We start from the raw sequence: 576,716 nt of genomic DNA, 5'->3' as shown, positions 1-576,716 counted from the left end.
ACGAGGGGGTGCTGAAAAGTTCTCAGCCCAACCAAGAAGAGAATGAGGTGGATTTGGTTCAATCAATGATCTGAAACAATGTCAAAACATAGAATTTCATTTTTTCAAATTGGCACTTAACGAAATAAGGTAACTCTTCTTAGCTACAATGGCAAAATAACGCTCAGAATTTAGGAAGTTGGTTGGTTGGGCTGAGAACTTTTCAGCACCCCTTTATATGTAATAAAAGTGAGTCAAGTAGAGGACAACCAATCCATTGTGACATCACTGAAGTGGTTGGCTCTTATTGGTGGAATGAGGCATTATGACATCACAATCTCAGCTCTGGTTACCAGAGACTAAAACTCTTCATACTACAAGGGGGCTGCTGAAAAGTTCTCAGGCCACCCAAGAAGAGAATGACGTGGATATGGTTCAATTAATGATCTGAAACAATGTCAAAACAGAGAATTTTGTTTCTGCAAATTGGCACTTAATGAAATAAGAAAACACACTTTTCAGCTACAGTGGCAAAATAATGTTCAGAATTTAGGAAGTTTTCAGCAGCCCCTTGTACACAAACTAGCACCTACCAGCATCTAAACAAAAGGCACCAGAATCGCACCTTATGCCACTACAGGTGTGGCTAATGCTGGACGTGGCATTAGGGGTCAGTAGGCACCGCCGGAGATGTGATTCACATCAAAGGCACCGGACATATTCGCCTGGAAAACCCTGGCCCCCATATCCGGCACTATCTTTGCCAGAGGCGCAATCTTCTAACCGACACCTCTTATAGAATTTGCGCAGCAGGGGGGGGGGGGGGAGTGGGAAGGGGGGATGGGGAGATGGTGCCTGAGGAGGACCGCCTCCCTCACCTTCCATACTACGCCACTGCCTAGATTAGATTAGATTCCTATCTGAAGTAATCAAATGCAAGAAATAAATATGCAAAACTTACTTCTGGAAAGTTGTGGTATTTTGATAACATTTTCAAATTTTCCGTAATGGTTATGGTGTCATTCAGATCCAGCAGTCCTTTGATAAATGTCTTCAGTTTATGGTGGATCTAAAATAATCATTAATGAACAATGTTATTTTAACATTTTGAAATGCATGCAGTAAAAACACGTGTTCACAATATTTATTTATAAGCAATGGAGTTACATGATATACAGAAAATTGCCTATACAGACCATGTAAAGGATTCCTAAATTTGGTCAGATCCAAATATTTTAGTTTTGATTGAGTTCTATTTCAGAAATCAAGAAAAGTTTCAGATTCATTAATAATAATTGATCGTGTCAAGTCCATGTCAGCATCTAGGAAAGTGAAGCTAATATCCTGCCCCGACTTCGTGTACATAAAACTTGAATCCATCTGTTGCGTGCTTTGCATACAATATCCTGTGAAATAATGCGAAGCATTTTGGAATAAATACTATCCTTACTATAGAACTCGCTGACCTCATTAAAAAATTAACCCCGTCTTTTATGCAGCGTGAGCTAAATGCTGAGAGTCATAAAAAAAAATTGGGGAGGGGGATAAGATATCATTTGAATTTCACCCTTTTGTGTCAGAAGCATTTTGGAATAGCAATTTTGATATTGTTTAAAAAAAAAAAAAAAGGGCGCCCGTGGGCAAAAGAGAGAGAAAATTTCCGCAGATAAAATGCATTTTACCTACAGAGCTTTGGAATATTGTGTATCTTTATATGTACTTATATACCGCTCTTCAATTATAACATCAGTGCGGTGTACATCAGTTATAAAGGAAAAGAACGCCAAATAATCATGATACGAGGATAAAAAGGGAAAGAAAGAGAAAAAAAATTAAAATCGTATAGCTGCTGTATTGAGAGGTGCCTAACTGAAAATTTAGGGCCTCTTCTATCAAACTGCGCTAGCAGTTTTTAAGCACAGAGAGCTGCGCTGAATGGCCCGCGCTGCTCCCGACGCTCATAGGAACTGTATGAGCGTCAGGAGCAGCGCAGCTCACCGCGCTACAAACTGCGAGTGCAGTTTGATAGAAGAGGCTCTAAAACCAAATCATAAAAGAAATAAAAAACATAGTTAACCCTCCTCCCTCCCCCCCACCAAAAAAAAAAAAGTTAAGAGGGAAATGCCAATCCAAATAAGAAAGTTTTTAGCTTGGCTCTAAATGTAATATAAGTTCACCAGGAAGTTCACCAGGAAGTGAGTTCCACAAGAAAGGTACCGATGCAAAGAATGCAGAATTTGGAGATGACTTAAGTTTAACCGAGTGAATTGATGGCATTGTCAATCTTTTTAAATTTGATGACCTCCCTGATCGCGAAGGTTTATACGAGACCCGTTTGTGGGTCTAACCATGTTTAATTCAACTGTGCACATGCTTTAATATCATACAGGCTGTGTCATAGTTTTAAGAGGTACAACATTGCATAGGCTACTCAAACCTATGTACATTGTTTCTGATCAAAACAAAAACTGTGGATACCGATGTTCTGGAGATAACTTACTAAACACTGACATGTAAAACCATGAAAATTCAATTTAAAAAGTACAATGATAAAAAATACTGTGATAAAAATCCAACCGGACCCTAGCCAATAGGGAGAGGAGGAAATAGTGGATGCAGCGGATGGGCCATTTGGCCTTTATCTGCCATCATGTTACAATGTTTTTAACCATAAAGTTCTATGACATCACAATGCAGCTGTAAAGAGCCTTAGCCAATAGGGAGAGGAGGAGACAGTGGATGCTGCGGATGGTCCATTATGTTTCTACATTTCTTTAGCCTGCTTCTTCAGTAACTGCCCCAGCCTTCCTCCCACTTCCCATAGAACCAGTAACCCACACGCAAGGCTGCCCTTGGTGACATTCTGCACCTTAAAGTGGAATCTAAACCCCCCTCTTATATCATTGGGTGAAATTACATGCTATTACAACATAAAGAAAAGGCGATGGAAACTCACAAGGCTTTGGCAGGTATGTTCCATCTTTTGATATTTCTGAAATATAAAGAAGTTTTTCAGCATTCCAATCAGTTAACCCAGGTTCAACACACATTTTTTTTAATATCCCAGTCTTGCAGATTTTTTCCACTGCTTGCTTGGGGAGAAACATTTTAAGTGTGCCCAATGAATATAACATAACATAACAATTTATTTGTATAGTTCAAGTTCAATTTATTTAATATCCCGCAAATTTGAAACCAGGAGGTAAATCTAAGTGGTTTACAATAAAAGATTTAACATTTTAAATAAACAAATTAAAAATTAAATAGGACAGAAAATAAAACGTAAAAAAAAACCCCAATTGAGAACATGAGGAAAGAGGGAATCAGTGGATTGCAATAAAAATAAAAAGTGATACATCTGTGAAGTTCGATGCGGTGAACAGGAGTTAAGCAGAAGACCGCACATAAGAGGCGAGGATACAAGGAACATAGGAACGGAACAAGGTCAGAGTCACAGAAGCTGGGGGTGGTTTTCCATTCAGCAGACAAGATTATTCAAATTCCTTTTTTAACTGCTGTGCGTACCCGCTCAGCCTGAAAGGGCAGTTAACCTCATCGACTAAAAAACCTCCACCTCCCCCTTTTTATGGATTTTAGCACCGGCCATGGCAGTAACAGGTCTACAAACCGTGCTGAAAGGAGGGAAGTGGAGGTTATGTTAAATTGTACCTGGTGTACACCGCCTTGGGTAAATGTTTTCATAAAGACATTTAATAAATGGCAATAAATAAATAAGTACAAATGTAAACTTTTTTTTGTATTAAACACAAGAACTAAGATGTAAAGGGACCTCGAAGCAGAAATGGTGAGACAGAAATAGCCCAAAACATGAGAAACTGTGGAATCTGATGTTACTGATGCAGGCTTTATTAACACGAGAAGATAATCCACAATCTTTATAAAAATAAAGCTTGTATCAATGAAGAGGACCCAACACGGTTCGTGTTTTGACCTGTAATATTTTCTTCAGGGGTCCCAATTGGTGCCTTCAAAGAATGAGTAGATGTAGTAACCTACGCCTGGCTAAGGTTTCAAGTTTCAACTTTATTTGGTACTTGATATACTGCTTTTAAATGCAAAGCGGTTTACAATTACACAGGAAATTAAAAAGTATTTTAAAAATAAAAAAAGAGGGATGCAGACTTACATAGACAATACAGACATAACATGCTACATGAGGGTAGATGGGAAGGTTGCATTGCATGAAACTAATAGAAAGGGGAAGGAAGTCATCAATGTTAAGCCAATAGTCTGACTCTCATTGGTGGTAAGTCCTAAGAATAGATCTCATAAGCATCTTTGAAAAGAAATGTTTTAAGACCAGATTTGAAGTTATTGAGATTAGTTTCTTGTCTAAGGGTCAGGGATAAGGCGTTCCATAATGTAGGGGCAGTTACTGAAAAGATTGTTTTGCATGTTGTATCGCAAAACTACCGACTGACGGAAGGAGCTACAAGAAGATTTTGTTGAGAAGAGCGTAATGACCGACGGGCTTCATAGGGGATCAGCGGTCTGTCTATGGATGGGGGGATATGACTGGATTGAACTTTGAAAGCAGGAAGAATGGTTTTGAAGGTAATCCTGTGGGAAATAGATAACCAGTAAGCTTTTTTAAGGAGAGGGGTGACGTGATCAAATTTCTTGGCGTTAAAGATTATTTCTATGGCAGTATTTTGAATAACTTGGAGTCTCCTAATCTCTTTTTGAGTTATGCCCTGATATAGAGAGAGTTACAGTAGTCAAGAGTTGATATTTCCAACTAATGAATAAGAATGTTAATTGAGTTAGAACTGAGTAGTGACAAGAGGGATCTTATCATCTTCAGTTTAAAGAACCATTTTTGTACTACTGAACTAATTTGGGAATTACGGTAAAGGATAATGTGCTGTTGAGGATCACAATTAGTAGGAGTTCAAGGAAAATATTCACCTGTGTCGGGCTTAGGTTGCTACATCCATTAATTCATTGGATAGACCAATCGGGACCCCTGAGGAAGACATTAAAGGTCGAAACACGAACCGTGTTGGGTCCTCTTCGTTGATACAAGTGGTGGATGAACTTTATTTTTATAAAGATTGTGGATTATCTTCTCGTGTTAATAAAACCTGCATCAGAAACATCAGATTCCACAGTTTCTTTTGTTTTGGACTTCCACTCTTCTGTGAATTCAAGGGGTCAACCCTTTGTTTGCTGAGACAGAATTAGCCTCCTTCTTTAAAAGGGTTGAAAACTGACACTGAGTTGACTAAATGGCGCCAGAGGTTTTTCGCACGGACTGGCGAGGTAGATGCTCATAGGAATTCTAAGAGTGTTGGAGCATTTACAATACTGGCCTGTGCTTGAAATCTCTTGCACTAGTAAAAAGGAGCCCGGAATCTTTAAAAGAAATGACCGAAATAGCCACTTGGTTGGTCTAATTTGTTTTTAAACAAGATCTTAATGCCGTATTGAGACTTTACTTTTGCCAATCGCAGGCTCTCTTTTGTGGACAAAAAGTCTGGGTTTACCCAGATGAGTCTAAGATAACTCAAGAAAAAAGGAACCTCTTGTTAACTATCAGGCAGGAGGCTAGAGTACTGGGGATGACCTTTTTCGTTAGCGTATTCCTATAAACATCTTCCTCCCCTTTTACAAAACCGTAACGCGTTTTTTAGCGCTGGCCGCAGCAGTAATAGCTCACGCTAATTAGATGCTAGTTAGATTCGCTAGAACTACATATGGGATTTTTTTTTTTTTTTGCTCCAGAGCAATTAAAAGCTTTCCTAGATCTGAAAAAAATCAAGTACGGATGATTAGATTATTAGCACTAGGTATTTGTGTGTGTGTGTGTGGGGGGGGGGGGTTAAATGAGTGATATGAAATGCTTTACTAATTTATTTTTCTTATGTTGACTTCCGTGTCTTTGTATACTTGCCCTAACTTGTAGTAGCCTAAGGAAGAATCGTAAAATTATATGATTTCTGTTTCTTCTGCTTTTGCATCTCTACATTTCTGTTTCAAGAGGTGTCAATTTGAAATGCACTAGAAAAAAAAATGATAAAAGGGTTGATAACTGACGTAGTGATAACTTCTAATTCTGGAAGGCCTTAGATTCTACGATTTCCAATTTGCAGACAGTTAAGAAAACTATTACAAATTTTACAACTGGTTTTTGTTTTATCTACTGAAGGAGGGTGAAAGGCTGAGACAAACTCACAGAGCATTGAATCTGAGACTCCAAGAGCATCCGATTCAGAAGTTACACTAGAAAATATTTCATCCCTGAAAGGCGATGGACGCAGGTACGAGCCTCCTAGCAAACAGGGTGAAGGCAGAAGCTGAAACATTTTAAAGAAAGCGATGAAGGAAAGCCGGAGATCACATAGTCTATGGTATCTCAACAGGAAGGAAACTAGCAAACTAGAATGGTCTTATGATTCTTATCCGCCGCAGGGGATTCTACAAAGATTCATTCAGTCACTTTATAAGCAGACACTGTAGTCAGTGGAGCGTTCTCCATTCCCACTCTAACCCTAACACTACCCTCTTTACCGGCAGCGATAATATGATGATAAAAATGTGCCTGTGTCTTACTTATCTACGTTGGTGAACTCCATTTCTTACCTCGTGAAAACAATAACCTGTGCCTCTTGGTGTTTGGAGAAACTCAACTTTGTTTACCTAGAAATGAGAGACATATTGTTAGCATTGCACGAGGGGAAATAGAAAAAAATTCCGTTTGGAAAAAAAAAAAAAGATGAACATGGTGGAAACAGAGAGATTTTGAAAAAATAAAGCAGTTTACCTGCAACAGTTGGAGTTTTTGGATAGACTCTGTGAGGCTGTTGAAACAAGCGGTGCTTGGTACGGCTCTGAGAGAAGGGGCACAGCTAGCACCCACTGCCAACCCCAGAAGACAGAAGAGCGTGAAAGCCATTGGTGGGTCTTTGTGGACCTTCAGGCTGGAGAACTGATTTCAGAGTGACACTAAACAGATTTATATATGCACAGTTCCGAATGCCGATAGAAGTGATTAACACGATAATGCATAAATATAGTCTAACGGGGGAGGGCCATGGAGTGGAATATTTTTATCTGATTGCAGATCTAGTGGTAATTCCTATATTCAAGTTGCGAAATGCTTATGACTTTTGCCACACCTTTTAAAAGACATCTGTCACCACAGTACTAGTTGTGTTACATACACCAAATACCCCTTCTGACCCCTCCCCCCCAAAAAAAAAAATATATTATAATCATAAGTAGAATTTTAAAATGTTATTTAGCATTTGACAGAGGAGAACAGAATCAAATAAGCTTTGAGTGCACCAAGATGTTGTGCCAAATACCAAGAGATTAATATCAGTCACATAGGTTTAATGCTTTAACTGGTAGACTTTGATACATGCTAAATTGGAAATAGAGAATGACACGGGGACAAATTTTTCCCCGTTCCATGGGAACTCATTTTCCCGTCCCATCCCTGTGAATTCATTTCCTGCCCCTGCCCCATTCCCACAAGCTCTGGCCTCATCTGCACAAGCCTCATACCCTTTAAAATCAAAAGTAGAACATTCTAGAGCTCAGATTGTGATGTCATAATGCCTCATTCCACCAATGCCTAAGCTCCGTCCTCATCTGCACAAGCCTGAAACACTTTAAAATCCTAAGTAGCAACATTCTAGAGCTCAGATTGTGATGTCATAATGCCTCATTCCACCAATGCCTAAGCTCCTTCCTCATCTGCACAAGCCTGAAACACTTTAAAATCATAAGTGTTTGAGGTTTGTGCAGTTAAGGCAGAGCTTACAGGAATGGGGCAGGGGGAACAGGGCAATTGAGTTCCTGCGGGAATGGGGGAAAAAAATCTGTCCCCATGTCATTCTCTAATTGGAAGCTTTCCAAACAAGGTTAAGTGGTTAAGTAAAAGTGTCTACAGCTAAACACAGTGGTCTTATGCACATTGCACACCAGTAAAACTCTTTCAAAGAATCTTTTAGAAAATGCTATGAACAATTTTTGGAAATTATTTTTCTTCAAACAATCTAGAAAGAAAAGACCAGATGTTGAAAAGTCTGACAGTTGTATGAGTATTGTAAGCTGTATACTGAAGCTGAATCAACAGATTTTTTTAAAGTCCATAGCTGGAATTAAAAAAGAAATCCTACAGACCATGGGAATGGAATAGTGTAATATTGACCCAAAGCATTTAAAGGGTCCCGTGAATCTTTTCAGTTCAAAATTTCCACTAGCAAGAAATGATCTTTCAGGATAAATGCTTCTGTTACATACATAGTACTGAGAAATTATTGCCAAAGGTCACTGAGTTTACTCCTGTGTCCTCAGGTAAGATCTTTTGTACCTAAATCATCTCAGATCAAACATATGTGTCTAACCTGCTTTTAAAGGTTTTTGATGACTAAGATTACACCACATCTCTTCCTGACTTGCATCAGTGCTCACGTATCCTCACAGTCAGAAAGGAAGTACAATTTGTTTCTTAAAGAAGCGAAATAAAGATTGAAGAGTGTTGGAGAAAGAGGGGAAGCCTTGAGCGCTCAGGTGGTGTATGTAATCGTATGTCCCTGTGGTTTGGTTTATGTGGGGCGGACAAGTCGTCCAGTAAAATTGAGATTGAATGAGCATAAATCTCCCATAACTGGCGAAGTGCTGCAAGCTCCATTAGCCCTGCACTGGAAGGATAAGCGCCACCAGATTAAAGATATAAAGTGGAGAATCATTGATATACTGTAGTAAAGACTGGGAGAGAGGGTGGACATTTTGAAAAGATCTTAAACTTTAGAGAACAGTACTGGATCTATGCATTAAATACAGTGACTCCCTTCAGTCTTAATTTAGAGATCGAATGGGCATCACTGATTTAACGAGGGAAGTCTTTGATTTGTGGGTGGTAGAGTGACGTCATTAAACAGCGACATAAGTTTCAGTGAGTGTGCCAGAGTCACTTAATGTTCGGAAAGCGCTGGGGCAGATGGCAGGTTCATGGCAGGTTTCCCTCTGACTGTCCGTTGGCCAGGGGGAATTTGTCCAACGTGTTTTGCCATAGAAACATAGAAGATGACGGCAGATAAGGGCCATAGCCCATCAGGTCTGCCCACTCTACTGACCCACCCCCAAGTCTACTATCCTAGGGATCCCATTCCTGGTGACAGGTTCCCTTGGCTTAACCCTCTAAGGGATCCCACATGGGCATCCCATTTGCTCTTAAATTCTTGTACGCTGTTTGCCTCAATCACCTGCACCGGAAGCTCGTTCCAAGGATCAACCATAGATGGCTTTATCAAAGACTTCCCCTGCAACAAAAATGGGAACTTTCATTGTTTTGCTTTTATTCATTGACTTTTATAGTGTAGTAAAAGTGGATATAAAAGCAAAGCAATGGAAGTTTCCATTTTTGTTGCGGGGGAAGTCCTCGACAAAGCCGGCTTTGGCGAAACAAGTTGGACACGTTCCCCCTGGCCGGACAGATAGTTTGAGATAAGTCTGTTTATTGAGCAATATGAAGTATGAATCTTTGAAACATGATATATGAGATTTAAAACACTGAAAGTTAAAAAGTATAATCAGTTTAGCAGTCTAATGACGAGGTGAGTGTTTAAATCTTGGTGTGATGAATGTTTTTGAGCACCAAGTGGCGCCGCTGAAGCCTTTGGAAAAGTTCTTTGTAGTAAACGGTCAAATATAACTTAGGATAAAAACTTACATGTGCACAATAATAGTTAAACCCAAATTTGGTAATAGTTGGTTGGGCATCTCTCATCTCTTGAGATACCCACTTTACAGCGCAACCCCAAACCCCATCATCAGTGGCATAGTGAGGGTAGGAGGTGCCCCCCCCCCCACTCCACACTCATGTTCTCCCTTCCCCCCATGTCCCTCTGTAAATCTTCACCAGCGCCAGGGCAGGATTAACCAACAGCCCAAGTAGGCACGTGCCTAAGGCCCGAAATGGTCAGGGGGCCAAATGAAGGAGAGCATCAACATTGTTTTCTCCAAACGGCGATGGGCCCTTCCAGCATCGATCGGCAACGTGGGCCCCCCCCCATCGACAGAAAGTAAGACAAGCAAGCAACGCGGGTAAGAAAGGCAACGGGAACTATAATTGTGCAAGCGGTGCTGCTTGCCCAAAGCTTCCCTCTGACGCAGCTTCCTGTTTCTGCCTGGGCGCAGGGTGGGGTGGGGCAGGGGGCCCAGTGTACTTGGGTGCCTAGGGACCCTCGACGAATTAATCCTGCCCTGGCCAGCGCAAGCGACTTCTCCAGCATGCCGCTCACGCCAGCGTTTGGTTTCCCTCTGACATCACTTCCGGGCCCCGCGACCTGGAAGTGATTCAAAGGAGAGCAGGCTGGGGCGAGCAACAGGCAGGAGAAATTGCTAGTGCTGGGGAAGATCTACAGAGATATGGGGGGGGGGGGGAAGGGGAGGGATGGCATGAGCGTGGCATGGTATGGCGGGGTGAGGCAGAGAGGTGCCAGCACCCCCAATATAGCGCCTGGGGCAGCCCCCCTCCTCCCTTACTATGCCACTGTCCATTATCTCCTTCTCCCCCATTTCTTTGCATATATACAGTACATATACATATATAAATGCAGGAAAGTTTATCCATCAGAAGTTTTGCCTAATATGTTGACATTACTCCTACTTGTAATTATTTCTATAGTGGTACCAGACGCAGTGTTTTGCCTTGGCCATGGTTGTAGGTTTAGGTCATGTAAAAGTGATGATTCTTGAAATCGGGTACAAAGTAGATGCCTGGGGCAACAGGTTATATCTGAAGGTTGTAGCACTCTTTACATTTCTCACATTTTATACCCACTAGAAACTGAAACTGGCAGTCAAATAGCCAGCTGCCATCACTTCCTTTTCTTTGTTTCGGAGGCTCATGTTTCGTTGAGACAGGTTGAAAAGCGTCAAGTGCCCATAGGGATGACATAATAGGAAAGCATCTGGTAGGATTTCACACAGGCTGATTCAGCTTTCTTCATTATTGGGAATATCTCTGCCTATGGTTTTGCATTTTATCTGTGTGTGGTTTCCTGCCCTCCCCCAGGGGCAGGATGTAATCATTCTGAGTAGGAAGGAATCCTGTTACTGAAAATAAACACAACCGATGCTACTGTAGATTTGCAATGGTGAAACAAGTATTGATGTTCACAGAGTTGGCTTCAACTAATTCAATGAAACTGTGTCTCTTTTCCTGCAGCAGCTATGCTGGCTGTTTGTGCATCAAAGGATGACCAACTCAACTTAGAGCATAAGAGTTGCCATACTGGGACCAGTATCCTGTTTCCAACAGTGGCTAACCCAGGCAGAAACTCAAATAGTAGCAACATTCCAGAGCTCAGATTGTGATGTCATAAAGCCTCATTCCACCAATGCCTAAGAGCCAACCTCATCAGTGATGTCATAATAGCTTGGTTCACATAAGAATATAAGAGCTGCTATACTGGGACAGACCGAAGGTTCATCAAACCAAGTATTCGGTTTGAAACAGTGGCCAGTCTAGATCCCAAGTATTACCAGGTCACCAGGGATTCACGGGGAGAATAGAAACAATTAATAATAGGAGTAGGAGTAAGAGTTATCTCTATATTTTGTTTTCACTGATCCTTTACTGAGTGCTAAAGGGAGATTTCAGCTCATATACTTTATTTATTTCAATCATTTTCTATCCCAATTGACCATAGTTCCAGTACAAGTTTTTTCACTACAAGTTTTTTTTATCCTAACTCAATTTGCTAATCATGAGGAGATTATACTCAATCCCTATATGAAGCTGTAAAGTTGAAAGGGGATCGATTCCGTACAAACGAAAGAACATAAGAACTGCCATCTCCGGATCAGACCCATGGTCCATCGAGTCCGGCGATCCGCACACGCGGAGGCCCAGTCAGATATACACCTGATGTAGTTTTAGTCACCCATATCCCTCTATGCCTCTCATAAGGAGATGTGCATCTAATTTGCCTTTGAATCCCAGCACAGTGGATTCCTTAATAACCTCCTTTGGGAGAGCATTCCAGGCGTCTACCACTCGCTGCGTAAAACAGTACTTCCTGACATTTGTCCTGGACTTGTCCCCCCTTAGCTTCAAACCATGTCCTCTTGTCCGTGTCGCGTTGGACAATGTAAATAATTTAATTTCCTGCTCTATTTTATCGATGCCTTTCAGCATTTTGAACGTCTCGATCATGTCCCCTCGCAGCCTCCTCTTCTCAAGGGAGAACAGTCCCAGTTTCTTAAGTCGTTCCTCATATTCCAAGTTCTCCATACCTCTTATTAACTTCGTTGCTCGTCTCTGCACCCTCTCCAACAGTTTTATATCCTTCTTTAGGTTGGGAGTTCTTCTTCATCCAAAGAGTGGTAGACAACTGGAATGCTCTTCCGGAGGCTGTTATAGGGGAAAACACCCTCCAGGGATTCAAGACAAAATTGGGCAGGTTCCTGCTAAACTGGAACGTACACAGGTGAGGCTGGACTCATTTAAAGCACTGGTCTTTGACCTGGGGCCGCCGCGTGAGTGGACTGCTGGACAGGATGGACCACTGGTCTGACCCAGCAGCGGCAATTCTTATGTTCTTATGTAACAAGATAAAAATCCCTGAATACTATATACAGAACTATTTCAGCTCCCTTTTCTCATTCTGGAGTACATTAGAACCGGCTTGCTCCGTGACATGGTCAGCTCTAATAAACCATTTCAAAACCACATCACTCACTTTGTGAAACCTAGTAACAAAGCATCTCATTTCCTTTTCCTAAAAAGTTAACATTTCTGTGTATCCCACTTTTTTAAAGAAGTGATCCTTCCTGAAAAGTTCTCAGCCCAACCAACCAACTTCCTAAATTCTGAGCGTTATTTTGCCACTGTTAACCTAGACCGCATTACCAAAAAGTTCTACGCGGTTTACAAAAGATGATCAACATTAGTAAGAATTAAATGAATCAGGTAGTCAAGTGTTTAGAAAAAAAGATAGGTTTATAAGAAAAAGCTGTGAGCGGTAAGGATCGAAATTCTTTTCCGTGGGAAACTACCGAAGATGCTAGAGAGCGATTAAGAAATTGCTTGCTTTTACAACCCTTTACAGGAGGGAAATTGAACAAGGCATGGGTTTTTCTGCTCTATTTGTGCGTAGCTGAAAAGAGGGTCATCTTATTTTAAGTGGCAATTTGCAGAAACCAAATTCTTTGGCTTTCACATTGTTTCAGATCATAGACTGAACCGTATCCACGTCATTCTCTTCTTGGTTGGGATGAGATCTTTTCAGCACTCCCTTGTACCATGCTGGAAAACAGCCTCTCTGCAGCCAATCTGTCTTTCTTTGATTGTAAAAATATTCCCAGATACACTGTACACTGATACACTGGCAGAAGGGCAGGACTCCCTTGAGGACTGGATAGTCATCAACAAAGTTTGTGGAGTCAGAGCAGGGTGATCTGGGAGGTCAGTCAGGGCCTAGGCAAACTTGCAAAGCCTACGAGGCCCAGGCATGTCCCGACAGACTCAGACTTGCTTATTTGTGAGTAAAGACTGGAAAGCACCTCAAACATGGCTCCCCTGAACCTTCTTCGTCCTTCTGCGTTCATACCTCCTCAGGTAGAAAATGTCCCGGCGGAACAGGATGTGTTAACCTAACCTCAGGAAAGTTAAGCAGGTTAAGTGGAGTTTCCAGTGACCGAACATAGGAGGAACTCTGCACTTACTCATTTCCTTTCAGTCAAGATTCCATTGCCAAAAGAACTGAAAGTGGGTTGTTTTATTATCAGTGTTTTGGGCATAGAAAGAAACCCACAAATATGCAAAGTTTAGCAGTTCAGGCTGTCTCCTTTGACCCGTCTCTCAATTCTCTTGCACTCCTGGACACTCACACACAGGTCACAATGGCATTTCAGCATGCATAATTTGCTAATTAGAATTTTGTACCAGTAAATTGGAGGTAGGGACTTTGGATCATCTTTTATTCTACTGTCCCCATATCTTAGCCTTTTGGAACTCAATCTGGGATCAAATAAATTATTTATTGGAAAACCATGTAGCATTATCTTATGATACTGTGATATTTGGAATGTATATGAGAAAAAAGAGTCGGATATCATTGTCTAATAATAAACTATTAATGATCATGACTGGAGTTGCCATCCAACTGGAAAGATCATAGTAGGCTGAATTTTAATTTTTGGTGGAATTCATTATGTCACATATATAGAATGGAAATTATAATAATTTTATTAAAATTTGGGAGCCATTAACGTCTTTTTGTCATGATTAAATGCCATTTTTCTATTAGTTATACACCATATAGTATTGGGAGGGGGAGGGATACAAATATAGGTTTCTTATTATGAATGAAGGGCTTTGAGGGAGGATGGGGAGAGGGTTACATTTGTATGTTTAGATTATAATGATAAGATATGCAAGTGCTCTGATTAATTGTGTTTATTATGATTGTTGTACACTTGATGAAAGTTTTAAAAAAGAATAAAGAATTATTAAAAAATAATAATAATAATTTTGTACCAGTAGAAGGAGGGTCCCATGAGTGGCAGCCTGACCCAGTAGAAATGAAAGCTAGGAGTGAAAGCGCGACCCCGTAAAAACAAACTTTTAGGGGTGCTCATGCTTCCCAAAAGGTCATTTGAAGCCTGATACCTGCCTACTTATCATAGGAACCCCTAGAATCTCTGTTTACCTAGCATTCAGGCGGATGGGACCAACGCTGGGGAACAAATTAACTGGACCACTAAAGTTCTGAAGTTTAAAAAAAATACTTAAAACGACATTATTTCTAGAAGCTTTTCAATAAAACGTGTTGTTTAATGCTGGTTTTAGGATGAATCGTTCTGTGAGGATCTATTAAATGATGGCTCTTTAAGATGTAATTATTCATTTGTAATTTAAGATATCTGTAAACGTTTTGTCTGTTTCATTCTGTGCATGTTACTTTTGTAATGCCACCTAGGAACAGGCGGTTGATAAATTTCTTAAATAAAAATGTTATTTTTTTAAATTTTTTTTTGTCCATTTCTGAGTTGCCGTTAGTCCGGCAGCCACTTTGCTCAAAACTGTGGGTAAATCTGCTTCAGTGAGTATGAGTAGATATAGAATCTTGTGCTCAACTAAAGGTTTGAGGACCATATTAAATAAAATCCCAGTTCAGTGCCCAAGGTACTGATGTGCTGTGTCTGAACAGAATTGATTGGTGGCTGTCTGACAAAGAGGATTTGAGCCACGTAAATCAGTGTATCACAAACTTTGTGCCACGGTACATCCTGTAGGAAGTCAGATGGCACAGATGACTCTCCTCCTGGCTGGCATCTCTCCTCCCCTCCCTGCACCTCCAGGATCCCTCCCCCGAAGAGGGTTGTGGCCAGATGGGCCTCTGCGCACTTCCGGGTGCCTTCCGGCTGAGGCACTGGATTTACTGGTGCCGCTGGCTGGAACGTTTGCGAGACACTGATGTAAATACTGCGCCACTGAAACCTGTTTCTGCCAGCCTTGTACGCGTGATATTATGATCCACCGGGTCAAAGGCTGCAGAGAAATCCAGCCACACTAGTACTGAGGTAAATGGGTCATGGATCTGATATACCACCTTTTTGCACTTGGGTACTTTCTGCGTCTACTTTCACAGCTTTTGTGGAGATCTTCATGAAGAGTCACAAGAACTGTCCCCAGGTCTGAAGCCAGAAAGACATCCAGGGGTGGGGAACGAAGGCCGCAATCCAGTCGGGTTTTCAGGATTTCCACCCCATGAATAAGCACGAGATCTATTTGCACTGCCAAAACAAAAAGATTGACCCTTGGAAATCCACAGAGAAGAAAACCCAAGAGAAACAAACAAAAGAAAACCCACTTTGGCATGATGATGTTCCTGAAATGGACTTTATTGAAGATATAAAAGTTCCAAAAGTCAATGTAACAATCCACATAAAAACCTTAAGGACCTAGACCGCTGAAAGCCATTTTGTTTTGAACATTTATTTGTTACATTAAACTTTGAGCCATTTTGATTCTTTGAACCATTCTGACTTGATTTTGAACAGTAAATTTCCGTTATTGCCATGCTACAACTGTGTTGGTGATTTTTGATTTAGTTCCTTACAATCCTGCAGGGTGACTCCGGTCCGAGTCACACGCCGGGGCAATTTTGGTTTGTAGCCACTGGAGGCACTCCAGAGTCCCGGTCTAGGGCTCCGGTGCTGGCTATATATACCCTGTATAAGACTCTGGTGAGACCTCATTTAAAATATTGTGTGCAATTCTGGAGACAGCACCTTCAAAAAGATATGAACAGGATGGAGTCGGTCTAGGAAAGCTAGTAAAATGGTCAGCGGTTTTCATCATTAGGTGTATGAGGACAAACTTAAAGATCTCAATCTGTATACTTTGGAGGAAAGGCGGGAGAGGGGAGATATGATAGAGACATTTAAATACCTACGTGATATAAATGTGCATGAGTTGAGTCTCTTTCATTTGAAAGGAAGGTCTGGAATGAGAGGGCATAGCATGAAGTTAAGAGGTGAAGGCTCAGGAGTAATCCAAGGAAATACTTTTTTACAGAAAGGGTGGTAGATGCATGGAATAGTCTCCTGGAAGAGGTGGTGGAGATAGAGATACACTGTCTGATTTCAAGAAAGCCTGGGATAGGCACGTGGGATCTCTTAGGAAGAAGAGGGAATAGTGAATGCTGCGGATGGACAGAATGGATGGACCATTTGGCCTTTATCTGCTGTCATGTTTCTAATCTAATTTAATCTAATCTAATCCTTAGGTTTGTATACCGCATCATCTCCACGTTCGTAGAGCTCAACGCGGTTTACAGTAGGAGAAATAGGAAGGAATTACAACAGAGGGTTAGAGGTAGAAGTGTGAAGAAAATTTAGAGGACTTGGGATGCCAAGATATAAGAGTTTCCTTGATTCCTAAGTTGGAGGGAGACTTAAATTTTTTGAGAAAAGCCAGGTTTTCAGATGTTTGCGGAAAACTTGGAGAGAGCTCAAGTTCCAAAGAGGGGAGGTAAGGTTGTTCCAGAGCTCAGTGATTTTGAAGTGGAGGGAGGTCCCTAACTTTCCTGTGTGGGAAATGCCTTTTAGCGAGGGGAAGGATAGTTTTAATTTGTGGGAGGATCTGGTGGTATTAGGGTTTGAGGAATTCCAAGAAAGAGGGATATGTTTCTATTTAGCCAGCCAAAAGCTGTTCCCAGTTGGCTAAATAGTGTAAATAAACTTTGACTGACCATTGGACAGATATAAACGCTCACACCCAAATGGTGCTTAAATGCCAATGTATGCTCTAGTCCATAGTGGCATCTGGGCACCCAGCAAGTCACATGCATTTTGCCACCTATCGTTTGGTGCATTATTTCAGTCCCTTCCCTACCCCAAATGTGGCTATGTGTGATGGGTGGTGGAACAACGTATGCAATTCAACCGCACAGGGGGAGGGCAATTTTCAAGCAGCCCTCTTCCATGGTGGCTTGAAAAATTGTCTTTAGAATGTATCTACCAAAAGAGAAATAGGAGGCGAAAATATGTTACTATGGTTTAAATATTTTATTGCAAACCCTGTCTCCCCCCCCCCATCCAAACTTCCGACAGCTGTGAGGTTACAAATACCAGTGAAAGTGCTAAAAATAAAATTCTGTATTGTCTGTGACACAATAAATTATAATAGAAGCATCTTAAACATTTATCTGCAAACACTGAGTCATTAAATAATTATTACAATGAGTGTCAAATAAATACTTAGCCACTGTTAATGGCCTTGAAAGCAATTTTAAGGTGAATTCGATTAGCATCTTAGAATGATCTGTCTAATGACATAAGAGCCGAGTAAATTCAGGTAATTCTCCACAGGTATCTCTTCTATTTGACATGTATCCTACAAATAGAAAAATGTGATACTTTAGAAAGGCATAAAGGTAAGTTCAGTGATTGTCAAAACAATAGACACAGTGGTAATGACAGTGGCATAGTAAAGGGATTGCGGGAGGGTATGGACCGCCCATTGCACCGAGTCGGTGGGGGCACTGGCTCTTCTCCACCGTGCCCCGCCATGCTCGTGCCATCCTTCTCTCCTTACCACCCCATCCCTCTGTATTATCTTTGCTAGAGCGAGCAACATCTGTCTGTTGCTCGCACCAGCCTGGTTCCCCTCTGAATCACTTCCAGGTCACAGGGGCCAGGAAGTGACATCAGAGGGAAATCCAATGCTGGCGCGAGGAGCACGCTGCCGAAGCCACTCGCGCTGACGACGATTTAGAGGTACATGGGGGGTGGGAAGAGAGAACACGGGCGTGGAATGGGGGGGCGGGAAGGAGCGGGAGAGCGCAGAAGGAAGGGGGTGCAGGGGGCACGGGGGAGGCACCACCGCCCTGGACGCCTCTGACCCTTACTACTCCACTGGGTAGTGAGACCCGTCAGGGTACAAGCGATGCCAGCTGATGAGTCCGGCTTACCAGGGCAGACACTGATTTTCAGTGGCACTATTCAGATGGCGCGGCTGAAAACATATACTGACAAGCTTCGCCCTATCCCATCCCCTCTTTAAGATACATTAATTCAATGCGCACTAGCATTTTTTCTGTCATGCCCCCTACCATCTGGAATTCAGCGCCAAATCATATAAGAGAAATTACATCCCTTGATAAATTTAAAAGTAACTTGAAGGCTTTTCTTTTTAAGACACTTTCTGTGTATAATAGTCCTTTTAAGGACGGTAATGGAAATCTGTTCCTTGCCATCTTTTAATCATTTTAGCTTATTTTACATAATTCTAGACTTTTTATACTTTGTTTCCCCTTCCTTTTGTCTTGATCCCTCTTCCCCTCTCTTTCTCTTTATACTTTGTTTCCCTTCCTTTTGTCTTGATCCCTCTTCCCCTCTCTTTCTCTTTATACTTTGTTTCCCCTTCCTTTTGTCTTGATCCCTCTTCCCCTCTCTTTCTCTTTATACTTTGTTTCCCCTTCCTTTTGTCTTGATCCCTCTTCCCCTCTCTTTCTCTTTATACTTTGTTTCCCCTTCCTTTTGTCTTGATCCCTCTTCCCCTCTCTTTCTCTTTATACTTTGTTTCCCCTTCCTTTTGTCTTGATCCCTCTTCCCCTCTCTTTCTCTTTATACTTTGTTTCCCCTTCCTTTTGTCTTGATCCCTCTTCCCCTCTCTTTCTCTTTATACTTTGTTTCCCCTTCCTTTTGTCTTGATCCCTCTTCCCCTCTCTTTCTCTTTATACTTTGTTTCCCCTTCCTTTTGTCTTGATCCCTCTTCCCCTCTCTTTCTCTTTATACTTTGTTTCCCCTTCCTTTTGTCTTGATCCCTCTTCCCCTCTCTTTCTCTTTATACTTTGTTTCCCTTCCTTTTGTCTTGATCCCTCTTCCCCTCTCTTTCTCTTTATACTTTGTTTCCCCTTCGTTTTGTCTTGATCCCTCTTCCCCTCTCTTTCTCTTTATACTTTGTTTCCCCTTCCCTTTGTCTTGATCCCTCTTCCCCTCTCTTTCTCTTTATACTTTGTTTCCCCTTCCTTTTGTCTTGGTCCCTCTTCCCCTCTCTTTCTCTTCATACAAATTGTATTTCTGCCCTTCTCCATCTTGTATCAGTAAGTTTATGTTCGTCAGTGCATTTGATTGTTTGTAATTTGTTTTTAATGTACATTTTTATTATACTGTTTTTATATTATGTAAAACCGCTTTGAATTTTTAATAAGGCGGTATATCACATTTTAAAATAAACCTGATAAACCTGAAACCTGAGGCAGAAATGCACTGCCTCCATTGTATGCAAATAGATCTCATGCATATTCATTGGGAAAATCCTGACAACCCGACTGGATTACGGCCGATATTCCGTACTGGTACTCCTCCAGGAGGTCAAAAAACATGGGAGCTATCCCCCGATTGCCACTTCTCTGAAAAAATTCCCAAGCTAAAGCTTTAGAGCAGGGGTGTCCAACCTTTTGGCTTCACTGGGCCGCACTGGCCGAAAAAAATGTTTCTGGGGCCGCACAAACTTTCAAACGCTGCAGCAAGACACAGGAGGGAGCCGGCAAGATGGTAAACACCCGGGGGCAGCAGAGGAAAACACTGCATCGCCCTCGACCGGGGCCACACAAAATACTTCAAGGGGCCGCATGTGGCCCTCGGGCCACAGGTTGGACACCCTTGCTTTAGAGCAGTGGTTCCCAAACCTGTCCTGGGGGACCCCCAGCCAGTCAGGTTTTCAAGATATCCCTAATGAATATGCATGAGAGAGATTTGCATATAATGGAAGTGACAGGTATGCAAATCTCTCATGCATATTCATTAGGGATATCTTGAAAACCTGACTGGCTGGGGGTCCTCCCAGGACAGGTTTGGGAACCACTGCTTTAGAGCATTATTTTGTGGCAAGTAGGCACATTACACCAATTGTCTAAGGTAAAGTATGCACATACTTAATTAGTCCATGGAAAACATATGCACACCTGATCTTTACATTTGTAAATGTCTAGCTTAATTTTTTTATGTATACATGCATATTTAACAAACTATACACATAAGGCCAAGCCTCGTCCCAGCCCCACCCCCGGGAACATCTCCTCCCAGATCAGGTAAATGTATACATCTAAGTTTAAGTACATATAGACTGGAGAATTTCACGAAAGGTCATGTCTATGGGTAAAGCTGAATACTGGGACACCACAGAGTATTAGACTTGCAAGATAAGACCGAGTTCTACTGACCAGAACAGATTTATGCTCTGTTCACCTAGTCTTTGATATCATGGGGAAATGATATAGGGGCTCTTTTTCCAAAACAGAAAAACGTCCAAAAAGTGGCACACAGCAGTAGTTGGAGGGTTTTGTTCAGTAAAATGTCCATATGAGGAACGACTGGGTAAGTTGCAGCTGTACTCACTCGAGAAACGCAGAGAGAGGGGAGACATGATCGAGATGTTCAAATATGTCGTGGGCTGTATCGAGGTGCAAGAGGATCTCTTTTTCCTTAAAGGACCCATGGAAATAAGAGGGCATCCGTTGAAAATCAGGGGTGGGAAATTCATTCCGTGCCAAACTGGACAATGTAAATAATTTTTTCTGCTCTATTTTGTCGATTCCTTTCAGTATTTTGAAAGTCTCGATCATATCCCCTCGCAGTCTCCTCTTCCCAAGGGAGAACAATCCCAGTCTCCTAAGTCGTTCCTCGTATTCCAAATTCTCCATACCTTTTATTAGCTTCGTTGCTCATCTCTGCACCCTCTCCAGCAGTTTTATATCCTTCTTTAGGTTGGGAGACCAATGTTGGACACAGTATTCCAAGTGTGGTCTGACCATCGCCCTATAAAGCAGCATTATAACTTTCTCGGATCTATTCGTGATTCCTTTCTTTATCATGCCTAACATTCTATTTGCTTCCTTTGCCGCTGCCGCGCATTGTGCCGACAGTTTCAGGGTCCTATCTATCAGTACACCCAGGTCCTTTTCTTGTTCGCTCTTACCCAGAGTTGCACCTGACATTCTATACTCGTGTTCCTTGTTCTTTCTGCTCCAATCCTAATATGCATAATGGACATCCTACCCTCTAAACTCAATTTCAGTGTATTTTCCGTTCTTAGGTTTCTTCTGGTTTGGTAAATTCCAAACAACTCTTTGTAACACCCTTGGAGAAATATTATCTGTAAACTCTGCTATTGTTAAACCGAAGTGCGGTCAAATTTTTTTAATAAACATAACCCACATAGATTCTGTGATATACAGGCTAAAAAAAATTTTAAAATAAATAAATATGCAAATGAACGTGTTCTCCGTGAATCCTCTGATTTAACAGCAAGTCCTTACCCAGACTAATCAGAAATATGGAGCCAGATATCCACAGAACTACAAGGGAAATGTCTCTGCTCAATTTATTACAGGGAAAAAAGAAGACTCTTACCGTTTGTTGCTTAAGTTCTCTTTTCAGCATCAGTAGGTTATTATAAATATGTATGATCTCTAAATTAGTGTCTTCGGCTTTCACTTTCAGTATTTTAAACCCATTGAATAACTGCTGGTAACAGTGCTGTATTTAATAAAAAATAAAAAAAAAAAATTTAAGCACGAAAGTGAGCAAATGCACTGTAGACTCCACAGAACCCAGTTCAATATAACACATAACATGGTGAAAGGTTGGAGCCTAGTTTTTTGTTATTGTAGTTGTTATTTCATATTACACTGGAGACCTGATATCATGTGAATTCACTTATTGCATGATGAAATATCTTGGAACTCAACATCTGTGCTATATCAGTAAGTTGGTTCCTACAGACTGGACAGAATGCTGTCGCTCAAAATTGATGTTGATAGGTGGACTATATGTGTGATACAGTTGACTATGGCTCTGCTTAATCCACTGAAACCATAGAAAACTTTAGGGCAAAATAAGATTTAGTTCAAATGGCCTAAGTACAACCCATATTCCCCCTCATCCAGTACCCAGCTAATTCAGGGATCCTTTCACCAAAGTGCATTAGGCACTTAACATGAAAATTAATGAGGGTTCTTCAAAAGGTTTCCGCACTTTCATATTTTCACGGAAAATGGTTGGGGGGGGGAGAAGTGGTAAGAGGGCGTGCCATAGAATGTCACGGGAAAAATGTATCGCAAAACAGGGTGATTATGTGGAAAAGTGATGTCATTTGGTTTTGAGATATTTAATAATGTTTAAAAAATGAAAGTGAAGAAACATTTTGAAGATCCCTCGTACCACAGGTTGACTGCTACCAGACAAAAGCATTAACCAGTTTTGAGTTATTTCAGCCATTCGCATGCACTAATTCACAATCTAGGGCCAGGGTGGGCAACTCCGGTCCTCGAGGGCCAGAATCCAGTCGGGTTTTCAGGATTTCCTCCATGAATATGCATGAGATCTATTTGCATGCACTGCTTTCAATGCATATTCATGGGGAAATCCTGAAAACCCGACTGGATTCCGGCCCTCGAGGACCGGAGTTGCCCACCCCTGAGCTAGGGGGTGGTACCTAGGTGAGGCATAGGGAGAGAATGGGTGTGGGGAGAATATGGCAGATAGCATCAGCACATATTCATTTATTTAAAAAATGTATATACCATTGAGAACTAAATGGTTTACGACCGTAGTTTACATACACAGTAATAAAATGAAAAATAAAAGCAAATACATAATAAAACAGACCTGAGATAAAATAAACATGCATAGAATCTTCAGGGATAAAACCCCATAATGTGGATAATAAGGATCATGGATAGCTCATCAACTTTAGCATCTACGAAGAGCTCCGTCTTTCATAATTTTCTCAGCCTACCCTTTCCACAGCTGTTTCACATCAGACCTGCCAAGGAGTTCCATAATAGAGAATGACACGGTGACAAAACTCATCACCGTTCCTGTCCCCGCGGATAACCGCAGGAAACCATCTTCATGTCATTCTTTAAGGAGAGAGGGAAGAATCAGAGTATGAATGGCCACAACCACTGACCCACAAACTTTGCTTTGAAGAATGCTGAGATTGAGCAGCAACATTCCAGAGCAGATATTGTGATGTCATAATGCCTCATTCCACCAGTGCCTAAGAGCCAATCACATCAGTGATGTCACAATGGCTTCATTATCCTTGGCTTACATAAGAATCAGAGCATGAATGGCCACAACCACTGACCCGCAAGCTTTGCTTTGAAGAATGCTGGTGTAGAAGGACTGAGGTTGAAACAGATACTACAGAATGACAGTCTCTGGTATTGTGATGTCATAATGCCTCCTTCCACCAGTGCCTAAGAGTCAATCACATCAGTGATGTCACAATGGCTTCATTATCCTTGGCTCACATAAGAATCAGAGTATGAATGGCCACAACCACTGACCCACAAGCTTTGCTTTGAAGAATGCTGGTGTAGAAGGATCGAGGTTGAAATAGACACTAGAAAATGACATGGGATTATTTCCCGCGGTTATCCGCGGGGACGGGGACGGTGATGAATTTTGTCACCGTGTCATTCTCTATTCCATAACTTAACTCCTGCACAACAGAAAGTCCTTTTAGCAGTCTCAACAAGTCTTGGATTCATGGACGTCTTCAGTAAAGCTAAATTCTCAGAACGCAAAGATCTTTTTGGTGTATAGCCGAGTATATTACTTCTAAGCAGTTCCGGAATGTTACTTATTGTGCGCTGACAATTGTGCAGTTATCACAAGTCCAATAGGAGGCGCTATGTTTATCTGCACTAATTGCAACCAGGGTACCATGCATTAAATGATATTTTAACATGAGAGCACAGAGGACATGATGGGCACGCTACCCAACAGTTTGATGTATTAACTTTGCATTTACTGCGCATTAATTTCTCACATAAATACCACATCTAACGCACTTTTAGTTTTTTCTTTCTTTGGTTTTGAATCATTAGCTTTATTGAAGTTCAGAATAAACACAATTGACATTGTGCTATTAGGTACATTTGTGGTATGCTTGTACAACCACATCAAAACCACAGAACATTGCATCACTCCTTCTAATAATGGAACAAATGTAACTGTTGGAGAAGATGTGGAGCTCAAGGAACCTTCGACCACATGTGGGACTGACTGGAGGTGCAGAGGTTTTGGAGAGAGATATGATCCTCAGTTGGTTCTGACTAAGAGCTATGATCGTAAATGTTCTCTGAGACAGAAACCTGCCTAAGCTGAAGAGGAAGTGCATTCCTGATCGTCAGACCAGCCACCGAGAACGATCTATTTCATCTTTCCATGAAGGGTGAAACCCCTGAACGAAGAGACATGAGAAGTGGCCTTAACAAGTGAGAGGATTCACATTCTACTACTACTATTGATTAATTTTTATAGCACTACCAGACGTACGTAGTGCTGTACAGAGTGACAAAGAAGCAGAAACAGTCCCTGCTCGAGAGAGCTTACAATCTAAACAGGCAAGACAGACAAACAGGATGTTATAGATACAGTTAAGGGGAATGGTTAATCAGCTGGCTGGGTTGGAGGGCAGAGGGGAGTACAGGACAATCAAGCCATTGTGACATCACCGATGAGGTTGGCTCTTATTGGTGGAATGAGGCATTATGACATCACAAGCTCAGCTCTGCTTCCCAAAGACTGAAACTCTTCACACTACCACTATGAATTAGTTCTATAGTGCTACCAGATGCATGCAGCGCTTTACCGAGTCACAAAGGAGACAGTCCCTGCTCAAAAAAGCCTACAATCTAAATAGATAAACAGGATGTGATGGATACAGTTAAGAGGAACGATTAATCTGCTGGCTGGGTTGGTGGGCAGTGGGGAGTAGGGTTATGGATTGAAGGCTATATAAAAAATGTGGGCTTTCAGTCTGCTTTTAAACAAGGTAATATTATATATTAACATTAATATTGTTCAGATAACAAGGAGGAGCGTCTTTATTTACCCACCAAAGAGTATTTGGATTAAGACCAACCTAGGAGACATCTTAACAAACTAGTTCCAGCTGAACCATTTAGAACCCACTCTAACACCAGTCAAAAGTGACTCGATGTGAAGGCATATATTCCTAAAGCTTGTAACCAATTGGTTTACAGTAGGAGTGGACAATACGATGAAACCTTCCGCCCAATGTGCAGTGGCAGTCAAAAAAGCAAACGGGATGCTAAGAATATTAAAAAGGAATGATTAACAAGACTAAGAATGATATAATGCTCCTGTATCACTCCATGGTGTATTGCACTCTGGAGTATTGCGTTCAATCCTGGTCTCCTTATCTCAAGGAAAATATGGTGGTGCTAGAAAAGGTTCAAAGAAGAGCGACCAAGATGGTAAAGGGGCTAGAACTCCTCTGGTATGAGGAAAGACTAAAATGGTTAAGGCTCTTCAACTTGGAAAAGAGAGGGCTGAGGGGGGCTATGATTGAAGTCTACAAAATCCTGAGTGATATAGGACGGGTACAAGTGGATCGATTTTTTTTTTACTCCATCAAAAATTACAAAGACTAGGGGACATTCCATGAGGTTACAGGAAAAATACTTTGAAAACCAATAGGAGGAAATATTTTTTCACTCGGAGAATAGTTAAGCTCTGGAACGCGTTGCCAGAAGTTGTGATAAGAACGATTAACATAGCTAGTTTTAAGAAAGGTTTGGACAATTACCTGGAGGAAAAGTCCAGAGTCTGTTATTGAGAAAGACATGGGGGAAGCCACTGCTTGCCCTGGATCAGTAGCATGGGATGTTGCTACTCCTTGGGTTTTGGCCAGGGACTAGTGACCTGGATTGGCCACCGTGAGAACGGGCTACTGGGGTCGGTAACATGGAATCTTGTTACTCTGTGGGATTCTGTATGGAATGTTATGGAATGTGGGGTTTGGGCCAGGTACTAATGACCTAGATGGGCCACCGTGATTGGGATAGATGGACCATTGGTCTGACCCAGTAAGGCTGTTCTTATGTTCTTATAACAGACCCCCAAATGCCTGGTTCTTCCTTCTCCTAGAACAAGTAGCGGAACAGAAGCTTTCGATCAACTCTGTCTTTCTTGGGAATGAGTTATTAGTAAATTGCCTTCTCTAGAAAGGACCTATTTAAGAGAATATGCAAGAACTACTTTTGATAGCAAATCATCTGTTATTGTAAAAGTCCTTGCAATAAAGAACAATTACTATTCTGTCCAAGCAAGGCTACTCAGCAAGGTAGCTCTGTTTCTACAGGGCAGGAAAGCTTCCCTTTAGAGCAGGGGTGTCAAAGTCCCTCCTCGAGGGCCGGAATCCAGTCGGGTTTTCTGGATTTCCCCAATGAATATGCATTGAAAGCAGTGCATGCAAATAGATCTCATGCAGATTCATTGGGGAAATCCTGAAAACCCGACTGGATTCTGGACCGACTTTGACACCTGTGCTTTAGAGAATGACACGGGGACAAATTTTTCCCCCTCCCCGCTGGAACTCAATTTCCCCATCCCTGCAAGTTTTGTCACTGTCCCTGACCCCTCCCCATTCCCGTAAGCGCTGCCATAACCGCACAAGCCTTGAACACCTACGATTTTAAAGTGTTTGAGGCTTGTACAGATGAGGACATTGCTTGCAGGAAGGGGCAGCAAAAGAACTCGCAGGGACGGGAGGGGAAAATGAGTTTCAAGTTTATCAAGTTTATTCAAGTTTTTGATAAAACGCTTATCCGAAGGTACAAAGTGATGTACATAAAAAATTTTTTAAAATAACAAGGAGACAAACTGTAGACCAATTAGACATACATGACTAATAATAATTCTTGGGCTGACTAACATGCTTAAGCTACAGAAAACAATAGGAAAGGATATTTAAAGAAAAGGTACACAGAAGGGAAATACAAGAGGGAGTAGGGAAGGTGAAGAATTGCTAGGAAACTGAAAAAGAGAGAAATTTTAGACACTGTTAAGGTAAATATATATCATATTGTCAGTTAAAGGCATCTTTAAAAAGAAAACACTTTAAACTGCTCTTGAACTTTTGCAGATTTTGTTCAGATCTTAAGTATAGAGGAAGAGAGTTCCAGGTCATTGGGGCGGTCACTGAAAAGATAAAGGTACGACGAGTATCGATTATTATCAGAGAGGGAACATTAAGGGTGTGCTGTGAAGTCGATCTGAGGGCTCTCGGAGGGTCGTACGGAATCAAGAGTCTGTCTATGAAAGCTGGGGGCGTTAGTTTGTATAGTTTTAAAAGTCAGAAGAGCAATTTTATATGTTATCCTATGTATAACAGGCAACCAGTGGGGTTACGTGATCAAATTTATTAGATCCTGAAATAATCTTAATAGTTGTGTTTTGGATAAGTTGAAGACGTTTTATATCTTTTAGGCATATCCCTTTTAATAAGGAATTGCAATAATCCATTTTGGATATTACAAGGGAGTGGATTAACACGTTAAGGGAATTAGCATCAAGAAGGGGAACCAATGATCTAATCATCCTCAGCTTATAAAAGCAATTTTTAACCACTGCACTAATTTGTGGACGAAATGTAAGTTCCCGCGGTGACAGGGAAAAATTTGTCCCCATGTCATTCTCTACTTCCATTATCTGACCTGGTGCATTCACCCTGACCAAGGGAAAGTGCTCGAGTTTAGGCTGACTTCAGACATCAATGTATCAATTCTAAACCATTTGCAATTTGTACTTACAATATGATCAACTGGAGTTGGAATTCTCAAATTCTGAAACAGAAAGTTAGGTCTTAGTGTGATTTGTTCTACGTTCAGTGCAGTTCCTGACAGAGCTATATAACACGTTGTACTAATCGCTATTCATCTGACTCACAGAAACATAGAAACATGACGGCAGATAAAGGCCAAATGGCCCATCTAGTCGGCCCTTCTGCAGTAACCATTTTCTCCTCTCTATTGGCTAAGGTTCTTAACATTTGCATCTCCTCTTCCTATAGGCTAAGGCTCTGTGCACCTGCATTGTGAGGTCATAGAGCTGCCCATCTGCAGTAACCATTATCTCCTCTCTATTGGCTAAGGTTCTTAACATTTGCATCTCCTCTTCCTATAGGCTAAGGCTCTGTGCACCTGCATTGTGAGGTCATAGAGCTGCCCATCCGCAGTAACCATTATCTCCTCTCTATTGGCTAAGGTTCTTAACATTTGCATCTCCTCTTCCTATAGGCTAAGGCTCTGTGCACCTGCATTGTGAGGTCATAGAGCTGCCCATCTGCAGTAACCATTATCTCCTCTCTATTGGCTAAGGTTCTTAACATTTGCATCTCCTCTTCCTATAGGCTAAGGCTCTGTGCACCTGCATTGTGAGGTCATAGAGCTGCCCATCCGCAGTAACCATTATCTCTTGCTCTCTCTCTGAGAGATCCCACGTGCCTATCCCAGGCCCTTTTGAATTCAGACACAGTCTGTCTCCACCATCTCCTCAGTTCTTATGTTCTTGACGAGTGATGCTTAAAATGAATTTACCTAATTGCTAATGAATAACAAGGAACTATTTATTATTGCCAATTTTCTTGCCATTAGAAAAATTACACACAAAGGTTAATAATTTGCCAATTTAAATTACTCTAAATAAATTTTTTTTTAAATAATAATTTGCCATTCTATTGGCTATGCGATGAATACATATACATATAAGATAAAATAAAGCAAATTAAGCGCCTCACAGGCACTGGTCAGTTTACCTCAGTTATTCCTGCTGAAAGACTAGAATTCAGTTTTGCAAGATGTGCCCGAATTTCTTGACTTAAGTTACAGATCATTTGGGCTCCAGTGTTACAGACACACAGAGCTGATAGAATCAAATACAGCCGAGTCTTCATGGTTTTAAAATGCAGCCAGCGAACCATCTGATTACGACGTTACTCCTGCTCAGTGTTATAAACACATTTGATGAGGAAATGATTAATTGATCTCGATAAGGGCAAGTGATACATAGGAGAGAGATTTTGTAGACATGCCGTAAACTGTAATGATAAACGGACATTCCTCTAATCTTATCTTTTACGTGTGTTCTATAAATGAATTATTACATTTCTTTTATAGCATAATAAAGCTTATTCCATGAAGGTATTCACAAGGCATGTTTTTTTCCCATTAAATTAGGTTAAAAAACCAGTATTTTTTTAAAGAAGTATTCGGACAAGATTTAAATCAATAATAATAATAATTATTTATTTTTATATACCACCCTACTACATAGTTCTAGGCAGTTCACATACAGTAAAAATTGTACAATCAATGAATAAAATACATTTGCTAATTATACATTAAAATCCACTAAAAAAGTACAAACTATGAAAACAATATGCATTTACCAATCAAAATTCTAAAACATCAGTGTACAAATTTGTCAAATACGTCAGTTTTTAGTATTTTCCTTAAAGCCTGAGAGATAATGGTACTTCACCATAAGTTCATTTTACCTGCCTAAAAACCAAGTAATTTATCAAAAAAATCTCTTATAATGACAAGACTTGATTGTCAGAAGAATAAATAAATAGTACTCATATATTCTGAATGTTCTAGATCTTCAGTTAGCAGTCTGAGGAAATTGTGGTTTTATTTCGGAGTGAATGCTTTTTGTAAGAGCGTCCTTAGTATGTTTGCTGTTTGTATGGACTAGGTCTATACTATCTAATAATGGAGTTCTTTTAACATTTGGTTTTTATTTTACTTTTATTATATTTTGTAAACCACTAGGGCCAGTAAAATGAACGAGCGGTATAACAAGTTTAATAAACCATAAACCAATTAAAAAAACCATATGACTGATGCAAATTCAGTGAAAAATGCAAAATATATGAAATTTCCTTTCACCAAACAAATCCAGTGGATATTAGAGAGAGAAGAAGAGGTCAAAGGGGTCATTCACTAATGGTTAGCATGTACTAACAGTGTTATTCCTATGGGCCCTGACAGCATGTGCTTAGAAGTTCTCGTTCATGATATCGTAAGTGGAATGCAGGCGATGAGAATAGCCTGTCTTCCCAGTGCTAAGGGGTAAATAGCACAATGCACCAGTTGCATCCGCTGATTTATAGAATAAGTCTACGAGGATGCCACAGTCCATTAAATCATCAATTTTACAGAGCTTGACAAAACCTATTTTTCCGACAGGACAAGAAAACTGGAAACTCGCTGGACTAAGGGCCTGTTTTACAAAGCCGTGCTAGAGGCTGCTGCACAGTAATGGCCCAGAAGCCCATAGTGATTTAAAGGGCTTTGGGGCTATTGCCACGTGGCTTTGTAAAACAGACTGTAAGTGTATAACCCTCGATGGAGACTACGTTGTTTAACTTGCTTTTTTTTACCAAACTTTTTCAAACCACCCTCATACTTTTTTTTTCCCAAAATGGCAGCCAGTTAGGTCATCGGCTATGCTGTCTCCCTTCCATATTTTTATTTATTTTCAAATTTTCTTGTACCTCTTTAGTTAGTTTATTATACTTAAATTTTTCCTTTTATTCTTGATCAGATTAGAACTTTTCGGCCTACAAATGAACTTAATTTCTTCTCACTATGCCTTGTATGACCGCTGGTTTTAGTGGCCTAACGGTTTCAACGGCGGTGGGCATTCTACCTACCCTTTGGCAGCAGGGTCGGAGGTTTTTTTTTCCCCACTTAGTGTTCCTCTTCATCCATCTGCTTGGGTTGGGAGCTGTGCCGAGGTCAGCGACGGGAAGATCTTTGTTCGGCTCGCCAGGGTGAGAGTGGCACATTGTAAAGTTCTTTGAAGGTGTGTGTTGACGGAGGAGTCGGCTTGTGGAGGCATCCTATATATTAGTGAGGGCGCAGTCTTCTCTGTCACCGCTGCTGGCCTCTCCCTTTGCTCAGGGTTGAGGCGGAAGCCAACGATGAAGAGCAGCCTTGAGACGGCGGCTGTTTCAACGTGGATCCCTCTGACTTCGTTGGGAGTCCTGGGCCTGCTGCGAGCCTTTCTCCTGTCCGTTGGTTTGCTGAAGACTGCGGGATTTGGCATTTGTGGATCTTCTGTGGCCAGCCCGCTTCCTCGTCTTCGGCGTTTGATCGTGACCGTCCTGCTAGCCGAAGGATGTTTTTCGCTCCACCGAGCCTGAACGTGCTGACTGGAATTCCATTTTTATTTCGTGCTGAATCTCGCCTTACTTTTCTTATGTTGCCTCATTACGGGGTCCGTTTACTAAGGCGTTTGCCGTTTTAGCGCACGCTAAAAGGTAATGCTTTCATTATAGTCAATGGACGCGTTAGCATTTAGCGTACGCGTAAACGGCTAACATGCCTCAATAAAAGGACCCCTATATCTTTCCCTTTTATTCTCGTTTTACTTACGTTCTCTCCTGTACTAATACCATTTATTCTTAGGCACTTTCGCTTAACTGTTATCCCAATTCCGAGACAGACAGGGTAATTTTATGTGTCTGGTCTTTTACCCAAATTGTTCTATTAATTTCTATTGTTAACCTGTTCTTCTTTCTGCTGTATTTTCATTTCTTTAACCGCATCGAACCGTAAGGTATTTTGCGGTATACAAATGTTATACTTATGTTATACTTAAACATGTGACCCCATTTTGCCCAGCTAGGGGCTAAGAAGACTCTCCAGTTTGGACCCCAGGCAAGGCCTTTGCAAGGGTGACAGACACACTAGGTCAGGGGTGGGCTGATTCGATCCTTGAGAGCCGCAACCTAGTTGGGTTCTCAGGATTTCCCCAATGAATATGCGTGAGATCCATTTACGCGCGATGCCTCCATTGGATGCCGATAGTCCTCATGCATATGACTGGGTTCAGTGAAAATCTGACTGGGTTGTGGCCTTCGAGGGTCAAGGTTGCCCACACTAAGTGAACCTTCAGTCCTGCATCTCCCCGTACCTCTCAAATATCTTTCAGCCCCAAAGCCCCCACATCCCAAGATTTTCGTTTTACATCACAATAATCATGATCAGGCCACGACCCCTTTCAAAGTAATCTTGGAAAAACACATAAGTGGACAACACGGCTCTTTATACCTGCATTGTGATGTCATAGAGCTTTATGGTTATAGAAACATAGAAACATGATGGCAGATAAAGGCCCAAACAGTCTGCCCATCCGCAGTAACAATTATTTCTTTCTCTCTCTAAGAGATCCCATGTGCCTTTCCCACGCTTTCTTGAAATCAGACACAGTCTCTGTCTCCAGCACCTCTTCTGGGAGACTGTTCCATGCATCTACCACCATTTCTGTAAAAAAGTATTTCCTTAGATTATTCCTGAGCCTATCACCTCTTAACTTCATCCTATGTCCTCTCATTCCAGTGCTTCCTTTCAAATGAAACTCAACTCATGCGCATTTACGCCATGTAGGTATTTAAACGTCTCTGTCATATCTCCCTTCTCCCGCCTTTCCTCCAAAGTATACAGATTGAGATCTTTAAGTCTGTCCCCATAAGCCTTATCACAAAGACCACGCATCATTTTAGCGGCCTTCCTCTGGACCAACGCCATCCTTTTTTATATCTTATATTTGTACACAATATTCTAAATGAGGTCTCACCAAAGTCTTATATGGGGGCTGACCTGATGGCTCAGTGGCTCTGCTTGGATCAGTTCCCAACCTGGGACTTCTGCTCCCTGCCATAGACTGTGCAACTGCAGAGTTACAGCCCACCAGCAGGAGGGGCTCTGCTCCATGGACTCTTATTGCAGTGACTGAGCTAGCTGCACAAACTTACATCTACCCGTGTGCTTAAATTTAGGAAAGGGGTTCCTTCAAGCACTAGAACCGCGAGGTTCATGTTTGTGATGAACATTTTGAGAAGAGAAGAGCTCATTTCCAGCTTATCTCTTTGAATTGCATAGCTCCTACTCCCCCCACCTCCTGCTCCTCTTGCCTCAGGGTTCAAAACCTTGGAAAGTTTTTCATGTTGTCGTCTGGCATCTGGTTTCATGACAGAGATGACACGTCTTCCTTTCATGGCTAAGTGAAACGACAGATACTCATTTCAGGCCATCCTGGATGAGGCAAAGTTTATCTGCTATCATAGATTTTGAAAGTTCTAATAGAAAGAGAGCTACACATTGATCTTCTAACCACAGTACATACAAACAAAGAGAATTTACTAGTTAGTCCCACATAGGACACTGGTAAACAGCAAATGAAAATGCAAGTGCTCAGGGCTCCCAGGGCTTCCGATCGGTCATAGGATCACTTTTAAAATAATGTTGCTTATCTTTAAAACACTAGCATTCAATGAACCTCAATTTATATCTAGATTATTAATACCACACAGTACTCAACGCCCACTTCGTTCATCTGGCCAAAATCTCCTCTCAGTTCCTTCTCTGAAAATTATAGGAACAAGAAGAACTGACATGTTCTCTGTTATGGGACCTCAATGGTGGAACGCTCTGCCACAATATATTAGAAACGAAAAAGACCTCACATTGTTAAAAAAATCTTTAAAATCTTATCTCTTTAAAGATGCTTTTAATATTTAAATTTTTTAGCGAGGTTTCAAATCGTGCTATGGTTTAATTACCCCTCACCCTCTTGTTTTTTCCTTTTTTCTACCAAAAATTGAAAATTGTAACTTTTACTCTTTCCCTCCCGACTCATGTTTGTATTTTATGAAAGTATATTGTTAAAATGTTAGTTTCTCTATATTATTCTCTATTTTGATTTTGTACATCGCTTAGTAATTTTAATCAAACATATTAATAAACTTGAAATTTGAAACTTGAAGAGGGCATCACAGAGTTTCTTCCCCTAGCTATCAGGTTAACTCTTTCACTGCCATCGGTCACACCCATTTTTCTGGGCTTCCTTTCCCACTGCAAAGACATTTAAAACTGCTTTGACACCTCTCTGTCTCCTGCTCACCCACCCGCCCCCTCCCTCTTCCTGTGAAACTATCACCGAAATGCTTTCATATTTTCCTTATTCTGTATATACTGAACTTTGTCAACGACGTCAGAGGTGACCAGTGGAGTGCTGCGGGGCTCGGTCTTGGGCCCGATCCTTTCCTCGCAGTCTTTCGCGGTTCTAACCCTGCTGCAGAGTTTGGTGTCGTCCACAAATTTTATAACCTCACATTTTTAAAAAGTCAGAAAAGTGGCATTCGGAAGCAGAACTTCCACCTTAGCGTTAGATGCTTTGGGTTCAGCCGTTATCCCCGACGCTAATATGCCGCTTTCTTCGTCGGCCCCTGAGCAATCAGGGAGGGAAAATAAAATGAAAGAGAAGTCCTTGTAGCAGAAGCCAGTTTGAAGTGAGCCCAAAGACTTAAATACAGAGGGAGAAATTTCAGGCTCTCTCCCCATGCCCAAAACCAAAACATATAGAAATAGGTGCATAAGAGAGTTCATAGGGGCATAGGAGCCTGCTCTGTAGGTGCCAGAGGTGCTGGTCACCCCAGTATTGAGCAAGCACCTTCGTACTATAATGCACTGTCCAGCTCTGTTAGTTATCATGATGTTATGCCAAACTCATGACATCACCGCCTCAGGCTGTATAAGGTCTTGTCCTGTCATATCCTAAAATGTACCGTCATGCTGTACAATACTTTTAAGAATTCAACTGCTCCGTCTGGAGTTTTCTTAAAACACCCAAGGCTGAATGTGTTGGATTCATCCCAACTTTCTTTCTTGTCTAGACTTGGTTAACACCTAGATGTACAGCTATTTCTAGCTTATTTTACAAAGACACATAGGTGTCTACACATCTTATGCCACTTATTCATCTTATCTATCATCCAATTACGTATTACAATGTCCCCCATCTATAAATCTCAACTGCACTTGCCCCCTCGGCTACTATAAGATAATATTTGAATGCAACCCACCTTGAGCTAGACATGAAGACTGCCAATCAAGTGGAGAAAGCTTCCTCCAGGGCTAGGCAAATCATGGGTTGTGTCCGTAGAAGTTTCATCAGCCTAAAGCCCCAGGTTATTATGCCATTGTACAGATCCATGGTGAGACCCCATCTGGAATACTGTGTGCAATTCTGGAGGCCGCATTATCAAAAGGATGTGCGGAGAGTTGAGTCGGTTTAGCGAATGGCCACCAGAATGGTTTCAGGTCTCAAGGATCTCCTGTATGAGGAACGGCTGGATAAGTTGCAGCTATACTCACTCGAAGAACGCAGAGAGAGGGGAGACATGATCGAGACGTTCAAATATGTCATGGGCCGTATCGAGGTGGAAGAAGATCTCTTTTTTCTTAAAGGACCCACGGCGACAAGAGGACATCCGTGGAAAATCAAGGGTGAGAAATTTCATGGTGATACCAGAAAATACTTCTTCACCGAAAGGGTGGTTGATTGCTGGAATAGTCTACCACAACAACTGAAGCAGAACGAGACTTAGGGGTGATCGTCAATGAGAACATGAAGACTGCCAATCAAGTGGAGCAAGCTTCATCCAAGGCAAGGCAAATCATAGGTTGCATACGCAGGAGTTTCGTCTGCCGTAAGCCTGAAGTCATTATGCCATTGTATAGATCCATGGTGAGGCCCCACCTGGAATACTGTGTGCAATTCTGGAGGCCACATTACCATAAGGATGTGCTGAGACTGGAGTCGGTCCAGAGAATGGCCACCCGGATGGTCTCGGGACTCAAGGATCTCTCGTACGAGAAACGGCTGGATAAGTTGCAGCTGTACTCACTCAAGGAACGCAGAGAGAGGGGTGACATGATCGAGACATTCAAGTATCTCACGGGCCGCATCGAGGTGGAAGAAGATATCTTCTTTTTCAAGGGTCCCGCGGCAACAAGGGGGCATCCGTGGAAAATCAGGGGCGGGAAACTGCATGGGGACACCAGGAAATTCTTTTTCACTGAAAGGGTGGTTGATCGCTGGAATAGTCTTCCACTTCAGGTTATTGAGGCCAGCAGCGTGCCTGATTTTAAGGCCAAATGGGATAGACACATGGGATCTATTCACAGAGAAAGGTAGGGGAGGGTCATTGGGGTGGGCAGACTAGATGGGCCGTGGCCCTTATCTGCCGTCTATTTCTATGTTTCTATGTAACAGGTAATTGAGGCCAGCAGCGTGCAAGATTTTAAGAAAAGATGGGATAGGCATGTCGGATCTCTTCATGGAGGTAGATAGGGGGTGGGTCTTGGTGTGGGCAGAATGGATGGACCGTGGCCCTTTTCTGCCGTCATTTCTATGTTTCTATGAGGTGAGATATAAGTACTGATATTTAATTCAATTGAATTTTCCAGTGCTGCTTTATGTGTATACTTCTGATACCTGCTTCTGTTACTGTTGCTACACCCTGTTTATTATGAACTAGCTGATCACTCGGCCTTGCCCGGATATTTATTTATCCCAATCTTCCAGATTTGAGAGCCTTCCATTCAGTGATTACGCCTGGTAAAACAGGAAGTATTTGATTGTTTATTTCATAGACATCTTCATTTTTAGCAGAAAGAATGTCCTTCTCTCTGGGGCTGAACTTGGACTTAAACGGCATTGGGAGAGTCAGTGTTCATCTCAGCGAGCCCAAAAACTATGGGTCGGACACTAATATCTGTCATAATTGATCATTTTTACATGTCACCCCCTTCCCACCCCCCACAGTATTTTTTCCCAGATTGTAAGTCATATGTAGACCAAGTTTGGTTGAAATCTTTCCATGCGTTTCAGAGTTATGCTGGTATCAATAACAGTGAAATCACCACTAGTAATTTATAATAAACGTATTCACAGTGATCGTGTAAGAGGTGGAAAAAGCTAGAACATGAGTCAGGAAAGGCCACACAGGAAGGAAAAGCCTCAGACAAAGCCCTCCCACCGCCACAGCTGTGGCTAAGGTGTTCAGGCGGACAACCTCATTGCCATCAAAACCTCCCACGGAGCCTAAAGCAAATATAGCAGAAAGAATAAATAGCCAAGTGGTCACAATTATAGATAGAAAATGACTCAAAAACTTATCTTTTTTCACAAAGCTCGATCGGAACAGGTTCTAGCTTTTTCTACCTCTTACACGATCATTGTGAATGTGTTTATTACAAATTCAGAGTTATGCTGGAACATACATGCACAGACAGAGATACATCCCATTTTATATATAGAGAGGTAAACTTGTAACTTGTTCTGAGCTCTTCAATATAAATGCAGATAAATAAATTGGACTTCTGCCAGGCTAATTTGATTTTGGTTTTCAATTTTTTTCTTCCAATTTATGAATTATTTCAAATTTTATTCCATTGTTTTTAACCCCTATTCTTTTTATTTTATTAACTGAATTCTATTGTTTAACGGTTCCTTTTTACATATTACTTTAATTCATTTACATATCATTTACATAGATGGTGCTCCTATCTGTAAAGTTAGGAATTTCTATGAAATATTCTACATACTTCTCTCCTCTCCACTCCTTCCTGCCCTCCACAGTCCTCCCTACCCTCTTCTAACCCCTTCCTCTGTAATATCTTTACTTTTTAATAGATAAAGACAGACTTTAATAGATAAAGACAGACTGTTCATCCTCTCCAGGGTGGGGAGAACGAGAGGGCACTCTCTAAAGTTAAAAGGGGATAGATTCCGTGCAAACGTAAGGAAGTTCTTCTTCACCCAAAGAGTGGTGGAAAACTGGAACGCTCTTCCGGAGGCTGTTACAGGGGAAAACACCCTCCAGGGATTCAAGACAAAGTTGGACAAGTTCCTGCTGAACTGGAACGTATGCAGATGAGGCTGGACTCATTTAGAGCACTGGTCTTTGACCTGGGGGCCACCGCGTGAGTGGACTGCTAGGCAGAATGGACCACTAGTCTGACCCAGCAGCGGCAATTCTTATGTTCTTAATAATTGTTTTCTCAGGTACTTTAGCTAGATTGTGAGCCTTCGGGACAGTTAGGGAACTTCCAAGTACCTACGGTAATTTTATTTTTATTTTATTGTAACCCGTTCTGGGCTCCTGGGAAGGATGGGCTATAAAAATGAACAAATAAATAAATTATGTCTAGCAAGCGTGAAGTTCTATTGTATTTGGAACTCATGTGACACCGTTACTTCAGAGTCTTCATTGGCTCCCAGTTTATTTTAGGGATCAGTTTAAATGTGCTTGTGTTGTTCCTTTATCCTGGAATCTTTATAGATTCTCTTTTGCAAGAGGCAACCAACAATTTAAACTATCCCTTCCTTCCAGAAAAGGGATTAAAGGAGTTAAGATCTTTAGTCAATCTTTGATTTTTAAGTTCTCTCAACTTTGGAACGACCTTCCATTCCTTTTAAGAAGTTCTGCTTCACTCCAATCTTTCCATAAGTTCTTAAAAACTACTTTATTTACTAAACACTTTGAAAATCAGTTTCTCTTGAAATTTATTCTTCTTTATGGTTTTTATCTGTTAATTTAATTATTGTAAACCAAGTTGAGCTTTCTTAGAATGAAGATTTGGTATATAAAGCCAAGCATTAGATTAGATTAGACTGTGAAACGGCTCTTCTTCTGGTCCTTATATGCAAGGCTGCATCTGCTCTCCTGCAGGAATGCTGTCTCCTCACATCACCTCACTGCATTCCTGCATGAAAACGATCTCCTCACATCTGCTCCTAGCAGTCCTGCAGGAAGGAACAGTGCAGTGTGAAAGCAGTCCCCTCATATCAGCTGCTTCTGGCTCTGCTGCTCAGTGCATGTATGTATGAAGCTGGACCCTGCGACGTGGCTCACACCTCAGCTTTGGCGTCTTCTTGACCCAGTCACAGACTGGAAAAAATTGCAAGGCACACACCTTTAGGACTGGATTGCATATTTGCTTCTGACTTGCAGTGCTTGCTAAAAATAATGTGTTGGGTTGATTTAATCATTGTGTGTGTCAGAATTGGAAAAAGAACCCCCACCCCCAAACTCTATTATCTCTCACCATCTGAAAAGTTGCCATGACTTGCTAAAAGAAGAGTTACCTCATCCCCCATTGCTTCCTTCCGATTTAGGCTGGCTCCCATGTGTGGCTGACTATCCCGCTGTCCACGGAGAACCTACATTACAGGTAAGTAACTACACTTTATCCCTCATCTCTTATAGGCGTTGTAGCTAGTTCTTTCCTCCACATAGGGTAGGTCAGAGGCCATTTCTGTGAAGATTTGATCTAAATCAGTGATTAATCAGGATCTTAGCTCTGTTTCAGCTTTCAAGCCTCATAGGAGTATAAGTTAACTTATCATTGCTGAACGCAATAAAGGAAACTTGGGTTTGACTCTGAAATCTGGCTTCTTATCGGAGCCGGGGATGGTTTACATGGCGTTCAGGGGATACAGCATCACAGCGACATCTATTGGTGGGATCAAGAACACACAGAATGGAAGGGAGCCAAGAAGTGTGACCTTTCCAGCAATGGCTAGATAAGGGAGGGAGGATAGTTAGAATAAAAACAGGGAGAACATCATGAGTAATAATGAATGGAGGATCAAAGCCCTGTAGTAGAGAATGACACGGTGACAAAATTGATCACCGTTCCCGTCCCCGCGGATAACCGCGGGAAATAATCCCATGTTATTTTCTAGTGTCTATTTCAACCTCAGTCCTTCTACACCAGCATTCTTCAAAGCAAAGCTTGCGGGTCAGTGGTTGTGGCCATTCATACTCTGATTCTTATGGGAGCCAAGGATAATGAAGCCATTGTGACATCACTGATGTGATTGGCTCTTAGGCACTGGTGGAATGAGGCATTATGACATCACAATATCTGCTCTGGAATGTTGCTGCTCAATCTCAGCATTCTTCAAAGCAAAGCTTGTGGGTCAGTGGTTGTGCCCAATTATACTCTGATTCTTCCCTCTCTCCTTAAAGAATGACATGAAGATGGTTTCCCGCGGTTATCCGCCAGGACGGGAACGGTGATGAATTTTGTCACCGTGTCATTCTCTACCCTGTAGCCCAACCCAGTGGAGACCCCCTCTGACTGAGCTAGAAGCCCAAGGGAAAAATGGAAAATTGCCACTCCTCATGAAAAGGTACATATCAATGAGTATCTGTGTCTTCTAGGTTGCCAGATTTCTTCTCCACAAAAAGAGAGAACACAGGGCGTATTATCATGAGGTTTCCAAAAGGCCATTTCCACAGCTGAAGCACTATTTCACCTGCATAAATAACTTTTAAAATCACCCTCCCTCCAGAGCTGGTTTGGCTTTTTTTTCCATCACATTCCTAGTGTGGTGTGGTGGTTAGAACTACAGACTCAGCACCCCAAGGTTGTGGGTTCAAACCCTGTGCTGCTCCTTGTGACGCTGGGCAAGTCCCTTAATTCTCCACTACCCCAGGACAGACAGGGAAAGTGCTTGAAGTACCTGTGTGTAAGCTGGTTTGAGTGTGGTTGTATAACTACAAAAAGGCAGTATACAAATTCCTTTCTCCATTCCTGGCCTATATATATATATATATATATATATATATATATAGGCCAGGAATATACACACACTTATGATTTTAAAGCGTTTGAGGCTTGTGCAGATGAGGACGGAGCTTAGGCATTGGTGGAATGAGGCATTATGACATCACAATCTGAGCTGTAGAATGTTGCCACTTAGGATTTTAAAGTGTTTGAGGCTTGTGCAGATGAGGATGTGGCAGGGATAGGAAAAGAACTCACCAGGACGGGACGGGAAAATGAGTTCTCATGGGGACAGGGAAAAATTTGTCCCTGTGTTATTCTCTAGCTGCCTAACAACTGGGTCTATCCAGCAGACTGGGACAATTCAATGTGGCCAGTTCATCACAGGACGTTTCACTGCGCCTACGATGAACTGGCCGCAATGAATGGTCCCATTCTGAGAGGGGACGGGCGCTGGAGAAGGAAAGCTGTGGTAGAGTGTGAATGGTCCCATTCTAAGAGGGGACAGGGCACAGGGAGGAGAGGGGGAGGGGAGCACGTTTGCCAACACTTCGTCTGCTGTGCCCTTCCCGCAGTGACAGCAGTTTTTGTTATGATGCCCTTTGAGGGCGAGAAGTCGAGCTATAGGAATGGTGGTGGGTGACCTCAGGGGGAGACATGCTGGACCATGGGGAGTGGAAGAGAGAGGCACAGATGCCAAGGCCATGCATCGCAGCCGACTCAGTGCTGAAACGGCCGCGATGAATCGTCCTTGAGCCATACTGGCTGCGCTGCATCATGGCAATGAATCATCCAGTTAGACCACATCTGGCCCATGAGAGTCCACGCTGGCAAGGTAGTTCCTGGCCTTTGATGAAGAAAGCATATCTAAATGTGGCATGGGTGGCATAGATCCTTTTGAACTGGGCCCCCAATATGGCCTATAATTCCAAATATCTGCCTGTTTTATTTTATTTTAAACAAACTAGAGGCCTCTCTCCTTATACACCACCCAGAGAACTTAGCTTTACCCTTTATTCCATTCATCTAGCTGCCCCCTAGGTCTGGAATAAATTACCCGAGTTTGTCCGTCAAACCCCTTCCCTTCCCTTCCCTTGTTTAAAAGCAGACTGAAAACCCACCTTTTTTGATATAGCCTTCAATCCTTAACCCTACTCCTCTGCCCTTAACCCTACTCCAACCCAGCCCGCTGATTAACCGTTCCCCTTAACTGTATCCATGACATCCTGTTTGTCTTTGGGAAGCAAGCTGAGCTTGTGATGTCATAATGCCTCATTCCACCAATAAGAGCCAACCTCATCAGTGATGTCACAATGGCTTGATTGTCCTGTTCTCCCCTCTGCCCTCCAAACCAGCCCGCTGATTAACCGTTTCCCCTTAACTGTATCCATGGCATCCTGTTTGTCTGTCTTGGCTGTTTAGATAAGCTCTTTCGAGCAGGGACTGTTTCTTCTTCTTTGTGGCTCTGTGCAGCGCTGCGTGGGTCTGGTAGCGCTATTGAAATAATTAATAGTAGGCCTGATTTAGCATGTTAATGTGAGTAATGAGCTTAAGTAAATAGGATCCATTGACAATGGCTGGCTTATATTTTTTTTAAAAAACTTGTTCAAATCATGTTAACTCTTGTTAATAAACCTAGCGCTGGATTTGCTTTTGTGATGGAAGTAAAAATATTCAGAAGGGATTAGGCTTAGATTTCTAAATTCGTAAGACTAAAGATAGGATTTAAAATGTCAAAGTATAAGCAAAAAAAAAAAAATTCAGGCAAAATCATAAAATAAATTTTAATGACATTAAAGCACAAGTACATAATAAATATTTTAAATAAGGATCACAAGAAACATTGTAGGCAATACAGAATATGACCACATAAAGAACTCATGCATAATTAATTAAATACTCTGACTTGATGAGTGATCAATGCCAAGGTTTGGCTTTATATAAGTATTATCTCAAACACAGTTTGCAAATACACTTTACTGTCTAAATATAATTTAGACATGTAAACATATAACCATATCAAAATGTTCATTTTAAATCCAGAGAAACTCATATAGATAATCCACTTTAGTGCGGAAAATTTATTTCATAGAAATATGTTTTCCAGAATTAGAAAGCACACCTTACAAATAATGGTCTTGATACATTTGGCGGTTAAGTCCTTTTCATATAAGCTGAAATTGATTCACATTTAAACTTCTGTGACTGAAATGTTATTTGGGGAACCAATAAAAGGACTGAAGACTTTCTAATTCTTTCTTAAAAGTTTAGAAAGTGTTTGATAGAGCAACGGTTGCCAAATCTGTCCTTAAAGGTGAGGCGTGGAGGTGAGGGTGGAGCTGCTGCTCCTTGTGATCCTGGGCAAGTCACTTAATCCTCCGTTGACCTTCACTTTGAAAGTGCAACCTCAAAACGGCAGTGTACATGTTCCGTTCTCCTTAGGGAGCTCTAGATAACTGCTTAAGGAGGATGTCAATAAAGAATATACCTGAAACAAGTTTAAATTTTAATGGAGGTACAACTGGCAAATATCCAGGATCAGATTAGAAACTCCTGGTGATCCCACAGTGAGGGAAACCCCCATTGTGATTTTCATGGCATGAAGCAAGATAGTTTGCCATTATTTTTTGCTCACAAATATATCTTCTATATATTCACTGTAGCTAGGATTATTGCTAGGGAACAATTGAAACTACTGGTCTGTTCTTCTCGGTTCTGACTAAGGGCTCCTTCCCCCCCCCCCCCCGCCCCCTTAGTGTTACCAGATTTTCCCAAAGGTGCACCGCAACATACTGGCGAGGAGGAGAGTCATCTGCGCTGGCTACCTACAGGACGTTCAATTCTGGAGACCGCATTACCGGAAGGATGTGCTGAGAATTGAGTCGGTCCAGCGGATGGCCACCAGGATGGTCTCGGGGCTCAAGGATCTCCCGTATGAAGTAAGGCTGAATAAATTGCAGCCGTACTCGCTTGAGGAACGAAGAGAGAGAGGGGACATGATTGAGACATTTAAATACATCACGGGCCGTATCGAGGTGGAAGAGGATATCTTCCGTCTTAAAGGACCCTCATCCACCAGAGGACATCCGCTGAAAATCAGGGGAGGGAAATTTCATGGTGACTCCAGAAAGTATTTCTTCACCGAGAGGGTGGTCGATCATTGGAACGAACTCCCACGGCAGGTGATTGAGGCCAACAGCGTGGCGGATTTTAAAAATAAATGGGATATTCACGTGGGATCTCTAATGAGGTAAGGGCAGGAGGTTGGTGAGCAAACTCATGGGGGAAGGGTCACTGGAGTGGGCAGACTTGATGGGCTGTGGCCCTTTTCTGCCGTCATTTTTCTATGTTTCTATGATGTGCCTCTCGCAGCGAGAGACTTGCCTCCTCGCCAGCTTTATGTCGCAACCTCTGTTCTGCGGTAAGCACTTCAGCGCTGGGCCAGCCTGCACCTCCCTTTATCCCTGTCAAACTTCTGCTGACATTCTATACCTTTAGAAAACACCACCACAAACCACCGGAGCTATAATTGCTAAATAAAACCATGATTGTGTCAATAAATACAATAGATAATTACATAAATAAATAAATAACCCTTTGAAATCTGCATTAATCTGCTACTGTGTCTGCTCATTCTCCATCACGAAGCAGCTTTGTTCACGTAGCCCTTGAAAGAACTTTTGAAACATCTCAGCAGCACTTTGTGGGTCCAGATGTTTTACACGACAGCCGTGAAGTAGAGTGCCCTGAAATATAGATATGTTAATAGTACCGAGAACTTCAAATTCTGTTTGAAAGCAGCACGCACGCACATACATACACACACACGCATGCACTCCCTTCCGCCCCCCCCCCCCAACATCCCTACCACCTATTGGATCTCACAGCAACAAGTCTCCTGGTTCCCAACTCATTATGCTAACCATAATGTCACTTCCTTTAAAGTGTCTAGTAAAATTATCAGATAATTCCCACTGCCCTGGACACTACTACGACTGGAAAATAGGAATTTTAAAAAAAGTTTTAGGTCCAGTCCAGTACCCCAGGTCTTGTTAGCTCCTGCTATGTACCAGGTCCTTGGATCAATTCCTAAGTCAGATCTTCTACTCCATAGATCAGCTGGGCCTATGGATGCTGTGAAGGCTGTATTTACAGACCCTAAGGGGGAGGGGGCATGGCCCTTGCTTAAGGTTCAAAACCTGCGCTGCTTCCTGTGACCCTGGGCAAGTCACTTAATCCTCAACTGCCCCATCTACATTAAATAGAGTGTGAGCCCACAGGGACATATGGGGAAAATGCTTGAAGTACCTGTATGTAAACCCCTTTGAGTGTGATTGTCTAACTATAAGAAGTCCCAACCCCTTTCCCTGATGTCATAATGCCTCATTCCACCAATGCCTAAGAGCCAACCTCATCAGTGATGTCACAATGGCTTCATTGTTCTATACTTAGCTCACTTCTGATACTGTATTGGAGGAGAATGTGGTGCAGTGGCTAGAGTTACAGCCTCACCACCCTGAAGTGGTGGGTTCAAAGCCTGTGCTGCTCCATGCGACCCTGGGCAAGTCATGTAATCCTCCACTGCCCCCAGTACATTAGGTAGATTGTGAGCCCACCGGGACAGATAGGGAAAATCCTTGAAGTACCTGTATGTAAACCACTTTGAGTGTGGCTGTGACAGTATACAAGTCCCAATCCCTTCCCTTTCCCTTAAGGGTGACCTACAGCCAGACCCTTCCCCTGCCCATGCATGGGTTACAGCCAAGGACCATCTCTGCAAAGGTCAGACTTTGTATTTGGGGCCAGAGAATATACAGTCATCCTTAGATTGTGGCAAACAAAGGCTCATGGTACCCTTCCGAATGGCAGAAGGAGGGAAGATAAGAGCCAGACGTAATCTCCTACAGGTGAAAATAGCTTACAAGCTGAGACCTATCCTTAGTTACAAGAGGGCAGATGTGAACAACTGGACACAGTGGACGGGTCAACTGTTCCTTTTCTTCCATCATCTGCTATTTAAAAGCTCATGCAGGAATACAAGAGGAATGAGGTTCAATTTGCCACATCTTCTAAAGTACAGTAATACACACCAGCCTGTGGTTTACCCTGATATTATAACTTTCAACTGCATGATGGATAATGCAGGCAGTTGTTTTGATGCCTTCTATAATCAAGAAGCTGAGTGATGAAGTGGCTTAGATTCGCCTTCTGGTTTTATGTATGCGGTATATTAAATAAATTGACCTTGAAAAAACTGAACATTTCAAGCTCCAATTTTATAGCGTGCAATTCTTTGGGGCTCTTTCAGATTCTGCTTTGTACATTTAGTATTTGCCTTTTCCAAATACAAGTTCAAGGTGAGTTAGACGCAGGCGCCCAAATTATTCCCCTGTCCAAGTAGGCTAACAAGCTAAAGGGTAGATATTCAGTGGGATTATTTGGATAGAAGCAGCCCCTACCCAGGCATGTTCCAGAGTCAACTGATAATTTTCAGTGGTATTTTCCGGATAAAGCTCCCGAAAATTATCACCGACTGCCCTGATGCTTTCTAGATGGTCAGACACACCATAAAAGCAGCTGCGGCAACCATAAATCCAAACAGGTAAACTTTTATTTAAAACTAGTCTTATAGCCCGTTACATTAACGGGTGCTAGAATATATGTGTGTGTGTGTGTGTCTGTCTTTATTTCTTTCTCTCTCTCTCTCCTTAGCCGCTCTCTGTATTTCTGTCTTCCTTTTTCCTCAGTTGTCCACCCATTCTCCCTTCCTTTTACCTTCCCTGTGTCCACCACCACCCCTTCACTGCTCCCCTTATCCAGCAGCAGCCCTTGTCCCTTTTTTTAATCTCCCCTCTGTCCAGCAGCACCTCTTTCCTGTCCCCCTGTCCAGCAGTAGGCCTCCCTTCCTTTTTCTCCCTCTCCCCCGTCTCTTCCCCTGTCCATCAGCACCTCTTTCCTGCTCCCCCGACCAGCAGTAGGCCTTCCTTCCTTTTTCTTCCCCTTAGCACCTCTTTCCTGCTCACCCATCCAGCAGCAGGCCTCCCTTCCTTTTTCTCCCCCCCCCCCCGGTCTCTTTCCCTGTCCAGCAGCACCCCTTACCTCGCGCCTACCCTCCGCCGACAGCTGCCGCGGCCTGCAGACGCCAAGTGCCGCCGCGGCCGACAGTGCACGGAAAACGGGAGCATGTAGGTAAGAGTGCACATGCACGGCTTAGGGTTTTATTATATTAGATGCAGCATGTCAGCAAAACGACACAACACGGGCTGGGGTCCAACTTGGATTTAATGGCTGTGTCTTAGAAGATCTGTTCCAGCTCTCTGTGATAAGTGGGGCTTTTATACGCTTTTTTCCTCTGGACAGCGTTTTCACTAACATTTTGACAGAATTGTCAACATAGGTTTCACACCAATTAGAGCACTTCTTAAATAACTTATTATGCCCACAATTGTAGCTTTCATTTCAAAGTTTATGGGCGTGGAGCCTTGATTTCAACAAACCCACAATGATAAAGAAGATTTTGATGAATATCAGGGTGTCCGACTGAGCCATATTAATGTTGTGGAGGTTGGTTTTTTTTCATTCCAGTGATGATATAGGCTCCTTTTGGGTGCCTTGTGGCCCGGGAACCACTGTTTGTTTTCTCCGCAATGTACTTATTATTTTCATGATTTGAGTTTTTATTTGAATGTTTGTGACAATCCCTCCAGTACTTATTAGTAGCGTGTTTTCTACATTTTGCATGATTTTGCTCCAATTAGGCTGCGTCCAGGACTAACAACCAAAGGGGAACAAGCGAAAGCACTTTCCCCTATTCGGGGCTTGAACAAGTAGCACAGTAGAACTACTATTCAAACCCTAATTAGGTAAAAGTTCTTTTAATTGCTCCCCTTTGGTTATTAACCGCGTACATGGCCGTGTTGGGCAAGTTTTGAGTACTTATTCTTCAATAAATCAAATTGCCATTCACATCTTTTGGTGCGATTGGTTTGCTGACGAGAGGCACGCAAATCTCCGCCTCTCGTCATTTCTGTGTAAGGGGGTGGAGAGTGGAGATTCTTGTGCTAACCAGTTAATGCATGGATAGCCTTGGGTGAAAGTAAGTGCACATGCAATAATTTGAACAAAATGGCCGCCTGCTAATGAGAGCATTAGCACATGGCCACTAATACACCAAATAGGAAATGGCCCTATTGAGTGGGAAAACCCCCCCCCCCACGTAATGTCACGCTAAGGCCACGTTTCCCTGCTGCTTAGTAAAAGGACCCCTGATTTAATAGAACTATTCCTTGATCATTGCCATTTTCGGTAAGAACAGGAAATCAGGTACAAACCTTCTTTACGCGTTGCATCAGACTCTCCAGATTGGCTTGCATTGAAACCAATATGTCAGACTCCTCTGAAGTTGGGAGAAATTTCGTCCTCAGCATTTCCAGTTGATGTGCAGTGTTGTTAAAATGATAATATGCACATTTGCACTTCAAAGAAGAACACGTACAAAAAAAGTCATTGGTTATGGTGTGGTCAGACCTGGTTATCACATATGCATAAAAAAAGTGTACGTGTTGCCCCTCTATTCTTATACAGTGGTGCCTCACACAACGAACTTAATTGGTTCCAGGAGCAAGTTTGTTATGCGAAAAGTTCGTTATGTGAAACGCGTTTTCCCATAACAATACATGTTAAAAAAAATAATTCGTTCTGTAGCATAAAATATGCTAAGATGACATAAAAAAAGATAAATTTTTTGTTATTATTTTTATTTAGATACATCTAAAAACATAATTGTTTTTTAAAACAACACACATTTTTTAAATTTAAAGACAGACTAAGTAGAGTCTAATTTTACAGTGAGAGAGGGCAGAGTCTCAGCGGCAAAAACTGGGACTGTTCATTTTTTTTTTTTTTCTAGCATCGGGGAAGCGGCGAGAGTAGCTCCGCCCCCCCCAACGCATCAGCAGTAGGCGCCGGGCCCCTGTGAGCCGACGGTCCGCCACTGCACAGGGAGCCAGGCGGAGAGAGGGCAGTTAAGCGCAGTGCCTGCACGGAAGGATGCAGCTCGGGCGACTTCGTTGTGTGAAACGAAGTTCGTTGTATGAATCAAGACATGAAGTTCGTTGTGTGCAGCGTTCGCTGTGCGAGGCGTTCGTTATGCGAGGCACCACTGTATTATGGGTAACTTGTGAGAGATTAACAAAGGTATTTCCTTTTTTCAAATGACCCAAATTTGTCTACCGTAAATTTTTCTGGTGTCACAAGTTCCACTAGCTGGGTGGGGGACAATTTTCAAATCCTACAGGTGGGTAGCTCATTTTCAAAGGGAAACCCCAGGGAGTTTCCCATTGAAAATTTGGGGCTGGCAGCGAGGTAACCGCATGTGCAGAAGTATGAACGAGGATTTCAAAATGAAAATTCCCACCTCTACTTTGCCTCCACCACCCACTCCCTGACCTTTCCCCCATGGCTCAACAACACACATATTTATTAACCACTGAGAGGGTGTGCAGGTAGCTGTTTGGTTAGCCATTCAAATGCTTTTGAAATTGACCCGTCCGATCATCGGGTTATTGGAAAGAAGAGAGTAGCTCCTAAAAGGTTTGTCATATAGACCAAACACTGCTTTATAAGGAAGTAATTTGAAGACCCAAACAAAGCTCTCTGCTGTATACTAATATTGTTCTAAAAAAATATAGTGTTATCATTTTTATTTTAATCCTAGTGTATGCCCCATGTGTTGGGAAGGCAGCGTGGAGTCACAAGGCAGCTATGCTGTGCCATGAATTATTTTTACATGGAAATGTGCAATGTAAGTGATCATATCAGCCCTTATTATCGATTATTACACTGGTTACCAGTGGAAGCACGAGTAATATTTAAATTTTCATGCCTTTGTTTTAAGTTGGTCTGGGGACTGGTCCCTACCTATCTTTTATCTCGTTTCGTGCTATATAACCCTGTGAGGGTAACCAGAAACTGTAACTTATTTGCATACCCGAAGATTGTAGGCTGTAAATTTAGGTCTTTCTAAGACAGGATGCTCGCATTTCAATCAAGTAAACAACAGTCCTGGTTGGGTAACTACATTAGCGGAGCCATGCTGTCTTATGGCGCCTTCCGAAAAGAAATCAAGGCAGTATTATTTGCTAAATTTATCTCTTAATTTGAGATTTTATTCTCAACATAATAATTTTACTGTATTAACTTAAATATTTTTACTGTCTTTCTAGTTAATATGCTGCATTCTTACCATTAATATTTTGTATTTCGCTGATTGTCCAGTTTTTCTCTTTTGTGTAAACCGCCTAGATTTCTTTTGATTGAGGCGGTATAGAAAAATAAAATTATGTTATGTTAAATGAAATTTGGATTGCACAGTGTTGATTGTGATTATTTTATGACAAAATTTGTTGTTAAATTGGGACTATTTTACCCTCTCTATCATCTCGGTTAACCACTGCTCCATCCCCCAACGATCTGTATAGCACTTTGTAGAGAGGGGGGAGCAAGATGGGCAAAAGCTTGATGCCGCACCGATTTTGAACAAACAGTGGGGCTGTGCCCCTGACATTGCCCCTGAGGAAGGAAACAAAACGGGGTACTTTGTTGGGCATTCAGTCAGCGCCTAGAAAAGCGTGTCAATCATAATTAGGCGCTGTTTGTAGAATTGCACCTAGGGGCACCCCAGTAGAGGCTGATTCGGACATATGGCGCTAAGTCGGTTAGCGCGGCTTAGTATAAGACATCTGTTCTATAAAATGAAATATAGGGTCTGAGTTTGGCTGAGGGAGAACATAAGAACATAAGAATTGCCATCTCCGGATCAGATCCTAGGTCCATCAAGTCTGGCGATCCGCACACGCGGAGGCCCCGCCAGGTGTACCCTGGCATAGTTTTAGTCTCCATATCACTCTAAGCTTCTCATAAGGAGATGTGCATCTAGTTTGCTTTTAAATCCTAGAATGGTGGATTCCACAATAACCTCCTCTGGGAGAGCATTCCAGGTGTTCACCCCTCGTTGTGTGAAGCAGAACTTCTTGATATTTGTCCTGGACTTGTCCCCCCTCAGCTTCAGTCCGTGTCCTCTTGTCCGTGTCACAATCTCAGTTCTGGAATGTTGCTACTCTTTGGGGTTCTGGAATCTTGCTATTCTTTGAGATTCTGCCTGAAATCTTGATACTGTTTGGGGTTCTGGAATGTTGCTACTCCATTGTAACATCACTGATGAGGTTGGCTCTGAGGCACTGTGGAATGAGGCATTATAAGAACCGCCATCTCCGGATCAGACCTTCAGTCCATCAAGTCCGGTGATCCGTGCACACGGAGGCCCAGCCAGGTGTACACCTGGCGTAATTTTAGTCACCCAACTCCCTCTATGCCTCTCGTAATGAGATGTGCATCTAGTTTGCTTTTAAATCCTAGAATGGTGGATTCCGCAATAACCTCCTCTGGGAGAGCATTCCAGGGGTCCACCCCTCGTTGCGTGAAGCAGAACTTCCTGATATTTGTCCTGAACTTGTCCCCTCTTACCTTCAGTCCATGTCCTCTTGCCCGCGTCACATTGGACATTGTAAATAATTTTTTTTTCCTGCTCTATTTTGTCGATTCCTTTCAATATTTTGAAAGTCTCGATCATATCCCCTCGCAGTCTCCTTTTCTCAAGGGAGAACAATCCCAGTCTCTTAAGTCGTTCCTCGTATTCCAGGTTCTCCATACCTTTTATTAGCTTCGTTGCTCGTCTCTGCACCCTCTCCAGCATTTTTATATCTTTCTTTAGGTTGGGAGACCAATGTTGGACACAGTATTCCAAGTGTGGCCTGACCATTGCTCTATAAAGCGGCATTATGACTTTCTCCGATCTACTCGTGATTCCTTTCTTTATCATGCCCAGCATTCTATTTGCTTTCTTTGCCGCTGACGGTTTCAGGGTCCTATCTATCAGTACACCCAGGTCCTTTTCTTGTTCGCTCTTACCCAGAGTTGCATCTGACATTCTATACTCATGCTCCTTATTCTTACTGCCTAAATGCATTACTTTGCATTTCTCCACATTAAACTTCATCTGCCATTTCTCCGCCCATTTCTCTAACTGACACAAGTCGCTCAGGAGTTCCTCGCTATCCTTCTGCGATCTGATTGCCCAGCATAGCTTTGTGTCGTCTGCAAACTTGATGATCTCACTGGATGTTCCTTCTTCTAGGTCATTGATATAAATATTAAATAAGATCGGCCCAAGTACCGAGCCCTGGTTGACAATAATGTCTCACAGATTACCACCTCATAGGACAACGGAATCGAAGATTCCAGTATCAAATTAATTGGTCCCCATATTGATTTGTATATTAATATGTAACTCGCCCTGGATATGGCAGATGAGAAATAAACAAACAAAAGGAGCTCTTAAGTAGAATTAGATAGATAGAAATTATTGTAAAAGAAAATAACTATATTCTCATACTGACTATATAATCCTTCCTTCCCCACTTAGAAAAAAAAGCACCACTGAATCTCTTTTTATCACCGTAAAGCAGGGGTGTCCAACCTGTGGCCCGAGGGCCTCATGCGACCCCGTGAAGTATTTTGTGCGGCCCCGGTCGAGGGCGATGCAGTGTTTTCCTCTGCTGCCCCCTGGTGTTTACTGTCTTGCCAGCTCCCTCCTCTGTCTTGCTGCAGCGTTTGCACATTTGTGCGGCCCCAGAAACATTTTTTTTGGGCCAATGCGGCCCAGGGAAGCCAAAAGGTTGGACACCACTGCTGTAAAGGTAGGGAAAAATGTACTCACATGGATCAGGTGAATAAATCATTTTGCATATGCTTTTCATTTGCACAAAATTTAACAAATCCCTTCCTATCCTACTAAGAGGGAAAGTTATCCAGTGGGCTACTGATACGTTGGGTTATTTTTCCCGAAGTCAGGTTATTGCATAAAATGGGACCCTGTGCTGAAATAGCACTCTTTTGAAGTAAAATAGCCCGTTTAAATGGTGGCTCAGATTGATAACTTCCTCCCTAACCCCCTCCTTTACAAAGCCGAGCTTGCAATTTTAGCGCTGGCCGCCACAGTAACAGCTGCAATGCTCATAGGACTTCTATAAGCATCTGAGCTGTTACCGCCACGGCCAGCGATAAAAATGCTAGCGTGGCTTTGTAAAGGAGGGAGTATATTTTTTCATCTTAAATCCTTTTTGTTTCATGAAATAGAGCCAAGGTGTTCATATAATTGGCTCCCCAGTCAATTAGTAGCGATATAGATGTATCCAATAAACGTAATGAACAACTGTTTGCCCCCCAAAAAACACATTATCACACTTATGCGAACACATCGTTCCATGACCCTTAACATCTCTGCTCTTTTGATCCCCTCCTAATTTAAAAGCTCAAAGTGTATCTTGATCGGTGTCGGGGTCATCGATTTTGTCAGATTTGGGAACACTTTAGGATGGACCTTACGCCCCATGCTCGTGGTAGATTATTGAATTTGTGAAGACGACCATATACTACAAGATATGTTACTGGACTCTAATCCTATAGACATGGGGTGGGGGGGTGGAGGGGTGGGGGAGACTGGTTTGTGCACATGTAAGAAACTTTGAATTGCACATCGGAATGTTTGTTCTAGCACTTTCTGGAAAACTTTAATAAAAAATACTCAAAGTGTAAAAAAAATACATAAAATCCTCACATATATATACATAACCAGTGTATAAGAATAATGTAACAATCAGGAAAACTGAACATAAAACAGTGTATAAAAAATAATTTCTTACTGCATTCTTTCGTACTGGTGCCATCATATGGAGATTCTGGAAGACAAAAATGTTATCAAGATTTTAGACCTAATGAGCAAGAAGACATGAGTACCATATGTATTTTATTTCATTCACAGTTAGTGTTATCTTTTCTTTATCTCCCTTTCTGTGCATGGTCTCAGAGCTTAAGACCATAAGAGAGGTATGGTGCAGTGCCGGTGGTATAAAAAGTTACAGATAGAGAAGGTTATAGTAACTTACTGTTAACTTTGAAAACTTTAGAAAGTTTGTTTCAAATTCTCTTATCTCGTCGACGGTGGTGGCCAGGCCAACAAAAAGGCAGCAGCCCAACAGAAAGAAACACACAGATTGCATTTTGGCTGCTCCTGTAGAAAAGCCCTCGATTCCTACTTCTGTAACAGAAGTGCCTGGAATATATATATACATGTATACCTTGAATCTTGTAGGCGGGGAAAAGACCCAGCTTAATCACACCAGGAAACTGTTTCATGTACAATTATTTCACACATACATGGGAGATTTTGTTGTTTTGGTTTGGTTTTTGTGTTTTTGGTTTGTTGTTTTTTTTTTTTAATTCTGTGATATCTGGGGCGAGGGAAAGCAGTCTCTAACCATATGTAGAGCATTTTCAATGTTGTGGTTAAACACAGCGGTGGGTGTTTAATGAGGGATTTTCCATTGAGTTAGGTGGTACCTTGCTACATTAGCCCTTTGACTCTGAAAATCTGGCTTCTAATTGCATCACTCGGATCCCTGTCTGATCAGTTAGAGAGCTCGGGAATGTAATAGCCAGGAATGGATGACGCATTGCTCATGTCATTTGACATCTTTGCATAAAATCGGCTGAACATAAGTGACACGCTTTATAGGATTAGTCTGAGGTGATTGCTATATTGCTAATATTAAATGATAAATTTGCATAATATAGTCACAATATATGTTCAGGTTTTCTATTCCGCTTTGACCTATTCAGTTCAAGGTCAGATTACATTACAAGAGGCTGGCACGGTTACCCAGGAAGTTACAATGGACAGTTTGACACAGACATTCAATACAGGTAGCTCAGACCCCCTTGAACTTGTACCTACCCTGTTTCCCCGAAAATAAGCCCTGGCTGGTGGTAAAAAAGCATATGTAACTATGACTTAAAGGTAGAGCTTTTTTACCACCAGCCAACAAAGCAAATGCTCCAACGTTCATAGGAACTGAATGACCATCGAAGCATTTACCTCACCAGCCCATGGTTAAAAAAAACCTCTACTGCGGATTAGTGAAAGGAGCCCACAGTGGGGTCATGGCTACAAATACCTAGGTAGAAGTTCAATTAAGTCATCGTTGACTTACTGCTATGTCCCATAAATATTGCTGAATTTCAGGCCCGACGAGTCTCCGGGAACATATTTTCAAAATTAGCCAAACCTAATCTATCTATTTACAGATGAGGGGAAAAAAAAGTAACTCCTTAGAGTTTTGGGGGCTTTTTTGCAGGCTGTTTTCTCAACAACCACTGTAAATTTCACCAAGAAATTTTAAATACTTATTTAGTTGTCATACTTACATATTACAAAATCCTGAGTGGTGTAGAACGGGTAAAAGTGAATTGATTTTTTTTTTACACCATTAGAAATTACAAAGACTAGGGGACACTTGATACAGTTGCAGGGAAATACTTTTAAAACCAATAGGAGGAAATATTTTTTCACTCAGAGAATAGTTAAGCTCTGCAACACGTTGCCAGAGGTTGTGGTAAGAGCGGATAGCGTAGCTGGTTTTAAGAAAGGTTTGGACAAGTTCCTGGAGGAAAAGTCCATAGTCTTTATTAAGACAGACGTGGGGAGGCCAGTGCTTTCTCTGGATTGGTAGCATGGAATGTTGCTACTATTTGACTTTTTTTTTGGCCAGGTACTAGTGACCTGGATTGGCCACTGGGCTAGATGGACCCAGTATGGCTATTCTTATGTACCATTAATTACTATTAAACAACATTTAATTATCTTAAGCTATGCTGATGTTACTACTTCAACTACTACTAATCATTTCTAAAGTTCTACTAGATATCAAAACACAGAAGAAATAGTCCCTGCTCAGAAGAGCTTACAATCTAGTCAAGACAGACAAACTGGACAAGAAGGTGCATTAATACACTTTGCTCAGGTGGGGGAACCATATATGATGTCATCAAGAATTCTGGGTATGACCCAGATGCATTGTGATGTCATCAAGAATTCTGGGTATGACCCAGATGCATTGTGATTTCACTGAGCGTCCAGACAGCTTCTACCACTGCCACTAATCATTTCTATAGAGTTACTAGACATACATAGCGCTGAACAACAAAACATAGAAGAGACAAGAAGAGACAGTCCCTGCTCTAAAGAGCTTACAATCTAGTCAAGACAAACTGGACAAGAAGGTGCACCAATACACAGGTGAGGAAATTACAGAGGGAATGATAAGACAGATATTGGCGCTTAGAAGGTGAGTTGAGGTCTGGAACTGAAAGCATCTTCAAAGAAGTGGGATTTGAGTCTGGATTTGAATACTTCCAGGGACGAAGCTTGATGCACCGAGTCAGGCAGTTTGTTCCAGGCATACAGCGAGTTGGCTGTAGAGGAGAAGGGTACAGATAGGAGAGACTTATCTGATGAGCAGAGTGCGGGAGGGGGGGGGGGTTATGTGCAGAGTGTGGGGAAAGATGAGAGAAGAAAGATACTGAGGCGCTGTGGAGTGAATACGCTTGTAGGTCAGCAAGAGGAGTTTGAACTGTTTTTGGAAATGGATACTTCTATTTTAGCTTTACTGACAAGGGGATTTTTGCAGTAATTAATAATATGAAACTTGTTAAAGAAATAGATCATTTTTAACACCAATGCATTAGCCTAGCATTGATGGAATTTTAATGATGATTTTAGATATATTCATTTTGAGTAAGTTGAATAATTCGGTCTATATTTGTTCTGTTGTAAAAGATATTGCATAAATCAATTTTTTAACTGGATTTACACAAATAATGTATTTAGTTCTGCGACTGAAGGTCATAACTTAGAAACATAGAAAAATGACGGCAGAAAGTGGCTATAGCCCATCTAGTCTGCCCACTCTACTGACCCACCCCATTAAGTCTGAGTACTAATGACCCAGTTCCTTAACTCGACTTTCGTAGGGATCCCACGAGGACGTCCCATTTATTCTTAAAGTCAAGCACGCTGGTGGCCTTGACCACCTGCACTGGAAGCTTGTTCCAGTTGTCTACCACTCTTTCCGTGAAGAAATACTTCCTGGTGTCCCCATTAAATTTCCCTCCTCTGAGTTTGAGCGGATGCCCTCTTGTGGCCGAGGGTCCTTTGAGAAAGAAGATGTCGTCTTCCCCCTCGACACGTCCCGTGATGTATTTAAATGCCTCAATCATGTCCCCCCTCTCCCTGCGCTCTTCTAGAGTGTAGAACTGTAGTTTGTTCAGTCTGTCTTCGTACGAGAGACCCTTGAGCCCCGAGATCATCCTAGTGGCCATCCGCTGAACCGACTCGACTCTAAGCACGTCTTTGCGGTAATGTGGCCTCCAGAATTGCACACAGTATTCCAGATAAGGTCTCACCATGGTTCTGTACAGTGGCATTATGACTTCAGGTTTCTGGCTGACGAAATTTCTATTGATACATCCCATCATTTGCCTTGCCTTGGATGATGCCCTCTCTACTTGTTTGGCAGCCTTCATGTCTGCACTGATGATTACTCCCAAGTCTCGTTCTACTGAAGTCCTAGCCAATGTTTCTCCATTTAAGGTGTAAGTTCTGCCTGGATTTCTGCTACCGAGGTGCATGACCTTACATTTCTTAGCGTTGAAGCCCAGCTGCCATGTCGAGGACCAGCTTTCCAACATAAGCAGGTCCTGCATCATACTATCCTTTTTTGGCCACTGCCAACGTGGGCAGCAAGCTAGTGATGATGCTCGCTCCGAGAAAGTTAAAGAGGTACTGGGGAAAGGGAAGGGGTACATACATGTGTGACCCATCAAAAGCGTGCAGGACAATGGCGCACCGGACATTTGCGTGACAGCGCGCACTGCACAGAGACCCGACAATTTTTTTTTTTTGAGGTTACGAAGTAAGCCTCTTTTTTGAGGGGGGTGGTTGGGGGAAACGCACAGATTCGCAGGAATCAGACGGGAGCTGTGGTGTGAATCCCGAATGCCTCTTTTGTGACCCTGGAATAGAAATCGTTATCTCATTTCAGGTGGGCCCTTCTGAGCTCAGCTACTCAAACTACTTCAACTGAAATTATGAAGTTGACAGAGAGAGGAAACTAGAACTTTTAGGGATGCGTGTAAATACATTATATTTAGTTGAAACAGCCAGCCTCCTTAGGAGGTGGTAAATATAGAAACATAAACATAGAAAATGACGGCAGAAAAGGGCTATAGCCCATCAAGTCTGCCCACTCTATTAACCCTCCCTAACTACCCTCCTAGAGATCACACTCAGGTGGCGATACCTTTACACTGCACTCGTAGAGATCCGACGTGGGCATCCCACTTATTCTTGAAATCAGGCACGCTGTTGGCCATGATCACCTGCTCTGGGAGCTTGTTCCAAAGGTCAACCACTCTCTCGGTGAAGAAATACTTCCTGGTGTCGCCATGAAATTTCCCGCCCCTAAGTTTCAGCGGATGCCCTCTTGTGGCCGAGGTTCCTTTAAGAAAGAAAATCTCATCTTCCACCTCTACACGACCAGTGATATATTTAAATGTCTCGATCATGTCTCCCCTCTCCCTGCGTTCTTCGAGAGAGTATAGCCGCAATCTGTTCAGCCTTTCCTCGTACGTGAGATCCTTGAGCCCCGAGACCATCCTGGTGGCCATTCGCTGAACAGACTCAACTCTCAGCACATCCTTACGGTAGTGTGGTCTCCAGAATTGCGCACAGTCCTCCAGATGAGGTCTCACCGTGGCTCTGTACAACGGCATAATGACCTCGGGCTTCCTTTTACGAAGCCACGCTGGCGGGTTTAATGCGCGTGACGTTTCATCACGCGCTAACCCCCCCCCCCCCGCGCTGGCTGAAAAACTACCGCCTGCTCAAGAGGAGGCGGTAGCGGCTAGCGCATCCGGCAGTTTAGAGCGCGGTATTAAGTGCGTTAAACTGCTTACGCGCCTTCGTAAAAGGAGCCCATAGTGTATTTTTTTTTTTTTTTAATTTATTTATCATTTTATTACATCCCATTTTACAAAGATGTTAAAGGAAATACAAAAATTATAATCTGACTTAGTTAAAAAACTAAGAAACAAAAATAAACAATGAAAACAATCATCAAATACAGTCCACAATTAGAGGAGAAGAGACAAAATTAAATAAAGCCCCTCGGGAAAGGGGAACATATACCCAAGAAACTCACAAATTAGGAAATAGAGCGGTATAAGATGTTATCCTATCCATTAATTAATACCGCATTAATAACCTGTTTCATTCGGACTGTTTAGAGATTCCTTTACCCTCCAGGAAAAAACCTAATTGGGCAGGTTCAAAGAAAATATATTTACTCCCTTGATAGGAGACAAAACATTTACAGGGAAATCTTAACTGGAACACTGCCCCCAAAGCAATCACCTTTGATCGATAAGTCAAAAATTCTTTCCTCCTAGATTGTGTCCATTTAGAGACATCCGGGAAATATATATATCCTTTCACCTAAATGCCCATAGCTGCAATAGTAAACCTATACGTAGGACGATTGATTTGGAATAAACATGTGTATACAAGTAGGATGATCAATGTGCCAGTAATATACAGTAAGTAGGATGATGGATTATGGCATAATCATGCCGGTATTAATAACTGTGTTGCAACACCACCACAGAACTCTGTGTATTTCAGTATAGAGCCCATGTATTGTAACACATCACAGAAGCTCATGTATTATAGCGCATTTGCAAGGGCTCATGTAGACCGCTCTGAATTGACTCCCTAGTCATTAGTATCAGTATAGAAGCTCTCAATAATCAATCAATCTACAAGCATACAGCCAGGACCCTACCAAACTATGTGACTCATCCACTGGCACCTCTAGCCCCACCATTGCCAGTTAGAGGAGACAGTAGGCTGGGAGCCATTTTGTGTCCCTCCATATCTGCAAACTGCACGACTGCACCACACCACTCGCACAGCCCTGTCCAGAAGGTATCAAAGACACTAGGGCAGCATTATGTGAAACGCCGGCCATCGTTGGTGTTCCGACCGAGCTTCACAACTTATTACGCTCATGAAGATAAGTTTTGAGTCATTTTATATTTCTAAAAAAAAAAAGTGTGACCACTTGTTACTTATTTGCACAACATAGAGTCGCAGTAGGCTCCATGGGAGGTTTTTCTGCCGATGAAGTTCCCCACCTGAACACCTTAAGCCACAGTTGTGGCGGTGGGAGGGCTTAGTCTGAGGCTTTTTTCCCAGTGGGGCCTGACTCAACTCATGTTGTAGTTTTTTTTCACCTTCTACACCAGGGGTGTCCAACCTCTGGCCCGAGGGCCACATGTGGCCCCGGTCGAGGGCGATGCAGTGTTTTTCTCTGCTGCCCCCGGGTGTTTACCGTCTTGCCGGCTCCCTCCTCTGTCTTGCTGCAGCGTTTGTGCGGCCCCAGAAACATTTTTTATGGCCAATGCGGCCCAGCGAAGCCAAAAGGTTGGACACCCCTGTTCTACACGATCCATGTGAATGTGTTTTATATAGTATAGATTTTTGGTCAGCATTCACTATACTAACAGAACAGAACATAATTGTACTAAAGATTTAGTCTTGTAAGCAAGTACATGATTGGTGGTTGGCAGTTTAGGTCCTGTGACTCCCTTAGCCTAGTCTAGTCCAGTCTAATCTTCGATTTATCTATTTGGAGGCTTTTAGGGAAATTGAGAGTGGTTCAAACACCGCAGTTCGATTGATCTTTGGATTGAAAAAATGGGAGCCTATTACACCATATTACTTGAAACTTCACTGGCTGCCGATTGAGGCCAGAGTTTTGTTTAAGTTTGCTTGTATCTGTTCCAAATCCATTTTTGGCTTGTCATCTGGATACCTTGTCTCCCATTTTTCTTTGAATCACCCAAATAAGGTTACACGCAGAGTCTGTTTGTTTACACTTCCTTCAGTTAAATTATGTTGTTACAAAAGATTTCTTGAGAGAACTCTCCCTTATCTTTAATGGTTGGTTTGGTAAAATTATGTTAGGATCCCTTCTTATCTTGATTTTAGAAAATTATTGAAGACCCAACTATTTGAAAAATTTGTATCCTAACTGGTTTTCTCATTTAAAAATGTTATGCTTCCGTTATGTAATGTATCACCTTTTAAATTGCATTTTTACTGTATGTTTGGTTCTTATTTGTTGTAAACTGCTCAGAACCATTCTTTTAAATTGTACTTTTTAAAAAAATCATATTCTTCACTGTAGGATTAGTTCTTATTTATTGTAAGGTATCCTCTATGCGGGAAGATTAGGGAAATTTCTCTTCTTCCGAATCACAGGGCTTTGGAATAACCTTTCAAAATACTAAAAGGATTCGACAAAATAGAGCAAGAAACATCGTTATTCACATTGTCAAATGTGACTTGGACAAGGGGTCATGGACTGAAACTGAGGGGCAACAGGCCCAGGACAAATATCAGAAAGTTTTGTTTCACTCAGCGAGTGGTGGACGCTTGGAATGCTCTCCCGGAGGAGGTTGTGTTGGAGACCACCATTTCAGGATTCAAGGGCACACCTTCTTGCAAAACACATTGAGGGATACAGGTAAACAAGGTCTTCAGCAGGGAACACCTGGATTGGCCTCCGCGTGTGCGGGTCACCGGACTGAATGGACCTAGGGTCTGATCCGGTGAAGGCATTTCTTATGTTCTTATGTTCTAACCTTTCTGCCCCACTAAGGAATCTGGTCTCCTTCCAACTATTCCGAAAGCATCTATAAACTAAGCTATTCACAAAAATGTAAGGCTCTCTACCCCCCTATACTCAACCTCCAACCCCATTATGCTCTTCCTTCCTTATATTAAGCTTTTGTAAACCGTGCCGAGCTCTATAATTATGGAGAGAATGCGGTCTATAAACTTAAGGTTTAGTTTACTTTACATTGTTTAGAATTGTACTTTCCTTTTAAATTGTACTCTTCACTGTATGACTAGTGCTTATTTGTTGTAAACCGCCTAGAACCATTGGTTAGGCAGTATATCAAAAATAAAATTATTATTATTATTATATAATGGTTCATCTCCTAACAGAGGCTCGACTCGGTTCACAACTGATTAAAGACCAGGAAACATAAAAATGAGAGCATGAAAAAGTGAATATTACAGTGCTATCAATTCGTCAGTTCCGTAGGTATGCCATTTAGGTATTGGGTAAACAGCAAAGTTTTTAGGACTTTACGAAACTGTTGTCAGTCTAACAGAGTCAGGAAGTCTGTTCCAAGTTTCTACCAGTTTGAAAGCAAAGGATTGGCTAGGCTTCCCGACAGATTTGAATCCCCTAAAGGAGGGGAACGATAGTTTAAATTTCTGCGTAATCCTCGAGTGGCAAGATCAAGAAGTATTCCAATATAAGGGGACCAAAGGGTCAAATATTCCATAGAGAAGCTTAAAGATAACACACGCACGTTAAACTGGATCCTAAAATGAACTAGGAGCCAGTGAAGCTTTCTCAGCAGAGGAGAAACATGATCGTGCTTTCTTTTCCCGAAAATGAGTTTAGCTGCCATGCCCTATTGCTTTTCCCCATTTATATTCTCCTTTCTTGTACTTATTGTAGCTGGTTTCAGGTTTATCTAAAAATTTGATATACCGCCTTATTAAAAATTCAAAGCGGTTTTACATAATATAAACACAGAGTATAATAAAAATGTACATTAAAAACAAATTACAAACAATCAAACGCACTGATGAACATAAACTTACCGATACAAGATGGAGAAGGGCAGAAATACAATTTGTATGAAGAGAAAGAGAGGGGAAGAGGGACCAAGACAAAAGGAAGGGGAAACAAAGTATAAAGAGAAAGAGAGGGGAAGAGGGATCAAGACAAAAGGAAGGGGAAACAAAGTATAAAGAGAAAGAGAGGGGAAGAGGGATCAAGACAAAAGGAAGGGGAAACAAAGTATAAAGAGAAAGAGAGGGGAAGAGGGATCAAGACAAAAGGAAGGGGAAACAAAGTATAAAGAGAAAGAGAGGGGAAGAGGGATCAAGACAAAAGGAAGGGGAAACAAAGTATAAAGAGAAAGAGAGGGGAAGAGGGATCAAGACAAAAGGAAGGGGAAACAAAGTATAAAGAGAAAGAGAGGGGAAGAGGGATCAAGGCAAAAGGAAGGGGAGCAAAGTATAAAAAGTCTAGAATTATGTAAAATAAGCTAAAATGATTAAAAGATGGCAAGGAACAGATTTCCATTACCGTCCTTAAAAGGACTATTATACACAGAAAGTGTCTTAAAAAGAAAAGCTTTCAAGTTACTTTTAAATTTATCAAGGGATGTAATTTCTCTTATATGATTTGGCGCTGAATTCCAGATGGTAGGGGCCGTGACAGAAAAAAATGCTAATATCTTAAAGAGGGGATGGATGGCAAGTTTTGATTAGATGAAAGCATTTGTTTATTGTACGCATTCTTTCTTGGGTTGTTTCTTTACTGGTGGGTTTTTTTTGTTCTTGTCAATTTCTTGTGGTTACTTTGTTTTACCCTTATTTTTATTGTTGTAAAACGCACGAGTATTTGATAGGCATTGAATCAACTTTTTAATAAACTTGGAAACTTGTAGGGTTGCCAGATTTCCTCTTCGAAAAAACAGAGGACACTCGTCCCCTCCCCATTCAACTCCAGGCCCGCCCTTTTCTGCCTCTGGCTCCGCCCCCACAAAACTCCCCGAGCTCGAAGGCCGCATTTGGAAGCCTTCGCGCATGCGCGGACAACACAATGATGTCACACGCATGTACGCGTGCGTATGATGTCATCTCCCCTTTTTCTTTACTTTCATTCTTATTCTCTTTTAAATTTTAGCACTGTAAACCGTCTAGGTACACGTTGATAGACCGTATATCAAGTACAGAAGAAATTTGCGCAAAGGTTTCCAGACGCGGCCTCCGAGCTCAGGATTTCCAATACATGGACAAACTGCTGATTTTTGGAAATCCCTCCGGGTGCCCGGAGAGTCCTCTGAAAGGAGGACATGTCCAGGTTTTTCCAGACATATGGTAACCCTATCCCTATGGGCCCTTCAATAGATGGAGGGGAGTGTGTGGCGCAGTAGTTAAAGCTACAGACTCAGCACCCTGGGGTTGTGGGTTCCTGTGACCCTGGGCAAGAAACTTAATCTCCCCATTGCCCCTGGTACATTAGGTAGATTGTGAGTCCGCCAGAACAGACAGGGAAAAATGTTTGAGTACCTGAATAAATTAATGTAGACCGTCTGAGCTCCCTTAGGAGAACGGTATAGAAAATTGAATAATAAATGATGTGAAAAGTTTCAGCCTCTGATAACCAGAGCTGGTATTGTGACATCATAATGCCTCGTTCCACCAATAAGAGCTAAACTCATCAGTGATGTCACAATGGCTTGATTGTCCTTTTACTACATTTCTAGAGTGGCGCAGTGGTTAAAGCTACAGCCAAAGCACCCTGGGGTTGTGGGTTCAAACCCACACTGCTCCTTGTGACCCTGGGCAAGCCACTTGGTCCCCCATTGCCCCAGGTAGATTGTGAGTCCGCCAGAACAGACAGGTTAGTGAATCTAGCCCCTAGTGGTTAGAGCACTGGGCTTTCAACTAGGGAAGTCCGTTCAAATCCTGCTGCTGCTTCTTCTGATTTTGGGAAAATCACTTACGGGTAACACTTAAATCAGAAGCCCTCTGGCAACAAGGAAATGCTTAGCACACCTGAATGTAACTTGCCTTAAGCTGTTCCTGAGAAAGGTGTTAGCTAAACCCAAATACCCAACCAACACGTGTATTGTAAATCAAGGCTATTACCTCATCGTCTCTCCTAGGCAGAATCCCAGTGCTGCACCTGGAAGGACTTTGGTTGGAAAGTCTTAGATGAGCACATAGGAAGAGCTGTCATAGGTTTTACTACTTTTCATTTTAAAAAAATTCTGACACGAGGAAGAGAACTCAAATTGAAATCTAAACAGTGGGCTTATTACTATAGGAACTCAGGATTAATGGAACAAGCTATTTCATGAGAAACGCTGCAGACTCCATACATATGAATAGCTTTTCTGGGTCGGACTGATGGTTCATCAAGCCCAGTAGACCGTTCTCACGGTGGCCAATCCAGGTCCCTAGTACCTGGCCAAAACTCAAAGAGTAGCAACATTCCATACAGAATCTCAAAGAATAACAAGATTCTGGAACCCCAAACAGTAGCAAACATTCCATGGTACCGATCCAGGGCAAGCAGTGGCTTCCCCCATGTCTTTCTCAATAACAGTCTATGGACTTTTCCTCCAGAAAATTGTCCAAACCTTTTTTTAAAACCAGCTACCAGGATTTGGCCAACAAGTACGATTTCAGACCAGTCATGAGGAATGAGACGGTCATTGTGGTTGAAACATGGAGGTTTCAATTTGAGTTCTCTTCCTCCTGTCAGAATTTTTTTTAAAATGAAAAGTAGTAAAACCTATGACAGCTCTTCCTATGTGCTCATCTAAGACTTTCCAACCAAAGTCTTTCCAGGTGCAGCACTGGGATTCTGTCTAGGAGAGACGATGAGGTAATAGCCTTGATTTACAATACACATGTTGGTTGGGTATTTGGGTTTAGCTAACACCTTTCTCAGGAACAGCTTAAGGCAAGTTACATTCAGGTGTGCTAAGTATTTCCTTGTTGCCAGAGGGCTTCTGTTTTAAGTGTTACCCGTAAGTGATTTTCCCAAGATCAGAAGAAGCAGCAGCAGGATTTGAACGGACTTCCCTAGTTGAAAGCCTGATGCTCTAACCACTAGGGGCTAGATTCACTAACCTGCCCGATCGGGCCCAATCCAGGCAGGTCCGATAAATTCATAAAATTGCAACATGCAGATGAGGGCGATCAGAGGAACGCCCCCATCTGCAGGCACGGATCGCTCTATAGCAATCCCCGCGCATGCAAAAACCATCTTTAGATGGTCTGCACATGCACTGGACCTCCGGCCCAGCACTTTTTTTTTTCTTTTCTTAAACTTTTTTTTACAGCCCTTGGTTTTAACCTGCTTTAAAGTCTGCGGGTTAAAACCACGGGCTTACACTGCAGGGAAGGGTGGGAGAATCGGGGCAGGCAGGCGATGAGGGAAGCTCGGGGCGGGCAGGCAGATCGGGGCAGGGCAGTGCGGGGCGGGCAGGCGAGCAGGGCAGCTACAGTTGGGGCAGGCAAATAGATCGAGGAAGTAGGAGATCGGGGCTGACAGGGCTGAGAGCAGGGTGGCAGAAGGCAGTCGGAAAGGGCTTCAGCGACAGGTCCTCAGCAGTCGCTTTTTGGGTTGATCGGCCAGCAAAGTTGAATCGGCAAATTTGTTTAGTGAATCGCGCATCCCTGCCTACTTTGCAAGCAATTCCCCTCATTTGCATGCGCGGATCGGAATCAGATCGCAAAACAGGTTAGTGAATGCTGCAGGAGGGAAATCGGCTCGCAAAGGTACACGATCGGTTTGCTTAGTGAATCTAGCCCTAGGTTATTTCTCTGTTTTGATATGTCCCATATTTGTTTCTATGTTAATAGATCAGTTATATTGATATTTGTTTTAATTTTTGTACTCTGTATTGATGTTTAAGGGACATAATTATCAGTGTGTACTAATGATACAATTTGTTGTTTTACCATGAACTCAAGCTGTTTTAGCATAGTTCTATTTTATGCAATGAGAACTAGTTACTTATAACTGAGGGTAACAGTAAAATAACCCATCTGAACAGTAACCCACAATGATATGTTCCTTCCATTATTTCAAGGAAAAAATATCTCTAGAAATTGAAATCACTGCTACATGTACTAAAAGTGAGCCAAGTATAGGACAATCAAACCATTGTGACACCACTGATGAGGCTGGCTCTTATTGGTGGAATGAGGCATTATGACGTCACAATCTCTGCTCTGGAATGTTGCTGTTCTTTGGGTTTTTGCCAGGTACTTGGGACCTGGGTTGGCCACTGTTGGAAACAGGATACTGGGATTGATGGACCTTCGGTCTGTCTCAGTATGGCAATTCTTATGTTCTTAAGTGAGCTAAGTAAAGGACAATTAAGCCATTGTGACATCACTGCTGAGGTTGGCTCTTAGGCACTGGTGGAATGAGGCATTATGACATCACAATCTCAGCTCTGGAATGTTGCTACTCTTTGGGTTTCTGTCTGGTACTTGGGACCTGGGTTAGCCACTGTTAGAAACAGGATGCTGAGCTTGAGGGACCTTCGTTCTGTCCCTGTATGTCAATTCTTATGTTCTTACTCTAACCATTGGGCTACTGCCGCTTATGAGTACATTAACTAATTTATAACATGGATGGTCCTATATTACCACAAAGATATCCAAATACCCTGTTCTAAATGTGGACAATTCCATTTGGAAAACAGATGTTCACGCTAGATGTCACCAGCAGATCCACCACCATTTCTCATATAATTTAAAACATCCAAAAAGCCATTTCTTTATGTAGTTTAGAACAGTGATTCCCAACCCTGTCCTGGAGGAACACCAGGCCAATCGGGTTTTCAGGCTAGCCCTAATGAATATGCATGAGAGAGATTTGCATATGATGGAAGTGATAGGCATGCAAATTTGCTTCATGCATATTCATTAGGGCTAGCCTGAAAACCCGATTGGCCTGGTGTTCCTCCAGGACAGGGTTGGGAACCACTGGTTTAGAACAATGTTTCTCAACTCAGTCCTGGAGTTTGCCTGTCAGGTTTTCAGGATATCCACAATGAATATGCACAAACTTGATTTGCATACATTGCTTCCATTATATGGAGGCCAAATTCTTAGATGTCCTTTCTAAAAAGCCACGCCACTTATGTGCTTTAATCTAGGAATAGCACATAAAATCAATTTATGCACATTAAGTTCTAATGTGAATTTTAAAACTGCATTAGAACAAATGTGTGAAACAAACAGAAAAGTCTGAAAATCAAGAAACATGCCAAACAAATTGAGAACATTTTCCCTGTGCACCAGCCCTAAAGATAACCCATGAAGAACACCATAAGAGAAACATCTAGACTGCACTGCCGCTTTAGGGCTAGCGATTGGGGTGTACACCTAAGCAGGGTTAACCTGTGTTTCAGGTGGATTCTTAGTGGTAAGATTTCTTCGTTTTCAGTCCGTCCTGCTGCTTAATTGCATCTGCAAAAGGTAGTTTCTGAATTAAATATTTTCTCAACCACTATTTCCTCCTTCTCTCTTTCCTCCCACTCTGTGATGGCAGCAGGATGGAGGTCTTTCTTCCCCTTAGCTGAGTAATTAACTGATGACTTTCGGTCCACCTTAGGGTGAGTAGGGGGATTTTGGTGCTGGCACACACTCCTAAGCCCTGCATGTTTCCTCATCTGACCTTTTGACATTTCTCAATCTGTTAATCATGGGAGACAGTAGGCACAGAAAAGAAGGTACACTTTTGAGACAGATGTACTAAAGGAAGCTCCGGAATGAGAGGGCATAATGGGATGAAGTGAAAAGGTGATAGGCTCAGGAGTAATCTAAGAAAATACTTTTTTTACAGAAAGGGTGGTAGATGCATGGAATAGACTCCCGGTAGAGGAGACAAAGACTAGGTCTGACTGAATTCAAGAAAGCATGAGATAGGCACATGGAATCTCTTAGGGAGAGGAGGAGATAGTGGATGCTGTGGATGGGCCATGTTGCCTTTATTTGCCATCATGTTTCTGTTTCTATAACTATAAAGCTCTATGACCTCACAATGCAGGTGTAAAGAGCCTTAGCCAATAGGAAGAGGAGGAGATAGTGGATGCTGTGGATGGGCAGATGGAATGGGCCATTTTGCCTTTATCTGCCATCGTGTTTCTTTTTCTATAACCATAAAACTCTATGACCTCACAATGCAGGTGTAAAGAGCCTTAGCCTATAGGAAGAGGAGGAGATAGTGGATGCTGTGGATGGGCAGAGTGGATGGGCCATTTGGGCTTTATCTGCCGTCATGTTTCTGTTTCTATAACTATAAAGCTCTATGACCTCACAATGCAGGTGTAAAGAGCCTTAGCCAATAGGAAGAGGAGGAGATAGTGGATGCTGTGGATGGGCAGAGTGGATGGGCCATTTGGCCTTTATCTGCTGTCATGTTTCTATGTATTCATCTTTGTATCTATGGAAATGTAGAAATAAGGGTCAATAAACCTGCCATAGCTAAAACCATTTTTTTTTGTTTTGTTTTGTTACTAATTCAGTATTTCTGTGACTAGCTTTTGAGATTTCTCTTTTCTTTACCAGATCAGTGGAAACGATACTGCGGCTATTCGTCTTTCTCAATGGGGAGAACACCAAGACCATGTGCTGTTTACCGATCGCATTCTTCTCGAATTAGCAGCCAGAATTAGCACGGTGCTGTTCTCCAGGGGATGTCTTTTTTTTCTTGATGGTTTTCTGGTGACACTGTAATAATGTAGAACAAAATCTTTTCCAGAGAAAGGAAAATGGTAAAACCAGAGGACATAATTTGAGGTTGTGGGGTGGTAGATTCAAAGGCATTGTTAGGAAATTCAACTCATTTCATATCCAGACTCTTGATACCTTATAATACACAACGTTCACTTCGCTCCACTAACCAAAATCTTCTTTCAGTTCCTTCCCTGAAAATCATTGGTACAAGAAGGGCTGACATTTTTTCTGTAACAGGTCCCCAATGGTGGAATGCCCTTCCCCAATATATTCGTAACGAAAAAGATATTTTAGTATTTAAAAAATCTTTAAAATCTTATTTATTTAGAGATGCCTTCAACATTTAAAACATCGCTTGTTTATAATTGCTGAGTTTTTACGTCCCTTTACCTACTGTTATTTCCACTATTCTACCCCAAATGATAATTGTAACTTTTATCCATTCCTCCCTAGTTATATGTTTGTTCAAGTTAATTGTCTATTATAAAATTGTGAACCTCTCTTTAATTATTATATTTTTGTTATGTACATCGCTTAGTGATTGTAATAGGCGATTAATCAAATTCTGTTAATAAACTTGAAACTTGAAACTTTACGGCGAGGGTGGTGGATGCCAGGAATGCGCTTCCGAGAGAGGTGGTGGAGAGTAAAAGGGTGACTGAGTTCAAGGAAGCGTGGGATGAACACAGAGGACCTAGAATCAGAAAATAATATGAAATATTGAACTAAGGCCAGTACTGGGCAGACTTGCACGATCTATATATGGCCGTTTGGGGGAGGATGGGCTGGAGAGGGCTTCAATGGCTGGAAGGGTGTAAATGGGCTGGAGATTTCAGCAGTGGGAACCCAAGCACAGTACTGGGTAGAGCTTTGGATTCTTGCCTAGAAATAGCTAAGAAGAAAAAATTGATAAAATTTAAATTGAATCAGAGTGGGCAGACCATTCGGGTCTTTATCTGCCGTCATCTACTATGTATGTTACTGGAGAAACAGAAACCATCCCTTTACCTCAACAGTCACATGACAAGAACCAAAAATGATTGTGAAAGAGTGGAGTGGCCTGAAAGCGAAGGGCGCCCGATTTTCTTCTCAATGTACATTGCTAGAAAGAAACTGTGACGACGGAGAGGATACGGTCTTTGCAAGGTTCTCCCCCTAACCTATGGGACCTCTGATTCAGTGACTGATGCCATTCATTTAAAGGGGCTATAGAGAGGGAAAGGAGGAACTGAATAGCAATGGTGTCATACTTTCCATTTTGCCTTATGCATCTTTCTCACATCCTTTCTCACTTCTGATGGTGCTGGAAGCTCTACTGTTTCCCTTTTAACATTTACATTGTCTGAGGTTAGGACTGTATTTGATGCAATATATTCCTTTGGTGTGACTTGCAGATCAGCTGCAGAAACATGTTTCATTCAGCAACAGCAAAAGTGTTTCCTTCTGAGGAACAGGTTTTTCTACTCCTGTCCGGTAAATGAAGCACCGGATACAAGCAGGCTGGTCATCTTTCGGAAGCGCTGACGCAGTCAGCATCGAGTGACGGCCACATAAGTGCTTTATATTCGAAAATGAAAACCTTTCCCCCCTGACAAATGGATAAATTAGTCAATATACAGTATAGTCAAAATGTATCCAGTTAAATTAAAGATTAACTAAAGCATTCCAAGAGTGAGTTATATAAATAATGGCAATATCCAGAAAACCTTATCAGTTTAAGTGGATTATTTATAAAGCAATCCTAATTTTTTTTTTTTCTTTCAAAGTTTTATTAAGAAAATGAAAATACAATGAAAATATACCACAATCTGGAAATAGAAACAATCAGAAACTAACCAAAACACAAGACAAAAGGGTCTACCGCGTGGTGTCTGCGCGGAGACAAATGATCCCCACCAAAAATCCAAATGTCAACCCACCCCCAATAACCCCCCCACCCCTCCAAGCACTCCAGTGTCAGAAATTCAAAAGAGTACTTCGGGCACCATGGGACAAACTGTCCCAAACAGGAGCCCAAACCGCCATTGATCAGGGCCACAATTCTTAGTATCCAAGTATTCATACTTCAACAAAGTAAACATTTAATTTTTCCACATTGTAAGGGTAGGCACCTCAGTCTGCCTCCATAACAAAAGGATACATTTACGAGGCAGCAATAAAGCCTTCTTCAGCAATAAGGAATTACCCTTAGAGAGTAAGCAATCCTAATTTTAATTGGTAACTTATTTCTATAAAGAGTGGAGATATAGTCTAATAGTTGGGGTTCGCAAATCCCACTGTTGCTGCTTGTGTTCTTAGGCAAGTCCATTTGCTAAGGTGCAATAATAAATTTAGCATGTGCCAATGACTAGCATGCATTACGGGCCAAATTCTAAAAGTTAGGTGTCATTTAGATGTCCAACAGTACAACGCTCAGCACGATTCTATTATGCATAGACACACAATTTTGTTAGACGTCCTTTACAGAATCGAGTGGTGTTTTGGGCATTGTACAGCCACTGTGAGTAGTGTTTCTCTTCTTATTTTCTTAACCTTTGGGAATGAGGTTTAGTGTGCAATATATATATATTTTTTTTCATGTGCTTTGCTTGAGTAATGCATTATTAAACATCTTTTTCCATTATTAGCAAAGAGGAGTACTCTTTACCCCAAAAAACAGACCCATACTCTTATATGTGGACACCTCGGGCACGCCTAACGCACGTCCAACTTGCGCCCAAATCACGCCCAAAAGTAGATTTGCTTTTTGCAACGCCTACATTTTAGGCGTAAATGTAGACGTCTTTGAACATTTAAGAATACTGAGCGCCATACGATTCTGCAAACAGACGCCTATATAAAGACCACACCCACACCTATCCTGTTAGACGTGCTTTTTTCCGATGTGTGTCTATGAAATTGTAGACATCTCTTCTGAGAATTGCGCCCAGCCTTTGGGCGCCTACGTTTCTAATTATTGCTTGTTAAAGTCATTAATTGTGCTTATTATTCAATTTATTTGGACGCCTATGTTCTTGGATGTCTAGATTAAGGGCACCTAACTTTAGGAATCCTTTATAGAATTTGTCCCTAAATGCTAAGAAGCCCATAGAGATAAAATGGGCTTCATAGTCTTTAGCTCAGGCTAATCATTAGCATTAGCGCACCTTCGTAAAAGGAGCTCTTACACTCTCCATAGCCTCCAATGTTCCCTCTAAGACAACGGGCTCCTTTTACAAAGGTGCGTTAGGGCCTTAACGCGCGGGAATAGCGTGTGCTAAATTGTCCCATGTGCATCTTCGTAAAAGGAGCCCAAAGTCTCTCAAATTTTTTTTAGCTCCAGCACATTAAACGAAGCAAATGTTTTTCACGGCACTTTATAATTGAAATTATAAAGTTGCAAAACCAACAAAAAATTAAATTTGAGTTATTTATTTAAAGTTCTTTAAGCTCTGTATGGGTAATTGCAAATTCACTCATAACACGGCTCGATAGTCGACAAGCAAGCACGCATTTCATCATCCACGCTTTGCAGTCGTTCTCTTGTTTCGATTTAATTTCTGTCCGAGCTGAAAATCCAAGTTTGCCAAGATAAGAAGATCCAAATTGTAACAAACATAAGAACATAAGCACATAAGCAATGCCTCTGCCGGGTCAGACCCGAGGTCCATCGTGCCCAGCAGTCCGCTCACGCGGCGGCCCATCAGGTCCAGAACCTGCGTAATAATCCTCTATCTATACCCCTCTATCCCCTTTTCCAACAGGAAATTGTCCAATCCTTTCTTAAACCCCAGTACCGTACTCTGCCCTATTACGCTCTCTGGAAGCGCATTCCAGGTATCCACCACCCGCTGAGTAAAGAAAAACTTCCTAGCATTTGTTTTGAATCTATCCCCTTCCAATTTTTCCGAATGCCCTCTTGTTCTTTTATGTTTTGAAAATTTGAAGAATCTATCTCTCTCTACTCTCTCTATGCCCTTCATGATCTTGTAGGTTTCTATGATGTCTCCTCTGTGTCTCCGCTTTTCCAGGGAGAAGAGCTCCAGCCTCTCCAATCTTTCAGTGTATGAAAGGTTTTCCATGCCCTTAATCATTCGTGTCGCTCTCCTCTGGACCCTCTCAAGTATTGCCATATCCTTCTTAAGGTACGGTGACCAATACTGAACACAGTACTCCAGGTGCGGGCGCACCATTGCCCGATACAACGGCAGGATGACTTCTTTTGTTCTGGTTTGTTGCTCAAGTTAGGAAAACTCCTGCATAAGGAATAGAAATAAAACCGTCAGAAGAATTTTCTTTCCGTGGTGTTGTTAGCAATTCAGTGTGAATACGAGAATCATTCCCAGCATCTTTCGTGATCAGTCCTCATTCATTACATTCAGGTTTTCATTTAAACAAAATTTTAACAGGTTTATCTCTTTATTTTTTCCAGCTGTTCCTCCTTTTTCTCCTTAGCTCAGATCTCTTTCCTCTTGGCCTCATTTGTTTTGTCAGCTCACTTTTTATGTACTTTATGGTCTCTTTCCTCAGCAGTTCATTTTCATAAGAACATAAGCATCGCCTCTGCCGAGTCAGACCATAGGTCCATCGTGCCCAGCAGTCCGCACCAGCGGCGGCCCCCCAGGTCCATGACCTGTAGTGTTCTTTCACTTAAGACATTTTATCCTTTATAGTACCCCTCTAGCTATACCCCTCAATCCCCTTTTCCTTTAGGAACATGTCCAACCCCTTTTTGAAACCCAAAATCGTACTCTGCTCTACCACCTCCCCCGGAAGCGCATTCCAGGTATCCACCACCCGCTGGCTGAAGAAGAACTTCCTAGCATTTGTTTTGAATCTGTCTCCCTTCAGTTTTCTTGCGTGCCCTCTTGTTTTTGTTTCCCCCGCCAGTCTGAAGAATCTGCCCCTCTCCACCCTCTCTATACCCTTCATGATCTTGTAAGTTTCTATCATGTCCCCTCTAAGTCTCCATTTTTCCAGAGAAAAGAACCCCAGTTTCTCCAGCCTCTCAGCATATGAGAGGCCTTCCATGCCCTTTATCATTTTTGTTGCTCTTCTCTGGACCCTCTCGAGTGTCGCTATATCCTTCTTAAGGTACGGCAATATTCTCGTACTTTCATCGTTAAGTGCCGCCCAAATACTTGTTTTTTCCATGAATGCACACAAAACTGTCATCTCCCCTATACCTACCCCAACACTACTTATAAAAAGATCGCTGGTGTGTCTTATTCTTTTGTTACATTCAAAACTGGAAGTGGTGTGGAGCAAGAAGCTACTTCTCTATATTCTATATAGATTAAGATTGATACTTCCACCATGGGATTTTTGAACTCTGGTCCAAGCATTGATGTTAACTAGACTGGATTATTGTAGCATTCTGTACCTTGGCTTGATTTCGATGAAATGTATATCCCCGCAGCAATTGATAAACTCCGCTGTTGGGTTGATTACTGGTATACCCAAGACAGAACATTTGACTCCAATCAATCCAACGTCAGTCCAATTTTGAAATGATTAGATTGGCTTCCGTTACAGCAACGAACACATTACAAAGTGCTGTCAATTGTCCACCAAGTTTCGTATTCGTCTGCTCCGTTATGGTTTCTAAGTTTGTGGAACATTTATCAACCGGCTAGAAAGCTGCGATCTGAAGGAGGAATGAGGGAGATCAATGAAATGGAAGTTAGAGTTCACTAGGGGGGTCTTTTACTAAGGCCCGCTAGCCGATTTAGTGTGTGCAAATTACTAACGCACCCATTATATTCTATGGATGCGTTAGCATTCAGCGCGCGCCTTCGTAAAAGACCCCCTATGTGAGATCGAGGGCTTCCATGTTCTCCATAGCAGGAACTCTCTACCTGGAATCTTGAGATTGTGTCCGGTTTGTTTGACTTTTGAGAAAATGTTAAAAACTCAGTTGTTAATGCAATACATGATGAGCGGACATTGAGATTGATATGCTATTAGTGAGGTTCTGAGATTGAGAGATTTAAAGGAAGGGAGAAATTTAAATGCCCCCACCCTGTCCTGAACCCCATACACACACACACATACACCACTGACCCCTATGAACTATCCCCTAGCCTCCCCCCTTCCTCCTGAGAAAAAAAAAGGCAGGAGGGATGCCCACTCCATCCCGCCACCGGATGCTCCCCTGAACCCCACCCCCACCCGTCAAAAATGACGGCCTTTCCCCTCCCCGGTGCACCATGTGATGCATGGGGAGGAGCCTAAAGCCTAAGCATTGTGGTTTTGTTGTTGTTGTTTTTTACTCCATCAAAAATTACAAAGACCAGGGGACACTTGATGAACATACAGGGAAATACTTTTAAAACCAATAGGAGGAAATATTATTTCACTCAGAGAATAGTTAAGCTCTGGATTGCATTGCCAGAGGTTTTGGTATGAATGGTTAACATAGCTGGTTTTAAGAAAGATTTGGACAATTTCCAGGAGGAAAAGTCCATAGTCTGTTATTGAGACCCACATAGGGAAAGCCTCTGCTTGCCCTGGATCGGTAGCATGGAATGTTGCTACTATTTGGGATTTGGCCAGGTCCTAGTGACCTGGATTGGCCAGGGTAAAAATGGGCTACTGGGCTAGGGGGCCATTGGTCTGACCCAGTAAGGTTCTTCTTGTGTTCTTATACACTGAACTGTGCTATCATAACGTGGGATCCCTCCGTTCTCACCAAAACATTTTAGGCTACTTTTACTAAACCCTATCACAGCCAGCAAAGTAAATACTCCAATGTTCATAGGAATTCTGGGAGCATTTACCTTGCCGGCCCGCAGTAAAAACCTCTCCCGCCAGTTAGTAAAACCCAGCGTGTGTTTGCTCCTGATTTCCATGGTGTGGACAGATTTTTTAAACAACCTCAAATAACCCAAATGCAACTGACTAATATCTCAGCTTTAAAAACCAAAAGTAAAACAGCTAATTTCCTGTTGCATCTGTTCCTAGCAATTATATTTGTCATTATTTCCAATGAGGTAAGTAGATGTTAAATCCCCCTTTCTTCACTTCAATTTAGCAGTTTCAGCTAAGTTGGCAACACAATTTTTGGAAGTTAATTTATTTGCTGTTTTGCGAAAGGCCAGTCGTATTTGTTGCTTTAAAGACAAAGTTCTAGTATATTTTTACAGAGCCATCTCAACTGATTAGTTTTCTCTCAGTGAAACGTCTTGAAAAAGGAATAACAGCGTCCATGGAAAGTTAGCTCCCTGTACTTTAGTAAGACATGGATTTTCTTTTAATTAATTTGAATTATATTTATTCTACTCTTTAATCTTGGATCCAATAAACATTGAGGACTAGTGTGAGATCAGCTAGATTATTATTATTTTATTTATCTATTTTTATTTTTAATTAAATGGAACTATGATCGTGGTATATCTTAATTCTTGAATCTTAGTTTAGTATTTTGTTTGATCTCACTTTACTGTACAAGATGTATATGCTTGGTAATATTGTAAAATTCTATAAATAAATAAATAAATTAAAAAAAAAAAAAAAAAAGACAAAGTTCTACTTTAGAAATGACAGGGAAACAAAGAACAGGAGGAGGAAGTCCCATGGGTCCATTGGATGGTTTTTGGCGGAATTAAATCAGAATTAATTTTTTTTTTTTAAAATGTGAGACCATTAACAGGTGGTTTACTCTGGTGCTTATGACAATAGGGTCTTACAAAAGTTTTGCTCCAGGGCACAAATGTCTTATCTTTAATGTATCTGTTTATCTTAAATAGTACAAGCTAAATATTTAATTTATTTTTCTGGATACACTGAAACAATCATTCCATATGGCTCTGGATGAAGCATTCTAGAAAGTTTACAATATAGCAAAGTGTTATCTAAACTTCTGGCTTAATATTTGCGTATTCAAGAAACTTCATTCCTAATTCATTTTGCGCAGACCTACCAAAAGGCAAACAGAATGCAAAAGCAAGCCACAAATGACTTTAGTTCGATAAAAAGGTCTTGCCTACAAATTTATTTGCATTAGGCTTTCTCCTGCTTGATTGCAATAAAGAAGCAAATGAGGAACAAAATCAAAAAAATAGTTTAATAAATAACAATATAAAACCAAAGCAAATGCATAATCTAAACCCAAATCAAAACATTACATTGAGGCAAAATAAACATTATATACGAACAATCCCCAGATATAATCTCTTAAACAATAATAATGACAAAGGGCCAGATTCTGTAATTGGCGCCTATAAAAGATAGGTGGCCCCCCCCCCTTTTTTTTAAGCCGCAGTGGGGGTTCCTACTGTGGCCCGGAGCACTAAATGCTCCAATGAGCGGCGGAGCAGCTTTGGAGCATTTACCATTCCAGGCCGCGGTTGAAACCTCTACTGTGGCTTAGTAAAAGAGGGGCAAAGTTAAGTGCCTATTGTAAGGTTTAGCCCCTCCCCCCCAAAAAATGTAAGGTTTGGAGGGGTGATGTTGAAGTGGCCTTACAATCCACCAGGTCCTGGGTTCGATACCCTCGTTGAAGATTCAGTACATAAGAACATAAACATAGGAAGTGCCATCTCCGGATCAGACCTTAGGTCCATCAAGTCCGGCGATCCACACATGCGGAGGCCCCGCCAGGTATACCCTGGCATAGTTTTAGTCCCCATATCACTCTAAGCTTCTCATAAGGAGATGTGGATCTAGCTTACCCTTAAATCCTAGAACGGTGGATTCCGCAATTACCTCTTCTGGGAGAGCATTCCAGGTGTCCACCACTCGTTGTGTGAAGCAAAACTTCCTGTTATTTGTCCTGAACTTGTCCCCCCTTAGCTTCAGTCCATGTCCTCTTGTCCGTGTCACATTGGACATTGTAAATAATTTTTTTTCCTGCTCTATTTTGTCGATTCCTTTCAGTAGGAAGTAAAATTACTGACAAAGACCACTAAGAGTGCTTGCATAAAGAATATATATATTGTGCAGAAATAAGCATAATATTACAGAAAAGCAAGATTAATAAAGATTACAATTAAGCATTACAGTTAATGAGAGAAAAAAGGCAGAGTCCAGAGGAAAAGACAGAGATATTGCAGAGAGGGGGGGAGTTCTAATCTCCTATATTTCTACGTTTGAGGCTTGTTCTAAAACAGTGTTCTTCAACCTTTTTACACCTATCGACCGGCAGAAATAAAAGAATTATTTGGTGGACCGGCATTGGTCTGCGGACCGGCGGTTGAAGAACACTGAGCTAAGTTGTGGGCCATCTGGAAACCTTCCCTCTGATGTTGTGACATCAGAGAGAAGGCTTCCGGTTCAGGCGCAGGACGTGCGTAGGAGCCGCTGCCTGTGGCTTTGTGCACTGAGTCAGTGAGGAAGAGGGAGCCGGCCTGAAGATAACGCCGCATCAGTCGCACCGCGAACCAGCGGTTGAAGAACACTGTTTTGGGCCTGATGCACATGCCGGCCCTGTGGACCGGCAGGAAATTTCTGTGGACCGGCATTGGTCCATGGACCGGTGGTTGAAGAACACTGTTCTAAAAAATAGAATATATTGAAGTTAAGTACCCCTATCTTTTGTAAACTGTTTGAAACAATGGTGAAAGGTGAGTGAGGTGTGAGAGACTGGAGAAGAATCGAGGGAGAACCTGTCCCTTACAGACTGGAGTCGAATGTAATTTCCAGTATGCCTCTGACAATGGTTTCTGATTAACCTTAGCTATCTGTGCCAGCTCATGCACCTGGACTTATTGTATATCTTAAGCTGTCCGTCTTAAGCACCAGACATTAATACATCTTAGCACATCTTAACACCTCTTCACTGCAAGGTCCTTTGTTACCTTTAAGCGCTGATTTAATTTAGGCTGGCTAAGGCTGTTTTCAATGACATTCCCCAAGGTCAGACATGAATGATATGATCTCCCAAAGGCCTTTGCTGACATTGGTTAGGCCATCCGAAAATGCTGAGGCTGACACCTATTGCATGTGAGTCACACACAGGCACCCATTACAGAATCATGCCTAACTTAAAACTTAATATATTACCACACAGGGATATCTATATCTAATAAACAGCTGCAAACAATTTTCAATTTTACACATACGAGCTTTGAAGCTTATGTTGGTGCTGCTGTATGATAAACTGAAGGATGACATGGTAAATATGTTTTATTTTGAATAAATTGATTGTGTTAGTAGGGATGTATCAAGAAGAAACAAAAAACAATGTGGAGAAATGATGTTCCTGAGATGGACTTTATTAATATTAAAACTTAGCAAACCACATAAAATCCTCTAGGACGCAGTCCGCTGAAAAGCTTTGGACCCTGGACCCAACACAGTCTGTGTTTTGACAGAATGTCTTCTTCAGGAATCCCTACGAAGTCCTATGGTAAAGATACGTGGATAAAAATGCCAGTTGGAAATAAACTGTTCCGTAGAAGCTGTGTGCAGGACATGGGCTCAAAAAGCCGAGTGAAAAGCCTGCACCAGTAGGGATGTATCAAATATACATGAAACCACACTGGTAAATTGGTATTTATTATATAAATGGAATAGTGTCATGAAAACCTGAAGCATTCGCAGCTCCTGAAGACGCTTGTTCAGTGAAACACAGTGATGTGTCGGGCCGGCTGGGTGGAATCGTTGATTTCAGCTGGGGGTGGAGAAGCCAGGCTATCATCATTTGCAGCTAAGACTGTTGAAAGTTCAGTTTTTGATGCGGAATTCAGCAAACAATATTGAGACTTGGAAATGACGCTTTAAAAGGAGCAGTGGTTGAAAGAGTTTAAATCCATTCCAGGTTTTCCATCTCACTTAGAATTTCCCCATTGAAGTTTTATGTGGAATATGTGAAAGTGTTTAGGTGCAATGTGTGGTTTGTTTACATGATGTGTTATTCATAAAAACGGAGTGTTACTAAAATAATAGAAATTGGACAGAAGCCTTCACTAGGGATATCCTCAAAACCCAACTGGCCGGGGCTCCCCCAGGACAGATATGAGAACCACTGTCCTAGTATAAATATTGTTAGATTTCTAGTTAACTACACAAGGGCTCCTTTTATGAAGGCGCGGAATAGCGTGCACTAGCCGCTACCGCCTCCTGTTGAGCAGGCGGTAGTTTTTCAGCTAGCACGCACTAATCCGGCGCGTGCGCTAAAAACGCTAGCGCGCCTTCGTAAGAGGAAGCCCTAAATGCCAAATTCCGCTTCCTTCTAAAAGTTTGGTTTATGAATTTAAGCAGGCCATTATAGCTCTTATGCGTGTCGTCTGTCATACCAGGTGCTGTCACGCATCACTATGCGCTGCCTTGCTCTTGATATTTAAAAACATTTATTAACTGCCTAAATCTAAGTGATTTACATGGGAACATACGGTAATATTGACATAAACATAGAGCTTAGGAGCATCTACACAGATTCTTTGCATTTCTCCTTGTTAGTACAAGATTACGACGTCTTATCAAAATCAATGACCTCCTATTCTTTACATTTCTCATACTCTTTCTTATAATGTTACAATGTTCTGTCAAGCTCTATTAGTTACCGCAATGCCATACCAAACTCATAACTTCACCACCCCATGCTGTATAAGGCCTTGTCCTGTCACTTCTATTAAGTACCGCCATGCTTTTGAGTACTATCATACTCCCCTATATACACTTCTTCCTCCATATTCGCAGTTTCAGCATTCACGGTTTTGATTATTCATGTTTTTTAGCTTGCTGGCTCCTTCCCTCCCACCCCCCCCCCACCCCCAATTGCATCAGCTTGCATAGAGAAATCGCTGATTCCCAGCACTTTCTTCACCATGTTTTGCCTCTCCTTCAGGAACAGGCCAGGTCTCCCGCCGTGTTATTCGTGGTTTCACCATATTCACGATGGTTTTTAATAGAAAACAGCGAATAATATATGAAAAAGTCATTTGCGTTTTTTCTGTATTTGCGGTTTTGTTAATCCCCTATCACAGTGAATACAGAGGGAGAAGTGTATATATATATATATATATATATTTTTTTTTTAATTATTATTTAAGTCTTTATATACCACTTATAACCAAAGTGGTGTACATTCAGGTACTCAAACACTTTTCCATTTGTGTCCTGGTAGGCTCAAACTCTACCTAATGTACCTGGGGCAATGGGGGAGTTTGATGGACCACTGATCTGACCCAGTAAGGATATTCTTATGTCTTATAACAGTGTTTCTCAAACTGTGTGACCTGAAGAGATTCTGGGTATGCCAGGAGAAATTCCAGAATTTTATTTTATTTAAATTCCCTTTATAAGTATAAACTAGAATAGATGACATGTATGTCTCGTACGCAAGAGTCTGTCAATGTTGAGTGTATGTGCGTAAGTATACAACCACCCAGACAGGCATCATTCTTTGATGAAACCGTTTTTAAATCCTGCTAAGCTAACTGATTTCATCTCATTATCCAGCAAAGAATTCCAGAGTTTAATTACACATTGTGTGAAGAAATATTTTCTCTGGTTTGTTTAAATCTACTACTTAGTAGCTTCATTGCATGGTCCCTAGTCCTAGTATTTTTGGAAAGAGTAAACAAGTGATTCACATCTACCTTTTCCACTCCACTCAGTATTTTATAGACTTCTATCCTATCACTCCTGAGCCTAGCCGCTTTAGCCTTTCCTTATAGGGAAGTTGTCCCATCCCTTGTATCTTTTTTATCACCCTTCTCTGTCTAGATATGGCACCTAAAAATCTGACACTAAAAGCCAATGGCAAGTAATTTTAGTTTTATTTATTTATGCAGTAGTTTTCCTAACTTGAGCAACAAAGCAGTCAAGGCTTTGTTACCGTTTGGATCGTCTTAGCTTTGCAAACCTGAATTTTCAGCTGACAGAAATAATAATAATAAAAAAAGAGAACAACTGCAGATGGTGGATGATGAAATGCATGTTTGCTTGTCAACTATCGAGATTGTTTTTGAGTGCAAATTACCTCAAAACACAGCATATCCATCACATTGACTAACAATTCTATTCTTTTTTTTTTCGGGGTGCTTCAGTTTATTAATGCATTGATGACATCAAACATTTTTATTTTGAAGCATAGTCTTTCAAGGAACAATGCTTGTTGCTTTTCTTAAAGCTAGGTAGCCTGTAACAACATCTGTTGGCAGCATTCTAATATAATTGAATTCTTCTGTGGTGCTGAACCTCAGCTTGCTTTGTGGATCTGTATAATTTGCAGGAAGTCCTGAAATATCAGAATACTTCTTGGCCGGTTTAAAGGAAGGTGGGGCATCAATATTAAAGTAGCTCGGATCATTCAGTTGCCATGGCAATACCCTTTCTGCTGCAAGTATCTGCTTTAGGTTCTTCCAGGTTCTGTTCTTCTTGCCAGCTGCTACACCACCAATGCCAGAGTGAACAAAAGTTGGCTCCTTAAAAGGCAAAGGCTTGACAGCTGTCTCTATTTGAGGCCCAGCAGGATCTGGGATTGTGGCTTTATTGTCGCTCATGGCATCCGTCTTGAAGGAGGCACAGTGCACACTTGCACTCGGGTAGATGAGCTGTAGAGGGTGTTGGTAAAAGCAAAGTCAAAACTTGTGTCCTAAGCAAAACTAAAGATCACTGGTAGAAAGAGGCAATTCTATTCTATCTACTTTAGTTTCACCGTTATTACAATTACCCAGGAAGGGGTAAAACGCGGACCTCACGGATCTTAACTGCACGTCCTTAAAAAACTGAGGTCCGTGTCACTTTTAGTCTCAGCATAGGTCTCTGACAGACCTCTATGACACTTTAGCTCCGCCAGATTCTTTTTTTAAAATTAATCTTTATTCATTTTTAAAGCTTCCAGTAAGTGTAACATATAATACAATCATGCTTTTCCCTCCCTATGCCGAGACTAAAAGTGGCACGGACCTCAGGGCAAGAGTTTTGCCACTTTTAGGACTCCTTTTACAAAGGTGTGCTAGCGGTTTTAGCGGTAGCGGCTAACACGCAGTAATCGTGTGCATGTGCTAAAAACGCTAGCGCACCTTCGTAAAAAGAGCCCTTAGTCTCAGCATAGGGAGGGAGAAACATTAGGGTCCGTCAGAGCCATAACCTATGCTGAGACTAAAAGTGGCACGGACCTCAGGGCAAAAGTTTTGCCACTTTCAGGACTCCTTTTACAAAGGTGTGGTAGCAGCTAACACGCGGTAATCGTGTGCATGTGCTAAATACGCTAGCGCACCTTTGTAAAATGAGCCCTTAGTCTCAGCATAGGGAGGGAGAAACATTAGGGTCCACCAGAGCCATAACCTATGCTGAGACTAAAAGTGGCATGGACCTCGGGGCAAAAGTTTTGCCACTTTCAGGACTCCTTTTACAAAGGTGCGCTAGCGGTTTTAGCGGTAGCAGCTAGCGCGCGCCTGTGTGTGTGTGCGCTAAAAACGCTAGCGCACCTTTGTAAAAGGAGCCCTTAGTCTTGGCATAAGGAGGGAGAAGCATTAGGGTCCGTCAGAGCCGTAACCTAGGCTGAGACTCAAAGCGGTGGGGTGCTGGGTTAGTCTATTTTGTATTGCGGTTCTACTTTGTTGTTATTCCACGGTTGCCTGTACTTTGTAGGTGGCTTTTCTGTTTGATTACACATAAAAAGTGGCACGGACCTCAGATTTTTAAGGACGTGCGGGTTTAGATCCGCATTCTACCCCTTCCCCCATTACTCATAGATAGCTTAAAGAACTTTAAATAAATAACTCTCAAATTTATTTTTTGTTGGTTTGGTTTTGCGATTATTTCAGTTATAATATACCCCCCCCCAAAAAAAAAAAAAACAAAAAAAAAAAACAACAACCCCAACATTTGCTCCACCTACTGTGCCAGCAGCCAAAAAGTTTGAGAGCCAGGCTCAAGTGCACCAGAGGCGGAGCAACGCAGGAACAGCGCGAGACGCTTCAGGCTCGCGCTGCCCTTTACCAGGCACATGGGAGGCCGGCCACAAACTGCGGCTCCGGACTTTCCGGAACGGGAGCTCTCGCCTGAGGGATTTCCAGGGACGGGTCCTGCACCCTTGCTCCAGTCCAGCGCATCCAAGAGAGACGCTCAACAGCCCACACCCGGTCGGTCTCCCTCATGCTCACCCCATCCCCCATCCCCCATCCCGCATCCCCCATCCCCCATCCCGCCCCCGCATCCCCCATCCCCCATCCCCCATCCCGCCCCCGCTCCCGCTCTAACATCCATACATCCTACCTGCCAAACCTGGCTTTAAAGGCGCCAACAGCGGCGGTAGGCTTTCCCTTTCCGGCGTCCCACCGCCTGACGCACTTCCTGTTTCCGGTGGAGGGAAGGAAGTTACGTCAGAAGGTGGGCGGAAACACGGAGCAGGTTGCAGGTGGTCCCGAAGACGAGCCTGAAGGTAGACGGGGGAGAAGGGGCGCGAGGAGAGCCGGGCGCGCGTGACCTGCCAAGCTGTGCCCTTCCCGGAGGCCAGGCTTAATTTTAGGCTTCTGTCCCAAAGCCCCATGGGATTTGTAGTCCTTGAGGCTATAATTGGGTGAGGTTAATAGAAACCGAGGAGTGGCCTGAAATCTTCCTCCTGGAATGGAATAATTTGGATGTTCTCTATGTCTCTGCCAGGCCACTGAGCCAAAACTAGCACTGTGGGTTTCTGTATCCTAGGTAGGGTGTGAAAATTAACCCCCCTCTCCTGCAGGGAAGGTAACATAGTAAGTGAGGCAGATAAAACCCCCATTGGTCCATCTAGTCCACCCAAAAGTCACTTTCATCATGAATTCCTGATTAAATTCTCTTTCTTTGGAATTTTTGGGACATAGACCGTAGAAGTCTGCCTGGCGCTGGTTTTAGGTTCCAACTACTGGAGTTGCCGTCGAAGCCCACTCCAGCCATCCGGTCATTTGCAGGACACCGACCACAAAAGTCTGCCCAGCATGTTCCAAATTACTGGAGTTTCTCCAGAAACTGAATTGCCATATACAGGACATAATAACATAAGCCGTGCCTCTGCTTGGTCAGACCTGAGGTCCATCATACCCAGCAGTCCGCTCACGCGGCGGCCCATCAGATCCAGGACCTGTATAGTAGCTCTCTATCTATACCCTTCTATCCCCCTTTCCTTCAGAAAATTGTCCACCTTATAAATCAGTAATCCATTAGCATTCTAGAAAAGTCCAATATGTCCCTAAGTATGTCAAGCCCTTAGTAGATGGTTGGGTGGTTGTTTCATCTTAGTCCTATCCTGACCATGCTCTGATTAGTGGCTAATTAATTTGTATGTATAAATAATTCACCCACGCCACTAAGCATACAATTATGCATGCAAATTTATAGAATTAGAGGGTTAATGTGTGAGTTATTGCGCATATCTGCTAACTGCATGCAAACTGTTATTGTGGCGTGTGTTCTCTTAGGCTTCTGTGGCTGGTGTTATGATTGTTGTCCAGGTCTCACTGCGTCTCAATAGGTAGAACAAACGTCAGTTCTTCCTACCCAGACACGGCAAGACCTGGACAACAGCAACAATCATGTTATTGTGGCTTGCCATATTAGGGGACAGGATCTGGGTTAAGATAAGGGTCTTGCTGCACCGTATGCCTGAATCCCTGTGGCAGGCTCCGTCTCTAGCACTGTTCAGGGCCCTGTTAAAAGCCCACCTCTTTGAGAGTGTTTTTGACTCCTAACTCCTCTCACCTTGGGTTCTGCGTCCCCAACCCAATATGTCATGTTTGTCTGTCCAAGTTAGATTGTAAGCTCTTCTGATCAGGGACCATCTATAAATGTCAAAATGTACAGCACTATGTACGCCTTTCAGCGCTCTATAAGTGATTAGTAGTAGTTAAGGGTGTTAGGAGACAGTGCCTAGTTGTGGGTCCCATTTCATAGTTTAGTGTACATGTGTTTTGCTGACAGGATGAAAATACACTGGTTTTCTACCTTGCTGGTGTAACATGGACAGTTTCCCAAATTCTACTTTTTCCTCGCATTTGGGGTGGGAGTGCATGTATTTCTTTATTTTTCAACAAAACAACAAAAAAGATTGTAGAACAGATAATTGGATGTACCAGTTTGCAGTTTATTAAACGTCCACATAACTTAAAAACAATAATTTAAAAACAATCCACAAAGGGTGTATACAAGTGACCCACAGGCTAGAAACCAAATAATGTATACAATAAAAATGACCCAACCTTTTTGTTGTTTTGCTGCTTCATTTCCTTTGGGGAACCTTTTGCCGCTATTTGGATTTTGTTAGGGTTTTTTCTTTATTTTTCCACAGTTTCCACAGTTGCATGGGGATTTGCACAAGTAAGTTTCACTATACTGTGGCCTGTAGACGTGAGTCCCTTTGTGTGTGTTTGTGTGGGAGGGGATAGTTTCTGTATGTGTGCTGGGGGAAAGAGATGTTGATTTTAGATGAGACACACATGCAGATCTGCTCTTCTAAAATCATGCCCTAAATCTACACATGGTCACTTCCATGCATATTGTTAGGGATACACAAACTATTTAAAATGTGCCTGTTAATGTAGAGACATTGTTCTGTGTATATTACTTAATCCTGTCCTTCAGTGCCACTGCTTATCTTTATGCTGTGATATACCCTAGTGATTTTATGCTTCTCTTGCACGTTATTGCCATTACGACCTGTGGTCATCGGCAAGTTCCTTTTCTTGCCTAATTTCCTACATGGAAAGATTAATTCATGTTTATGTGCTTATTGCTCAAAAATTCACATAGCGAAAGTGAGCAGAGAAGAGAACTAAGCATCAGTTAATGTTTACAAATCTTGTTTTTAGCAGAAAGTCTGGTACACTGTATATAGATTATTATATTTATTTATTTATTTAGTCATTCGTTTATTTAGCCCGTCCTCCCATAGGAGCCCAGAACGGGTTACAAAGGTACATTCACAGTATAGAAGGACAAAATTATTGAAAGGTATTTTTGGCAGACATAGCTTAGAAGAATAGAAGAATTTGTGGCATTCGTAGAAGATATTACATGGCATGGTATAGATTTTGGAGAGCATTCACTATCCCAACATAACATAACTGTACTAAAGTTTTAGTGTTGTAAGCGAGTACATGAATTGGTGGTGGTCGGCAGTTAAAGTCCCGTGAGTAGCGTCGGTCATTATGGAGCTCGTGAGTAGCATTGGACATTAAGGAGCTGGAATAGAAATCACTAATGTAATGTAATGATTTGTGAAGAGGAAGGTGACGTCACCAGCAATTTCAACTAGCACAGGTTTTCAGGTTTCATCTGCTCTGCATGAGTGTCAGTCAATTCCTAGGTCTGAAATTCATGTGCAGTGTTTGGGAACTTGAAAACCTAAGCAAAGGTTAACCTTCATCTCTTGACGTGACTTGTTACACCCTTGTAGTTATATCTTGGGCTCTTGACCTGTGGCTGGGATTTTTGCCCCTTTTTAGGGGGTTATTTACTAAGAGCACGTGCTAATGTTATTAAGATGTTTACCACAAGGCCTAGTTGGTCTAGATTCTGTATAAGGCACCTAAAAAAGAAATTGATACTGAAAAAGAACTCCACTGAGCACTCAAAGCTGTGCGCAATTGATAGAACAATGCTTAGTGCCAGGAACTGGACCTTATCCCAATGAGTGCTGAACCCCTCTTCTATAACTACGCACGTAACTTGGAGGAATGCCCCAATCCGCTTATGACCCTCCCATTGCCACGGATTCACATATAAAATATAGGTGTGTATTGCAAACCCAAATTTACACAAATAATTTTAATTAAAACCATTTAGTGGCAATAATTGTTCATTAAGGTCCCAGTTAGCGCTAATCGGCATTGCTCGCATAATTTGGACAAATTTTTAGCACTTTTTATTGAATTTGGAGGGTTTATGTACTAATCCTAGCATGCCTTTTTGGTACTAGTGCAAACTGATTGAAAATAACTCCCCCCCCCAAAAGTCACGGTTCACAGAAAGATAACTATGAAATGAGAAATAAGGTACTGTTATTTCTGAAGTTATGCTTATTAAAATTTGATATCCTGCAATTTACGAAAGATCAATGGGACTTACAAAACTGAAGAAAATTAAATAAAAGAAGAAAAGAACTCCATTATCAATAGGAAAGACCTAGGGGTCCTTTTATCAAGCCGCGCTAGCGGGGTTAGCGCGTCGGACATTTCATCATGCGCTAACCCTTGCGGCCGGCTAAAAAAACTAACGCCTGCTCAATGCAGGCGTTAACGGCTAGCGTAACAGGCGGTTTAAAGCGCGGTATTACGCATGTTAAACCCCTACCACAGCTTGATAAAAGGATCCCCTAAACTAAATATTAAAAGGAAAAAAAAATCCTCTTGTTGATGTGGTCTTCTGAATGCAATCTTCCCATGTCTTACTAACAATCTAAAAATTACATCAAAAGTTAGGAAATCAGAGGAGATATTTTTAACCTTTTACCGAAAAAAATTTTGCAATGATTTTCACTGTTACTAGGGGGGGGGAAAAGTGTTCACTAGACAATTATTTGTATAAACCTTGACTAGAATGTGTATATATTTGTATTTTAGGGCAAATTCAATTTGAATGCCTTGTGTTAGATTGGAAGTGAAGAAAAAGTATCACCAAAGATGTCTAAAATAGATAAAATGAGCATCCTTGGCGTGCGGAGTTTTGGAATCGAAGACAAACACAAACAAGTCATTACATTCTTTACTCCCCTGACAATTTTAGTGGGGCCGAATGGTGCTGGAAAAACAGTAAGTCGTTCGCAGAGAGAGTGTTTCTATTCTTGTTTTTCACACCAAATTAGAGCACATGTTCCTTTTCTCGTGTGACCCCCAAACACCCCTCATCTCCTCCTGTCCCTTGACCTTATATTTCCCAAAGTCAGGCCAAGTCGAAGCTCTGTGGTGGTGAGAGCAATGACGTAAAGAGGCACCGGGCTACTGGTGCAAGTTCCACCATCAAAGTTTCTGGGTGGGAGTTGGAGGTAGAACCGAAGTCCCTAAGAATAGTCCTGACTTTAGTACGGTGTCTCTCAAACTTTTTTAGCTTGGGCACAGTAAATGAAATAAATGTTTTTTTGTGACACACTAAGGGCTCCTTTTACTAAGGTGCGCTAGCGTTTTTAGCGCACGCGGGATATTACCGCGCACTACGCGGCTAGAACTAACGCCAGCTCAATGCTGGCGTTAGCATGCGGTGCAATGTAGCGCACGCTATTCCGTGCGTTAATGCTCTTAACGCAGCTTCGTAAAAGGAGCCTTAAATGGAGCAGATGTTTTTCGTGACACCCCCCCTCTTTTACAGAAGCACGCTAAGCTAAATATTAGCGCGCGCTGTACGCTAACGCGTGCATGTTATCCTATGGACGCGTTAGCAGTTAGTGCACGCGTTGATTTAGCGCGCGCTAAAACGCTTAGCACGCCTTTGTAAAAGAGGGCCTAAGTGGAGCAGATGTTTTTCGTGGCACATTATAATTGAAATGATAAAATTGCAAAACCAACAAAAAATTACTCGATGGTTACAGGACAATAAGCTAGCACTTAATACATTTAAAACTGAAATCATACTTTTTCCTTGTAGAGAGGGGCTAGAACTAGGAACCGATATTATTATGAATAAAACAATCCTTAAAGCAGTTACAAAAGTGAAAATTCTGGGAGTTATGTTAGATCAAAAATTGAATTACCATGAACAAATTAGCACATTAGTAAGAGCATGTTTTTATAGGCTAAGAATGATTAGATCACTATCAGCTTTTCTCGATGAATCAGCGCTAAATATTTTAATACATTCACTGGTAATATCAAAAATTGATTATTGCAATGCCCTATATAAAGGAGCCTCTTTAAAAGAAATACGTAGAATCCAGATCATTCAAAATACCGCAATAAAAATAATTATGAAAAAGAAAAAATTTGATCACGTAACACCATAGAAACATAGAAATAGACGTCAGATAAGGGCCAAGGCCCATCTAGTCTGCCCACCCTAATGTCCCTCCCCTACCTTCGCCCTGTGAATAGATCCCTCCCCTACCTTCGCCCTGTGAATAGATCCCATGTGACGATCCCATTTGGCCTTAAAATCAGGCATGCTGCTGGCCTCGATCACATGCAGTGGAAGACTATTCCAGCGATCAACCACCCTTTCTGAAAAAGAATTTCCCGGTGTCAGCTCGTAGTTTCCCTCCCCTAATTTTCCACGGATGCCCTTTTGTTGTCGTGGGACCCTTGAAAAGGAAGATATCTTCCTCCGTCTCCACTTTTAAGGGAAAACCACTGGCTACCAGTAATCCATAGAATCACTTATAAGATACCTCTACTTACTCATAAAATACTCATAAATAAAGCCCCGACATTTCTAGAAAGATATTTAATACCATACTTCCCATTAAAATCCTTAAGATCAGAAGACAAAGCCCTATTAACAGTCCCTTCTTTAAAAGTTATATATTCTAGGAGAGACATGATTTTTTCTGTTTCGGCCCCTCCAAATCTGGAACTTACTTCCACTTAACCTTAGAGAAGAAAAACTATTGAACAAATTTAAAAGTCTTCTAAAGAGCTGGCTTTTTAAAGACGCTTTTTAATAGATCAGTCTTACTATATTTTGGGGTAGGACGAGGAGGTTCACTGAAATATGTGGGTATGTGTCTCCCATCCTGTGTATACTAAACCCATACCCAATTTTATTTTTGGTTTTATTTTTTTAATATTGTAATTTTAAGTTGCCCTTTTCCCTGTTTCAATGTCAGTTAGCAGTATATGTGATCTATGTGAATTTTATTATTTTCTCTGATTTTTATCTGATGTAAATCGCATTGAAATGAGATTTTGCGATCTAATCAAAGAATTTATTAAACTTGAAACTTGAAAATAGATAGAATAGAATTGCTAATCAATGTGATGGATGGGCTTGTTTTTGAGTGCAAATTAACTGTAAACGCAGCTGGATAGTCGACAAGCAAACACATATTTCATCATTTGAAATCTGCAGTCATTCTCTTTTTTTTTTTTTTTTTAATTTAATTTGTCAGAGCTGAAAATCCAAGTTCACAAAGATAAGACGATCCAAATGGTAACAAAGCCTTGATTGCTTTGTTGCTCAAGTTAGGATAACTACTGCATAAAAAATAAAAATAAAATGACTTGCCTTTAGTTTTCAAGAACCAATCACGCTAAAATATGATGTTTGTCTGGGCAGTTGCATCCCTATGCACACAGACATGACATTGACAGACTCTTGCATACGTGACGTACATTATTAATTTATTTATTAAAAAAATGTATATACCGTATACAACTATGTATTTCCTTATGACAAAATGAAAAAACAAGAGGAACTGGAGAATAAGTTCAAGTTTATTTGTTCTTAATGAATCGCCTATTTAAATTGCTAGGCGATGTACAGCATAATAAAATGTACAAATAAAATATTGGTGTTAACATATTTGTTATGGGTTAATAATCAAAGAACATATATCTCTAAATTCTCGAGTATATTTTATGTATATCTTTATCAGGGAAATGCCTCAGAAGCTGTGGGCAATCAGTGCTCCGGAGCTATAGAAGGGAGCCTAAATAACTCATTAGCTCCCCTCCCAAAAATTCTATCATAGGCAAAAACCCTGTTAGAGTAACTTAAATAGGATAAAAAAATAATTATCATTCAAAAAATGCAAGCATCACTTAGTTTTAGCTTTCGGATCTCAACATGACAGGATGCAAGCAATGAAAGACTTTTAGAAGGCAATTATCAACTGAAATATATCTTAGCATATGAAAGCATTAGCAAACAATTGAGTCATCTATTGTAGTGTATACTTATAAAGGGAATTTCTAAAAATTGTGGAATCTCTCGTGGCACACTCAGAATCTCTTTGGGGCACACAGTTTGAGAGAAACTACTTTAGCAAGTACTTATATGTTTCTTTGTCAAAAGATAATGGTCAACTAGGTCGAAGGCAGCTGACATTTCTGCTGCTTGCACATCTGATTGATATACAAATGTAGATCACAGTTTCTGTATCAGGCAGCATCTTCCTTCACATTAATACCTATTTCATTTCATACGTTTACCCAGACCATTATTGAATGCTTGAAATATGTCACCACTGGAGATTTCCCACCAGGCACCAAAGGAAACACATTTGTTCATGATCCAAAGGTATGTTGATCATTGAGGTTTTAGAAGAATAGTACCGTTAAAATGAAGTACTTAAGGTCAGATTGTCCAGCTTTATTCCTTGGGTTGCATACATGAGATCTATATTACATATTTAAGATGCATATTTTCCTTTTATCTATTTCTTATGTAATAAGTTGTACCCTCACTTCTTGCATTCTGTAATTTGCTGATTGTCCAGCCTTCTTCAATGTGAACCGCCTAGAAGTCATTTGACTGTGGCAGTATAGAAGAATAAAGTTATTATTATTATCATATGGTTTACAAAGTACCTAATTTGGAGAATCTAGAGAGAAAGAGAAATTTTTATAGGACCCCCAAGGAAGGCTTTCTTAGCCGAAACCCGATCCATGTTGGGTCTGTATCATATACTGACTTTTATTAGATCTATATCATTTGCATTGCTTGTTTTGGGATTATCGTATTTATTGTATTTTAGCCCTTTAGTTGATTTTATTTTATGCACCAATAAATTTTTACGCCAAGAACAACTGTTCCCGCAGTGTTTCTTTTTTGTTTTGGTCAACCCTACTGGGAAACATTGGACAGATTAGCTAGATTGTGAGCCCACCGGGACAGATAGGGAAAATGCTTGAGTACCTGATTGTAAAACCGCTTAGATAACCTTGATAGGCGGTATATAAAATCCTAATAAACTTGAAACTTGACAGAGCTCTATAGTGAATCTTCCATGGTGAATCTTCCATCAGGATAAATGATGAAAACGGGGACATTTCTTGGGGATGTCAGTGGTGATTATGTATGTGGTGCTATATTAGGGCATTAAGGCTAATTTACTGTAGACAACCAGAAGGTTGAATTTATAGGTACAGGGCATATGTAATTCTCAGTGTTTTCAGTAAAGTTGAATTTTGTATACTATGGGCTTTGCGGGAAAATATACGTCCTGGGTAAAATTTGTGCTCAGAATAAGATATTCAGCAAGCGCCAGTTCAGGACGTCTTGAGTTTCAGCTATGTTGTTGTTGATCCAGGTTGCCCACGAGACAGATGTTAGAGCCCAGATCCGCCTGCAGTTCCGAAATGTCAATGGTGAGGTTGTAGCTGTGCAAAGATCCATGGTCTGTACCCAGAAAGGCAAGAAAACCGAATTTAAAACCTTGGAAGGGGTGATCACCAGAATAAAGTAAGCTTCCTCAGGGTTCTATTTTATCCCCACTTCTATTCAACATTTTTCTTTCCCCTCTCCTTTCCCTGGCACAATCACTAGGATTCTCAATTTTCGCTTATGCAGATGATATCCAGCTGCTCTACCCCATTAATACCTCCATTTTATCGGATATTCAAGATCTTAACTCTAAATTAGACATCTTAAGTGATTGGCTCTTCGCCAATAAACTCTCACTTAATGTTACTAAATCTTGTGGTTTACTCCTTCCTATCAAAAAATCCGAAACATTGCCCGGAACTATTTACATTAAATCCACACCCTTACAAATGGACACTAAAATAAAATTACTAGGCGTCACATTAGACAGAGATCTCAACTTCCACGATCACATAAGTACTGTAGTCAGAACATGCTTCTTTAAACTTCGGATCATTCGTTCTCTCATCTCCATCCTAAATACCGATTCAATCAATACCCTTATTCACTCTTTAGTAATCTCCCATTTAGACTACTGCAATTCATTACTAAATGGTCTACCCCAAAAAGAACTACGCCGTCTGCAGATCATACAAAATTCCGCTGTTAAACTCATTTACAAAACAGGCAAATTTGAGCACGTTACTCCTCTGCTTAAGGAGGCTCATTGGCTCCCAGTTACACACCGTATAATCTATAAAATCCTTTTACTTTCCTTTAAAATCAAACTTTCCCATCTGCCTCTATTTTTAGATAAATTGCTAATCCCTCAAAGTTCTCCACGCAGTTTACGATCTACAGACCAAAAACTCCTTTTCATCCCCTCTCTAAAAGAATCATACTATACAAGAAAGACTAATTTTGCCATAACAGCACCTACTCTCTGGAACTCTCTCCCTCAATTTCTTCGGGATGAAATCCATCTAACTAAATTCAAAACTAATCTTAAAACTTTCCTATTCCAAGATGCTTTTAATAAATCTTAATCTTTCCTATCCTCTTATATTCTCACTCTAGCTTTAATTTTTCTTCTATTCTTGCGGATAACTTTTATACCAAGCACCCTTCTCCTTTATGTTCTATCCCCTCCCTCTATCTCATTTCCTCTTATAATATGTAACTTTTCCCTTCCTCCCCTTTTTTTACCTCACAATCATGTTCGTTCTGTATATGTCTAATATGTTTTCACTAACATCTCCAAACCACCAATAACTAATTCTTACTCTTCTATTTTATGCAAATTGTTTTTAATTGTTAACCGGTCAGATATTTGTTTTATGATCGGTATATCAAAAACTAATAAACTTGGAAATAAACTTGGAAACTTGGAGCAAGTCACTTCCAAGATTCCCCCTTGCTACGTATTTTCTTCTCTTACACCCTAATTCTATAAAAAGCGCCAAAAATTGTGCGCGCAGCTTTGGTCACGTTCCTAAATTGCATGCCGCAATTAAATTGACTAATGAGCTAATTAATGCTGATAATTGGCATTTTAACAAGCACTTGTTGGTATTAATTAGAATCGATTGATGGATATGTGCGGAAATTTAGGCATGGAATCTGCTGTAATCTACATTTCAGAATTGGAAATTGGTGGGAAACGCATTTCATAAATATCTGTGAAAAGAAGTTTGACATTGATAATCCTCTAAGCCAGTGTCACACTCAACCTAGCGTCCCCGGCTCGAAACACCCGGAAACGCACTGGCATCGGCGTGATGATATCACGCACATGCGTGTCATCAGCTCGTCGCTATCAGCGCATGCGCAAAGGCCCTTCAAACGGGCCTTGTGCCGAGAAGGGCCAGCAGAGAGAAGAGGTGCCGGCATCGGGAGATTGCGAGAGGCGCGTCCTGTAGACAGTCAGCTGGCACCAGCACCTCTCCTTTTCCCCAGGGTACCGTGGCACACCTGAATTCTCAGGAGGCACACTGGGGTACCACGGCACACAGTTTGCGATACACTGCTCTAAGCCCAACCATTGTGCTCTCCTTTCTTTCTTTTTCTTCCCTCTAGACATGGAGAGAAAGTAAGCCTTAGCACCAAATGTGCAGAACTGGATCGAGAAATGATCAGCTCCCTCGGTGTCTCCACAGCCGTGCTTAACAGTGTCATTTTCTGTCATCAAGAAGATTCTAATTGGCCCTTAAGCGAGGGAAGACAGCTGAAGATAAAGTTTGATGAAATCTTTTCAGCCACAAGGTTTGTAACCGGTCCCAGAAACCGACAGCTTATTTGAGAAGGATGGGCCGGGGAAAATTCTGATGTCATCGTGCCTGGCGCCCTTTGCAGAAATATGAGCCAGTCCAAGGAGGGAGGTTTTTTGGCTCGTTCTGGACTTTGAACTTGGGTTGTCCTTCTTTCTGCAGTTAGTCCTGCAAGTCCAGCTGCTTCTGGAGAAACGGGGGAAGGGAACGGATGGTCACAAAGGCAATCGCCTGCACATCCAATTTTGTCTCTTCATATCTCATTTCCTCCCAGAATTACTGTGTCCACATTTAAAAATATTTTTTTTTGCACGATTTCCTTTTAATTTTGAGTGTTTGGATGGGAGGGGGAAGGAGGGGGTTCATTCTCCCTGTGACCCTGGGCAAGTCACTCCATTGCCCCAGGTACGTTAGTCGGATTGTTGGCCCACCGGGACAAATAGGGAAAAATACTTGAGAACCTGAATGTAAACCACTTAGCCTATAAGTGGTCTATAAATACTAAAATAAATACATAATTCTGAACTGGCCATTTCTTCCTAGATACTCAATGAGAAACAGAGACAGCACCATAAGCCTTCATTGACAGCTACCTGAAGATTTGATCTAATTTTTAACCTTCCTCTGTCATCGGCTAGAGGCCAGAGACCATAGCTCCCTCCATACCTCAGTTCACATGGATCTTAACCCTGAGTGACTCTGGCACCTGGGCAGCAGCATCAGGAATTGCCTAATATCCCCAAATCCTGGCTGATTTCTACGAATGATAACTGGGCTCAGGAATTGAACCCACATCTCTTGCATGGCAGTGCACAACATTGGGCCTGAGCCATTGGGCCTAGCCTTGAAATCTGTGTGCTCACGAAGACATTTTGTAATGCAGCTATAGAGGAAAACTTATTGGGCCCTGTTCCGTTCTGTTACCAAGTAGTTATCCCATAAGAACATAAGAATAGCCTTACTGGGTCAGATCAAATCACGCCCAATCCAGGTCACTAGTACCTGGCCAAAACCCAAAGAGCAGCAACATTCCATACTGAATCCCAAAGAATAGCAAGATTCCATGCTACCGATCCAGGGCAAGCAGTGGCTTCCCCCATGTCTTTCTCAATAACAGACTATGGACTTTTTTTCTTCCAGGAAATTGTCCAAGCCTTTCTTAAAACCAGCTACGCTGTCTGCTAATCCCAGTTCTCAGGGTATACCCAGCCAGTCTAGTTTTCAGAACATCCATGCTTACATTGTATGCAAATCTATCATACATATTCTTTGTGGATATCCTGAAAAATAGATTGAGTGGCTTCTAAGAGCTGATTTGGAAACCACTGCCTTAGATCATAGAAATCAATCTGTGTTTTTTAATCAGAGTGCTGTAGTGCTTTTTCTAAATAAAATTTAGGCCCCCTAGCGGTGACAGCCTCAATTGACTGTTCTCCATCTTGACTAAATTGAGAGAACTGTCTTTTCTTCATAAGGTACATTAAAGCTTTGGAAACCCTGCGTCAAGTGCGTCAAAAGCAAGGTCAGAAAGTCAGAGAGTGTCAGACAGAACTGAAATACCTGAAACAGAACAGAACCAAAGCACAGGAAATCCAGGACCAGCTCCGTGACAAGGAAGCTCAGTTGGCTGCATCCAAAGAGCATGTCAAGTCTATTGAAAATCAGCTGGATCCTCTCAAGGTTCGGTATTTCTTTGTGAATGGTTTTAAAATATATTTTTAGTTAGGGATTTTGTTTTACCCATCTTTTATTTAGTTAAAAAATTTCTGCATCACCCTCTCAGTCAAATAACTACTTAAGGTGATGTATCATATATTCTTGAATATAAAATGAGATTTTTGGGCCAAAAAAATGGCCCAAAAATGGGGGTCTAGGTTTATATTTGAGTCCTCTGGTCTGTGCCCCCTCAGTCCCCCACCTAGACCTCCCCTCCCGTGTGGCTGCCTGAAGCCCTAGAGCTCCAGCAGTGAGCTGGAACAGGTGTGATCTTTCCTGGGTCCTGTCCCTGACTTTAAACCATCTCACCTGCCTCCATGACCCCTTTAGACCTTACCTTTAAAGCCCTGGTGGTCTAGCGGTGAAGCGAGTCAGGAGCCTGCCGCAAGTTCCTGTTGCAGTCTCACGAGATTATGGGAACTAGTGAGGCTAGTGGGAACTCACAGCAAAGCTTAGGAAGATCACTCCTACCCCACTTCATCACTAGACACCAGGGCTTTAAAGGTAAGGTCTACAGGGGTCAGGGAGATGGGATAGTTTAGAGTCAGCTGGGACAAGATGTGGGAAGGATCACTCTTGTCCCAGCTCACTGCTGGACCACCAGAGCTTCAGGTAGATCTGCAGTGGGCATCGGGGGCTGGCTAGGAAGGGAAGAAAGGAGGGCCGGATGTAAGTTGGGATACTTGAATATAAACTCCCCCAGTTTATATTCAAGTCAACCTTTTTTTTCTTCCTTTTTTGGGGGGGGGGGAAAGGTTACCTTGGTTTATGTTCGGGTCGGTTTATATTCGAGTATATGCAGTACATCTTGAAGTCACTCCTGTATGGATAAAATAATAATGGACCATATTCATCCTTTGCTTGAACTACAGATCTGGTTTCTGACCACACAAAAATAGAGGTCCAGCTTTATCCGTGTTTCCACTGCTTGTCCTGATTTTAGAGATGACTGCATGTGCTATGAAGAGAATGAGATTAGATCATATGATTTAGCAGTTGGGACTGTGGAAGGAATGGTGCAGTGAATGTTTTAGCATGCAAAAATGTAACTCTCGATGATCACTGGGTGCAATTCATGATGCTCCACTAAATCTCATAACCAATTGAAAGGAAATGAAAAAGTGGGAGAGGGCATTTTTCCCCTCCCCTTCCCTCTACACACAACGCTTCTCCCTCTACATCTGAAGTTGATCACATTTTTCTGAATTTAATTCATTCCTGATTTGCCTTACTAGTTATTTTCAAACAATTTAAAGTCGAACAAGGTGAATTTCAGTGCAGCAAAAGGTTTAAGTGTGGGGGAGTGTGTGGCACATGGTTAGAGCTAAGGCCTCAGCACCCTGAGGTTGTGGGTTCAAATCCTGTGCTGCTCCTTGTGACCCTGGGCAAGTCACTTAATCCCTCATTGCCCCAGGTACATTAGATAGAGTGTGAGCCCACCGGGACAGAAAGGGAAAAATGCTTGAGTGTAAACCACTTATACTTTAAGTGGTATTTAAATGCTTACATAAATAATCATACAAGAAATAACGTTTAATGATTTTTTGATTAAAAAGCGTGTAGATGTGTATGATTTTTTTTCAATCAGACTAATAGCAACTGTACCCAAAATAAACAGTATAGAGAACAGAAAAATTCCGGAGAATTTGAAAATATTGTTGACATAGGGATTGGGTTTATTTTTCTTGATGTACCACCGTTGACGTAAGTATTCAGCGGTGTACATTTAAAACATAACAAGTGCAAAATACATCTAAGTTCAATTAGATACAAATTACAGAGGATAGGGCAGAGAAAATGCGCTGCTAGCCAAGAAAGGAGGTCATTTATAACAGAGTGCATAAGTGAAAGTATAGACCAGTGGTTCCCAACCCCGTCCTGGAGGACCACCAGGCCATTTGGGTTTTGGGGATAGCCCTAATGAATATGCGTGGGGCAGATTTGCATGCCTGCCAGCTCCATTATATGCAAATCTATCTCATGCATATTCATTAGGACTATCCCAAAAATCCGACTGGCCTGGTGGTTCTCTAGGACAGGGTTGGGAACCACTGATATAGGCAATACGTCCTACATCTTATGATTTTTCTCTTTCACTATTAGACCAGCTTATAAGAACATAAGAAGCACCATCTCCAGATCAGATCAGATCAGCGTCCATCTAGTCCGGCGATCCGCACACGCGGATGCCCTGCCAGGTGTACACCTGGCGTAATTTTTAGTCACCCATATCCTTCTATGCCTCATAAGAACATAAGACATAAGAAGTTGCCTCCGCTGAGCTTCTTGGTTTTCTTTTTTGTTACTGTTCTTTGTTGGACAATCACCTTTTTCACCTTCTAATTCTTCACCTTGCTTTTCTTCTCTCTTGTCTTCTAAGCAGTTCAGTACTTGATTACCTTAATTCTGCCAGGCCAAGATAAAGTGTGCTGATGCTCTAATGCAGGGGTTCCCAATCCAGTCCTCGGGATGCAACCAGCCAGTCATTTAGGATATCTGAAATAAATCTGCATGAGAGAGATTTGCATACAGTGGAGGCAGTGCATCTTGCATTAGTTTAATTCATGGCAACGTGCTTCACTGATATTGTTGAAGGGCTCGGATTTAACTCTGTACTATTGTGAATGCATTTTCGATATGTTTGGATAACAGATAAAATGAGGGCTTTGGGCCATGATCCAGTAACTAAATGTTCTCACATGAGTTGTGATAACCTATGACCTGTGGTCAGAATCCCTTTCAGTGACATGTTGATTCATTTTACAGGCTCGTCTGGCAGATATTGACCAGAATCTTTGCAAAGTCATGAGGCTGGACAATGAAATAAAAGCCCTGGAGAGCAGGAAGAAGCTGATGGAGAAAGATAACCATGATCTGGAAGAAAAAATGGAAAAGGTTTGTCAGCTAGATTTTAGAATAGACATGAGTGACAATTAAAAAGCAGCACGTGGGACAGGCAGTCTGTGCTTCTATTCTTTATCAATCAAGGCTGGTAGTCCTAGTTGTGGTGCGTTGAGGCCCAAGAAAAGATAGAAGACAATTGCTGCTACCGTGGTGGTCCCTGAAGGCCTTGGTCTAGTGAGGATTTTAAAAGCTGTCCAGATGTCCTATGCAGTGGGGGAAAAACAAAGATTGAGAGTGTTCTTTCATTATACATTTTCAGGTTTTCTTTTTTGAAAGCTCTTCCTTCCATGGCGTATGGTATCATAAGCAGATTGGGGTTTTATTACATCATTCGTGACTGGAACGCGTGTTAACCCTGTATGTAGATATCCAGCATAGACCTGTGTTATTTAACTGAAGAAGTCTGTTCTTATTGAAGGCCAGTTTCGGAAAGGGGATAAATAATTTGGGGGAAAAGAAAAGTACTTCTTTTTTTTTATATTTCTTTATTCATTTTTTAAAATATGGAAACAAGTGTACAATAAATCAAATCATAATATACATTCTTCACTTGAAATTCTACAGTCATTTTATACTATAAATTACCTCCCATCCCTCCCTTTCCAAATATACTTATAATTGCCTATCACATTAAGAAAAGTACTTCTAACAGTATGGCGAAAAATAAAACATAAAAACATAAGAAGTTGCCTCCACTGGGTCAGACCAGAGGTCCTTCGCGCCCAGCGGTCCGCTCCCGCGGTGGCCCATCAGACCTATGACCTGTGAAGTGGTCCCTGACTATTCCTATAACCTACCTCTACTTCTATCTTGTTACTAATACACAAGGAAAAATCAAGTCAAGTCAAGAAATGCCTCTTATTTTAAGTCGAATGCTAATATGGTACTAAAAAAAATAGCCATACCTATGGAGGAAAAGAAGTTGTTTTCCTAAAATAGCCACTGATTTTTTTTTAAGTTTTGTTCACCCTATAGGATCCCCGTTTGGTAATTCAGGGTTCTAGCAGCTATTTTGATCCTGAAGAAAATTAGTTTTGCAATATTCCTTTTTTGGGGGGCGGGGTGGGGGGCTGAGATAAGTGTTATCCACAGGTGATATCATACATGAGCTTTTGAGATTACAGGGAGTCCTTTCTCCAAGTGCAGTCATTTGTGGAAGTCACACACTGCATTTCTGAAGAGGGGTCTGTTGCAGTCTGAAAAGCCTCTCCCCTTGCTAGTCAAATTGCTTTGGGTTGGACCAAGATTAGAAAAACTTCCTACTTCTGTTATACTGAATACAGGTATCTCATTGCACATAGATTTTTCCTCTAAAGTATTGGGTATTATTCTTGATTCATCACTTTCATTTCACGAACAGATAAATTCTTTGACAAAAAAGTGGGTTTTTTAAATCTGCATATGTTGAGGAAAGTTAGATCATTGTTCCATCAAGAACATTTTTCAGTATTGGTACAATCTACTGTGCTTGCCCAGCTAGACTATTGTAATTCAGTTTATTTAGGTATTAAGCAGGGCAGTCTATAACGACTTCAGCTGATACAAAATATGGCAGCTAAGCTTATATTCGGGAAGCGAAAGTACGATCACGTTTCTCCTTCGTTGAGAAAGCTTCACTGGCTTCAGGATTCAATTTAAATGTGCATATATTATCTTTAAGCTTCTCTATAGAATATTTGATCCTTTAGTTCCCTTATATTGTAACCCCTTCAGATCTTGCCATTTGAGGAACACACAGAGATATAAACTATCTTTCCCTTCTTTTAAGGGTATTAAATCTATAGGAAAGCTTAGTCAACCTTTTGCCTTCAAGCTGGTAGAGATGTGGAATGGACTTCCTGACTCCATTAGACTGATAGGACAGCTACAACAATTTTGTAAAGCCCTGAAAACTCTGCTGTTTACACAAAACTTAAATGGCTTAACTATAGTATCAAAGAACTGGCGATAATCCAGCTTTTTTTCTCTCTATGCTCTCTTTCTTATATACGCTAGTCAATTACATGTGAACCGAATCGAGCTCCATTGGGAGATGACCCAGTATATAAGAACATAAGAACATAAGCAGTGCCTCTGCCGGGTCAGACCACAGGTCCATCCTGCCCAGCAGTCCGCTCCCGCGTCGGCCCAAACAGGTCACGACCTGTCTGTATCACCAGAAGGGGCTCCCTTGCCACCTTGGTTTCTCATTTAAGTCCTGTCTTCCTATCGAAGTCCTAACCCTCCGGTCTTGCACATGCACGACCTGGTTTGGTTTCTATACTCATTACCTGGTTATAAATTGAAGATTAGATTAGATTATTATTCTCTAGCTAAATTTAGGAAATTTTGTCAACCTTCTTGTAAGGGATGAATCGGTATATAAAACCAAGGATTGGTTTGGATTGGATTTCTAGCATTGATACTTCTAAAGCTCTGCATTAATTTTTTTTAATGATGTATTCTCAGTTAATCATTTCACATTTCTTCCTCTTGCATGAAAATGGGGAGGAATGGTTTGTAGCTGTTTTGTTTTGGGCTTTTTTTTTTTTTTTTGCATTTTCCTTTACTAATGTTAGGTAATGATTTTCCATGCCCACCCCCTTTTTTTAACGAAGCCACATTAGGCTTTTTTTTTATCACCGGCTGCAACGGTATTGGCTCCAATGTTCAAAGAATTCCTACGAGAGTCGGAGCTAATACAACTGCAATAAAAAAAAGCCTAACGCAGCTTTGTAAAAAAGGAGGTTAATTAGCTTGTGCCTATTTCTAATTTTCTTTTCAAAGTGAATTTTTTGATGTATAAAATTTAAATGCAAATAAAAGAATAGATTGAATTAAAGACAAGCTTGTAAATGCCATTTTTTGTGTTTCTGTTGCCCAGGTGTTTCAGGGAACGGATGAGCAGCTCAGTGAGATGTACCAAAACCACCAGCGGACAGTGAGAGAGAAGGAAAGGAGGTTAACGGAGTACCAGCGGGAACTGGACTCATCCAATCGGGACTGCCAGAGACTCAACCGAGAGAAATCTGATCTCCTGGTGGAACAGGGTATCTCTAACTTTTTGCTCATCTACAACACTGTGTGCGTGCTAATTGGCTGTCAGGACTACAGCTGTTTTCTTGGATAAAGATTCATTTTACACTCACAATGAAGAGAAATGGACATCATGATTTTTCACTCTTGTTAAAGGAAATACTGTCATCCTGTACATGGCAAATTCTCATAAGATGATAGAATCCTAAGATCAACTATACATACAGTGCTGTTTTAGGTTTAAAAACTGGAATCGTAAGTTGATTTTTTTTTTTTTAAAGAACTGCCTATGCCTTTTCTCTCCATTTTCAGGGCGTCTCCAACTGCAGGCAGATCGCCACCAGCAGAACATCAGGAAACGTGATTCTTTGATCCAGGCATTTGCAATACAGATGGAGTTCGATGGCTATGAGCGAGCTCCCTTCAGTGACAGACAAGTGCAGAGTTTTCACGAGCTGGTGAAGGAAAGACAGGCAAAAGAAGAGGAGGCTGCAAATCAGCAGACAGTAAGTAGCGCTTATCTTAACATCTGAACAGTTCAGAGTTCTTTTCGGCGATCTCCTTTTCTTAGTGATCGATGTTCCTCCGTTAGGAGTATATTGCTCAAAACTTAACTATAAATGGGTAGAATACAGTAGAATCTTCAGCCATGAACTGACGAGTCCTGAAAGAATTGAACTGAAGGCATCGGCACGCAGGAAGCAGTGCGGAGCCGGGATGGAGATCGAAAAGATCTCTTCTGCCCTGCACCACTGGCCGTGTTTCGAGGCAGCAGCGATTCAGGCTGTCCAGCGAGGGAGGTAAGGTGGGGGGATGATTTAAAAACTTGTATAGGCCGCCCCAGTTACTGGTAGATAAGCCGCGGCTAATACAATGGGGAGGCTTATCTACCAGTTTTAAAACTCATATAGGCATTTTTTGCGGCCTATATGTGGGGAAATACAGTAATGCGACTTAAGGCCCTATTGTAGCTTGATGAATTCCCCCCTCGCTGACTCCCATGCTGACTGGCACTTACTGGGCATGGGGAGGGGATAGCCTTGCTCTTGGGACCCCATCTGTAGTCCTGACCCATAGTTTATGAAACACTGTAGTGCAAGATTTACAGCTCAGTTATTGATATATGTGGGGGTTTCTTGTCCCAAAGGATGGTCTTCCTGACTCTCCCCCCCCTCAAAAAAAACAGGCAAATGAAATTCTCCTATTAGCAGGTAGGAAAGCTTAAGAGTCTGGATGTATCAAAAACCCTCCCTCTTGCTTTGACATGGTATGCTTTTTTTTTCTATTTTAAGTATTTTTTATTGATTTCAATATAATATCAAGTAAAACTTGTACAGAAAGCAAATTTAACCATGCATATTACAATCATATAGGTCCATACTTTAAAAAAAAAAAAAAATTAAGCAGTTTACAAGAAAAACTGTTATGGTAAATTTAGCTCAAGTCCTCTTTAGATCCAAGATCATAATTGCGAGAAAATTAAAAAAATGAAAATAATCAAAAAGGAGTAGTGATATACTTATAGATCGGGAAGGGGGTTACTATTTTCTTTTAGAGCTCAAGCTTAAATTTTCTCCTTGTCCAGATGGGACATAGCCAGAAAATGAGTCAAATGTTGGGGCTCAAAAAATACGTATTTAACGGAATGATAACGGACAATGCACTGGCTTGTTATGCTGATATCATAAGTGCCAGAAGTAGCCTCATTAATTTACAAAAATGTTTTATTGCATACTCATGAAAAATGACCCAGCAGATGTTTGGAAGCAAGCACGCATTTCTCCATCAGAGCTTACATCCACGATGCATACTGAATCAGGTTTGTGTGCTCCGCTTGTGGTGCCCAAGCACAGAAAGGTAAATCCCCCAGTTGGGCGATATCCATTGCTCTTCTTTTCAGTCTCCCTGGTTTCTCCCAGAGCCACAGCCTCTACGTTGGGGGCCGATGTGCAGTAAAGCGGTTTGATAAGTTAGAGACGGCTATTTCTGCCTTGTATTGAAGCCAAGTGGGTTCTTGAATTTACCGACTCTTTTTATTTTTCAGATTACCTGTTATACATACAGTGAGGTCTATTGTGAATATATCTGTTTCATCCTTTGTTTTTATCCAGTGTTATAAGCACAGTAAATAAATAAAGTGAAATGTCATTTTCCAGTGCTGCTTTAGACTTCCGGTTTATCTCATTTTTCATGCTTTCTGTCTACTCTGTTTCACAATCGTGTTTTATGTCCTTGTGGTATTTCTCAGGCACTTCTCTTTGTTTTTGTAGTACATTTCAACACTCATTCTCCTAACAATGACCAGCACTTTTGTTTCTTGTTTTGTGTGCCTGTGATGATCCTAAGAGGGGAAAAAAGAAGAAGCATGCAGTGTAATTTGTGGAAGAGGTTTCTCTGTGAGCAAACATTCCCTGTGGCTATCCCTGACTCCTTTTTATGTGTCCTTTTATGTAACTGCTGTTTGAATGCTAGGGAAAGTGAAAGATTAATTTCTGACAATCCTACGAATTAACACCACTGGGGACTTATTTTGTGCTTAGAGAGAATTTGCTGGGAAAGAGGCCACGAAGCAAAGGCAGATCGACGAAATGCGAGACAAGAAAACGGGGCTCCAAAGAACCATCGACCTGAAATCAGACATTCAAAACAAGAAGCAGCTGGAACTGAAGAACGTGAAGGCCGAACTTCAGCAGCTGGAAGGTTCTGCGGACAGGATTCAGGAACTGGACCAGGAGCTTGCCAAGGCTGTAAGAATCTGCTGTTTTTAGCAAAGAAGGAACATTTACAGAATTCTGCTACTATTAGGAATTATATTTCTGTAGCACTATCAGACACACGCACCGCTTTACGGAGTCACAAAGAGTAAGAAAACAGTCCCTTCTCAAAAGAGCTTACAATCTAAACAGACAAGACAGACAAACAGTTAAGGGGAACAGTTAATCTGTTGGTTGGGTCGGTGGACAGAGGGGAACAGGGTTATGGATTGAAGGCTATATTTCGATGGAAGCATCTGCTTGACAGAAGCCCATGAGGCTCATTTTCAAAGCACTAGACACACAATGTACCAAAGGTTACTGTGGTCTGATTGCTTTGAAAAAGGGCCCCCGTGTGTTTTGGTGCTTACTGCTCACCAGACGAGCTTCTTATTTTGGTCTGCTGTGTCCTGTGCACAGCAAGAGAAATTGTTAATACCAATTTGTAATGTGCTACCATTACAAAATAAAGCTTCAGGCAATCCAGTGCAAGACTGCATTGCAAGAAAGATATCAAAACACTCCTCCAGGACCTAATGTGTCAAACCTTTTTTTTTTTTTTTTTAATAAATCTTTATTCATTTTAAATTTTACAACAAGTGTACAGAAAATCATTCACATAATATACAATCCCACTTGAATTTCTACAATTCTCACAGAAAAAAGTTTAATCCCTTCCCACCCCACATAAAACAATCTTTATATTAGATATCCCATAATATAGTAATTACATCTTTTCCATTTAACCCTAAGAAAACTAAAACCCACCCACCCTCCCTATACCATCTATATTAAAAAGGGGAAAATACTGATTATTCATTATAATAATTCATTAATGGCCCCATACATCCTTAAATTTCTTAAAACATCCTTTTCTAACAGCTAATATTCTCTCCATTTTATACACATGACACACCGTACTCCACCAAAAAGAGTAATTCAATCTTGTGTAATCTTTCCAATTAAAAGTTATCTGTTGAATGGCAACTCCTGTTAGAATCATTAAAAGCTTATTATTATTGGAAGATATTTGAGATTTAGCCCTCATAGACATACCAAATAAGATGGTGTCATATGATAAAGCTACAGGGTTTTCAAGCACGCAATTTATTTGATCCCAAATCAATTTCCAAAAAGCATTTATAAAAGGACAATAAAATAATAAATGATCAAAAAAAAAACTAGTTTTTAAAAAATATGTATTATAAATTCCAAAGCAAACAAAACTTAAGCACCCCCAGCTGAATTGAAACATAGAAACATAGAAATAGACGGCAGATAAGGGCCAAGGCCCATCCAGTCTGCCCACCCTAATGTCCCTCCCCTACCTTCGCCCTGTGAATAGATCCCTCCCCTACCTTCGCCCTGTGAATAGATCCCATGTGACGATCCCATTTGGCCTTTGGGGGCAGTTTGTTTAGTCTGGCTTTCAGTTGTCCTTTTATTGCAGTTCTGGGAATAAAGCTGTGACTCCTTAAAGCAGTGTATTTGGAAGGCCCTGATTTGCTGAGACTCCTCAGGCCCCGTCCCTTGGGAGGGACTTGAGGCGCCTCAAGCCCCTCCCAAGGGACGGGGCCTGAGGAGTCTCAGCAAATCAGGGCCTTCCAGATATCCACTTAGGGCAGATTTCACGGGGCGCAATTGACGGGGGTGGTATTGTTGTGCACGCACTTGTGGGGGCGCAGTTGTCCTGCACACATTTGTCGGTGTACCATGTTTCTACCTTCCCTAATGTAAGCAAGCCCAGGTGGTAGGAGTGAGAGAAGACTGCAATGAAGATGAGAATAGTGCGTATTTCTCTTCCATTTTTCCTTTGTGCAAAAGGTTTATGGCAAACTTAGTCAATATAGAAACATAGAAAATGATGGCAGAAAAGGGCCACAGCCCATCAATTCTGCCCACCCTATTGACCCACCCTCTTAACTTCGTCCCGCTAGAGATGACAGCCGATGGTCCATCCGGTCTGTCCACCAAGACAAACCAGAGTTGTACCTGCTGATCTGTGCCCATAGTCGCAATGCAAAAATTGAGGATTTGGGGGGGGTTGTTATTTATTTTAAAATCTTTATTTGCTTTTCGTTATTAGACAGTTGAGCTGGTTAACGCTGAGCGAGCCAGCAGCATAGAAGACACAAAAGCAGGCATTGCAGAGTTGCAGAGAGAAAAAGGAGAGCTGGACAGGACTCTGCGTAAACTGGACCAAGAGATGGAGCAGCTGAACATGCACACGATGACCAGAACGCAATTGGACATGCTGAAGAAGGACAAGGTAGTTTTATATCACTTCCTGTCTTAATGGCATGGATTCTGTAACTGAGAACCACGGTTGCCGTCTCTTGGTATTCTGCTATTCAGTTCTGGATTAGTGAATCGGACTTTGCTTCCCATTTTCTTCACACTAGGAAGCCATTCCAGAAAGAGATGTGCGTAGCTGTTTTATGTTCAGCTGCGCTATAGCAGAAAATTCTGCAAATGTCTAAATGGGGCCTTTAGACCAGGCCTTGTCTTGGTTACTCTCCTTCTCTGGCATGGGCTTTCTGTTACCATGGAGCCTATGAGAGGTGTTGTCTGTGAACACATTTACCATAGTAACGTCGTAAATGAGGGCAGATAAAGATCTGAATGCCCTGTAATCACAATTTCATGATTAAACTAAAAATGTCTTTATTTCTGGAACAGCAAACTAAGGAAAATAGCCAATAATGGACTGAAAATACCACCACTTCAAAATTGGCTAAAACACCTAGTCCCTTGGATAAGAAGTCAAAAAAAAATATATATAAAATATAAATAAATAAACCAGTGGGAAAATAAAGAGGGCTTTATAAGAATGGACATCAGTATGAGCCTTTAATCCCTCAACAAAAGCCTCTGGCTCAGGCAAAATCTCAAAGGTGACCAGCACCAGACAATAAGTCTAGGTGAGAATGGCCTCATATATCATATAGTCCAATTATAAGCCAATAAATAGAAATGCGCTCCCAATGAAAAAATAATTTATTTATTTATATTTTATATATATATTTTTTTGACTTCATATCCAAGGGACTAGGTGTTTTAGCCAATTTTGAAGTGGTGGTATTTTTATTTCTGGGCCATAGACCTCAGAAGTCCACCCAGTACTGACCTTAGTTTCCAACTATTGGAGTTGCCGCTGAAGCTCACTCCAGCCTATCCAAACCACCTCCTTTGCGGGCCCCTTCATATTCTAATTAGATCCTCTGTGTTCATCCCACTCTTTTTTTTTTTTAATTCCATCACAGTTTTCCTCCACCACCTCCCTCAGGAGGGCATTTCGGACATCCGCCATCCTCTCTGTAAAAAAGAATTTCCTAAAATTACTCCTAAGTCTACCACCCCTCAAACTCAATTTATGTCCTCTAGTTTTACCAATTTCCATTCTCTGGAAAAGGTCCTACATTAAGTTTTTCTGAAAGTTACAAGCTGCAGCTCTGTATGGTAATAATGACTACACTGCAGGAATCCTTAAATTCAGTGCAGTGCAGAGGTCCTCGTTCAGATCCAGTCCTCGAGCAATGCTTATGGAGTTTTCTAAGAGCATTGTACTTCTATAAGATCATTTCTGTTAAAAATAACATTGTTTTTTCTCTTGTAACATTTATAAGACTCTGCAGGTTATTATAATGGAGGCATCAATGTACCTGTGCATGTGGTATGATCTATGATGAACTAAATAAATGTAAAAGATGTCACGTGCTCAGTGGAGAAGTAATTTGTAATCCCATAGCTGTATAAATATGATTTGTTTTCCCCTTAGGCTGACAAGGATGAACAAATCAGGAAAATAAGATCCAGACACAATGATGAATTGTCCTCCTTGCTTGGATATTTTCCAAACAAAAACCAACTGGAAGATTGGATTTACTCAAAAGTTAAAGATATTAATCAGACTCGGGATAAGATTGCTAAACTTAAGTAAGTCCTGCCCTTGAATTCTTTTATACAATAACATAGTAAATGGTGGCAGATAAAGACTGAGTAGCCCATCCAGTCTGCTCAACCATTCTCAGCTAGCAGCCGTCAAAGTCCGACCTCTTGTGGGATGGAATTCTAAAGTCAGGATAGTTTTTGCTGTCTTCATCTTTGATTCTCTGCCTCTCAGGTTCCCATATTTAGAGCAACACCCAGGCCCCCTCTGTCCTGTCTCTTGTCCCCAAGGCTTGCCATCTAAGCAGATAAACCAAATCCAGTAATGTTGTAAGCCTGATATAGAGAATGACACGGTGACAAAATTCATCACCGTTCCCGTCCCCGCGGATAACTGCGGGAAATAATCCCATGTCATTTTCTAGTGTCTATTTCAACCTCGATCCTTCTACACCAGCATTCTTCAAAGCAAAGTGGTTGTGGCCATTCATACTCTGATTCTTATGTGAGCCAAGGATAATGAAGCCATTGTGACATCACTGATGTGATTGGCTCTTAGGCACTGGTGGAATGAGGCATTATGACATCACAATATCTGCTCTGGATACCAGAGACTGTCATTCTGTAGTGTCTGTTCCAACCTCAGTCCTTCTACACCAGCATTCTTCAAAGCAAAGCTTGCGGGTCAGTGGTTGTGGCCATTCATACTCTGATTCTTATGGGAGCCAAGGATAATGAAGCCATTGTGACATCACTGATGTGATTGGCTCTTAGGCACTGGTGGAATGAGGCATTATGACATCACAATATCTGCTCTGGATACCAGAGACTGTCATTCTGTAGTGTCTGTTTCAACCTCAGTCCTTCTACACCAGCATTCTTCAAAGCAAAGCTTTAGGGTCAGTGGTTGTGGCCATTCATACTCTGATTCTTCCCTCTCTCTTTAAAGAATGACATGAAGATGGTTTCCCGCGGTTATCCGCGGGGACGGGGACGGTGATGAATTTTGTCACCGCGTCATTCTCTAGCCTGATACCCAACTGTCTGTGCTTCAGGTCACCATCAAGAACTTGCTGACTTCGGCCTAGCTGATTTCTGGGGAGATGTAGCCTGTTGGTTCCAGCCTAGATACCCCGTGATCTGTGGTGTCACTAGGCACTCTGTAGGGAATATTCAGCCAGTGAAAGCGATTTTTAAGCCATTGATCGCTGAGGGCTAAACTGAGTTTGGATATTCAAGGCTGGGCCATGTTGGTCATCAGTATCGAGTTTCTGGGTCACAAGGGCCACCCAGAAGCTAAACGCTTACCAGTCAGTATTTAGACTGATTCACAGTTAGACTAGCCTGTTTCGTTTGACCTGACTTTAACCACTTACTTACCATTTGTGTCTCAAAGAAATTGGAATAAATGACATTGTTCTTCGCATTTATTCAGTTGATTTTGGGTCAGATTCATCTACTCATTTCACACTTCCACCAGGAGACTGTTCCACGCATCTGCCACTCTTTCTGTAAAAAAAGTATTTCCTTAGATTACTCCTGAGTCTATCACCTCTTAACTTCATCCTATGCCCTCTCATTCCAGAGCTTCCTTTCAAATGAAAGAGACTCAACTCATGCGCATTTATGCCGCGTAGGTATTTAAACGTCTCTATCATCTTTGTCTCCCCTCTCCTGCCTTTCCTCCAAAGTATAAAGATTGAGATCTTTAAGTCGGTCCCCATCCTTTTTATATCTTTTTGAAGATTCGGCCTCCAGAATTGTACACAATATTCTAAATGAGGTCTCACCAGAGGCATCAATACCTCCTCTTTCCTACTGGCCATACCTCTCCCTATGCACCCTAGCATCCTTCTAGCTTTCGCCGTCACCTTTTCAACCTGTTTGGCCACCTTAAGATCATCACATACAATCCCACCCAAGTTCCGCTCTTCCGTCGTGCATATAAGTTCTTCGCCCCCTAAACTGTACCATACCTTTGGAATAAAGCCACAACCTAAGGCATTCAAATCACCTCTTCTTTTCACCTTTCAAATTTAAGTCTGTGTCCTTTTTCCCCCAATCCCCGAGCTAAGCTTTTTTAAGCCAGCTAAGCACGTACATATTGTGGAAGCAGCTATAAGAAGGGCCGTTTTCATCGAGGACAGTCTACCTAGGCAAACACCTGTTTGCTCAGATAAATCATTCTGAAACCTGTCACTCAGCCTTTAACTGCCTCTGCTGCATTATAGTTTCTGTTCGGGTCATCCCTTCCCACACTGAGATTTTTATCTTGCTTTGGAACATCATTGGTCTTCTTAGAAACTCTGAACTAGTTTGGCTGCAGGTTCTTAGATTGTGAATTTTAGCTTCCTGGTTTTAAATGCTTGTGGAAGCAGGACTTTGCGGGGGATTTTTTTGAGCAGTTGCATTTTTCTGTTGTTTCCATTTCAACCTAAAAAACAGGCAGATTTGATTTTATCTTTGACCACTGTAGGGAGAAACTTTGGATTTTCTGGTTTTCTTTTCTGTTGACTGATTCTTTCGTCCCTTGTTCCATGAATAGTACAAAAAAAGGTTGCGGACTTCTGCAGGTCCTAATGTTGTATCCCAAACACATCACTAAAGGGCCTCCAAGTGAATTTTAAGCAGCAAATCCCTTGTGGGTGCTGTACTTTCAAGACATCTAATTCTAACACATGTTGGCCTGTCCCGTAAGGTATTAGGATTGCCTTACAATAGAGCACCTGAGCACATCATTTTCACCTATTTCTAGAAAATTTACATATGTGCCTTTTTTAAAATAAAATTACCCCAGAGGTACCTTGAGCACCATGGAGATTTTGTCTGACAAGCGGAGGACACACCAGATTGAGATGAGTGTTGGCGACTTGAAATGGTGCCGGACTTATGAAGTGCAGGCTCTGATGTGTATAGAAACATAGAAATAGACGGCAGATAAGGGCCACGGCCCATCTAGTCTGCCCACCCCAATGAGCCTCCCCTATGGTTTGATGATTTCTGGGGTGGGTGGGGGGAAAATGGGGAGGGTAATGGAGAAAAGCTAGTGGTCTAAAGAAATCATGGACTACTAGTAGTGCTACAGGAGGGTAATTTATAAACCTTTCTCATGTGTAAAACACCTTTAAGAAAATCAGGTCACACCTTAAATATACACAGTGTAAACCAGTATGTATGTACATGTAGAAAAGGCATGTTTGCTTTGTTTGTTTATTTATATTCCGCCTTTATCAAAGTAGAACACAAAATAACACACAATAAAATTACATACAAACATTTAAAAAGAAAAAAAAAATTGCAGTACATAAACCAAGATCCATCATATCCACAGAGCTAAATTATTGCATATTAAATTTCACATTAAACACCAATACACCAACCAGACTCGGCCTGCATACTTCATAAGACAAAACAGGTGTCGTTTCAGTAATTTTTTGAATTCCCCTACCCTTCCCTACTTCTTAATATAGGATGGAAGTCTATTCCGCTATTCAGGGACAGCACAGGAGAAATCCCCTGTCCTGACTCTGCAATTTGACCTCTCTTCTTGCTGGTATCGCCAGGTCACACTGCGTCGAAGAGCGTAACTGGTAGGGAAATATGAGGTTACACACTGCACCAGTTAACTAGGGGCACAACCCCATACGCTCAGATAGATCAAAAGTAAGAGCTTATATCTGATCCAAAACTCAATTTTCAGCCAATACAGCTTATAATAGAACTCGAACACGTGATCATGTTTTTTCAGCCTAAACAGAGTTTTAATAATAGAATTTTGAGCTACTTGTAATGAGCTCAACACAATCTGAGGCATGCCCAACAATGCTATGTTACAGTAGTCCATTGAAGGGCTGTTTTATAATCGTTCCAAGGCAAATAGCGGTATAGCCTGTTCAAAAGTTGTAACTTAAAATAGACTTTCCTGATAAGATTTAAGATATGTTGCCTAATAGATAACTGCGGGTCAAGAATTATCCTTAAGTACCGAAATCCCAAGGGTTTCAGCGGAGCTGCATTTGCACATATATATTTTTTAAAAAATACACATGTACTGTATTAGTAACGCTAACATGTAAGCTGGCTCCCAAGCTTGTGTAAATGTCAGCACCCACAGTCTAGGCCTGGGGGGAGGGGGTCACAGAACCCTTATTTGGACTCAGGAGCACATTTGTACCACAGGACATCATAGACCACAAAAGCAGAAATCTATACCCTTTCCAGCATTTCAAACCAAGCCTTTAGGTAAGGTGCCAGGCACATTTTCTGTGAGCCAGAAGCTCCAGTGAGTTCACTCTGGACCAAATATGGCCTGTGTTTTGGTTTCTGCCTGTGGCAGTCCGAATTTAAAAGGGCAGATTTTTGTTCACGTCACTTAGGTTACAAACGACATGCAAAACACAAAATTACATCTAAAAATGCAAAACAAACAAAATACCAGACAATAAAACATTGGTGACCAGCACCTTCCTGTCAGCGATCACTATTCTTCGTTATTCGTTGAATCTCATACCCTGTATTTCATCAGGCAAAAGAGGTGCCGTTTAAGCAATCTCTTAAAATTTTGTATATTCTGTTGTTGACAAATATACCCAGGGAGATTATTCCATTTTTTTGGGCCCAATACAGCAGAAAGTACTATCCCTGGATGATGTAAGCCTCAGCTCTCTTACAGATGGGATATGCAGGCGGGAAATTTCATGGGGAAACCAGGAAGTACTTCTTCACAGAAAGAGTGGTAGACCATTGGAACGAACTCCCGGAGCAAGTGATCATGGCCAGCAGCATACAAGATTTTAAGAAAAAAATGGGATGCCCACGTCAGATCTCATCGAGGGCAGTGTAGAGGTGATGCCACCTGTGAGTGACCCCTTGGGGGGTAGTTTGGGGAGGGTTAATGAAGTGGGCAGACTTGATAGGCTTTGGCCCTTTTCTGCTGTCATCTTTCTATGTTTCTTTCTAAGTGTTCTGCAGACTGAAGCAAGCGTGACAGCCCCTGTGGCAGAATACTCTGCACAAGATGTTTGGGAGCTAGATTGTACAGACACTTGTAAACAGCTAACAATCACTTGTAGCATATCCTATTCCTCACCTTCAACCAGTACAAGCTTGCATAATATTCTGTCACATGCTCCCGTCTTTCCAATCTAAACAAAGTCCTGACCAATACATTTTGGGCAACCTGGAGCGCGCTTAGAATGCAAACTGCCTTTCTGAGTGCTGAGTCTCAACGAGAACCCTGGTGGAGACTTTGGATCAGAGGATTTGGCCAGTCTCTGAAGATTTGGCTTTAGTGGTTCACATCAGTAGGTTCTACATGCAGTGTTTTGAATTTTTTTCATTGGGAGTGTGGGGCTTATATGCATTGAAAAATGCTTGTTTAAAATGTTTCACTTGCAATTAGACCACTTATCCTCCTCCTTTCAGCAAAGCTCTGGCCTCTGCAGAGCAGAACAAGAATCACATCAGCACAGAGTTAAGACAGAAGGAAGAACAGTCAACCAGTTATGAAGAGAAGCTTCTTGACGTTTGTGGAAGCCAAGACTTTGAGAGTGACCTTAGCCGGCTTCAGGATGAAATTGAAAAGTCATCAAAGCAGCGGGGTGAGTTGGACATTATTTAACCAGATGTTAAAACCAAAACAGAGTCTCTTAATTTTAAAAGATAGACTCTCTCTTCTAAGTTGTTTTCACAGTGCAAGTACTGATAATTAATGGAACATGGTTATTACTGCTGCTACCTTATATACTCGACTATAAACTGATCCAAATATAAACCAAGGTAACCTTTTTCCCCCAAAAAAGGAGTAAAAAAAAGTCTCGTGAAGTTTGTCGCGGGATCTCGCAGCAGTCATTTTTTCACTCCTGCCCCGCCTCACCGCTGGATCACCAAGGACCTAAGATAGACCTGCAGGGGGATCGGGAGGGGAGGGGTGGCCTAGTTGCACAAAGTCACCTGGAGGGAGGGATTGAGGGCAACTCCGGCTCCCCACACCAGTGGCCCACCATGGCAGTACTGGAGGCCCACGGTAGGTGCGGGATGAGGTTAACTTGAATATAAACCGAGACCCCCATTTTTGGGCCCAAAAATCTGTTTATATTTGAGTATATACAGTAATTAAAGACAGCTCTACTTGGTCCATATAAGCTATATACAAATATTGGTCACATATATGGCAAAAGATAGGAAAAACTATATTTATGGGATTAAGTGTATGATGATTTATATGTACATAATTGTTTTATTTACTTTTAGTTGACTGAGATGACAAGTCAATTCACATGTGCTGCTGCCTGAAGAATGCACAGGGCAGGAACCTGGGTTTGATTTGTAGGCTAAGTCTTCCACTTCCTGGGCTTCTGCAGAGACTCCTTTGGGGTCAGGAGAGTGGAAGACAACTTGAGGAGTCCTAATCATTGAACAACAGTGATACCTAGTAGCAGAAGACAGATGTCCTGTTTAAAAAAAAAATGCATCTGCTTGAGGAAAACTCATATGTAATGGTGCATGAAATTCTACAGATAGTAACATAGTAAAAGACCAGAATGGTCCATCCAGTCTGCCCAAACATTAATCATTGAATTTAAATGGTCCTTTTTCTTAGATATTTCTGGGCCAGAAACCCAGAGCCCTGCCCGGTAGTGTGCTTGGGTTCTATCTACTGGAGTCTCCATCAAAGCTCACTCCAGCCCATTGAAACCCTCCCGAGCCCATCCTCAACCATACGGACATAGACCACGCAAGTCTGTCTGTCCAGTACCGGCCTTAATTTTTTCTGATTCGAGATTCTCAGTGTTCATCCCATGATTTTTTGAGCCTTCCTTCACAAATATCCTAGAATTTTATCTCCTATTTTTGGCTCCTTCCCAGCTCACTGAACCCCTCATTGCAAAAATCATCCTTAGCTGAGGGCCATACACTAGGGGCCCCTTCCTGAACCTGCAATCATAAATCCTAAATCTGACCGCTTGATGTTGCTGTTTGGCAAAGGCTGATACACCCTCGCTGCTAGGGTTTGTGATTGCCACCATCACTATGAATTATGATTTAGTTGTCAGAAGTTAAACAGTTTCATAAACAGATGAAAGCCTGACTCTTCAATCGGCTGAATGGTGATATCGGAGCACGATAATTGATTTGATTGTATGATCTGTGTTTTGAATGTGCTTCCCAAACTGAATTATGACCTCGGAGTCATGCATGCCGTGTTTAAGGTCACGACACAGCCCAGAAGTGTATAAGCATATCATTTTGACTCATCTCAGTGGGGTCGCTGACATCGCTGCAGCCAAAAAGCTTTGGTAAGCTCTGCTCTACATTAATGGATTTGATCAGGTGTTCTTGATTTGTAAGTTATGACTGGTTGTGACTGCTAAGTGCAATTTGAGGGGCATTCAATAACCTACCTGAGTATGAAAGAAAGTAGCAAGCGTGTTGAAACAAGTTTGTGCATGTTGTGACATGTCTCAAGGTTACTCATGCACAGTTGTGGCTCAGTGCAAATCTAACATTCTAAGATACAGGATGTCAAGAGAGTCCTCGTGCAAATCAAGCCCTGACCCAGCTCCCTCGGATTATTTCCTGTTCTGAGTTTTGAAGAAATCTCTCCATGGACAGCAGTTTTCATGTGATGAAGGCGTCAAAGAAGCTGTGACGGCCTGGTTTGAAGGTCAAACAGAAGAATTATTTTGCAAGAAAAGTGTATGGAGCTGAAAAAAATAAAACACAATTTTTTGAAAACTCTCTTTCCTACTGAGGTAGATGAATTATTGAACATCCCTCGTACATGAAATTAATGTGATTATCTCCCTCTCTGCTGATCTCTAGGTACTCTGAATAGAACAGCAATTTCTGTACACCATTAATTGGACTACTTTCAACAGTAATCACATAGAGAAATCCAAATGAACTAAATCAGATCCTGTATATCGAAATTTCTTTTGATGGTTCAGTAAATCCAGGTTCTACACTCATAGATTTCTGACCCTTTTTGCCTCCCTCCCTGACCCCTCTAGCAATGCTTGCCGGGGCAACTGCCGTTTATTCACAATTCATTACGCAGTTGACAGATGAGAACCAGCCGTGCTGCCCTGTTTGCCAACGGGTCTTTCCTTCAGAGGCTGAATTACAAGATGTGATAAATGATATGCAGTCCAAACTGCGCCTGGTGCCAGATAAACTGAAGACGACAGAGACTGAGCTGAAGAGACGAGAGAGGAGGCGAGATGAGATGATGGGGCTGAAACCAATAAGGTAATGGCATACCTCCTGTGCAGCCCTCACGAAGGCCGTTACATAAAAACATGATGGCAGATAAAGGCCAAATGGCTCACCCAGTCTTCCCATCCACAGTAACCATTATCTCTTCCTCTATCTAAGAGATCCCATGTGCCTATCCCACGCTTTCTTGAATTCAGACACAGTCTCTGTCTCCACCACCTCTACTGGGAGACTGTTCTACGTATCTACCACCCTTTCGGTAAAAAAAAAACTCCGAAGCCTGTCACCTCTTAATTTCATCCTATGCCCTCTCATTCCAGAGCTACCTTTCAAATGAAAGAGACTCAACTGGTGTGCATTTACACCATGTAGGTATTAAAACGTCTCTATCATATCTCCCCTCTCCCAAAGTATACAGATAGAGATCTTTAAATCTGTCCCCATACGCCTATGACAAAGACCATGCACCATTTTAGTAGCTTTCCTCTGGACCAACTCCATCCTTTTTATATCTTTTTGAAGGTGCGGCCTCCAGAATTGTACACAATATTCTAAATGAGGTCTCACCAAAGTCTTATACAGAGGCATCAATACCTCCTTTTTCCTACTGGCCATACCTCTCCCTGTGCACCCTAACATTGTTCTAGCTTTCATCATCACCTTTTCAACCTGTTTGCCCACCTTAAGATCATCACATACAATCACATCCAAGTCCTGCTCTTCTGTCATGCACGTAAGTTCTTCACCCCTAAACTGTACCGTTCCCTCTGATTTTTGCAGCCCAAATGCATGGCCTTGCATTTCTTAGCACTAAATTTTAGCTGCCAAATTTCAGACCATTCTTCAAGCTTTGTCTGGGTGTCTACTCTATTGCAGATTTTGGTATCATCCGCCAAGAGGCAAATCTTACCTGACAGCCCTTCAGCAATATCATTTACAAAAATGTTAAAAAGAACAGGCCCAAGAACAGAACCTTGAGGCACACCACTGGTAGCATCCCTTTCCTCAGAGACCTCCATTGACCACTACCCTCTGTCCCCTTCCACTCAACCAGTTCTTGACCCAGCCCGTCACTTTGGGACCCATCCCGAGGGCACTCAGTTTATTTATTAGTCGTCTGTGTGGAACACTTTCAAAGGTTTTGCTAAAATCTAAAAATACACCACATTTAGCACACTCCCTGTAACCAATTCTCTGGTCACCCAGTCAAATAAGTTGTTAATATTCTCTTGAGCACCTGGTTTCTAGCAGGATGACGGCTGCCCGAATCTGCTGTGGAAAGAGATTTGCATACAATGGAGGGCAGTGTATGTAAATCAATCTCATGTATATTCATTGTGAATATTCTCAAAACTTGACTAGAAAAGGGGTGCTCCAGGACCGACTTGGGAAACACTGCTTTAGCACGTAACTTACAGTATTCTGCAAGTTACACGTGTAAATGTGTACACCCTCTTTTAATTACAAACTAAGCGTATTGCGTGCCAGTGTTACAGAATACCACTGAGCACATGACTAGAATTTGCACAGATAATTGCAACAATCGTGCATAAGGGCTGGTATTCTATAACTTACCTGAGCAATATGCCGCTATCTTGAGGCACTAAATTTATAAAATGAGGTGGGTGAGTGTCCAAAGGCCACTTTCAAACCAAGAAAGCCTTTCAAAAAATTTGGGGACCATTAACAAAATATTGCAATAATTGAATTTCATTTTCCCATAATAAGAAAATAGTTAAAGAAGGAAGGGAGGGAGGGGATATGGGAGGGAAATTTATTCTCTTTATTATAAATTATAAATATAAATATTATTAATAGATGGTATTCTTATATGAAAACAATGTAATAAAGGGAGGGGAAAAAGGTTTAAAAAATTTAAAAATAATTGATAAAATCATTACAATATATATATTGTATAACTTTATTAGAAAAATAATTACAATTATATGACATATAAAATCATAAGAAAAATAAGATAAGAAATGTTATGTATAAAATACATTATAGAACTATCAAGTGTATTGTTAAGATAATTGTATGAAAATTTATGACACTTGTTGTTAAATGAAAAAAATCAATAAAAAAAACTTAAATCAGAAAACAGAACTGATAAAAAAAAAAAAAGCCTTTTTAAAAAATTATTATTTATTTGTTCAGTTTTCTATCCCGTTCTTCCAAGAGAGCTCAATACGGTTTACATGAATTTAAACCAAGTCTGTCCAGTGGGCTCACAATCTATCTAGTGTACCTGGGGTAATGGTGACTTGCCCAGGGTCACAAGGAGCAGCGTGGGTTTGAACCCACAACCTCAGGGTGCTGAGGCTGTAGCTTTAACCACTGTGGCACACACTCCCAGCAAGTAGCATTTTAAGGATTGAACGTCACTGTGTTCTCTAGGGCCAAAAGCATATTTGCAGTTCTGTTTGTGATTTCTGCAACCTAACACAAAGATGCTCCATTTGCTGTTCAGGCAAACCTTAGCGGATTTGCTCGAGAGGGATATACCAGAGCTGAGAAACAAGCTGACTTCCATAAACAGAGAGATTCAGCACTTAAAGACTGAAATAGAAGAAGAGGACACACTCTTGGCTACCATTATGTCAGAAGAAGAAAGTGCCAAAGCGTGTCTGCAGGACATTGCACTGATGGACCGGTACCAGGTAATAAATTGAAGTTTTGTGCAAACACTTTTACTGTGTGCAGTTCTGGTCACCATATCTCAAAAAAGATATAACGGAATTAGAAAAGGTACAGAGAAGGGCGACAAAAAATGATAAAAGGGATGGGACAAATTCCCTATGAGGAAAGGCTCTTCAGCTTTGAGAAGAGATGGCTCAGGGGTGATATAATCGAGATCCATAAAATACTGAGTGGAGTGGAAAGGGTAGATGTGAATTGCTTGTTCACTCTTTCCAAAAATACTAGGATTAGGGATATGTAATGAAGTTACTTAGTAGATTTAAAACAAACCGTGTGATTTAGGAAGGGGGATGTGAGGGTTTCATTGATCAGATAAAAGTGTTCAGGAACCAAAAAAGGTTAAGCATTTCTGTACTATATTCAGTAGCATAGCAGGACTGAGCAGCGCCCGGAGAGGGAGCGCCCCTATCTTCGGCGCAAGCAGCCATGAAGTAGCTGCTCGCGTCAGCTTCAGCGCTCTCCAACGTCACTTCTTAGGCGCGGGGTCCCAGAAGTGACGTCAGAGTGCCGAAGCCGACGCAAGCAGCTACTTCGTGGCTGCTCACGCCAAAGATAAAAAGGTATTGGGGAGCAAAGGGGTGCCCTGGGGCAGAGAATAGGAGAGGTGCGAGCGCCAAGGTAGACAGAACCCCCCCCCCCCCTCTGTTCTCCTATCCGACAAAAGCCTGCCACTACAAAAGATTCTTGAACAGAACTCTTGCCTTCCAGGCAGACAAATGGAACGATTGGCTTAGTAACGTTTTTGCGCTCTCATCATCCTACTTCAGTTTTAGAAAACTGGTAAAAACAAGTCTGTTCAATCGATTTGTTAACTAAGAATCTACTCAACCAGTAACCCTAATGAACTATATAGCTTTCATATTCCTTCATTATGTAAGATTGTATTGCTGACTCTGACTGTAACCTCTTCGCTGATTGTCCAGCGCTTCTTGCTGTAAACCACCTCGAACTTCTACGGCTTTGGCGGTATATAAGAATAAAATTATTGAGGAGAATTAATATAAATAATATCCCATCTTAAGGAATGATTCAAGGTTCTCTAGTGTGAACCGAGAATTAGTCCTTTATTTTCTTGAACTTTATTTAATTAGAAATAGTAAGATGTACTCCCCATTAATGTGGGCTTAAAAGGAATTATGTATGTATGTTTTGATTATGTATTGTTTTATGTGATTTTCCTTTTTTCCTTTGAATTATTGGATATTGCAATGTATTCAAAATTATAAATTAAAAAAAAAAAATAAAATAATTATTATTATTACTACTACGCCACTGACTGTATTATGCCCTGCTGGCTGGAAAGCAAAATCAAGGAGTCTTTCAAAACTATCCTCTCCTACCAGCAGTCAACAAAGCAATCTGAAAATTTTGTAGGCAGCATCTGTGGTGAAAGATGTTTCAAGCAGGAGAAACACTGTAGGCCGGGAAAGTAACTTTTGCAAAAAAAAAAAAAAACCCCCAAAAAAAGCAAGTATACTTATGTGTTGTTCTAAATTTTAGACAGAGCTGCGGGATGTAGACAGAAAGATAGCACAGCAGGCCACAAAGCTTCAAGGAGTCGATCTGAATCGCACAGTGCAACAGGTGAACCAGGAGAAACAAGAGAAACAGCTCAGGCTAGATACAGGTAAAGTTGAGTCTAGCAGGAAATTTACAGACAGCTGTTGATCTGAACTTCTGAAATCTATCTTTTGAGATGGCAAATGAACTAGATAGCTTGACAAAGCTGGTTGTTTTGTTAGGTTACTGTATATATTCGAATATAAGTCGATCCGCCCATTTTCCCCCCAAATAGGAGGAAAAATGGTTGACTTGAATATAAGTTGGGCGGCTTAATACTCAAGTGCCCTGCCCTGCCAGGATCTGCACCCAGCCCCCTACTTGCCAAGCTCTGCACCCGGACCTCTTCCCTCCCCTGTCAAACACTGCACCCAGCCCTCTTCCTTCCCTCCATACCTCCCTCCCCTGTCAGCACCTGCACCCAGTTCCTCCCCCCTGTCAGGCACTGCATCCAGCCCCCTTCCCCCTGTCAGGCTGTGCACCCATACCCTTCCTTTCCTCCCTCCCCTGTCAGGCTCTGCACCCTGCCCCCTTCCATCCCTCCCAGGCTGTGCACCCTGCCCCCCTCCCTGCCCATCATACTTTCTCTGCCAATCCAGAAGTGCAGCGAGCAGGAGCGAGCTTTCCACACTCCTGCCCAGCTGCTAACCGGCTGCCGCGAGAACCGGTTTCTTTGGCCGCTGGGCAGCCACCGAGCAGGAGAGCGCTTTGGCGCTGCTGCCCGGCACTGAGCAGCTTCCTTACTGCCTCCCGCTACATTCACATGTGGACTTGTACTTTTCCTTTGTATTGTTTGATACATATAAATTTAGGTCTGCCATTCATGTGTCTAAATTTATGAGGCCAGTGCTAAAATGCTAAGCTTTTGACTTCTTTCCCTGCCCTAAATCCACCCTGTTACCACCCACTTTTTATGCCCTTAAATTTAAAAGTTTAGTGAAATTTTGAGTAAAAATGTATGCACAACCCTAGTAAATTTTCAAAGAGGCCAATTTATAAGCAAAACTGTCAAAGTTAGGAGCATTAAAAAAACTTTGAATCTCAGGCCCTAAGTTTTTGAGGCAAATGAGTAATAAGTGTGTTCTGTTTCTGTAATATAGAAAATTTCAATAAAATAAACCAACAAGAAGCATAGTTTGGTACTGGGGAAACACAACAACATCTGCTAATTCATTTATTTCCATTTCACCCAATTCTTCCAAACTGTTTTGAAGATACATGTATTATTCCACAAATCGGGAGAAGCCGGGATGAGTTAGTGATTATTATTATTTATTTATTTTTATTTATTTATCATTTTAATACATCCTATATACAAAGATGTTTAAAGGCAAATACAGAAATATAATACTCTCTTAGTCATAACACAAAACTAAGAACTGAAGTTTAAACATCCACAAGAAATCTTCTAATACAGTCCACAACCTGGAGAGAGGAGACAAGATGAAATAAAGCCCCTCGGGAAGGGGGACATATAGAAAAGAAAATAAAAAATATTAAGAATTAGAGCAGCTAGATCTTATCCTATCCAAAAAAATTAAATACCGCATAAGATAACCTGTATCATTCGGGCTGTGTAGAGATTCCTTTACCTTCAAGGAAAAACCTAATTGGGCAGGTTCAAAGAAAATATATTTACTCCCCTGATAGGAGACGAAACATTTATAAGGAAATCTCAGCTGAAAACTTGCCCCTATAAGACAAAAATTCTTTCCTCCTAGAGTTAGTGATTATTAACTAAACCTCAGTCAGAAATGCCTGAAATTTAACTACGTCTTTATCTGTATTTATCTCATAGTTTCCAGTACTATTGAGCTGAAACGTAAACTTATACAGGATCAACAGGAGCAGATCCAGCAGCTGAAGAGTACCCTTAATGAAATAAAATCAGAGAAACTTCAGATCTCAAGCAACTTGCAGCGTCGTCAGCAGCTGGAGGAACAGACTGTGGAACTGACCACAGAGGTCAAATCTCTGCATAGGGAGATCAAGGTGAGCAATGCCATCAAGAGGCTCCTTAATCCCTTTAGTTCAGTGATATCATGCGAAACAGATAGAGACATAGACAACCCAATATTTATTTATTTAAAACTTTTTTTACACCCTTTTACAATAAAACTACATAGTAACATACATAGTAGATGACGGCAGATAAAGACCCGAATGGTCCATCCAGTCTGCCCAACCTGATTCAATTTAAATTTTTTTATTTTTTCTTCTTAGCTATTTCTGGGCAAGAATCCAAAGCTTTACCCGGTACTGTGCTTGGGTTCCAACTGCCGAAATCTCTGTTAAGACTTACTCCAGCCCATCTACACCCTCCCAGCCATTGAAGCCCTCCCCAGCCCATCCTCCACCAAACGTCCATATACAGACACAGACCGTACAAGTCTGCCCAGTAACTGGCCTAGTTCAATCTTTAATATTATTTTCTGATTCTAAATCTTCTGTGTTCATCCCACGCTTCTTTGAACTCAGTCACAGTTTTACTCTCCACCACCTCTCTCGGGAGCGCATTCCAGGCATCCACCACCCTCTCCGTAAAGTAGAATTTCCTAACATTGCCCCTGAATCTACCACCCCTCAACCTCAAATTATGTCCTCTGGTTTTACCATTTTCCTTTCTCTGGAAAAGATTTTGTTCTACGTTAATACCCTTCAAGTATTTGAACGTCTGAATCATATCTCCCCTGTCTCTCCTTTCCTCTAGGGTAGACATATTCAGGGCTTCCAGTCTCTCCTCATACGTCTTCTGGCGCAAGCCTCCTATCATTTTCGTCGCCCTCCTCTGGACCGCCTCAAGACTAGATGGTTTACATCAATTAAAATACATAAGATAAAAACAAACCATGTTATTAAATCTACATAACCAATTTCTTCTCTTCAAATGTCGCCTAATAAATCGCAAGATTACAATAGCAAACATAATTAAGCAGATTCTTTTCGTCAAATGCCGACTAATAGATCACAAAAAAGCAGTAACAAAAGAGCTGAGCTTTTAATTGTTTCTTAAACTGAAACCGAACAGGCTTCGTAGAAAAGTGCCGCTCGCTGGGGCCAGTTGCTGGTTTTCAGTGGTGTATTCCATTAAGGCTTCTGAAGATAACTGCGCTGACCTTATCCGAATAGTACCAGGGAAGTCAGTGGGCGGACCGAGGGTAATCCCAGATATTAGTCCACTAAAGAGATAATTATAAGTAAATTTAGAACAGCAAAAGGGATCTCCTAACTTTATTCTGTTAGCTTATCAAGGTGGCACCAGAACTGACTGTCTTGTTCGAATGTTCAGTCTTACCAGCTATCTGGATACGGCACTAATTATCCATAGAAACATGATGGCAGATAAAGGCCAAATGGCCCATCCGCAGCATCCACTATCGCCTCCTCTTCCTATTGGCTAAGGCTCTTAACATTTGCATCTCCTCTTCCTATAGGCTAAGGCTCTTTCCACCTGCATTGTGAGGTCATAGAGCTTTATGGTTATAGAAACATTGTAACATGATGGCAAAGGCCAAATGGCCCATCTGCAGCATCCACTATCTCCTCCTCTCCCTATTGGCTAAGGCTCTTAACATTTGCATCTCCTCTTCCTATAGGCTAAGGCTCTTTCCACCTGCATTGTGAGGTCATAGAGCTTTATGGTTATAGAAACATGATGGCAGACAAAGGCCAAATGGCCCATCCGCAGCATCCACTATCTCCTCTTCTCCCTATTGGCCACTCTCCTTTAAATGATAACTAAGAGCAATTTTGAAACTAACTGCAAACCCCACAAACTGATTTTCAAAGAAAAATTCCCCAAGGAGTTTCCTTTTGAAAATCCATCCAGTGCACACAACGTGGGTATAAAAGCACCCTAAAAGCTTTGCACCTCATATACTTTTGTTGTTTGTCCCCATCTCCTTTTCCACATGTAAACTTGTATTCACATAGAGGTGGCCAGTTTTCAAAGGGCTCTTCCCTAGCGTCCACATGAGACCAGTCCAGCATGTGGATGGACCCTGAAGGTTCTGGACTGGTCTTTTAAGACATCATTTCTCCTTTTTTACAGGTTAGCACTGATGTAGCCACAGAATTTCCCTTAGATATTGCCCCCTGTGATCTAATGTGTATAACAGTGAGATAGCTAGAGGAAATCCACTGCTTTCCTGTTATGACCTTTTTCATTTCAGGATGCTAGGGACCAAATTTCACCTTTGGAAACTACATTGGAAAAGCTGCAGCAGGAGAAACAGGAACTGATGGATACAAAGAACAGAAACGGTAAAGCAGCACAGGAAAAGGTGAGAGGAACAGTTGCTTTCTTTTATGGCTGCTGTTACTCAGCTCGGAGACACAGATTTCAGAAGTGGCTCAACCCTGTGACATTGTCCCAAACCTCCAGGTTCCTCTATTCTCATTAACCATAGATACTTCATGCAACCTTGGAAGCTTCATGGTAGCTTTGTGCAGACCTCAGCACGCATCCCATCAGATATGCCTGTGTCTGAAATATTCAGCATCTGTTTCCTTACACAAGTTACACTGGGGGTAATTTTATAGCATGTGCCAATTATGCATATAAGCCCAGGTGGTACCTACCCATTTTCTGCTGGAACTTAAAATTGTTTAATTGGCATGATAATTGAAAACACCATTAAAAGTCAAATAAAAAAACTATTAGTTTAAGTTTTGTGTCAAAATCAGCCTGACGCCTATATGAAAAATAAATAATAATAACAGCTTATATACCGCAATACCGTGAAGTTCTATGAGATTTACAGAAGATTAAGCAAAGGTAACAAATTGAATAGACTTTAAGAGGGGAGGAAGAAAGAGAATTATTAGGACCGGAAATTCATGTATAAATGTAGTTAGAGGCAGAATTTGGGCATCAATAAATATGTGCTTAACTTAAATAGCGTGCATTTGCAAAGGTGGTGAGTACACGGGCAGAGTTTGCCTGGGACTCACACTTATAGACGACTGCAGTAGTCTTCACTAATTTTTAAGCCAGAGCCAGTTTGGATTCTAATGATCTAAAGAAGAGCCATCAAATATTTTCCCATGCAGGGCTGCAGCCCTGGTGACCAGTGCATGTTGGTGACATCCATCCCCACCAGGCCGCCTTCAGATGTTTCATGGCGGGGGTGGGGAGCTGTGCATTTCCAAAGGCATTCTCTTTGTCTATTGAGAAACGTCTTGCCCTTCAAACATGGCCTCTCCCTCCCATCCAGTTCCCCTTTCTGTCCTGAGCTTGGTTAGAGAGGCAGTGTGTAGCAGAATGATGATGAGGTCCATCCCAGAAGTCTGCAGGGGCCACGCTAGACTACTGTAAGTAATGCGTGTATCCACAGCTGGCATAAGTGCTCATGCCTAATTTTAAGTACACATATCGGGTATTCTGATATTCTGCAAAGGAAAGTAGGCAAAGGAAAATTGGCTCCTACTAGGCCCCAGGCCCACTGGATCCTGTCGGTTTATATTGACTATGATGTCATAACTGATGTTATTTACACAGTCAACAAGTCTTCCTGTGAATGAAGCCTACGCTGTTGTCTAGGCTTTTTCATTGCACTGACACGTGTGTTTCTATCTTAGCTAAATGATATGAGAGAAAAGATTAAAAACATCACGTCCTTCGTGAAAGAAATTGAGAAGTATATTCAGGATGGAAGAGAAGAATATAAAGAGGTAAGAAGAGCCCAAGGCCCAAGGAAAAATTTAAAAAGGTCAGACTGCATGAAAGTGATGTCATTGCGCCATGAGCTCACAAAGCTGCTTTTTCTGTAGCAAAAAGAGAATGAGCTGCACGAACTAACAGCTCAGCTGAATGACTGTGAAAAACAGAAAGAGAAGATCAACAAAGAGATGGTCACAATCAGACAAGACATTGACACACAGAAGGTAGGTCCATGGTAATTGTGATTATACCATGCACATTAAAAAAAAATCCAAAGTGACATCATTAGAAACTTAGAAACGCGAGGGCAGATAAAGGCCAAATGGCCCATCCAATCTGCTCATCTGCAGCATCCACTACCTCCTTCTCTCCCTATTGGTTAAGGCTCTTTACAGCTGCATTGTGATGTCATAGAACTTTATGGTTATAGAAACATTGTAACATGATGGTAGATAAAGGCCAAATGGCCCATCCAGTCTGCCCATCCACAGTAACCATTATCTCTTTCTCTCTCTGAGAGATCCCATGTGCCTATCCCAGGCCCTCTTGAATTCAGATACAGTCTCTGTTTCACCACCTCTTCTCGGAAACTGTTCCATGCATCTACCACCCTTTCTGTAAAAAAGTATTTCCTCAGATTACTCTGGAGCCTATCACTTCTTAAATTCATCCTATGCCCTCTCATTGCAGAGTTTCCTTTAAAATTAAAGAGATTCGACTCATGCACATTACATTACATTATTTAAACGATTCTATCATATCTCCCCTCTCCCGCCTTTCCTACAAAGTATACAGATTGAGATCTTTAAGTCTGTCCCCATACGCCCATAAACTCTTTCCTGTAACCTAAGACAGTGGTGACTGATTATAATTGTTTAGATTTCCTCATTCTTGGAAAACTTCTAGAATGATACTTGGTTATACTGGGCTGATACTGCTGCATGTCTGCGCCTAGGTACAGGAGAGGTGGCTGCAGGACAACCTGACATTAAGGAAAAGAAAAGAGGAGTTAAATGAGGTTGAGAAAGAAATGAAGAAAATTCTGAAGGATATGGGTGAGATGAAAGTCATGGAAATGAGAAGGCAAGTGTTTTGTGGAATTAATTTGTATATCCCTCATTTGCAAAGAAATAAAAGTTAATTTTTAAATTTAAATTAAAGCTCATTAAGAGCAATTTTCAAGGCTGTTTATGCAAATAAATAGCATCGGAGCAGATAAACTCTCTTAACGTTGCCATCCCTGATTCTTGCTAAAACAATAGGCAGTTTCAAAACACATATACTTCTAGCCTTGTTTGGAGAAGGTGTACTGGATGCAGGAGAGGGATGTTTTGGATGGGACCAGAAAATAAGGCATGTGAATTATCATTTCAAATCTGTGCACTTTATTGCCCATAAAATCTCTACCCATTTAAAAACCAAGGGCAAAAGTATATGAATACTGCAAGCATAGCAGTTGTCAAAGGGAAAATTACACGTGAAAATTTTGTGCAGTCTGTAGATTAAAGGTGCCCAAAGCAGATAGCCCAGAAGGAGAATTTCTTGCCTCCGATTCCAAAATTTTGATTATTTTATATTACAACATTGTTTTCCGTATGACTCTCTATATGTGATACATCAGACATACCGGACCCCTGAGGAAGGAGTGTTTCTCCGAAACACAGACCATGTATACGAGAGCCATTTTTATGGATTACAATTTTGTATAGACTTTTAATAAAGATTCCTGCACCTTGTACATTCCGCTCTGCAGTTATTTTCCCTGGTTTTTGGTGTTCGCCTTTTACTGCACAGCAGTTGGATATTTCTTTGTTTTAGTTTGAAAAATTACCCCATAATTTCACAGATGGAAAAAGTAAAGCACATTTGATTTTTAAAATATTTTATTAATTGGGGACTGCACCCTAAAAAGTCAGTGTACAACCACCAACAACTTGCAGAAACTCAGTTTGTTTTCTTATTACCTTGAGAAAGCCATCAAGGCCCAGGGATATAATTCTGTCCTCAAAATTCTACACGATATCGGAAAGGTGACACTATATTTTTTTTTTCCCCCTCCGTGACAGGGAGCACCAGCATCTAGAGACAAAACTTGAAGATCTGAAGCAAAACCACGGTGTGGCACTTGGAAGGCAGAAAGGATTTGAGGAAGAAATTCTTCGATTCAAGAGGGAACTTCGAGAGCCCCAGTACAAAGATGCAGAGGAGAAATACAGAGAAATGATGATTGTTATGAGAACAACAGAGCTAGTAAACAAGGATCTTGACATTTATTACAAGACACTGGACCAGTAAGTACCACAGAGCCATTCCACCCACTCGCTCTTCTTTCACCATGAAATCTAAAATCAGCCTGAAGCAGACTTTTTACCTGGTAGATTTTGAAAATTTTACAAGAAATAGAACTGCTTGAAATGTATTTATGATATTTGATCATCATTTGCCAATGACAATCATGGTGGCATGCAATATTCCAGTTAAAAAGAAGCAGAACAAACAAAAACATGAAATAATCCAACACAAAGAGACCAATCTTAAATTATACAACAAACAAAGGAAAAGACCCACTGGGGCAGATTCAGAAAACGGCGCCATAATTAGGTGGTGAAAGGCATCCTACTACCACCTAACTTAATTGGTTTAATCTGTGCGCTATTTACGCCAATTGAAAACCAATTAAAACCTTGTTAAAAAAAAGTGTAGGTGCCTAAAAGAAACACCGAAATCATGTCAGCTTAGGTGTGGTCTGGGCCGGAAATCACCTTAGGCCAGGGGTGGGGAACTCCGGTCCTCAAGGGCCGTAATCCAGTCGGGTTTTCAGGATTTCCCCAATGAATAGGCATTGAAAGCAGTGCATGCAAATAGATCTCATGCATATTCATTGGGGAAATCCTGTTTCTTTATCATCCTGCTAGACCAGTGCAGACTTATGGGATATGTCCTCTTACTAGACTGTGTCTGGATATTATTATTATGTGAAGGAAAGGGAAAAAGAGGATCAGCATGAGAATGGGTTTTCAAGAAGGAGGGAAGATTGCAGAGGAGAAGGAAGAAGGGAGAGGAAGATAGATCTAGGATGAAGGAAAAAGGATCTGTGACCAGGGGAGGATCTGTGATACGGAAACAAGAGAACCAAGGGTGGAGTGGAACCTTTCTCTCCCTGTCCTCAATTGAGAAAAGGGTTATTAGCTTTAAGGACAATTGCCAAAGTGGGACGGACCAAAGATCCATCAAGCCCAGTATCCTGTTTCCAATAGTGGCCAACCCAGGTCCCAAGTACCTGTCAGAAACTAGAGAATGACACGGTGACAAAATTCATCACCGTCCCCGCGGATAACCGCGGGAAACCATCTTCATGTCATTCTTTAAGGAGAGAGGGAAGAATCAGAGTATGAATGGCCACAACCACTGACCCACAAGCTTTGCTTTGAAGAATGCTGGTGTAGAAGGACTGAGGCTGAAACAGACACTACAGAATGACAGTCTCTGGTATCCAGAGCAGATATTGTGATGTCATAATGCCTCATTCCACCAGTGCCTAAGAGCCAATCACATTAGTGATGTCACAATGGCTTCATTATCCTTGGCTCACATAAGAATCAGAGTATGAATGGCCACAACCACCGACCCGCAAGCTTTGTTTTGAAGAATGCTGGTGTAGAAGGACTGAGGTTGAAACAGACACTACAGAATGACAGTCTCTGGTATCCAGAGCAGATATTGTGATGTCATAATGCCTCATTCCACCAGTGCCTAAGAGCCAATCACATTAGTGATGTCACAATGGCTTCATTATCCTTGGCTCACATAAGAATCAGAGTATGAATGGCCACAACCACTGACCAGCACGCTTTGCTTTGAAGAATGCTGGTGTAGAAGGACTGAGTTTGAAACAGACACTACAGAATGACAGTCTCTGGTATCCAGAGCAGATATTGTGATGTCATAATGCCTCATTCCACCAGTGCCTAAGAGCCAATCACATCAGTGATGTCACAATGGCTTCATTATCCTTGGCTCACATAAGAATCAGAGTATGAATGGCCACAACCACTGACCCGCAAGTTTTGCTCTGAAGGATGCTGGTGTAGAAGGACTGAGGCTGAAACAGACACTACAGAATGACAGTCTCTGGTATCCAGAGCAGATATTGTGATGTCATAATGCCTCATTCCACCAGTGCCTAAGAACCAATCATATTAGTGATATCACAATGGCTTCATTATCCTTAGCTCACATAAGAATCAGAGTATGAATGGCCACAACCACTGACCCATAAGCTTTGCTTTGAAGAATGCTGGTGTAGAAGGACTGAGGTTGAAATAGACACTAGAAAATGACATGGAATTATTTCCCACGGTTATCCGCGGGGACGGGAACGGTAATGAATTTTGTCACCGTGTCATTCTCTACCAGAAACCCAAAGAGTAGCAACATTCCGGAGCTGAGATTGTGATGTCATAATGTCTCATTCCACCAATGCCTGAGAGCCAACCTCAGCAGTGATGTCACAGTGGCTTCCTGAAAGCCAGTCAGGAATATATTGTTAGTCCAGTAAAATGGTATCATGTATTTTTTGTATTTGTTAACCTTTATTTCTGACTCGGACATAGAGGACAGCTTGGCAGAAATCCCTCCCTCTTACAGACAACTCCACCCCAGTTCAGATTCCCTCTTTCTCTCATGCACATAGGCCCAGATTCTCTAAATTGGCAGCCACCTTAAAAGTAGTCACTGATCATATGTAGATGCTGGAAATGTAAAGTCAGGGCTTTCAAGGCCCACATTCCCAGCACTTACCTTTGACGTGAATCGCGCTTAATGCCACTTCTGGCATTAGCCAAGACTACAATGGCAGTAGGTGCCTCTGGAGGCACAATTCCGGTGCCTTGTGATTTCTCTTAAGTCCGTTTTTAAACAGTGTTTTGGACAGTTACGATGCCATTTATAGAATATGGACCTCTGGTTTCTCGGAATTCTACACGGAGGACTTGATTTTGCGGCCCTTATCACAAAAACACCAGAAATCATTGGCCCCAAGAATAACTTTCAGTACTGCAGAAAATTTCCATGTTGTCATTGGAAGTGTTTATTGTGATGACTTGGCGTGTGATTCAGTGGGTTTCCTAAATAGCAGTGCTGACTATGAAGAACCTTTGCAGTGTTTTCTAAAGCACTAACCTCATCTCAGTGGTAAGTCTTATCTCTTTAAGGCACAGGAAACTACCATCTTGTAATTTCAGGAAAAGCAGATTAGCATCGCGTATTGGTAATCTGGAAAAAAAATAACATCATAGTTTTAATGAGCAAAGAGGCAGTGAAATGGAAGCATTTTTATGGAAATTGTCTGTTTCCTCAGTGAAATTTATGTGCTTCTGAAAGGAACTCTACAGTTGATACATAGCTGTGTTTTACGTTCCTCCTTCTAGGGAAAAAGTGCAAATGAAAAGCTCTGTTTACTAAGCTGTATTAATACATATTGCCTAATGTTAATGTGATTTAACCCACATTAAATAACAAACCCCATTAATGTTGATGTACATTACTCTCCCGATATTCGCGGGGGTTCTGTTCCAGGAACCCCAGCAAATATCGAAAAACCACGAATACGGTTTTTCACCTGGGGAGGCAGGAGAGGGCAGCCAGAGCGCCGGCAAGTGAAGGAAATCACTCACAGTATGCTCCGACCGCCTCTTCCTGTAGTAAAGTCGGGCTTCACCAATCAGGAGCTGCTTTGACACGCAGGAAGAGGCGCTCGAAGAATGGCGCTCGGAGAATACCGCGAATGACCAGGTCCACAAACTCCGAATTCATGGGGGAACACTGTATTTAGACTTTCTTTGATCTACTTGTCCACAATAGATAGGAACTAACATAGTAAATGACAGCAGATAAAGACCTGAACGGTCCATCCAGTCTGCCCATTAAAAATACATCATTAGATTAACTTGTCTCTTCTTTGATATTTCTGGGCCATAGACTGTAAAGTCTAGTGTTGTCCTAGGTTCCAAATGCTGAAATTGCCATCTAATCAAGCCATTGTGACATCACTGCTGAGGTTGGCTCTTAGGCATTGGTGGAATGTGGCATTATGACATCACAGTCTCAGCTCTGGAATGTTGCTACTCTTTGGGTTTCTGCCAGGTAACATAGTAAATGACGGCAGATAAAGACCTGAACGGCCCATCCAGTCTGCCCATTAGTTATTTTCAGCTCCTGATTGATGAGGCCCGACTTTAGTACAGGAGGAGGTGGTCGGAACATACCGGGAGTGATTTCCTTCACTTGCCGGCACTCCAGCTGCCCTCTCCTGCCTCCCCTTCACAGTCATAAAATACCGCGAATGACCGGAACCGCGAATTCGCGGGGGAGCACTGTATATGTCCTTTTTCTATAGGAGTAGTTTCTGAGCTCCTTTGTTGGCGGTTAACATTACTGCGTGATTTTACTCCTTGAGCAGAACAGTTGTTTCTCGGCCTATTTGCTACTGGTGCCTCTACTTCACACATATTGGGTGGCTCTCAGTGCTTGGGCACTAACTGCAGGTGGAGCTAAGGAGCCCAGTGAAGTACAGCAGAGGCAAAAGGAAAAATCCAGAGTGGATTCCTTCTGCAGATGGCATGTGGCCACGGGGACACTACCCATCTGTCTAGAACAGGGGTGTCAAAGTCCCTCTTCGAGGGCCGCAATCCAGTCGGGTTTTCAGGATTTCCCCAATGAATATGCGTAAGATCTATTTGCATGCACTGCTTTTATCATATACTAATAGATCTCATGCATATTCATTGGGGAAATCCTGAAAACCCGGCTGGATTGCGGCCCTCGAGGAGGGACTTTGACACCCCTGGTCTAGAATGTCTCGCCTGTCTACTGGAAAAAAAGCTTCTTACTAGGGTTAAGTGCATCATCTCTTTTTAGGAAAACTTTTGCAGATCCGTCACCAGCTTCCTCCTACTAAAGTGCTTAAGCATTATGGTAAAAATGATGTAAAAATTGCACTGATTATATCTGCTGTTATCCATTGATCTGTCAATTAATAGAAATGAGCTTACTGTATGACTCATCTCCCTCTTTCTTGCTGGTCAACAACAGGCCTTCAGCAGGAAGTCTTTGGTGTGTGGAGTAAAGTCCCTGCTTCTTTGAGTTTAAAAAAAAAGCCATCAGATAACCATGTAAATTACATTTGAATTGTGTTTACGTTTGTTGCCTTTTTTTTTTTCCATTTCTGTTTTCCACTTTGCATCTGTTGAGCGCTTCATTTACTACAATATTGTTGGACTCCCGTCTCACTCTTTTTGAAGCAATAGCTAAATATGTTAATCTTGCAAGGATAGTGCACCACACAGCTTGCAACATTATTAAGAAAACTCACCGTTGTTTTCTTAAGTCTTCCTCTTTCTTATTCACAGTTGTTGCATGTACTGAGATGCCAATTACATCGAGGGTTGATTTGTAAGTCATGACAGCTCTTTTTTTTTTTCTCTCAAAAATGCACCAATACTTGAAATCTAATATACACATCTAAAAGTGCGTGACATGTACTATTTAAATTCTACTGTCTGTTATTTAAATCCATAAATGGTGACAGCCCAGCCTACTTGAACAACCGCCTAATCCAAACTACCACAACCAGACACAGGAGAACCCAGACACCATTCACACACCCTCCAATCAGAGACATAAAGTGGAAAAAACTGTACGATGGCCTTCTAGCCACACAGGCAGCAAAACTAGACCACCAACTCTCCAATCGACTAATCGCGACCCCAGACTACAAAACTTTCAGAAAAGAAATAAAAACCCTGCTATTCAAGAAATCCATGAAGACTAACACCGAATGAAACATTTAAATCCTCTGAAGCAACCCACTCTACTCTGTAACACCTCTGGACATGTCCAGAAATCTTCTTCTGTAATCTGCCTTGAACCGCAAGGTAATGGCGGAATAAAAATCACATAATGTATTGTAACATTGCCCCCAGATGAGAGATGAGTGCAGGCGTCTCTGGTAGGGGAGAAGCGAAAAACATGACATTTGAAATCATCGTTTTATTATGGCTTAGAGCAGGGGTCTCAAAGTCCCTCCTTGAGGGCCGCAATCCAGTCGGGTTTTCAGGACTTCCCTAATGAATATGCATGAGATCTATGTGTATGCACTGCTTTCAATGCATATTCATGGGGGAAATCCTGAACACCCGACTGGATTGCAGCCCTCAAGGAGGGACGTTGAGATCCCTGCTCTATAGCGACGATTCCAAATGCACCTAGCTCAGACATGGGCAACTCCGGTCCTTGAGGGTCGGAATCCAATCGGGTTTTCCCCCATGAATATGCATGACATCTATTTGCATGCACTGCTTTCAATGCATATTCGGGGGGAAATTCTGAAAACCCGACTGGATTCGGCCCTCAAGGAGGGACTTTGAGATCCCTGGCTTAGAGTTTACAATATGAACACCAAAGCACAAGTACGAACTGTTCAACTGTTAACATCCTTCAAAGTAGTCTCCCAGGTTGTCTTGTGTGTCATCCAGTTCGTGAGGGACACACTGTGAATGCACAGTATTACAAGTCATTTCTGCAGTACCACCTGCGTCGTGCAGTTCAGGAGAAATGTCCAGAACTATTGCACAATGCTATAATCCTACATGGCAATTTTTGGAAGGATTTTAACAGTTAAACATACTCACTCTCAAGCTGATTGTGTGCTTGGTTTAGTGAAACATCTAACATTTATTACTTGTTAATAAAACAATGATATTAAATGTCATGTTTGGTTTTTTTTTGCTTCTCCCCCTATCAAAGACCACTGCACTCATCTCTCATCTGGTGGCAACATTAAGAAGTACAGTGGAACCTTGGTTTACGAGCATAATTCGTTCCAGAAGCTTGCTCGTAAACCAAAATACTCGTATATCAAAGCGAGTTTCCCCATAGGAACTAAGGGAAACTCGCTTGATTCGTTCCCACCCACCCCCATCCCCCGAGGCCAGCGGCGTTTCGCTACCCCCCCAAGAACCGGTATTGCTCCCCACCGCTCATGAAGGCCCCCCGCGTGATCCGCCACCTCCCGCTCGTTTCGCCCCCCCCCCCCCCCCGCTCATGGCGCCCCCCCCCTTGATCCGGCACCCCCCACCACCACCACGACCACGATCCGGCATGCCCCAGGCACCCACCCACCCACCCAATCACATTCCTTACCCCCATTTGGCACCAGCACCAACGCACAGGACATACCAGTGCCCAAAGATCTGCCTTCTTCTTCACGCTGGACCTTGAGCATCTGCGCATGCTCAAGGCCTTTGGGTTCCCGTTCTCTCCGTGCCCCTCCCTTCCTATTTGTGCACCTCAGGCCATCTTTCTTTGCTGTCTAATCATTCCATTACCTTCCTCAGAAAAAGCATGAAGTAGTAGATTTTTGGTTTTTGTTTTTTTTTAAATGGAGAAAATTTTTCTTCACACAATGTGTAATTAAACTCTGGAATTCATTGCTGGAGAATGTGGTGAAATTGGTTAGCTTAGCGGGCTTTAATAAAGGCTTGGGGAAATCCACAGCTTATTCCTAGGATAAGCAGCACAAAATCTGTTTTACTACTTGGGATCTAGCTAAGAACTTGGAACCTAGGTTGGCCACTGTTGGAAACAGAATACTGGGTTTGGACCTTCAGTCTGTCTCAGTATAGCAGCTCTTATATTCTTATGTGAACAAGCTATTGTGACATCACTAATGAATTGGTCTCTCATGTATTGATGGAATAAGGCTTTATGACATCACAATCTGAGCTCTGGAATGTTGCTGCTATTTGAGTTTCTGCCAAATACTTGGGACCTGGGTTAGCCACTGTTGGAAAAGGATACTGGGCTTGATGGACTTTCGGTCTGTACCAGTATGGAAATTCTTATGTTCATTCTATAAATAGACACCAATTGTGCACTTAAGTTATAGAATAGCACTTAGGTGTGTGATTGGTGCTACCAATAGGCCTTTGCACGCCTAAGTGCTCTTTGCTAACATATGTACGAAAATTGCTTGGTGCAAGTGGGCGGAATATGGGCAGGTTATGGGCATGCCTCTGAGATATGCAAATTACATGCACTTAGGCGCCAACAGTTATGACTGCCATTGAGTTGGTGTAACTGTTGGCACCTGAGTTTAGGTGTTCCAATGCCAGCTTAGGCTAATATTCTTTAATGGAATCTTGACGCCAAGAGGCCATTCTAGAATTGTCTGCCCATGCGTCTAGTTTGTGTTGGGCTTGCTAGACAGATAAAGGCACCTTTTCTACATATGTTGTTTGGAAGTGTTAATGTGAAAGTTTTCTGGGGTTTGGTCTGGCGCAGGGTTCAAGATGTTTTAGAACTTGAAAACAAAATAACATATCAAATTATTATTTTATGTTCAGTGGCATTGCCTCACTTGGTGCAGGTGGGGAAGAATCGTGCTGTATTGTCTTTCCATGGTGATATTTTTCAAGCTGATTGTATAATATAATATTACACTGGCCTAAATATAAAATGACTATTTTTCCTCCTTTTAGAGCCATAATGAAATTTCATAGCATGAAAATGGAAGAGATCAACAAAATTATCCGTGATCTTTGGAGAAGTACTTACAGAGGACAAGGTACAGGAGGCCACTTTTCCAACACCCGCTTTCCATTTTTGTGAAATTCTATTCCTTATAAATACAGCTTTTTCCTGGAGGCTGTGCTTGATATGTAATAATGTGGTTTTTTTTAAGGATGGGGATTTTTTCTTAACTCCCCAACCTTCTTAATAAATCTTAAAATTGTAATGAAAATAAAAAGTAACTATATTGCTCCAGCTTGCCGGTCTTTTCCAATTGAAAATACCTAGATAAATCTGAAACGTTAATAAAGCTTTAATAAAATGAATCCCCCCCCCCTTCTTAAGGGAAAAGGAAGCGCTGTTCTGAGGCTTCAGCTTCTCTTCCACCATCCATCCAATTGAATCCCTTCAATTTTTTTTATTCACGGGATTCTTCATTAGTATTCTTGGGAACAGAGACCTAGATGTGATCATCTGCCATGATGGAAGATTTTTCACATCCCCTTCTTTGACTTTAGCCGAGGATGAATTGCTCCAGCTTGTCCGGTCTTTTCCAATTGAAAATACCTAGATAAATCTGAAACGTTAATAAAGCTTTAATAAAATGAATCCCCCCCCCCTTCTTAAGGGAAAAGGAAGCGCTGTTCTGAGGCTTCAGTTTCTCTTCCACCATCCATCCAATTGAATCCCTCCAATTTTTTTTATTCACGGGATTCTTCATTAGTATTCTTGGGAACAGAGACCTAGATGTGATCATCTGCCATGATGGAAGATTTCTCACATCCCCTTCTTTGACTTTAGCCGAGGATGAAAGTATTGATTCTTCCATTACTTCTTTAGCTAAGGGAGTGTTTTTAAAGAGAAGTACTTCAATCAAGACGGCATGTTTCAAGTTACTGATTTCTCCCTTTATTAGATATTGAATATATAGAAATCCGTTCTGATGCTGATGAGAACATGTCGACTGCAGATAAGAGAAGGACGTACAACTACAGGGTGGTAATGATAAAGGGCGGTGCGGCCTTAGACATGAGGGGGAGGTGCAGCGCTGGACAAAAGGTAATTGATATGCGTATCTGAAGTCACTTCTTTTCTCTCTAGAGCCTTTTGAGGAGTATTTGAGATGCGTCTATGAATTATACACTCCTGTGTGATTTTTGATTGTAATTTAAACACTGAAAAAATTGGATCGCCTCTCTCCGAACCCTTTACATCTAAACCATTTTGCTTCTTTTTTCTACCCCAGAAAAAAAGGAGAAACAGTCAAAAGTAGTTATTCTTACACAATGATTGCTTAGCTTGTTAAAGATGATGAAACTGAAAGCTTAAAATGCATGCATACTCTTGGCTATATATAAATCTTCAAGAGATAACCAGGAGAAACTGTCTTCACACCAAAGTAATGGCTGGCGGCCATTTCATTTCATGTCCATGCGATTTTCTGCTGGACTCACCGCCAGCCATTACTTTGGTGTTTAAAAAAGATCTTATAGTTAAATTTGGACATATGGATTCATACACCTATGGTTTTATCAGTTAACATCAAGACTCCTGAAGCAGACCTTTGTGAAGCCGAAACGCTATCATGTCGAGTCTGCTTTATTAATAAATGGACTGAGCACCATCTGGTCTCCTTCGTTGTTGTTTTCATCCATAAATCTTGCCAAATGGATCTAAAATTGTGCAGAGCTCAAGGAAGCTTCTGAACAATTCCAAAAAGGAGCAGAAGCTTTTGTTTTGGGGAGCACAAATATTCTGCCTATACCATTCCTGAATTGCTTAAAAGTAAGATGTCAAATTATTTACCGTCTAGGTCTCTATGTTCTGAGAACTCAGCGTTATTGAAAACAAATGTTAATCTAAAATATGCTGAGACCAATAAAATGGCCTTTTGCTGTGCGGGGGTCAAATTGTGGAATTTACTTGTCGGTCAATTACAAAAATGTCAGGACAAGAGTAATTTCAGAAATCTATTAAAAATGCAGTTATTGGTTAATGCATTTTTCTAGGAACTGATCTTTGCGATTGTTCTTTTGATGGGCACTTCACGTGATTTTCTGATGATTATATGTTAATGTTTGTTTGATTTTATTTGTTTTATTGAATTATGTATGTAATGATATGGAAACCGTTTAGGTTTAAATGGTATATACATTTTTAAAATAAAGATCTGAGCTAAAGCCAGAATTGAGCCCCCTCTACCCACCTCTCCCCATGTGAAAATTGCTTCCCAGTGGCAGTGACGGACTGCCCCAGGTGCCATCATCATAGGGGGTGTCAGCTCCTCTCCGCCACCCTCCCCCGTGTACCTTTTTAAAATGTTCACCAGCACAGGCAGCATCTTCCACGTTCTGCTTGCGCCGGCATTGGTTCCCCGCTAGTGTCACTTCTGGTCGTGGGACCAGGACGTGATGTCAGAAGGGAGCCGATGCTGGCATGAGCAGCGGGCATAAGATTCTGTTCATGCCAGCAGACATTTCAAGAGGTATGCGGGGGTGCTCAAACAACAGGGAAGAGTGAGGGGACGCATGGCACGGTGATGCCGGGCGACAACCTCCCTCGCTACGCCACTGCTAGTATCTTAGAAAATGAATCTCTTTTGAGTATAAATAGAAGCTATACTTATTTTTGTGATTAATCAGGAAACTCCCAAAAAGTGTAGAGAAATGTAAAGCCTCAAAGAACAAGCTTAGATGCTAAAGTAGGTCACTAATTTTCCAGACTCTTATCTGACACCTACGGAGTCCATTATTGCAAATTGTGTTATCTCAAGGAAATTCAGATTTCATTTACATTCAATGACAGTCATAGTATCCGTCCTTAAAAATGAATAGTATCTTTTCTGAGTGTGTCAGACCAAAGAATATTTATTTGGTAATTTGATATACCAAAAAGACATTATCTTATTAGTCATGTAATGTTTTACTACAGTCTTTACAGATCGCAAACAAGTTAGATCATTGGGGACTGTAGAGAGCAACTGAAACCGGAGTTTTCATTCCAGATAAAATTCACTGCTCAGTTTCAGTCAGAACCAAAATTGTCACTGCAAGCCTTCCCCCTTCCCTCAACAAAAGACTCATCCCCATAGCCCACCCACCAACTCCACACATACACACACACACACCACCCTTAGACCCTTCCTGTGCCTAACTTCAAAAAGCCCTGGTGGTCTTTTGGCCTCTTCAGGGCAGCAACAATTGTTCCTGCATCTGCTGGCTCCATTGTCAAAATGGCTGCCACAACTTCCTGTGGCAGTCTCGTGGTGGCCATTTTGAGATTGGAACCAACATGGGCAGGAGCATTCCCTAGTCACTCCTGCCTGTGCTAGTTCCAGCCTCAAAATGGCTGCTGCAACCTCCATTTTAACTACAGAACCAGTGGGGGCAGGAGTGACTTGGGATCGCTCCTGCCCTGAAGAGACCACTAGAACACCAGGGATTTTCAAAGGTAGGCCTATGGCGGTGTTTGTGAGCAGCCCAAGGAGATGGGATTGTGGTAGCACAGAGGGGTTGAGGGGGGTGGGGTGGGGAGTTTCTGTTTCAGCCCAAAATGCACTAAAGAATGGCCAAATCTGGATTTCAGAGAATTTATGGCACTGAAGCTAAAACCAAAACCAGAATCCTAGGAGGACTGTAAGGTGTTCAGGAGACCTATGTGAATTCTCAGTCAAGGTCATATCACTTTAGTCCTTTATTGGAAATTTTTATGGCAGAGGAATACTGTGGTATTTTAGGTTTCAGGTTTATTTAAAAATTTGATATACCGCCTTATCAAAATTTAAAGCGGTTTTACATAATATAAAAACAAAAAATAAAAAGGGTATGAGTTAAAAACAAATTAATATTAATATTACAAACAATCAAACGCACAGACAAACATCAACATACCGATACAAAATGGAGAAGGGTAAAATACATTTGTATTATGAGAAAGAGAGGGAAAAGGATCAAAACAAAAGGGAGGGGAACAGAAAATAAATAGGCTGGTACTTTGTAAAATAGGTTAAAATGATTAAAAAATAGCAAGGAACAAGTTTCCATTGCCGTCCTTAGAAGGACTGTTATACTCCAAATGCGTCTTTAAAAAGAAAGGCCTTTTTATCAAGTGATGAAATTTCTCTTATATAATTTGGTGCTGAGTTCCAGGTGGTAGGGGCCGTAACAGAGAAGATATTAGTGTGCATAGTGTTAATGTGTCTTAAAGAGGGAATGGATAGCAGGTTTTGATTAGATGAATGTAATGTATTTTAGTTTGTGTAATTGTGTGTATGAAGTTATTTGGAAATATAGATGTAGTTTGTGAACCGTTTTGAATTGACTATATAGTCATTGTAGGCGGAATAGAAATTTTTAATAAAGACAAAAGTTAATCCACCATCACATTTGTTGCTAATTAGTACTCTTGTCGAGAACTGAATAGAATTTGAAACTGTTACACTGTTTTAGCTATAGATGTGGTTCCCCAGTTTCCACCACAGATGGGTCCAGGCGTCCAAATGCAGACCATTTGCACATCGGAGGGGCCAGCATTGTAATGGAATGGCCACACAGACATGCCAACAGAGCAATGGGCACTGCAGTGAACTTCACGTAGAGGCTGCCACATGGACGTCTCACCAAAAACCCTTTATAATTTAGGGTGAGCCCTCCAGAACTCCCTCAAAACCTACCACGCTCGCCGGTCTCCCACCCCAATAACCTTATGGCTGCAAGTGGCATCTATATGGAAATAGAGTAGGATTTTGGTGGACTCACACTTTCCACCATAAATGTAGTGGTTAGAGTGGCTTATGGGCCTGGCTCCACCTCTCTGTGGTTCACTAGACCCCCCCCCCCAGGCTTTTTAAGACACTTGTGTGCAGTTCTACTAGGCTTTCCTATAGCAGATGCTACTGTTCTACAGAAAGGTATGGACTCTTTAAATAGGATATTTTGGGGGTGGGAGTGTGGGGGTTAAACCTTAATGCATGCAGTGGTCATCTGGTCGGTTTGTGCACCTTTGGGGGCACCTAAATGCATCTAAACCAGGTCTAACTCTGGGCATCTAAGTTCCATCTAGGACGTCCTGGGAAAACTTCAGTTATGGCTGTAAGATGTCCAGGTCTAAGCCTACCCAATGCTCATCCATAACATGCTCTGGACACACACTGCCTTAGAAGTCCTGCCGGACGTCCAGAAACTTGGTTTTGAAACTCTGAATATGGACGTCCCGGCTATTAGGACATCCAAGTGCCGACTCGTGTGGATTTTTGGGAAGTCTGGATATTTTGATTATGAGCCCCATAGTCAATAAATAGGGTCTTTGCTTTTCCAAACTATCACTTTGATATTTTTAGCAAATAGGGATCGCAGGAAAATTTTCTAAAAAGAGGAAACCATATACACCTCTGGCCGTTTTGATCGCTGCGGTCTTAATTTGAGAAACATTAGGAACTTAAGTTAGCAGATTAATAAACCTGGAGAGAAATTTGACTTTTACAATCTCTGGAAGGACTTGGTCACAAATGCAGTGCTTCACTGGATAGTGTAAAGCATTTTGGCCACATTTTGGACTTGGAGGGCCTCAGAAAAAATGGTTAATGTCTTATTAAAGAAATGACAATTTTGCATGAGGTAAAAACTCTTTATAGTTTATAAATCTTTCCTTTTGGCCAAGTCTTAATAATAATATTGTAATTTATAGCTAAAGAGACATATGGTCAAGAAACTGTTTTATTTTACTTTTGTGATTATGATAAACATACCGAGGGCCTCAAAATAGCACCTGGCGGGCCACGAGTTTGAGGTATCTTCAGTGCCAAAGGGTTTAACACAGACAATATTTGCATGAAATTAAATACTATAATGGTGAAATTCTGCTCTTTTGTGATCCCGTTGCATTATTCTACTATATTTGTAGGTTCTGGCCTCTTTGATTATCCGACTCGCCCTGGCAGAAACTTTCTGTCTCAACTGTGGTATCCTCGCCCTGGATGAACCAACTACAAACCTCGACAGAGAAAACATTGAATCGCTCGCACATGCTTTAGTCGAGTAAGTATTGCACATCCCCACCCCAACACAACGGACCAGTCAGAAATGGCCACTGTCTGCCACCATTTATGCTGACAGCCTCAAGCTGTCTTCCACCTCTTCATCAGTCCCATATCATTCAGCTTCATTAAAGTATCAGATATATCTTATTCAAATAAATCCTTGAAAATTTAGAATGTGAAGTGAAAAAACTTATCTGATTAATCATATAGGAGAGCCCCAGCCGACATAGCGTGTTTCGGTTGCTGCATAGGAATTCTGCTGCACGACTCCTATTCCGGGAAAGCCGCTTTACTCACATTACACCTCTCCTAAATTCACTTCATTGGCTTCCCCTCCATTTCCAGAAACAGTTCAAGCTCCTCTTTCCTTTTACTGATCTACAAATGCACCCACTCAGCTGCCCCTCACTATTTCTCTTCTCTTATCTCCCCTGTGATCTCCCCCTCCCCACGCTATAATAGTTATAATAATTAGAAGTTCAAAAAGGTTACTATAATAAATTTAAGGATGTGTGGAGACCATTATTAAAGTATTATAATGAATAATTTACACTTTTCCCAATTTTAATACTCATGTGGATTTGGGGTGAGGAGGGGGATTCTTGGTTTTCCACTAATAATATATTTATGAATGACATAAGATATTATTTTCATGTGGTATATTTTAGTTGTATATGAATTTGGAAGGGGGATGGGAGTTAAATCTTTTTGTTGTATGATATTGTAGATTTTCAAGTGATGTTGTACTATAATTGTTTGATATTTACTGTACACTTGATGTAAGTTATAAAATGAATAAAGAAATTTAAAAAAAGGAGTTACAAAGACTCCTGGGATACAGGTTGAAATCCCATCACTCATTCTGCTGCATTTTAATCAGTTCTGCTGACAACAGTTTGTAGTTCTTCCTTTATCTTTTTAGAAACTTTCACACACAATTGCATCGACCTGGCTATTCATCCTAGGGCAGGCAGTATACTTGTTTTCTAAAGTGCTGAATTGTAATTGTACTGAGGCCCTTTTTTCCGATAAAACAAGTTACTCTAGAGCAGGGGTAGGCAATGACGGTCCTCGAGAGCCACAACCCCGGTCAGGTTTTCCAGATTTCCACAATGAATATGCATGAGATTAATTTGCATGAACTGCTTCCATTGTATGCAAATCAATCTTCTGCGTATTCATTGTGGAAATCTTGAAAACCCGACTTGGTTGTGGCTCTCAAGGACCAGAATTGCCTACCTCTGTTCCAGAAGATGAAAAGCTGAGTTTTAAAGCCAGGACCTTTGTTCCGTAGGATAATAAAGAGCCGTTCACAGCAGCGCAACTTCCAGCTTCTTATCATAACGCATGACGAGGACTTCGTGGAACTGCTGGGCCGTTCAGAGTATGTGGAAAGTTTCTACAGGATCAAGAAGAATATTGACCAGCGCTCAGAGATTGTGAAATGTAGCGTTAGCTCTCTGGACTCCTACGTTCATTAAAGCCCCGAGACCCGGGGGTGCAGGTGTGCTGGCAGAGGAATGCTAGCAAACTCCAGGGGCAGGAAGGAGTCTGTTCTCAGAGTTAGCACAAAGCTTTGTTTTTTTTCTATCTGTGTCTTTAAAATAAAAATAAAACAACTTCCTAGCTAATTGGTGTTTGGGGATTTTCTTTTTCTGATGTAGATTGTTCTCTTTGACTTTGCTAGCATTTCATATTCATTTCTTTTTGTCTTTTTCCCCAAAGAGAGAACCAACAAAGTTTATCTGAAAAATATAATACACTAGCTGATGCCCCGGCGTTGCACGGGTATTTCATTATAGCAATAACACTGTAAATGGATTCAAATAAAGATACTTTATAGTGGTGAATGAAATTATGAAATTATTTTTTTACAGCTTAATAAAAAGTACAATATTAAAATTATAATGTGAAATATTTGACAAAATGAATACAATACAACTAACGCAAAACGTGATTATAAACAACAATTTTAGTTTCACCTCCTGGAGCAAGAACATATAAATTCTTGGGTGAACCCACCCTTGAGCAAGCAACATAGAGTTGTGGGCCGCGAGACCCCCAGAACATATCACCCCAGGTAGTGAGGGATCTGCATACCAAGTTTCGTTCAAATCGGTCAAGCCGTTTTTGAATTACTGTGAGAATGGCAGCTTTTTACATTTTTTCCATTGACATGAATGGGTGAAATCTGATTTTCTGTTTGTAGCTCCGCCCACGTGTGCAGGTGGGCCGCGAGACCCCCAGAACATATCATCCCAGGTAGTGAGGGATCTGCATACCAAGTTTCGTTCAAATCGGTCAAGCCGTTTTTGCGTGATCGCGGCACATACACACACACATACATACACACATACATACCTCCGATTTTATATATATATAGATTACAGAAAAGCATAACTTTGATAATAAAACTGATCTCTAGATCATAGCATGTGTTGGTGCCTGTGATATGAGGACTTGGCCCTGATGTGATAAACACCACTGACATCTGAGGTGACAGAGCCAGAGGGATACTGGGATGCAGAGGGAGAGATATAACAAGCAGAAAAAAAGGAAGTGATAGAAGAATTCTGAAGTAGAGAATGACATGGAGACAAATTTTTCCTTGGTCCCACGAGAACTCATTTTCCCGTCCCGGCAAGTTCTTTTCCTGTCCCTGCCTCATTCCTATAAATTCTGTCCTCATCTGCACAAGCCTCAAACACTTTAAAATCATAAGTGTTCGAGGCTTGTGCGGTTAAGGCATCAGGTTCACGGCAGAGCAAATCAGGGCAGTAGAAGGGCACGAAGCAGCGTGTGTAGAGTGCTGCGGCTGCTGCTAGAGGCTAGAGATTTGTCGGGACTGTGGGAAGGGGGGGGGGGGCGGCAAGGGACTAAGGGTAGCGACCAGACTGCGTGAAGAGAGGGTCAGACGGGGTTTCGGGTGCGCCGGGGGAAGGGGGCGATGACGACGATCTGCCTTACACAGAAAGGATCCTATGCACACACGCGCGCCTGAAACCGACTCCTGGCAGCCGCCGCTCCACACCGCCGCGCGGGCCTGAAACCAACAGCCAAGGGCATCCTGGAGTCCTTTGTAGCGCATGCACACTCTTGCCGCCACAGCCCGACAGATCAGGGATCAAGGAACATGCGGCGAGAGTGCGCATGCACGCTTAGCGTTTTATTATTATAGATAGTCTCTTGAAATAAATCTTCATGTGCTCATAGAATAGTCATTCCCAAAGCAACCACAAAGAAAATAATATATATTTTTTAAAATTGCCTTAATCCCTTTGATCTTGCCAGTTTCAAAAATGGCGTTTTTTTCAATTGCTTACACTTTTGAAACTAGCAAGATCAATGGGATTAAGGCATTTTTGAAAAAGGGATGGTTAACAAGACTAAGAATGTGAATGTTATAATAAGAACATAAGAACAGCCCAATGGTCCATCAAGCACAGTAGCCCGTTCTCACAGTGGCCAATCCAGGTCACTAGTACCTGGCCAAAACCCAAGGTGTAACAATATTCCATGCATATTCCAATCCAGGGCAAGCAGTGGCTTCCCCCATGTCTTTCTCAATGTCTCTGCATCGCTCAATGATATGACCTCACCTTGAGTATTGCATTCAGTTCTGGTCTCCTTATCTCATGAAAGATATAGCAGCACTAGAAAAGGTTCAAAGAAGAGCGACCAAGATGATAAAGGGGATAGAACTCCTCTCGTATGAGGAATGACTAAAAAGGTTAGGGCTTTTCAGCTGAGGGGAGATATGATCAAAGTTTCAAGTTTATTAAGATTTGTTATCTACGCAATATCATATACTTCAATGGGTATAACAAATTTTTTTTTAAATAAAAATTAAAAAATGGGGAGGACAAAACAAGATATTGTAAACAAATTATTTACGTTCTAATACAAACTGGTACAAAAGGCAAGGAAAGAAAAAGAAACATTTAGGGAAGAACACATATGGTGGGAGCACATAACCACCAGTCTACAAAATCCTGAGTGGTGTAGGACGGGTACAAGTGGATCGAGTTTTTTACTGCATCGCCTCCTTTCCTCTTCCCTGCAGGCTGCATGGAAGGGAGAGGACAGAGCGGAATGCCACCGCTGCACTGGAGTCTGAAACGAAGGGCTCCTTTTACAAAGCTGTGATAGCGGTTTTAGCGCAGGCTTAGCGCACGCAGAATTGCCGCACACGTGCTAGACCAGGGGTCTCAAAGTCCCTCCTTGAGGGCCGCAATCCAGTCGGGTTTTCAGGATTTCCCCAATGAATATGCATGAGATCTATGTGCATGCACTGCTTCCAATGCATATTCATTGAGGAAATCCTGAAAACCCGATTGGATTGCGGCCCTCAAGGAGGGACTCTGAGATCCCTACTCTAACGCGCGCGCTAAAATCGCTATCGCAGCTTAGTTAAAGGAGCCCTAAGTGGTGGAACAGCATTGCACAAATTAAACCCTGCTTTTACCGTATAATTCACTGTCCATTCACTTGAAATCCTCTCTTTTACTAGCCTCTGATGCTGGTTGTGATAAGAACAGCATTTTATCTTTTCTTTCTACATTTGCATTTCCAGTCATCACATATGATTTCTTCCTTTACTCATGACTATACAGTTAACTCAGCTGTGATCTGGTATTTGGATAAATGTTGAGGTTTTTGCATAGCCTACACCTAATGTAAAAGGTTTTGAGTACAGGCTCTCCATAAGACAAGGAATCCAAGGAAAGCTCTGGCCCCTTTAATTAATAATAATAATAATTTTATTTTTGTATACTGCCATACCACATAGTTCTAAGAACATAAGAAGTTGCCTCCGCTGAGGCAGACCAGAAGTCCATCTCGCCCAGCGGTCTGCTCCCATGGCGGCCCATCAGGCCCATTGCCTGAGCAGTGGTCCCTGACTAGCTCTATAACCTATCTCTACTCCTATCCCTTAACTTACCTCTACTCCTATCCCTATAACCTACCTCAACACCTAACCCTATAACCTACCTCTACACCTATCTATACCCATCAATCCCTCTAGGAACCTATCCAAACCTTCTTTGAAGCCCTGTAACGTGCTCCTGCCTACCACAGCCTCCAGAAGCGCGTTCCATGTATCCACCACCCTCTGGGTGAAAAAGAACTTCCTAGCGTTTGTTCTAAACCTGTCCCCTTTCAATTTCTCCGAGTGCCCCCTTGTACTTGTGGTTCCCCATAATTTGAAAAAACTGTCCCTGTCTACTTTTTCTATGCCCTTCAGGATCTTGAAGGTTTCTATCATGTCCCCTCTAAGTCTCCGCTTCTCCAGGGAGAAAAGCCCTAACTGTTTCAATCTGTCAGTATATGAGAGATTTTCCATACCCTTTATCAGCTTAGCTGCTCTTCTCTGGACTCCCTCAAGTACTGCCATGTCCTTCTTGAGGTACGGCGACCAGTACTGGACGCAGGCGGTTCATATACAATAAAAAATTATACAATCAGTGAGTAAAATACAATTGATTAAAACATCAGTTTACAAATTTATCAAACAAATCAGATTTTAGCAATTTTCTAAAAGACATATGAATGGGCCTGAGAAATGACGGTACTAAACCATAAGTTCATTTTACCTGCCTGAAAACCGAGTAGTTTACATTACATTAGGGATTTCTATTCCGCCATTACCTTGCAGTTCAAGGTGGATTACAGAAGAATTATCAAGGAAGTATTACAACAAGAACTTACCACAAAAAAAAGAAATGTGGTCCTTTTCAAAGAGAGTAAGAAATGAGTATAGTGATTTGTTTGGGGTAGTTGGCTTTAGTTAGAGGTGGTGTTTGAAACTTGTGGCGTTTTTTCTTTTTTCAGGGATTTCTTGAAGATTATAGAGCTTATGAAGTTTCTCTCCAACATTTTTGAAACATACTCTTATTTCGTTCAGCTGGATGGGCTCTTCCGACTTCTGAAGGAAAGTTTTTTTCCTGCTATTTTTTTTAAACAATTTTTTTCTTTATTGAAAGCAGCACAACATAGTCAACAAAACAAATGTCAGCAAGGCAATCATATATTAACCCCTCTTTTCCTAAGGCCCGCTAGCCGATTTAATGGACGTGTTGGTGTTTAGCATGCACTAAATCAGTTAGCAAGGACTCCTTAGAGCAGCATAATAAAAAAGAACATCTTAGGTCCATTTTGGGCCTAAGTCACTAGGCACCCAAAGTCCATTCTTGAAAAATACATCCAAAATATATATATATTTTTCCGAGAATCGTCTGATTATATGTCCAGCCCTTTGATTGTCCAGATTGCCAAGTCGACTATCCCGCATTCTCATCCAAAATGCCTAGAAACAGACCTTTCGACGTGGGAGGGGTCAGCAAAGTGATGGACTGGCCACCCAGACATGGCGTACTAAACTATATAATATATACCACTCTGAATAGGAGGTGTATCAACGGTATTCTATATCATAACTATTGATTATTCAGGAAAAAAAGCCTCAGAATTGGAGCCTACGCACAGTCTTATCACAGACCGGATAGTCAGCGTAGTGTTTTCTGCTCCATGCTCCAGTCATCGGCAAACAACCTGAAGATTATACTAAATATATTGACTTCTTCCTTAGTACTTACTTAATCTAATTTTTATCAAATTTTTGTTTCAACTTTTTGTAATAACTTAATTCATTTGAACTTTTTTAATAATTTAATTCTAAAATCTATCTGATAAATTCTTATAAATACATTCCTCCCTTAGAAAAATAATTGACAGCTGAAACACGTATCTCAACATTTTCCGTTGTTAGTCAGTTGTCTAATGTCTATAAGCTGCCGACGCGGCCAGCGTTTCGTGAATGTTAATCTTAGTTCACTGCTTCAGGGCCAGTGGCAAAAGCATCAAAGCATTGTTTTCCTGTCGACTGCCAAAAATTCTCAAACCCAGACATGGCAACAGAGTAGTGGGGCAACTTACAGGGCACTGCTCTGAACATCACAGAAAGGGTGCCACATAAACATCTCACCACAACTCCCTTATAGGTCAGGGTGAGCCCCCCCCCAAACCCACTATACCCATCTGTCTACAATCTCAATAGCCCTTATGGCTACAGGTGGCATCTGACAGTGCAGTAGGGTTTAGGGGATTTTGGTGGCCTCATTTTTTCACCATGAATGCAGTGGTTAGAGTGGCTTATGGGCCTGGGTCCTCCTCTCTATGGTTTTCTAGACCCCCCCCCCCCCAAAGACTACTTAAGCCACCTCTATGCAGTTCTACTAGGCTTTCTATGCCAGTTGCTGATGTTCTGAAGGCAGGTATGTACGTTTTTATTCCAATTTTTATGGCGGTGTGGGTGGGTCAGCGATCACTGGGGCAGTGTGTGGGGGTCTGTACTTCACCCCTGCAGTGGTTATCCGGTTATTTTGGATTCCTTCTGGGCACTTAGACCTGTTTTTAGATCACCTAAGTCATAACGTATAATTTCCGTCTAGGCAGTCATGTCAAACTTTCGATTATCGCTACAGGACAACTAAGTTTGGTCGACCCAAATCCCGCCCACCTCCCTCCCTAACCACGCCTCCAAAACCCCCACCTTCACAATTCTGCCATGGCTGGGGATGCTACAGAGACAATTTTGCAACCCATGGAAGGGAATAGAAGTCATACAATGGTGATACCTCCTGGCTGGATTTGGGGCCCATGATTGCAGGGTTCAATAAGGCAATACAGCTGTTAACCGGAACGCAAGCAACCTGCAAAAAAGAATCAAAGAAATACTGTAAAGCTTTAAATAAAAATGAAAATAAAACCAATTTCTGGCAGACATTTAAGCGTAATCTTGGCATGCCACACATTGCCTACTACTTGACTGGCAGTTTGTCTGGAACAGCTTGTTAGGCCTATTTTCAATAGTAACTCATTCAACCAGAAACTACATTTATCTGTCATCTATCAATCCCCGTGGGTGCCGGTTAACTGAGAGTCTACTGTATTTATTTATTTAATTTTTTTTTTCTCTATCTCACAGGTTCAACATACATGAAATACAGTTAACAGGTTACAAGATGACATAATTACAGTACAAGTTTACGATACATGGCTGTGTCCTAATTCGATACATACTAGGGTCTAATACCAATGCTACTACTACTATGAATTATTTCTATGGTGCTACCAGACGCACGCAGCGCTGCACAGAGTCACAAAGAAGAAGAAAACAGTCCCTGCTCAAAAGAGCTTACGATCTAAACAGGCAAGACAGACAAACAGGATGTCATGGATATAGTTAAGGGGAACGGATAATCAGCGGGCTGGGTTGGAGGGCAGAGGAGTAGGGTTAAGGATTGAAAGCTATATCAAAAAGGTGGGTTTTCAGTCTGCTTTTAAAGGGAAGGGGCTTAACAGCCAAACGGGTAATTTATTCTAGGCTTAGGGGGCATCTAGGTGAAAGGAACAAAGTCTGGAATTGGATGTGGAGGAGAAGAGTGACTTATCTGAGGAAGGGAGTTCTCCGGGAGGTGCATAAGGAGAGATATTGAGGGGCGGCAGACTGAACACACTTGTAGGTCAGCAATAAGATCTTCAACTGTATGCGATGGCGGATAGGGAGCCAGTGAAGCGACTTAAGGAGAGGGTTGACATGAGCGTAGCGAGGTAGCAGAGTCTTGCACAGATTGCAAGAGGGAGAGGCGACACTGCGGGATAACATAATAGTTTACAGATTACAATTTGCCATAGTTATCTTTAACAGTTCAAGTTTTTTCAATACAAGTTTTTATCCTAACATGATACATACTGGGACCTAATACCAATATAAGTTTCTTTGTAATCCATTGGTCATGGGCAGGGGGGTTAGGTGAAGAGGTATGTTTTTAGTGCTTTCTTAAAGTTGAGGGGTCCTTTAAGGGATCTGATCTGCGGGGTATAAAAATAAAACAGGAAGGAAAAAAGGTGATACCTTCTTTATTGGACTAATGTAACACATTTTTTGATTAGCTTTCAAAGGCGACCCTTCTTCAGATAAGCAAATATCAGAATATATAAGTGAAACATAAAATCATTCCAATGGCAGTCTCTCGGGAAGAGGGAAAGTGTGGGTAAAATGAGAAACAGGCAGAGCTGGGTGACAAATGTGATAGAAACCCCAGATCTTAGTTAAGTCCGGTCTGGTGGGTGTCAAAATATTTTATCATTTTGATTTCAAAGGTCATATGTTCTTAGACTGTCTTAAAATTTCCTTTTGGTAAGGAACCATTGTGTGACTCCGTTCAAGACTGGTTCTGGAGGGGTGTCTAACCTGCGGCCCCGGTTGAGGGCGATGCGGTGCTTACCGTCTTGCCGGCTCCCTCCTCTGTCTTGCTGCAGCCTTTGCGCGGCCCCAGAAACATTTTTTTCGGCCAATGAGGCCCAGGGAAGCCAAAAGATTGGACACCCCTGGTTTTAAAAAATAGGAGATTTAAAAATGGGGGGGGGGGGGGGGGGGTATCATTCCTCAGGGAAGTTGCAAAAGGAAGTTTGTGGCACCAGATCCAACTCCTGGCTCAATCTGAGTTGAAAATACAACAGGGTAGGAGCAAACATGGGTCAGACAAAGACCTTAACATTTAATATTCTTATATAAAATACTCGTATATACAGTACGAGGAGAGACTAAACAAACTACAGCTCTACACTCTAGAAGAACGTAGGGAGAGGGGAGACATGATTGAGACATTTAAATACATCACAGGACGTATCGAGGTGGAAGATGATATCTTCTTTCTCAGGGGACCCTCTGTCACCAGAGGGCATCCGCTCAAACTCAGGGGCGGGAAATTTCATGGCGACATCAGGAAGTACTTCTTCACAGAAAGAGTGGTTGACCGTTGGAATGAGCTTCCAGCGCAGGTGATCGAGGCCAGCAGCGTGCTGGACTTTAAGAATAAATGGGATACCTATGTGGGATCCCTACGAGGGTCGAACGGGAACATCAGTCGCTATGTATAGACTTAAGAGGATGGGTCAGCAGACTTGATGGGATGATCGAAACCTGCATCGTGTTGGACTTTAAGAATAAATGGGACTTTAAAAATGAATGGGATGCCTATAGGGGATCCCTAAGAGAGTCAATCTGAATAAATAGTCACTAGGTATAGACTTAAGAGGAAGGGACAGTAGGGTGGGCAGACTTGATGGGCTATAGCTCTTTTCTGCCGTCATCTATGTTTCTATGTTTCTACATCCTCGTACACACACACACATATGCAAACCAATTCATCTGCAATAGTTTTGTGCTTCCAAATATGGTAACCAGCTGCTGACATTTCCTAAAGTCTGTGAATTTTTTTGATCAAGATAATTTTTGCCTAATCAGAAACTTAAATCTGACGTATGATGACAGTACATAATTGATCTCCCTCTCATGCTAGTATAAAATGAAGAAAAAGAGGATGGTGCCTCTAACACTTTGGCCTGAACAGGTGTCTCAGAAAGAAAGATGCTGAAAGTTTTCTACACCATGTTTGTTACTTTGTACTTTGTACAGTTTTCGCACACTGCTGTGCTGAAGGTCAATAGGAGCGAGCTATGGATGAAACAGGTCCTACTATTGCTGAGTAATTTAACTGAAAAATATAACAAGGTAAGTGCAGTAAGCATGTGGCTTTAATGTTAAGTATTTCAATGCATTTTTCTCTTTGCTTTGGTTAGAACTAACGGCTCCACTGCATCTCTCGATTACTGAGTTGGTGTCCTCAAAGTCAACACAGATCACCTAAAGTTGCAGCTAGGGCTTCCTGTGGATCACCTACTTTTGAACATAGTAACATAACATAGTAGATGACAGCGGATAAAGACCCGAATGGTCCATCCAGTCTGCCCAACCTGATTCAATTTAAATTTTTTTTTATTTTTTCTTAGCTATTTCTGGGCAAGAATCCAAAGCTTTACCCGGTACTGTGCTTGGGTTCCAACTGCCGAAATCTCTGTTAAGACTTACTCCAGCCCATCTACACCCTCCCAGCCACTGAAGCCTTCCCCAGCCCATCCCCCACCAAATGGCCATATACAGACACAGACCATGCAAGTCTGCCCAGTACTGGCCTTAGTTCAATTTTTAATATTATTTTCTGATTTTGAGCAACGCTGGGTGCAAGCTACTGTAATACAGCTTATGAAACTTTGAGTGTGCATCCAATTTGTTTAGATTGAACCTATCTTTTCATGTTATCAGCCACAGTCATTCTGTTTGTTATTGTACATTTCATGCTTAGGTTTTGCATGTGTTTTTCGAAAAAGCTTTACAAATTCGTAGATAGTTCCTGCGTGAAACAACTAATGGAGCCGGTGCCATGCACAGGTTCTGAGCCTTTTAATCTGCTAGCCCCAGGAGTGACTGGGTCAATGCTTCAGAGGTTACTGAGGGGCAGTACTTTGCACAGGACTGGCCTAAGCGCTCTTAACTCTAGCTGAGATCATTTTCATGCACCTTTTGTACGTTAGACCCCTTATTTTCTATCTAACTTTTGCTATTCTGTGTAGAACATAAGACTAGCCATACTGGGTCAGGCCAGTGGTCAGTCTAGACCAGTTTCCTGTTTCCCACAGTGGTCAATCCAGGTCACAAGTGCTTGGCAGAAATCCAAACAGTAGCAACATTCCAGAATCCCAAAGAGCAGAAAGAGTCCCGTGCTACCGACTTCCCCCATGTCTGTCCAGGAACTTGTCCAAACCTTTTCTAAACTCAGCTGCGCTAATCACGATGATCACATCCTCTGGCAGCTTAACTGTTCATTCCACCTCCAATTTACACGCTATGCTGTCTCATAAAATGTTTAATGTGCACTGTGTTGACATTGTAAGTAGCATAATATACCATAACTAGTATTTTAGCCGTTACATTAACGGGTGCTAGAATATATGTCTGTCTTTATTTCTCTCTCTTTCCCTCCTGCTGTCTTTCTTTCTGTCTCTCTGTCTTTCCGTGTCTCTCCCTGCCCCTGTGTCTTTCTTCTTTTCTTTCTGTCTCCCTTCCTCCCGCTGTCTGTCTTTCTTTCTATCTATCTCTCTCTCTTCCTGCCTCCTATGCAGCAGCATTTCTCTCCCCCCACTTCCCTGTGCAGCAGCCACAGCAGTATCCCTCCCCCTCCATTTCCCTGTGCAGCAGCCACAGGAGCAGCATTCCCTACCCCTCCATTTCCCTCCTTCCCTCTGTGCAGCAGCAGAATTTCTCCTACCTCTCCTTTCTCTTCCCGCGGTCTGGCCGGCTCCCTTACTGCCCCCCCCTTATCAGAGACGCGGCAGAGCAAATCAGGGCAGTAGAAGGCCCCAGAAGCAGCGTGTGTAGAGTGCTGCATATGCTGTTGGAATCGGCAGGTTTGTAGATGGGACCACGGAAAGGGAAGGGGGGGGCAGTAAGGGAGCCATGTCTCTGTTTCGCAGCAGGCTTGCCAGCTCCGGCCAGCCAAAGTTTATTTTTTAGTCTCCTCCGACTCTGGTGAGGTTCAATAGAGGAGCCGCGGTGGGGAATTGAACAAAAAAATGAACTTTGTCTGTCCGGAGCCGGAAAGCCCGCTGCAAGACAGAGAGATGCGTGGTAAGCGCGCATGCGCACTCTGCCAGCCACAGAATTACAAATCAGGCAACACAGCATTAAAAGTGCGCATGCGTGCTTGGCGTTTTATTATTATAGATGTGTAATGTTGTTTGAATATTTTTACTGCTAGAGTTGTCTCATGCCTACGTCCAGGTAAATTTTTTCAAAAAGGCAGTAAATAAATCCTAATAAATAGCTTGAAGCCACTGGAAATTTAAATATACTACTTGGTTTATAGCAAGAAAAAATATTTATGATGTTGGTTTCTGCATTTCCCACAATGTTTGAGAACCAGGGTAGAACTAAAAGCAGACGTAAACCCTGATAAGTTATGCCCCATAAGCATCAGATGTGCATTTTTCCAGGCTGCAATAGAGTCAATCTCCACTTTCTTTTGTAACTCAGGTTCTTAATATAGCTATTTTTTTTATCCTCAGGAAAACCAGAGCAACCATTTTGTGCCAGAGATCCTCAATGAACAGGTAAAGAATTGCAGAATGAAACTAATGAAAAGTAAAAACACCTCGAATGAATTTGAGTCAAGAAAGCAAAAAAGTAAACCTTGTTCTTTGGGGCAGGGAAAGTTTGCCAGGCTATAAGAAACACATTCCTTGGGTCAACGGTGGCCCATGGGCTATATAGTTCAGGGACTCCTGTATTTGAGCCTGATATAAGAGCCATATTCCAGAGGAGATAAATCAAAGCCTGCTTATAATGCAGAGGTGTTCCTGCAGACGGGATTTATCATTAACAATGATAAGATCCTCAAAAATGGCCAGCCCTCAATCAAAAGAGCATACAAATCCTGTCCAAAATAAAGTCAGATCTGGGTTAGGTATCCCCTAATATATAAGCTTATGATATGGCAAGACCTAGTTTGATTGAGGGATTGAGTTTTGTCAGTTTCCCCTTAAGCAAACATAATGGGTATGGACAGGGTTTCCTCCCCTTTTTTTTCTTTTAACATGGAACAGAACAAGAAGCTACGATGACATCCTGTCAGGAGCAGCTTTTTTTTTTTCTGATGACAATGTTTCATCCTGAAGTGGAACCTGCAGAGAATGCCACATACAACTCTGGATTCCTTGTTGAGCAGACTGAATTGACCCTGCTGGTCTTATCTGCTGACATTTACTATGTTAATAACATAGAACAAAGTAGAAATTAGTAATAGTAGAGACTAAGAAGTATCAGTCATGAAAGAAGAGGGCCTCGTTCCTAGATACAGGAAGTCAAGCTGTGTAGCACAAACTGTTTTATCAATGTTGGTCAAAGATAACTCAAATAATTTCCCTACCATTAACCAACACAATCTTTTTTTTTTCAAAGCATCAAGTCTAACTAAATATGGTCCATAAATTTTAGGGTTACCATATGGCTCCAGAATAAGGAGGACGGATTTAGACATCTGGGTTTTACTTCTACTGAAACCGATGGAAGTAAAACCCGGATGTCTCCATCCGTCCTCCTTTTTCTGGAGCCTTATGGTAACCCTATCGATAAAATACTTTTCTTAAAATTGATCGATGCAGGATGTGGGATCTACCTTTGAATTCCAAGGACCCTTTATCTGGAACAACCTGCCAACATATTTGACACAGCCCTCTATTTGCTAAAGCCACATCTCTTCTCCTTGTAACTCCCACCTCATGTCTTTAGTCTAATCACCTGAGCTGCCCTTTCCCTCTAATCATTTTCCATCTTTGAATAAATATTGTAACTACATTGTCCAGTTGTAACTTTTTTTGTAAGCTGCATTGATTCCTTGCCGGGTATGGCTGGATTTCGATGCTCTGGGAATGTTTCCTTTGGAACTCGTTACTGTAAAAATCAAACTGTTTCCCAAGAGAAAAGCGATGTATTGGGGTGAGAAGGCAAAGGTGTATTTCTAATTGCTCTGACATTTTGCTTTTCTTTGTAGAATTCACAGAATCAGCCCCCAAGACAAGTCATCTGCAAAGTTCTGGAGGCTTTAAAGAATGTTTCTGATACTCCAACTGATATATCTCAACTGAGGAACTTATTCCTCGGTGGGCATAACAAAGATGTAAGTACAGCCTGGAAACAAGACTAGTTAAAATACGACATACTAAAATGTGCATTCTTATAAGAATATGGACTTAAAATATAGATACATTACATTACATTAGGGACTTCTATTCTGGTTCATAGACAATGGCGCGAAAGACAAAAGTGCACGCCGACAATTGAGCGCAGTGCGGAGACGTGCGCCGCACAAAATTACAGTTTTTAGGTGCTCCGACGGGGGGTTTTGTTGGGGAACCCCCCCAGTTTACTTAATAGACATTGCGCCGGCGTTATGGGGGGCTTGGGGGGTTGTAACCCTCCACATTTTACTGTAAACTGAACTTTTTTCCTAAAAACAGGGAAAAAGTTAAGTTTTCAGTAAAATGTGGGGGGTTACAACCCTCCACACTCCCCACAATGCCTGCACAACGCGGCGCGATGTCTATTAAGTAAAGTGGGGGGTTCCCCCCCCCCACGCCCATGCCCCCCATCGGAGCCCTAAAAACAGTAATTTAGAGCGGTGCGCGCCTCCGCGCTACGCTCAATTGTCTGGGTGCGCCTTTGTCCCAGCGCGCTTTTGACCTGACACCTCTATTCCGCCTATACCTTGTAGTTCAAGGCGGATTACAAAAGAGCTACCTGGACATTTCCAGTGAAGTTACAACAGTTTTGGGGTTTGTTTTTTTTTGGTTACAAGGGAGGAGAGGTACCTGGATTAATTCCGGAAGAACTTGCAAATTGGATATTAAATTGACTGTACATTACTGTGTGACAAATATGTCACCATGTCATTCTCTACTTCCAATTACAATTATCCAGCATCCACCAATCCCCATAGATGTCGGATAACAGAGTTGACATAACTATCTGAACACCTGTCATTGCTGTAGTGTGTTAGAAGCTATTGCGTTAGTGATAAATTGACTTTTTATAAGCAAAGATCTATCCTGTATTTGACTCCATCTCACCTTCTCCCATCAGAAAAATTGTGACCTGAAAGAAATCAGAACGGAGATCGAACTAGGGAAATTCTTTATGCATCTGCGGCGTTACTTCCAGAAGAAGTTTCAGGAGTTCACAATCACCACTCCATCGCCTGAAAAGAGGTACTCCCATTTTTTTAAATTACTTTCCAAGCCACGGCTATTGTCTGCATTCAAAGTGGTATTTTGACTGAATTGTCATTAGCAGACACGGGTCAAAACTAAAGACTTCTTGTCAAATGCTCGCTCCATAGAGCTTGCGTTAGTATTTTTCGTTTAGTGCGTGGTTAGCATGTGCTAAAAACGCTAATGCACCTTAGTAAAAGGAGCCCAAAGTATCTTTCAAGACTCTTATAATCATTGGTTTAATAATATTCTTCAGAGCCGCAGCGCACCCCCCCCCCCCCCCCACTCCACCGCTCAATAAACTTTCCTTGCGGCAAGCTTTCTGGGGTTACTCCTTATCGGTGGGGGTCGGACAACTCCCAGGCTGAGCTAAAAGGAACAATAAGATAAGTGTCACTTTGAAAAATTATATTTCCGCTATTTAAATGAATAAAGATTGAACAAGATTTAAATAATTTAAAAGTAATTAAAAAGTGAACTACTGATTATAAGAGTCTTGAAAGATACTTTGTGCTGAAGACTTTGGGAAAGTTTTGGAGAATTTCTGAATATTATTAAGGATTAGATGCACGCATAAATATATATATAGGTATACATATAGCGCTATGCAGATGATATAACATTTATAAGAACATAAGAATTCCTTACTGGGTCAGAACAATGGTCCATCAAGCCCAGTAGCCCATTCTCACGGTGGCCAATCCAGGTTAGAGGTCTGCACGGGAACAAGGATCGCGGGAATCCCGCAGGTCCCATGGGGGTCCCGCAGGAATCCCCCCCAACCCACGGGACTCCCACAGAGACCCCCCTCTGGCCCACGGGACTCCCACGGGGACTCCCCTCTAGCCAACAGGACTCCCACGGGGATGGAAGGCTTTGGAAGCAGGTTCGTCCATATAATATAATGGACACGTCAACCTTAGTAAAAGAGGGGTTTATAAGTGAATTACCTGAACAGAAACCAAAAAAAGGGTTCCACCAAAGAGATTCCACAAGGCAGCGCAAACACAAAAGAAACTGTGGAATTGATGATCCTGTCAGAAGTAATTGCTGCTTTTTATGGGGACGGGCGGGAATGGAGGTAATTCCTTGCGGGGATGGGTGGGGATGGATAGGATCCTGACGGGGACGGGTTGGGATGGAGAGGATCTTGGCGGGGACGGGTGGTGACGGAGAGGATCCTGGCGGGGATGGGTGGGGACGGAGAGGATCCTGACGGGGACGGGTGGGCTCGGGGAGGATCCTGGTGGGGATGGGTGGGATTTCTGTCCCTGCGCAACTCTCTAATCCAAGTCCCTAGTACCTGGCCAAAACCCAAAGAGTAGCAACATTCCATACAGAATTTCAAAGAACAGCAACATTCTGGAATCCACATAGTAGCAACATTATAGAATCCCTAAAGAGTATCAAGATTCCATGCTACTGATCCAGGGCAAGCAGTGGCTTCCCCCGTGTCTTTCTCAATAACAGACTATGGACTTTTCCTCCAGGAAATTGTCCAGACCTTTCTTAAAACCAGCTACGCTATCCGCTCTTACCACAACCTCTGGCAACGCGTTCCAGACCTTAACTATTCTCTGAGTGAAAAAATATTTCCTCCTGTTGGTTTTAAAAGTATTTCCCTGTAACTTCATCAAGTGTCTCCTAGTCTTTGTAATTTTTGACGGAGTGAAAAATCGATCCACTTGTACCCATTCGACTCCACTCAGGATTTTGTAGACTTTATCCCCAGAAACAAATATGAATTAGACTCAAGAAATATAAAACAATGTGAAGGAAATCTTGGCCTCTAGGCCACAAAGCTGATGCTTCTAACTAGGGTCACTGGTAACAAGTCAGGAAAAATTCTTATAATTGAGCCAAAAATTTATAAATCTTCCTGGAACTGTTTCATTCAGAATAGCAATTTAGATTTATTTATTTATTTATTTTTTTGGTGGGGGGGAGGTGGAAGAGAATTTCTGTCGCCAGAAAAACTGGAAACGGAATGTTTCTTTTACCCAAATACATTTTTAGAATGATTTTCTACACTACCCACTTTGGTGCATGGTTTCCAGATCCAAGGTACCTGGTATCTACTTGTTTGGGGGTACAGAAAAGAAAAAAACAAACTGTTTAGCTTTATATAGCATGCTTCTATTTTATTTATTTCTCACCAAAACCTCTCATCAAATAGATGTATCTATATATAATAATAATAATAATAATAACAGTTTATATACCGCAGGACCGTGAAGTTCTATGCAGTTTACAATGAATTAGAAGATTCTACAAATTGAATGGAACATTCATAGCTAGAGATTAGTGGTTGACAGTTTATGGGATCGGATTTGGGGGGTGAGATTGTGATGGGGTCGATTGTGCAGATTCGTTACCTAGGTATTTTAAGAACAGGTATGTTTTTAGATATTACCTAAATTCACCATAATTATTTGCGTGTATAATTAGTTTTTCCAGGTCTTTGCCCCATGTGGCTGCTTGATACGATAGAAGTTGTTGATGGTGTCTCTTAAATTTACATATCTCTCACTATGGACTTCAGTGGCTAAATTCAAGTCAAAACTGTAAACTTGAGAATTTCCTTAGTCAATTTCTTCGTCAGACCAGGATTTCCTGATAATTTGATGAGAGGTTTTGGTGGGATATTGCCGGTTTTTTCTCATCATTCAATGAAAATCTGTTGGTGCTAGACAACTGGCCATTTTATTTATAGCATATGTGATTTTTAGTATATTAGTCATCTTTAAAATATAGGATAATTAGAAGTTGTGGTTATAATTACCGCTTTATAATTACTTTCCATTTATCTTACCAGTTTCTAGAATTCTCCATCCAAGCCACAATTCCACATGTTTCAAAGAAGAAAAGAAAGAAGAAAACATAAATTATTTTTTAAATTAAAATAGAATTTATATTTTATAATAATAATGTATTTATTAACACTGTTGTATATTGTTTGTGAATTGCGCTTTTTCAGAAGTAATAATGTAAGAACTGGTTTTATATTTATTTTAGTCAGATCTGTATTGATCATTTTTTTTTAATGTTTGAATTAACATGATTGCTGTATTAATCCACTTGGAAAGTTCAGAAATAAAGCCTGAAAGCAAAATGAATAAAGAAAAAAGTATAAGGTGACAATACATTTTTTTATAGCTCCAAAAGCTAGTCAAAGACCCTCAGAGTCTATAAAGTTAGGTTTCTATATCAGCATGCCTAACCTGCCCCCCCCCCCTTTTATGAAGCCGCATTATGGTTTTTTTTATCACCCAATAAAAGCTCCGATGTTCATAGACTTCCTATGAGAGTCAGCAATAAAAAAGCCCAATGTGGCTTCATGAAAGTGGGCTTTAATATGCTTAATTGGCACTTAACATGTAATTGACATTAACTGGACCAAATTGAAAGTTAGATGCATAGTACGAAGTGGCATTCGTCTAGTCCAAATTAGAGAGTTGCGCGGGGACAGAAATCCCACCCATCCCCGCCAGGATCCTCTCCGTCCCCACCCATCCCCGCAAGGAATTATCTCCATCCCTGCCCGGCCCCATAAAAAGCAGCAATTTCTTCTGACAGGATCATCAATTCCACAGTTTCTTTTATGTTTGCGCTGCTGTTTTCCTTGTGGAATCTCTTTGGTGGAACCCTTTTTTTGTAATTAACATATAAACCCCCTTTTTTACTAAGGCTGACGTGTCCATTATATTATATGGACGAACCCTGCTTCCAAAGCCTTCCATCCCCGTGGGAGTCCCATTGGCTAGAGGGGGGTCCCCGTGGGAGTCCCGTGGGCCAGAGGGGGGTCCCCTTGGGTGTCCCGTGGGTTAGGGGGGGATTCCCACGGGACCACCTTAGGACCCATGGGATTCCCGCGATCCCTGTTCCTGTGCAGACCTCTAGTCCAAATCGCCTCTTTGAATGTATGTTGAAGGAATGAATGTAGTATGGATGCTGGTATCTGATTCACTCTCTACAATGGGGTCATGCAAATCTGACTTAAGAACAGCTTTAAAAACGTAAGTCGTTCTTAACCCGGGGACTGCCTGTATATGGATTTAGTTAGGTTTAGCTTATACCTTTATTATGTTACACTGGTAGTTCAGATACAGCTAGGAGAATCAATAACGTGAAGAATTATGCTTAAGAAGTTGATAAACTTAGCTTTGTTAAACCGAGTCTTCAACCAAAGAAGGAGCTCGACTTGGTTAACAATAATAATTACAAAAGATGGAAAGGAAAATCAAAGTTGGGGAAAATGTTAATGATTTCCAAAATATCTAGCAAACAAAATAGTTTTTAAAGTTTTATGGAAAAAATTGAAAAGAACCAGAGCCCATTAAGATAAGAGGAATTTCATTCCATAGTTGTGTTAATTTGAAAACCAAAGATTGACTGAGTTTCTTGATTCCTTTTAATCCCTTTACTGAAGGAAAGGAAAGTTTGAGTTTTCCGATACCTCTTGCATGGGAGAATCTACAAACATTCCAACAAAGATGGACGAAAGGGTCAAAAATACCATGTAGGATTTTAAAAGTTTCACTCTGAAGGCAAGCCCTTAGATTTACCACATGGATATTTATTTATTTTTTCTTTATTCAAGTTTTAAAACATTATTACTTGTACATAATAATAAAAGAAGGATAATACATAAAGAAAATTATAGAAACAGTATTAAAACCAAAAGGTTATCACAAAATTCCTCTAGTCCTCATAACTGTGGGAGAACAGATACTATATACCATAACAAAAGTCTCAAAATAAACATGATCATAGATCAATCATATTAGTGTTAGAAATTTTCAAAAACTCCAAATAATTAATTATGTGGTTGCAGAAGAACTACTAGATTCTTGATGTTGCAAAAATTGTTCTAACTGAGTTGAGTCCCAATAAACATAATCATTCTCCTTAAATTTAATCAAGCATTTACAGGGAAATTTCTAATAAAATGTGGCTCCTAAAGCCAACACCCTAGGTTTCAAAGCCAAAAAGGATTTTCTTCTTAATTGTGTTGCTTGGGCCACATCTGGAAAAATCAGTACGTTATCTCCACAGAATTTAGTCTGCTTATTTTGAAAATAAGCCTTCATTATTAAGGATTTATCTATCTCTCTTGTACAGGTTATAAGGAGTGTAGATCAGGATTATATCCTGTGAGTCTTCTAAACATGGATTTTAATCAACAGGGAACACTCTGAAGTCTACACTCCCTGCTAACCTCCCTTTCTGGATAGTGTAGTCACAGCCTAATGGTTAGAGTAAGGGACAGAGAGGAAGATTCTCAAAACTTAACAATGGTTGCTAAACCTGCTGGAGGTGCCAGTACTGTGAAAATCACATCTCAGGCATGTGTTTCTGGTTGCGGCTCTTGATAAGATTTGACAATTAAAAAAAAATTACAAGATTCACATGAATTATAGTAGGTTTCTTGGGAGCAAGCTTCTTGAGTGCAGATGATGGGAGGACAGCCGATAGTCTTCTTCATTCCTCCGGTGACCAGTGCAGAAAAAGGAGGAGAAAAATACACAACGCAGCCACAGAAGATACCTCCCTCAGTTTTTGGCAGGACCTCGACTCAGCCTTGGAGTCTTCAGCACCAGATCCCAGCGTTGGACAGGCCCATCATCTGGGAGGCTCCTGGAGGTATTCAATCCAAGGCCTGCATGTTGGATGAGGTTCCGAGAAAGGAAGATCCATCACTAGGTGCTGAAATATGGAGTAAAGTAGAATTGAAAGACAATGAATATGGAACTGAAATATAAAGCAGGATTTATTTTATTTACTTTAAGCTCTAATTGTTGAGATAGTAGATTTGTTCTGATTTGTTAGACTTTTTAGTTTTAGTATTTATGGAGTACATATACAGTATATCTTATAGGCATGTCTCATGTGTTTCTGGCTGTGGATCATGATAAAATTTGACATTAAAAAAATTTTAAAAAGCCAGTGAATTATAGGCGTGTGTTTTGCGCTACAATAGCAGATGGCATTATGAATAGAGGTTCTAATCCTTGTGCTTTCCATGTTGTCCTGATGAGACCCCAAGATGGTGACGGCGTTGCTTTTCCCAGCACATGTGCACATTTAAGCCTCTTTTTGGGAAGTATTCTGCGTATGTGCCGATCGCTATCACAAGCAATTCATCCCATGCAAATTTAGTGACCATTCATGACGCTCCGCAAACCTCATCTGCATGTGCGTTTTTTTGAGAATGACTCAACTTTTTAAAATCATTACAATAACGGCCGCGATAGCTGCCCGTTGGATTTTACCAAGAACATTAGAGAATCTTCCCCTGAGAGCCAGGAGAAGCTCCTTGGGTACTGGTGCTCCTTGCATTGTCTCAGGTACAAACTTATTACTGAAAAAGGTGTGAGCTAAATCCAACTGCCTCCCCCTCCCCTCAACAAGATGTAACCTTTCCAAATCTATATATAGTAAGGCTTTGCTCAAAGGGAGAAAGGATCTGGCACTGCTTAGTGGACTCAGCCCTGGAAACCCATTAACATTATCTCAATATCTCCATCAACTGTAAGTTTCTTAAAAAAAGCCTTCCTACCACAGTAGATCATTGCAATGATTATGATGCAAATGAATTCATTCTCAACCAACTCTCCCTAAACTTCCCCAGCTGTTCTCAAAATAATTGAGCAAAAAAGCCTGTCCATAAAATGATGTGCTGACCACAACATGGCCTGTTACATAAATAAGATCATCACACCCATGATCTCCAATTACACACCTAAGACCCTTCTGTGAAGTGCTCTGAGTTATATGAATAAATAATCTTCTTGACACAGAAGAGAAATATTTAGATGAATCATCACAGAATCAGCAGCATAGAAAATAAATGAATTGAAGTCGGTCAAAGCTGTGGCCCCTCCTGAGACCCTAAGAGCTAAGAGGGGCCCTGCATTTTTAGTCTAGGGCTCTATGCTCTAAATGGACAATGACATCTGGAGAAGTGTAATACAAAAATTGGAAATTTAAGCATGAAATGATGCCAGGGAAAGTGCAGTATCGCAAACACAGATCTGCTGCTACATAGAATGATTTCTATCACTCCACCCCACACACACAAAGTTTGCATATACAAAAAAAAAAAAACGCACAACAATCTTTATGCTTGTTATCTATAATATAGATGAGAATACGGGTGAATGTTCATGTGTGGGGTGCTTATCTTAACAATGCTAAAGGGACCTAAAATTGTTTGTATATGAAAGCTTTGTAGTTTTATAGAAAAAATTCCCCACTTCCTTCTGTTTAACAGAACCTATGAATCACTGCAATAAGAATATGATTTTAAACATTAAGATTGTCAAAGAATTAAGATCATAAGAAAAGCCATACTTGTCCATCAAGCTCATTTTAGATGCACAGAAAATGACAGGCGATAAAGGCCTCCCCTAAGAGGTCTTAGGTCTTACGTGGCTGTCCCATGCTAATACCCACCACCCTTCACTGGAAAGTTGTTCCACACATGGCTCAGTGGAGTTGTGGCAAAAAGGACTTTATTGATCTAGTGTTGGATAGTTGGATCACATATAAGGAATGATGCCAAGATGTTTTTTTGAGTGGTTTAAGAAAGGATTGGACAAGGGGATAGAGGGGTATAAATAGAGGATTACTGCACAGGTCCTGGACCTGTTGGGCCGCCGCGTGAGCGGACTGCTGGGCATGATGGACCTCAGGTCTGACCCAGCGGAGGCATTGCTTATGTTCTTATGTTCTTATGTGAATCCTATCTCAGGACACAGCATGTTATACTGTAGTTGGAATTATTTTTCCCTATGTGCATCACTGCACTTATCCACATTAAATTTCATCTGCAACTTAAATACCCAATCTTCTAAGCTCATGAGATCCTTCTGCAATTCCTCATAATCTTCTGTCATTTCTCGTGGAAGGAAATAGGGGAAGACAACAAAAAGTAGAAAAAAGAAACCTTGGAGTCATGGAATGACAGACACGTATAGGCCAACAGGTCTACATAAAACAAATCTCCCAAAACATTAGGAGACACATAATCGAAACGAAAATATATCTAAAAACCCACCTAAATCGGCACTTGGATGACCTAAAAGACAGGTCCCTGCTTGAAAAAGCTTAGGGTCTAATGATGACAGACACACTGGACAAAAATGGTAAATAAATATATGCAGTTTATGTAGGGAAATAACAAAGGGATGAAGAGGTAGAGAGGGTCAGGGATACAGGGGGGATGACAGACAAATATGGTGCTTTACAAGTTGGTGGGGGTTAGGACTTCAACGCAGCTTTGAAAAAGTGGGCTCTTAGTCTGGATTTGAACATACTTCTCCCTCCGTATTTGCTGTGAAAGGGGATTAACAGAACCGCAAATACTGAAAAACCGCAAATAACTTTTTTATATGTTATTTGCTGTTTTCTATTAAAAACCATCGTGAATATGGTGAAACCATGAATAACATGGTAGGAGACCTGGCCTGTTTCTGGAGGCAAAACACGGTGAACAAGTGCTGGGAATCGGCGATTTTCTCTGCAAACTATAAGCCTTGACACCTAGTGGATGGACACAAGAGCCTGATGTTTTATGGCTTTAAGTGGAATAGAAACTTTTAAAATAAATTCAATAGCTGAGCTAGTGGACGAGTTGAATGTGAACAAGCAAAAGAGCCAGGTGTTGCTAGTCAAGGCTTAGAGTGCAGTAGCCTAATAAAGACCACTTCCATAGTATCATAGTAGACGGCAGCAGATAAAGACCCGAATGGTCCATCCAGTCTGCTCAACTGATTCCATTTTAAAAAAATTTTCTTCTTAGATATTTCTAGGCAAGAATCCAAAGCTCTGCCAGGTACTGTTCTTAGGTTCCAACTACTGAAGTCTCCATCAAAGCTTACTCCAGCCCATCTACACCATCCCAGCCATTGAAGCCCTCCCCAGCCCATCCTCAACCAAATTTAGATGGAGGCTCAAAATATGAAGTTCTATCCTTTCTAATGAAGCCATTATCTGCTTTAATTATGTAAATCAGTCTTTAGCTTTAATCCAGCTTCCTCAAAATGACATATTGCCAAGTCTTGTCCAGTATCAACCCCCCCCCCCCGCCACCCCTTCCCCCCAGTGTTATTTTGATTCACTGAGGGGTTTTCTTCCATGCTGTATGTCTGTGAATCGGGAGCTAGTCCCCTATTCCAACTGGCTTGACATTAGCCCAAGGGCTCCCTGTCTAAGCTGAAACTATTCCCAAAGCTTCAGAAGCCATAAACGTGATGGAGCACTGGATGACAAACTTTAGGCTCAAACTTAATTCAGAAAAGACAACTTTCTTCGTTGCTTCGCCACATCCGCTTGACACCAAATCACCACTATGCATCAATAAACTTAGTTAATCCTATTCAGCCCACCATAAAGATATTAGGAGTAACTTTGGATCAATGCCTAACCATGAGAGACCAGGTGGACTCCTTGATCAGAAAGGGATTCTTTACTCTCTGGAAGCTCAGATCCATTAAAGCTTATTTCGACACAACGGCATTCAGAACCCTAGTCCAATCCCTCGTACTAAGTCTACTTGACTACTGTAACATCGCCTATTTAGCAATTTCCCAAAAGAACATGCAGCGTTTACAAATGATGCAAAATGCAGCGGTCAAACTGATCTTTGGGCTGAGGAAGTTTGACCACGTGACACCCTACTACCGGCAGCTGCATTGGCTTGCAATGGAGGCACGCATAAAGTTTAAATTTGCCTGCTTCTGCTTCAAAGCACTACATGGACTTGCCCCTAAATACATAACTGATCTTTTCGTCTTCTCAGCCAACAGACACAAGAGAAGTTCACATTCCAACTTCGTTTCCCCCCCAGTGAGAGGTTGTAAACTGAAAAAACACCATGAACACCTTCTCTTGCACCAAGCAGCATCATGGGGTAAAGACCTAGAACAATTGCTTTCGCCCACTACTTATGAGGAATTTAGGAAACGTCTGAAAACACACCTGTTCCTAAAGTATCTAGACAACCGATCCTCTCTTCTCTCTCCCCTCTATAGCGATTAACTTGTCCTTTTGATCTCTCTCTCCTCAACAATTAATTTCCTGTCCTATTAATTCTCTTTCATTCTCCCCTCTTTAAAGTCAATCAATTTGTTACCTTTGCTTAATCTTCTGTAAACCGCATAGAACTTCATGGTATTGCGGTATATAAGCTGTTATTATTATTATTATTATTAAAACTACAACTACCGAGAGTTTTTCTTTTCTTTTGAAAGTATGATTTAGCTATTCAAAATAACATCTGACAGCTAAACAGTCTTTAATTTCCTTAATTTCATCCAAGATTTATGCGATTGGTTTTAGGGGCCATTGGAAGCAACGAAAGGCACAGGATCTCTAAACTAGAGAATGACACAGGGACAAATTTGTCCCCATCACCGCAGGAATGCAATTTCCCCAACCTCGTGAGTTTTGTCACTGTCCCTGTTCCTTCCCCATTCCTCTAAGCTCCGCCTTAACCGCACAAGCCTCGAATACTTATGATTTTCAAGTGTTTGAGGCTTGTGCTGATGAGGACAGAGCTTAGGCATTGGTGGAATGAGGCATTATGACATCACAATCTGAGCTCTAGAATGTTGCTACTTGTGATTTTAAAGTGTTTGAGGCTTGTGCAGATGAGGACGGAGCTTAGGCATTGGTGGAATGAGGCATTATGACATCACAATCTGAGCTGTAGAGTTTTGCTACTTAGGATTTTAAAGGGTTTGAGGCTTGTGCAGATGAGGACAGAGTTTGCAGGAATGGGGCAGCGATAGGAAAAGAACTTGTGGGATCGGGACGGGAAAATAAATTCCCAGGGAGAACCTTATAACCTCAAATAGGACCTCCCCCGTCCACCCTCTGACACACCTTTACCCATAATTTTGAATAATTAAAGACCCGAGTCTCAAATTTGGTCATACATTCTGGGTAGAAAGAATACTTATGCTAAACTTGTTCTCATGCATATTTATTGTGGATATGCTGAAAAGGCAAAAAAAAAAGTATGTGGGGCTTGACAGGAAGATTTCAAGTTCTACCTTTTTCACTTGAACTTTTTCCAAGCCTTCCCAGTACATCTCTACAACTTCCACTGTGTATTGCCTCAACCACTGACATCACACCTCTGATAAATCTTATCTTCACAAAAATGTTCCTATGGTTAGAAAGCTTGCAAATATTTCCTTTTCCTCTCGCAAAACTCCGGCAGTAATAATTTGTTGATTAAATCTGATTCAATTCAAAAACTTTCCAGCTCAGCTTTTATTTCCTCTAGATTCAGTTCATTGAATGTATAAATAGACACTCCAACTCCATACTCATAACCAAGCTGACTTTGGATTTATGAGTATTCTTGGCTGCCATGGGCCTCCGCTCACACCTCACATCTGCTCTCTTGTGCTTCTGGCTATGCTCTGGGAGCATCGCCCTAAGTAGAAAAAAAACCAGGACAATGTTGGCTTTACAAGAAATTACCAAGACTTTGGAATATATCATGGAGAGAGAGGTGTGTCCGCTCATGTTATTCTCACTCTGCACGTGTCACTTTTTGAGACTTTGCTGTCCTCTGTGCCGCTTAGTACATTTGAAGCCAAGAGGAGGAGCCAGCCTTTACCTCACTCAGAGGAATGTTTGCATCTGTGGTATGAACTGCCATGTCTGATCTTTTTTTCTCTCTTTTTCTTTCTCGGTAAAGCTGCCTTGTGGTACAGAACTGGTGCCAAACATCTTTGCACAGGCGCAGGTAAGAAAGTCTAATAATCCTCAGTAATAATAATAATAATTTTATTTCTTATATACCGCCAAAGCCATAGTAGTTCTAGGCGGTTTACAACGAAGAAGGGCTGGACAATCAGCGAAAATGGTACAATGTTACAATCAGATAAAATTAGGTGATAGAGAAAAAAAAATGGTACAACAGAGAGAAAAAATGGTACAAACAGAAAGAAAGAATGGGTACAATTATGGCAATGAAAATGGTACAGTGAAGAAGGTCAAGACAATCTGTGTAAAGGACATATAGAGATAGAGGGCCAGGGTGGGCATAGGGTCTTAGGGTATGAATCGGGTGAAAAGATTAGTTTTTAGTAGTTTCCTGAAGTTTAAGTAGGATTAAGAGCGTGAGATGATGTGGGCCAGCCAGTTATTGTGATGACCTACTTGGAAGGCAAGAGTTCTATTTAGATATCTTTTGTAACGGCAGGTCCTTAGGGTAGGGTAGCTAAACAGGTGGGTTCTACGTGTGAGTTTGGATGGGCGGTCTAGGATAAAATGGGGTACTAAGTAAAGGGGGGCCGAGCCAAGGATGGATTTGTAGCAGAAACAGGCGAACTTGAATAGCACTCTTGCTTCTAGGGGTAGCCAGTGAAGTTTGTGATAATAGGGAGTTAAGTGTTCCCATTTTTTTAGTCCGAAGATCAGTCGGAGTGCCGTGTTTTGAATAATTTGCAATCTTTGTGTGTTTTTTTTGAAAGATCCCAGGTAGATGATGTTGCAGTAGTCGACTAGTAGGCGGAATGAGGGGGTGTCAAAGTATTTTCTGATGGATCTTAGCTTCCATAAGGTAAAGAGTGGCTGATCACATTTTGGAGATTCATCCTCAGCCACAATTTGGAGGAGTGTACGGCGCAGCGGTTAGAGCTACAGCCTCAGCCCCCCTGAGGTTGTGAGTTCAAACCCCGCTCTGCTCCTTGGGACCCTGATAGATTGTTAGCCCAGCAAGACAGACAGAGAAAATGCTTGAAGTAACTAAATGTAAAACGGTTATAACTACAAAAAGGTGGTATATAATTCCCAATCCCTTTAAATGAAAGAGAAACACTGACCAAACTGAGGTTCATCAGTATGTTAAAAAAAAATAAACATAATAGTGAATAGAATTGCTTCTAGAATGGGTGGGATGCTGAGAGTTAATTGAAATGCAAATGTTACCATTTCATGAGTACACAGCAAGTCTAGTCCTGAACCTGGCACTAGAGAGGGCATAGGATGAAGTTAAGAGGTGATAGATTTAGCAATCCAGAAATACCTAGACAGCTGACCCACTTCCCTCCTTCCCCTCTCTTGCCCTTTCTCCCCATTGTTCCCACATCCCTTAAGTTAACTCAACTTGTACGTCAACTCAACTTGTACTCCACTAATCTTCTGTAAACCGCATAGAACTTAATGGTATTGCGGTATATAAACTGTTATTATTATTATTATTATTATTATTATTATTAATAGGCTCCGGAATAATCTAAGGAAGGGTGGTAGATGCATGGAACAGTCTCCCAGAAGAGGTGGTGGAGACAGAGACTGTATCTGAATTCAAATGGGCCTGGGATAGACACATGGGATCTCTCGGAGAGAGGAAGAGATAATGGTTACTGCAGATGGGAAAATGGCCTTTATCTGCCATCATGTTACAATGTTTCTATAACAAAAATAAATAAATATAAGCTGAATATCTTAAAGCTAAATTACACCACCAAGATGATCTTCATAAAATTGACCAGAACCAGGGACTTGTTAGATAAGGCTTCCTGTCTAATACGGAGAAAAGACCTCAGCTTCTTTCAAGGAAACTTATCACTTGGAAAAACTGTATGATTGCTTAACAGCTATCATAGGAAAAATCATCCTTTGTCTCCGAAAACTCCGTCTCAGTAATTCAAGTTATTCAGTCCATTTTCAAAATATTTAGTATTATCGGTATGAATAGACTTAAAACATAGGAAACCAGCACTTATCTTTTAGAAACTCTTTCCGCTGGTTTTGGCAAGAATCACAGCAGTTGTAGAATCCTCCCAGTGCTTTTATAGCTGTAGCGCACGGGAGAAGTATATTAAACACAGGCCCTGTTTTGCGTGATTGCTGCCTCAGGGGAAATTATTGAAAGAAAAAAAGCTTCAATGTTTCTATAACCATAAAGTTCTATGACATCACTATGTAGCTGTAAAGAGCCTTAGCCAATAGGGAGAGGAGGAGATTGTGGATGGGCCATATGGTCTTTATAATGACAAAAATATATACAAGCAGAATATCCAAAAAAATTGTAATATAGCCACCAAAAGATATTCATATAATAAACCCAAACCCCAGAGGTTTAGTCATAGCAGGTTTTCAAATTAATACGGAGAAAAGACTTCAGCTTACCCAGGAAACTTCTATGACAAGTATAAAGTTGCCATAGAGAAGCACAGCCTTGGTCTACGAAAAACTCCATTCAAAATAGAATGAGCAACAATCGAAACTCAAATATATTTATACAAAATAGAAATGGAAAAATCTCAGCAGTTCAAGTTAAACACCCATACTCAGAGTCCTGACCTAAGCTTGGAGCTTAGGAGTGATATGATAGAGGTTTATAAAATACTGAGTAGAGTGGAAAGGGTAGATGTGAATCGCTTGTTCACTCTTTCCAAAAATACTACGACTAGGGGGCGTGCGATGAAGGTACTAAGTAGTAGATTTAAAACAAAGCAGAGAAAATATTTATTTACTCAACATGTAATTAAACTGGAATTCATTGCTGGAGAATGTGGTGAGATCAGTTAAACTTAGCAGGGTTTTAAAAAGGTATGGATAATTTCCTAAAAGAGAAGTCCATAGGCTATTATTGGGATGGCTTGGGGGATAGGATAAGCAGCCTAAAATCTGTTTTACTGCTTGGGATCTTGCCAGGTACCTGTGACCTGGGTTGTCCAATGTTGGAAACAGGACACTGGGTTTGATAGACCTTCGGTCTGTCCCAGTATGGCAATTTTTGTCGGGGGAGGGAGGTCGGGGAATCATACTGTTTATATGTTTTCTTTGCTAATAAAGAGAATGACCTAAAAAGAATGATTCATCAACTCAATCCTGGCTGGTATCAATGGATTTAACAGTTTATTGCCAGCCAGAATCCTAACCAGCTAACTTATCAAACCCAATCCCTCTCCCTTCTGCCCCCTATTCCCAGTACCACAATTGCCATCTTTTGCAGTAACATGCTTATTCAGCTTAGACCCAAATGCTACACAAAAAAATGTTGTCAGCCTAATAAAGAGTGTCATTTTGCATAATTATTTTGTATTAACATTTATGAATCTTTCCTAGGAAAAGAAGAACCAAGCTGCTGAAAGATTATGCAAAGTGGTATCTGTTATTAAAGCAATTGGCAATTGTGAACTTCATCAAAAGTGGCTGAAAGGACTCTATTTAAATTTAAGTTGGTTAATGCCAAGGGTGGGTATCATTCACAAAGACATATTATCATTTCCAACTTGAAATAAATTTCATTCTAATGCTCCTAGTTCTGACCCACATGAAGTTCTCTGCATAAATGGCTAATATTTCCTGGTCATGTGTCTCTCTCTTATGAATAGGGTTGCCACCTGGCCCAGTTACATAAATTTAATCCAATTATAATAATTTGCATTTCTAGTCCACTTTTCTGGGTTTTGCTCAAGACTTATGTTTTTCAGAGCTTATAATTCAATTGGATACCCGAGGCAAGGAGAGACAGCGACTTGCCCAAGGCCAGCAGGAATTTCAGTGGGATAAAATGGAATTGAACCCTAGTTTTTCTGGTTCATGAGCCATTGCTCCAGTTACATGGTATTCAGCGCCAGTCCTTGAGGGGGGCAAATGGATCAGGTCTTCAGAACATCCCTGATGAGTATGCATAGCATGAGATAGATTTGCATGCCTAATTCTTCCATTATATATTACATTACTGTTTTCTATCCTGCCAATACCTTTCAGTTCTAGGCAGTTTACAAAAAGAATTGGTCTGGGCATTCCCAGGGAGCTTACACAGTTGATAGATAGAATGAGCTTACAAGAATTGATAGATACTATGAGTGAGTGGATCTGGAGAAGGGTTTATAAGGTTTTTAGTTAGATCATTTGACAAATTTTTTTTTGCAAAGCATAGTTTTTCAGTTCTTTCCCGAATGTTTTGTAGTTGGTCTTCTTGGTTGGTAGCTTGAAGAGGTGGCTGTCAATTTTCGCTGCTCTGGTGGCTAGTAATTTGTCATATAGTTTTTTGCTTTGTATGCCTTTTACTGGGGGGATGGGTGAAGAGAGCCTGTGTTCTCCTTGTTCTTGATGTGTTATTTCTGATCAGGTGGTTGTTTAGGTAGCTGGGCCAGTTCCATTTAGGGCCCTGAAGAGGGTGCAAAAGAATTTGTATTGTATGCGCGCTTGTATTGGGAGCCAGTGTGAGTCTTGGAAAGCAGTGGTAATGTGATCGTATTTTTTCAGCGAGTATATCAGTCTGAGAGCTGGGTTTTGCACAGTTTGTAATTGTTTGAAAGTGTAGGCGGGGCACGACAGATATAGGATGTTACAGTAGGTCCATATCTATCTCATGTATACTCATGAAGGGTATCTTGAAAACTGGACCTCTTTGCAGTCAGGATTATCAGTGAACGCCAGTGTTCTAGCCACTAGGCCAGTCCTTGAGAAATTGGAATGTCCATAGTTGTAGTGTGTCAAAATTAGACTTGGACACACCCTGCACATTTCTCTCAACTAGTTGGCAAATCAAATGGTTTATACATACGGTTGTAGAAACTCTCTGTAGGCCATTGCAGGTTTTAGCTCCCCGGAAGCGAGATTCCTTAACCACAGGAGATGGATTCAACAACTTATAGTTATTAGGGATATGCATTCATTTGAAACATTCTCATATCATTTTTTAACCTGAAACAAAAAATAAAACAAAAAAAAATTAGGGTCAATAGTGCAACACCACTGCTTTCTGGTGTGTATTATTATTTATCAAGACACTATTGAAGATACTGCCCCTAAAGAAAAATATATTCTATTAAAAAAAAAACTCAGGAAATTAAACAAAATGGACATTTTTAGACTGTTATGGTTTTTTTGTTTCTTTTATCCCATATATTTTAAGAATGCAAAGAATCAGCTATTCCGACTGGTTGATTTCATTTTGAGATGCTTAAATAGCAATATTCTAGAAGGGATGCCAACTTTGGGTGAAGGGGAGTTGCTTTTGTTGATTTTTTGGGTAGGATGGGAACTAGTATTTTTATTTTCTGTTTTATAACAAAAACCAGTTTGGTCCCTGGCCTGATTTTCACTATATATAAACTGTGGCTTACTGCACAGAACTCGCAATAATTAAAACACAATAATTTTTTACTTTAAGATAGTCTCATATGAAAGTGAAAAACATTCTGACATCCTACAATCAAAATAGCTTTGCCATTGCTACTGAAATGTACAGTATCAAAACTGCAGCTATATGTCACCATACATATCGGACAGGATGACAAGCACTGATTGCTCTCCAACTTTTTCTTTTCCAGACAAACTGTACTGTACCAGCACAGAAGGACAGAAAACTGCAAGATTTTCTTGAAGATGTTAAACATTTCTCCCAGCAACTGTTCATGGAAAAGTCTCTCACAGCTGCAGGATAGGTTACACTGTTTAAGATACCCAAATAGAATTATATTAGAACTATTTATAATTATGTTAAAAGTATTTATAGCAGCGGTGAGCATTTAACACAATAATGTAATTCACATTACAATTTTAACATGCATTAAATATTAATGCATTAATTGGCTGCATCACCTCTTCCCCCCTCCCAAAAAAATTCCAGCATGACGCAGTCTCTCTCATCCATCAGCATCATCCCGCATAGCTGCATCCATCTCCCTTACCTCCACAAACCTTGTTCACTCACATGGCTTGGCTGCTGCTTCTGCCTGTTTGCACAGCATCATGAAAGCAACATCAAATAACAGAAGGCACACAGACACAGAGATATGGCTGTGTGTGTGTGCCACAGCTGGTTCTGCTGGACATCAAGCTTCCTGTTTCTGGGGCCAGCAGAGCCAGAGTCAGTGTGCACAAGGCAATATCCTCACATCTGTCTACCTTCCTGCCACTGTGCAAACTGGCAGCATCCCGGCCATGTGAGTGAATGAGTAGGGAGGAAAGCAGTCAGCTGCAGCCATGCAAGATGGTCCTGGCAGGAAGAGGGGAAGAGATGGTGGCCATACTGGACAGTTGGGGGTGCAGGGGACAGGATGGGTGGGGAAAGGGATACATACTTTGGATTAATCTTGATCAATTGTGCAATTACATTTTTTTATCAATTTAGATTAAAATTTTTTAATTATTGTCCACCCTCTACCTTGTCAAACATATCTACTGATAATTTTTTGTTTAAATTGTGACAAACACCTACTGTACCTGAATGTAATTTGCCTTAAGCTACTTTAGAAAAAGTGTGAGCAAAATCCCTTCGCTTTTCTAAATCCAAAAAACTGACAGTGTAATGCCGAAGTTTCAAACTTCTGTCCTCAAGGGCCCTTAAACCAGTTGAGATTTCAGGATCTTCCTAGGGAATATACAAAGGGAGAAAGCACAGTTACTTACCGTAACAGGTGTTATCCAGGGACAGCAGGCAGATATTCTTAACACATGGGTGACGTCACCGACGGAGCCCTCGGTACGGACCTTTTTAACTAGAAGTTTCTAGTTGGCCGCACCGCGCGTGTGCGAGTGCCTTCCCGCCCGACGGAGGAGTGCGTGGTCCCCAGTTAGGATAAGCCAGCTAAGAAGCCAACCCGGGGAGGTGGGTGGGACGTAAGAATATCTGCCTGCTGTCCCTGGATAACACCTGTTACGGTAAGTAACTGTGCTTTATCCCAGGACAAGCAGGCAGCATATTCTTAACACATGGGTGACCTCCAAGCTAACAAAGAGGGAGGGGGGATGGTTGGCCATCATGAAAATAAATTCTGTAACACCGATTGGCCGAAGTGACCATCCCGTCTGGAAAAGGCATCCAGACAGTAGTGAGTAGTGAACGTGTGAACTGAGGACCAAGTGGCAGCCTTGCAGATTTCCTCGATGGGCGTGGAACGGAGGAAAGCAACAGAAGCAGCCATAGCTCGGACTCTGTGGGCCGTGACAGCACCTTCCAGTGAGAGACCGGCCCGAGCATAGCAGAATGCAATACAGGCAGCAAGCCAATTTGAAAGTGTCCGTTTGGAGACAGGACGACCCAAACGGTTGGGATCGAAAGACAAAAATAGCTGAGGGGATGTACGGTGAGCTCTGGTACGATCAAGGTAGTAAGCAAGGGCACGCTTACAGTCCAGCGTGTGCAACGCCTGTTCTCCAGGGTGCGAGTGCGGCTTCGGGAAGAAGACGGGCAGCACAATGGACTGGTTAAGGTGAAAAGCCGAGACCACCTTGGGAAGGAATTTAGGGTGGGTACGCAGAACAACCTTGTCATGGTGAAAAACAGTGAACGGTGGGTCGGCAACCAGTGCATGCAGTTCACTGACCCTCCTGGCAGAGGTGATGGCAATTAGGAAGAGCACCTTCCAGGTAAGGAGCCTGAGCGAAGTTGTGGCAAGAGGCTCAAATGGAGGTTTCAGGAGTGCTGAGAGAACCACATTCAGGTCCCAGACGACAGGAGGAGGCTTGAGAGGCGGTTTGATATTGAAGAGCCCTCTCATGAATCTGGAAACCAGAGGATGAGCCGTGAGGGGTTTTCCGAAAATAGGCTCATGAAATGCAGTGATGGCACTGAGGTGGACTCTGATAGAGGTAGTTTTGAGGCCAGCATTGGACAGCGAGAGTAAATAATCCAATACAGTTTCCACCGCTAAGGAGGTGGGTTCCTGATGATGCCGGAGACACCACGAGGAGAATCTGGTCCACTTCTGATGGTAACATTGGAGGGTGGCCGGTTTCCTGGAGGCGTTCAATATGAGGCGGACCGGTTGAGATAGATTCTCTGGAGAGGTCAGCCCGAGAGAAACCAAGCTGTCAGGTGGAGCGAAGACAGATTGGGATGCAGTAGAGACTGATGCCGCTGCGTAAGTAGAGTAGGAAACACAGGAAGAGGGATGGGCTCCCTGGAGCTGAGTTGGAGCAGGAGGGAGAACCAGTGTTGGCGAGGCCACCGAGGAGCGATGAGAATCATGGTGGCGTTGTCCTTGCGGAGTTTGGACAAGGTCCGCAACATCAGAGGAAGAGGAGGGAATGCATACAGGAACCGATCCCTCCAATCGAGCAGGAATGCATCCGGGGCCAGACGGTGAGGAGAGAAGAGTCTGGAGCAGAAGAGGGGCAGTTGATGATTGTGAGGTGCTGCAAAGAGGTCCACCTGCGGAGTGCCCCATCGAGCAAAGATGGAGAGCAGAGTCGGAGGGTCCAACGTCCACTCGTGAGGTTGAAGAATGCGGCTGAGATTGTCGGCCAGGGAGTTCTGTTCGCCCTGGATATAGACCGCCCTGAGAAAGAGATTGCGGTCCGTGGCCCAGGTCCAGATGCGCAGAGCCTCCAGACAAAGGGGGCGAGATCCGGTGCCGCCCTGCTTGTTGATGTAGTACATGGCGACCTGATTGTCTGTGCACAGGAGGAGAACCTGAGGGCAGAGAAGATGCTGGAAAGCCTTGAGGGCGTAGAACATGGCCCTGAGTTCCAGGAAATTTATGTGATGACGACGCTCCTGTGGGGTCCAAAGTCCCTGGGTGCGTAGATCTCCCAGGTGAGCTCCCCACGCATAGGGGGAGGCGTCCGTGGTGATGGTCATAGAGTGAGGAGGTAGATGAAAAAGAAGACCCCTGGAAAGATTGGAGGAGTTTAACCACCATTGGAGAGATTGCTGAAGAGATGATGTCACAGAGATGGGATGAGAAAGAAGATCCGTAGTCTGTGACCACTGGTTGGCGAGAGTCCACTGAGGTGTGCGAAGGTGGAGACGTGCCAGAGGAAGGACATGCACCGTCGAGGCCATGTGACCCAGGAGGACCATCATCTGTCGGGCAGGAATGGAGGGATGCATGAGCACCTGACGACAGAGGTGGAGCAGGGTCTGCTGACGATCGGAGGGGAGAAAAGCCCTCATTAATGTGGTGTCCAGAATGGCTCCAATGAATTGAAGTCGCTGGGTGGGCAGCAGATGCGACTTGGGGTAGTTGATCTCGAACCCCAGGAGGTGGAGGAGAGAGATGGTGTGATGAGTAGCCTGTAGCACAAGTTGAGACGTAGGTGCTTTCACCAACCAATCGTCCAAGTAGGGGAACACCTGGAGGTTGTGAGACCTGAGGAAGGCCGCTACCACAATGAGGCACTTGGTGAAGACCCTGGGTGAGGAAGCGAGGCCGAACGGTAGCACCTTGTACTGATAGTGGTGGTGCAGCACCTGGAACCGCAGGTAGCGGCGAGAATTCTGATTGATGGAGATGTGAGTGTAGGCCTCTTTGAGGTCCAGGGAACATAGCCAGTCGTGTTGAGAAAGAAGAGGGTAGAGCGTGGCAAGGGAGAGCATTCTGAACTTCTCCTTGACCAGACACTTGTTGAGGTCCCTGAGATCGAGAATGGGACGGAGGTCTCCCGTCTTTTTGGGTACCAGGAAGTAGCGGGAGTAGAATCCCTGACCCCTTTGATCTGGAGGTACTTCTTCGATGGCATTGAGAAGGAGGAGGGATTGAACCTCCCTCAGGAGGAGGGGGGTTTGAGATGAGTGTGAAGCAGACTCTACGGGAGGGTTGTCTGATGGAAGAGTCTGGAAGTTGAGAGAATAGCCGTGGCGGATGATGTTGAGGACCCACTGGTCCGATGTGATGACCTCCCAACGGCTGGAGAATATGGTGAGACGACCTCCGATTGGTTGTGGAAGAGGTAGCGAAGGTGGATGACTGGCTATGCCCTGGAGAGAAGAGTCAAAAGGGCTGGGATTGCTTAGCAGGCTGGAGAGGCTTGGAGGGTTGAGTGGCCTGAGAACGAGCCTGGGTATGGTGCTGTTGTTGACGGGGCCGCCGAGGTTGTTGAGGAGGCGGATTGAGTGGCCTGGCTGAGAACCTGCGTTGGTAAGACGACTGAGGTCGATAAGGACGGGCAGGCGGAGCCTTCTTCTTAGGTTTTATCAGGGTGTCCCACCTGGTTTCATGGGCGGAGAGTTTCTGGGTGGTGGAATCCAGTGACTCTCCAAAAAGTTCATCCCCGAGACAGGGGGCGTTGGCTAGACGATCCTGGTGGTTGATGTCCAGGTCGGAGACTCTCAGCCAGGCCAGGCGGCGCATGGCTACAGCCATGGCAGAGGCACGAGAGGTGAGCTCGAATGAGTCGTATATCGAGCGGACCATAAATTTGCGCAATTGAAGAAGGCCAGAGATGTGCTGTTGGAACAGTGGAACCTTGCGCTCTGGAAGGTATTTCTGAAGGGCGGACAGCTGCTGAACCAAATGTTTCATGTAAAATGAAAAATGGAATGAATAATTATTTGCCCTGTTGGCCAGCATGGCATTCTGGTAGAGCCTCTTGCCAAACTTGTCCATGGTCTTACCCTCTCTGCCAGGAGGGGTAGAGGCATAGACACTGGAGCCCTGAGTCTTTTTCAAGGTGGATTCGACAAGAAGGGACTCATGGGGCAATTGAGACTTGTCGAATCCTGGAATAGGTATTACTCGATAGAGATTGTCCAGTTTGCGGGGGGCCCCCGGTACCGTAAGGGGGTTCTCCCAATTTTTGTAAAAAGTCTCCCGTAGGATGTCATGTACGGGGAGCTTGAGGAACTCCTTAGGGGGTTGTTCAAAATCTAAAGCCTCCAGGAAGGCTTGAGATTTTTTAGAGTCTGATTCCAGAGGAAGGGACAAGGCTGCAGACATCTCCCTGAGGAATTTCGAAAATGAGGACTGCTCCGGTTTGGAGGTGACATCGGGTGCCGACGGGTCCTCATCCGATGAGGAGGGATCCTCCTCGGTACCGAGAGGGGATTCCTCCCATAAGTCAGGGTCTCGGACTTCTGGTGCATGTCGAGACACTGGGGTGGAAGGTGCGGTATGGCGGGTCTTGGATAAAGATTTCCCAGAGCGCACCGAGACGGTACCAGGAGAGGAAGACCGGCGTCGATCCCGGTCCCGGGAAGAATGACGCACTGCCTGGTGCCGAGGAGGATCCGATGTGGTATGGGAGTGAACCACTGGATGGGTGTGAAGCTGCTCAGCCGAAAGAACCGGCATGGAGGTGTTGATAGGTACCGAAGGAGTGGATACCGGTGGTTCGGTACGGGGCTCGGGCCGGTCTGGTACCGGAAGGAGCGGTGCCAGGATAGTGGGCAACAGGTGCTCGAGTTGTTGCTGTAACTGTTCCTGGAGCTGAACTTTTAAGATGGCCGAGATACGGTCATCGAGGGGTGGCATCGGAACCGCTTTCTTTTTCTTCGGTTCCTTAGATGCCGCTCCACGCCCCGGCGATGAGGAGGCCGATGACGAGGCACTCACCGAGATCGGGGCGGAGCGCTTGCGGGATCGGTGCGATGCCGGTAAGGTCGGCGTCGCCACCGTAGTTGGAGGGCGCTCGAGGGAAGAGGAAGGCTTCTTAGCCGGCTTACCTGGCGCCAGAGACGCCGATGTGGGGTCGGGCGGTGTCGAAGTAGACGGTGCCGATTTCTGTGGTACCGCTGTCGATGTCGAGGAGTCCATCACCGACCCGGAGCCGAAGAGAAGAGTTTGTTGAATTCTTCGGTTTTTAAGAGTTCTCTTTTGAAGAGTGGCACAGCGGGTGCAGGAGTCCGCCCGATGCTCCGGACCCAGACACTGTAAACACCAATTGTGTGGGTCAGTGATGGAGATCGGGCGTGCACACCGCTGGCACTTTTTAAAACCGACCTGCGGGGGCATGAAGGGGAAAATGGCCTCCGCAAAATCGAACCCCGAGGCCTGTATAATGGCAACAGGCCCCGCCGGGGCAAAATCGAAAAAAGTCGAAAAAAAGCAAGTTTTTTTTTTTTTTTTTTTACAAAGCAAAAGAAAAAGATACCCGAAGGCAAAATAAGAAAAATTAAGGAAAAAAGCGCGAGCGGGAAGGCAAAAAAGTGGTTTCAACGGCCGTTGAAAAAACACACGCGTCTTCTTCGCTCCGCGGAAACGAAGAAACTGGGGACCACGCACTCCTCCGTCGGGCGGGAAGGCACTCGCGCACGCGCGGTGCGGCCAACTAGAAACTTCTAGTTAAAAAGGTCCGTACCGAGGGCTCCGTCGGTGACGTCACCCATGTGTTAAGAATATGCTGCCTGCTTGTCCTGGGATAAGTCTGCATACAGTGGGGCCAATAGGCATGCAAATCTCTCTCCTATGGATATTGAGAAAGTCCAACTGGTTTTGAGATTTCTGGTGCGATGTATCTACCATATTAATTTTTAAAAAAGATCATTTCCATTTTTTGCTCAAATTCTACCTCTACCAATACTTATGTGACCTCAGGCCCCCCTGGGACTATGCATAGAGCAATCATGAAAAGATATGCCAAAGAAGAAAAAGACAGCTGGTATTCAAAAATATTCAATTGATCAGAATCTCAGGAACTTATATATATATATATGTTGGGGTTTTTTGAAACTGCAATAAAATGTAAAGAATGTTCTAGGGGTAAATGATTATACTTTGCTGTACTGTACATAAGGGCATAAAACTCTTAAAAATTTACAAAGTATTTATTTATTTGAACTGATGTAGTTTGCAACTTTTTTCACTAGACGTTCAAGGATCGAAATCTAAAGCAGTGGGTCATCCATTCTAATTTGGTCTCTGTGCTGTGAATTTTTCTATATGTTATGATGACCTAGGTTTTAAAACTATTTATTGTATATTTATATTTAAATGTGTGATTTGTTCTATGTCACTTAAAAATGTTTTGAAAAGCAGTTCATAAATTTATTAAAATGGAAATGAAAATCAGGTTTCCTCTCCTGGTTTGTCTACCCAAAAGATTCCGTTTCTGCTGGTATTTTATTTAACACTTACAAGCCTAAAAACTATGAAAGCAGTCATTCTAGTGTCTCCGGAGGGTTCTCAATCCAAGGGCAATTCCCCCCCCCCCCCCCATGAATGCAATTCTATTCAATTGCTGTGGGCCTCAAGGCATTTGTCACAGAAGAATCACTACTGCGGCTTTGTAAAATGGGCCCTAAGTTTGTATCTGTGAGGCAATGGAAGGTTTTAAGAATTGCCATACTGAGAAAGACCAAAGGTACATCAAGCCCAGTATCCTGAGGACTTCCCTTTTAGGAATTTATCCAAACCTTTTTTAAACCCTGCTGATTTCACCACATTCTCCAGCAACAAATTCCAGAGTTTAATTACATGAGGATATTGGATATATACACATGAACCTAGTGAAACCTAATTTGGCTGATTGTAGAACAGCGATCAATGTTCCAACAAGTTTCCATGCAAATGATTTGCACGGAGGTTAACCGTAATCCTCATCAGACCAGAGAGACTGGACACATGCGCAGAGCTGGTTTGGGGAAGCCCAAACGACTGAGTGGCATGCTGTGTGTGTTACAAATGCTCATCCCACCTCCCCCAGAATGGAGGCAGGAGGGATGTCCACTCCCTCCTGCCACCGGATACCCCTAACCTCCCCTTCACATACACACCACCCCAGACCTGTAAATTAGTAGACGGCCTTCCCCTTCTTGGTGTATCCTGGGATTAATGGGGCCTAGTCCAGACAGTATGCCAGAGCACATTTGCAGTCTTATGAAGAGCTGCTTCCCCAGGATGGGAACGTGGCTTTGGAAAGAAAACAGGTAGAATTCTAAGACAACTGTGGGTAGGAATTTTGGATGAGCTCGAAGCACTACTCTGTCATGGTAGAATCTTGTGTAGGGAGGATCTGACCCAAGAGTCTGAAATTCATTCACACAACATGCAGAAGTGAGGGCATGAGGAAAACTACTTTCCAAGTGAGAAGTTTGAGAGCAAGATGTAAGCCGCCAAGTAACAGGTGGAGACTAGGTAGCTGGTTTTGTGTGGAATAGGCTACCAAGGGATGTATAGGTAGAAGTTTCCTATCCAAGGGAGTAAAAATGCACTGACAGAGCACCAAGATGCACTCAATCCAAATTAGGTTTTAGACCAGAGTTAGAGAGGTGGAGAAGGTACTCTAGAATGGGTGGAAGTGGACATGCGACAGGTTCCAGAGAAGGCAACGCACACCAGGAAGAAAATCTCATTCATTTGAAGCGGTAACAGCGTTAAAATGAACAAGATTAATTTTTCTTGTAGTGACCTATAAGAGACAAAGATGTGATAACTACGAACAAGAGTATGTTCCACATCACCTTATGCTATTTGCTTTTATAAAGCAGCCTTGCCTAAAGCAGCTCATCAAGGGATTGCGAATAGTTGCGCCGTAGTGTCTTCATGAGATGGCAGAGCTAAGACACACATGGACCTGCGGCTTCCACAAACCTGCTAAGCTTTATGGAAAAATGTGGCACAAAAGAGCCACAGCTAAATATAAGGTCCAGAAGAAAGAAGTAGCCAATCATGTAGAAGCTGTAAAATAAAATTTATTAAACTAGCAACTTTTAATAGTAGTGTGCCCAGATTGTCCTAGCATTTAATTGCTTTAATAATTGCCCAATGTTTCGGCAAACAATGCCTGCATCAGGGGTGCAATTAAATCTTGTTGTCTGGACGCATCATACTTTAACCCTTTATTTGGCATTGTTGCACAGAAGCATGAATGCGCTTGTCCTTGCTTAGGTATCAGGGCTCTTTTATTTCATGGTTTTCTTCCTGTCTCCCATCACATTTTTAGCGTATGCTCTTATGGGAGATCTGCTTCTCCAAATGCCTGTTACTTGGCACTGTTGCTCTTGTTCCAGTCAATTAAAGGATTAAAAATAGGGATTTCAGTGTGTCAAAGGTTACCTGTACCGCTGCAATTCTGACTTACTTTAAGCAGAGAAGCTGTGTCCATTTAAACTTTAACTTTATCAAACAAGTGTTCTTACATGTCTTAAGAAGTTCATGGTCTCTTGGTGCCCAATAAAGCTAACCTTTGACACAATAAATACTCTTTAAAGTATTGTTAGTACATATATCACAAGAGTTGATCGTGCCCCTAAAGCAGGTATTTTTTTGCTGAAACATATCAGGAATTAGAACTAAATGGTAGGCAACACAGACACACTCTTCTTAAAGGTTGCTATTTTAATAAATTTTATTTTATGGCCACTGGCTGGTTCAATTGTCTGCTTTTTCAATTAACATGCAACAACATGAAAATAATATATGGGCCTACTTTAAAAGCCTTAGTGGCCTCTTTGGGGCAGAAGCAACCTCCACTCATTTCTGCCCACGCTGGCTTTGCAATCAAAATGGCTGCCATGAAAGATCACAGAAGCCATTCTGAGATTGGAACTAGCATAGACAAGAGCAGCTCCTGCCTATGCCACTTCCAATCTTGAAATGGGTGCCGCAACTACCAGTGGCAGCCATTTTGATTGCAAAACCAGCTTGGGCAGGTGTGAATGGTGATCGCTCTGGCCCTGAAGAGACTGCTAGACCATCAGGGCTTTAAAGGTAGGTTTGGGAGAAGGGAGCTTGTGATCAGGGGTGGTTGTAAAAAGTACAGCTGGGAAAATGAAGCCGCTCCAGCACAAAGACATGTTTCTGTAAAAAATTTTAAAAAAAGAGTTCTGGTTAAATGTATAGAAAGATGTAAACATCCTCTTCTCAATTGAACATGTTGTGGAACAATGTTTGAAGAAGACAAGAGGAAACAATGCTTTTGACCTGCAAAAAATCATTCAGAAAATTCTCTTCATAGAGGACAATTTTCAAAAGCCATTTCTGCATGTAAAGCATGTGTAATTTACCAAAACTGACTAAGGCATTCCCAGTGGTAGAGATCAGGAAAGACTTTGCATACTACTGAAAATACAAGCATATATGTGTAAACTAATTTAAAAAATGTGGGATGCTATCAAGAACAGGTGTTATGTGCCCACTTGTTTTCAAATTTCTCAGGCAGCTGCACAGAGAGAAGTACACATCATGCCAGCCTTTTTACCCCTCAACAGTGCTCTGTCTTCAGCTCTATTGGAACCATGGGCCTTGATTCACACCTCTAACCCTCATTCCTTGAGCATACTTGACTGGGTCATTGCAACAATTATCTTGGGCTGGGAGCCATATATCCTGACCCCAGCCATCTAGGTGTGACTCCCATGCAATGTTCACAACTGTCAAGTTCAAGTTCAATTTATTTGATATACCGCAAATATAAAACCAAAGTTAAAATCTAAGTGGTTTATAATATAATAAATATGCAAAAAGGGGAGGGGAAACAGAACAAAACAGTAAATCAATACATATATTACCTACATATGTGAGACATAAGGAAAAGAAATAGAGGTTGATTACAATAAAAACTAAATTCCAAGGATGGGAAAAGGAAAAAGCATAAGTGAAGTCCCATTTGAGCCACTGAGCCAGCCGGAAAGCCATCTCATCTTCTCTCTTGCAGGATAGGACCATTGTAGTCTTCTAGTGTTCAAGAGGCACAAGGACCAATAATTCTAGATATCTGGCATCTAAGCTTCACTTTTCACCCAAGATAAAATGAGTAAACTGGCATCCAAGATCAGTGGCTCTTGAACAGCAACAAACATCAGTAAAAAAGATTCAAGTAGAGACTTTATTTCTTGGCATAAACACATTGCATTCAATACTGTTACATACATCACCACATGGGAGACAACTTATACATACAGTACAACAGATCACGAGAAACAGGTCTTGTTACTTTAACCTAATTAGTAAAACAAATACAAAGCAACTCTGCATCTGCTATTTATGTTTGCAAAAAAAAAACAAAAAAACACAATAATTTAAAATATGCAGACAACAATAAATAATTTAAAAAGCTGCACAGGAAATCCCTTCTTTCATTGCTAGGGATCTATTCACATGTGCTTCCATCAAGGTTTCTGCTCTAGGCACATCAGTAACAGTTCTGTAACGGGATGTCTGTTCTAGAATGAAAAGCAGAAACCCGTTTTCCTTTCTACCTATAATTTAGGTGCACGTACTGGTGTAAATGGATGCACATAAGAGTGAGTTCTGCCTAGGATCCATCCATGTGCACACCCACCTGTCAAATACATTCTATGTAAGGTATGCACATATTTACAGAACAGCGCTTAAGCAAATATCTGGCATTTATGCAAGGAAGTGCATGTATATGTATAGAATCACACTCCATGTGTTTAGTCACCTAAAGGGGCCACATCACACAATCTGTACAGGCCCTCATATGACTGATAGACTTGAATCGAGCCTCTATGGTTTTGAAATGATGACTATGTAATGAGTCACCCCCCCTCCCCCCCATTTTACTAAGCAGTGCGGCAAATGCTCCGACGAGAGCATTTACCACGACGGCTGGCCCGCTACAACCTTCATTGCGATATAGGAGACATTTCATCTGTTGTGCTACCATGCCTGCATTGTAACACAGTACTTGTAACAGACTGATAACAGTTGAATGAAAAGGTTTAGGCACTTCTGGTCCAACTGTATATTTCAATAAATCTCTAAATAAACAGAAGCCAACACAACCTTCACATAGTACAAAGTTAAACAATATCTTTCTGCAAATTTTAATGAGCACCTAAATCTCTTCACCAAGCACCAAAATGAAGGTGCACTAATGAATGAACATACACACAGTGGTCAACGGCACAAGAAATATTGTGAGTGGAAAAAACGCTGGATTCAACTAACATCAACATATTCTAATAGCTGAAAGAAGATTGGATATTTCAGCATGACAATTCAAAATAAACATAAAATCACTCAAAGAAAGATCTCACAAATGCAGTGCCTGCAAGGAGACTGAAAAACACTTCCACAAGCTGCAAAAGAAGAGTGGGGAAAAATTCCATAAGCAAGAATAGAAGAACACTTGGAAGTTATTATTTCAGCCAAAGGAGATGTGGCGTAGTGGTTAGAGCATCAGACTCAGCACCCCGAGGTTGTGGGTTCAAACCCCACGCTGCTTCTTGTGACCCTGGGCAAGTCAATTAATCGTCCACCTGTATGTTAACCACTTTGTAGGCGGTATACAAGTCCCAATCGCTTTCCCTTAAAGTACCGACTGAAAAGATGACCAAGATTTTTGCATCTATTCTTTTTTTCTACTTTTAATCTAAAATTGCAGAAAAATGTCATTGCCATATACTGGTTTGTCTAATGAAACTAACTTTAAAGGCAAGCTAGTATTGAATTCATCCACCCTTGGTGCATCTATCATATGTATGGACCTTCCACCAACCTTTATTAATTCAATGTGTTACTCTCCTATTTATCTAAGTAACATTTTTTTAGTAATATATTTTTTGTATATGTAATACCTATCATTTTTTCAATAACAGACCATCACTTAGCTTATAGTGAGCCTGTTCTGTCTTCACCTAAGTGAAGTGATGGTCTGTTATTGAAAAAAACATATACAAAAAATATATTACTAAAAAAATGTTACTTAGGAGAGTGACACATTGAATTAATAAAGGTTGGTGGAAGGTCCATACATATGATAGATGCACCAATACTAGTTTGTCTTTAAAGTTAGTTTCATTAGACAAACCAGTATATGACTTGTCAGACCGAACAGTGGCTTGTTGTACATATTGAATGTTTACCATTGCACCACATGGAGGCTGCATCAGATTCTGTTCTCTTACACACATTTTATCCAGGGATTCCTAAACCTTTGCATATAACTGTTTATGCAACTAAAACTGTCATAGCACTAAAAAAGCAAAAGCAAAACACACATGTACATTGTGCTCCTTATATACCTTCAGGGAGCACAAACACCAACATTTAAATGCCACTGGAGAAAGACTTCAATCTGGAGTCCATCAGTCTGATCTGTCTGTGTGTTTCAACACCACACCAGATCTTTTCATCACAGCAATCATAGTTCTGCTTTCTTAAGACCATTCTAAGATTCAATTGAAATGGTTTTAACATCAAAATATTAGAAAACCTGTAACTGGTCACGAATTTGGTCTTCGAGGATGAGATGTACAGTATCTGCATCTATGAGACAAACTTGGGTTTTTCTGTTAGAGCTTTCTGGACCCCTGTTCGTTTACAAAAATTAGATAGCTCTAAGTCTAATAGATGTTGGCATTGTCATCTTGAAGCTGGGACTTTAGATCATTTATTATTCTATTGTCCATGTATTTTGGCTTTTTGGAAATCAATTTGGGGCCAAATTAATAGGTTGTTAGAAAATCCGGTAGCCTTGACATATGATACTATTTTATTTGGCATGTCAATGAGAGCGAAAAGTCAGATTTCTTCAAAAACAATAAGCTTCTACTTATTCTGACTGGAATTGCCATTCAACTTATTACATTCAATTGGAAAAATCAGAGTAGATTAAATTACAGTTTTTGGTGGAGTTCTTTATGTCATATTTATAAAATGGAAAGAACGTTAGCCGCAGAGAGAGGATATTTTGGTAAATTTCGAGATGTTTGGGGACCATTAACAGACTTTTGTAATGAGTAGTAAACATTTTCCCTTCATAAGATAATTGAAATGAGGGGATAGGGATGGGTGGGAGGGATGATTTTTTGATATATTAATAGAATGTATATAAATGAATATTTTTGATGTGATAGGGAAGGAAGGGGAGGTTAACTTTCATGAATGTCAGTTGATGATGATAATAGAAATACAAGTGATGTTTTTTCAATTCAAATGTTATTTCTTGATACACTTGATGTAAGTTGTAAAATGAATAAAAATTATTAAAAAAAAGAAAACCAGTAACTGATCTGGTACTTGAGAACATTTGTACACAGTGTGTTCCACTCAAGAAAGCAGAAAGCATATGTATATTTTAAAACTCAAATTATTGTTAGCAGCATAAACTGTCTTCTGCTATTCTCTTAATCGTCCATTTAATAAAGCTCAACAGCTGCTTCATGGCAGTCAACTTCACTCAATTTGCTCTCAAACTCAGCAATAGTTGTCGAGGCGTTCCAAGGATACCTCACATTCACTTAAATCATGGATTGTCAAACCACTTTTAACATCCCCTGTGTACTGTAAGATTGGAAGATATCCTATGCCCAAGGATCCTATTAAGACAATACTAAAAAAAGAAAAAAGAAAGATTAAGAAAGGAAGAGGAGCTGTAAGGCAAACAAGGACGTTATGGATTTTAATGTAAATCCAAATTAAAGAAAATGTGGGAAGATATACTAAATGCTTCCTCCCTAAAGAGCCAGGAGAAAGAAGTCTCTAAGTATGCTCCCAGCAAAGCCAGCATTAAAGGAACATTTCAAACCAGTATTCTAATTTAATCTTCAGCATTTTCTTCTTTCATGTGGCTCTCCTGACAAGGAGAAAATATATAGTACCTGTGTGACAGAACAGAGGGGAATGAAGGGAAAGTAATGTGTAAAATCAACTTCTCAACTTGATCAATATGAAATGAACAAAATCCCCCCAATAGTGTTCTAGAAAACAAATATTGAAGTGTGGAAAAAGTTATATTTTTTGCATTGCTCAGCAAACAAAAATGTAACGTGCATTAATTATGCAGTAGAAGCATATTGCAAATTAGGAAGGACATAAAAAAAAGAGATTACATATGTGGCACTGAATTTGCAGCCCCGACTCAACACAGATCATTTTAAGAATGTGTAAAGTAAATAGTGCAAAAAAGGTCTTTCTGAATTATTTCCAGTTTTCATCTATTAAAGCAATTGTGGGAACTTCTAAAGATGTATTTCCTTGAAGTGAATTGACAACTACCAAAAGGAAATTAATAAGGTGATTTTTTTTTTTTTTACTATTTTGATACTATACTTAATTTACCTTATTTGACTCCCTTCATACTTCCCTGCACAACACACAATGCAATAAACTGACAACATATCTTTAACATTTACATTAAGGTTAAAACTCTAAACATACTTCTGCCATGCTTTTGTTCATATTAACCTTATACCCCCTTCTCTTCTCTAAAAAGGGACAGGAGTGAGTTAGACTTTCAGTGTCATAAGCTGCACTGTCGATGGAGTTCAAAATAAGTTTCCACACAACTAGGAAAATAAATCGAAGTAAACCAGACATAAGTTGATCGGAGGTTAATATAGAAGGCTAAGTGTAGCATATGTTATGAAACTAACCAAAGGACATGAAGAGGCTGACAAAGCCTACCTTTCCAGCAGCTGACTACAGTAAATGTCACCTTAAGCAAAACTCTTTAAATTTCTAAGCAAAGATACACTTAAGTTTCATTCGCATTTACTGATTCTGTAAACCAATCCAATTGTTTACTGAAGCAAGGAGTCAATCACAGCCTCTGGCTTTGCAGAACGCTTTCTGTTAAAAGCAAAGAAGAAAACATTAGTAAAGCAAAGTGATATATGATTTCTGCAACGAGAGGGAAATTAATGAGGGGAAAACACAGTAAGGGCTTCATTGGCTAAGCTGTGTATTAATGGACATTATGAGGGTCTAGCAGAGCTATAGAAAGGAGAAATTAGGTTCTTACCTGCTAATTTTCTTTCTTTCGGTTAGCCTCCAGAGCAAAACCAGAGCAGATGTCGAGGGCACCCCTCCCCCCCCCCCCCCGACACCCCCGGATTGGAAACAGGACCTCCAGTCACCAGCACATAAGCATTGCAAAGTGCTAAAATAAAATCAGGGGAAAAAACCCCCAGTGGCACATTAGTTATGTGCTGGGTTAAAGTAACTGGGGTTGTGGCTGGGTCTTTTGTTGGGAGGAATCATGCAGGAATGGGGTAGAGGGTTGGGAGGTTTCTGTGCTTCCTGGCGGGGCTGATAGGGTACCGGCCTTGTCTTTTACAGCTACTTCTCTGGGAGTGGGGTGTTGGTTGTCTCTTTTTCTGTTTACTGCGGGGTGGGTGGGGTGCAGGCTGGGGCGCCTCCTCACAACTCTTCTGGACACATCTTACAGGGTTTTGTTTTGTTTTTTAATTTAAGGGTCAGCTAGAATGGTAATTAATGTAGCACTTGGAATGTGGGGGTTATATCCTCCTCGATCAAACATTACAAAGTTCTCCAGGCTTTAAATAGTCATCATGCAATGCTGGCTTTCCTGCAGGAAAGCCATTTAACAACCCAGGAGCATGAGAAATTATGTAAATGGTGGGTGGGCCAGTATTTTGATGCCCCTGCTAGTGGTAAAAAAAAAAAAAAAGTGGGCGTGATTATTTTAGTTTGTAAAGGGGTACATCTGGATACACATAAAATCATAAGGGATTTGTCATTGTTCATGTCACTTTAGAACTTTTGTCTTATTTTCAGGGCCGGAAAACCTAGTTTGGCAGACCAGAGCTGGATGACCTGTGGTTTAGACATCGTTACATATAACTATTCCTTATGTATATCCATTAAATTGGTCATGAAAGCTGGTAATAATGTTTAATTGCTTAGTCTCTGACAAATTCTTTACAACATTCAGCACTGGTAACGGCCCTAGTACAGCTACAGAAAAAAAAAGCAGCAAGATCAACTGCACTATGTTATACCTGTTGCCGATAGCTTATTTCATTACAGCTCTGAAAGTTAGGACAAGACTCACCTTCTACCCGTCTTAGGCCTGGATTTTCCTTTGGACGTCCTAGGCCTCTCTAACTTCATTAAAGACTGTCTGAGGCTCTCCTCTGTGTAAGCCAGATAAACGTGAGAAAGATCCACTTCAAAAGGCTAAACAAAAGATTCAAACCTCTGTCAAGTCCTTTCATGAAGTGGCTATCGCAACCAGAGATACACAAAGTAATGGCCAAGCAAAGTATCCACTAAAAAAACTTACATCTTTTTCCTTTTTATCAGGTATTGGAGTCTGTTTCCTCATGTTGTTTCCTGTATATGCAACACATTTCTTCAAAATAAAAATATGTATGTAATTATTTCATGGCTGACAAAAGCGCACACTTGCTACATTACTGCAAATTAATTATTAGACTTACCAACTGCCATTCTCCAATGTCTTCATTCCAGTGAACATAATTTTCAATCATTTCCTTCAAGCAAATGAAAACTTCAGTCAGCTTCTACTTTTGGCATGCTTCTGCACACCCTCCATTTTATGCAATTTTTTCCTCCTCTACAAACAATGGCAAAAACCCTTACTGAATGCTGTTGTGTGTGTCTCTCTTATGGATGTACCCAAGTACAGTCAGGAACATCAGTAAATTAATTCTATTTGTTCTTAGCAGCATGAATCTTTGTAATAATTTTTTTCCAGCAAGGCCAATGCAGTGTTATCTATGGACAAAAAAAACCCCCAACTTCCAACTCAGCTTAACTCAAGCTGCCATTATTTTTCAACTCTGGATAACTGGTAATCTATGGACTGTATTCAGCAGATCTGATGAGGGACTAACAGAGCAACCATGATGTAAGGTAGCTTCTCAAATCTACTTCTTAATTCAGACTAATTCCTGATCTATGAAATCCCCATTTCAGATGCACTTAACCTGGTAATCTGGAGGAATGAAATTGTCAATTATAAGCATCTGAAGACGAAGCTCCCGGCTCAGTTGCCTAATATTCTCCAGCAAGCCTTCGATTTCCCTCTGGTGTTCCTGCTGCAGATCTGCCATCTACCACACAAATAAAAGATTTAGGAAAAGGTTAAGGCAATTTTATTTGATTGTTTTTTTCTGTGGTGATGGTTGGTGGGCAGGCTCTATCTGATGGGCAGCTGGATAACAAGTCTGGGTTGTGTATTTGTGGGTAAGATTCTGCACTTTTGATGCTCCTGAAGGTCTTTGTTTATGTTTATAATCGATTTACTATACCGCTTTAACTGACTTTACATGGCAAAGCGGTTCACAGGCTAAAAATAGGCATAAATCCTGAGGGGTGTAAAATGAGTACAAGTGAATTAATTTTTTACTCACTAGGGGCACTCGAACTTACAGGGAAATACTTTAAAATCAATAGGAGGAAATGTTTTTTCATTCAGAGAATAGTTAAGCTGGTTTTATAAAAGATTTGGACAAGTTCCTGGAGGAAAAGTCTAGTAAGCTATTGAGATAGACATGGGGGAAGCCACTGCTTGCCCTGGTTCAGTAGTGTGGAATGTTGCTGCTATTTGGGTTTTGGCCAGGTACTTATGACCTGGATTGGCTACCATTAAGATGGGATACTAGGCTATTCTTAAATTCTTATCATTTGAACATGTGCTGGCAGAATTCACATAAGCAACCGACTCTAAAATTGCTTCACCTTAGTGGTTTTCATGTATATTAGAATATTACAACCCTTCTCTGCTTGTACTAGCCAAAACAGAATATAATGAATTTTCTATTTATTTTAGATTTTACAACAGCTTCATTTAGGCCTCTATATACTAAGGTACACTACATTTTTGTATGTGAACTTTGGCCATTACTGCATGACAATTGCAAAACCTCTCAGTTAATCATTGGAGGCATTCACCATTTTTTTGGGAAGGCTGTTGTACAGGTAACACTACCTGATAATGTGCAATTTGGTTAAATATACCATTTGAGGTAGTGTTAATATGGCTCCAAAATGGTCTTTCCAAAGTGGGAAATCTGAAGCATGTACTAAAAGTGACATTAAACAACTAGCACAGCTTAGTAAATAGGCCTCAATATTCTGAAGAAAGGGGAAGAGAACATCTTCCTCTAACCTCTGACTTGGCAGCCATCAACATAGTCCAAACTTTTTTCAGTTTTTTGGTCTTGCCCTGGGCTTCCTCCTGCAGACTTGTGTATTTCTCTTCAATATCTAATCGTTCTTGCTGTTGAGAAAGAAAATTAAATAAATAAAAACAGCCAGCAGATTTAACCATCCCTTTAATCGTATTCTCCACCCTGGTAGCCTATTTGGCTGTCTTAACTGTAGCATTTTTGAGCAGAGACTGTCTCCTTCATGTCTCTGTACAGCTGGTTGTGCTCAAGAAATAATTAGTAGCAGCAGCAGCAGCAGCAGCAGCAGTATAGTCAAATTCACAGAATGCAACACACTTACTAATCCATCAGTGGTGTGTCAGGTGTTGTAAGTATACATGGCACAGGTGCATATCTGCATATGGACTATTATACAAAGGCCTTGATAACGACATACGTCCAACTTTTTCTCTCTACCACTCATCAAAAAATATTGTGGCCTGAAATAGTATTATGGTCACAGCTTGACTGGAAAGCACAGTTACTTACCGTAACAGGTGTTATCCAGGGACAGCAGGCAGATATTCTTGACTGATGGGTGACGGCACCGACGGAGCCCCGGTACGGACACTTTTAGAGTGATTGCACTCTAAGAACTTGGAAAGTTCTAGAGACCGCACCGCGCATGCGCGAGTGCCTTCCCGCCCGACCCCGACGCGCGGTCCCTCAGTTAAGATAAGCCAGCTAAGAAGCCAACCCGGGGAGGTGGGTGGGATGCAAGAATATCTGCCTGCTGTCCCTGGATAACACCTGTTACGGTAAGTAACTGTGCTTTATCCCAGGACAAGCAGGCAGCATATTCTTGACTGATGGGTGACCTTCAAGCTAACTAAAAGAGGGATGGAGGGAAGGTTGGCCATTAGGAAAACAAATTTTGTAAAACAGATTGGCCGAAATGTCCATCCCGTCTGGAGAACGCATCCAGACAATAATGAGATGTAAAAGTATGGACTGAGGACCACGTAGCAGCTTTGCAGATTTCCTCAATAGGCGTGGAACGGAGGAAAGCTACAGATGCTGCCATAGCTCTTACTCTATGGGCCGTGACGGAACCCTCTAGTGTCAGTCCCGACTGAGCATAGCAGAATGAAATGCAAGCAGCAAGCCAATTAGATAGCGTGCGCTTAGACACAGGACGTCCCAATTTATTCTGATCAAAGGACAGAAAGAGTTGGGGAGATGATCTGTGGGGCTTAGTACGGTCTAAATAGTAAGCTAAAGCCCGCTTACAGTCCAAAGTATGAAGAGCCTGTTCCCCGGAATGGGAGTGAGGTTTAGGGAAAAAAACAGGTAGTACAATAGATTGGTTGAGATGGAACTCAGAAACAACCTTAGGGAGAAACTTTGGATGTGTACGTAGAACCACCTGTCGTGGTGAAAAACAGTGAAAGGTGGATCAGAAACTAGTGCATGGAGCTCACTGACCCTCCTGGCAGAGGTGAGAGCAATAAGAAAAAGTACCTTCCAAGTGAGAAATTTGAAAGAGGTAGTAGCCAGGGGTTCAAATGGAGGCTTCATCAAGGCGGAGAGAACCACGTTCAGATCCCAGATCACCGGAGGTGCTTTGAGAGGTGGTTTCAGATTAAAAAGACCTCGCATGAATCTGGAGACCAGGGGATGAGCTGAAAGGAGTTTCCCTTGGACCGGCTCATGAAAGGCCGTAATGGCACTGAGATGAACTCTGATGGAAGTAGACTTGAGACCAGAAGTAGACAGAGAAAGCAGATAATCCAATAGGTGTTCCACTGCAAGAGACTTGGGGTCATGATGATGTAGGAGACACCAAGAAGAAAACCTTGTCCACTTTTGATGGTAACATTGCAGAGTGGCTGGTTTCCTGGAGGCGTCCAGGATGGAGCGAACAGACTGAGATAGCAAAAGATCAGTTGAAGTCAGCCCGAGAGATACCAAGCTGTCAGGTGTAGAGACTGCAGGTTGGGATGGAGGAGGGTTTCCTGATCCTGTGTAAGCAGAGATGGAAACAGTGGAAGTAGAAATGGATCCCTGGAACTGAGTTGAAGTAGAAGGGAGAACCAATGTTGTCTGGGCCACCGTGGAGCAATCAGGATCATGGTGGCCCGTTCCCTCTTTAGTTTGAACAAGGTCCGAAGCATGAGAGGCAGAGGAGGGAAAGCATAAAGGAACAGATTGGACCAATCCAGAAGAAACGCATCCGCTGCCAGACGGTGAGGAGAGTAAAGTCTGGAGCAGAATTGGGGCAACTGATGATTGTGAGGAGCTGCAAAAAGGTCCACCTGAGGAGTGCCCCATTGTGCAAAGATAGACTGTAGAGTCGATGGGTCGAGAGTCCATTCGTGGGGTTGGAGAACTCTGCTGAGCTTGTCCGCTAAGAAGTTCTGTTCTCCCTGAATATAAATCGCTTTCAGGAATAAGCGGCGCGAGGATGCCCAAGACCAGATTCTCTGGGCTTCCTGGCACAAGAGGCGAGAGCCCGTTCCCCCTTGCTTGTTGATGTAGTACATAGCCACCTGGTTGTCTGTGCAAAGTAGAAGGACTTGAGGAAATAGAAGGTGTTGGAAGGCCTTGAGGGCATAGAACATTGCCCTGAGTTCCAGGAAATTGATGTGATGCTTCTTTTCCTGAGGAGACCAAAGGCCCTGAGTTTGGAACTCGTTCAGATGTGCTCCCCAAGCATAAGGGGAGGCGTCGGTGGTGATGATCAGATGATGAGGAGGCAGATGGAACAGAAGGCCCCTGGAGAGATTTGAGGATATCAACCACCATTGCAGAGACTGACGAAGAGACGATGTCACAGATATGTGTCGTGAGCAAGAGTCTGTCGCTTGAGACCACTGGAGAGCCAGGGTCCATTGGGGAGTGCGCAGATGAAGCCGTGCCAGGGGTGTGACATGAACTGTGGAGGCCATGTGACCCAAGAGAATCATCATCTGCTTTGCAGAAATGGAGTGCTGGGACAGCACCTGCTGACAGAGCGATTGGAGGTTGTAAAGACGGTTGTCCGGCAAGAAGGCTCTCATCTGGACCGTGTCCAGTACCGCTCCAATGAATTGAAGTCTCTGCGTAGGAAGAAGGTGAGACTTGGGTATGTTGATTTCGAACCCCAGTAGTTGAAGAAAAAAGATGGTCTGGTTGGTGGCCAGAAGAACAGTCTGAGATGAAATGGCCTTGATTAACCAATCGTCCAGGTAGGGAAAAACCTGAAGGTGGTGGGAGCGCAGAAATGCTGCTACCACTACCAGACATTTTGTAAACACTCTTGGAGAGGAGGCAAGACCGAAGGGGAGCACTCTGTATTGGTAATGACAGTGATTGATCATGAAGCGAAGGTACTGTCTGGAGGCCGGATGAATTGGAATGTGAGTGTAGGCCTCTTTGAGATCGAGAGAGCATAGCCAGTCGTTGTGATCGAGGAGAGGATAAAGCGTAGCTAGAGATAGCATCTTGAATTTTTCTTTGACCAAACATTTGTTGAGATCTCGCAGATCTAGAATTGGTCTGAGGTCTCCTGTTTTTTTGGGAACTAGAAAATACCGGGAGTAGAATCCTTGCCCTCTTTGGTCCAGAGGAACTTCCTCTATGGCGTTCAGAAGCAGGAGGGACTGAACCTCCTGACAAAGGAGGGCAGATTGAGGAGTGTGCAAAGCAGACTCTTTTGGTAGACTTTGGCCCGGAAGGGTGTGAAAGTTGAGAGAGTAGCCGTGGCGGATGATGTTGAGGACCCACTGGTCCGAAGTGATAACTTCCCACCGGCTGAGAAAGAAAGACAGACGTCCTCCTATCGGTTGAGGAAGGAGAGGAGATGGTTGAACGCTGGCTATGCCCTCGAGGATCAAGTCAAAAGGGCTGAGTCGATTTTTGTGGAGGAGGCGGCTTAGCTGGTTGTTGCTGCTGAGGCCTAGGTGTTTGCCGCTGCTGTTGCCGCTGCCTCCTAGGTTGCTGAGTTGAAGGCTGTAAGGGGCGAGCCACAAAACGCCGCTGATAGGCAGTTTGCTGTCTGAATGGCCGTGAAGGTGGAGGTTTCTTCTTATTCTTAAGAAGGGTATCCCAGCGGGTTTCATGAGCCGAGAGCTTCTGGGTCGTTGAGTCCATAGAATCTCCGAACAGCTCATCCCCTAAACATGGGGCATTAGCCAACCGGTCTTGATGATTAACATCAAGCTCAGAGACTCTGAGCCAAGCCAAACGGCGCATGGCTACAGATATGGCTGTTGCTCTAGAGGTAAGCTCAAAAGTGTCATATATAGACCTTACCATGAATTTTCTGAGCTGGAAAAGAGCTGAAGAGCACTGATGGAAAGCCTCACGATTTCCCACAGGAAGGTACTGCTCAAAGGAAGCCATGGTGGTAAGGAGATGCTTTAAATAAAACGAAAAATGAAAAGCATAGTTACCAGAACGATTAGCAAGCATCGCATTCTGGTAAAGTCGCTTACCGAATTTGTCCATGGCTTTACCCTCTCTGCCAGGAGGGACAGAGGCATAGACACTAGCTCCCAAGGACTTCTTGAGGGTGGATTCTACAAGAAGAGACTCATGAGAGAGCTGTGGTTTATCAAAACCAGGAATGGGGATTACTTTATAAAGGGAATCCAATTTGCGAGGAGCTCCCGGGATAGTAAGAGGAGTCTCCAGATTCTTGTAAAAGGTCTCCCTCAGGATGTCATGTAAAGGGAGTTTCAAGAATTCCTTTGGAGGCTGGTCAAAATCAAGAGCGTCCAAAAAAGCTTTGGACTTTTTAGACTCAGCCTCCAAAGGAATGGAAAGAGATTCACACATATCTCTTAAAAAAGAAGAGAAAGAGGTGGAATCAGGTTTGGAGGAAATATCCTGCAGAACAGGCTCGTCTTCCTCTGATGAACACTCACCTTCTGACTGAAGAGGTTCTTCAGAGTCGCCCCACAGATCAGGGTCTCGAACATGGGGACCACGGTCCCGAGACTCAGGGGTGGATGGTTCTCGGTGTCGGGACTTCTGTACCGACTTACCCGACCTCACCGACGCGGTACCGGGCGATGTTATCGGTCGCACCGGAGCCGATGTCTGAACCGATTGGTGATGAGACCTGGGCTCCGGTGCGAGGACAGGCATCGATGCCGATGAGGCCAAGTGTACCGGTACCGAAGGAGTGGATGGTGACAATACGGACTGTTCCACGATCGGTACCGGTTGCTCAGTGGGGACCGATACCGGAGGGCTCGGTGTCAGGAGAGCTGGAAGGAGTTGTTTGAGCTGTTCCTTCAGCTGTACCTGCAAGATGGCCGCAATGCGATCATCAAGGGAGGGCACCGGTACCGCTTTTTTCTTCTGCGGTACCTGCGGTGCCGCTCGACGCCCCGGAGATGAGGAGCCCGATGTCGAGGGACTCACCTCAATAGGGGTGGAGCGCTTCCGCTGGCGCCTCACGGTCGGCAGGATTGGACTCTCTGCAATGGAGACCGGAGGACGTTCCAGCGGGGAAGGCTTCTTAGCCGGCTTACCTGCATGCTGCGACGTCGACGCGGTATCGCGTGGCGTCGATGAGGTGGGTGCCGACGAAACAGGTACCGAGACCGGCGCCGAAGACGTGGGGTCGGACATGTCGGTGCCGAAAAGCAGTCTCTGCTGTATCTCTCGATTTTTGAGAGTCCGCTTTTTCAAAGTGGCACAGCGGGTGCAGGTAGAGGCCTGATGTTCCGGACCCAGACACTGAAGGCACCAGTTGTGCGGGTCTGTTAGGGAAATAGACCGTGCACACCGCTGGCACTTCTTGAACCCGGGCTGAGGGGGCATGAACGGAAAAACGGCTTCTGCCAAATCGAAGGCCGAGGCCTCGATAATGGCAGTAGGCCCCGCCGGGTCAAATCAAGAAAACTCGACAAAACAAGAGAAAATTTTTTTTTTTTTTTTTAAAGAAAGAAAAATGGAAGGGCAAAAAGAACCCGAAAAAGTTTACGCGAGCGGGAAGGCGAATGAAAAAATTTTTCAACAGCCGTTGAAAATGCGACTTCTTAGCTCCGCGGAAACTAAGAAACTGAGGGACCGCGTGTCGGGGTCGGGCGGGAAGGCACTCGCGCATGCGCGGTGCGGTCTCTAGAACTTTCCAAGTTCTTAGAGTGCAATCACTCTAAAAGTGTCCGTACCGGGGCTCCGTCGGTGCCGTCACCCATCAGTCAAGAATATGCTGCCTGCTTGTCCTGGGATAAAAGAACATTTGCCTTCTAAAAAATTTCTCACCCTTCATAACAGCTACTACATAGAGCTGATTGTGTTTTCAGAAAGAGAATTTATAGCCTGCCTAACCAAAGGAAGGATCTTTATACACAAGGGTCTTGAGATGTTAGCAAAGGTGTTAAGAGGCTAGACTACAAGTTCTTGGTTCAAGGGTCTTTATTTTCTGTAGACCATCACTTCCACTGTTTTCATTATCCAAGTCTAAATGTAAAGACAGATACAACCACAATGATTCATTCAATGTGAGTACTCACCTCTTTTTCCTCAAGCTCTCGGCGAAGCTGTTCTGCTCGTCTCCTGCGTTCTTCAAGCTCGTTATTGGATTCCTCCAGTAGTTTCTCTTGTTCCTCAGCTTTTGCCAGCAAGTCCACACCTCCCACAATCACCTTCTTCTCCAGAGCAGACAGTTTTTCCAGCAGCGAGTGATGCTCTTGTCTAACAAGACACAAATACAAGAAGACTGGAGCAGAAAAGATGGTAAAAAAACATACCTTCATTCATGTCCCTTCCTCTCTCCTCTTGTATTTTGCCATCTTTTTATGTTCTACTTCCCCTATGTTTTCTTCTAACTTCTTTTCTACTCTACCTTCACTTAAATTTATTTCTTCCCATCCCAAAGAACTGAACTACAAACATCTTCCTCTACCCTCCATACCTTCTGTCCTCATCTTAAAGGGAAAAGTTTGCTAGCAGTGGCTTGAACAGCAAACCCATCACCTGCACTGGGGATGAACTGTAATGTGCAATTTGCTAAATGCAAAGTACATGCCCAAAAGCCTGCAAACTGTAATTCTTGACTCTTCCCTTCCAGCCTGAAAGCTCTAAATACTAAAACTGTCACTCACTGTGCTTTCAGCAAATCCTTTTCTCGCTTCTCCAATTCTGCTCTGGCTTTGTTCCTTTCTTCTTCTTCCATGTCCAGTTTTGCTTCAAGTGCTTTGCGCTCTTCATCAATCTTTGCCTGCATCTCTGCCATCTTATCTGGGGAAACTTTCTTTTTGCCTAGTAGAGAGCAGTCATTTCTACATCATTAGTTTCATCTCTAACTAAACAGAACGGAGAAAACCATATTACAACCAGGCATCAAATCAAATCCATGTCCAAACAATCTTTAGCAGGAAAACCACCAACACGGGTGACATTTTAACATTTTCTAGAACACAGTCACTAAACTAGATGAGACAACATCCATCTCTATTAAGTGTTCTCACAAAACACATGATCTGGGGAATTTGTTCTCAAGGAGGGTAATTTACCCAAGTGAAGACACTTAACTCTTAACAAAATACTTGCTTCTTATTTATTAAGTAAACACAGCAAAGCAACAGCATTAATATAAACAGGGCATGCAAAATCAATCCTACCAACCTGTTTGATCTTGCATTGAGAGGAGGAAACAAGCAAATCGCAGATAGGCAGCATATGAATAAGAGGAAGGAAAATATATTTAATCAATATATTTATTTTTAATAAGCAAGGAAGAAATCAGTACAAGCTTTTACAGACAAGAGGCAGCAGAAATGTTAAGTAAAAGCTGCTACATTAAGTAAAACCTGTTTTGTTATTTTCTTTTCACTGAAAGTTAGTGACTATTATAATCTAAATAAATCTTCATATACTAGTCAGTGTTCACAAACCTCTGCTGAAGTAAGTCTCTCATTCAAATGGATTACTCCTATAACAGGGATCATTCATTCAGGAGGAAAAGTCTGCAAACCCTGTTTTCAAAACTAATGAAGTCATTAAAACCAACAACTAATTTTATGATTATTTATGGCCTATATTGAAAAGGTTCTGAAGTATTTTTTAGCCCATAAAGTATATTTAGTTTCAAGCAGCTACTTTGCCATGAGACAGTGAAAGGTATTCAAGAATTTAAAATTGTTTACCTGCCAAAGCATCTCCAAATAGAACTATAAAATATTTTGTTTTGACTTTGCACCATTTACACTTATTTTACACAAGAAGTAAAAAGTCATACTCCAAGAATTTGGGACAGAAAAAGTGAAAAGCATTGACCAGGAGTATGAGTCCCATAGAAAAAAAAGTACAATTCAGTACATTATCTGATCGTTATGCGAGGTCAATTATTGTGTTCTTTTATGGCTCAATTAAAGTGCTATTGGCAATTGTATCAATAACTAATTATCCTACACAATAACATACAAATGTTAATTTATATTAACTCAGTTCTTTCCTAGAGGTAAACAGCAAGTCAGATATCTACGCAATGGTCTTGGTCTTTTGGAAATCAATTTGGGGCCAAATAAATTGCTTATTGGAAAACCCGGTTGCATTATCATATGATACTGTTTTATTTGGCATATCAATGAGAGCAAATAGCCAAATTTCATCTAAGAATAGGCTTCTATTGATTATGACAGGGGTCGCCATACAACAAATCACGAGTAATTGTAAAAATTGGAAAAGACGTGGAGGGGTATAATCGAAAGGGACGTCTAAGTCCGTTTACGTCCATCTCGGAAGCCGTCCAAAGTTAAAAAGAGCCTAAGACACATTTTCGAAAGATACATCCAACTTTTTTTTACTTTCGAAAATCGTCTAATTATATGTCCTGCCGATCTGATCGGTCAAGCTGTTAAATCGTCCATCTTTATACAACATTTCCGTCCAAGTCCAAAATGCCTAGAACAAGCCCTGTTGAATGTGGGAGGGGTCTGCAAGTGATGGACTGAACACCCAGACATGCCACAAAAAGGGTGCCATGGCTTCTCCTCACTACAGCTCCCTTATAGGTGACTGTGAGCCTCCCAAACCACCTCCAGAATACCCTAGACCCACTTATCTACCACCCCAATAGCTCTTATGGCTGCAGGAGCCACTTATATGCCAGTAAAAAAGGTATAATTTAATTTATTGTTGATTATTAAGTGTTTTATTTAAATTCAAATGGTTGTATTTACTAATGCACTTGTATGTTTTTAAAAATGAATAAAGATTTACAAAAAAAAAAAAAAAAGAAAGATATTTACGCAATGATCAAAAGACAGGAGAGAAAAAAAAGAAGTGAAAATGATAAACATGAGATTGAAGGGGAAAATACAGCACGAGGAAAACATACATGCAAAAAAAAAAAGTGAAAACACAAATAGTGCCAATAAATCAATTTGAAAATAATAATTTAAAAAAAGGTAGCACACATTAAATCAGCCAGATCAAATAGCTTCTTTGCTGTAAGCTACCCCAATTCAAGCAGTTAACATATCCCTTCAGAAGGAACTACCACAATCTGTATTACATGCTTGTTAAAGTCTTTCTAAAATTAGTGGCTCCTGACAGGTATCAGGCTCCTTCCAAGCAAGCTTCCAGGAAGGAATGTTAAAAGAACTACCCTGTGCAATATACAGAAAATAGCTGCTAACACTTCAAAATAAGAACTTATCATTGGGAAAAGCAAAACCGGAATTAAACACTGATGCCTATTTTTTTTGTCACCTTCATTTTGTTTTTTTGGTTTTTTTTTTACTTCAAGTCAACACTGTGAAAAGAAACCTTGTACAGTGCTCCCCTGGTCATTCGTGGTCGGCGAATCGCGGTCCCAGTCATTTGCGGTATTTTCCGACCGCGAATAACCGGGCAGGAGAGGCCTGCCGGAGAGAGCAGCCGGAGCACCGGCGAGTGAAGGAAATCACTCGTAGTATGCTCCGACCGCCTCTTCCTGCACTAAAGTTAGGCCTCACCAATCAGGAGCTGCGTGTCAAAGCTTTAATACAACCTTCCAGAGTGGAAAACTTCATATCGATTTCTTTTGGGGGCTAATCAGCTAAATTGCTACAAATCTATTTGGCTTTTGGAAATAATTTCATTATTTTATGATAATCAAATGAAATGTTATGTCATGCAGAACCACTTATCACAGACAACTCCTATGAAGCATTTAGCTCCCCAGGGCATAAAACTATCTCAATATTAAATTTAAATCATTATAAAATATGAATATAAGTGTGATATATTGTACTTAAAGTGTTCATGAAGAAAATCAAGTGTATATTTATAAGATTATATGAATTTTTCTGATACACTTGTTGTAATATGCAAAACTGAATAAAGAAATTTTTAAAAAAACAAACAAAACTATCTCAATGAACCAAGCCTTACCCGGTGTACTCTTCTACACCTATTATGTAGTTTTACAACTGCAAAAAAATTCATTTAAAATGGGAAACTGCAAGGGTTAAAAAAAAAATTAAAACAGCATGCCTTGCACAGGGCAGATCTAAAATTCTTGCGCAGCATTTACGATATGAATGAAGTGCATGTGTAATGGAACAGCCAAAGCTTTGTTAAAGAGTTGAAGAGCTCCCACTCACTAGTAAAGGACTTATCCAGAGGTTTCTCTATGACAGTGGAGTCTGAACCACTGCTGCTGCTACTGCCTGGAAAACAAAGACATGAAATGCCCCAGGGAAAGCCCAAGAAAACCGTGAACAGGAAGAAACAGACGAAGCAATGATCAGTTCCCAAGAAAAGAGCAATACCTGGGTTCAGAATTACATCAGCTGGCTCTAACTGGGTCCCTTTTTCTCTCAAAATTCTCTTACAAATATCAAAGATCTAACTGGTGGATGGATTCCTTTCCCTTTTCTTTGGGCAGGAAATAGTAATAAATGCTGTCCAGGCAAAAAGCACAGTTACTTACCGTAACAGGTGTTATCCAGGGACAGCAGGCAGATATTCTTAACACATGGGTGACGTCACCGACGGAGCCCTCGGTACGGACCTTTTTAACTAGAAGTTTCTAGTTGGCCGCACCGCGCGTGCGCGAGTGCCTTCCCGCCCGACGGAGGAGTGCGTGGTCCCCAGTTAGGATAAGCCAGCTAAGAAGCCAACCCGGGGAGGTGGGTGGGACGTAAGAATATCTGCCTGCTGTCCCTGGATAACACCTGTTACGGTAAGTAACTGTGCTTTATCCCAGGACAAGCAGGCAGCATATTCTTAACACATGGGTGACCTCCAAGCTAACAAAGAGGGAGGTGGGATGGTTGGCCATCAGGAAAATAAATTTTGTAACACAGATTGGCCGAAGTGTCCATCCCGTCTGGAGAACGCATCCAGACAGTAGTGAGTAGTGAACGTGTGAACTGAGGACCAAGTGGCCGCCTTGCAGATTTCCTCGATGGGCGTGGAACGGAGGAAAGCTACAGAAGCAGCCATAGCTCGGACTCTGTGGGCCGTGACAGTTCCTTCCAGTGAGAGACCGGCCCGAGCATAGCAGAATGCAATACAGGCAGCAAGCCAATTTGAAAGTGTCCGTTTGGAGACAGGACGACCCAAACGGTTGGGATCGAAAGATAAAAATAGCTGAGGGGATGTTCGGTGAGCTCTGGTACGATCAAGGTAGTAAGCAAGGGCACGCTTACAATCCAGCGTGTGCAACGCCTGTTCCCCAGGATGCGAGTGAGGCTTAGGGAAGAAGACGGGCAACACAATGGACTGGTTGAGGTGAAAAGCCGAGACCACCTTGGGAAGGAATTTAGGGTGGGTACGCAGAACAACCTTGTCATGGTGAAAAACAGTGAATGGTGGGTCAGCAACCAGTGCATGCAGTTCGCTAACCCTCCTGGCAGAGGTGATGGCAATTAGGAAAAGCACCTTCCAGGTAAGAAGCCTGAGTGAAGTAGTGGCAAGAGGCTCAAACGGAGGTTTCATGAGTGCTGAGAGAACCACATTGAGGTCCCAGACGACAGGAGGAGGCTTGAGAGGCGGTTTGATATTGAAGAGACCTCTCATAAATCTGGAAACCAGAGGATGAGCCGTGAGGGGTTTTCCGAGAATAGGCTCATGAAACGCAGTGATGGCACTGAGGTGGACTCTGATGGAGGTAGTTTTGAGGCCAGCATTGGACAGCGAGAGCAAATATTCCAATACAGTTTCCACCGCTAAGGAGGTGGGTTCCTGATGATGCCGGAGACACCACGAGGAGAATCTGGTCCATTTCTGATGGTAACATTGGAGGGTGGCTGGCTTCCTGGAGGCGTCCAAGATGAGGCGGACCGGCTGAGATAGGTTCTCTGGAGAGGTCAGCCCGAGAGAAACCAAGCTGTCAGGTGGAGCGAAGACAGATTGGGATGCAGTAGAGACTGATGTTGCTGCGTAAGTAGAGTAGGAAACACAGGAAGGAGAATGGGTTCCCTGGAGCTGAGTTGGAGCAGGAGTGAGAACCAGTGTTGGCGAGGCCACCGAGGTGCGATAAGAATCATGGTGGCGTTGTCCTTGCGGAGTTTGGACAAGGTCCGCAACATCAGAGGAAGTGGAGGGAAGGCATACAGGAACCGATCCCTCCAGTCGAGCAGGAATGCATCCGGAGCCAGACGGTGAGGAGAGTAGAGTCTGGAACAGAATTGGGGCAGCTGATGGTTGTGAGGTGCTGCAAAGAGGTCCACCTGCGGAGTGCCCCATCGAGCAAAGATGGAGAGCAGAGTCGGAGGGTCCAACGTCCACTCGTGAGGTTGAAGGATGCGGCTGAGATTGTCGGCCAGAGAGTTCTGTTCGCCCTGGATATAGACCGCCCTGAGAAAGAGATTGCGGTCCGTGGCCCAGGTCCAGATGCGCAGAGCCTCCAAACAAAGGGGGCGAGATCCGGTGCCGCCTTGCTTGTTTATGTAGTACATGGCGACTTGATTGTCTGTGCACAGGAGGAGGACTTGAGGGCAGAGAAGATGTTGGAAAGCCTTGAGGGCGTAGAACATGGCTCTGAGTTCCAGGAAATTTATGTGATGACGACGCTCCTGTGGGGTCCAAAGTCCCTGGGTGCGTAGATCTCCTAGGTGAGCTCCCCACGCGTAGGGGGACGCATCCGTGGTGATGATCATAGAGTGAGGGGGCAGATGAAAGAGCAGACCCCTGGAAAGATTTGAGGAGTTCAACCACCATTGGAGAGATTGCTGAAGAGATGATGTCACAGAGATGGGATGAGAAAGAAGATCTGTAGTCTGCGACCATTGGTTGGCGAGAGTCCACTGAGGCGTACGAAGGTGGAGACGTGCCAGAGGAAGGACATGCACTGTCGAGGCCATGTGACCCAGGAGGACCATCATCTGTCGGGCAGGAATGGAGGGGTGCATGAGTACCTGACGGCAGAGATGGAGCAGGGTCCGCTGGCGATCGGAGGGGAGAAAGGCCCTCATCAGCGTGGTGTCCAGAACTGCTCCAATGAATTGAAGTCGCTGGGTGGGAAGCAGATGCGACTTGGGGTAGTTGATCTCGAACCCCAGGAGGTGGAGGAGAGAGATGGTGTGATGAGTAGCTTGTAGCACGAGTTGAGATGAAGGTGCTTTCACCAACCAATCGTCCAAGTAGGGGAACACCTGGAGGTTGTGAGACCTGAGGAAGGCCGCCACCACTATAAGGCACTTGGTGAAGACTCTGGGGGAGGAAGCGAGGCCAAACGGTAGCACTTTGTACTGATAGTGGTGGTGTAGCACCTGGAACCGCAGGTAGCGGCGAGAATTCTGATTGATGGAGATGTGAGTGTAGGCCTCTTTGAGGTCCAGGGAACATAGCCAGTCGTGTTGAGAAAGAAGAGGGTAAAGCGTGGCAAGGGAGAGCATTCTGAACTTTTCCTTGACCAGGCACTTGTTGAGGTCCCTGAGATCGAGAATGGGACGGAGGTCTCCCGTCTTTTTGGGAACCAGGAAGTAGCGGGAGTAGAATCCCTGACCCCTTTGATCTGGAGGTACTTCTTCGATGGCATTGAGAAGGAGGAGGGATTGAACCTCCCTCAGGAGGAGGGGGGTTTGAGATGAGTGTGAAGCAGACTCTACGGGAAGGTTGTCCGGTGGAAGAGTCAGGAAGTTGAGAGAGTAGCCGTGGCGGATGATGTTGAGGACCCACTGGTCCGACGTGATGACTTCCCAACGGCTGGAGAAAATGGTGAGACGACCCCCGATAGGCTGTGGAAGAGGCAGCGAGGGTGGATGACTGGCTATGCCCTGGAGAGAAGAGTCAAAAGGGCTGAGATTGCTTAGCAGGCTGAGGAGGCTTAGAGGGTTGAGTGGCCTGAGATCGAGCCTGGGCATGGTGCTGCTGTTGACGGGGTCGCCGAGATTGTTGGGGAGGCGGATTGAGTGGCCTGGCTGAGAACCTCCGCTGGTAAGATGATTGAGGCCGATAGGGTCGGGCAGGCGGAGCCTTCTTTTTCGGCTTGATCAGGGTGTCCCACCTGGTCTCATGGGCCGAGAGTTTCTGGGTGGTGGAATCCAGTGACTCTCCAAAGAGTTCATCCCCGAGACAGGGGGCGTTGGCCAAACGATCCTGGTGGTTGATGTCCAGGTCGGAGACTCTGAGCCAGGCTAAGCGACGCATGGCTACGGCCATGGCAGAGGCCCGAGAGGTGAGTTCGAAGGAGTCATATATTGAGCGGACCATATATTTGCGCATTTGGAGAAGGCCAGAGATGTGTTGTTGGAATAGCGGGACCTTGCGCTCAGGAAGGTACTTCTGGAGGGCAGACAGTTGTTGGACCAAGTGTTTCAGGTAGAAAGAAAAATGGAAGGAATAGTTGTTTGCCCTGTTGGCAAGCATGGCATTCTGGTAAAGCCTCTTGCCAAACTTGTCCATGGTCTTACCTTCTCTGCCAGGAGGGGTAGAGGCATAGACACTGGAGCCCTGAGTCTTTTTTAAGGTGGATTCCACCAAAAGGGACTCATGGGGCAATTGAGATTTGTCGAATCCAGGTATAGGGATGACACGGTAAAGGTTGTCCAGTTTACGGGGGGCTCCCGGTACCGTGAGGGGATTTTCCAAGTTTTTGTAAAACGTTTCCCGTAGGATGTCATGCACGGGAAGCTTGAGGAACTCCTTGGGAGGTTGCTCAAAGTCTAAAGCCTCTAGAAAGGCTTGAGACTTTTTTGAGTCAGATTCTAGGGGAAGGGACAGGGCAGCAGACATTTCCCTCAGAAATTTAGAAAAAGAGGACTGCTCTGGTTTAGAGGTGGCATCGGGTGCCGATGGTTCCTCATCAGATGAGGAGGGATCCTCCTCGGTACCGAGAGGAGTTTCCTCCCATAAGTCAGGGTCCCTGACCTCTGGTGCATGTCGAGACACCGGGGTGGAGGGCGCGGTATGGCGAGTCTTGGACAAAGACTTTCCAGAGCGCACCGAAACGGTACCAGGGGAGGACGACCGGCGTCGATCTCGGTCCCGAGAAGAATGCCGTACCGCCTGGTGCCGAGGAGGATCCAATGTGGCCTGAGAATGAACCACCGGATCGCCATGAAGTTGTTGGGCCGAAAGGATCGGCATGGAGGTGTTCACCGGTACCGAAGGGGTGGATACCGGGGGCTCGGTACGGGGCTCGGGCCGGTCTGGTACCGGAAGGAGCGGTGCCAGGATAGTGGGCAACAGTTGTTCAAGTTGTTTCTTCAACTGCTCCTGGAGTTGAGCCTTTAAGATGGCCGAGATACGGTCATCTAGGGGTGGCATCGGAACCGCTTTCTTTTTCTTCGGTTCCTTGGATGCCGCTCCACGCCCCGGCGATGAGGAGGCCGATGACGAGGCACTCACCGAGATCGGGGCGGAGCGTTTGCGGGACCGGTGCGATACCGGTAGGGACGGTGTCGCCACCGTAGCTGGAGGGCGCTCGAGGGAAGAGGAAGGCTTCTTAGCCGGCTTACCTGGCGCCAGCGACGCCGATGTGGGGTCGGTCGGTGTCGAGGTCGACGGTGCCGATTTTTGAGGTACCGCCGTTGAAGGTGAAGAGTCCATCGCCGACTCGGTGCCGAAGAGAAGAGTTTGTTGAATTCTTCGGTTTTTAAGAGTTCTCTTTTGAAGAGTGGCACAGCGGGTGCAGGAGTCCGCCCGATGCTCCGGACCCAGACACTGCAAACACCAATTGTGTGGGTCAGTTATGGAGATCGGGCGTGCACACCGCTGGCACTTCTTAAAACCGACCTGCGGGGGCATGAAGGGAAAGATAGCCTCCGCAAAATCGAAGCCCGAGGCCTGTATACTGGCAACAGGCCCCGCCGGGGCAAAAACGAAAGAAAAAAGGCGAAAAAGCAAAGTTTTTTTTTTTTTTTTTTGCAAATCAAAGAAAAGTAAACCCGAAGGTAAAGAGAGAAAAAATAAGGAAAAAAGCGCGAGCGGGAAGGCAAAAAAGTGGATTCAACGGCCGTTGAAAAAACACACGCGTCTTCTTCGCTCCGCGGAAACGAAGAAACTGGGGACCACGCACTCCTCCGTCGGGCGGGAAGGCACTCGCGCACGCGCGGTGCGGCCAACTAGAAACTTCTAGTTAAAAAGGTCCGTACCGAGGGCTCCGTCGGTGACGTCACCCATGTGTTAAGAATATGCTGCCTGCTTGTCCTGGGATAATGAGTAATTGAATCTGGTGCAATACTTACAACCGTTATCTCCACAGTGATTTTTATGCAGGTTCATAAATAAATCGGGCTGGATTCTGTATAGGACGTCCAGTCCCAGAAACTGCCTAAGCGGCTTTTGAGAATTGCACATGGGCATCCTATATAGATTTGCATCTGTCCTCATGGACAGACGCCTAAGCCCGCCTAATACCATGATTCTCTAACCGGCGTCCATGTCACAGGCATCAGTTAGAATATCAGGTTGCTGCCGAGCTGATAGTAGTAAGTGAATTTCCCTGCCACGATCAGTTTAGTGGCAGGGAACCCGCCCCCCCCCCCCCCCACGAAGACTGCTAGCAGGAGGGATGCCCAGTCCCTCCTGCTGGAACCCCTGAAGATGCTCCACCCCCAAATGTCTGTGGCAGGAGGAGTGCCCAATTCTTCCTGCTGCCATTATACCAAGATGTCACTCAACAGGAGGGATGCCCAGTCCCTCCTGTCAGAACCCACCCCCTGAGACATACCCTGGCACCCTGACACCCCTCCCCAAGCCCACCTGGGACCCCCATCCCCCCCAAAGCACCTTATTGAGTTGGCCGGCCAGAGGGATGCTTATTCCCTCCAGCTGGCAGGCCTTCCCCTTTCACTCACACCCGACTTTGTTATATCCTCTTTGTTTTTTAGGTGCGTTTACATCACTAATTTAAAATAGTCACTTAAAGCTTCAAAGGACTCTCATTATTCACAATTGTGTCTCCTGAAGAAGACAAACGAAACAGAGCCACATTGGGACCCCAAACCTTTTATAAAGCTAAGTAGGCACCTCCAGAGGCATAATTCAAGTCAAAAAGTAGGCACCAGAAATATAGGCCTTGAAAACCCTGGTCTAGATTTCCAGTGTCACAATTCTCTAAAGGTGCCTACGTGTGATTGACACAGCAGCTCCATTAAGAGAATCTGGCAGCTTGTGCCTTCAGCTCAGCCCAATCTAGCTACAGAGAAAGTTTTACCTTTTTTTCATGCAGTACAGAGGCAAAGGCAGCAAGGGGAGGAGAAAGAGGAAGAAGGGAGGGTTCCCAGGTTCCACCAGCCACAAAAAAGGTAATACAGCATGGTAGCAAACTTAAGAGATATCCTACTCCACCCCAATGAGCTAATTCTAACATAGATCCTTTTCACAGTTTTGAAACATCCCTTCTCTTGCAAAGTTTAGGGACTCATATTCTATACCTAAGATATACAATACCATAATTTAATTGATCCCGCTGTGCTGGCTCTTGCATTGCGCAGGTCTAGTAGTGCTATAGAATTAAGTACAGGCAGTCCCCGGGTTAAGAACGAGTTATGTTTTTAAAGCTGTTCTTAAGTCAGATTTGTATGTAACTCAGAACCTGTAAATTTTAAGATTCTTGCTGCTTACCTCCGCTCCCAGCTGATAAGAGCCAACTATCCCTACCAGGATACCCTCTAAGGTATAGCATGCACAACCACACACTGGTCTTAATGTGGCCATGCATCATTCCTAAATCTGCTACAGGAGATGTGTAGGAGTCTAGGCCACTGGAAATACTGCCCAGTGAAAAATCAAATGAAGCTGTGACTTGAGTTCTTAAGTACGAGTCGTACTTAAGTCGGGCGTCTGTAACTCGGGGACAACTGGTTGGGCAAAGTGACTTCCTTACCATACAAAGATCTCCATCAGAGTGAGAGATTTGGTGGGGGGAGAGGATCTACTCTTAGAAACAAGAAGTATAGTCAAAACTGTTCCTAAATTATGCCCTCACTCCTTTAAGGGCTGAAGCATTAAGCTTTCTTCCCAATGACAGCCAATGAGAGAAAAACCTTTCTAATGCCACAACCACTGGAGTTAAGATACTTCAAGTCTGGAAATATTTTACTCAAGGAAGGAGCAGCTCTCAAATCATAGCATGGCCTCTATAAAAGCTCTGAATGTAATTAGGTTGAACTTCTTATAAAAACAAAACTGATTTTACATAATTTTTTCTTAAATTCTAGTATCTCTATTCCTTATTGCCTATTCAAAAAAAACAAGAAAGAAAATATTCAGAATATAAATGAGTATGAGCCACCAAAAGCTGAAAGTCAGCATAACACAAAGTACAAAACACCAAAATGTATATGAAATATATGTCACCCTATGTAAAAAAAAAAAGAATCACTTGGCATAAAAGTCTAGTCATTTTCTATCATATAGAATACACATTTGAATGTAACATAAGAAAACTAGGGGTTCATTTTAAACCAATGCTAACACAGCAAAGGATAAGAACATGTGGTATCAAACAACTGATGCATAACACAGATGGCCTTTTAAAGTCTGCATAGAGACTCCACTTAGCTAGAGCAAGATTTGACTCACAATGGAAGAAGTTCTTCCCACACAGAAATTGTTTCCATACTAAATTAATACATTTGATGTCATAAGAATATTCAAAGCTAGATTTACTAAAGCTTACCCTGCCAATGGGTTTTAACATGCAGTAAGCTTTAGAAGAAAATGCACAGCACTAAGGCCTGAATTCTGTAGCCAGCGCAGATGTCAAAGGCCGCCTTAAAAGCCACGCGCCAGTTAGAGAATTGTGCCATAAATGTAGACCAGGATTTTCCAGTGCCTACTGTCGATATGAACTGAGCCTCCGTAGGTGCTTCCGGTGTTAGCTATGCCTACAGTGGCATTAGGTGCCATAAAGTGCTTACTGAGGCGCAATTCCAGTGCCGATAGGCACCTTGAAAATGTGTTTTTCACTGAGCTTGGGTGCCTAAAAAACTATGCCTAAGTGACTGGCATGGTTTAAGCAGCAATTTTTTTGCAAGGTCAATTTATTTTACACTTCAAGTGTTAACTATTTTTCCACCGTGGTAATACCTATATGTAAAATCCCAGATTTTCAGTCATTTGTTTAGCTGCTTGACAATTTCTGTTGCAGAATGATAGAACGTTAGCAAACCCCTACTGACAGGGAGAAAATCCACAAAATGAACTAGCAACGATCATTTGTGTTCCTTTGCTTAAGCAGGTGCCATAGTTATGGCCGACAAACTGGCTAGGAAAACAGATTGCTTTGCAGGGGATTCAGTAGAGTAAGGTGCACAATATTCATGCATGCAGAACTAGAGAAGTGCTAGCATTTTAGGGACAACTCCTCAAAACTGCATATCCTCTATACGCTTGCACACTGACCTCGACGACGCTTTTTCTTTTCTCCATCCTCTCCAATTTCTCCCTCATCCTCATCTTCTTCAGATCCACTAAAGTCAGAACCTGAAATCGATTCCCCTAAAGACAATGGAGACCTGTTAGAGAACTGAAGCATTCATAAAAATATCCAGTTGATCAAGATTTCACTGATTGCACTGTGTGCAGTCTACTTCAGGACACTATTTGTAACAAAAATAAAGATATCAGAAAGTGTGCATTGAATTTTATGTGATCATTTTATATTACCAATATCATATGGTGTTAATTATCAAAAACTGTGAACTACCAGTGATTGTGTTAGCTAGTATATTAAGCACAATGATATTTTCTAAAAGGATTACACACACAACCCCCCCCAAAAAAAACAACAAACAAACAACAATGTAACTCCCCTCCCACCCCCTCAGCATAATTATATTATAATAATAAAAAGTAAATGACTTAACACTTTATTCTTTACATCTGCTATTTAATTAACCATCAGCTACAGTGAACAGCTGCACAAGTAATATGTCAGAAGCAAATAAAGTCAAAATAAAAGAAATATATATACTATCCTTCTAAAGCTTATCCAACAGTTTAATCTGGGGCTCAACAAATCCAAGTACCAGGTTCCCATGGTGTCTAGAAACTGCATTCTGACAACAGGGATTTCATTTTATCTTTTATTCTTCTTCTTTTGCAGAGCTGCCTCAAGCTGCATCTCCCAGCTCTGCACTATGACTTGACTCTTTATATAAACTTAAGCCACACAGTGCAAAAAGTTCAGGAAGTCTCGTGGGACATGGAACCACAGAACTTCCTGCCCCAGGTGGCTCAAGTTTATCAAGAGTCGAAAAACAGTGTAGAATGAGAAACGCAGCTCTGCAAGTGTCAATGAAAGGACAAGAAATGGCAGATTACCAAACAAACTAGTTGCCTGGGAATGACAGATAGAAAAGTGAAAGCGAGAAAGATGCAGGTGAAGACCCAGGCCATGGTGAAATGTGAAACAAAGAGGCAACTACCCTTTGCTTCACTTATCAAGACAGTACCGTCACACAGCTGACAGCATGCTTTGTGAAAGGAGACTGCTGGCATCTACCAGCGATTTGCAGATGCAGCCTAGGGAACTAATTTACTAAAAATGTATTTTCCTACAGACACAGGATAGGAAAAGAACCTTAGCATATCAGTTACTAAAAGGAGTAGGAAGTGGAAGGAAAGAATAAAGAAAATTGTCCTGTTAGTCGAGGAGAAAGGCATGTAAATTCTGGAACAAAAGACTGGAAGCTTGTGATTGTGGGGGAAACACAAATAGGTCCGCTTGTGGAGTCTCCCAGTCCTTAAATATTTTATGTAAAATAGTTGAATTAAGTGGCCACTCAAGAGGCTATAGGAGTCTGCTCAACCTGTCCGCTAAAATATTCTGTTTCCCTGCTAGATAAACCACTTTGAGGAATATGTTGTTTTGGAGGTATTGCCCAGGACTACTACTACTAATAATCAATTTCTATATTACTACCAGATATATGCAGCACTGTATGTCAAAATACAAAAGAGCTTGCAATCTAGTCAAGACAGAAACTGGAGAAGGTGGCCCCAAGTATGTAGCTAGATCCCAAGTAGTAAAACAGATTTTATGCTGCTTATCCTAGGAATAAGCAGCAGATTTCCCCAAGCCATCTCAATAAGTTTATGGACTTCTCTTTTAGGAAATTAGTCAAGCCTTTTTTAAACCCTGCTAAGCTAACTGATTTCACAACATTCTCCGGCAACAAATTCCAGAGTTTAATTACGCATTGTGTGAAGAAATATTTTCTCCAGTTTTGTTTTAAATCTACTACTAGTCCTAGTATTTTTGGAAAGAGTGAACAAGCGATTCACATATTCCCTTTCCACTCCACTCATTTTATAGACCTCTATGATATCACATTTATGTGCACAATGGGTGCATAAATGTAAGCGCCTAAGTTACTGAAATGCTCCTTCAAGTGCGCTGCTACATATCACAACCATTTAATTTGTACTCTCCTTGTCTTTACTTCTTGAACAATGCTGTGTGGACATTCTGCTCAAAACTTGACAAAAAAGGCAGAAGAGAAGAGATTTTAAAAGCAACCCAAAAGGCACTAGAAACTAGTTACCTTCTTCAAGTTTTTTCTTGAGTTCTTCAATTTCCTTTTGAAACTGTCTTAGTAAAGCATCCTTAGGATCTTCATTGATTCGAGCCTTGTTCTTAATATTCTTAGCGCGGTTTGCGTATCTTAATGTACTGATAGTCTCATCGTAGTTGTAGTCTGCTGGGCCAATGTTTGCACACTATAAGATTAGAAACCAAAACAAAATTATGTAATTCTTTATTTGGAACATGTTCAAATACAACTAACAAAGTATACTCAAACAGGACACTCAACAAGAGCACCCCTGGTACCTCATCAGTACCAACAACTAATGAACAGTGTAAACAGTTTCCATAAACCCCCCATTAAACTCCCCCCCCTCATGATCCCCCCCTGCAGACCCTTAAACATCAACCTGCTCCCCCTTCCCTCCTCTCCACCCCCAGAAGAAATAGCTAAAATACCCAAGATCCAATAGGGCTTCCAGCCCTGTACAGAACAAAAATACATATACAGAAATAAGAGCAAAAGTACCCTCATATCAGGATTCCCCCAGTAGATCTAGATCATTTATTATTCCATTGTCCATTTATCTTGGCCTTTTGGAAATCAATATGGGGCTAAATAAATTGTTTATTGGAAAACCCAGTTGCATTCTCGTATGATACTGTTTTATTTGGCATATCAATGAGGGCTAAGAGCCAAATATCATCTAAGAACAAAAAGCTTCTACTAGAGAGGGCGTGGCTTCAACGTGCTGAGAGATGGCTGTGTAGGAGATCGGCTCTGTGAAAGCAGGCAGTTTACTGAAACTTTTAAGGGGAAAATAATAAAGAGAATTTTTAAAAAAGGAAGCATTAAGATTGTTAAAATGGCATCGGGGTCAGGTAAAGGAAATAAAAGTGTGATGGCAAGCGGATCAAGCGGAGGAAAAAGGTCAAAACTGGAAGTGATTTCCCCTCAATCAGTTCCTTTGCCTGTGGAGGAGGCAGATAACAGAGATCTTTTGCGGGAAATTCAAAAGGTACAAGAAATTGTGTTAGAGAACTCAAAATATATAAAAGAAGTTAGAGATGAGATAGCAGGGTTAAAAAGCAGAATGGATATAGTGGATTTGAAAATGAATACTCTAGAGAAAAAGGTGGAAAAAACGGAAATGGAATCAGGGCAGTTTAAAAAAGCTCAGAAAGAAATTGAAATATTAAAGAGAGATTTTGAAGATTTGTCCAACCGCGAGAGGAGGTGCAATTTGAGGGTTCTTGGTCTACCTGAAAGGGTAGAAAAAAAATGATTCAGTCACGTTCATGACTAACTTTTTAATGAAGATTCTACTGATTAAAAGCAAATTTCAGTTGGAAGTGGAACGTGCACACAGGATCCCAACAAAAAGACTAACTGCACAAAAAGGACCCAGGCCAATGATTATAAAGTTGCTCAGATATCAGCAAGTAGCTGAGATATTAGCATTGGCTAAGGAGAATAAAGATATAAAATGTCAGGACTCAAAAATATCAATAGTGCCTGATTTTGCAAGAGTGACAGCTCAAAAAAGGAAGATGTGAGCTCTGGGTGCGAGATATGGGTTAATATATCCAGCAGTCATGAAGGTTACGTATGAAAATAAAACTTATAGTTTTGAAGAGGCCAGTAAATTAAAAGAATTTATAGAAAAATGTGAAGTGCCAATGAACACATAAAAGGAAATGAAAGTAAATAAGAACATAAGCAATGCCTCCGCTGGGTCAGACCTGAGGTCCATCATGCCCAGCAGTCCGCTCACGCGGCGGCCCAACAGGTCCAGGACCTGTGCAGTAAACCTCTATCTATATCCTTCTATCCCCTTTTCCAGCAGGAAATTGTCCAATCCTTTCTTAAACCCAAGTACTGTACTCTGCCCTATAACGTCCTCTGGAAGTGCATTCCAGGTATCCACCACACGTTGGGTAAAGAAGAACTTCCTAGCATTAGTTTTGAATCTGTCCCCTTTCAACTTTTCCGAATGTCCTCTTGTTTTTTTATTTTCTGAAAGTTTGAAGAATCTGTCCCTCTCTACTCTCTCTATGCCCTTCATGATCTTATAAGTCTCTATCATATCCCCTCTAAGTCTCCTCTTCTCCAGGGAAAAGAGACCCAGTTTCTCCAATCTCTCAGCGTATGAGAGGTTTTCCATCCCTTTTATCAAACGTGTCGCTCTCCTCTGAACCCTCTCGAGTAACACCATATCCTTCTTAAGGTACGGCGACCAATATTGGACGCAGTATTCCAGATGCGGGCGCACCATCGCCCGATACAATGGCAGGATAACTTCTACCGTCCTTGTTGTAATACCCTTCTTGATTATGCCTAGCATTCTATTTGCTTTCTTAGCGGCCGCTGCGCACTGTGCCGTCGGCTTCATTGTCATGTCCACCATTACCCCCAAGTCCCTTTCTTGGCTACTCTCATTCAATAATATCCCTCCCGTTGTATACTTGTACCTCGGGTTTCCGCTTCCCACATGCAATACTTTACATTTCTCAACGTTGAACTTCATCTGCCATCTCGCCGCCCATTCCCCCAGTTTGTTCAAGTCCCTTTGCAATTCTTCACATTCCTCTTTAGTCCCAGCTCCACTAAATAGTTTTGTATCATCCGCAAATTTTATTATCTCACACTTCGTGCCTGTTTCTAGATCATTTATGAATATATTAAATAGCAGCGGCCCGAGCACCGAGCCCTGCGGAACACCACTCGTGACCCTCATCCAGTCCGAGTAGTGGCCCTTTACCCCTACCCTCTGTTTCCTACCCGCCAACCAGTTTCTGATCCACCTATGTACGTCTCCGTCCACTCCATGGTTCTTCAGTTTCCGGAGTAGACGCTCGTTAGGCACCTTGTCAAAGGCTTTTTGGAAATCAAGGTATATGATGTCTATGGGGTCTATATGTTATCTGTTGAACATATTTTATTTGAAGAATACTGGTATTTTATTTTTTTTTTAATGATGCTGAAGAGAGAAGGAAAAGATTTGATAGAATATTCAGAATTTCAGTTAACAGTTTCAAATGACTTAAAAAAAACAAAACCCAAAACTTGACATTCTAAGGATTGCAATAACATGGTTTTGCCTGAAAGAGAAGGGGATGCTGTGTGCTACAAGGAGTGAAACTGAGATATAAAATGAAAATGGTACATAATGAAGAAAGGCAATGGGAATTAAAGAAATCTAAATGTTGTTGAGTAAGATTGGTGAATATGGCAAACTGAAATATAGAAAGAGTGTGAGTCTGTATGATACGACCTGCTCTTTGAAAGTTGCCATACGTTTGAAGGAAATCAACAACGAAGAGCAGAATTTAGAAGAAAAGAAGAGAATGAACATGGAAGACGGCTTTTGGAAGAAAATTGGATAGATTACTTTTGATGGGACAATGATATGTGATAGAATATTAAAAGCAATACACTAATGGAGTTTTTGGATACAAAAGTAGATATTGATAATATAGGATACAGAGATTTTATGGTTATTAAATGATTATAAAATAAGATTTACTCTCTGAGCATTTAACATATGAATATTTTAATATATAAGGGAGTATAGATGACATATTGACATTATAAAATGAAAATTAATTAGTAAGTTATTACATAAGGGATATGAATTATAAAGAATGTAATAATAAGTGTGAGTGGATAATGTGAATGGTGTGAATACTTGAACAAGGTACTAGGATTTTGAGATATATAATAAATAAAATTAATGTTTAATATATTCTTTTAGGATGTATTAGAGAATGTTCAGAGATACATGGGGTAAATAGAGAAATATTATATATTGCATAAGGTATATATATAAAATATAACAAGATGCTTGTATAAGGTTGACATATATGATTAAACTGAAGTATTTCTTATATAGTTTAAGAAGTTTTAAGTTTTAAAGAAACTTAGAAAAGAAGCAAGTACTAATATTTTTATTTTATGGTAAGGTACAATTATATTATAGAACGGAAGAGTTATAAGACTAAAAATGTCTTGGTTTCAATAAGATGGATATTGAATATAGTTAATATAAAGAATGGGTCTGATTTTGGATTGAAAAAAAAAAAAAAAAGTATATAGGGGAGAATCATCATAAGCAATTGTTGTAATTTACATTCTTTGCTTTATCTTTCTATCTTTTTGCTACACAAGTCTGTGGAAGAATAATGACTTAAAAATATATAATTAAAATTTTTACCATCATTGTCTTTGAATTTCCTCCCAGTGAATCCTGCAGTAAGCGTGTCAGTTTAGAATTACGATATGGTACATGTGTACTCTTGCCATCCACTAAAGCAGAAATAACATTCCCAAGCGTAGAAAGTGAAAGATTAATTTTAGTTGCTTCCTTAAGCCGCTGTCCAGTGGCCCCAGTCTTTGCTTGTCTTTCTGAGCCCTAAAGAAAAATGCAGAGACATTAGAAATTCACCATGTAATAATCACACAAGTAGCTTATCTAACAACAATGATAATTTATCATAATAAATTCCAAGCAATACTTTGGATTGGATTTATTAATTTGATATACCACTATTGACAACCAAGTATTAAGCGGTTATTTTGGGCATTTTTTCAAAAAGCATTTTTCAGATTTTTTTTTAGTTTATATTTTATTACTATTTATCACAATTCACACGAATACTCTTGCTCAAGAAATACAGATATTATAACAAATCACAGGAAAAGTTCCCTTTATAATGTATACTAAAATGATCTGATCTTAAAATAGGGCACCAGAGCACTGACCTGCAAGGACTGACGGCAGCCATTCAGGAAGCGGCGCGGGGCCAGGCTGGAGTGCGAAAAGCTTGTTCCTGCTTTGTGCACCGCTGACCCTGACATAATGAGGAGGCAGCCATTCAACGAGGGAGGGGCAGGTGCGGGGAAGTTTTCAAGTTTTTATTAGGTGTTTATATACCACCTATCAAGGTTTATCTAAGTACAATTAGGTACTCAAGTATTTTCCCTATCTGTCCCGATGGGCTTACAATCTATCTAAAGTACCTGGGGCTATGGAGGACTTAGTGACTTGCCCAGGGTCACAAGGAACAGCGTGAGGTGTGAACCCACAACCCCAGGGTGCTGAGGCTGTAGATCCAACCACTGCGCCACACGCTCCTGCCGAAACAACGACGGACCACCAGAATTTAAAGGTGCTGGAGGGTAACTGGGACTGTCTAGGGGCTGGGAGTGGCTACTACTTAGACCTGCCCTGTACACTGTCCTGGCCTACTACTAGACCACCAGAAGGGGTAAAAGGGACAGGGCAGGGGACATGGTGCATAGCCTGGCAGGGAGAGGCTGCGTAGCCTGGTAGGGCAGGGAGGGAAACGGGCTGAGTTCAGAGCCTGGCAGGGAAGAGGGCTAGGTGCAGAGCCTGGCAAGGAGTGGGGGGGGGGGGCTGGGTGCATAGCCTGGTATATATTAGTACACAATTTGGTTCAGAATGGTTTTTTTCTTGTCTTCCTCCTCTAAATCTAGGGTGCGTCTTATAGTGCAAAAAATACGGTATGTTTAAAAATGTAGTAGTCCTAACACAGACCCCTGGGGAACACCACTATTTACCGTTCTTTAAGAATATTGACCATTTAAACCTACTCTATTTTTTCTGTCTTTCAACCCGTTCTTAACCCATAATAGGACATTACCTCCTATCCCATGACTTTCTAATTTCTTCAGAAGTCTTTCAAGAGGTACTTTGTCAAATGCTTTTTGAAAATCCAATACACAATATCAACCAGTTCACCTTTATCCATCCCTTCAAAGACATAGGAGGTTGAACTATCAGTAGGACATAATATTGTCTAGTAGAAATATAAAAGAATCTGAAAAAAGAAATTACTGAAATAATGAAAAACTAAAATAAGTCATCATATTTAAATAACACCCAACTAAACTGCTTCAGCTCAACTCAAAATGGCCGTTAGAAATTGAAAGAGCCCACAGAATCCCCACAAGAAAGCCAGTAAACCAGGCTGCTCCAAGACCTTTGATATTCAAGGTATTACGGTATCAACAAGCTCAAGAAATATTAAAAATGGCAAAAGCAAATAAAAACTTGAATTATAAAGGATCAAAACTGATTTTAGTACCGGATTTTGCTAAATATACTGCTAACATAAGAAAACAATTCCTCACATACAGACAGCAGCTGAAAGAAAAGGGATACATATATGGAATATATTATCCATCCACTATGAGAGTATCCAGTGGAAATAAATCCATATATTTTCAAGACCCGGCAAAACTGAAAGAATTTCTGACACAAAAAGATCCTAAGTTTATATAAATAACAGAACAATTCAGCTGAAGAAAGAAGAAAGAAGAAAGAAGAAAGAAGATGGAAAAAAAAGGGAAAATAAAGAAGATTATTAAAAGAAATGTTATCAACTGGAAATATAATTTATTGAAATAATGGATGCAATAATATAACAATATTTAAAAATTAGCATCCACAATCATTAATATCATTAATTATTATTAATATTATTAAAAAAAAAAAAAAAAAAAATATATATATATTATTATTATCAAAATATAAATAAATTAATTATTTAAAAAAAATATATATATAAAATACAAGTTTTAATCAAAATAGAAAATATATTCTATTATATAGCATATTAAATTATTATGATAAAGGATCAATAAAATGATTTACAATGAAAATATCATTAAAATATTGAAAGGAAAAATTTATAATTGTTATATTGAGAATAAGATTTAAAAATGAAATATATTAATTATTATAAAAACAATATTTTAACACTGTATAAGAAAATTATAATTTTATGAAATATATACAAGAAAATAATTGATTATTGACAGAAATAATTAATAAAATAGATGTCTAATATAAAATTTTTATTTGATTTAATTATTCAGTCATATTAACTTATTATGAAAAATAAGAAAATAATGTAATGGAATGATAGATAATTAATAAAAGATGATTTTATTATAAAACTTATTTACTGACATAAAATGTATATTTTAATCAATTATTCATTCAAATTAATTCAATATGAAGATGATCTATGAAAACGATTGAAATGCATTATAATTAAGATCAATATTATATATTTATATGATACTGGATATATTTAAGTTATATGATGATATAGATATAGATATATATAGAGAATAAGAGCTATATTTGAAATATGTTTATTTATTAGAAATATTATATTATAAGTATGCATGATATTGAATTTAATTTTATAATTCAAATATATTTAATTCTCAGTAAATTCATAAAATTTTATAGATTAAATGAATATAATTTTTAATAATATAAGGGTGGAAGTATATAGAATGTATTGAATTCAGAAATATATTTTAAATAATATAATGTATTATTAGTTGCCTGGAGATGGAGATGTAGGTTTTGCATGACCAATGCGTGTTCCAAATCAGAATAAGATAATGGGTGGGAGGGGAGGGAAAATAATGGGTGGGTTAGGGGATAAATTTTCAATGAATGTGCTAGGAGCTAATCATGTAAACAATCATAGAATATTGATTAAGTATAATTATTAATCAGATGGATCTAAAAATGTATTCGCTGAATGTCAATGGTTTAAATCATCCTATTAAGAAGAAGAAATTATTATCGTTCCTTAAAAATCAAAATGCGGATATTTATTTTATTCAAGAAACTCATCTTTCGGAAATTGAATCAAAAAAATTATCTGGAGGTTTTATTTCTAAATGTTTATTTGCACCGGCTTTAAAGAAAAAGGCTGGAGTGGCTGTTCTAATAAATAAAAAATGTAATGCAGATTTTAAACTAATTAATTATGATCCCTTAGGAAGATGGGTGCATGTCGAAATGGTTCTGGGAAATACTACCCTGAATTTATTCAATTTATATGCTCCTAATACGAATCAAATGGAGTTTTTTAAACAAATTCAACAATTGCTCTTACCACTGGCTACATCTAATTTAATAGTAGCAGGGGATTTCAATGCTGTAATGGATCCGATATTGGATAAAAAACCAAGTAAAGTTATGAAATCATTAGGCTTAGATAATTTGATACTATCTTGTGATTTAGTAGATATATGGCGAATTCTTCATTTTAATGATCAGGAATTTTCTTTTTGTTCTCAGGTCCATAAATCCTTTTCACGAATTGATTATATATTTGTTTCTAATAATATAGCGCAGCGTGTCTTAAAAGCAGTAATTGATCCCATTATAATTTCAGATCATGCTGGTGTGTGGATTAATCTTCAAAATTATGATGCTGAAAACTCTGATTTAATTTGGAGATTTAATAATGATTTATTAGCGGATTCAAAATTTCTTGAAGATTTCAAAATAAAAATGCAAGAATTCTTTCAATTTAATGAATCAGATGATATTAATGCTGAGATCTTATGGGATGCTTTTAAAGCAACTATGAGAGGAAATATTATTTCATATTCAACATTTATTAACAAACAAAAAAAAAAACAATTTATTGAGATGGGAAAGCAAATTAAATTATTAGAAAATAAATTAATTGAGAAATGGGAAAATAATACATTACAAGAATTATTAAAATTAAAAGTTAAATACAATGAAATTTCTTCTCAAATTGTGAGGAAAGACATTTTCAACAAACAAGTACAATATTATGGAAATTCAAATAAAGCTGGTAAATTATTAGCAAACTTTCTAAAAGCAAAGAAAAGAAAATCTAAGATTATTGCAATTAAAGATACAAAAGGTAACACACATACCAACACAAAAGATATTATAACACAATTTCTTGATTTTTATAAAGAATTATATACTTCCAATTCTTATAAAAATAAAGAACAAGACGGATTAACTTTTTTAAATTCATATATTGGACCAAATATTCCAGATCATATAAAAGGAAGTTTAGAAGAACCTATATCTTTAAAAGAATTAGAAACAGCATTGAAGTCTCTTAGAGTTGGATCCGCTCCAGGTGGAGATGGGTATACTGTTGAATTTTATAAATTTTTTCAAAATATCATATTACCACATCTGTTAAATTTATATCAATATCAAATAAAGAATGGAAAAATTTCTGGTACTATGGCAGAATCAATAATTATAGTCTTACCAAAACCAAACAAAGATCCTACTCTGGTTTCAAATTACAGGCCTATTTCATTATTGAATGTAGATAACAAATTAATGGCTAAAGTATTAGCATTAAGATTGGCAAAAGCTCTCCCTTTCATTATTGATGTACATCAAACAGGATTTATTGCTAAAAGACATTCATCAAATAATACTAGATTAGCATTCCACTCATTAAATTTAGCAAAAAATATAAATGATCCAGCTTTTTTAATATCTTTAGATGCAGAAAAAGCTTTTGACAGAGTGGAATGGAATTTTATATACCAAGCTTTACAATGGTTTGGTATAGGATCCGGTTTTATTGAAATGATTCAGACATTATATAGCTCTCCTGGAGCAAGATTATATATTAATAATAATTTATCAAATAGATTTAACTTGCACAGGGGAGTTAGACAGGGATGCCCTCTGTCTCCTTTACTTTTTGATATTGTCCTAGAACCTTTATTAATTGCAATAAACAAAACTAAGGAGATAGAGGGAAAGCACAGTTACTTACCGTAACAGGTGTTATCCAGGGACAGCAGGCAGATATTCTTTACGCATGGGTGACGTCACCGACGGAGCCCACGGTACGGACCTTTTTACTAGAAAGTTCTAGTTGGCCGCACCGCGCGTGCGCGAGTGCCTTCCCGCCCGACGGAGGAGTGCGTGGTCCCCAGTTAGTATAAGCCAGCTAAGAAGCCAACCCGGGGAGGAGGGTGGGACGTAAGAATATCTGCCTGCTGTCCCTGGATAACACCTGTTACGGTAAGTAACTGTGCTTTATCCCAGGACAAGCAGGCAGCATATTCTTTACGCATGGGTGACCTCCAAGCTAACAAAGAGGGAGGAGGGATGGTTGGCCATTAGGAAAATAAATTCTGAAGTACAGATTGGCCGAAGTGCCCATCCCGTCTGGAGAAAGCATCCAGACAGTAGTGAGTAGTGAATGTGTGAACTGAGGACCAGGTGGCCGCCTTGCAGATTTCCTCAATGGGTGTGGAACGGAGGAAAGCAACAGAAGCGGCCATAGCTCTTACCCTGTGGGCCGTGACAGCACCGTCTAGTGACAGACCGGCCCGAGCGTAACAGAACGCGATGCAAGCTGCAAGCCAGTTGGATAGCGTCCGTTTAGAGACCGGTCGACCCAAACGATTCGGGTCGAAGGTCAGGAAGAGCTGAGGGGACAAGCGGTGAGCCCTTGTACGATCGAGATAGTAAGCCAGGGCACGCTTGCAGTCAAGACTGTGCAATGCCTGTTCTCCGGGATGTGAATGAGGCTTCGGGAAGAACACAGGCAAAACAATGGACTGGTTGAGGTGAAAGGCTGAGACCACCTTTGGAAGGAACTTTGGATGGGTGCGCAGAACCACCTTGTCATGGTGAAAAATAGTGAACGGTGGATCGGCAACCAGTGCATGAAGCTCACTAACCCTCCTGGCAGAGGTGATGGCAATGAGGAAAAGAACCTTCCATGTCAGAAATTTGAGCGAAGTTGTGGCAAGTGGCTCAAAGGGAGGTTTCATGAGGGCAGACAAAACCACATTCAGGTCCCAGACGACCGGAGGAGGCTTCAGAGGTGGTTTGATGTTGAAGAGGCCCCTCATGAATCGGGAAACCAGAGGGTGAGCCGTGAGAGGTTTTCCTAGGACAGGCTCATGGAATGCCGTGATGGCACTGAGATGGACTCTGATTGAGGTAGACTTGAGGCCTGCGTTGGACAGGGAGAGTAAGTAGTCCAGAACAGTTTCCACCGCTAAGGAGGTGGGATTGTGATGATGACGGAGGCACCAAGAGGAGAACCTGGTCCACTTCTGATGGTAACATTGGAGGGTGGCCGGTTTCCTGGAGGCGTCCAAAATGAGACGGACAGGCTGAGACAGATTTCCTGAAGAGGTCAGCCCGAGAGAAACCAAGCTGTCAGGTGGAGGGAAGACAGATTGGGATGTAGTAGAGACTGATGTTGCTGTGTAAGTAGAGTAGGAAACACAGGCAGAGGAATGGGCTCCCTGGAGCTGAGTTGAAGTAGAAGGGAGAACCAGTGTTGACGAGGCCACCGGGGAGCTATGAGGATCATGGTGGCTCCGTCCCTGCGGAGTTTGGATAAAGTCCGCAACATCAGAGGTAGAGGAGGAAAGGCATAGAGGAACCGATCCGTCCAGTCGAGAAGGAATGCATCCGGGGCCAGACGATGAGGAGAGAAGAGTCTGGAGCAGAACTGGGGCAGCTGATGGTTGTGAGGAGCTGCGAATAGGTCCAACTGCGGAGTGCCCCAGCGAGCAAAGATGGAGTGGAGCGTGGGAGGATCCAAAGTCCACTCGTGAGGTTGAAGGACGCGGCTGAGATTGTCGGCCAGGGAGTTCTGTTCGCCCTGGATGTAGACCGCCTTGAGGAAGAGACTGCGGGCCGTGGCCCAGGTCCAGATACGAAGAGCCTCCTGACAAAGGAGGCGAGATCCTGTGCCGCCCTGTTTGTTTATGTAGTACATGGCGACTTGGTTGTCCGTGCACAGGAGCAGAACCTGAGGACAAAGAAGGTGCTGGAAGGCCTTGAGAGCATAGAACATGGCTCGTAGTTCTAGAAAATTGATGTGATGTCGACGCTCCTGTGGGGTCCAAAGACCCTGGGTGCGTAGGTCTCCCAGGTGAGCTCCCCATGCATAAGGGGAGGCATCCGTGGTGATGATCATGGAATGTGGGGGCAGATGCAACAGAAGGCCCCTGGAAAGGTTTGAGGAGTTCAACCACCATTGTAGAGATCGCTGAAGAGATGATGTCACAGAGATGGGATGAGAAAGAAGATTCGAGGTCTGTGACCACTGGTCGGCCAGAGTCCATTGAGGTGTCCTGAGGTGGAGTCGTGCTAAGGGAAGCACATGCACCGTTGATGCCATGTGTCCCAGGAGGACCATCATCTGTCGAGCTGGGATGGTGTGATGAAGAAGCACCTGATGACAGAGGTGGAGCAGAGTCCGTCGACGATCGGAGGGGAGGAATGCCCTCATTAGTGTGGTATCGAGAACTGCTCCGATGAACTGAAGGCGCTGTGTGGGAAGCAGATGCGACTTGGGGTAGTTGATCTCGAACCCCAGTAGATGGAGAAGAGAGATGGTATGTTGAGTGGCTTGTAGCACAAGAGGAGACGTAGGAGCTGTCACTAACCAATCGTCCAAGTAGGGAAACACTTGGAGGTTGTGAGACCTGAGGAAGGCCGCCGCCACAATGAGGCATTTGGTGAACACCCTGGGTGATGAAGCGAGGCCAAAAGGTAGCACCTTGTACTGATAATGGCGATGGTGCACCTGGAATCGCAGGTAGCGACGTGAAGTTGGATTGATTGGTATGTGAGTGTAGGCCTCTTTGAGGTCCAGGGAACATAGCCAGTCGTTGTGAGAGAGATGAGGGTAAAGCGTGGCAAGGGAGAGCATTCTGAACTTCTCCTTGACTAGACACTTGTTGAGGTCCCTGAGATCGAGAATGGGACGAAGGTCTCCTGTCTTTTTGGGTACCAGGAAGTAGCGGGAGTAGAATCCCTGACCCCTTTGATCTGGAGGTACTTCTTCGATGGCATTGAGAAGGAGGAGGGATTGAACCTCCCTCAGGAGGAGGGGGGTTTGAGTTGAGAGAGAAGCAGACTCGACGGGAGGATTGTCTGGCGGAAGAGTCTGGAAGTTGAGGGAGTAGCCGTGGCGGATGATGTTGAGGACCCACTGGTCCGATGTGATGACCTCCCAACGGCTGAAGAAAATGTGGAGCCTGCCTCCGATTGGCTGAGGAAGAGGCAATGAGGGTGGAAGACTGGCTAAGCCCTGGAGAGAGGAGTCAAAAGGGCTGAGAAGGTTTGGCAGGAGGAAGAGGCTTTGCAGGTTGATTAGGCTGGGCACGAGCCTGGGTGTGTTGGTGCTGGCGGGCCCGCCTAGGTTGCTGTGCAGGTGGGTTGAGCGGTCTGGCAGAGAACCGGCGTTGATATGATGTCTGCGGTCTATAAGGACGAGCAGGAGGAGTCTTTTTCTTAGGTTTAATGAGAGTATCCCATCTGGTCTCATGGGCGGAGAGCTTCTGAGTGGTGGTATCCAGGGACTCTCCGAATAGTTCATCTCCCAGACATGGGGCGTTGGCTAGACGGTCCTGATGGTTGACGTCTAGATCAGAGACCCTGAGCCAGGCCAGGCGGCGCATAGCCACAGCGATGGCAGATGCACGGGAGGAGAGCTCAAAGGAGTCATAGACAGAGCGCACCATGAACTTCCTCAGTTGAAGCAGGCTGGAGATGTGCTGCTGGAAAAGAGGGACCTTGTGCTCCGGCATGTATTTTTGCATGGAGGAGAGTTGCATTACCAGATGTTTCAGGTAGAAGGAAAAATGGAAGGAGTAGTTGTTTGCCCTATTGGCAAGCATGGCATTTTGGTAGAGCCGTTTGCCAAATTTGTCCATAGTTTTTCCTTCTCTGCCAGGAGGGGTGGAGGCATACACACTGGTGCCCTGAGTCTTTTTCAAGGTGGATTCTACCAGGAGAGACTCGTGGGGCAGTTGGGGTTTATCAAAACCTGGGATTGGTATGACCCTATAGAGACTGTCCAATTTACGGGGGGCCCCAGGGACAGTTAGCGGGTTCTCCCAATTTTTATAAAAAGTTTCCCGTAGGATATCGTGAACAGGTAACTTTAGGAACTCCTTGGGAGGTTGATCGAAATCCAGAGCCTCCAGGAAAGCTTGTGACTTTTTGGAGTCAGATTCCAATGGCAAAGACAAAGCCCCTGACAACTCCCTGAGAAATTTAGAGAAGGAAGATTGTTCAGGTTTGGAAGTGGTCTCGGGTGCGGAAGGCTCTTCGTCCGACGACGATGCATCCTCCTCGGTACCGGGGGGGGATTCTTCCCATAGGTCCGGGTCTCTGACATCGGTGGTTGCGTGTCGAGAGACCGGAGTGGACGGGTCGGCGTGGTGAGTCTTAGACAAAGACTTGCCTGAGCGTACACTAAGGAGATAGAGGGAATATCATTTAACAATTTTGAATTTAAAATATCTGCATATGCAGATGATATATTATTATATTTAAGAAAACCGGAAACTACTATTCCATGTATACTTAATTTAATAGAAACATATGGTACTTTTTCTGGATATAAAATTAATTGGAACAAATCTGAAATTCTCCCAATAAATGTTCATTGTACCAAAGGATTATTTGACCCATATTCATTTATTTGGAAAGATGATGGTATAAAATACTTAGGAATTATGATCAAAAATACAATTGAAGACACAGTCAAAGAGAATGAAAAACTTTTATTGAAAAAAATAACAGAAATGTGTGAGCAATGGAATCCATTACATCTTTCTTGGTGGGGAAGAATTCAAACAATTAAAATGATGATATTGCCTGTGGTTTGTTACCAAATGAGTATGATTCCAATATTTTTTCAGGGGTCATTTTATAAAAAACTTAACAATATTCTTACAAAATTTGTTTGGTGTGGGAAAAGATCAAGAATCGCTTTAGTATCATTACAAAGACCAATTATGGAAGGGGGGGTAAATTTTCCAAATTTTTATAGGTATCATCAAGCCTATATCTTAAGACAGGGTATGTATTGGATCCTCCCAGAGCTTCTAGAAAATGTACCAGATTGGCTATATTTAGAATGGCGGCTCCTGTTCCCTTTATATCCAGAACAGTTAATAACTATAACAATGCCTAAAAGATACAAAGACCACAGAATTTTATCTGACACTTGGAAAACATTGAGATATATTAGTAATCTATCACCTGAACCTATTGCTAAATCTCTAAATCAATCAATATGGATAAACTCCAGGATCAGAATTGGCGGATTTAAAATCGTCTGGAAACAATGGATAAATGCAGGAATAAGAACATTGAATGATATCATATCAGAAGGTTCACTGCTTAGTTTTTCACAATTGCAAAATAAATTTGGATTAAATAAATCACAATATTTTAAATGGATGCAATTGAAGCAGGCCATTCAGGTAGGGTTCCCTGAATGGAAAAATCTAAATAATCAATATAGTTTACAGGTTCTATGTTTCCAGACGGATTTGTTGGGTCACCAAGCCGCAAAATGGTACAAATTGATATATGGATTTTTAAATAAAAAAAAGAAAACAGGTCTAAGGGATATTTGGAGTATTGAGATAGGTCAGACAATTTCTGAATCTCAATGGCCACGATTTTGGTCCTGGAGATTAAGATCTACAAGGTCAGCATCTATGAATCAAACATGGTTATTTTTATTACATAGAATATTTTGGACCCCAACGCGCCTGCAAAAAATAGATAGTACTAGATCTAATAGATGCTGGCATTGTAAATTGGAAATAGGGACGTTAGATCATTTAATCTTGTTTTGTCCCTTTGTAAACGCATTTTGGAATTTAATTTGGCCCCAAATTAATAAGTTACTAGAGAACCATGTAGGACTCTCGTATGACACCATATTATTTGGTACTGCAATGAGAACTAAGAGTCCGATTTCAGCAAACAATAATAAGCTATTACTAATACTAACAGGAGTCGCCATGCAACAAATTACTCAAAATTGGAAAGATTACACCAAATTAAATTATACGTTCTGGTGGAATTCTGTTTGTCATATTTATAAAATGGAAAAAATAATAGCGTTACAACAGGGAAATCATCTTAATTTTAATAAAATTTGGCAACCATTGACAAAATATTCTAATGATTAGTTCTTAGCACAATGATAAATAATTATATATGAATGGGGTGGGATTTGACTAATTAATGGAAATATACTATATAAGAAGGGGATGGGAATTATATTTTATATGCTAATGTATAATCTTTATCATATCATATTTTAAATACGATGTATTATTAATGACAATATTTTAAATATGTAAAAAAACTTTATTGTATATTATATTACTCAAATATTGTAAGAATGGAAAACTTATAAATAAAAATTTAAAAAAAAAAAAAAATAACACCCATACCCTTTTATCAAGCTACACTAGAGGTTTCTAACGCAGGACAGTGCGGTAAATGCTCCAATACTCATTGATTTCCTATGAGCGTCAGAGCACTTACCTTGTGCTAAAAACCTCTAGCATGGCTTGATAAAAGCCGGCCTAAGATGGGTCACAGCATTTCTTATCACTCAGAAATATGTATGACCAATCACAATGAAATATTGTACTTTCCAACTGACTCAGCAAGAAACATTTGAAAATAGTCATTCTATTCCAGTATTACTACTTACCGCAAGATCTACAAGGTGCAACTTGCCCATGCGGACGTGCATATTTCCATCCACTCCTTTCTCACTACACTCAATGGTAATTGTGAAGATAGCATGAGAACGAGAACTGTGTTCATTCATATTAGTGGCACCAACAGAACCTTTATAAAAAAACAAATCAACCAAAAATATGTTATCATTAAATAGTTAATGATACATTTTTAAAAGTTTATAAATAAATATTATTATTTTTTATTTTCAAGTTTTACATAAAGTGTACAAAATATTAAAATACAATTGATGTATACACAATATCACTTTTATATCTAATACATCATATTCTAAATATATTTTTATCCCCTCTCCCACCCCCCACCCTTCTATTACTTTTCTATCATATATAACATATTATATATTATATTAAATCATATTATGTAAAAATTATTTTCACTACCCCCCTCTATGTGTGTCTCATAAAAGATATTGAAAAGAAGAAAAGAAGAAGAAAAATCTAATTATTTATTCATTACAATATTTTGTCAATGGCCCCCATATTTTTATAAATTTAGTATATGTCCCTCTTTGTACTGCTATTGCTCTTTCCATTTTGAATATATGACATATTGTATTCCACCAAAATGTATAATTTAGGTTATTATAATTCTTCCAATTGTTGGTTATATGCTGAATGGCAACCCCTGTCATAATTAATAAAAGCTTGTTATTTTCTGGTGAAATTTGACTTTTTTTTCTCATCATCAAATAAATATACTGTGCTCAAGTTGGAAAATAGCCTTTTTCAAACCCTAAAGACAGTTAAAATATAACTAGAATCATTAGGTGAAGGGGGGTCAGTTACTCCTGGCAGAATTCTGCGCAAAAAAAATTCAAAATTCTGTGCACAAAATTAGGAAATTCTGCAAATTTGTCAAAATTTAAACAATTTTTGTTATTTATTATCCATATTCCATTTAAAATAAAATATTTTTCTTCTACCTTTGTTGTCTGGATGTTTTATTTTTCTATCATGTTGGTTCCAGCTTCTCTTTTCTGCTTCCCTGTCCTCTGCTCATTCTCCTCCATTGTCTTTTCTCCATTCTCCTAATAATTCCCTCACTACACACCTGGTTTTGACATATTGATCATTCCTTTTTAGCTCTTTTCTGCCTCTTACTCTTTTTCACTTTTCAGCTACCTATCAAATTTCCATCTTTTCTCCCATTCCCCATCTCATTTCTTCTTCAGCCCTCCACTCCCTTTCATCTTCAACATACATCCATTACCATATTTTTCCACTCTGTAATACCTGTCCTCTCATCCGTTTCCATGCCATCCTCTCCTCCCCCACAGGGTTCTACCATTCTCAACGTCACCCTTATAGCTCAGCATTTGCTCCCCCTTCCTTCCTGCCCCACTCTTATAGCCTGACATTTCTCTTCCTTCCTGCACACTCCCCCATGGTCCAGTATTTCTTCCACTCTTTTCTTTCACTCCCAATGCCAAGCATCTCTCCATCACTTCATTCTGCTCCAGGATCCAACTTCTCCTTCCTTCTCCCCTTCCACCTCCTGTGTATCTTTCCCTCCTTCCCACCCCATGTCCAACACCTTTCTCACCACTGTTCACCACCTCTCTCACCTTGCCTTGTGCCCTGGGTCAAACCTCTCTATCCCCCCTCCATATAGGGGTTGGGGAGTTTCTTGCAGAGAGAATAATAGGATTGGTATAGGTAATTTTACAGTGAGTGGACGTTGAAAGCAGCCTGGAAAATGTAGGCTTTTAGCTTGGATTTGAATACTGCTAGAGAAACTGACATAATAACTCAGGTAGTTTATTTTAGGTATTTATCTACCACCTATCAAAGTTGTCTCAGCAGTTTTGTACATACGGTGCAGCAAGACAGAAGAGACATAGTAAATGACGGTAGATAAAGACCCAAATGGTCCATCCAGTCTGCCCAAACATACACTCTATAATTTAATGATTTATTTTAAATTGTTCTTTAGAAACATGAAGGCATATAAAGGCCAAATGGCCCATCTTTTTCTTAGATATTTCTGGGCTAGAAACCCAGAACTCTGCCCAGTACTGTGCATAGGTTTCATCTACTGGAGTCTCCTTCAAAGCTCACTCCAGTCCACCCTCAACTGAATGGCCATATACAGGACACAGACCGTGCAGGTCTGCCCAGTACTGGCCTTAGCTCTTCAATATATATAATTATTTTCTGATTAGAGATCCTCTATGTTCATCCCATGTTTTCTTGAACTCTGTTACCGTTTTCCCCTCCATCACCTCCCTTGGGAGCCCATTCCATGCATCAACCACCCTCTCCGTAAAGAAGAATTTCCTAACATTACTCTTGAGTCTACCACCCCTCAACTTCTGGTTTTAGCATTTTCCTTTTCCTGGAAAAAGTTTTGTCTCGTATGTTAATACCTTTTCAAGTATTTGAATGTCTGAATCATATCTCCCCTGTTCCTTCTTTCCAGACAGAGTGTGGAGTCGGCAGCGGAGAAGAGTACAGATAGGAGGGATTTGTCTAATGAACAGAGTTCATGGTGGGGGGGGGAGGAAGCGGGAGCATGGGGGAGATGAGAGAGGAGAGATATTGAGGGGCTGCAGAGTAAATGCTTAAAACTGAACAATGTATGCAAAGATTTCACATGGCATCAAACAGAAAATCATCCTTACGATTTTTGTGGCCTAATGTCATGATTCTGTCCATATCATCAGCGTTATTTACAACATAAGCTGAGAGATCTTTAATGTAGACACCGACATCAGGTCTTTCTTTAACCTACAAACAAACAGACAAACAAACTAAAATGTCAGAGATTAATATTCCAGCAATACAGAACTTATAGAAAATGCTGTGTTAAGGGGCAACAGTACCAAGTAATGACATCATATCAATCAGCATCACACTTACATTCATCTAAAGGACAACATAAAGCATGCACATATTATACCATTTTAGGTATTTATAAATAGCCCACAAACTGATCTAGTTGGTGCTTTTTACCTACGTCATTTAATGACAAGATTTTGCCAATTAAAAAAAAAAAAGGGCAGGAAGATCTTGCCCCAGAAGATCAATTTAGTGGATGAAAACAATTTCTTTCTTTTTTTTTTTAATTCTTTATTCATTTTTACAGCTTACATCAAGTGTATGAATAATTGACATTTGAAATTGAATACATCACTTGAATTTCTATCATTTTTAACATTAATACATAAAATGTAATCCCTTCCCTCCCACCCCTCCCATAACATATGCAATCAAATATATATAAATATTCTTTTCTACTGATCTAAACACTTAAAAAAATTCAGAATAATATAACGTTGGTATTAACAAACACTCCATTTGTTTATCGCAAACACCTCGCAGTTCTATGTAGTTAACATAAAGAGAACTGTGCATTCACAAAGAATTATAAAATAAAAATGGAAGCATTTATTACATCCACATTATTCCACCAATAATAGCTTAAATAAGTTTTTAACATTTTTCTATAATGATCATAAGATACAGATGCTCATATTATGTATCTCAGAAGCAGAGAACAACAATTTCATTAAATGTACAACAATTTTTTTAATGATTTTCAAAAGAAAGTACAAAACCTTCATAAATTTGTCTGGCCCAATACACAATAAATGGTCCATACAGAATTGAAACTATAATCAAGAGAAATAAATGACATAAACCCCCCACTCCCTACCCACTCAAGGAGCAGGGAAATAATCCTCTAGTATGCAGAACAGCTAAACAGACCATAGTTAACATGACATAAATCTGAGCAAATCTGAAGGTATGTAGCTTAACAGCACCATCAAAATAATGTATGAAAGATGAAAAAACATCACTGCAAAAAACACTAGCATAGCTTACCTTCCCCCCAAACCCTCCCCAAAACGTAACCTCAACAGAGAACTCGGAAAACTTCGGACTCTTATAGTCTAACAATTTCATAGTGGAACATTTTGAAGATGAGCGAGGTTGGAATGTCTATGTGCAATAAAGGGAAAGGGATTGGAATTTGTATACCGCCTTTTTGTAGTTACAGAACCACATTCAAAGTGGTTTACATAAGGGTACTTCAAGCATTTTCCCTGTCTGTCCCAGTGGATTCACAATCTATCTAATGTACCTGGGGCAGTGGAGAATTAAGTGACTTGTTCAGGGTCACAAGGAGCATCATGGGGTTTGAACCCACAACTTCAGGGAGCTGAGACTGTAGCTCTAACAACTACTCCATACTCTCTTGCTTTCATGTGGCATATGTGTAGGTGTTCCTGGGATTGAAGAATAGAAGAGCATGGACAGGTCTGGCACTTAGGAATGTATTTTATAAACTATTTGTAAATGCATCGATTCTTACCATCAAATATACACACTATTCGACCAGGCTCAGATCAGTTGTAAATGATGTACCTTCCCTGCCTTGGAGTCCTGTTATTAAACTATCCTCCACGTGCACCTGAATTATAATGATAATCCAAAATAACCTTGTCTTACCTCCAATCTCTGTGTCTGATCTTTGCCCAGCAAATCCCGTACTTCTTCATTATATATCTCCAGATAAGACACTCTGACCAGGAATCTACAGATAGATACAATGTTTAAAATATGAACATGGTGACCCAATGGACCTGCACCATCCATCAATCATTCTCCTTTAGGGTGAAGATTCACTTGAAGTTTAAATTGGTTCAGACTTTAATTAATCACTCTATTGTCTAGTAATTACTTCAGTCCAGACTTTAGTGAGAAAATTTACTGTCATCACCACCATTGGTCATACGAGGACCTAGACAGTAAAGAAAGTTCAGTGAGAGTGCAGCACCATTTGTGTATAAGCAATTCTAGTGTGACTGTGCTTCTGTTTCTGCCCAGGCTGTTGCTGCGGTTTGATTGACATTAGAGACGCGATATAAACTTTTTGTACTGAGCATGTATTCTTTTTCCTGCTGTTTCTAAGGGAATATCTAGTGAACAGACACCTCTCTAGATTTACCTTGGGTTTTGCTCATTTTTTTCCTGGTCCAATCATAACTCCAAAGAATTCAATACATCTATTTTGGACTTCTAAAAAAGGTACCACTTTGGTACTGAAACACAGGCTATGTTGAGTCTGTTTGAATTACTGAAATTGAATAAAGATCCCACTGAAAAACATCTCCTTATCCCTACTTTTGTTGTAACTGTTTTTCATCCTCATAGGGGGACTTTCCCATTATTTTGTGTAGTTAAATAAATTTTAACAAGGGTCCCCAAAAATAATGTACACATTAAAGAGTCACTTGAGTAGAGCAAAACAATTTATTGTGGGCATAGTAAAACAAACAAAAAATCAGCCTAATAGTGGTATCAAACTAATCTCACACAGAAACTTTGAATAATTAGTATGTTACCAAATTCAAGATGAACAACATGATCATATTAAATTGAGTACACTCAGTTCTTGTCTTATTGCTTCCTTCAAATGTCTTCCAAGGGATATAAAGCCTAGCATATAAAAGTTACTTTTCAGTGCAAATGGAATAAGCCAAAGACTTCTCATGTCCTAAGTGAGAAGTCAAAGTACAGTGCAGCGTTCCAGAAGAGCTGAAAACTGACATGAATTAATGTTTAGAGCCACCTTGCTTTCTGTGTCTTCAAAGAACAGTGCAATAATACATGATTCAAGTGAGAGCAATTCAGGGAGGAAGTGTGCAGTTATTTACCTGTAACATAGGATAAGTCAGCCACATAAGGGTGAGGTCACAGACAGCTCCCATTTGCCGGATAAACTTTGAGCTTGCTTGGTGCTGGGACCCCTCTGAGAATATCCAGGCATTTCCCCTTCCTTCCTTCCTCAGTCTATAGTTTCTGCCTGTTCTCAACAGTTTTCATACAGCTCCCCACTAAACCATCTAATCACATCACGAAAAAATCAGAATCAAAGAAGTGCCCCAGCTGCAAGAAAAGGATAAGCACACTGCATCCTCATGAATTATGCATCCGCTGCTTGGATACGATGCATAAAGGACCAGCCTTGCTTGCATGGTGCACGCATGTCTCCGCACGCATGCAAACTCCAACAATGAACCCTGAAGGACTTCAAGAGGAGAGGAGACTGGGAAGCACCCAACACTCGGCAGACTGGCCCCGAGCCTACATCTGTGGCACCCAGAGGGGAAACCCCAGTAAGAAATCTCAACTGGAAGAGTCTAACAACACCCCCCACCCCCCAGGGAAAGAAATCCTATAAACCGAACAGGTGAACCTCTACCATCAGGGAAGACACGACCGGCATAACTATTCCCTTCTGCGGGGATCCCCCCCCTTTTAGAAAACCCAGCTGCAGTGCCTCGCACTCTCCCCCACGATCTCTGGAGAAGCAACACCACCATTGGGCCACACACTACAAACCCCAGATGTCGGCTATGAAGAAAACTGCCTGCCTTCATTCAAAAAGCTACCACAATGTGACTAGCCTCTCATTATCACCCTGTACTGAAGGCAAAGTGTGATATTGCTTCAAAGAAAATAGAATGGAGTGTCATGGTGGTTGAGAGCACTAATAAGAGTCGCTGCCATAAAAATCTTTATTTTTATAAATCAGGCTTTGAGATGTCACTTTGTTGATGTGACCTGACATGGGCAAAGCCTTCCTCAGGGGTCATATCATCAACAAACAAAAGTTCTTTAGACCATTCAAAGAACGTATAAACAATAGTAATAAAAATATTTCACTCAATTCTTGAACGATAAAACGTAGTAAACAAGAATGACTAGCCATCATTAGTTGAAAACAAGAACCTTTTCTTAGAACAGCGACTTTTAGTGCTGTCAAGCACCACAAGTGAAATATTATTGAGACTCCATTCCAAGTTCTTTTATTTGAGATCATATGGAGATCTTTTGGTTTTTTCTTTTTTTATGTTCATATAGGCCCAGATTCTCAAAAAGTGCGTCCCGATTTTAGGCAGCTGTAGGCGTCTTACAGCTGTCTAATCAGCCAATCGGGATGCACGTTTAAAAAAAAAAAATGCTCCCCAGGCAGGCCTGAAGGCACCTCCGGGAGCCTAGGGAGACCCGCAAGACGCCTAAGCTCGCCTAAGGGCCTTAGGCGAACCTAGGTGGCCCTACGCGTCTCCCTAGTAGAGGAATAAACCTTAAAAATGTAGGCCAGCAAAATGCTGGTCTACATTGTAAGTAGATGCAGCTGCTATACTTATCGCGGCAAGGGATCTCTCTGCCGCTATAAGTATAGCGGGCCGCGGCCTGTCCGATCGGATGCCGCCGCCCCCCCCCGACATTACCGATCTCCCTCCCACCCCGACACTACCGACCGACCGCCCCCCCCGACACTACCGACCGCCCCCCCCCCGACACTACTGATGCTGGCAGGAGAGTGTCCAATCCCTCCTGCCCGAAGACTGCACACCACCCCCCGGCGCTAACAACCCCCAAACTAACCTGTTCTTCAGGCCAGACGGTTCTTTCCCGTCTAGCCGGTAAGCCCGCCTCGTCGAAATGAGGCGGGCTCGCCCCTTCCCGGCCCATCCCGCCGAAGCCTAAGGCCTGATTGGCCCAGGCTCTAGAAGCCTGGACCAATCAGGCCTTAGGCATAGCGGGTCCGCCCATCCCCACTAAATCTAAGGTCTGATTGGCCAAGTGGGGATGGGCGGACCCGCTATGCCTAAGGCCTGATTGGTCCAGGCTTCTAGAGCCTGGGCCAATCAGGCCTTAGGCTTCGGCGGGATGGGCCGGGAAGGGGCGAGCCCGCCTCATTTCGACGAGGCGGGCTTACCGGCTAGACGGGAAAGAACCGTCTGGCCCGAAGAACAGGTTAGTTTGGGGGTTGTTAGCGCCGGGGGGTGGTGTGCCGTCTTCGGGCAGGAGGGGGGGGATGTGCCGTCTTCGGGCAGGAGGGATTGGGCACTCTCCTGCCAGCATCGGTAGCGCCGGGGGGTGGTGTTCAGTCTTCGGGCAGGAGGGGGGGGATGTGCCGTCTTCGGGCAGGAGGGGGGGGATGTGCCGTCTTCGGGCAGGAGGGGGGGGATGTGCCGTCTTCGGGCAGGAGGGATTGGACACTCTCCTGCCAGCATCAGTAGTGTCGGGGGGGGGGGCGGTCGGTAGTGTCGGGGGGGGGGGGCGGTCGGTCGGTAGTGTCGGGGGGGGGGCGGTCGGTCGGTAGTGTCGGGGGGGGGGGCATCCGATCGGACAGGCCGCGGCCCGCTATACTTATAGCGGCAGAGAGATTCCTTGCCGCGATAAGTGTAGCGGGCCGTGTCTAATCTAACCCGATTCTCTAACCCGCGTCTGTAACATGGACGCCGGTTACAGAATCGGGGTTTAGTTTAGGCCGATTCTGAATAGGACGCCTCTCCCGGGCGTCCTATACAGAATCAGGGCCTCGCCTTCAATATAGGCGGCCTGCCTGGGGAGCATTTTGTTTTTTTAAAAAACGTGCATCCCGATTGGCTGATTAGACAGCTGTAGGACGCCTACAGCTGCCTAAAATCGGGACGCACTTTTAGAGAATCTGGGCCATATTGCTTCATAGCTCACAGACATGATTTCTGTACTCAAAGCAATTGGTCAGCTCATAGAAACTTTGGGGACTTTTCCCATCTCAAGTCTCAGAATGCCTAAACAGTCTTTGGCCATAGTATCAACGACAGCAGAGACCTCTATCCTCTGGGAACTTATTGCTTGGACACATTTTCCTTTGGTAAATAAAAGGCATGCTTAAGTGGTGCAATGGTTAGAGCTACAGCCTAACCATTGCACCAAGGCTGCTCCTTGTGACTCTGGGCAAGTCACTTAATCCCCCATTGCCTCAGGTACATTAGAAAGAATGTGAGCCCACCAGAACAGATAGGAAAAAATGTTCGAGTACTTGAATGTAAAACCGCTTAGGCCATAAGTGGTATATACATTGCATTAATTAATCAAATAAATGTAAGTCAGTCTCTCCTCTCTTACTCTCCCTCTACTCCATGACTCCCCGCCCCATGAGAACTCTTACTATCAAGATGGAAGGAAAAGAATGAAGAACTCCACTGGATAGTCACATTTCTTTGGGAACACCCTGCTTTAATAACTAGACAGCAAGGTCCCAGAATCAAAATACTAGCACAAACTTTGGGCCAGATTCTATAAACAGCCACCGATCACGTTTATAGAACTGCAGCTTCGTGAGAGGTAGATGTGGGAAATGTAGGCCAGGGTTTTAAAGGCTTACATTTCCAGCACTTACCTCTCACATAAATCGCTGCAACAGAGGCCCTTTACAAAGCTTAATGCCACTTCCAGCATTAGTCACATCTACAGTGGTGTTAAGCATCGTAAAGTGCTTTCATAGCCACTGTTTTTCTAGGAGCCAGTAGGTACCTATATATATATTTTTTTTTTAAATAAAACGATTTCAATTATTTTTAAATGGCTTTCTCAACTTAAGTGCAATCAGGGCGCCTACCGGTACCTAATTTAAGGCGCCATTTCTAGAATATGAGCCTTTGTGCCTATTTGCCATCGACTCATGTTCGAGTCCTGACTTGATGAATTGCAGATCTAAAAAGAAATCAGTTTTGTGCTATTCCAGAAAGGTCCTCCAGTTTTCAATGTCCAGCCATCTGATTTCAGGTTGCTCTCTTCACCTGGTTCCTTCGAGCTTCCCAAAAATGAAGTCCTTCTCCAGTGATCTCTCTCTTCCGATGATGTGACCAAAATAAGATAGTCGTAACTTCATCATTTGGGCATCGAGTGACATAGCCAGTTTGATCTCTTCCTAAATCGATTTGTTAGTTCTTCTGGAGGTCCATGGCAAACCTAAAATCCTTCTCCAGCACCAAAGCTCAAATAAGTCAATCTTCTTTATGTCTTGTTTCCGTAGTGTCCATTGCAAGGTGAAAAAAAAAAGAAGGCAATGTTCAAGATAGGACTTCAATGAGAAACCAAGGTGGCAAGGGAGCCCCTTCTGGTGATTCAGACAGGTCGTGACCTGTTTGGGCCGCCGCGGGAGCGGACTGCCGGGCAGGATGGACCTAAGGTCTGACCCGGCGGAGGCACTGCTTATGTTCTTATGTTCAAAAAAAAAGTATGATGAGTAATTGTTTTGTCTAAAAAGCATATCTGTGGTATATGCTTAAATCTTGCAAAGGAAAAATAAACAGAAAGACTAAGCAACAGGTTTCAAAAATCCTTAATTTACTCTAATCTAAATCTGGGATTAAATATGAAGCCTGTACCTTAATATCTTGTCCTCCTTGTTTTACAATTAATCTTTGTGAACTGAATCAAGCCCTATTATAGGGATGAATCGTTATATAAGACCAAGGACTGGATTGGTTCAACTAAATAACATTTTTTGAACAGGACTGGGAAGGTTGCATTTCTTTTCATGTAGAAAAAAAAGAGGAGCACTTTACATCCTCCTGCTATCAAACTTGAAATTCCATGTGTTGTTTACAAATATAACATTTGGAACAAAAATAAAATATACCTCGTATCACCCTCTGCTTTTGCTATATGCCCAAATACATGGGCAAAAGAATTTGGGATAATTCCTCTAAGTTCAGGTACAACTCGAACACCTTCCATTGTAAAAGTTTTCCCGGTTCCTGTCTGACCATATGCAAAAATAGTTCCTGCAATATAAAGAGAAAAACAAGTATTAGGTAATTACAATACCGTCTCTCACTTATACAAAAAAAGATAAGGATTCTACACTCTGCTGGCAAGGAGCCATAACTTAAACCCCTAACATAAGGAAAATTACATTTATATTCTGAACCATATCCTGCAGAAGAATCTAGGCAGCCAAGCAAAGCTGCATAAAATGAGAAAATAAAATAAAATCTTACCCCCCTCTTTTTCAAAAGCATAGTACGGTTTTTAGTGCCTGCCATAGTGTAACAGCTCCAACACTCATAGAATTCCTATGCGCAAAGAAGTTGTTACCACTGGCCGGCACTAAAAACCACACTACACTTTTGAAAAAAAAAAAATAAGGGGAGGGGGTTAATAAAAGAAATAAGTCAAGAATGTATTGGGTTACTCCAATAAAAAAAGGTATCAATAACCTTATAAAGATTAATAAATAAAAACAAAAAGATACTAATTCTATTTCAAGACAACTAACACAACCACCACACTAATTTATCGATTTGTTAATCACATTCCTGGTGATTTACAAGTGGCTGGGGTTTAGCTAAAAGCAACTATGGACAATGCCATTTTACTTTCAGAGGATAAATGTAAGCAATTAATGCTAGAATACATTTCTGATCAGCAGTTTCACAGCGATGCCTTCTTTTTACCTTTTATTTATACCCCATCTTTTTAGTTCAAAAAACTTACACTTTAAAGAAGTGATTAAAGAAAACTTGTTTCCCCCAAAAAAAGTTATTCGCCATGGAACGAAGAAACGATAAAGAAAACAGACGTGCTTTTGCCTCTGTGTGGTTCCCTTGCAAATAAATATTACAAAATATTTCATTATAATATACACAACAGGAAAATAACATTTTAAATAGAAGAGCCATTAGTTCAAAAGACTCTTGCAGGATGCTAATATCAAAAATGCATATACCATTGTATCCTTCTAAAACAGAATCGATAATGGGTCTGGCAGTTAAGTTGTAGACATCAAGTTGTTTACTCTCTGGTCCAAAAACTGTGTCAAATGTGAAAGTCTTGGGAGGTTCATTGGGAGAATCCACTTTATGCACAGTAATAGTTCCTCGCATTTCATCCACGCTAACTGCCATCCTATTGCACATGGCCTTTTCCCTCTCATTCAAGGGCCGGCACCGAACCACAACCTTCACATTATCAGAGGACTCTGGTTTTTCTGACTTGTTGATCTAAGCAAGAACAAAAATAGAGATTTATAACACGTAAAGATAAAGACTTACTTTAGTGTAATTTTATGATACTGAACAAAATTAAATACAGCTAAGTCTCTATATCAAACTCACTAATAATTTCTGTTTAGTGTCCCTTCAACAAATTATTTGAAGAACACTTTTTAAAGTCAGGCATGTATGATTTTAATTGAAATTTGTTTGACATTTTAAATAAACGTAACTGTCCACAAGGTGGTTTGACCTGTGTGTCCCTTCCCCACTTCTTTTTTGTTCCTACAGTTTGCCCGTGGGATTGCTTTTTTTTCCTTTGCATTGCATGATGCAAAATAAAACATAACATCATGGAACTGGTTTACGAGCATAATTCATTCCAGAAGCATGCTCGTAAACCAAATTATTTATATATCAAAGCGAGTTTCCCCATAGAAAGTACGGTAAACTCGCTCGATATGTTCCCACCCACTCCCTGAGGCCAGCGGCAATGCTCCACTCCCCTACTCCCCCGGGCAAGAACTGGCATCGCACGCCCGAACAGCATTAAGCCTTATCCCATCTGGCACTGGCCCACAGGATGTGCCGGCGCAAGAAGTTCCTGCCTGGGCCTTGAGCATCTGCGCACGCTCAAGGCCTTCTGGTTCTCGCTTTCTCCAAGATTCTCGGAGAGAGCGAGAACAAGAAGGCCTTGAGCATGCGCAGATGCTCAAGGCGCAGGCAAGAGGCAGGAACTTTTTTCACCGGCACGTCCTTTGGGCTGCGTGCCAGTGCCAGATGGGGGGGGAAGGCTGAATGCTGTTCGGGTGGAAGGGGGGGGAACAATGCCGGTTCTTGGGGGTGGGGTGGGGGGTGCTCGCAAATTGAGTCAAAGCTCGGTTTGCGAGACAAGATTTGCGAGAATGTTTTGCTCGTCTTGCAAAACACTCGCAAACCGCGGTTTGACCGCATTTCCATTTTTTTTTTTAAATTGTTTTAAGGTCTTCAGAAGTGCCAGCATTAGCCAAGTGTTTTCAATGGCTGAAATGCTTGTGTGCCATTTTTGTTTATTTGGTGTTTTGTGTCGCCTTTCATTCTGGGGTAGGGAGGGAAATTGGAATGATTTTAATATATATGTATGGAGGGGGGATATAGGGGAAAAGTGGTTTAGATATATTAAAATATATTTTGGAGGAATGATAAAATGTTTATGCAAATGTTTTATTGTGAATTTGATTGTAAAGAATGTCTTTTTGTATCATATTGTTGTATATTTGTTTGAGTCCTTCAATAAAATGTTATAACATAAAAAAGGAATGGATTAGATTACATTACATTAGTGATTTCTATTCCGCCATTACCTTGCGGTTCAAGGCGGATTACATTCAAACTAAAAAACAGGAATTACATACAAATTAAAAGGAATAGAATAAGCGATGACATAGAATTTTTTAAGGTAATAAACATTGGATAAAGAGTTACCAAAGGGAAGTGGAGGTCTTTAGGAGGTAAGAATATGGTGAAATTATGGGTTTTAGATAGCATTTGATAGGTAAAAGTGTTGTTAAGAGTAAGAGATTTTAAGAGTGGGTGTGGTTAGGACTGTTTCAGGGCTTTCTTGAAGAGTATAGTTTTTATTTGTTTTCTGAAAATCTTGTAGTCTGGGGTGGTTAACAGTAGGTTGGAGATTTGGTTATCCATTCTTGCAGCTCGAGTGGCTAGGAGGCCGTCGTATTGTTTTGACCGTTTTACTTCCTTGATCGGGGGAGGTGTGAAAGGGGAGTGCGTTTTTCTATGTCTGGTTGAGGTTGCTTGGATGAGGCGATTGTTTAGGTAGGCTGGGCTGTTTCCATTTAGGGTTTTGAATATCATGCTATAGATATATAGAAATACAGTTTGAAGGAATGATAAAAATATGTATGCAAATATTATTAATTTAATTGCAATGAATATCTCTTTGTATCTTATTATTGTATATTTATTTGATTCCTTCAATAAAAATGTTATAACATAACCCCCCCCAAAAAAAAAAATCTAAAAACTCATCTTTTCATTTTGTTGCTCGTATCGGTGAAGGGACCTGTCATTTGCCCCCCCCCCCCATCTAATTCCTGCAGGTGCCCAACGCACGCCGGGCCCCGCCCCCTGCTGCCAGGAAACCCGTAACCGTCGGCGGAGCGCGAGGGCCGCCAGGCGCAGCCTCCACAGCCCACCCTAGCAACCGCAACCCAAGCCCGTTTCCAACGCCGCCAAAATTAAAAGACAGCCCAAGAGAGAGGTGGGGGGGGGGACGTACCGGCATCTTCGCCGCTCAAAAGAGCCCCAAAGCCAAGTCCTAGGACAGGTCCGTCGCGCTACATCCACGAAGGCGTGGAGAAACCGGCCGAGGTGAGCAAGAACACACGGCTGCGCACGCGCGAGGACTTTGCCCCGCCCCCCGGCCCTCAATCTTTCCGGGTTGTTGTTGCTTGACAGTCCGATTGGCCAATCCCTCGCGCTCATCGCCCTGAAGCCCGTCTGTCGCCCGCCAATGTAAAGAGAAGGGGGCGTGCGCTCGGGTCAGCCGCTGAGGGACTAGCGGAGACTGACGGCGTCGCTAGCCAACAGGGAAGAGAATACGAACGTTAGGGCGGATCGGGTTAGCGCGTTCCTGATTGTCGCCTGGCAACACGGCGGCATGCGCTCCGACGTAGGAGAGTGAGTGCAGTGTCGCGCTGCGCTTGGGTCACGTGCCAAAAGGGCCTTTAATCTTTCTTCTGCAAATGGCCCTGTTATAAATGTAGGCCTACCAAGCCCAAAATCAGCCAATCCTGGTCACAAAAACCTAACAGAATCCCAAAGAATAAAACAGATTATCCTAGGAATAAACCTGGCTTTTCACTAAAATGTAATTCTATCCCCCCTTACTCTTCTCTTCTATATATAAGTTCATGTAAACCTTTTTTTCCCTTCTCTTCCTATATTTTAAGTTCTTGTAAACCATGGCGAGCTTCACATCCGTGGAGATGATACGGTATATAAACTTAAGGTTTAGTTTAGTTTAGTGTCCCGCAAAGTTTCTCGAGCCGTGGCGCGAGGCACCTGGAAGTGCACAGATATCGCCGTGATGACGTTGCACGCCTGCGTGACATCTTCATGTCGTCCACATATGTGTGTGAAGGCCCTCCAGGTGTGCCCTGAGACGCCAGTGGGGAGGGGGGGGTGCCAGAAGGGAAGAGGGCCAGAGAGAAGGATAGGTGTTGGCACCCATTGATTGCCTACAGGACGTGCCTCTCGCCATAAGAGGCACGTCCTGTAGGCAATCAGCTTGCGCCGGTGCTACTCCTCCCAAGTGTACCGCGGCACACCTGAAATCTCAGGAGACACACTAGTGTGCCTTGGCACACACTTTGAGATACACTGGAATAAGCAGTGGGTTTCCTAAATTCCACATTAATAATGGCTTATGGGCTTTTGTGTTAGGAAATTATCCAAACCTTTTTTTTTTTTTTTTTAACCCTGCTAAGCTAGCTGCTTTCACTTTCACCACATTCTCTGGCAACAAATTCCAGAGTTTAATTGCACCTTGAGTGAAGAATTATTTTCTCTGTTTTGTCTTAAATCTACTACTTAGTAGCTTCATCGCATGATCCCTAGCCCTAGTTTTACCCTTTCTACTCCAGTTAGTATTTTATAGGCCTTTATCATATCTCCCCTGAGCTGTCTTGCCCAGGCTAAAGAGCTTTCCTCACAGGGAATTTTTCCTATTCTTTTTATCATTTTTGACACACTTTTTTGTACCTTTTCTAATTCCACTATATCTTTTTTGAGATGAGACAACCAGAATTGTACACAGCATTTGAAATGCGGCCGCAGCATGGAACATTATAATATTATCTTTGTTTTCCATTCCTTTTCTGATAATTCCTAACATTCTGTTTGCTTTCTTAGATGAAGACGGAGAGTAAGCCGAGGGTGTCAACATATCCACAACAATGACATCTAGATCTTTTTCCTGGACGGTAACTTCTACATTACATATAGTTTGAGTTTCTCTTTTCAATCTGCATCACTTTGCACTTGCTCACATTAAATGTCACCTGCCATTTTGATGCCCAGTCTCGCAAGGTCTTCTAGCAATTTTTTAACAAATTTTGTGTCATCGGTAAATTTAATTATCTCTCTAGTTATTCCCATCTCTAGATTATTGATACATATGTTAAAAAGCAGCAGTTTCAGCATAGACTCCTGGGGAACCCACTATTTACCTTTCTCCATTGAGAATATTGACCATTAAATACTACTCTCTGTTCTCTATCTTTTAGCCACTTCTAGACTGCATAGCCTTGAAGTCCAATGTGGTTTACAAAAGATTAAGTTAAAAGAAAACAAATTAAGATGCACTATAGGGAATCTAACTAGTTATAAATTTTGAAAAGAGAAAGGTTTTAGTTTTCTGAAATGTAAATAGGAATGGGACATGGAGAGAAGTTGTCAAAAGTCCTTGTTGTAAAGAGCTGCCTGAAAACAGAGAGTATAATCATGGTATTTTTTTACTTTTGCAGCCCTTAACAGGTGGAAGGAAATACAAAAAGGGCATGAGATCTTCCAATATTTCTTTGAGAAGCCACTGAAAATACATTGACCAAGTAGAGAGGAGCCTGACCAAAAGCAACTTTATAATATATGCAACCTAATTTGAAAATTATACGAAGCTCCACAGGGAGCCAATGCAGCTCCTGATAAAAAGGGGTTATATGGTCAAACTTCTTTAGTCCATAGATAAGTCTAACCACAGTATTCTGAATAAGCCTTAATTTAGCGATGTTTTTCTTGGCATTTGCAAGGTAAACGATGTTACAATAGTCCAGTTGGCCTAATAATAGAGACTGAACCAAGGATTTGAATGCAGAAGTGTTGAAGTATGGTCTGATGGTACGCAGCTTCCACACTGTAAGGAGCCCCTTTTGGACCACAGCATCGACCTGGTTCTTCATGAATAAAATTTGATCCAAAACAACTCCTAAGATTTTAATTGAGGAATGAATCGTATATTGAATGGTATTTAAAGTTATAGATGGTTCAAAAAGAGTCTTTTGAGGGGAAGCAAAGAAAACTTTTGTCTTTTCGTGATTTAATTTCAGTTTAAATTCTGACGTCCAAGCATCCATTAACCTCAGGACAGCTTCTATTGCAAGAAAATGATTAACTATAAGTCCTACTAACTCAATATTGCACAGCACTGAGGCCCTCTTTTATCAAGGCGCAGTAGCACTGCTGACACAGGAAACGCTCCTACACCCAATTCCTATGAGCGTTGGAGCATTTACCGCGCCCTGCACGTGCTTAAAAGGGGGCCCAAATGAGAGAAACCATCTCTGGCCTATTAGTCAGTCTGGACACATGGGTGTGTTCTTCTTTTTCCCTGTCACAATTTCCTTTACAGAATAATATTGAAAGTTAGCGCACCTGCATGTACTTATGCCATGCCAGCAGCAGGTGGAAATGTGCACACTAAGGGGGAAATTCTAGAAATGGTGCTTTATTAAGAGGGAAATGCTGTTTTAAATGATATTTAAGTTAAAATTCAAAGCACCTACCGGCACCTAAACAAACAACGCTGGAATTAAGCCCTAATACCACTATAAGCTTAGCTAATGCCGTACGTGGTGTTGGGCATCCGCGGAGCAGCAATTCACATCAAAGGTAGGCGCCAGAAAGGTAGGCCTGGAAGACCCTGGTCTACATTTCCAGCGCCTATCTTTGCTGGAGGCGAGATTCTCTAAACAGCACTGTCACGTGGTTGACATGCAATCGGTGTCTGCCGATGATGGTGCCGTTTAGAGAATCCGGCAGTAAATGCGGCTGTCGCATGCACAACTTATTGTTCCTATAATAAACATGTAAATGTTGGGGCCACCCAGGCTCCTGCCCCTATGAATGCCCCCCTAACATTTACATGCTTAGATAGTATGTTATAGAATACCACTGAGCACTTAACCAGCACTGATGGGGCTCATAATCGAAAGAAAAATACGTCTTAAAAACCCGCTCAAGACGGCACTTGGACATCCTAAAAGACAGGTCGTCCAAGTGCCGATAATCGAAATGGGTTTTTAGATGTATCCACATTCTTTTTAGGCCTCTGAATTTCGCTGTGTGCCCAGAGCTGAAAGGGGCATTTTTGAAGGAGTGATTAGGGCAGGATGTTGGCCAACCTAGACTTAGTCGTCCTGCAGCGATAATCAAATGTTTTACTAGACTTCCTGGACAGAGCTTATACGTTGTGAATTAGATGATGTAAAAATAGGTATAAGTGCCAAAAAAGTAGCCAAAGTGACCAGCTAACCACTGCAGAAACAAAGTATTGACCCCCACACACACACACACCGCCATAAAAATGTACATACCTGCCTCCAGAACATCATTACCTGGTATAGGAAAGCCTAGTAGAACTGCACAGAGATAGCTTAAGTAGTCTGGGGGGTGGGTTAGTGAACCATAGAGAGGAGGACCCAGACCCATAAACCACTTTAACCACTACATTCATGGTGGAAATGTGAGCCCACCAAAACCCTACAATACTGCCATATACAGTAAGTGCCACCTGCAGCCATAAGGGCTATTGGGGTTGTAGACAGGTGGGTATAGTAGGTTTTGGGGGGCTCACCGTGACCTATAAGGGAGTTGTGGAGAGATGTTTATGTGGCACCCTGTTTGTGAAGTTCATAGCAGTGCCCTGTAAGGTGCTCCACTGCTCTTGTAATGTCTGGGTGGTCAGTCCATCACATTGCTGGCCCCTCCCATGTCCAAAAGGTCTTGTTCTGGGTGTTTAGGACTAGGACGAACATTTGGACGAGAATATGGTATAAAGATAGACGTACTGGCAGTCTGGATGATCAAACACCTGGACATACAGATAGACGATTTAAAAAAAAAAAAAAATTTGACGTACTTTTCGAGAATGGACATTTTGGCACTGCTGACTTTGGGTGACTAGCACCCTACATCCAAATCAGACTTAGACGCTTCTTTTGATTTTGCCCCTCCATGTGTGTAACTGTAACCATCATGCATATAAGTACTAGTATTCTGTAACTTATGCATGGAATTGGTACTTAACTTCAGGCGACATAATAAGAGGAAATGAGGACAACTTTTAAAGCCAGATTGCAAGGGAAAATGGACTAGTTCAGCTGCTCTTTGCCATCCCCCCTAGAAGCTGCTGCCCTAGGCGATTTCCTGATCTGCCTATGGGTTAAGGCACCCTGCTTCTGGCACTTTTCCCTCTTCCTATCTCCTCCAGCCTGGACATTGCAGCAATGGTAAAACAAAAACAAAGTAAAAGTAAATTAGGGAGAATAATAATTGACTTCCAATAGTACTTATCTTCTTTAAAGGTTAGTTAGACATTAAAAAACAGAAGCATCATGTACAGGTCACTGAGAGCAGCTTAACAAGTAAATAGATGAGGCAATGAGCTTATGTTCTTAGAAGGAGTGGCAGGAGCCGCAAAACACAAGTTCATCATTGGACAATTTTCAATAATACAATATAATAACTAGGAAACCCCCCCCCAAAGAAAAGAAAATTAAGATGATACCTTTTAATTGGACTATTTAATTCATAGTCTCCCTCTTTTACTAAGGCGTGCGTGCCAATTTAGCGCATGCTAACCGCTAACACGCCCATTATATTCTATGGCTGCGTTAGCATTTCGCACATGCTAAATTGGCTAGCGCGCCTTAGGAATCCTTTTACGAAGCCGCGGTAGCGGCTTTAACGCGCGTAACTTTTAATCATGCGCTACCCCCTGCGCTAGCTGAAAAACTACCGCCTGCTCAAGAAGAGGCGGTAACGGCTAGCGCATCCAGCGATTTAGCGCACGCTATTAAGCGTGTTAAAACTCTACCACGGCTTCGTAAAAGGAGCCCTTAGTAAAAGACCCCCAGTATCTAGTACAAAAATACACATTGATAATGAATTCTTTGTGTGGCTGGCAGGTCCTATTTTATTTTGATTGTAGTTGCTTTGACACCCTCTAGAACAGTGGTCTCAAACTCGCGGCCCGCCAGGTACTATTTTGAGGCCCTCGGTATGTTTATCATAATCACAAAAGTAAAATAAAAGAGTTTCTTGATCATGTGTCTCTTTAGCTATAAATGACAATATTATTATTAAGACTTGGCCAAAAGGAAAGATTTATAAACTATAAAGAGTTCTACCTCATGCAAAATAGTCATTTCTTTAATAAGACATTAACTATTTTTTTTCTGCAGCCCTCCAAGTACCTACAAATCTAAAATGTGGCCCTGCAAAGGGGTTGAGTTGGAGACCACTGCTCTAGAAGCTGCTGTCCTAGGTGGCTGTCTAGTCTGCCTAAGGACTGGGCCGGCTTTGCTTCTGGGACTTGTCCCCTTTCTTATCTCCTCCAGCCATCCAGCCTAGTCATTGCAGGCATTGACCCACGGCTCCCTTCAAAGACCAGCCCATATGCGATCTGCTCTGCGCCCGATGTCTTGGTTTTCAGCACATCCAAAGCCCGATAGTTATTTTCAAAATCTGACGGCATAGGGAAACACCTATCTGTTTACTCTACAGCATGCAAATTATAGAGTGCAACAAACATGTGACTTGATTCATCATGAAACTGCATACCATCACCTTTGATTCATCAATTTTTAAACAAACTGGATAGGCTGGAAATAAGGTAATATTAACACATAACAAATAAAAGAAATACAGTATTAGGTTTCATCGTAGGTAGTAATAATAAAACCACACAGTCATCCAAGAGTTGCATTCAGTTTCAGAAGCTGAGCAAAGTCAAGAAACCTGGGGAACTTGGACTAAATGCCAAGAACTTAAACCACAATTACATACAATTCCTCAGCCGCATCACTGGCCACAAATTAAATGTTGATCTAAGGAACAAACAAATGTAATTTTATTGTAAACGAAAATAACTTTAATATGTTAAGCCAAGCCTTGTTGATTTAATGGACCCAACACGGTCTGTGTTTCGGCTGCTGTAGAAAAGCCTTCCTCAGGGGTCAGCCCAGTGGGTGGTGCTTAATAAGAGACTCTTCAAAAGACAAGGCTTAAAGGCTGGAAAAACAGGGTCAAAATGATCATATCGTCAAAAACGCACTGGAAATCCGCACACAGCATTAAAACCTTTTGATTTACATACCGTAAATGAAATGTTTTAAAGTTATTTTCGTTTACAATAAAATTACATTTGTTCTCTAGGTTGATGTGTACTGTCCCTTCTGTAGGGTTTTCTTTCTTCCGTTTGGTTTGTTTGGAAATTAAGGGGTCCTTTTACTAAGATGCGCTAGCAGTTTTAGTCTATGGATGCGCTAAAACGGCTAGCACGCCTTAGTACAAGGACCCCTAAGATAGTAGGTTTACCCACAATGATTATTAGTTCATATGCAATAACTGGATGGCAAGCTCCGCGATGGCGATATCCCCTACAGAACTTGAAGTCTCTGAGCATATGCAAAACAACAGGACATTTACATAAAGTATTATACCAGACTATAAGTTTACTACTTCACATTCCGCCACATCAGAAGATTTTCACGATGGCTGCACCAATGTATGCTTGGGGAGCTCACCTGGACGGTCTCAAAAATCAAGGTCGATGGTCTCCTTGAGAATAATAATAATAGTTTATATACCACAGGATCGTGAAGTTCTACGCGGTTTACAATGATTAAAAGATGTTACCGATTGAACAGACATTCCTCATCAACTTGTTGGAGCTCAGGGCAATATGCAATGCTCTAAGAACATTTTGAGCTCCTATTTCCAATCAAGTCCTCCTAGTTCAAACAGACAATCATCTTTTTTGGGATCAGGCAGCATTATGGGGTAAAGATTTGGAAAAATTGCTTTCGCTTACTGATACTTATGAGGAATTTAGGAGACATCTAAAAACATATTTGTTCTTGAGGCACTTAGGTAGTTGATTTGCAAAATCTTATACAATAACTGATCTTAAGGTTTTTAGTTACTAGTTTTTAACTTTGTAAATTTTACTCAATTTGTAGTACAGTATTTTTAACTATTGTAAACCGCATAAAACCTTTTATTCTTCTTCTTATGAGATGTGGGATTTTGTTTTTGTATTATAAAGTGCTGCAAGCAGGAAGCAACCCGTCTGGGTCTGGTGAGACTTGAGAGGAGGGGCTTGGTCGATACCCGTTCTGCAGATGGCTGGAGGGGGGAGGAGCCGGGGGCGGTCCCTCAGGAGGCTCCGCCCCGTGCGGCTCCGGTCCTCCCTGCATCCTCTCACGTCCGCACTTAACGTACAGTCCGAGGCGGAGCTCGTCGTATTCAAACAACCCGCAGAGACCGTCCCACCGTCCGGGCAGTAAACAAAACAAAAAACACCCCCCCCTCCGGACTTCTGTCCCAGATCAGCCTTCTCATCCCCCCCCTAACCGGATCTCAGCCTAATATGATCCCGGATTTCGGGGTGCTGCTGGATTTGCAGAGCGATCGACCCCCCTTTTCCGCTGGGCAGCAGAGCTGGACTCGCACTTGCCTTCCTTTGCTTCTGGTGGACGTCGAGTGATGGCGGAAGGGGGAGAGTGAAGAAAGACGAGAGAACAACCCCCCCCCCCCTCCGCTGCTCCCACCCCCATGAGCTGCCAAACCCGAAGTCCCGGGGAGGTAAGAAAGCAGATCGGAACCTTACTACTTCTCATGCACTAAGATCCTGGGGATGGAGCAAGAGAGAGGGGCTCGCAATGCCCCCCCCCCACCTGTTTTGTGTTGCGATTTCTTTTTGCATTATTATTTGAAATGTTTTTGCAATTTGCAGAGCTGCCGTCCTGCCCCGTCACGTGATCTTGTTTCTTTCCCTTTTCATTTCGGGGACTTTTCGAAGCTGCTGCAGTTCTGTGCATGGGTGTAGTTATTAAAAACACCGTTAGGCATAGTTTAATGCAAATTTGGGAAAAGCCTGGTCTTTGAACAAGTACAACGGATGCATTCGATATATGATTAGGGCTTAGTGCACTTAAGTAACCATTGCATTAAATATTTGTGGCACTAATGCATGGTACTGAAGAATGTCGTCCATGGGGGTTTCAAGATCGACGGAAATGCAGCTTTGCAAATTAGAGACAAACGCCATAACTTTGCTCTTGTTTTGTCTTCTTGTAAAATATATAAGAATCTGCTCTACTTGGAGCTGCTCTGAGGTGTAATACACAGTCTAGCGTTATTATATTCGCAGTGTGTTTGCTTAAGGGCCTGGCTTTGCCCTATTTCTGAAGCACCCTCCCTGCAATAACTAACTGGGTCTCCAATTAAAGCTGTCTCTCAATCACTCCAACAAAAATACAGTGTCTTTTAGATCATCCTTTTGGGAATGATCTGAGAACTATCACATTGCTCCGGGATTAATGTAAGATTGTGAGCCCTTTTGGGACAGGAATGTACCTAACTCTTGCCCTAGGAGTGATTAGCGCCAGAACTGTGCACTTGTTCATGTGCATGGCATGTGCAGACCACTCCAACGCATGTGCTAATTTTGCGCTGAAGGTAAGTGCAAATTGTGTCTGAATGCATTGAAACGGATTCAGTTCAGAGTGATTCCCAGTTTCCAAGTTTATTATATGCTTGATATACCGTCCATCAAGATATATCTAGACGGTTTATGGTCAATAAAATAAATTTAAAAGGAAAATTAAAAAAAAAAAAAAAAATCACAAAATTTAGTGATGGGGTGGGGAGGTAACATGACTTAAGACTGACATCACAGGGAAGGAAGGTGCAAGAAGTGGCAAAAAAATACATTCAGATAAGAAAAATATAAATGAAGGTTAGTACATTAGGGTCTAGTTCACCTCTAGAGAGGCGTTTGGAATTGAGAACCTGAAGTGAAAATTACAAGGGTCATTTCATAAATAACACACACTATTTTTTAAAAATTTACATGTTTTATTTTTTCCCCAAGTATTTCTTTACAATCCTTCAATAGAGTCTCCCTGCTTTGCAATGACCGAGTCCCAACGCCCGGGAAGATTCATTATTCCATCCAAGACACCGTTTTGTTCAGTTGTCGAATGGCTCGGGTAACGGCGGAAGAAGGCTCTTCCAGAGATGCAAAATGGTGTCCACGCATGGGTTGTATCAACTTTGGAAAAAGGTCGAAGTCTGGTGGACTCGTGTCTGGACTGTAGGGAGCATGAGGTAACACCTCCCAGCCGAATTCGTGTAGTTTTTCAATGACGAGTGGAGAGCTCCATCTTCCCCACGGCCCAAAAAATTTTGACGAGCTCAATCAAAAGTCAAACAAATGATGATTTTTGCTTATGATCATGAAGGCATCGTCCTCACAGACAAAGTTCCACGTGGAAGGAGTGTCACAGCAGTGTATTATCGTGATTTTTTGCAGAAAAATGCACAGTCGACCTCGGTTGCTCTTGGCTGGGCCACTCATTCTTCAAGACAACGCTCACCCGGACATAGGGAATGTCATCATTGAAAAATTACGCTCCTCTTCTCCCCAATTTGCCGTGGCACACCTGAAATCTCAGGAGGCACGCTAGTGTGCCACGACACACAGTTTGCGATACACTGAGCTAGAGAATGACACGGTGGACACAATTTGTCACCGTTCCCATCCCCACGGGAAACCATCTCCATGTCATTCTTTAAGGAGAGAGGGAAGAATCAGAGCATGAACGGGCCCAGCCATTGACCCTCAGAGCCTTGCATTGAAGAATACCGGTGTACAAGGACTGAGGCTGAGATAGACATTAAAGAATGACAGTCTCTGGTATCCACAGCAGATATTGTGATGTCATAATGCCTCATTCCACCAATGCCTAAGAGCCAGCCTCAGCAGTGATGTCACAATGGCTTCACTATCCTATACTTGGCTCACATAAGAATCAGTGTATGAATGGGTCCGGTCACTGACCCTCAAGCCTTACATTGAAGAATGCTGGTGGAGAAGGACTGAGGCTGAGATGGACACTAAAGAATGACATGGGATGGTTTCCCGCAGTTATCCGCAGGGACGGTGATGAATTTTGTCACCGTGTCATTCTCTACTTTGGGCCTCTAGTCTACCCTGAGCTCTTACAGGAAAGATGTGAGCTAAATCCTCAGTTCTGTCCACTAAGTGCTCCTTTTATAAAGGCGCGTGTAATAGAACGCACTAAACCGCTGGACACGCTAGCTGCTACCGCCTCCTCTTGAACAGGCAGTAGTTTTTGGCCAGCGCGGGCGTCAGCGCATGATGAAAAGTCACGCGCATTAACCCCACTAGCGCAGCTTTGTAAAAGGAGCAACTAGGATGGTCTCAGGACTTAAAGATCTCCCATATTACATTACATTACATTAGTGACTTCTATTCTGCCTGTACCTTGCAGTTCTAAGCGGATTACAGAATAAGACAGCTGGACATATCCAGGAAGTTACAATTTAGGGGACGCTTACACAGTAGATGTAGGGGAAATTAAATAGTAGATGCAAAGGGGAGAAATTGAGGAAGGGAGGAGAATTGAAGATTACTAGTAGGGAAGAAGTAGTTTAGGGTTGGTTACTTGATAGGGTCATTGGGGAGATATTAGTAGAGGGGTAGGATGTCAGCTGGAAATTTGCATGGAGGGGGGAGGATGCAAGGAAGAACGTCTGAGCAGGCTGCGCTTATATTCTCCCGAAGAGCGCAGAGAAAGGGGGGACATGATAGAAACATTCAAATACATCACGGGCCGCATTCAGCGACAAGAGGACATCCGCTAAAGCTCAGAGGGGGAAGATTTAATGGGGACACCAGGAAATACTTCTTCGCTGAAAGGGTAATTGATCGATGGAATGGTCTTCCACGTCAGGTCGTCGAGGCCAGCAGCACGCTTGACTTCAAGGGACGATGGGACAGACAGGTGTGGGGTCGCTCCAGAGGAATGTTTAATAGATGAGAGGGAGGGAGGTTTCTTGGGTGGGCAGACTTTGTAATAATAATCCTTTTTATAGCACTACTGGATATATGCAGGGCTGTACAGTGGTGATAAGTGTTCAGATAGAGTGTCCCTGCCCTGAAGATCTTTCTTAGGAGAAAAGAAACTTGCTAAAGCTCACAAGGAACATCGTAACAGTAAATGACAGCAGATAAAAATCTGAACGGTCCATCTCGTCTGCCCAGTGCTAGTCAGTGGCATTTATACTATGTCTTCCTTGGTTCTTAGCATTTCAGTTTCACTAGGCTACTTCCTCCCCCAAACACATTTCATTTTGATTACGTAGAATGATAGCCTCCATCCCACTCCACTGATAGACTGTTTTCCGGATCGTTTCTTTAATGGTCCTTAAGGACCGCAAACCAGTTCGTTAAATTTCAACAATGAATATATAGGAGATTGATTTACATGTACAGTAGACTCTCTGTTAACCGGAAGCAGGAAAAAATCAAAAAAAAATCAAAGAAATACTGTAATACTTTGAAAATACTGTAAAATCAATTTCTGGCGGAAATATAAATATAAACTTGGCACGCCACACCTGAGTACGCCCACATTTTGCAAACCACATGTCTGATAGTTTGTCTGGAACAGTTTATGGTATGGGGTATAGTATTAGGTAGGCCTATTTTAACAGTAACTCTGAAGCAACATTTATCCGGCACTATCAATCCCCATGGGTGCTGGTTAACGGAGAGTCTACTGGACTGCTTCGGTTGTATGCAAATACTGTAAATCCAATGCATACTCATTGTCGAAATCTTGAAAACTAGACTGGTTTGTGGCCCTCAAGAACTGTGGTTGTCCAGCCCTGCCTTAATGCAACAAGTCCTCCTTCCCTGTCATACTACCAAGCTTTGTAATCTACTACTGGTAGTTATAATTTATTTACAGCTGCCAGATGTGTGCAGCACCGTATATTAAACCTGTAAGAGACAATCCCTGCTCAATAGAGCTTACAGTCTGATCAAAACAGACAAACAGGACACACAGGGGCTAGGGAATTAGACACCTGTGCTAGTGAGATTGCAATCCAAAATATCCAGACATCCGACCACCTGAGGAGAATGATAGGAAAGTGAAATGTTCGTTACTAAAAGGCAAACAAACCTGGAGAGAAAAAAACTCCACAATCCAAACGGAAATGGAAAAAAAAAAACCCACAGTGGAGATATCGAGAAATGTTGCTGTGAAGTTTATTCAGTAATCATAAAAGTCTGCGCGATGGCTCGACAAAGTATTTAGATCAATGCTGTCTTGTTAAAATGTTTATTTTATTTTTATTTTTCCTCTAACTCTACTTTTCACTTCTCTATTACCCTCCAGGTACTTTAGTTAGATTGTGAGCCTTCGGGACAGTAAGGGAATTTTTCAAGTACCTTTCTTATTTCTAATCTTAATGTATATTTTCTGTAAACCGCTTAGAACCTAACGGATGTAGCGGTATATAAGAAATAAATTACATTACATTACATTTCGGCCAATATGGCCTGCCTCAGGAGCCTTAAACTGAATGTTCAATTACTTGAGTGGTGTGACGAAGGACTTGTGATCTGAAACTGAAATTCACTAGAACCGCCATTGCTTTAAGAATTGCTGAAGCTGGAAAAGACGAGCAAAGATACAAAATACCGCTCATGCGGCAGGATCATCTGCAGCCGAGTTAGCCTTGCTTGGTGCTCTTTTAGAGATAAGTCCTTTACATTTTTTAGGGCTGTGTAGCATATCGTAGAAGCACGAATAATCTTTAAATTTTCATGTCTTTGTTTTAAGTCGACTGGCCCCTACCTACCTTTTATCTCATTTCATGCTATATAACTCCGTGAGGGTAACCAGGAATTGTAACTTGTTTGCATACCCGAAGGTTTTAGGCCAGTGGTTTCCAACCCTGTCCTGGAGGACCACCAGGCCAATCAGGTTTTCAGGCTAGCCCTAATAAATATGCATGGAGTAGATTTACCTGTCTGTCACTTCCATTCTATGCAAATCTCTCTCATGCATATTCATTAGGGCTAGCCTGAAAACCCGATTGGCCTGGTGGTCCTCCAGGACAGGGTTGGGAACCACTGTTTTAGGCTGTAAATTTAGGTCTTTCTTAGATAGGATGTTCGCATTTCAAGCAAGTAAAAAACAGTCCTGGTTGGATAACTACATTAGCGGAGCCACGCTGTCTTATGGCGCCTTCCGAAAAGAAATTAAGACAGTACTATTTGATAAATTTATCTCCTGATTTGAGGTTTTATTCTTAACATAATAATTTTACTGTACTAACATTTTTACAGTCTTTTTAGTTAATATGTTATATCTTTGGTATCTTTGCTATTAATATTCTGTATTTCGCCGATAATCCAGTTTTTCTCTTTTGTGAAAACCACCTAGAATTCTTTTGATTGTGGCGATATACAAAAATAAAGTTATGTTATGAGATTGTATGTGCCTTTTTCACAGTTAATTTGGTGTGGTTTACACTAATTTATTATCACACAAAAGTGGGTTGATGCTATGATGGTGTGTGATGTATTGAGCTTTCGCTCAAACAAGGGTTGAAGCATTGAGCGCTGAGCGCTTACCTGACTTGCCAATCCACACTGAGGTCTCGCACACAAAACAAAAATTTAAAAGTGTATGTTATAGCTTTATACTAGTGGGTTTTGTACTTTCTCCTAAACTGCTTTCCCTAAAACTTTTTTCATATTATATTATACTAGTATTTAAGCCCGTTACATTAACGGGTGCTAGAATATATGTCTGTCTGTCTTTCTTTATTTCTGTCTCTCCTTCCCACTGTCTTTCTTTCTGTCTGTCTCTCTCCCTGGCCCCCTTTGTCTGTCTGTCTTTCTGTGTCTCTCCCTGCTCCTGTGTCTTTCTTCTTTTCTTTCTGTCTCCCTCCCTCCCACTGTCTGTCTTTCCTTCTATCCCTCCCCCTCCATCTGTGCAGCAGCAGCATTTCCCCCTTCTCCCACTTCCCTGTACAGCAATTGCAGCAGCATTCCCTCCCCCTCCATTTCCCTCCCCCCACACCACTTCCCTGTGCAGTAGCAGCGTTTTCCCCTACCCCCCCCTTTCCCTTCCCGAGGTCTGGCTGGCTCCCTTAGTCCATTGCCGCCCCTTCCCTTCCCGTGGTCCCGACAAACCTGCCGACTGAAGCAGCGTCCGCAGCATTCTACACACGCTGCTTCGGGGCCTTCTACTGCCCTGATTTACTTTGGCAAGTCCCTGATGACCTCATCAGAGATGCAGCAGAGCAAATCAGTGCAGTAGAACACCTTGAAGCAGTGTGTGCAGAGTGCTGCGGTTGCTGCTTCAGTCGGAAAGGGGGAGCGGCAAGGGACTAAGGGAGTCGGCCAGACTGCGGGAAGGGATGGGAGGGTCAACGGGGTTCGGGTGCTTCGAGTAAGGGTGTGACGGGGGGGGGAGCTGCCGACGAAAAAATTACTTACTGTGAGTGAGGGGGGAGCCAGCAAGACCGCAGGGACCTTTTTATGCACGCATGCGCACTCCTGCCTGCCACGGACATATGGATCAGGGAACATGCAGGCAGGAGTGTGCATGCACGCTTAGCGTTTTATTATATTAGATTGTACTATAAATGAAACACCTCATTCAAGTATGAATTTTGGCGAAGATACCGTACTCTGCGTGTTTCATTTATAGTAGGTCACACCAATCAAATAATGGAGTTTAAGGCTCCTGAGGCAGGCCATTTTGGCCGAAACACGTGCGGGTCAAGCCAACGTTTCTCGATATCACTAAAAGGCCCCACTATCCAAAAATCTGACTTCAGTTATAAATATTAATATCAAAAAAGTCTTTTTCTTATCTTTTCAAATGTGCCTGAGCGGATGATAGCCATCTTTTAAGGCGCGCCAGAGCCGATTGCCCTACAGAGTCCCCCGTTATCCCGATTTCTCAAAACTCATGGCGTGTGCAAGCAGTTAGGGGTCCTTTTACTAAGGCGTACTAATCAATTTAGCACATGCTAATACACCCATTATATTCTATGGGTAGCACGCATTAGTAATTTAACTTAAATCACGTAAGAGTTGCCATATTGGGACAGATCGAAGCCCCAGGTCACAAGTACCTGGCGAGGTTCTAAACAGTAAAACAAGTGGATTTCCCCGAGTCTCTTTTAATAACGGCTTGTGAACTTTTCTTTTAGGAAGTTATTCAAACCTAGCCGTTCTATAGCCCAACGAGGATAACTAGGAATTCCAATCTATTTGCTTATCCAAAAATTACTGGCTGCGGATACCAGACTTTTTTTGGATAGGACTCTTGCATTTCAAGCAAGTAAGCAGCAGTCCTGGTGGGGTAATGCTGTCATATGGAGCATTTCGAAAAGTTATTAAGTCAGCGTTGTTTGATAAATTCATTTCCTAAACGTGGATATTACTGTTAACAAAATTAGACATTGAACATATTTAAGAAACTTGTTGTATTTTTAATTATTTGTACTGTATTTTGCCGATTGTCCAGCCTTCTTTTGTGTAAACCGCCTAGAAATGGTTTGATTATGGCGGTATAGAAGAATAAAGGAGTGCTTTTATCAAGCCGTGCTAGCGGGGTTAGCGCATCGGACATTTCATAACGCGCTAACCCCCGCGGCCCACTCAAAAGCCTGCTCAATGCAGGCGTTAGCGGCTAGTGTGGCGGGCGGTTTAACGTGCGTTAAACCCCTACCGCAGCTTGAGAAAAGGACCCCAAAGTTTTGTTATGTTATTATATCAGCTACCACACCTTAGTAAAAGGACTACTAAGTGTAGAAATATTTTTTTCCAGTTTGTTTTATATCTACTAAGTAGCTTCATTCTATCTCCCCTAGTCCTAGTAATTTTGGAAAGAGTAAACAAGCAATTCAGTTCTACCTGTTCCACTCCACTCAGTATTTTATATAGACCTCTGTCATATCTCCCCTGAGCCGTTTCTTCTTCAGCCTTTCCTCACCGGGAAGTCATCCCATCCCTTTAATCATTTTCATCGCTCTTTTCTGTACTCTTTCTAATTCCACTATATCCTTTTTATGAGATGTGGCAACTGGAATTGCACACCCTGGATTGTTTCAAGGGCATTATAACCTTCTCATCTTTGTTTTCCATTCCTTTCGTGATAATTCCTAACGTTCTGTTCGCTTTCTTGGTTGCTACCGCATTCTGAACAGAGGGTTTCATCGTATCCTCAACGATGACATCCAGATCTTTTTTCCTGGACTGTGACTCCTAGCGTGGAACCCTGCATTCACCCTACTTCAAGGGCTTCCCCCCCCCCCCAGTCAGGTTTTCAGGATATCCACAATGAATATTCCTAAGAGAGATTTGCATGCAGAGGAGGTCAGGTGTGCAAATTTCACATGAATATTCAGTGCGGATAGTCTCAAAACCTGAGTGGCTAAAGAGTCTTCAGGGCATGTTTGGGAACCACTGTTCTACTTATAGCTGAGATGCAAGTTTACTTGAGGAAGAAAAAATTGTTAAACCTGAAATGAAAACTGTCGGGTTAATAATTACATACTGTCGTTTGGAAAGGAAAGTGTATTTAAGGAGGAGCTTTGGTACATAGCACCAAGATGATAAAAGAGGATGGAACTCCTCTCGTATGAGGAAAGACTAAAGAGGTTAGGGCTCTTAAGCTTGGAAAAGAGACGGCTGAGGGTGAAATAGGAGTGAAGCCTACAAAATCCTGAGTGGTGAAGAACGGGTATAAGTTGATCGATTTTTTTTTTACTGCATCAAGATTTACAAAGACTATAGGGGACGCTTGATGAAGTTGCAGAGTAATACTTTTAAAACCAATAGGAGGAAATATTTTTTTCACTTAGAGAATAGTTAAGCGCAGGAATGCGCTGCCAGTAGATGTGGTAAGAGCGGTTAATGTAGCTGGGTTTAAAAATGGTTTGGGAAAGTTCCTGGAGGAAAAGTCCATAAACTGCTCTTGAGACAGACATGGGAGAAGTCACTGCTTGCCATGGATCGGTGGCATGGAATGCTGCTCCTGTTTGGGTTTTTGCCAGGTACTTGTGACTTGGATTGGCCTCCATGAAGATGGGACTAGGCTAGATGGAACATTGACTTGATCCAGTCAGGCCATTCTCATGTCCTTAAACAGAGAAAAGGTGCTTCAGTATTACTTGAGTATAGATCAGGGGTTCTCAATCCTGTCCTTGGGATACACCCAGCAAGTCAGGTTTTCAGAATATCCACATATGTATGAGACAGATTTACATATAAAGGAGGCAATTTGTGCAAATCTGTCTTATGTGTGTTCGTTGTGGATATCCTGAAAACCGAACTAACTGGGTATATCCTGAGGAGTGGGTCCTGGATGCACTAAAAATGGTCGCTCTAGCCGAGTGGGTCACGGTGGGCTGATTCAGAGTCTGATTTTAAAACCAGGGCTGTGGAGTCGGAGTCGAGGAGTCGGAGTCGGAGGAAATTTCGGGTACCTGGAGTCGGAGTCAGAGTCAGAAGTACAAAAAACTGAGGAGTCGGAGTCGGAACATTTATCTACCGACTCCATTTTTGAACTTGGCATACCAATCACGAGCGATTCTTTCAGCTATAGCACCCACTATATACACAGCACAAATGTTGCGAGCAGCTTCTGCGGCCTTAGAACCTTGATTAAAAGCAAAAAGAAGGTGGTGTCGAAAATGCTCATTTCTCTCAACTTGACATTCAATTTTAACGATCTGAAAATTAACCAGTGTTGTGGAGTCGGAGTCGAGGAGTCGGAGTCGGAGGAAATTTCGGGTACCTGGAGTCAGAGTCGAGTCTGAAGTACAAAAAACTGAGGAGTCGGAGTCGGAACATTTATCTACCGACTCCATTTTTGAACTTGGCATACCAATCACGAGCGATTCTTTCAGCTATAGCACCTACTATATACACAGCACAAATGTTGCGAGCAGCTTCTGCGGCCTTAGAACCTTGATTAAAAGCAAAAAGAAGGTGGTGTCGAAAATGCTCATTTCTCTCAACTTGACATTCCATTTTAACAATCTGAAAATTAACCAGTGCTGTGGAGTCGGAGTTGGAGTCGAGGAGTCAGAGTCGGAGGAAATTTCGGGTACCTGGAGTCGGAGTTGCAACGTTGCAACGTCAGAGGGAAGGCTTTCAGATGAGGCACGGGATGTGCAAGGTGCAATTAGTACTATTATGGGGGCGGGGTCTGGGGTGGAGATTGGGTAGAGATGGGCGGAGTCTGGCCCATGACTTAGCCCAGTGTTCTTCAACCGCCGGTCCACAAAATAATTATTTTATTTCTGCCGGTCCATAGGTGTAAAAAGGTTGAAAAACACTGGTCTAGACTGTGTTGTCAGTATTATGGAAGTAATTGTGCCTCACTTGCTGACCTCTGTTAATTATTTAACAGACGGTTGTTTCATTTAGTTATGAGAGCAATAGGATGGGGTCTATTTAGTTTTCCTCCAGAATTTACTAGTAAATTAAACGCAAACGTATTGTTTTCGAATGTAACATGCAGAGCGCAGAGCTGGCAGAAATGATGGCGTTCAGTCTTCTCCAGAACACCGTTTACTTAAAAATGTTAACTTGCAAAGGATTGGTTCTCGTTGATGGAGAAATCACAAGTGACCCAGTTATGTTAACACTGGCTATTTGCTGGATTTTCTGGGACTTGGCTTCTCTCCACAGATACCAGTAGCTTACCAGTTTACAGCAGAGCAGTGGCAGCATTTTTGGCACACCCAAGCATAACCAATTGTAAATACAAAACCTTCCTGGACAGAACTTTCATGCACCAAGCGAACAAATAACAACATTGGCTAGACAGGTACATTAATAAAGCCGAACTGACCTACAAAGCTTTTAGAAAACTCATAAAAACTACCTTATTCGACAGATATATCACCTAAACAGAACCTCACCAAACACTCTGTTTCTTTTCAAAATGCCCTCTGAAATCCTAAACGAGCAGCATTTGTAATTTCAGGACCTTTCTTCTAATATGTCGTCCCCCCCACCCCTGAATCTCTAAACAAACTATATATTGTAATTTTCATTTTTTTCCTTTTTTTCTGAAAGCTGCGACTTTTCTTTAGAGGTCTGCTCTGAAATTCTTAGCAAACAGTATATTTTGTAATTTCGATTTCTCAAGTCCCTAGTGTACTCTGTACTCCTTCTACATATTGTAAATCGCTGAATGTCCAGCTCTCTTGAATGTAAACCGCCTAGAAGTCGCAAGATTGTGCCAATATAGAAGAATAAAGTTATTATTATTATTATGTTCCATTTTAATGCCATTGCAGTTTGTTGATCTGGCTTCTTTCATTCATGCAGATCTCTGCGGCTGCCTGCGAGACTAACTGATACAGGGGGCTGCTATGAAGTTCAGAGGGCCTTCGGAGAACCAGAGGCTTGCTTTTATGTTGGAGAATGCCCTAGCTGTGGAAAGCAGGCAGTGGAAAGTGCCGTTCTTTCAGAACTGTACAATCAAGGTACTGCTTACTGCATTTATTTTGAAGATCTGTGTAATTGTTACTGGGCAGCAACCAGTGAGTTCATTTTTGCTAATGAACCACCCCCGCTCCCCTCCCCCTCCCCCTCTGTTCTCCAAGGACTGGGGCTGTTATGGAAGGTGGGGGGTCTCATCCATTGCAAACCATACTCAGGGTGCATGCTTACTGAGTCCCACAAAGAGCTGCAGCCTCTGGCCAAGGATTGTCACTGAGATGACTGGCCACATAAAGGGAGAAAGAAACAAGACCAAACCAAGGGGACAACCCCCCTAGGTAGTTAAGAAGTGCCAGGAAGCTAGAAGCCCAGAGGAACAGAGAAGAGAGCTCTATTGGCGCTGGACCAAAGATACAGGATTTTCCTACTAGTCTTGCCATCAGGTTCTTGTCAGCACCGACATGTGGTACAGCTTTTATCCGCTAAACGCAGCACGTGGTAACCTGGAACTAAAGGTCTGAGATTTACACTTCATGTTCCATTTGGAAGTCCCAGAGACAGCACTTGTTGGTCAGTTACATACTCCAGGTCGGGGAGGGAGGTAGGCGTATTCTCTGCGTCGCAAAACATCTGATGAAAGTTAACACAGGCTTAAGCACCTGCTAGAGAAAGGGTCTCAAAGTCCATCCTCGAGGGCCACAATCCAGTCGGGTTTTCAGGATTTCCCCAATTAATATGCACGAGATCTATTTGCATGCACTGCTTTCATTGTATGCCAGTAGATCTCATGCATATTCATTGGGGAAATCCTGAAAACCCGACTGGATAGCGGCCCTCGAGGAGGGACTTTGAGATCCCCTGTTCTAGAGCCAGTATGAGGATCTGCTGCCTCTACCATTCCCCATCACAGAGAGTTCAGGCAACTGCTAAGGGTACCAGATTTTGCCAGCGCATATTACCCACTTTAGACCTGCAAGCATGTGCTGCCTCAAAAGGGGCATCGCAGTGGTTCGCTGGTCTTTCTGTCTGGGATTTTTAGCAACCTTCCCCCCCTCCCAGCAAACCCTGAAATCTGTTGGTTGTCCAAATCTTAAACCTGGGCCTGGGCCGTTCCCACGTGATGTTTGTGTTCAGAAAATGCTGTTTATTGCTCAAAAAATACCTGCAGGTAAAGTATGCCCCTGTTTCCCTCAGGGCGCTCGTCCGATGGTATGAAATGTACTACCTTTTTCTGTAAACAAATCCTTAAAACTGCAAATGTTTGTCCGAGGTGCCGATTTCTGAATTGCATTAGCTTGAAATTCAGCTCCCAGGCCCCTGCTGTGTTTCTGTGGCAGGAAGGTAGTCCCAGAGGTTTCCCTCCCCCAGAACTGGTTTGCCCACTTGCTGCCACTCTGGACTGCTTCAGCACAGCATTCTTAACCCTTGCTGTAACTCCATTGTTCCTGCCAGGGCACGGACATCTCCCCATTCCATTATGAGCAGGCGGTGCTGTGGATTGGAGAACTGACTTCCCAGTTCCTGTTTCAGCCAGAAACGTTTGCCCTGGCTGTCAACATTCTGAACCGATTGCTGGCCTCGGTGAAGGTAGGCTTTCATTTCAGCTGCGTTCCTTGCCTCTAAAGCATGCATACATTATTAGAAAGAATTGGGAGGTGTGCATTTCATATGGTAATAATAGACTTCAGTGAATCAGCCTAGGGCTGACTTTGCCTTAAATTGCAGACTTATTAGTTTTCTATGGATGTAATGTTTTGACTATTGCCCTGCAGTGCTAAGTTTATTAAATATCATTGCAGGGCAATATACAGACATCCAAATTCCATAAAGTCTGCCTAAAGCTAGATGTAGGCGCCTAACTTAATTGGCGCCAATAATTGACACCTTGTAGTTGTAATTGAAAGTTAGGGGCACAGAGTGGTATGCATCTAGTCCAAAGCACCTACCTAAAAGTGGGTGTGGTTAGGGGGGTGGATCATAGGCGTGTTTTCATAGAAACATGATGGCAGATAAAGGCAGCTTCCACTTTCTCCCCCTCTCCCTATTGGCTAAGGCTCTTTCCAGATGCATTGTGATGTCATAGAATTTTATGGTTATAGAAACATGATGGCAGATAAAGGCCAAATGGCCCATCCGCAGCATCCACTATCTCCTCCTCTCCCTATTGGCTAAGGCTCTTAACATTTGCATCTCCTCTTCCTATTGGCTAAGGCTCTTTACAGCTACATTGTGATGTCATAGAGCTTTATGGTTATAGAAACATTGTAACATGATGGCAAAGGCCAAATGGCCCATCTGCAGCATCCACTATCTCCTCCTCTCCCTATTGGCTAAGGCTCTTAACATTTGCATCTCCTCTTCCTATTGGCTAAGGCTCTTTACACCTGCATTGTGAGGTCATAGAGCATATGGCTATAGAAATATTTTGGTACATGATGGCAGGTAAAGGCCATTCTGCCCATCCGCTATTGCCTCTCCCTAAGGTGTCATTCTGTGCAGAACTTAGGCGCACGCATTTAGGCTAAGCAATCCCGGACATAAATAGGGTGCACCTAAAAGTATGTTAGTATGCATAGCGACATTTAACGCCACTGTTCCTAACATAGAATCACACTTAACGCAGCCCTAATTGGCACCGATTTTTTAGGTGATATATGTAGAATCAGGCCCAAAGTACACACACACTTTTTACCTTACCAAGCGTTTTCGTACGCATCGTGATTTCTGAATTTTTGGATAAGGCTGATTAATTGAGTAGTGAGCCACTGGACAGTACCACGGAATAGCTGGGCAATAGAACGGCCCGAGATTTCTGCTTTATCTTAATGCTTAACCCCGTTCCATGCAATAGACGCATTGGTTTTGTAAGTACAGTGGTACCTTGGATTACAAGCATAATCCGTTCCAGGAGCATGCTCGTAATCCAAAATGCTCGTTTATCAAAGCGAGTTTCCCCACATGCTCAAGGCCCAGCATAGGAGGCAGATCTTCGGGCACCGGCAGGACATGCTGGTGCCGGTGCCGGTGCCGGTGCGGAGGATACACTGAAGTAAGAAGAGGGTTCGGGTGGGTTGGGGAACCTCAGGTCTCGGCGGGGGGGGGGGGTGCGGCTAGCAGGGGGGGCGCTCGCAAATCGAGGCGCGCTCGGTTTCTGAGGCGCCGATTTTGCCAATGTTTTGCTCGTCTTGCAAAACACTCGCAAACCGGTGCACTCGTAAACCGAGGTACCACTGTATTATGAAGTGCACCAGACACATTTTATTGATCGAGGAAGCCAAAGAGTCTTTGCTGACATCTGTTGGGACCCGAAGCACGCAGCCCTTGATTTTGGACCCGTGTCATTTTCACTGTAATACAGAACGAAAACGGGGTGTAGATAGTAAGATCCAAGGATGGCTGCCGTCCTGTGACGCTTTGCTCTTTACTCGCTTTATGTAAGAAGATGGTCATTCGACACCTAACTGCCTCTCACTTTTCTCACCAGGCACAAGTGAAATATCTCCATTGCATTGCCATCTCTTGTTTTCTGCTTGCTGCTAAGACCAGTGAAGAAGACGAGGTTAGTCCGTTTTACTTGGAGGAGCTGCACGTTGAGGCATTAGCTCTTCAGCAGGAAAGCTGGACTGAACATTGCTAGACAAGGAAATCAATTGACTGCAAATCACTATATCACCAAGAGACAGTTTGTGTCCCTGCTCAGAGAAGTCCCAGAAATAGAATTAAGTTTTGCAATTGTTTTAAGAAATGTAAAATTCAAATCTTTCAGCACGCCTTCAGATTTTAGCTTGGTCTTCTTAAGTGCAGGCTGGTTCACTGCAGTACTAGTGGTGTCTTTTGATACAGCCATCAACTGGGCCACAGTTCAAACGCCAAACAATTCAACCGGGAATATCCCAAGCAGGCACACTTTTAGCCAGGAAGAAACAAGCCAAAACTGCAGAAATGTACAACGATGTAGGCAAAATTTATTGTGACAACCAAACTATATATTAAAACCTTTTTACCAAACAGGGGACCCAACACGGTCCATGTTTCGGACAACCTTCATCAGGGGTCCATGGTAGAAAAAGGAAAAAACATATGTCACAACAAATGTTGAAAAGTATATAATAAAGCCAAACTATAATAAAGCCAAAATAGCGATTTTTACTATTCACAGTGACTCTCGGCGTTACATAACATCAGTTTGGCTTTATTATATACTTTTCAACATTTGTTGTGACATATGTTTTTTCCCTTTTCTACCATGGACCCCTGATGAAGGTTGTCCGAAACACGGACCGTGTTGGGTCCCCTGTTTGGTAAAAAGGTTTTAATATATAGTTTGGTTGTCACAATAAATTTTGCCTACATCGTTGTACATTTCTGCAGTTTGGGCTTGTTTCTTCCTGGTTGGTTTTTTCACTGCAGACAAGGTTGGACTCCCCTCTTTTCGTTTCTGACACTTTTAGCCAGGGAATCCCAGGTAGTTTCAGCTACGGAGCTTGTACCCAGCACTGGAAGCCACCAAAGCAACTGGGAGAACAGCCTCCTGCTGCAAAAAGCTACCACAAACTGATTTAGAGCAAATTATTTTATTTATTTTTAGTATTTATAAACCGCTTACAGTCTAAGCAAACGTTTTTCGCGGCACATTATAATTGAAATTATAAAGTTGCCAAACCAATAAAAAAATTAAGAGTTATTTATTTAAAGTTTTTTAAGCCATGTATGGGTGAACAACAGTGAAACTAACCCCCCCTTTAAAAAAAAACAACACAAACGTAGCACGGTTTTTAGCGCTGGCTACGGCAGTAATAGCTCTGATGCTCACAGGCATTCTCTGAGCGCTGGAGCTTGTTATCGACACGACTGGTGCTGAAAGGCACGCTACGGTTTTGTAAAAGGCGGATAAAGTAATAGAATTGCTAATCAGTGCGAGGGATGTTCTTATTTTGAGTGCAAATTAACTCTAAATGCGGCTCAATAATTGACACGCAAACATGCACTTCATCATTCACCATCTGTAGTCATTCTCTTTTTTTTTTTTTTAAATTTAATTTCTGTCAAGAGCTGAAAATCCAAGTTTGCAAAGATAAGACGATCCAAACGGTAACAAAGCCTCGGTTGCTTTGTTGCTCAAGTTAGGATCACTACTGCATAGAAAAATTAAAATTAATTTCCGTTAGTTTTCGAGGACCAGTCGCGTCAAAGAATGATGCTTGTCTGGGCGGTTGTATCCTTATGCACGCAGAGGCTCATAAAACTGACAAACTTATGCGCACGCAACCTACATGTCATCTAGTGTATACTTATGAAGGGAATTTTGTAAAACAAAGCAAAATTCTGGAATCTCTTCGGGGCAAACCAGTTTACATTCAGGTACTCGAGTATTTCTCCCTATCTGTCCCGGTGGGCTACCAATCGATGCTCCCTCGAAGGATTGTCCGGGGGCGTGCAAATTTTTTTTCATGTGAGCGACCAAGTTCTAAAACCCAATAATTTTCCAGATTTGCAAGTATTTTTTGTGAGCGACCCTCCTGGAATTTACGAGCGATTGCTTATGTGCTCAGCTTAGAGCAGTGGTCTCAAACTCAAACCCTTTGCAGGGCCACATTTGGGATTTGTAGGTACTTGGAGGGCCTCAGAAAAAAATAGTTAATGTCTTATTAAAGAAATGACAATTTTGCATGAGGTAAAACTTTTTATAGTTGATAAATCTTTCCTTTTGGCTAAGTCTTAATAATAATATTGTAATTTATAGCTAAAGAGACATATGGTCAAGAAACTGCTTTATTTTACTTTTGTGATTATGATAAATGTACCAAGGGCCTCAAAATAGTACCTGGCGGGCCGCATGTGGCCCCCGGGCCGCGAGTTTGAGACCACTGGCTTAGAGGGAACATAGCTCATAATCTGACGTACCTGGGGTAATGGATTGTCAAGTGACTTGCCCAGGGTCACAAGGAGAAGCGCTGGGCTTGGAACCTGCAAATGCTGAGGCAGCAGCCCTAACCACTAGGCCACTCCTCCATGCCACAGGCAGTAAATACCACTGAGCATACTGAGGGGGAAGGGGGAGAAGGTTACCACAGTGTGAGAGAGTTCGACAGCTGAATGAGAACAGGAAATGTTGTGGACCTATCTCGTGCCAGCGATGCAGGGCTGAAGACTGAACCAATGTAGGGCTCTGTTACCAGTGCTCTTACTCAAATACATTTCCAGTTCTTCATCTCCTCCGAGGTGCGCTCTCTCTCTCTCCTCTGTTCCTCTGCACTCCGTCTTTTCCCATTCATTCTGATGGTGCTCTGCAGGCTTAATCTTAAGCAAACAAGCACCCTGTGACCCCCCATCATAACATAAATACAGTGGTACCTCGGAATCCGAACGCCCCTAGAACTAGAACGACTTGGAATCCAAACTCTTTTTTGTAGTAAATTTTGTCTTGGAATCCGAACGCCCTGCACATTGTATGTGTGTGTTTGTGCCCCAGAATCTGAATGCTGCTTTGGAATATTTGTTAATATTTTACCTTAAAATCCAGCGTATTTCCTGTTAAAATTTGAGTTTGTGGGACCCAGGAACGGATTAATCCAGTTTCTATTATTTTGAATGGAAAAAATTGTCTTGGAACTCGAACGCTTTGGCACTCGAACGGGGTTCTGGAACGGATTAAGTTCAGATTCCAAGGTATCACTATACATTTTAAAACTCCCACCAAGAGGACCCCCTATGGTTCTATCTGCCAGAGAAAAGCAGAAAGATGAGAAAGAAGCAGACCACGGTGGACTGCCGATTCGACCATCTCAGAAATTGATGACCTTTTTTTCAGGGTCTTCTAATGAAGATATTCAATGTTTTGGGGCATGGTCTCATCTAGGTCCAGAGTTAGGGGGCCACTTTTTTTTTTTTTTTTATCCATGAAAGATATCAAGCGGGGACCAGTTGACATGGAGTTACCTGTAAGAAACACCTGCACAGGAGATAGGGAGAATACTGACACCACTGTGGACACCCACCTTCACTCCCAGCAGAAGCATGAGTGAAAGGGCCCTAGGCACGTGATAAGTTTGCCTATGCCTTGCTCTTGCCCCAAATACAGTACATAGTAACATAGTAGATGATGGCAGATAAAGACCCAAATGGTCCATCCAGTCTGCCCAACCTGATTCAATTTAAATTTTTTTTTTTTTTTCTTCTTAGCTATTTCTGGGCGAGAATCCAAAGCTTTACCCGGTACTGTGCTTGGGTTCCAACTGCCGAAATCTCTGTTAAGACTTACTCCAGCCCATCTACACCCTCCCAGCCATTGAAGCCCTCCCCTGCCCATCCTCCTCCAAACGGCCATACACAGACGCAGACCGTACAAGTCTGCCCAGTAACTGGCCTAGTTCAATCTTTAATATTATTTTCTGATTCTAAATCTTCTGTGTTCATCCCACGCTTCTTTGAACTCAGTCACAGTTTTACTCTCCACCACCTCTCTCGGGTGGTGGAGAGTACAACTCCTCCCTCCGTATTCGCAGGGGTTAGGGGCAGAGCCAGCCCGCGAATAACTTCCAGGCTGACTCTGACCCACCCCTTCCTGCCTCCCGGACCGTACCTGGTCTAGCGGTGACACGGGGCAGAAGCGATCTTCTTACACTCCTGCTCCGTGCAGAGCCGTCATCGAAAATGGCTGCCGTCAGTTCCCGTTGTCTCGTGATCGCTTCTGCCCCGCGTCACTGCTAGACTACCAGGTAAGGTCGATTCACTAAGGAGGGGGTCCCGGCCCCAAAAACCGCGAATAGTTGAAACGGTGGGTGCCGAAACCACAAATAAGGAGGGAGGAATGTACTTTATATGCATCTGCAAGCATTGGAAAGGACTTCCCAGATGTGACCTTCAGTCTGATTTGATGCCTGGCAACCACACAATGAGGGATTTCCACCCCCCCCCCCAGACCACAAGGAGCCGCTATGGGATTTGACCCTAGGTTCAATGATTCCTAGTCTGCTGCCGTAACCATTATGGGCTCTAATATACCACGCAAAATACCCTTGCTCTTAGCCACATCTTGCAGATGGTTGGGAGACAGAAGGAGGCCATGTTTTCCTTATTACAAGGTCCTTCACAGATAACAGGGTTTCTGTTTAGTTTTGTTTTATCTTAGCCTGCTGCTTACATGGCCACTATCGGCCTACTGAGCTCCGGAAGGAAGCTGTCATTGGTGCAATGCAAGTGTGACGAGCACTGGCTGTAAACCTGAAAGACTGTCTGGAACCTGAGGTTCAGCCTGTCACATTTTGCAGAATACAAATTCCTTTGGAGTTGCTGCCCCAACCCTCCCTCCCCCCCCCCCAAAAAAAAAAAAAAGTGACTGACAACAAGGTCTTGCTTTAAACTGTTCCACAGTACATCTAAACCAGGTTCAAACCAATACCAAGATCTAACATTTACGACTGGCTTTCCAGAATGATCTTTAAGGAAGGTATAAAGAATTTTTTTTAAAAAGATAAAAATCCAACAATTCATTTTACAGTTCAAAACTAGTTCCCACCAGCGTTTTTTGCTCATCCTTAATGCCCTGGAAACTTCTACAGCTTGCCAGTAGAAACCAAATACGGGCACATTTGTAGGAATTTGTTTTCTAATTCCTCCCACAGGATTCAGTCCCCAAGGGTACCTCTAAATTTGAAACGTTTAGTAATGTTTGCCCTACTCTTCTCAAGTAGGCCACGTCTGGCCTCTGATCCTGGAAACAAAGATCGTTTTGAACTTTATGCTCCGCAGCACGGCCATTTATTCACCGGACTACCATTTTCACCTCAATCTGTGCCACCCTTGTCTTTGTGACCCTACATAAGGCTTTTCCCAATGCTTCACATTCATAATCTTCTTCTTCACAGAATTCTGCGAGATGCCATAGCTCAGGGATCTCAAAGTCCCTCCTTGAGGGCCGCAATCCAGTCAGGTTTTCAGGATTTCCCCAATGAATATGCATTGAAAGCAGTGCATGCACATAGATCTCATGCATATTCATTGGGAAAATCCTGAAAACCCGACTGGATTGCGGCCCTCAAGGAGGGACTTTGAGATCCCTGCCATAGCTGGTAACCTGCCTTTATGCCATCCACCGCAATAAAAGCAACACACGCAGTAGTCATAACACACAGCCTCATATGATTTATTAATGTGGTCCTGTCAGTCAAGAAGGACAAGAAAACACAGGAGTTTGATTGACCTCACCACTTGGGTTTTTGTTGTTTTTTTTTTTCTTTGTTGTAACAAGGTACTGCCATCAGTGAAGAAGCTGGCGGTGGAGAGCGGTTGCAAATGTTCTACAGCGGAAATTCTGAGAATGGAAAGGATCATTCTAGATAAACTTCACTGGGATCTATTTACAGCAACGCCGGTGGATTTCCTGAACACGGTGAGTTTTCCCCGCAAATTCCAAACCAGCAACGTTCCTTCTTGTGCAACAAAATGGAGCCGTTTGCCAAAACGAGCGGGGAGTCTTTTACTAAGGCGCTAAACGCTAACGCGCCCGTTATATTCTACGGACGCGTTAGCATTTTAGCGCGTGCTAAATCGAGCTAGCGCGCCTTAGTGAAAGAGGGGGAAGATTGGAAAACATCCCTGTGCGTGTGACGTTTTAAACTATTTATCAGTCTTTGAAGAACGTAGAAACTTGAGTATTCCATTTGATCACTAGACTTCCATTTTAAAGGACAACTAAATCTCTTTTAGAAAGATACCTAGACTATGTCAATAATAAATATTTTTTTTTCCATTTTAAATAGACAATGCAAAAATATTTAACTCTGTATTCCATTCTATTCTAATACTGTACATAAAAGGCTGTCAGCTGTCACGACACTTTAAACAGAGATTGGCTTAGAAACCTTTCTTATCTGGAAACCATCAAGTCATAACACTTCTGGCACTTGATAATCTGTCGGGTTTTCTTTAGGGTTTGGTCCTAGATTGGTTTAAAGTTAGGGCTCCTTTTACGAAGGTGCACTAGCGGTTTTAGCGTGCCGAAAATCTACCGCCTGCTCAAAAGGAGACGGTAGCGGCTAGCGCGCGGTAATTCAGCGCACGTTAAGGCCCTAGCGCCCCTTCGTAAAAGGAGCCCTTAGTGTATGTGGATTGGGGTGATGCCGGGAACATAACGCCCCTCACATCCTCGGCCTTTATTTCTTGCTTCCTAGGTCTCCTTTTGTCCTCTTTATCACTTTTGGCATTAAAAATTGTCCGCCTTCCATTATGGCTGCGGTCCCCGCTTTAAACCTGCCCTGAGTTCACCCTTCAATGGTTTGTGCTCTGTTCGTTTTTGTTTTCTGTGTATTTAGTACAATTTGGGATTCTGCTAAAGGGCAGCTTGGCAGCTGCTCCTCAAATGGGGAGAGATTTTCAGAATACCATTCAATTAAAACAAAACCAAAAAAAAAGATAAACAAACACCCAGAAAGGAGAATCCCCGTTCTTTGGGTCATTGAAATCCTTGGCGGGTTTTTTTTTGTGATTTTAGTTGCTTTATCTCCCCAATGTCACTCTTATCTAGTGGAACCAGTAACGACTCGCTTCCTCATAACCCTGAAGCAGTGCGACTCTTCCCAAATGCCCACTTGCAATCTTCCAAGTCTTTTAAAACAAGAAACCATTTGGATAATAAATAAAATATTGCAGTTAGCTCAATATAGTCAGAAAATACAAGGCCTTTCACAGTTGTTACAAGCTCAAACGGTTGAATGGTTAGTAAGTACGTCACTGACCGACTCGCACATGGTGAAAGGGAAGGATTGTTCCGGGCCTCCTGGTGCAAATCCGTGTTAATTTGCACTTTTGGCCAATAACACACGTAAAGTAGGATGTCCACAGTTGAGCTTGGATGTATTACATTGATATATCTACTTTCCTACCATTTCTTTCAGTTCCATGCCATGGTGATGTCCAGCTGGCCCCAGCTGCTCCACGGACTTGCTCAGATGAATCCTTCCCGCCACGTTGCGTTCTTGACTAGGCAATTGCAGCACTGTATGGCCTGCCACCAGCTGGTGCAGTTTAAGGGCTCCACATTGGCCTTGGTGATCATCACTTTAGAGCTGGAGAGGCTGACTCCCGATTGGTTTCCTGTTATTACCGATCTGCTGAAGAAAGCACAGGTACAAATCAAAATAGCGTTTGCCAAGGCTGAGATGCAAATTAGAGAATGACACGGTGACAGAATTCATCACCGTTCCCGTCCCCGCGGATAACCGCGGGAAATAATCCCATGTCTTTTTCTAGTGTCTATTTCAACCTCAGTCCTTCTACACCGGCATTCTTCAAAGCAAAGCTTGTGGGTCAGTGGTTGTGGCCATTCATACTCTGATTCTTATGGGAGCCAAGGATAATGAAGCCATTGTGACATCGCTGATGTGATTGGCTCTTAGGCACTGGTGGAATGAGGCATTATGACATCACAATATCTGCTCTGGAATGTTGCTGCTCAATCATTCTTCAAAGCAAAGCTTTTGGGTCAGTGGTTGTGGCCATTCATACTCTGATTCTTATGTGAGCCAAGGATAATGAAGTCATTGTGACATCACTGATGTGATTAGCTCTTAGGCACTGGTGGAATGAGGCATTATGACATCACAATATCTGCTCTGGATACCAGAGACTGTCATTCTGTAGTGTCTGTTTCAACCTCGGTCCTTCTACACCAGCATTCTTCAAAGCAAAGCTTGCGGGTCAGTGGTTGTGGCCATTCATACTCTGATTCTTATGTGAGCCAAGGATAATGAAGCCATTGTGACATCACTGATCGTGATTGGCTCTTAGGCACTGGTGGAATGAGGCATTATGACATCACAATCTTTGCTCTGGAATGTTGCTGCTCAATCTCAGCATTCTTCAAAGCAAAGCTTGCGGGTCAGTGGTTGTGGCCATTCATACTCTGATTCTTCCCTCTCTCCTTAAAGAATGACATGAAGATGGTTTACTGCAGTTATCCGCGGGGACGGGGACGGTGATGAATTTTGTCACCGTGTCATTCTCTAATGCAAATGCAAGATTTAACATTCTAGCTCTAAATTTTGTTTCAACTTAAAAAGGAGTGGCCTGCTGTTTAGAGCTGCTGCTTCAGCACCCTGAGGTTGCGGGTTTGATCCCAGCGCTGCTCCTTGTGGCCCTGGGTGTCGCCAATCCCTCCATAGCTCCAGGTACCATAGTTAAGATTGTGAGCCCGCTGGAATAGATAGGGAAATTGCTTAGAGTACCTGATTACTATTAAATGTAAACCACTTAGGTTATAAGCAGGATATACAAAATATAAATTAAGGGGTCCTTTAAGTAAGGTGCGCTAAATTGGTTAGCGCGCCTTAATAAAAGGACCCCTAAATAAATAAATACATTGACAAGTGAAAATTTATCTGTACTGAGAAAGGTCATCTGTGAAAATAGACAAGTCTGAGGTGTTCAAATGTGTTTGTGAAAATGTGACTACTGGCCCCCAAGTGCATCTATTAGGATATTTCCTAGTGGTCTCAAACTCAAACCCTTTGCAGGGCCACATTTTGGATTTGTTTTGGAGGGCCTCAGAAAAAAATAGGTTTTTAAAAAAAAAAATAAAAAAATTCTTTATTCATTTTTAAACTTTCATCAAGTGTACAAAAATTCATAATAAACACAATTACCGTATTTGCCGGCGTATAAGACGACTTTTCAGTACCTTAAAATCCTCCCCAAAGTCGGGGGTCGTCTTATACGCCGGGTACTGTTTACATGCCCTTACTTTACATGCCCTAACATCTCCTTCCTTACCTCCTTACGGTGCTTACGGTACTAGTAAACCTGCCGGGACATCAGCGGGGCCATGGCGGGACATCAGTGTGACAAGGGTGCCATCTCCTTCATCCTGCGCAGCGGGAAGCAGTGGCGCTCTGGCCCCACCCCTTTTCTCTTTACTACGTCTCTCGCACATGCGGCCGTGTGTGGAGTCTAGCCCTTAAGGAAGTTGCGGGGGCGAACAGGAGGCTTTTGAAGGCTTTTAAAGGGAAACTGTCATGCCAGCAAACTTGCTAGGGACTTGCCCGGCACTTGCTCTCTCCCTCTATGTGTTATCTTCCTTCTATCATTGACAGTTTCAGTTTGGTTAACAGTTTAGAAAACAAATAGCATGGCAGCTCCCATGGGTTTATTGTTCTATTCAGCTTTAGTGAATTAATTAAAATTGTTGAAATAAATTCTGATGTTCTTTTAAGTTTTATTTGTTGTGCAGAAGGTGTGCGGAAGAAGGGGTAGTCTTATATGGCGAGTATATAACAAACTCTATATTTTAACTGTAAAGGTTGGGGGGTCGTCTTATACGCCCAGTCGTCTTATACGCCGGCAAATACGGTAATTTAACCATTTGAATATCTTATCATTATAACCTATAAATACAAATGTAACCCCCCACCCTCCCTCAAAGGCCATAAATCATTATAAGATCATATACTTGAAACCCTCCCCCCACCCAATACTAAGTGGTGTATAATTAAAAGAAAAATGGCATTTAATCATGACAAAAAGATGTTAATGGCTCCCATATTTTAATAAAATTTTTATAATTTCCCTTCTGTTCCGCTAATGATCTTTCCATTCTATATATGTGACATACTGAATTCCACCAAAAATTAAAATTAAGCCTCCTATAATCTTTCCAATTTCTTTATAGTTGATAAATCTTGCCTTTTGGCTAAATCTTAATAATAATATTGTCATTTATAGCTAAAGAGACATATGAGCAAGAAACTGTTTTATTTTACTTTTGGGATTATGATAAACATACCGAGGGCCTCAGAATAGGACCTGGCGGGCTGCATGTGGCCCCCGGGCCGCGGGTTTGAGACCACTGGGTTAGATCTTCTTTAATCCAGTCAAGGCTCTTAGAAAGATACAAGTATGTGTTATAGCTTCTACTGAAACTATCCCCCTCTTCTACGAGAGCCACGCTGAATGAGTTCCTTTGAGCGTCAGGAGCAGCGCGGGCCATTCGGCGCAGCTCTCTGCGCTAAAAACTGCTAGCGTAGAAGAGAGGGCGTTTCATGACATAAAATGTTTCAGATCGATTCCACCATTGAACGCTACAGTTCACATTTTATTCAACAAAAACAACTGCTTTGTAAAATTGCTTCTAAAATATCCCCCCCCCCCTTTTTTTTTTTTTTTTTTTAACAAAGCCATGCTAGCGGCTGCTGCTGCGGTAACTGTCCCGAAGCGCATAGAGATTTTAAGGGCTTCGGGGCTTTTGCCGGTTAAAATAAACATTGTATACAACTTATTCAATTTCACCTGACAGTGGGGCAAATGCGTCTGTATTTTTCACTGCAGGTTGACAGCGGCCACTTCATCCTCTGCAAAGAGCTGGTTGACCAGGAGTTAATGGATTTGCCCATCGCCAATGCAGTATATATATTTAACCTTGCCAATCGAGGCATCCGAGTTCAGACAGAGGGAAGATTGCCGTCTCACAGTGCCAACCGCCATCGCCCACAGCCAATGAGCAACTCGAGGGTCACAGCAAGACAGCCTACCCTGCCCGCGTTCGATACAGCCTCAGGTCATAGATACCAAGACACCACAGAGACGGATGAGTTCTACGATGGGTTCCAACACCTGTATAACGAAGATGGGATTCTGCAAGACGCAAAGATGAGCAGTGGTGACGCAGGCAATAAACTGAGACAAGAGGAACGCTGTTCTCCTTGCCCACCACTGCAGCCCCCTGAAATCCACTGGAATTCATGAAGTGCACTAGACAATGTAGTGTCTAGGTACAAGCAGAACGTTGAATTAGGCTTCGCAACCTAGGCCAGGGTTTAAAATGCTAGGGATATGGCAAAAACAAAAAAAATTCCAATATGCCATTGTGTTGTATTGCTTTCAGGAAGTGTTAATTCATTGTGTTTGTATTTTTTTTACTGTTTCTATGTTCAGTGTTTATTGAAATGCTATGAAAAGTCTTTTAAGACGTCTGAATCAGTGAAGTCTTATTCTCAGGGATGAACGGTTCACGACAGATGAAGCCGGGCCCTCTTGAGTTTTTTGGCAGCTAGATTTTTCAGGAACTAGGGCCAGGCCAGTTTCCATCTTTGTTTGCATTTTGAAACAAAAAGGTTTAGTGTTTGTTTGATATGGTTTGTAGGTTGCCAAAGCCTTCGGTGTTCAGCAGAGGGATGCTTTAGGCGATCAAGAGCTCTGTTATTATGCCTGGTTTGAGATTATTTAAATATTCTTAGGTGGGACCAAAATTCCTCTTACCAGCAGTGAAGCAAAGTCTGTTCCATTCAAACAGTGATGGCTCCACTGTGGAACAACCCATTTCCCTTTTTGTAAACTAGATTAGAATATGCAATTTAGTTAACTTGGTAGCATGAAAAGCAATTAAACGATATTAACTATTTTTATATACACTTAGCATACTGTGCTCTCTTTGCCTTACAAATGCCATTTACGGTAACTTCCATTTTGGTTTTCTGTTTTATACAAATCGTAATCTGTACACACATTTAACTTTTCCCTAAGGACCGTCACCCAGCAGTGGTAAATGGCATTCGTATATAAGCGAGTGTACAATTTAAATACACTGCACAGAAAATTGAGAAATAGTAGCATTTAGATTTAGCTTATGCAAACCCAGTGGCTCTCGGAAAGTGAATGAAGCTTCTGCCTGTATGAAGAACCTTGCCATACAAGGACCACGTCTGAGCCAGCCATAAACACGTTTATGGACGCATCTGAACAAATCCTACATCCTTAGGGCGTGTGGGATAGCACTAGCTCTAGTGAAGGCCGAACCTCACTCGTGTGTTAGACTTCAATATGCACAAGTTGGTGTTTAGCTAGGGCAGGGCTTGTGCAAAAAAAAAAAAAAAGGCAGCCGTGACAAGCAGTGGGGTAATGCCCCTTTTCCCTTTGCCAAGTGGTCATAAAGAAATATCCACCAGATCAGCTCTCTCTTCCAGTGGCGTAGCGAGAGTAGGTGGTGTCCCTCCCCCACCCTCTTCTCCATGCACCTCACCCTTCCCCCGTACCTTTTTAATTTTCCAGGCGAGATCAACAGCCCGAACTTGCTGCCCGCATCATGTCGGCTCTCCCTCTGACATAGCTTTCTAGGCCCGGGGCCCGGAAGCGACGTCGGAGAGAGCGGCAACACCGACGCGGCCGGCAAGTTCGTAATGCTGCTTGCGCAGGAGAAATTAAAGAGGTACGAGGGTGCAGGTGAGCGGCAGGGTGGGTCGGGAAGGGGGGAGCAGAGGGGAGGAAGGGTGACCGCGTCCGGGGCGAACCGCTCCCTCCCTGCCCCCCACTTACTACGCCAGTGCTCTCTTCTTACTTCTGAGCTGTCTTTTCTGTTATTGTATGTGCAATGTATGGTTTACTTCTTAATTTGTGGGGGGAGAAAGGGGGGGAAAAAAGCACTTTGTTTTCTATTTTGAACTGTGACTTTGCTAATGAAGCTAAAACTTTTGTAGTTATCATGAAATAAAGTGTACGATGTTCTATACCCAAATTTGTCTTCATTATTATGAGGTGGGATCATAGTGCCCAAGTTTAAATTTGTACTACAGCGTCTTTTCTGTAAAGCTGCCTTTGCAGTTTCTTTGCGTATTTGAGATGCTCAGAAACTTTCATCGGATAATGGAGTTTTTTTAATCCTTAAAGTACTATTGATTTTGTTCCATTTATGCTCGTCCTACAATATTTGTGACCCCTGAGGCAGGCGTATTTCACGCCAAACACACAGCACTGTGTTAGGTCCATACCATTGTGATTGGACATAATAAACATTTTGACATCATCCTTTGGGCTCTAATTTTTGTGGAAAGTCCATTTGTCCCATCCCACTCCTTGCCTGGCTCTCTGAATTGTAACGTTCCCAGCAAGCAACGGGCCTGAACAGAATCCAGAAAGAAATATTTAAGGTGCTACTGTATAATCCCTCCTAGGCCTGAGGCACCAAAACCTTTTGTTGGCCCAACTGAACAAGCACCGCTGCTTAAAAAGGTAGTTACTGATCCTTCTGACATACGGTTTATTGCCCACATGATTGCACTTCCTACTAATCCATGGGTGTGGTTTGCTTTGAGGGTGATCCTAAAACTGACTGCAAGTATGAGAATGCAACAGTCATAGCAAAGGAGTCCGTCTCTCCCGCGATGAATTCAGTTCATATATTAACTCGCACCTTGCAGAGTTCAGCAATTTGGGTTTTAGTTACTTTTTAGGATATCCACTGCGTTCGGGAAATAGTTTGACAAGGAACCCATTTACCAAACCACGTTAAACGCTGTCAGTGAATGATAAACGCGTTTCTTCTTTTACTGTTGTTTCAGGAGGTGGCTGGGAATAGGCACAGAAGAAGCATGTGCTAACTAGATAACACAGATTTAATGTGGGAGTACTTACTGTCTCCTATTTAGGAGGGGTTAAGCCAGGGGTGGGCAATGCCGGTCCTCGAGGGCCGGAATCCAGTCGGGTTTTCAGGATTTCCCCAATGAATAATAATAATAATAACTTAATTTTTCTATACCGCCATAGTCAAACTGACTTCTAGGCGGTTCACATAGAAAGAAGGCTGGACAATCAGCGAATTACACAATGCAAGAAGAAGGAAGTTACACAATAAATTTGGGAAGCATGGGGAAGGAATACACGAGAGGAGAAAGAAATTACATAATACATTGGGGTTATAAGGGGAAAGAATATCTGAGAGAGGTCATCTGATTAGGCAAGGAATTTGTCAAATAGAGCGGTTTTAATTGATTTTCGGAATGTCTGGCTTTATTTATGTGGTTTCCCAGCCAGGATTGCTGTCTGTTTGCTTGGAACATGAAGGTTCTGTCTAGGAAGGATTTGTATTTGCAGCCTGTGATCTTTGGGTATGCAAAGATGTTTTTGTTTCTGGTTGTACGTGTGGGGTTGTGCAGAATGAAGTGTGTGTGTTTGCAGGTAGGAAGATGCTAGGCCCCAGACTTGTTTGAAGCAGATACAAGCAAATTTGAACAATATTCGCGCCTCCACAGGTAGCCAGTGTAATTTCTTGTAATAGGGGCTAATGTGGTCTTTTTTTCTCAGTCCGAAGATCAAGCGAACTGCAGTGTTTTGCACTAATCTTAATTTTTGTACTGTTTTTTTTTGGGATGCCCAGGTAGGCGATGTTGCAGTAATCTAGGGTAGATAGGATCAGCAACTGCACCAGTAATCTGAAGGATGTTGTGTCAAAGTATTTTTTAATAGTCCTTAGCTTCCACAGCGTGTAAAAGCATTTCTTCACCAGTAGGTTTGTGTGGTCAGCCATGGTTAAGTGAGTATCTAGAGTGATACCCAGTATTTTTATGGTTTTGGCGATTGGATATTCATGGCCGTTTATTTTTAACGATGTTTTCGTTATTTTGTCATTGGAGTAACATAGTAACATAGTAGATGACGGCAGATAAAGACCCGAATGGTCCATCAAGTCTGCCCAACCTGATTCAATTTAAATTTTTTAAATTTTTTCTTGTTAGCTATTTCTGGGCAAGAATCCAAAGCTTTACCCGGTGCTGTGCTTGGGTTCCAACTGCCGAAATCTCTGTTAAGACTTACTCCAGCCCATCTACACCCTCCCAGCCATTGAAGCCCTCCCCTGCCCATCCTCCACCAAACGGCCATACACAGACACAGACCGTGCAAGTCTGCCCAGTAGGGGCTTGCCAAAAAGACTTTTGTTTTCTCTGTGTTTAGTTTTAGTTTGAAGCTGGTGGTCCATTTTTCAATTTCTGTCATTGTGTGTGAGAGGTTATCTATAGTTTCATTTGTAATGTCATTTAAGGGGATTAGGATGGATATATCGTCTGCGTGTATATATATATATATATATATATATATATATATATATATATATATATATGCATGAGATCTATTTGCATGCACTGCTTTCAATGCGTATTCACTGGGGAAATCCTGAAAACCCGACTGGATTCCGGCCCTCGAGGACCAGAGTTGCCCACCCCTGTGCTAAGCGCTCCCGTCTTAATATTTTAGCAGGTCTTGCATGCTAATGGGAAAGTTAGCGCAGGACCTGTAAAAAGAAAAAAAAAAAAAAGTCCTACTTTTGGACTGTGTTTAAAATGGGCTTAGTGCACGGGGACGTCCCATCTCAAAACTCACTGAGCCCGTTCCTTAATGTATTTTAGAAAAGAGGCCCCTAAGTTAGCCCAAGACCAGGGAGACAATTCTAAATCTCTTCAGACAGGGAAATCTAATACAGAAAAGTATATAATTTCGCTATCTTTAAAGCTAAAAAAAATGTTTATAGATAACAGGTGCTCAGAAATTATCACCACTACATTGCTGACAATCACCACATTAACCCCCTTCCATCTTTTACAAAACCGCACAAGAGGTTTTTAGCGCCAGCTGGCGTGCTGAATGCTCTGCGCTGCTTTGACTCCCATAGGACTGACTCTGACCATCCTAATGGTACTGTAAGAACATAAGAATAGCCTTACTGGGTCAGACCAATGGTCCAAGTAGCCTGGTGGACAATTCAGGTCACTAGTACTTGGGAAAAACCCCAAATAGTAGCAACATTCCATGTTACCGATCCAGGGCAAGCGAGACTACTGCTAGGGGCACCATTTTGCAGCTGGTGCTGGATTGGGCAAAAGTGACTGGGCATTGCTCCTGCCCGAAGACCTTCTCCCTGACCCCCGACCATCACTGTTCTATAGGGAGAGAACAAGGGCTACCTTAGGAGTGGGGGTGGATTGAGCTGGTCCTCAGAGAGGAGCTTCAGCCTCTTATAACCAGAGCTGGTATTGTGACAGTTGAATTCCTGGCTTTACACCTGGATTCTCGAAACAGCGCCGGTCGCACGTCACAAACTATGGCGCCATTTTGAGAATCAGGGTCTGCGTCGAAGATATGTGCCGGAACCGTAGGCCAGGGTTGTACAGACCTACTTTTCTGGTACCTCTGTTCTACGTAGAATCACACACAGCGGTGCTGAACATCAACCCCGCCCATAACCACACCTCTTGAGATTTGGCGCCAGTAAACGCCTGTATAGACATGATTCAGGTGCCTCTTTTGTAGGCACCTTGCAGCGCTTTTTTAAAAATTAGTTTTTAATTGTTTTTTTTAACAGCACAATCAATTACTGCACTGTTAATTGCCAATTAAAACACTTAACTTAGGCATCGTTCGGGCATCTTCCAAACAGCACCGTTTTGAGAATCTGGGCCTTACTGGCTAAAGAGTGCTCGATCCCTAACTGAACCTGGTTGCTCTAACAGCGTCTCAAACGCTTTTTTTTTTTTAGCTCTGGCAAACTAAATGGAGCAAATGGTTTTTGCGGCACATTATAACTGAGATTATAAAATTGCAAAACCAACAAAAAATTAAATTTGAGAGTTATTTATTTAAAGTTCTTTAAGCCATGTATGAGTAATTGTAACAGCAGTGAACCTAAAGCAGAACTGCTAATCAATGTGATGAATGTGCTTGTTTTTAAGAGCAAAATAATTCAAAACGCGGCTCAGTGGTCAACAAGCAAACGCGCATGTCATCATCCACCATCTGCAGAGCTGAAATTCCATGTTCGCAAAGATAAGAAGATCCAAACGGTAATAAAGCCTTGATTGCTTTGTTGCTCAATAAAAGCAAAACTAAAATTACTTGCCGTTAAAGTTTTCAAGGACCAATCACGTCAAAGAATGATGCTTATCTGGGCGGTTGTATCCCTTACGCACACTGACGCTCATAACATCGACAAACTCTCGCGTACGCGACGTACATGTCATCTATTCTAGTGTATACTTATGAAGGGAATTTTTTTTTAAATCATGTAACATTCTGGAATCTCTTCGGGGCACACCCGGAATCTCTTCGGGGCACACCCGGAATCTCTTCGGGGCACACCCGGAATCTCTTCGGGGCACACCCGGAATCTCTTCGGGGCACACCCGGAATCTCTTCGGGGTACACCCGGAATCTCTTCGGGGCATACCCGGAATCTCTTCGGGGCACACCCGGAATCTCTTCGGGGCACACCCGGAATCTCTTCGGGGCACACCCGGAATCTCTTAGGGGTACACCCGGAATCTCTTCGGGGCACACCCGGAATCTCTTCGGGGCACACCCGGAATCTCTTCGGGGCACACCCGGAATCTCTTCGGGGCACACCCGGAATCTCTTCGGGGTACACCCGGAATCTCTTCGGGGCATACCCAGAATCTCTTCGGGGCATACCCGGAATCTCTTCGGGGCACACCACTGTGCCCTGGCTCTTTAACATGGTTCCAGGTCTTCACTTGAGTCAACATTTGGTGTCAACAAAGATTCCGATACAGTGCAAAAAAGTGAGGTGAAGGTACAGTTTTAGAAGATTTAACAATGAGACCAGGAGACACAGAGCACAGGCGCTTTCTCCTTAAACATTATTCTCATAGCTTTAAGTAATGCAAAGAGATGACCAACAAGAAACACCTCCAAATTCCTCCTCTCTTCCTCCCAAAAACTACCCAACAATTAGCATTGAGATAAAGAATGAGCTTAGAAATTACACTAAATAAAAAAATAAAACCAACCCCAAACAAAACCTTTTCACACATTTTTGCTGACATTTTGACTTACTTAGATGGGAGGATTTTCTAGCAAGAGCTCGCAGTGAATTAAGAGATCTCTGCACAGAGAAATCAGTTTTGAGCGATTTCTGCTGTGCATCAGCCTAATTTTGCCATTTGTATTCCAGCAACAGTGGTAAATATCACTGAACAAAGCCTCAGCAAGTATAGCTCTAAGGGGAAAAGCGTCTTTCATTTTCGGAAGCAAAAGGTGACAGCCGCAAGTTTAGTTCTTCTGCCCTTAGTAAATCTTCTAATTAACATGTCTTCCTGATGTTAAGGAGCAGGCACTGGGGAGACTAAAAAAACTGAAGAGAACAAAACAGTCAGTCAGCATCTGTTACACATCATTTACATCAGCAGTAAACACACCTCCAGGACACAAGTGGCAATTGTGAAGTAGAGGTCTGCACGGGAACGGGGATCGCGGGGTTCCCGCGGGAATCCCCCCCTAACTCATGGGACTCCCACGGGGACCCCCCTCTGGCCCACGGGACTCCCATGGGGACCCTCCTCTAGCCAACGGGACTCTCATGGGGATGGAAGGCTTTGGAAGCAGGGTTCGTCCATAGAATATAATGGACACGTCAGCCTTAGTAAAAGAGGTGGTTTATAAGTTAATTACCTGAACAGAAAACAAAAAAAGGATTCCACCAAAGAGATTCCACAAGGAAAACAGCAGCGCAAACACAAAAGAAACTGTGGAATTGATCCTGTTAGAAGTAATTGCTGCTTTTTATGGGGACGGGCGGGGATGGAGGTAATTCCTTGCGGGGATGGGTGGGGACGGAGAGGATCCTGACGGGGACGGGTGGGGACGGAGAGGATCCTGACGGGGACGGGTGGGGACGGAGAGGATCCTGGCGGGGACGGGTGGGATTTCTGTCCCCATGCAACTCTCTATTGTGGAGAGGCAGGAGTCACAGAGAAGCAGGATACAGGTTGCTAATCCACCATGCATTTCAGTGGCAACCGTCACGTGGCTCCTTAACAACTTGTGGCACTCAGTGTAGGCAAAGCCAAAGAAAGCAACTACGGAACCGATGATTTTGATGAAGTCTTTATTAGTCAATTGTAGTAAATATGGTAAAAACCATAGTCAATACGGTAAAGGGGGTTGTGGTATGGACTCAAAACGGTCCGTGTTTCGGTCAAAAAAGGCCTTCTTCCGGGGTCCGTAGTTGCTGTAAAACCATAATGAATAGATTGCTGATAAGCAAAACAGTAAACCATGTGCTTACCTGGGGTGGTAGCCGTACGAGCGATAACGCCTGTTGGGTCCATACCACAACCCCCTTTACCGTGTTGACTATGATTTGTACCGTGTATACTACAATTGACTAATAAAGACTTCAACAAGATCATCAGTTCCGCAGTTGCTTTCTTTGGCTTTGCTCTCCTGGTTTCCTTGCTGAACTTTTTGGTGGATCATTGTTTACTCATTGTAGGCAATTGTAGCCTTTGAAGGGCTCACACTGCGCAAACATGGTAAAAGACAGCCAGTGCTGGATTTTCCAAGTTACTGAGGCACTTCAATGTATTTACAGCATGGAGATTACAGAAGTTAGCTTTGTGTTTCAAGGAGTGGGTCCAGGCCTACTACACTGCCTTCCATCCAGGCATGCGCTATTGGCAACACTGGAGGTCCAGAAAAGAGATACAAGTCCGCCAAAAGGCTGGATTACAAATGAAGATGTCACTGTTAAGAGTAGTCAAGAATGATTATTCAGATAGAGAATGACATGGGGCCAAATTTTTCTCCGTCCTTGCGGAACTCATTATCCCATCCCTGCGAGTTTTTTTTCTGTCCCTCCCCCGTTCCTGCACGCTCAGTCCTCATCTGCACAAGCCTCAAACGCTTTAAAATCCTAAGTAGCAACATTCTGGAGCTCAGATTGTGATGTCATAATGCCTCATTCCACCAATGCCTAAGCTCCGTCCTCATCTGCACGAGCCTCAAACCCTTTAAAATCCTAAGTAGCAACATTCTAGAGCTCAGATTGTGATGTCATAATGCCTCATTCCACCAATGCCTAAGCTCCGTCCTCACCTGCACAAGCCTCAAACGCTTTAAAATCATAAGTAGCAACATAAGAACATAAGAATTGCCGCTGCTGGGTCAGACCAGTGGTCTATCATGCCCCAAAGTCTGCTCCCGTGGCCACCCCAAGGTCAAAGACCAGTGCCCTAACTGAAATCAGCCCTACCTGCGTACATTCCGGTTCAGCAGGAACTTGTCTTTGTCTTGAATCCCTGGAGGGTGCTTTCCCCTATAACAGCCTCCGGAAGAGCGTTCCAGTTTGCCACCACTCTCTGGGTGAAGAAGAACTTCCTTACATTTGTATGGAATCTATCTAGAGCTCAGATTGTAATGTCATAATGCGTCATTCCGCCCTCGTCTGCACAAGCCTCAAACACTTTAAAATCATAAGTATTCAAGGTTTGTAGGGTTGAGGCAGAGCTTACAGGAATGGAGCAGGAACAGGGACAGCGACAATACTCGTGGGGACAGGATAGGGAATTTGAGTTTCTGCAGGGATGGGAAAAAATTTGTCCCCATGTCATTCTCTACCTGTCCAATTCAGGGAAAAATTTTTTCAATTTGATTTTTCCTACTGAATCGATTGTTTTCAATTTGCTTTAGCCTGCCCAATCGAGCATTATTTTTCAAACATCCTGGTGGGTTTATTTTGTAGTCTCTTTATCCGTCCCATCCCACTTTGCCCTCTCCAACCCCACGCTGGTGCTGTGGTGTATACAAAATAAACAGAAAAGGCATTTCCTCTTTCCGTTAGGCCCTAGTTCACGCTCACTGTCTATCAGCTCTAGCAGGATACACATTTCAAATATGACATCCCCGTGGATAAGCATGGGAAACCACCCCCATGTCATTCTTTAAAGAGAGAGGGAAGAATCAGACTAAGAAGGACTGAGGTTGAGAGCCACAGCAGATATTGTGATGTCATAATGCCTTATTCCACCAATGCCTATGAGCCAACCTCATCAGTGATGTCACAATGGCTTCATTATCCTATACTTGGCTCACATAAGAATCAGAGTCTGAATGGACCCAGCCACTGACCCTCAAGCCTTGCATTGAAGAATGCTGGTGAAGGACTGAGGTTGAGAGCCACAGCAGATATTGTGATGTCATAATGCCTTATTCCACCAATGCCTATGAGCCAACCTCATCAGTGATGTCACAATGGCTTCATTATCCTATACTTGGCTCACATAAGAATCAGAGTCTGAATGGACCCAGCCACTGACCCTCAAGCCTTGCATTGAAGAATGCTGGTGGAGAAGGACTGAGGTTGAGAGCCACAGCAGATATTGTGATGTCATAATGCCTTATTCCACCAATGCCTATGAGCCAACCTCATCAGTGATGTCACAATGGCTTCATTATCCTATACTTGGCTCACATAAGAATCAGAGTCTGAATGGACCCAGCCACTGACCCTCAAGCCTTGCATTGAAGAATGCTGGTGAAGGACTGAGGTTGAGAGCCACAGCAGATATTGTGATGTCATAATGCCTTATTCTACCAATGCCTATGAGCCAACCTCATCAGTGATGTCACAATGGCTTCATTATCCTATACTTGGCTCACATAAGAATCAGAGTCTGAATGGACCCAGCCACTGACCCTCAAGCCTTGCATTGAAGAATGCTGGTGAAGGACTGAGGTTGAGAGCCACAGCAGATATTGTGATGCCATAATGCCTTATTCCACCAATGCCTATGAGCCAACCTCATCAGTGATGTCACAATGGCTTCATTATCCTATACTTGGCTCACATAAGAATCAGAGTCTGAATGGACCCAGCCACTGACCCTCAAGCCTTGCATTGAAGAATGCTGGTGGAGAAGGACTGAGGTTGAGAGCCACAGCAGATATTGTGATGTCATAATGCCTTATTCCACCAATGCCTATGAGCCAACCTCATCAGTGATGTCACAATGGCTTCATTATCCTATACTTGGCTCACATAAGAATCAGAGTCTGAATGGACCCAGCCACTGACCCTCAAGCCTTGCATTGAAGAATGCTGGTGGAGAAGGACTGAGGTTGAGAGCCACAGCAGATATTGTGATGTCATAATGCCTTATTCCACCAATGCCTATGAGCCAACCTCATCAGTGATGTCACAATGGCTTCATTATCCTATACTTGGCTCACATAAGAATCAGAGTCTGAATGGACCCAGCCACTAACCCTCAAGCCTTGCATTGAAGAATGCTGGTGAAGGACTGAGGTTGAGAGCCACAGCAGATATTGTAATGTCATAATGCCTTATTCCACCAATGCCTATGAGCCAACCTCATCAGTGATGTCACAATGGCTTCATTATCCTATACTTGGCTCACATAAGAATCAGAGTCTGAATGGACCCAGCCACTGACCCTCAAGCCTTGCATTGAAGAATGCTGGTGAAGGACTGAGGTTGAGAGCCACAGCAGATATTGTGATGTCATAATGCCTTATTCCACCAATGCCTATGAGCCAACCTCATCAGTGATGTCACAATGGCTTCATTATCCTATACTTGGCTCACATAAGAATCAGAGTCTGAATGGACCCAGCCACTGACCCTCAAGCCTTGCATTGAAGAATGCTGGTGAAGGACTGAGGTTGAGAGCCACAGCAGATATTGTGATGTCATAATGCCTTATTCCACCAATGCCTATGAGCCAACCTCATCAGTGATGTCACAATGGCTTCATTATCCTATACTTGGCTCACATAAGAATCAGAGTCTGAATGGACCCAGCCACTGACCCTCAAGCCTTGCATTGAAGAATGCTGGTGGAGAAGGACTGAGGTTGAGAGCCACAGCAGATATTGTGATGTCATAATGCCTTATTCCACCAATGCCTATGAGCCAACCTCATCAGTGATGTCACAATGGCTTCATTATCCTATACTTGGCTCACATAAGAATCAGAGTCTGAATGGACCCAGCCACTGACCCTCAAGCCTTGCATTGAAGAATGCTGGTGAAGGACTGAGGTTGAGAGCCACAGCAGATATTGTGATGTCATAATGCCTTATTCCACCAATGCCTATGAGCCAACCTCATCAGTGATGTCACAATGGCTTCATTATCCTATACTTGGCTCACATAAGAATCAGAGTCTGAATGGACCCAGCCACTGACCCTCAAGCCTTGCATTGAAGAATGCTGGTGAAGGACTGAGGTTGAGAGCCACAGCAGATATTGTGATGCCATAATGCCTTATTCCACCAATGCCTATGAGCCAACCTCATCAGTGATGTCACAATGGCTTCATTATCCTATACTTGGCTCACATAAGAATCAGAGTCTGAATGGACCCAGCCACTGACCCTCAAGCCTTGCATTGAAGAATGCTGGTGAAGGACTGAGGTTGAGAGCCACAGCAGATATTGTGATGCCATAATGCCTTATTCCACCAATGCCTATGAGCCAACCTCATCAGTGATGTCACAATGGCTTCATTATCCTATACTTGGCTCACATAAGAATCAGAGTCTGAATGGACCCAGCCACTGACCCTCAAGCCTTGCATTGAAGAATGCTGGTGAAGGACTGAGGTTGAGAGCCACAGCAGATATTGTGATGCCATAATGCCTTATTCCACCAATGCCTATGAGCCAACCTCATCAGTGATGTCACAATGGCTTCATTATCCTATACTTGGCTCACATAAGAATCAGAGTCTGAATGGACCCAGCCACTGACCCTCAAGCCTTGCATTGAAGAATGCTGGTGAAGGACTGAGGTTGAGAGCCACAGCAGATATTGTGATGCCATAATGCCTTATTCCACCAATGCCTATGAGCCAACCTCATCAGTGATGTCACAATGGCTTCATTATCCTATACTTGGCTCACATAAGAATCAGAGTCTGAATGGACCCAGCCACTGACCCTCAAGCCTTGCATTGAAGAATGCTGGTGGAGAAGGACTGAGGTTGAGAGCCACAGCAGATATTGTGATGTCATAATGCCTTATTCCACCAATGCCTATGAGCCAACCTCATCAGTGATGTCACAATGGCTTCATTATCCTATACTTGGCTCACATAAGAATCAGAGTCTGAATGGACCCAGCCACTGACCCTCAAGCCTTGCATTGAAGAATGCTGGTGGAGAAGGACTGAGGTTGAGAGCCACAGCAGATATTGTGATGTCATAATGCCTTATTCCACCAATGCCTATGAGCCAACCTCATCAGTGATGTCACAATGGCTTCATTATCCTATACTTGGCTCACATAAGAATCAGAGTCTGAATGGACCCAGCCACTGACCCTCAAGCCTTGCATTGAAGAATGCTGGTGAAGGACTGAGGTTGAGAGCCACAGCAGATATTGTGATGTCATAATGCCTTATTCCACCAATGCCTATGAGCCAACCTCATCAGTGATGTCACAATGGCTTCATTATCCTATACTTGGCTCACATAAGAATCAGAGTCTGAATGGACCCAGCCACTGACCCTCAAGCCTTGCATTGAAGAATGCTGGTGAAGGACTGAGGTTGAGAGCCACAGCAGATATTGTGATGTCATAATGCCTTATTCCACCAATGCCTATGAGCCAACCTCATCAGTGATGTCACAATGGCTTCATTATCCTATACTTGGCTCACATAAGAATCAGAGTCTGAATGGACCCAGCCACTGACCCTCAAGCCTTGCATTGAAGAATGCTGGTGAAGGACTGAGGTTGAGAGCCACAGCAGATATTGTGATGCCATAATGCCTTATTCCACCAATGCCTATGAGCCAACCTCATCAGTGATGTCACAATGGCTTCATTATCCTATACTTGGCTCACATAAGAATCAGAGTCTGAATGGACCCAGCCACTGACCCTCAAGCCTTGCATTGAAGAATGCTGGTGAAGGACTGAGGTTGAGAGCCACAGCAGATATTGTGATGTCATAATGCCTTATTCCACCAATGCCTATGAGCCAACCTCATCAGTGATGTCACAATGGCTTCATTATCCTATACTTGGCTCACATAAGAATCAGAGTCTGAATGGACCCAGCCACTGACCCTCAAGCCTTGCATTGAAGAATGCTGGTGAAGGACTGAGGTTGAGAGCCACAGCAGATATTGTGATGCCATAATGCCTTATTCCACCAATGCCTATGAGCCAACCTCATCAGTGATGTCACAATGGCTTCATTATCCTATACTTGGCTCACATAAGAATCAGAGTCTGAATGGACCCAGCCACTGACCCTCAAGCCTTGCATTGAAGAATGCTGGTGAAGGACTGAGGTTGAGAGCCACAGCAGATATTGTGATGCCATAATGCCTTATTCCACCAATGCCTATGAGCCAACCTCATCAGTGATGTCACAATGGCTTCATTATCCTATACTTGGCTCACATAAGAATCAGAGTCTGAATGGACCCAGCCACTGACCCTCAAGCCTTGCATTGAAGAATGCTGGTGGAGAAGGACTGAGGTTGACGTAGACACTAAAGAATGACACAGGATGGTTTCCCGTGGTGATCCACGGGACAGGAACAGTGATGAATTCTGTCACAATGTCATTCTCTATGTAACTGAAGGAGAGATATCAAAATATCTTATAATAGAAGTTTTCATCCAAAATGTCTTTGTGCCAATATTCCAGTGGGTCAAATTTTTACATGTGCGCTGCCTCAGCATTACTACAGAAGTTAATCTCAAACTCTGAATGAATATACCGTATATATATATATAAGCACTTTTCACACCCTAAATATCCAAGTGTGCTTATAAACGAACATGGCGCAAACTTACTTGCATGCTATCCTGAGATGCATGTGCAATTAGAATAGCTAATGAGCCAATTAATGCAAATTAGTGAGTGCTAACGATTATTGGCATTAATCAACCATTTGGATTTTTGTGAAACTGTTCTAAAAAGATCCGTGTGCAAAGCATAGCTCGCAACTCGAAAGGGGTACTGCCATGGGTGAGCGGGCGCATTTGCTGAAGGTATGCGCAGTGGTGTAACAAGGGGGTGCGTGGGATGCGGACCGCCATGGGCGTCATTGGGACCTCACCCTACCACACCCCGCTTGCGCCATCCCTCTCCCTACCCCTTACCTCCATATTATCTTTGCCAGCGCAAGCAGCTTATGCCTGTTGCTCGTGCCAACCGGGTTCCCCTCTGAATCACTTCCGGGTCACAGGGCCAGGAAGTGACATCAGAGGGAAATCCAACGCTGGCGTGAGGAGCATGCTTGCAGAATCCACTCGCGTTGGTGAAGATTAAGACGGACGGGGGGAAGGAGAGTGCAAGTGTTGAATGGGAGCGGGGAGTGCGAAAGGAGTGGGGGCACGGAGAGGAGGCTGCGGGGTGGGGGGCACCTCCTACCCTTACTTATACCAGATTTATACCAGATTTCAGTCGGTGTACTTTCGTGTACCCCCAGTTTGGCATGGGAGTTATCGCTAAGGGCCGGACTCTATAAACAGCACCAGTGGCCATCAACCACCTAAACTCAGCCACTGATCGTGTGTCAATCACACAACAGCGCCGTTTCTAGAATCACGCTGGAAACATAAGCCAGGGTTTTAAAGGTCCTACATTTCCAGCGCCCATCTTTCACGTGAATTGCGGCACTTTACGATGCTTAATGCCACTTCCAGCGTTAGCCACACCTTTGGTGGCGTAAGGCATCATAAAATGCCTTCATAGCCACGATTCAGGAGCAGTTTTTCTAGGCGCCTACATTTAAAAAAGAAATGGTTTTAATAATTTGTAAATGGCATTTTTTACTTAAGTTAAGCACCGTTTATAGAATACAGGCCTTTGGTTAGAACCCGGGAATACCAGATGCTGTAGGCCGAGGGACCCGGTGACGGGACTAAATCGCGCGAGACAACGGCACGCCGACAACTGAGCGCAAGATTGACGGCGTGCCGAAGAAAAGCACTATTTTAAAGGGCTCCGACAGGGGGTGTTGGGGGGAACCCCCCCACTTTACTTAACAGACATTGCGCTGCCATTGTGGGGGGTTTGGGGGGTTGTAACCCCCAACATTATACTTAAAACTGAACTTTTTCCCTAAAAAACAGGCAAAAAGTTTGGTTTCAAGTATAATGAGGGGGGTTACAACCCCCAAACCTCCCACAACGCCAGCGCGATGTCTGTTAAGTAAAGTAGGGGGGTCCCCACCAACACCCCCCGTCGGAACCCTTTAAAATAGTGCTTTTCTTCGGCGCGCCGTCAACCTTGCGCTCAGTTGTCTGCGCTCAGTTGTCTCACGCAATTTTGTCTATGAACCAAGGGACCCCCATATTGAGCAACAGTGACACCGTAGAGCCACATACTGCGCAGGAGAAGGCAAAAGGCATACCACTCCCGTACTTTGCCACAAATAGGCTTACCGGATTTTTTTGTCATTCTGCTCCTAACCCTGCCCCGTTCTGCCTCTAGCCCCATCCCGCAAACCTCGTCTTTGGCTTTCGACCTCCGGGCCGCATCTGGAGGGTTGCCAAGCGTGTACGGATGCCATGTGGCATCATCTGCGCTTGCTCAAGAGGCCCTCCAGACGAGGCCAGGGGCTTTCCGAAATCCAAACTACTGGGTTTTGGAAAGTCCATCCAGGCACCCAGTCCTCTAAAAAGATGGCATGCCCGGGTTTTTCCGAATGCCTGGTAACCCTAGCCATGAAATATCACGGGGTGGATTCCTCGCTGCCATTGAGTTAGTGCACAACTCGGTGGCATAATCCATCCAGTACTCTATTAAAAAAGTGCACAACCTGGAGTGTTTATAGCACAGCTACTCAGTTACAGAGTGTAACTGAGAAGATGGCTCCAGTCCGGGGGCTCTCAGTCCAGTCCTTAGGACACACACCTAAGTCAGTCAGGTTTTCAGTAGAGCTCAGAACGGTTTACATGAATTTATTCAGGTAATCAAGCATTTTCCCCTGTATGCAGGCGAGAGACACATGCAGTGGAGGTAGTGCATGCAAATTTTTCTCTTGCACATTGGTTTTGAATATCCCAAAACCCTGACTGGTAGGGTGTATCCTGAAGACTGGGCCGAGACTGGGTTCCAAACTGTTTAAGAGTGAGGTAGAGACACTGCAGTTTTTTTTACTGCAAATATTTAAACATCGGGTTCTGTGCTTGAAGTAATGAATAACAAAAAAGTTAAAAAAAAAAAAAAAAAGACACCACAAAACTCAAAATAAACGTGAGGTTTAATAAAAGGAAAAGCAGTACAAAATGAATGAAAATTCAGGTGATATCAAGCAGAACAAAATGAAATCAAGGGTAAGTGTTTAACATTGGTCATCCTATAACAATCCCCAGCAAATCGCTGACCAGTGGAGTACATTTAAGATCTTCACAATCTGTATCTGGCACATGACTGCGGACAACCTCCCCCCCCCCCCAACCCCAACTTTTGCTTTTAGAGAGCTCTGTGCTGGCAGAGGGAACCTGACAGAGGGCAGTGGAGGTGGGGTGGGGAAGACACCTGGCCATAATAATTGCTTTGCCCCAGTCAAATCCAATTCAATTTCCAATATCTGATGCTGCTAGAGGCCGATGCTCAAAATCTAGGGCCAGCGTTAATGCGTTCAATAAAGATGGCCACAAGCTGTACTGAAATGTACGGTAAGGAGGTCAGTTAGCATTCCTTTGCAATGGGAGTCTACTCGAAATAAAGGGTTTTACTTTGCAGCTCCAAATTTATGGTCTATTTAGCTTAAAGTCTGGCCACCTCTTATTACCGGAAGCTAAGCAGGGTCGGGACTGACTAGTGCCTGGATGGGAGACCGACTGGAAAAAGCAGGTGCTGTAGGCTGAGAGGATAAAGCGGAAGTGCACATTAATCCGGCTGTATACTATCTTGGGTAAATTGAAAAGGTGGTCAATAAAATACTACAAGAAGATGGGTGTTAATAGGAGCAGAATTTGGGCATAGCCTGGGTGAGGGGCAAACTTAAGAGAATGGCAAGCAAAGATGAGAATGTTATAATGTCCTTGCATTGCTCCATGGGGCGGCCGCACCTCGAATGCTGTGCAATTCCCGTCACTGCATCTCAAAAACAAGATATAATGGAGTTAGAAAAGGTTCAGAAAAGAACAACAAAAATGATAAAAGGGATGGGACAACTTCCCTATAAAGAAAGACTAAAGTGGCTAGGGCTCTTCCGCTTGGAGAAGAGACGGCTCAGGGGAGATATGATAGGCACGAGTTGCTTGTTTACGCTTTCCAAAAATACTTGTAAGAACATACGAATAGCCTTACTGGGTCAGACCAATGGTTCATTTAGCCCGGTATCCCGTCTTCACGGAGGCCAATCCAAGTCAGAAGTATCTGGCAAAAACCCAAATAGTAGCAGCATTCCATGCTACAGTCCCATGTCTGTCTTGACAGCAGACTATGGATTTTTCCTCCAGGAACTTGTCCAAACCTTTTTTTTTTTTAAACCAGCTGCATTAGTTGCTCTTACCACATCCTCTGGTGACGCGTTCCAGAGCGTAACGATTCTCTGAGTGAAAAAAATAGTTCCTCCTATTATTTTTAAAAGTATTACTCTGTAACTTCATTTAGTGCCCCCTAGTCTTTGTAAATCTTGATGCAGGAAAAAAAAATAAATAAATTGATCCACTTCTATCCGTTCTGCACCACTCAGAAAATATTTGTTCACTCAACATGTAATTAAACTCTGTAATTCGTTGCCAGAGAATGTGATGAAAGCGGTTAGCTTTGCAGGGTTTAAAAAAGGTTTTGATAATTTCCTAAAAGTCCATAAACTATTATTAAGATGTACTTGTGGAAAACCACTTCTTAATTCTGTAAACCGCAGTTATTCCTAGGATAAGCAGTATAAAATCTGTTTCACTCTTTGGGATCTTGTCAGGTACTTGGGACCTGGGTTGGCCACTGCTGGAAACAGGCTTGATGGACCCCTTCCTTGGGTCTGTCCCAGTACAGCAGCTCTTGCGTTCTTAGCTCCCTGGCTAGGCTCTACGACTGGCATAAGTGCTTGCACCAAAGCATATATGCATGTGCTCAGTTACACTAGTATTCTACAAAGGAAAGCAGGCTTTTTTAAAAAAAAAATATATATATATATATAAAATATAGAAAAGGTTCCAGATAGGCACCTAAGAACATAAGAATTGCCGCTGCTGGGTCAGACCAGTGGTCCCATCCTGTCCAGCAGTCCACTCACGTGGCGGCCCCTAGGTCAAAGACCAGTGCTCTAAATGAGTCCAGCCTCACCTGCGTATGTTCCAGTTTAGCAGGAACCTGTTCAACTTTGTCTTGAATCCCTGAAGGGTGTTTTCCCCTATAACAGCCTCCGGAAGAGCGTTACAGTTTTCCACCACTCTCTGAGTAAAGAAGAACTTCCTTACGTTTGTACGGAATCTATCCCCTTTGAGCTTTAGAGAGTGCCCTCTCATTCTCCCTACCTTGGAGAGGTTGAACAACCTGTCTTTATCTACTTTGTCTTGAATCCCTGGAGGGTGTTTTCCCCTATGACAGCCTCTGGAAGAATGTTCCAATTTTTCACCACTCTCTGGGTGAAGAAGAACTTCCTTACGTTTCTACGGAATCTAGCCCCTTTTAACTTTAGAGAGTGCCCTCTCGTTCTCCCTACCTTGGAGAGGGTGAACAACCTGTCTCTATCTACTAAGTTTATTCCCTTCATTATCTTGAATGTTTCGATCATGTTCCCTCTCAGTCTCCTCTTTTCAAGGGAGAAGAGGCCCAGTTTCTCCAATCTCTCACTGTACGTCAACTCTTCCAGCCCCTCAACCTCTTGAAGAACTAACTGCCTTCACATGTCAACTACAGTACTAAGGAGCCCAATCTAAGCAAAAATTCTCTGATTTAGTGCCAAGGGGGAAAAATACATTGTGAAGATCTGACCCAGACAGGAATCTGCTTTCCTAGATTAACTCTTCCCCTCCCTCCCCCAAGCCATTGTTTAACAAGCCAAATACATTGTTTTGTTAAAAGAAACTTGCACTATTTCCAGGTGCTTGATTGTCAAGCAAAAAAAAAGTTGGTGACGGTCCTTAAGTATTTGCCCCAAGTAACTCTTCACCTTAAGTGGAACCAAACAAAAAACATAGCAAGACAACATAAAATATAAAAGCAGTACCAATTTTATTTCTTTCTTTATTTTGCATTTACTAAACCACTTCCCCTCAGTTTACCAACAGATTGAGGGGGGGGGACTTATCAACGTGGGCTATTTTACTGTCAACCCCAGTTATTAGTAACTAGTTCTCATTGCACAAAGGGTAAAGGGGAAGGACCCGATGTGCTGCCGTTTCTGTGTGGTTACAATCAAAGCGGTTCGCCTGGGGTAAAATGACCCATCTCAATAGTAGCCCACATTGATACCGTGTTTCCCCGAAAATAAGCCCTAGCATGATTTTCAGGGTAGGTCTTAATATAAGCCCTACCCCCGAAAATAAGCTGTCGGCAGCTGTGCGTCCCCCCTGCCCCGCTGCAGAACCCCCGCTGACCCTCCATCCTTCCCTCCCCGACCGAACCCCTTCCAGTGGAGCTGTGTCGGGCCGGCGGCACTCTAAACCAGCTGCTTCATGGCCTTCTCGCTGGGGAATTCCCTCCGCCGCGTCACTGATGATGTCATCAGTAACGCGGCACACAGAAGGCCCAAAGCAGCCTGTTTAGAGTGCTGCTGGCCCGACGCAGCTCTGCCAGAAGGTATTTATGGTTGAAGTCGGCGGGGTTCGGTTGGGAGGGAAGGATGGAGGGTCAGCGGGGGTTCAGCTGTGCGGCGGGTGCTCAAGGGTTCTGCTGCACAAGGGATGGGAGAGAGGGAAGGATGGAAGCTGGGCAAGGGTTCGGCTGCACAGAGGGATGGGAGAGATGGAGGGATAGAAAGATGCTGCAGAGGGAAGGCACAAGGGGATAGGTAAGAGGGGAGGAAAGACGTTGCACTTGGGGGAAAGAAAGGAAAGAGGAAGAATTGGGAGGAAGGGAGAGTTTATCATGTACATGAAAAAAATAAGCTCTACCCGAAAATAAGACCTAGTGGGATTTTTGGCCCAAAATTTAAATAAGACAGTGTCTTATTTTCACGGAAACATGGTATGTTTCCCCCTTAGTGTGAACAGTTTCAATCTCTGGGAACCACAGTTGAGATTGTGACATCATAATGCCTCATTCCACCAATAAGAGCCAACCTCATCAGTGATGTCACAATGCCTCGACTGATATGTACTTGACTCACATATATATAGCAGTGATTTCGATTTCTACAGACATTTCTTTGTCCTTTAAATTGGGGGTGGGGTGGGGGGAATTACATTATGGGCTACTGTGGACCTCAATTAGCAGTAACCAGGTCTCATTAAATAAAATGGGACCTGTGGTAAAACAGTACAGCCTAATTTTAGCCCACGTTGATAACTAGGCCCCTAAGAAATGTCTTATGTATAATTCTAGTGTAACAATGTTGGCTTTCTTTGGCGATTCAGGTCACACTTTGGTTATCAGTTAGACAAAAGGCAAAGTCAAGCTTATCTCACACCACAAAAATGATTTGGTCTCAGCTATTTAAAAAAAAATCCCAAAATACAGTCAAGTACGCAGGAAAAATAAACAAAAAACGACTTCCTGCCACCTTCCTTTCTTATGGTCCCTAAGAAATTAACTACCTGCTGCTTCCATTCACCCTTTACCATATATATTTATGTTTAAAGAGGCACAGCCTTAATATTTATAGTCAGAACTCAGTAAATAATTGCTTAAATGTTATTTAACACTACTATATGAAAAAAAAAAAAACACTTCCTGTGTTAAATATACCTGAATATACAGTCAGTTCTGTGATGTTTTTTCCAACACCTAGACATTTTTTTTTTTTATAACACTGTATCATGTTTTCTCTTATTTATTCCTATTAAAGTTCAATAAAAACACCTGAGCTATGCAATATGATAACTAAATTGCATTTTTTTCCCTTAATTGAGAGTCTCATCTTCCTTATAATGTTTAAAAAAAAAACCAGAGGCAGGCCCAGGGCTCAGATGCACATTTCTACATAAATCTAGGTTAGCAAGTTCTGCTGCCTCTTAGCTTTGGAATTTTTGGTCACAATTCACACCCAGAACCTGGGGATTTACAAGCTGGAGAGCTCAAATCGACCCATCCAGGTGGGCAGTTTGGGAAGCTGTAAGGCCCACTGCTGGTAGATCATCAGGACTAATAGCCCAAGTGCTCCAGGCCAGGGAACACCAAACAAGAATTTACTATAATAATAATAAAAAAAATTTTTAATACGTCATTAAATTGAAAATCAGCAAATAAATAGTTGTCCATGTTATTTTGATAAAAATAACTAATATTCACTTTTGGTGCAAAGATCACATCCTGTAGCTATGCTTTTCTGTTTATTGGAAACAAAAAAAAACAAAAGGAATTGACCCCTAAATATCCACAAAGAAGAAAATCCAGAGAAAACTAAAAAAAAAACTCTGTGGAGTGACGATGTTCCTAAATGGACTTTATTTGAAAGTGTCAAAGTTCCAAAGGTCCACTGAAATCATCCACATAAAATAATTTCATCCACATAAAAGTAAATCATCCACATAAGAGCCTTAAAGGACCTAGTCCGCTAGGGATACAGGACCCAACATGGTCCACGTTTCGATAAAAAGTCTTCTTCAGGGGTCCTATAAAGGTGAGTACATGGGAAACAATTGTGTGGTGAGACGGAAGTGTATCAACTTTATAGGACCCCCAGGGAGCTGTAGGGCCCCGCCAGCAAGAGTGCGTGTGCGTGCTTCTACTCCCTCAAGCCGCTGTCATCGTCCCCCTCCCCCGTGCACCTTTTCCTGGCACACATGAACCCCCATTGACCCTTCCACCACGAGACACACAAACCTCCCGGCTCCAGCAGCGGCCACATCACACTAAAGACTCTGCTTCGCAGCCTTCCCATGCTCTGATTTCCTCTGCTGGCGTCTCTGATGATGTCATCAGAGATGCGGCAGAGTTGAAATCAGAGCATGGGAAGGCCGCGAAGCAGAGTCTTTAGTGTGATGCGGCCGCTGCTGGAGCCAGTAGGTTTGATGGTTGTCTCACGGTGGGAAGGTCAGTGGGGTCGGCTGCACGGCGGCGATAGTGGCGGTGGGGGAGAGGGTTCTACTGCACAAGGGGATGGCTGGCAGGCAGGCAAGCTGGCTTTGGAGGGTGGGGGTGGGACAAATTATGGAAGGCAGTGAGGGGAAGCAGGGAAGAGGTTCTGCTGGGTCAGGGGAGCAGGGAAGAGGAGCAGGGGGAGTACGGAAGAGGTGCTGCTGGACAGGGGGAGCAGGGAAGAGGTGCTACTGCACAGAGAAGTGGGTTGGGGGAGGGAAATGCTGCTGCTGCTGCACAGGAAAATGGAGGGGGAGGGTATGCTTCTGCTGCTACTGCACAGGGAAGTGGAGTGGGAAGGGAAATGCTCCTGGTGAGAAAAGGGGGCTGGGGCAAAAATGGGTTTGGAGCTGGGGCTGAAAATAGTGGACATGTGAGGGAAGGAGGCTTTACTAGCACCCGTTAATGTAACGGGCTTAAACACTAGTCTAAATAATAAAATTATAAACTATATTAACTAGGGTACAGTATCTAGGACTACCAAGTTAAAAAAGAGAGGGCTATCCTCCTACTTTCTCTACCCACCTATTTGGAAGCCATCTTGTAACACCCTTCTCATACACAGGCAGAGCACTCTGGTTGCCTTGTGTATTCTGATCTCATGGCTACAGCTCCACACAGAGTGACACACACGGGTTCTCTAAACACATCTCCTAAGCCTTTTTACAAGCTTAGGAAGCAACAGTGAACAGGACACGCACTCGTCCTCAACATTAGTTCTTGGACCATCAGTAGAGAATTTTGATAGAAAACTATGCTGCTAAAGAGAGTACCCGTGGCTACTGGCTTTAGTGGCACTTTCATTTCTTCTTGGGGCTATTCCTTAAAAGGCTTTCCAGAGGGTCAGAAAAGTTTTACCAATTGTGGGGTTTGAGGAATCTTCTTAATTTAGCTTTGCAGAATGCACGCTGTAAGGCAACTAGCAAAACATTTTAGGAGGCTCAATATTTGGGATTTTACTTGCAAGATCAGTGACTAGCTCAGGTCTTTATCCTGATCCGTTGGCCTTCCAAATTCAATTCAAATCAGATCTATAAAATGGGTGAGGTTCCCATTTAATAAACCTTTTCCCATTAAGCCCAGCAATCATAGTAGTCTTAGCTAGGGGCCACAGACTGCATCATCTTGCAGAATCCTGCACACGTGTCCCGAGTCTAGCCACAATGTGTCACCATTATGCAAAGGCTAAAACACTCTCCCCTCCAGCAGCCTTAACCCAAAATGTGGGTTGAGAACTAATTTGGGTTCTTTGCACAGCAGCGAGCCACTAGACTGACTCAGAAACTTAAGTTCTCTTAATACAAATCAGAGGTGGCCCCCTTCAGTTAGGCCTTTAATAAACAGAACCTCCAAAAAGGATCCTGGATGGGACAGTCATCTTGCTTCCTTCAGGAATATTAATGGAGCGCCCATTACATCAACCAAGGAAAATTAATAGACTCCTCTCAGATTAGTTGTGAATTTTTGTCCCTATAAATGTCAATATCAACATATCACCCAGCGTGAATTAAAAAAAAATAAAATAAAAAAGGTGCCATTTCCACTTTAAAAAAACATGCTCACTGGGGTCAGTAACAAAAAGGTAATGAACAGGAATTTCTTCAGCGTCACAAAAATATTCACTTATGCAATAAAGAAAATAAAAACATGTTCATGAGTTTTAGCACTCAAGTCTGAAAATATATATCCATTATTGTATATATACACACATAAATATATTGCATATATATGATAATGAAGTGTGTGGCGCGGTGGATGAAGCTACAGCCTCAGCACCCTGAGGTTGTGGGTTCAAATCCCGCGCTGTTCCTTGTGACCCTGGGCAAGTCACTTAATCCTCCATAGCCCCAGGTACGTTAGATAGATTGTGAGCCCGCCGGGACAGAGAGGGAAAATGCTTGAGTACCTGATTGTAAAAACCGCTTTTAGATAACCTTGATAGGCGGTATATAAAATCCTAATAAACTTGAAACTTGAAGTGTTTATGAAAATTCAGTTTTAAAAAAAATCCCCCCAATAAAAAAAACTTGTGTCTCACACAACCAAGGAAAGAGAATCCTAACTAAGCACTTGGAAGAGTTTGACTTGAAATACAAATGCCAGATTTGTGATTTAGGAGAAGTAGTGCCTCTTTTGCCAAGGATTGAAGTTCCCGTGACGGGAAGGGGTAAAACGCGGACTTCATGGACCTGACGGACCTCGCGGATCTAAACCCGTACGGCCTTAAAAATCTGAGGTCCATGTCGGTCCGTGTCCCTGCCGCTTGTAGTTTCTGTCGCTGACAGATCTTGATTGAGATTTGAGCGCTGACGGATCCGTCTCAGCATAGGAAGGGAAAAGTGTTAGGATCCGTCAGCGCTAAAAATCTCTTCCAGGTCTGTCAGAGCCAGAGACTAGTGCTGGAGTTTGGAGACTTCTTTTCCCGCTCTGCCGCTGCAGCACTAGTCTCTGGCTCTGACAGACCTGGAAGAGATTTTTAGCGCTGACGGATCCTAACACTTTTCCCTCCCTATGCTGAGACGGATCCGTCAGCGCTCAAATCTCAATCAAGATCTGTCAGCGACAGAAACTACAAGCGGCAGGGACACGGACCGACACCGACCTCAGATTTTTAAGGCCGTACGGGTTTAGATCCGCGAGGTCCGTCAGGTCCGTGAGGTCCGCGTTTTACCCCTTCCCTCCTGTGACTTCTGGAAACATGAAAACAAATCCTGGGGAAAAGGAGCTTGGGTGGTGGTGGGGTGGAGGGCAGAGGAGAAATGCACACACAACACATTGTGCAAACAAAACAGTGGAACATGACCAGATTTCAACGCTGCACAATTTTTCTTGTGGCATTTTTTGGCCTTCCTGAGGTACAGGATATTACCTGGGCTAAAGGTGTCATCACATTGATTAATGAGCAATTGATTCACAGGCTGCTTTTTTTTTAAAAAAAATTTTTTTAATTGTGTCTGAACTTTACATTTGCTTTTAAAGAGGTTGGAGAAGGGCTGCCCAACAGATCACTAACAGCTCCGCAGTGAACGTGGCAGGGCAGGGACATGCATGACCCAGAACGTTCCACAGAACCGATTTCGTGTTGTTCCATTAGAGAAGCTGTATTAAAAGCTGCGATACGTCCTCTTCAATGAAAGAGGGTCACAAACAAGGTAGCCCCTTTGCTCACAGACAGGCCTCCACATTAGGGTGTCAGTGCATTATATATATATTTTTTTAAATTTTACAAACTCTCTTGCATAACAAATGAAAGACAGATTACCAACCAACCTTATGGGATCACCCAAATACACTCTGCACCATCCCTCCTACAAGGACAGTTTTTAAGCTGTGCCAAGGGCCACACCAACCAGCGTCGGCAACACAACAGCCAAAGCTGCTAGCCCCATCTCCTGTCCCATCACGCACAGGAGAGGGGAACCCTTAAGATACTGATATAAAAACCAGACATAATGGCAGAAGGCTAACATCCAGACCTAAAGCTTTGTCTTCAGTTACTGGACACATCTAATGATTGAACCGTGAGGGCATTTCTGCAAGTCTGAAAAACAAAACAAAGCCAAAAAAAAAAAAAACAACCACCCCGCACAACTATTTTGTCAAGGAATCATAAGACAATGGTTACTATCTGACCATAATTCTCTTATAAATAATTTTTTTTTGTTTTAAATGCACAGTAGAAACCAAAACCAAAAAGGAATGCTGATCTTCAAAACAATGAGTGGCGTGCTTCCCTCCGGGGAAAATACCATCCTTCAAAACCAGTGGTGAATCAAGATAAATAACCCTCTGGCGGTCACGTTTCAATGACAGCTCATTTACTAAATATCCCTAATGCATGGCTGTGTTATCTGCGCAGATCCCTCAGACCAGTTCAGGGCACTCCGATACCTGTACGGATTACAACACACTGTTAATTCTGTAAACGGTGCAGGGTCTCTCTTGCTCGTTTTCACTCGCAACATTTTAGGACAGCGGGTTCATAATGGTGGCATTTCATGCACCTTAGCGCACATGAAAAGTGCAAGTCCGCTCTTGGGATGGGAGCTTGTGCGCGTTTAACTGAAAAATAAAAATGAAACAAAACAAACAGAAGACAAAAGGGTTAAATGATATGGCAGGGGAGGAGAGAACAAAAGCAAAACTGAAAGGGAAGTCTGGTGAAATGAATGACAACACTTATGAAACGTTATTTGGCGAACCTTCAAATACGTTACTGCCCTCGAAGTGAAGGAAAAATGAGAAACCTTTAAAAAAAAAGTACACGGCTCAAACTGCTAAGCAACATTTTCTGAAGTCAAAACCATTTTATTGGGTGCACCGTCAGTAGCGGCCAGGACACATGCGTGCCACTGTATTGCCTTAGGACCTTACGCAGCTTTTTGTTAATGCCTTCCTATGCTAACGTTTCAGTAGTCTCTTCAGTTTAAAGATGCAGGGCTTCTTTTACTAAGCCGCAGTAGGGCTTTAACGCGCGTGCGAGATGCTAACGCCAGCATTGAGCTGACATTAGCTCTAGCCACGTAGCGCAGGGTTAGCGAGTGCTAAAAACGCTAGCGCACCTTAGTAAAAGGAACCCATCGTGTTAAAGAATATTTTTGCCTTCAATTTAATAGTCAATGCTTTTCTGCATTGTAATTGTTGAAATTATGATTTGATAATGTCTGTATTGATATTGTATCATTTCTCGGGGGGGGGGATGGGAAACTTACGTTTGCCTATTGTTTGTGTCATATGTTTAGCGACTAAAGGGCGACCTGGATAATATGCATAAGCAACGTGTAAACCGCATTGTTTTATGCGGAATATAAATTGTTGAATAAATAAGTAAATCAAATTTAGACTAATATTTTTGTTCCGATTAATCTGACCATCTTTTCTCATGAAAGGGAAGAAAAAAAAGTGGGACCAGTCTTACTTTCTCCTGTCTTTGTCCTTCTTTAGCGGCTGCTGTGAAGCTGCCTGTAGGGACTGCGACTGCACAGACTCCATCGCCATCTTCCGCCTGTTGAAGGCGTTGGTCTCGTCCTCCAGCTCTTTCCTCTTTTCATCCACCTTACGCTTCTCTTCCTGGTGGAGCCTCTTAAGGAGTTCAAACTTATCCTGAAGCTGGAAAGGAATGGACACAGGGATCGTTAAGCGCCTGTTTCCACCTCGTCTCAGCAGGAGGCACACCGACAAACCCGCGCACGGCAACCGCGCCCCTACAAATGCACGCATGACAATAGCGCCCCGTCAATTTTGCCCCGTAACATGCGCTCACCAATCTGAATCTGGCATAAGTGGCTATCTGGAAGGCCCTGATTTGCTCAGACTCTTCCAGGCCCCGTCCCTCGGGAAGGGCTTGAGGCGCCTCAAGCCCCTCCCAAGGGACGGGGCTTGAGGAGTCTCAGCAAATCAGGGCCTTCCAGATATCCATGTATGTAAAGGGTTCCCATAATCATCATGTAAACCTTACCCTAAGACTAGATACCAAGTTAATCTTTCAAGTGACGGGGGGGGGGGGGTTCCCCACCCCCACCCCATCCCTCAAAAAGACAACATGGTATCCGCTGTGGATTGTGATCGGGGCGCATTTGACGGCTCACCTCCCATTCAGGGTCACCCAGCAGCGTGCATTTGTTTTACACGCAATTGTCGGGGCGCAATTGTCAGGCATGCATGTGACGGGTCACCCAGCCACCGAGGATCTATTTGGCGCCACTTACTGCACTTTTAGGTAAAATGAAGGAGTTTTAAAACCTAAATCTTATAAATGCTGCAGATTTTCCTGAAAAGTAAAGGAAACATGTAATACACACAAGCAACACACTTCCTCTAATTCATTTCACAGTAATGAGGAGGGGGGGGGCACATATTACATGCGGCTCTCCCTTCAAAGTAATATTTCACTTTTAAATCTAATAATGCATCTGATTATATGAAAATATAGAGCACATAAGCAAAGGACAATACTGGTAACAGAGCTTGAAATTTATTTGCTCTCACTTGACCACAAGAGGGAGCTACATCTCCATGTCTATAAAATGACTTTCTTGGATGTGTTCTCTGTATAAAACTGTCAGGTGTTCTTCATTTTGATCATTCCATGATTTACCTGTCCTAGCAGTGTGACAGAATGGGGTAGGGTTACCAAACGTCCGGGAAAACCCAGACATGTCCTTTTGAGGACTGTCCGGGGGCTCGGACGGACTTTCCAAAACACTGCAGTTTGTCCAGGTTTTGGAAAACCCTGCCATGTCCGGAGGACCTCTGATCACGCGCAGATGGCGTCACACGCATCCACGTGTGCTCTGAGGCCTTCCAGACCGGCGGGAAAGAAGAGACGAGGCTGACTGTGGGCAGAATGAGGAAGGGTTAGAAGCAGAATGGGGCGGGGCTGGGGGGAGGGTAGAACAGGGAGGGGTCACGCATCCAGGATTTTACAGCTTTCGGGATGGTAACCCTAAAATGGGATTAGCAACACTCTCTGCTATTGATGATAAAAATTTGTCCCCGTGTCATTCTCTACTTTGATAGGTCACTTAGCAAAGATACAATGGCTATGCCAGACCTGCAGATCCCTAGGCCAGCCCAGGCAAATGCCCACCTACCTCCCTCTCCTTTTCCTTCAGTTCCGATTCTGTCTCTTTGACTTTGCTCACAAACATCTGTCGCATCTCTTCCTCTTTCCTCTGTAGTTCACCCAGGAATTCTTTCCTCTTGGCTTCGTATGTTTCTTGAAGGCTGGGAATGCAAAACCACAACATGTTAAAGCAAATGCAGGGAGAAGCTCTCAGCCTAACTTGTCGTAGCAAAGAGTAAAACAGACGCAGCTCTGCCCCAGAACACAGTTCTGTACCCCTATCTGCACTCTGGAAACACCTCCATACTCAACTCTTTTTTCCACATGTACCTAAGGCCCCACCCATAGGAGGGGCCTTAGGCATCTGGGCCAATCAGGCCTTAGGCTCCTGTAGGATGGGCCGGAGTGGGGCGGGCCTGCCTCATTTAAACGGAGGCAGGCCTGCTGGCCGGACGGTGGAAAGACCCGTCCATCCAGCCAATGTTCAAGGTGAGCCCGGGGGGGGGGGTCCAGCAAGGGGGGGGTTGGGGTTTTTATTAGGGGGTCTGGGGAGGAGGGTTCATTGAGGGGATCTGGCACCCTCCTGCCGACGATCTTCAGAGTGGGGGGGGAGGGGTTGGGCTCCCTCCTACCACAATCTTCAGGGTGGGGGTGGGGGGGTCAGGTCCAGTCTTGGGCAGGAGGGCTGGGCTCCCTCCTGCTGCGATCGTTTGGGCCGGGACTGACAGCCACGCTGGGGGGGGGGGATGCCGGATTATAGGGGGGGGGTGAAGCAGCGTCGGTGGCCTCGGGGGGGGGGGGAAACGAATCAAGCAAGTTCCCCTTACTTCCTATGGGGAAACTTGCTTTGATATATGAGTAAATTGGTTTACGGGCATGCTTCTGGAACGAATTATGCTCGTACACCAAGGGTCCACTGTATACTCTGTTTTGTTCAGTCTAGGACACCCAGATCTTTTTCCTGTATTTATAGCTACAGGATGAGACCCTATGAGCACAGAAGTACACTTCTCCTTCTGTATTCGCGGTTTCAGCAATATCGGTTTCGATTATTCGCGGTTTTTAGCTTGCTGACACCTCCCCTCCAAAATTACATCAGTCCGCATAGGAAAATCGTTGATTCCAAGCGTTTACAGAAAAAAATCGATGATTTCCAGCACTTTCTTCACCTCGTTTTGCCTCTCCTTCAGGAACAGGCCAGGTCTCCCACCATGTTATTCGTGATCTCACCATATTCACGACGGTTTTTAATAGAAAACAGTGAATAACATATGAAAATGTTATTCGCGGGTCTGTTAATTCCCCATCACAGCGAATACGAAGGGAGAAAGTGTAGAGAATGACAAGGGGACAAATTTGTCCCTGTCCCCCCGCAGGAACTCAATTTCCCCCGTCCCCGCGAATTTTGTCGCTTTCCCTGTCCTTCCCTCTATTCCTTGCACAAACCTCGAATACTTAAAAGCGTTTTGAGGCAGATGAGGACGGCGCTTGCAGGAAAGGGCGCGGGGACAGGAAAAGATCTCGCTGGGACGGCATGGGAAAATGAGTCCCTGCGGGGACGGGAAAAATTTTGTCCCCGTGTCATTCTCTACACAGAAGTTTCACGTAGTTTCACCTCCCAAGGCATTAGATACAAGAGCATCTCTCAAACTGGTCCCAACATTATAACGGGGGAATAGGAGCCAATGGATTACCTAAATGGCTGATTGTCAGGATCTGTGTCTTTGAATCCCATCTCCTCCAGTTTACACCGTCTGTACAGCTCGTAGTGCCGGCTGTGTGTTTGTTCTCGAAGATCTTCCATGTTGACTCTAATCAGCATTTCTCGCAGTTTCATAAAATCACAGTGACTTTCATTCTCCACTATTTTAATAAAAAGAGAAAGGGGGGAAAAAAACCAAGAAAACACCCCTCAGCAAAAGCAACTAAAAATACCACAGCCTGTAAAATTGGTACCAGGCTTCTAACAGGGGCATCTCAAAGACAAGTCATGCATTGCTCACCACATCTCTTTGCAAATTAGGGCTCTCTCTTACAGTGAGCATTACCACACCCCTGTGTGGCGGACATTTACACGCTTGGTGAATCACTTTTCCATCCTGGGATTTCCTTCCAGCGGACATCTTTAAGTTCTGACTTGTAAAGCAAAAACCCCAACTTGCACTCCAGTTTTACAAAGTGGCAGTGTTTTTTTGTTTTGTTTTTTTAACGGAGAGAGACAGCTTGCAGCCGCCTTAGCCGGGACAAAACATTTTGAAAAAACAAAAACCAAAATTGTCTGTGGCTCGTGAAATTATATTGGACATGCCCAGCTGTTTAACTCTTAACTTAAATCCAAAGACAAACGGATGAAAAGGTCCCAAATAGAAAGAGCTGTTAATTGGCTTCAAAATATATTTTTGCACCTCATGTCAGCGAGTCTTAAACTTTTGCATAGAGGTAACTGAAGAACTGAATTCAGGGTAACAAATGGCAACTTATAACGAAAGCTGCAACTTTGAAATAACTCGAACGTATGACCTCAGGAAACACCAACATTTGGAGCTCCTTTTAACCCTTTCAGGACCAAGGGACATATTTGTCCCATAACTTTAAAATCCTATAAATTTTGATTGGGATAGTCTACAGTTCTAAATTTGATATGTACGGATTCCATAGGATACTGCCTTTATGTAAACAAACTGGTTCCGACATTCATTCATTAGCGTCGTTGCCAGATTGACGAGAAGATTCACTTGCCACACTGTCCATAAGCCAGAAGTGTGATTTTTTTAAATAAAAATAATGATATTTCACAAAAAAAATCAATTTTTTGGCATCTGCAAGCCCTTTTTACCATAAAAATGTCGTCAAAACCACAAAAATTGGCCTACGATCCTTATGGTCCTGAAAGGGTTAATAAGCTCCTTTTACTAAGCGCGCGCTAAACCTGCGGTACGTGGCTAGAACGGTTCATAGACATAATCACGGAAGACAAAAGGCGCGCGCCAACAACTGAGCGCAAGACGGAGGCACGCACCGAAGAAAATTACTGTTTTTAGGGGCTCCGACAGGGGTTTTTGTTGGGGAGCCCCCCCCCCACTTTACTTAATACAGAGCGCGGCGGCGTTGGGGAGGGGGGTTTGGGGGGTTGTAACCCCCCACATTTTACTGGAAACTTAACTTTTTCCCTAAAAACAGGGAACAACCCCCCAACCCCCCCACAACGTGGCGCGATCTGTAATAAGTAAAGTGGGGGGGGGTTCCCCCCACGCCCCCCCGTCGGATCCCCTAAAACAGTAATTTTCTTCGGCGTGCGCCTCCACGCTGCGCTCAATTGTCTGCGCGCGCCTTTGTCCCGGCGCGCTTTTGACCTGACACCGGCTAGAACTAACGCCAGCTCAATGCTGGCATTAGAAGCTAGTGGGCGCGGCAATTTAGCGCACCGTATTCCGCGCATTAATGCCCTAACGCGGCTTAGTAGGAGGCGGCCTTAGTTTCAGTTTTGAAAGGCTTTGCGGGATATAATGAATGTTAGCCAGACTCTTCATCCCTCTCCCCCCCCCCCAAAATACACACACGCACGCACAAAGCCCAGCCCCCATCCTGTCCTCAGTCAGAGACCCTCAATTTAGCAGATGCGACACTCACCTTGAACAACCCCCCAAGGATACTGTCTCGCTCTCACAAGCTTATTCCCCACTTTCACCTCCTCTGTGCTTCCAACCACTGCGAACGGCAGATGAGCCTGCAGGGAAAAAAAGGCCACAATTCCTTGACCACTGTCCAAAGCCACGTCTCCTGCAGGTGCTCAGCAATACAGAGAATCACCGAATCACTTTCAAAATTATATTTCTAGTATACAAAAATTTGATCTTTAATGAACCCCAATTTATATCAAAAATGATTGTCCCATATAACTCTTCTCGCTCTCTAAGATCTTCCTCATCACAACTGCTTTCAGTCCCCTCGTTGAGAATTATAGGCACAAGACGTAATGATATGTTCTCCGTGAAGGCCCCCACACTGTGGAACTCTCTTCCAAATTTTATTAAAAGCGAAAAAGACCTTGTCTCTTTTAAGAAAATTTTAAAAACATATTTATTTCAAGATGCATTTGATTCATGAAACGTAACATCTTAGGTTCTCTCATTATTTTCCTTTTTTTTTTTTTTTTCTCTTCTTTCTTCGCCCCATTATTACCTAATGTGTTCTCCTTTTGATGTAAAATTCTAACAAATAACGAAATTGTAACTTTCCCCTTCCTTCCCACTCTCTCCCGTTTGTCCAATTTGTTTGTCTATTGTCTAACCTACTTAAATTAAATGTACTACCACATTCTGATGGTTTTTTAAACTGTACATCGCTTAGATATTGTTATAAGCGATTCATCAAATGAAAATTAAACTTGAAACTTGTGATTTAGAGCAGTGGTTCCCAACCCTCTCCTGGAGGACCACCAGGCCCGTCGGATTTTGGGGACAGCCCTAATGAATATGCATGAGAGAGATTTGCATATAATGGAGGTGACAGGCATGCAAATCTGCCCCATGCATATTCATTAGGGCTGTCCCCAAAACCCGACTGGCCTAGTGGTCCTCCAGGACAGGGTTGGGAACCACTGATTTAGAGGATAGCCAGAAGCCATGGAAAACCACCTCCGTGCAATGGGTAATTAATTGTCCTGTTCCTTATATTTGACTTATACTTGCTATACGCTGCCTTGAGTAAACGCCTTCAAAAAGGCAGTAAATAAACCCTGATAAATAAAGAAAGAAAATGCTGAATCACCGTGGAAATACTTTGTTAAAGAAAAAAAAAAAAGGGTCAAAGCACCAAAGCAACCCCCATTTCAGTATCAATCCTTTATACAAACCCTTGAGACCAGGCATATTTCGGCTTTTGAAATTTTTGGTTTTCCAGAATGATACTACTACTGTTTATTATTTCTATGACGCTGAAAGGCGTACACAGTGATTGGAGGGACCATTCTCCAGCCCCACCTTAACCTCTCATTTTGCCGATGCCGCTGGGCAAAACACACCGGTCAGGGCCTTAGCATCAGCGGCCCACTCACGCCATCCTGCTGCTTAAGGCCGTGACAGCCATCACTCGTTGCCGGTCTAGCTGCTATTCCGAGATCGAAACAGGAAATGATTCAGCAGGCATGGCCAACCCTGTTCTCTCATTTGCATATCTTCAAGGCTCCACAGTGGGCAAACAACTCGGCAAATATTACCATCTGCGGTGGAACACTGGTTGTCAAAGGATTTCATGACTCATCGGGCTGCCCGTTAAATCCCACAGACACTACCCTTTCGCATCACCATCTCCTTCCCTTTTCCACCGTCTCTGAAGCTTACCAATATTCCCCTTTTTTTTTGGGGGGGGGCTCGTCTCATTTGTTAAAAGATCTTCCTATATTTATTTTTTTTTTGAGAATTTCAGTTAACTGCTTCCCTGACTCAAGCACAAGTGACATTACTCACATTCATGACGGAATTGATCTCGGTGACGGCGTCGTCATCTGTTGGGAACTGATAGATTTGCACACCGTTGCTCACCAGCTCACTCATAATCTTTATCTTAAACTTGTGCAGCTCACTTTTGGAGATTGTATCTGCTTTGGCTATTATAGGTATAATATTCACCTAGGGACAGAGGGGGAGAGAAAGCTCCGTCAGCCACGATAGAAGTCCTCCACGTCTAAATAATGTTTATTAAGTCCCTGTTTATTAAAAACTTTATATACCGCATAACAGCCCAAAAAGGATCCAAGTGGTTTACAATGTATACATCACATTCATTAAGAAAAGAACTCCATTTAAAAATAGGAACGGAATAAAGCAAAGCATACAAATATTACATAAAACATTAAATTATTAAAATTATTTAATATTTGCATACTTTGTTATAAAAACAATAAAAAATATTTGAACTTATAAAAAATAGGAAAGGAAAGAAGAAAAGCAAAAGTTAATTTTTTTTCCATAAAATACTATTAACAATCAACACCTCAAATAATAAAAATTCTAATAATAATTAGACTTTCTGAATAAGAAATTCCCGCCTAGTAATGCAGAAATGGAAAAACCTCACAGGATTATTATTTTTAAGACTATAAAAGAGGTCCCATCCCTCATTACTTGAACGCAGTGGCGTAGTAAAAGGGAGTGAGGGCGTTGGTCCGCCCTGGGTGCCATGTCGGGGGGGGGGGGGCGGCACCCCTCCTCCTCTCCACTCCCTCATCACGTGTACACCTCCCCTTCCCCTGTACCTCTAGTCGGTCACCTACATGAGCGAAAGCGTCAACGTGTTCCTCACAACCGCGTGGGCTCTACCGCTGACATCCCTTCCGGGTGCCGCGCGTAGGAAGCGACGTCATATGGAGAGCCGCCGGGGTCACGAGGAGCACGCTGAAATTGTTACTCGCGGTGGTGAACAACTGGAGGTATGGGGAAGGGAAAGGGGGAGGGTGGGCAAAGCAGGGGGGGAGCGGGGAGCGAAGACGAGGGCAGGGGAGGGGTGCCTCTCACCCTAGCTGTGCCATCGCTTGCACATCCTATACTTCAGTGAATTTACTGGAATATTATAGCCATTAATGATCCCGGATTCATCTCTCTTATCTGCCGTCCTTTACTATGTTAATAATAAAAATAAATAATAACAGTTTATATACCGCAATACCGTTAAGTTCTATGCGGTTTACAATAGATTAAGCGAGGTACAAATTGATTGAATTTAAGAGGGGGGGAAGAAGAGAGTTAATAGGACCGGAAATGCGTTGTTGAGGAGAAAGAGATTAATAGAACAGAGGAATCACTATGGAGGAGAAAGAAGATGAGTGGGTCAGTTGTCTAGATACTTTAGGAACAGTTGAGTTAAGATAAAGCACACTATGGACAGGTTAAAACACATTCTTTGGGGGCGTGTCCGGGTAAATCCGAACATCTGGTAACCCTACCCATGACGTCCATTGGAACGACAACCAGGGAAGCCATTCTAATCCTGCTCCTTTTGACCTCGGGATGGTCACTTAGGAGGAAATTCTATAAGACCGACGTGTAGATATAGGGCACCACTTACACACCGTGAATTGGTAGTTGTCTAGTTCACATTTGAGCATAAGGTATCGCTTAAGTGCTATACTGAGTACTGTGGGAGGGGGGGGTATATACACAGGCATGTCTTCAAGCAACGAGTATGACCTTATAGACTATTATCAGTTCCGCACATCATTTAGTGCATGGGGGCACCGACATGGCACCTACGCTTAGGCGCCCCCCATGCCGATTGCACCAGTATTTCTGCAACATCATCTTGGCACACAGATGCTGTCATAGTTTCCAAGTTTATTCGTCGCGCGACGTACCGTTTATCAAGAAAAATACCTAAACGGTTTACAATAGTGAAATAAGTTTCAGAGAAAAAAATAATAATAATAAAAGCATATAATATCAATTAAAAGATTAAAAAAATTTGAGAAAGGAGGACATGAGAGGATAGACAGACTGGAACAGAAGGGGGAGGGGAGGGCAAAAAAAAACACAAAAAAACCCACATCAAAGTCAAAAAGAGGGAAGAGAAAAGAAAGGGGAAGGGAGCACGGTAGGGAGGGGTTCGCTTCTGGAGAAGAGCTTATCGTATAGGGCTTGCATGGAGAGCTCGTTTTACTTATAGGACTGAATTTTAAAGATCGTAGGCATCCTTAAAGAGGAACGCTTTTAATTTGGATTTAAATTCGTCCAGTAAGGGCTCTGTCTTAATGTCTATTGGGAGGGAGTTCCATAACGAGGGGGCTGTAACCGAAAAACTGGTTTTACGTGCTGTGTCGTAAAAAAAAAATCTCTCTTATGGATGGAATGACTAGCAAACATTGATTGTTACATCGTAGCGTCCGGGAGGGGGTGTAGGGGATTAGATATTTGTTGATGAAAGCAGGGGTATTGTAAGTAAGTAGAACTACTTTATAGGTTATACAACTGGTGCCCAGAATCAGCATGCATAAATGGAGGTGCCAATTTATAGAATTATCTCAGGTAAAATCACAGATGGCAAGTTTTCCAGAGACAAGGAAGTACTTAGGGCAGTACCTGAACATAACTCTCCATGAAAAAGTGCGAACTAAATGCAGAAGAGAGAGTTTCCGGGATTGCAAAATTGAAATTTTGATAAACAAAGATGGCCGACCAAGCTGAATTATGTCTGGGATGGCCTAACACAACCCATGGACAAAACTCAAAGTACATATGGCCTCAGAACGCTACTTGGACTCAGAAAGGGGAGAGGGGGGAGAGAGAGAAAGATTAGCGGCAGCCTTCAATTTTTCAAATGTTTCCATTTTTAACCCTGTGATGTCATTTAATTCTGATTCATGTCTCATTTGTTTTGTACATTATGCCTGATGTTTGTCTTGGTACACACCAAGATCTGTTGATTCACCGATGAACAAGGTGCTACAGGTAAAGGGCTGAGACGAAGGAACAAGGATGATGATGGAGGTGGTCACAATACCTTGCTGTCTAGCTTCTTCATGGTTACCAAGTCCAGAGATTTCAGGGAGTGTCCAGTTGGACTGATGAAGTAAAGACAGACGTGGATTCTCGAGTCATGGTAGTTAAAAAGAGAGCGTCGAATTTTCAGCTCCTCCTGTAGATAATTTTCAAACTGGGTGTCAATGTAATCCACCACTGGCCTGTAACTGGAAAGAATGAAGGGAGGGATTCAACAGTCTAAGTTAAAATTTCCAGTGCTCTGATAAAAGTAACATTTCTGTCTTAAATGTACTTAGTATTGACTTAGCCTAGAAAACTTACAAGATTCCAATAAGATAACCCTACCAATGGTAAGTATATACAACTCATGTGTTATTAAACGTGAGTGGTATATATTACTATTGGTAGGGTTATCTTATTAAATGTGCTTAGCACATACATAATGATTAGAACACAAGTCATTACAATGATTACGTCATTAGGTACAGCACAGCTTACGAATTATCGCTCCTTCAGCTTTAGGGAAAAAAACACAAACTCTCCTGGAGACATTTCTGAACAGGTTCAAGATTGACTCTAGCTTGTCAATGTTTTAGGATTAAGTAGAAAGGTTTTATGCCAACAATGTTTTAGAGACTGTTGTACACCTCAAAGAAAAGGACAGGATGGATGGTTTATAAAAGGTCCTTAACCCTTTCAGGACCATAAGGATCGTAGGCCAATTTTTGTGGTTTTGACGACATTTTTATGGTAAAAAGGGCTTGCAGATGCCAAAAAAGTGATTTTTTTTGTGAAATATCATTATTTTTATTTTAAAAAAATCACACTTCTGGCTTATGGACAGTGTGGCAAGTGAATCTTCTCATCAATCTGGCAACGACGCTAATGAATGAATGTCGGAACCAGTTTGTTTACATAAAGGCAGTATCCTATGGAATCCGTACATATCAAATTTAGAACTGTAGACTATCCCAATCAAAATTTATAGGATTTTAAAGTTATGGGACAAATAGGTCCCTTGGTCCTGAAAGGGCTAAAGAGGAATGTTTTCAGTTTTCCTTTAAATTTGTCCAGAGAGTTTTCGCTGCGTAGTTCGGTTGCGTCTCCTCTGACAATGCTGGAACAAGAATCGCATCCATCCATCACTGGTTCACAGAATCCACAGGAAGGCCGAGGGGTTGGAAAGCAGAAGATTCTAAACATCACCTTGTCATTTCCGGGTTTTGTTTCTTCAGTCATCTTATTCCTAGGTCTCCTCTCTTTTGTTCTTAATTTAATACGTTGCCACTTTTTTTTTTATGGTCATACCCTGTCCTTTCCTGAAGCTCCATCTGTCTCTGCTACATTTCATCCTGCTCAATGTGCGATAACTATGGGATCTTGACAGCCATCTTTGCACCATGGCCCCCATTTAAGCAGATTCACTTTTCTGGCAGAAGCCAGGCAAACATAACACAATCCTCAGGAATTCAAAATCCGAAAAAGGCTAAAAGAAAGGTTTTATAATCATGTCCTGTAGAATTTTGTAAAATTCAGGACTTTAAGACCATCTGGGCCAGGCGCTTTATAACCGACTGAGCCTCCCTGCAAGCCAAGGGGGCATTCAGTTGCTCACGTTGATCTTGGGACAAGGAGGGAAAAATCCATCGATCTATGATTGAACTGAGAGGTACATAAGAGCATAAGAATTGCCACTGCAGAGTCAGACCACTGGTCCATCATGCCCAGCAGTCGGCTCATGTGGCGGCCCTCTGGTCTAAGACTAGCACCCTAACTGAGACTAGCCCTACCAGCGCACGTTCTTGTTAAGCAGAAGCTTGTCTAACTTTGTCTTGAATCTCTGGAGGGTGTTTTCCCCTATAACAGACTCCGGAAGAGCGTTCCAGCTTTCCACCACTCTCTGGGTAAAGAAGAACTTCCTTACGTTTGTACAGAATCTATGCCCCTTCAACATCAGAGAGTGCCCTCTTGTTCTCCCTACCTTGGAGAGGGTGAACAACCTGTCCTTATCTACTAAGTCTATTCCCTTCAGTACCTTGAATGTTTCGATCATGTCCCCTCTCAATCTCCTCTGTTCGAGGGAGAAGAGGCCCAGTTTCTCTAATCTTTCGCTGTACGGCAGCTCCTCCAGCCCCTTAACCATCTTAGTCGCTCTCTGGACCCTTTCGAGTAGTACCGTGTCCTTCTTCATGTACGGAGACCAGTGCTGGATGCAGTACTCCAGGTGAGGGCATACCATGGACCGGTACAGCAGCATGATAACCTTCTCTGATCTGTTTGTGATCCCCTTCTTTATCATTCCTAGCATTCTGTTCGCCCTTTTCGCCGCCGCCGCACATTGCATGGACGACTTCATCGACTTGTCGATCAGAACTCCCAAGTCTCTTTCCTGGGAGGTCTCTCCAAGTACCGCCCCGGACATCCTGTATTCGTGCATGAGATTTTTGTTACCGACATGCATCACTTTACACTTACCCACGTTGAACCTCATCTGCCACGTCGATGCCCATTCCTCGAGCTTGATTATGTCACGTTGCAGATCTTCGCAATCCCCCTGCGTCTTTACTACTCTGAATAACTTCGTATCATCCACAAATTTAATCACCTCGCTCGTCGTACCTATGTCCAGATCATTTATAAAGTTGTTGAAGAGCACGGGTCCAAGCACCGAGCCCTGCGGCACCCCACTGGTGACGCTCTTCCAGTCCGAGTATTGTCCATTTACCCCCACTCTCTGTTTCCTATGCTCCAGCCAATTTTTAATCCACGTGAGTATTTCACCCTCATTTCCATGGCTTGCAATTTTCCAAAGTAGTCGCTCATGTGGAACATTTCCTGTTTATTTTTGAACTGAATGATGTTATCCTGTACAGTGTTTGACTTTTGATTCAGATATTTTCCAAAAGAGACTAAGGGCATCTTAACGGATTTGATTTTTATCTGGCATTGGAAGTACCAAAAAAAAAAGCACAGGAGGAAATCACTTGCCTATCGTCTTTATTGATCTGGTCTCCAAACCCCACCGTGTCCACAATTGTCAGCTTCAGATGCACATTGCTCTCCTGGAGGTCATAGGTCCGAGGTCGCAAGCGGACTCCATTCTCATAATGGCTGGCTTCTTCAGTCTCAAACGTTGTGTTGAAAAGTGTGTTCATTAACGTGGACTTCCCTATTCCAGTTTCACCTATAAACCAAATCAGAATGCAGTTATGAAGCTGAATTCACAGATGCATCTCAAACCCACCCATTCTCCATCCTAAAGGCCTCAAACAAGCTTTGACTGCAGGCCTGCTGCGTCCACCTAAACCAGGGGTCTCAAAGTCCCTCCTTGAGGGCCGCAATCCAGTCGGGTTTTCAGGATTTCCCCAATGAATAGGCATGAGATCTGTGGGCATGCACTGCTTTCAATGCATAGTCATTGAGGAAATCCTGAAAACCCGACTGGATTGCGGCCCTCAAGGAGGGATTTTGAGACCCCTGGATTAGAGTGTCTATGTCAGGGATGGGCAACTCCGGTCCTCGAGGGCTGGAATCCAGTCGGGTTTTCAGGATTTCCCCAATGACTATGCATGAGATCTGTGTGCATGCACTGCTTTCAATGCATAGTCATTGGGGAAATCCTGAAAACCCGACTGGATTGCGGCCCTCAGGAAGGGACTTTGAGATAACTATTCCCAGAACATATTTCTCTCAGACAAGAAATGGGAACTGCCCAAAAGCCAGTATCCTACTGAAGTTCAAAAAGCAAGCAGCAAAGGTGGGGGAAAAAGGAAGGGAACATGGTCACTATTTATTTTAAAAAAGAGAAAATATTTCTACCCTCTTACATATTTTTATTTATTTGAATTTTTAGCCTATCCTACCAAAGGAGCTCATAACGGGTACTCATGCATTTTCCCCATCTGTCCTGGCAGGCTCACAGTCTATTTCCTGGGGCAGAGGAGGGTTAAGTGACTTTCCCAGGGTCACAGGGAGGAGTGCAGGGTTTGAACCCACAACCTCAGAGTGCTGAGGCTGTAGCTCTGACCACTACCCCACACTCTCCTCTAAGCGGTGAACAATTTTACCTTTTGGGAGTTAAAAATAAAAATGTCCAGGCATCCAGAACTAAGCCAGTAGCAAACACGGATGGTTGTAAACACATAAGACCCGGGAGTAGCCTCAAAGCTAAGTTTATGCCCACTGGTTCAGCCACAGATCATGCAGAAGAAGCATTCACTGACCACAACGGGGCAGGGGATAATTCGCAGCTCTCACTTAACAGCCGTTCCCAGCAACCAGATTTAAAAGGTCCACATGAGTCAGGTTCCACAGGGAACTGTGGCGAGTGGCTGACTCACCAGCAACCTATATACACAATGATATTCCAGTTTTATTCTCTATAGACATCCCCTAGGATTCTATTTACTTTGCTTTAAAAAAAATAAAAATAAATCCTAGCATACTGGGCTGAAAATTTCGACATATTGTCCAAGATCTTTCCTTGAGGAGCGACTCTGAACTTGGAACATAGCATTTTGTATCTGTAGTTGGGATTATTTTTTCCCTACCGTGTTTCCCCGATGATAAGGCAGGGCCATCAAATAAGACAGCCCCCCCTTTTTAGAAAAAAAATGTAAAATAAGGCACCCCCCCCCCCGCAAATAAGCCCTAGAGCATATTTTGGCCTTCCAAAAAAAATAAGACAGTGTCTTACCATCGGGGAAACAGGGTATGTACGTGGACCTTTGTTTACATCTAACCTTTCCCCCCATCACCATTTTGACACCCCTTCCCTCAACCCAGTGTGCAGTGACCACTACAAAAAAGCAAATAATGTTAAGGATTATCCGAAAACCTAAACATCATTATACCTCTGTATAGGTCCCTGGCAACTCATAGAGAATGACACAGGGACAAAATTTGTCCCTATCCCTGCGGATAACCGCGGGAAACTATCTCCATGTCATTCTTTAAGGGGAGAGGGAAGAATCAGAGTAGGAATGGGCCCAGCCACTGACCCTCAAGCCTTGCATTGAAGAATAAGACAGTAAAGAAGGACACGGGATGGTTTCCCCGCGGTTATCCAAAGGGACGGGGACAAATCTGTGGCGAGTGGCGAGTCTTTACTGGGTGCAGTTGTGGTCAGGAAACAAACAAGATGTTGTTTTCTTGTAGTGTAAAGAAAAAACCAAGAACGATTCTCAAAAAACGCCATAGCTGAGTTTTTTTCAAAGAGGAAATCTGGCAACCCTACGGGGGGGGGGGGGGGGGGGGGAAGCTGCCATCATACAACAGCAAACCTAGGCCCTACATCTCTCAGCCAGAGGACTCTCACAGTGATGACAGTAAAAGTCTTGATATCCATATGAAAGGCTTAGGGCCAGATTCTATAAAGGACACCTAAATCATCATTTGCTACCAAAACAGTGTCAGCTGCGTGCCAATCGCGGTTAACACCACCTACCATAAAATGTAGGCATTTGCAACACAGGCACTGAAGACGCCCAAGCTCATCTCCATCCCTAACCACGCCTATTTTGACCTTAGGCGCTTGTCGGGCAGCTTGCTGTCGACACGATTACGACGCCTACTTCAACAAGTTTTTAATTGTTTTCTTTTTAATGGCCTGATCAATTGCCACACCAATTAAAGCCGATTGGGTTAGGTGGCAGTAGGGCGTCCACCATCACCTCACTAACAGAAACATTTACAGAATCAGGCCCTTCAGTGGATTGACTCCAGTTAAAGCAAGTTTGATTGCAAAAAGGAAAGATAAATAAATACATCAAACGCCCAAAAGACTAGACAAAGCACATTCCTCAAAGATTTCAAAAACAGAAAAAAAAAAAAAGTGTTGTGGTAAGAGCGGACAGCGTAGCTGGTTTTAAGAAAGGTTTGGACAAGTTCCTGGAGGAAAAGTCCATAGTCTGTTATTGAGAAAGACATGGGGGAAGACACTGCTTGCCCTGGATCGGTAGCATGGAATGTTGCTACTCTTTGGGTTTCCGGAATCTTTCTATTCTTTAGGATTCTGAATGGAATGTTGTTACTCTTTGGGTTTTGGCTAGGTACTAGGGACCTGGATTGGCCACCGTGAGAACGGGCTACTACTGGGCTTGATGAACCATTGGTCTGACCCAGTAAGGCTAGTCTTATGATCTTAAAAAATAACCTGGACTGCAATACTGATATGTGGTTTAAGGAGGAATATTTTCCCCTATAGTTGTCCTAGACCAGGGGTGTCAAAGTCCCTCCTCGAGGGCCGCAGTCCAGTCGGGTTTTAGGAATTTCCCCAATGAATATGCACGAGATCTATTAGCATACAATGAAAGCACTGCATGCAAATAGATCTCATGCATATTCATTGGGGAAATCCTGAAAACCCGACTGGATTGCAGCCCTCGAGGAGGGACTTCGACTCCCGTGGCCTAGACTAATTAAGGCCCACCTAGTATTCTCATCGCACAGTTTCTCCTTTACATTTTTTTTTTTTTTTTGTTATTGTGGCTTTTTGACATTTTTAAGGATAAGGAATATTTTGCTTAGTCTTTTGGTGTTTATTCTCCAAACAGGTCCAACTATCAGCTCAGGCTGATTCTACTTACCCACACAGAGAATATTGAAGCAGAATCCTTGGTTGACTGACTTATTGACCAACTGATCAGGGAGGCTATCGAAACCCACATGCCCCCCAAGAGAGAGGCTCCGTTTTTCTTCATTCTGCTGGACAATAGAAAAAAAAAAGACCTACATTTAAATATGCTGTTGCCACAAGATGAAAGCAAAAGCCCCTCTGCCTCAGGAACGACACATACCATTTTCCTGCGACTAAAAACAGTTTCCAGCTTCTATTAAGAATGACAGACCCGTACTGGAGTTTCGTGATGTTTGGTTACGCCACATTCCAGACATACTAGTAATTAGAGCAAAGGCACTGGCAGGAGGAGGATATATGCCGAACTGCTCGAAAATGTTGATTTTACAGAGAGAGATGCTTCAACTACCAAGCGCCCCGGCCAGAACTGATTTTATTAAATACAAAAACGCAATTCCGTTTGCTCTGCCCACGAGTGAGAACAGACAGTGAGAGAGAGAGGAATTCTTTTTGCCAAGTGTACAAAAAGTGTCACGCAGCTGTCTCAGGGATGGAGGCCACGGGCACCAAGCCAGCAAGCTCAAAACGCTAGCCCCTCAAGAGCCATGAGCGGGTCCGGGACCCCGCAGACAACCGGGTTTAACATTTTTGAGGTTTGTCTGCATGTGGTGGCTTTAGTTGATTTATAAACTTCTGTATTTTGGTCATTGTGAAGAAAATTTTTTAAAAAAAATCAAGTTAATACAGAGCCCCCGAGAACATGAATCAGACACCCATTGGAACAGCAATGAGAACACAAAGTCCGATTTCAGCTAATAATAATAAACTTTTATTAATTTTAACAGGGGTCGCCACTCGCCATACAGCAAATTACTCAGAACTGGAAGGATTACACTAAATTGAATTACACTTTTTGGTGGAATTCAATTTGTCATATATATAAAATGGAAAAAGTATTGGCATTACAACAAGGTTATATTAAAAAATTTAATAAAATATGGGGACCATTGACAAATTATTCTATTGATCAGATATAATAACACATGTATAGAACATATAGAAGGGGTAGGGAGGGAAAACTATTGTAATATTAATATGATATAAAATTCTGATAAAGGGTTTATTTAATTCACATTGTAAGAACATTTAATAATAATTTCAAGTGTTTTTTCATAATTGAATGTATTACATGTATTTCACTTGATGTAAGAATTTAAAAAAAGAATAAAAAATATTTATTAAAAAAAAAAAAAAAAAAAAAAGACACCCAGATAACTGTGGAATGATTTATGAAGCGATGACGGAAAGAGCAGAATGAATTAAACCAAAATCACAAGCAGCAGAAGTTCCAAAAGCAGGGGAAAAAAAATCCAACCCCCAATAAGTTCATGGAAAGTCGTCTTCCTTTTGTCCTTAATATTGGAACGGGCTTGCTGGATGGACCAGGTAAGGTTTTAAATGCAATCATTTACTATTTTGCCTCAGTTGACCCCCATTAAGTTCAGCAGCCACCAACATCCTCTTTCTCAAACACCACCCGGGAGTGTTGGGTACCAACTTCCTGTTGCTAATCGCAATCTGTCACAAAGATGCATTGGCACAAAATCTTGCACCAGCCAGAACAAAGGACCAGCTGTAATTTGTGGTCTTCTCCCACGGTGATCGGCTTTAATCATATCACCGCAAAATAACTATCCTGTACTCGGTTTCTCTTTCCAGAGAGGCAGCTGCATTAGTCTGGAACAGCAAATTGACAAGAGTGGCTTGTGACACCTGAGAGACCGTGAATTTTGAAAACTGCCACCACCTTCAGGTCCGTAAGGGAGGTTAGCAACTTTCAAATGAAATTATAAGTGCATTTCCTCTGAGAAGCGTTTGGTTGAACGCTGAATCTGATTGGATCCTGCTTGGGATCAGTACTGTAATGGGTTTACAATATGATTTAATTGCTAATGTATTGTTTTGTGTGTTATTTTATAGATATTTTAAAAAACATTCAATACTGTAATTCAATACAAACATTCAATATTGTAATCAGTCTTACAGTACATAAAGGAGTGTTTTTATGAAAACTCATCTTTATTGAAAATTACCAGAACACAAAACAAATGTACCACATACGAGGGGAGTCACTGAAAAGTTTTCGGACCACTCAGGAAGAGAATGATGTGGAGCCATGAAACTTACAAGCTAATCCACATTTTTCATTTCAGTGAGACAAATGCATCTAGCAAATGGGCACAAGTATAGGGAAACCAAGCCATTGTGACATCACCGATGAGGTTGGCTCTTAGGCATTGGTGGAATGAGGCATTATGACATCACAATAGGAGGGGCCACTGAAAAGTTCTCAGGCCAACCAAGAAGAGAATGATGTGGAGCCATGAAACTTACACATTATTCCACACTTTTCTTTTCAATGAGGCAAATGAATCTAGTAAATGGGCACAAGTATAGGGAAACCAAGCCATTGTGACATCACCGATGAGGTTGGCTCTTAGGCATTGGTGGAATGAAGCATTATGACATCATAATAGGAGGGGCCATGAAACATACGAGTTATTCCACACTCTTCTCGATACTTTTCGTTTCATTTCATTGCACTGGAGAGTGTCAAGAAAAGTGTGGATAACTTGCAAGTTTCATGGCTCCACATCACTCTCTCCTTGGTTGGCCCGAGAACTTTTCGGCAGTCTCCAAAAGTGCTTTAACAAAAGGGCCAATTACAGCTGCCTCAGCTCAGGTAAACTTAGACATACTTTTGTCATTCCAGGAAATGCTAAGAGGAGGACTCTCAGACCCATTGAATGAAATGAAATCCTACTACCTACAAAGATCACTGCTGCCAAAAACAAAAGGTCCTCCCTCGCCACTGCGTGTTTTGTAGTATTAAAGCTGCTCATTTGCAGCAGCAATTAAATCATCTAGTCTAGCGTGTAAACATCATTGACGCCAGAAGAAAGACCAAGTGAGTCATCCAATGTTGACATAACTCTCATTTCATTTAATATTCAAGTGTGAAAAGGTACCGTTAGTCCACTCTTCAAGGTAATATGTAGAAACAAAAATAAAGGGAAAAAAATAACAATAATAATTTGTTTAATTTCTACATATTACATTTAATGGGTTTCAAGGGGCAAAAGGATCTCAGGAGACAGGGAGGGAGAGGCAGAATCTGCCTAGTCAAACATTTCTAAGTGACTCACAATTCATATACTCGAACCCCTCCCCTCCAATTAATCAAACCCTACCACCTCTCCTTCCTCCGATCTCTCCTTTCCTCCCCCTCAATCCAACACTTCCTTCCTTCCTACCTATTTACCCCTCCCCCTCGGCACCCTCCCTAACTGATACTGGTTGCATTCTCTTGTCATTCACCACTCTGTATCCTCACTATATATGTAACTATCTTTGCATAGTAAACCGCTTCAACCGCATTATACAATCTCTTGCATTGTATCTTGCTCTATAAGTCTCTCGCACTGTATTTTCACTGTATAAATATCTCCGCTGTATTAACACCTATGCTAAACATGTACATTCCCTTGCATTGCGAACCGCTCTGAACTGTTTGTGGTATTGCGGTATACAAAAATAAAGTTATTATTATTATTGTTATTATTATTAATACAAACATAAATAGATCTTTTTTATAAGATCAAGAACACGACTAGCTAAAACACATACCATTTTTAGCTTTTTCCATAAAGTTAAAATGGAATGTATTTCTATTGGAAGAGAATTCCAAAACCGAGAGCCTGTAACCAAAAGTGCTTGCTTGCATGTCAATGTCCCTACATGCGTATGTGCGCTAAAGAGCAAACACACCACCAATGCAGAGAGGCTAACCCTATGTAGCATCTTAAAAATCAATATAAAATAAGAAAATAAGTATAAGTATTAGGATGTCAGTGAAAACCAGCCAAACGTGAGGAAAAATACAACCTAACTTTAGAGCAGTGAGCACGGAACCAGGAAAGCCAGGGAAGATAGGTTACGGTCTTCCCTTCAGACTGAGCCTTCCAATGCTGGTGGCTGCTAGGTTCTCGGTATCCAAAAGGTGAGAAAGTAGAGGAACCCTAAAAGGAGACCCAAGTGCAGGGCATTCACTGATGAAAAGCAATGTAGGGATGGAAGCAGGATCACGAGTGTAATATAATGAACAGAATCCAGCATTGAGCTATCACAGAACAAGATGACATTAAGCAGTACAGTCCAAGTTCTGGCATGAACCCCAGTGGCTGGTTTTATGCAGGAGTCTAAACAAAAATCATGACCTCTCCTAAGAAACCCAATACAACAGGAAAACTCTTTGTACACTTGTTTGGTGGAAGAAAATATTTCAGAGATCCATGGGATAATACTGTATCCTTCATAGGAACAAGCGTTAACACCTGTATTATGGGCCAATCTCAATCATAGGTCTGAGAATCCTCCAGGTAATTTTTTTCAAAAACTTTCATAACACATTGAATCAATGCTCTTAAGATTAATAATTATACACCCTTTTTTCCATAATACATTGAAACAACCCTGGTAAGATCAACGATTATGCGCCCTTGAACGTTAAACATTGAATTGTCCTTATGTAGGACAAAGTGTTAGCCTGTGGATATCTGTACACTTGTTTGGGGGAGAAAAGACTTTGAAGAGTTGCCTGTTATTGGGTTTGTAAATGTACTAATGTTTTCTTTGGGCTGTTCCCATTTGGTGTATCTCTAAGTGATCTCCTAAGGTACAGCAGTCATGATGTGAAGAGACATGACCAACCTGCCTTATGAGGCACACTGCCACCAACTGGTAGGAGGTCAAATGCTCACCAGAAGCAAAAAAACAAAAACAAAAAAACCTACCCTCAACACCCTGAAGCCTTGCAGTAGAACCTCACTTTTGAGGTGGATTGTCAAGTGTTGAAAAATAGGATACTGGACCTGACAGATGTCAACTGACCTAGGGCTAGATGCACAAAACACAGTCGTTAAGACCCCGTCACTGTTGGCCGATTCTGGAACAGCAATTGATGTTCCTAAGTTTCCATGTAAATGATTTGCACGGAGGTCTGCCATAATCCCATGGGACCAGTCGCTCTGGCTCTGAGAGAGACTGTGACACAAGCGCAGAGCTGGTTTGGGAAAGTCCGAACAGCTGAGTGGCAGGGGAAGCCCCAAAGCAACCTCCTGGCACTCAGTTTTTAATGGCACAGATGTTGTGCATGTGTTACACATGGACAATATCTGCCCCATTTAAAAAAAAAATAAAAAAATGCTGTGCCACATCCCCTCCCCCGATGACCCACCCCGTAAACAAAATAGAGGCAGGAGGAATGCCCACCCCACTCCCTCCTGCCACCAAATGCCCCCGAACACTCCCCCCCACTCCGCACACACCACCCCAAACCTCCCCCGTACCTGGAAATTAGTTGACAGTAGGAGTGATGCTCAGTCCCTCCTGCTCCTCAGGCCCACCACTGCAAAATGGCAGGTCTTTCCCTTCCTGGTGCATGCTGGGATGTACAGGGAGTGCCCTAAGGCCCTGATTGGCTCCGATGCCCAAGACCCTTCTCCTTTACAGCAATTTGCTAAGCCACAACGTTTCTGTATGGGAACTATGAATACGTGAAGTTTGCAAGGGAAAATGTTTGCCCGAATGTCCTACCTCATACGCCTTTAATAGTTTTGATGTTATAAGAGCACCATCTACTGGATGTCAATTGTAACCCCTGAGGCAGGCTTTTAAAGCTGAAACACGGACCGTGTTGGGTCTGGTTTTGATATTTTCATTTCCCTTACAGAATATAAACTGTTTTAATTTGTTGAAATACATTTTTATTGTCTTGGTTACCTCTGGTTGACGTGTACGGTTCCTTCCCCACTTTTTTTTTTTTTTTTTAGCAAATTCTAGTCCATCCCATCCTGCTTATACTTTCAGCAAAATCCAAAAGCTCCAAGCCTCCTCTTCATCAGCCAACTAGACTTTATTTCTGTGTGAAGATACAACAAGTAACTGCAGGATTTTTTTTTGTGTGTGTGTGTGTGTGTGTGTGTGATTCTTTATCCAGTGAGAACATATCAAACTTGTTTATTCACTGGCTGGCCAAATCCCTGGCGAGCTCCCTATTCAGCACATGAACTTTCATTTTGTTTTTACAAAGCTGCTGTATCGCCTCCGACTCGCAGGGCAGGACAGATTCCATAACCCCAGAGGTTCAGGGACGTAAGGCTGTTCCCATGATCTCATCATCCAAAAAGCTTGTGGCTAGAAGATAAATGATCAGACATCCACTCAAGACTCCCGAAAACCTCGCTCTGCAGACCAGCCCAAAATGGTCAAAGCAGTTTATGTGCTCTCAGCTAAGTCCCACTGCCAGCTCGCATTCCCGTTTGATGGCTCCAGAGCGCTGACTAGGTTTCATGGGGCAAAAGGATCTCGAGAGACAGGGAGGGAGAGCCAGGATTCAACAGACGTCAATAACACATTACCCTCCCAAAGTGCTGGATAGTAACAAAGTAAATGTAATTAATTACTGTAATCTAATATAATAAAGCCCTAAGCGCGCATGCGTACTCCCACCTGCGTGCTCTCGTTTTCCGTGCGCTGTAGGGACCCGCAGGTAGGAGTGCGCATGTGCGCGGCAGCATGGAGCCTGTCGGCCGCGGCAGCTCTTGCCGTCTGAAGGATGTGAACTGGCCAGGGCGACGTCAGCGGGGGCCGGAACAGACTTTAATTCCTGCCTCCCAGGCTTCTCCTCCTGCTCCAACTGGGCCCGCGTCAAAAAACCAAAAACCCCCACAGCTCGCTTCGGGTCCGGCAAGGGCTACGGGTCCTGAAACCTTCCGATTCAAGCAGCGTCTGCAGCACTCTACACACACTGCTTCGGGGGTGGGGGAGTGATAAATGTGATGTACTGCCTTTTTGCGGTTGCTCACGATCTATGTTTTGTGCCTGGGGCAATAAGAGGGTTAAGTGACTTGCCCAGAGTCGCAAGGAGCTGCCACGGGCTTCAAACGCAATTGCCCAGGTTCTCTGCTAGCCGTTAAGAGCCCAGATTCTCCGACTGGCGCCGTTCACACGTCAATCACACGATGGCGACGGGTAGAGAATCGCGCCTCTGGCAAAAAGTAGGCACCAAGTCACACCAACGCATGGGTAGATGCCCTCCCGACAAGTGAGCAGGTCAAGGGGGCGGGGCTGGGGAGGTGCCTGGGGGCGTGGCCATGGGCCCGGATTTTAGTTCTGGAAAATCTGGTAAACCCTAAGACAGGGGAGCATCCTGATTTACGCAGGAAGGTTTGGCGAGACAAGAGACTCCCATGACATTCAGCAGAAGAATGATGCCCAACTCAGAAAACCCAAAAAGAAAGACAGGAAGAGCCTTCACTTTTCTAAAAAAAAAAAAAAAAAAAAGCATCAGGCAAGACTGCTTCCATCATCGGCAGTGAAAGTTGCCAAATATAAAACATACAATTGCTTTGCTGTATCTTACAGAAATAAAACCCTGCCGGGCCCAGCTCCAGAGAAAAATATTCAGCGCTAATTTATGCAGCCCTGAGGAAGTGTTTGTGTCCAGGGAGGTATCACTGGGTAAACCAGACACCTATTAAAAGAGTTCTGGATTCCCCAGAGATTTGTCGTTCGTTATCTAATTCTGCCCTTCCCACGTTCTACAAATGGAAAAACCACACAGTATTCCGTTAGTCCCTGCATTTCCAGCCCACTAACCCAGTGGCCCAACGGCCTTAAAGGTATCGCAATCTGTCAGATGCTTAAGCCTCCTGGCAACATGGGATGCCCCTGGACTAACAGCTACCAAAAGACAGCCTGAAGACGTTAAAACAGAAGGCCAAGCTTTGAGGCTTTTGGTGCTAAACTCGATTCAGACCACAATGAACAGAACAGCAAAGGAGATTGGCCAAAGCGTTGCTAGGCAAGGGCACCTCTGTGCAGTGAGCTTTAAACAGCTGGTTCCTACCGTGGCAGACAGAAAAAAAGGCAAATTGGAGGAGCCCTGCGCCCCAATTAGAATCTGTGCCTTTAACGTATACTCAGAAAATACACAAGTTAAATACCAGCTTCTATTAAAATTTCTTAAATACAAAATTATCTTGAATGCAAAAATTCCTTAACTTCAAAAAAATGTATTAAATAGTCTATGAAGTAAATTTATAAATAAATATAGATATAGATATAAGATAATGAAAAGTGCTCAGTGTCTTATCTCTTGGCATGCGAGCCACATGAAGATCATAATATTACATAATTTACTCCCTTCCTTTTGTTGTAATCCTGAAATATAGAATTTGATACAGAATGTAACCCTTTAAATATATATTTCCTAGTGTTTCATGATTGTAAGTTTTTGTAATTATGTAATATTATTTGTCTATGTAATAATTATCCCAAGTTTTTATTTATTCATTTATGTTTGTATATCGCCTAGAATGTAGAATAGGCGATTAATCAAATTGCATAATAAACTTGATAAACTTGATAGAGGGACCATCATATCACTTTTCAGTCCCTAGTGCAAAATATTTTCCAACCTAATATTAGTAATATCTAATAACTCTAAATAATATAAGATAATAAATATATTGCACTTATCTTATAAGATGGTTTGATGCTGTGGCTCTGCAGATTATATTTCCAAATCACTGGAACTGGTGATGTGTGTGAATAACCAAATGGTGCAAAAAGTGGTACAATATAGTGCAAACACGCGATCTGAGAGGGGTGTAGACAACGCCCCACACAGAATGTAAAAAATACTTGACTCCTCCCAGTCCTGAGTTTCGCCAAAAAGGCTTCTTCAGGAGGAGTAATTGCTGATTACTATCATTCGATGTCCCATCATTTTTCAAATAACATATGAAAATAATTTTTACACAACATGCTATAATATGATATACAATATGTAATGGATGATTGGAAAATACTTGAAGGGTGGGGGGAGGGAAAGGGGATAAAAATATGTTCAGAATATTATGTATTAGATATAAAAGTGATATTGTGTATTCATTAATTGTATTTCAATATTTTGTACACTTCATGTAAAATTTGAAAATGAATAAAAATTATTTAATAAAAAAAAAACAAAAAAAATAAAAAAAAAAAACAACAAAAAAACATATGATGAAAAAGTGTAACCTTAAAGCTGTTACAGGTCATTTGCTCACAAACGCTGACATCTAGCTTCTACCGGCCATTAAACATCGCTACCAGTAATTTGATTATTTTATACTCCTATCGCTTTATAGTTTTACGTATACTCACCCATAAAAGTGATGCAGCCAATTATGGGCAACTGGCACAGCTGCCAACGCTCCTGAGTTACAGAATCGCCCTTTTATGCCCCATGGTATCCCTCCTGTGCCCTATTAAACAGTTTGTACTCTTCTCCGAGGGCACTTCTAGAGTTCCTGGGCAGTTACTGGTTTCCGTCTGGGATGAAGGAGAAATATTCTCCACTGGTGCTTTGAGGCAGAAGAGAATGGGCCTTAGATCCAGTTAATGTCACCCAAGTCCTACGTAGAGTCACCAGACAGTAAAGGACTTTCACTATAGAACTATATACCCATCAGCTAAAATTAAAACAATCATTGTAATGCCTTTTTCAAAGAATCTATACGATTTCCAGAACAAATTACAAGGGGGTGCTGAAAATTTCTCGGCCCAACCAAAGCCCCCCTAAATTCTGAGCATTAATTGGCCACTGTAGCTGAAAAGAGTGTCATTTTATTTTGCAAAGGGCTAACTTGCAGAATGGTATTGCTATGTTTTGACACCGTTTCAGATCGTCGACAGAACAATATCAACAAAAAGTGTGGAATTTTCAACTGTGGCATTCCGAGCCATCATGAAATTCCTATTCCTGCAGAACAAAAAAATCCAAAGAAAATCCATGAATGTACGATGCAAACATTGAGTGACAAATGCCCATCATGCTCCACAGCGAAAAATTGGTGTGCAAACTGTCAGTGTGGCGATTTAGAGGCCGAAGATGCGGCAAGGTCTAGAAGGCTTCAATGCCTGAAATCGTAGACCATGTCCACGACCTGATTTTCACAGATCGGCAAATACTGGCTGAAAACAATTGCTGAGACACTCCAGATATTCTGGGAACGTGTTGGTTGTATAATCCACAAGCAGAAGCTGCCAGCCAAGTAGGTGCCCAAATGTTTGAATGCTGATGAGAAAAAAGTCAAGTGGTCACTTCCAAGTTGATTTTGCAGCATTTTTCAGTAAGCTGACGCCAAATTTTTGGAACAACTAGTTACCGTTGATGAAACATGGTTACACCACTACGATCCTGAGACAAAACAACAGTCCTTGCAATGGTGGCATTCAGTTTCCCCAAGGCCAAGGACATTCAAGACCCAAATGTCAGCAGGAAAGGTCATGGCCACAGCGTTTTGGGATTAGGAAGATGTTGTAATGGCCATCATCCAAAGGGCCAAACAGTTAATGCAGAATACTACTGTAAACTTGCCGAGCTGATGAAAGGAGGCATTGAAAGAAAAAAAGGAGAGGGAAGCTGCGGGAAGGAGTTCCCTTTTTGCAAGATAAAACGCCTGCTCACAAGACTGGCAAAATGATGGATGTTTTGATGCAGTTGGGATTTCAGAGCTAGAGTATCCACCCTGCTCACCAGATCTTCCTCCATCTAACTAGTTTCCGTTTCCAAACCTTAAAAACAGTTTGAAAGGGTGACAATTTTTGAACGATCTGGAGGCGACTGCAGCAGTGGAGCAGTATTTCAGTGGCCAGAGTATTTTCTGGAAGGGTTACAGAAACTTCATACACGATGTGCCAAGGGTGTTGAACTTAGGGGTGAACATGTGGAATAACCTGTAAGCTTCATGGCTCCACATCATTACCCTCCTTGGGTGGGCTGAGAACGTTTCAGCAGCCCCTCGTATTGTGATGTCATAATGCCTCATTCCATCAATGCCTAAGAGCTAACCTCGTCGGTGATGCCACAATGGCTTGGCTTCCCCATACTTGGAATAACTTGTAAGTTTCAGGGCCCCTCGTATTATTCTACACTCACTGGGCCTCAGCCCTCAAAAACTCCCTCCTTTCCCATTCCAAAACTAAAATGTAACATGGCCACCTAACATAAGCCCTGAATACTGATCAGCCCATGACCCTGAAGAAACAGCGAACAGACATCTGTTCCAAACAGTTCAGCTGCAGACATGTTTCACGTTCAGCAGCGCTTAACACACCAGACTTGTGGCAGTTTAAATACTCATTTGTAATCTGTAAAAGAAAATTACTGTAATTAGGCCCGGACAGACAAATACGATCCCTCATCTGAAAGAATGTGTTTAGTACATAGCTCGCAAAACAGTCCAAACCATGCACCACGCAATGTATACATAAGACAAGAGTTTTTAGGAATTAACATGCATAGTAACTGAAAGTCTTAATTGTTCTGTGCAAGTCTATTTATTAGAGAATGCACCAGTACAGTACTCTCCCGAAATTCGCGGGGGTTGCGTTGCAGGAGCCAGTTGCTGAATGAGATACCAGGTAAACAGCAAAACAGATCTCGGTTGTGCCAACCTACCCCCCCCCCCCCCCCCGAGTTCTGCAATAGCGAGTTCTAAGTTTTCTCCGCTAGAGCGTGCCGCGTCTAATGATATAATAATAATTTATTCTTGTATACCGCCACACCCCAAAAAGTTCTAGGCGGTTCACATCCATTAATTAAGATCCGTGCTGACACACGGATTTACAATATTTTGAACAGAGTTACAGCAGTAAAGAAAGGGAGCGATTTACAGAGTTTTATCAAAAGTACAGGCAGCAACGAAGGGCGGGAAGGAAGGTAGAGGAAAGATAGGAGAGAGATCAAGTAAGGGGAGGGGGGAGCAAAGGGGGTCGGGGGAGAGTGGGGACGGGGGTAGGTGCAGGTGGAAAGGGGTTAAAGGGCCTATTCTCGGAAAAGGTGCGTTTTGAGTAATTTTCTGAAGCTGAGGTAGGTGGGGGCCTCGAGTACCATTTGTGCTAGCCAGGGGTCTAGACTAACTTCTGTCTGCCTGGGGATAACGTCAGCTCTGGTGGACAGTTGTGCCAGCCTAGGCAAAGCAAAAAAATAAAAGGCCGGGGGTGGGGGGTAGTGATCATAGCTGCCAACAAAGCCAGCATCACAGAAATGTGATTTGTATTATCACACTCTACATGGCCAGGGAGAGAAAATATCACTCTGGAGGGGTTGGGTTTTTTTTCTCTTTTCAGCTCTTCAAAAGAATAGCCACAGTTAAACTGCTGTGCACAGCGGTCTGGCATTACCCTGAGGAGAACCACCGCGGCATCTCTGAAAAATTCACAGCCAGGGCCAGCCAAAGCAACATATGGAACAGAAGCGATAGAGCTTAACACAAGAGGTGGCAGTAATTCATTTCGGGAAACAAAGCCTTCCACATTTTCCTACTGCAACACATCCTACCTGATAAGTCAGTCAAATACACAAGCAGAAATAAAACCAAATACCCTACGAGACGGAGTCTAAAGGCTTACAGCACCCGGGTTGAATTCTAAAGCAATGTTATGTCATTCTTGTGCAAATCTTAAGTCTTCTCAAAATCTTGTTTCTCCGGTGTAATCAGCCCACACACATTCTCCCTTTTATTTGTAGAAAGCGACATGGTGAGAGCTCGATACAGAGGTTCCTCCCATTCTTTCCAGCAGCAAAAAAACCCATAACCTTTCATACCGGGACGCGTCATTTCAAGCCATCGTTAAGACGTGCGCAGACCAAAAATATTTCTTTTTGTTTTAATTTGGGGTTTGTAATTTTTTTTTCTCCCTCATTTGGGGGGCACTGCCATTATATATTGCACAATATTGATGACAGGAAAAACTGAAATGGGAGGAGGGGGTCCTGTCATTTTTGGGTTCAAAACAACAAGAGAAACATGATTCTTCCCTCTCTCCTTAAATGACAACAAGAGGATTCATGTGTAATATTGAAAATTAATATAAATAAATAATAATAATTAAAAAAAAAAAAAAAAAAAAGAATGACATACGGATGGTTTCCCACGGGGACAGGAACAGTGTCAAATTTTGTCACCGTGTCATTCTCTAGTATAAAGTACTCTAAGGCAGTGTTCTACTTTTTGACACTTGTGGACCGACAGAAATAAAATAATTTTTTTGTGAACCGGCACCATTCCGCGGACCAGCAGTTGAAGAACACTGGGCTAAGTCGTGCCCATCTCCACCCAATCTCTGCCCCAGACCCCGCCTCCTTAACAGTACTAATTATAACACAATTTTTCCATTCATTTTTCATATATACACACACACAATATAATTGTATTAACAACACACAATGGTTAACCACAAAATTAAAATACACAAAACACACTATGCTTTTCAACATTCATTCCTACCAGAAAACAAATAACCCCATGCAAATGCAGGACCAAAAACTAAAAGTACCAATATTTACAAACAAACCCTAAGATGCAAGACTCTGCAAGCAGTAGAACCCCAGAGGAAAACAAACAAATGCATTTCTCCCTAACAGACAGCAGATACAAATCAATCACTAAAAAAAAAATAAAAGCATTCCTCCTACTATTGTTGTCTCTCTCCCTCCATGCTGTGCCTTGCCTTCTGGCCTGCCCTCCCCCCCCCCCCCCCCCCCCGGTGTTATCTTCGGGCCGGTCCACAGTGTGATCAACGCGGTGTCCTCTGTCTGGCTCCCTGAGTGCTGCATTGCACAAAGCTGTGGGCAGCAGCTCCTCGCGCGCATCACGCTCCTCATCTGGAAGCCTTCCCTCTGACGTTGCGACGTCAGAGAGAAGGCTTCCAGTTCAGGCACAGGATGTGCGTAGGAGCCTTTTCCCACGGCTTTGTGCACTGCAGCACTCAGGGAGCTGGCCCGAAGACACCGCGGTGATCGCACTGTGGACCGGCGACTGAAGAACACTGTCTTCTGCCCAATGGACGTGCCGGCCCTGTGGACCGGCAGAAAATTTCTGAGGACCAGCACCGGTCCATGGACCGACGGTTGAAGAACACTGCTCTAAGGATTAGATATATATATATATATATATATATTACATTGGTGAAAATGGAGAGTTGATAGAAACAGGCGGAGGCTCATACTGCAGGAAATATGGCAAACAGGCAGCTATTATTGCACGCGATGGCAGTGCCCAGGTAGTAAAACCTTCTGAGATGAAGTGGTAGATCTGGCATGGGAAATTTTGGAGGCATAAATGATATGGACCCCAAATGTGCTTACGAAATATCCAAGAGCAGAGGTTGATAAGTTTTTGTACAAATATTAGAAGATATTTCGAGGATGATCATGATTTCTGCCTAAGAACAGCATTCGGCATGAAATCCAGAAGCTTCCTAGGACCAAAAAGCAGAGAGGAGGAGAAGACAGAGTTATTGCAAAGATTGACCAGCGAGGTGGGGAAGGGGGGCAAACAAAGCTTCACTATTACTCTTTGGGAATGCATGGTGGTTGGTACAACGTAATGAAGAATGTGGTGATGGGAGGGGAAGCAATGATACCAAATATGCCGGGGGAGGGGGAGCGCGAAAGGAGATACAAATTATTAAAACATGTTTAAACAAAAAGATGAGTTTTCTACAACTGGCCTACAGATGGAACAACTGTAGGCCAGATGTCTAACTTTTTGAAGTTGAAATTTTTTTAAAATCTAGTGTCACACTGTCAGACCACCAGTGCCTCAATACCCTTATTTCTAGAACTTTCTAGAAATAAGGAAAGCCATTGATTACTAACTCCACTGAGGTCATAACTGTGGAATGCGGCATCATGGTGAGATGCATTCCTTTCAGTTAAAACCCAAATTGTATAGTTCAGCAGAATACGAAATGGGAATAATTGGACTTTATGGAAAAAGGATGTTTACCACATTCTCAGGAAGACCAGTTGCAAAGATCTTACAGCTTCTCTCTGAAAGAACGAACAAAAAAAACGTATGAGAACAGACTGGTAGACAGTTAACATAGTAAATGACGGCAGATAAAGACTCGAGTGGTCCATCCAGTCTGCCCAACCATACATACTCCATAGATTAATTTACTTTAAATGGTCCTTTTTCTTAGATATTACTGGGCCAGAAACCCAGAGCTCTGCCCAGTAGTATGCTTAGGTTCCATCTACTGGAGTCTCCATCAAAGCTCACTCCGGCCCATCTTAACCATCCCAGCCATCGAAACCCTCCCCAGTCTGTCCTCAACTGAACGTCCATATACGGGACACGGGCCATGCAAACCTGGCCTTAGTTCCTTCAATGTATATCCATTATTTTCTGATTAGAGATCCTCTTTGTTCATCCCTCGCTTGTTGGAACTCTGTCACCGTTTTCTTCTCCACCACCTCCCTCAGGAGCGCATTGGGTATTTTGAATCCCCCCCTCCCCTCCCCCGAGTCCTTTCTTCCAGCAGTTCAAAAGAAAACTGAGCCAGGACACCATTACCGGCTGTGCAACTGCTCCAGAAGCTCCTTACAGAATAAATTATGCATTAGATTTACATCTCTTTGTGCTGAACCCACAAAAGCCAGCAGCAATGAGGTTCAATCACTCCTTACAGGTACGCTTCAAGAGAAGGGGGGGGGGGTCCCTGAATACTGGAGTGGGGAGGGGCTAAAGAAAACCCACAAATGATAAAGAAAGTTAAGGATCAGCACTGGTTTCCGAGGAAGAGCCCAACTTACAGAAAAGAAAGTTGTACACAAATGCTACACTCAACCATAATATAAGCAACGAAGGGTGGGAAAGGAAAAAGTTCAGCCTTGTATTTTTAATGGACACACTGGATGGACCGTACAGGTCTTTATCTGCCGTCATTTACTTTGTTACCTGGCAGAAACCCAAAGAGTAGCAACATTCCAGAGCTGAGATTGTGATGTCATAATGCCTCATTCCACCAATGCCTAAGAGCTAACTTCATCAGTGATGTCACAAAGGCTTGATTGTCCTATACCTGGCTCACATAAGAATTGCCTTACTGGGACAGACCGAAGGTCCATCAAGCCCTGTTTCAAACAGTGGCCAAGTACCTGGCAGAATTCCAAAGAGCAGCAACATTCCAGAGCTGAGATTGTGATGTCATAAAGCCTCATTCCACCAATGCCAAGAGCCAACCTCAGCAGTGATGTCACAATACCTATACCTGGCTCACATAAGAATTGACCTACAGGGACAGACCGAAGGTCCTTCAAGACCAGTATCCTGTTTCCAAGACTGGTCAACCCAGGTCCCAAGCACTTAGCTAGATCCCAAGTAGTAAAACAGATTCTGTGCTGCTTATCCTAGGAATAAGCAATGGATTTCCCCAAGTCATCTCAATAATGGCCTGTGGACTTCTCTTTTAGGAAATTATCCAAACCTTTTTTAAACAACACTTCTTATTCTCAGCTTCCACATACACATATAAGCCAACTGGGTCATCCATTGGAAGCTCCAATGTTTTATAGCCTCTTGGGGGGAAAAAACAAATTTTCTTACTCAGCAGTGTTTTGGTTACAGATTAATGTCTCATCTGCTCCTTATGTTGTACTGCCTTTTGCTGGAGCACATTTCCCCCAGATATCTCGTGACCAACCTTGGTGTAGTCTCCCGGTGCTCATGTTCCTTAAATATGAAAGAAACAAGCTCATGGCTAAGACTGGATTTGGTCTATCTCAAACCACAGCAGGGCCAGAGCAGCATCTGCAATCACTTTGATACCGAAAATCGGGGTACAACTTGGGTTTTTCAGGAAAAACAAGAAGTTAATAAAATACTCCTGTTTCATACTCGATTCAAGGGGAAAGGACCTCACCAAAAGAGCCAAAAAAAACCCCAACCACACACATCTCTCCAGGTTCATGCACGTGGAATTCAGTCCCATTTAGACTCCTAGCAAAACCCCAAAATCAAAAAGAAACATTGGCAACTAATCCCCTCTTTTACTAAGGTGTGCTAACGTGTCCACAGACTAACATGCACGCGTTAAATCGGTTAATGCCGAGGATTTACTTGATATTTTTCAGCTTATATATTTTTTTCTATTTTAAGCAGAAGAAACCGATGAGTTGCAGGTATTATGGAAATACAAGCAGACATTTTGGCCAGATGTCGTTCATTTCTTTGAGCTATGGAAGGGAGTTTTGATTTAGTTCACCCCTTTTTAACAATATCTCAAAGTGAGCCACATTCAAATAAACACGGTATTTTCCTGTCGCTGGAGGGCTCACAATCCAAATTTTGAACCCAAGATCGCAAATAAATAAATCCTACCACTGTTAATTATTTTATTAAAATTTAAATACCACCTTTTGAAAGAAATTCACCCAAGGCAGTGTATAGCAAGAGTAGACCCAGAATCAATTGCAGCAGTAAAAATATTTCACACTCCCCCCCCCCCACACACACACACAGTACGGCATAGGATTCTACTTATGATGTCAGCACATTTGAAGCAGGCTTCCTTTGTCTGTTCTTAAAATGCGGTGGCCAAAACACTTGGCCCTCGTTCAAAGCTGTCAGTCCACAGTCGCACAAAGCCCAGAGACTCCACGCTGTTGGGGTTGTCCAAGGCCCGCTTGAGACTGCACGTCTGGAGGTGCATCTCCTTGCTCATTCACTGCCATTTCTGCAGAACGAGATGACAAAGTTGCTGACTTGATACCAACATTACCATATCTTTATACCGCAAGGTCGGATACCAAAGCTTCACTACTGCTGAGAGCAAAAAGGGACCTTCTGGTCTTTCTATGCCCCTCAGACTGGGAGCTACTGTACTGTATCTATTTATGTATGTAAATCCTATATATTTGTATAGGATTTAAGGGTTTTTTGTTTTTTTTTACAGCCGATTCATTTTTTGTGCATTCTTTCCATTGCTAATGAGATGATTCTGGAGGCCGCATTATCGCAAGGATGTGCTGAGACTGGAGTCGGTCTAGAGAATGGCCACCCGGATGGTGCCGGGACTCAAGGATCTCCCGTACGAGGAACGGCTAGATAAATTACAGCTATACTCACTCGAGGAACGCAGAGAGAGGGGAGACATGATCGAGACGTTCAAGTATCTCACGGGCCGCATCAAAGCGGAAGAAGATATCTTCTTTTTTAAGGGTCCCACGGCAACAAGAGGGCATCCGTGGAAAATCAGGGGTGGGAAACTGCGCGGTGACACCAGGAAATTCTTTTTCACTGAAAGGGTGGTTGATCGCTGGAATGGTCTTCCACTTCAGATGATTGAGGCGAACAGCATGCCTGATTTTAAGGCCAAATGGGATTGACACGTGGGATCTATTCACAGAGTAAAGGTAGGGGAGGGTCATTGGGGTGGGCAGACTGAATGGGCCATGGCCCTTATCTGCCGTCTATTTCTATGTTTCTAATGTTTGCAGGGCTTCACACCCTTGCCATTAATGACACTTTGCCTGATCCACCCTGATTCAGTGGCCTCTGGAAAGGAATATCAAGAAGTCCTGCCAAACAGCTACAGTCATAACAGGAAATATTCAAGGCCTTTGCCAAATACTCAATATTGGCTATGGCCTAAAGGAAAGGGGGAGAAACAAGGAGCATGCTGGAGGAAGAACTACAATCCAAAGACTTATTTGCCTAAACATACATTCAGCATTCTGCTTACGCCTTCTGCAGGTTAACACCCAAAACCGCAACAGCTATGCTGCCCCCAAAGGAGCGGAGAAGACAATTGGTCACTGTGTCAGGATGTACGTCCCGTCACGGAGACCCGAACATTCTAGAGAGAAGCCTCTTAGAGGAAAAGCATACGAGAAGACCATATGGCTCCGATGCTAGGTCTTGGGAGTCTTTCTTTCATATTCGGTTGGGTCAATAGAGCCCTGTCAGTGGGTGGTAGTAGTTAGTTAAGAGACGGCCACATGGGATGTGGCAGGAGGGCGAGGGGGGAATCAATACCGACCTATACCAGCTCATGGAGACTCCTGAACAACTCCATTTTGATTCATCAACTACTCTGAGTTGAACAGATTTGAATACTAATTTGCATATGTTTTCCCACTGAGAGAACTGCTACTGAGAAGGTCCTTTTTGCTGTGACGCTTTTGGGTTTTCCAGGGTGGACAGCTTCTGAAGTAGACCTTGGGAACCGATAATGAAGCCAAGAGACTATATTTTTGTTTAAGGGGTTAGTAGTCTGTAGTGGAGTCTTAATTTAGATGCTCAACATCTGGGTTGAAGGGTGGGGAGCGAGTACTGTTCACAATCCCTGTAGGAGATGGAAATCGAGAACAGCTTTAAGTGATCAAAAAAGCGGGATTGAAGCTGCTTCTAAAAGAGACCTGAATCCTGCTGCTCAGATCAGCACCGACCAGAAAAAAAAAAAACAAAAAACAACAGGTCTGCCTAGCTTTTTCCCCATTTTTTTTCCTATGGGCACAAATATGCCCACAAAAAATGCTGTGTCAATGAGTCCGCCCTCTCCCCCTCCCCGACGAGTTATCCCGGTATCAACAAACCAGCAGAAGGGATGGCCACTCCCTCCTGCCACTACAATCCTGCACAGCCCCCCACAAGGACCCCCTGAACCCCAAACCCCCTTCCCCAAATATCAACAGGAGGGATGCCCACTCCCTCCTGCCACGGTGACTCCCCCTCATGCCAGCCCCCCAACCGTCCCCTCCCCTTCCAAAAAAAGATTTTTTTTTAAATCGGCAGGAGGGATGCCCACTCCCTCCTGCCACCAGATGCTCCCTCTGCGCCAGCTTTCCCCCCAAACGGCACCTCCCCTTCCATAAAAATTTTTAAAAAATTGGCAGGAAGGATGCTTACTCCCTCCTGCCACTGGATGCTTCTCCGGCCCTCTGTGTAGTGTCCGAATCTATGCTGCAGAATAAGAGTTTACTGTTACTTCTAGCTGAAAGTTTGCAGAACAGACTCTGTTAAAACAAAAAGGGCAAAAAACTTTTCAAATAAGAAAACAATAACCGTTTGCTTTTTACGAGCAACTCGTCCAACCACTATCTAAAGTATAAACCACTCTGGAATAAAACAGAGAAACAGTTCTAGACCAATGACCAAAATATTGCTTGTGGAAGGTGCTATTAGAAGGTGCAAAACGGAAACAGGGGAGGGAAAAAAAATCTGTCATAATGGAGACAGCATTATTTCCATCAAAAACAAAAGCTATTCTCTAACCTTTTCAGCAGAACGGAGCCGACGGCTTTTGTGTTACCCCCAGGCCCTAATATCCAAATACTAGAAGACCGATTCCTGAACTGCCAACACACCGACCCCCAGGTAATCAGTAACCAACCCGTCAAGATTTCAACCAACTCATTTCTGATGCACGCAAAAATCCAACACCCAACAGGCATTCCATATTTAAATCCGTTATGCAGTTGCATTAGCTAAGCCAGTTTTCACATCCATTATAGTACAAGAAACAGTTTTGCAGTGAAATCTAGTTTTGTAAGTTAATGACACTTCTTGAATGCTACATCAACAATGAAACCTTTTACAACATCTACAAGGAAGGCGTAACTTTTCATTGCTAAAGCAGAGCAAAGGATTCCTGACTTCCCATGCCTTAGCGCAGCCGGGAATGCCAGCGTCAAATCACAAAGCGGTTAGATGGAGGTCATAACCTTTAAAAATGCAATTTCTAAATTATACAACACCAAGTGCTAAATGCTAGTGAATGCAGAGGTCCAAAAGCACCAATGTAATGTATTCTCTTTAAACTGTATTTTAGTCAGTAGATGGTTTTAACATTTTTGTACACCGCATAGAACAGGGGTGTCAAAGTCCCTCCTCGAGGGCCGCAATCCAGTCGGGTTTTCAGGATTTCCCCAATGAATATGCTTGAGATCTATTTGCATGCACTGCTTTCATTGTATGCTGATAGATCTCATACATATTCATTGGGGAAATCCTGAAAACCCGACTGGATTGCGGCCCTTGAGGAGGGACTTTGATACCCCTGACCTAAAGCCTTTGAAGCCTTCAAAATCATATCTACTTCAGGGGGTCCCTTCCCCAATAAACTTTCTATAAGATTTATACAGTACATCCCTATTTATTTTGTTATTAGGTTCCCCAAATTTCCTGCCTGACCAATGATCTGTTGGTACCCCGGGTAGATAAGAGGAAAGGCTAAAGAGGTTATGGCTCTTCAGCATGGAAAAGAGACAGCAGAGGGGAGATATGATCAAAGCCTACAAAATCCTGTAGTGGAGTACAAATGGATCAATTTTTCACTCCGTCAAAAATGACAAAGACTAGGGGACACTCCATGAAATTACAGGGAAATGCTTTTAAAACCAATAGGAGGATGTGGTATGAGCGGATAGCGTAGCTGGTTTTATGAAAGGTTTGGACAAGTTCCTGGAGGAAAAGTCCAGAGTTTGTTATTGAGAAAGATATGGGGGAAGCCTCTGCTTGCCCTGGATCGGCAGCATGGAATCTTGCTACTCTTTGGGATTCTGCATGGAATCTTGCTACTCTTTGGGATTCTAGAATGTTGCTACCATGTTGGATTCCAGAATGCTGCTGTTCTTAGAGATTCCGCATGGAATCTTGCTACTCTTTGGGATTCCACATGGAATCTTGCTACTCTTTGGGATTCTAGAATGTTGCTACCATGTTGGATTCCAGAATGCTGCTGTTCTTAGAGATTCCACATGGAATCTTGCTACTCTTTGGGATTCCGCATGGAATCTTGCTACTCTTTGGGATTCCGCATGGAATCTTGCTACTCTTTGGGATTCCGCATGGAATCTTGCTACTCTTTGGGATTCCGCATGGAATCTTGCTACTCTTTGGGATTCCGCATGGAATCTTGCTACTCTTTGGGATTCTAGAATGTTGTTACCATGTTGGATTCCAGAATGCTGCTGTTCTTAGAGATTCCACATGGAATCTTGCTACTCTTTGGGATTCTGCATGGAATCTTGCTACTCTTTGGGATTCCACATGGAATCTTGTTACTCTTTGGGATTCCGCATGGAATCTTGCTACTCTTTGGAATTCTAGAATGTTGCTACCATGTTGGATTCCAGAATGCTGCTGTTCTTAGAGTTTCCACATGGAATCTTGCTACTCTTTGGGATTCCGCATGGAATCTTGCTACTCTTTGGGATTCTGCATGGAATCTTGCTACTCTTTGGGATTCTAGAATGTTGCTACCATGTTGGATTCCAGAATGCTGCTGTTCTTAGAGATTCCGCATGGAATCTTGCTACTCTTTGGGATTCTAGAATGTTGCTACCATGTTGGATTCCAGAATGCTGCTGTTCTTAGAGATTCCGCATGGAATCTTGCTACTCTTTGGGATTCCGCATGGAATCTTGCTACTCTTTGGGATTCTAGAATGTTGCTACCATGTTGGATTCCAGAATGCTGCTGTTCTTAGAGATTCCACATGGAATCTTGCTACTCTTTGGGATTCCACATGGAATCTTGCTACTCTTTGGGATTCCACATGGAATCTTGCTACTCTTTGGGATTCCACATGGAATCTTGCTACTCTTTGGGATTCCACATGGAATCTTGCTACTCTTTGGGATTCCACATGGAATCTTGCTACTCTTTGGGATTCCACATGGAATCTTGCTACTCTTTGGGATTCTAGAATGTTGCTACCATGTTGGATTCCAGAATGCTGCTGTTCTTAGAGATTCCACATGGAATCTTGCTACTCTTTGGGATTCCGCATGGAATCTTGCTACTCTTTGGGATTCCGCATGGAATCTTGCTACTCTTTGGGATTCCGCATGGAATCTTGCTACTCTTTGGGATTCCGCATGGAATCTTGCTACTCTTTGGGATTCCGCATGGAATCTTGCTACTCTTTGGGATTCCGCATGGAATCTTGCTACTCTTTGGGATTCCGCATGGAATCTTGCTACTCTTTGGGATTCTAGAATGTTGCTACCATGTTGGATTCCAGAATGCTGCTGTTCTTAGAGATTCCGCATGGAATCTTGCTACTCTTTGGGTTTTGGCCAGGTACTAGGGATCTGGATTGGCCACCTGAGGATTGGTTTGACCTAGTAAGGCTGTTCTTATGTGGAAGCTCATTTTCAAAGCACTTGAGACGCACAAAGTGTTAACCTATGGTAGTGTGTGTGTGTTTAAGTGCTTTGAAAATGAGCCCCATATTTAATCACATAACACACAAATGCCTTTCTGTTATCTCTGCAGACACTGTGCATTTTTCCCTGCTTCGGAACTAGATACAACTGCTTTCCTCTAATGAGGGGGGCGCGGAGTGGGGGGGGGGTTGAAGGGAAACTAAAGAAGAGAACTTGGTTACCAGGAAATATTTCCATTATAGTACACCAGGAGGACCTGGAGGAAGAAATGGACAACAGCAACAATCAAACTGCCCTCCCCTCTCCCCCCCCCCCCCGACCAAGGGACAGAGAATGCTAGAGAAAAGTCACCCAAAAGGCAAAATTAAGATATGAAAGTACTCACATTATTTGCTACTCCCCTGCCGCAGGGCTGCGATTCTGCCAGTTCATGAATGAAATCAGGATGGATATGTCCCATTTGTGAATTGTGCCCCCACCCCACCCCCACTCTGCCCATGATCAACCTATTTACCATAAGACAGGTTTGAACATAACCAAAATACAAGTGTGCTTCAAAAGCATGCTGGCAAGCTAAAATTTCAAGTAGTAAACACAGAGAAAAAGTAAGTAAAATTACAGATGGATCTTTGAGGGGGGGGGGGCAGGTTGGTAATATTTTTAAAGTTTCTCAGCTCCCTGGTTTCCAAACAATTTTCCCTGCACATTAAAACTACCTGCAATGACATTCAAGTGTTTTGGTCAAGTTTTCATTCCAGTGTTGTTTGTTCCTCAGGAATAACGCAAATAAAAGTAGTTTTGCACAAGAATGCCACTGGGACTTCCTTCGGGTAAAGCGAGGGCAGCATTTCTCTGGCTAAAAATGCCCTGGGTGAGGGGCGGAAAGGGTGGCAGGATGCCTGGCCTGCTAAGTTTGCTCTGGCTGCATAATTAGGGACCCATAAAAACCGCACATCTGGCAGCGAAAACAAACGTTTGGCTCAATCGCAGGCATTGGTACCACTTTCAAAATGATTGGGGGAGGGTGCAAAACAAATGATCCGTTCCTAGACACAAATGAGGATATTCAGTATGGGGGGGAGAGCTCAGGACCCAAAGAGCTGGAACCTATCATGACAGGCACCAGATCCCAGAAATTACTTTTATTTTTATCACTGTCCAGGAAAAAAAATAAAACAAAGTTTGCCTGTCACAGGACAACACCCAGGAAAACAGATCTCTGGAAAATCTTTAATTACCCTGTGAATGTAAATAATGCTACACTTTACTATACATTCAAGGGGTGGGGCTCACAGAATTTACAAATGCCTTGTTCCTTCTTTAATCCATCCTGCTCTACGACAAACATTCCATCCTCTGTATAAGGCCAAATTATACGAAGCGCACAACAGCCGACTCCCCCCAAATAAGCCAGCTCCTCTCCCCCCCCCCTTTTATTTAGGGACCAAAAAGGGTTCTCTCCCCCCCCCCCATCCGCCTCCTTTTCTGCCAGCCCTGGCTGCTGAGGTTATTTCTCGGGGAGTCGGGAAAGCCATCAAATAGCGCAGCTGGAAAACAGCTGTTCAGCAGCTGGAAACCCCCCCCCCACCGCCCCCAAGAGCGACTGGGGAGCCCCGAGCCCCCTCCCTTCCAGCATGGGAGCTCAGCTCAAGAGGCATTGCCCCCCCCCCCGCTAAACTTTTAATGCCCACATCGCAAAGCCCTTCTTTCCAGGGGGGGGGGCGATCTCCCCCTCCCTCCTTCCCCCCGCAGCTGCGACTCACCGAGAACCTCTCGACGTCGGGCGCAGCCATCGTCCCCTGTCGGCGATCACCGTAGCGCGAGCCGCCTGCAACCTCCCGGCCGGTCGCCGCTGCAATCCCGACGCTCGCTCAATCCAATATGGCTCCGCCACTTCCTGGATCCTCCCATGTGCAGGCGAGCGGTGGCCTCCTTAGGAAAGCCGTGGCCCGGGCTGGAGCCGCCCCCTCTCTGGGGCAACCGAGAGGAGTTAAGGCGAGCGATCGCCGCTGGGCTCGTTTAAGAATGAAACGGATGAAAGCTGCTCAGACGTTAGGGGGGGAAGGAGGGACTGGTTTGCAGACGGAGGAAAGGATTAAAGGGAACCGAAGGAGCAGCTCAGCTTCACAGACGTCACTGGCTTCCAAAAAAATCCTCCGGAAAAAAAAGCACCTCGGAAATAACCCCTCTTAAGTGGACCCACGTTTCGTGGCTCGGTGATCACTTCTTCAGGGCAAAAAAGTGTGCGATTTGTTACTTCACACAAGGGAGTGATTTTGTGTCAAGCAACAAATTGTACACTTTTTTACCCTGTTGCCCTGAAGAAGTGGTTACGGAGCCACGAAACGCGGGTCCACTTAGGAAGGGGGTTATTTTAGGAGTGTTTACATGGTTGCTTTGACCAATTGATCTTGTGGGATGCAACACATTACACACGTTTATGCCCTGAAGTGGTCACTGAGCCACAAAACGCAGGTCCACGTAGGAGGTCCACGTAGGAGGGGTTATTTTAGAGGTGCTTACATGAATGCTTTGACCTTTTTTTCCTCTAACAGTATTCCGGAGGTTTTTTTTTTTTAAGCCAGTGATGTATGTGAAGCTGAGCTGAGCTGCTCATTTGGCTTTCTTTAATCCTGAGGCTTTTTTCCTGCCCCATTCCTGCAAGCTCTGTCCTCATCTGCAGAAGCCTGGAACACTTTAAAATCTTAAGTAGCAACATTCTAGAGCTCAGAGTGTGATGTCATAATGCCTCATTCCACCAATGCCTAAGCTCCGTCCTCATCTGGACAAGCCTCAAACCCTTTGAAATCCTAAGTAGCAACATTCTAGGGCTCAGATTGTGATGTCATAATGCCTCATTCCACCAATGCCTAAGCTCCGTCCTCATCTGCACAAGCCTCAAACACTTTAAAATCCTAAGAAGCAACATTCTAGAGCTGAGATTGTGATGTCATAATGCCTCATTCCACCAATGCCTGAGCTCCCTCCTCATCTGCACAAGCCTCCAACACTTTAAAATCCTAAGAAGCAACATTCTAGAGCTCCGATTGTGATGTCATAATGCCTCATTCCACCAATGCCTAAGCTCCGTCCTCATCTGCACAAGCCTCAAACGCTTTAAAATCAGAAGTAGCAACATTCTAGAGCTCAGACTGTGATGTCATAATGCCTCATTCCACCAATGCCTAAGCTCCGTCCTCATCTGCACAAGCCTCAAACACTTTAAAATCCTAAGAAGCAACATTCTAGAGCTGAGATTGTGATGTCATAATGCCTCATTCCACCAATGCCTGAGCTCCCTCCTCATCTGCACAAGCCTCCAACACTTCAAAATCCTAAGAAGCAACATTCTAGAGCTCAGATTGTGATGTCATAATGCCTCATTCCACCAATGCCTAAGCTCCGTCCTCATCTGCACAAGCCTGAAACACTTTAAAATCCTAAGTAGCAACATTCTAAAGCTCTGATTGTGATGTCATAATGCCTCATTCCACCAATGCCTAAGCTCCGTCCTCAGCTGCACAAGCCTCAGATGCTTTAAAATCAGAAGTGTTTGAGGCTTGTGCAGTTAAGGCAGAGCTTACAGGAATGGGACAGGGACAGCGACAGCAACAAAACTCGCGGGAACGGGGAAATTGAGTTCTTGCGGGGACAGGGAAAAATTTGTCCTCATGTCATTCCCTACTACTTAGTAACTTCATAGAGCTAATCTTAATCTTTATAGCAGTGATTCCCAACCCTGTCCTGGAGGAACACCAGGCCAATCGGGTTTTCAGGCTAGCCCTAATGAATATGCATGAGAGAGATTTGCATATGATGGAAGTGATAGGCATGCAAATTTGCTTCATGCATATTCATTAGGGCTAGCCTGAAAACCCAATTGGCCTGGTGTTCCTCCAGGACAGGGTTGGGAATCACTGCTTTATAGTTTAATACATATGATGTGATTTCAATTTTATAAATTAAATAATTTAAGTCCTCAACTTACATTTTGAAAGTGTCAAAGTTCCAAAGGTACACCAAAATCATCCACATAAGAGCCTTAAAGGACCTAGACCACTAGGGATACAGGACCCAACACGGTCCGCGTTTCGACAAAAAGTCTTCTTCAGGGGTCCCTGGGAAACAATTGTGTGGTGAGCCAGAAGTGTTTTTTGCATATGGCTCTCGAGGACCAGAGTTCCCTACCCCTGCCCTAAGCACTGACTATACATACAATTAAATACCCGTGAAGGTTTAAGGGCATATCAGTTAGGTTTATTCAATTCTCAACAGAGGCTCAGAAAGATTAAAATGCAACTCCTTTTTATGAACCTGATCAGTTGAACTTTTTCCTTGAGGGTAAAGCAGGGGTCTCAAAGTCCCTCCTTGAGGGCCGCAATCCAGTCAGATTTTCAGGATTTCCCCAATGAATATGCATTGGAAGTAGTGCATGCACATAGATCTCATGCATATTCATTGGGGAAATCCTGAAAACCCAACTGGATTGCGGCCCTCAAGGAGGGACTTTGAGATCCCTGGAGTAAAGCAACTTAAAGAACTTCAGAGGCTTTCAAGGAATCTCCCAACCAGGCCGTTAATTAATTCACTCCAACTGCACTCTGTAATGTGATTTAATTTTGAACTATTCCCTGAAAACCAACTTCCCTTGGATGTGATGGATTCTCTCTCCTCATATTGTGGACTATAATTTTAGTCACTAATGTGGAATTATTTCATAATTTGATTTATTTGTTTCCTATTTCAATTGTTTATTTCCATTTAATTGTTGTTTAACAATTTGTAAAATAATATAGATAAATATAAAATGCAACTCCTTCCTAGTGAGCTGAGCTGTGAGTGCTCAGGTTTCACTGTTCACGTTTTTAAAGTATTTAAGAAAATGCAAAGTAAAGACATCAACTTACCTTTACCATTCTTTATTTTTAGCCCATTTCTGTTAGGTCACAGAGCTGCACTAGAAACTACTAGAGAAAAGCGTATAAAACCTTCCCGTTTCCTGGACCTGCGCAGTGGTGGGCGTGGCTTTACCTGGCCCCACCCCACAGGTAGAGCTCCGCCCAGCAGAGGTTCAGCCTCAGGTACTAGAAGAAACTAGTGGAGAAAAGCGTATAAAACGTTCCCGTTTCCTGGAACCTGCGCAGCGGTGGGCGTGGCTTTACCTGACCCCACCCCGCAGGTAGAGCTCCGCCCAGCAGAGGTTCAGCCTCAGGTGCTGCAAATCCCAGGAGTCTCCTGCCTCGCCGGTTCCCCCCACCACCACCTTCTCCCAGGTCGGATCTCCGCCGAAATCCCAGCCCGGAGGTAGCAGGTGATCGCCGCGGCATGGCCGTCACCCAGGCCGAGGTGTTGCACTTTCTGCTGGAACAGGACGGGCGGGTGAGCAACGCCGACCTGCTGAGAAGGTTCAAGACCTGGCTGCGGTCTCCCGACCCCGCAGAGCAAGCCAGCGTCAGGGAGCTCTTCAAGAGGTTCGTCAACAGCGTGGCGACCGTGAAGGACGAGGACGGGGTCAAGTTCGTGGTGCTGAAGAAGAAATACTGGCACCTGATGCCTGCTCTGAATGCTGGGGAGACAGGGGGGAGCCGGCATTCCTGTCCTGGAGCTGCTGCCGAGGACGAGCTCAGTGTCCTGCAGGCTACAGCCCAAACGAAATCTGATAGCCTGGCCGGACAGTCCCTCCAGCTGCAGCCTGAGATGTGCCCTTCACAAGACGCTGTTTCATCAGGAAGTAAAGGGACAGCAGAGAACTGGCATTCATCCAGTGGCACAGAACATACCAAAGACCACTTGGCTGAAAATGCGGAGGAATCCTTGGTTGATGAACATTTGCAACCTGACATTAGGGAGCCACGAGAGTCTGTTCTTGCCCTCGTGGCACGCATTGACCCTTCAGGACCTGTGCCTAATCCCCTAAGCCTGACCAAGGATGGCAGAGATCGTGGGGAGCTGGGTCAGAAGCCTCACATGCTGCCAGTCAGATGTCCTCAGCCTCCAGCCACTGCCAGGGACCTTGGAATCCCGTCCGGAAGGGATATGGAAAAGAAAACGTTGAGGCCATCCCTCTTTTTGGAACCACTTCCGCCCAAGTCCCCTCATATCAAGAGAAGACAGTTTGATGAATCGAGTTCCAACTTCCCCAAGTCCCCACATGTCAAAAGGATGTTCAAAACCTTGAAAGTGACTGAGGAAAGCAGGTATTCTGATATTGTCCCTCTGGATACCACTGAACATGAGTGGCTAGTGAAAACTACTTCTGGCCACTGGAGCCACCACCTCCATGGACTCCTCCTCAGTGACGTTGGTTTGGCAGAGAAAAGAGATTTCATGACCGGGTTCACGGCTCTTCATTGGGCAGCCAAGAGTGGAAATACCGAAATGGTGTCTTCAGTAATTGATATTGCCAGGAAAAGTGGCAGTAACTTCAGTGTCGATATTAAGTCCTATGGTGGCTACACCCCACTCCATGTTGCAGCCATGCATGGGAGGGAAGATATTATTTTTATGCTAGTCTGGCATTACAATGCAAGGGTTGACCTTAGAGACTACAGTGGGCGAAGACCTTTCCAATACTTAAAGAAAGGGATATCCCTCAAGGCTCGAAGTGCACTGAATGACCCTCGGGCTTCTGACCACATCGAGGAAACTATCCCCATCAAAAGAAATTCCAAAGTTGCTTCGTCAATTCTGGGCTCTACCAGCACCTTTCTTGGCGTCTTGTCCGACGACGTGGTTCTTCATGACTTGGCAAAAGGCTTGAAGAAACCACCTTCCTTGAACAAGCTGTTCACCGTATCTACAGGTGCAAAGAAAAGACCAAAATTAAGAGGTTCCTTCCCCTCTGTTACGTCTCTTACTGAAGAAGTGGAGGCAGAGAACAAGGAGGCCCCAGAAAGACCAAGAACTATTTCTGCCGCCTTCAGTCATTTAGGCTCCGTCTAGGGCAGTGGTTCTCAACCCTGTCCTAGGAGACCCCCAGCCAGTTGGGTTTTCAGGATATCCCTAATGAATATGCATGAGAGAGATTTGCATATAATGGAGGAGACAGGCTTGCAAATATGTCTTATGCATATTCATTAGGGTTATCTCGAAAACCCAACTGGCTGGGGGGGGCCCCCAGGACAGGGTTGAGAACCACTGGTTTAGGGTATTTTTTTATTTTTTTGTAATGGTCTTTCATACTAAGATTTGAGAAAGCAGAGGTAGGGTGGGAGGGAAGGGGTAAAACACGGACCTTCGCGGATCTAAACCCGCACGTCCTTAAAAATCTGAGGTCCCTGCCGCTTGTAGTTAGTTTCTGGCTCTGACAGACCTCGGTGACAATTTAGCACTGACGGATCCGTCTCAGCATAGGGAGGGGAAAGTATTAGGATCCGTCAGCGCTACAATGTCACCGAGGTCTGTCAGAGCCAGAGACTAGTGCTAGTGCTGGAGCGGCTCTAAAACGAATCCTTTAAACTGGTTTCCTGCAGCCCCAATAAATCGGCTCTGACAGACCTCGATGACATTGTAGCGCTGACGGATCCTAATACTTTTCCCTCCCTATGCTTAGACAGATCCGTCAGCGCTAAATTGTCACCGAGGTCTGTCAGAGCCAGAAACTTAACCACAAGCGGCACGGACCTCAGATTTTTAAGGATGTGCGGGTTTAGATCCGCGAGGTCCATCAGGTCCGCGTTTTACCCCTTCCCAGGGTGGGATGGTAGAAGGTTGTAGATTTCATATCCAGCATTTATAATGAGATTTATTTGGAGGTGGATTAAATCTGATGTCTGTTAATAGTGGACACCTAGTGGCCTTAATTGCAGATTTGATTGCAGGATAGTTAGAGGTCATTGAGCCTATGGAGACATTTAAAAAACGTCACATTCTGTAAAATTGCTTGAAAACTGTTTTTTGTGATTTCATGAAAGCTGCGACTACCATTTGGAACAATATTTTGGGCGATGTCACTTTGAGCAAACTTTCAGCCTGTGTGCATTTGTTGACTAGCTGTGGAACTTTGAACTATGTGTCGCTCTTGCTTCTGCACTGGGTGGGATCGCTGTTTCGAATGTACGGTACATGCCCTTCTTTTTCCTACTAAATGCGGTTTTCACAAGCTTGTTGACAGAAGGGAATTGAAACATGAAATGGTGGGGTTCAAAGAATGCACACATCCTGAACGACAGAAGAAATTGGGACTTGGGCATTACGGTCATTCTCTGCAACTACAATATTTTAATTGCACAGGGCCAGTTGAATATATCCCCCACCTCCCCTTTTACAAAACCGTAGCGGTAACAGCTCCGACGCGCGTAGGAATTCTATGACCGTGCTACGGTTTGGAGAAAGGGGGGGAGGGGATAGTAAAACCCTCCCCCCAGGGCACAAAATAGGGGAAAATGCATTTCTGAAAAGAATCAGTCCATACTGCTGTGAAAGACCGTCACTGAAAGCTTTGTCTGCCTTTGCTGGTGGGGGAACATATTTCTACCCCATTCGCCAACACATGCATTGCCCTTTCTAAAACACCTTCACTCTTGTTTTTTCTATACAGAGTATCTTCTAATGCAGGGGTGTCAAAGTCCCTCCTTGAGGGCCGCAATCCGGTCGGGTTTTCAGGATTTCCCCAATGAATATGCATGAGATCTGAAGATGACGGCAGATAAGGGCCATAGTCCATCAGGTCTGCCCACTTTATTGACCCACCCCCAAGTCTACTATCCTAGGGATCCCACTCCTGGTGACAGGTTCCCTTGTATGCTAATAGATCTCATGCATATTCATTGGGGAAATCCTGAAAACCACGACTGGATTGCGGCCCTCGAGGAGGGACTTTGACATCCCTGTATCTAATGAGAGAAGTCCTGACAATGGGTTTTCTGCATGTGACATGAACTCCAGGGGAGCTACATTAAAAAAAAAAAAAAAAAATTTCCTGAAAAGTTCCAGCAGAACTGTTTGCGGTCGCCTGGTATTTATTCCAGCGTTGCATTTTACTCTGCCTTGCTTGGAATAAACAGAGATGTTGCATCTCACAGGAATTGTGTCCGGATTGCTGGACTCTGAAACCGCATGCATGGATTTTTCCTAAGGGCGGTCCGAGAGACATTAGTTTGCAACCAGGGCCTTAAGCCAAGACCAGACGTGCAGAATCTGGGTGAGGCAAGGTCAGAGGCTGGGAGACCAATGACTCGACCATGAAAGAAGTGCTGACGTGCAGCTCGGCTAACACAGGGCTTGTTGAATTAAAGTGCTATTAAACGCGGTGATCGTTAATCATTTTCGTACGGTAGTGATGTGCTGTAGCTAGCATATTGTGTGGGTAATTATACGCCTTAATGGATTTCTCTATTTTAATTCCTATGAAGATGAAGGATGGAATAATTAGACACATAGAAACAATGATTTGTTTTTGGTTTTTAAATATATTTTTATTGAGAATGGCAAATAGCCCAGACAGCGAAATACAATCAATGAAAAGCAATACAGGAAGAACAGTAAGGGCAGGAGAAATAACAAGCAGGTACATGCGCCCCCCCTAAGAAAGAGTCCGTCCAGAAGCATGGCAAAGTCCAACAAAAAAGGGGACAACAGGCGAACCCGGACCCATGGTACCTGAAACCAGCACCGAGCCAGACTAGAGGTTTTGTGTGTGTGTATTGAGGACTGGTTTTATCAATGAGTTACAAACCCCAAAAATGCCAGGGACACGGGTTCAAATTTCACCCATTCGTCTCTTTTCTCCCAATGGTTAATCATGGCAAACTCTTATTTTTTTTCTATTGAGTTTAATACATTAAAAATGTATTTTTTTTTTCTTTACTATTTAAATGGAGTTCCTTTCATGACTTTGACTGAACTATGTTGTTAACCGCTTTATATAAAGATTTTTTAATAAACATAATACTTCTTTCTCCCCTTCGGAAGTCTTGCTCACAATTATTCACTATAGTGTTTCCTGCTCCTCTGCATTCGATGTTTGCTATAGTTTAGACTTTTTATTGGCAGTGCACAGCTATATCAATTTGATTGTTACATAACAATTTAACCCCCCCCCAGGCGCTATCATAATTTAGGGGGTCAGAGAAATATAGCTTGATTTGAGGGTAGGAACTTCAAATATAACCCCCCCTTACTACGCTACTTTAGGGGTTTCTACTGTGGCCCGGGGCGCTAAATGCTCCAACACTTATAGGAATTTGATGAGTGTCGGCACATTTAGCGCTGCGGTAGTGAAAAGGGGGCTAGTATCTTTTAAGATGTGATGGTGATTTTTTTTTTTTGTATGTCCGTGTTTTCAGAATATTAATTCCTCCTGGAGGGTGTAGTGATGGCATACACTAGATCCAGATGTGCCTGCGCGTCAGATTTGACTCCCGGTGATCAGAATGATCCCCTCCCCCCCCCCTTCTCTCATGGTTTTCTTGGCAAGATACAGGAGTGGTTTGAGGAGGGGGAAGAGAGGATGTCAAAATCTTAAATCTTGCCCTGTTCATAGGAATGAAATGAAGGAAAACGTAAACTGTGGCTTTACCGTTCGCATGAAATAAAAAGGATGCATCAGGACGGAAAAAAGGAGGTTTGGTCCACGGTTGCATTAGTCAAATACTAACGTACATGCAATGTCCTGTTTGTAGGATGCGGTAGGTTACGCTAATTATGTGCTGTGGAGTAGAGAAATGTTTCCCTGCCCCCGCGGGAACTCATTTTCCTGTCCGCGAGTTCTCTTCCGGTCCCTGCCTCATTCCTGCAAGCTCTATCCTCATTTGCACTAGCCTCAAAACACTTTAAAATCATAAGTGTCCAAGGTTTGTGCGGTTAAGGCAGAGCTTACAGGAAATGGACAGGGACAGAGACAAAACTGAGCTCCAACAGGGACAAATTTGTCCCCGTCATTTTCCACTGTGTAGCATGAATTCAGCCAGACTTGCTTCATGTCCGTCTATGGGGCCCACAGAAAGATGATCTTGGAAATGTTTCCCAAGACATCTTAACAGAAATGCGGTAGAATGCTAGCCGCTGCGGAGTAGACAGTGTGGACATGGGAGTGGACTCATATGCTCCCCCCCCCCCTCCCCAAGAAAAAGCTAGGAAAATATTGAAAATCCCACTGGATGGTGGAAGGACTCAAAAGAGGAGGCTCAGAAAGGGGGAAAGAGGTTACACAATGAAAGGCTTGCTTCTTTATTCCCACAGTGCCAGGCTCATGCCCTCCCCCCCCTCCCCGTTTCTACATATTGTGCCTAGGTTTGCACGCCTAAATTTGAGCAGCCTCCCGAGAGGTGTGTGCAAATTGATTAATGAGCTTTGAATCTTCAACAATTGTGTGCTAACAACCTACTGTTGAAGCTAATTGCCCTCCCCCCTTAAAATATGCACACACATCTGGCTGAAACCAGGAAATATTTCTTCACCGAAAGGGTGGTTGATCGCTGGAATAGTCTTCCACTACAGGTAATCGAGGCCAGCAGCGTGACTGATTTTAAGACAAAATGGGATCGTCACGTGGGATCTCTTCACAGAGAAAGGTAGGGGAGGGTCATTGGGGTGGGCAGACTGGATGGGCCGTGGCCCTTATCTGCCGTCAGTTTCTATGTTTCTATTTTTCTGTAAGAAAGGGCACTTAAACTCCCATCATGCATCTCGCAAAAGGGAGTGTGGCTAAGGGAGGGGCACAGACGTGTCGGTCTGTCAGAGCCATTCCGAAAAGTTGCCCACAGGGTTCTAGAATACTGGGTAAGCGTGGCCAACTTGGGCGCCAGCATTTCGGCAGGCACAAGTTAGGTACAGGAATGGCGTAGGGAATGTGGTGGGGGGAGGACGGTCTGCCCCGGGCGCCATCGTGGCGGGGGCACTGGCACCCATCCTCCTCTCTGCCCCCCCCCCCCTTGCCTCGTACCTCTTTAATTTCCCTGGCATGAACAGCATCACAAACTCGCTGCCCCCGTCGGTGTCGACACTCTCTGGCGTCGCTTCTGGGTCCCGCATCTAGGAAGTGACGTCGGAGGGAGAGCAGGTGAGACATGGGGGAAAATTAAAGAGGTGCGAGGGGTGGGGGCAGGGGGGTTTGGGAAGGATCGGGGGAGGCGGAGACGAGGATGGGGGAGGGGCGCCATTTACCCTCACTATGCCATTGCATGTAGTTTTCATGGAATCGCACTTAGCACCAGCCTTTTCCAGGGACCATTTTCAAGTGGCATTTATACAATCTGGGTAGGAGGAAAGACATGAGCGATTGCACAGGCTCAGAAGGTGACGATCCATCTTTGGTAGATCATTGCCGAGAGTGAGGTGGGTTGCCAGCAAGGGGCACTTTTTCAGGGGTTAAAGGCAGGCAGTGGCAGGGCACCTTTGTTGGGTGTCATCTGCAAAAAAGGCAAATCTTACCCGACAGCCCTTCAGCAATATCGCTTGCAAAAAATGGTGAAAAGAACAGGCCCAAGAACACCACCGGTAACATCCCTTTGCTCAGCACAATCTCCATTAACCCTCCACTACCCTCTGTCACCTTCCACTCAACCAGTTCCTGACCCAGCCCGTCACTTGACTAGATAGTAAGCTCCATGGAGCAGGAACTGCCTCTATGTTATGGATCTGTACAGCAGTTTGCACCTCTAGTCGTGTCATAAAAATAACGTAGAGCCAGTCTGCATCTGCGGAACAGACAGGACTGAATCACCCTACAAAGATAGAGACATCTCTTCCCCTAATTATTATTATTATTTTTTATAGTAAATTGTGAAATGGACTCGGCTAGTATCCTGCAGCCCAGTGGGTCCATAAGAAGCCTTACCAAGTGATGCCCACTGAAGCCACCCAACCAATTGGGAACTAATTATTGTGGACACCTGGTGAAAATAAGATACTTATTCTGAAGGGCTCCCCTTCCATCAGGCCTTGGTTGTTCAAGCTTTTGTACTTACCTACCCTTCGGTCCTTTTAGCCACACACCCAGAACATCTGGAAAACATGGATGCCTTACCCAGATGTTCCACCTCTTATACATACAAAAGGACAAGATCTTGTTTTTCATGCTGCTGCTCATTCATTTCATGCAGCCAGAGGACATCCCCCCTCCCCCTCCCCCTTGAAATTCACGTGGTGGCAATGGTGCCCTCTAATATGTCTGGAGCTAAAACTGCTTTATAAGTCTTTTTATTCTTAAAAACAGCATTTCCAGCTTGGCAGAACAGGCCTGGCGTGAGGGTTGTCGTGTTGCAGAATGTTATTTCGGGAGAAATAAAATCTTGCTCTTGGCTTGTTCACTTTGCTTAACCTTACCTTGTTCAGAGGATGGGGGATTACGGAGCTGGAAAGATTTAAATCAAACCCTGGCAAAATCTCACACCTTTGTAACAGTATACCATGTGGTGTAGGTCCCAAAAACCGATTGCAAATTCTGCAAGATCCAGTCTGAACAAAAACAGAGCCGATCACGATGATGAAAATATAAACAATGTTTATTAAAACACTCCTATTAGTCTAACATAACCACGTTTCATCTCCCCACCCCCTTGGGCTACATCAGGGACTGAATCACCGTGTAAAATAATGAAATACATAAATAAATACATAACTATATGGATAAGAAGACCACATGAGCTCTACTTAAAATCAATTTGGAGTCAAATAAATTGTTTATTAGAAAATCATGTGGCATTATCCTATGATACAATATTATTTGGCATGGAGATGAGAACTAAGATCCCTACTAGGGTCAGAGGAGGAAAGAGGGGATCCCTAAGAGAGTCAATCTGAATAAATAGTCACTAGGTATAGACTTAAGAGGAAGGGACAGTACGGTGGGCAGACTTGATGGGCTATAGCTCTTTTTCTGCCGTCATCTTCTATGTTTCTAAATATCCTCTACAAATAATAAATTATTGCTCATTTTGACAGGAGTTGCCATACAACAAATAACACTTCATTGGAAAAGTTGGAATAGATTGAACTTTAGTTTTTGGTGGAATTCAGTATGCCATATTTATAAAATGGAAAGAACATTAGCCATTCAAAAAGGGAACTTTAATAAATTTCAGGATGTGTGGAGGCCATTATCAGATTATTGTAAAGAATGGGTGTATAGTTTTCTTCCCTGATTAGTACAAATGGAAATTGGGCAGGGGGAGGGGGTATTTATTATTGGAAAATGTTTTTATGAAATATAAAAGGATGGGAGGGAAGGGGATAAATTTAATTTGATAAGATTAATTGTAGAATTTCAAGTGATATATCTATGCTAAAATGTTAATACCAATGTTGATGTACTTGATGTAAGTTATAAAATGAATAAAGAATTATTATAAAAAAAAAAAATTATTATGATATAGAACATAATCCATTGCTTCTCAGTTTAAAAACTTTTACCTACCCAGAAAAAGCTAATCCAAGATCTTATTAATCTGGCAGTAACTGGTTGTTTCTCTTTTATCAGGCAGGGAGAGCCAGACAGCCACAACTGTTCAGATAACTCGCCCAGCGCTTACACTGTACAGCGCCCCTCCCCCCCCCCCGACTCGCACATCACAATATTTTTCAACTTAAGTTTCAGCCACCGCAACTTGCAGCCTGCCTCCCCCGCGCCTGAAATGTCGGGATCTGGTCTCGCTTGAACTTTTTCATATTCTTTGCTTTTCTTGGTAACGTGTTCCATATGTCTGCTATTCTTTGGGTGAAATATCTCTGCCTGAATTCTTGACAGCCTCCCAGTTCTTCATTTTTAAGCCGTGACGTCTGCGTTCAGAAGGGGGTCCTGACTTCCCTCTTGCTGTTAGAAGCAGCTTGTCTAGTTTCTGTGGATGAACAGTCTGGGAATCTTGAACAGTATTGCTGAGTAATAATCATTTTAAAGACCTCCATGTAGCAGGCTTTGAACAGCTCAGAGGTGCTCAAGGAAAGAAGGCTGAATCGCACTGTTTTCAGTTCCTCTTTGGCAGGGGTGTCAAAGTCCCTCCTCGAGGGCCGCAATCCAGTCGGGTTTTTAGGATTTTCCCAATGAATAGGCACGAGATCTATTAGCATACAATGAAACAGTGCATGCAAATCGATCTCATGCATATTCATTGGGGAAATCCTGAAAACCCGACTGGATTGTGGCCCTCAAGGAGGGACTTTGACACCCCTGCTCTTTGGGGACTTTTTTTATGGCAGGCTTTACAGGCTCTAGTGCAGTGGTTCGAAACCCTCTCCTGGAGGACCACCAGCCAGTCAGGTTTTCAGGATAGCCCTAATTAATATGCATGGGACAGATTTGCATGCCTGTCACCTCCATTATATGCAAATTTATCTCATGCATATTCATTAGGGATATCCCCAAAACCCGACTGGCTGGGGGTCCTCCAGGACAGGGATGGGAACCACTGCCTAGTGCACCCCTCAAAATAGCTTTGGCAGCAAACGCCTAGAACAGGGGTGTCAAAGTCCCTCCTTGAGGGCCGCAATCCAGTTGGGTTTTTAGGATTTCCCCAATGAATATGCACGAGATCTATTAGCATACAATGAAAGCAGTGCATGCAAATCGATCTCATGCATATTCATTAGGGAAAACCTGACTGGATTGCGGCCCTCGAGGAGGGACTTTGACACCTGTGGCCTAGAACAAGACCTTTTGGGAGTCAGCTAAGTGATGGACTGGCCACCCAGACATGGCAACAGAGTAGAGGGGTACCTTACAGGGCACTGCTGTGAACGTCACATAAAGGGTGCCACATAAACATCTCACTACAACTCCCATATATATAACATCGAGACCCCCAAAACCTGCTGATGGCTAAGAAGGACCTCAGAAAAGCAGAAAGAATATGGCAAAAATCCAAAACCCTAGAACACAGATTGGCCTGGAGACAAAAACTAAAAAATTACAAAAACCTCACTAATGAAAAAAGGAAAAATTTCTACTCCCACAAAATAGGCAACACCAAATCCAACAGCAGTAACCTCTTCAAACTGGTCAATGATCTCTACAACATCGAGACCTTCACAAACACAAACGAAGAATCTACACTAACTCCAAACTCACTTGCAGACTACTTTAACACCAAAATCCAAAAACTAAGGTCCATACTGCCCACCATACCCAATCCCCTCGAGCAGTTCCCCATTCTCCCGCTCCCAGATTTATCTAACCCTGACCCAGGAACCAGAACAGACCTTAGCTGGAAACAATTTAAAACATTCGACTGGCACACCTTTAATACCTATTACAACAAATACTCACGCACCTTCTGCAAATTGGACACATGCCCTCCGAACATTATGATAGCTGCCCCGCTCCACTTTAAAGCTACCATGATGACATGGGTCACCTCCCTCCTATCCACAGGTAACTTCCCGTCTGAGCAAGGTCATATCATGATCACCCCAATCATAAAAAATGCGAAAGAACCACCGGATTCCCCATCCAACTACAGACCGATCGCAAGCATTCCCTTATTCACCAAAATAGCAGAAGGGTTGGTAAAGGCGGAACTTGCAGCATATCTTGAAAAATTCAACATACTAAGTGACAGTCAATCAGGTTTCCGCGCAAATCACAGCACCGAAACCATCATAGCCTCCCTTCTTGACCACCTCCACACGCTCTTCAGCCAGGGCACAAGTGCCCTGATAATACAACTGGACCTCAGTAGTGCCTTTGACCTGGTAGATCACACCATTCTCCTAGAATGCCTGGCACACATCGGCATTTCTGATCAGGTCCTCAACTGGTTCCAGGGATTCCTAAGAAATAGATCATACAAGGTTTGCAAAAACAATGCCTTCTCATACAGCTGGGATAACACCTGTGGGGTTCCTCAGGGCTCCCCCCTGTCACCCACTCTGTTTAATATCTACCTAGCCTCCCTAGGTAACCTCCTACACAACCTCAACCTCAAATTCTTTATATATGCAGATGATATCACAATTGCCATCCCACTAACCAATTTCTCAAAAGAACTACTTAACCACATCACAAATATTCTTAACCAGATCGAACTTTGGATGCTCTCGTTCAGACTGAAACTCAATCCCGACAAAACAAAATTCTTCCTAGCCACCCCTAATGACAAAATCAAAAACAACTCTATCCAATTGAAAGGAATTACTTTCCCTATTGAACCCACCCTAAAAATTCTGGGAGTCACTCTGGACAAAAATTTATCCTTAGAAAACCACACTGAACACATGGTCAAGAAAAGCTTCTCCGTACTATGGAAACTACGCACAATAAAAAAATACTTTGACGACTCCGCTTTCCGTCTGCTGGTTCAATCTTCCATCCTCAGCACTCTTGACTACTGCAACATCATTTACCTAAACGCCACGAAGAAAACCACCAGGAGATTAAAATTAATCCAAAACACCGCCGTGCGTCTCATCTTCGGCCTAAAGAAATGGGAACATGTCACCCCCTTCTACCACCAACTACACTGGCTGCCATTCGATTCCAGAGTCCTTTTCAAGTTTGCATGCTTCTGCTACAAATCGGTTAATGGTGCTACTCCAAGCTACATCAACCCCCACTTTAACCTCTATCACATAAACAAGAAATCCCGTAGAACTCAACTTTTCGCCTTCCCCTCACTAAAACTCTGCCACTATAAAAGATTCATAGACAAAACCTTCGCCTACCAAGCAGCCAAGCTCAACACATGGCTGGCCCAAATGATCCTCGAAGCCCCCTCCTACTTCGACTTCAGAAAATCTCTCAAAACTTACCTTTTCAGCAAACAAGACCTCTAATGGCCCTACCCGCTCACTTTTTCCTCTCCCCCCCCAACATTCTCCCCCCCTTTTTTTCTGCTCCTCTCTTCCAAGTCTTCAACAATCCTCCCCCATCCTCGGTCAATTTCAGTTTTTACTTGTTACCGAACTGTTTTATTTTATTTGTTTGTAAATCTGCTAGATAACGTAGATCCTTTTGAATTGATGTAAACCGCCTAGAACTCGCTGGGTATGGCGGTATATAAAAAATAAAATTATTATTATTATTATTATTACTATACCCACCTGTCTACAACCCCACTAGCCCTTATGGCTGCAGGTGCCATCTCTGCGGCAGTACAGTAGGGTTGAGGGGGTTTTGGTGGACTCACCTTTTTCACTATAAATGCAGTGGTTAGAGTGGCTTATGAGCATGGGTCCTCCTCTTTATGATCCACTCACCCCACCCTCAGAAAAGCCAGCGCCACGCTTGGAGAACCACCCGGCGTTGATGGAGAATCGCCCGGAGTGCTCGTTTAAATATTAATGAATCCATTTGACTATCATTTTAATATTTATGATTTTGTTTTAATACATTTGCATGGTAGAGTTGGAGGCTGCTAGGAGACGTGGAAAAGAACACAGTGAGCCATTCTCACGCAGTAAACCGGATGGAGCTAATGTAGTGACCATCATTGAAGGCACGGTAAATTTTGAGAATCTGGACCTTTGTCACACCCTGAGCTGTTTATTTTTCTCTCCTCAGGGTAACCCACACCTGATTAAAAACACTTTCTTCCCACGCTGCCGGCTAGGTAGCAGCTCATCCCTGTGTGACCTGTGTTAACACGCCGAATCTTGAAACCAGTCTCACTCCATTTCTGATCCAAGCACCAGGACCTTCTGCTTTAGAAGCTATTAACTTCCTGCAGACACCTGTGTGGTAGGCTCAGCGTTCCTTCAATCTCTGACTGTAGATTTTTTTACAGATACAGAAAGAATGTTTCCAGCCACACCCAAACTATTTCTCTCTCCCCCCATGACACAGGCAGTCAAGCTACACAGTGGGCTGGGTAATGAGATCTGGTGGCATCAGATGGTATTATGCATGTAGTACATTTTTAAAATGATTTAGCCACCACCATGCATGAACTCAGGAATGTGCAAAATTCATCACGGCTAAAAGAATTGCTTTCCTCAAAGATGTCGTGATTGAGATTAACAGGAAGGCAGGAGATCACAAGGGCCTCTGTTCTGGAACATGCACAAGAGTAAACGCCTGCAGGAAAGAGCCAAATTATATACATTTAAAACTTGAGAAAAAAAAGAAAAACCTGCCGCATTCCAAATACCTCCAAATATTTATCTGTTTGCATGGCTAAGGAAATGTTGCAGACTTAATACCAAAGCAGAGTGGTAGACCTCAGGTTCATGACTTATTTCCCTGCATTTTCTCAGATACAATAAAATTGAAAGCACAAAAAATGAACCATATAAAGCCATAGCAGGTTTGTCCAACCCACAGGCCAGAACCTGGCCCACCAAGTGCTTTTTCTGTGGCCCTCGGAAGCATAGAAAACTCTTGTGGTGCTTATGGCAGGATTGCCACTTCTTCACCCTAACTCGGCAGTCGGTACAGGAGCCCTCCAGTGCTGGATATGCAAGTCCAGCCCAAACTTCCTGCACCGTGTGGCACAAGTTCCCAGAAAGGATCCGAGAGGAGACGTTTTGCCCCTATACTGACTTACGTTTGCTTTTTTTATTCCACTTTATGGGGCACGTTATGTACAGACATATATTTATTATTATACCTAGTAATATGTAGCTAACAGCAGTCTCGGGAAGTCTTTGGGTGCTTAGGCATTAGTGGAATGAGGCATTATGACATCACAATCTGAGCTCTAGAATGTTGCTACTTAGGATTTTAAAGTGTTTGCAGCTTGAGCGGATGAGGATGGAGCTTAGGCATTGGTGGAATGAGGCATTATGACATCACAATCCGAGCTCTAGAATGTTGCTACTTAGGATTTTAAAAGGTTTGAGGCTTGTACAGATGCGGACAGAGCTTGTAGGAATGGGGCAAGGACAGGAAAAATTTGTCCCCGTGTCATTCTCTGCCTCAGAGAATCTTGTCCCATGTCCTCCTAAATTCAGATGTTGTCTTTTTCTCCACCACCTCCGCTGGATTTGTTGCAAAGATTTTTTTTTTAATACATATTTTGTTGAATCTACTTCAGAACTACTGTAATTCTGAGAAACATGTTTTCTCCCTGTACGATCTTTGGCCTCCTGTTCTCTGCAGATTCCATCAGTGCCCTCAACAGAAGTGCTGTTGTTTTCAGAAACTGCACAGTTGTTGGTCTCTCACGGCAGCCTCTGAAAAGGCCTCAAACAGATCAGAGCAAGGAAGAATCATTTTATTTATGACTGCAGAATCCAAGTGCAACCAGCAAAAACAGTCCAATTAAAACAAAAATGCTGGAGATGTTATTTAGTTTGAAATGACATGGGAAAATTTCAACAACATTCCCCACGGCATTGTCCGCCTGAGAAAGCCCCCAAAATTCCAGGTTTCGTTAATAACTTACGCTGGCTTTTACAAAGCTGCGGTAGAAGTTCCTGCCGCCAATTGACCAAGCCAGTCTGCCTACACCTTCTTAGAAATGTCCAAAGTATTTCAGTTTGGGGTTTTTTTATTAGCAGAAATGCTTTATACTTGGTTTCAATCCTCTTGCAATTTAGGGATTCTCTGTGTATGTCCCTTCTCTTTTGAATTTCGTCACAGCTTCTACCTCATGTCTGTGCACAAAACCGTTGCTCTGGAGTCTACCTCCTTGCAGCTTCATAAGACTCCCTCCTCTAGAAGCAGTGCCGCCGTCAGCCTTCAGAAGCCACACAGCACCGGGATGCATTCTCTGCCAACCTCATTTGCCGAAACGTTTTTTGGGAGAATGACTCGCTTTTTTTACAATCGCGTTTTTTTGAAAATCTGGCCCTAAGTTAGGAAATCAACAGCTCTCTTGTACTCCATTTTGTCATCAGCTTTCTCTGTGGGTTCCTTTGCTGCTGTTGACCGTGAAGACTGGTTTTCTACATCATATTTCCCCCAACCTATGGAACCTAAACCATGACGGGCAATACTTTCACAGGACAGAATGGATGGGCCAACTGGTTTTTAGCTATCAACATCTACTACATTACTATCCACCCCATCCTTTTTCATTATATCTTAATAGAGAATGACACAGGGACAGAATTTTTTCCACATCCTCAGGGTTAACCATGGGAGACCATCCCTGGGTTATTCTTTAAGAAGAGAGGGAAGAATCAAGAGTATAAATGGTCACGACCATTTACTATCAAACCTTGCATTGAAGAATGCTGGTGGAGAAGGACTGAGGTTGACATAGACACTAAAGAATGACAGTCTCTGGTGTCCAGAGCAGATACTGTGATGTCATAATGCCTCATTCCACCAATGCCTAAGAGCCAGCTTCATCAGTGATGTCACAATGGCTTGATTATTCCTTTTACAGGCAGTCCCCGGGTTAAGAACGAGTTACTTCTTAAGTCGGATTTGTATGGAACTCAGAACTTGTAGATTTTCAGATTCTGCTCCCAGTTGACAAAAGGGCCGACTGTCCCTAACAGTGTTCCCTCTAAGGTACAGCATTCACAACCACACACTGTTCTTAATGTGGCCAGTCGTCATGCCTGAATCTGCTGCAGGAAAAGTGGAGGAGCTTATTTCACTGGAAATACTGCTCAGTGAAATCAAATGAAGCCACAACTGCGTTCTTAAGTACGAGTCGAATTTAAGTCGAGGGTCTGTAACTCGGGGACTGCCTGTTCAGGCTTTGGGATCCACACCACAGAATTCTGCCCTGGTCATGGTTCCTTTCCTGCGGTTTCATAATTTACTGCATGGCACGTCATATTTCCCAATGTACAGAGCGTAAAGCCATGAAAAATGGACAACTTGTTCACAGGTTGACTTTTTCCAAAGCTAAGAAGACATTTTTCACTTGCTTAGTTCTCTCATGGTAGCACTAAGAAACAATCTCTTATTACAGGTTTGCACTACGGGTGGGGTGAGAAAGGGGAAGGAAGAGAGAGGGCGGAAAATCAACAAGGAAGGGAGATAATAATAATAATAATAATTTATTTTTTTGTATACCGCCATACCCAGGAAGTTCTAGGCGGTTCACAACAAATAGATGAAGTACATACAGTGCGATTGAAAAAAGAAGAACATAACAAGGCAATCGAAAGGTCAAAACTAGTTTACATTGACAATTTAGGTGAGGGAAGGGCTAATACAGAGCATATACAGTATGTACTGTAAGAGAATACAATTGGATTTATGAGAAGGGGGAACAAAGCATATTAGATGAGAGGGGGGAGCAACAATCTTGGAAGGGTGGGGGGGAGCAGGGGGAAAAAGTAAAGGAAGAGGTGGGAAGCGTTGAGGAGGGGGAGGGGAGGGTTAAGGATTTGATCTGTTGCAAAGAAGAGTTTTTGATCTGTTTTCTAATGTGGAGAAGGGGAGCGTTAAGGCGGAAGTGGGGAGCATTAAGGATTTGGTCCATTGAAAATTAGAGTTTTGAGCTTTTTTCTAAAGTGGGAGGTATGAAGAGGCGTCAAGTATAATTTGGGCAAGCCTTGAATTTAGTTTGGCCGCTTGAAAAGAGAACATGGGAACATCGGAGGGAAAATAGACACCCTGGGCTCACATCAAGTGGACTCGAGGTATCTTATACTGTAAGACCAGTCACAGAATCTTTTCCAATAATTCAGCTTTTCCTGACTCACCTTAATTCCGCAACCTTAATGAAATCTCTTTCAGTAACACAACAAAACTATTTTAATAAAATGTACATGTAATTACATTACTGCATTGAATATACAGTCAGTTTAAAAGATTTTTTGTTTGCTGTTTAAGGTGACACATAAATAAATTCAGTAAGTGCCTTTTTAACACCAGCAGTGAATGCAGTGATTGGTAAAATGCTTTTAACACATTATGCCTCAAGGGCTACGTTTCTCAATAAAGGTGACAATGGGATAAATTGACCCCCATGGCTCTGAATGATACTGCCGAAGCAGATACAAAAGATTTGTCCCGTTCACGGTTTTGTCTCCCCCCCTCCCCCCTCTCTCCCCCCAGAAGCAGAAGCAGCAGCAAACTCCTAGAGACCCGACTTCCGGAATATTCATACAGGAAGATGAAGAGAGATCCAGGTCTATGGGTTCCGTGGGAAACCCACTGCAGAACACATCCCACTCTCGGGTCACTTTACGGGCAAAACCAAGCTGGCAGTCTTACTGTCTCTGCAGGTTGAAATGGTATTCTATTGCACTAGAATACTAAAAGATATGGTACACCGACAAATCTGCGCAGGGCAAACGGCACTCCGGAGAAGTGCATGCACAAGAATTGCAGACCGTCGGATTTGTCGGTGTACCATCTGGAAGGCCCTGAAAGGCCTCAAGCCCCTCACAAGGGATGGGGCATAAGGAGTCTGAGCAAATCAGGACCTTCCAGATATCAAGTAAAAAGGGTTCCCATAATCATTATTAAAACATCACGGGTCGCATTGACGTGGAGGAAGATATATTTTTTCTTATGGGTCCCATTGCAACAAGAGGGCATCCGCTAAAACTTAAGGGGGGAAGATTTCATGGTGACACCAGGAAGTACTTCTTTACCGAGCGGGTGATTGATCGATGGAATAAACTTCTACGCCAGGTAGTCGAGGCTAGTAGCGTGCTCGACTTCAAAATTCGATGGGACAAACAGGTGGGGGTGCTACAGGGTTATGCATAAAAGATGGGTAATCCAGGGAGGGAGGGGTCTTGAGTGGGCAGACTTGTTGGGCCGCCGGCCCTCTTCTGCCGTCATACTCTATGTTTCTAACCCTAATACTAGATAGGAAGTGAATGTTTTTGAGTGTAGTGGTGTGTGTATGTGGGGGGGGGGGGGGGAGACCATGTAACCCATAAAAAAGACCATGCGAGCAAATGTCAGGGCACGCAAATATCAGGATGCAATTGCTGGAGCGAAACTGTCCCACGCGCATTTGACGGGTCACCGAAGATTTTGGTTCCATGAGACGTATCGCTGCAAAAAAAAAAAAAATCAGTTTAACACCACAATGGAGAAGGGTAAATAGTGGGGTTCCCCAGGGGTCTGTGCTGGGACCACTGCTTTTTATCAAGGATCTAGAGATGGAAATAACAAGTGAGAGAATTACATTTGTTGATGGCTCAAAGTTTTTAAATCGCAAGAGGATTGTGAAAAATTGCAAGAGGACCTTGTGAGACTGGGCGTCAAAATGGCAGATGATGTTTAATGTGAGCAAGTGCAAAGTGAATGTGGGAAAGAGGAACCCGAACTATAGCTATGTGATGCTGGGTTTTGTGTTTGGAGTCACTGCCCAGGAAAAGGATCTAGGTGCCATTGTTGAGGATACGTTGAAACCTTCAGCTGCTAAGAAAGCAAATAGAATGTTAGGAATGATCAGGAAAGGAATGGAAAACAAAGATGAGAATGTTATAATGCCCTTGTATTGCTCTATGGTATGGCCGTACCTTGAATACTGTGTGCAGGTCTGGTCACCATATCTCAAAAAAAGATATAATGGAATTAGAAAAGGTACAGAGAAGGGTGACAAAAATGATAAAAGGAATGGGACAACTTCCCTGAGGAAAGGCTAAAGCAACTAGGGCTCTTCAGCTTGGAGAAGAGATGGCTCAGGGGTGATATGACAGAGGTCTATAAAATAATTAATAGAGTGGAAAGGGTAGATGTGAATCGCTTCCTCGCTCTTTCCAAAAATGCTCCTAAGCTACTAAGCAGTAGATTCAAAACAAACCAGAGAAAATATTTCTTCACACAATATGTAATTTAACTCTGGCATTCGTTGCTGGAAAATGTGCTGAAATCAGTTAGCTTAGCGGGGTTTAAAAAAAGAATTGGATAATTTCTTAAAAGAGAAGTCCATAGGCTTGGGAAAATTCACTGCTTATTCCTAGGATAAGAAGCATAAAATCTGTTTTACTACTTGGGATCTAGCTAGGTACTTGGGACCTGGGTTGGCCACTGTTGGAAACAGGATACTGGACTTTATAGACCTTTGGTCTGTCCCAGTATGGTAATTCTTTTGTTCTTATGTAGTAATACTGCCAGTCGCTCCAAGTAAGAATGTTACTAATCACTCCAATGGCTGAGCAGCAAAAGGCAAGGAGGAAGTTTCCAAAATAAGTGGGGGGTGGGGAGGGGAAAATCGCAGGCTCATAGTGCAACAGTACCTCGAGGCCAGATCTGATTTTTCTCAAGAAGTGGTAGTGAGAGAAACACAACCCCCCCCCCCCCCCAACCAAGTGGGAAGATGGAAGCCATTTCCTGCTTTTTGCTTTCTTTACCAGAGTCCAAAAGTAGACTATCCCCTGCCACAGGACTCGGCTTCTCAGCGACAGATGCCATGAGACAGCCAAGCTGCATTAGAAGATGACAAGATTTAAGCAGACGCAAGAGAGTTAATGAGGTCATCTGCATGAGTGGGGGGGAGGGTAAGACTTTTTCCGCATCGCTCCCTGAGAAAGATCACCAGCACCAGCTGCGATACGTTACAGCCTGACTGCACTGCCTAAACTGGGCCGGGTGCCGAGTGAAATCCAGCAACTGGAGCACAGAAGGCCATGGGAACAATCCGGTGGATACGGTTCAGCTCCGCTCCACGCCTCGCGGCGCTCCGAGTCTTGTTGATCTCCTAATCTAACCTGGACGGAAACTCACCGCGCTGCTTATTTCAAATATTTAAGTTCCTGCCCACTCCCAAAAGAGGGGGGGGGGAATCCCCCAGATCCCTAGCGGATGGAGATGGGGGTGGAGCAGCAGTTGTGGGGAGAAATTGGTAATTTAGCACGTGATCTGTTATCAGTCAGTCCCAGGGAAACGGAGGAGGGAGGAATGGGTGCGTGTGTTTCTTTGCAGAGAACACTTTCTGGCTCTGTGCACTATGAAAGGATTTGCTCCAACTGTTTAATACTGTGGTACTACAGGAAGGCTTCTCCTGTTTTTTTGGAAGGGGGCTGTACAGCCAGTGAGATCATTTAAAAACTGATCTCGTCTCTTCTCTGCGTCAGAACAGACACAAATAGACTCCAAACTAGCCCCCAGAGTCTTATGCAAGAGAGATTTGTTTCCATAGGCACGGAATAAGGAAAACTGTCTTCTGGAATAAAGTCTAGAAAGTGCGCGGGAGCGAGAACCGGGTCACTCTGTGCCGATTAGCGAGGAATGCTCTTCTGGAGGCTCGCTAACTGTTCCTCGTGAAACTTTATCTGCTCCTCCAGATCTTTGTGCTTAATCAGGAAGGAGGTTTTCTGCCTCACAAACTGGCTGTGGTCCTGGACCTGCTGCTCGCTCAGGTGTCTTTGGAGGATGCCCGCAACCAGTCGCTCCCTTCGATCCAGGTTCTCTTTCAGATCTTTGGCGTCTTCCCGTTGTCTAGAGAGAAGACTGTGCCGCTGAACGAGCGATTGCTGAAATGACAAGAATGTGAGAATCAATGCATAATAAAACAAATTCAATGAGAACAAGTGATAAAAAAAACCCTAAAATAGCAAAGAACATGGTGAATGAAAGCACTTATTTTTCTGTAAGCCTTGCCATGCAAAGTGGGAAGGATTCAGGTGCTCCAGCACTTGACAGGTATGAAACACAGAAACAGGATGGCAGATAAAGGCCAAATGGCCCATCTAGTCTACTCCACCCGCAGTAACCATTATCTCTTTCTCCGAGACATCCCAGGCCCTCTTGAATTCACACACGGCTACACGGCTAAGGGAAAATTGCAGACAGAAAGAGGTTAAGTGATTTCTCTTCAATGTCTTTTCAAAAGCAGGTTTGCAAATATGCAACATACATATATACCTGTTTCCAAATTTGTAAGTTACCTGCGGTTCCTCACTCTGGAATAAAGTGGGTCACAAATACAATCAAACATGCCAACATTTTGCCAGATTCTTCATCAACTTTTTAGTGAAGGAAAATAAGACTCCCCCCCTCCCCCCACTCCAAGTCAATGTTGTTGGACCAGTGAAACCACGTAAGTCCAGACAGAATCAGATTTCTCAGATCCACTTTGCAAATGTTGGTTTTCCTCTGAATTTTATCCAGATCCGCTAGAGAAAGTTTGATGGATTTCCCCAGCAGATCTACTAAAAGCAAACATTTCCAGCAAACCTTAGCTGCCTGGGCATCTGTAGTTGGTTAGGAACAGACAGAGCAACTGGCGTCTGGTTTTTCACTCTCGCTGCAGGCCTAATGTCCTCTAACTATGCTAAGCACACAACCGCTTGGCAGTCAGAAGCTGAAACACCAAGACCTCAGTGGCGCAGGAAGGGGGGAGGGGCAGTTCACTCTGAGCGCCATCTTGGTAGGGGTGCGGCACTTGTCCTCTTCTCCATCCCAGCTTCTTCCCCTCCTTCTCCCCCGCCACGTTCATCAGCTCTTCTGATGTCACTTCCTGGACCCGCACCTAGGAAGTAACGTCAGAACAAGAGCTGACTTAGGCGCAACCGCAGCTTGGAGGTTGCTGATCATGCCACGAATGTTACAGAGGTACGGGGGAAGGGAAGTGGCGCGTGCATTGGGCATTGGGGAGGCGAGGAAGGAGAGTAGAGGGGGACGCATCTCGCCCTCGGTACGCCACTGCTAGACCTACAGTTGGCCATGACGGTGAGAGGCACATCCATGGGCTCCATGGTGCTATCTTCTCGGGTGGTCTTTCTGCTAGTTAAATTGTTGCACCCCTCTGGTCTGGAATGCTACATGGCAGTTTCTGGGTAAGAAAGTAAGAAAAGAGTAGAAAATACGAGGGTCATTTTTTAAAATTTACATGTTTAGTTGTTGTTTTTTTTCCAAGTATTTCTTTACAATCCTTCAATATAGTCTCCCTGCTTTGCAATAACCAAGTCCGAACGTCCAGGACACTTCATTATTCCATCCAAGACACCATTTTTGTTCAGTTGCCGAATGGCTCGGGTAACAGCGGAAGAAAGCTCTTCTAGGAGATGCACAATGATGTCCACGCATAGGTTGTTTCAACTTTGGAAAAGGTCAAAGTCTGGTGGACTCGTGTCTAGATTGTAAGGAGCATGAGGGTAATACAGTGGTGCCTCACACAACGAACTTAATTCGTTCCAGGAGCAAGTTTGTTATGCGAAAAGTTTGTTATGTGAAACGCGTTTTCCCATAACAATACATGTAAAAAAAAATAATTCGTTCTGTAGCATAAAATATGCTAAGATGACATAAAAAAAGATAAATTTATCTTGTTAGAGCTGTTAGCATGATATAGAGGGGATATATGTGAAGGGGAGGGGAGACAGGGGTTTTGTTGATCCTTGCTGTGTATTATAATCACCCCCCACATACTCCCCAGTACCTTTTTTAATTCCTCCCATCTTTCCCAGCCAGTGGCGTACAGGCCAGAAGCGCAGAGATCAGGAGCAATTCCTCTGCACGCCTGTGTGGGCCCATGCCGATCTCCGAATGGCTGCAGTTAGTTCTTGTGAGTCCCGCGAGAGCTGACTGCAGCCATTCAGAGATCAGCGCAGGCCCAGGCGGCGGGGGGAGGTTTAAAAATATGCGGTGGCGGCGGGGGGAGGTTTAACAATATGCGGTGGCGGCAGGGGGAGGTATAAAAATATGCGGTGGCGGCGGGGGGAGGTTTAACAATATGCGGTGGCGGCGGGGGGAGGTTTGCGATGCAGCTCGGGCGACTTCGTTGTGTGAAACGAAGTCCGTTGTACGAATCAAGACAAGAAGTTCGTTGTGCGCAGCGTTCGCTGTGCGAGGCGGCCGTTATGCGAGGCACCACTGTACCTCCCAGCTGTATTCGCATAGTTTTTCAATGACGACATTCCCTATGTGCGGGCGAGCGTTGTCATAAAGAATGAATGGCCCAGCCAAAAGCAACTGAGGTCGGGTTTGGTGCATTTTTCTGCGCATTTTTTGCAAAAAAAAATCACCATCATAACTGCTGTGATGCTTCTTCCACATGGAACTTTGTCTGTTCAAGAGCATCAGCCACGAGTTTCACACATCGCTCATCGGTTGCTGATGTCGGCCTTCCTTGTCTTGCATCATCATCTATACTCGCACAACCACTCCGAAAACGAGTTGCCCACCACGGTCCACTGTTAACTCGCCACAAACTTCACGTTAACGCACTGTGGATTTCTGTCGTGTTTTTGCCACATAGAGTTTCAATCTTAATGTACGACCTCTGATCGTCGGACACAGTACCAGAGACACCTGCAGCCTCTATTTCCCACACTTGTCACAGCCACACCATGTACACTACAGAGCTCCTAAGCACACGTCCTGCTGCTTCAAGCACTGAAGTGAAAGTGAAAGTGAAACAAGGTTTTACCACAATTGCATCATCCACTCCCCAACATGCATTATTTATGAAATGACCCTTGTATTTCAATGAAGGTAATAGAAAGTCTACTCTCTTCTGAGGAAAATGAGGACAAACTCCAAGTTATGCAAATTTAAATAACCACGCAGGTGGAGAAAAAGGCCTCAGTTCAAGTCCAACAGGACTGGGGAATGCTAACAGTAATTGAAGAAATAAGCAACCCCACAGCGGTCACTGGCCATAAAACACGCCACCTGCTTTTATCTAAAAATAATACAATAATCCAAGGTGGTCCACCCCGCCTTACAATGCCACTGTCCACAGCCAGTGGCATAGTAAGGGGGGTTGGGGTGCGGTCTGACCTGGGTGCAGTCTTCCTATGGGCGCGGCACCCCCCTCCCCTCGCCTTCCCCCCCGTACCTTTTTTTACTTCCTCGGTGCGAGGTTGCTGCCTGCGTCAGCATCGGCGCTGTCTCCGATGTCATTTCCGGGACTCGCACCTAGAAAGTGACATGAAAGGGCGAGTGGACACCGATGTGGGCACGATGCTCACGCCGGAGAAGTTAAAAAGGTACGGGGAAAGAGAAGGAGGCATGCATGCGGGGGGGGGGGGGATGGGCAACAACGCCCCAGGTGCCGCTCATTCTTACTGCGCCACTGTCTCCAGCCACAAGAAAGAGAAAGTCATTGTTTCCTATCTTAGGTTAATGGGCGGTTATAGGCTTTATACGAGGGTAAATGGGAAGAAATCCCAACTTGCCCGTTTCCATGGGCCTGCCACTTACCCGCTCTTCAGGATCCGTCGCGTCACTCATTTTGCTCATGGCGTTCTGCACTCGGGCCAGACGCATGGACAGACACAGTAGCAGGATCGCCACTTTCTCCAGATCGCCGATGTACATCAGGTAACGCTCGTACTCGTTCGGTTTGCAGACAGCTTTCACCACCGCCTCTAGTTCTCCGCCGCAGCTGGCATTCTCCCGGATATCGGACAGAAGCAGCTCTCTTTCGGCACAGAGGTGCTGCAGCTTTGACTGAATGTTGGAAATGAGTTCCTTCTAAAATAGATAAGAGGCTCAATGCAAAAAAAAAAAAAAAAACCCAAACCTGCACTCCATACGATTACCAATAAAGCAGCAAAAGGCAGCAGAAAAGCCACGCTCCGACTGGCTCATCACTAGCTTTTGCACCATAGCACATTAGTGGAAACCTCAGGACCATGCTGAGGAAGTTCTCATGATCACTGCCTTAATTCCACCTACAGAAGTAGCAGGACACATCACCAGAGGGTCCTGGCAGACTTTTGCTCCCTGGGCAGACCAGGTTAGGGGATACTGTGGAGGAAACAATGTACAACAGTGACACCTACTGGTCAGAGTCAGAATGGGTATGCAGAGAGTTCCAGAGGAAGCCATAATCGATGGCCATTGGCCAAGGACTGTCACGCCTAGGTGGGCAGCAAAGGGGGAAGGGAGGAAGTTTACAAAATAAGGAACAAATCACTGGAAGTTCTGAACGATGCCCCAAAGAGCATGAGAAACTTTGATGGTCTAAAAAAAAAATCTATTTACAAAAAAATGAGCAGCAATCAAGGGAATCTTTGTGGATCCATCTCTGGCAACATAATGAGTATTGCAACCCTGAGATATAAATCCATTTGACACAGACGTCTGCTGCTTTTAGGTAATGCAGTAAGTGGAAGACAGTCTGTCCACGTCTACCTGACCTTATTAAAGTTAATGACAGCAAATGTCCAACATGGAACAGCCCTGGTGTACGGGATGCATCCCTTTTCAAAGCACTTGCAACAACAACACGAGCAAAAGAAAGTGAACCAGTCTCTTCAAGGTCATAGAGCAACCGACCCCAGGGTGGAATCTTATTTCCAGGCTTTATTCATCACCATGTGAGCAGTGGCGTAGTGAGGGAGAGAGGGGCTCCCCTGGCCTCGTCTCCACCCCCACTGCTCCTTACCCCATTCACCCTGCCGCATGTATGCCCTCCCCCCTCTCCTTGTACCTCTAATTGTTCTCCACTGTGAGCAATAATGCCAATGGGCTCCTTATGATCCTAGCAGCTCTCCCTCTGATGTCACTTCGTATGTGCAGCACCCGGAAGTGACATCGGCAGGAGAGAGCTGACGCGTTGAAGTTGTTGCGCGCAGAGGTGAACAACGAGAGGTCTGGGGGAAGGGAAGGAGGGGTGCGCGCGAGGGGAGGAGTGGGAAGAGGCGGAGGGGTGCTGGCACACCCATCAACATGGCACCTGGGCTGGACCACTCCCTTACTATGCCACCGCATGCGAGCAGGCAATCAACCAACCCAATTGCACCTTGACCCTGAAGTCGGCTCATTGTTGAAATCTTGGGATTCTATTTTTCACGTGCATTTTTGTTTTGTTTTGAAGGCAAGGCAAAAAAGAACCAACCAAAACTGCAGAAAAATGTACAAGGCGCAGGAATTTATTCAATAAAAGTCATAAAAACCTATACAACACAAATAAACCAATTGTATTCAAAAACTGGTCCTTGTTCTCGTGTGTACCGGACCCGACACGGCCCGTGTTTCGGAAAACACTTCTTCCTCAGGGGTCTCTCAGTGCAGCGCTTTCAACAGGAGTTTTTCATGACTGTTCCGTTTGAGATTTTGTTGGTTTTTATCCAATCCGTTTTTGTTTTTTTTTAAATTCTACGTACCATCCATCAGGGACCTCTGAGGAAGAAGTGTTCATCGAAACACGGGTCGTGTCGAGTCCGTTACACACGAGAACAAGGACCGGTTTTTGGATACAATTGGTTTATTTATGTAATACTAGTCGTTAAGCCCGTTACATTAACGGGTGCTAGAATTTATGTCTGTCTGTATTTTTCTTTCTGTCTCTTTCCTCCCTCCATTTCCCTGTGTAGCGCTGTCTCTGCTTTCTTCCTCAGTCTGCACTCTCAAGCTGTAACATTACTGCTTAGCTTTTTCTCCCTGCAAGCATCTCTGCTCTAGCCCCCTGTCCTTCTGTGACTGTCTGTGTGTCTCTCTCTACTTGTGCACTGTTTGTTTGTTTTTTTCAATCTCTCTTTAGCTCCTGATCCCCTCTCACTGACCCTTGCCGACTGCATGTAATTCCGGTTAGGTTTCCATGGCAACCCTGCTCGCGGGTCTGTTCGGTAGGGCCGTTTTTTTCGGGTCTGCCGGCGCCGGGTGGGGAAGAGTCCTGGCTCCTTTTTTGGTTTGGGCGCGTGCAGAGGGGCTCAACAGCGCACAACCACCTTTCCTTCCCTCCCTCCATCAGGTGCAGTGCAGCTCCACCAATGTTAAAAGCAGCCGCATCGAAATCAGAGGCCTGCCACTGCCGTAGCACGTTCCCCTCTGCCTTGGTCCCGCCCCTTCTCTGACATATGGGACCGCGGCAGAGGGAACGTGTTACGGTGGCGGCAGGACTCCAATTTCAAAGCAGCTGCTTTTAACATAGGCGTAGCTGAACTGTACCTGATGGAGGAAGGGAAGGAACGGTGGGGCAAATTTCGTCAACGGCAGTCCTTGTGCGGTTCGAGAGAGGGGGGGGGGTGGAGTCGGCGACTTGCAGCTTCGCGTGCCTCCCATCCCCCCTTCCCTCCGGCTCCGCCGCCGATAGTCTCCACCTGCATTGCCCCTGGCGCAGCACTCACCGGCCCGTCGGGCGGGGAACGGAGGAACAGGTTCAGGGCTGCCAGGGGGGGAGGAGTGAGTCCGGCTGAGACTGGCAGGAAGAGGAAGGCGGAGCAGGTGAGCCGGCACCGAAAAAAACTTTAAAGAGCCAGCCAGACCGTGAGTGCGAGCTGTTGTAAGTTTGCATGTGCACTCTTGCCGGCCACGGACATACGGATCACGGAAGCACGCGGATTAGAGTGCGTATGCGCCGCCTACGGTTTTATTATATAGATAGGTTTTTATGACTTTTATTTAATAAATTCCTGCGCCATGTAAATTTTTCTGCAGTTTTGTTTTGCTCATGGAGACAATGAACTATTCTAGGGAAGAGGTTTCCATCTTCTTTACATTAGTCTATTTACTTTCTTTGCAGTGATGTCATCCAGCTCCTGTGATCTCTCCTGGCTGGTGTCCCACCTTTGGCATTTCTCAGGAAGTGTTACAGATTTGGAAGAGATCTCTACTGCTCCATCTTTCCTGCACACAAAACAAGACTCTCGCTGAGTTTGTGACTAATTAGAACTGGTTAAAAGTTACCAAACTGGACAGAAGGAAGCAAAGTCTTTCCGCCCAGGACTAATCCAAAAGATTCAAAAGCATTACATTTCTCCCTCCATATTCGCAGTTTCAGCATTCGCGGTTTCGATTATTCACGGTTTTTAGCTTGCTGGCTCCTCCCCCCAAATTACATCAGCTTGCATAGAGAAATCGCTGATTCCAAGTGTTTACAGAGAAAATCGCTGATTCCCGGCACTTTCTTCACCGTGTTTTGCCTCTCCTTCAGGAACAGGCCAGGTCTCCCACCATGTTATTCGTGGTTTCACTATATTCACGATGGTTTTTAATAGAAAACACAGCAAATAACATATGAAAACGTTATTCACGGTTTTTCTGTATTTGTGGTTCTGTTAATCCCCTATCACAGTGAATACGGAGGGAGAAGTGTACGTTCTTTATACCAGATTTGTACCTCTTTGGCCTGAGAACGCAGCATCTGCAGATGCAAACAAATTGATTTTCAAGCAGAAAAATTTTACTCCATTAGAAATAGACTACACACACACAAAAAAAAGACAGAGTTTAGCTGAGATTTTTTGACTTTAGGCAAAAAGTACTTCTAACCTCTTCAGGAAGCAGAAACGCCTCTGTGCCAGCTGCACGTGGTGAAGACTATGTGCTAACGGCAGTGTGCAATCCACGCCAATCCGCCAACCAAAATCCTTACCCAGTGTGCAGTTAACACACATGAATTCGCACATTGTCAGGCCACCAGGATGACAGTTACTGAGCTGTTATGGTAACGGGGCATATGCTAATTCACAGAGTTACTTCATTGATACTTTCCAATACTCCAATTCAAATTTCAGGTATTATTTTTGATTCAAAGTTAACTTTCGAAACACAAATTTCTACTGTAATACAATGTAGTTCTTATAAACTATGGGTTCTTTTTACGAAGCTGCATTAGGGTATTAGCAGGCTTCTGGAACGATGGTCAACTACTTGGCAGCTAGGCTTCAATGCTAAAAAATGCAAGATAATGCACCTGGGTAAGAGAAACCCGCGTAGAACTTATGTACTAAATGGTGAGACCTTGGTTAGGACCACAGCGGAACGCGATCTAGGAGTGATCATTAGCAAGGACATGAAGGTTGCCAATCAAGTGGAGAAGGCTTCCTCCAGGGCAAGACAAATGATGGGGTGTATCCGCAGAGGTTTCGTCAGCAGGAGACCTGAAGTTATGATGCCGTTGTACAGAGCCTTGGTGAGGCCTCACTTGGAGTACTGTGTTCAGTTTTGGAGACCACACTACCGAAAGGACGTGCTGAGGATCGAGTCGGTTCAGCGAACGGCCACCAGGATGGTCATGGGGCTCAAGGATCTCACGTATGAAGAAAGACTAAAGAAATTGCGGCTGTACTCACTTGAGGAAAGAAGAGAACGGGGAGATATGATTGAAACATATAAGTACATCACGGGACGCATCGAGTCAGAAGATGATATCTTCTGGCTCATGGGACCCTCGACCACCAGAGGGCATCCGCTGAAAATCAGGGGAGGGAAGTTGCATGGCGACTCCAGGAAGTACTTCTTCACCGAAAGAGTAGTGGATCATTGGAACAGACTCCCACTCCAGGTGATAAAGGCCAGCAGCGTGACGGATTTTAAGAGAAAATGGGATACTCACGTGGGATCTTTAAGGGAGTAAACTCAGAGGGGATACTTGGAATGGGCAGACTTGGTGGGCTATAGCCCTTTTCTGCCGCTTTTTTCTATGTTTCTATGTTTCTAATAGCGCGCGCTACACTGCCGCGCGTGCTAGACGCTAATGCCAGCATTGAGCTGGCATTCTAGCCACGTAGCGCACAGTATAGCGCATGGTAATATCTTGCGTGCGCTAAAAACGCTAGCGTACCTTTGTAAAAGGAGACCTATGTCTTATTCACTCAATTTCTCATCTTTTTATTTCCCTCGGCCATCAATATCTTCATTCATTCCTTAGTACTAAGTACACTGGATTACTGTAATTCACTATACAGTACTCTCCCGATATTCGCGGGGGTTCCATTCCAGGAACCCCCTCCCCCACCCCCCCGTGAATCTTGAAAAACCGCAAATACGGTTTTTCATGGGGAAGACTGGGGAGGGCGGCAGGAGAGAGCAGCCGGAGTGCCGGCGAGTGAAGGAAATCATTCGCTGTATGCTCCGACCGACTCTTCCTGCACTAAAGTTGGACTTTACCAATCAGGAGCTTCACTCTTACTTACTCCTGTTCTTTCACCAGCTGAGTTTTCTTCATTCTACTGGATCTGTCCACTGCTGGCAAGTCTATGGGAAAGAGGCCGGCCATGAGATCCAGAGCAGTCTTCCTAATAAGATGGAATTCAAGCATATCAACCAGAGACTTATCTTTGGCCATGATCTCATGAATGAGTTCCTCACTTCTTTGATCATCAGATGTCAACTTTACTTGTGATAGATCTGTTGTCTTCTGGGAAACACCAGGATTGTCATTATTTTTCTCTGATTTAACTATTTGCGCTCCACACGTTTTCTTGCTTTTATCTTGATCAGATTGAGCTAGTGCGGTCACGGGCAGATCAATTACGTTGCTCAAGCTGAATGTAACATTGTCGACACCTACAAATTCTTGCAGGTTTCTTATTCCATTTTTGCTCACCGACAGATTAGTTCTTTCCTTTTCCAGTTTGTTGACTCTACTGACTTCTTCTTGGGAAGACAGTAGGGTGGTTTCAAAAGTAGGCTGCACCCCAGGAGAGGACTCGGAGCTCTGGCCACCCCAGAATGCCTGACCAAATTTATTTTCATCTTTATGGCATCCTTCAGCTGCGACAGGGTCATGCAGGCTACAAGGAAAAGAAAAAAGAACATACAAATTAAGTGGCACACCCAAAAGTCAGTAATCGCTGATCTGACTTCTCAAGAGGTAGTGTGGGAATGAATGAGAGAACCTGACATTCATCTTTATGGCTCCCAGTGAATTCATTCCTAGCCTCATTTTCAATAAGATGGATTTTAAAAATCTGGCCAGAATTTGTCACCGTCCTTGTGGATAACCGTGGGAAACAATCCTCGTGTCATTCTTTAAGGAGAGAGGGAAGAATCAGACTATGAATGGGGCCAGCCACTGACTCTCAAGCCTTGCATTGAAGAATGCTGGTGTAGAAGGACTGAGGTGGAGATAGACACTAAAGAATGACATGGGATGGTTAGAACATAAGATCATCAGCGTTGTCATACTGGTTCAGACCAAAGGTCCATCAAGCCCAGTTTAGGTCACAAGTACCTGCCAGAAACTCAAAGAATAACAACATTCCAGAGCTCAGATTGTGATGCCATAATGCCTTATTCCACCAATGTCTAAGAGACAAACTCATCAGTGATGTCACAATGACTCAATTGTCCTATACTTGGCTCACATAAGAATCAGAGTATGAATGAGCACAGTCACTGACCCTCAAGCCTTGAATAGAAGAATGCTGGTGTAGAAGGATTGAGGTTGAGATAGAATAGGACCTGGGATGACCACTGTTGGAAATAGGACACTGGGCTTGATGGACCTTCAGTCTGTCCTAGTACGGCAACTCTTATGTTCTTATGTGAGCCAAATATAAGACAGTCAAGCCATTGTGACATCACTGATGAGTTTGGCTCTTAGGCATTATGACATCACATTCTCAGCTCTGGAATATTGCTACTATTTGGGTTTTTGCCACGTACTTCTAGAGAATGACACAGGGACAGAATTTGTCCCCGTCTTCATTCCTGTCCCTGCAGTTAACCATGGGAAACCATCCCTGTGTTATTCTTTAAGAATGTATGAATGGGCCCAGCCACTGACTCTCAAGCCTTGCATTGAAAAATGCTGGTGTTGAAGGACTGAGGTTGAGATAGACACTAAAGAATGACAGTCTCTGGTATCCAGAGCAGATATTGTGATGCCACAATGCCTCATTCCACCAATGCCTAAGAGCCAAACTCCATCAGTGATGTCACAATGGCTTCATTATCCTATACTTGGCTCACATAAGAATCGGAGTATGAATGGGCCCAGCCACTGCCCCTCAAGCCTTGCATTGAAGAAAGCTGGTGTAGAAGGACTGAGGCTGAGATAGACACTAAAGAATGACAGTCTCTGGTATCCACAGCAGATATTGTGATGTCATAATGTCTCATTCCACCAATAAGAGCCAACCTTATCAGTGATGTCACAATGGGTTCATTATCCTATACTTGAATCACATAAGAATCAAAGTATGAATGGGCCCAGCCACTGACCCCCAAGCCTTGCATTGAAGAATGCTGGTGGAGAAGGACTGAGGTTGACATAGACATTAAAAATGACACGGGATGGTTCCTGTGTCATTCTCTATGCATTACTGCAATGAAATTAATCCTGTTATTTGTGGAAAATTTAAACAGTAGGAGACAGTACTAACTCTAGGGTACATAAAACAAATCCTCATTTGTTATAACTGATGAAAATAAGAGCTTTAAAATACTACAGTACAGCGGAGAGCGGGTGCATTCTCTAGGGCAATGGCTTCCAACCCTGGTCCAGGTTTTTAGGATATCCACAATGAATATTCATGAGAGAGATCTGCATGCAGTAGAGGCAGTGTATACCAATCTCTCTCATGAATATTCATTGTGGATATCTTGAAAACTTGATTGGCTGAGGTGCCTCCAGGACCAGGTTTGAGAACCACTGCTCTAGGCAGTAACCTAGTAAGGTGGGGGAGGGGTTTGATCACCCTTTGCGCACCTTTCCACGCCTCGCACGCCGCGCTAGCACCCTCCTGCCCCCGGACCTTTTTAAATTTTTATCAGCACAAGCAACGTATTCATCCTGGCTCCCCTCTGAAATTATTTCCTGGTCTTGGGGCCAGAAAGTGACGTCAGAGGAAAGGCAACGCTGGTACAAGTAGCAGGCCGGAAAAGTTGCTTGCACTGGAGAAGATTTAAAGAGGTATGTGGGGGGGGGGGGGGAGGAAGGGCACGAAGGTAGGGTGGAGAAGGAGTGATGGAGGGCACCGGTGCTTCCTACTCTCACTATGTCACTGGCTCTTGGGATTTAAAGACAGCTATGTGACAGCTAAAACATTTTCACACTGGTTTATGGCTTGCATTGTACTGAAATGTTTTAAACAAAACACTTCTTGAAATGGTTGCCTGTAGCTCATGGCTTTATCATTAATGTCATAAAGCTACAAAGTGAAGCAATGATTTTAGGGAACAGATGTAGCCATCACCTAGTTTTCTGGTCCTTCTCGCTCTGCACCTCCTCTGAAGCAACAGGGAGTGTTGGAAGCGGTAGGGCATACTTTGTCTCTCCACTCTTTGAGTGAGGTTTGCTCCAGACATCATTGAGGGAGACTTCATCTCCCTCCATGGCAGAGAGAGGCTGGTGTGTTGGAGGGAGATCTGGAACGAGGAAGGGAGGTGCATCTTCTGCACAGGACTTGCCAGGAGGAGGTTTTTCATACGTCGGAATTATCCTCTGTGTTCCTGCAGGAAGCTCCACCGCACGGTCCTTTGTCGTGTGCTTGAGGAGACTTCCCGATCCATTTTCCGGACTCTGTAATATCGTTTTGAGGCCCAACTCGTAGCCCGGTCCTGGCGGTAATCCTTGGCTTTTCAGATGGTGCAGATGATCTGCGCTTTGGTTGAACGCCGGAAGCCTCGTCATTTCTGAAATCCCAGTTTCTTCTATAGATTTTCCTTTTTCCGTGGAAGGCTGTGCTCTCAGCTTCGCAGTGAAGAGACCATCAGCAATGCTGGCCTCACTGGGAACACTGGAAGAGCAAATTAAAAGGTAAATTGGTACAATGAAATTTTAAATAACATCATGCAAATCATTTGTATAAGATGGACATAGGAGGGTTTGTTTTCTTTTTTTTGCTGGCTCATTTACTTACAAACACTATTCATATATGGTGAGCGCCCTCTAGTGGGTGCTCTGCAGGAGGGGATCAAAGTGTACAGATGATTACAGGGACAAATAGTCACTCAGTAACAGTGCTCTAGCCTTAGAGCCAGCTCCTACTTTCTTGCTAACACCTTTCAGTTTAATATACCATTGCACACTTAATATTCACCATTCAGAAGCATGTCACACACAGAGGGAAGGAAAAGCCTGTGAATTTTTACAGGAGTCATACAGAGAGCTTCTCCAAACTCCCTAGCTCAGTCACTGGCATACAATCCTCCCCTCTGGTGCCTTTGTTTTTTCAAATTTAAACTCAGTTTCAGTTCCTTCCCTAGAGATTGAGCACTAAGCCAGGCCCTAAAGCAGGGATGGGCAACCTGCAGCTGCCACTGAATTTTATGTAGCCTGCCAGGTCATGAGAAGTCTACACAGAAAATGTCATTAACTAGGGTTTCCAAATTTTCCAAACGGACCCCCCTAGATCCGCCCCAGGCCCGCCCAGCTCCACCCATCCCCATCCTGTTACACCACAGTCCCGCTCCCCTACCCTATGCTGCCTGGCTGATGGGGATTTGTCGAAAGCTTTTCAAATCCCTGGACAAAGTGTCAGGTTTTGAGAAAAGCCGTCAGGACCCCCAGTAATGTCCTGAAAAGGAAGACATGTCCGGGAAAATCTGGACTAGAGAGTTGCACGGGGACAGAAATCCCACCCATCCTGGCCAGGATCCTCTCCGTCCCCATCAGGATCCTCTCCATCCCCACCCATCCCTGCCAGGATCCTCTCCGTCCCCACCCGTCCCCGCCAGGATCCTCTCCGTCTCCACCCGTCACTGTCAGGATCTTCTCCGTCCCCACCCATCCTCGCAAGGAATTACCTCCATCCCCGCCCGTCCCCATAAAAAGCAGAAATTTCTTCTGACAGAATCATCAATTCCACAGTTTCTTTTGTGTTTGCGCTGCTGTTTTCCTTGTGGAATCTCTTTGTTTTCTGTTCAGGTAATTAACTTATAAACCCCCTCTTTTACTAAGGCTGACGTGTCCATTATATTATATGGACGAACCCTGCTTCCAAAGCCTTCTATCCCCGTGAGAGTCCCGTTGGCTAGAGGGGGGTCCCCTTGGGAGTCCCGTGGGTTAGGGGGGGATTCCCACGGGAACCCCGCTCCCGTGCAGACCTCTAATCTGGACGCCTGGTAGCCCTATCATTAACTAAGTTGTTGGTGATTTTTTTTTTAAATTCTTTATTTAAGTTTTAACTACAATTCACAAGAGTAATCTTGTTCCATGCAACACAGAGAAAAAAACAATCTTCGCCAATTATTGGAAAAACAAAAACATATTAGAATAAAACATTTATCCCTTCCTTAGACCACAATAAAGAGGGGGTGTGATAATCAAATAATATTGGAGACATAAATTAAGAATTAATTTCAAAGGAAAAGGCTTAGTGAGGCACGGCTACCTTCTAATTATATTCCATTCTAAATCAATCCTTGGTGATCTTTTTGACTCTTAGGAACTCCTTCAAATGGTCTGGAGCGAAAAAAACATACTTGGTTCCCAAATACCTCACCAAACATTTACAGGGATAAGCTAATAGGTATGTAGCACCCAATTTAAGAATTTCTTGAAGTAAGGAAAGAAAATCTTTCCTTCGCTCTTGAGTCACTTTGGAAACATCTGGATAAATCCAAATACGTTGTGCTCCAAACAGTTTTTGAGAATTTTTAAAATATAATCTTAAGATCATGTTCAAATCTTGCTCAAAAACAAAAGATATTAGAAGCGTAGTTCTCTCAGTATCTGGATTCAAAGTTTGTTCTAGAAGAGCAGTAACGTTAGCAAAATCAATCTGTTCCTCTTGTCCATTATTTTTCTCCATATTCTTTTGAGGAGTCTTTTTATTTGGCATATAGTAAATCTTATTCAAAGGAGGAATATTGTCAGAAGAAATTCCCAAATTCTCAATCAAATATCTTTTGAAGAAATCTATAGGCGGAATACCAGGTGAAATTGGGAAATTCAAAGTTGTTGGTGATTTTAAATACTGTAATTCACAAATATTTTCAGAACGGCCACTATAGTAGTCTGTTTCCATCATTTTATGGAATTCTGTGCATGTCTGGTTCTGACATTACATAATGTTGCAGCCCACCTTTTGATTACATTTTATACTAATGTATTATTTAGAATTAAAACAAAGGTAAAATCTAATACCCTTTTTTAAACTGGATTCACTTACCCTCCCCCCCCTTTATGACACTGCGTTAGGGGTTTTTATCGCCGGCTGCGGCAGTGAAAGCTCCGACGCTCATAGAATTTTATGAATGTCAGAACTTTTACCGCTGTAGCTGGCGGTAAAAGCCCTAACGTGGTACTACTCGAAAGGGTCCAGAGAAGAGCGACTGAAATGGTTAAGGGGCTGGAGGAGTTGCCGTACAGTGAGGGATTAGAGAAACTGGGCCTCTTCTCCCTTGAAAAGAGGAGACTGAGAGGGAACATGATCGAAACATTCAAGATAATGAAGGGAATAGACTTAGTAGATAGAGACAGGTTGTTCACCCTCTCCAAGGTAGGGAGAACGAGAGGGAACTCTCTAAAGATGAAAGGGGATAGATTCCGTACAAACGTAAGGAAGTTCTTCTTCACCCAGAGAGTGGTGGAAAACTGGAACGCTGTTCCAGAGGCTGTTATAAGGGAAAACGCCCTCCAGGGATTCAAGACAAAGTTAGACAAGTTCCTGCTGAGCCAGAATGTACACAGGTAAGGCTAATATCAGTTAAATCGACCTAAATAAATCCAGGAAAAATTCCATCTGATAACGAAGGGAATAGACTTAGTAGATAAAGACAGGTTGATCACCCTCTCCAAGGTAGGAAGAACGAGAGGGCACTCTCTAAAGTTAAAAGGGGACAAATTCTGTACAAACGTAAGGAAGTTCTTCTTCACCCAGAGAGTGGTGGAAAACTGGAACGCTTTTCCGGAGTCTGTCATAGGGGAAAACACCCTCCAGGGATTCAAGACAAAGTTAGACAAGTTCCTGCTGAACCAGAACGTACGCAGGTAAGGCTAGACTCAATTAGGGCACTGATCTTAGACCTAAGGGCTGCCCCAGGAGTGGACTGCCGGGCACAATGGACCACTGGTCTGATCCAGCAGCGGCAATTCTTATGTTCAGAGAAGGAGGGGGAGGTATCCCCTTCTTTCTCTGATCTGAGGAAGAAGAGGTTACCTTTGAAAGCTAATCATAAACTACATTAAGTTAGTCCAGTAAAAAAGGGAATTATTTTTTTTCTTAATGTTTTTGTTTTATTTCTACATATTACCTTGAAGAGTGGACCAACACGGCCATCACACCAGTATCAAAGCTTGTATGCAATTTTATTTGCTGAAAACTGCTTTGTAGCCATCAGGGAAGGGTGAGTTTTCAGATTATAGCATGTTCATAAGGGACAGTTTGAACATTGCTGTCCAAATTAAAGACCAGAGACAAACTCTGTTAACACTGGAGGTGGAGATCTGCATTCCTCGGTCACTTTTGCTCCCCAGAGCTCTAGCAGCAAAATCTGGAAGCCTGAGATCAGACTCAGCATATTCTGGTACAAGAGCAAAGCTCACTTCTGTCTGGTGCAGGCAAGTCCATTCAGAACCACCGACTCAAAAGCTGCGTCTGGTGGTCCAAAGACTTAAAGCCAGCATGAATGGACCATTTCCACAAATATACCTTTAAACATTTGAAAACTGAAAACCCACCTGTTATAGTCTTCATTAAAATCTGTTGCAATGGGTATTTCTGGCTTAAGCTCCAGATGCTATTTCTCAGCAGATCAGATGGTGGAGCTCAGAACTCAAGGGAAAGCAGAGCAGAACCAAACCTATCCTAAAAGCAAAACTGTGTGTATATGTGTGTCCCTGAGGAAATGATTACTGCAGATTAACAAAAGCAGGTCAAGCCCCACCTGTCATCTGTTTCCCGACATCAGAATTCACCATTTTTGTGTCACAGTTTGAAGCTTATCTTTCTGATGCGGAACTGTTTTCCATTGGGGGAAGAAGTACTTTAAAAGGGGAGGGAGCTCAAGTTAGCCCATACAAATGCATCAAGAGCTTTAGGAAATCTTTCCATATTACGAATCATGAAAAGAAAAAAAAAATGGGTCACTTCTAAGGACCAAAAACTCTGAGTGAGCTTAAGCAAAGATTCGATTTGTGTTTTTATACTGAGAATGGTAAAATAAACAGGGTGACAGGTCAAAAGCGCGCAAGACAATCACGCGTGGACAAAAACGCGCAGACAACTCAGCGCAATGACAATCGCGCTCACAGACAATTGCGCTAAAGACAATTGCGCGCAACTATATCTCCGCGCAAGACAATTGAGCGCAGCGATAACTGAGCGCGAGACAATTTAGCGCAAGATAACTGGGCGCAATGACAATTTAGCGCGCCCCTAGATGCCGCTTGGCGAACGAAGGACACGCGCACGTAGAGCACATTAACACGTGATCACGTCAACGCGTGTTCAGTACGATTCCCTTGACTCTTTGCGTTTTCAATATAAGTCACGTGAATGCATTTTCGTTACTATGGTTACGTTTCATTATATATGCCCTCCGAACAGCCCGCCTTCCTTTCGCTGCCTAAACAAAGCTAGTGAGATTTATTCCAAGTCAACTTTCCTGCTTCTAAGCTTCTAGACACTTGTCTTATTGTACTTATATACACACATATACATATTTAAAAAAAGGAAAATATATTCAATATTCAAAATGATTTAACTGGCCAGGTACAACCATTGGGTGTGGGGGGGGAGGGGGGGAAAGAGTGTGGTGCAGTAGTTAAAGCTATAGCCTCGGCGCCCTGAGGTTGTGGGTTCAAACCCACACTGCTTCTTGTGACCCTGAGTAAGTCACTTAATCCCCCCATTAGATAGTGTGTGAGCCCACCAGCAGAGATAGGTAAAAACTGCTTGAGTACCTGAATAAATTCATGTAAACCGTTCTGAGCTCCCCTGGGAGAACGGTAGAGAAAATTGAATAAATAAATAGTGTGAAAAGTTTCAGCCTCTGATAGCCAGAGTTGATACTGCGATGTCACAATGCCTCATTCCACCAATAAGAGCCAACCTCATCAGTGATGTCACAATAGCTTGATTGTCCTATACTTGGCTCACTTTTACTACATTATGATTTCTAGATTGGTGCAGGGATTAAAGCTACAGCCTCAGCATCCACACCGCTTCTTGGGGGCCATCTGCTAGTTTTCATCACTGAAAACGAGCAGTTGGCACCTAAGTGAGCCAGCTACCTCGGGGCATTCAGGGGTGGAATTGGCACTCGGTAAGCTCTGATATTCAATACCGTGGCACAGCAAGGGAGGTTGGCGCCCAGAATGGTTGCACCCTGCACCTGCCACCACTTGGGCCCCCCCCCAGGCCCCCTCCCCATACCTCTTGAAAAGTTTGCTGGCACGAGCAGCGTCTTCCACCTTCTGTTTTTGCCAGCCTCGGCTCCTTTCTGACGTCATGTCCTGGTCCCTGGCTTCTGGCACCTACCTTTGCTGGAGGCGCAATTCTGTACCCCGGCGTTTTGCATGATTGCGATCAGCTTTTAAGGCGGCTGCCAACTATGGCGCCAGTTACAGGATCCAGGTCTCTGGGGGGGCAGCGTGAAAGCCGGATTGGTCCTTATGAGCGCATATCACGGCGTATCTGTTCTTGAGAGCACCTGCTTCTGATTCGGCATAAGTGCATGCACCTACCCTCCCTGGGGTCATGTTATAAGGACACATGATAAATCAGTTTAGCGGCACATCCAGAAAGTATTTATGTAAGTGAAAGACCAATCTTCCCCGGAAGTTACTCTTACCCAGATGGAACTGCAGCTTGATCCTTCCTGTTCTGAGCTGGCCCTGTGCAGACTGCTTCCCTGCTGGATCCCTGAAAAAGATGGAAACTTGACAAGGCATCTTGGGATTTATTTCACATCCTGGGCTGCTTAAGGATACGCAGCATAAAATCTGTTTTGCTACTTGGGATCTAGCTAGGTACGTGGGAACTGGGTTGGCCACTGTTGGAAACAGGATATTGGGCTTGATGGACCTTTGGTCTGTCCCAGTATGGCAATTCTTTATTTATTTATACATTTTTCAAAAGCAATACAACGAACAAAGCAGATCAGCACAGAAACAGGAGCAGTAACCTACCCAGTCCATTGACAGCAACATACTGTACAGCAGTTCTTCAGTACAAGGCAAAAACATTTCATACCAGAGGACTATCATCCACCCTCCCCCACCCCCCCCACCGCACACACTCTGACCATGGATAGGTAGATATGGAAAAATGTGGGGTTTTATTTTTGTTTTACTACACAATCTTTTGAAAAGCTTCCCAACAAAATTGCATCGGCAAGAGGCATCCGTGCATGTGCGGCCACAACGCAGTGATATTGCGTGCACGTGACGTCATTGCATTGCGTTCGTGCATGCCGTCTGGGGGTCAGGGCTGGACGGCGGAACAGAGGTGGGACTGAGCGGTTATGGGGGCATGGCCATGGGTCCGGATTTTCCCGAAGAAAAATCTGGTAACCCTAGCCGTGGGTCTCCTTGTGATCGTTGGTTTAAGTCGCTTCACCTTCCATTGCATCAAGACTATATTTACTAAGGCACAGTAAAATATCTCAAAAACCCTAAAAATAAGGCCACCGGTAGAACAAAAGGAATCTCAGCTTGCTCACCCTTAGAGACGAAGACTTTATATCTCAAGTGCCCAAAGCCAGCAACCAGAACATATTATGGTTGCTGGGCTTGTAACAGGGCTATCATTGATAATTGTCTTATTTTCTCCGTGAGCTACAAAATTATTCACACATTGACTAATGCTGTTAGCTATATAATACTTAGCTCAGGTTAAATATTACGCCCGTCTTTCATCCCGACGGAAGATCTCCGTTTCGCTCTAATCCAAATGCCAAGAGCTTCTTCAGGACAATTATCAAGACAATTATCAATGATAGCCCTGTTACAAGCCCAGCAACCATGATATGTTCTGGTTGCTGGCTTTGGACACTTGAGATATAAAGTCTTCGTCTCTAAGGGTGAGCAAGCTGAGATTCCTTTTGTTCTACCGTTGGCCTTTTTTTAGGGTTTTTGAGTAATTATACTATTTATTGATTTGGACAGTAAAATATCTGACAGACTCAACCCTAGCAGCAATACTGTGAGATTACTGCCAGAGAGCCAAAAGAACCAGGAGGACATTGCTCCCATCGAAGTTTTAACTCGCTCCATGAGAGCAAATTTAGCACCCAGACAGTCCACTAGAAGTTTAAAAAAAAACCCTGCCCCCAGTGGCATAGTAAGGAGTAGTGGGTGGGGGGGGATGTGGACTGCCCCAGGCACCATCTTTGTCTCTCCTCCTCTCCGCATACCTCTTTAATTGTTCACCGGCTCAAGCAGCACCTTCTACACGCTGCTCGCGCCAGTGTTGGCTCCCTTATGACATCACTTCCTGGTTGTGGGACCGAGGCGTGACATTAGAAGGGAGCCAACACCAGTATAAGCAACGGGTAGACGATGCCGCTTGCACCGGTGAACATTTCAAGATGTACGCCGGAGGGCGGGGGCGCTCAAGCAGCGGGGAAGAGTTGTCGGGACGCACAAGCAGCAGGGAAGAGTGGGGGCTGGGAAAGAGTGGGAAGGGGGCACGGCTTGGTGATGCCGGGCGCCACCTCCCCAGCGCCAACCTCCCTTGCTACACCACTACCCACCCCCATTGCAAGCTACCATTTATTGACGTTACTAATTAAAGCAACACGTATGAATTTATATGGGAGATCGAACCTTTCTCATCTGGCTTCTTTCCGTAATATGCATTGCCATTTAATGCCTATAATCTATTCTGTATACAACGTACCTGAGCCAGAGGGGTCGACATCGATCTTTTGTGACCTTTATAGACAGTCTGATCTTTAGAATGGTGGAAATTTTCTGCATAAGGGCAAGGGCCAATTTTACTTTGGTCAGTTTCTCTGACCAAAGGCTGGTTTCTTGATTGCACAGATGCACCAGTGCTGGATCTCTCAGTCCACGGTTCATAGTTGTCAAAGGATTCAGGACTTTTTTCTGAAGACTGAAGCAGAGCAGATGCCTCTGCATTTGGGGGGATCCTTTTGCCATTTGAATTAGAGAACCTCTCAGAATGTCTCATTGATGTTGAGGGCCTCTGTATGGGTTTGGCCAAAGGGATTTGTTGTGCATTAGTAGGTTTCAGACTTATCTTTCGTTCTATATACTGAAGCACTGCGTTATGCTGAATTTGTTTCAGCTCCGTCTTTGAAAGCGTTGAGGTTGACCGTGCTTGCTCTCTGTTTTCAAAAGGACTTCTTCTGGATGCCAACAGACCCAAGCCATTATTTTCCTCTGATGTCACTCTTGTATTTTCCAGATTGCTCAAAGAGCTGAGGGTTTGTTGCATGCCCAGCTGGTCCAGCTTCTCCGGTTCAGAGTAGCAGAGCTTCTTTTGCTCTTTGGTTACCCTCTTCCTTCCACCTATTCGAGAAAGCAGTGGCTTCTTTGAATCTTCATGTTTGTTGCTGGTTTCCCATAGGTCATCTGGAGGAATAAATCTGACATCTTCATTTGCAGAGAATGACCGAAAATGTTCAATTGAAGGTCTTTTAGAAGGATTTGGCTTTAATCTTATAGGCAAGCTCATCTGCAGATCTTTTCTCTTGAAGGATGTTTCTCTCAGGACTTTCTTTTGAGCAACTTTGATTTTTTCCCTATAGTCTTTCATAAAACTGTCATCTAGTGAAGAGATAGAGCCCCCCAACATTCTGTCATCATCAGAATGGTTCACAAAGTTTTTATCCGTAAACTGTTGGAACTCTTTAATCTTTGGTGGTGGTGGTTTGGTCTTTTGTATCTCATTGGATTGCTCCATCAAAAGTTGGTTGCTGTTTTGAGTTTTCATTGGTATATTCCCTGAATCTTTTGTGGGTTTGGGGGGATTTTTGCAATTTAAAATGGTAGCCATATTGGTGTGTCTTCCTCCAGCCAGGTGATAAAGCATAGGGGTTGTTTCCTTGCTAATCTTGTCACTGGCTAGTTCACATACAGGAGTATTTTTAGATTTATGGAATTCTTGCTGTGGTGTTTCATGAGGGCCAAGATCTACAAGGACTTCTTGCTTCTGATTCATGTTAAAGTCTCTACTGCTGTCATTAGTTTTCATCTCATAGCTGAAAACACTTGCAAACTGTGATGCCAAGTCATTTTTAGGTCCATCATAAGCAATTTGCTGGGTCTTGCTTCTGAAATCCGATTTTCCATCATTATCTACACCAGTCTTTAAGACTTCTAGACTATGGGGCTGCAATGAACTCTGTCCTTTGGATCGATGGGTCACGGATAACTCTTGCATATCTTTCCTTCTTTCTTCTTCAGAGCTGCGAGACAAAAGTTCACTGCCTGTTTTCCTCCTTGGAGGGCTGCTCTTGGCATCAAACACCAACTCATTTTGAAAAGAACTATTTGAGAATTTTCGGTCCTGTGTCACATCCTCATCTTGTGTGGCATATTTGTCAGACCAGATCCGACGGTGACTGATAGGGAGTGGAACCTCTGGCTCCCTGCTTTCTAGCAGGTGGCCTGGTGGGTCTGCTCCTCTTAAGGATTGTGTGTGTTCATTGGGAGAACAGAGATACTTCTTGTTCTCATGTATATCCTTGACATCACAACTGGTAGGTGGTGGATGAAAGGATTTAGAATTCATTTCTTCAGGAATTCTATAATCCTGAACTGAATCTGGAGCACAATGAAGCTTTTGTGTCTTGGCCACAGAGTCCGATTTGAAACATTCTTGAAGATTAAAGAAAGAGGACCTTGTGAAAATGTGCCGATTACTCTTCCTTTCTTTAGTTTTGGATAAGTCTGATTCGTTAGGCTCATCTGGTGATCTTTCATTTTTTTGTCTGGAATTCCAATATGGTTTGAGCTCAGAAATTACACTTTGGATATTATTATTATGAGGAGGAGGCGATCGTATAGCATTTTGAATTATAGGATCCCAGGAATCAGAGTCCTTTCTTGTACTATCAAAACTTCTGATTACTTTGTAGCTGTCGAGTCTTGTAGGTGGGGATGGAGGAAGTAAAGACTGAGATGGAGACAAAGGTAAAAGTGACTTATGAATAAAATCATGGGTGGGAGCATTTCCATTTTGTCCACAAAAACCAATTCCGTTGGAACTTTTCTGACTTCCAGTGTCCATCAGCTTAGGTTGGCTAGAGTCTTTCAAATCAAAGTCTATTGCACTGGGGTTATAAATAACTTTTATGTATTCAGAGTCCATGTAGGGCAGCTGCTCTGAAGGCAGACCACAGTTTTCATTACAAAACGAGGGTGTATGATAGTCTGGGAAATTAGAACCTCCCGAAAATGAGCTGTAAGCAGAATCCGCTTTGCCAGATAGATTTAGCAGGTGATCAATGGTACTGATGGACTTCATCGGTGAAAGTCCACTACCATAATGAACCGAGTCCAGGGGCTGCAACAGCTCCGTCAGGCTGCCTGCATCTTTCAAGTTCCAACTTTCTAAATCATTGCCAAAAGCAGCCATGATCAGGGACCTGGTTTTGAAGATTCCAGAACTCAAATAAGCTCCAAGTCTTTCTTTTTTCTGGTTACTAGAAAGTACATATTCTTTCATTCATACAGAGGAAAACCTGAAGAAAAAAAAAATCAAGTCAAAATTCTGGTTTAAAGCAGAAACATATTACATACAGTAAAACCTTGGTTTGAGAGCATAATTTGTTCCAGAAGCATGCTTGTAATCCAAAACACTCGTATATCAAAGCAAATTTCCCATAGGAAATAATGGAAACTCACAATTCATTCCACAACTCAAAAACTTTAATACAAAATACTATATGTACTTGTATTGCAAGACTTCGCTCATTTAGAACAGTCACTACACTCTTGCAGCGTCAGAGAGAGAAGAACCATCGGCTCAGTTGTGATGTGTGTGTGATTTGTGTATACTGTATGTACTTGTATTGCAAGACATTGCTTGTATATCAAGTTAAAACTTGTCTTGCAAAACACTCGCAAACCAAGTTACTTGTAATCCAAGGTTTTGCTGTATTTATGGAGTTCATAGTACTCATCTTTGGAAGAACTCATGAGAACCTTCAACAAACGGTTGGCACAACCAAAGCAATACTCTCTCTCTCTGTCCCTAGAGGGCTCAGAATCTAAGATTGTACTTGGGACAATGGATGGTTAAGTGACTTGGCCAGGGTTACACAGAGCTGCAGTGGGAATCAAACCCAGTTCCCCCTGGTGCTCAGCTCACTGCAGTAAATCCAGGCCCCTGTGTCAGAAGACGTATGAGGAGAGGCTGGAAGCTCTGAATATGTATATCCTAGAGGAAATGAGGGACAGGGGGAGATATGATTCAGACATTCAAACACTTGAAAGGTATTAACGTAGAACAAAATATTTTCCAGAGACAGGAAAATGGTAAAAACCAGAGAGCATAATTTGAGGTTCAGGGGTGGTAGACTCAAGCGTAATGTTAACAAATTCTTCTTTATGGAGAGAGTGATTGATGCGTGGAATGCACTCCCAAGGGAGGTGGTGGAGAGGAAAACGGTAACAGAGTTCAAACAAGCATGGGATGAACACGGAGGATCGCTAATCTGAAAATAATGAGTATGTATGGAAGGAATTAAGGCCAGTATTGGGCAGACTTGCATGGTCTGTGTCCCGTTTATGGACATTCAGTTGAGGATGGGCTGGAGAGGGCTTCAATGGTTAGGACGGTTAAGATGGGCTGGAGTGAGCTTTGAGGGAAGACTCCAGTGGACGGAACCTAAGCACACTATGTGCAGGGCTCTGGGTTTCTGGCCCAGAAATATCTAAGAAAAAGGACCATTTAAATTAAATGATTAATTTATGGAGCATGTATGGTGGAGCAGACTGGATGGACCATTCGTGTCTTTATCTGTCGTCATTTACTATGTTACATTAACCATGAACCTAGTCTTCCATTCAAGTCATCTAAGGGTAATTCTAAAACAGGGCACCTGAATCTACAAGACAGGAAGGCAAATAAGCATCTGTGTGTCTTTGCAAAATACTAGCACAAATCCTGCAGAAAGTGCACCTAGACTGAAGGGCTGGACATTATGGGCCAGATTCTCCAAAGGGTGCCTAACTTAATTGGCAAAATCCTCTTAATAGCTGGTGCTATTTTTCCAGGAGCCAGCCAATTTTGGCGCCGTTTACAGAATCCGGGCCATAGCGCTCATTTTTTGGCTCCGATTCTTAGCGTTATTTATGGAATATGGTCCCAAACGTACACGTTTTGCTAAATAAGTAAGACAGGGGTCATTCCTTGTCAAGTGGTCCAGAACTCCCCACTCAACCATCTCCGAAACTGATGAAATTTTTTCAGGAGAGGATAACCAAAGTTTTGGGACATGATCTCAACTAGGTCCCGAGTTAGAGGCCCCTTTAATATATCCACAGATGTTGAGTTGGGACCCTCCTTGAAACTGGACCAGTTGACATGGAAATACCCATAGTTCCATTATAAGACACATTAAATTTCCCTCCCTAGTCCTACCTTCTTTTCTTCCCCTATCACTATTACCTCTCACTGTTCCCTCCCCTCCAAAAAAAAACAACCCCAAACTTTATGCTCTTTCTCTTGGAGGGTAACTCGTCTTTCTTCTCATCCTGTTCAACTATATTTTGACTTTGAGTAAACTTGCACTTAAAAAAGTTCCAGATACCACTTAAAAACTTTTTTATTTCGTGATGCATTCTCTTCTATTTAATTTCTCACTTCTTAATTACTCTTCTATCTAATTTCTCTCTTTTACAAACATTCCATATATTTTATTCCCATCCAACATGTTTTTTCCCAACCCCTCTTTCTCCTTTTTCTACCTACAATGTAACTTTACCCATCCATTCCCTCTCTCCTCACTGTCAAGTCCGTCTTGTTAATGCCTTTAATGTTCACTATATATTATTTAAATTACTTAATATTTCTTCAATTGTTCCTACTCCTATCTGTCATTTTTAAATCTAATGTAAACCGTCCAGATATTTGCTTGATGGTCGGTATATTAAAATCTAATAAACTTGAAACTTGAAACCAGGAAATGTTCAGGGGTCCTATCCAAAATGCAAATCTTTTCTTCAGTGACAAACTGTTCGACGCCGTCTCCTTCTGGAAAGTTAGATTCTTGTGAATACTGACTTCTGGTCCTTTGCACAGAAATGATAGAAAACTTGTTTCTTTCAAAATGGATTAAAAAAAAAAAAGAAAGTATGGCTTCATTCATGCTTCTAGATTTTAACTCAGTTCAGCAGCTGATAATGCCAAAGTCACTTACCTGTTGCTATTTCATAGCCCATCTTCATTCGGTCATCTCACAAAGCCGGTCTGCACATACCAGAGTTAGCATCACATCAATCAATCTGATTATCTCACTGGTATTCGAGACTCCCACGGTAATAAATTGCCCTTATCAGTATCTCTGGCATTTTTCTTGCAGACTTTGTAAATCTAATCTTTGGTGGCATACCAGGGCGCCGTAACATCAGATCTATATTGAAGGCTCGTCTAAGGTTCACATTACTGACGGGACCTGGCTTGCAAATCTCAAAATTTGTTTATTGTGATATTAAGTTAAAATATGTTCGACAGGCATGACTTGCAAATGCAAGGGAACTACTGCAACCATTTTGAAATTATTTCCTTATTTTGGTTTGGGGGGTGTGGGTAGGGTTGGTGAATGTAGGGGTGGGATAGTTGGTACTTGGGGGGGGGACAGGGATTCGGAACCCCTCCCCCCTTCTTTTTGATGACCTTATTTCTTTTCTCTCAGGTTTCTGGTTCTCTTTATTGTATTTGGGTTCTTTGGTGGCTTCCAACCATTTCAAAAACATCTGAAAACTTGGCTCTTTTTCAAAGTTGTAAATTCCGCTCCTCTCCATACTTTTCCGAATCCATATCGTATCTGTTCTCTTTTCTCATTTCTTGTAAACCGTGCCGAGCTCTACCGTTATAGAGAAGATGCGCTATAAAAGCCTAAGGTTTAACCCTTCTTTTACTAAGGTGCGCTAAGTGATTAGCATGTGCTAAACGCTAATAACATAAGCAATGCCTCCGCTGGATCAGACCTGAGGTCCATCGTGCCCAGCAGCCCGCTCACACGGCGGCCCAACAGGTCCAGGACCTGTGCAGTAATCCTCTATCTATACCCTTCTATCCCCTTTTCCAGCAGGAAATTGTCCAATCCTTTCTTGAACCCCAGTACTGTACTCTGCCCTATTACGTCCTCTGGAAGTGCATTCCAGGTGTCCACCACACGCTGGGTAAAGAAGAACTTCCTAGCATTTGTTTTGAATCTGTCCCCTTTCAACTTTTCCGAATGCCCTCTTGTTCTTTTATTTCTTGAAAGTTTGAAGAATCTGTCCCTCTCTACTCTCTCTATGCCCTTCATGATCCTATAAGTCTCTATCATATCCCCTCTAAGTCTCCTCTTCTCCAGGGAAAAGAGACTCAGTTTCTCCAATCTTTCTCTCTCTCTCTCTCTCTCTCTATTTCTCTCTGTCTCCCTTTCTCTCTCTCTTTCTGTCCCTCTCTACTCTCTCTATGCCCCTCATGATCTTATAAGTCTCTATTATATCCCCTCTAAGTCTCCTCTTCTCCAGGGAAAAGAGTCCAGTTCCTCCAATCTTTCTCTTTCTCTCTCTCTCTTTCTCTCTCTCTATTTCTCTCTGTCTCCCTTTCTCTCTCTCTTTCTGTCCCTCTCTACTCTCTCTATGCCCTTCATGATCTTGTAGGTCTCTATCATATCCCCTCTAACTCTCCTCTTCTCCAGGGAAAAGAGTCCCAGTTTCTCCAATCTTTCTCTCTCTCTCTCTCTCTATTTCTCTCTGTCTCCCTTTCTCTCTCTCTTTCTGTCCCTCTCTACTCTCTCTATGCCCCTCATGATCTTATAAGTCTCTATCATATCCCCTCTAAGTCTCCTCTTCTCCAGGGAAAAGAGTCCAGTTCCTCCAATCTTTCTCTTTCTCTCTCTCTCTTTCTCTCTCTCTCTCTCTATTTCTCTCTGTCTCCCTTTCTCTCTCTCTTTCTGTCCCTCTCTACTCTCTCTATGCCCTTCATGATCTTGTAGGTCTCTATCATATCCCCTCTAACTCTCCTCTTCTCCAGGGAAAAGAGTCCCAGTTTCTCCAATCTTTCTCTCTCTCTCTCTCTCTTTCTCTCTATTTCTCTCTGTCTCCCTTTCTCTCTTTCTTTCTGTCCCTCTCTACTCTCTCTATGCCCTTCATGATCTTGTAAGTCTCTATCATATCCCCTCTAAGTCTCCTCTTCTCCAGGGAAAAGAGTCCCAGTTTCTCCAATCTCTAAGCGTATGAAAGGTTTTCCATCTCCTTTATCAGGCATGTCGCTCTCCTCTGAACCCTCTCGAGTAACGCCATGTCCTTCTTAAGGTACGGCGACCAATATTGGACGCAGTATTCCAGATGCGGGCGCACCATCGCCCGATACAACGGCAGGATAACTTCTTTCGTCCTGGTTGTTATACCATAGACCGGGGGTCGGCAACCCGCGGCTCCAGAGCCGCATGCGGCTCTTTTCCACCTTTGCTGCGGCTCCGGTAGTGTGTCACGCAGGAATGCAGCTTACAAGTCCGGCGTCGCGGCGGGAAATAGCCATGCTGAGCAGTGAGCTCAGCACACACAGATGAAAGCCTTGCTTGCTGATTGGTCCGGCGGCCCCGCCCCGCCGTGCCGCCGGACCAATCAGCAAGCAAGGCTTTCATCTGTGTAGTGCTGAGCTCACTGCTCAGCATGGCTATTTCCCGCCGCGACGCCGGACTTGTAAGGTGCACGCTGAAAAAGAAATCCTGGCCGGGGTCGGTGTCATGCTCCGGAGATCTACAGCCTTCCTATCTCCCTCTCCCTGCTTCCGGCCACATCCCCTGCTCCGCGGCTCTCTTCGGCAACTCAGCAGCAGCGATCGACACAAGCTTCTGACGTCGGGGCCTACCCTCTGCGAGTCCCGCTTGTTTCAACTTCCTTTTTCCACAAAGGCGGGACTCGTAGAGGGAAGGCCTCGATGTCGGCAGCTTGTCTTGATCACCGCTGCTGACGAGTTGCTGAAGAGAGCCGCGGAGCAGGGGGGGTGTTGCCAGGTGCAGGTAGAAGGGAGAGGGCCAGATGCAGGACTCGTGGGTGAGGGAGGGGAAGAGAGAGAGAAAGAGAGAGGGGAGGGAAACAAAAGGAAATCTTTCATACTGGGCTGGGCCGGAGTGGAGGGAGGGTGGAAAGATTCTAGCTACAGGGTGCAGTAACAAAGGAAAAGGGGGGGAAAGCTGAAAATGGAGATAGTGACACAAAGAAGAGAAAGGGTAAGCAGGACCTACTGAATAAGGATAGAGATACAGAGGGGACATGAAGAGGAGGTGAAATAGAGACATAGAAGTAATACTGAAAAAGTGTGTGTGTGGGGGGGAGATAAAGACATTGAAAGGGCAAATGGTGAACATGGGGTAAAGACAAGGACAGAGACAAATGAAGATTCTGAAAAAGTGGTGAGATAGGGATATAGGTGAGATGGACACAAAGAAGGGGGATGCTGGAAAATAGGTGGAATGGTAATTCTGACAGACACAGAAGGGAAATGCTGGATCAAGGAGAGATGGGGCTCAGGCTGGATGGAATGAGGAGAAATGCCTTGTTGGCCCGGAACTTCCTCTCCTACATCAGAATTGACGTCAGGGAGCGGAATGCTGGTCAGCGCAACACTTCTGCAGGGAAAGCTTGGGACGGCGGTGGCTTGGGGGCTGTTCCCCGATTGCGGTGGCAGCAAACCGAGTGGCTTGGGGGACGGCACGGAGACAGAAAGAAGGGGGAACAGGAAGACAGAAAGAAAAAGTTGGGGGAGAGAATGAGGTCTGGAGGAGAGGAAACATACAGGAGGCTGAAAGAAAGGAAGAAAGATTGGATACACAGTCAGAAGAAGAAAGTACAACCAGAGACTCATGAAATCACCAAATAGCAAAGGTAGGAAAATGATTTTATTTTCAATTTAGTGATCCTGTATATAGCATTAAGATAAGAAACAATATATGCAGTGTTAGATTTGTTTTATATTGCGGCTCCAAGTTTTTTTTTCTTTTCGAAAACGGGTCCAAGTGGCTCTTTATGTCTTAAAGGTTGCAGACCCCTGCCATAGACTAACATACACGCATTAGCGTTTAGCATGTAATAAATCAGTTAGCGCACCTTAGTAAAAGACTTTAGTTTATTTGCCTTGGGTTGTCTCTTTCTTCTAACCCTTGGGGCGGAGGGTGGTTCTTCTTCAGGGACATAAGAGTTCAGGTCCCTGATGGGGTTGATAGAGTTTTCGCATATCAGGGGTTTGGGAGGGCGGGGGGGACAGAAGTGCTCTTAGTATGACATCAAACTACGAGGGCTCTTTCATCACATTGGCATTGTTGCTTCCTGGTATCTTGTGGTTTGGGATGTTATTTGGCTTTGTCGTCATTTACTATTTTTTGTTATACCATCAATAAAATCGTTTATACATATAAATGATTTCAAGAGAACAAACACAAGAAAACTATCACTACAACAGAGTGGCTAGAGCAGTGGGTTAAGAACCTCTTGTGACCTTGGGCAAGTCACTGAACTCTCCATTGGCTCTGTGATCAGAATGCATTCAGCTTTGGTGCCCGATGCACAAAGGAGTTTTATGCCCAGACCAGCTCTGTGTAAGGCCTTGCGATAGGCACCAGCGCACGGCGTATTTTCAATGCAGAGACATGCACCGAAGAGACCGACTGAGCCCAATGGTTGGACAGAAGAGGTGAAGAGATCCCACAACTTTCTTCTAGCTTTGTAGCAGAGAGTGATCTTAAGAAGCGCTAGGGTTACCAGACATTTGGATTTTCTGGGTTTTGAAAAGCTAGTGAGATCGGGCCTGGGGCTGGAGTGCATCTGCGCATGCGTGGATGCACTCCAGCCCCAGACCGAAGAGACGCGATTTGTGTGGGGCTGAGTTTGTGGGGGCAGATCGTGGCAGACCCAGGGTCAGAACTGGGCAGAACAGGGAAAATCTGGTAACCCTAGGTCAGACATGGGCAAACTACGGCCCTCAAGCCATATCCGGCCCATTTAGTTTTTTTTAATCCAGCCCATCGACCGCGAGCCCTACATACCTCCCTCCAGAGCAGCATCGAGCTGGAAGCACTCTAAACAGGCTGCTTCGTGGCCTTCTCTAGTTGGGGGTCTTCCATGTGCCCCCCCCCAAAAAAAAAAAAAATAGCCATTCTACCACAGTGCAACCATAATTCAAGCACTAGAATGGAACAATTCACAGGCATAAAAAGTCTTCTTGGTTGGGCACGGCATCAGATCTAATTTTATGATGTCCAGTCCAAAGAAAATGCATTATTTAACTGCAGTGAATAATACATGTCCTGGCTACCTCACTCTAGATGTTCACACTGAATGACTGGTTAGAAAAGGCTTCTCGACATTATGGAAACTAAGAACCATCAGAAAGTACTTCGATGCAGCATCATTCTGCTTACTGGTGCAATCTTCCATTTTAAGCCTGTTCGACTATTGCAACATCATTTATCTAGGGTCTTTCAAGAAAACCATCCAAAGACTCCAAATCATACAAAATTCGGCAGTTCGACCGATTTTTGGTATAAAAAAATGGGAACATATAACCCCCTACTACCAAAAACTTCACTGGCTGCCCCTAGAAGCAAGAGTGTTTGTTCAAATTTGTCTGTCTGTGTTTCAAATCCATTCAAGGTTTGGCCCCCATATACCTGGTTTTACCACTTCAACTTGGACTGTTCCACCAGGCCTACACGCAGAGTGCATATGTTCAGCCAATTCAAGAGATACCTGGGCTCTTGCTTTTCAGGCAGACCAACAGATCGGTTGGCTGGGTAACATCATTAAGCACGCCTCATCCTACCTTAGCTTTAGAAAACTAGTTAAAACAAACCTGTTCAACCGATTTGTAACCAAGAACTCTTAATGCCTTACCATGTACGCTTCCTACATGTACTCAATGCCTCTACACTGTGTCTATCACTCTGACTTTCTCCCACTCAACTTGTATCCGCCCTCTCCACATGTACTCCACGACTTCATTGTAATTATTTTCGCCGATTGTCCAGCTCTTCTTGTTGTAAACCGCCTCGAACTACCATGGCTTTGGCGGTATATAAGAATAAAATTATTATTATTATTATTACTACAACGCATGGCAACTTGGCAAAACTGGTAATGCAAGCATGCGTGAAGAAATAGAACGGCAAACATTGCGTGGCAGGCGTGGCATGAGAGATTGAAGCATGGCAGACATAATATGGTAAATATGGCATCTGGCACAGCAAAGGTGAGTGGTATTCCCCTCCCCCACCTCCCTCCCTTCCCCCATACCTCTATCATTTTTCCGGCGTGAGCAGCACCACGAACTTGCTGCCTGCATTGTGTCTGCGCTCCCTCTGACGTCACTTCCTAGGTGCGTGGTACCCGCCCCCCCTTTTACTGCCTACGCACAGTCGTACTATCATAGACTGAATGGGTCAGCGTAGTTTACATGCTCCTCGCTCCAGTCATTGGCCAAAAAACCCGTTTCATTTTACTCATACCATAAATAATTTCACTATTTTAACTTATTCTAAACAGGTTCATAAGTTATTTAAAAGTTTTTTTCTTTTTTGATTTTTTTAAATTTTTCTTCTTCAAGTTTCAAGTTTTATTTAAATTTGATGGTTCGCTTAATATTTCTTCCTTCCCCTGCTTTTCACTTAGCCAATTCTATTCTCATGCACTACTCCGTACAACTGAAAAAGGTGACTCAAATCTTACTTAACTTAAAACCGTGCTTGATCTTAGGAACTGCCGACGCGGCCAACGTTTCGCGGAGTTACATTCATGTCCGCTGCTTCAGGGCCAAACTTTCAGGCATTCCAAGCTACTGCATCTGAGGTAGCTGCCACCTGCCCCGTCTCCTCCGACACGACCTCTCTCCCTTCTCTGAAAGAGTGGTAGAGCGACCGATATGGTGTGTAATTTTGACAATATAAACCACTCGGGTTTGCTTATTTAGGGTATAGTATAGTAGGACAAAGATGGCGAATAGTATGACAGAATGTGGAAGAACATGGCTTGGGTCAATTGGGGTCATAAAATAGGGCTTTCCCTCCCCCTCCCAATTGTTGACTATTTGGTGATACGCAAATATTAGCATTATTGCACAGCCACTGAAAAAAAATTAACATGGCCGCACTTACCACCTCCCGCATTATGGAGGCATTAAGCAATTAGCATTCTGTTAACGTCAGCTTATTGGCTGAATAGAGCTTCCACACCTATTCTCTACCCACGACACATCCCCTCCTAAAATAAATAAATAAATACCATACACAGCGCACACCAAGGGCAAGGCTGACCCAGAACACCAACGCACTTTCCTACGCAAGGCCTAGCGCTCAACACGGCTTTAAAAGGGCACCTCTAGGTTCTATCAGAGCTTCCCAAACTGTTAGTCAGGACTTCAAATGGGGTCACGACCATTTCGGTGGGCTTTTCCTAAAGTGCACCATTACCCTGCGCCTTCAGAGGGTCACCCAATTTTGTTTGGCCTCAGTCATGGGGTCAGAGAAAGACTGGGAAGCCCCGGCCTATAAATCTCTGACCCACGAAGTTAAGAGGAAACAGAAAGCCTGCTTGTTTTCTTTCTTAGGAGGTGATTGCATCATCTTGGACGGCCTGCAGCAATTTGGCAATAAAATAGCATTGTTCATTATATTGTTTAGACAGTCTGGAATTAGTTTGGGAAAGTATTAAGTTATGTGGTGGAGATGATCAGCGATCAAAACTATATGAGCAAGGTTACCGTGGAGAAGAAAGAAATATCGATACGGCCCAGTGTAGCTTGAAGCTTGGATGTCATCTTTCTCGGACTATTAGTAAAGATAGTTTTATGCCTACATTCCAGATGTTTTGGGTTAATTCAAATAGGGGAAGAGCATGTAGCTCTCAAGACTAAAGCCGTTCTTTCAAAAACATAGGTCCTTCCAGGAAAATCAAGCAAAGCCACCAAACTAGTTTCTAATATTTGTCCGATGAAAGTAATTAAACACGCTACTGTATTTGGTTGTGAGAAAATAGAAGATCTTGAACCATAATAAGTATAGAACAGCCGTGGGCCATGCCAGACCTCGAGGGCCGGAATCCAATCGGGTTTTTAGGATTTCCCCAATGAATATGCATGAGCTCTATTTGCATGCACTGCTTTCAATGCTTATTCATTGGGGAAATCCTGAAAACCCGATTGGATTCCGGCCCTCGAGGACCGGAGTTGCCCATGTCTGGTATAGACACACATGCTGAAATTTGAGTGGAGGGCCACGGGTTTAACGACTCTGCTTCATTGCCCTGCTCTACGGCAGAGGGTTTCTCCTCCCTCTTCAAGTTTATGTAAGGAAGGAGTAGCCTAGTGCAGTGATTCCCAACCCTGTCCTGGAGGAACACCAGGCCAATCGGGTTTTCAGGCTAGCCCTAATGAATATGCATGAGAGAGATTTGCATATGATGGAAGCGATAGGCATGCAAATTTGCTTCATGCATATTCATTAGGGCTAGCCTGAAAACCCAATTGGCCTGGTGTTCCTCCAGGACAGGGTTGGGAATCACTGGCCTAGTGGTTGAAGTTCAGTCTCAGCCCCCTGAGGTAGTGGGTTAAAATCCCACACTGTTCCTTGTGACCTGGGCAAGTCAGTCAATTCTCCATTGCCCCAGGTATGTTAGATAAATTGTGAGCCTACCAGCACAGATAGGGAAAATGATTGTAAACCGCTTAAATTACCCGATAGGTGGTATATAAATACCTAAATAAATAAATTTAATTATTGATATACTTTTTTTTTTTTGCTTGTGCAGATGAGGACAGAGCTTTCAGGAATGGGGCAGGGACAGGAAAAGAACTCGCCAGGACAGGAAAATTAGTATCTGCGGGGACGGGGAAAAATATATCCCCTGTGTCATTCTTTAATTTGAAGGTATGAATGGATCACTCTTCGCATGCTCCTGTACCGTACTGAAAAATATTTTTATAAAACAGCATAATAATAAAACTGGACAGTCAGGATGGCAATTTTTATGGCTGGATTAGCTCATGTGCCCAGACTTTGCCACACGGTACTTCAAGGTTTTGCTCTTAGATCTTGGACATCCAACACAACGTACAATCTAGTTTCCCATGTGTCGCCAAAATGCAATTTCCATAACAGCTTCCCTTGCAGCCTTTTTTCTTGTTTGCAGTAAAATCTGCTCAGGCAACAAGACAAATGTAATAGGGTTAAAAATTAGCAAATTTAACTGAGCAAAAGACACTGGCACTGTGCCCTGCAATACCACTTTGCTGTACTTCTGGCATCTTGTAACTGGCCCATCTACTCCCGAACATCCAGGTATGACACACTGTCTTATATATATATATATATATATATATATATATATATATATATATATATATATATATATATATATATATATATATATATGAATTCAACTTTCTAACTGACCGCACATGTGCAGTTAAGGTCCGTCTTTCACCACAGATCAAGCCCCGTTTGCATAAGAGATGTTCACTTTTGGTGGTAGCAGCTGGACATGAAAAAGTCCCCTAGTTAGCCCCCCCCCCAAAAAAAAAAAAAAAAATCCTAGCCTGGTGCTGATCTGCGTGTATTTAACATGGGAAAGGAATGTGTTTGATAAGAGCAGGTAACACAAATCAAATACTGTTAGCTGCTTACGAACAATATGCCATGTACATGGTCATGAGTGGCCTATTCCTTATCGAGGGACAAACACAGAAGGCAAACAATGCCCACATTTTCCAAATTCCAGGCGGGTGCAAAGTCCACAGCAGCAGCTTCCTGTCCACCGAGAAGCTTAAAGCAGCGTCGAAATATGAAGTTTCTGCTATGAAATGCAACAAACTCACTCGGGACATCGCCGATAGTTACCAGTACTCCAGACACTCATTGTACTGGGTGGGGAGCAAGAACCAGATTCTGGACATCTAGAAACGGATCTGGATGTCCACGATCAAAATCTAGGCAGGGGGTCTACAGCATCTATTTTTGCCTGGATTAATTTATAGAATCGCAAAATTCAGATATTTCCTTGATTTATAAGCAAGCTAATGACGGACAATATGCAGATTTGAGCTCTCATGTAAGAATTCTCTCTACTCAGGATTATTAGTAGTTAATAAAATAAAACTGAGTGGTTTTATTATAGTGTCCACTTTTCCAAGATATTCCCCACCTAACAATAGGCCTTGGATTACAAGAACCTACAGAGATATATTTTCAGAGGAGTGAAAACATATTATTCAGCATTAGGACCCACAATCCACTTAATCGAGGTTAGCCTAACTAAGGTTTGGGGGAAATATTGCACATTTAGAAGCTCTTCACTCAGTGTTTATTTATTTATTTATTTAGCCCGTCCTCCCAAAGGAGCCCAGAATGGGTTACTGTAAAATATTTCCCAGAAGCCTTAGCAAGGTAAACTTAGCCTAGGTGAATTGTGGGTAGGCTTCCTACAGTGCTGTGCAATACTCAAGATATACAACATGGTCCATGAAATAAATCCTTATTACCATCTGTCATAAGAACTTCAGTAATCCAGTCCTGGCTTTATCCTATTGCATGCATGGATAGCCCCTAGCAAATTTACAAGTATTTTCTTCAGCATGCCAGCAAGTTTTTTTCCTGTCTTTGCCCCATTCCCGAAAGCTCTCTCCTCATCTGCAGAAGCCTCAAACGCTTTAAAATCCTAAGTAGCAACATTCTAGAGCTCAGATTGTGATGTCATAATGCCTCATTCCACCAATGCCTAAGCTCCGACCTCACCTGCACAAGCCTCAAACGCTTTAAAATCCTAAGTAGCAACATTCTAGAGCTCAGATTGTGATGTCATAATGCCTCATTCCACCAATGCCTAAGCTCCTCCTCATCTTCGCAAGCCTCAAACACTTTAAAATCCTAAGTAGCAACATTCTAGAGCTCAGATTGTGATGTCATAATGCCTCATTCCACCAATGCCTGAGCTCCGTCCTCATCTGTACAAGCCTCAAACACTTTCAAATCCTAAGTAGCAACATTCTAGAGCTCAGATTGTGATGTCATAATGCCTCATTCCACCAATGCCTAAGCTCCGACCTCACCTGCACAAGCCTCAAACGCTTTAAAATCCTAAGTAGCAACATTCTAGAGCTCAGATTGTGATGTCATAATGCCTCATTCCACCAATGCCTAAGCTCCTCCTCATCTTCGCAAGCCTCAAACACTTTAAAATCCTAAGTAGCAACATTCTAGAGCTCAGATTGTGATGTCATAATGCCTCATTCCACCAATGCCTAAGCTCCTCCTCATCTTCGCAAGCCTCAAACACTTTAAAATCCTAAGTAGCAACATTCTAGAGCTCAGATTGTGATGTCATAATGCCTCATTCCACCAATGCCTAAGCTCCTTCCTCATCTGCACAAGCCTCAAACCGCTTGTATTCATTTTCATTGTAAGCTATTGTCATTCACCTCGAGATGGTTATCAAAACGCAAACCAACAAATCTGCTAATAAACTAGAAACTCTGTGTAATTCAAAGCATAATTGGGTAAGTTAATGGCTTCCTGTATCAGGATTTCCGCAAGATGAAAGAGCTGCTTATAGCATAGTCCCTTGCAAGACTCCAGGAAAGCAGAGTTTGTTGGTCGCGTAAGTGTATGTCAACTCATCTGCTTTCAGAATATTCATAATGAATAAATATGCATGAGATATGTTAACTATTTAGTGTTTGCAGTTAATCTCTCTTATAACATAACATAAAAATCAACATATTACATTACATTACATTAGTGATTTATATTCCGCTTGTGACTTGCAGTTCTAAGCGGATTACAGATTAGAGGTCTGGACGATTCCAGGAGCATTATAGTACAAAGTGGCTAGTTACAATTGTTAGTCTGGACATTTCCAGGAGAAATTGAAAGTAAAGAGAAAGTATATACAAGGTTACTGTGATGAGTAATAGTACAATCGTGATGCTGTAGAGAGTTATACAATGTTGAAGGTGTTGCTGTGGTGGTGGTGGTGGTGTTCATAAGAGTATTTTCTTGTGCTATAGTGAGTATTTTCTTGTGCTATGGTGAGGATGAGATGATGGGAAATGTTTTTTTGAAAAGATGAGTTTTGATTTCTTTTCAGAATACTTTAATGTCTGTTATTTTAATCAGTAGATTGGAGATGGTAGTGTCAATCTTCGCTGCCTGTGTCGCCAGAAGTCTGTCGTATGTTTTCTTGCGTCGGGTGCCATTGAGTGGGGGGTAGTTGAATAGGCTCTGGGTTCTCCTTGTTCTGGGTGTGAGGTTACGGAATAGTCGGTTGTTTAGGTAGCTGGGTGCTGTTCCATGGGTTACTTTATATAGTAGACAGTAGAATTTGAACTGGGATCTTGCTTTTATCGGAAGCCAGTGTGAGTCTAGGTATGCGTTGGTGATGTGTTCATATTTTCCGAGGGAGTAGATGAGTCTGAGGGCCGTGTTTTGAACGGTCTGTAGTTGTTTTATCATATAGTTTGGGCATGATAGGTAGAGGCTGTTGCAGTAGTCTACAATACTTAGTACAAGGGATTGTACTAAAATCTTGAATTGATCTTTATTGAAGAATTTTCTTATTTTTCTTAGGTTTCGCATTGTAAAGAATGCTTTTTGGATGGTTTTGTGGATTTGAGTCTGCATTGTGCAATTTCTGTCTAGTTGTATTCCCAGAATCTTAAGTGTGCTTTGCATTGGGTATTTGATTGTGTTTAATTCTAGTTCTGTGAGGGATGGGTTTTTTTCCTTCTCTAGTAGTAGGAATTTGGTTTTATCCGAGTTTAGTTTCAGCTTAAAGTTTGACATCCATTTTTCTACCGTTTCCATTGTTATTTTCAGGCGTTCTGTGGCTGAGGGGTTTTGAATGTCAAAGGGTAGGAGGATAGTTATGTCATCCGCGTAGCTGAAAGATACTGTGTTTAGGGCATCTAGGGTAGTGCCAAGGGATGCTATGAAGAGGTTGAATAGTATGGGCGACAGCGGTGATCCTTGAGGGACTCCACATGGGTTTGACCAGGGGTCGGACAGTTGGTCTTTTGACTTGACTCTGTATGTTCGAGTTTTTAGGAAGCCTTGGAACCAGTTGTGAACATTACCTGAGATTCCTATTGCGTCTAGTATTTGGAGTAGTGTGGTATGGTCTACTAGGTCGAATGCAGCTGAAAGATCGAGTTGGATGAGGAGTAGCTTGTTTCCTTTGCTGAGGTGTTGTCGGACTATGTCTAGTAGTGATACCAATAGGGTTTCTGTGCTATGGTTAGTTCTGAATCCGGATTGTGATGGATGCAGTATGTGGTGGACTTCAAGGTAATTGGTGAGATGTTGTGCGACAAGTCCTTCTGTTAGTTTGATGTATAGTGGGATAGAGGCGATTGGTCTATAGTTTGTAGGGTTGTCTATCGGACCTTTGGGATCTTTCAGGATAGGAGTAATTATGATTTCGCCTAGTTCCGGTGGGAAATGACCTTCCCTTAGTGTGGTTTGTAGCCATAGTGTGAGGCTCGCTTTAAATTTAGTGGAAGCTGTAGCTAGTAAGTATGGGGGACAGTTGTTCAGGTCACATGAAGATTTGCTGTATTTTTTATAAAGCCTGTCCAGGTCTGACCATTGTATCATTGGGAAGTTTGTCCAGATCCTATCTGCTGAGATTGCTTCATCTGTTGTGGGATTAATTCGTATCTCGTCTGTGTTGATTCGTGAATTGTTGAATGTGGATCTGATTGTGATGATTTTGTGTTTGAAACATTCCGCTAATTGGGTAGCTGTTGGAGAGTGGTTTCCTTGGGTGGCGAGGAAAGGTTTGGTATCAGTGAGATTTCTTACGATTTCAAATAGTTTTCTTGTGTCTGGTTTTTCGATGCCGATGAGTTTGGAATGAGGATCTATGCAGTTTACAAAAAATTAGTCTAAGTCACAAATGAAAATCTGAAGAAATTAATTACCCAGCAATCTAGAGACCAAATAAGTCTTCTAAAGCCCAAATATGACATGGGTAGAAAGAATCGATATTTAAAATCTTTATCCCAGAGGGCAGCCTGGTAAGACATCTGTTCGTGATATCTTTTAAACTTAAATCCCTTCACTGAAGGGTAAACGAAAAGAGCACGAGCTTTGCGGGAGGTTTTTTTTTTTAGAATTAAAGACTGAGAATACCTCCAACAGGTATGAGGATGCTTGACCAGTTATGATTCTGTAATAAATGCAGCCAAATTTGAAAATGATTCGGGGCCTCCATAGGTAGAACCAAATTACAATTACTAGGGAAGTATCCACAAACTATTGTACAACCAAATTTACTTCCCAATAACTTTATAGAAAGCACAAAATGCTAATTCAACAAATTAGCTATTTCTAATGCCGTGCCTCAGAGACCGAGTCATCAAGCAAGATATTTATGCTCTTCTTCAGTCGGGATCTCAATCACTGGCAACTGGCATGTGCTAGCAGCACTAAATCATTTTTTATCACTTTTATTTTTGAATCGTTTTTGTTTTGTTTCTAGTATATTTTTGTAATTAAAATCTTAGAAATATTCTGAAAAAATTGACCATTTAATATGATAGTGCACTGACAGTGCTGACAGAAACTTCAGATAAGTGCTTTTTGAATTTATGCACTATCATATTAAATGGTCAATTTTTTCAGAATATTTCTAAGATTTTAATTACAAAAATATACTAGAAACAAAACAAAAACGATTTAAAAATAAAAGTGATAAAAATTTATTTAGTGCTGCTAGCACATGCCAGTTGCTAGTGATTGAGATCCCGACTGAAGAAGAGCATAAATATCTTGCTTGATGACTCGGTCTCTGAGGCACGGCATTAGAAATAGCTAATTTGTTGAATTAGCATTTTGTGCTTTCTATAAAGTTATTGGGAAGTAAATTTGCCTCCATAGGTAGCCAATGTAATTTGCGATCAAAGTGGGGTAGATGATCATATTTTTTCAGACCAAAAATCAGTCTCATCGCTGTGTTCTGTACGAGTCGCAATCTTATGCATATTCACTGTGACTATCCCGATAACCAAATGGAATAGGCATACTCCCAGCACAGGGTTGAAAACTACTGCACTTAGGGCTCCTTTTACTAAGCTGGCATTAGTTCTAGCCGTGTAGCGTGGGTTTAGCGTGCGGGGCAATTCTGTGCGCGCTAAAAATGCTATCACAGCTTAGTATAAGGAGCCATTAATATGGGTAAGTAGGAAGAGCTTCCAGCTCAATGGCAATTTCCATTCTAAGTTATACAGCTTGATTTTCTATTGTAATTCGCCTCGAGCTACCTGGTGAGGCCAGAGATCAAATTCAGCAAAGTAAAGAAAAGTAAAGTGAAGTCAGCTCCATCTGGAAGGACCATCTAGGTAGCTTAAGAGAAAATAATGAGAAGATAAATTCAGAAAGAAAATCTAGCAATGAAAACTCGCGTAGATAATACCCAGGGGATTTCTTCTTCTTTTTTCATAGGTCGTCTTTTCTTCCAGAGAAACAGAGCAACACTCCAGTCGTTCCAAAGACATGTGGCTGTTGGAACATGCCTTGTTGCTCTTTGTGGGATCTGGCGAGAGCGAGCGAGCTTTACACTAGGCTGTCTGTGGCTCTTCTAGAGTCAGACTTTCCCATAATTACAGGCTGATGCTACCCTTGAAGATTTCTCAGGAAGCAAAGAAGTTCCAACAGTCCTAAACTCGATAACCATATGTAAATACTCTGAAAGTTTGTGGTATACGTGGTGAGTAAGAATAGTGGATGCAGCAACCAAAATACATACAAAAAGCAAACCAAGTCAGCTCATGATAAAAAAAATTGTGCCCTTGCAACAGTAAACCTGAACTTAGTAAAATGTTTCCAGTCACTAAAGACCTAGTACGCTGACCCCACATATTTAGGACAGTGTAGGCAGAAAGGCCCACGAAAGAAGTGGAGGAAACTACTGTTAATTGTCCTCAAAACCACAGTAGGTCAATAGCGGGAAAAACAAAGTCAAATGCAAAGCGTTATGGGTACATCAACCTGAAAAGGATACAGAGGAGCTACGGCGTGAGCAAAGGTGCTCAAAGGCCAGCAGTATTCATGTCATTGTAAAACGAGAACCGTCATCGGCCTGACTCTCCACCCTCAGCATAAAGAACGAACACGAGCCTTGTTATCAGGGATGACTCGGTATATAAGTCCAAGATTTAGTTTAGTTTAGATCCCTGCACTCACCTGCCTCCCTCACAATCGTTAAGTGTCTTTATAAATTAGAAGCGATAACTAGTTCCTCCTGTCCTGCTAGTACTGGAATCAAAATGGTGCCAGCTACCCTGTGGTATTTTAATTAGAAAACGTCTACCCTGCTCTCCCAACTAGAGTTGCCCAAGGCAATTTACAAAAGAACACAAGAAATAACACTGAACACCCTCCCTCCCCCCCCCCCCCCAAAAGAAATGCACAACTGGTAATGTATGAGAGTCAGAGCAGCAAGACAAACCCATTTAATTCTTGCCACTAAGCAGCCATGATTTTTCCTTCGTTCTGCGAAGACCTCCCAAGTCAAAGCCCCCACACGACAGGGTCACTGTGTTCCTTACCTTATGGAAGGACGGAGCCCATATGAAACCCGTTTGGCAGGATCTCAGCTCTCTATTCGGTACCCGCTACTCTGCGTAAAAGGTGTACAACGCCGCGGGCTCCTTTTACAAAGGCACGCTAGCGGTTTAATGCGCGTAATACCGTACGCTAAACCGCCACCCGCGCTAGCCGCCACCGCCTCCTCTTGAGCAGGCGGTAGTTTATAGGCCAGCGCGGGGTGAAAAGTCGCGCACGTTAACCCCGCTAGCGCGGCTTAATAACCTGGATTGGCCACCGTGAGAACGGGCTACTGGGCTTGATGGGCCATTGGTCTGACCCAGTGAAGCTATGCTTATCTTTTTAAAGCTCTGATGAAAAATGCACTGCAATTCATCCCATGCACCAACCTCAAGGAGTGGAGATTTGGTCAATCGAAACAAGCGTCCGAGTCATCAAGACACAACTTTTTGATAGGTTGGTATCTTAACAAATCTTTTTATTTCTATTTGATGTATTTTTATCTATATTACATGCATCAACTTTGCCGGTTAGGTTAGTTTTTTAACTGCATTCTTTTTAAGCTGTTGATTAGTTTAGATTCAGTTGATATTTTATGCATTTCTTTTGCCTGTTAAGCTGGTATTTTGTCAGCTTTCTCTTTAATTTTTTATGTATTTCATCCGCATTATATAGTAAATGCATTCCACTCATTATTGTTAAGTTTCTCTTATTCCAATCTGTTGGGTGTCAGGTCAAAAGCGCGCCGGGACAAAGGCGCGCCCAGACAATTGAGCGCAGCGCGGAGGCGCGCGCCGCTCAAAATTACTGTTTTTAGGGCTCCGACGGGGGGGGGGGGGGCGTGGGTAGACATCGCGCCGCATTGTGGGGGGTTTGGGGGGTTCTAACCCCCCACATTTTACTGAAAACTTCACTTTTTCCCTGTTTTTAGGGGAAAAGTTAAGTTTACAGTAAAATGTGGAGGGTTACAACCCCCCAACCCCCCCATAACGCCGGTGCAATGTCTATTAAGTAAAGTGGGGGGGTTCCCCAACAAAACCCCCCGTCAGAGCCCCTAAAAACAGTAATTTTGAGCGGCGCGCACCTCCGCGCTGCGCTCAATTGTCCGGGCGCACCTTTGTCTTTCGCGCCGTTGTCTATGAACCAATCTGTTGTATTTCATCTGTATTTTATGTACTTGCCCAGTTTGTTGTGAACCGCCTAGAACTTTTTTTGGGTATGGCGGTATATAAGAATAAATTATTATTATTATTTCCACAGACACAGAATCTTTGGTGTATGAAAGTACTAGTGGTTGAAACCTCCAGCTAACGTACTATAAAACCTTTATAACCAATTCCTGAGCCTCCCATTTATTCCTTTCCTACTTCACTGGATGAAACATTGTAGAAACTAGTCAGGACGGAGTTGCTATAAAATAAATTCAAATTTCACATACTTAGAGCTAGAAGAAACACATTATGGTTTTATTTTCACTTGTCTCTTGTGCTGTAGACTGGTTTCCATTCACTAAATTACCACTATCTCCTAGTATGTGAAGGTGTGGCTTCGAATAAATTACATCGTACCCTTACGCAGTTACTGCAGGCCTTTTCATTTTTGTAAAAATCCATAATAATCGGCCAATCACAGGTTTTATGTGGGCAGGCAGGTGCCACAATTGAAATAGGTTGCAGCTGCATGTCTCAGCATATGCGAGAAAAGACTCGGCCGAAGAGCTAATGAATAAAAGAACCGAAGGCCTGCAGAGCTCATCCAGAGACTCCCGGGCTCTTATTTGGCTTTGCCACTGGATATCTGTGTCTAGGAAACAACTTGAGCCTTATTTGGAAAGCAGGGCCTTAGGTTCAGTAATGCAAGCCATGGCGATAAATAACACATTACAGCATCTATTGAGTTACCAGCTAAAATGTTGCACAGACTGCAAATAATAATCAGGACACTGTTGAAAAGATCGTGAGTGTGGTAAAGGAACAAGAATGCGCTCACTCCTCTTTGGCTAAGCTTCACCGACTTCCAGTCAGGAAGAGAGCGCAATTTAAGGTGTCAGGTCAAAAGCGCGCCGGGACAAAGGCGCGAGCAGACAATTGAGCGCAGTGCGCGCCGAAGAAAATTACTGTTTTTAGGGCTCCGACAGGGGGGGGCGTGGGGGGGAACTTTACTTAATACAAATCGCACCGCGTTGTGGGGGCGTTGTGGGGTTGTAACCCCTCAAATTTTACTGAAAACTTCACTTTTTCCCTGTTTTTAGGGAAAAAGTTAAGTTTACAGTAAAATGTGGGGGGTTACAACCCCCCAAACCACCCACAACGCCGGTGCGATTTGTAGTAAGTAAACTGGGGGTGCTCCCCAACAAAACCCATCGGAGCCCCTAAAAACAGTAATTTTCTTCGGCGCATGCCTCCGTCTTGCGCTCAGTTGTCGGCGCGCGCCTTTGTCTTCCGCGTTGTTGTCTATGAACCCAATTTAAATGTGTGGTGCAGGGGTTAGAGCTACAGCCTCAACACCCTGAGGTTGTGGGTTCAAATCCCTCACTGCTCCTTGTAACCCTGGGCAAGTCACTTAATCCCCCCCATTGCCCCAGGTACACTAGATAGAGCAGGGGTAGGGAACTCCGGTCCTCGAGAGCCGTATTCCAGTCGGGTTTTCAGGATTTCCCCAATAAGATCTATTTACATACACTGCTTTCAATGCATATTCATTGGGGATATCCTGAAAACTCAACTGGACTACGGCTCTCGAGGACCGGAGTTCCCTACCCCTGAGATAGAGTTTGAGCCCACCGGGACAGATAGGGAAATATGATAAAGTACCTGAATGTAAAACCACTTAGGACAGGGGTGTCCAATGTCGGTCCTCGAGGGCCGCAATCCAGTCGGGTTTTCAGGATTTCCCCAATGAATATGCATTGAAAGCAGTGCATGCAAATAGATCTCATGCATATTCATTGGGGAAATCCTGAAAACCCGACTGGACTGCGGCCCTCGAGGACCGACATTGGACACCCCTGACTTAGGATATAAGTGGTATATAAATAAAATAAAAAATGGGAACGACATTCAAAGCCTTGCGTCAAAACATATTTGCTGGAATCACTTACAGAATGATATTCTAGGCCAGGAGTGGGCAACTCCAGTCCTCGAGGGCCAGAATCCAGGTGGGTTTTCAGGATTTCCCCAATGAATATGCATTGAAAGCAGTGCATGCAAATAGATCTCATGCATGTTCATTGGGGAAATCCTGAAAACCCGACTGGATTCTGGATCTCGAGGACCGGAGTTGCCCACCCCTGTTTTAGGCAGATGTTTGCATTCTTTAAGAACTCTATTAAATGTACCACCTATGAGATTTGAACTTAAAAAAAAAAAAAGGCGAAATGGAAAGAGCTCTTTCAGTCGTGGCACCCAAACCACGGAAATTACGGGCAGAGGAGAGTTCATCTGTCTTTAGGGCGCAGCTAAAAAAAAAAAAGATTTCTCTTTCCAAAGTAACTTAATTTTGCTTGTTGCAGGTTTCCGGGTCTCGCAGCGTCTTTGTGACACAGCGAGACCCGGAAACCTGCAACAAGCACATTGCCAGCTGTGGAAACCCTGAGAGAACAATTTCATTTTGGCAGACGGAGAGTGGAACTGATGGCTGTAGTGGTGGTTAATAAAAAGAGAACTCCGAACTGCATAACCGGACAATGTATTAGGGGAAATGGAGACTATGTTAGATTACAATCACTGCGGTAACGTGAATGAGGGAAGGTCCAGATAAAACAGAGGCACACAGGCTTCTATAAACGTCGCCCAGAAGTGGCCTTTCTATAAACGGCACCTCAAATTAGACGCTGATAGGTGCCCTACTGACACCTAACGCAGTTTAACAAAATAAAAAATGTAAGTTCCTGACGCTTTAAAACGCGGCGCCTGCATTGCACCTACGGAGGTGTTTTATGATGTCTAACGCCACTGTAGGCATAGCTAACACAGGATGTAGTATCTTAATACCACCAGACCTACCCAAAAACTAAAATTATCCTTCCCCTCACTAAAAGACATCTCCCACCCAGGAAAACTGGGGACCTCCCTCCTCTTCAGATTCATCGAGCTCTGGAATAGCCTTGCCTCCCCTCTTTGGAACCTGAGTGCCCTCGAACCCTTCCGTAAACATCTGAAAACCTGGCTTTTCTCAAAAATCTAACACTCCCTCCTCTTCTGACATCCCAGCCCGCTAATATTCTCCCCTCTCCGATCTTCACCCATCCCTCCCTTGGAGTTCCTTTCTCATTACAATTCTTGTAAACCGTGCCGAGCTCCACAAATGTGGAGATGGCGCGGTATATAAACCCAAGATTTAGTTTAGTTTAGTTTAGATGTCATAAAATCATACTGTTAACATTTAAAATTCAACAATCACATGCGCCGTTATTTTTGGACCGTTTTTTGATACCATATTCTTCATCCAGGACACTCAGATCAACACAACAACATCTACTAACTTATTCCGCCATGCCTGATGGGTCGGATGACCCAGGACAATGGGGCATGTGGGGACATGCCACCCCTCGGACCCTTGCTTAGACGGCGGGGTCAGGGGCCTTTTACATCTGTGACGGTACCTCGGGATCTGGGTCACAATGATGATACCATTGTGATGGTAATTGGATAATCTGTTATTTAATGCTGTTTATAAGATGTTATTTAAGATATGTTAATATGTTATTTAAATATGTTAATTTTACAATAAACAGGGCTGCGGCCAAGTTTTCTCCACACTGGTTTGAGGGTTTTCTTTGGGATTGGTAGACTTATGATGGTGGGGAGGAAGGAGGTGTTTTGAGGAAGAGGGCCGCTCCAGGTTCCGCTGTTATAACAAGAAAACAGCTTTGTTTATTCAAGCTTATATACTGCTACTAATGACTGGAACAGTCATATCTGAGCTGTTTACATTAGCTTTAAAATGGTGTCCCCAAGCATGGGCTTCTGTTTTACACAGTGTGACAAAACAGAGCTAATTACATGGGCTGTTGACATGAGATTAGTTCAGGAGGATGCATTGTAACACCATTTCACATTCATCCAGACATAACCAACCTTTAGCCAGCAAAGTCCACGTGACTAACTAACCCCCCTGGAAATCACCTTTTGGAGGCTTGAGGCCTTGCTAGGCCGTGAACAAAAATTTGATCATGCTACTCCCAGTTTAACCAAATTGTATTAGCTACCGATAAATGCTTGCGTTTCTTTCAAGCTTGCTTGCTGGGGATATAAGAAGTTTGCCAAGATTTGTCCAGAGGATTTGACTGGTTTGTTTTCATTTCCTGTCTCCTCAACTTCTTCTCAAGCTGGAAATTCCCTTCATTTTTTATAGTGAAATATAAAACATTGGGGTTCTTGACATGACCACATCACAGAAGCATATCTCAAATCACATTGGCTTCCAATCCCAGCAAGAATACAATTTAAATTCTACTGTCTACTATTTAAGACTTTATACGAAGACAGTCCAATCTACCTGAATAACCACCTCATCCACAACACCTCAACCAGACATAGGAAAACTCACACCCCTTTCTCATTCCCCCCAATTAAGGAGGTCAAACGGAAAAAAACTTCTGATGATTCAGACAGGTCTTGACCTGTTTTGGGCCGCCGTGGGAGCGGACTGCTGGGCGGGATGGACCTGTGGTCTGACCCGGTGGAGGCACTGCTTATGTTCTTATGGCTTCCTGGCCACTCAAGGAGCCAAACTAGACAACCAAATCGCCAATCTACTGACGGCATCCCTCGACTACAAGACTTTTAGAAAAGAAATAAAGACCATACTCTTCAAGAAAGCCCTGAAAAAAGAAATAACACAGCAAGTTTCAAACACCACCTCTCACTAAAGCCCAACTACCCCAAACAAATAACCATACTCATTTCTTACTCTCTATGAAAAATGACCATATTTCTTTTTTTTGTAAGTTTTTGGGTTTTTTTTGTAAGTTCTAGTTGTAATACATCCTTGATAATTCTTTTGTAATCTGCCTTGAACTGCAAGGTAATGGCGGAATAGAAATCCCTAATGTAATGTAATGTTATTTTAATAAGGCACGCTAGCCGATTCAGCACGCACTAAACGCGTTAGCGTTTAATGCGCCTTCGTAAAAGAGGGGGATTATTTGCAACTCAGCTTCCATTATCAAACAGTTCCGATTTGGTGTTTATTACCTACTGAATTAAAGACGAGAGTCCACCTATTTATCTTTTCAGAAAAAATCAAGAGACTTATTTATTTGAGGGATCATATTTTTGGGTTCTTTCGATCGATACACTTCATTGTACTTTTAACATAGCTGTGAGATATACAGTCTTCTGTCTTTAAAATGAGGTCCGCATTGTGGTTCCTCATTTACTCTTTTGTGTTTGCCGACTTTCAGCTGACCCCTACAAATATTTTATGTACAATTTCAAAAATTGCAGCGTTAAACTCTTACGAAAGGTCTTCTATTTTTAACAAATTTCTAAGTGGCTGTTTTCTTAATTATTATCAGGTAGGAGGTATAGATAAGATTATACAGAAGAATTTCTTGCAGCTAGATAAGACTGATCGGTTAAATTTAACTTAAGATATTATTTTGTATATTAAGTGTAAACACTGGACTTAACAGCACTTATGACACTGATAAGGAGGTTTAAACAAAGTTATGTATGGCTAAATCTAAGCTTGTCTGGGGAAATCCTGACGTCTGGTAACCCTATGGGACTTACTGGCTGAGCGGAGCTCACGGGGGGGATCATAGGGAGAGATAAGTGAAGAGAAATAGTAAGAGGCAGCTGAGTGCATTTGTAGGTTACTAAGAGGAGTTTGAATTGTATTTGGAAACAGATGGAAAGCCAATGAAGGAGAGGGGCAACGTGAGTAAAGCGGCTCTCCCAGAATATGAGTCATGCAGCCAAAGTCTGGACGGATTGGAGGGGAGTGAGATGGCTAAGCAGAAGGCCTAAGAGTATGGAATTGCAGTAGTCTAAGCGTGAGATGATGAGGGTGTGGATAAGGGTCGGATTTTAGTTATATTGTAGAGAAAGAAGCAGCAGGTTTTAGCGATATGTTGTATCTGGGCGGTGAAGGAGCGAGAGGAGTCAAAGATGACCCCGAGATTACGAGCAGACAAAACAGGAAGGATGAGAGTGTTGTCCACAGAAACGGAGAGGTGGGTTTAGGTGAGAAGATGAGCAACTCTTTTTTAGCCAGATTCAATTTTAGAGACATCCAGGTGGCAATGTACACTGAGTAATGTTTATTCAAAGAAGATAAGGGTGGACTGGTGGGCCAAGGGTGATTTTTTTTTTTAATGTTAGGACCTGATTGGGGGGTGGGGGGGGGGGTTATTCTAAGATATTTCATTACACAATTTGTTTGAACTCTGTCACAATCCATCCTGACACAGATTTCTCTTGGAATAATGGAATATTAATGGCACATTACATATACGTCTGAACAGCATATTATCTGTCTATCTATACCTACACACATCCAGATTTAGAGTACAAATGACTTAAGGAAAGAAAAGACATAGTTTTGTAGGGGAAATAACAGCAAAGACAGCTGCAAACCAAACATTTGTTAGCGACATACAAGGTCCGTGTACTCAGGAATGAGATCAGCATATCTTTCAACCCACAAATACCCCAGTAATGGCAAATATGCATTCACAAATAGTGACTGGCGAGGGCAATAATGGGAGAGGCTGGAAATGTCACTGGTGGCCAAAGTGTCACAATATTAGACAGCCAGCTGCTTGTCGGAACGTGCCAGAGAAGATGTCAAGGTTTATTGCATGGAAGATAGCCCAGTCCCTAAGTAATTCACAAGGTGATCAGACCAGTGCATGGTTTCCATGTTTGCCGTCACTGCTCTGAGGTTCTATTAATAAAGAATAAGGCGTAAGGTCTTGAATCCTGGAAACCTAGTGGATTTTGCTTTTATAAGCCTCTCTCCTACTCCGTTTGCAAAACAGTGGCTGCCCTGTGGGAAGAGACGCAAGGCCATCAGGAATTTACAACTCTCTCTTTTCAGGATTTTAGAAGCCCTGTAAGCACAGGGGGAAGTGGTGGCATTCTTCAGCGTGAACGAAACCGTTTAAAATACTCTGTGTGGCTTCGTAGTTGTTCTATTACCTTGAGCCGACGGAAGGTACAACAAATAATCTAACTCCGAAAAATGATTCCTTTCCAGAGCATCAGTGTGAGCAGCAGATCTGACTCTCTTATTTGAGGTAACTAAGCTATTAAAGCTGTGACTATGTTACCTGGCAGAAACCTAAAGAGTAGCAACATTCCAGAGCTGAGATTGTGATGTCATAATGCCTCATTCCACCAATGCCGAAGAGCCAACCTCAGCAGTGATGTCACAATGGCTTGATTAGATGTGAACTTATAGCTGTCAAACTCAATAAATTGTACAATTAAAGTGTAACCGTTAAGGTTAAGAAACGGAAGTAACAATTAAAGTAAAGCGGAGAGAAAGACTTCAAGAGCTCAGCGAGACAGAACTTTGAAGCATTTGGGCTTCAGTTTATCCACAATGAATAGATGCAAAAGAAATTGGCTTTGAAACTCTCTCGTGGGATGTTCGCATTTATTTATTTTACTAATTTATTTATTTATTTGTTTAGATTTTTATCCCGTCCTCCCAGTAGCTCAGAACGGTCTACAAGTAAGCATTCACAATGGAGTGTAATTGGACATACAAGATTATACAGTAGATTTAAATGTTTGGACATACAAGACTGTGCAGCAGTATAAATACAGGGAGTATACAGCAAATTAAGAGCAGTAGTTTAAATATAAGTACAGTGGTGCCTCGCATAAAGGACGCTGCACACAACGAACTTCGTGTCATGATTCATACAACGAACTTCGTTTCACACAACGAAGTCGCCCGAGCTTCCACGATCGCTGCCGATGTATTGCATCCTTCCGCGCAGGCACTGCAGGCAGTCGTTAGTCACTGCGCTTAACGCGTTTCACATAACGAACTTTTCGCATAACAAACTTGCTCCTGGAACGAATTAAGTTCGTCGTGTGAGGCACCACTGTAGTTTAGTTTAAATACAAGTTATTTGAGCTTAAATACAATTTATTAGAGTCCAGGCTGAGAGAGGACTATGCCAAAATTTAGGGAGAAGATAGACAGGAGAGAGAAGAGTAGAGGTGGGGCTAAAGGGGAGGGGTGTAGACTGAGGGTGGCCTTTAGTTGAAGAGGAGGGTCTTTACCATTTTTCGGAATGTCATTAATGAGTTCTGTAGTCTGAGTTGCATTTCCCGCACTCTTTGCAAAATACGTAGAAGGATCTCCAGGAGCGCACAGATGGCACATCCATTTTAGAAAGCCACAGGTGCAGAAAAAGAACGGCGTCACTCAGAGATTTACGGTCTAAGCACTCTAAAGTTCACAAGCATGCTAATTTCGCAATATGCCATCCCTCTGCCAGCACTTGCTGGTGCATTTTCCAAGCCTAAACATACAGAAAGATCCACTGAAATAACTCTGCCAAATGCTCTTTGACGCGGTGCGGGACATTACAGAAGGGAACACAATTCACTGAAGGACACCCCCAAAGCCAACTACCCTGGTACCTTGTGCGGGTGTAAAACCCAGCACAGAGAGTTTATCATATATGAATATGATCACATTGGGATTTACAAGCACATTTTTTTGTCCTGCTCATCACACCTCCCCCCACCCCTTGAAATCTGGTCTGAAAGCATCTACACAGGAAAACAAATGCTTTCTGACACTGTCACAAATGCATGTCAATGTTGCTATTGTGTAGATACTTTTAAAATGGCTTCCTTACTGTATCACCAGTTGAAGGAGCAGGAACTTCTCAGAAGTTCAGATGATAAGTGTGGACGCTACTAGGGGAGGGGGCAGCGTGGTGCCACAGTGGTTAAAGCTACAGCCTCAGCACCCTGAGGTTGTAGGTTCACACCAACACTGTTCCTTGTGACTCTGGGCAAGTCACCTAACCCCCGCCTCCCCCCCCCCCCCTCCACTGCCCAAGGTACATTAGACAGACTGTGAGCCCGCCAGGACAGAAAGTGGAAAACACTTGAATAAAATTCATTTAAATTGTTCTGAGCTCCCCTGGGAGAATAGTGTGAAAGGTTTCAGCCTCTGATAACCAGAGCTGCTATTGTGACATCATAATGCCTCATTCCACCAATAAGAGCCAACCTCATCAGTGATGTCTCAATGGCTTGATTGTCCTATATTACTACATTATGATTTCTAGAGTGGTGCAGTGGTTAAAGCTACAGCTTCAGCACCCTGAGGATCTGAGTTCAAACCCACACTGCTCCTTGTGACCCTGAGCAAGTCACTTAATCCCCCCCATTGCCCCGGGTACATTAGATTGTGAGCCTACCAGGACAGACGGGGAAAAATGCTTGCGTACCTGCATCAATTCATGTAAACTGCTCTGACTTCCATTGGGAGAAAATGAATACAATAAATACTATGTGGAGGGACCTCAGTTAGATTTCTGGGTCTGGCCTTCAGCTCCCCATCTTGGCAGAGGTTGGCGATACTGTGAAGGTAGCGTTCACAGCTCTTAAGAAGAGGACTGGAGTTGTGGTCACTGAATGAGATGGCAGCTAGATGCTCAGCTTCAAGGCCCATGGCTATAAGATGCCAAAGGGAGCAAGTCTATGGTCCAGAATGGTTACCATAACGACCCAGCTGAGTATGTTAGGAGGGAGGAAACAAGGAATGTCAAGCTCTACAGTGTGATGAATCCCTAAACGAAATGCGAGCAGAGTAAACTAAACTAAACCTTAAGTTTGTATACCGCATCATCTCCACGGAAGTAGAGCTCGACACGGTTTACAGGAATTACTAAAGAAAGGAACTCCAAAGGGAAGAAGGAGGGGACTAAGTAGGGTGGAGAGGGAGGGAGTGGTTACATTTTAGAGAAAAGCCAAGTTTTCAAATGTTTTCTGAAGCGTTGGAGGGAGGGCGAACTTCAAAGAGAGGCAGATAAGCTGTTCCATAGCTCGGTGATCTTGAAGAAGAGGGATGTTCCAAGTTTTCCTGTATGGGAGATGCCTTTTAAAGAGGGGAATGATAGTATGAGCACAGAGCTACAGTTCAACCCTAATCCCTTACTGGGAAGACTAAACGGGCCATTTCAGCCTGTGTGCCATCATCTACTACGGTGCCAAATCCCAGCCTGCTTCCGACTCGGCTGGGGAGACCGGGTTAAACAAATTAATACAAAAAATTAAGTGCAATACACAAGGGTTTCTAAGGGCTCCTTTTCCGAAGGTGCGCTACGGGTTTTACCGCACGCACCGGATTAGCTAGCCAAAAATCTACCACCTGCTCAAAAGGAGGCGGTAGAGGCTAGCACACGCGGAATTTTAGCGCGCGCTATTCCGCCCTAAGTATGTCTTTATATGGACCAGACAAACAAGGTGGAATTATGTCTCCCTCATTCCTAAACATCAATCTGCAGTGCTCAGTTACTGAGGAAATCTAGGAGTGTCACAGATCCAACAGCAGTTTAAAAAAAGAAATTTAAAACACATTTGTTTGTAGAACCTTTCTTAATGGTGTTAATGAGGCAACTTCAGCATTTGGAACCTAGGACAATACCAGGTGAACTTTACAATCTATGATCCAGAAATATCAAAGAAGACACAAGTTAAATTAATCATGTATTTTTAATGGGTATAACTTATGGACAGACTGGATGGACCGTTCAGGTCTTTATCTGCCGTCATTTACTATGTTACCTGGCAGAAACCTAAAGAGTAGCAACATTCCAGAGCTGAGATTGTGATGTCATAATGCCTCATTCCACCAATGCCGAAGAGCCAACCTCAGCAGTGATGTCACAATGGCTTGATTAGATGGAACCTAGGACAATACCAGATGGACTTTACAGTCTATGACCCAGAAATATCAAAGAAGAGACAAGTTAATTTAATCATGTACTTCTAATGGGCATAACTAACGGGCAGACTGGATGGACCGTTTAGGTCTTTATCTGCCATTATTTACTATGTTACTATGAGGCAGTGGGAGTCCAAGATGATTTTTGTAGCACTCTATTTCCATATGTAATTAAAAAAACAAACAAACCTCTTTTTATTATTGTATATGTTTTATCTTGTCAGCTGCTTAGTTGTAAGTGGGTTATAAATTAATAAAATAAAATAATAAATACACATATGTCCCTGAGCAGGGATGAAAGTTGTGGGTTTGGCTGACCAGATTATTTGGATAGAGTAACACAAAGGAAACCAGTCTCGGATAAGAGACTTCTCTTCACCCAAATGACAAGGTGATCAGCTAATTCCAGAGTGGCAGCCGAAGTAAGGGGCGAGACAGTGGAACAGAACTGGTAGGGCAAAGGAAAAGATCTTCTCCCCCCCCAAAATGATCAAAAGGATTGGCGTAGGTTCCCTCTCCAAATCCCCCTCACAATTTATTCATATTTTATCCCGAACACACCTGTACGATCTTTGCGTTCAAGCAATCAAAACTTTTTGGAGATCCCATCAGTTTCACATATAATTTATGATACGACCAGGAAATCAAATTTTTTTTCAGTCACTACCCCCACGTTATGGAACAGTTTACCCTCCTTTCTGCCGGAAGAATCCAATCTTACAACGTTTAAATCAAGTCTAAAATCATTCCTGTTTAAGGACGCTTTGATTGTAATTGATTCTGCCTTCTGACATGATTTTAATCTACCTCCCTGACGTCTCTCTTTTGTATTGAATATTGGTTTTCTTTCTCAGTTTGTCTTGTCTCTTGCGATTACCTTTTGTTATACATTTTTTTATTATATTTATGTACACCGCTTAGATTTTTTTTATAAGCGATATATAAAATGATAATAAACTTGAAACCTTAGAGCTGCTACACCGTTGTCCTATTGAACGGTGCCCCTCAACTCCTGGAAGACTCGGCACGGGACTTGCAGACCCCATGCATCCCCACTCCTCCTGTTACCATGGAAACACAGTGGGAGGGGGTGGGGGGCGTAGTGCCACCACCACTGCAGGGTCTGTGAATTGAACAGGCTCTTATGCTGAATTTTCTTCCAGGATCAGAGTTCCTGAGCTTGCGCTCAAGAGGAGAGCAGCATGGCAATCACACCTGTGCTTATGAAATTTGGTGCTGGAAGGCCCTGAGGACAGGTTAATTTGGATCACTAAAATTAGTGCACACAAAGGAACAAGTGGGTGTCAAAGCAAAGCCAGTGTTTCTCCTGAGCTGAGGACCTAATCTAATCTAATCCTTAGGTTTGTATACCGCATCTTCTCCACGTTCGTAGAGCTTGGCACGGTTTACAGGAGATGAAATAGGAAGGAACTACAATAAAGGGTTAGAGGTCGAAGTATGAAGAATATTTAGAGGACTTGGGATACATTTTTGAGACCTAAGAACACAAACCTCCAGAAAGACCTGAAAGGTAGAGGAATATAAAGAAGACCTGATCCCCTTGTCCAAAGGGCTGTTACTGACTCATCTCATGAAAGAACTGAAAGTGTACATTTGTTAAGTGCTTCAGGAGCCTTTTTTGGGTCAGATTTCATCACTTACTCCACAACATAGCCTTAAATTTCCCCACCTCTATAGTACCTAACATAAACATAAATAGTCAAGGCAAATAGAACGGGGCAAACAATTCAAGCAAAAATAACTTGAAGAGGAGTGACTAAAATGTCAATGCACAAATGTCAATATCAAAAATTATAATGATATAACTGTGTTTTTCACATGGTATTCAATAGAACTCTGCTCTGCCTCAGGCGGAACAAATTGCCTTCATGTCTCTGAGCAGAGTTCTATTGAATACCATGTGAAAAACACAGTTATATCATTATAATTTTTGATAAGCAGTGACTTTTCTATTTGTGCAGTAACATAAACATAAGCAGTCGTGGTATTAGGGACTGATCACATCCAAACAAACAAATGCAAAAAGTTCCATCTTGTCGGGTTAAGAACTTGAATGTTTCAAACTTCTCGTCTCTGGGACAGAGTGAAAACCATCCAGTGCAGTACATGCATATTCTCCAGAACGATTGAAAAAGCACCCCACCACCGGAGAAAAAGACCTTCCTGAGCGATCGGACTTACCGAAGCATACCTGCCGCCATCCGCTCACCCCTCCCCCCCTCGCTGCTGCTCGTTTCCCAGCCGGCTTGCAAAGCTGCACAAATGAACGAGGCGCCTGCTCGGGTGCAAACAGGGTAAAGGGGCGCGCGCCAGCTCCCCGGCACATTCCCGGGTCCGACTCCGCCGTTCGCACGCCAGAAAGGTAGCTGGGAGCGTTCGAAGTTCCTATCCAATCAGCTGAGGGCGGGCGGAGTCAACTCTTCCCCACCCCCACCAATCTGGATCCAGGTCGCGTGCCACATCTCGAGCCAGTCCTAGTCTTCATTTTGAAGCTCCTCTTCTTCCCAACCATATCAAGACGTTTGAGCAGGGGTAGGCAATTCCGGTCCTCCAGAGCCGGGTCAGGTTTTCAGGATATCCACAATGAATATGTATGAGAGGCAGTGCATGCAAATCTATCTCATGCCTATTTATTGTGGATATCCTGAAAACCTGACCTGACTCCGGCTCTCGAGGACCGGAATTGCCTACCCCTGCCCTAGAGAGCTGCATCTCGGGCTGTAACTAGCAGGAAATGCTCTGCAAACAGGATTGCTGAAACTGTGAAGTGACTATATAAAATATAACTTACACAATAAACAGTGATATTGTCACTGTCAGAAGGGGAGAAGTACTACAATTATTATGAACAAAAACAATTATTATGAACAATCATAATACCCATTGATGAGATAGTATTTAAATCCGTTTAGATTTCTGTTTCAAGGATTTTCATGTTCAAAATCAGCCAGACACCAAAAGGATCAAAATAGCCAAGATTGATGAATGACCTACTGCTAATTCAATATTTTGGACTACCGGTATATATGGTGCTGGAAAAAAAAAACCCTGCTCAATGCTATTCTATAAATAGCGCTTAAGGGGACATATTCTGTAAATGGTGTCATAGAAACATGATGGCAGATAAAGGCCAAATGGCCCATCCAGTCTGCCCATCCGCAGTAACCATTATCTCTTTCTCTCTCTGAGAGATCCCACGTGCCTATCACAGGCCTTTTGAACTCAGACACAGTCTCTGTCGCCACCACCTCTTCTGGGAGACTTTTCCATGCATCTACCACCCTATGCCCTCTCATTCCAGAGCTTCCTTTCAAATGAATGAGACTCGACTCATGCGCATTTACGCCACATAAGTATTTAAATGTCTCTATCGTATGTCCCTTCTCCCGCCTTTCCTCCAAAGTATACAGATTGAGATCTTTAAGTCTTATGACAAAGACCACACACCATTTTAGTAGCCTTCCTCTGGACCGACTCCATCCTTTTTATATCTTTTTGAAGGTGCGGCCTCCAGAACTGCACACAATATTCCAAATGAGGTGTCACCAGAGTCTTATACAGAGGCATCAATACCTCCTTTTTCCTACTGGCCATACCTCTCTCTATGCAACCTAGCATCCTTCTAGCTTTCGCCGTCACCTTTTCAACCTGTTTGGCCACCTTAAGATCATCACATACGATCCCACCCAAGTCCCGCTCTTCTGTCATGCACATAAGTTCTTCACCCCACTAGGCATCCTTTATAGAATCACGCCTAGTGGCGCCTAAGCAGAATTAGGCATCGCTAAGCATCCTAGTGGTAGCCACCGGTACCTTAGGCCAAGTTTGACCTGGCCTAATTTACTGACGCCTAACTCGAACACCTAGTGATGCCTAAGTCAACCACGTCTATTCTCCACCCCTAACCAGACTTTTCAGGTAGGTGTCATAAGCATCGGAGGGCACCTCAACTCAGGCGTTAGTAGGTGCTGCGTGGATATCCGTGTGTACATTCAATTAACAATTCAAAAAAAAAAAAAAAAAAAAATTGTTGCAACTCATTTTTTTACGGTGTGGTCAATTACCGTACCATTTAACCAACTACAAAAATTAACTTTCATGTGGATTTAAGGGGTCCTTTTATCAAGCCGCGCTAGCAGGGTTAGCGCGTCGGACATTTCATAACGCGCTAACCCCTGCGGCCGGCTAAAAAACTAACGCCTGCGCTAGCGCGGCAGGCGGTTTAACGCGCGTTAAACCCCTAAGTTAGGCATCCCTAGGTGTCCGCGATTACGGCAACATTTATGCCTACATACACCATCAGGACACTCCCTCCAACTTCAAACAACCTGGAAATGATCCTATTCCCATTTCTTACCAAACCTCTGGAATAGCCTATCTCCTTATATCGGAGCCCTTAAAGGACTTCTTAACTTTAGGAAAGCTGTAAAAACCTACCTTTTTGCCTAGTCACTCCCTCAACCCTTCACCAGCATCAAGTAATCCTATATGAAGATATATATATTGCGACACTCTGTATGTAAACTCTATATTGGGGGTTTTTCTATATCTTTATTCATTTTAAAAACCAACATCAAGTGCAACATATTATCATACACTGTACAAAATAAACAGCACTTAATTCCATCAAATGATATAATAAATACATATCCCTTCCACCCACCCACCCTTTCATACAGTATAAAGACAATCAAGAGTAATACAAATGATCAATCTAATCTAAACCTTAAGTTGAGAATGGAGCTCGACACGGTTTACAAGAACTTAAAATAGTGGGTAGAGAAGAAGAAAAAGGATTACATGAACTTATGTGTAGAAGGGGGGAGAGAAAGGGGGGAAGGATAGAGCTACAATTTGCTGAAAAGCCAGGTTTTCAGTTGTTTGCGGAATAACTGAAGGGAGCTCAGGTTCCGCAGCGGGGTGGTGAGGTCGTTCCAAAGACCTGTGATTTTGAAGAGAAGGGATTTTCCCAGTTTGCCTGAATAGTGGATGCTGCGTGGAGAGGGGAAGGCTAGTTTAAGCCTTTGGGCAGTTCTGGAGGAGTCGGGACTGGAGGAGTTGAAAGATAAGAGGAGGCAGGATTCCGTGAATGATCTTGAAAGCCAGGCAGGAACATTTGAAATGGATTCTGGAGATTATTGGGAGCCAATGAAGTTTGGCAAGGAGTGGGGAGGCATGATCAAGACAACCTAAATTGCAATCAAATCATTAATTAAAGGCCTATAGAATGTGGCCATGTTTGTACCACCAATAAGCCTGTCCTTGATGGTTTGTCTGACTCTGTGAAGTAGGAGTTTGTTTGTAATGCCAAAAAGCAGTGTTCTTAGAACAGGCTATAACTTTCTTTTTTTAAGAGGGAGTTTATATGCCCCTGGTTATAAAAATAATAATTTAATTACATGAGATAGTGACCTAAATATTTGAATGAAAACAATCTATCTTTTGTCTACATTTCTTACCAATCATATTAGGACTGTATTACAGAAATGTATTTCAGACTTAGGGGGGGGGGGTCAGTTTTTTGGGTTCAATTTTTTTTATTTTTTTGTAATTATGTTTTTGGTTACAGATTTCTAAGTATCTAAATTGGGATGGTTAGTTTTAGCAAACAAACACCAATTAAACATATCACTGACACAAAAATAAATGCACTTCCTGGGATAAATACAGCCAAACCATCCCTCTCTGGCTCGACGTTTATCGCCACGTAGGGGTCCTTTTACTAAGGTGTGCCAGACGATTTAGTGCACACTAAATATTACATCAAGCCTTTAAAAATCTGGAGAAACAGGGCACTTATGTATATGCTAATCTAATCAGTTTTGAGAAGGTCAACAAAATTGAGGGACATAATTTTTGCAGATTATTGGATCAATACAATATTTTTCATTAACTTCATACTCTAAGCAAAAGGTATGTTCAACCAGCATATTCCGAGTTCATTAAGAAATCTAGCAGCAAGCAAACTCTCTTTTGGAAAAGCTATATAGTTTCAAAGTAAATCAAAGCACTCACTTGACAAAAGGTCTTGGCAGTTAAATGTGCTCCTGAGAAGAGATTTGTTTTTCCATGTTATGCATTCCTAAATTAGCCAACAGTATGCTTGTGCAGGCTGCATACCTAGATGTGAGCTACAGGTTTGCACTTCAGTAGTGGGAAACAGAATCCCAAAGTTTTGTCATCAAGATCATTATTTCCAGACTGTTTATCTGGAAAAGAGAAGATCAAGATTAATGTTAACTGAGCCCATTTGCAGCTTGAAAGAAGTAAATGAAATCTGTTTGTTTGAGCAGGACTTCCTTTACAAACTCTGGTTTAGGTCTGAACTTTAATTTGGATTATACCTATAAGAAATCTTGGTGTGAGAGCAGTGGAATCCAGAACCAGTTTAACTAGGAGATAAATGTCCCCAAATTGCTTAATTTTCTGCATCATTGACAATAATGAACCTCTCTCCTATACTAGGATATTTAGTCTGTCAAGTTTAGGGCTAACACTTGCTGTGGTACTTGCATTGTGTCAATGAGAGCTTTTCTTTGGAATTTGGAAGATGTAGCATGTAGGTGTGGTTCTACATGGGAAATATTTCTGTATGGTTTTTGCCACATTTTTTCTTGGTATTTCCTGATCTTCTTCCACTCCATCCTGTTGACAGAATGCTCATTCCAGGAGGGAGATGTTCTGGCCAGTCCTGGTTTTAAACTTCCATTCAAAAAGCAGTGTAGTATTTGTAGTCCATAATTCGATCCATTGGCATCGGGATGGGGTTGGCAGAAAAGCAGGAGCAGCCAAAACATCTCCCTCTTGGAATGGGCATCTTGGCAGCTGCTCTGCAGAATAACAGCTTGCAACTGCTGTGGAGCTTTCCCCCTTTGCCACCACCTTTGCTTTCCTTGTAATTCAAAGGGTTGCAATTGGAATGGCCCAGGTGCAGAGCAAACCAGTAGGGATGGTGGCCAACTTCTAAAGAGCTCAGTTCCAAAACCTGCAAAGTGTCAAAAGCTCTTCCCGGGATAAATGACCATTTTGATGGTCAAGCATTGTAGTTAACTGAAGAATTTTGGGGAAGGGGGAGGGGGGGGGGTGAATATCCAACGTCTTACAAATAGAGGCCTTTCAGCACCAGTTTCATGCATCCTCCTCCTCCTGTTGCCAAATGTACGCAGCGCTGTACAAAGTCCCAAAACCCCTCCTGGTTGCAACAGGTGCCAATTACTCGGGCCCAGCTGATTTAAGGGCCGCCCGGAGGCCGGGGCCCGCCTTTGCACACGCCATGGCCGCCGCCGCGGGGACCCTGTGGCTCTGCCTCTGCTCCTCGGCCTGGCTCCTCTGGCCTTCGGCCGGCCTGCAGCCCTCCACCGCCCGCCCCCCGCGGGTGCTGGCCGACAGGCCCGAGGGGGCGGCGCGGCCTAGCAGCAGGGCGCTGCGTTACATGAAGCGCCTGTACAAGCTGTCGGCCACGCGGGAGGGCGTCCCACGGCAGCCCGGCGGCCAGCGCTACAACACGGCCCGGCTCTTGGCCCCCCGGGCCCAGTGCCAGGCGGGCGGCCCGGCCTGGGAGGCAGGTGGGTCCGGGGAGGAGGGCCTGGTAAAAACACTGGGGCCCACTTGAAATCATAACTTTGCAAAACCAGCAAAAAACTACATTGGAGAGTTTCAAGTTTCTTAAAATTTTTGATTTGAACGCAATATCAAATAATTAAATGCGTTTAACAATAGTAATTTGGGGGGGGGGGGGACAAATAACCATTAGAACAATAAAACATACAATCTCATCTATAGTTATTTGAAGATACATAAGGAATTCAAGGATAAATTACATTTGTTTAAAATAAAATAACAAAAAACCCCCCCCAAAACCAACAACATTTAGGGAAGAACAACATCAGGAGGGATATTAAAAGGTTTTACATTGTTATTTATTAAGCTAAGTTCGGGTAATTGTAACAGTGGTGAAACTAAAGTAGATAGACTTGCTAATCAATGCTTGTTTTTGAATGCACTTGTCTGGGCAGTTATAGCCTTACACTGAAGGGAATTTTTAAAAACAAAGTAAAATGCTGGAATCTCTTTGGGGCACACAGTTTGAGAGACACTGGCGTAAAGGTTGGTTTTGTGGAAGTATATTGTTCTTGGAAACCTAAATGCATAGGCTTATCTTGTGTATGAACTTGTTAATTCCGTTTACAGAATACAGGACTCTAAACTTAGTGTTTTCTTTCTTTTGTTTGAATCTCTCCCCCACCCCCTTCCCCACTTCCTTAGATGTTCAATCGCAGGATTTGTCATTCAGTGTCGGCCATGTTGCTGCCCTAGAGCAGTTACTTAAATCAGTCTTGCTGTACTCTGTTGACAGATCATATCTTCCTTCAGAGATCACATGTACCTGCAATTTAGCTGTTAAAGAACAGGAATTTCCAAGTGAAATGTGTCCTCACGCTCAACATTCATTTGCCCTTCAGCTCAAGCACAGACAAAGGTGGATTGAAATTGATGTAACAGCACTTCTGGAGCCTCTAATTGCCTCGGATAAAGAGAATCTCCATTTGGCTGTGAATTTCACGTGCCTGAACACCCAACAAAAAAAACCTTTGAATATATCATTGGTGCCACCTTGGTTGCTTTTGTATCTCAATGACACCAGTGAACAAGCTTATGGGCAGAATGCATTTGGATATGGAAGGGAAGACCGATTGTGGCATCATCAGAGGCCACTGATAGAGGATCTTCAGGGCTTGGATAGGATCCTGCAGGTTCAAAGAGCACCTCGGCATAGACGAGAGCAAAATAAAGAAGGCCTCAAAGAGAATCCAGCAATTCAGAGCTATTTCAACTTGTCAGAGTACTTCAAACAGATTGAGTTTGCACAAAAGGAATGTGACCTCCACAGTTTCCGGCTGAGCTTTAGCCAGCTAAACTGGAACAACTGGATCATTGCACCCCATCGCTACAACCCTCGTTACTGTAAAGGGGAGTGTCCAAGAGTGGTTGGACATAGGTATGGATCTCCTGTTCATACTATGGTACAAAACATAATCTATGAAAAACTGGATTCTTCCGTCCCTAGGCCTTCCTGTGTGCCTGCTGAATATAGTCCCATGAGTGTCCTAAGAATAGAACCAGATGGCTCTATTGTCTACAAAGAATATGAAGACATGATTGCTACCAAATGCACCTGCCGTTAGTACCCACTACTCTGGAAGCCCCCTAAAGAAAACAGCATTTTAGTGTAACCAGCAAGAATGCACTTTGTTGGCATGCATCATTGTACTTGTCTAGTACTATTTAGCACCATATATGGCACCTACTAAAGTTTTGAAATATCTTAAGATAGGTTGATAAACACTTTTTATTGCACTGGAAACGAATGTTATTGAGTTGGGCACAACAAGGATGAGTGACTATTTCAAAGAAGCTGGAGGCAAATGGGGGAAAAAGGGTGACTTCACTGGTTGGAAGTATGACACTTAAGAGTGTGCTACACTAAGCCGTATGTATTCAATGGTGCAGTTCAGTTTAATTGACTTGGTAGACTGAGATGGCTGATTTTCATATCTATAACGTGCAACTGTCTTGCTAGTACTCTTGATGGATCTATAACTGTAAATATAATTGCTTAAAAGAAACTACATTGATAAGTCTTCACCAAAATAAGAATTTGCAGTGTATATAACTGTAAGTACATATAGCCAAATAATCCGAGTCTGTTTTATGTAATGGCTATAGCAGTGCTAACTTTTTCTGTTGTATGAGACATACTGATTTGAGAACTAACTTTGTTTGGTTTTGTTGTTTTTTTTTGGAGAAATATCCTTTAAATTAGTTTGTATATATGTTTATAGTTCTAACTGCACTGGACAAATATAAGGAAAATGAGTATACTTGCTCTGCCTTCTGTGCATTGTTTGTCAAAAGAAGTTTTAAATGACAGAGTTGACATTTTTTATATCAAAAGATTTCTGGACACAAGTTTTAGAACTACTTGATATGCCTTTGCTTAAAAGGCCTTTTTTCTGAAGTGGGGAGGGGACTCTTGGCAAAAAGAGACGTATCTTAATTTGGCCATCCTTGAATTTTTAAATGTGAATTTTAGAGACCAAAAGCAGTTGTCTGATGGACAACTCTCCTTAACTTTGTTGTCCATATATAATAAGGTTGTCCAAGGCCAGGGACAATCTAATTTGTCCAACTCTGAAAAGTACTTCCTTAGATGCATTATTGTAAAGTTGGAGGTGCTCCTGCCCTAGTTGCATCAATTAAGTTGAAATGCTACCCAAAGTGTGTGAAAGCATGGATTTAAGAAGTAAACTTACTATTTTCTAGTGTATTAGACACAATTTGTGGCTTTAAATATTAGTTTGACATGTTCTCAAATGGTCTAGAAAATGTGAAATATGCAAATCATGGCCTCACAATTTTGGTTCAGATTGTGATGAATAAAGATTTGATTGATCTGTTTAGAATAAAAATGCATGCAATGAATACCTCTTTTTGTAAGTGCTTTGCATTTATACGAACTTAAGCAGAAGCAACCTCCTGCTTTTACAAGCATTCAGTATGGCTCAAAATCCAAAAAGTAGGATAACCAAATATTTTTTTTGGTCTCATGGTGGTTGTGTGTAGCATTGCACCATGCAGGACTTTTATTTAATGTTTGAGCCCTGATGCTCAAAAGCTTGCCTTGCAACTAATACTGGTTTAGCCAATCTTACTTGCAAGGCAGTTCAGCCTCCAATGCTCAAAAGGGTTCTTGGGACTTTTACCAATCATGGTAGCAGCCACTGGGAACCCTATGCTAATGTATTACAAGGAGCTCATTAGTATTAAAATGAGCACTCCTTGTAATGCACAGAAGGGAACACCTACCTCTTGCTGACTCAAATTTTCCAATGGGTTTGGAGCTACCGGTAGCTGTTTGAGTTTTATGAGTGTGTCCTGTGGCTATAGGCAGAACACAACTGTTAGGGGGTGGGACACACTTGCATAACAGATACACAACAGCTGTGTCCATATTGGGTGTTTAGAACAAAAACCTTTATTTTTTTTTTCTGATTGCAAGCTTTGGTGATCAGGTGCTGTACTGAGCTTGTGTAGAAGAGCTGTGCCTACTACTTAGCTCTTTTGTGCAGGATATAGGCACAGTTCCTCCCCCTTTCATCGGTATACTCAGCACAAATAGTGTGGATTTAATTTGCGTGCTCTTTGTGCTGAGCATAGCCTGGTAAAACAAAATTTGCTCTCAAACTGTTTTTGTTTTTTTAACGGTGTTTGATTGAGCCTTGTTCATCCTGCCTGGAGTCGGCTGAAGATGGTGGTGAAGCAGGATTCCTAGCCTGTGGTAGGAGAATTCTAATCATAGTACCATTTCAACACCTAGTAGCTTTATTCAGGGCTGATATTGCATGTGCTGAAAAACTCCTACTGTATGGTCTTTGTCCGAGTGGGCTAAAGGTATTGAAAGAGCGCACCAAATAGGGTTAAAAAGGATAGACTGAGGAGCCAGTCCAATGAGCTGAAATAGCACGAGGATGATAAAATAGTAGCTGGTCATCAAGATTAACAGAATACACAAGATTTATGTGTAATAGGATGATTAAGTAGACATTACTCTTTTGAATTTCACTTGCTAATTGATGAAGTCTTAAGTGGTGGTCTGCATTTTGAGCCAAGAGATTACAATCCAGTAGGCTGAGGTGAATATTAATTTTAATATTCAATAGAAACCTGTTGCAAGTCTGAGACTTACATTTTTTTTTAAATTATGGTAGGTGACAAACTGAAGTTTCTAGTACAAAATAGGGATCTTGAAACAGATGCTTCTACAACCGAGATGAGGGTAGCTAATAGGGCTATTATACACCTCCCAGAGAGCTCCGTTCCTCAGATATGCTGCTCTTAGCTGTACCATTCTCCTCCACTGCCAATTCCAGACTTTGTTCCTTTCATCTAGTTGCCCCTTATTCCTGGAATAAACTGAGTTTGTCCTTCCCTTGTTTAAAGCAGACTGAAACTCCACCTTTTTGATAAAGCCTTCAATCTATAACCCTACTCCCCCACCAACCCAGCCAGAAGATTAACCGGTTCCTTTAACTGTATCCATGACATCCTGTTTGTCTAGAGTGTAAGCTCTTTGAGTAGGGCTGTCTTCTTTGTGACTGTACAGTACTGTGTACAGCTGGTAGTGTTATAGAGATAATAGTAAAATCTGGAAAAGCTGAACAAGATGAATGTAAATGTATTTTCAAGTAATAGTAAATGTGCCATCTCAATTTAGCATGACATGATGGCTTATAAGCACCAGTGCTTGAAAAGCTGTGTTTCTTAAATTCCTATGAAAACTTAAGAGATGTGTTGATGGCTTTGGAGCACAGGGCTAGGCAGAGTTATATATATCTCCCTACTTATACTTCTGTACAAGTAAATGAGTCATGCAAATTTATTCACTTCCTTACTGCTTAGATTTGAGTTGTGATTGCTTGTCTTTTCAAGGTCTTATGCAAAATAAGTTACCAAACGGCTTTGGAAAGTGGGCTGCGTACTAGAGAGCTGACAATTTAAGTAGAGAAACAATGAAGATTGTGATAAATTTGTCAGGGTCACACAAAGAACTGGTGGGAAAAGCAGCATTTGGGCCTAGTTATTAAACTACTAAATACTAGGCTATGTATTTGTTATAATTAGAGTAAAAAATATACAAAAAATAAGGGTCTCAACAGCTTAACTATTACAACTCATATACACTTTTACTATTGAAAGGGAATAAAACCACAGCACAAGAGTATGACAATCAATACTGCAAATACAACAGGGTGAAGAAAACAAGGCTCAGAATAGCATAGCAGTAATAAACAATTGGTGCATTGCTCCCATAGGATCAGTCACTGGCATAAAAAAGCTCCAACCCGTACATAAATAATCTTGCAGCACAGAAGCGCTGATAACTCTAAGGGTGTAATACTATAAATCTGCCAATAATTAATCAGAGTTGTGAGCGTTTGTTCTCTGCTGCAAGATTACTTATGTATGGGTTGGGCGTGCAAAAGATAGAGCCAAGAAAGATGATTGAAACCACAGAAGATAATGGTTCGGGTGCTAAATCCATCAGAACCCACCCTCCATGGACATTCAAGAAGTTTGCTCAGGATTTGGGGGGGGGGGGGGGGTGCTCAGGCACCTACAAAACTGGCTCCTGCAATGGAAACTGTTAGCTCTATAAACATGATAAATAGTAGTAGCAGCGCTGAAGAATGCAATCACTGGAGAAGCGAACGGCATTTGATAACAACCCAGCAGCTGCCTAAGGAAAAGTGAAGTCCACAACAGGATGTCGACAGTATGCAACGCATGAGATCAATGTGCATGGCGATCTTTATTCTATGCAAAACTGAGCTCATGCATATTCACTGCGGGTATCCTCAAAGCCTGACCTGAGTGAGAAATCCCAAGCAAGGTCTGCAAATTTAATATTACAGTAGTAAAAAGAAAAAAAAAAACAAAGTCGCTTCGCCTAGCTTTCCCAAGCTCGTTAGCACGCGCACGCCATCGCAGCTACCAGCTGCTGGCTCTGCGCACGCGCGCTGGGCTCGCGCCCCCTCGCCGGTAGTGACGTTGAGAGCCCAGGCAAGGTCGCGCCGTTCCTTGACGTCGCTCAGGGAAACTGCGAGCTGCGCGTGCGCTTCTGACGCCGGAAGGAAAAGAGACTTGTGGGCCAGGCAGGGAGTGAACGACTTGGCCAAGGTGAAGAAGGAGGCAAGTGGCGGCGGCTCGTTACGCAGTATTTAAAATGTGTGTGGGGGTTGGTTTTTTTTTTCAGTCTTCAAATTTTTATTGAGAAAATAAGGTGGTTGTTGTTTTTTTAAAAAATTGATATAACAAGTTTTGTTCTACTACTACGTATTATTTCTATAGTGCTGTATATTTTAACATACAGTAGACAGTCCCTGCTCTGAAGAGCTTACAATCTAATTTAGACAGGACATTTCAGGGTTGGGGAGATCATGGTAGAGAAAATGATACAGTGGGTCTAGGTCAGGGGTGTCAAAGTCCCTCCTGGAGGGCCGCAATCCAGTCGGGTTTTCAGGATTTCCCCAATGAATATGCATGAGATCTATTAGCATTCATTGAGGGAAATCCTGGAAACCCGACTGGATTTGCGGCCCTCGTTCCCAATAATTCAATTTAAAGGGAAGCCAGATATCATTAGCTCCTGTAGATTTATCTTTAAATGTACTGTTTAGTGCATCTATAATGTATGTAACCCAGTTTTTACATTGTTTACATTTACGCTGCTTGAATAAGTCACAGGATCCACCACAGATTAAAACTGGTTAAGATACATAGTTGTGTTTCTCTAAATTCTAGTGCAATTTGTTTAAAATGGTTTTCAATCTGTTCTCTCAATTGTCATTTCAATCTAGGCTACCTGAATAGACTGATGCTAATTTACCCCCCCCCCTGCCCATGTTAGGCTTTCTTATTGCCAGTTGCGGTGGTATTAGCTCCAACACGCATGGAAATTCTATGAGCATCTGAGCTAATTCCACCACAGCCAGCGATAAAGCCTAACCTGGCTTTGTAAAAGAGGTTAGTTTGGAAACCTCTGCTGTGGATGAAACTACATCATTAGTAAAATCTTGATTTGATTCTACAGCAAGAATTGATTGAATATGGGACATCACTTTGGAGACCTAATCAAGGTGCGGCATATCATCACATATAGCCTGTCTCCATTTGAGCAGAAGGCATTTCCCAACTATTTTACTAAAGGCATCCCAAATTTGTGGAGGCGATTTAGAGGACAGGTCTTCAGAGTAGGCCCTCGTAAGTATTATCGTCGACCTTATTTTTGAACATTGCCACCCTCATGGACTGCTTACAAAATCGTATTAATGCTGAATGACAGGTGTCTTTTGCTAATGAATATACAAAGGGACAGCACAGCCATTCCTAGCCTTCTTTACTGATAGTTTTTTTTAAGAATCTATAGGCATCTTGACTGTTGTAAATCCACTTCTGTGGCCTTTTTCCTTTCACCAATATACCTGAAACAAGTCTTGTTACCTTGTCTTAAATCGTTTGTCTTCTCTTTCAACTTTATGCTGTATTTGTTTTACATTGCTGTATTTTATAAATGCTATCTTTGTTTCCTTTATTAGGTAGACACTTTTTGGAAAACCCTATAGGTTTGCTTGTACTTACTTTACTTACATAAAGATGTTACCCATCTTGTAGCCCCTTTCAGTGTAGCCCTCTGTCCTTCCACTTCCTTTATTTATTCCTGCCCTGCCAGAAACTCCTTCAAGTACTTCTCTGTTTTCTGGTCTGCATCTTTGAATTGCAGGACTTTTGAGTTTTGTGTGACTACACTGCACTTTAGCTATTATATCAGTGGACACCTTCCTAGAAATTACACACTCCCTGAAAAATAAATATAGCATCAACTGTTTCCTTGGTGTGTTCCCTCACTATATGGTTTGTACTATCTTTTACTTTCTAGATTTTAACCCACATCCAGTAGATTAGTCACCCAGTATCATAGCCACCTATTTTCATTCCCACCTTTGCAATATCATCAGTCGTCTGTCCAGCTCTTTTGTGTGAAGTCTGTAGATTAGACTAGTGTGGATGATAGTACCATCTGCTCTCTCCAACATGATCCACAGGGATATCTTTTCCTCTCAACCCCTGCATTTCAGCTGCATTAATACTGTATTGTATATAAAGAACTGCTCCTCCCCCTTTTTGGCTATCTTGATGCATCCTGAGTAGTTATAGCCAGGTGTGGTGATAACCCATTCATGACTCATTTAACCATGTCTCTGTAAACACTGTGGAAGTCCATCACCTCCATTAGGGCTTCCAGATCATTATTTTATTGCCAGCATTTTTAAACTACTATGCCACAGCTGTTCCTCCTGTCTTGTCCCCAACCAGTGACCAGTGCTATAAGACTGTTCAGCAGCAATTCAAACAGCCTGCTTGCTCCAATCTCTAAGTCTTCTCTCCAAAACTTCCTGCTTCCTCTTAGGCGGGAAGCTTCAGAGAGAGGGCTCAGGTTGGTGTGAGGAAGCTGAATCATTGCTTCCTGCCTCCGCTGACCACTGCAGAACAAAAGGTGAGGGAAAAACAGACAGATTCCCCAGTTTTTGTACCCAGATATCATGAGAGAGTTAATGGCACCTCAATTACTATTATTAATTATAGTGAGTCCATGGCTTTTGACATGTGTGTTTCTGTGGCAGTTTGCTAGTTACCACAAATTTTAACCAGATTATTACACAGTGAAAATTTGTGTAACATTCAGATTGTGTCCATTTGGTATGATCTCATTACTTTGTCATTTTGGGGGTAATGGTGGGAATCTGTTTTAAAGGAATTTAGGCTTACAGGTTGGATGCAGTGAAAGGACGTGATCACCACCACCATCTGTAAGTTCTGTCTTAACTTCACAAACCTCGGACACTTATACTTAGTTATTTTATTTGATATAACGCCATTTCTAACAAAAAAAAAGTCAAATCAGAGCGGTTAATAGTTAAAAATCAAAGGAAAATAATTAAAAAAACAACAATAAAATAAACACAACAGGGAAATGTATACTGTACAATTAACAATACTAGACACACAATGACAATCAAGGGTAGGAAAGGTTTACAATATCAAGAGATAATAACAAATACGGTAAAAAAAAAAAAAAAAAATGCGAGAAGAAGAAAGCAAAGGAATAACTGAAGGATTGGAATGTATTAAGATGGAGTATGGGTTACTATGGGATAGTTTTATGAGGAATGTGAAGATTTTAAAGGGTCATGAATTGTCTCTTACTACTATTCTGAGGTACACTTCTCCCTCTGTATTCGCTGTGATAGGGGATTAACAGAACCACAAATACTGAAAAACCGTAAATAACTTTTTAATGTTATTTGCTGTTTTCTATTAAAAGACCATCCTAAATATGGTGAAACTGCAAATAACATGGTGGGAGACCTGGCCTGTTTCTGAAGGAGAGGCAAAACATGGTGAACAAAGTGCTGGGAATCAGCGATTTCTCTATGCAAGCTGATGTAATTTGGGGGGAGGAGCCAGCAAGCTAAAACCTGTGAATAATCGAAACCGCGAATATGGAGGGAGAAGTGTACAACCAAAGTGGTTTATGTATTATATATGTAGGTACGTTCTCTGTCCCTTGTAGGCTCGCAATCTAAATTTTGTACCTAGATTGTAGAAGTCTTTCTTGTTTACTGTCTCAGGCAGATTTCATACCCGCTGAGACTGTTTCTTTTATTATTTGATATAATATCATGCTGAAAGTTCAGAAAAGTTAAATTCCAGATTGCCAGCTACCTGACTATCTAGTCTTCTGGGATATCTAAATGGGCTGTTGCTGGACCCTTACCTAGTCTCAGGGAGTCTTTAATTATAACAGGCCTTTGGTCAACTATTGTTAGTACAAGATTACTAGTATAGAAAAAGGAGAAACGACTACTTTTTTAGGATGAGCAAGTTGGTGATACCCTAACAAGAGAATAAATACAAGTTATTTAAATTACCCGCTTTACAATAACAGAGACCTTGTTCTTTTTTTCTTTAAGCATTTTTGCTCATGTATCTCGTTTATTCATGGGGGACGCAAGAACATGCAAGGACTAAAAGGAAAGACCCGTCTCTCTATGAAAATGACCAGTAATTGAGAAAACAGAAGAGAAACAATTCACTCAGCATTTTTTTGTCCTATGACTATGTAAAAGAGTATTTACATACAGCTGTATGAAAACACTTGTTCAATAAACATAACAATGCACACATCAAATCTTTGTAGACTTGTTTTTCTATGGGGAATTTAGTGGGTGCGTACTTATATCTGTGGAAAGGATGCATAATGGTTGCTTAAAATAATCACAAGTTCTGCTAAACAGTTATACTTGCAAAAGTGCAGGAGCTTGGTTGCTGCAAAGCAGATCAAAATGGTTCACTAGTACCAGAATGAGATTTCAAGAGCAAGAGTTCGTGTAGCAGCACTACCTATTCTAGTGGCTGGCTAAGAGGCCACTTGTACTTGCTCTGGAGAGAAATAATATTAAATGGAAGTTAGATGAAAGCTTGTAGGGGAGAGTTGTGCTAAATTTCTTTTAACCATTTTATATAACCATTTCAATAAAAGCAAAACAACATAACATCGTGTTTCTATACCACATAACCATAAGTTCAATGCGGTTTACAAAAATTACATAATCTACAAAAAAGGGCCATAGATAACTACTCGGACAAGTACTTAGGGAAAAGATAAGACTTCAATTGTTTCCTAAAGAATTCATACGAGCGAGAAGTAACAGTGATCAAAAGTCTTTTTGTCATGAAAAGCTGCTTGAAATGAAAGCAGATGATCGTGGTATTTCTTGCCTTTGCAGCCTTTAACTGAGAGAAATACAAACATAGCATGTGATTTTCTAATATTCTTATGGGATGCAATTGAAAATCTGTCGGCTAAATAAAGCGGGGCTTGGCCATAGATGACTTTGTAACATATGCAACCCGGTTTAAAGATAATGTGTGCCTCCAAGAGGAGCCAGTGCAACTCACAGTAGAAGGAGGTTACATGATCATATTTCTTTAGACCATAAATCAGTCTTACTGCAGTATTCTGGATCAATTGTAATCTGGTAATATTTTGCTTAGTCGTAGTTAAATAAGCAATATTACAATAGTCCAAAAGACTCAGTACCATAAGTCTAAATGCAGAAGTTTCAAAGTACGATTTAATAGTATGGAGCTTCCATAATGTGTAGTACCCTTTTTGGACTACGGGGTCAATCTGACTTTTCATAGTTAGAGTTTGATCGAGGACAACTCCCAGTTAACGATTCTGGTTTTCAGCAAGGATTCAGTTCTCAACACTCAGATCATGGGCCCAATGACACTCTTGCCATCCAATTAAAAAAACCCAAACAATTTTCCAAAATCTTATTTATGCATCCTCTATACAAAACCTGTTCCTTCAAAATCACGAGTAAAATGGCAGCTACCCAGCTGTTCAGCTGGTGACCTTGCCAGTGGATTGCCATCCTTTGTGCTAGTTTTACAGCTGCCAGACTGATGTGAGAAATCCCCACACTTTTTAGTTCTTCCTGACAACCCCCCAAAAGTTAAAGGGTTAACAGGAATTTAAGATATTGGAAACTATTATTGATTGTTGCAATATCAATATTGCAGCAATTGAGAAAAAAATTCTTTTGCATCCCTTCATCCCATACAATTTGAAGATTTTCCATCCTGTTTTGAAAAGCCTTCCTGTAATATAAAAAAATACACTTGATTACTACTACTATTAATTATTTCTATAGCGCTACCAGATGTACACAGCGCTGTACAGAATCACAAAGAAGAAAACAGTCCCTGCTTGAAAGAGCTTACAGTCTAAACAGACAAGGCAAACAGGATGATTGGAATTATAGAGACAAGACTTGAAAACATCAATATATATTCTTAAGATTCATTGAAAAAGGTAAATCATAAGAATATTTCTTTATTTTTATTTGTTTTCTAACCATTCTCTCCGGGGAGCTCAGAACAGTTTACATTAATTTATTCTGGTACTCAATCATTTTTCCCTGTCTGTCCCAGCAGACTCGCAATCTATCTAATGTACCTGGGGCAATGGGGGGATTAAGTAACTTGTCCAGGGTCACTAGGAGCAGTGTGGGTTTGAACCCACAACCTCAGGGTGCTAAAGCTGCAGCTTTAACCACTGCTGCTACATGTAGCCCAAGAGGCCAGAATCCATCGAGGATAAGAATAGGCTGGGTCAGGAAAAGCCAGGTCATACTACAAGAATTTTATTCACTTGATACAAAAACAAACCAAACATGGCCACACTTCAGCAACTGCCTATGTTAGGGCTAACTGCTTACCTGCAAGCTTGCTGTTGCGCGATCAATGCTTGCTCTACACTTCCCCAGGCTACCTTGACCCTGCTGGCTGCTTGCATGACCTAAATTTTTGGCCAATGGGGATTATGCTTCAAGAGGCTCAGTTGTAGACAGCCCCAGCCCCCTAGTTCCACATATAAATATGATAAGAGGGCAGGCTGGGAAAAGCCACATGCGCCTGGCATGAAACCCCAAGGCCAAGGGGAAAGACACATGGGGTGTTAAAAATCTGTATGGCAGATACTGTGGAATTAATTTTTAAATGGCTATTGGAAATGCTTGTTTATGATGAATGTGTTAATTTTAGTTCTGAATGTGTAATGCGGGCTGCTTTGATCACCATCTATTGGAAGGGTATGATAAAACAGCAGACAAATTAAAATGTGGTGAGATCATGGGAAAGGGCAGGGACTGAGAGTGAGGGGTTTAATACATACTGGTCAGTGGTGGTGTAGCCTTGTGTAAGAATATAGTAGTTGGTATTCCTTGTGCCCCCTGCTTAAAAATTAGCAATCTCCAGTATATTCTCTCAGCCCATATGAGCTCTACTGAGAAATCAAGCCTGAAATATTAGCCCCTCTGGCGGAGGCAATCATGCCTCTGTTTGCTGAATCAGCTTTCTTTTCTTGCCTAACCAATAAAATATGCAAGGGATAGGTCACTAAAGCACAGCACCCAAGATTCTCAGGCTGCAGAAATTTTCCATGCCTAAATTGGCTTTAAAGGCACTAGGTAGCCTCATCTCTAGAGAGGAGAGACGTTCTATATGCTCCTGCTTGGGGGGGAGGGGAAGGTTAGAAAAGTTCCAATCTACTTGTGATGTTGCCTGGAAAATGACCTGGTTGCACAGGGTCTGCTATGCCTGGAAGTAGATATGAAGACTTGATCATCAGTCCTGTCTGCTTGAGGGACGATGGAGCAAAAGGGGCCTGGCTGTAGTAGTATAATGGCTGACCCAGTCTTATTCTATGCCCATTGCAGACGACTTAGCTCAATCTCAGAAACCCCTCCAGCTTTATTTTTGACTGGGTGCTAAACCTCCATAGGTTGTACTCACCTGCCTGGTGCCTGCTAGCAAGCTGACACACACCTGCCATGATTTTCCTGTTGCATGGCAGCACCCTTTTTGCCAGACACAATGGAAACGAGAGGAGTTGAATCACTTCAGAGCCTCTGCCCAAGTACAGATGTAATAGAGAACAGGAGATTGGGCAGAACAGTAGAGTGACACAGACAGCTTGCCCCCACCGCCACAGGTTCTGTCCCCATCGCTGTGGCGGTGGGGGCGCTTAATTTATTTAACATATAAAAAGAGACAATATGTATACTGTACAACTGTTTATAAATCACAAACAGTGCCTTCCATTTCTATCTAGATTTTGTACAACCAGCCCAAGGATTCAGTTGCCTATGTTTTTACATCACCTGAGAAGGTAATTTGTTTGTCTTTGACATGGGTGTAGAAGAGAACCTAAACTGGGTAGTGGATGAACAGAAAAATGTTTATTAAATGTTCCTTGATGCCAGCATAGGTGAAGCTGTTGCAGTAAGGCACATAGCGGTTAACAATAATTCATATAGGCTTAGGAAGTGAAACATGACTGGCAAAGATCAGAATCCCAAATAATGATAGCAACTGATTGCAATATCTTTTATATCGGCAACCCCTGACCGAAGGGAATTAAAATAATTTTGAAATATGTAAACACCATCTAAAATTTGGAAATTTAAAGTGTTCTATCAAATAACCAGGAGCCAAACCATAGAGGATGTTGCACATGGCAGACAAGGCACAAATTGCCATTTAACAGTAGTTCATGGAAATAAAAAAGCAGTTTTTAAAAAATATTTTTATTTTTTAAATCATTGAATTCAGTTATCAATTGTCTAGATGTGTTTTTACATATTGATACTAGTTTCAAGTTTTTAGAGAATGACACATTAAGAAGTAGTTTGGATAGTAATGCTGAAAATCTTTTATTCCCCCCATCTTTATTCTTTACATCCTTATTGCGCTCCAGGGATAGAGGAAAAATGCTTTCAGACTCAAAAAGAGTAAAGTCATCTGATATTGTACCCTTTGGTGTGCAAACTCAATCTGCAAGGAGCAAATCAGGCCAAAAGGACTGTTTGCAGCATCCCCTGGATTTGGTTTATGTTCCACATATCTGGGGCTGCACCATCTACTAGAGTTGGAGAAATACAAAGGCACTGAATGCCTGTATGGGGAGTGAAGTCAGCTCTGGGCATTTTAATTGTCCTTTGGTTCCATCAACTTGGCATGAAGACATAAACCCAGTCAGCTGGAATAGACGTTACATCTGCTAGAGTCTTGAGCTCACCCATTGCTCCTTAGAACAGCCAGTTAGGGAAGATGACAATACAAGTCCATAGTCTGCTATTGAGACAGACATGGGGGAAGCCATTGCTTGCCCTGGGATCAGAAGCATGGAATGTTGCTACTATTTAGCTTTCTGAGAGGTACTTGTGACCTGAACTGGCCACTGTGGAAACAGGATACAGAGCTAAATGGACCTTTGATCTAACCCAGGGGTAGGCAATTCCGGTCCTCGAGAGCCACAGGCAGGTCAGGTTTTCAAGATATCCACAATAAATATGCATGAGATAGATTTGCATCTCAAGGAGGCAGTGCATGCAACTCCATCTCATACATATTCATTGTGGAGATCCTGACAACCTGACCTGCCTGTGGCTCTTGAGGACTGGAATTGCCTACCCCTGGTCTAACCCAGTATGGCTATTATGTTCTTAGAAAACACTTTCTAAATATAAGCACATTTAATACACTCTATAGTAGAGGTTACTGATACGACTCATCTATTCAAATACTTTCAAATATGTAGGAGCAAAGGCACTGCTGGAACAAAAAGGTTTTATTAGAAAATGGATCAGCCTACTGAAGTATATTTTCTAAAGATAGTTCTCTAATAAGTAGGATATCAGATATATTCGGAATATCTGGATATAGGTATATTTCTACTGAATTTACAGATTGGGAATGATGAGAACTTGTAAAACCTTTCATAAATAGTCAAAACTTCTACTGGCAGTGCAGTTGGAAGGGAAATCTACTTTATCTTCCCTACCCTCAGATCAGAAAAAGAAATACCCTGGCAGGTTTAATATAATATGGGAACCATTCCATAAAGTTCATGGAACTAAGTGCATGTGGAGTTAACTCCTAATGAAACAAGGGGCATTAATGCTGCTGCTATTATTATTTCTAGAGTGCTACAGCACTGTACAAAGTCACAAAGGAGATGGTCCCTATTCAAATAAGTTCACAATAAGAACATTTGAATTGCCATACTGGTCCATCAAGCCCAATATCCTGGTTCCAAGTGGCTGTCCTAAGTTCCTGGCAGAAACCCAAAGAGTAGCAACATGCCAGAGCTGAGATTGTGATGTCATAAAGCCTTATTCCACCAATGCCTAAGAGCCAGATGTCACAATGGCTTGATTGCTCACATAAGAATTGCCATCGTGAGACAGACTGAAGGTCCATCAAGCCCAGTGTCCTGTTTCCAAAAGTGGTCAACCCAGGTCTCAAGCACCTAGCTAGATTGCAAGTAGTAAAATCTAATCAAAGACAAACAAGAGGCCATTCTTGCAAGCTCCATCCTCATCTGCACAAGCCTTAAACTCTTAATCATGTGTTTGAGGCTTGTGTGGTTAAGGCAGAGCTTACAGGAATGGGGCCAGGACAGGTACAGAGACAAAACTCACAGAGATGGGGAAAAATTTGTCCCTGTCATTCTCTGCACTAAAAGAGACTAATATACACTAAAAGAGACAATATGCATCTTCATAAGCGATCCAAAAAGAGCTAAGCACACTATGGAAAGGTGGATAATTAGTAGATATTGTTACTGGTGAAGGTTGTATGAGAGAGCTTGTGTTTTGGATATGTGTAATTGATATATGGGCTCCTTCTAAATATTTCGAAAGCACCTGAAAACTAGGCTATTCACAAAAATGTAATGCTCTCTTCCCCCCATACTCAACCTCCAACCCCATTATGCTGTTCCTTCCTTACATTAAGCTCTTGTAAACTGCGCCGAGATCCATAATTATGGAGAGGAGGCGGTATATAAACTTAAGGTTTAGTTTAGATATATATTGACATGTTCCTTGGGTATCTGTAATACAATAAATCCTATTTATGAGGGAAATAGGGGAGCCATGTCTAATTGAGCTGGAAGAAACCCAAGAGGACGGCAGCTACACAGTCAAACAAATTAGAAAAGGAAGCTGGACCAGCTGTTACAGCACAGTGCTTATAAAGTTTAATAATACAGAAACTATGATTTATTCAACTTAGCTGCTCCAGTTACAGTTTTGCATTATACAAAGCATTTTAATGACAGTAGTTAAAAAGATTTTTACAAATTCGAATGAGACCCTTTTCTCCAAATATTTTAATTGCCATAAATTTGTTTAAAAATACACATTAAGACACATTTCAGACACTAAACTTTCTATTCTCAATACCACAAAATACATAGAATATGCTATACAGATGTGGAAAACATATTAGTATATAATACTTTTCTCACCATTAACAGCTTTTATTACATGAAATGCACATACTGACGCAGAAATCCAGAATGTGAGCCCAAAAGTACCCTTCTGAAATTTTTTATGTATTGCAACAAATACAATCACAGTTTTGAAAGTTTTGGTTGAAAATGTCAGAAGCCTATATATTTGGGATAGAAGTAAACGCAAACCAAGGACTCACGGTGCATAAAGGCAAAAGAAATCACACAGTTTGTCATTCACCTACAGTACCTTTGTAAAGGGTCATGAACCAAAACCAGTCAGTACATGGGCACAGCTCTCCCACCTTTCAAATATGATAAAATGACTTTAATAAATATACATCTGCATTATCTTTCATAAATAACATTTCTTAAAAGCCTTTAAAAGGAGGTGAGTAGATAAAAATGAGAATATAATAGCAAATAAAGGAGTTTAGAACGTAAAAATCATGGGAGTATAGTGCACCCAGGAAAATGTCAGGCATCTAGCTATGAGCTGCAGATTCTACTCTATTCCCAATTCTTTTGATTCACGCATGTGTAAAGTCTACAAAAATAAGTACAGTACAAATTAACGTGGAACAGATTAACATACAGAAAGACACAGAACATAGAATTCAGGTATGCAGCATGTTTCCAAGTGATCATGAGTATAACAAAAACATTCTTTTAAGCATTCATTAAACAGATGGATATATTAGGAAATAATCTGGGTTGGCAATGCATTCTGGAAAGACTCCTTTAACCCTCTGGGTAGAGTAGCCCAGACTTATCTGACACTTTTCAGCAATTTTGATTATTCACATCAATATAGGATGGGTAATGGGAGGCTGGCCTAGTTACTCTTTTTACACATATGGGTCGAGTGATTCACCAGCAACGCACAGCACTGCTCTGTCCATCTAGATTGAAGCTATATTCTACAAACCTACAGTTATACCAATGCAAATGAAAGCAGCTAGAAGAGCTAAATGTGAGGCCAAAACCAAAGTCGTAAGAAAGAGGGATCATTTTCAAGTATGGGTTTGTAGTAGTTAAGCTTTTACACCCCTGCCACCATGCTTAACCTTTTGACAGTTTTCCTTAGAGGTGGGATATAAAATATATATATATATCTTATGCAAAATCTCTTCCTAGGGTACATGGGAAACTGGTTCTTAAGTAGTTACATGCATAAGGTTCACCATAACCAAAGTCTTGGTACCTCTCTTAGGTTACCCTTGGACAGACATTAATTACATGTACATTTGGCCAGGCATTAACTGTTTAATACAGACATGGTCATTAAAATAGCAGTTCAAACTGTTTTCAGTTCAGTTTACTTGAATTGAAGAGGGAGAGAAAAAACGAGTGCTATCCTGTTCCAGTGAAATCACATACTGGGATTTCAGTTATCTGTACATTCTTGGGCACTGTGTTTTTAATTATATTCAGAAATTAGAACATTGAAAAAAATAATAAATTAGAAAATATTTTCTTTCTACTTTGAAAGAAATACAAAAATAATTCCTGGGAATTTATAGACAGAAATCAACACTGATTTTGCTTTATCTATAGCTCATTGATCATCTTCTCCAGTTCACATTCATACTTTTGATATTTTACACAATAATTTCCTTAAAAATAAAGGAAATGGGCTGAAGTGGTTGAGTTAAAGTAATCAGCTCCGTTAAGGAAATAACACTTTAATTCTATATCCACGGGCTTCTCTTCCTAGCTGGGTCAAAATGGTCAGATAATTTTCCTTCCATAATACTGTTCCACTACTGCTTCAGCAATGCACCAGAACCAATTCCAAAGCTTTTTCTGCCATTTGGCAACTGAAGTCAAAAGTATAAAATTGTCAAGCCCGATTTAAAAGTGCACACATATGAATGCACTACTTTCTGTGCTCTTGTCAATGCAGTGTTGAGCAATACAGTATAGATCATTTTATTTTAACAAAAGGTGGTTTGACTAAGACAAACGGTAAGACAAAAGTCACGTCATCGGTCCAGGACTTCACTCTGCTAAATCGTACTTGTTAAAAGCTGTACAACTCTGTACACTGGGGATACACACATCTTTAAAATCAATCACACAGCAATCAAACCTTTGTTGAAAGGAATACATTGCACTTATGTAAATGAAAGAACAGTCACCAAGAAAATAGGGACTCGGCACACGTACACCCCCCCCCCTTTTAATAAATAATGGTCAGTTCCACTGTAAGCTTAGAAGAGAGGAGGAATAGGAATATTAAATGTTAATAATCATACTTTGGATGGACAGAGATACATTTTTAAACATAACATTACAGATTGCACACTGCTGTATGAAATCAGAAGAGGAAGGAAGTGTGCCGACATATGGCCATCAGTTCCAAGAGGAAAGTAAAACTCCCAAGTTTTATTTTCTTCTTGTGCAAAGTCCTCCAGCAAATCTAAGGCATTGAAGAAGATCATTCTTGGAATATACACCAAGCCAATCAAGACCCCTGTTTTCACATGATTACATAAATCTAATCCACCAACTTACAGGTGCACAGAATTTATCAGAGAGAAACATGGCAGCTTTCTGCCAACAAATACACGTGTCCTAAGACATGGCAAAATGATCGGATTATTTCACTTCATTCTACATTTAGAATTTGGCTTTGACAAGGTTATTTAACTGCATAAATTCTTATGAAAAATATTAATACACAGTTCAGGACAGCCACTGGCAGGAGGCTTAGATCAATACCAAGATGGTTTAGAAATCTGGATTTATTTTTATTTTGTATGTAGTTATTCCAGTTTCACTCTGTAAAATAAAGCAGCTCATTCCAATAAACACTGAAGTTCAGACAAAGCAATTCAAGTCCCAAATGGGATTTTGCCACAGAAAATATGACCGTTTTCTGTTCCATGACATGGGCTAATCTGGAATCTTGACAATTGCTTTTGAGAGATCATTATCTATATTTACCTAGTGTGACTATCAACAGTTGAGGAATACTGTAATACACAAAAGTATATAATTATGATCTCCGTATCTCATTTGTCAGTCGTGCAAACAGAAGAGACAATGAAAGGCATAGGAACAGTCTGCTGCAATTTCTGAGCACGTCTGGTCTACAGCACCAACAGGAAACATGAAAACAAGTCAGATAAGAAGAAATGGAGGAATCAGAAGAAAAACAGGCCTATTGTAAAATGTAAAGGTATAACTGGTAAGGATGTACATGATGTACAGAGAATGTTCAAAAAATAAAAGCACACAATCCTGAAGACACAGCAGCTGTGCCAGCCTAGGTAGAATTCAAGTCCTTCCTAGGAATCTGTCACAAAGACGGCACTTCCTCGACCTCTATACACACACAACACATACATCAGTGCAATTTGATTCTGGAAATTAAAGTTATGTCTCAGAAGGGATCCAGGGAGGTGGTGACAATTTGGGACACTTTAGAAATAGCACTGTAATAGGTTCAGAGATGTCTTCTTGGCTAGGAAAAGAAGACTTGCATTCAAATGCCAAAATGTACACCTCACTTGTGCAGGTTTAGAAAAGGAATGGAATTCTACCAGACTCCTGCAAAAAGAACAGGTAGTACAGCTGGTCCTATGGTAAAATTTCACCTGTAAACAGTTCAGGAAACTTTTAAGTGTAAGGTAATCGCATAAGGCACACCAGACAAGATAGTGGCACTAAGCAATACTGAGTCACACAAACATTTATCTTACACTCAGACAAGCACCTTGCATGGAAAGGTACTTTGGTTTCATTCTTCAAGCAGCTACTTCTGGAACACCACTTTGAGAAAGGCGATTAACTCCCAATCCTGGACTTTCCCCTTTATCAGCAGGGAACCTTCCTACTAGTGAAACAGGGCAATAAAGTCGGAAATCTTTAGTGTATCATGTCCCTCTGTAGTGGTTAGTATTCCAGCATCCCGGGGCTAGTGGCAGCAGACCATGTAGCTTCTCAACCATGATATGGCTGCCAGTATCTAAAACTATTTTGCTTTTCCATCTATCCAAGGGGGGGTGGTCCTTACATGTTTCAAATGATTACTCACAAGAAAAACCTACTCTAACCTAAATAGGAAAACTGATTAAAAAAAGGTAAAAGATTGTCGGTCTTTGAAACCTGTTCCCAAATGCAACATTTATCTACTGACCAAATAACATGGTGGGACATTCTCAGATGGCCTGGAAAATGGGCCACGCCAGCATTACTATCCATCACCTCAAATAGGCCAGTGTTGGGGATTGTTTTCATTCAAAAGAACAAAACCAAACCCCAAAACAAACACACACGCAACATCTAATCAAAGCAGAGTATAGGAAAATATTTTCTGTTTATAAACCAGTCTTCCTTGTCAGCTTCATTGAAACTATATTGAACCTTTGTACTTTAGCCCGTTCGGATGTTAGTACACAGTCATTTCCTAGTCCTGGGAAACATAGGTGTTCCGAACATGAATCTGCTTAATACTTCTCTGGAGGTTTAAAACTTCAGCCTGGGAACATAGTTCGTCTACAAAATTCCAGCAAGAACCTGAAAGGAACTAGACAGCATGCAGGACCAGCTCTGAGAAGCTTCTTGTAGACTCCTGGTTTGGGGATATCCCACATCTACCACTACAGCAGCATAAGAACATAAGAACTGCCGCTGCTAGGACAGACCAGTGGTCCATCGTGCCCAGCAGTCCGCTCATGCGGCAGCCCTCTGGTCAAAGACCAGCGCCCTAACTGCGTACGTTCCGATTCAGCAGGAACTTGTCGAGCTTGGTCTTGAATCCCTGGAGGGTGTTTTCCCCTATGACAGACTCCGGAAGAGCATTCCAGTTTTCTACTGTCCACAGTCTCTTTATTTACTTTCTAGCTTTATTGTGTTAATTGGTATTTTGAGGGGTTATTTCTGTCCTATAGAAAAACAAAAGGTTCTCCACAGTGAGGGGCGTTACCACAGCTCACTGTTAAAAACTGCGTCCTTAGAGCAAATGAGAACACAGTTATTTGTGGAGGAGTGCATTCCCCATCTCTAAAGTTGGCAGGTAACATTTTTAATCTGCCACTGGGCATAGAACATCTATTTCAAAATTTCATACCCTGTTTAACCCATAATTACATTGCATTAAATGCAAGCTAAGTAACAGTTTAGTATAGATTGTTATAGTGTTAAAACTGTGTTGCTCGAATGTCTTTTGAAAATAACCACCCCAAGTTTGATATAAACTAAAATAATTTTTTTCCATATATATATTTTTATATCTTAATTATATTTAAAATGATTTTCTTTTTAATATGTAGAAGAATATCTCTGGAACTTTTCTGTTTAACCTTTAGCACAGATTTTGCAATAATAAAACTGTTGTTATTTTAGACCGTAGTCATATATAATAGGCATAAAAAGTCCGTATTTGTCCCTAAATTTTTAAAAACATATCAAGACTTTTTTTTTTTTTCTTCTACAATAAGACATTAACAAGTAAGAAAGTTCACAAGTATAAAACAATAAAAGTAGCTACATGCCAGCTTCTTCCTGAAGATGGAAGGGTGAGTGTAATTGGACACTTCAATGTCTTAAAACAGCACAAGCCTAGTTTTGAAAACATTAAAATAAATAGAATTTACTATGATTAATTGTGCAGTATGAATGGAATTCCGCTTCCATCATAGATTGGTGATGCCAATTTATGTTCATGATATGGATGTTAAAAATATTTAAATAAAGCTTCAAACTTGGAGTAAGGAAGAGGTCCGTTCGCAAGATGGTTTGGGCGGAAAGCCAGCAGATGAGTCTAACTGCACGAAAGCATTCCTTATTCTTAGTGTTGACTAAGCCGTGAATTATGGCAGTCTTCCTTTCCCACAGGGCACAGTGTTGTGGAGGAAATCAGAGGCAGCAAGACGAGCAGGTTCTGGGGTCCATCTGTTCAGGTCCTTTCAAGATCATTTAAGCATCATGTTGCAACCAGTGTAGCCCCTGGCGGGTGTAGCGTACCAGATCGGCCATGGTGCTCATGTTGAAGATGAGGGGATTCATGACTTTATCCAACTCGGCAAAGAATTCTAGATTTACAAGGAAAATAAGCAGGACAATTTAGAAATATAACCTGGGGCCCCTCTCTCAAGCTTCACATTCTCTGAAATTCTGAAACCTTAGAAACATAGAAAGATGATGGCAGAAAAGGGCTACAGCCCATCAAGACTACCCACTCTACTGACCCACCCCATTAAGTCTGAGTGCTGCTCGACCCACGTAGGGATCCCACGTGGATGTCCCATTTATTCTTAAAGTCGAGCACGCTGGTGGCTTTGATCACCTGCACCGGAAGTTTGTTCCAGTGATCTACCACCCTTTCTGTGAAGAAATACTTCCTGGTGTCACCACCAAATCTCCCTCCTCTGAGTTTGAGCGGGTGCCCCCTTGTGACTGAAGGTCCCTTAGGAAAGAATATGTCGTTTTCCACCTCGACACGACCTGTGTCAGCACTGGTTTATAACAGAAACAACTGTCACAGAAATGTCAAGATGCAGTTGTTGTTATTTTAAACCAAGATATTTTGTCACACTATCTTGATTTATTTTTCTTCTTCTCCCCTTGCGTTGCCTGGTGGCTTCTGAGTGCTTGTGAGTTCTAAAAGACCTCATTTTCACCATCGAAGCACAGGAGATTCAGAAAGAATGGAGATGGCCCAGAACGCAATATAGGACTAAATACAGAGAAACCCATAAAAAAAGAAGAATGGTTGCATTTAGAACCTTAGAAAGTAACAAAGTAAATGACCATGCCAGCAAGGCTAGACTCGTACCTGACATGCCATGTGTTTGGCATCTTCTTTGAGTTCAATTGGCAGCAGTTCACTGCTCACGTTAAAAGTGGAGCAAATTTTGAAACTCTGCAGGCAGACGCAAAGTCTGTGGGCCCTTTATCCTGGACAGTTTTCAGAGTCTGTGGATAGTTTTTCCATTGAAAAACACCGCAAAGGTTTGAAATTGCTTAACTCCACAAACTAACCCAACCCAAAGCTAGTCGTCTTTTTTCCATACAAGTACTCACATATTGTTTTACCCAGGGAAAGAGTAGATCATTTAAAACAGTTCATTTACCCCTCCATTATCTCTGTTTACACGAGAAACCATTTCCAAGCACAAGAATAGGAAATTCACTGACATTTCATCTTTCAGAACAGGCCAATGAAAGGTGATCATTTGTATGATACATATCATTTGGAAAAACAAGGTATTTTTCTGCACTTCAAGACCTGTGTTTGGGATACTGTACATTGGTCAGTTTGGGTCACCCTACTGCTACTACTAGTATTGTCCACTCTGTTCATCTCAAAGAGAGATCCTAAAAATTTGTTATCCTGGAGACCCCAGTTGGGTGGCATACTACTCAAGGCCACAGAAACATCCAGGTCCCACCTCCATTTAACAGCTGAATTATCCAAGGATGCCTCCCACAACATAATATTGCCTTAAATTCAAGGAAATAAATGAGAGCAAAACTGACCTTTTAAATGAAATTAGCCTATAGAGAGTGATCAAACAAATATGTATAAAAATGCTCAGAGATGTGAAACTCTGAAGGGAAGGCTGAAAACCCCCCCTTGGGTAAAGAGTTTACCTTCCAGTCATTGTCATTTCATAAAAAATCTTTGATCACATTCTCAAAGGCTGTTAATTGAAGAAGTTATAATTCTTGAAATTTTAAAGTCTTTAAATATGATAATTCTCTCTTTGTATCAAACATGCAATAGTCACTGCACTTGAACTAATAAAGCTGTCACTTAGCTCAAAGACAGGGTTTGTGGGGTCCCGTTTCGATCCCTGAAACCACTCAAGTAAATTAAATTCAAGGAAGGCAATTATCAGAATAAAAAGCACAGGCTTCAGAAGTTCGCAAAGCTGGATCCTTATGCTTTGACATGCAGCTCCTGATTGGTAAGGCCCGCCTTAGTGCAGGAAGAGGCAATCAGGGCATACAGCGAGTGATTTCCTGCACTTGCCGCGCTCCAGCTGCTCTCTTCTGCCTCTCCCGCTGCCCTCTCCAGTCTCCCCCATGAAAAACCGTATTCACGGTTTTTCAAGATTTGTGGGGGCTCCTGGATTGGAACCCCCGCGAATATCGGGGGAGTACTCTATTACCATATGAGATCTTCTGTGTTCAAGAACAGGAAGATGATGACTTGGGACTATTTCCAAGGCTTTGAACTGATCATTAGTGTGTTATAAACAGGACTTGCGTTAAGGAGATGCAAACAAGGTTACTGCCCTGAGCCTCTATGCTGCAAGGAGTCCCAAGGGTGTTCAAAATTGAAAAGGCTACATACAGCCTGCTGACAGGCTTTGGGGGCCCCCCTTCCAAATTTCTACCTGGGTTCAGCATGTCTAATACTGGTCCTGGCTATAAACACAGAATTCAAGCAATTCTACAAAATGATAAAATTCTCTCCCATGTACTGTGATCTGCAAGACATTTCTGGTACAAACCAGCTCAACCCACAAACAGAGCTAAAGCTCTCACTGTCAAATCCTACCTTTCTGTTCTTTAGCTAGCTGCTCAGCTTGATCCCATATTTCGGTGGCATAGATGAAGTTGGAGGTGACCTGCACATAGCTGGCTGCCATATGGTGGATCCTCTGTGGAATGGTCACCGAAGAGCTTCCTGAAGAGATGCTCGACCCTGATGAGGCTGTACTGCCAGGAGACAACTTTGGAGAAACCGGGGACGGTGTATTTGCAGGTTTACTGTGCATTATGAAAATAAAAGATGTTCAGTACTGTACATGTGAACTATTTAAGTATGTTTATCTTTGTATTTTGATGTCACTTTCTGCTTGGCATACATAAACATTTTAGAGTATGTGACAACAGACACAGGTCTCCACAAATAAACAAAAGTTAAAACAAAAAATTAGAATGAACATACCAACAGCAAATCTGAACATACAATTCCATATTTTATGTCCACCATTTTAATTGGGAAGAGTTCTACCTTTCTCTTACCAGAACACATTTGGTTCAAGGCGATGTACCATAAAATCTGGCAAAACTACTCCCCACCCCACATGCTCTACAAAAGGGAATAGCAATGAGCATTACAGGTATGTCTCCTTTCCTAGTCTTCTGTCATAATGATGATTGTGGAATAATCTAAAAAATATTTCTCTGATTTTAACCTTTTTTTTTAAGAGATGTTGTATTATGTACACGTATAAAGTGAAGAACTTGTCTTCATTTGTGACATCTAATTTAAGGTGGCCTCTAATCCACATTCGCAGGATAGGGTTGATCCAGTTCTGGATTTTCCTCAGTGCATGCAGGGACTTGTAGTTCTGATTTCACCACCATATTCCCAAAGAAAAGCAAAACTGTAAATCCTAGCATGCACTAGGATAAACCCAGGGCATCATCAACCATGTCCTGCAAATCTAGATTCAGTTGGCAGCTTAAATCTAATTCTTGAGTGGAAAAATATACATGGGTGAATATTTGTCTGCATTGCCTATGAATGATTGTCTGAGTGACCTAGATTGGCCACCGTGAGGACAGGCTACTGGGGTCGGTAGCATGGAATGTTGCTGCTTTTGGGGTTTTTGTCAGGTACTAGTGACCTGGATTGGCCACCGTGGGGATGGGCTACTGGGCTTGATGGATCATTGGTCTGATCTCAGAGAGAGCGAGAATTAGAAGGCCTTGAGCATGCGAAGATGCTCAAGGCCCAGCCTATGGAAGAGGGAGGATTTTCGGGCACCGGCATGTCCTGTGCTTTGGTGCTGGTGCCACATCGGGGTATGAGATTGTGCTTGGGTGGGTGAGTGGGGGATGCCAGATCATGGCGGTGGGGGGAGGAGGCGATGCGAATGGGGGGGGGGGGGTGTTGTCAGATCCTAGAGGGGGGGGTGGCAGTCGCAAATCAAGTCAATGCTCGGTTTGTGAGGTGCAGATTTTGCAAATATTTTGCTCGTCTTACAAAACACTCGCTAACTGCAGCACTCGTAAACCAAGGTTTGTTTCACTGTAAGTTTCTATGCTACAGCAACTAAAATGCCTTTTCCCACAGGCATGCACCAAGCAATTTTTTTGATGGGGTGGGGTGGGGTGGGAGGAAGACAGTTTTATAGGTAAGCAGGGGTCTAATTTCTCTAGAAAACCTGGTCCAATGTGGTCTATTTTCAAACTTGATATCTTTTTACTGGGGTTTTTTCCCCCTAATATGCAAAGTTTCATCCCATTATGTTAAATATTTAATGAGTTATTTTGCTCTCAACCCCTTTTGTATAATTCTCTCCATCTGTTGGGTTGGAAAGAAAATAAAGATCTCTCATTTATGTCCTCTCCAAGAGATTGTCAATTCAAATTCACAGCTAGTCCAGCTTCAAAAAATAAAAGGTCTCTTTGTAACAAATTTTACATCTACCCTTTCCACTCCACTCATTATTTAATAGACCACTATCAATATCACTCCTGAGCCATCTCTTTTCCAAGCTGAAGCACTTTAGCTTTTCCTCATAGGGAAGTCGTTCCATCCCGCTTATCATTTTTGTTGCCCTTCTCTGTATCTAGAGAAGTGGGTTATGAACCAGAAAAAGCCAGTGATCAAATTCCACTTCTGCCACTGACACACTGTGACTTTGGACATGTCACATCACCCTCCATTACTTCAGATACAGCTTAGACAGTAAGGCAGGGAAAACAACTTGCCTGCAACATTTCACATAATATAGTAGAAAATAAACCATGCGTCTTACCTTCCTATACCTGGTGATGATGCTTGAGAATTGTTATATGAATTCTGTATAAAAAGAAAAACTTAAGATGTTACATTGAAATGCTTTGACTTGTCTGTGTGTTAACAGTAGTGTCCACAGAAAGGGCTAAGTTCAGTCAGGGTCCAGCAGCTTTGGGAAGAAGAAGCGAGGGTAGAATTTACCTAGGATAGACATATCCTCCCTTCTTATGGCAGAAATAGTGGCCCTAAGATAAATCCTAAGTCAATCGGAAAAGGAAAGCTGGTTAAGAAATTAGAGGGGGAAAGGCAGTCATATCCTGAGGCAAAAATATCCCTGAAAATGAGAGCCGTGAATGTTCTCCAGCTACAGCATGGCATAAAAGTAAGATGCTATTAACACAAATACAGATTCAAAAGTCAAGTCCCCCAGTTTGAGACCAATTCTAGACAGAATCCAAATATTTACCTTTAGATGTTCGGTCAGCGTTTTAGAATATTTCAAGGCGCTTTCTTTCTTCAGCTTGAATAACCTTAGGTGCAGAAGTGATTGGCATCGAAGGCTGGCCAAAGAGATCAAAGGTTTACTGAAGAACTAGTGACCTGAGTGCTACACTTTAGGAAAACATTAACATTTTATACTAATAACAAAAATGATTAATGATTACTTATTTCTTTTCCTTATGGGATATTAATGGAAGAAAGGGGGGGGAGGGTGGGTTAGGATACTTTAATATTAAAAATTGGATATTATTATTGTATATTTTAACATATGGGATATAAAATGAAATAGGTGGGAGGGGGAATAAAGCTCATTTTAATAATTGAAATATTCAAGTGATGTGATATTTTATTGTTGAAATTTTTGTACACTTGATATTGAAAATAAAATGAATAAAGATTAAAAAAAAAAAAAAAAAAGAATGACTAATGTTGAGAGAAACTGATTCTAACAGCAATGTTTCCCTAACATTAACTATCACTACTGCATCTTTTTCAGGGAATTTAAAATCGCAAACTTTTTTTTTTAACCAGATAAACTGAGTTTCAAAAATCTAAAATGCTGACTTCTTCCACTGTAGCACACATGTCCTCAAATAACTAGGCCTGTATATATCTGAAATACTTTAGAGGAGGATAAACAGGATAGCCCCAATGCCTTACTGTGCCTACCAAAGTACCGCCAGCCGTTTATCTGCTGATGTGGCATCTTGGGCCAAATAATTCTTCAGTTTCATAGTGTACCTGGTAAATAAATTAAAAAAAAGCTTTTAGAGTAGCTACCAGCATTTTTAACCATTGCATTTACTCTCCCTTTTGTTCATTCCATTAATGTTTTTCTTTCTTACATGATCAGCATTGTAACTTTTCCCCCCTTTTCCCTCACGACTCACGTTAGTTTTACCCTATAATGTCAATGTCACCTTGTACGTCAGCACCGATATATATTTGTATATTTTTTAAATATATTGTACATAAGAAGAACATAATAAATGCCTGCACCGGATCAGACCTGGGGTCCATCCAGTCCGGTGATCCGCACACGCGGAGGCTCAGCCAGGCGTACCCTGATGCATACATTAGTCACTCGTATCCCTCAATGTGTCCTGCAAGAAGATGTGCATCCAATTTTCCCTTAAATCCTAGAATGGTAGTTTCCTCCACCATCTCTTTCGGGAGAGAGTTCCAGGCGTTCACCACTCGCTGTGTGAAGCAGAACTTTCGTCCTGGCCGTGTCCCCTCTCAGCTTCAGGCCATGACCTCTGGTCCGAGTCTGGGTCACATTCACCAATGTGAATAAAGCTATTTCTTGCTCTCCATCCTTTCCCCCTGCTGGTGAGTGAGCTTGCTCCATTTTGTCGATTCCTTTTAGCAATTTAAAAGTCTCTATCAGATCCCCTCTCAGTCTTCTCTTCTCAAGGGTGAATAATCCCAGTTTTCTGAGGTGATCCTTGTAGCTCAAGTTCTCCATACCTTCTACTAGCTTCGTCGCTCGCCAGCAGTGTTATATCCTTCTTCAGGTATGGAGACCAGTGTTGGACACAGTATTCCAAGTGTGGTCTGACCATTGCTCTATAAAGCGGCATTATGACCTCCCTCGATCTACTCGTGATTCTCTTCTTTATCACGCCTAACATCCTGTTAGTAAAGTAACATCGCTTAGTAAATTAAATAAGCGATTCATCAAATACGAATAAAAACTTGAAACTTGAACTTGAAACATTTGCTTTGGGGATCAATTCATGTTTCCCATCTCCAACTATCTCCCTCTCAAAAAAGCATTCCCCGGAACCCTATAGAACCTGTTTGTACATGTGTCTGTGTGCTGTCTATTGCTGGGTCACTTTTTGGCAAAAAAAAAAAAAACAACTTACTTGATTAATTCTACAGTTTCAGAGTACATAGGAAACGGGGATTTGGATTCCTGAGCATTCATCTCCAATGCATTCCCGCATTCAATGAAAGAAACCACAGCATCCAGGTAATAAACTGCTTTCGCAAACCTGTCAGACTGAAGAGAACATAACAGTTATTTTATTTGATATATCGCCATTTTTAACAAAAAGTCAAATCAAAGCGGTGTACAGTAAATAAAAACAGTGGGCAATATTTAAAATAAAAAACATAACAAGGGGAAAGTACACAAACAAATTAACCAAACTAGACACAAAAGGACAAAAAGGGCAGGAAAAGTTTACAACATCTTAAGGGAAACACAAGTAGGATAGGAACAAGACGTAGGATACAGAAAGAACAAGACAAAGAAAAGTAAAGATAAGCATAAGATAGTGACTATCTGATCGCAAGTAATATCAAAAAGTTACAAGGAAATTAACTACCTAGTCAGAATTATAGTAACATAGAAACATGATGGCAGATAAAGGCCAAATGACCCATCCAGTCTGTCCATCTGCAGCAACCACTATCTCCTCCTCTCCCTATTGGCTAAGGCTCTATACATAAGAACATAAGAAGTTGCCTCCGCTGAGGCAGACCAGAGGTCCATCTCACCCAGCGGTCTGCTCCCGCTGCGGCCCATCAGGCCTATTGCCTGATCAGTGGTCCCTGATTATTCCTATAACTTGCCTCTTACTCCTATCCCTATAACCTACCTCTACTCCTATCTGTACCCCTCAATCCCTTGTCCTCTAGGAACCTATCCAAACCTTCTTTGAAGTCCTGCAACGTGCTCCTGCCTATCACAGGCTACGGAAGCGCGTTCCATGTATCCAACACCATCTGGGTGAAAAAGAACTTCCTAGCGTTTGTTCTAAACCTGTCCCCTTTCAATTTCTCAGAGTGCCCCCTTGTACTTGTGGTTCCCCATAATTTGAAAAATCTGTCCCTGTCTACTTTTTCTATGCCCTTCGTGATCTTGAAGGTTTCTATCATGTCTCCTCTAAGTCTCCGCTTCTCCAGGGAGAACAGCCCCAGCTCTTTCAGCCTGTCAGTATATGAGAGGTTTTCCATACCCTTTATTAGCTTAGTTGCTCTTCTCTGTATTCCCTCAAGTACTGCCATGTCCTTCTTGAGGTACGGCGACCAGTACTGGACACAGTATTCCAGATGCGGGCGCACCATTGCACGATACAGTGGCAGGATGACTTCCTTCGTCCTGGTCGTGATACCCTTCTTAATGATGCCCAACATTTTGTTTGCTTTCCTTGAGGCTGTGGCGCACTGCGCCGACGCCTTCAATGTTGTGTCTACCATCACTCCCAGGTCTCTTTCAAGGTTACTTACCCCTAGCGGTGATCCCCCCCATTTTGTAAGTGAACATCGGGTTCTTTTTCCCTACATGCATGACCTTGCATTTCCCTATGTTGAAGCTCATTTGCCACTTTTTGGCCCATTCTTCCAGCGTCGTCAGATCCTTTTGGAGATCTTCGCAGTCTTCTGTGGTTTTAACCCTGCTATATAACTTGGTGTCATCCGCAAATTTAATGACCACAGCTGCATTGTGATGTCATAGAATTTTATGGTTACAGAAACATTGTACACATAAAATATAAGGGAACTTCTTTCTTCAAAGGGTGGAGCCGGGTGGAGGAGTATCCGGTTCCTGTGTCCCCTCTTGAAGAAGCCAATTGTGAAACCCGGGTTGGGGGTGGTTGAACAGCATATGTAGCTACAATGTGTTAACATTTCAAATATGTACCCGGAGAAGTTAAAGAGCAGCAGCAGTGCCATCCTGCATTCAGATAAGTCACCCATTATATCTTGCATGTTAAATCAAGATTTGAAGTAAAATAGTGGTGTTTACTAGCAGGTGGCAGAGACAGTGAACTTGCTATGATGGTCTCTATTATAACTGACTCTGTGATTCTTCACTAGTTTCGGTTATGGGTCTGAGCATTCACTTAGAAGTCTAGAGTCACTGCAGTGATCATGAATATATTTATTTATTCATATGGGGATAAGGTGATTATTTTTTCTTTTTATTCTTTTATTCATTTTTGTATGTTACAACAAGTGCATCAATTAACCTCATATGAACTTAAAGATACACACTTGATTAACTCTCATATAAGCATAAAGTTAAACATTTCATTACAAATTAATATTTTATAAAATTTTAAATATTATGTAAGAAATCTAAAATTTATATCATTCTTATTGAATATAATAATCCCCCCACCCCTCCCTCCCTATTCAATAATACATAAAATCATCCTTACTGTGAAAACTATTCAAATACTCATGTATTATAAATAACAACAAGTAAAACCCACCCCTTTTCCCCCCTAATCAAATATCTTATCATGGGAAAAGTTAATCATTCATTACAAAATCTGTTAATGGTGATTATTTTTTCAATGATATAGAAACATTGTAACATGACGGCAGATAAAGGCCAAATGGCCCATCTGCAGCATCCACTGTCTTCTCCTCTCCCTATTGGCTAAGGCTCTTTACAGCTGCATTGTGATGTCATAGAACTTTATGGTTATAGAAACATTGTAACAAGATGGCAGATAAAGGCCAAATGGCCCATCTAGTCTGCCCATCCGCAGTAACCATTATCTCTTTCTCTCTCTGAGAGATCTCACGTGCCTATCCCAAGCCCTCTTGAATTTAGACATAGTCTTTGTCTCTACCACCTCTTCCAGGAGACTGTTCTACGCATCTACCTCCCTTTCTGTAAAAAAGTATTTCCTTAGATTACACCGGAGCTGGAGCCTATGAGAAAATATTGCAGAGATAAAGACTCCCTAGTCACAAGTCATGGCAACAGTTGTGAAGCGACAAACTATTAGGAACTAGGTTCAAATGCCATTTTGAAATAATAAGCCTTCAAGTGAGACTTAAATGACTTCAGGGATTTTTCTGTTTGCAGATATAACGGGAGGGAGTTCCAGAGAGTTGGAGCCATTACAGAGAAATTAGAATCTCTGTAAATATCTGCCTAAAGGATGGAATAGACAGTAAGGATTGATTTGAACCAGAAACAAAGAAAGCACATGTTTCACAAAAGGCTATCAAAAACTGGAGGTCCTTCCTTACCAAAGCATCGGCACTGTGTTTCAGGTTTTTCGCTTCTTGTAAATAATGATCCGCTGAATAAATTCTGCAGCATACAAGAAAATCTCAGGATTAGGGGAAAACAAAACAAAAAACCAAAACCCAACAAAGCAAATCTCCTGAACTAATGCCCTAGTATTTTGAAACATTTCTCAAGAAAAGTGCTTCAACAAGCCCCTAGTGGCATTTCAAAACATTAGCAGTGAAACTTGACAGGGAATACAGTAAAACCTTGGTTTGCAAGACAAGCAAAACATTTTATTAAATTTTAACTTGATAAACAAGCAATGTTTTGCAATGCAAGTACATATAGCAGGCCTGCACAACTCTGGTCCTAGAGGGCTGAATCCAGTCGGGTTTTCCCCAGTGAATTTGCATGAGATCTATTTGCCTGCACTGCTTCCATTGTATGCATATTGATCTCGTGCATATTCATTTGGGAAATCCTGAAAACGTGGCCTGGTGAGGTCCGAAGTTGTGCAGGCCTGACATATAGTATACACACCACATCATCACAATTGAGCCGATGGTTCTGACGCTGCAGGAGTGTAGTGACTGTTCTAAACAAGCGAGGTCTTGCAATACAAGTACGTACAGTATTTTGTATTAAAGTTTTTGGGTTGTGGAATGAAGCGTCTGAGTTTCCATTATTTCTTACGGGGAAATTCGCTTTGATATACGAGTCTTTTGGATTACAAGCATGGTTTCAGAACAAATTATGCTCGCAAACCAAGGTTTTACTGTATATGATTGATAAAGCTTTTTAATAAAATACCCATTGATAATAATAATTTATTTTCTTGTATACCGTCCCACCAGCAGTTCTAGGCGGTTCACAACAGAACATAAACATTTCAGTTAAAAAATACAATTTCAAAAAACGCAACTATTATAACTATCACATCCATTAAATACAGCATCAGATAACAAGTACATTTAAAATACAGAGCCTAATAAAAACTACCTTCTTAAATATCAAATAGGTGGAGTTTTCAATAATTTCCTAAATGTAAGATAAGAATAGGCTTGAACAATCAGCAGACTCATCCAAGAGTTCAACTTCCCCGCCTGATATTCCAATGTCCTGTCCAAAAAAGTCTTATAGCGACAGGCCCTTGGGGTAGGGAAGAGGAACAGACCTGAATTTCTGGTACATTTGAATGAATTAAACAGTTTCAGGTAAGATACCAAATTGGAAGGTAATAAACCAAAAAGAGCCTTATAACAGACACACCCAAACTTAAAAAAATAAACTCAAATTGATAGGTTGCTTTTCAATTTAGACAGATGAGAACATTGAAAATTGGCTGTCAGGGGAAGCACAGCAAGTCAGAATGACTGGGAAAAGGTGACAAGTGCCAGGATGTCCCCTTTGTTCAAATAATCAGATACTACTTGATGTTATAGATTTTAAGCAAATTAGATTGGAGATGAATAGGGATTCAGTTATGGAACTCCCTTCCAAGGAATTGAGAGAAAACTTTTAAAGCACTTTTGTTTTCTCAGGCATTTTTATGAAATAAGACAGAAATTTTAGACATTGTTCAGCTTTTTAAATACTATATATCTTGATGTGTAGTATGAACATAAGAGTCCATCCTGCCCAGCAGTCCGCTCACGCGGCGGCCCCAAGGTCAAAACCAGTGCCGCTGCGTGAGCGGACTGCTGGGCAAGATGGACCATTGGTCTGAATCAGCAGCGGCAATTTTTATGTTTTAATGTTATATCTTTTCTATATATGTTGTATATTGCTTAGATTTGCATTAAATAAGTGGTATCTGTAAGAAATACTGATTATTATTTTTGAGATGTGACCTTATTGGAAGATGCTTCGAACTTGCACTTTCCTAATAAAATGTGTTTGTCCTGAAGGAATTCTGTGCCAAACGCTTTAAAATTCTATGCGTATTGAAACTGCTGCCACACCATCAGATAATCCAAAATACGGCAATAAAACTTATTCATAAAGCGAAAAAATATGATCATGTTACACCACTAATGATTAAATCACACTGGCTTCCTATTTCCCACCGTATTAACTTTAAGATATTATTTTTAGTATTCAAAGTTCTAACCTTCAATGAACCGCAATTTATGACAAGAATGATTATTCCTTACAATGCCCCTCGCTCTCTTCGGTCATCTTCTTTAAACTTATTAACGGTCCCCTCTTTGAAAATCGTGGGCACAAGAAGAAATGAATTCATTGCCACATTATATCAGAAATGAAAAAGATCTTACCTCTTTTAAAAAATTGTTGAAAACTTTTTTGTTTCAAGACACTTTTAATATTTAATATGTTTTATTTTGGACCCTTCATACTTTGTTACAAATATTAACCCTTTCCCCTCCCTCTCGTTTTTTTCCTTTTTATGTAATTTTCAATATAAAATGAATTGTTACTTTTCCCCCCTTTCCCTCTTTGATCATGTCTGTCTTTAATCTGACTGCAAAAATTGTTAATCGGTTTATTTATTTTGTACGTTGTCTTTTATACCCAATTATCTGTGGGACCACTAACTAGTGGCTTTTTAAGTTGTTCATCACTTAGAAAGTTTGTATAAGCGATTCATCAAATGGTAATAAAACTTGAAACTTGATCATAATGAATTAAAACTACAATAGAGAGAAAAAAAAGGTATTTCCAAATATGCAGGATTTTTTCTTAAGGATTTAAAGCAGAATTCCCCTAGGAATATGTAATACACAACTATAGGTCTTGGTTTTCAGGTATTTTAGTTTATCATTCTGTACAGGCTGAGGAAAGTTTGGAGCTGCAACAGTTTCAAGTTTAGAACTCTTTCTATGCTCCATGTATTGCTGAATAAAAACCCACCAAAACACAGCAGCCCTACACTCTCTCTCCACCCCTACCCCAAAATAACACATATACATATATTCTTCCTCTTGTTGCTTAACTTGTCTTTACCAGTTTCTTCCCAGTCAGCAAAACTAAATTTTTCCTTGCAACCCCAACTGATTGTAATGAGGAGAATTCAACCATTAATCCTTTAATTAGCAGATGGTGAAACGGCTGCTTTACGTAGCTTGATGTTGAACGAGACCAACAGTGCCAAGTAAACAGGCATTTGGAGATGCAGATCGCCCATAAGAGCCATAGAAAACACATGTTGCTCCTCAGCAACAATGCCAAATAAAGGGTTAAGATTCTAGGGGTACATTTGGATAAGATTTTGTCAATGAGGATGCAGACTAAGGCTCTGGTTCAGAAAAGTTTTTTTATTCTTTGGTAATTGCGAACAATTAGATCTTATTTTGAAACCATACCATTTAGATTACTGGGGCAATCATTGGATTTGCGTATTTTAGATTACTGTAATATAGTTCCATCTTGATGACCAACAACAAAAAATATCTTTACAGGTTACCCTGAAGAAGGCTACACTGGCATCCAGTTGAGGCCAGAGAATTTTTCAAATCTGATTGCTGAACCAAAATGTTTGTTGCGTTCCTCTGCTTTGTCTTTCCAACTGTAAAAGATATCTTCATCAACTACTATCATTTCAAGTTGCAAGTTTTGATCATGATTTTCAACAACTATTGGCTAGTTCTACTTCTTTAGGAAATTATTGAAATCCTATCTATTAGTTTGTAAAAATTTTTGAAAGACTGACCTACTTTTTAATTGTATCAGTTTTAATTTATTGGCATAGAACTGTAAGGTTTTGCGGTCTATAAATACATTTTTATGTTATATTATTATTCCCCTGTAAGGCAGTCTATTCCACCCAGCCCCTCCCCACTAGTCAGACAGTCAACCAGCCAGGACTCCCTTCCTCAATCAAACAGCCTACTTGCTATCTCCGCATGCCATAATTCAGCTTGCCTTCCATTCAAGCAGACATCCACAGTCAGTTCACTCTTCAGCCAGTCAGTTCTTAGCCAAAGCAGTGAGTTGCAGAGATCAAAGAGAGTAAAAGTCCTGGGGCTCCTCATCAGTGCCTGCACTTTGCTCTAATTGCAGTCTTCTCATGGTGAATGAAACGGCTCACAGATTTGGCCACCAAACAGCTCTTAGTATGTCTGATCCACATGGTGCCTGTACTCTCCCACTTGAGATCATTTAATTCTTGTGGCTTAAACACACAGAGTGGCATAGTGCCCAAATCCGAGCCATTCCAGTGCCATTAAAAGAAAACATCCAAAATAGAATATAAAGGAATGATAAGGAGTAGAGAATGACACGGGACACAAATTTTTCCCCATCCCCACGGGAACTCATTTTCCTGTCCCTGCTCCATTCCTCATCTGCACAAGCCTCAAACACTTTAAAATCATAAGTGTTCGAGGCTTGTGCGGTTAAAGCAGAGCTTACAGGAATGGGACAGCGACAAAACTTGTGGGGACGGGGAAATTGAGTTCCTGTGGGGACAAATTTGTCCCCGTGTCATTCTCTTTCATCCCAGCAGCTGATCAAATTCTGCAGACCAAACATTTTGGGGGGAGGGGGAATGGTGTGCAAATTCTACATTGTGCAGTTGCAAGGAGTTCCCCCAGCAGTAGCGTGAACAGCAGGTCAAAGCTCACTTTGCACAATAGTCTGGAACATTTACAGAACTCTATTCCTCAGGCTCACCTGTCATCAAAGGTTAGTTTTGCTCTTCGTGACTTTGGACCATCTACAGCTGTTGTAACTGAAGGAGGGCAATTTGTTGAATTGCTTGGTGCTTTCTCCTAAAAGGTGATTTTTAAAAAATTCTAAAATGCCAGAAATTTCTTAAGTATTTCAGTAGACTAAAATAAAACAATGATTTTAAAAACAAATTCTCCATGTGGATTCTCACATCAGAAGTCAATACACGTTACTGCATATTAATCATAAGCATAATTATCTGCATTTGCACAGAGAGAAATTGGTTCCCTTATACCCCTCTTCCCCCAGCAAGATATCAAGGTTCTTCAGGTTTCCCCAAAAATCCAAGCTTTTTATTCATTCATGTGTGTTTTATTTTGAGATAGTTATGGGGAAGGCACTGCTTGCCCTGGGATCGGTCTCACAGACTGTGACATCCAGTTTGAACTTTAGTCTGTTTGTAATAGCAACCAATATAGTTCATTATAGTAGGATTGTTAAGTGTTCAGATTTCCATAGTCCAAAGATAAGTCTTACTGCTTGCTGAGTTCTGTTCTAATTGTAGACATCTTGTGAGTGATTTGGAGCAGATGGCTAGTGCTAGATTGCAGTAGTCTAGTCTCAGTAAGATTAGTGATTGTACTAGGATCTGGAATAGTTCGGTGTTGAAGTATTTTCTCATGGTGCAGAGTTTTCTCATGATCAAAAAGGGTTGTTTAACTTTGGATTGTATGTTAGATGCATGGTTAGGGCATTGTCTATTTCTTCTCCTAGTATGCGGGAGTGTAGTTCCAGGGGGAAGTTGTTCTCTTCTAGGGTAATGGTTCGAGAATATCTGGGGTAATTTTGAGAGCCTATCCAGAGGAAATTTTATTTTATTGTTGTTGCGCTTGAGACATCAGGCGAGGATCGTTTTCAATTTTGTGGAAGCAGGCTTTAATGTTGCAAAGGAAGTTGGTTAGGAGTGTGGTAAAGCATAGTTACTTTCTGTAACAGGTGTTATCCAGGGACAGCAGGCAGATATTTTCACACGTGGGTGACATCATCCATGGAGACTGGTACAGATAGTGGTAAAGTGTACTGTCACTTTAAGCTTTAGCAAAGCTTCAAGATTGCCCATACCACGCATGCACGAGTGTCTTCCCGCCCAATGCAGGCTTTTGAGGTTCTATGCCCAAGTGAAAAAGCCAACTAGGGGAGGTGGGCAGGTTGTGAGAACATCTGCCTGCATGGAAATCGCTGACTGTGCCGTCCCTGAAAAGAGTGCTGCTGAAGGAGCGAGTGCAGCTCGAACAAGAACTGGGTCAGCTTGCGGTGCAGGCAGGGAGGGATCCACGGCTGTGGTAGGGGGCGGGCACAAAGTAGAGATCCCTGGCAGCAGTTTCTAAGGACGGGCGGGAATATCCTCTGTGGCAGCCAGGCCGCATACCCCCAACAAGCGGCCTGCATAACTGCAATAGATGATCCATCCTAACTGGTTCTACACTTTTGATGGAGTTAGCATAATGAGAAACAGAAGAGTCGTGCTAGGTTGAATAGGTTCTAAACCATGCAAAAAACACCCCCCGTTTGCAGAAGCGTCGAGAAGTAATCTTTCAAGGAAAAGATGAACCACTGGCTACTCCCATGCCAGGTGTGGCTCTACTGTGACGTTGCTGCTCAACATGGGGTCCCCTGACCTACAGTACCTGGTATTTCCCAGGTGATCTGTCATCCAGATGGTAGCCATATACCCATTTACCTGGACTGATTTGGAAGAACAACTGCCAAACCACAATCTTGCAGCAGTTGCAAAATGCTTCTCCACTATACCATATTGCAACCAGTCTGTTCATAGTCTGAATACATTTTAAATTGGAAACCTTGGGAAGGATAGAAGTCAGAAAGTAGATGTAAAAGTGGAAGAGAATTTCGACCCCTTTAGTATCTCTTACGACAATGTTTTCTAAATGGACTTAAAGTAAACAAAACAGAGGAGACATTTATTCCTAAGAAGCCTTACCTTTTCCTTCACGCTGCTGGAAGATTTCCCTTCCGTTTTCCTTTGCTTCGATGAGCTACTTTTGCTGTTGCCGCTACATTCTTTATTACTGCTGCTGCTAGATTTTAAGGAAGACGACTGGCTGACTGTTCTCTTTCGGGAGGCATGCTCTGCTTTGGGATCTTTCTGCGGGACTGGAGGGGTTGGAGAAGGAAGTACACTCTTCTCTTTCACCACAGTCTGCTTTGATGACCTGAAAAAATGAAGTGCATGCACATTTTGTGGTCCACTAAAGAGCTTTACTACAAAACAAAGGTGGCAAATGTACGGTTTTGTTTTCTTTATAATTACATATCTAAGTTTTTAAACAAATAGGTCTAGTTGTCCATATTACTCTAACGGCAGTAAATGGCATACAGATCAATTGACTCGTGCAATCTGTTCAAATGTCTTTTTCTCTGACTTTCTATCTCTTTGGGTACACAAGTACACTTCTCCCTCCGTATTCGCTGTGATAGGGGATTAACAGAACTGCAGATACTGAAAAACCGCAAATAACTTTTTTTATATGTTATTTGCTGTTTTCTATTAAAAACCATCGTGAATATGGAGAAACCGCGAATAACATGGTGGGAGACCTGGCCTGCTCCTGAAGGAGAGGCAAAACACGGTGAACAAAGTGCTGGGAATCATTTTAACAGTTTGTACTCTTCCCCACCAAGATAAATGCAATTACAATTTCTGGTGGAATTTCTGTATGTCATATGTACAAAATGGAACTCACTATTGCAATGCAAAAAGGTTACGTGAGTAAATTTCAGAAAGTCTGGGGACCGTTAACAGATTTTTGTAATGAATGATTAACTTTTCCCATGATAAGATATTTGATTAGAGGGGAAAAGGGGTGGGATTTTATTTTTGATTATTACATAATATATCAATATTTGAATGAATTCACAATAAAGATGATTTTATGTATTATTGAATTGGGAGGAAGGGAGGGATGGGGGATTATTATATTCAATAAGAATGATATAAATTTAGATTTCTTACATAATATTTTAACATTATAGAATACTAATTTCCTAATGAAATGTTAAATTTGATGCTAATATGTGAGTTAATCAAGTGTGTATCTTTAAGTTTTATATGAGTTTAATTGATACACTTGTTGTAACATACAAAAATGAATAAAGAATTATAAAATAAAAATAAAGTGCTGGGAATCAGCGATTTTCTCTGTAAACGCTTGGAATCAGCAATTTCTCTATGCAAACTGATGTAATTTGGGGGGAGGAGCCAGCAAGCTAAAAACCGTGAATAAACGAAACTGCAAATACGGAGGGAGAAGTGTACATGTATTCTCATATATACACCAGAACCACCTCCCTCATGTCTTTCACCTCACCTTGTAACCCTGCTACTTTCACTGCTCACAAAATCTCTCAACTAGCATGTGTATTCTTGGAAACAGTAAAAAATGTGATTCACGTCTACCTGTTCCACTCCTCTCAGTATTTTACAGACCTCTTATCATATCTCCCGGCTGAAGAGCTCTAGTTGCTTTAGACTTTCCTCATCCCATCCCTTTTATCATTTTCATTGCCCTTCTCTGTACTATTTCTGATTTTGCTTTGAAGGGCATTTTCGACAGGACGTCTAGGTCTGAATTTGGACATTTTGGGAAAGATGTCCAGAAAGCCAGTAGAGAAAATAGCTATTTTTGAAACAGCAAGATGTCATGCCAGACTATCTCAAGAAAACATTGAATGCTTGAGTGTTTGGAACGTCTTTGATAGATGACTACACCAAAGTGTACGTGTTTAGCTATTAGCAAAGTATGTTAAATTTCTGTTATTTTCCACAATAAAGTGCAGATCTTAAAGGCTCATTTACCCCCTCTTTTACAAAGTTACGCCACGCCACGCCAACCGCAGCAGTAACAGCTTGGATGCTCATACGAATTCTATAAGCCTTGGAGCTGCTACCAAGGCGGCCGGGACTAAAAACATTAGCGCGGCTTTTTAAAGGAGGGGGTTAATAAAATACTGCTAGATTTTTTTTGCATGTCTTTATCAACGTATCATTGCCAAGTGTGAAAACATAAAAGTTATAGCTATACTAAACTAAACTAAACTAAACTAAATCTTAGGTTTGTATACTGCGCCATCTCCGCAAGCGCAGAGCTCGGCACGGTTTACAGAAGTTAAGAGGAAAGGAACTACAATGAAGGGATAAAGGAGAGGGACTAAGAAGATAGAGAGGGACCGGTTGCTAGAGAACGGGAAGTAATTAGATTTTTGAGAAGAGCCAAGTTTTCAAGTGTTTGCGGAAGGATTGGAAGGAGCTTGAATTTCTGAGCGGGGGTGTGAGGTTGTTCCAGAGTTCTGTGGTTCTAAAGAGGAGGGATGTTCCAAGTTTTCCTGCGCGGGATATACCTTTTATAGAGGGGAAAGACAGTTTCAGTTTTTGTGAGGGTCTAGTGGGGTGTGGGTTTGAGGAGTTCCAAGAAATTTGCTCCATTAAGCAAAAATAGCAGCAAATTTTAAGAAAAACAGCTTTATGTAATCAGTGGCTTAGTGCAACCCCAGGATGGGCTTTAAAAAATGAGTGGGATTAAGTTACGATTTCTATTTTGCATAAAGCCCTAACACTTTTATGGCCCTGTCATCTTGCGGCTATTTGGACCACAGAATTGCATATTTTTGTTACAGAGGCTGAGATCCTTACATGTTTGCGGTGGATACCACATGTTCTTTACAATGCTTATTACAGAGAATGCAATTTTTGTATTATACCCAGGGCATATTTCTCTCAGGTGCAACTTCATCATTCTTCCCTATGCCCTAAATGTGGTACGCTTTATGGTTTTGCTCTGTGATACAACATACTCAGTTCTGTTCTAATAACTAAACAATATAATGACAGAAATCCTTTAGTTTAGTCATGTATATTTAACTTATTTGGCTAGTAAAACGATCTGGAAACATCTTTAAAATGCATTGTTTGTACAAGACTCTACAAGGCATAAAGTCAAATGGTCAATGGAGGCGGTGGACTTGGGCTCAACCAAAACAAACTTCTGATGTTCAATCACGTGGTTTGCACTGGGATAAGCCTATAGTGAAAATGTAACTAACCAGCATCCATATCTTCTGCATAATGCATTTTCAGGTGCAATTTTCAAACAGCCTGCACTGATGCAAATCACATACATTTGCTTTTATGAGCATGAATAATTTTGTTTAAGAATTGCCCAGATTTTGCATGCTTTTCCTCTCCTGACACGCACATGCTCTCAGGCAATTTTCAGACAATTTATGCAAGTAAAACATTTTTACCCACATAAAATCTCTTTGAAAAGCCACACAATAACAAGAGACACAGACGATAGCAAAGCAGCTCTTGTGAAAATTATGGGATTGGGAATGCCCTAACATCAGGTAAATCCGGCGATATAGTTTCATAGAACAATGCCATCCCTCCAATGCAGCATCCTGATTCAACACTCACTCTCTACTGCTGGATGTCTTGTGAGTCACTGAATTCTTTTCTTCCAGTTTAGGCTTCTTGTTTTCAGTGCCTTTGTTTTCCTCCTCATTCTGAATAAAAAAGGAAGCATAACAAACAGTTGGGGAGCTTTTATCCACTTTTGCTATAAGGCTATGAGTTTCTTATCACCTAGCAGCCAATCACATGAAGTCCAACAATCATTTGCAGCCAATACAAACTGATTACTATTTCAGCATCATTTTTTTGGGCTCAGAGATACAAAAATACTTCTTGGATTAGCAACTTATGAAAATAATTCAAGACTTTGCATTGTAATTTTTGATTATTATGAACCTCCCCCCCCCCCAAAAAAAAAAAAGTTTTAACTGCCACCCCTTTCTTTCCCTGTTTGCAAATCATCATAAGGCAAAACCTGTTTTGGATATATCACTATAGCCTAAACAAAGAAACAAGATTACATTACATTAGGGACTTCTATTCCGCCTATACCTTGCAGTTCAAGGCGGCAGATGGCAGATAAAGACCAAATTGTCTATCCAGTTGGCCTGTCCACAGCATCCACTATCTTCTCCTCTCCTTAAGAGATCCCATATGCCTATCCCATGCTTTTTTGAATTCAGATACAGTCCTTGTCTCTACCACCTCTACCTGGAGACTATGCCACGCATCTACCACCCATTCAGTAAAAAACATATTTCCTTAGATTAGTCCTGAGCCTATCACCTCTTAACTTCATCCTATCCCCTCTAATTCCGGAGCTTCCTTTCAAATGAAAGAGATTTACCTCATGCACATTTATTCCATGTAGGTATTTAAACGTCTCTATCATCTTGCCCAGAAAAAGCTAAGAAGAAAAAAAAATTTTTTTTAATTGAATTAGGTTGGGCAGAGTGGATGGACCATTTGAGTCTTTATCTGCCATCATCTACTATGTTACTATATCTCCCCTTTCCCATCTTTCCTCCAAAGTATACATACTGAGATGTTTAAGTCTGTCCCCATACACCTTATGACGAAGACCACCGACCATTTTTAGCAGCCTTCCTCTGGACTGATTCCATCCTGGTCATATCTTTTTGAAGGTGGTCTCCAGAACTGTATACAATATTCTAAATGAGGTCTCACCAGAGTCTTATACAGGGGCATCAATACCTCCTTTTTCCTACTGGCCATATCTCTCCCTATGCACCCTAGAATCCTTCTAGCTTTCGCCGTCACCTTTACAACCTGTTTGGTCACCTTTGGATCATCACATACTGTACTATCACACCCAAGTCCCGCTCCTCTTTCATGCACAAAAGTTCTTCACTCCCTAACTGTACCATTACTTCAGGTTTTTGCAGCCCAAATGCATGACCTTGCATTTCTTAGCATTAAATCTTAGCTGCCAAATTTCAGACCATTCTTCAAGCTTCGCTAGGTCCTTCATCATGTTATTCATCGGGGTGTCTACTATTTTGCAGATATTGGTATCATCTGCAAGAGGCAAATCTTACCTGACAGCCCTTCAGCAATATAGTTTACAAAAATGTTAAAAAGAACAGGCCTAAGAACCAAACCTTGAGGCACATACTGGTAATATCCCTTTCCTCCAAAAGATCTCCATTGACCACTACCCTCTGTCATCTTCCACTCAACCAGTTCCTGACCCAGTCTGTCACTTTAAGGCCCATCCTGAGGGCACTCAGTTTATTAGAAGCCTGTGTGGAACACTGTCAAAGACTTTGCTAACATCTAAATACACCACATTTAGCACACTCATACTATCCAATTCTCTGGTCACCCTGTCAAAAACATTGATCAGATTTGTCTGACAAGACCTGCCTCTAGTGAATTCATGTTGCTTTGGGTCCTGTAATCCACTAGATTCCAGAAACATTACTATTCTCTGTTTTCAAAGTTTTTCCATTAATTTACTTACCACGGAAGTCAGACTTACTGGCCTGTAGTTCCCTACCTCTTCCTTACTTCCCACTTTTGTGGAGAAGGACAACATTACATTACATTGGTGTCTTCTATCCTGCCAATTCCTTTCAGTTCTAGGCGGATCCGCCCTTCTCCAGTCCAGAAAACAGCACAGAAACCAAATATTTAAACTGACAAACTTTGAACTTCACCATAACTTAGAAAAAAGTTGGCCAAGCCTGCTTTTTCAGGTGCTGCATTTTATATTTTGTAACATGTTGATGGCCAAAGCCTTCACTGTTGTATTTTGCCACAAATTTCATCAAATGGTGGAAAAAACCCCCACAAAGGTACATCGTTCCTTCCTCAGCTTTCACCCAGTCTTGCTCTCACTCATGTAATCCTGCAGCCTTTACTTGGTCTCTTTCATTCATTTAACTGACCCCCCCAGTCTTCACCTAGTCTTTCTTGCTCATGTCATTACCCCCCCTCCCAGCTTTCACATTGAAAGATTAGGTTCCTAATTGCTAATCTTCTTTATTCTTGTAAATCCACACTTTATTCTGGGACCCAAGGGTTATTTCTGTCTACCCGCCAGGACTTTGCAGGAAGTCTCAGATTTCAGAGACTTAAACCCCACACCCTCTTTACCTCGGCACTGGCCCTCTAGGAATCAGTTAGTCATAAAGCAGCCAGGAACATCTGTAGAGGATAAGAACAAGAGAGAGAGGGGTATGAGGACATTCCCCGACAAGTAAGTCTATTCTGCTCATATCAATAAATGCAAAACCAGCAACAATGAAAAACGAAACGGGTCAATAAACAATAGAAACTTGAAATGACAAAAATAATGCTATAAGGAGACACAGCCTGCACTGACAGAAGGGGGCACCTGAGCTAAAGATCCCCCCAAAACAAAGTGCAAAAACCATTCTGATGGCACTCTTATAAAGGCTGGTCACAAAACAGAAATCCAACTTACCAGTACTTGGAAAGGCAGACAGTCGGCGAATCAGTAAGTTAGAGGGTGGGTTTCCAGAATAACATGTGGATTTACAAGAAAGAAGATTAGCAAAAGTAAGAACCTAATCTTTAATTCTTGTGCAATCCCACTTTATTCCAGGACCAGTGGGGCATAACAGAGCAGTCCCGGAGAATCAGGGTGGGGCTGATGAGTCTGCTCCCAAAACAGAGACACTAAAAGCAGCATCCAGCTTGGCTGCCACATATGCAAGGAAGACCAGGTAGCGGCTCTGCAAATCTCATCCAAAGAAACAGCCAACAACTCTGCCCAAGAGGGTGAAACACCTCTGGTAGAATGAGCCCTCACCATGATGGGGGGAAAAGGGGGCTTCTTTCCGGCCACCACATAAGCTGCGGAAATGGCTATACAGATCCACCTGGAAATGGTGGCCTTAGAAGCTGGCCTACCCTTGCGGGCAGGACCCGCCAGAACGAACAGGTCAGAGAGGCGAAACTCGTCGTGACCTCCAGGTACCACAACAACAGTTTGCACATGTCCAAGGACCGCAACACCTGGTCCTGCACCCTCGAGCCGGAGGAAGCAAAAGCAGGAAGTCAAACTTCTTGATACACATGGAAAGTGGAAACCACTTTCAGAAGAAAAGAAACAGTGCAGTAGCATACTTGAATCCGTAATGCACAGAAAAGGACCCCAGCAGGAAAGAGCCTGAAGCTCCAAAACCCTACGGGCTGAGGTAATGGCCGCCAGAAATACCGTCTTGATCGTAAGATCCATAAGGGACACCTGATCCAGAGGCTTATACGGTGGATAAGCCAGAGAGCAAAGAACCAGATTAAGATTCCAAGTCAGACAGGGAAGGCGCAGCGGAGGCCGAAGCCTCAGAGTGCCCCACAGAAAATGGGCTACATCTGGATGAGCTGCCAAAGAGCCCCTCAAAGAAGAAGGGCGCATATAAGAGAGCCCGGCAATCTGCATTCAGAGAGAAGCTACCGCTAGGTCCTTCTTCAGGCCATCTTAAAGAAACTCCAGAACACAAGGAATCGATGGGTCCACCTGTCTCAGGACACACAATGCCTGATAACATCTCTAAACCTTTGCATAGGCAACCACTGTGGACTTCTTTTCGCTGTGAAGCAACGTGGCAACCACAGCTGAAAAATAGCCCTGGCTAGTTAAGGCCATGTGCTCAATAACCATGCCGTAAGACTAAAGCGGTCCGGATTCTGCAGCGCAATCGTACCCTGCGTGAGGCAGCGAGGGTGACAAGGTAGTTGGATCCCACTGGAGCCGAATCAAGTCAGCATATCATGGCCACCTCGGCCATGACAAGGATCACTGGACCTCTCTGGGGCGCTATCCATTGCAACAGATGCCTTATCATGGGCCTCGGAGGGAAGACATAGAGGAGACCGTCCCGTGGCCAGGGCTGAATCAGAGCATCCAGGCTTTTGCTGCCAGCCTTGTAACAGTGACTGAAGAATGGACCGGCTTTCTTGTTGGCTGCAGTCACCATGAGATCGAACATGGGATGCCCCCATCGATCTATTATGCCAGGGGTGTCCAATGTCGGTCCTCGAGGGCCGCAATCCAGTCGGGTTTTCAGGATTTCCCCAATGAATATGCATTGAAAGCAGTGCATGCAAATAGATCTCATGCATATTCATTGGGGAAATCCTGAAAACCCAACTGGACTGCGGTCCTCGAGGACCGACATTGGACACCCCTGTACTATGCAATTAAATGCTCTTTGAGACTCTCTAGGGTCCAGAATCTGACAACTGAGAAAATCCACTTGAACATTGTCTATTCCAGCCATGTGCACCGCTGATATCGCCACCAGGTGTCTCTCCACCCACAAGAAAAGAAGCTGAGCCTTCACGCTCAGGGAGGGACTTGTGTCCCCCTGCTGACTTACGTAAGCCACTGCCATGATGTTGTCCGAGAAGACATGGACGGCTTGATGTTGGAGACAACTCTCGAAGTGGAGGAGAGCGAGCCGAATCACCTGAAGCTCCAGGCGACTGATCGACCTCTTGCACTTGGTGGGAGCCCACAGGCCCTGAACAGGGACAGTCATACACACCACCCCCCATCCTTTGACAGAATCACCCACTCTGAAATCTGGAGGGGAAGACCCCTGGAGAGCGAGAGAGTTAACAGTCACCAGGCAAGACTGTTCCATGCACGGTTGATCAGGGCGGGGGCGTATGAAACAGATCCCGCTGTGGACTCCAGCAAGAAAGCAGAGCATCCTGCAGCGGATGCAATCGGGCTCTGGCCCCAAGGGACATCGATCGTCGCCACCATGGCTCCCCAGAAGCTGGAGGTACTGCCACCGACTAAAATCGAACGAAATAAAACACAAGCAGAAAAGACAAGCTCCTACAGCCTGGCTTGTAGGAAGGAAAACTGATTCCTAGAGGGCCTAGAGGGGGGTGGGATTTAAGTCTCTGAAATTTGAGGCTTTCTACAAAGTCCTGGTGAATAGATGGAAATAACCCACTGGCCCCAAAATAAAGTGGGATTGTACAAGAAAGTCCCTCACTCTTATGTAACCCCTCCCAGCCTTCACACAGTCGCTCTCTATGTAACACCCTAGCCTCTGCCCAGTTTTTTCCCCCTCTCACCTGGCTCTAGCTGCAAAAGAAAAAGCTGGATTCCTGCTTCTCCACCACAACTTGGCTCTCTGCAAGCTTGAGCCATGCGGTGCCAGAAGTTAGGGGTAATCTTGTGGTTTCAAAACTTGCGAGACTTGAAACCATGAGATCAATCTGAATTTTTGGCACTGTGCGTTTGTGCTTACAAAGAGAGCCAAGTCATGGTGGGGATGCAGGAATTCTGAAGTAAGCACAAGAATTGCCAAGCTCCAAGGGCCAGAAACCCCCCCAAAAAAACACTTGGTGGGTTGGGTTCTGGCTCATAGGCGATAGGTTGGACACTCCTGACAGAGAAGATACTCATTCTGGGATACAGTTAGCCTAGAATGTTTGAATTCTACAGCTTCTAGGATTTCCAAGCAACTGTTCACATTTAATTAGAACTGTGATGGCATAGTTATAAAATTACCCTAATCATACGCAGAATAGATTTAGGTGCATATCTGGCTCTTTGGAAAATTGCCTGCATTGTATGTGGGTAGAAGTATGCATGCAACACCATTTCATGCAAAGTTTTCTCTGAAAAACACAGATGTGCCTGGATGCAGAGCTGGGGTGTCATTTGGTCTTATGCACAAACTTTGTTTTTCAAATTTATAAGCAAAATTTTTTTATTTTAAATGAGTGTTGTAACCTTGAGATCTTGCAAACACAGGTATAAATGTATGTACTTCAGGAGCAGTCTGACAGAGATCTAGGCCCCTGGGGAGTAAAGCTCCTGGTCCCCCTTACCATGGCAAAAATGCTCCTGGTCTAGTCCCCAAGACCGGGCCCCACCCTTGGGCAGTAAGGCTGCAGGCTCTTGGCCTCCCCACCTCTACCTGTTTCTCCAGCTTCCCACTAGTTGTCTGCTGTGGAATTTGCAGTCTGCTGCGTCCCACTCTTGTTGAACTAGGAAAATTACATTGGAAGGGGGTGGGATGAGTAGAGAACAGGCAGCAAACTCAGTGGCAGACAGTTAGTGGGAAGCGCTGGGCCCCTCAACTGCTCTGGGTTCTAGGGCACTGCCCAATTGCTCGAATGGTCAGCCTGTTCTTGGGGTACTTTATGTGAGGTGATTTTCAGAGGGAAATAATGCACATACTGCCTTCATAGGTTAAATGGGTTGTTACAAAAAAATTATACTCTAAACAAGTTAAACAAACATTTCAATAATACCCAAAGAATTTATCCAACCCTGAATGGCTCTTTGGATTCAAGTAAGGCTAAGTTTCAGGTCAAGCTCTGCAAAATGAAATTCTTACTCATAAATGGCTCTCTGGTCCTTCAAATGCCTAAACAAGGATTAATTAGATCTTGGGAACTGGAGGGTTTACATCTATCAGCACTAACTTTGGTTCTTTTCTGGGCATACAAGCAGGATATTTGATGCACATTTTTATCACCACCTCTAGGCTACCTAAAATGATAGTCCCAATATTCACTAAAGTGCATGCAACATTCTAGCTGAATGACAGTGTTTTGGGAATTTAGGTCAAAAATACAAGTCCAAATCCTTAGCTGCAGAATGCATCAGTTATTTGTCCAGAATAGAGAATGACACGGGGACAAATTTTTCCCCGTCCCCGCGGGAACTCATTTTCCCATCCCATTGAGTTCTTTTCCTGTCCATGCCCCATTTCTGCAAGTTCTGTCCTCATCTGCACAAGTCTGAAACACTTTAAAATCATAAGTGTTGAGGCTTGTGTGATTAAGGCAGAACTTACAGGAAAGGGGAAGTGACAAAACTCGCAGGGACGGGGAAATTGAGTTTCTGCGGTGACAGGGAAAAATCTGCCACTGTGTCATTCTCTCATCCAGAACCAAAGGTGCTATTTCATCCCCACAGGTTGGTATCACAGACATCTACTGCTTCCAAGCATATAACAAGAATGCATGCAGCAACTGGGGAGATTTAAAATGAAAGTTTCCAAGCTGGCTTACTAGCAAATTTATTTTCAAATATCCCACCAGGAAGAGAATTGCATCTAACTAAATGTTAGGGACTGTCCTGTTACTTTGTGTGAAAGCTGCTCTTTAAAGAAAGGCTGCAGGGATCTATGCAGACAGACAGAGCTCACAGAGATGGAAGAAAGGAAGACTGACCTATCCAATCACCACCTACTATTTGCTTATAAGTACATAGCTAAACGCCACACACCTTGTGCTTCCTTTTGCCTTTGCTGGAACTTTTCTCAGAAACCTGCTTCTGAGATTCTTTTGCATGTTTCTCAGGCACATTTTTCTTCTCTAACTTGGGTTGCTCTACCTCCTTGTAGGGCTTGCATGGTATTTTGTATAAAAGGCTCAAGTCGATCTTCACAATCAATGGGTACCTATCTTCAGGCTCACTGAGGGGTGAAAGAAGCTCCTTCTCTTCCATAGGAGAGAACAATCTTTGTGAAAAAGTGTCGTCCTCCTCCGCGGAGGCTTTCACAGGAGTCCTATTGCTCTCAGAATACTTGGGAGTTAGGGTCATGGTTAAAGGAAGAGAGTTCTCATGTTCATCTGAATCAGAGGATGAGGTATCTGTTTCAACAAACTCCCGGGATTTCTGAGAAGGTTTACCTGAAGCCTTGGGTTTTTTCTTCTCTGTTGTGGGCCGAGGAGATTTGGGCTCTTTCTTTATATTGGGTTTTCTGGAGCCCTTGGTGGCTGCTTTGTGTCGATTGGAGGGAATGCTGCTTGTCATTTCAACTGTGGTTTCGCTTTCTATTTTCAGCCCTCCCCTGGGCTCTTCCACGGTAGTCTTTTCTGCTTTTTTGGGCTGTTTCTTCCCTACAGTCCGTCTCTGTGTTGTGCTCTCACTCTGTGCAGGGGATTTCTGCCTGCCACGACTGCCCTCCGAGCTCTTCTGGCTAGTTTTTGAATCCCGCCCCGAGACAGAGTTGCTGGGATCTTTGGGTCCACTTTGCTCCGTATATCCACTGCCAGGGCCCTGCTCCCGACTCTCTCTTTTGTAGCCTTGAGATGATGGGACTGTGCTGTCCACGGAGGATGCTGGAGATACTTTATGTGGATTCACTTTGTTCAACCAGTTGTCCAGTTGCCATTTGTTTGTTGGTGGCGGTTCAGGCTGAAAACATTTATTCAAATTGATTAATAATAGTTTGCATGTTAACATTTTAATTTTGGTGAAGTGCTTATACAGTCAGGTTTCAGTGTCATACTGCACTGAGAAATTAATGAGTAATTTACAACACTTGAGAAGCTAAATACAAAACCACTACCAAATGTCTAGATGTGTGATTGAAAGATTAAGCGGCATATAAATATTGTAAGTTCGTAAATAAGTAAGTCAGTAAATAAAAAGTAACTGGAAAATCTAAGCGTAGAGTGGTGCTTCACAACACTACCTCCGGAGATGCACTACGAGATGGCTCATTAACTTCACTGTCACTGGAACTACTTTCACTCTCCGATTCTGATTCCGAGCTACTCTCTGATCCACTGTGGCTGCTGGAGTCATCCCTGGAGTTATCTGCGCCTTCACTATTGTGCTGCGAAGGTGCAGAATTACTTAAAGAAAGAAAAAAAAAGGGGGGGGGAAGGAAACCACAATTACCTATCACAGAGCAATGCAGGCATCCGAGTCTTCCCTCTGGGGTGACAAATCTTACATAACTAAAAGCCTGTAGCCTTTTTTATTCTTCAGTGTGCTCAAACAAGATCAGATCATAGGTTCTGTTGATTCCTAACTTATACCACATATATCTACCGTATTTTTCGCTCTCTAAGACGCAACCTAGATTTAGAGGAGGAAAACAAGGAAAAAATAAATTCTGAACCAAATTGTGCACCCAGCCGCCTCACTCCCTGCTAGGCTCTGCACGCTGTCCCCCCCTTCCCTGCCAGGCTCTGCACGCTGTCCCCCCCCTTCTCTGCCAGGCTCTGCACGCTGTCCCCCCCTTCTCTGCCAGGCTCTGTATCCTGTCCCACTGCCCTGCCCTGCAACCTGCCCCCCCCACCTCTGGTGGTCTAGTGGTAGGCTGGGACAGTCCCAGCCGGCTAACAATTTTTTCCTCCTCCACCTCCCTCCCCCCCCTAGTAATTTTTTAATCCCTCCCGTACCTTTTTTAAAACACCCCTCACCTGCCCTTTTAAAACACCCCCTGCCCCCCTACCATTTTAAATGTCCCTTAAGCCTGGTGGTCCAGCGGTGTATTGGCAAGCAGGAGTATGCTTTCTGTGTTCCTGCCTGGGCCCGCGCTGTTTTGTGAATGGCTGATGTCAGTTCTCACAGCCATTCACAAAGTGGTGCCGGGGGGGGGGGGTCGGGTCATCTTCACTGCATAAGGTACACCGACATTTCCACCCACTTTTGGGTGGAAAAAATGTGCGTCTTATAGAGCGCAAAATACGGTATATGGTCAGTATCAGCAGGAACACCAGCTGAGATAGAACAGAGGAACCACATTTCCCCATCCCTGGTGTCAGAGCTTGAGCAAAATGAACAGTTGTGCTTTTGGCTGTCCCCTAGGGATGCTGTTCAAAAGAACACCACAAGTTACTTTTTAATAATACTGAGCACTTTTAAGCACTAAGCACTAAGTACTGCTATTAAGTGAGTTTGCAATAAGTCTTAAAAAAATTGCTAGATCAAATGAAGATTCGAGTGCACAAAATCTTTATGTAGCACAACATATAGCTCACGAGAGGCACATCTGAAGATTGGATTAGATTTATTGCAATTGATATGCTGCTTGAACACAGATTGTACAAGATATTCTAACAATATTTAACGGATACTGCATTTATATGTAAGATTTGATTTATAGTGGCAGTATCATGGATAGAGTTTGTAGTATTTATACAAGTTTTTTTTTTAGCCATATTCTCTAATGAAAATATGGTTACTTACCTGTAACAGAGGCTCTTTGTGGGACAGCAGAAAAAATAACCCCACCACCACATAGGGGACCTTATCCCTAACTTCACCTGGTTAGATTTGCTCTTCCAGAGCACCCCTTCTTGGTATGTGCAAGTACTCCCTTCTGTGTGAGCGCTATTTTTCCTCCTCAGCCTATTTCATAACTTGTCCACAGAAAACCTCCATTACAGTTAAGTAATCATGTTTTCTCCTTGAACATGCAGAATATAATCAGATACACATGGGTGACCCAGTGCCATCTACTATACTGGTTATTTTCATAGGCCACAATGAGATGGGTCTTCAAGATGGCCTTGAACTTGGGGGTATGACCTTTCAGAACAAAGTGCAAGAGGAAGGGAGTTCCAAAGGAGCATTCCAGAGAAAGGAACAGTGAAAATGGATTCAAGATAGAAGCAGTGAACTTCAATAATGGACAACTAGTGGCCAGATGCAGAATGAAGGACGTGGGGAAGTGTTTAGGGGACAATCAAGGAGGAAAGGTATGATAGGATCTCTGTTTTTTGTATTGCCTGAAGCCATTTGAACTCAGAAAAATGAAGTGCATTTTTAGTAATTTCATTTGATCCAAAGGGCCATGCTGAAAAATCAATATTGCAAGTCTTTTGACCATTCTTCTTCTTAAAGCTCTTTTATTAATTTGAACGTGTGGGGAGAGAGAGAATACACACAGATCCCGTCTTGCCGGGCATATGAACAAATTTCAGCGGAAGGAGTCATGGTCACAAAGGAGGAAGCCCTCGCACATGATCAGAAAAGTTTTCTAGACTTTTTTGCAAGCTAGGAGAGGAAATCTGACCGTCAAGAATGACATCACCCATGTGAGGCTGATTATTGTCCTCTTCTCTAAGGAGAATGTGCAGGTCAGCTAAATCAATGACATAAAAATGACATCAAGCTCTGAGGATCTGTGCTTGCTCCTCTTCCTCCCCCTATGATGTTCTCAACGTATTGCCATTAGCCTAAGCTTGAAGTGTTTTTTTAAAAAATGCTTTGTAAAATTCTCTTACAGATAATTGTTTTTACATATCACAAATGGTGAACAGGAGTTGGAGAAGGCAGATGTTCTACCATTGTGATACATCTTTTGTCTGTTATTCTACCTTTGCGTTAATTTTACTGCAGAGGTGGAACAGAACTTAAACAGATTGCCAAATAGGGGCAGAAAGTACTCTGTCCTGTGTATACTCTAATCCTGTGATCTAACTGCAGATTTATGATTGTCATTTGAGATCTGATCCTTTTTCTACTTTGATGAAACAAAAACTACAAAAAAAATTAGAAAGGTCAATCACTTATTTTTTAGCCTAACCAATTATGTAACTATACATATTTATTTTCAATTTGTAATTACCATCAGATTTGTTTATGACAATTTCAAATTGTGTTTCATAATCTGCTTTGAACACAATTCTCCTTTGGGAGATGGCGAGTATAAGCCAATAAATCAAAATGAAGCTTATGAAATGAGTAAGAGGGCTCAGAAACATTGACATCCGCTCACCACTGAATCAAGGCAGTAGCCACTGCTAGAGAATAAACACAAGGATGAGTCAAAAATGACAGCTCATGACAGTATTGTCAGCAACCATGACCAACAGTGGCAGAGAAACATTTTAGTTGCCTCTAAGAATAAATTGGAAAAAAAAAAAAAAAGCCAACTCCTTTACCTCCCAGGTGTATTCCTTGGCACTGTTTTATCACAATCCTGTAATAAAATAAAGATTTCACTTACTTTATAAACTGCTTTCATTAGTTAGATTACTACACAATTTATAAAATAAAAATCAGAATATAAAGAGACAGATAAAAAGATCAAACATTAAGGGGTCCTTTTTCATGTCAAGTGGACCAATACTGAAAACCACCCACACTCGACCCCCTTGAAATCCAACCAAATTTTACAGGGATGTTGTCTAGGGTCTCAAATTAAACTCTGCAAATTTTTGGGATCTATTTCAATTTGGTGGATGAACAAAAGCAATCGATCCACTCCCATGCCTCGTGTGGGCAACTTTGCTTAAGCACTGCGGCAGAAGGAAACTACCTAGGAGGCTGAAATTTTGCAGTTTGGTACAACATCTTGTAGCAAGTTTCTGTTCCAAGTTTGAAATCTTTTGCAAACGTGCTTCCATTTCTACAGGTCAGCAAAGTAGGCAAAAAAAAATGCACAAACGAAAATTTTTGGCAACTTTCACCAGCAGACATGTACCATGATTTGCAATATAAGCTTTTACAGTCAAGTGAAGCTGAAGATATGAGCATCCAAAAATATGGCTTTATGCATTTATGCACATTTTCACTGTTTTTCAGATTCAAATATCTCTTAATGTGTAGGCTTTGCTTGTTTGGTTTTTATATCATTTGAAAGAGCATGATTTTTGCTACAGAAGCTATCCCGTTTCATCATTGTCCCCATAAACCTGAAAAAAGCACCAGACTTTAGAAGCATTTTTAAATTCAGAAACACTATCTCCTATTAAGTACCTGACAAGAGTGCCTTCTACAATATCAACCTCCAGTTAAATGCACTATTTGGGTAGAAGAAAAATGAACAACGGATAAGTATGATGGTTTAGGGTTACCATATGGCTCCAGAAAAGAAAGAGGACATATTGAGACATCCAGGTTTTACTTCCGTTGAAAGCCTCCTTTTTCTGGAAGCCATATGGTAACCCTATGATGGTTTCAACAACTCCTTTTGTAAAGGCCAGAAGGGCCTGGGTAGGAAACACTCCACCAGACTGCAGAAACTCAGAGCCAGTGAAGCCTTTACAGAACAGGGGTAGAGATCACAGGATTTGCAGATGTTGCAAGTAGACACATTCTACATGCTATGAATTGTGCCAAGTGGCGCCTACATTGTAAGTGTCACTCGGCGCGGTTGTCAAGGTAAGTGCCATTTATAAAATCCCACCTAGAGGCATCCTGAAGTAGGCGCTGCTATATTAGGCCAACTAGCAACATCTAAGTCAACCATGCCTATTCTCCACCCCTACTTTACGGATAGGCATCGGACGACGCCTCAGCTTGGGTGCCACTAGGTGTCCTAAGAGTTTGGCGCTGAACTCTTAATTGGTCATTTAAACTTTTTTTTTTGACTGGCATGGTCAATTACCATGCCGATTAAGCCAATTAAAAAAAATACTGTGTGCGAATTCCAAAGTTAGGCGTTGCTAGGTGTCCTTGTTTACGCCGCCTAATGTAGACGTCCTATACAGAATCTGGCCCAGAATGTCTCATTTACACATCATATTTTTCCTGGTCATATAGTTCATAATCCTTAAGTTGCAAAATACTGTCCACACCAACTGATCCATAGTTGTTAATTCACTTCTTGCCCCAAATACCTGAAGAGTTTTTTTGAATAAACCCATGCAATACAGTTTCTAAACAGAACCAAGATCTGATATTGCACAGCAGTGAAGTCATAAAAATGTAGATTGGACTAGATCTGTCTGTACCGATGTATTTTAAAATAGGTGAACTCAAACCTTTCCTGCTAAGTACTAAACAAGAAGGGTTTTGATTTTTGCTACCTACTCTATACTAGAGTAATATCCTCAAACAAAGTAACAGCAAAAGCACCAAATATGTAGAGATAGGAAAAACCCAATATCAGCATGTTGAGAGGCATCTGGAAATGATAGAGAATAAAAATTCTGCAATATAGTCCAACAGCTGAGGCACATACCTGCTCCCCATCACTGTCTTCACTGCTGCTTAGTTTCAAGTCATCTTTTAGCATACTGGGTAGGGGGAAAGAAAGTATAACCAAGATTTTCCAAGCACTCTGCCTTCAGCTTTTTAAAAATTTAGCAGACACTAAACAGACATTACATTTAATAAAAAGAAAACCGACAAGGCCATTAGGCAGACATGATCCCTTTTATCACAAGTGTTTTAAACTGCAAGCTTTTAGGACTTCTAAATGTCCCTATCTCAAAGAATATGAGTAGCCCAACAGAAGGTATTGTATAATTATTATTTTCCTACTCAACCTGGATTTTCTTTCACACATTTTATCTTAGCAGAGTCAATATAATGTTCTTTCTATGCTACCTAGAAATACTAAACTGATGCTGGCTGTTTACAAAGCCCTGGTAGAGGTTTCTATTGTGAGCCGGCGAGGTAAATGCTCTGACGCATCGGAGCATTTACCTCGCCGGCCTGCGGTAGAAACCTCTACCGCAGCTTTATAAAAGGAGCCTTAAACTTGGTGACACAGATGCCAACTTTTCAAGATGACTGAGGATGCTAAACAGATTAGGGATGGATAGTTATTTCCTGTCGTTAGCGAATGAAACCTTGCCCATTTTTGTTTACCAATGATAGTTTGCAAATGACAGCTTTGTCCCCTGTGATTCAAGGCTCCAAGGTGGGCCTGGGGGGAACCAGACAATTTTCATTTTGTGTTCTCTCCCATGACCACACAAGGAGGGACCCACAAACAGAATGAACATTCCCCTAAATGACAAAATGAACATTTTCTGGCTGCCCGTTCCTACAAATTATACCTCCCTGGTCACAATAAAGGAACTTGCTCAGTACCCACTGGTGCCAGTTCTGTGGGTGCAATAACTTGCAAATGAAGACAGCTTCTGTTTCATTGTTATGACTATGATTAAACTGGCTTCAACTATTCTTTTTTTAAGACTTGTCACTTTCTTCTTAACCCTTCAGGCCTTTCAGCTCAATCAGAACTAGGGGCTGGGATCCTGGTGCTATGAATATTCACTCACAACTACCCAGATACTTTCCCCTGATTTTAGCTCAAACCCCCTCCCCCAGCTGCAGGGGGATGGTACTGGGCCAGTGGCCTGGCACTTGGGCTCCCTTCCATAACAATGTAATCATGTGCCCCAAATCCTTAAGCAATGACCAAACTCCCTTTTCTGTTCTACTCCATTAGGAGCTTGAGCACTGCCTCTGCAGCATTCCTAGCCAACCTAGGGAAAGAAAAACCCAAGTTGATAATGCCACCAAGGTCCTGGTTTCCACCTGGCCGTGCGCATTTGCTACCACTGGGTTGGCTCATTCCATCAACCAAAATCATACAAGTAAACAAAAAGTAGCTTACTTTGTCTGGTTTGGTTCACATCTGGAAGAAATAAAGTGTTGATGCAAATTAGCTGCATTTGTATTTTTCCAATAGTGAACATTGTGGTATTCCGAAATGGATAAGTTCTTCTCGATATCATCATAAACATAAATCAGAAAGCCCTTAAGCATCCTTTATCCCTTTATGAACATCCAAGATACCAAATTATTAATGAACCCTTCTGAATGTGAGCATGCAATTTATAGAAGCTGTGTCTCCTATTCACTTCAAAATTCAAGTCAGACAGGAGTAAGAAAATAGCTTTTACTAATGTAAGAACTGTCAATGAGTCCAGGCCAAATTCACCCTCTATGACCAAGGTCTCCAATCCAGTGATGCTTCTCACTGGTGATCCAAGGCATGACAACAAAGAGCCTGAAGTCTTAGCAACCCACTGCTTAAATCCTAACTAACTGATTTATCAGTCCACAATCAACTTATCCAGCAGATCTTTCTCATTCTCCTTGTGACAGATCTAAATTCAGCTGTATGTAGAAAGCATTGTTGCTGCTTTTAGTACAGCCTAGGTACTTCTTAAAATACAGGACTAGCTTTGCCTATAGACTTTTTCAAGCGATATTTGATTGAGAATTCATAAGAAGTTGCCTCCGCTGAGGCAGACCAGAGATCCATCCTGCCCAGCGGTCCGCTCCCGCGGCAGCCCATCAGGCCTAATTGCCTGAACAGTGTCCCTGACTAATTTTGTAACTGCCTCTAATCCTCTAATCTTATCTGTACCCCTCAATCCCTTTGTCTTCCAGGTACCCATCCAAACCTTCTTCAAAGGTTTCCTCTAATGCTATTCCTCCAGTAAATAAAATGTATTATTTGCCAAGTAAAAAAAATTCCTCAAAGAGAAGTTGAAAAGATAAAAGGCAATGATATAAAGACAGACTTTGAAAATGTTTCTGCTCTATTGGAACAAACTATAACTGAAACTTCTGAGAGAGTAACGCTCTTAGTATCGTTTGTATTCAAGCATGACATGAATATGATTTTGAAATTATATTTCAAAAATTCTCAAACTTCGTTTGGGGGCCAAAGAATCTGGGTTTACCCAGATGTTTTGAGATCTACACAAGAACAGAGAAAAATGTTTCTTTCATTAAGACAAGAGACTATTATATTGGGGGCTACCTTTCACCTGGCCTATCCTTGTAAATGCTTGGTCAGGTATTTGGGAATTAAGTATACTTTTTTTTTTTTTTTTCCTCCAGACCATTTGAAGGAGTCCCTGGAATTTGGGAATATAGAAATTAACAAAGTGATTCACATTAATGCCTTTTCAGGGTGAATTTTTTCCCCTTAATATTCTCCAATATTATATTTTGTCCACTCCCTCTTATCTGAGGTCTAAGGATGAGCTACAGATATTTTTTTGTTTTGTAAGTACAGTGGAACCTTGGTTTACGAGCATAATTCGTTCCAGAAGCATGCTCGTAAACCAAATTGCTTGTATATCAAAGCAAGTTTCCCCATAGGAAGTAAAGGAAACTGCTTTGATTGGTTCCACCTCCTCCCCTCCCCCGAGGCTACCAGCGCTGCTCCATTCTCCCCCCCCTTGAGGAATCCGACGCTGTTCCGGCATCCCCCCCGGCTCACGTTGCCCCCCATCCACCGCGATCCTACTTCCCCCCCCCCCCCCCGAGCAGTCAATGACACCCTTTACTCGGAGAGAGCGAGATCAGAAGGCTTTGAGCATGCGCAAATGCTCAAAGCCAGCCCAGCCCAGCCCAGAAGAAGGAGGATCTCCGATGCACCGCCCAGCCCAGGCTGCGCCAAAAGAGGGAGGATCTTCAGGCACCGGCACTGGTGCCAAGTCGGGTAAAGGGTGTCATTGACTGCTCGGGGGGGGGGGGGGGGGGAAGTAGGATCGCGGTGGAGGGGGCAATGCGAACGGGGGGGGGGGGGGGAGATGCCGGATCACGGGGGGAGGGCGCTCGTATAGCGAGGCAAGCTCGGTTTACGAGGCACCAAGTTTGCGAATGTTTTGCTCGTCTTGCAAAACACTCGCAAACTGGTGCACTTGTAAACCGAGGTACCACTGTAGTTACATTTTCCTTAAATTTATTGTCTGTTTCATGTAACAAGATTTTCTTTTGTGAATTGTAATTTGAAAACTTAACAAACAAAATAAAAAATACAGGACTAGACTGGTGGCTCAGTGGCAGTGCTCTGCGCACTTCCATGCAGAGAAGCTGGATTAATTCCTGGGTCAGATTTTCTGGGGTAAAGAATACTGTAGAGGCAATGCTCACAAACCCTGACAGGGAAGCAGTCCAAGCTTTTAGTAAATGGCTTCTTGGGGGGAGGAGCTGCACGTGTTCCAGGTTCCAAATAAGAGCAATTAAGGACAGTCACTGCAAGACTGAATGGGGTAAGTGGAATTATAAAATATGTGTTGGGGGGTGGAGGGACCTTCAATTACGAAATCAAGGCTCATGGTGCCATCGCCCTTAGAGGTAATTTAAGATTAAGCTTCCTGATCAAAGGAAGAGAAACACTTTAGCACTTTAGAGCCTTGGTCGGGATGCAATGGATCAATATTGAAGGGGGGACTTTTTGATAAAGCCTTTGGCGAAACATGTCGGAGATTACAGGTCCCTACCCGACATTAAATTTCTGAACAACAGCGATTCATGCGATCAGCAAGCATGAAAAGCTAAGTAAAAGAAAAGTCGCTTAAGTATTTGAACTTTTAGAACGTTATAGCACTAAGATAAGCACTTTAGAAGCACTTTGCAAGCACTCAAAAATATTGAAGTTTTAAGAATAGTAATAATAAATAAAAAGTCTGATGAGGATCAATTTGCCTTGGAACACCTCAATCAGGAATCAATTGGTTGGTGGTAGGCACATTCTGAAGACTTAAAAATAAACCAATTGTTAATTGTTGATATGTGTATTGTACACTTGTTGAAAAATGAAAAAATGAATAAAGAATTAAAAAAAAAATCTTTAAATTATTTAATGAACACCCAAGATCATGTTATAAACTGCTGTATTTTAGCATTGATAAGAAAATCATAGACAGGAAAACAAAATGAATTAAAAAAAAACCTAAACACCACAACATGATAACACAACAAAGATTTTACCCATGAATGCCTCTAGACACTGTAAGACACTTACGATTTGGACTGATGACCACTAGATGGTTTTGACAATGGATTACATCTTTCTGCAAAATCAAAACAAAAATATGATTAAGAGAGGGCAAAAAAAATTATACACTATAGAACTAGAAACATCCTGGTCCAAGCACAAATACTAACACAAAATGTAAGAATTCAAAAGTCTGATGGCTGAAATATAAATACCAAGGGCCATCTGTGTTGATACCAATCCAGACACAGCCTTCAACTAAATCCATTACCTTCATTAAAATAAAAACATACTGGCCTAGCAGACTGGTTCATCTGGGGACACCATACATCAGTGGTTCCCCAACCTGTCCTGGAGGACACCCCTCTCAGCCTATCAGGCTTTGGTTTATCCACAATGGAAATACATGACAGAAATGGACACACAAAAAGCAGCACCACATGCAAATCTCCCTCATGAATATTCACTGCAGATATCCTAAAAGCTTGACTGATTGGGGATGGTCAACCAGAAAAGGTTTTAGAATCACTGCCATAAATGTAAAATACTATGGCTTCCATAGGTCAGCTGTTTCAATCGCTAGGAGTCAAATATCGAATATACGCGGATGATATTTTTTTCTTTCCAGTGTGTGTATGGGGAGATGAGTTAGAGAAGCAGATTGAGTAATTATATGAGTGAAATTACCAAATGGATGAAAAGGCAAGGTCTGAGGCTGAATGTAGAGAAGACAGAGGTTATGTTGGTGGGTAAATCTGATCAGGAGAGATGGCCAAAAGAACTAAAAGTGGTAGATGAGATATGCAAGTGAGGGAGTCAATGACAATTTGGGAGTGAGATTGGACCCTAGGCTTACAATGAATTGTCAAGTGACAAAGACAAAATACAAATATGTTTTGCTCAGATACATTTATTGTATTGTATGAAACCAATGCTTTCACCGTTTGATTTCCATGCCGTTGTACAGGCAATGATCTTTTTGCGGTTGCACTACTGCAATGTCCTGTACCTGGGAATAACCAAAGCCAGGTGCAGGGCATTGCAGGTGGTACAGAACACCGCGGCTAGATTGATAACAGGAATATCAAGATATGAGCACATTACGCCATATCTTTGACAACTTCATTGGTTGCCAGTTGTATTTAGAATCCAATACAAAGCAATCATGATCTGTCACCAGTTTCTATATGGCTTCATTCCAGAATTCTTTAAGAGTAAGATGTCTAGTTATCAACCAACAAAATCTCTGCATTTGGAAAATTCTGCATTGTTGAAAACAAATGTCAACCTAAAATATGCAGAAACCAATGCAATGACCTTTTCAAGTGCAGGGGTAAAACTATGGAATGCCCTTGTTGGCCAAATTCGGAAATGCAGTGACAGGATTTCATTTAGAAAACTGTTAAAAACACAATTATTTGTTGATGCATTTTTCTGAGTATTGATGATTGTTAGAATTAATGCTGTCTGTTTCTACTTGTCCTGATTTGTTTTAACATTTTATGTATGTAACCATTTTGTAAACCGTTTTGATATCAAATGGTATAGAAATTTTTAAAAGAAACAAATAATATGGATTCTAGTATCTTCCAGGAAGAAATTAAGCAATCACGTTTTGTAGACACTTACTTTGTTCTCCAGTGCCAAAATTAGACTGCTGTGATTCCTACAGAAGAGAAAAATTAAGTGTTAGCAAAAGGTTATGCTACAAGAGACTTGAATGCTGGATTTCAATCATTTCTATAATGCTGCCACGTTTTCACATGAAGATTAAAAGGGACTAGTGCTCTAAACTACAAAGGTTGCTCAACAAGAGGATTCATATAGCAAATTCAATCCCAGAACTCTCTTACTGGGAAGCTAGATGGGGATTGAGAATGCTATAAGATTCCCACAATCCCTTTAATACTGCTCACACCAGGGACTTTGTAAACATTTCTTGTGCATCACCACAGCATGAATGCATGAGAAATTATTCCCTGTAATTTTGCACAAATGGCCACTAGCCCACAAAGTTTTCCACAGGTTAATGAATCAGCCGCAAACACACTAATGTCCATGAAAGAACAACAGATTTCAATATACAGCTTCACTGAACATAAACACTCAAGTTTTAAAATACAAAATAGCCAAACCTTAATTCAATCTGTGAATTTGGGAAAATATTTCTGTATTTTACTGTAAATATTTCTGTATTTCTGTAAATATTTTACTGGCAGCAAAAAATAAGGATTGAATATAATTTTAATATTTACTGTCTATATTCAAACAGAAACCTAGATTTCTGAGCCAAAAATAATGGTCCAAAAATGGGGGTCATGGTTTATATTCAAGTCTTCCCCCTCTCAGACCCATTGCAGGCCTCTCCCCGGGCATAGGGAGACACATAGGGCCGCCTAGGCTTGCCTAAGGCTACCGCCTAGCCTTCGGTGAGCTTAGGCGGGCTTACGGGCCTCCCTAGACTCCTGGAGGCGCCTTCAATATAGGCAGCCTGCCTGGGGAGCATTTTTTTTTTTAGAAAACTTGCCTCCCGATTGGCTGATACAGCTGTAGGACGCCCACAGCTGCCTAAAATCGGGAAGCACTTTGCAGAATCAAGGCCTCAGTGTCCAAGATAATATATCAGTGTGGCATTAGTGATGGTTTTCTTGAGTTGGCAGCAGTGATTACGTTGCAGGTTGATAAGGTCTGTCATACAAGTAGGTTTTTTCGAAAGCTGAGGTAGTTCAGTTCAGTCTTAATGGTTGCTGGAAGACAGTTCCATGTTCTGATGGTTGTATAGGTGAAGAGAGTTATAGATTTGTTTGTATTTGACTCCTTTGGATGAAGGAAGCATTAGTAGATTTGTGCCATGGCTCCTAGAAAATGAGAAGTGTGATTTGGAGAAGAGTTGAGTTATTTGTTCTGAGGTGTTAGCGTGTAGGTTATGAGGCAGGATAGCTTGAATGTGATTTGTGAATGTATAGGTAACCAGTGTTGTTTGTGGAAATATTCCGATATAGTGTCGTATTTTTTTGGTCCAAAGATCAGTCCGATTGCTGTGTTTTGAACCATTTGTAGTTTGTGTAATAGACGGAACTCAGGTCAGCGTGTAGCAAATTGCAGTAGTCTAGCTGTAATAAGACCAGCATTTGGACTAGGATGGCAAAGTGGTGATTGTGGAAGCAAGGTTGGGATTAGTCAGGGAGCTAACACTGGGGAAGATGCTGATACAAAGGGGCAGAGGGCACGGTTGCCAACTTCTGACAAATACATAAATATGATTACCAGCACTGCCTCCTATCTACCACTCCCTCCCTAGTATCATTCTCTACCTTAGTATTTCAGTTCAAATCACTAACATGTCTGGGCTGGATAGTCACCCCCTTCCTTCAATGTTCATAAGATTCCAATAGGACCTCACCCCTATGTACCCCTCTCAGTGATTTAGAATGTTAGATATTGATCTTGTATAAAATGCTGAAGACCCCCCCCCTCCACCAGGCCAGAGCAACAAACTGAACGTCCTTTATATACTTCTGTAAATAAATGTTTGACCATAATCCACAATCAAAACATATGTTAACATACCAAAAACAAACAGTTAACAGTGGAGAAAAATGCTAAAAATCCATCAGGTCCCCCAAGCTCTGACTGTAGTGCTAAAAAAAAGGCCACTAATCAGATCCAACAGGCCCTAACTAACTGCACCTGCTGGAGACTGAGAACAGACTGACTGTAGATGGGACTCAACAGCCCACTTGTACTACTGCCAAAAGTCAATGTGCTCACAGTCTCCACCTGTTGGCAGAGGAGCGTAAACCCATCTGTCTGTGTCGGTCTGGAGGTATGTTAAAGCACAGTTATGTTAAAAGTGGGAAAAAAATGCTAAAAATCCATCAGGACAGCTCTGAATTGACTCCTTAGTCATTAGCAGCGGTACAGAAGCTTTCAATCAACAGAAACTTGCTGAGCATCAATGGCTCTATCCAATTTTTCCTTTGAGTTCCGGTTCACTTCTGTGTTGGCACAAAGGTATTCTTAATTTAGGAAAGAGCCATGCTAAGAGCTGTGAAACTCTATAGCATCCCCAAATAAAAACTGCTTAATATTTCATTAAAACCAAATCTTATTTGCGAGACTGTGAAGAAAAATGTTTTCATTCCAGCTACATCATTTTCACTGAGTGTAAGAGTTACAGCCAAGTAAGGTGTGGAATTCCCTTAGGTGAAAACTTTGCTTCCAAATTATCTCGCTCACATACCTCCACATTATGATTTTTCCAGGTGACTCTGGTCCCTCCACTCCTTGTTTGCTGATAGTTATTTATTTATACACCGCCTAAATCTAGGCGATTTCCAATATCAAAACATTCATAAAATTCCATAAAATCCACAAGCATAGGCAGTTTTTATTATAGACAAACAGAAAGAAAGTCTCTGCCAAGACTGCTACCTCAAGTGCCACTCCTCTTGCAGTAACTACCTGAAAGTATCATCTCCACTACAACGTCGTTCTCCATGAAACACAAATCCTCAGTGTTCAAACCCCAGGAGAGTCAAAAATAACTTTATATTCAAGACTGAATTGGAACGTTGTTCAGAGTGGTACATACTGATTGCCTTTATTTCTCTGAAGTATGGAATTTACAGGTCTCCATTCCCAAAGTAAAAAAAAACAACAACAACCCATAGGCAGAACTCTATTTCAAATGTTTTATGGCATTGTAGCAGGCAGCAGGTTTAGTTGGACAATTAGATTTAAATGTTGCTGCATTTCTGTGGTTAGTACCATTAAGTCTGTAGAAACCAGATACTTGGCAACCTAGGTGGAAAGGCTGGCAAGAGTTTTGAGGTTTAGAAAAATAAAGAGCTTTGCCATTCTACAAAATTAGGTTTGGGAAATTTCCTGGAGTCTGCTATTGAGGAAGACATGTGGGAAGCCACTGCTTGCCCAGGATCGGTAGCATAGAATGTGACCTGGATTGGCCACCGTGAGAACGGGCTACTGGACTTGATGGACCATTGGCCTGACCCAGTAAGGCAATTCTTATGTTCTTAAGTGTCCCAAGGCTGGGAAATAAGTAGTGGAGAAATCAGAGAAATGGGTGTATGTTTAGTTTTGATTGTTTTCATTAGAATCATACATCTAGGAGCTGATAACAAGCCACGATTAAAATTACATAGCCAGCGGCGTACCAAGGGAGGTTGGTGCCCTCCCCCCTTGCCGCTTAGGCACTCCCCCACTGTTCTCCACCACTTGGCCCCCCCCTTTTGCATACCTCTTGAAATGTTCATCAGTGCAAGAAGCACCTTCCATCAGCTGCTAATGCCCGCCTTAGCTCCCTTCTGACATCATGTCCTGATCCCGTGACCAGGAAGTGACATCAGAAGGGAGCAGACGCCAGCACGAGCAGCAAGTGGAAGATGCTGCTTGCACCAGTGAACATTTAAAGAGGTACATGAGGGGGGAGGGGCGGAAAGGCTCCTAAGATGATGGCACCCGGGATGGTCCGCCCTCCCCCACTAACTACGCTACTTTACATAGCACTAAGCAAGTACAGAAAAAGCAATGAATAATCCTAGTGGTTCTCACACTAGCAAAGAGATTTTTAGACAGAACATTAGCCTCTGACCCATGAAAATTTACTTCTGTACTTAATTTTTATATCCATTTATGAAAAGAACTGCTCTTTAAAATCTGGTAGGTCTTTTCTAGCCACTGTCAAGAGAAAAAATTAGGCTTCATGGTCTGGTCTGATGCAATATTGGCATATGATATGTTTTATTTCATGTGCATTTTATAAATGTGCATGTTAGACAAACAGTTTCATTCTTGCTTAACAAAAAATTAGTCACTATACATAGGTAATAAAGAGGGTCATAGGGTTTTTCACTTACCTTTGTTGGAAAAGGAAATTTTGAAGGCTCTGTTTTACAGGGTGTGTGAATAGCAGTCAAAGGTGGAGGCCACGAATGCGTCATCTCCTGCAACAGCAAGATAAAATTTGTGAACTACAGCAAGAGATTTGACAAAAAATTCTTAATTTATGTCCAATTCCAGAGTTAAAAAGGAGTTTTAAAATTACAGTACATCTTGGCGGTTTTTTAATATTTTTTTTTGTCTTATCTCCAGGTCTCTTTCCCTTTTTTTGTTCTAATGTATTTTCTTATCTTTGGGGAGAGGGGAAAGGTAAGAACGAGGTAGAAAAGAAGTGAAAATAATTTCCCCTCCTTCTCAAAGATTCTGCTTTAGTTCATGCTATATTCATACTCTTTAAAAAGTCAGCGCAGCAGTATTCCAAATTCCCTCAATTAATATTGGTAGAAATAGGACTGGATAAATTCAAGGAATTTTCACAGAGCAAATCAAATTCTTTTTAGATTCTGATTTTATATAACTGCCAACTATTTTATCTCAAAAATAATGATTTGCAACTAATACTTGGGATTAAATATTTTCCGTAGACTGCTTTGAATAGTCAATCGGGAAAGTTAGTATTTTTTTTAAAATGTATTTTAGAATCAAGAGAGTCTAAAATACACCAAAAACAGAAAATCAAACAGCAAGGTACCGAGTAAGGGGGCCCTCCTGCTGGGATTACAGGAAATTAACCACTAATTTAAATTTACAACAAATGTACAGCTGAGGCAAGAGGCCTTGTGCTGGACATGTGAATTGCTTTAAAAAAAATAAAAAAAGAGGAAATAAAAATGTATAGGTATTAGAGATGTGCTTTTTCCAAGCTGAGCAGGAAACAGAAAGACTTCCCTGCCTGCTCTGTGCCCTGTCCCTACCTGCCTGCCAGCCACTAGGCACTGCTGTCCCCACCTACCACCAGACCACAAGAGGGAGGACAGTGTACAGAGCCTGGCAGGGAGGGGGGACAGGGTGCAGAGTCTGGCAGGGAGAATTTGGTTCAGAATGGTTTTTTTTCTTGTTTTCCTCCTCTAAATCTAGGGTGTGTCTTATGGTCAGGTAGGTCTTATGGAGCGAAAAATACAGTATACCCTGGAAATTATTGGAAGTCAATGAAGTTTTTGCAGAAGTGGAGAGACATGATCGAATTTACTTTTTGCAAAAATCAGCCTAGCCGCAGTATTCTGGATCAGTTGAAGTCTTTGAAAGTTTTTCTTGGTCAAGCTTAAATAGACCGAGTTACAATAATCCAGCCTTGAAAGAATGATTGATTGAACAAGGACAGCAAAATGTTGTTGATGGAAACAGGATCTCACTTTCCTCAACATATGGAGACCAAAGAAACATTTTTTTTTACCAGAGAATTAAGGTGGTCATTGAATGAAAGTGTTGAATCTATAATGACACCCCAAAACTTTACTTGAGAAAATCTGCAGTGAGGATCTAAAGGCAACAATCCTGCATCACAAATATCCGACTTATGTCGGACTCGTACTCATGAACAGGGGTCCTGTCTCCTCCTTCGGTGTCCCAATGTGCCCCCCTCTCTCCCTCTATTCTGTGTCCCAAGTTCATGCCTCTCTCCTGCAGGTGTTTACCTTCTTCTGAACGGCTCCCTCCTTCTCCTCCTTCCAACTGCACTCATTTCTCTTCACAAAGCTGTAGGATGTGGCTCCTACACAAGGCCCACAGCTAATCCGGAAGCCTTCCCTCCAACGTTGGAGGGAAGGCTTCCAGATCAGCTACTGGCCACGTGTAGGAGCCACTTCCTGCGGCTTTGTGAAGAGAAACAAGATCCGAGTTACACACAAATTCAACTTAAGAACAGTTTAAAAAACTGAACTTGTTATTAGCCCGGGGACTGCCTGTAAATAAATGTATATCTTTGATCTTTGCCCTGGATCTAAAGTACTGGTAAATAATAAATTATATTTACTAGTATTTTAGATCCAGAACAAACAATTTAAAACTTAATACAAGTAAGAGTCGGACAATGGAAAAATTGAGAAGTTGAAGGTCTGGTGTACTGACTCTACAAGTCCTGGTTCTTTTAAATGTTGTCGTTAACCAAGCTATGATTCTTAAAACTGCCAATACAGTAACAATTGCATTTATTGTACAGAGAACTTACTTTAAGAATTTCATCCACACAGCTCACGTCTCCAGATGCTGATGCCTACAAATGTAAAAAGATGTTTAAGACACTATAGCCTTGTATGTGATAATACTGTAGATACTAACAGAAAAAGACCCCAACTGCCTGTCCAGTCTGCACAGCTTTTCTAATCTGTCCTGCTAAGGCGATATCCTTCTTGCCCAAGTCATTATTTGTAATCTTCCTCTCTGGTTCTCTCTTAAGTGCATGAGCATGGTTGTGGATTCAAGTCCACGTTGCTCCTCATGACCCTGGGCAAGTCACTCTGTCCCCCCATTGCCCCAGACACATCAGACAGATTGTGAGCCCACCGGGACAGACATGGGGAAAAAATACTTCAGTACCTGAATAAATTCATGTAAACCGTTTTGAGCTCCCCTAGGAGAACGGTACAGAAAATTGAATAAATACTATACCCAAGCCCTCATATTTCCATGTTCTATCACCATGCTCTGTAATTAGCATTAATGCTTAATGTTTTATATGTTCTTATCCAAGCAGACATAAGTATTTTTGTACCTGCTTGTATTTATGATTGTTCAGTTTCTCTTATTGTGAACCGCCTAGAACTGCTATGGTGTGGCGGTATATAAGAATAAAGTTATTATTATTTTACCTTCTGTTCATAAACACAGCAGAGTATTTTTACATGAATCACCATCCTGTTTCTCCTTAACCTTTTAATAAAATATACTCAGCGACTGACTAACTCTTAAACCATAAATCTTACATAGGATCTATTGTACACATACCTAGACTATAGAATTCTCTATCCCATCCCTTTATTTCAAGGGAAAACAAGTCCCTGGGGCAGACCACTAAGTTGCTTATCCTACTGTCATGAATACTACACAACTGGTTTTCTCTTTTTGGCTTAAAAAGGACTTGATAAGAAAATCTAAATTCCTCAACCCTATCTTTCAGGAGATAGACAGCACACCAAAGGTTTGGATATTACCCATCCAGTGTTCCCCCTAGGACCTCTGAACAGACACACCACCCGGCTGATCCTTCTGGCTAACTCAATGGAAATTTTTACAGTACTAGGCAGTATTCTCCCACCCCCACCGGGCTACTCATTCATGTTACCCAGTTGGCAAAAATTTCTTGGGAGAACACTGTCCATCCACTTTTCACTTTCACTTATTGTAACTCGCTCTCCAAGGAACAAGTAATTTTAAACGTACATCTAGTGGCTGAGAAGGGATCTTGAGTTTGGTTAGATGTGCTTTGCTACTAGGCTTCAGTTCATTCAGGCTGCTGCCATGAGACTGGCTGCTGTAGTGCTTGGAGGACACCTTTGGTTCCATTGACTCCTGTCCGTCCATGGGCCTTACATAGGCAGTGGGCTTTTGTAACATTGAACTGGACTTTGACATCAGGGAAGGCGGAAAAGACTGGGTGGAGTGCTGTCCACTTGAAAATGAGGGTGCACGAGAGGGTGAGTCCCAGTTTGTGTCAGGATCCCTTGGGGATTTTGACCGCTGGCGTTCCTTGCTCTGGTGATCACCACCATGAGGCCGGGAATGACTGGAACTAAGTGAAGAGACGGCAGGTGGTTTTCCAGGGCTTATGGAGCGGGATTTAGAGTGCTCAGATGAATGCTGGCTTTTTTTGCGACTGCTATTGCTGCTACTGCTATAGGAATCACGGTCATGTCTCTGTCCACTGCTGGTCCGCTGACTACTGTGTCCACCTTGTGTACCTGATGAGGACCGTTTTTGTGACTGGGAGGATGTACTAGGAGCTGGCCCCACAGGAGTCCATTTGCTGCTCTGGTGAGAGCTATTGTGTCTTTGTTCACCAAAGCAGCTTTGGTTTGATTTTTCATCTACTGCCGTTGGCACTGTTGGCTTGGAAATTCCAACATCACTTATAATTTCCTTCATTTCATCGTAGTTTCCAAGCATGCTCTGTATACGATTAGATAATTTATCTTCTTTGCTGGTCTGTACAAAATACAATACAAAATAGAAACTTTAAAAAGAAAAAAAAAAGCCACACAGACTACACATTTGAAAAATATTCATTTTCATTAAAAATTTATAGCCTGCCTTATTCCAAAGCGGTATCACACACAAACTTGCAACTTCAAGTATCGAAAGCAATTTAGAAATTGTTATTCCTATTCTGCATTATCCTTGCATTTGATGTCACAATTCACAGTTAAACACAGGACACCTGTTTGCAAAAGAGTTTATCGGTGGGCTACAGAAATAACTAGTAATATTTGCTACTGTAAACATTTCCAGTAGGAAAAATCACTGAAGCCATTCTTACCAAGAAAGAATATGGCAACCATATGTAAATTTAGAGCTGTACCTAATAACATGTTATTACTCAGTCAAATACAAATAATGAAAATATTATTTGTCCGAATGTGAATGGTCACTGAGTTTAACATAATAAATAACGGTCCTCTTATCAAGCTGAATTACGGTTTATTTATCGCTGGCTGCTGCGACACCCATAGGAATTCTACGAGCGTTGGAGCTTTAACCGCAGCAGTCGGCAATAAAAAATTCTAACGCGGCTTCATAAAAGGGGCCAATAAAAGAAGCAATGTGAAACTGGAGATCCAGCATTTATTTCAGGAGGATTTAGCAGTTGCACTCTGGAATATTCGTATTCAAATTTAAATCACTATGCATTTAAATATGAATAATGTTCTTTGGGGCTGAATCTAATCCAATATTCTATGTAGCCCTAGTAAATACTTATATATTTTGTTATTATTGTTTGCGATTTTTGAATTTATAAACTGTTTTTTGTGCTATATTATAAACATATTATAAGCTGCCAAGCAATTTTTTTTTCTTCTATACTGCTTCTATTCAAAGCAGTTCTACTGAAACAGTAAAACAGAACACAAATATAACACATCAAACATCTCCAGGGTTTTGAGAACCCAGTGCCTCTAAACCCAGTCAAGTCAGTTTTCGGGATACCTACAATGAATATAAATTAACATAGATGTTGGCTTTGCCTGTTTTTGATGTCTCTAGTTTGAGACTTTGTATTTTGCTGTTCTCTTTTTTGGTTGACTTCTGTATTTTCTTCTGTGCATTGTTCCTTTAATAAAAACATTTTCCAAATAAAAAAAAAAAAAAAGAACAGAGGCAGTGCATGAAAATGTATCTTAGACATATTCACTGTGGATATCCTGAAAACCTGACTGACTAAGTGTGTCTTACAGACTGGGTTGAGAACTCCTGATCTAGGCTTATCAACTAAGTATTAAATTCCTACTAACCAGCATAAAAAATTTCTCACCTTTTTTAGTTTATATTTGCATGCTTTACATTTTTCCTGCATATCTTGAACAGATATTTGCGTACATTAAAAGAAAAAGTTAAGACGAAAGATCAGCAGGAAACTACCACATTAAGGACCCAATTAAGGCATTTACCACATTCTGGCAGGCTTTTACAAAGTAAAGCTGAGTGGGGGGAAAAAAAGCTTAGTAAACTAGAGGCCCCTTTTACAAAGCTGTGGTAGCAATGCTGCCACCTTAAATGCACCAAAGCCTGTGGAACTGAATGGGCTTTGTAAAAGGAGCCCTAGGACATTAATTTGCTAGGAAAAGTGCTTTTAACCTAGTAAAATCCAACCAGATTGTATGGTAAAAAAATAACCCCACAACTTCCATAGCTTCATACTTAATTTTTTTTTTTTTTTTTTAAGTTACTACTGTGTTCATATTTTTGCACTGAGGTTAAAAAAACAACATGAGCTGAAATCAAACAAGATCATTTGGGACCCTGAAAGGCAAACAGTGGGGAAAAATATAAATGGTATGCAATTAATGTCAAATATAAACATTCAGCATGAAAAGAAAATACTTTTCACTGACTGTGGGAGAAAAAGGGTATTCAAAGGACAGAGATGCTTTACTGTAAATGCTGTATTATCAATTCTCTGCCCAGAACACACATTTATATGCTTTTTATTTACCTATGGAAGCCCAAAGAGACAAATATATTTATTCTTGCTTGAGAGTGGTTTGAAGTTCAGGAAAAAGAACTGGTGCAGCTTTGCAGCTCTCACCCTTCCTAAGAGGATGAGGATGGTTCTAAAAAAACTTTTTTATATCCATGAAACATCAGTCTTAAGTTTAGATAATTTAGTAGAAGACTTAATCAGAGACACCACTCAGGACTCATATCACTCATTGTCCTAAGCTTTATATGTCACCTCCTTAGGACAATAGGAGTCCTGAGTTGTGTCTCTGAGGTTCTTAAGTCTTCTACTAAATTATCTATAGGTATATGATGGTTGTCTTAAGGAAAATAAATAATAAGAGCCTAGTAAAAAGAAGTAATTTTCTAAAAAACAAAAAACCTTTTATACACTTTCCCCCTTCCACAAAACTATAGTGTGTTTTTTAGTGAAAGCCATGGCAGTAATAGCTCGGATGCTCATAAAATTCCTATCAGTCAGCGCTGTTACCTTCGTGGTCGGCGCTAAAAACCGCGCTATGGTTTTGTAAAGGGGGGGATGGTGAAGAGGAAGGAAGCTGCCAAGTCCTTTTATATTCTATTAGCCAACACTGTAACAATTTTAACAACCGTCCTTTTAAAACACTCACAATAAAACATACATAATATCAATAAAACAAAACAACTTGCAAAAGAACATGCTTTTCTATATCCCAAGTCCTATATTATGGTTTCTTAAATTTATAATCTGCCTTTCACGAAGCGGAGCACATCATCACACACACACACTAAATCTGCACAAACATTTCAATCATTATACAAAACTTAAAATTTCTACACAGTCATTTAATATAAGAGATACAAACATAACAACGATAATATTACCCAAGCACCAATTTTGTCCTACTGTTGCCTACCTCAATCACCACATAACAGGACAACTCAACTCAACCTGTATATTTCATACAGCAGAACAGGTGGCGCTTTAGCAGGTTTTTAAAAGCACCCAAACTTTTTTGTTGTTTAATATAAGATGGAAGCTTATTCTACTCTTCTGGGCCTATATTTGAAAAAGCACCAACCCTCACAGGTTGCAATCTTAACTCTTTTCTTGATGGTATAGACAAATCATGTTGTGTCGCTGAACGCTGTCTCTGGAGTGCTATATAAAGGAGACACACAGACAATCAGATATTGTGGGGGCACACTTAAGATAAATTAACAATAGTAATTTATATTTAATCCTGAAATCAATCTTTAGCCAGTAGAGTTTAAGATAATACTTGGCTACATGTTCACACCACCTCAAACTAACATAGATCAATTCTCTCAATTATATCTCACCCATGCTGTATCTGCTTTGCAATCCAAGTAATTATAGCACAATCTTTATTCCAAGAGATCTAATATACATTAACCACGTTTCTCAGGCTTTACATGTTCATATAGTTTCAAAACAAGACTTTAGAAGTGTCACTCACAACTCAACCTCTCATTGCCATGAGTTTTACACACCCACCTTGCATTAGTCACTGACTACTAAAGTATTACGTAGCATACAAATTGCTATGTGCATATAGCTCAACATGCTTCACATCACCTCTGAAACTGAACACTACTCACCGTTTATTGGAAACAAATCAATACATTAAGTATTTATTTATTTTAAACCAAAATGGCTTACGGAGCTGTTAAATTAAAATATATAACTACTTATTCACACACAAGGGCCCTTTTATTAAGGCGTGTTACCCGATTTAGCCTGCGCTAAATGCTAAAGTGCCCACAGAATATTACGGATGCCTTAGCATTTAGTACGCACTAAATTGATTAGCGCAACTTAATTAAAGGACCCTTTAGTCTCTCCGTAATTCTAATTATCTTTAAAGAGTAAATAGAAACAATCACTTACCTTTTTTAAACATTGTCCTCTATTCTCCCCGGCCGACGGACAGAATGTTTAAAAAAGATAAGTGTCTGTCTCTATTTACTCTTTAAAGATAATTAGAATTATGGGGAGACTAAGTGTGAATAAGAAGTTATGGGACTATGGTTGATTACAATTAGATTTCGTTTGTATTAGGGGATTCTTGCTTTAAGCCAGTTCCTTTATGTACAGTGGAATTTATACCTATATTAATGGTCGATTGTACAGTCTGTGTTGCCATTGCTAATAAATATAATTGAAAAAAAAAGTTATATATAAAAAACTTAAAAACATATGACTAATGATGAGGTGGGTGTGTAAAGCTCATGGCAATGAGAGGTTAACAGCTGTGAGTGACACTTTTGAAGTCTTGTTTTGAAACTATATGAATATTTGAAGGTATAACTGAATATGTATCCTGAGATACGTGGTTAATGTGTCTGCTTTGTATGCGTATTTAACACACTCATCTTTCATCTTCTCTAACAGGACAGCCATGAGACTCTGGATTCGTAGGACATGGTGTAACGCCCTTCTACACAGGTACACAAGTAAGCAGGACTCACCCACACTGACTACTAAAGTATTATGTAACATACCAATTGCTATGTGCATATAGCTCAACATGCTTCACATCACCTCTGAAACTGAACACTATTCACTGTTTATTGGAAACAAATCAATACATTATGTAGAAATTGTCACAAAAACCAAACAGTTAAAATCATGGTCTCCTTTTTCCTGTTCAAGTGAAATGATGAGTGGTGACAGCTTCTCTCATTCTCTTCTGTAGTTGCTGGGCAGTCTTTTGAATGTACCTCTCTCCTCTTCCTGACTATACATACAGCAGATAAAGACCTAATGAACCATCCAGTCTGCCCTATTACATGCATTAAAATTTCATGATTCAATTAGAGTGTCTTTTTTCTTTGTTATTTCTGGGCCATAGACCTTAAAAGTTTGCCTGGTACTGTCCTTAGGTTCCAACTACTGGGAGCTGTCATCGAAGCTCACTCCAGCCTATCCAAGCCATCTCATTGTCTGCAGGATTCAGACCATGAAAGTCTGCCCAGCACCGTCCTCATGATTCAAATTGCTGTGGATCCCATCAAAGCCCTCCCAAGACCATCCTAAAACAAAATGCCATAAACAGGTCACAGATTGTGCAAGTCTGCCTGGTACCAGCCTTAGTTTTTCAATTTATACCATACGTATTCTAATTAGAGATCCTTTGTGTTCATCCCATGTTTTTTTAAATTCCATCACCTCCTTCTGGAGGGCATTCCAGGCACCCACCACCCTCTCCTTGAAAAAGAATTTCCCAACATTGCTCCTAAGTCTACCACCCCACAATCTAGTTTTACCAATTTCCCTTCTCTGGAAAAGTTTGGGTCTATGTTAATACCTTTCAGGTATTTAAATGTCTGTATCATATCACTTCTGTCCCCTATCCTCTATATGTTCAGGTCTTTCAGTCTCTTGTACATCTTTTGGCACAGACCCCCCTACCATTTTTATATCCTTAGCCAGATAGGGCCTCCAAAACTGAACACAAAACTCAAAGTGGGGCCTCACTAATGACCTGTACAGGGGCATAAGTACCTCTTTTCTTTTGTTGGTTTATACCTCTCTCTATACAGCCTAACATCCTTCTGGCTACAGCCACTGCCTTGTCACACTGTGTTGTCACCTTCAGATCCTCAGACACTTATCACTCCAAGGTCCCTCTCCCTGTCCGGGTATATCAGCCTCTCGCCTCCCAGCACATACTTATCCCTCCGATTTCTACTCCCCAAATGTATCACTCTGCATTGAATTTAATTGCCAGACATTAGACCATTCTTCCAAATTTTGCAGGCCCTTTTCATGTTTTCCACTCCCTCCGGTGTATCCTCTATATATCTTGGTGCAGCTGGAAAAATAATGAAACACGTATTTTAAGAAGTATTTAAATCTTAATTATGCAAACAGAGAAGCCAAAAAGCAAACAGACAAGAATAGCTGAGGCAGAAAAATAACATAAGTACATGTGAAAGGGTCAACACTGTCACTACTGTTGCAAAGTGGGAAAGAAAGCTAGTAGCATTTAGTCCAGGTGAGGCAAACTTGGTCCTCAAGGGCTGCAACCCAATTAGTTTTTCAGCATTTTTAATAATGAATATATGTGAGGTCTATTTGCATAATATGAAGTAGTGCAGGCAAAATACATCATGCATAAAAACTCAGCCAGCTGTGCTCCTTGAGGACAAAGTTTGCCCATCCCTGATTTAGGCAAACAAAATGGTGAGGAAGTAACTAAAGGATTTAATGCCAACTTCAAAGTAACTCACAGAAAACATATTACAAATGGCTAAAATCTATTAAATTATAAGCATGTTAATTGATGCATCATTGTGAGACACTGAATAAGACTCAAGTACAACGGCTCTATTTTCTTCTTTCCGATAAACAGGTTCTCTCATTAGAAATTATATTCCCTACTGTAAACTGCTCAAATGTACTGTATACTCTGATGGACAATGGATCAAGACTTGAATAAAGTGAAATGTCAAGCATACACTACACAAACAGCACAAGAATTCATACTTGCAGTCAAGACATATAGTGTCGTACAAACATCTAGTGCAGCAGAAACAAGCATACTTACAACTTATATGTACTTTTTTTCATTCGTGCTGTGCACTGGCATGCAGTACAATCCTGCAACATCAGGGCAGCCCATCCTACTCCCAGTTCTTAGACCTGGAAGTAGGATGCCTGAGCACTTCTCTACTACAAGACGAAGTTCCAGGCCTCTTCATCTCTGATATAGAAAAAAAAAGTGTACAGCAACTAATAAAAACAAATTATATCTTAAGACAATTATACATATGGCTATTGATTACGATGAATTAAGACTAAATATATATTATATTCAATAAAAAGACAAACTTACTTACAAGGGTACCTCCTCCAGGTTTTAATATTGATTCCAGAGCACCAGCTGGAGGAAAGGACTTGGCCTACAATCATGGATGATGAGTTGGACAGATTCAGTTGCAGCCATGCAGATCAGTTGAGGAATAAGGAAGGTCATGAGACGAGTATAGCAAGAACGTCCCATATGAACCTTACAGGTAGGGCTGCAAAGGAATTTCAAGTGGCCTGGACTCTAAATCATTGCAGACAGAGGCAACAGATTTCATAAACATGGTTGTTTGACCATCCACGTAAAGCAAAAGGAATATGTAACTAAATCAATTCCTTTTATAGTAAGGGAAGTATGTAACAAACCCAAATGCAAAATACAATGTAACTAACAGAGGTTTCAAAATAATTAAGCAAAACGACAAAAAAAATCAACACCACAAAACCCAACCAATTTATTGTACACATCGTGAAAAAAATCCCTAGAAGGCAAATTACACAGAGCCACTATTTAAACTAGACATGGCCATGGGGCATGCCCAACAGCTATACTTTAAAGTGCCACTTCTCTTTGGGAATGATAGGGATAGAATGAGGAAGGGAAGGGGACTTTTCCCTTGGGTTTCCTGCAGTTTGTTACTTTGCATATTTATCTTTTTTTTCAAATTCTTTATTCATTTTTCTATCTTACATCAAGTACATAATAATATATCAGTTAAAACTTGTATACATCACTTGAATTTCCTTATAATCGTAAATACATAAATTTATACCCCTCACCCACCCTTCCCTCAAATATTTTAATCAAAAAATATTGTATAAATATTATATGCTTATCTATTGATTAAACCTTTCATAGAACTTTATACCATCCCCCCTCCCCCCTATGTATAAGGGAGGGGAAAATGGTGTCTAATCATTGCAATAACTTGTCAATGACCCCCAAATCTTTTTAAAATTATTATAATTCCCTTTTTGTATGCCAATTGTTCTTTCCATTTTGTAAATGTGGCACAACGAAGTCCACCAAAAGGTATAATTAAGTCTACTGTAATTTTTCCAATTACTGGTGATATGTTGTATGGCAGGGTTCTCAAAGTCCCTCCTTGAGGGCCACAGTCCAGTCGGGTTTTTAGGATTTCCCCAATGAATATGCATGAGATCTATGTGCATGCACTGCTTTCAATGCATATTCATTGGGGAAATCCTGAAAACCCGACTGGATTGCGGCCCTCAAGGAGGGACTTTGAGACCCCTGTTGTATGGCGACTCCCGTCATAATCAAAGGGACCTAACGAGGCTGGAAGAGTGGGCAAAAAAGTGGCAAATGAGCTTTAACATAGAGAAATGCAAGGTCATGCATATAGGGAAAAAGAACCCGATGTTCAGCTACAAAATGGGGGGATCATTGCTAGGGGTAAGCAACCTTGAAAGCATCAGCACAGTGTGCAAAAGCCTCAAAGAAAGCGAACAGAATGTTGGGTATCATTAAAAAGGGTATCACGACCAGGACGAAGGAAGTCATCATGCCGCTGTATCGTGCAATGGTGCGCCCACATCTGGAGTACTGTGTCCAGTACTGGTTGCTGTACCTCAAGAAGGACATGGCAGTACTTGAGGGAGTTCAGAGAAGAGCGACTAAACTGATAAAAGGTATGGAAAACTTTTCATACGCTGACAGTTTGGAAATGCTGGGGCTATTCTTCCTGGAAAAGTGGAGACTTAGAGGAGACATGATAGAAACCTTCAAAATCCTGAAGGGCATAGAGAAGGTAGACAGGGACAGATTCTTCAGACTGTGGGGAACCACAAGTACAAGGGGGCACTCAGAGAAATTGAAAGGGGACAGGTTTAGAACAAACGCTAGGAAGTTCTTTTTTACCCAGAGGGTGGTGGACACATGGAACGCGCTTCCGGAGGTTGTGATAGGCCAGAGCACGCTACAGGGGTTCAAGGAAGGTTTAGATAGGTTCCTAAAGGATAAGGGGATTGAGGGGTACAGATAGAAGTAGAGGTAGGTTATAGGAATAGTCAGGGACCACTTCACAGGTCATAGGCCTGATGGGCCGCTGCGGGAGCGAACTGCTTGGCGCGATGGACCTCTGGTCTGACCCAGTGGAGGCAACTTCTTATGTTCTTATGTTTATTGCTCGATGAAATTTGACTCTTTGTTCTCATTGACATACCGAACATAATTGTATCATATGATAATGCTACATGGTTTTCTAGTAAACAATTAATTTGAGACCAAATTGATTTCCAAAAGGCCATGATACAGGGACAATAGAATATTAAGTGATCTAAAGTCCCTGCTTCCAGATTACAATCTAAGTCTATTAGACTTAGAGCTATCTAACTTTTGTAATCTAACTGGGTTCCAAAATGCTCTATGTAAAAGGAAAAACCAAGTTTGTCTCATAGATGCGGACACCGTACATCTCATTCTCCAAGACCAAATTTGTGGCCATTGAGATGCAGTAATTTGATGCTTTATCTCAATGCTCCAAATGTCTCTAAGTCCATTTTTAGGTTTTTTTTATTTACAAATCCGTGGTGGGATTTCTGTCCCCGCGCAACTCTCTAGAACAGACCCCACTGGCTCTTAAAGCTATATGCCTTGCTGGTAGTTGGTAGCAAGGCTCACAAACTGAAACACCACCTCCACCTGCTGGAGACTGAGAGCAGACTGATTGTGCTTGGGACTGCACAGCCCACATATACTACAGCCAAAAGTTTATGTCTCCAACTGCTGGTCATGGTGAGCGATTACCCATCAATTTCTGTGCCAGTCTGGGGGACAATAAAGAAAATGGTGTTCCAGCTTACTGAATGATTGACAAAGCTGTTAAGAACTTTTCAATGTGACTGAAGGCCTGCATTAAAGCTGGGGGGGGGGCACTTAGAGCATTCACAGTGACTATGAAATTCTGAAACATTGTTAATTGTATTGTTTGAATGATGTTATTTTATTGTGTTTTGTTCAAACATTTTAGTGTGCAAAAAATTACTAGATAGTAATGCTAAAACATCAGTAACATCAACAAAGCTTAAGATAATTAAACATTGTTTAATAGTAATATGTAGTATGACTAAATAAGTCCATAAAATTTCTTGTTAAAATTCAAAGCGAATGGTGAGAAAATGGCAAAAAAATATGGGATAACTTTTTTTTTTTGCTTCACCCTGCATATAGTATATTGTAAACCACTTTGATTGTACCCAAAGAAAGGCAGTACACTTCTCCCTTTGTATTTACTGTGATAGGGGATTAACAGACCCGCGAATAAAGAAAAACCGCAAATCACTTTTTCATGTGTTATTCGCTGTTTTCTATTAAAAAACATTGTGAATATGGTGAAACCGCGAAAAACATGGTGGGAGACCTGGCCTGTTCCTGAAGGAGAGGCTAAACGTGGTGATGAAAGTGCTGGGAATCGGCGATTTTCTCTGTAAACGCTTGGAATCAGCGATTTCTCTATGCAAGTTGATGTAATTTGGGGGGAGGAGCCAGCAAGCTAAAAACTGCGAATAATCAAAACCGCTATTGCTGAAACCGCAAATATGGAGGGAGAAGTGTATATCAAATCCATGACCCTTTTACCTTTTTTCATATGGGTGAACATATGTCTATGTTGCCTGCAGCTTGCTAGATGTGAACATGTGTGTCTCTATGTAGGCTGAGGTTATGTTTGTGTTATAGTATACTGGTTAGGTTTTGAGTGTGAGAGCACTTTGGGAGCAAATGGAGGGATTATATTGTGCAGTCATGCAGAAATGTTTTCATAAGCTCAGGTTCATCTGTTCTATTTCCTCTTTTCTCGACCATTCTTCTATTAATATTTTGATTCATTCCCTAGTAATTTCATCTATTGATTACTGTAATGCCCTCTATCAAGGCATAATCCAGAAAGAAATCCGTCGTTTACCATTATTATAAACTACTGCTGTTAAATTAATCTATCATGCTAAAAAGTTTGATCATGTCACTCCTCTTCTCTGTAAAGCACATTGGCTGCCTGTTTCTCATTGTCTTTCCTATAAAATACTTCTCAACTTCAAAAAAAAAATTCTAATCAACCGGCGTTTATAGATAAACTTTTGATCCTCTAATCATCATCAAGGGTCCTCCGATCAAATAATCAAAATTTACTTTCTATACCGTCAATACGGGAACTGTTTCATGACATCACTCGCAAATCCATCTTCTCAGTTATCGCCCCCTCTTTGTGGAATGGCCTTCCACTTGACATTCGATTAGAGAACTCCCTTGAAAAATTTAAAACTAAACTTAAAACTTTCCTCTTTAAAGATGCTTTCATTCTCTAGCATCAGTCTCCACTTTCTAACTTCCTGATTCATATATAGTTTTCAAATATCTAACACTTCTTCTGAAGTGATCCCCTCCTATTGTTTTTACCACTCTCCATTTACCGTCTTTTATTAATTTTACTTTGATGTGTTTTAAACCTCTCCCTCCCCTACTATCCTTTCATCTCATGTATGTTAATTTAAATTTGTCCAGTATTTTTAACATTTGATAAGCTACCGTTTTTATTTACTTCCTTTAATTGTTTTTATAATTTTTTATAATGTACGCCGTCTAGACATGTATTTTTATAGACGGTATATCAAAAATAAAGAGTCTTGAATCTTGTACTTGGGGGGTGAGGGCAGGCAGTTTGAAATCTACAGTACTTGGAGCTCCTTTTCCCATTATTGGGGGAGATTGAACTCAATGTGTCTTTTTATTGGTTTTCCAACATGTTGAATTTCATCCCATTTTGTTAAATTTTAGATGAGCTGTTTTGTTCCCAGACAAACAATTCTTAACTTCTTCTGTTCTGTTGATTGGAAGTGTCATATAGAGAATCAAAAACTACACTCTTTTATATCTGGGGTCGCCTCTTTCTACCTGGCTTTTCAGTGGTAGGAACCCCTAATTTTAAGTTACTAGATACCTAACATTCAGCATCAAAAATAAAATAGGAAAAATTAAAAAGAAAAAAAATGAGCTGAGAACCTTTAGATATGTGTGTGTATAAATAAATATATATATATACATACATATACACACACAGAAATAGCAGCAACATTTAAAAAAATATTCAACTCACAACTTTATATGGTTCTGCAAAGAGAGGAGAATTTGATGAAAAGGCTTCTTCACCCTGCTGAATTTCTTGATTTCGCCTTTCCCTTTCCTTCATGCGCAGAACGTTCCGGTCTTCACGGCTCATATTGCTATCAAGACAAAAAAATCCCACAACATTTTTTCATCATGATAGACAAAATGTGAGGGACGACGATGACTCTCAAGTTAATTTTACTGCTCTTATATTGTCTGACAATAGGAAAACCATGCAAAATTTCCCTTCTAAACTCCTAAACTATAATGAAATCAGATAGAGCTGCAAAAATAAGAAAGAACATTTTTTCCAGCAGTGTTTGATAACTTTTTAAAAAAAGTAAGTCTGGGAAAAAAAAAAAAGAAAAGTAAAACAGCTATTTCTAGGAGTGTCATAAAAGGACCATCTTTCTTATGCGTTTCCATTTTAGAAAACAAAATAGACTCTCTTATTAATTGTTCCATGAGTCAGAGATTCAGCTGTGATCAAAGAGCAGAGGAAAAATACCAGTGTAAACAGTGCCTGCACTTTGTATATACACTCAAGGTATGGGGGGTGGGGGAACAGGAATTAATTCACGTGATAGAACCAAAAAGAAAGATACACAACTTGAGTCTTATTCCTTTACCAATTTCAACAATGATTCCCACACCTGTCCTGGGAGAATCCAACCAGGCAGATTTTCAAGATATTTACAATGTTATGCAGCTCTCTCTCATGCATATTCCTGAAAACCTGAGTGGCTGGAGTTCCTCCAAGATAGGTTTGGGAACTCCTGATTTAGAACGATAATATTGTGATCATCACATTGCTGGTTTGGGTGGTATATTCCGATGGCTCCCTCTTTATTATGTTTGCTCCCAAACTGATCATCTGAACTGAAAGACTGCTATAACTCATTTTTATTTTATTTATTTGCTTATCTCCTAGACATGCACAATATCTGCCCCATTAAAAAAATAAAAAATAATAATAATTTTGTGCCAGCCCCTCCCCCCCCCATGAACCGGCACCAGGAAGCTCCCCCGCGCCAGTTAAAATTGTCAGGAGGGAAGCCTGATTGGCTGAGATGCCTAAGGCCTTTCCCCATGATGCACCCGGAAGGGGAAGGCCCGCCACTTTGGAGTGGCAGGCCTCGGAGCAGTATGAAACTAAAGGTGGTAGAAATATTGTTCAAGAAAGGAAGAATTAACCACATGTTTATTTCAGAAGGATTAGGGATATCCAGAAGCTTTGTCTAGTATGAGTTGGATAGAAGTATAAGGTTGTCTTTATGTTTGACAAATTGTTTAACCTTCTAAACCAATGGCTTCAGTTTGGTTTCCTGTTTGAGAAGCTAGAGTAGGGCTGGTAGTTTACAACTGAGAGAAGCCTCTATCCTCGTGTAACTAGCAAATGGTGTTTCAAAGAGCTTGAAGACCCGAGTAGGATAGTGGTAGCGTCTCCTAGTGGGATCCCAGGACGCATATTCTTTAGTGAAGGTGCACTTTTGCTTCCTTGGAACACTATGCAAGTTTTCCATACCACTTTGCATTTTTTTGTCATTTCTGACCAAACACTTAGCTGAAACAATGTAACTCTATAACAAAACACATACAGAGCAAATTAGTTTAAGCTATTAAATTTCATTTAGTTTATTTTAAATAGAAAACATTGCATGAAGGAGAGCAATTTCAACATAGATTACCCCTTCCAAGCACAGCATTACAGTTCTTGAGTGCATGATTCACACTCAAATTTGGTCTTTCGAGCAAAAGCTCAGACCAAACAGCACGAATTAACTGCTAGAGCTAATTAAACACACCAATCCTGTCTGACAGTGTTTAGTTGTGATGATAAGCCAGAACTGGTATATGTGAACTTGCAGAAGGAAATGAAAGGCCTCTGCTGCTTAATCTTTCTCTCGACACACCCTGGTTTCAGGGACAGAGCAGCCATTTTCCAAGGTACGACTGCCAAGTTCTACTTTCCACACCATTAAGCGAAAACAAAGAATAGACTCACAGGTCAGCCACCATTTGCTTGTACTAGTAGACCCTTCTTGTAGTCCTTCATCTTGTCTACTAGACACATAGTAAGTACTCTGACTTAGGACAGTATTACCAGGGCACTCACATTTTCTACTAAGAAAGCCATGTCTAATGCTAAAGTAGGATATTGTTTGCATAAAATAAAAATCAATTCCTACATGTTATATTTTGGAAAGAAACAACAAACGGTTTCTAGGTCCATCCAAGCACTTGACTGTTACTATTCTACCGAGACAACGAATCTCTTCATGCCTGCTTTTCTTTTCATTTTCTTGCCGTTATTACTCAAAAGTTGAATGTAAAACTGGCAGAATGACCCTGTTCATGGAATTATCCAGTAAAGGAACACATTGATTTCAATGCAGTCTGATTTGTTTTGTAACTTATTTTTGGCAGAGTAAGGATTAACGAATAGAGAGTTAACTGCCAAGGTCATTGCGTTCCTGCAGCAGTTCATTGATAGATTATGTGGAAAAATTAATTTAAAACTTCTCCATCTCTCCCACCAGATCTCACAACCCAATTACCTCTTTGATTTTCTCTTCTACATCACACAACCTTCATTTCCAAGGATGAATTGTTCAACCAAGGTTCTGGGTCAAGTTTCAAGTTTAATAAAGATTTGATTGATCGCTTAATCAGAATTCGAAGCGATGTACATATCAATAAAATTACAAAATTTAGAGGACAACAAAATAAATGACAAAAAACTAAGTTTTGAAAAACATTATAAACTAACATTTCAGACATATTAAAACACAAGGAAAAGATAGGGAAAGGAAATACAAATTATTTGATAGTAAATAAGACATTCAAAGGAAAAAACAAAAGGAAGGGAAAGATCAATGTACTTCCGAGAAGCTATAAAATAGTTGAAATAATGCCATTATAAGAACATAAGAAATGCCTCTGCTGGGTCAGACCCGAGGTCCATCGTGCCCAGCAGTCCACTCACACGGCAGCCCAACAGGTCCAGGACATGTGCAGCAATCTTCTATCTATACCCCTCTATCCCCATTAGGCATAGAAACATAGAAAGATGACGGCAGAAGGAGGCCATAGCCCATTAAGTCTGCCCACTCTATTATCCCTCCCCAAACTACACTCCAAGGGGTCACGCACAGGTGGCATCACCTCTACACTACCCTCATAGAGATCCGACATGGGCATCCCATTTTTTCTTAAAATCTTGTATGCTGCTGGCCACAAGATTTTAAGAAAAAATAGGATGCCCATGTCGGGTTTCTACGAGGGTAGTGTAGAGGTGATGCCACCTGTGCGTGACCCCTTGGAACGTAGTTTGGGGAGGGATAATAGAGTGAGCTTACTAATTATCGAATGCGTCCTTAAAAAGAAAGCTTTTTAATTTGCTCTTAAATCTATCCAAGTTGCGTTCTTTCCTTAAGTAAATAGGGAGTGAGTTCCATGTTTGAGGGGCTGTGACAGAAAAAAATGAATTGCCGCCGTGTATTAATAATTTTAAGTGACGGAATCATCAGTAAATGCTGTTCATTCGATCTCAATAATCTATTTGAGGTGTACGGAATCAATAGTTTATAGCAGGAGTTTTATAAAGTAATGATTTGAGTGTAAGCAGACTCAGGGCTCCTTTTATCAAGCCGCACTAGCGGGATTAGCGCACATGACTTTTAATCATGCACTAACCCCTGCGCTGGCCAAATAAATACTGCCTGCTCAAGGCAGGCATTAGCGGCTAGCGTAGCCGGCGGTTTAACGCGCGCTATTACGCGCGTTAAACCGCTAGCATGGCGTGATAAAAGGAGCCCTTAGTTTATATATTATCCGGTGAGCTACCGGGAGCCAATGTGCTTTCTTAAGGAGAGGTGTCACATGATCGAACTTCCTAGCTTTCGATATAAGTTTAATAGAAGCATTTTGAATAATCTGTAAACGTTTGATTTCATTTTGGGCTATTCCCTTAAATAGGGCATTGCAATAATCAATTTTAGAAATTACCAAGGAATGGATTAGAATGTTAAGTGACTTTGGACATAGAAATTGCAAAATTGAACGAATTTGACGAAGTCTGAAAAAGGTTGATTTAACAATGCTACTAATGTGGTCATGAAAGGTTAGTTTATAATCAAAGATAACCTCTAGAATCTTAATGCTGATAATTGACTGTAGAGTGGTACCCATGATAGTGATGGGAAAAATGAGCTTAGAACTGTCTTTCCAGGGAAACAGCATAACATTTGATTTGTTAACATTAAGCGCTAATCTATTAGCGTCAAGCCATTGGTGTATCTGTTCAAGCTTCTTATTGATTGCTATCGTTTCAAGGGGATTATTGGTATCTAGAGGATGTAAAAGCTGAATGTCATCTGCGTAAGCAAATACGTTAAAACCAATGGATTGGCAGAGAGTCATCAATGGTGCAAGAAAAATATTAAACAAAAGTGGTGAAAGAATGGACCCTTGGGGATACCATGTGTTGTTGAAAAACTTTTGGAAATTGAATTGTTAAAAGACACAGTAGAAGAGCGGTCTGCAAAGTATGATATAAACCAAGAAAGAACCTGATCTGTGATGCCAATAGATTGACGTCTGTCTATCAGAAGATTGTGATCAATCGTATCAAAAGCAGATGAAAGATCAATAGAAATCAGAAGAACAGATTGATGGTGATCCAGAAAGCACAGTTACTTACCGTAACAGGTGATATCCAGGGACAGCAGGCATATATTCTCACATGTGGGTGACGTCATCTACGGAGCCCCAGCGCGGACAGCTTTTCAAGCAAACTTGATTGAAGTTTCAAGTTTGCTATGCTGCACCACGCATGTGCATGCCTTCTTGCCCACTAGAGGGCGCATCCCCACCTCGTGGTCCTCAGTTCCATATCCAGCAAAGAAGCCATCCCCGGGGAGGAGGGCGGGTTGTGAGAATATATGCCTGCTGTCCCTGGATAACACCTGTTACGGTAAGTAACTGTGCTTTATCCCAGGACAAGCAGGCATGATATTCTCACATGTGGGTGACCTCCAAGCCAACCAAAAAAGGGCAGGTAGGAGGATGGCAATTTAGGAAAACAGATTTCGCAAAACTGACTGGCCAAACCGGCCGTCACTCCTGGATAACGTATCCAGACAGTAGTGGGAGGTGAAAGTATGAACCAAAGACCAAGTGGCAGCCTTGCAGATGTCCTCCATCGGAGTAGACCGGAGGAAAGCAACAGAAGCTGCCATCGCTTGGACCTTATGTCCCGTAACCCGACCATGCAGCTCGAGACCAGCCTGAGCGTAGCAAAAAGAAATACAAGCAGCCAACCAGTTGGACAAGGTGCGCTTGGAAACAGGACGTCCCAATCGATTAGGATCAAAGGACAGAAATAATTGAGGAACCTTCCGATGAGACTTGGTGCGTTGAAGATAAAAAGCCAACGCCCTCTTACAGTCAAGCGTGTGAAGCGCCGCCTCCCCAGGATGAGCGTGGGGCTTCGGAAAAAACACCGGAAGAACAATTGACTGATTGAGGTGGAAATCAGACACAACCTTAGGTAAAAATTTAGGATGGGTGCGAAGAACCACCTTGTCATGATGGAACACAGTAAAGGGCGGGTCCGCAACCAAAGCCTGCAGCTCACTAATCCGACGAGCAGACGTGAGCGCAAGTAAAAAGATCACCTTCCAAGTGAGAAACTTAAGAAGAGACTTGTCAATAGGCTCAAAAGGAGGTTTCATCAGCTGAGCCAAGACCACATTAAGATCCCAAACCACAGGAGGAGGTTTCAGAGGAGGATTAACATTCACTAAACCCCTCATGAAACGAACCACCAGAGGATGAAGAGAGAGAGAACGTCCCTCGAGATGCCGATGGAAAGCAGCAATAGCACTGAGATGCACCCGAATGGAAGTCGTCTTTAGCCCAGACTTGGACAAATGCAACAAATATTCCAGAACCGAGGACACCGGAACCAAACTCGGATCCAGATGGTGCGAGGAACACCAGGATGAAAATCTGGTCCACTTCTGGGAATAACAAAGCCGAGTCGAGACCTTGCGCGAGGCTTCCAACACCTCCCTGACCGACTGAGAAACAGAAACCGAAGTCAGGGGGAAAGGAACCAAGCCGTCAGATGTAATGACTGAAGATTGGGATGCAACAGCGAACCCCGACTCTGAGACAGCAGAGAGGGAAAAACAGGCAGAAGTAGAGGCTCCCTGGCACCGAGTTGAAGGAGCAGGGAGAACCAGTGCTGACGAGGCCAACGAGGCGCAATGAGAATCATAGTTGCTCTGGATGACTTGAGATGAACCAACGTCCTCAAGATCAGAAGGAAAGGAGGAAACGCATAAAGGAACCTCCCTCCCCAGTCAAGAAGGAAGGCATCGGCCTCGAGACGGTCCTGGGAGTAAATCCGAGAACAATAGAGGGGCAGTTTGTGAGTCTCCGGGGAGGCAAACAGATCCACCTGAGGAGTCCCCCAGCGGTCGAAGACCTCTCGCAGAACTCGGGAGTTGAGCGACCACTCGTGCGGCTGGAGAAGACGACTGAGTTTGTCAGCCAGACAATTCTTCTCTCCCTGAATGTAAACCGCCCGCAGGAAGATGTTCTGGGAGACCGCCCATTCCCAAAGGCGCAAGGCTTCTCGGCACAGGGACCAAGAGCCCGTCCCCCCTTGCTTGTTTACATAATACATTGCCACTTGGTTGTCCGTCCGTACAAGGACTACCTGATTGCGCAGCAGATGGCAGAACGCTCGAGCTACCAGAAAAATGGCGCGAAGCTCCAACACATTGATGTGACAAAGACAGTCCTCCGCAGACCATAGACCTTGAGTCCGCAGACCGTCGAGGTGAGCCCCCCACGCGTACTCCGAAGAGTCCGTGGTCAGGACCTTGCAATGTGGAGGGACGAGAAAGAGCAAACCCCCGGAAAGATTGGAAGAGTTGGTCCACCAATGGAGCGAGCGTCTCAAGGAAGGAGTCACTGTTACAGGAAGGGAGAGCAGGTCTCGATCCTGACGCCACTGGGAGGCCAAGGTCCACTGAGGGAGTCTCAGATGCAATCGGGCAAACGGTGTGACATGAACCGTCGATGCCATGTGGCCGAGTAGCATCATCAGCCGGTGCACTGAGATGGAGCGCTGCAGCGAAATCTGACGGCACAGTCGAAGCAGAGCCTCCAGCCTCGAAGAGGGAAGGAACGCACGAAGGCGAACCGTGTCCAGCATGGCCCCGATAAACTGAAGGGATTGAGCAGGGCACAGCTGCGATTTGGGAAAATTCACCTCGAACCCCAGACGTTGAAGGAAGATGATAGTCTGTCGGGTCGCTGAGATAACCCCCTCCCGGGATGATGCCTTGATCAGCCAATCGTCCAGGTAGGGGAAGACCTGCAGCCCCTGAGATCTCAGGGCAGCCGCGACTACCACCATACACTTCGTGAAGACTCGAGGAGACGAGGCCAGCCCGAAGGGGAGGACACGATACTGAAGGTGCAACTCCCTCACCTGGAACCGTAAGAACTTGCGGAAGGCGGGATGCACCGGAACATGAGTATACGCTTCCTTCAAGTCTAGGGAGCACATCCAGTCCCCCTCCTCCAACAGAGGGTAGAGAACCAGAAGCGACAACATACGGAACTTCTCCCGGACCAGGAACTTGTTGAGCTTCCGGAGGTCCAAAATGGGGCGTAAGTCCCCGGTCTTCTTTGGGACCAAAAAGTAACGGGAGTAGAACCCCCGCCCCCGTTGGTTTGGGGGGACCGGCTCCACCGCCCGAAGGCTCAACAAGGCCCTGGCTTCCGAGAGTAGAAGAGGAAGCTGGGTTCGGTTGCAAAGAGATGCCCCCAGCGGTTGTTCCGGCGGCGTGGCCGAGAAGTTTAGCGAGTAACCCTCGGAGACGAGACGGAGCACCCAAGCGTCTGACGTGATCATAGTCCAGGCTGAATGAAAGGCCCGCAGCTGGCCCCCGATGGGCAGGGGGTCCGGAGAGAGTGCGAGGGGGCCCGCCCCATCCGCTCATCACGTCAAAAAGACGGCGCCGGCTTAGACGCCCCTTGCGTCTGAGGTTTCGGCTGGGCCCCTCTGCCCTGCTGCGGTGGGCGCCTGGGCGGAGGCCTCGAGAATGCTGATGTAGACTTTTGAGGGTATTGCCGCGGCGGAGGTCTAAATGGCTTCTGCGGCATTACCCGTGGTTTAGGACGGACCAAGGAGGCGATGGAGCGCTCGTGTTCGGACAGGCGTTTGGTCGCCGCCTCCAAGGACTCATCGAACAATTCCGATCCGACACATGGCAGATTGGCTAGGCGCTCCTGCAAGTTCGGGTCCATATCAACCGTTCGGAGCCATGCGAGACGGCGCATCGCTACTGCAAAGGCGGAGACTCTGGAGGCCAACTCAAATGCGTCGTAAACCGCATGAAAAAGGTATAGGCGCAGCTGTGACAAGTTGGCCATAAATTTACCAAAGTCCCTCTTATGGGAATCCGGCATGACCCCATGATAACGGGGTAATGCCTTCACCATCTGCCTCAGATAAGATGAAAAAGTGAAAGCATAATTAAGGACCCTGGCCGCCATCATGGAACTGGAATAGAGGCGGCGACCAAACTTGTCCAAAGTCCGCCCTTCCCGCCCGGGAGGGACCGCAGCAGAGACCCTAGAAGGCTGGGACTTCTTTAACGCCGACTCCACCAGCAGCGACTGGTGAGACAGTTGCGCTTTCTCGAAGCCCTTACATGGGATGGTACGGTACTTCGACTCCATTTTAGATGGAACCGCTGTGACTGTAAGAGGGGAGTCCAAGTTCCTCAGAAAGGTCTGATGGAGGACTTTATTAAGAGGCAGACGAGGGGTCTCCCTCGGGGGAGAAGGTAAATCCTGCTCCTCCAAAAACTCCTTGGTGTATTGTGAACCAGACACCAGATCCAGGTCCAAGGCCCTCCCCATATCAAGTACAAATCTGGAAAAGGAGGAGGGTTTGGACGGTGGGGATCGAGAGGCCCGCGTCTCCAAAAAGGAAGGGGAAGCCTCACGGGAATAACGAGGTTCCCTACCAGACCCCGAGCCCCAAGAGGCCGCCCCGAGCGATCTCGACGGGGTCGGGGACCGCCTATGCCCCGAGGAACCCCTGTGTGAAGTCCCCGGGGTACGAGGCACCGAGGTCTGCCCCTTCCGTTTCGGCGAGGAGTCTCTCGACAACCCTCCCTCGGAGGAACAGAACAACCTCGGATTATCAAGGCGGAGCTCCGAGACACGTAGCGTCTCAGCCCCAGTCGGCGAGGAGCGACCGCGCCTCTGAGGAGACCCGCGAGAACACTTGGGCTTCCTCGGCCGGCGCTTCGCCCGAGGCCGACCCGAGGGCGAGGAGCCCCGGGAGGACCTCGACGAGGAAGAAGTGGAAGAGATCCTCCGAACTCTCCGCACCTTGTCCTGAGGCCGCACACTCCGTTCCGGCCGGTCGACCGAGGTTGAGGGCAAGGTCGGGGTCGAGGCCGGAACCACCCCGGGGGCCGAAGTCGAGGGCACCGAGACCGAGGCCGCCAAAGCCAGGGCACTCGGGGCCAAAGCCGGCTGCAGGTGCGCTAAGGCGCCGGACAGCTCTGAGGTAATGAGGGCACGGAGCAAGTCCTGAAAAGCCGGCACCGCCATCATGGCTGGTAGATCCGGGGCTGGCGGGTGCTCCCTCGAGGGCGACCTCGGTCTCGAGTATTCCCGCGGGGCACCCGACTTCGACGCTCGGGGCGGGGCCGAGGACGACCCACCCGCACCCGTCGAGGATCCCGAGGATGGCTTCTTCGAAGTTGGAGCTGAGGAAGGAAGAGAGGACTTACCCCCCGTCGACTTCGAAGTCGAGGCCGTCGGCTTCGAGGAAGCAGGATGTCTCGGCGAGGCCGAGGTCAAGGCCGGGGCCGAGGCCGACATCGAGGCCTGCTCCGCGGGGTCGACAGCAAAGAGCTCCGCCATTCTAGCACGACGGCGGCGGAGAGCTCTTGGCTGAAAAGTCGAGCACCTGGGACAGGAATCGGTGGGGTGCTCGGGACCCAGGCAAAGTAAGCACCACCGGTGGGGATCGGTGAGAGAAAGTAGCCGATCGCACCGGGTGCACTTTTTAAAGCCCGTCAAAGGACGGGACATGAAATCGAAAAACGGCCGGGAATGGAACGAGATCCCGCAGCCGCGGCTACCGGGAGTCCCCGGAGCCGAACAAAAAATCCTTTTTTTTTTTTTTCCCGACGATTAACAAACACACGAACGAATAAAAAAATAAAGCAAGCACAGCGACCGAGAAAAACGACTCAAACGCGGTGTCAGAAGGCAAAAAAGAGAGAGCACAATTTCCACAGGGCTTCTGGCTCCGCGGAAAAAACTGAACTGAGGACCACGAGGTGGGGATGCGCCCTCTAGTGGGCAAGAAGGCATGCACATGCGTGGTGCAGCATAGCAAACTTGAAACTTCAATCAAGTTTGCTTGAAAAGCTGTCCGCGCTGGGGCTCCGTAGATGACGATACCCACATGTGAGAATATCATGCCTGCTTGTCCTGGGATAAAGTAAAGTATGGAGGTAGACATGCCAATCAGCGAGTGTTCTGTAGAGTGATGCTGTCTAAAACCTGTTTGATTCGGATGTAAAATATTGGTTTTTTTCTATGAATTCCGATATTTGATTGAATACCACCTTCTCAGTCAGCTTTGCTAGGAAGGGAATATTTGCGACTGGTCTGTAGTTTGATTTATCCTCGGGACTAGTTTTTTGATCCTTGATAATAGGGTGGATAACCGTTTCCTTCCAGGCCTTTGGCATGGTGCTTTGCTGAAGACTTTCATTAATTAGGCAAGGATGAAAGGACCGAAAATAGCAAAGTAACGTTTAAGAATAAAGGGTGAGACTGAATCTTAATGAGGGATTCAATCTCCATAAGATTTGGTAGGTTGAATTGTGAGCATTTTGAGGATAGTGACCCTAGCTCAATTGTGTGATGATTCAGAGTAAGATTTTTCCTGATATTATTCACTTTGGTCCTTAGTTTAGCCTGTGATTATAGAAAGTATTAATCTAGAAATACTAGAGAGAGACTAATAAATATCCTCTGAAATGAAGGTTAAATAAAACAGGTAGGTGAGGGATCCGGCTAATCTGGCCACCAAGATTTAGATCTATCTAATCTTCCGCTTGTCCTGCTGAGCTGCATCAGATTTTAAGAGAAAATGGGACATTCACGTGGGATCTCTAAGGGAGTAAAGTCAGGGGTGTGGGTCATTAGAGTGGGCAGACTTGATGGGCTATAGCCCTTTTCTGCCGTCATATTCTATGTTTCTATTGGACAATAAGCAACCACAGCCTTGGATGACTGTACTCTGGTACATCCTCTAGTAGACTAACTGCCTCTTCTATCAAACTGCGCTAGCAGATTTTAGCGCAGAGAGTCGCGCTGAATGGCCTGCGCTGCTCCTGACGTTCTTATGCGCATCGGGGAGCAGTGCGGGCCATTCAGTGCGGCTCTCTGTGCTAAAAACTGCTAGCACAGTTTGATAGAAGAGGCCCTAAGAGTAGCAATTCATATAGCAAATGATAACTATAAAAAAACATGTTTAAAAAAAAAAAAAAAAAGGAAAAGAAAGAAAGCCATTTTAATGCTGTAATAGCAAGAACAATTTCACACAAACACAGACTTAAGGCTTTTTGTATCAGCTGAGAGATCTCAAACAGATCCACCTAGTATGTGTCAAGTTAGGATAAAAACTTGTATTGAAATTATGCAAATCCAGTGTAAATCGTAACCAGAAGGGAGATAAATCCTTCTTCAGGTATATCAGTGACAGAAGAAAAAACTCAGGCGGGATTGTAAGTCTTAGGAATCCAGACGGAGACTATGTGGATAAGGATTCGGAAAAAGCCCAACTATTAAATGAATACTTCTGCTCAGTCTTCACCCGAGAAGCGCCGGGGCTTGGCCCTCAGCTACAGACAAGGGTTGGCTCAGTTGACCCTTTTAGTGACTTTGAGTTTACGCCCAGCAGTGTCTATGGTGAGCTGTCAAAGCTCAAGGTTAACAAAGCAATGGGGCCGGACAACCTGCACCCCAGGGTGCTTAGGGAACTGAGTGATGTCTTGGCGGAGCCACTGTCCGCGCTCTTCAACCTCTCCCTTAGTACAGGCAGCGTCCCGTTGGACTGGAGGACGGCTAACGTCATTCCACTCCACAAGAAAGGCTCAAAGATGGAGACAGAAAACTACAGACCAGTGAGTCTAACATCGATAGTGAGCAAACTAATGGAAACTCTAATCAAACACCAATTGGATAAAATCCTGGATGAAAAGAATCTACGGGATCCCCGACAACATGGATTTACTAAGGGGAGATCATGCCAATCCAACCTGATCAGCTTCTTTGATTGGGTGACGGAGAAGCTGGATATTGGGGAGTCCCTGGACATCGTGTACCTGGACTTTAGCAAAGCATTCGATAGCGTACCACACCGCAGGTTGCTGGGCAAGATGAGTTCTATAGGATTAGGTGACACATTGACGCAATGGGTTGGGAACTGGCTTGGAGGTAGGCTTCAAAGGGTGGTGGTGAATGGCACCCCCTCCGAAATGACGGAGGTGATCAGTGGAGTGCCACAGGGCTCAGTCTTGGGCCCAATCCTATTCAACATCTTTATAAGGGACTTGGCAGAAGGGCTTCGAGGTAAAATAACATTATTCGCCGATGACGCCAAACTAAGTAATGTAGTGGGCAAATGCACAACAGACAAAGATTCAGTGCCCGACAACATGATGCACGACCTACTCCTGCTGGAGCGCTGGTCTAGGACATGGCAACTCAACTTCAATGCCAAAAAATGCAAAATTATGCACCTGGGCAGCCAAAATCCATGCAAGTCTTATACCCTTAATGGCGAGATCCTAGCAAAAACGGTAGCAGAACGAGACTTGGGGGTGATCGTCAGTGAGGACATGAAGTCTGCCAATCAAGTGGAGCAGGCTTCATCCAAGGCAAGACAAATAATGGGTTGCATACGAAGGGGTTTCGTCAGCCGTAAGAGGGAAGTCATTATGCCATTGTATAGATCCATGGTGAGGCCCCACCTGGAATACTGTGTGCAATTTTGGAGGCCGCATTATCGCAAGGATGTGCTGAGACTGGAGTCGGTGCAGAGAATGGCCACCCGGATGGTCTCGGGACTCAAGGATCTTCCATATGAAGAACGGCTTGACAAATTACAGCTATACTCGCTCGAGGAGCGCAGAGAGAGGGGAGACATGATCGAGACGTTCAAGTATCTTACGGGCCGCATCGAGGCGGAGGAAGATATCTTCTTTTTCAAGGGTCCCACGACAACAAGAGGGCATCCGTTGAAAATCAGGGGCGGGAAACTACGAGGTAACACCAGGAAATTCTTTTTCACTGAAAGAGTGGTTGATCGCTGGAACAGTCTTCCACTACAGGTGATTGAGGCCAGCAGCGTGCCTGATTTTAAGGCCAAATGGGATAGACACGTGGGATCTATTCACAGAGAAAGGTAGGGGAGGGTCATTAGGGTGGGCAGACTAGATGGGCTGTGGCCCTTATCTGCCGTCTATTTCTATGTTTCTATGTTTCTAACCTGTTAACTATGTATGTCTAACCTGTAACCCGTTCTGAGCTCTTTAGAGACAAAGGGATAAGAAAACAAATAAATGAAATAAATGTAGGAAAAGCAGCTGAACACTGCTCACAAGAAAAGCAGTTTCATTACAGCTGTAAATATTTTCTTTAACCTTGATAATTATAGGAAATTTTGTGTTATAAGTATAATTTTTTCTGCTTTAGGAAAATTACTTAGGAGTATACAGTGTATTTGTACAATACATGCCTATCTAAAAACAAGTTGGAAATAATAATACAGCTTCTTATATCCCACAATTTTCGACAGGGAATCGTTGCGGCTTATAGCAAGAAAGAATACATTTGTGATTCCAGATTAAAGTGAGCAGATTTTGTGGGTTTTGTGGTTAAATTATTGGCACAATAAAGAATGAAATCATTTATCCCTCTAATGAAAATAGTGACTGAAGTCAATGCTCATGCCTAAAAGAGAGAGAAAGAAAGAAAGAAAGAAAAAGTGTCTATCTGCATGTTGGGGGACGACTAGAGTTCTAGTCAACTAAAGTGTATTTTATGCAACAGGATAGACATCCGAGTCAACAACTCTCTCACCAACTACATGTGGGCTGTGAATACAATTTGGATGACGTCAAAACAAAATATTACATTACATTAGTAACTTCTATTCCGCCTGTACCTTGCGGTTCTAAGCGGATTACATTGGAAGATAGCTGGACATTTCCATGAAATTACATTACATTGGAAGATAGCTGGACATTTCCATGAAATTACATTACATTGGAAGATAGCTGGACATTTCCATGAAATTACATTACATTGGAAGGTAGCTGGTTTCAAGATTCATAGTGAGGTTTCAGGTTATATTTTGTGACATAGAGGAGAAGATTCCAACGTGATGGGTTTCAAGTTAGGTTAGGTTAACTGAATATGTTTTTTGAATAGTAGTGCTTTTATTTCTTTTCGGAATGATTTAAAGTCTGTTGTTGCGGTCAATAGGTTGGATATGGAGGGGTCAAGTTTCGCTGCTTTCGTCACTAGGAGGCTGTCATACAGTTTTTTGCGTTGAGTACCTTTGAGTGGTGGGTAGGAGAATGGGGTCTGGGTTCTCCTAAATCTGGGTGAAAGGTTTCGATTTAGGCAATTGTTTAGGTAGGTAGGTGCAGTTCCGTTTATTACTTTGTATAATAGACAGTATAATTTGAATTGGATTCTTGCTCGTATAGGTAGCCAGTGTGAGTCTAGGTAGGCATTGGTGATGTGGTCAAATTTTCCAAGTGAATAGATTAGTCTGAGAGCTGTGTTCTGAACGGACTGTAGTTGTTTAATTAAGTTTGTTGGACATGGTAGGTAGAGGATATTGCAGTAATCCACTAGTCCTAGTACAATGGGACTTGCAAGAACTGACGCCAGTCATTCAGTAAGAGGCGCAGGCCCAGGCAGCAGTGCAGAAAGCACGCTCCTACCAGCCCATATACCGCTGGACCACCAGGCTTAAGAGGCATTTAAAAAGGTACTGCACAATCGCTGCTGCTGGAGTAGTAAGGAGGAATACGGGGAAGAGAAGGTGGAGAGGAAAAAAAGGGACTGCATTGGAGGAGATAAAGAGGGGAAAAGATGCCAGCATCGGAGGGGGGGGGGGGGGCAGGCCGGTAAGATATGTGGCCTTGAGGTGAGATAGGGTGGGGGAGGGGATCTTTAGAAGAAGGGAAGACCAGGGTAGAAGCTGAACGTGGGGGGAAAAATAAGAACATAGAAGAGAGATGCTGGGCAAGGAGGGACGTCAGGGATACAGACTGTCAATAGTAGATAGGGAGAGGATAGGAACAGTGGAAAATAGAGGCAATGTTGGAAAATGGAGGAGATTAGGACACTGAGGGACAATGCTGGAAAAGGGGCAGATGGGGACACAGAGAGGGCAAATGCTGAACATGGAGGTAGGATAGAGACAGAGAAGGAAGATGCTGGGTAAGGCAAATAGGGGTGCAGAAGGAACAAGGATGGTGGCCTGGGAATAGAAGAAATGTCAGAGGGACAGGAGACCCTGCACAGACAGAAGAAACAGAAAAGAGACATATGGAGTCAAAGTAAATTACCAAAAAAAAAAAAAGTATTCAAACTACAAAGGTAGAAAAAAGTTGGTTTTTTTTGCATTTATTAATTTAAATGTTAGCTTTTGGAAATAAACATCTCTGATATTTTGCATTTCAAAAAAAAAAAAGGTACCGCGGGGGGTGTTTTAAAAGGAAGGGTGGGCGTGGGGAGGGGTGTTTTAAAAGGTACCGGGTTGGGGGGGGGGGAGGAAAAAATTGTTAGTCGGCTGGAACGGATCCCTCCTGTCCCAGCCTAGACACCACTAGACCACCAAAGGTGAGGTGGGGGGGAAGGTTACATTACATGGTAGAGAGTCTGGCAGGGAAGGGGGGAAAGGGTGCAGAGCCTGACAGAGAGTGAGGGAGGCTGAGTGCACAATTTGGTTCAGAATGTTTTTTTCCTTTGTTCCTACTCTAAATTTAGGGTGCGTCTTAAGGAGTGAAAAATACGGTATTTCACATACTGGACTCCCAACATTACCAATGCATATTACTAAAATAACAAATTATAATAGCTTTCGTTCAGTTACCAAGAATATGTAGTTTAAGAAATACATATTATATACTAGCGCAAGATCCTATATCATTTCAAAAGCAAGGCAAAATACTTTATAATAAATTCTTACTTCCACTGGCAACCAGTAAAGTATGACGTAACTTTGTGTAACCCTATCAAATTTACCAAGAGAACAAATCAAGTGAATGGCAGTATTTTGAATAGTTTGTAACTTCCTTATTAAATTTGCACAGCAGCCCAAATAAACTACGTTACGTTTCAAGTCCTATTAAAAGTTTCAATTTACTGGTTTATTTATGTCTATATTTGGTGTTTTTACTACTGTTATGCTGCTAACAAAAATGTAAGCTTTATTTGGAATTATACCTGCTGTACACCACCTTGGATGAATCTCTTCATATAGGCGGTTAATAAATCCCAATATATAAATGTTACAAATTCCAGAGGGGGGGATAATGGCGACCCCTGAGGAATCCCACACAACACTGGCCAACTCTCCGATATACTCCCTTTCATTTAAACTGCATGTTCCATGTCAGTGCCATCTGATGATGTTGCCCCTTGGTGTGATAGCGATTCATCTCATCTTCAGACAAAGTAATTTGACTAGCGATGACTTAACTGAACCCCCATACAGAGATTTGTAATCCTTATTAGATTTCAACTGTGCTACCATTAAGCATAAATGAGACAATAATAAATGAGAACAAAACTGAAATTGTCCCATTAAAAAAAAAAATAATAATTTCCTCCCATGTTGTTCCCTTATTTTTATCTTTAACGCAGCTGGGTAGCTTTAGGGCATATTCTGAGACTGTAAAGGAAACTTACATTTGTTCCCAAATCAGCTCATACATTTGCTTGTATTTTTCATGGCAAATGTAGGAAGAACAAATAAAAGCAAAGGAAGAACTACACAAAAATAGAACCATAAATACCTCTTATTCCAAGTGAAAAATATCCATTGTGATATATGATTCAATCACTCTTTAATAGCTATAAATTTTATAGCTTTACTGAAGCTTCGGACTTCAGAAACACCACTCATCGCTCAAATGTTTATCATAGCGATAAGCTTGATGTGTTGTCTTCTCACTGGCCCACTTTTTTATCCTAATCGGATTTCAATATTTAAAGTGCAGTTTTTAAAGTGCAATAGTTTCAAAGTGCTTAAAAAGTGCCTTAAAGTGCTACTAGTCAAATGCTTTTACATATGTACTAAAGGTTTATGACAAAAATAGAACCATGGCATAAAAATAGCCTCAGAGCAGTATATCAAGTTTAATAAACCATAACCTCCTTAATTAAGAGGAGACTAATTATACAGAGCTTACCCAGTACTGACTATGGGCTAGAGAATGTCCCCACAGGAACTCAATTTTCCCAACCCCGTAAGTTTTGTCGCTGTTCCTGCCCTGTTCCTATAAGCTCTGCTTTAACTGCACAAGCCTCAAACACTTATAATTTTAAAGTGTTTGAGAATGGTGCGGATGAGAACGGAGATGGCAAGAATGGGGCAGGGAAAGGAAAAGAACTCACCGGGACGGGAAAATGAGTTCCCATGGGGACGGGGAAACATTTGTCCCCGTGTCATTCTCTACTATAGGCCCCTTCTACAAAGCCTTGCTAGCAATTCCCATGTGACAAATGTGATGCAGCCCATTCAATATTTATGGGCTGCGTCACATTTGCCGCACCGGGACTTGCTACTGTGGCTTTGTAAAAGGGGCCCTGAAAATGCATTTTCTAACATGTCAGCAATTATCTGATCATCCAGGGAAAACAGAGCTTAAAATGAAGTGCCTTTCCATCAGTCACATGGGTTTTTGAGGTTTTAATTTTTTGTTTCTGTTTTTCCAAAAATGCATAAAACTATTTCACTGTACCCAGGCCCAGCTATGGCGTTCTCACATTTCAGAGTGAAATATGGTTTTAACAAATAAACTACTTACAACTTGAGAAAAAAAAATGTCTTCAACTCATGCAGTTTTATTTCTAGTTTGTTTACAAAACTTGCTGACTCCAAAATGTTATTTCTGAAAAACGCACGGAAAAAAAATGGTTTAGACAAGGCCTGTCAAGCCCAGTTAGTCTGCCCATTTTCCTGCCTTTTGCAATACTCTCCTTCAATTCTCGTCTTTTGTGCCAGTAACCACATTTTCTTGAATTTTATTACTGTATTTGTCTGCACCACCTCCACTAAGTGGCCATGTCAAGCAACCACCATCCTTTACTGTGATGAAAGATTTTCCAATTCCTCTCTAGCCTACACCCTGTGAGCTTTGAGCGACCTGGAAGCAGAAGTTCAAATTACATACTAAATCCCTCTCCCCCAAAATGTTCTTTAATGTGAACTGAAATTCATACCAGTTATCACTGCCTTGTCAGTTGTCTGCTGAATTAACTGCTGCATGTCAAACATGCTTCTTTCCTGTATGTGTGTCCTTCCTAAAACGTGAACCTGGAGAGAAAAAAAAACACAAAAAAACGCTCTTGTAAATTTTGCTCCCAAGATGTTCGTTAAACACAACTCTCCATTCAAAAAACCTCTCTCTACATAGGTCATTTCAAATGCAGATGCCAAAATAGACTCCAAAACCTAGAAGAAATGTTTTACCAAGTACCTTTTAGCAGCTTCTCTAGAAATGGCCTAATGGTTACAACAGCGGGCTCAGAACCAAGAAGCCCATTCAAATCCCACTGCTGCTCCCTGTGATCTTGGACAAGTCACTTAACCTTCCGTTATATCAAGCAAAAGCTTATAAGCCCTTTGGGAACAGGAAAAAATGCCTACTGTATCTGAAAGTAACTTACCTTGAACTACAACTAGAAAAAAGAAAAAAAGACAGGAGCTAAACCTAAACTGATTCCCTTAGGCATGTATATAATTTCTACACTGGTAGCACTCTACACTTTGCATTCTCCATGAAACTCAACTGCAAAAATTAAATTGCTTGAAAATTATAAACTTGGGGGGGGGGGGACAAATGAAAAAATTAAAAACAAAAAACCCCTATATCTGAGTAGAAATATAATGCACTTGAGTAGAAATATAATCTATAATAATAATCCTCTAAGCGCGCATGCGCACTTAGGAGGATGTGGGGACCTGACATGTGCTGTGTCCGTCCGTGGCAGCGGCTTGAGGCGCATGCGCCACAGCACAGCCGGCGAATCCCCCCTCCCGCCCTCACTCACCGCCAAAACCTTCCCGCAGCCCCCTTCCCAGGCGCCGCGTTTAAATTCATAGACAAGCGCTACACCGCGCTACTGCTGGCCTCGCCGTCTTCTGTCCACTGCGGCCCGCCCTCTCTGACTACTTCCTGTTTCGGTTAGGGTTGGCCGCAGTGGATAGAAGACGCCGAAGACAGTGGTAGCTCAGCGCAGCGCTTTTCTGTGAATTTAAACGCGGCGGCTGGGAAAGAGGCTGCGGAAAATGCTGCTGCTGCACAGGAAAGGCCAAGAAATGCTGCTGCTGCACAGGGAAGTGTGTGTGTGTGGGGGGGGAAATGCTGTTTCTGCACAGGGAAGGGTGGGAAATGCTGTTGCTGCACAGGGAAGTGTGTGTGTGTGGGGGAGGGGGGAAATGCTGCTGCTGCACAGGGAAGGCCAGGAAATGCTGCTTCTGCACAGGAAAGGGTGGGGAAATGCTGCTGCTGCACAGGGAAGTGTGTATGGGGGGGGGGAAATGCTGCTTCTGCACAGGGAAGGGGGGAAATGCTGCTGCTGCACATGGAAGGCTCCCCGCGCTATAAGATTGATCCAGCTGTTTGAATTGAGGGGGGATTTCCTTGATACAGCCCTTAGGGGCGAAACGTAGGTCTACGTCGGAGTGCTTACCCCCACCCGCGTAGTATAAGAAGAGTATATCTATTTAACCTATTTATTGAAATATAAAAAATATTTAAATTATAGAAAACTATTATAAGAGACCAATGACGATTAGGGGTACCGATGCTCTATATGATCTAAAAGTTTAGTGGCATACAGATGGTACCACTGAGGTCTGTAAGTCGCAAAGTATACATTTGATAAAACTACTTAAGACCCTCCTGTTGATATTTATGTAATCATGCATATGTGCCATTAACAGAATCACAGCTACCACCACCTAAGAAAACAGACGTCTGCAATGTAGGCCAGTGTTTTACTGGCCTACATTGCAGGCATCTAAGTTCTTTAATGAATAGCACCTAATGCCCCCTAACCACGCCCACTTAGGCATCCTGCTGTAGATGCTTCCTGGTGCCTACTTTTTTAAAAATGAGTTTCCAACCACGCGATCAATTACTATGCCAATTAAAGCTAATTAAAGCAGTAGGACACCTACCGTTGCCTAACTTAGGGCACTGTTTCTAGAATATGGTCCAAAGTGTTTCGCGTGCAATTCAAAAAAATATGTGGCCATAGGAGCAGCAAGGGGCATTCCAAACTAGTGTTCCAGGACACCGGAGCTGGGTGCCCACCTTGCGTACTAGGTTTAAGCAGATAGGAAGCCACATTAAAGTGCTATTTTGTAAAAGGTGCTCAGTCCAGAGCATCCTTTATAGACTAGCACTTGGCATAGAGTTTTCCCTCGGGGATGTTGAGATGATTACTAAGCAAGATGTTGCTTCATGATTTTGTGCTCTACAAGCTAAGATGAAAGCAGTACATAATGATGTTCAATCTGTGCTGGTGGAGATCTGCTGGAATATTAGAGAAATTGGTGGTAGACAAGCAGGCTGAAGAATGCTTTGATTCACCGGCGGGCCACATTCAGAGCCTACAGACAGTGGTGAGGCAACACTCACAGGAGCACCAGACTAGACAGCTGAACGGGAACAGGGCTAACGGGAATCCTACAGAACCTGCAGGAATCCCATGGAGTTTCCACATGGTTCCCCCTGCCCTCTCCCCCGGGTTGCAGGGATGGAGACACCCCGAGGGGTTCCAATGTGTTATCTCAGAAGCGCCTCCTTCTTCCTGCCCTCCAGCCGCACTCGCCCTCTCTACAAAGCTGCGTACAGCATTCCCAGCCCGCTGCCAACCTGGAAATCTTCCTGGTCAGCTGCATGCAGGAGCTACCGCTCACAATCCTGTGAAGAAGCAAGTGCGGCTGAAGGCAAGAAGGAGGCCCACCTGGATGGCCCTGGTACACACCCTTCGGGGGGGGGGCATGCGCACATGTAAGGGAGAGAGGGGACATGAACGTGGGACACAGGAAAGAAGAAGGGAGAGGGAAGGAGCACAAACTTGGGACAAAGCAGGAAGGGGCATGAACTCGGGGCTCAGAAAGGAGGGAGGGAGAGTGTTTGGACACAAAAGGAAGGGAGGGGGCATGAACTTGTGACACAAAAGAGAGGGAAGGGTTCTTGGCTTGCTCTAGCCACCATCCCTGACTTTGTTGCAAAACCAGAGTTCCTCTGTTGCCTCAGAGAACCCAGCGCCATCAAGGCCAGCACACAGAGGAACTGGAAGGAATCTTTCCTCTTCTGTTTGGGGCTGTGCCACGAATCTTACATTGGTGAAGATGATGTGATGGAGAGGAAGTATGGCATCAGACAAGCCTTGGGTCAATTGTCTGATCAAGCAGGGAAGAAAGGGGCTGGCCCAATGAGTGTGTCACTATGGGCATAGCAAAGGCCTTACTGGAAAGGAAGTCACAAGGGGAATGTCTCCTGGAGACATTCTTGCACAGAGTGAGCAGACCTTGGCCCAGTGAGTCACTGGGCAAAATAGTTGTACAACTCTACAGAGTTAATTTTTTTTTGCTTGTCTGGGGTTGATCATGGTGATTTGAGCTGAGAGAAGCCATGTGGAAAAAACTGTTAGGTAGAAGAACTAAACAGAGCAGACTGAGCATGTGGCCACCAGAGAGCCTGCCCCTAAGATTCTTTTGGGCTTCTTCTGATCTCTAAGAGAGCGGCTCTGTCCACGGTGCCTTTACGTGACTCATCCTGTTGTCAGAGAACCACTTATTTATAATTACCAATTTTGTTTACAATTATATATTGTTGAATGTACTTAGTGGCATCAAGCTACAAGCCTGGAAATGGTCACTACTCTAAAGTGCAATTAAAGTGTTCATATTACAAATTATTCCTACTCAGTTTGCAAAGCTACACAGCCCAGGCAGTCATATAGTCTTTCATTTCTGATACTAAGGTTCAAACTCAGGAGCGCATGCAGAATACATTACTGCTTGAGCAATACAGAAATGGTTTCCACATGGATATTAACGTGTGCAAAAACCATTATCGCACACTGCATTAACATGCATGCTAATGCAATCATTAACTATTCCATGCAAAAAAAAAAAAAAAAAAAGTTTCTAACGTGCCCTCCCTCTGCTCCTAATATTTGATTTTATATAACATTTCTTTATTGAGCAAAGACAACAACATACAGAACAGGAAGCAAAAAACACATCCACAATGCCAGAGCAGGTTCCGAAACAAGGCAAGCGATCAACATGCCACAAGGATACAGGAGCAAGCAAATGGTAAAAGGTCAAAATATGCTCAATACAAGAGTTCATATAAGCCACCAGCAACCCACCCTACAGAAACCAGACCCCCCAACCCCCTGACCCTCCCAACTCCCCCCTCAAACCCAGCCCCCTGTGGTTAGAAGGATGGTCAAAAATGGGAAGAAAAGAAATCGTGGGAGAAGAAGGATAGAAAAGAGAAAAACAAAACAAAAGCAGACAGTGCACCTGGAGAAACCGCACTCAGCCCCCAACAAGAACAACTCAGCCCAAGAAGTCAGCAATTCAGCAGCAAACTCCTCTCCCGATGCGGAAGGGACAATCAGTATTCCTGGAATTTGTCCCACCGGTGCTCATCAGGTGCCCTATGCTTCAAGAGCACTAAATCATAGAGTGACAGATGCCACTGAGAGAAAGAGGGAGCATGCAGAGTCCACCAGGAAACCAAAATGGCCTTTTTAGCCAAAAGGAGGGCCTTGAATACCAACCTGCTCCTAATATTAAAAACAAACTGGCTTGGGACCACAACAGTCCAGGCCATCAGCCATCTTAAACATTTATCCTTTAAAGCAATGCCGGGGAAGAATCCAGAATTTTACCTTATTTTTTAAAATTCCCTTCATAAGTATAAGAACATAAGAAGTTGCCTCCGCTGAGGCAGACCAGGTCCATCCTGCCCAGCAGTCCGCTCCCGCGGCAACCCATCAGGCCTAATTGCCTGAACAGTGTCCATGACTAATTTTGTAACTGCCTCTAATCCTATCCCTACCTCTACTCCTATCTGTACCCCTCAATCCCTTTGTCTTCCAGGTACCTATCCAAACCTTCTTTGAAGCCCTGTAGCGTGCTCCTGCTTATTACATCCTCCGGTAGCGCATTCCATGTATCCACCACCCTCTGGGTGAAAAAGAACTTCCTGGCGTTTGTTCTAAACCTTCCCCCTTTCAATTTCTCTGAGTGCCCCCTTGTACTTGTGGTTCCCCATAATTTGAAAAACCTGTCCCTGTCTACTCTTTCTATGCCCTTCATGATCTTGAAGGTTTCTATCATGTCTCCTCTAAGTCTCCGCTTTTCCAGGAAGAAAAGCCCCAGCTTTTTCAGTCTGTCAGTATATGAGAGGTCCTCCATACCCTTTATTAGCTTAGTTGCTCTTCTCTGGACCCTCTCAAGTACCTCCATGTCCTTCTTGAGGTATGGCGACCAGTACTGGACACAGTATATACTAGAATAGATGACGTGTATGTCATGCACGCAAGAGTCCTCCAATGTTATGAGCGTCTGCGTGTGTAAGGATACTACTGCCCAGACAAGCATCATTCTATCATGTGATTGGTCCTTGAAAACTAATGAAAAGTAATTTTGGTTTTTATGCATAGTTATCCTAACTTGCGCAACAAAACAATCAAGGCTTTGTTACCTTTTGGATGTTCTTATCTTTGTGAACTTGGATTTTCAGCTCTGACAAATTAAATTTAAAAAAAAAGAGAATGACTACAGATGGTGGATGATGAAATGTGTGTTTGCTTGTCGACTATGTTTTGAGTTAATTTGCCCTCAAAAACAAGCACATCCATTGCATTGATTAGCAATTCTATTCTATCTACTTTAGTTTCACCGTTGTTACAATTACTCATACATAGCTTACAGAACTTAAAATAAATAACTCTCAGATTTAATTTTGTTGGTTTTGCAATGTTATACTTTCAATTATAATGTGCCACAGCTAAAAAAGTTTGTGAGACACTCTTGGCAATGAGGATATGAAGTCCACTATAGGGTCCTTGAATGCAAACAATTACAGAGGATTTAGAATCAGAAAATAATATTAAATATTGAACTAAGGCCAGTACTGGGCAGACTTGCACGATCTGTGTCTGTATATGGCCGTCTGGTGGAGGATGGGCTGGGGAGGGCTTCAATGGCTGGGAAGGTGTAGATGGGCTGGAGTAAGTCTTAACAGAGATTTCAGCAGTTGGAACCCAAGCACAGTACCGGATAAAGCTTTGGATTCTTGCCCAGAAATGGCTAAGAAGAAAAAATTTAAAAATTTAAATTGAATTAGGTTGGGCAGACTGGATGGACCATTCGGGTCTTTATCTGCCGTCATCTACTATGTTACTATTTTTCAGCAGAGCTGCAAGATATGGATGCTGAGATTATTTTTCCGTTGTGGGTTCGATGTATATGTATAGGTATTTTCATGGTCGGAGGATGGGGGGGCAGGGGGGTTCATTTTTAAATTGGGTTCTTGGTTTTGGTCTTTTGAACCTTGGGCTAGTTAATATTAAGCTACATGCAATGTTATACTTCATGCATCGTTTGATTTCCGATGCTGGTGCTGTACTGTATCGTTGCTGTTTAAACAAAAAAATTAACTTGCCCTGATGTCTAGAAGCCGCCCTCCCAACCCCAACACTTCCCAAAAAATTTTCTGCTAGTCTAATGGCACCTTTACATCATGTGACCCCTTGCCTAGACCAGTGTTCTTCAACCGCCGGTCCACGGACTGGTGGTGGTCCACAAAAATTTCCTGCCAGTCCGTGAAGAATTAGTGTCCCCTGCAAGCACGTGTCCATCTTCCTTCCAGCTTGGCTGCTCTTTATCTTGTTTGCCGGGACAGCGCACAGTGACTTTTGCACGCTGCTGACCCAGAACCGTGTCAGCAGCATGCAGCATGCAAGAGCCGTTGTGCGCTGTCCCGGCAAATAAGTGCAGCTGACGCTGAAGATAAGGAGCAGCTAAGACGGACACGTGCTTGCAGGGGGAAACTGATCCGGCTTCAGCAGAGGCTGGACAGCCCTGAACAAGTAAGGGGGAAAAGAGGGGGGAAAAAGCGCGTTGGGGCATGAATTTGGGACAAAGGCTGGGAGGCAGGGGGGGGGACACACGAACTCGGGACACAGAAGGAAGGGAGGAGGCATGAACTTGGGACACAAGGGAGGGGATAGAAAGGGAGAATTGTTGGGGGTGAGTGTGTAAGTGAGAGGGAAAGATGGTGCACATGGGGATAGAAAGAAAGAGGAAAAATGTTGGGCAGAGAGAAGAGTGGGGAAGAGAAGGATGAGGAGGAGAAATGTTGGATATGTGGTGGAGAGGGAACAGAGGGACAGGACAGGGGGAGGAATGTTGGACCTAGTGATGGTGGGAGAGGTGTGGCATGGTGCTGGAGAGGGGTGAGTACTTTGAAATACTATGACTTGAATATTTGGGAAACTCTATTAATGCACGCTGATGACATCTTTTTAATCTAACACCCAATATTATCCATAAGAACATAAGAATAGCCACTGCTGGGTCAGACCAGTGGTCCATCGTGCCCAGCAGTCCGCTCAAGTGGCGGCCCCCAGGTCAAAATGCCCTAACTGAAACCAGCCCTACCTGCGTTCGTTCTGGTTCAGCAGAACTTGTCTAACCTTGTCTTGAATTCCTGGAGTGTGTTTTCCCTTATAACAGACTCCGGAAGAGCATTCCAGTTCTCTACCACTCTCTGGGTGAAGAAGAACTTCCTTACGTTTGTACGGAATCTATCCCCTTTTAATTTTAGAGAGTGCCCTCTCGTTCTCTCTACCTTGGAGAGGGTGAACAACCTGTCTTTATCTACTAAGTCCATTCCCTTCATTATCTTGAATGTTTCGATCATGTCCTCTCTCAGTCATGCATTGCTAAACTTCGGTCCTGGGCGATGATGGTCCAGATGAAATTGAATGCTGCTAAAAGCAAACTCTTATGGATCGGTCCAAAGTTAGATTCTCTTCCCTTAGCTGTGACCTTAGACTCAGGAGAATCTCTGAAAATTGAGTTTTCCTCACTAATATATTGGGTACTGTTATTGATTCATCTCTTACATTCAAGGATCATCTAAATTCTCTTGTTAAAAAGTGTTTTTTTAGCCTCCGTAAGGGTCAATTTAATTGCCTTATATAGCAAATTGACATCACATGATTTACTTTTATTCTGATAAAGCCATCAAAAAGCCCAAAATACACATTTCATCAGGAATTCAACAAAAGAGATTTTTAGCAGAAAGCCTTTTACCAGTGAAGCTACTTTAATTTAAAATATATATATGTTCAAAATTATGCAAACAACCACAAAAAACAGGAAAGAATGGAGGAAAGTATAGTACAAAGATTCAAAAATATCACTCCAAAACAAAAGAACCACACAAGCCAAAAAAACTAGCTTATTACTTAAGCGAAAGAAAAGCCTCAGACAAACGGAGAGGTGGACCCACACTCTTCCACCAAAGCATCATAGGCAAAAAAAACTTTTGCACAAGTTTAAAGTTAGCGGGTGGGAGAAAAAAAAATAGCCAAGAATGATTAATGGTAAAAACCACTGAACACAAACAGGCCAGGCCGACGATCGTTTCATAGCCGGTAACCACTGCTTCAGGGCCTTAGTGCCAAATCCAGGCTATCAGTACGCAGATCCTAACTGCTGCTTGCAACCAAATGCATGGATTCTGTGGCACTTCTTAATTTCCCCCATTTAGATTCTAGTTAAATCTCAGTACAGCAAACTAAGACCATTGCTGTTTTTTTAGATCAAGCTTTAATGCAGTCTGTTTACATCAACCAAGTAAGCAAGGACCGAACCATCTTATTAGCCCTGACCATATATGTCGATCAGTTTAAATTTTAAAAAAAGATGACACATTACAATTTAACAGTTCTTATTTACAGAAAGCAAAAGTTTACCAGTAATCAAAATTAAAAGCCATCTGAAAATCAGGTCAATGTTCTTCATTGCAAGGCCCAAGAACCAGTGTTGGCTCACAAGACTCCAAAATTTGACTCCCTGACATACTTACTCCAAAAAGACACCCCTGACCCCCATCTCTGAAATAGCTGCTCTGTCTTTTTCTGATACTGTGTGGCTTAGTATGTTTAAACCTTACAAAGCCAAAACTCTAGCATTATTCTCATGAGACTGTGAACAGCACAAGAGTTTGGACACTTGGCAGCTCAAATTCACAGAGAGCCAGTGAGATGCCAAAGTTTTGAGCCTAGAATAAGTTTGGACAGTCAGCAGAGAGTGAGTATAGTCAGTAAACATTATTTTTAACTAAGTTACTAAGAGTATGTCAGCTTCATCCAGTTAGAGATCACTGATACAGGTATAACATTTTGCTTGGCTTGCACTAAAGAGAAACAGGACAAATTGCAAAAGTGTGGAAGGGGGGTGTAGGGGGGATAGGACTTGTATGTCGCCTTTTTGGGCAGTTACACATTCAAAGCGGTTTACTTTACTTAAATACAAGTACTTATTTTGTACCTGGAGAAACATAGGATTTAGTGACTTGCTCAGGATCACTAGTAGTGCTGGATCAGCAGAACCACCTTTCAACAGGGAAAGCTCTCAATGCATATTTTTATACAAACTTCAGAGTACGCCCATTGCTTAAGGGCTATAAACCTCTGAAATAAACCTGACTGAAATGAGAAACGCCCAGATTTCCCTCTGCAGCTTCTTCAACTCTCCTAATGTTGCTTACACAAAGCTATACTAGAGATCTTCTTTACCAAAGCACATCCTAATAGGCTTTACCGTGAAAAAAATTACCACAGATTTAATGGAGACTGGATTTAAGATATAGTATGAAAGTTCAAATCAGTTTGCAACCAGATACTTAGACAAACTGAATGAAATGAGTAGAATGTCAATCCATATCAGCTGAGATTAAAAAGTCAAAATTTTAAGTTAGGACTTAATAAAATCTTCGGTACCACTGCATGAATATTGGACAAAGATGTGTTACAGAAATTTAAAAATTTCAATTTCAATAAGTCATGTTTGTGTTTTGTCCTTGTACGAGGGGCATTCAGTAATTTATCTACCTCAGTAGGAAAAAAGTTTTCAAAAAAATTTTATTTTTCAATATAGTCCCCCAATAGCTCAATACGCTTCATCCACTTTTCCTGCAATGACATTAAGCCCCTTGAAAAGAATTCTTCTGTTTGATCTTCAAAACAGGACGTCACAGCTTCCTTGATGTCTTCATCACTTGAAAACCGCTGTCCATGGAGAGATTTCTTCAAAAATAATCAGAACAGGAAATAATCCGAGGGATCCAGAGGTCAAGATTGTAGAGTGGATGGTTCAGCTGCTGAAACACACATTCTCGGATGACAGCCTGTGATTGTCGTGACACGTGCACCGGCACATTGTCATAGAGAAGCAGCATGGTTGCTGTGAGTTTACCTCGTCTTTTTTCCTTGATTGATTCCCGCAAAGTGATCATTGTGTTGGTGTAACTCTCCCCAGTTATGATTGTCTTGTGTACCATGAACTCCAAAAGCAAAAGTCAGTTGCCATGACTTTGCCTGCAGATTTTTCTGACTTGAACTTTTGAGGTGGAGGATGACTTGTGCTTACACTGCACTGACTCCGTTTTGGACTCAAATCTCATCTCGTCACCAAATGATGAAAAAAATTCACTTGGTCTTCACGGAGCATCTCCAAGTTCTCTTGACAACACTGGAGCCTTGTGGCCTTCTGACATAGCATCAGCATTCTTGGAACCCATCTTGCACTAACCTTGGAAATGCCCAATTTTCCAAACTGTACCTGCCGAGATGCCCATTTCTTTAGTCATTCGGGAAACCTTAATTCATCTGTCTGACAAAATTAAATCTTTGACTTTCTTGCATATTTCTGTGGAAGTTGCTTCCACAGACCATCAAGTGTGAGGGTCATCTTCAATGGGCTCTCCTCTACTCCACTTAAACTGCTTGCTCCAAAATTTACTTTGTAGGATGATGGGGCAGACTCACCATAAACTGCAGTCATGTGTTCAAGTATCTCCTTTGGCTTTTTCTGAGCCACAACTGTGCGTGGAGTAACCTCGAGACATGTCACAACATGCACAGACTTATTTCAACACACTTGCTACTTTCCTTCATACTTGGGTAGATAAATTATTGAGCGCCCCTCATAAAAGATCAAAACATGACATGACACAGACCACAAACAGATTCCTATTTGCAAAATGTAATCTCTTGACACCAATTTTCATGCACTCAATTTCAGTGACTCGACTCCCATCTCAAAAATAGAAGTTTGAAAATACTGCATGCACTAGATGTAGTTTTTGCCTACTCATTGTATGAGTTTGCAATAAATGAACATTGAGAATCCTATAAAAAGACAGAATCTTCAAATTAAAACTGATTGTATAAACCGTCATGTACTGTACTGGTTCAACATCAACCCCCCCCCCCCCCCCCGGGGCACCTGACACACACAAAGAACAGTCTATAGTAGTATAAATCAAATATTAGGATTCAAAGATCTGGCTGGCTCTGAAAAAGTTTAAGACACGTGACCTCAATTGATCAAAAAAGGACTTAGTTCAAACAGTTAACACTGTTCACATGCTTAAGAGAAAAATGCCTCTTACAAATACTGTTAAGAAAAAGTTAAACTATTCTCACACATCCCTAAACAGTAAGTTGAGAAGGGGGTCTTTGCTATGCAGTTAAACACAAACTGGAAGAAACCCAAAAGCAGTCCTTTACCTTTACAGAGAACCTTATCTGCTTGTCATAAAATACACAAAGAACACTGACTGTTTTGCTCTAAACAAATAACCCACTTGAAACTTTTCTGAGGGAGAGCACTTGCATGTTTGGTTGTTTTCTGCAATACATTAATGGCCATTTTAGGAAGCAATGTACACCAGGAAATGATTTTAGCTCCCTCACAGTTTGATACTAAAATGACAGGTTGAACAGAAATAAATAAATAAAGCAGTCAGTAATGGAAAGTTTCACCTTGAGAACATGATTTAGCTTAGTATACCAGACTCATCTTAAAATCTCTCTTGTTCAGCTTAGGCGAGAGGAAATGGAATAGAGTGGGAATTTTTTTCAGCAGAAAGGCAAAAGAATAAAGTGACAGACAGAGGGGGATCCCCCCACCCCACCCCAGACAGTCAGAGGGGGACCCTCCCACCCCACCCGACAGAAAAAGGGGGATCCCCACCCCGCCCCAGACAGAAAGAGGGGGATCCCCACCCCAATCCACACAGAGGAGGATCCCCCATCCCACCCCAGTCAGACAGACAGATAGACAGAGGGGGATCCACCCCAGACATATAGAAAGAGGGGGATCCTCACTCCCACCCCATACAGACAGAAACAGGGGGAACCGCACCCCCATCCCAGACAGACAGAGGGGGATCTCCACCCCCACCCCAGACAGAGAGATAGACAGAGGAGGATCCCCCATCTCACCCCAAGCAGACAGACAAACAGACAGAGATCCCCCACCCCAGACAGAGATCCACCCCACCCCACCTGGACAGACGGGGATCCCCCCACCCCAGTCAAACAGACAGACAGGGGGATCCCCCCCACCCCAGACAGACATTCAGAGGGGGATCTCCACCCCCCACCCCAGACAGAGGAGGATTCCCCCACCCCACGCAGACAGACAAACAGACAGAGATCCCCCACCCCAGACAGAGATCCACCCCACCCCACCTAGACAGACGGGGATCCCCCCACCCCAGTCAAACAGACAGACAGGGGGATCCCCCCCACCCCAGACAGACATTCAGAGGGGGATCTCCACCCCCCACCCCACCCCACCCCACCCCACGCAGACAGACAAACAGACAGAGATCCCCCACCCCAGACAGAGATCCATCCCACCCCACCTAGACAGACGGGGATCCCCCCACCCCAGTCAAACAGACAGACAGGGGGATCCCCCCACCCCAGACAGACATTCAGAGGGGGATCTCCACCCCCACCCCAGACAGACAGACAGACAGACAGACAGGGATCCCCCCATCCCACCCCAGATAGACAGACCTTAGAGGGAGATCCCCCCCAGATAGACAGAGGGGGATCCCCCATCCCACCCGACAGAAAGAGGGGGGTGCCCCCACCCCACTGAAGCAGCGACTCTTCCTTCCCTCAGCCCCCAGCCCTGGTTCCCGACCCGCTCAGGGCCACAACACACAAACGCCAAGGAACAAAGCCCTGACGTCAATTAACCCAACCGAGTAACTGCAACGACGGGCCCCGGTTCAAAGCTCGTCCTCGCCCCGACTTCAAAACGGCCTCGTCGTCGGGGACAAACTCACGGAAGTCCTCAACCGGGAGCCGCTTTCACCCGAGGCCGTGTCACGTTAGGGGGGGGGGGCTGAGCACGGAACAATGCCGGGGGGGGGGCCCGCTGTCCCCCCCTCCTTTCCTTCCTCACCTGCGACGCTTTGTCCGAGCCGCCGGCGGGGGCTCACCGAGGCCTCGCCGCGCCGCCTCTCGAGGGCGCTCGCGAGGAACCCCTTCCTCCTCGATACCTCAGCTCGGGGAGGGGGGGGGGAGGCCGCTGCCGCTCACGTGACCCCCGCCGCCGGATGCGCCCGCCCCGCCCTCCGAGGAGCGCTCACGTGACCGGGAAGGCCCGGACAAATCGCCGGCTCGTGCGCCCCCGGCGGCAACACGAGGGAATGCAGAGGCAGCAGTGGGCGTGGCCTTGGCGCCTGACGTCTCGCTGGAGTTTGATACATTGTAAACCTCTTAGGTCAGTAAAATGCAGGTGCGGTATGTCAAATCTTAAATAAACTTAAAGATGCTCAGGCCAATCAGTGCCCATTGCCACAGGCTGTGGGACTTGATTGTTTGATCAAAACATATCACCAGGAAGAAAAACAAGAGGGTGCTTAGAAGCAAGCTTCTACATATCTGTACCCCAGAGCCATGTGTTTAACTGTATATACATGTGTATTTATTTTATAGTGCAACTGCACTACCACAGACCACATATCATACCAAAGTACTTCTCCTCTGGTGAAATGCTTAGTAGATTGACAATAGCAACAATAAAATACAGTATTGTTTTTGATCCATTTTGAAGTTTTTGGAACCACTGTAAAATTAAACCACTTACTAATTTATGAAAATTATCTTCAATCACTTGAGACAATGTTTTATTTGTAGATCTATGTAAAACATAAAAATGAATATATAGATTTTATAATTTTCCACATACATCTCTTAATAGATATGAGTACATGTTGTATTCAAAAGTAATTCTACACATTACATTTTCATAAAAATATAAAATAGAGCTCAACATTAATAGGTTTTAGAATTTTAACTTCATTCATCCCAAGTCTGGATTTTGTTTTTTCTAAATCTATTCCTTCCCCACCCTCTAAAGAAACAAGAAAGCTATAAAGAATTTATTCAACAGAATTAAATTAAACATTGTGACAAATTCTTCAGCTCCTCATAAAAGCAAAATTTTCCCAAGGCTTTGTTCCTATGTTTGGCTCAGCTGTTTCTTGATAGATTTGAAGTCTGGGCATGTTTGCCTTAAATATGGAAGTTATGTTTAACTTAACCTCAGGAGAAACCACATTGATATGATGCCAGCCAAGAGTGACTTGCCAACGCTTGACCACTCAGCACAGGAGCCCACTTATTTCTTGTAAATGAGAGATAAAAACATCCTTCTGCCGAGCAATTTTGGGTTTTGTATGTACATGGCAACTAATCTCAAATTATGGCTTAAATATCAATGATTTATCAAACCATCTTGTGAGCCTCATTATGTATGCTGTTTTTTTCTTCCCGAAGTTATGGCATTTTAAGCTCTTGGACACCCAGGTTGTATGTGCAAGGCAAAATATCCTAATCATATTTGATCCCCTTTATCTAAAGCGGGGCTGCCCAAGTCCGGTCCTCAAGATCTACTGGCAGGCCAGGTTTTCTGGATATCCACAATGAGAGAGATTTTCATGCACTGCCTTCTTGGTATGCAAATCTCTCTCATACATGCTCATTGTGGATATTCAGAAAACCTGGCCTGCCAGTAGATCTCAAGGACCAAACTTGGGCAGCCCTGATCTAAAGCCTTGATCTTCACGCCCAATCCTTGAGGGCTCCTAACAAGTGAGGTTTTCAAAGTATCCCCAATGAATATATATGAGGGAGATTTGTAGACAATGGAGGTGGTAGTTGTGCATTAGAGAATGACACAGGGACAAATTTTTCCCCGTCCGTGCAGGAACTCAATTTCCCTGTCCCCGCGAGTTTTGCCACTGCCCCTGTCCCATTCCTGTAAGCTCTGCCTTAACCACACAAGCCTTGAACACTTATGATTTAAAGTGTTTGAGGCTTGTGCACATAAGGACAGAACTTGAAGGAATGGAGGCAAGGACAGGAAAAGAACTCGCAGGGATGGGAAAATGAGTTTCCGCAGTGATGGGGGAAAATCTGACCCCGTGTCATTCTCTACCGTGCATTTCTCTTTCATGCATATTCAGTAGAGATATCCTGAAAATCTGACCCACCCTGCCACATTGGGAGTGAATACCAAATGCCAGGCAATAAAAACTTTTGCACTGGTATGTCTAGATACTCCTTCTCACTACTCCTTTTCATCCATCGAGGATGAATCTGCATGTTACACAAGTATCACCTCTTCCACTTACATGAGTAGTGCAATTTTGCAGCCTTAAAGAATAGAAATAAAAAGGTACATGTTAAAAGATTAAACTCTGTGCTATACAGGTAGCATATTTACATCCAAGCTAACCAGAGAACTACACCAAGTTGCATTTAAAATATAAACTGAAACAGCCTCAAGAGATGAAAACTACAAAAGAAATATACATATAAACTGAAGAGGCAACAAATACTACAATAACAACTGCATACAGAATAGAGTCCTGCAGTGGTAACAGGAAGTTGGTAATACAGAGCAAGCAGTAACCAGAAACATCGGTTTCCTTACTTAAAGGAAACTCGCTCAAATGCTGTTTCAATATCCCATGTATAACACAATGGACTGCTGAGCATCGTCATAGAACAGAAAAGTCTAAATGCCACATTTTAACTCTTTTTTTAACTATATAACAACTTAATTTCAAGATAAACTCAAACAGTCCTGTTTGCCGCTATTAATCTCACATATGTTCTTGCAACTGGGCAAACCATCTAGGTGATTTTAATGTAGCCTTTATTTTTTTCAGTTCATTTTTGCCTAAAGTTTGCAAATTCTCTGTGGGATATTTTCTAGCCCTGTATTTTTGTATAGAATTCATTTGGGGGTTTTATTTCTTTCTCTTCTTTGGCGGCTCATCCTCTGAGCTACTGTAACTACTGCTGCTGGAGGAGCTTGAATCGGAATCTAAGTCTGATGATGAGGAAGAAGTACTTGAGGAAGGGGAGGAAGTAGTAGTAGAGGAGTCTTCGTCACTATCGCTGTCCTCGGATGAGGAGGAGCCAGACGAACTGTCACTCGCTGAGGAAGAATTGCTCCCTGAACTAGCACTGCTGCTGCTGCTGCCGCTGCCGCCATCGCTGCTGGAACTGGTCACACTCTTAGACCTGTCAAAGAACAGAAAACTTAGGTTGGGAAATTAAAAAGGTCATTGTTTGTTTTAATATGACAGACTAGTAAACTCATTCATTTGTGCAAGCCAAATTTACTGCATAGCTTTTAGCCCCTGCATTGTGTGTTAACAAATTATACGAGAACGCTCAACATATATGTTCATATAACGATTCAAAATGTTGTGTGATCGTGGCACCGAGGTACCCCCCGCTTCAAACCCAGCATGCACCCAAAAAGAGGGAGAAAAGCCTTAGACTAATGTAGCAGTAGAGAACCAAAAGATACAAATCAAAACTGCTTTTGATCCTTTCATTGGCTAAAAAAACCTCCCTCACAGAACAGCTCAGGCTTAGAAAAGGGCAAAGTCACCCGGAGGCACGTTCAAGGACTTAGCTGACAAAAGACGACTTGAGCTCCAACGCTGTCACGTCTTCTCCAATCTTCCCAACAAGCGACCTTGTTTCACCAATGTTTGGCTCATCAGGGGAACAAACAATATAGCCTTGAAAAGTGCAGTCGTCTTTGGTCAGCTAAGTCCTTAAACGTGCCTCTGGGTGACTTTGCCCTTTTCTAAACCTAAGCTGTTCTGTGAGAGTTTTTTTTTTGCCAATGAAAGTATCAAAAGCAGTTTTGATTTATTAGTCTGAGGCTTTCTCTCCCTCTTTTTGGGTGCATGCTAGGTTTGCAGAGGGGAGTACCTCGGTGCCACGATCATTATATGAACTCCTGCATTATGCACATACAGCAGCACCTGCTGGTTTTCCAAGCAGTAGGGTGAAAGAATATTGTGAATCTATACGTTTGATCTATTGTGATTTAATCACAAGACTCCTGAGGCAGGCCCACTTGGGCCAAAACACAATTGTGTCAAGTCAATCACAATAAAAAGAGTCTGAACACCAATCGGTCACCTTTGTTGTTGTTTCTTGCATAAAGAAAACATATCCATTGGGCAAGCTGCTATGCAAGATGCCTGGGATTTATCCATTGGCATGGCTTCTGCCTCTTGAGCCACAGAAATTGGTGACAATGCAGAGGCAGTTCTCATAGGACTGAAACAGGGTGGGGACAGGATCACAGCTATCACATGACAATGATGACTATAAGATTCAAAATACATACATAACCAGCCTTTTAAATAAGGGAGCCAAAATCTATGGACCCCAACCAGATGGCAGCACCATGATGGGGACCCAGTTGGGGAAAAGCTCATTGCATGTTATGCTCATGCTGGTGGCCTTGCTTTTCCTCCCAATGGAAACATCATTCACAGAATTTACAGATCACTTAGATCTCATAAAACCTCCTTTCCCAACAAACTGGACTCGGAACAGATACTAGAGAAAGGCAAAGATAAAGCAGAGAATTTGTCTCTCCCACCAGCATGACAATGTTGGCCTTCCTCCAATAATATTTTTGCACAAAACTCACACTTTATCCAAGGAGAAGGACAAGCTATAAAAATAATCTTAATGTGTAGAGTCCCAATGGCAAGAGCTGTGCAGTGCTATGGAGGCGATCTGGGTTAGATTACAAGGCCAGCCAGTGCTCTTCTGGAAGCCGTGGTCACAGCTCCTTGATGGTGATATTTGGGAGGGGGCAGAGTCTCAATCATTCCACATCAGAAACATCTATGAGCCAGACTTACGATTCACATCACCCACGTTGCAGAGGAAACAGTTTCAATGAATTATTTAAATGTGCTTTTATTTCTGTCATTTATTTGCCCCCTCCCCTAGGGATGCCAACTGGCCACAGATTTACATAACAAGGCTGATCCTGTTCTGATTTTTGCCATAGTTAGATTGTGAGCATGTCTGGACAGATAAGGGGAAATGATTAAAGTACCTGATTACTAGTCAATGTAAACTGCTTTTGATATCTGTAGAGGAAAGGCGGTATATCAGATAAAAATAATCATAACCAACTCCATTGCTCAGGAAATCAGAACTACTAGTCCCTACATGCAATGGGATAAACCAGTAGGTTACCCTAATCTGCAGTTAATTGGCATCTATTCTGTCCAAACATACCTTTTCTTCTTTGTCTTCCTTTCAACAGTACTATCGCCAACACTAATGAAACAAAAAAAAAGAAAAAGAGTATTTCAATAAAGATTCAGAAATTCAAGCAATTATTCTACTGTAGGTTAGCCATAGAAATTATGGCTAAGGCTACAATAGCTCTCAGAATAAAAAGCCTCAAACAACCATTTTGACAAGATTCCTAACTTGGAAAATTCTTGGACGTGGCTTCTGCATTTAGGCTTCTGCAGTGGTTCTCAACCCTGTCCTGGGGACCCCACAGCCAGTCGGGTTTTCAAGATATCCCTAATGAATATGTATGAGGATGTGGTCCCTATTCACAAAAGTGGTCACAGGGATGAAGCAGGAAACTACAGGTCGGTGAGCCTAACTTCGGTTGTTGGAAAAATAATGGAAGTGTTGCTGAAAGAAAGGATAGTGTACTTCCTTGAATCTAATGGATTACAGGATCCGAGGCAACATGACTTTACAAAAGGTAAATCGTGCCAAACAAACCTGATTGAATTTTGCACAACTCTAAACTACTCTCTGCAAATGACCTAGTGCTGCATTTTGATTCAAAAATTAAAAACCTAAGAAACAACTGTTTAAAAAAACGTCCCCAGTGACCACCAAATAGCTAACGCTCAAGGAAACGAAATACCAGCAGACATGATCTGGAGTTCCTTTCAGGACTTAGACTGGAATAACTACACCAAACTATACAACAAATACTCTAAATCTTACTGCGTCCTGGACTCATGCCCCCCAGAAATTATGAAAGCAGCGCCATTAGAATTTAAATTATCAATGCTACACTACTTAGCCCATAACCTAAAAAACGGGAAGTTCCTCACTAACAACGGTCACATAATAATAACCCCAATCCTAAAAAATAGAAAAGAACCATCAACGTTAATAACCAACTACAGACCTATAGCATCCAACCCACTTATTGTAAAAATCATGGAGGGTTTGGTTTACACCCAACTGATGGAATATCTCTTTTGACTTTGCCTCCGAGATTTTTCCTTCCGTGTCAAAATCTTAAGAACTGCTATCAGTGCCAGCACCCTATTTCCATCACTGATTTGCACAGCTGGTGTATCCAGTGTTTGGGGCCTGAGCATTGAGTAGACATTTGTGTTTGTTGTTCTATACTACAAAAGTGATCTTTAAAGGCTCATCGTATCCAGCAAGAAAAGCTCTTTGGATCGGCCATGGACTCCAAATCTGAGCCATCGGTACTGACATCGGATTGTGTTCCTCCATCGGGTAAACCGGCTAAGAAGCCATCTTCCCAGCAAGCGTCACAGGCCTCTACAGAATTGATTCCCTCGATGCAGGCCAAGTGTCAACGACATCGATCTCCTCCAGGGCATGCATCCTCACCGAGGTCACCCACTCCCTGATACCCTGCAGCACCAATGGTACCAACTGTTGAGCCAAGGGTACCAGTGCAACTCTTCCAAGAACAACTGAAGGAGTTCTTCCAGAGGGGGCTCTGTGACCTATTTAAGTTGCATAAGGCACCAGTGCTTCCATAGACTCCCTCGGTACTGGCCCAGCTTGAGCGCAGCACATCAAGGCCACATGGTACTGGCTCTAGATCTGCATCGAAGCATTGACAGACATTGACATACCATGGTACCGATACCTACTCTTCCAGATCCAAATGAGCATCACATGGTACCAGCTCTCCTTATCAACGTTGCTCATTCTCAACATCGTTCTTCATAATCATTGGATTGGTACCAACATCATTGAAGGAGCTCTTCTCGACATTCTCATAATCATCAAACTCCTCAATCCAAAAAACAGCCTTCCTGTCCGTCCTACAGAAAATCTCCTGCGGTGCCAAATGTTGATACTGACCTTTCTCAACACAATACTGATAATGAACCTACATTATCTGCTCCAGGGTCATGTGGTATCCCTTCAAATCCATCTCCTCCTCCTAGACAAAGATCTTCTCAAGGGACTTTGATTTATGAAATACATCAAGTAGATGGGAAAAGATCTGTCAAATTTGAGTCATCTTTAGTTTCTCACTTGGAAAGTGGTCTTCTTGATCTCTGTCACTTTTGTTCATCGAGTGAGTGAACTCAGGCTTTAATTTGCGACCCACCATTTGCAGTATTTCACCATGACAAGGTGGTTCTCAGAATTCATCCTAAATTCCTAAAGTATTCAAGGAACTTCACTTGAATCAATCCATTGTGCTTCCAGTATTTTTCCTAAAGTCTCATTCTCACCCTGGAGAAACAATTCTTCACACTTTGGACTGTATGCGTGCCTTGGCTTACTACATACAAAGGACTAAGCCACACAGGTCTTCACTTCAATTATTCATCTCCTTTGACCCTAACAGATTGGCCTGCTATAACCAAACAAACTATTTCCACATGGCTATTAGCATCCTCATTTCCTTCTATGCTCAGGCTGGGCTGCAGCTCAAGAGACAGGTTACAGCACACTAGGTCCGAGCCATGACAGCATCAGTAGCTTTCTTACATTCCACTCCCATTAAAGATATTTGCAAGGCAGCTACTTGGTCCTCAATTCATACATTCACATCTCACTACTATCTAGAATTCTATTTCAGATGAGATGGTTGTTTTCAGCCAAGCAGTATTACAGAATTTATTTTCTTCTTAATGGCCAACTCAGTAAGCTAGGGAGTCCCACATGTGAGAATAGGCTGCCTGCTTGTTCAAGCATAAAGCACAGTCACTTACCATAACAGGTATTACCCGGGAACAGCAGGCAGATAAGTCTCACATCCCTCCCACCTCCCCTGGTTGGCTTCTTAGCTTGCTTACGGAATTGAGGAACTGTGAACTGATGTTGGGTGGGAAGGAACACACTTGTGCACGGTGTAGGCAGCAGGGCAGGATTAATTTGTCGAGGGCCCCTAGGCACAGAAGGCTCATAGCATCCATAAACCATGAGTTTTGGAAACTTAAAAATATAACCACTAAAAATAAATGTACTACTTGCCAGGGGGAAAAGCAGGATCTGGTCTAAAAATGAACAAGCATGCCAGTTACTGCGTTTTGTTCGCAAGAAATAGAAACAAAAGCAATACCACACCTTCATGCCTTGACATTGGACAAACATCTCCCCATTCCCTGGAAACAGAACTGCTAATACAGCAAAACCTTGAATTGCAAGTAACTTGGTTTGCAAGACAAGCAAAACATTTGATTAAATTTTAACTTGATATACAAGCAATGACTTGCAATACAAGTATATACAGTATACACACATCACAACTGAGCCGATGGTTCTTCTCTCTCCGACACTGCAAGAGTGTAGTGACTGTTCTAAACAAGCAAAGTCTTGCAATACGAGTACATACAGTATACACGCACCATATCATCACAACTGAGCCAATGGTTCGTCTCTCGCTGACGCTACAGGAATGTAGTGACTGTTCTAAATGAGCGAGGTCTTGCAATACGAGTACGTATAGTATTTTGTATTAAAGTTTTTGGGTTGTGGAATTAACTGTCTGAGTTTCCATTATTTCCTATTGGGAAATTCGCTTTGATATACGAGTGCTTTGGATTAAAAGCATGCTTCTGAAACGAATTATGCTCGCAAACCAAGGTTTTACTGTATAGTCAAGTATTTCTGCTTCAAGTCATTTTTCCACTTTTGTCATTTCAATAGTCTTACCTTTGTTGTACCATTAATCTGGTTTCGTTTTCTTTTAATGTTTTCTTCAATTCTGTTGTCCTTGAAGGCCTGTGCAAGTATTTTCTTTTCCCTGTACACTCATATGTCCAGTGCCCAAATTCCAAACACTTTTGACATCTTACATGCTGCTTGTTTGCTTCCCTATGATAAGCAAATTTTGAAGTCAAACAATTCAGGCATATAAAATCAATCAGTAATTGCTCAAAGTCTATAAGCTACAATTACTTCAACTATAGAAGGTACTTCAACTGTACCTTCAAACTTTTAAATGGTGGTTATTTCAGATTACCTGTATATTATTTCTGACACTATATAAGAGCCATGGTTTATATTAATAGTGAGAATAAGATACTGATAGTTAGATTGGATGTTTAATATCATAGTATATCCAAATTAACTGTCCAACAGGATCACAGTTATAAAGAATTATGTAGCTCATACAAATATAAACACAAGCTAGATGGATTTTACTATGTATCAAGAAAAGCCCTATTTAAATTCAGTTTTGTAATAACTGCAGCACTGGAAAATAAAAGAACAAATTTAGGCAGATTCCTGCCTAATTATGGCTATTACATTTTTTTGCAAAAACTTATCAAAGATAATTGAATTCATGCACAAAATAAGGGTCTCTTTTACAAAGCTGTAGTAGCAAGTCATGGCACAGCAAATGTGATGCAGCTTATAGGAACTGAATGGGCTACATTGCATTTGCCGCATGGGACTTGCTACCATGGCTTTGTAAAATGGGACTTAAGGGCCAGATTCTGTAAGAGGAACCTAAATTGGTGCTTACATTAATTACCTAAATGAGCTTTAACAAATTCATAATTGGGAAAAAAAAATTAATTAGCCGATAAGGTGCCTACCCGATTCTATAAAAGGCAGGTGCCTATCACCTAAATGAGTGTGTTTGGGGGTGGCGACAGATAGGTGCCATTAGGCACGATTATCAAAAGAACTTAGGTGCCTGTATTGTAGGCTAGTAAAATCCTGGCCTACATTAACAGCACCTAAGTTTTGGGATAGGCGCCATTGGATACGATTCTGTAAATGGCATTTGTGTGACTAATACACAGCCGATGTCTTTTTTAAGGCGCCTGTCAATTTAGCCACCGTTTACAGAACCTGGCCCTAAATGTCTAAAAGGAAACGACGTACAAATAATCAATATTGCAGCCTTTAAGTTAAAATTAAAAAGGGAGACTACAAAGTCCACCTGTCGTTGTTGATGAAGATGAATAAAATATGCGTGCTCAAAAAGCAAATTATTTGGAAACACCAGAAACACCCTGGTACTTAACGAAACATTATTGAATTTTTTTTTTTTAAACAAAAAATTCCCATAGAAGCAGCCAATTCGGTTAATAACCAGGAAAAAAAAATGCACCTGAATTTGAAATTAAGTTATTCAGGAAATAATCAAAACAGAGCAGCACAACAAGGGAATGGTATGAATACATGGGGTTCGTTTGAAACAATTATCTATAATAGGAAAAAATGTCTGAAAGATGTTCATTTAAAGTATGACAATATTACTGTGATGTTAAATATTCTACTAAAGCATAGAGCTGTGTATGCTACCGATTTTACTATCCCGATTGTGCTGACTCTTGCCTTCCTACTAAACTACTACAGACCACTAACAAGTCGAAGAACATATACATAGAAACTCATACCTTAAAATTTTATATTCCAGTATATTGGTTTACCTTTCTGTAAGAAGACCATTAGAAAATAAACAAGGACAAATCAGGTTCAGAAGAGGTGAAGTGATAGTGTGTACCTTATAGAAACCCTTTGATTAGAGAACCTACAAAGAGAACATGCTGACAAAATACTCTGACACTTAGGACCCACAAGGTGATGTTGGTATCTTTTCAAAGGATGCCTGAAGCTAGAACCGGAACCACCAACTGAGCAGCACCGCAGCAACAGTCAGCTGATGGGCTTCTTTAAAAAGTTCGACGCCAGCCCTGCCTGAATCTCCCCGTGACCGCGATTTCGGGACTTAACCCCAAGTACAATGGTCTGAAAGAAGAAAATAGTCCCGAATAAGGAAACACAGCATGATTTCACTCGTCTACCAGTTTACTCCGAGCCACTGCCCAGCACAATGCCTACACTGCGCACCAGTTAAATACATTTAGCCACGTTTCTGAACCAACAGCTGACAGCCTGGGGGAGGGGGGGAGGAATCCCTGCCAGCCTCATCGAAGTTAGCAATTAACAGCATACAGCTTTCTTAGTTTTGCTGAACACCAGAAGCGCCCCCAGTGAAACCTCGGCGTAATGCATACTGTAAAACGAATCCCCACCCCCCGGTCTCAAACGACTTCCTGACGGATCACTTCTTACATTTGTCTGCGAACAATCAGTCGGTGCATGGGAGTCGCCATCTTAGAAATGGCCGGAAGTGCGTCAGCGCCCCACAGCATGCTGGGACGGCGCTGAGGGTTCTTAGGCGCAAAGCGATGCATCTACAAAAAACAGGGGGGGGAGGGTTGAGACGGGTCCACTTCCCCAATGAGGCTCCGTCTCCTGCCTCTCCCGGGAGGGAGAAGTCGAGGCGGAGCTTGCTTTTTCTTCCCTTCTCTCCAGCCCTGTGGTTAAGTAAGCGGAGCTAGAGAGGCATTTCCTCTCCTCAAAGTCAAACCCTCTGCAGGGCCACATTTTGGATTTGGAGGGCCTCAGAAAAAAAAAAAAGAGTTAATGTCTTATTAAAGAAATGACTATTTTGCATGAGGTATAAAACTCTTTATAGTTTATAAATCTTTCCTTTTGGCTAAGTCTTAATAATAATATTGTCATTTATAGCTAAAGAGACATACGATCAAGAAACTGTTTTAGTTTACTTTTGTGATTATGATAAACCTACCCGAGGGTCTCAAAATAGTACCTGGCGGGCCGTGGTTCAAGACCACTGTTCTAGATGGACTCTTATCAAGGCTGGTGCAGAGGCCATGATTCTGTAAATGGCCCCATTATTGGTGGCCGCCCAGAGAAGCGGCGCCATTTGCATGTCAATGACATGATGGCGCTATTTATAGAATTGCGGCCATGTCAAAAGTAGGCATGAGAAATGTAGGCTAGGGTTTTACAGGCTTACATGTCTGGCACCTACTTTCTACGAGAATCACATCCATAGAGGCGCCTCCTAATGTCTACATCCACTTCTGGCATAAACCATGCCTACTTTTGACATAGGTGCCTCTATAGATGGGAGATGGCCTGTTCTTTGCAGGTGCCTTCAGGCGTCTACTTTTTATTTTTTGTGTGTTTTTAATTGGTTTTAAATGATGCGGTCAATTACCGTGCTGTTTATCACCAATTAAAACAATTAGGTGCCTACTACCGCCTAACTTAGAACCCTATTATGAGAATCAGGGCAACTCAACTTCAATGCCAAAAAATGCAAAGTTATGCACCTGGGCAGCCAGAATCCATGCAAGTCTTATACCCTTAATGGCGAGATCCTAGCAAAAACGGTAGCAGAACGAGACTTGGGGGTAATCGTCAGTGAGGACATGAAGTCTGCCAATCAAGTGGAGCAGGCTTCGTCCAAGGCAAGACAAATCATGGGCTGCATACGAAGGGGTTTCGTCAGTCGTAAGGCGGAAGTCATTATGCCATTGTATAGATCCATGGTGAGGCCCCACCTGGAATACTGTGTGCAATTCTGGAGGCCGCATTATCGCAAGGATGTGCTGAGACTGGAGTCGGTGCAAAGAATGGCCACCCGGATGGTCTCGGGACTCAAGGATCTACCATACGAAAAACGGCTTGACAAATTACAGCTATACTCGCTCGAGGAGCGCAGAGAGAGGGGGGACATGATCGAGACGTTCAAGTATCTTACGGGCCGCATCGAGGCGGAGGAAGATATCTTCTTTTTCAAGGGTCCCACGACAACAAGAGGGCATCCGTTGAAAATCAGGGGCGGGAAACTACGAGGTGACACCAGGAAATTCTTTTTCACAGAAAGAGTGGTTGATCGCTGGAATAGTCTTCCACTACAGGTGATTGAGGCCAGCAGCGTGCCTGATTTTAAGGCCAAATGGGATCGGCACATGGGATCTATTCACAGGGCAAAGGTAGGGGAGGGACATTAAGGTGGGCAGACTAGATGGGCCGTGGGCCCTTATCTGCCGTCTAGTTCTATGTTTCTATCAGGGTCTCGCAAAGATAGGCTTCAGTCCAATTGCTCCTACACATTTTCTCAGGAGCTAAACTGGGGCCCACAGCAGGTGGCTAACTTTGGCTGTCAGCAAGGAACTTATTTACAAGTAACAGGCAGGATCCATGATGTCTTTGTTCAGAAAAGATGATTCATGGCTTGGCAAAGTCTCAAAAGTAGTTGCCTCCAAAGGGTGATGCAGAGATACCCCTAAAGAAGACCTTTGAAGTTAAGATGATCCAAAGGTTTGATACCAGCAAAGGAAGTCTTAGAAATCTGAATTTCCTAGTGAAGCTCGCTGCAAGACTAGATAATGAACTGTTTAAAATAATTATATAGCTCATTACCTATACATAAGTAGCAAATGTGCAAATTCCAAAAAAAGAGCCAAGGAAGTGTAGTTATGTTTTTTTGTGGTGATGGTTGTGCAAAATTTAATGCATATATTTAGCAAAAAACAAAACTTTCTGCATGTGATTAACATGAGCTGCTAACATATTATTAGTATTAATGGATAAAGGGTTATGGATTTGATTATGAACTTTCTGTGGTACAACCAAATTAATTACATTTTATTATTTATTTTTGCTTGATAGCATTTGTGAAACACAGCACATTTTAGTATATCAGCCTCTTATGAACGGGGAAACATATTCATTGAAAACCAGCTTTGCTCAAGTTCATAGAATAAGATAATGTAACTTAATTGAATAGTTAAAAGCTAATTGGTCGTAGCACCAATTATTAGCAACAATTGGCCCTAATTAGCAGTTATGCACATAACTGCCTGTCTTCAAACTGTGCACTCAGTTACCATAGCACATAAGTGCAAGGGGGTATAAACATGGGAGGGGCATCAGCGTGTTGGGGGTGTATCTAGCACTTGCATGCACATCTTACAGAATACTAGCAGTTACATATCTAACCATTTGCAGTTAGACGAGAGCATTTACATCAGCCATTTAGCTAGTGTAAGTGCTCACACCTGCAGACTTAAGCATGCACAACTCCTGATACAGAATTCATGCTCTGTGTACATTATCCTGGCACCCAACTATAGGTGAGCTGTAGAGAATTACCCCTCCCACAACCACCACTATTTGTATTGTGAAGCTATCAGAGTTTTGAGAGCACACAGATTCCACTTGGGGGAAACAGAATGCGGCAAGGGATGCCATATGATGGACTGCACAGAAATGTACTCTACATGATTAAGATGCTATTTAAAGCCTAGGATCATTTGTCCAGCTCTGTGATTAGCAGTAATACTGTGTCCAAAAAAGATTCTCCATGCCAATGGAATGGATATAATGGGAACGTAAACATTTAATCTTCTATTTTTTTTTTTTTTGTACAGTATTAGCATTGCTAGTGATGTGCTTAATAGAACCACAGTTTGTCAGCAGCACCCCGAGACTAGAATAGGCAGACAGCTCAACTCGGATGTAACAAAAGGAAAAAGATGGTTGTAGAGAACCCTAAGAAGATAAGAAGTTGCCTCCGCTGAGTCAGACCAGAGATCCATCGTGTCCCCTTTCAATTTCTCTGAGTGCCCCCTTGTTCTAGTGGTTCCCAGTAGGCTAAAGACTCTGTCCCTTTTTACCTTCTCTATGCCCTTCATGATCTTGAAGGTCTCTATCATGTCTCCTCTGAGTCTCCGCTTTTCCAGGGAGAAGAGTCCTAGCCTTTCTAACCTGTCTGCGTATGAAAGGTTTTCCATACCTTTTATCATTTTCGTCGCTCTTCTCTGAACCCTCTCAAGTATCGCCATGTCTTTCTTGAGGTGCGGTAACCAATACTGGACACAGTATTCCAGATGTGGGCGCACCAACGCGCGATACAGCGGCAGGATGACTTCCTTCATCCTTGTTGTAATACCCTTCTTAATAATACCCAACATTCGGTTTGCTTTCTTTGAGGCTGCCGCACATTGTGCCGTTGATTTCATTGTTGTGACCACCAGTACACCCAGGTCTTTTTCAAGGGTACTTTCCCCTAGCACTGATCTCCCCATTTTGTAGCTGAACATCGGGCTCTTTTTCCCTATATGCATGACCTTGCATTTCTCTATATTGAAGCTCATTTGCCATTTTTTTGCCCACTCTTCTAGTTTGTTTAGGTCCCTTTGTAGGTCTTCACAATCTTCTGCGGTTCTAACCCTGCTACATAGTTTCGTGTCATCAGCAAATTTTATGACTTCACACTTTGTCCCCGTTTCCAGGTCATTTATAAATACATTGAACAGCAGCGGTCCTAGCACCAATCCCTGCAGAACACCGCTCATGACCCTCCTCCAGTCCGAGTAGTGGCCTTTCACTCCAACCCTTTGCTTCCTGCCTGCCAACCAGTGTTTAATCCATCTGTATACGTCCCCTTCCACCCCGTGGTTCCACAGCTTCCTAAGTAGCCGCTCATGAGGTACCCTGTCAAAGGCTTTTTGGAAGTCGAGATAAATGATGTCTATGGGTTCCCCTTTGTCCATCTGGCTGTTTATCCCTTCAAAGAAGTGCGGTAAGTTCGTTTGGCACAATCTTCCCTTGCAGAAGCCATGCTGGCTCGCTTTCAGTTGTCCATTTATTTCTATGTGCTCACATATGCTGTCTTTTATCAGTGCTTCTACCATCTTGCCCAGAACTGAAGTCAAGCTTACCGGCCTGTAGTTCCCCGGGTCACCCCTCGATCCCTTTTTGAAGATAGGTGTGACATTTGCTATTTTCCAGTCCTCCGGGATCTCCCCAGTTTTCAAGGATAGGTTACAAATTTGTCGGAGTGTTTCCGCTATCTCGTTTCTTAGTTCTTTTAGTACCCTCCTCCGTTATACCGGGCCATGGTACGCCCCCACCTGGAATACTGCGTCCAACACTGGTCGCAGCTTAATAAAAGTGTGTGTGGGGGGGGGGGGGGGGGGGCTGGAAAGTTTGGTTAATAATGGAAGCAATGTAGGATCCATAAGCAGAATATTTCAACTAGGTACTGATTCAACCTCCTTTTAGCAAAGATTAAATTGCAATAAGGAAAATTTGTAAATCTTCAATTATTAGCACAGAGCAGATTTTCCATACTTTCTTGTTCCCTTAATTAATTGACCCCCTCCCCCCCTTATCAGGCCGTATTGCCAAGCAGCAGAAGTTAAATGCCAAGCCGCCCATTCTAATCCTATGGCAGCTCGACATTTAGCTCAGTGCGACTTGATAAAGAGGGGGGATGAATTTGTAAACTGCTATGCCAGAATTTCCAAATGGTGCTCTATCAAATTCTGAGATAAAATGTAATTGCCCCATGCCTCTTTCATTTACCAGTCCTAAATTCATGCCTGAGCACCCATGATTAATAGCCCCTCTCCAGATGAGCTTCTGTCTGAGATTTTACACTCTGGCAGGATATACTGTAACATAAGAGGACTGCAAAAGTTCTCTAGTGCTGTGCTAAAAATACACATTAAATCAACAATGACTAAAAGAGAACGTCAGTATGTGATGCTGAAGCTGTTTGACTTTATCGTAGGCTTAAACTGCCATGTCTGCTCTTCTTGAGTTGTGCTCCACCTGCACAGTGTCCACATGATAGCTGATGTAGTAAGCTTTTGAGATGACACAGCTGAACCCTTCAAGTCCCTATTATCTAAGATGTTATGGGTTTTTTTTTTTTAATTCTTTATTCATTTTCAAAACTTTAATTGTGCACAAAAGATGATGCATTTACATTACAGCACAATAAACTTAATAGAATAAAGACAAGACTTATTTTCCCCCATCCACTTTCTAATTAACCAACACCTCATAAAAATACCTGTAAACAACCCATCTATACCTCTTAACCAATGCGAAAACATGCCCCCCCCCTCCCCGGATGTGCATGTTTTCCTCAGTTATATAAATAAATCAATCCTTACAATATTTAGTTAATGGTTCCCAAACTTCCATAAATTTTTTTATAATATCCCTTCTGAATGGCCATAAACTTTTCCATTTTAAAGACATAACATTGGGATTCCCACCAGAATGAATAATTTAATCTATCCCAATTTTTCCAATTCTTTAAAATAAGCTGCATGGCAACCCTTGTCATTATAAACAAAAGTTTGTTATTTTTTGCCCAAATTTGACTTTTTGCCCTCATAGATGTTCCAAATAAAATGGTATCATATGATAATGCCACTGGATTTTCTAATAAATTATTAACTTGATCCCAAATAGATCTCCAGAATTTTAGTATCAAGGGACAATAATATAGTAAATGATCTAACGTTCCAACTTCCAGATGACAATGCCAGCATCTATTAGACTTGGAACTATCTACTTTATGCAAACGAACTGGGGTCCAAAATGCTCTATGTAATAAGAAAAGCCATGTTTGTCTCATAGATGCAGACATTGTACATCTCATCCTCCAAGACCAAATTTGTGGCCATTGAGATGTAGTAATTTGATGCTTTATCTCAATGCTCCAAATGTCACGCAGACCATTTTTTGGTTTCTTATTCAAAAATCCAGATATTAATTTATACCACTGAGCGGCCACATTTTATTTGGCAAAATTGTCATAGAGGCCACAAATGTTTAAGGTTTAGCCACCTCTTTATCAGAGGTCTCCAAAATGGTTGAAATATCCAACTGCCCTTCGTTCTGATTAGAACTGCTGATGCTGTTGTCTTTTTATTGGTAGATAATACATTTGAGAGGAAGAATTAAATCTTCCGATATTAATAAAAACTTCCCCCCAAAAAATCTTTTTAACATTTCCCTTGGTGTCATTGCAAACACCTGGGGGAAATTCAAAAATCATAAGTTGTTGTTCCGAGAATTATTTTCCAATGCTTTTATCTTTCTCCTCGTGTTTATATTATCTTTAATTATAGTCTGTTGAATTTGACGTATCTCAGCTCCTTTTAATTTTTATCTATCCGAGTCTTTAAAGGACTTATTTAAACCTTTAATTCTTTCAGTTCTTCTTGTTTATCTATCCTTCTACCCAGACATTGAATTTGAGGGCATAAAGTCTTACCCAAATTTGCTACTAAGATCCATAACGAGTCAAGGATTACCTCGGGGTTTATCAAAGGAACATGTCTAATTGCACAAGTACAAAGTTCTCACCCTCTTGCCTCTCATCGTGTGAAGCACCAACAGGGTTCTGCTCCTGCTCAGAAGTTAATAGCAGCGCTGAATCCTTCACTATCTCTTCCCCAGTTATGGGGGAGGAAGCTGAGTCCACCGGAGTTGATTCTAAAGCCTCCTGGGGAAGGGACACCACCGAACTCAGCGGCTGAGAAGGAGTTATTGTGGTATCTAGGCCCTGGATATCCGCCACGCTTCCGCTCCCTATGGGCGTCTCCTGCAGGCGTCCTCGCGGCGACATTGTCTCCAGATGTAACCTCTGTAAGAAGTTATCCGAGTCTAATGAAGCAGCCTCCACCATAGCTCCTGCCGCAACATTTTGGCATAATCAGAAAGAAATTTCTCCCTTTGATCGTAGAGAGCAAAATTAAGAAGAAAACCTTCAGATGGGATCTTCATGACATCAGGTGAGTGCGGCCATCTTAGATCGGAACCAGTTGTCCAAACCTTTTTTAAAACCAGCTATGTTAACCGCTTTCACCACATCCTCTGACAATGTGTTTCAGAGCTTAACTATTCTCTGAGTGAAAAATATTTCCTCCTATTGGTTTTAAAAGTATTTCCCTGTAACTTCGAATGTCCCTTAGTCTTTGTAATTTTTGACGGAGTAAAAATTTATTCACTTGTACCCGTTCTATACCACTCAGGATTTTTAGACTTCGATCTTATCGCTCCTCAGCCGTCTTTTTTCCAACCTGAAGAGCCCTAACCTCTTATTCCTCATATGAGAGGAGTTCCATCCCCTTTATAATTTGTTGCTCTTCTTTGAACCTTTCTAATTCCTCTCGGTATTTTTTGGACATATGATCAGAATTGAACGCAATACACAAGGTGAGGTCTCACCATGGAGTGATACAGAGACATCATAATATTCTCACCCCCTCTTCTACAAAACTATGATAGCAGTTTCTAGCGCAGAGAGCCATGCTGAATGGCCAGCGCTGCTCCTGATGCTCATAGGAACTCTATGAGCATCAGGATCAGTGCAGGTCATTCAGCGCGGCTGTCTGCGCTACAGACTGCTAGCGCAGTTTCGTAGAGGAGGGGGGGGGTCAGATTCCTAGCATCTCATTTGCTTTTTTGGCTGTCGCCGCACATTGGGAGAAAGGATTCTTTTTCTTGGCCACTGACTCCTAAGGTGGACCCTAGCATTTGGAATACTCTAGAATACTAGCAGTTATGTACTTAATTACCAACAATTAGGCATGAGCATTTACACCAGCCATCGAGCTAATGTAAATGATCATGCTTAAATTAGACACATAATTGTGTACTTATACAAAGCCAGTACACGTAATTGTTGATATAGCATTAGGGGAAAATTCTCAAAGATGCGCCCCGCCAGCTAACCAACCAGTCCGGAAGCACATTTTCTAAAAAAAAATCAGGCGCAAACAGTGCCTTCATTTATAGTGCCAATGTCACGCTTACAGAAGTGTTTAGGGGTACATAAGGATGCCTAAGGCTGGAGTGTGTGTGGCTTACACCGGAAGTGACCTTAGGCGCTTCAATAAGTGTGACACTGGCACCTTAAATATAGGCTTCTAAAATGCTGGCCTAAATTTAAGGCACTGGTGTAAAAAAAAAAAAAAAGCAAAATTCTATAATCGGCATTGGTTTGTGATTGACACGCTACCGGTGGCTGCTTCTGAGGTGGCCACAATTGTAGAATTCCCCCGTTAGTGCTTCACATGGGTCGTTCCAGTGACTAACGTTAGGTGACGTTTTGAGAAGTTCCAAAGTTCCAAATGGCATTAGTTAATTGAAAGCTTCTATACTGCTACTCATGACTGGGGGAGTCAATTCAGAGCGGTTTACATGAGCTTCTGTAATGGTGTTGCAATACAGTTTGTGTTTCCTGGGAGGGTTTCAATACATCACAAAAATCCAAATACACAAGTAAGGATGTCCAAAAAATCTCAAACTCACAAAAAAACACCCTTCAGAAACCAAGGCTACGTCTCAGAATCTATAGCAAAAAAAGGAGAAAAGACCTCAGTGTCTAACAGGAGCTCTAAAAAGCTTCCCAAATAGACAAGTCAGTCTCAGACAAAGTTTGAAACTGGCAGACACATCCTTGGTCAAAAAACTCCTTCAAGCTCTATTAATATATTCAGAGTCACACATCTCGTTTTATAAACTTTTTAAATTTTTAAATAATTTTTCATGAGTAGTGTCATAAAAGTCACTTATCTGAACAGATAGCTTATCAGATCATTAACTGTGGGTCACTGTGTTATTCTTAGCTGTTCAAAAAGAAAGATAGCTTGCATTCTGTTTAGCTCAATAGACTAGGCTTGTCCAGAGGATTCTGGTTCCAAGAAAGGTGAATCAAGCAGGAACAAAAAATGCATCCATGATGATGTGGAAGTGTTGCAATGGACATGCTTGAATTAGCTTTCAACTGATTTCCCACGGAGCATTTTTTGTTCCTGCTTTCTAATCCCAGGACTACGTTTAAACAGCTATCTGTTCAGATAAGTGACTTTTATGACACTACTCATGAAAAATTATTTAAAAATTTAAAAAGTTTATAAAACGAGATGTGTGACTCTGAATATATTAAGAGCTTGAAGGAGTTTTTTGACCAAGGATGTGTCTGCCAGTTTCAAACTTTGTCTGAGACTGACTTGTCTATTTGGGAAGCTTTTTAGAACTCCTGTTAGACACTGAGGTCTTTTCTCCTTTTTTTGCTATAGATTCTGAGACGTAGCCTTGGTTTCTGAAGGGTGTTTTTTGTGAGTTTGAGGGTTTCAACACAGACATGGTTTTTTTATTAAACTGT

General features: G+C 42.6%; 11 protein-coding genes and 2 long non-coding RNA genes across 34 annotated transcripts; 6 read left to right on the top strand and 7 right to left on the bottom strand.

The window, feature by feature from the left end:
- Nucleotides 1-81,772: 81,772 nt before the first annotated feature.
- Nucleotides 81,773-84,394, bottom strand: LOC117351694 (INO80 complex subunit C-like). 4 transcript variants are annotated; one of them, XM_033927382.1, is made up of 2 exons: nt 84,238-84,394; nt 81,773-82,568 (listed from the first exon to the last, which is right to left on the bottom strand). In XM_033927382.1, the coding sequence occupies exon 2, from the start codon at nt 82,515-82,517 to the stop codon at nt 82,113-82,115; it is 405 nt and encodes a 134-aa protein (XP_033783273.1). In that variant the 5' UTR covers nt 82,518-82,568; nt 84,238-84,394; the 3' UTR covers nt 81,773-82,112. The 4 variants fall into 4 exon arrangements, with proteins under 4 accessions (XP_033783273.1, XP_033783271.1, XP_033783272.1 ...); XM_033927380.1 differs by lacking the exon at nt 84,238-84,394 and adding an exon at nt 84,024-84,115; XM_033927381.1 differs by lacking the exon at nt 84,238-84,394 and adding an exon at nt 83,962-84,075.
- On the top strand, nt 83,978-146,141 carry RAD50 (RAD50 double strand break repair protein). Of its 4 annotated transcripts, XM_033927378.1 has the most exons (27): nt 84,388-84,403; nt 85,915-85,993; nt 88,554-88,742; nt 92,074-92,157; nt 93,170-93,321; nt 95,299-95,484; nt 96,965-97,169; nt 99,972-100,100; nt 102,973-103,138; nt 103,437-103,630; nt 105,665-105,871; nt 107,964-108,146; nt 109,656-109,813; nt 115,190-115,365; nt 117,778-118,015; nt 120,453-120,642; nt 122,183-122,309; nt 124,041-124,234; nt 126,415-126,525; nt 127,823-127,915; nt 128,015-128,128; nt 128,860-128,987; nt 129,971-130,195; nt 138,443-138,528; nt 139,390-139,532; nt 144,375-144,508; nt 145,805-146,141. In XM_033927378.1, exons 3-27 carry the CDS (start codon nt 88,614-88,616, stop codon nt 145,989-145,991), a joined length of 3,939 nt encoding a protein of 1,312 aa, XP_033783269.1. In that variant the 5' UTR covers nt 84,388-84,403; nt 85,915-85,993; nt 88,554-88,613; the 3' UTR covers nt 145,992-146,141. The 4 variants fall into 4 exon arrangements, with proteins under 4 accessions (XP_033783270.1, XP_033783267.1, XP_033783269.1 ...); XM_033927379.1 differs by lacking the exons at nt 84,388-84,403; nt 85,915-85,993 and adding an exon at nt 83,978-84,104; XM_033927376.1 differs by lacking the exon at nt 85,915-85,993 and having other exon boundaries at nt 84,296-84,403.
- A 46,608-nt stretch (nt 146,142-192,749) lies between these two features.
- KIF3A (kinesin family member 3A) lies at nt 192,750-249,224 on the bottom strand. 2 transcript variants are annotated; one of them, XM_033927526.1, is made up of 18 exons: nt 249,016-249,224; nt 246,473-246,746; nt 245,384-245,528; nt 239,407-239,491; nt 237,576-237,681; nt 234,903-235,042; nt 222,770-222,967; nt 218,575-218,749; nt 216,431-216,526; nt 204,272-204,280; nt 203,749-203,905; nt 203,158-203,338; nt 196,672-196,782; nt 195,488-195,613; nt 194,978-195,031; nt 194,821-194,889; nt 194,590-194,714; nt 192,750-193,364 (listed from the first exon to the last, which is right to left on the bottom strand). In XM_033927526.1, exons 1-18 carry the CDS (start codon nt 249,019-249,021, stop codon nt 193,316-193,318), a joined length of 2,106 nt encoding a protein of 701 aa, XP_033783417.1. In that variant the 5' UTR covers nt 249,022-249,224; the 3' UTR covers nt 192,750-193,315. The 2 variants fall into 2 exon arrangements, with proteins under 2 accessions (XP_033783417.1, XP_033783418.1); XM_033927527.1 differs by lacking the exon at nt 204,272-204,280.
- LOC117351751 lies at nt 248,903-251,700 on the top strand. Of its 2 annotated transcripts, none has more exons than XR_004537505.1 (4): nt 248,903-249,107; nt 250,650-250,720; nt 251,264-251,450; nt 251,546-251,700. It is a non-coding gene; the product is annotated as an uncharacterized LOC117351751 (long non-coding RNA). The 2 variants fall into 2 exon arrangements; XR_004537504.1 differs by lacking the exon at nt 248,903-249,107 and adding an exon at nt 249,455-249,606.
- A 5,319-nt stretch (nt 251,701-257,019) lies between these two features.
- Nucleotides 257,020-278,625, top strand: CCNI2 (cyclin I family member 2). Its single transcript, XM_033927354.1, has 5 exons — nt 257,020-257,381; nt 268,981-269,138; nt 270,547-270,681; nt 272,579-272,653; nt 278,345-278,625. The coding sequence occupies exons 2-5, from the start codon at nt 269,025-269,027 to the stop codon at nt 278,585-278,587; spliced, it is 567 nt and encodes a 188-aa protein (XP_033783245.1). The 5' UTR covers nt 257,020-257,381; nt 268,981-269,024; the 3' UTR covers nt 278,588-278,625.
- Nucleotides 278,216-356,571, bottom strand: SEPTIN8 (septin 8). Of its 7 annotated transcripts, none has more exons than XM_033927346.1 (10): nt 353,278-353,688; nt 328,454-328,571; nt 324,855-325,050; nt 321,886-322,072; nt 318,861-319,022; nt 317,023-317,119; nt 315,087-315,255; nt 313,421-313,553; nt 311,746-311,936; nt 278,216-280,205 (listed from the first exon to the last, which is right to left on the bottom strand). In XM_033927346.1, the coding sequence occupies exons 1-10, from the start codon at nt 353,305-353,307 to the stop codon at nt 280,040-280,042; spliced, it is 1,449 nt and encodes a 482-aa protein (XP_033783237.1). In that variant the 5' UTR covers nt 353,308-353,688; the 3' UTR covers nt 278,216-280,039. The 7 variants fall into 7 exon arrangements, with proteins under 7 accessions (XP_033783237.1, XP_033783240.1, XP_033783241.1 ...); XM_033927349.1 differs by lacking the exon at nt 353,278-353,688 and adding an exon at nt 356,422-356,571 and having other exon boundaries at nt 280,040-280,205; XM_033927350.1 differs by lacking the exon at nt 353,278-353,688 and adding an exon at nt 356,422-356,563 and having other exon boundaries at nt 280,040-280,205; nt 328,454-328,568.
- Nucleotides 356,572-356,651: 80 nt separating this feature from the next.
- On the top strand, nt 356,652-358,558 carry SOWAHA (sosondowah ankyrin repeat domain family member A). The gene has a single exon (XM_033927345.1). It carries the CDS (start codon nt 356,840-356,842, stop codon nt 358,454-358,456), a length of 1,617 nt encoding a protein of 538 aa, XP_033783236.1. The 5' UTR covers nt 356,652-356,839; the 3' UTR covers nt 358,457-358,558.
- A 17,404-nt stretch (nt 358,559-375,962) lies between these two features.
- On the bottom strand, nt 375,963-439,686 carry SHROOM1 (shroom family member 1). 2 transcript variants are annotated; one of them, XM_033927217.1, is made up of 9 exons: nt 439,595-439,686; nt 438,507-438,700; nt 398,663-401,474; nt 396,615-396,685; nt 390,071-390,613; nt 387,065-387,664; nt 384,659-384,773; nt 381,402-381,674; nt 375,963-377,728 (listed from the first exon to the last, which is right to left on the bottom strand). In XM_033927217.1, the coding sequence occupies exons 3-9, from the start codon at nt 401,456-401,458 to the stop codon at nt 377,474-377,476; spliced, it is 4,653 nt and encodes a 1,550-aa protein (XP_033783108.1). In that variant the 5' UTR covers nt 401,459-401,474; nt 438,507-438,700; nt 439,595-439,686; the 3' UTR covers nt 375,963-377,473. The 2 variants fall into 2 exon arrangements, with proteins under 2 accessions (XP_033783108.1, XP_033783107.1); XM_033927216.1 differs by lacking the exons at nt 438,507-438,700; nt 439,595-439,686 and adding an exon at nt 434,673-434,848.
- Nucleotides 439,687-439,730: 44 nt separating this feature from the next.
- GDF9 (growth differentiation factor 9) lies at nt 439,731-443,687 on the top strand. Its single transcript, XM_033927218.1, has 2 exons — nt 439,731-440,056; nt 440,757-443,687. Exons 1-2 carry the CDS (start codon nt 439,765-439,767, stop codon nt 441,674-441,676), a joined length of 1,212 nt encoding a protein of 403 aa, XP_033783109.1. The 5' UTR covers nt 439,731-439,764; the 3' UTR covers nt 441,677-443,687.
- A 2,405-nt stretch (nt 443,688-446,092) lies between these two features.
- LOC117351508 (cytochrome b-c1 complex subunit 8) lies at nt 446,093-450,300 on the top strand. Of its 4 annotated transcripts, none has more exons than XM_033926854.1 (3): nt 446,093-446,240; nt 447,142-447,311; nt 450,083-450,300. In XM_033926854.1, exons 2-3 carry the CDS (start codon nt 447,158-447,160, stop codon nt 450,175-450,177), a joined length of 249 nt encoding a protein of 82 aa, XP_033782745.1. In that variant the 5' UTR covers nt 446,093-446,240; nt 447,142-447,157; the 3' UTR covers nt 450,178-450,300. The 4 variants fall into 4 exon arrangements, with proteins under 4 accessions (XP_033782745.1, XP_033782747.1, XP_033782746.1 ...); XM_033926856.1 differs by having other exon boundaries at nt 446,102-446,228; XM_033926855.1 differs by having other exon boundaries at nt 446,130-446,276.
- A 6,400-nt stretch (nt 450,301-456,700) lies between these two features.
- On the bottom strand, nt 456,701-555,927 carry AFF4 (AF4/FMR2 family member 4). 4 transcript variants are annotated; one of them, XM_033926992.1, is made up of 23 exons: nt 555,771-555,927; nt 542,456-542,549; nt 523,860-523,986; nt 511,161-511,922; nt 509,950-509,994; nt 507,800-507,886; nt 503,550-503,586; nt 501,948-501,996; nt 498,795-498,815; nt 497,409-497,463; nt 495,385-495,422; nt 492,180-492,342; nt 490,985-491,899; nt 483,298-483,386; nt 479,806-480,037; nt 477,807-477,904; nt 473,192-473,255; nt 470,062-470,198; nt 468,860-468,931; nt 468,156-468,249; nt 467,709-467,752; nt 465,494-465,705; nt 456,701-463,019 (listed from the first exon to the last, which is right to left on the bottom strand). In XM_033926992.1, the coding sequence occupies exons 3-23, from the start codon at nt 523,980-523,982 to the stop codon at nt 462,904-462,906; spliced, it is 3,453 nt and encodes a 1,150-aa protein (XP_033782883.1). In that variant the 5' UTR covers nt 523,983-523,986; nt 542,456-542,549; nt 555,771-555,927; the 3' UTR covers nt 456,701-462,903. The 4 variants fall into 4 exon arrangements, with proteins under 4 accessions (XP_033782883.1, XP_033782884.1, XP_033782885.1 ...); XM_033926993.1 differs by lacking the exon at nt 498,795-498,815; XM_033926994.1 differs by lacking the exon at nt 523,860-523,986.
- Nucleotides 517,179-519,128, bottom strand: LOC117351569. The gene is made up of 3 exons (XR_004537469.1): nt 518,778-519,128; nt 518,486-518,641; nt 517,179-517,750 (listed from the first exon to the last, which is right to left on the bottom strand). It is a non-coding gene; the product is annotated as an uncharacterized LOC117351569 (long non-coding RNA).
- Nucleotides 555,928-556,470: 543 nt separating the features above from the next.
- On the bottom strand, nt 556,471-567,146 carry ZCCHC10 (zinc finger CCHC-type containing 10). The gene is made up of 4 exons (XM_033927716.1): nt 566,996-567,146; nt 564,617-564,778; nt 560,945-560,986; nt 556,471-558,904 (listed from the first exon to the last, which is right to left on the bottom strand). Exons 1-4 carry the CDS (start codon nt 567,115-567,117, stop codon nt 558,628-558,630), a joined length of 603 nt encoding a protein of 200 aa, XP_033783607.1. The 5' UTR covers nt 567,118-567,146; the 3' UTR covers nt 556,471-558,627.
- Nucleotides 567,147-576,716: the final 9,570 nt, after the last annotated feature.

The sequence above is a fragment of the Geotrypetes seraphini genome, chromosome 18 (genome assembly GCF_902459505.1).
Source record: "Geotrypetes seraphini chromosome 18, aGeoSer1.1, whole genome shotgun sequence".
Taxonomy (NCBI): Eukaryota; Metazoa; Chordata; class Amphibia; order Gymnophiona; family Dermophiidae; genus Geotrypetes; species Geotrypetes seraphini.
The sequence above is the reverse complement of the archived record's forward strand: the minus strand, read 5'-3'. Positions and strand labels throughout refer to the sequence as shown.

Coding starts and splice junctions, on each gene's coding strand:
- GDF9 (XM_033927218.1), top strand. CDS start 439,765: ATGGCCGCCGCCGCGGGGACCCTGTGGCTCTGCCTCTGCTCCTCGGCC. Junction 440,057..440,756: donor CGGCCCGGCCTGGGAGGCAG/GTGGGTCCGGGG, acceptor CCACTTCCTTAG/ATGTTCAATCGCAGGATTTG.
- RAD50 (XM_033927379.1), top strand. CDS start 88,614: ATGTCTAAAATAGATAAAATGAGCATCCTTGGCGTGCGGAGTTTTGGA. Junction 92,158..93,169: donor CATTTGTTCATGATCCAAAG/GTATGTTGATCA, acceptor TTGTTGATCCAG/GTTGCCCACGAGACAGATGT. Junction 108,147..109,655: donor ACATGCTGAAGAAGGACAAG/GTAGTTTTATAT, acceptor TTTTCCCCTTAG/GCTGACAAGGATGAACAAAT.
- AFF4 (XM_033926992.1), bottom strand. CDS start 523,982: ATGAGCCGTGAAGACCGGAACGTTCTGCGCATGAAGGAAAGGGAAAGG. Junction 492,343..495,384: donor CCAAGGAATACACCTGGGAG/GTAAAGGAGTTG, acceptor TCTTTCTTTAAG/TAATTCTGCACCTTCGCAGC. Junction 470,199..473,191: donor AACACAGTGCCGATGCTTTG/GTAAGGAAGGAC, acceptor TGTTCTCTTCAG/TCTGACAGGTTTGCGAAAGC.
- LOC117351508 (XM_033926854.1), top strand. CDS start 447,158: ATGGGACATCACTTTGGAGACCTAATCAAGGTGCGGCATATCATCACA. Junction 447,312..450,082: donor GGTCTTCAGAGTAGGCCCTC/GTAAGTATTATC, acceptor TTTTTCTTTAAG/CATTTTTGCTCATGTATCTC.
- KIF3A (XM_033927526.1), bottom strand. Junction 237,682..239,406: donor ATCAGACACAGAGATTGGAG/GTAAGACAAGGT, acceptor GTTTGTTTGTAG/GTTAAAGAAAGACCTGATGT. Junction 195,032..195,487: donor TCATTCCTCCAGATTACCAG/GTTAAGTGCATC, acceptor ATTTGCTTGAAG/GAAATGATTGAAAATTATGT.
- SEPTIN8 (XM_033927346.1), bottom strand. CDS start 353,307: ATGGCTGCGCCCGACGTCGAGAGGTTCTCG. Junction 315,256..317,022: donor TCCTTGGGGGGTTGTTCAAG/GTGAGTGTCGCA, acceptor TTATTAAAATAG/TGGAGAATGAAAGTCACTGT. Junction 280,206..311,745: donor AAGGACAAAGACAGGAGAAA/GTAAGACTGGTC, acceptor TGCTTTCTTCAG/CAGATCGGTAATAACAGGAA.
- ZCCHC10 (XM_033927716.1), bottom strand. CDS start 567,117: ATGCATCGCTTTGCGCCTAAGAACCCTCAGCGCCGTCCCAGCATGCTG. Junction 564,779..566,995: donor CTGATTGTTCGCAGACAAAT/GTAAGAAGTGAT, acceptor TGCTTATCATAG/GGAAGCAAACAAGCAGCATG. Junction 558,905..560,944: donor AGGAAGACAAAGAAGAAAAG/GTATGTTTGGAC, acceptor GTTCTTTGACAG/GTCTAAGAGTGTGACCAGTT.
- LOC117351694 (XM_033927380.1), bottom strand. CDS start 84,074: ATGCGCTGGACTGGAGCAAGGGTGCAGGACCCGTCCCTGGAAATCCCT. Junction 82,569..84,023: donor CGTCCCTGGAAATCCCTCAG/GCGAGAGCTCCC, acceptor CACCCTCTACAG/CTCATCTACCCGAGTGCAAG.
- SOWAHA (XM_033927345.1), top strand. CDS start 356,840: ATGGCCGTCACCCAGGCCGAGGTGTTGCACTTTCTGCTGGAACAGGAC.
- SHROOM1 (XM_033927217.1), bottom strand. CDS start 401,458: ATGAAAGAATATGTACTTTCTAGTAACCAGAAAAAAGAAAGACTTGGA. Junction 396,686..398,662: donor TGTCGACCCCTCTGGCTCAG/GTACGTTGTATA, acceptor CATCTTTTTCAG/GGATCCAGCAGGGAAGCAGT. Junction 381,675..384,658: donor ATGACATCACTGCAAAGAAA/GTAAATAGACTA, acceptor TATCTATTTTAG/AAGGAACTCATTTCCAACAT.
- CCNI2 (XM_033927354.1), top strand. CDS start 269,025: ATGAAGTTCAGAGGGCCTTCGGAGAACCAGAGGCTTGCTTTTATGTTG. Junction 270,682..272,578: donor GATTGCTGGCCTCGGTGAAG/GTAGGCTTTCAT, acceptor TTTTCTCACCAG/GCACAAGTGAAATATCTCCA. Junction 272,654..278,344: donor AGACCAGTGAAGAAGACGAG/GTTAGTCCGTTT, acceptor TGTTGTAACAAG/GTACTGCCATCAGTGAAGAA.